Source organism: Zonotrichia leucophrys, chromosome 7, assembly GCF_028769735.1.
Source record: "Zonotrichia leucophrys gambelii isolate GWCS_2022_RI chromosome 7, RI_Zleu_2.0, whole genome shotgun sequence".
NCBI classification, from domain to species: domain Eukaryota; kingdom Metazoa; phylum Chordata; class Aves; order Passeriformes; family Passerellidae; genus Zonotrichia; species Zonotrichia leucophrys.
In genome coordinates, this window is record NC_088177.1 from 6,020,854 (window position 1) to 6,519,008 (window position 498,155).

The following is a 498,155-nucleotide window of genomic DNA, read 5'->3' on the forward strand; positions in this document are numbered from 1 at the left end:
CCCCAGGTGCCACATCAACCTTTGTTCCCATGCTTGGCCACCCTTTTGGTGAAGAGATTTTCCCTGACATCCAACCCAAACCTCTCCTGGTGCATCTTGAGGCTGTTTCCTCTTGTCACTTGCTACCCAGAGAGCCTGGTCCTCACCTGGCTCCAGCCAGGGAGTTGTGGAGAGTGATAAGGACTCCCCTGTGTGGGATCTCAGCACCTCAGGACTGAGGTGCCGAGTCACCGAGACCACCCTTGGGGGGCTCAGGAGTCCTGGAATGTTGCCAGAAGTGTCTGGTGGCTGGACTTTGATCCTACACAGGAGACGACACCTGTATGAGGATAGGAGGATTTCACTGGGGTGAATGGTGAAGGGATTAGTTAATTAGAGGGTGAGACACAGGGTTTAGGATTTCTGTACAGGGGGGTTTAGAGAAGTAAGATGGAGGAATTGGGGCGTGTCCTGTCCTTCTTCTTCTTCTTCTTCTCCTCCATCTTCTGTGGTGATGGTGGCACTTTGGGATTGGTCATTACTAAAAGTGCACCGGGCAATAAGGGTGAAAGGTATTGGGGAAAAATGATAAATATTGTACACGCAACTTTGGGTATAAAGATAGGTGACCGTCCGGAGGGGAGGAGAGTGTGCTCATGGCTGGCTGCTGAGCAGACCTCTGTCGGGCCGAAAGAAAATCTTTTAGATAAACAATTAATAAACACAGAGACCGAAAGAAGAACTGAAGCCTCTTCTCGTCCTTTGATACGCGGGCTGCCCCAAGGCCACCTCGGGCCTTCCCAGGCCCTCCAAACAGCCGAAAACCGGACACCCCTGAGCCTCCTGTGTCTATTTTTCATTTCTACAGGTTTATAAGTTAACACATTTCTCACTGTAAAACAACAGGACAGACAAGTTTCAGGTCATTCCCACATGGTGCAGCTGAGGCTCAGGAGGGAGCTGCTCCTACACCCAGCACTGCATTGTTGTGCTCTGGGCTGCAACATTCCCCATTTCACCTCAAATTTCACAGCATTTCGCTCCCATCAGCCTCTCTCCCCCAAAATCCACTTCCCAGGTTTACATGATTAGGTGAGACAGGCATTTTCCTGGTTTTTGATTTTCAGAGACTTTAGAAGAGATCCAAGAAAACCATTGCAGATGGCAGCTCTTCATTTCCAAATCATGCTCTGCTGGTACATCAAAAACACTGCACAAATTTGCAATAATGAAGAATTTGGGGGTTTGTTGGATTTTGGAGCTTTTTGGGTCAGTGAGGATTCCTGTTGCATGCAGAGGAATGACAAAGGAATGGGAGTTTGATCTTTTTGGCCTTTCTAGAGCCCACTGAGGGCAATGAACAGATCTGCTCTTTCCCCAACATCTGTCCTCAGTCCCACAGGCTCATCAGCAGACTTGTGCACATAATCTACTCCTGCAGAAAACACAGAATTACTGGAGAGCAGTTTATGTAAATATACTCTCTCCTCAGAAGAGAACAGTGTTTCTAATGACAAATTGAGTGAAATCTCACTTGGCATGAAGCAAATAAAGTAGTAAATATTTCAAGTTACCGCTCTGCAGCAATGGAGACTGCATTTAAAATTAATTGCTGTGGATCTGCTGTATCATAAAAAGAAACGGAGTGACAACACAACCGTGATGTGACACATCTGCATTACAGCTTTTCATCTCAATTCTGTCCTCAAGAGGCTCCATCAGCTGCCTGAATTTGGTATATGCAGTGATATTTCCAGCCCATCTCTACTGGAGAAGCAGCAGTGAGGAGCCAGCCTGAATGTCAGTGCTGTCAGTGCCAGAGCTCACAGATGGATGTGTCTGCTGCCCCTCTGCCCAGCCCAGCAGCCACAGCCCTGCAATACTGACCTGAGACAGGACTGGACTCAGCTATAAAAGCCCATTTTCTCTGCTCCAGGACTGTCAGAGATGAAGTGGTTTGCCCAGTTAAAAAGGTGGTGTGGGGCCATTGGAGAAAACAAGAGATTGCTGTGCATTGCTGAGGTATGACCTGGCTCTGCTGTGACTGTCCCTGGCAGTCCCTCAGCAGGTTTGTCACTGGCAGGGATGGCTCATACACACTCTCAAGGTCTCAGCAAATGTCCTTCTTATATCTCTCAAAACAAATATTTCACTGCTGCTTCAGCTGTGCTACAACACCCACAAGTTCTGTGTAGTATCATGGAAGAAAAAACCCTCTGTCACAGAGGAATCCCTTCTCCAAAGTCCTGCTTACAATTGCTTGCAGGACAAGGCCTCTGTTTCATCAGAGGAAAGATTTAAAACATCCACTATTAACAGGAGAAACACAGATGCTGACTGATACAAATGCTTTTCTCAAAGCACAGATGACATAAATTGAACCTCTGCTGCATCCCATCAGTGAAACAATCCTGGATTTCCATCCTCAGGTACACCCCAAGTACCTCACTTAGCCAAATTTGGATATATTTGGTGTACCCAATGCACACAAGCCAAGAAGCTCAACCCTTCCACGACAGCAGAGCAGCCACAGGCAATGTTTCCCAGGGAACATTTGTGTCTTTCACTGCTCTGACCTGTCAATTGCTGGGATGTTTGTCTCTAATCCAGTCACTGAGTAAATTGACTTGTAATGTAGAAAGCAAACGCAAATTGTGTAATTAAATCACTTAATTTGCCACATGAGGCCTTTCAGGATCAATGCACTCATATTCACAAAGCTCAGTGAGGGTGGAAAACTCTCAGGAAGCAGCAGATAACAACGTAAGAATGGTCTGATCATCTCTAAATGAGATGGAATGAAGTCAATAGGAATCATTTACTGACTTCAGATCAGATCCATCCCTCCTTTGCCACCTCAATTATGGGTTTGCCTGATGCTACAGCAGTGACAGAGATTGTGAATTCCTGCCAAACCTGAGCTCTAGAACAGTTACCAAAGGTTATTTGCAACGGACAGAGGAATTCCTTGTTCCAATCATCATTCCTTGGCTGCTGAGCAGTGCTGTGACCCCTGGGCAATGGCAGCATCCTGGAAACAGCATTTCTGGGATGCACTCCTCTGCTCGGACACTTCTGCAAGAAAAGCTACTTGGAGCCTGCTCACAGGGTAGGAGCCAGATTGCACCCAAAAATCATAAACTGATAAATGCCATCTTCCTTATCTGCAAAATGAGTGCTGGGTGCTCCACTTCACCCACTTGCTCTTGAAAGATTCTTTACTGTTATTATGTCTGAGGAGTTTTTCCAAGTGCCATGTTGGCAGGTGACAACCCCAAAATTCATAACATGCAGGTAAAATGTTATGAAGCAGAGGAGAATAGTAACAATTTTTTCTTATTGGAAGAAAATTTTTCATTCCATCAAAACACGTCTTCACAGGCAGGATAAATCCCATAAATTGCTTTAACCTGCATATCTGCCTACAGCCCATCATGATTGGAACAAAACATGTAATCAAAGCAAATGAGCATAATTACCAATGTCTACAAATATGGGGGTTTGGGCTTTTTTCTCATTTCATATGTGACCATTTTACCACTGGTTTACATTTAAAAATATGAATAAACTCTATTAGATTGTGGGATGAAATTGCACACATCAAAAATTCCCACAGAAAGCATCCCATTGCTGTGATTACTGTTATAACTATTCATTCAAGTCTACTCTTCTCTCCCCAAATGTAAATGCAACCAGATCACAAAGTAATCTTTATATCTGAGGAATAACCTGTTCCCAGGCAGAGTGGGGTTCCTTGCTCTCAGATTTCACAGCAAGACACTTCTTTCATTCCTCCCAGGCAGGAACAAGGAATGCTGTGTGCTGTTCCATTTATCCAGGGGCAGCTCATGCAAATGCCTTGGGTGTTTTACACTCTCTTTCTGATCCTGGTTACCCTGACGGGTCAAACAGATCTGTCTAAGGCACCCTCACACCTGCACAGCTTTCCCAAGCAGTGACACCTCCCTGGCACCCCCTCCGTGCAGGAAAAGCCAGCAGGAATTACCTGGGGCTTCCTGAATCTCCCAGTGTGACAGCAGCAGCAGGCACAGCCCATCTCCAGGTTGGGATCAGCTCCTGTGACATCTCAATAGCTCCTGGCACAGCTGGTGGCACGAGCCATGTCAGCAGCCAAGTGACAGCCACGGAGTCACCTGCCAGGCCATGGCTCCGGGAATCAAGGAGCACATCCATATGGATGGCACATAACAGCCTGGCCTCAGACAGCGCTTCACAGAGGTGACATCAATCAAGCTCCTGAGCAGGACAGGTGCGTGTCACAGCTGTGAGACGTGGAAGTTCATTCATTTAAATTACATCTTAAACCAGACAGAACCATAATCTGTCCTGAGGCACCTTAATACATCAGGTAGACAGATCCATCTTTCAGAAGGTCCTGAGTGAGGTAATTTTTTTCTGTATTATGACCTCCCAATTGAAAACAGGACTTAAAATTATATTTAAACTATGTTGCTCCTTCTCCTCACAAGTGCAAATTACATGATACATTTAGAAAAAATACGATCAGAGGGCTGGCTGGAGCACCTCTGCTATGAAGAAAGGCTGAAAGAATTGGGATTTTTCAGGCTGGAAAAGGCTCCAGGCAGACTTGGAAGCCTCTTCCAGTGCCTGAAGGCCTCCAAGGGAGCTGGAGAGGGATTTTGGACAGACGCATGGAGTGATAGCACAAGGGAGAAATGGCTTTGAAGGTAAATTTAGATTAGGTATCAGGAAGAAATTCTTCACCAACAGATGCTTTCCCTCACAATCTCACAACACATACATGTGCTGATGGGATGCCTGAGCTGGGAGCAGAGGAATTCCTTCCTGAGGGACCAAAATCTCTCTCCTGTCTTCAGCAGGGGACAGCACCAGCCCCAGCTCCTTCAGCAAAAAGTTCAGAAATCCCAAATAGGCAAGAATTGGAGTAATCCTTTCTCCATGTCAGGACTCATTTTGGACAATGGAAGGCAGGAATTGACTCCAGTGCTCCCACAGGAGGTTGGGAATTCCCCCCAGAAGGATCTCCAAGGCTCTTACAAAGAGCAATAACCTTGGCATCTGCCTAAGTGACCGATTCCTGCTGTGGCACTGTGCTGCATTCTCAGCTTCATGGACCCTGCAGGGCCACTGGTTCAATTTCACAGCTTAATTCAATCCCAAATTATCAAATGCATGCAATTAAATTACCTGGTGACATTTGAATCAGCAGGCTGCCCAAGCTGGACGAGGAGCAGACACGGATCCCGTTCAGACAGTGCACAGCAGCAGCCACTGCCTCCAGCAGCAGCCCCACGAGCCTTCCCTGCTGCTTTATTTTATTTTATTTTACCAAGTCAGACAGGTGCACTCATTTCCCGGGCATGTCTGAGCAATTCCCTGAAGGGCACCAGGGAACTGCAACAGCTCTGCAGCAGGTTTGGTCTCGTCCCCATGCACCAAGCCCTGCCCGCAGCTCTCAGCCCCAGCGGGAACCACGGCCAGTCCCCGTGGCCAGAATGTGCCCAGGTGGGGACACAGAGAGGGAGAGGGGCCCCAAACTGGACCACACCCCCAGATCCATCTCCTCAACATGAGCACACTTTGCAGTGTTGCACCTGGAGCTCCTCAGCTCCCCCAGCGTCTGACATGTCCCGCACTGGGCACAGAATCTCTGAGTCACACAACAGTTTGGGTCACAAGGGGACTGAAAGGTCTGCCCCCATCCTGGGTGGGGACACCTTCCACTACCCCAGGGTGTTCCAAACCCCATCCAGCCTGGCCTTGAACACTTCCAGGGGCAGCCACAAATTCTCTGGACAACCTGTGCCAAGCCCCCACCACCTTCACAGGGAAGAATTTCTCCCTGATATCTCATCTAAACCTGCCCTCTGTTTGAAGCCATTCCCCTCTGTCCTGTCACTCCATGCCTCTGCCCAAAGCCCCTCTCCAGCTCTCTTGGTACTCCCTTTAGGCACTGGCAGGTGCTCTGAGGTCTCCCCAGAGCCTTCTCTTCATCATAGTTTGGACTGTAATTTACCCTGATGCTGAGGGCAATGACCACATGTTCCAGCTGTCATTTTTGCTATTATTACACCAACTTGCCCAGTCCAATGCCTTGCTGAACAGCAGGCTTAATTGAGCTCATTCCTTCATTATTCAGAGAGTACCACTCTGCTGACAGGGTATCCCACAGACAAAATATGTTAAGATCTGCCAGGGCTGTTCCTAATGGCACCAGACCATCACTCCCCTTATAATTCTTCCTCTGTAGATGTTACTGAATGCTTCACTGCAGGGCACTGTTGAAAAAAGGTTTAGGATTCCAGAAACACCAGATCCTGCTTTATATTCCATAAACAGTAACAGCTGTAAGGTGGAAAGCAGGGCCAGCAGAACATCTTCAGGGCCAGGAACACATGAGACAAATCCCCCTCACAATTCCATCAGCCTTTCTTTGCAATGAGGAAAGAGAAAAGCACACTCCTGACCCTGCCTTGGTGCACAACACCATCTCAGCTGGATGCTGCAGGAGCAATGCTGGGTGGGTGGGATTCCGACCTAGGGGAGGAACCCTGCCTACAATTCCATCATTTTTTCAATAGAACCATAACATTCAAACCACTTCACAAAGCTGTGAAAAGCCACATGACAAGACGAGCAATGCCTTCTGCCCCAGTCATACCCATCTGCTGTGATGATCCAGGGACCTTTGGATGGGGAAGGTGCTGGGCTGGTAACAATTCTTCTCTTTCTCTTCTGATTATTGGAATGAGCAGCAGCACTGAGTTAAAAATAAGACCAAGCATTCTCCAGACCTGCAATTATTCTCTCGACTGGTACTTGTCTGTGCTCTTTCTCTCACTAATCACTGCAGCACAAAACAATGCCAGAGGATTTGAGATCCGAGGCCAATCTCAGCTCAGTAAATGACTAATAACACAAGTCGTTTACACACATTTAATTCAACATACCAGAAGCAATTTTCTCACTCTCTTTAGCATTTTATTTGCTTATAAATACAAGTCAATACCACAAGATGGCACTTTCTTACTTGCAACACACACTATTATAAACACTTACCCTCTTCAAATGTTCCCAGAATTTTACATGTAACTTCTCAGTGGTTCTGAAACATTTAAAAAAGCAAGACCTTCTACAAACTGCATTTGTGTTTGATGTATATTAAATGAGGTCAGGTAATTAAATTCAAAAAAAGGAATTTATAAATATTTCAGATAAGAAAATTTAAATACAAAAGCAGAGTTTGTTTTAATTAAACTGAATAACAATTTAAACTGGCCATAATGTATCTACATGGTTTAATTTAATTTAAAATCCTTTTTAAACAATCAAATCCTCTAGCCATTCATCAAAACACCTATCTACTCAGCTCTTTAGAAAATATTCTTGGTTAAGAAACCACCTATGCTTTTTCATAACGATCCTTATTCTGTCCTGTAGGTGGAAATGAAGCAAAATCATATTCCAGACTAGAAAACAGGATAAGAAGGAAGAAACTTTAAAAAACCTGATAGCTTCAGACACTTCAACTCATTCTTCCTTGCATTTCTCAAAATACATGATCTGGTTTTAAAGTCTTTGAACGAAATGTAAACACTAGAAAACTCATTGTTGAAGTATGTGAAGAATAAAGAACCCTGCACTAATATAGTGCATAATGATGCTGTGTCAAACTTGTCATTTACAGTAAATGTCACAATTTCCTTGGGATTGTCATGCCTTTTTTTTCAACTAATTCCTTTTGATGTCTGTAGATTCTCTCTTTCTTTTTTTGTTATTCCCATTGTTCAACAGGAAGGGATGTAGCTGCTGTTCTCTTCAGAAAAGTTTCACAAGATCCAAGTTTTTTACTCCATTTTTTTTCTTTAATAAAGAGGTGGCAAAATTTTCAGCTTGCAATACTTCTGTCCTGCCCAGGATATTATACATCAGGAGATTCCTCAAAAAACTGAGAAGTCGGAGAGTTCCAAAAAAGAAAGCATTTAAGGCAGTTGATGTCTACATTTGGATTTTTTGTTTATGTTACATATCAATGTCTCCATCATAGGCCAGGGTTAGAGGCTTCTGCTGGGGTGGAGGGCTTTGATGCTGCTTCGTTTTTTTGCTGCAAGAAAAGCATTTCAGAAGACAAAATTACAAACTGTAACAAGCTCAGAAACATCCTCAAGCCCCAAACTTCAATTTAAAAAATCAACTTTCCATAGTGGCGACTGAATGCTGTAACTGGGTGGCACCACAGGGCCCCTCTGGTGCTCTCCTGTGTGTGGCATGGACACAGCCTGGCAGAAAGGGGCAGCCAGCTGTGCTCCCCATCTGCAGAGGAAATAAAGCACATTCGTCTCCCATCTCTTCTCACAGCTGACAAAACAAGGAACACCTCGCAGAAAAATTGGAACATGAGCTGTCTGGGACTGGGATATTCTCATTTTTCTTTGGCATGGTATTGAAGCAACAATAATTATTATTGAGAAATGCATTTCCTTAGCAGCCTCCAAGTGATGGAGAACTGTGTAACGTTATTTAAAAAATCCTCTGTATCCTCTGCTGTGAAGCCACAGAGAAATGGAGCTACATGGCTTGGAAAATAAGGGAGCTGCAGCTCCTAAGCTGCTATTATTTAAGCTTTTGACCCAAGAGAGAGAATGAGAGAGAGAGTAAGAGAGAGGAAGGGAAGTGGAGGAAGAGAGGGTGGGCAGTGATGCTGTCAGGCCACAGCTGCGACTCTCTGTGCCTGTCCTGGCTGGACGGGGCTTGGGCCAGCTTGCACTGTGAATGTTTGTAAGCTCAGGCCCAATCTCTGGGAATTGCAGGACACCTGGCTGCTTCCCCTTCTCCCTTCCTGCCCCCCCAGAGGCATCAGTGGCATCCCAAGTATCCAAGCAGGGAGGACAAGGAGAGCTCTGTCAGGCTGGGCTCACCTCCCCTGTGCTGCAGGAGGACACACAGCCCTGACCCCCAGCAACACCCCAGAGCCCAAAGGTGCAGAGCTGCTCCCTGTCCTTAACAATGGCTGGCAAGAGCAGCTTTAGACACAGGACATGTTTTCACTGGATGTATTCACTGCAAAAACCTATTTAGGGATTTTCTGAGCTGTAGCGAGCAGCCAAGAAACCACAATTAACACCAAGAGACCCAATCTCCCATGAACTCCTAAGCCATCTCTGAATCCATTTATCTTCCTGGCATGCACAGCCCTGGCAGCAGCAAGCTCACAAGGTAATAATGCACTGTGGGAAAAATAATTTCTTTTGTTTATTTTAAACAACCATTTCATCAGACGCCTCCTACTTCTTTTATTGTGGGAGATAAAAATTCCATAGCACCCTTTTCTCCCCCATTCATGATTTCATAGATCTCTATTGTATTCCCACATCAAACATCATTTTTCAACTGAATGTCCCTATTCTATTTAGTCCTTCCTTGAGCAGAAGCCAGCTCCTTGTTCCAATCACTCTCCTTGCCTTTCTTCAGTTTTACTTCATGTCTTTTTTGAAGAATACAATAAAACCCCTTTCTAGTCCCAGCAGAAGCCTGAATAAATATAAGGGCCTATTGATAACCAAAAATAATTCTTTCCCTGCATGGCCACCAAACTTCTTCACAGTAACAGCTGCTAACATTTACAGTTTGGAGAGTTTTAATTACTCTGAGGCAGGGGCCAAATGAAGGCACTCAGGTAGTCCAGCCTCCATCCTTTCCTGAAGCCTTGAGCATTAAATGCCTGCAGTGCAGTGTTGTGTGGTATTTGGGATTGTTTAAATAAAAGCAAACTAGCTGTTATTTAAGGACAGAACACCTGCCATACTCACCACATCAGGTAGGATGTAAAAATTAGGAAAATTATGATGAAGAACCCTCCAGCTGATACTCCATATACCCATATCTTCAGTTTACCATCTGTTGGAAGACAAGGAAAAAGGACAGAGGAAGAAGAGGAGAGAATAAAAAACTTTTTTCTAAAATACACAAAGTTTTAAGAGATCAATTCAAGAAAAATTAGTAGCATCACTGATGGGGAACACAGCAGGAACTAGCTATAATTAATAAACCCCATATTTTTGATAGGAAGATTTCTGAAATAATCCTTAATTTTAAAGACAAAACCTTAATGGAAAGGGGCAGAGGCACAGGATAATTGGGATACATTCCCTCCAAATCCCAGTGGCTATTCTGGCAGAGGCAGTTCAATGCTGAGCTGACCCAGACAGACACAGGCAACACCTGATGTGTTTAGCTGAGGGCTGAGAAGGGATGGGATTGTTCTCTATAAATACTTGGGGGTCACTTGGGGTAAACACCAGCAAGCACAAGTGGAAAAGCTGCTTAGAACTGGGAAACACTTGGGCAACAAATAGGAATAAATTCAGCTTAGAATAAAAACAAGAATAGGCTTGGTAACAGTAAGAGGGATAAAGCTGGAAAGAGCTTTCTGGTTGGGGCCCAGAGCAGCAGACAAAAGTGGCTTTAAGACAAGGTAAGGCTGAGGATTGGGCTCTTTGGGCTGCAGTGAGCCAGGAGCCCTGCAGGAACCCCTCCATGCACACGTGGGCTTGGGTCTCTTCAAACATTCCCTTGTCTCAGAACACCTCACTGGGACAGCTCCTTAATTACAAGCTTTGCATTAATAATAACAGCAATTTTGGAAAGATCAATATTTCTGTTCCTCGCTCTGTTTCTGGCTGCACAGCTTTCCTTGCAGGGAGCAGCTTTGGTGCTTTGCCACAGCAGCAGTCTGAGCTGATTCACATCAGCAGAGCTGCAAATACACACTGCAGGCAGGAACAGGAACCTGTGCTGTGCCCCAGACACGGTTTGACAGAGGCCATTTCAAATCCAGTCAAGTGAGAGGGACAATCACTGAGCCTGGTTTTCATTTTATGTTTGAATGACAAATTTTTTCAAAGGGAAGCACATTTAATCAAATCCCATTCTTTCTCATTTTTCTTCCAGACTTTGGGGAAAGGCTGAGTACCTCTCACAGATTTGTTTTGCTCCTCAAAACACTTGCAGGCTATCTCCCACAAGAGAAGAGCTATGTTCATCAGGACTGGCCTGGTTTGAGTTCTTTTGCTGAAGCCTAGGTATGAAATTTGTTGCCCTCTCACCTGGAGATGGCCAAGAAATACTTAGCAATCCTGCAAAGGGACTGTCACAGCCCCATAAAGGCATCACAGCATGTCTGCTGTGAAGGCAGCTCTGCTCTCCATCCCCAGCAGAAAGGCACTGGACCATGTCACCTGACAATTTAAACAATGCTATTTAAATTGCCTCTCAAGTCAAAGAAAAGTTTCTGTACCTGAACTCTGGCCTCTCAGAGTGCAGTTAAGAGAGGAAAAACACAGCCTGATTTGAAATCAGTTCTGTGCACTCCTGTAGAGCGTTTACAGAAGAACAAAAACATCAGCCTCATTTAATCAAAATAAAATTAGTGTTCCAAACTGTAAATGGAAAGGGAAACCACAGATATGCTGGAGAAGGCACAGGTACTTTGATTGACCAACACAATGTCAAGGACTGGTGTGCTGCAGGGTGTTAAATGCCATCCATACAGGCAGCTCTCACCACAGACCTGCTTTCAACAGCAGAATGGGGAGGTAGCAGTGGTTTCCTGGCTCAGCCAGCAGTAACCACTGCAAATCCCCAGGCTAGTGAGCCTGAGAGCCTCTTTGAGAGCAGCAATTACACATTTTGTCAGAGGGGAGGGTTTTGAAGAACACTAGCCTTGAGCTGGGGTCTGAGGAGCACACACAGACTGAAGAGTTAACTGCAGGATGCCACAGGGTGGTGACACACTCAGCACACATGGGGCACCTTTATTCCCTTCCCATATATTGTTTCTATAACATTTCTGCTGTAAATTAGGCAACAGCCTGTTCTGTAAAAGTGCCTCAGTCTCTGTTTCTGTTGCAGACCCTGGGTGAGAGCTGGCTCACAGGTGCTGCACTGAGGTAAAGCCCTCCAGAAGCTTTTAGTGCAGCAGACTCAAATGCTGATTTAAAAAGGGAGTACTGCAGCACCTACCTACACCTCCCTCCCTTTTTCTAACCCCATAAAGGTACCAGGCAAAGAGATGATACTCAAGTAAGACAGCCCACAGAGAGGCAGGGGTGTTGACAAAAGGGCAATTAACCCCACACCTGTGACTCAAACTGCAGGTGAACTGTGTGGGTGAACTGGATAAAGGGCTTGATCGAAAAGCAGCCAACTTTAAAAGGCTTTGGACTGAGCTCTGTGAGCCCAGAGACTGTCAACGCAAAGGTTAACCACTGTCTGCAAATCAAATATGTAAATGTAACATTCAAAGTGTGATCACATATATCAGACAGAATTATGGCTCCCTGAACCCCCTAACAGAACCTTTCTCTACATGTTTTCTAAAGTCTTGTGTTCATTAGGAACTCATTGCAAACAAATGCAATGTCAGGTACCTGAAGAGGGGGAGGAACTGCACTGCCAGTGTTTTATAACACGAGGAGAACAGATGCATTTCAGTAAAACCTGATGTGCCTGACACATTTGCTTTCCATTTTTAAAGTCCTATTTGCATTTCAGAAAATTGTTTTGAATTAATTCATCTTCAAAACTACAATCAAAATGGGAACCAGATATTAGAGCAATGGACCAGTCTGGGCACATGCAGTCTGTGGTTCCAGCTGGGAAGGATTTTGTGCTATGGATGTCAAAGATCACCTGGGATGGGCTGCTTGGGCACAACAGTTTGTTTGCCTTCGTGGGACACTTCAAATGTTGTAACTTCAACCCTCAAGACTAAACTGTACACTTTCTACCCTATTCTTTTCATATGTTTTTGAAATATGGCAAGAAACAACCAATGTTTTCTTTAATGAAATCTTAAGTACTTTCTGCTTCACTTTCTGAAGCACTAGTGATCAATATCTTTCCTAGGCCAAACATATTACTTCCACAAACATCATCAGATAGCAGTTCTAAACATGCCCCCAAATCACACACGAGCATACTTCTGCACAATATTATTGCTTCATTCTGTCTTGCTATCTCCCAACATAAGAGATTGTGATTCCTCTCTACAGGCACAAAGGCATGAAAGACAGCACACGAGCTGGAAACTGGGAGGTCGCTCTGCAGCTCCCAGACACAATCTCTGATGCTATCATCTACAAAGCTTGTACCTCTCTTCTACAGAAACCTTCTAAAGACAATCTATTCCATTCATATTTAAGTTTTTCACCTGGATTAAAAGGTTGAATAGACCATCCTTTGAAAATGTCATGCATTTTGGAGTTGACAGGTTTATTTTTTCCGGCGATGGTCTTAACATCAGCTTTCTTATCTTCTAAACCTGGTACCTTCACGCAGTAATCCAGGAGCCCATTTGATCTCATTACTTCTGTGTATCCCCGCTCACAGCCACACACTCCTCCCTGGCAGATAAAAGGGAATTCAGCATTAAACCAAGCACTGCCCCCTCACAGAACAGTGCACACTGCAGGGAAAGCTTGAACCAACTGCAAGGTATAACCTGCATGTGCAAATTCACCACCACCAAACCAAACCAGCCAGGAAATGGTACCTGCAAGCCCATTTCAGTTCAAAAAAACACAAATATATTTGGGGAATTGGTTGAAAAAGAGTCAGTAATTACAGAGAAGTCCAACATATAAACATTTTCATCCCAACAGGCTTACAACAGGAATCTGTGGCAAACTCCTCTTGCAAGTACCAATTTTCCTCCTGACTCTGCTGGGCAACAGAACAGACAAACCAAAACCAATCCTCCTGCAGACCCAAACCCTCCTCACATGTTTCCACTCCAGTATTTCACAGGGCTATCTGAAATGAAGCTTTCTTATGACCAAATATCCATTACCCTGCATCAGACTAAACAAGCAGTTTCTTCAAGAGGCTTTTTTTCTGTGGTTTGCTAAATACATACTCAGTTTTCTGGATTTCTATTTTAAAATGGCTTTTTAATATTGTTTTCCTTTGAAAACTATATTAATTGTTAATGCTAATTGTTAGATATAAGACAATGCTAATTGTCTTATACCTATAATGCCTGTTCTGAGGGTCTGATACTCTTGATCCAAACAGGTGATTGATGCTCCTTTATCTCCTCTTTAACAAAAGTTTTAAACAGTCCCTCTTCTAAAGAACAGTACAACAGCACTCAATTAAAATTAAACTAAGAGGTTTAATTTTAAAATTAAAATCAAAACCCCTCTACTGAATAAACCCAAACTTGCAACACCACATCGTTTGTGCAGGTTCATGCTTTTCTTTCAGGATGAAATTCCCACAACATCCTCGAGGTGGTACCATGGACAAACTAAACAATTTTCCAAGTCCCGGAATGCAATCTAAGATGCAATCTGATTAAATCTTGCAGAGTTAATTTCCCAGCCCTGTTCTGCAGCGAGCAGTTACCTGTGTGCAGTAGGAGAAGGGTTTTCTGCACGGCGGGCTGCAGTGCCGGACCTCGGCAGGTTTTGTCCGAAGAGGACACCCTCCTGCAAAAGAAAACACTGAGTGCCTTCAAGGGCAGGTTTCAAAATGTTTTTGTCTTAGATCACCACAGTGTAAGAAGTGCTTGCCTGCTTATTTTATATAGTTAAATACTAGTCTATTAAGCACATTAACATAATATCTGTAGGCATCGCATTAATTAATTTGCCTTAACAAGGCAGGGAATTATTATCATACCCATCTTGTTAATGGAGAACAGAGATATACAGATTTAAGCAATTTGCCATTGGCCACATAGGAAGTTGGGGACAGAATCCAGAATTAGATGCAGATCTTCTGTGTCCTCATTAATGGCTTATCTACATAAAAAGACATAATCCACATAACGCCCTTGCCCATCCTCACTTGGGAAAGCCTGTGCTTCTATAGGAATAAAAACATGTTAATGAGTTCTTAAATACTTGGCAACCTTTGCACATAAGACTTTTGTTATTATCCTAACTAGTCATTATAAATAGAACTAGACATGAACATCTGCGTTTTCCTTTCCACTCTCTCCTCTCATTTACCCTGTGCATATTGAAAGAGATCCCATGGACATGCATCCCTACTGCCTTTGTCAATCTCACAGAGCTTCAAAGTTCTGACCATGAATTCCCCTGTTCATCTTTCACAAGCAGAATTTGTAGGTCACAGCAACAGCAGGAATCTCACAGTTTGAGTGATTTGAGACTCCTGTGTTTTGAAAAGAAGAGGAGGTATAGAAGATGGGGTCTCTACCACGTGTGTGATGTTCTCTTCTGCTCTTCACAGCCACAGGAAGGTTGAACTGAGGGCTGTGCAAGCCCTTCAGTATGTGTGCACTCATTTCTTCCCATGACCAGGCAGACAGCAAGGGCAATTAGCCCAAATACTCCTGTGCAATATGTGTGTGATGCTGAGCTGACAGCAAGGCTGGTGAGCTCCCACCCGCCTTCCCTACACATAAAAATCCAAACTGAAATTCTGTAAGTGCGAAGAAGGATGCCCAACTCCCTCTGAGCAACAGATTCAGAAGCAGAAAAGCCTCTGTGGAGACCTTCGACTCACAAGTGTGCAAGGCCATGAGGGGACATACCTGTGACATTGATTCCGTCCGAGCGCTGGCACCACACCGTGCGCACGTTGTCCCGCCAAGGGCTGCTCTGCCACAGGTAGTCGTAACACTTCCCTCCTGCAACACCAACACCAGTTACTCCTCACCTTGCAGCCAGCCCAGGACAAACTCCTGGTGGGCAGGGAGCAGAGCTGTGGCCAGCTACCTGAGCAGGGCCGTGTCTCCACCTCCTGTCCCGAGCAGCTCTCCCGGCTCTCTGCAGCCTGCACCATGAAGGCCCTGGATCGAGACTGGCGCCCGGCAGGCTCAAAGCTCCTGCCACTGATGCAGGTGAGCTCACAGGAGCTCCACTCTGACCACTCTGTCAGGTGGCAGTCGCCTGCACATTGAAACAAGAAATCACAGGTTTTCAAAAAGAATTAGCCCTGAAGGGGAAGGATAAGCACAAGGCTAACCTAAGCATACAGCAGCTTTAATATCCCTAGGATGTCTCTCCGTAGTAAACAATATTTGGATTTTCTGCTTCATGGCGTATCTCATTTTCTCAAAAAACAAAGGAAGACTTTCTTAGATGGTCTAGAAACAGCAGACTGAGCATTTATCTGATCTGCTGAAGCACAGATTTGTGCTACAAGGCCTGACAGTACTCAGAACTATAGGAGCATGTCCACCTCAGCCAGCTACCACAGGCAGAAAATTCACTGTGACCTTCCAAAGCCTTACCTGGGCAAGGCACAGAGCAGGGTAACTGCAGCACACTTTCTTTTGATGGTAGCTCACCACATAATGCATTTTCTACTGGTTTGGATGTAGCAGAAACTGATGCATCATGCACTACACACGTGAGGTTGCGGACTTGCAATCCATCTCCACACTGTCCACCCTAGGGGATGATGAAAGGGAACAGAGGCACACATCAGTGAAATTAGCAAATGACAGAAGAAACACAGTTGTTTCTATATGAAAAGTCTTCAAAGATACAAATTTGGTCTGCAACAATATCCCCAGTTAAGAGAAGACAGATGGAGATCTCCTCTGCACACCTCTCCACACAAGGAGGCAGGGGCAGGGCCACACAGGAAAGTGTGTAATTATCAAAGGTGTGGAAGATGATACATTCATAAAGGATTAATACTATCTTTGAGGTCTGTCCTTCATGCCTTTTATTCAAATTAATGAATTTACTGATTCTTAATTAGTGCCAAATTAGATGAGCACAGACATTTTGGGCTTCTCTTAAGAAGCCAAGAGCAGGGCTTGCCCATAAGGAACAGACATTTCTTCCACCCTCTTTTGATGATACAGCCCAAGAAGAGCACTCATATGATTTAAACACAGCAAAAGTCCTCACTGCACTGTGGGCTGTCTGTGTCACGTTCTAAAGGCAGTGACCAGATCTGGAGCAGAGATCACCAATTCATATCACACACTCTACCAAAACACCAACCCATCAGCACTAAACCCCATTTGAACTAGAAAAAGGAGGCTCCATCTGGGCTACTCCATGCTCATCATCCCGGTCCTGAAATACCCTGGCATACACCCAACTACTGAAGAGAACATCCTTTAGTGGAAAATCAATATTCCTGGGCTAAAGTTATGATCAAGGGCTGAGGATGCTCGGAGAGATGAAGCACTGAGGCTATTTCTAGAGAGTGGAATTGTTTCATTCCCATCAGATGAAGAGCTGTGGTGCTGTTGAGGTGCCTCATGTCTGCATGATGCCTTATGAACGCGCGCCTGAAGCCTCGTGGAAATGGCACTTGAGAAAAATTCGGTAAACAAAACTCAAGAAGAAGGAAGAAACATTGCCTTTATATAACCAAGGGAAATGCTCCTTTGGATTTCTTGGCAGTGGATTCTTTTAAAATAATGGACTTCATCTGCAGAACAGAATGGCTCCTACTGAGTGCATTCATCCAGCAGCAGGATTGCTAGCAGGAATCTCAAGAACGCCTCTCCTGCACACACCTGGCAGCTTTTGCATTCCCTCCCTCCTTCCTGCTGCAGATCCACAACAAAAAAACCCCATAACTAGCTGGATTTAGAGCAGCTGCTAATCTAAAACATCTTAAAGAAGTATTAGTGTAGATTTACTGTATGCAGCCAGATTCCAGGTTTCTAACAGTGTTTCACTTTAGTCAGTGTGTAACTTACTGTTCTAAATTACTGTTTCACTGCAGAAACTTCTGTTGTGGTCTGAGATTAATGGTGTGTGAAAAACTCATGCAGCTGTCCACTGGGTTAGAGTGCTTAGAAATGGCTGGTGGGAACAGAAGATGAAGGGAGGATATTCTTGGGGGAAATGGGCACTAATCAAACTGCAGTATCTCCAGTTTGACGTGACTGAAAGAATGAAGAAGAGTTTTCAAAAATATACTTCTTCTACAACAGTATATAATTATTTATATACACATCAATATATAAATAATAACAATAATACTGAGAAATAAATAGGTCAAAACAATATTTTTTTTCAGCACAACAATTTCCAATATAAAAGGCCACAGGCAACACTCTCCATTTTTCTATCACACTATATTGGAGCTTCATTCATATTTTCTAATGTCTAGAATTAAAAAAAAACCACAAAACCCAAACCTATGAATTCTCAAAATAATCCCAAAGAGAAAGATTTGCTTTTTAACAGTGGCTCCCACTTGCTTTTTTTCTTTCAAGACCAGAAATGGGTTTTTTACAATCAACCGAACACACTCAAAATGTCACCCTGTCACTTACAGTAGGAGATGCTTTTTGGTATATCTGAAAAGGTCTTAAGCAATGCAGGAGCACTGCATTGACTTCCTCATCATCTTCAAAATTATTCATGTCCCCAAAATTATACATTTGAAGATCTAATCAACAAGTGTGGAACCAGAGGAAGTTTGTGCCAGAAATGGCACACTGAGGATGCAGGGAATGGCTGCTAATCAGAGGAGAGCTGCCAAGGAAACCATCACGTATTCAATTCAGGGATCAATTCCCTGTTGTAAATGCTCTTCTCTGGAAGGTGTGATCCTCTGGGGTTTGCCTAGGACCAGGATTTGCCTGTTGTGTCCTTGCTGGAAATATGTGGGAATTTGACTTCCACAAGGGATTCCTGCCATTTGTCTGCAAAAACTCCTATGCTGCCCCTACTGAGAACACAGAACCCATGCTGGGTTTCCTAAAAACAGGATTTATGTGCCTTTCCACCAGCACCTGCATGGAGCCTCCACCTCTCACCCTGATGGGAAAATGAGGAGAAGGTTTACACCTCCTGTGTTGGACAGTCAGGAACCTCTGCAGTTCAGTAACACCCTAAGGTAAGGCAGCATCTCCATGAGCCTTCTCTCCATCACATCTGATGCTTCCCACATAGAACTTGTTCTCCTAACAAGACAGGAGGTAACAGTCCTAATGAGATGCTTCACCCAGATGTACCTTGAAGAAAAGTTTTCCCTTTTTGGCTTTTACTGGGGTTCATGTGTTCACAATTATTTTAGGTAAAGAGTTGATTGGGCAATGCTTTCACAGGTTGATGAGCGTTTAATCAGGTAAAAGTCTCTCTAATGAGGGAGTGTTGTGTGATCACATTTAAGGGAGTGCTTTTAAAACCATTAGAAAGGAAAGGTTCTTAGTCTTTTTAGGAATGTCAGCCAGCTCGTGTTTGATAATGCCTGGCTATTCCACTTATATTCCCTTAATGGAAAAAATAATGAACAGTGTCAGACACTGCTAATTTTTTCCCCTTTTTTGAGCTAATCTGAGTAAACCACTTCAACTCTAGGAGGAAAATTATAAATGTCCTGTAACCCTTTAAAATTGGATGTACTGACCAGTTCCTAAGTTCTGCATCCCTCTGAATGCAGGGGAAATGCCCCATGCTGCCACAGGTGTGCCTGGGATGTGCAATAACACACTGATTTCCATACTGTGACAATCAGCAACACAGAACGCTTAGCAGGCTCTATTCCTACCCACAAAGACACCTCTAATTATTCACATGAAGTCAATTTAGCATAAAATAGTCCTCCTACAACTAGGAATTGCAGTCTCAGTTATAATACAAGGAAAAAATATTTTAGCCTTATAATTAATTGTCCCGTTTCTATTATTACAGGAAGACACTTTCACACCATGCATTATGGCTTTACCATAGGATGCTTTACCTTATTTCACAAAGCATCCTTGAAAACAGGAATTCTGAAAGCTTTCTTTAGAGCACAGGCTTAAGCCTCTTTTTGGGTAAAGCACAGGAATAAATCACCCTGTATTTATGAACTACATTTAATTCCTAAGCACCTCATTAAAGAGAAGTGAACATGAATAGAATGGCTTCTCTCCAAAACAAAGCAAAGGGGAGAGAAACTGCTCTGTGGTAATTGAAGGAGAGAAGCAGGCTCTAACTCACTGAATGCAGGGATGGTATCTGGGTTACAGAACGCTGTGATTACTGGCTCTGAGCTGGAATTTAGCTGGGTTTGGGATGGGCACAATTTAATCTGCACAATGTGTTATTTATCTGGAGTAAGCCACGGCCTTAATTCAGCTTCCCTACTAATTTTTTTATCAGCTGTGCCAGCTCCTATGGTTGAAAGTCTCTTCCCTGATGCTTAACAGAATCTGCTTATGTTAGCTAGACAAAATACCAGCTGATGCTATCATTTTGTTCTATTTATGTTATACATATGTTTTATACGTTTTATACATGCTGAGTACAGCACATATAAGCACACATTCACATCAGTAGTTACAGTGACTTGTTCATTAGAGAAAATATAAATATACTTCTGTTTCTCTGATCTTGGACTGTCACAATCCAGATTTCATTTGTGAAAACCTGAAAAAATTCTGGGTATTTATTGTGCTACTCACATATTCACTTCACATCCCTCCACCACTGAGAAACCACGTGGGTATTCAAGGCACTGGCAGAGCAGAAATCACAAGGGATGTGTGCCTTTATGTGCATTATTGGCTTCAATCTCCTACACAAGATAATGTGGAGAAGCAGCCACAGATCTGGCCCAGGTCCTGTCCCCTGGGACCAGACAGGGCTCGTTTCCACCACACTTCTCCAGCCTCCATCTCACCAAAGCCAGATTTAAGCAGGCTGATAAACCTCACTGAGAAAGATTCACCTCTGCTTAAACTGGGTTACCAGTTTTAATATTGGAAATGTGATCTAACAGATAAGGAGAGAAGAAAAAGCATGGAGGGGAAGAAAAAGTCAATTCAAGCTTGATGGAAGTCATTGCCAGTGAAAAAATGATGACCCCAGTGCTGAGCAAAGGTGGCAGGAATAGGGACAGCACATGGGAACTGAATCCAGACATTTTTAGATCATTAAAAAGATAGCCAGGGTAAGGAGAAAGAGAAACCAGCCCTTCACACAATAACTCACACTATTGTACTGGAGACCTAGGGGGGAAGACCTGCTGTACAGTCCTTCAAAAAAAAAGGAAATAAAAAAAGATTTAAAAAGGCTAAGCTGTCTTGATATCTAGTGCATCTATTTTCTTGTTAGAGATATTTTATGTAATTAAATTATAGGTCACCATGACTATGCCCAGTCGAACACATTAACTCCATAAATCCCCGACAGTAATTCCATAAGCTTACAGTACTTCAACCCACATCACCTCTCACGAATGGCTGCTGATGGTTGGAAGTTGAGGGGCAGGGGTTCACCACTCCTGAACTTCCCCCTGTTCCCTGCAGACCTCCACCAGCCACAGCCACACCTTGAGCCCACGACCAGCAATTAATCCCACATAGTGAGGATGGATTTTGCTGTTGACCCCGGGCAGGGGGAAGCTGTGGAGAAATTCCTACCTGGAGCGTGCAGGGAGACCAGGGCCCCAGCAGCCAGCTGTAGCAGGGCTTCACTGGGCAGCTCCTGTGCTGGGTGAGCTGCTCCGGGCAGGGCCTGCCCTCGCCCGCCGCCCGCAGCACCACCGAGCGCCCACGCACCATCTGGCCTAGGACAGACAGCACACAGCCAGCACAGACACAGCCACGGAGGGAAAGGAGGAAAGAAAGACAGATTTTGTAATTTATCAGCATTCCTGGTTCATTTCCCAGCGCTAAAATCTGTTAAAAAAGCAATTAATTGGGAAGACTGTTTGGATAATAGGGATGCGATTGCTAAGTCTAAGAAATGCGGTCGCTGGTATTTTCAAGCACACTTTTTAAACATGGTTTTGTATGTTTTCCAAATATAGTATTTGTTTATGCAACACATTTAAATACTTGACTAGATCCTGATTATTAAATATGACAGGAAAATAATTCCTATGGCAGCAGCATTTCTACCATTACACATTCAATATGTTTTCAGAGATTTTTAACAAATGAAATTTTCTTTTTATGAGCAATTATGTGGACCTAATTTGAAAACTGCAAACACTGTAGTGGCTATTACCGTCCATAACCACTTCTACCATTTCCATTAAAAAACCTATTTATTATTGGTGAAAACTTCTTCAGCCACTGAATGGAAAAAGCAATTATGGTACTACTTTTGAACTAATAAAACTGAATATATTCATTAAACTTACAGCAATTCCATTTCTGCCTCCTTTGCTGTCCATTTATGTCCAGGAATGTTTTCACTCAAAATGTTTCAATTAGAATTCCATCTCCAATTAAAAAGAAAGTGGAAAAGAAAAAGCCCTTATGCAGTGGGATGCAGAAGATTGTGCTGGGGATAAAATTTCTGCCCTGTCTTTCAATATGTGTGGGTTTGAGTTAAAAAACTGAAAGGTCTGGGTAGTAAGGGCAGACAAATACAACAAGGCAGAGGCGAGTGGTAATTGCTAAGCCAGTGCAAAGGAAGAGATAAGGTGCTGTGGTGGAGCTCTCCCTTTTGGATCACAGCCCTTCAGCTGCTTTTGTGACCAGAGGGGCGTCTGGAGGGGGAGCAAACACCCTGCAAAACAGGGAGGCTGCAATACCCAGCCAGATCCTTCTCCCAGCTATTTATGCACATGATTTTTAATTAAGGACACTGCAGGTGTAAGGCACATCTCTGATATCTGTCATCGTGACTATCCACAGAGCAAAACATTTTAGCAAATAAAAATGAAAAGCGGACACACCTGGAAAAGGCACTGATAGATACCTTAGCAAGCTCTCTTACCTTTATTCCCTTGCTCTGACCCATTGAATTCTGTTTGTAAACACATTAAAACCAATTTCAAGACTTTTCCTTTTCCAGTTTTAATCCCCCAGACCTGGGGAGTTTGTAACAGAAGTGAGGATAAAAGCTGTTACCCACATGACTGTGCATTCAGCCATCACAGAATCAGATACATTAGGAGGTGGAAAAAATCCTACCAGCTGAGAGGAAAGGAAGGAGGAAAGGAAAAAGGAAAGGAGAAGGAGAAGGATGGGAGAGGAAAGGAGAGGAAAAACAGAAAAAGAAAAGGGAAAGGGAAAACTGTTGTTCCCTGGGCAATCAGAGCAAGGGAAGAGGAATCTCCCAGCCTGCTGTTGGATGAACACCCCAACAGCTCTCCCCAGCCCAACTGGCCAAAATTAGCTGTTCCCTCCTCTTCAGGAGAGATCAAAATTGCCAAATTAGTCTAAATGCTGAATGCTGAGTGTTGGTGAGCAATGGAAAAGGCTCTTTGTGGGAAGAAGCCTGTGGCTGCAGGGCTCTGGGGCACCCTGCCAGGCACCAGCTCCCTGCATGGAGCTGAGGAAAAGGAGGTCTCCTCAGGGTAAAAGATCCAATTTCATTAGGAGGGACCTGAAAGCCTGAAGCATTCATCAAGCTATTTTAATTAACTAAATAATTTCCTTTTGTACACTCTGTTTAACATGTTTCTAGCAATATGCAAATGGGAAGATCATTGAACAGAAAGAGGAATTAACAAATTTTCTTTCCATTTTGGTTTCCTACAGTTGGTTATCCAAACTGCTGAAACTCACTACAGTCCCAGAGGTCAGGCTTGACTCAGTCTATCACTTTCTTTTAACACTGTGAATGAATAACTGAAGAAAGAAATTTCATTGAAACCTTTCTTTGCACAATGATTGCAGTGAGTTTCTTAAGGCTCTATTTTTTTTTTTACTCCAAAAACATTATCTAGGTGCTCAATTACCACTCAAGTAGCAGAAAAAGCCCATCTTTGAATTTTTAAATGCCTTATCTTTTGCTGCCTATTCAGAACAGAATCTTACTGCATCTGAAATTAATTTGTTTCCAATACAAACTCTAGAAGAGTTGAAGCAATCCTACTTATTTCTTTAATTTTCCTTTGATTTTTTCTCTAATTTTCCAATGAATTTGCCACATCTCTGATTCCTCTGCTCTGCAATGTTATGTGATACAAAAGTGTGCTGAAATTGAAAATAAACATTTTTCTTCATATCCTCAAATTAGTTTTGAAAAGGAAAAAACAAAAGAGGCCAATATTGTTAATGCTGGTCACTTAAAATTCTGTTTTGTGTTGGCAGCAAGAATTGCATCTCAGGAACATGGGATTATATTTTCAAATCAGAAGATTTTTTTTACATCCCTAAAAAATTCTTGCCATTACTTGCACTTTATCTCCACAAAGTCATGTGCCACAGCTGAAACCAAGAAGATTCAATTTCCTGCTGCATTTCATCCCAGTCCCAATGACCAACATGTTGCAGCCAGTTCAGTGAGTTTGAGCAGAGCACATAAAACACAGCTCTATCAAGGAACCACAAGATCAGAACAAGGACCAAGTTACTGAAATAAGCCTTGGAGATCAGATTAGGTCCAGTCACAAGCAGGTGGGGCAGGTGATAAATAGGGCTTTTCATCCCCTTCCCACTGCCAGGCCTCCAGCAGCACTGGGGCATCCCCAGCAACATCTCCCACTGCCAGACTGGAGCTTGCTGAGTTTGAGTAGCAGGGGAGAAAGCATCACAAGGAGTTCTTCTTCAGAAGGCAACACCAAAAATATTTTCCCAAATTGGTGATGATCCAGGGAAGAATACAACAAGCAAATTTTTCATTGTGTGCATCCTTGTGCCCCTTCACTTCAATCCCACAGGTCTCTGGTGCTGGGATTCACATCTCTGCAGCCTGCTATGGTCCCTGGGGGTCTGAGGAGTGAGTGAGGAACAGCAACATGGTAAATCCTGTAATTTATCAGATAAAGTCAGCTTTGGAAGTGGCAAAGCACAGCTGTAGGTGGTTTTATAGTTTAGCAGTCCTGTTGGAGACCTTGAGAGAAGCCATGTGGGACTGGAAAATGGCTGTGTAGAAAGATTCAGCATCCTCATATACTCATTTCCCTTAACAAAGGAAATTTAATTTGCTGGGGATTATCCTTACCAAACATCTTTCCAGTAATTTTGGTTCAGGCCAGGGAAGCATCATCCATTAAAGCAGTTCCATACATCTTTTCATAGTTGTACAGCAACTGATATAAGGAACCTTATATATATAACCCAGTGTCAGCCTAAAGCCCTATCCAGCATCCTGAGCAGATGCTGCCCAAACTACAGCTGCAACAGGAAAACATCAGTTACACATCTCCACAGGCTCAGCATAGGCAGGAAAGAGAGATCTGCTTTATTCATCATCATTCATAAAAATCAATATATTAGCCTTTGGCTGCTGTGCACCACAGCTGTGTTAGATGCCAGCACCACATGCACAGCAGCACCACTCCGTGTTTAAATGCATTATTCCATTAAATAACACCTGAGTAAAGGTACCACCCATTAAAATATATCACATCAAACTGTTACTGGAAAAAAACAGAATAAAAATGTTAGCAACAGCCCTTAAGTAAAAAAACAGGTGAAAAATACACATCCAGCAACAGTAAATTTTGACCTGAATTATATTTAAATTATGTTTCTCTTTGAAGTCCTTTATGGTGCTTCTGCACGCTCTCCAAAAAAAGCCAAAAACACAAAATATTGTTGTGAGCTGACCCAGCAATGCTGCATTCCACTTGCTGTGAGTTATTTCTGCTCACCCAGCACCTCAGCCCTGCATTTTAGCTGTACCAAACACTGGGCAATTACTGGCAAAGGGAAGCAGTTATGAGTGTTTACTACAGCCACTTCCCACAGCTCATTTGTTGTCATCCTTTGTTTTTTCCTATCTAATTTAAGGCTCCATCCTACTCCCACAAATGCCCTTGAGAAACCCAGGGTGACTTCAAAGGTGTCACAGTCCATGACCCTTCTGGCTGGAAACCCTTGCTGTGCTCCTCTGAGTGCACAAGTAAGATCTTCTCTATTATTGTTATCATCCAGGAGTATTTACAGCCCAGTGGCACTCTGTGAAGCAGCTGGAGTGACACTGTCTGTGCTGCTGCAACCACAGCACCAGGAGTGCACAAGTAAAATCTTCTCTGCTATTGTCATCATCCAGGAGTATTTACAGCCCAGTGGCACACAGTGAAGCAGCTGGAGTGACACTGTCTGTGCTGTTGGAACCTCACAAGGGCCACTGCCACAGGACTGGTGCCAAGGTCACTCCACCAGGGATGTTTTGTCCAGAGTAGCTCCACGCTTCTGAATTGATACAGCAAAAGTCAGATCAGGACTGAGGCTGCAGGAAAATAAAATGTGCTCGCAATAACCTGGATACAGAGCACTTCCATTTCACTGATGCTCCTGCTTTGGCATGAGGTTCAGAAGACCCTTGGATCCCTGCAAAGTTGTTCAAGTGGTAGAGAAGGACTGAGCAAAACTTGGCTTCTTCATGACACGGTTTGTAAGACAGTTTTCCCGGCTGCTTAGCTGCTGTAGGCTCACAGAGGAGTATCTCCAGGTTTTAAATCCAAGCTAAACAACAGCAGTAGTACAGTGGCCTGTACAAGACAGCTCTCACCAGCAGCATGGCAGGGTTATGGTCTTTGAGGATCAGGGATGATCCATAAACTAGGCTGAGCTTGCGCTTGACTGTGTGGTTCAGGCAGCCTCAATGAGGTTTGGAACCCAAAGCCAGGACACCCACTGGAAAGTCTCTTTCAGCAAGGCACAAATGTTTCCAGCTTTCCTCTGATTTAGGACATGAAGTAACTCCTTGTACTCATTGGCAGCTCTTTAACCAGTCTTTGGAATTTGCACAAGCATTTCAGGATCAGGGGCTGAATACAAGACACATCTTCACTTGAGTACCTCCTTTTGCAAACTATGCAATGTAAGAGCTCAGGATGAAAAAGCCTTCAAGTACTATATAGGGTGAGCTGCTCCTTGAGCATGCTAAAAGCCAGAAAAACATTGCAACTTGCTTTTGTACCGTACTCTGTTTAACTTAGTAAGTGATAGAACACTCAAAAAATTAAATTAAGTTTATTCAGCAACACAAGCATTAACAATCCAAAATGGATTTTAAAGGAAAAAAAAATTTGGAATTAATAGTACTCTCAGTGTGTTGTTGTTAAAACACTGTCCATGAATTATTCATTTCTGTTAAGAAAGCACTACTTCACAAACGGGCTAAAAGCTCAGCAAAGAAAGAACAGCACTAATCCAAATATTAAGCTTTTTCTGTAACACGCTTTGATCTTTGGAATCCATCTGAAGGAATCATTTTATGGAAGTTAAGAGCTTTTTTCTTTTTGACCTTAAGTGAATTTGATTCAAATATACATTATGGCTTTTGAATCTTAAAGACCATTAGCTGTACATCTAATGCACATCAGAGGCCAGGGAAATAAAATCCCAAGCTTATTGAGAATAAAACCTTCAATGCATTTCCTCATGTCAATACTCAAAGGGTATTTTAAATCACATAAGTTGAAAAAGGTCCTAATCCTTTCACTTTTTGTATGCTGGTGAGCACTACTGGCTATAGAAAGTCTTGCTGAAGGTACTGGGGTCATGTAAGTGTTAAGGGAACTGTGGATGCAAGATGGATACAGAGACATACACTAAATGATGAAAAATAGTCTTTGTGTGTTTTCTTCAATAGATACAATTATGTTCCTAAAAATTACTTCACCAGAGAATTTGTATTTAGTTATTAATCTCTTCAGAATCTTTTAACACTCCCAAGCTCTTTGCTAGCTTTACATACTCCCCATCTCTGGGGTTAACAGTTGCTGTGACTGAATTCTGAGAGTTTGAATTAATTAATAAATAATGCTCCAGACATCTGACTACTTTTTCCCTAAGGTGCATTTTTCACCTTAGAGTACTTTGAAAATAGCCTGCTTTGCCCTGAACCCACCACCTCAGGACCCTGAGAGTTTTCCAAAACCACCTCTGAAGGATTCAGGTGTGGCTCGAGGCTCTCCCTGAGCTGTGCACCCCTGCTCAGGGTACCTGAGCCCACCTGGGCAGTGGGTGCTGAGCTGTGGGGGGCAGGAGGGAGGCAGGGACTCACCGCCGGCGCCACACGTGTGGGAGCACTGCGACCAGGCTGACCACGGTGAGAGCTGGCAGTCCACGGCACACGGCACCACGCACCGGCTGCTCGTGGGCACGGGCTGCTCCAGGTGCAGCTGTGACAGGAAACACAGGCATCAGCTTCCCCAGGCCCCAGCCACTGCCAGGCACCCAAGCAAGAGCCAGCAGCAGCTCTGCAGGGCACCACCATGGTGTTTATGTGGAGCTTTCCCAAGGGTGCATGGGGGATTGTGGTTTCAGTGCTGAAAAGTTTCACATCTAAGCATCCCTCAGTGTTTGGGTCTCATTCCTAGATTTCTAACAGCAGGGCACAATCCCCTCCCTGGTCCCCAGCTTTGGGATGGTGCAGGGTTGGTAGCCATGGCCCGTGTGTTGGACTCGAGGAGTGACACCACCCGCTAACACCTCTGTTTCCCAAAGCCCCCAGCACCATACAAAACCTTTTCCCCATTTATGGGGAATATCTTAGCGTGGATCAGGAGGTCCCCATCCATCTGGAACCCCAGGGTGTGTCCCAGGCTGCTCACCTTCTGGCACAGCTGCATGCTGACCGTGGCGCCGTCGCTGCGCCGGCAGCTCAGGAGGCGGCGGCGCTCGCCCTGACCGCAGGTGGCATTGGCACCCAGCTGGCACCCGCTCCAGCCTGCAGACACAATGCAAAGGGTGCACTGCTGCAGCTCAGCTTTACAACCAACACAGAGTCATACAACCACAGAATGGCTTGGAAGGGACCCTACAGATTGTGTAGCTTCAATCCCCTGCCGTGGCAGGGACACCTTTCCCTAGACCAGGTAGCTCAAAGCCCCATCCAGGCTGGCTCTGAAGCCCTGAACATGGGTGTTACCTTCACCCACAGCAGCACTTCCTCATGTCAGGGCATCCCACAGCCAAGAACAACCCCCCACACAAAAGAAAGTTGTTCTCAGAGCCAGGCAAGCCTCAGAGGAGACACGTTCTCTCCACAGTCCCATACCGCATCCCGTGATGACACCGCTACATCAGAGTGCACATGCTGAACACTGATAAAGGCTATCAGCTCAATCCACTTGGCACAGGTACAAGGCTCTATTGTCTGAAGTAAAATTCCACTTTGATAAAGCAGCTGGGGAAGTTTCTGAAGGGGAACTCTGGTTTAACCTGTTTTTGTCTCCAGGCAAAGCTATCCATTATTTAAAACTAAAGTCTAATAGTCATGAAATAAAAGCAGTATTTCTAGTGGAAGGAAATTAATATCTTATTACGTGTCTGAAATTATGTTGGTCGGAATACAACTAAACGGAAATAAGCTTTAAAACACCATTTAAAATAAACAAAAAGCATAACAGAAGCCACTAAAATTTCCATACACCACCAATAAATAAGAAGGATGAGAAGAAAACCTATTACTTTGTGTCTTCCACCCCTGATAAACATGAACACATAAATGTTCTGCATTTCTGAAATGTGATGATAAAAAAGGCATCATCCTGCTGCCTGTGTTTCTAGGGCTTTTATTACAAACAGGCTGAGTTTATATTCATATATTTTATCTTGCTTTGTTCTCCCTTCCTACCAGCTCCCAAACTCCTCTTAGATCTCTCCTCTGTATGCCTTTCTCATTTATTTCAGCTGGTCAAAACAAAAGGAATTTTTCAGTTTTGTTTTGTTCATTTGTTTGCAAGAGAACCAACTGCTTCTAAGGTCCTAAATAATGCATTTTGCTCTGAATATCCTATGCCCACCCATATAACTCATATTGCCTTCAAAGCAGATTTCTGTTGCTATTATTGGCTTTACCAGAACCACACATATGACACTCTTTTAATTGGAATTTTGTAATTAATTATGTTGATAACCCATTAAAAATCCCATTTAGCATGCTTTATTTCCAATGTACTCGCAACAACAACTTAAATACAGAAATTGTGCATTTGTCCACTAATGTGGAAAAATGCAGGCACGTAATTAACTTTATTGAAACCAACACTGTCAAGACTTTAGCTAACACCACAAGAAACAACTAAAAACACATACTAAGGGTATACTGAAAATTTGTACCTACCTGTTAGGTTGTACTGGTATTGGAAGCAATTTTGATTAAGAATGCATGGCTTCATTTGTGAAACTTCAGGGCAGGGCTTTGAACTGACAGGAGACCTCAGCACTTGTCGGGTTCGGGTTTGCATAATATTGGGGTCACACACCTGGACAGAGAAGGGATGGACAGTACAGAGAGCCCAGTAAGTCACACAGACATCACTGACCCCAGGAAACCACACAGACACCACAGACCAGGGCTGCTCACGCACATCCACGGCCACACGGAGGCAGGATGCAACCCCACTCCTGTCCTAACTATACTTAAAAGCACATGAAAAAAAAAGAAATGTGATTCAAAGTTAAGAATGCAGTATTACTAAAAGTCATTTTTTATCCACCCAGATTTGGCTATTTTAGCCCTGCTACACTATATTTTCCATGTTTTTTGATAAAGATCCTTGGGGACATTGGGACAAAGATTGCACCACTTTGCTGTGCCCTGTTTTGCACCTCCTTCCAAGACTTCCAGTAAAATGCCACAGTACTGAATAACAGAACAGGATTTTGTCACAATTAATGCATTTTTAAGTAGTATCTGATGTTACAGCAAAGCACTCATTTCAAGGAAGGACATTTGTAATTGCATATCAGTTATGATGCTGACAAGCCGAGGTGACTTTTCAGAGTATGTGATACCAAATACTGATGTCCAGCTGCCTATAAACCAGGATTTGCTTGTTTACATTTTCACAGGAATATGAACCAACTGAGGCAGGTTTTCATTTCTATTTGTGCATCACAGGCATGAAAACTGTTTGTTTTTAGCAGCCCTTGATCCTCACTCTCATAGCACTGCAGCACAGAGTGATTTTCCCACAATCCAGTAACAGGAATAGGTGAGTGGAGGTGGTCGCAGCAAACCTAATGGAAATAAATCCCTTATTAAAAGTATTCACCGCCATTTATTGAACAAGATGACCCATTTAATTCCTAACAGTTTCTCATTAGGATTGCTCAGGAATAGCAAAGAAAACAAAACAAAAAAATCCAGAACAATGCACGTAGAACCACATTTTCATAAATGCTTGGGGATTTAAAACACGATTCTTCTATGAAGTACTATAATTACAAACAATAACTAACAGTTTAAAACCATGGGCTTATTACCATGCAACAAACAGCCTGCAAACACTGAACACTGCATGGGTGGAAGTGTGGATAATTCCTGTATTGTGAATATTAAAGGGAAATGTAATGGCCTTGCAGCATAAATCTGGATCTCAGGCTGCTGTAAACTGGATTAGCTGCACAGATGACAGCAAAACTGAACAGAATTAATATCAGAACAAATGGGAAAAAAAGTCTGGTCTGGTCTTAAAATACATTGTCAGGGCCTATTTCCTTATGTTTACACTACATGAAGGAAAATCCATTACATTTTTATTGCTGACACACACCTTGTCAAATCATTTTAAATGGTAATCTTATTTGAATACCCTTGGTCAGCTAAAATACCCAATTGTTTCTAATTATCTGAAAATTAAACCTATGCTAAGTGTTTACCAATAGTTTACTGCCTTTTTCACAACTAATCTGATTGTTCATTCTCACAACTAACACTAATAACTTAAATGATTTGCCAATAAAGCAAAATGACTAAGGAAAAAAATCAAAGCATGTATCTCAGCAGCTACTCCTAATTAATGTTTCTCTGAATTATGTTACCAAGGGGAAAAAAAAAAAAATCAATGGATGCTGTGACAGAAGCTGTCTGTGCCAGCTCAGAAAGACCAGCTTTTGCTCCCTTTAAAATAAGAACCTGCAGACAGAAAATATGCCTCATTTGTAGATAAGTAAATTCTTTTAATAAAATAGTATTTTTCCCTGTCTAGCACAGCCCCTGTTGTGCTCCTTTATAGGACATTGCTGCAGCCCAGTGCTGTCACAGAGCCCCAGAGCTTTCCTGGCTGGCAGGACCATTCTCCCTCTCAGATTTCCTCCTGGTAGGCAGCAGACCAGTCTAAGAGGTCAAAATCTATCTGGTGTTTGCCAGGATCCAAACAAACAACTGGTTTACTGATGCTCTGAAGCCAGAATTCTCACTGTGCTGATGAGCCATGGGGCTCAGAAGCCAGAGCTGATGCAATAAGCCCCCCACTTTTACTAGTTTTGAATAATAAGGAATCTCTGTAGGAAAAGCATTCATTTAATCAAGCTGAGGACATGGGAAACATACAAAAATTCAAAGTTGGCAAACTGTAACTAATATCCTGTAATATTATTTGTTGAATTTCTCTTAACGTCAATTGAGAAGTCAATTTAGTTTTATAATTGATTTTCTGCCCTTGCTCTTTCAAGTTAACCATGTAAAAAACTGAGCCAAATATATATGGAACTGAGTAAGCAGCAGGAGGGAATGACTTGCAAAGAAAAAGATGAAAGCTGGAATTTTCAAAGGAGCAAGAGGGAGCTGAGTATCCAGCTGCCCTGAAATCTCAATGGGCTTGGGTGCACAGTTCCTGCAGGACCCCTCCAAAAACCCAGGCTGGAAAAAAAAAATCAAATATTTATGGCATAGCAAAGGTTGGGGAATGGATTGGCAGACTCGATGTCATTAGGAGATGTGAACAGTGAAGTAAAGAAGAGGGACTGTTGCCAGTGGAGAGATGCTGAGGGTACTAACAAGCAATGCCAAGGGGCATGTCTAGTCCTGAATGTGAATCTTAGAAAATACTGAGAGCAAAACCAATCACCATCAATGGTAAATCACAGGTTTAGAAGGCAGGACAGAAATGGCAGCCATCAATTTAGAGAAAAGGCAGCAAAAGAAAGAAATATTTCTTGAGTACCCAAAGTAAGAAATTGCTGTGGGATTAAGATTTAAGCAGGATAACAGGTTGATTCTGAATAGTCTCACAAATGAAGAAAATGACAAAACTAATTTCACTGCTCAAGTAATCTTCCACACAAAACAGTAAAGGTACATGGATCAAGGCTGGGTCTGCCCAAGGGATCCAAGTTTCTAATCACAAGCATGTATGAATCTACAGTTTCTGGGGTTTTAAATAAATAAAGCCCACTGTGATTCAGCAATGTTTTACTGAGTATCTTCATTTACAACTCCTCTCTTCCTGCTGAGTGGATGCTACACTTCCAAAGACATTATTTTACTTTCTACTGCTCTGTTAGTAACTAGTGCTTTCACTGATGACAGATGAAGCTTTTAAAATTATTTTTTACATTAAGTCAGCCATTACCTTCTGTAAGGCTACTGCAACTGGCTTGTGCCCAGCATCAGCCAACACTTCTACAGTGGAAGCATAAGGAAAGGCAGGTGCCAACAACAGACGTGTTCAGGACTGGGAGTTTGACTTGTATTCCTGAAATCATCTCTTTATGCCCATGATACTTTATGCCTGTGGTTATAAATCTCTTAACTGGTTTCCATAGTTGGGAAAATTTGGAATGTAACCATGGGATAGAAATGGGTGTAACAGCAAATGTTCCCTATTCTGGGAAACTGAAACCCACTTCTGACACCACCCAGACTAGGAATAAAGATCTATGGATCAAGAAAGGACAATGATCATGGGTGCCCACTGGCCATAAATAACAGGAGAGGAAACAAGTCCTAAGAAATGGAGGCAGCTGTGGTGCATGGAGGTGGAAGGTCAGAGGCCTGGAGACCTCTATGTACCTTCAAGATCAGGTGCAAATCAGTTTGGCTGATAATTTTTCCAGACTATGTTGCTTGTTCAGATTCTTTGTTGATGACTGTAAGTAATGGGATGTGTAATTCTGCCATATGCATCCTTTGGAACTGGTAAGAGGAACAGAATTAATTTTTTGATGAAAATTATAATGGGGTGCCACCTCAGGTGGCACATCAATAGCCTACAGCAGTAGGAGGTCATACACAGACAGTAGATTTCTTTATGGGTATAACTGCACTGTTCCAGCCTACTTTATAGTATTAAACCTCACCATTTCCATTATTCTTTTCCATATAGTATGAAAAAGTTGTGCTAGAGCCACAGATCCACAGGTGAGATTATATAAACCTCTAAGAAACAAAATATGCTGAAGCAATGAGAGGTCCATAAAATGTTAAGGCAGGAATAAATCAAGGTTTTTCTCAAAGGACCGTTTAGAAATTATAACAGCCATCTTGGTTCTATGGGGAAATTTCTGGCACTATTGACTACTGCATTTTAAAATATTTCTTCTAGCCAAAGCTATTTTTTCACCATGACCACTTGTCACTACTTAAAGCTAACATAAAAAGTGAGGGACAAAAACATACACAAAGGATGCACCCAGCCTTTGCTTCAGACAATCACAGAACTGACAAAGCACAGGAAGTTTGTTCTGGAAGAGAAGGGTATAAAATAAAATAAAGCTGCAAGGTTATGAAACTAAGTTCCAGTCTAAGAGCTGTTAACGTATCACACATTAATATACACTATTAGACCCTTTTTGGGATGGAATTTAAGAGCTGTTCATTGATCCAGGTTTTCATATGCATCATAATTGTACAGCACAGAGGCTGTAACCCATTACAGGGCCCTTTAAGCTGTTTAATTTATCAAGCAGCTTGTATAATGCATCCTGCACTATAAATAGCTGGCTGCATTATTCTTAACTGGCTATTCATAAGCAAACATACAACCTTAAAATAAGGTAAATGCAAAGGCAGCAACCGTATTTGACTATTTTTAACAGAGCAATGAACCATTACATTGTTCATGCCAGTGTGGATGTTTTGTAACAATTTAACAAGCCATTTACAATAACACGAGCAGTCTTTTGAAATGAAAATGCATTTGCATAAATTTTCTTTCTCAGATGCATCCAGGTACTGAAACCTTGCCTGCCTCCACACTTAAATCACTTAAAAAAGTGATTGTTAACAAAGATTAATAAAAATAAAAAAACAAATATAAAAAAATGCAGCAGTTACCCACTTTTTTGACAAAGACATACAAAAACATCCAAGTAACAAGTATGCAAAAGGAGCAGGGCATGTTCTTCCAAAAAAGCCTTGACCAGCATAATCCTCCTGCTTGATTTGAATTAATTATCTCTTGGGCTAGAAAGACATCTTTGTGCAAGCCTCACTCTTCAGTTCAGCCTTCACACTGCAGCTCCTCCGCCAAACTTACGTGCCAAACCCAGAGAAGTTGGGGAGTTTCCTCTGGAGATATCCAAAAGCTGTTTGAGGACACAGTTCTGAGGAACGTGCTCCGCGGAATCCTGCTTGAAAAGAAAGGACCAGATCACCTCCAGTGGTCCTTCCAACCTTGCCTGCTCTGTGTTCAAGCACCAGTTGTGACAGAGACTTTCATAATCCACACAGTGACTCCCAGAGTCTACAGGAGTCCACAATTTCCCTTCCAGTTGGCATTTCCAAAATGCAACAACTGCAGCTTGCATCAACAAGGAAAGTCACTGCAGAGCTGGGAGCTCTGTGTATCGCTTGGTGACACTTTTGATCCGGTCACTTGTGGGTGTCCCACTCCCCCCGTGGATTCCAGGGAATAATAACTCAATTGTCGCGAGTCCCGAGCGCGGCACATCGCCATCGATCCGTGAGGAAAACGTTCGCTGAAATGGAGACAGCTGCTCTCACTCACCACACACGCAACCTCCTATAATTAACTAATTTCAGACCTCTTGGAATTAGCTGCTAGAAATGCCAACAGCTGAGGCAAGCAAGGAGGCCACTCCAATCCACACCGGGGGCTGCGACAGCCATCCGCCAACAGAGAGCTAACGAAATAGATTTGAGGTAATTATTTCAGGGACTTGTAGCACCACTCGCATATTAACTCTTTTTAAGAATGCTTTGATGAATTCAATTGAAGTCAATTAATTACATCTCCAAGTCAGATGAATACAAAGTCGAGGCGCCACAGGAAGTGTGTGTTATTCCATCACTGAATATGTAACAGAGATGACAGGATTTCAGTTCCCAGATTGTTTAGCTGGGTCTTTGAGCAATCAAGTGATGATGTCTGACTGAACAGGCTATTGTCCCTGGAACAAATATGAAATCTCTTAAGCAAAATGCAAGTCAACCTAATTTCCTTGTGGGTTTTTGTCGGTTTTTCTTTTCCTTGTTATTTTTGGCTTTTTTGTTGTTGTTTTTAACTAGCAAGCTTCAAACTGTTATATTAAATGACTTTAAAGCTTGATATTTAAGTCATTTGGATGTTACTTAGTGACAAAGAACAAAACATTATAAGCCAAAAAAATAGTCTTCAACCACAGGGAAAACCATTTTGAATGGTTTTAATCTCTCAATAGAAAAAGTGAGAATAATAGGGAAGATTTAATTCAGTTACTATGCAATTCTTGGATCCAGTAGAGAGACAAAACCTCAAAGCAACCTTGGGGCATTGTATTTCTGACAGTTTCATTTCTGACCATTAGATGAAACATTAAAATTTACCTTTGTGTTGCAGTGTTAAATAGCACCATAATCAAGATGCAAAATACGTAATTCAGTTGAAAAACACACATAAAAGAATTGTGGGAGCATCTGAAATTATAAAAGACCACAAAAGTGTTTAAAAGCAAAAGGGAAATGCAGCCAAAGAAGGTAGAACAAATACAATGTTTTAGCAGAAAAAAGTATTGAAGAAAATACTTTCCATTGACAAAGCAGTCGCCACCTTTATGACTCATTGATTTCAACACGATTCAAGATCATTTACCATCCTGAAAGTGGAAAACTCACATGGGAAGAATATTGCTACAAGATAAAACCAAGTAATACCCTAGAAAGTATCCAGAGTACAATGACATATTGACAAAGGTACAACGGATAATCTAAAAGGCCTTTTTATATTCAGCTGATAAGAGTTAGTTATTCTGCTATCAGGATGAATTTATTATCAACACTGTAAAACATGAGCAGAACACCAAAGCGACTGGAAAAGAATTCTCACCTGACCAAAATCTTAGGTAAATATCTCAAATCAAAAAGCTCCTCAGGCAAAGATGAGGCTGAAATTGTGATCGTTCATTTTTTACAAACTAGAATTTGTCAAGTTTCATAAATCCTCTTTATCTCCAGCAAGCCAAACATGACCAGAGCGACAGGAAGACTTCCTGGAATGGTCTTTGGCAGCTGCCTCATGAGTGCTATGACTAAAAGAGTGCCAACTATTGTGGTATGAAATGTAAATGTGCTTGAAATAGAGCAGCCAGGATGCACAGTTTTGTTTTTTCATTACAATACAATGTGATCTTCCAAATGTTCATTATAATATGATGTGATCTTCCAAATTTTTTTAAATTTTTGAGTCCCTTGACTCACAACTGTCCTAACTGACCACCTTTCCTGGAGGCTCAGGAGATGGAAGGTTCATTAATCACCCTGGTGCTGGCAGTGCCACACTCCAGCCACCACGATTCCCTCAATCCCTGCCCCACACCCACCAAAGACACACCAGTGGCACAGCACAGCCATTCTGCACTAACAGCAAGCCCAGCACTCGCCTTGGAGATGTGGAGCATCTGGGAGGGACTGTGCTGTGTGGTTCCCTCTCAAAACCCACCACAGTCAGAGTAGCTGTAAAAGGGAGACAGCACTGCAGTAAACTCATCAAAGGGAGGGTTTTATTTGCCCATAAAACTTCAAGCTGTTTATTTTCTTGTATCTGGACAGAACTATGGGAACACATGCTCCATCAGCACACAGTCATCTCAGTTTCACAACAAAGCATTGCAGAACAGCTTGTGAAAACATATTGTTCAGTTAATTGCATTGGCATGCAGATGCCCTCACATTTATGAATTAACATCCACCATGGCAAAGGGATGTACAAGGAGACACAGGGACTGTGGCATGTGGCCCTGTGCCTGCCAAGAGATGTGCTGCCTGATGGAGTGCAGCCCACGAGCTCTGGGCTTCCCTTTCCTGCTTCTGTGGGCGACAGAGGCTTCGCTATTGCCAAAGAAAAGGAGCCTTCAGGCAAAAAGCCTGTGTGTCTTAAGGATATGAGGGTTCTTAAAGCTTCAAGCAGTCCTTTATAACCAACTGACTGCCACCAAGGCACCTGAGAGACACCCAAGAGCCTCAGGGATCTCTGCATCAGCTCACTGCGCGCGAAAATGAAGAAAATCCATGCCTGGAAAAGTCAATGGCAAAGAAACAGTCCAACCACAGTGGGACTCTGAAAGGTATCCAAGCATTTGTATGAGTTGCAAGAGTGTTATACTTCATCAAACCACGCTGCTCAGGAGGAGGTGAACGCAGGAAATGAAACACAAGATTTTATTTGACATGTTCTTACCGAGTATATTGATACGCTACACAAAATATTATGGAAGGAAATTACCTGTGTCAGCACTGGTATAAATACCTGTCCAATAACCACTCAACTTTTGGTAATGGCCCTGTTAACATGGGGGCAATGAATATGTGTTTGTCACTTAAATACATCAAGCAAGTCTATTAAAAAACCCCTCTGAGATTAAACCTGGCACCTATTTCAACACTGATCAAGGAGAAACAATAGATCTGAAGTCATGTGGTTTGAGGCCAGAGGCTTTTCATAACACAGAATTTGCAACTTCTTTCCATCTTGCATATTTAGGAAAACACAGAGCACTTTGCAGTGGCTTGAATTCCCTGCATAATTCACAAAGTTTTGAGTATTTCATGACATGACAAATTGTTCAGGCACCTTGCTGTCATACCCTTCTGCTGCTGCTGCCTCAAATCTTCCCCCAAGTGTTTGAGGAGGAGGAAACACTGGACAGAAACAATGTGTGTTGGGAGGAGAGAGCTGTCATTCCTTGAGGACTAGGACCTGTCCAGAGGAGTGTCATCCCCAGGTTTTACCAGCAGGTTGTTATGGCAGTCATGCACCACTGACAGAGGCCTCCCCTGCAAACACTTCCTAAGGCATTCAGCAGCTGGAATACTGTCCCTTCACCCACTCTGCTTGTGTGGGCCCTCTCCCATAGCAGAACAAGGGGAAGGATGTGTTGAATCAACTGTCACAGTAATAACTATGTGTTTCACTAACCAACTTTCTATAGCTCTGTCTCTGTAGAGACATAAATATCTCCAGATTCAACCATGCTGGCAGGATCCATTAAGCCTGACATCCCTCATAAAATAATTTACTTTCCTAGAAAATAACTAGGCCATGAAATAGTTGAAGGAGAAGCGAAGACTGCTGCGTGAGGAACACTGCCAGGGACAGGGGCAGGAGAGCCTACCTGTGGACATGGGCTCCACTGTCCCCAGTCAGACACTGCACACTCACTGGGACAGTACAAGGTACACTTCTGCACTGCCTCTGGGACCTCAGCCTGACTGCACAGAGCGTTGGGCACAGTCTCCACACCGTGGTCCTCAGCAGTGCTCACACACCTACACAGAAAGCACACATTTTAATTAGAGTATCACAGGCACGATGGGTATCAACAAGTTTTCTCAATTCCATACAGGACACAGACATGACAACAGATACAAGCAGCATGGCTGGTCAAAAAATAAAACTAATATGTGAATGCAAATGGAAATCAGCTACGTGCACAACATGCTTTTGTTACTTCATACAGAGGGATTTTAACTTTGATCGGCTGACAAAGGAGCAAACAGAAAGTGACAACCAGCAAGAACAAATCTTAGTGCTCCTGCTAGTAACATCTGAACATTTGGAAATAACTCAGCATTTCCCCATGCCTGGGGAATGAATATTCAGTAATAATGAATGCCACTCTGGTGCATGCAGTGCTATTACTTGGGGAAAATGTTAGCAAATCAAAATATGGAGGCTTTGCACCTCAGGGAGCTTTATGTATACATGGCATTTAGGTTGAAGAATACTAATTTAAATATCATGCCGTGTTCCTGAAAAACCAAGGCTGCATCTCTGAAATGCTTTGCCTGTATACCATGGCACATAAACACACAATTCTTTTCATTTGCAATACACTGGACTCAGCAACACACTCACTGTCAGATGGCCAGACATTGCAGCTTTATGCAAGAACACACCAGCTCTTTTTGATCTGGAATACCTGAGCTTTTGTCTTCACGCACCTGACTTCCCTCGTTTGTATTCCTTCTCCACAGTGGAGGGAATTTTCTTCGCTGCTGATTTTGCATGGAGACCATGGTCCTACTTCCCAGGAATACTGATTGCACTCACTGTAGCATGGGACTGCCTCGTGTACCTGACAGGAGAAAGAACCAAACTCTTCAGCTGAACTGTCCAGGTTAGCATGTCTGCAGAACAAACCCACAAAAAAGCACACTGAAAAGTATCCTGGCTTACACTCCCCATGCTAAGGCTGCTGTAATGGCTTTCAGTTCATTTATTCATTATTGACTTGCCAAGGGATTTTTAAGTATATAATGAACAGCAGTATGCATGCAGCATCTTCGGAAGCAGGATAAATAACAGCTATTTCCTGCAGCCAGAAGAGGAACTCCATTACAATTTCATTTGCTCTGCCTGCTCTCAGGATAATCTATCACATGTCATTCACCAAGATCGTATGTACCACATCCTTTTGTGTTTCAGCAGGTACAAACTTAAAATCAGCGCTCATTTACCTTTGCTTCTAATGCATTCTTATAAGCCATTTGCCATAAATGAATGAAATTTCATGCCTCCAACAAATTTCATTTTTATACACAAAAATAGTAAACGCTTTTTTGCCTGCAAGTGACTTATCTCTAACATATCTCCTAATCAAACACGACAGCGTGTTCACCTGAACTATGGTATCTACAAAGGGAGAAAAATACAGCCAAAAGCTTGATAAAAGATGCCAGATATTCTGGTTGTTAAAAGCAGCACACTGAGATATAGCACTTCAGCACATTTTTAGGTTTAAATAAATGAATGCATCAACAGTTCTATTACAGTGATGAATAAAAGTTATTTATTTTGGATCTGGTTTGTCTGCAGAAGCTGATTTGAAGATACAGTATTCCCTGTTGCTTTGCATGAAGCATAATGTGCTGCCCTGGAAAAATAAAACACACCTAAAATTCCTTCTTCCACATACCAAAACCTCCTCAGCCTTGCTGCTGTGAAGCCATTTCATTCTCACCTGTAGAATAAATCAATAGCCTTCCTCCCAATACCCCCCAAAAAGATTCAGACACATGTTTAATAATTTACAGCTTCATTTTAAAATAGCAGATTATGACTAGACATGTTATGGCCACAAGAAAAAAGAAACCCTCTTTATAACCTTTTGCAGGTGGGAAGACAAAAAAATTCAGATACCAGTCTGAAAACAAAACTGGTGTCCCATCAGAAAATCACCTTCATTTCAAATGGAAGGAAGACAACTTGAAAAGTCTTCAAAACAGAAAATGTCCAAAACTAATTTTAACTGTGGGTCTGTCTGTACATTGTGCATAGGTTTAGCAGAAAAGGAAGAATAATAGATGATGAAAAGTGGAAAACAAGTAAAGGTGCAAACACAGGAAAAAGGGAAATCAAAGTTTGAACTGGTGAGGGCAAGGACAATATGAACCAGTAAGAGAATCACATTTCACACAGAGGAGGGGAGAGGAAGGGAACAAAAGGGGCAAAGGTAGTCATACCATTAGCACATTATTATTAAGCACATATTGTTAAGCACAAATTACAAATCTGGATGTGGTTTTGAGCAATCTGAACTAGCAGAAGGTGTCCCTGCCCATGATGGGGGAGCTGCAAACGAGATGATCTTTAAGGTCCATTTGAACTGAAGCCACTCTCTGGTTCTGTGTGGGCTGTGCACAGAGGCACTGGCACTTGGCCCAACTCCAGAGCGTACAGGTGTCTGTGCATTGTACAAAGTGCACTCAGAGCTGAGCAAGCAGCACCACAAGCAGTGCTAATTAGCTGAGCAGCCAGGCTCGTTATCATTAACTGTGTACATGGGAGCACAGAAAAGCAGTACTCACCAAGCCTGGGAGCCCATGGATGCTGGGACACAGCTGAAGCCACCATCCTGCCCCACCACCTGTCACCTCCACTGACTCCTGCAGCCACATCCCTGCATGCGCCAGGGACAACAGCAATCCCTCTTCAGGCACTGCAAAGCCTTTGTGTTCCCCACAGACATCCATCCAGGAGATGGATGTAGAGTCAGGGAGTATTTATTAGTTTCCCTGCTCCACAGGGAGAAGGAAAAACTACAGCCTGCCTATGTTGCCTGATAAAACACCCTGTCATCCACAGGAGACGATTAGTGAGGGAAACAGGTGCTTGAGGCATGATCAGGTTTTTCCTCATCAAAGAGGGAATGAGCAAAGAGCCAAGCTTGGACAAAACTGGCTGCCAGGGGCCAGCCCAGTGAGAAGGGCAGTGTCAAGGATGGTAAAATGCAATAATTAAGTTCTATTAAGAGCTGGGTGGGCTGTTCTTGCTTTTAGACTTCTGGGGAGGAGGCTGAGGTTGGGAGCAGGCAGGGGTTGCTGCCTCCCTCCCTCCCAGCCTCCACAGGCACATCGGGGCAGCCAGGCCAGTCCAGCACAAATAGCAGCTTTGGGGATTAAAGATTCTTTTCCTTGCTCTAATAAATAACCCTTCCTCAGGGTTAGGGTATACCAGTGTGAACCTGCAGGCTCTCAGCACTCACCCTGCTGCCTGAAGCCAGGCTGAGACCAAGAGCTTGGGAACTCCATCTCATTGTCTCAGTGACCTCTGATTGCCCCCTTTAACATCTGTTAAACCTCAGACCTCTCCTAACCAGCAAAACCCACCTGTGGACAGCAGCAAAGGCATTTACCATAAATGTGTTTTAGTGGTCAAAACCTCCTGTGGCATGTACGTGCTGTAGTAACTGTGTAGGAAAACCAGACAGAGTTGGGCAGGCATGGGATGCCACATGAACTAAAATCAATCTGAGGAATCCTGTGAGCCAAAACAGAAATCCCATAGGCACTGACACAAATAGACATAATGTGAAGTGATACTTCAAATGTGCTCTTTAAAGAGCAAGGAGGATCACAATAGCAAAGCCATTAATAGAGCACTCCTAGCCTGCTGTCTGACTGTGTCAAACCTGTTCGATTACGTGTGAAGTGCCATCAGCTCTCTTCCTCTCCAACAGACAGACAGACAGACACATCCCACTTTGTGCTGGAGGAGGGAGGGGACCCAGCCCTGGCTGCTTGTCCCTGGGGTACCTCAGATCCCCAGTGATCTGCTGCTGACCTGTGCAGTATTTCCTCTTCAGTCAGGATCCCCAGCTTCCACTCACCATCAAAAACCTGAATTACAGCTGTCCCAAATAACCTGTTTTCCTAAGATATTGTGCTGACACCATAGCACACTGTTGTTGTGAACAAGCTCTCTCCTACGCCCTGTGCCAGTGCTGAGCAATGCCATCTCTGGCAGCACCTCTGGGACACTGGGGAGATGTAAATAATCACCTGCATCACTGGGAGGGACAGATTTCTTCAGAACAAGTTACAACAGGCACCCGTGGATGCCATTAAGCTCTTAAGTGGGAGTCTCAAGGAGATGCAAGATTTCCACGGGTGAAACTCAGTGGGAATGAGTTCAGGAAGCTGTGAATACAATTTGTAACTCCATCTTTGCATTTAAGAACCACAGTGATGTGGCATGTGGTTCTTTCCTCCACAGGAGAATGCTTTCCTCCTATTTTCTCTCCTGGCTTGCCATAATTTGTTTTCAATCACCTCCAATTCCTCCTTTTTCTTCTTTTTTTTTAATTTGGAAAAAACCTACAGCAAACCTTGAAGCCTTGCATCTCTGTTTTTGCTAGGAGCTGTGCTACTTGAGGTGGTCAAACAGACATGCTCTTGATTTTTCATTTTCAAAGAGTTTTGACTAAGCATTGCTGTTCTGTGGGTCCTCCAAAACAGAGGGCCCTAGGTTCACTTCTCACCTCCTGGGTCCATGGGAGCACTCCTGTCCTGACCCTGAACAGAGGCTGGGATGGGATGTGGTGTCCTCATTCCCCACCAACCCAGGGACCCAAAGCACCCAACACTGGAAGGGGTTGGGATGTGCTCCCATAGATCCTTGGCTGTTACAGAGTGCATCCAACCTTCAAACTACACATGGCCTCCTGGCCCCCACCAAGTTTGCCATCCACTAACTCTGCTGCAGATACAGAAGTCCCTTGTAAAGCTGGGACACTTCCCTTCCCAAGCACAAACACAACAGTTTCTTTGAAAATCATCTGCTTAATGTTCACCCTCCCCCAAGCTTATGCAAACCTGCTACGACAGTGCATTTACAAACCCCTTCACACTGAGGCCCTGTATGGAACTGCAGTGCTACAATTCATGTCCTGAAGGACAAAAATAAAATTAATTCCATGCAACAGGCACAGGAACCCATTGTTCTGCATGGAGGGAGAATGATGCTGGAAGCTGCAGACACTTGACCTGCGAGGAGCTGCAGAGATCAGCACCCAGGGCAACCAGCCTGGCTTCATCCCTCACTGCCTCAAGAAATAAACACAGTCTTCTGGCATTTTAGCAAATTAATTACTTTCCTCAGTTTTTATTCATATTTACCTGCTGGGTTTTGGGCTCAGTGAACCAAGAGCTGTAATGATGCCTGTCTGAAGCCAAGGGGAGATTTGCTGCTGCCTTTGACTGGATCGCTGTATCTCTCTTTGTAGCCTGAATTAACCCAGAACAGTGCTCTAACACCTGAGTCCCAAAATCGAGTTGATGGGAACAGATCTCAATAAATTAAAGGGAAGAAGGACAAAAGCTACCTTTTAAGAGACAGACTGCTAAAGCTTACCCTAATAAAACAACCCAGTTCCCATTCACTCCAATGCAAACCCTGAGCCCTTGCTAATACATTATTGATGTGGACAGTTACTTTAACAAGATACACAAGTGTAAATCTATTTATTTTCTCTTTTAATAGCTGATACTTGCATTTTAATGAAAAATCCAAATATCTAACCTCCCAAGAGCTTTGGTGTGATTTATATTGTTCTCTAACTTATTTACATGTAGGCTTGCAAAGGACTTATAGAAATAAATGCACTTGCTCAAATGATGTTATTCATTAAAAGAAATTCCGACCTATACTTCAGGTAGTCTGTCTGATGAGCACCTGCAGAATAAACTAGAATGAGGTTCAACACTTCTGAAAATCATAGTGACTTCATATTTCAGTGAACATCAAGATTTATTGTCCCTCAAGGTAAATATTGACTCTGGTTTTCCCTCAGTCGATATTTTAGCTTTCATGACAGTAAATCTTGGTGTTCACTCCAACTAAGTCAATATCTGCTTATTATATTAGAACAACCAAACTGATCACTGTAGCAGTTGCCTGAGACCCTGAGGACTACCTCTGTGCTATTCATTTCTAATACAAATGGGCTAAATTCATTGCTAACATAAGTTCATTTCACATGGCTGCCCTTACATGAAGGTTACATTAGACCTAATACATTGAAACAGTCAGAACCAAAGAAATAAAAACCCATTTTCAAACTGTGGAGACCACCATGAGTAACAGTAAAGGCAGAGAAGATATCATATGGCAAAGTGAGCTTGCTCTGGTTTGCAAAGACACTTGCTGGTAAGGGCTAAAACCACTGCTACTGACACTGGACAGCAATTTGCTCACTTGTAATACTTTTTGCATAACCACTTGTATGTTCTCTGCATATCCAGGCTGCAAGAGGAGGCCGCAGTGGGATCTTCTCCTCCCCTTAGAGCTTATGGCCACCAGCTGGTGACATATGGGCCACAGCCAGCATTTCTCTTGCAACCTGCCTGACACAAATGGATTTACACTATGGGGGGAAATACATGTGAAAAAATGTCCATTCACTGTGATAATCTAGACATTTGACTTCTGTGTTGACTCCATCTCGTTCATCCAAATCTTTCCTTTGGTTGAAAGATGTCTATATATTAACTGAATAACTTTTATAATGTTCCAATGCTGCTTTCACATTCTGTTTAATAGCAACCAGATAATTTCTAACAATTAATTTCTTTTATTTAGTTCTTTAAAACTGAATTAAAAATTGAGTACTTGCTTTGTTAATTACTTAACTGCGTGTTTGATTTGGCAGATCTAAGCATGCACTTAAAAGCTTTACTGAATTAACTGAATATCTGAAGGACCAGCACTTGCACATTAACAAACACTACATCACAGAAATTATCTCATTAAAATTTCAGCATTAAATAGTCCTCTTTAAAATAAAATTGATTTTATTTCATGCTAGTTTATATATTGATCACGATTGCCAGAAATATGCTAACCACTCACCAGTATTAAACCTGGTTGAACAGTTAATTTTCAAGCAAATTAGATTTTGCAAAGCAGCAGCTTCACTGAAGAATATTTGTCTTTAGGTATTTGGATGCTGCAGCAAATAGTCACCAAAACTAAAAAAAAAATTGCTCAAAATGACTTAGAGCACAGAAGTTTGAACAGATCTGTGGTAAGACTTCTAAATTATCAGAATTCCTGAATTTTGTATGCCTCTAGCAGATCCCTGCACAAATACTTGTGAAACAAATTCAGCACTTTTAGTTTTTATTTACACCCAAATCAAAGGAGTTTGTGTTTCTTACCTTCTTTGTGGTGTGGAGAAAAGAAAATCAATTAGAGCTTTGTGAGGTTCTGAAAAGCCTTCACTGGTGTTGAACCAAAAAAACCTGAAACTGCCTAAAACTTTGTATCCAGCAAAAGGATGAGATCTGTTTTATTCTAAATTCAGAGCCAGGGCAGCAATTCCAACAGCACAGACACAGAGTTGCTCCAGTTCCCAGGATCTGCCCTGTGGGCAGAATGGAAACCCCTGCACAAAGACCCCTCACCCTTCCTCCACTACTTCAAAAACTGCTGGAAAATTATTTTCTCTGAAAAGAGTGAAAACACTTATCAAGTCTCTGAAGTTTCCCCTGCTCTTGATTATCTATTTATATCCCAATCCTCAAAACTGCTCAACTTTAATCCTAATTTACACATGAGACAACTGAGGATGAAGAGTTGAGTGATTTACTAGAGGGTGGCCAGGAAGCCCTCGGGGAGTGGGGGACTCAGTCTGGAAATGCCCAGTTTCTTGCACTAACTGGATGATATCTCAGCTGAAAATCAGATCCTGGAAAGTTCAGATAAAGACATTTCAGGATGAAGCCATCAAAAAAAGCAGCACTGTAAAATTCTGGCTGCAAAATGAGGAAAAGAGGAGAAATTAGGAAAGCAGCAGGGTATTCTTCCTATAAAGACATCTGGATGCTGCATTTTCCCTCACCATGGCCTTTAGATGCTTTTACTTCACCTATTTTTTTTTGCTGGACTTTACAAAATGCTCCTACTAAATCCCTTACTTTCTTCTAATGGATAATTAAATATTCCAAGTCAGACACTGATTTATTTCAAATTCTTAAGTGCAATGAGTGGAAAATGCCTTGTTTAGAAAGTTAATTGAGGCAAGCTCTGTCGAACCCCAGCCATTACATCTCACTCTGATAGAACTACCATGTTGCTCAGCAAGGTTTATTAATTCATATTTACAAGTGGTAAGTGGTTTTATTTGCTGTGAGATTGGTGCAGGCACTAGAAACACCAAGTGGCAACAGGGTAAAGCATGAGTGCTCTTTCTCAGAGATTAAAATACCAAATTGGCATCATTCAACACGAGTAAATCAGGAAAAAACATGCAGCTCCTGGCCCCAAACCTGCCTGTCTGGTTTTACTCATGATTTTACTGTCAGTAAAACCTCTGAGGAGCAGGACATAGCACAAAGTATAACCTTACACATATTGAGTATTTATTTCTACCAGAAATACTCAGGCAAGACAATTTAGTCTCAGAGTTTTCCAAAAAAATTGAGGAGTTAAAGTAGGAAGGGAGGCTTATGAGAATACAGTCACAAAGGGCCAGTTCCTGTGCCTCTGCTTTTTATTTTACATTTTAATTATGCTTCATTCCTACCAAGAAAATACTAAATCCAGGTAAGATACTAACAAATGCCATCTTACAATGATGTCAGATACAGGGGTTTAAGACAAGGCAGAAACTCATTAGTGAGAGTTTCAGTGCATTTTTGCAGATTTCAGAACTTGTAGGTGCTGCTACCTCCCTGTCACAAAGCCAGACAAGCATAGAAAATTTAAGTAGATAGAAATAAATCAATATCCCTTGTTTCTGAACCAACACATTTCGCTGCAGCTGGAGTTTCAGGGGTAACAAACAGATGTGGCACCTCTCTGGATGAATCTGTAATGTTATAATAATGTTGGATCCAGTTTTAAAGAGAGGAAGAGGAAAAAATAGCTGATTGATGAAGAAAACATCGAAGCCCTTTTTTACTAGATGAGAACAACAAGATGAAGACAGATTGCAACACCAACCTGAGCCTTTGTAGATGTCCATGTTAGCAGGGCATGACAAGCAGAAAGGAAAGAAAATTATATATGCATTAGTTTGGCTGCTGCATGATAATATTGCAAAAAAAAAAGGAAAAAAAGGCAGGAAATCTGCTTAAAATAAAATTGCCACAATGTAATGTTGCATTCAATGCTTTGATTACCCCATCTTAAAAAAAAAATTACCTCAAGCAGAAATCAAGCATTTCTTTGTGAGTGAATGAAAAGCTCTACTATGCTGAAGAATAAAGCAGAGTTCATTCAGCTCCATCCAGCAATCCTCAGGAGCTCATCACTGTGTCTCACGATCAAAGTTTAGGATAATAAAAAAATTTTTGAAAATCTAAGAAAATCTATGACCCTGAAATCTGGTGAGACACCCCACAATTATGGACTATCAGTCGTAAGGGACCAGAAAGGCTTTCAGGTATTTAGATATTAACTGGGTGGCTCTGTCATTAGTGAAGCCTGCAGCAGCCATGTCCCTCTCCTCTGCTCTGACTGAAACACCCAAGAATTCCCCACAGAGGAGTGGCAGAGCCACCCCGGCCTGGGGACACGGGGCTCTGGAGCCTGTCATGGCCACCACAGCCTGGGGACACGGGGCTCTGGAGCCTGTCACGGCCACCCCAGCCTGGGGACACGGGGCTCTGGAGCCTGTCACCACCATCCCAGCCTGGGGACACGGGGCTCTGGAGCCTGTCACGGCACACAGCCACAGCTCTGGAGCTGTACCCCGGGGACCTCTGGAGCCTGTCACCGCCACCACAGCAGCTCCGTGCCCAGCCAGCCGGCGCTCCCAGAGCCAATCACTGCCCCAGCAGGTCAGAAACCTGCCCCAGCAGGATGTGAGCAAGTAATTACTCGATCCAGAAGCCAAGTCATCTGTCACACGAGATGAAATAAACGCCGTCACTAAACACAAACAGTCCCACAGAAGCACCTTCTTTGTAGGCATCTGGACAATAGGCAATTTAAAGGAAAGACCATCAGAGTTTCCTGCTAAGTTAAAAATGATGCCTTGGAGACACAGCTCAGCCCTTGCCTTTCTTTTAGGAGATTTTAAATAATTTCAAGGTCTAAGAGGTTCAATTCGATATTCTATCAGTTTATTTTCACATCTTTAAGCAAGAATGAATTAACGCAATAAGAGCAGTCACACCTGTCCTTACTGTAGCATGATCTTGAACTGACAATTTCTTCCACACGAGATTTAAAACCAGTTAACTGACAAGAACAATTTGATTGATAGCACTATAGACAAGACATAGAAGAGACAGGGGAGCGTCAGGCAGTTGAAAGTTACATTTTTTGAAACACTCTTCCATGAGGCTACACCAAAGGCTGGAAGCAGGAGCAAGCTGCTCCTGAGGCTTCCCGCAGTCACAGCAAGAAAAAGTCCAGTTTATGTTCCTGCAAAAGCAGGAATAGAAATGCAAACCAGCCCATAACCTGATTGTTTTGTCAGGATGAGGCTGTGGCTCTCCCCCAGCCCACTCAGCAGCAGGTCTCATTCCTCCTCAGCAGCAGCCAGGCAGAAACGGATGCTCGCAGGGAGAGCAGGACAGGCGCTGATGGATGAGTGATAGATCCCATTGCTTCAGAGCCCAGAGAGATCACCCACAGCCTGATTAGCAACTGGAGCTGGAAAAATTTCCCTAGAAGAGCAAGATAATGCAGAAGGCAGGGGATGTGACAGCCTGTTGCACGGCCTGTTTGTGGGAGCTGTCTCATTGCCAGACGTTAGTGCTGCGTTTAGGCGCGGCAATAACTCGAGTGATTTTCTCCCTGTAATTACAGGTGAGGCAAAGGCAGGTCCCCCAGCAGGGCTGTACTGAGCCCAGCCTCGGGACCAGCCACACAATTCCACAGATGTGAAGGCAGCTAAAGCCGCAGCACTGCACACTTAAAAATCCTGCAATTGTTACAATCTGACAGTTTTTATTGCTATTTCTTGCAGGTGGATCCAGACAGAAAAGATTTAGGTACAGAAGAGCTGAGTTTTCTTCCCCAAATGCATATGTTCAAGGAAAGTGATGTGCTGCAGAGAGAAACCATGTTTCTACCTGAAAGAACATCCATATTTAATAAACTAAAGGCTCCCTTGAGCCAGAAGTTAAATTCTACCCAACCTACTTCAAACATCAGAGAGCATACACACTGTCCCCAAGCCAAAAGATAAGAAGGAATTGCTTGCAAGCCACTACCTTGTGGGGTAGCTGACATCTTCTCTGTTTCCAGTCCTTCCTTTCTTCTCGGTTTCCATTCCTTTCTTTCAGGGCAATGAATTGTATTATTCAGGAATATGTATTTTCAGATTCCTGCATTTCTAACACTGACCTGTAGTTTGAGGTTAAATGCTTTACAGGGACCTGCACAAACCTACACAAATCAACGCAGACTTCTACAGAATTCCACTGGGATGTGTTGCAGCAAGCAAGAAACATCTGAACATTTATAGGTGCTTCACTAAAATTTAGGGAAAAAAAGTATTGATCATGGTGAATTTTTGCTGCAGTATGTATTTATTTAAATGGACATCAATACTGCCTATATATTGCTGATTAATGAGAAGCTATATAAAAAGTAAATAGATGGGTTTTTGAATAAACCTGACAAGGAAAACATCTCTAGGGGTGGGCAGTGAGGGTTGGACTAGATAATATTTAAGGTCCCTTCTAACCCAAACCATTCCAGGATTCTGTGAAGGAACAACAGAATAATTCTCATACACATGTGCACATAGTCTGCAAACACCAGCATCTAGCACATAGCTGTATTTTCTTGGTTTTAAGGAATTTGAGTGTCTGACTGCAGGAACCCTACCAGAACAGTGAACTCCTGATTTGTTCACATACCAGAGGGTCCTTTACCCTATAACAAGCACCACCAGTGCACCAAGTCCTGCTCTGTACCACCATTCAGGATGGGGATGTCAGGGCACGAGTGATTCAGCAGTTCTCACACCTCTGCCATTCCCTGGAGCACCACCTTCATGCATCCATGACTCTGGAAATAATGGAGTGAAAAAGGCTGTTTCCCAAAACAGCAAGTAAAAGGAGAAAATAGAAAGCAAATGCACATGGAGACTACACAATCCAGCTGTGCTTTGCAGTGTGTTGTACTTGTGAACCATTCTACCTGAAACCTTTTAGAGAATTAAATAATGCAACAAAGCAAATAGCGTGTGGTATAAATTAGAGGATCCAGTAATTTAAAGATCATGCAAATGGTCTAAAGGAATGTATTCACTCAGCCCACTGCAGATGAGAAAGTAAGGAAAATTAACAAGGCAGAGACAAGAAACTGATGTTGAATAGCAGATCTGAAAGGAACTGAAGAGTTAAAAAATAAGGGGAAACACCATTACCTATCACAGGAGGCACACAGAGAAAGCCCAACACTAAAAGTAAGTCAATTTACAATAGAGGGAATGGCAGAAAATGGAAGATCAACAGGGTGAAGGCAAAGAAAGGTGAGATAAACTTTTTATGATAGGCACTGACTCAGAAAGTTTGCCAACAAGGAGGGCAAACTTGAAGAGACACTTGAAATAATTCCTGTGTCAATGGGGTTATTTAGGAATGACAGGGACAAGATGCCCAGCATCTTCAGAAGATGCAAGAGAGCTGGAGGAAGAAATGAGGAAAACAGTGAATTGCACAGCAGTCATACAAACCATTATTCTTCAGAAAATATTTTTCTACAGACATCATCTATAAGCAGTAGAAAATAACAAGGAGATGAGTAGCAGGCAGCATGGGTTTGTCAAGAACAAACTGTGTGAAATCATTGTAATGTTCTTCAGTAACAGGATAAGAGATGCTGTGGATAGGGATGAAATGGCAGGTATTATGTCGACCTTACTAAGCCTTTCACAAACCTTCAGGCTAAGGAAATATGGTTTGGATTAATCTAATACTCTGCAGTACAATGCTGGAAAATCACATTCAGAATAGCAAAGTGTAAAACTGGCAAGAAACCACACACTTGGCTCTGCAGAGCTTTATGTTCTGTATCCAGTCATAGCCCTTCTTTTCATTAATGTAAGACTGATGGACTGAAAATGATTCTTACTGACTGTGGATGCTGCCAAGGTGACAGGGACAGCAAGGCTACTGGAGAACAGGAATTCAAGAATTCAAGATGCACTTTATGAATTAGTGACATGGAATGAAAAAATAAGTTGAAAGAGAAGCAGAGAACTACAGTGACCAGAGACTGACCAGACAACAGTGAGAACACAGGATGAGAAACAAACAGCCACTCAGGGGTACCACTGTCCTGGATCCAGGAATTGCAGAGAGCCATAAAGTGAATGTGATCCAACAGTATAGTAAAATGATGAGACAAATACAGAGTTTGTAAAACACTGAGGTACCACTTCAGCTGTGGCACAGGTTCAGCTCAGGAAGCACAGCCAGGCTTAGGTATCCAAGTTGATGAGAAATCTGAAGGATTTGAACCAACTGGGGAACAACTGATGGCAGTAACACTATAAAGACCAGAATCAAATTGCCAAGGTGAGTGGTGGCATTTCCTCTGTTGCTTTACAGGCAAACATTTAAAACACCAATATAATTAGTTACCATCTATATGATGGCAGGTCTGTCAACAAAGCATGGTACCACTGTCAGATAAAATAGCAATGCTTAGCCATAAAAAGAAATAACTCTGCTGTATCACACCAGATGCAGAGTAGCAAAAAGACACCTGAGAGAGCTTTAAAGAGATCTTCCAGCAGCTTGAAACCATCTATCTGCAGCATCACTGAGCTCTATGCTGGCTTATTCACTGCTGCCTTGAATAAATCACAGATTTCCAGACTCTGTTTTGGAAACCTGGGGCTGCCTTATACCTCATAGAGGAATAGGGGGGAAGAATTTCCATTATATTAAATATTAACAACATGGTTGTTGTAACACTGCCTACAGTCCTAGCTCCTCATTGTAAAAGCATTGATAATGACAGAGCAGTTAAAGGAAACCCAGGAAAATAATTCAAAGTCTGGAACACTTGCCTAAAAGTAGGAAAATTAAGGAACGTACTTTGGTTCAGATGAGAGGTGGGAAAAAGGAGATTCAATTATTTTTGAGAATATACAGAGATAATTTCTCTTAGAAGACCTCTTTTTTAAGCTAGCAGATAAAGATGCATGTTTCCAAGGCTGAGAGCTTCAGTTAAACAAATTCAACCTAAAATGATAAACAAAGAGGGAACTCTTTAAGTACGAAAGAAATTAACTACTGGATCAGTTTATCCAGGGTTATTCCTCCTCCAGCCAAGGAGTGTGCCTTTCCACAAACCTCCCCAGCTAGGCAGAGATTTGACTGCAGACAAGGAGCTTATCCTGTACAAGGGGTCAAAGCAGACCTTCATCATCATCATCACCATCATCACCATCATCACCATCACGTACCCCTGGTTTTAGGATCTTTGAATGAGGAACTCCACAGAAGGCTTCTAAATCATGTATCAGTTATCCAGTGAGCACCACATTTATTAAGCCACACTACATACTTTAAATACAAATTGCACATTGAAGTTGAGGGGATTCTTGCGTGGATTTCACATACATTTTGAGAGGCTCTCAAAAAACCACAGTTCTACATTATAGATCAGAGGCACACTGGAGTTCAGCCAGTTCATGTTCCAGCCCATAAATGTGGATTCCCCAAAGATGACAATATTTTATTTACTGCATCAGCTCTAGCTACTAAATTTTAAGCAAGACAGGAGCTGGAATTCAGAAGGAGAATACAGTTCTTAGCTAAGTCACAATGGCACCAGCACCATCAGGATTAAACAGGAAAACAAAAAAAAGTAATTATTTAAATAAAGAAAACACTCCCTTGCTTGCATTTATTCATCAATGAATTTTGCCATTTCTCAACTGTAACTCTGGGGTAGGTAAAATAGACAGAATATTTGGAAATGCAAATTGGAGTCTTCTGTCTCTGGATAGAGGCTTCCAGATCTTTGTTTCATTTCTGAGACAGCTGCTCCTGCTGGTTTTTATTACTAAGACCCCTTACTCTGCAGTGCACCTCTGACCTTCCTGCAGGTCACTGCATAGTACCTGGCACATGGACAAATATATGCATGTATGCATGGATATCACTAGGAATAAACAGGAGCTGATTGACAGGAAAGTGAAAAGAAAGAGAGAGAATAACTGGCAAAGAAGGGCAAATATTCACTGTGCAGAAGTGCATTTCAGGGGAAGTAAGAAAAAGAGGAGAAATATGGTAACAAGGAATACCGGCAGTGACACTGTGAAGGATGAAGGCAAAGAAAAGACAAAGGAAAACACTAAAGGAAGAGGCTCACTGTGTTTTACAAAGGCTTGACAAAATATAACACAAAGCAAAATATGTCTGAGGCAGGACAGAAGCATATGGAGAAGCAATGACAAAACATTTACAACAGGGAATCCATAGAACTCTGCTGGGCTAGACTTGTGGTTTGGCCAGTCCTGTAACAGCCTCTGATCATGTGAGACACATGCAATAGACAGAAAAGTTGGAAAAGCAGCAACACTTAAAAGGCTAATGCCTGTATATCTACTGACAGCTTGATAGTGACCTTAGTACCATCATTTGCTCTATTGGCAACACTTGTGTGGTTATTTTCAGCTTATTTCACAAAGCCAGCTTTGGAAATCTTTGCTTCCAGCAAGCAGTGCAGGTGTAAGAGCCAAGCTCCATTCAGCTTGTACCAAACCTCTCCCACAGAGCAGCTGCACACCAGTGCGTGTGTCCAGACACACAAATTTCAGAGAATCACAGAATCAGAGAATACAAGGTTGGATGGGACCTCAGGGCTCATCTGGTCCAACTTTTCATGGCAAAAGCACAGTCTAGACAAGGTAGCCCAGCAACCTGCCCAGCATCAGAGAAGTGTCCAACACTGGGGAAACCACCACCTCCCTGGGCAGATTATTCTCACTGTGAAAATGTTATCTTGTGTCCAGCTGGAAGGAGAAATCTTTTTCCTACCTGTTGCCTTTTCCACACAACTTCTTGCAAAAATGGAGTCTCCACCTTCTTTTTAGCCACCCTTCAAATAATGGGACATGGAACAAGCCACATTTCACTGCCTTTTCATTTAGACTTAGACACAAACACTCCACAGCAAAGAAAGTTACTGCTCACTCAAAAAGCCATTCAAACATACTTGAGCATGGCAGTAAATTCCTCTCAGTGTTTGCCATAGGGACATCAGACAGTTTCCAAATGGCATTTTTAATTGCCAAATGTTGGCAAGTCTAAGCTTGTGAAGGACCAGCATAAAGCACATTGCTTCAGATGGGCACAGAGAAATATAACCTGCTAGAGACCCCTGAAAAATCCACTGCATTTGGAATAAATAATAGTTTAGGGTGGGTTTTTGGTTGTTTTGGGTTTTTTTTCAGATTATGTAATAGAACAACTGAGCTGCCTTCTGTTACCTTCTAGTACATCAACAAAAACTATCAGAGAAGGAAAAGCACCAAGCAAATTCCTTCTTTTGCACCAAGGAAATGGAAAAAGAGGTAATCAACTTTTATTTGTGCTCATGCATGTTTAGACATGGAAATATTTTTCTTAATAAAAACAAAAGACATTGCAATTTTGAGACAAACAGAAACCTGAGGCAGCATTTTCCCCTTCTAAACACAGTGGAAGATGCTTCTCAAGGACAGTGCCTGACTTTCTAACTCAGGCAACTGCTGGACACCAACAAAAATCATATTTCTCACTGTGATGGTCAGCAAAACAGTATGTTCAAAATAAACAACCCAAACCACAAAATGTATGCCTCTCTGTTCCTGCCTGGCTTCCTCAAGCACTGGACAGAGGTCTCTGGGGCAGAATGTGCTCCTGTTAAACACAAGGGATGGGAGCAGGCAGCTGTGGAGCACTGCCAGCCAGAGGGCTCTTTGTAAATATCTCTGACATGAGATTCCCCACACAAAAGGAAAAAGGATTTATTTTCCTCACTTATCCAGACAAAGAAATCACGGCTGCACCTGAGCACTGCAGAGTGAAACCAAAGCAGCTAAAGGAAAAAGCCTAAAGGCACACTGGGCAGGAGCTGCATGGTTCACACAAGCAGAAGACATCAGGGATATCCCTACTGCTGGCACTTGGGATTTCCACCTATAATCAGGAACACATAAATTCCATCTGTCCAGTGGGGAATGCCATCAAACCCACCCAGCACTGTTGCAGCCCCCTAGAGCAGCAACCCAGAGGTGCTGGCAGGTGCAGAAGAGCATGGGGGACCACAGCATTCACCTGGAAGTCACCACAACACTCCTCCCTGCCTACTGGAAAACTCCCTTGGATGCTTTCCAAAGATTATAGTCCTGGCGCTTTTTGCATTCCTGGAATCAACAAAACACATCACCAGCAGGGAGGGCTGGGGCAGAGGAAAAGCTGATGACAGACACTATTGTAATGGCTATGCTTTAAGGACCTCCTGGGGATGAGGTGAGATGCCACAGTGGGTAAAACACACCTTTCCCTGGGGAACAATTATGGGAGGCTTAAAGAAAATTAGGTGAAGTACAGAAGGAAGCCCCTGATGGAGAATACAAGGGAAGCTCTAAAATAGAGAAGAGAGCAGGATACAGTGAGGCAAGATTATCTTTGCTCAGTACAGTAACATGTGCAGACTCCTTCAGAGCACATCTACTTACAAGAAATGACAATTTCATCAATTCTAATGGTAAAAACACATTCCCAACTTTTGTTGGGTATTACTCTCCTCAGACTGACTGCTTCCAGAAGCCTATCTTGTTTTGTCCCAAAGCAATGTGAGACTAAGCATTCAGACTTTTTTCTGCTATACTGTCTCTTTTGGATTGTTTTCTTTGTTTCCTTTGCACCACAAGCACACCAGAAGTGCAGACACAGCAGCAGCAGACAGGGGATGTGAGCACATCTCCAGTGAGGTCACATTCTCCATCAGGCTGGCACGGCAGCAGAGGCAAGTGCTGCTCTGACACAGCACAAATAACAGGACCATGAATGTGGTTATTCATCTTCTCCATAGCTCACTCCATCAGCAGAATTATACACAGCAGTAATCCATGCCCAGGCCTCTGGTAGGATCTAATGAACTTGAGAAATTCCTATAGGAAGAGTTAGTTTGGTCCTGTTTTAACAGCTCTTTCCCTCTGGAAAGGGCACTGTGGCATTGGTTGATCAGCTAGGAAGACTCTTCCTTATAGTCAGCCTCTGTCTCTACTCTTAATTCCAGCCCATCACCATTACACCCTCAGGCACCACGTTGTGTAACCAGTGTCTTTCTTTGATATTTATGTGTTTGGGAACTGCTAGGAACCCCCACAGACACTGCTCAGCCCCAGATGCCTTTTCACACCAATATTTGGCTCTTCCCCCTCTCCCAGCAATGGGATGACACAGCTGAGTTACCTGCAGCCCAAACTCCCATTCAGAAGCAGCCTGGGCAGCACAGGGGTGCTAGAAAACACAAACCCTAGAAATCTTTAGCTTAAGCACACATGGGTTGAATCCAGACTTTGATGTAAAAGGAGAACATACCATTCAAACACCACACTGCTTGCTCTCCCCTGGCTCCTTGGCCCACTTGCTGTGCTCTTCCCAGGCATTAAAAGGGCAGAAAAGCTCTCTATCAGTGTTTATTACGCAATTCAGTTTTATATCAGCATATTTAACTTGTTTACGCTGAACTCTGCTGCCTGAGCAAAGAACCATTGAGAGGAGTCTTAGGGGATTACGTTCAGTATTTTCTCTTAATTAGGCCGTGCTGGCTCCTAAGATGCTCTGTGCTGCTTTTATCTGCATCCTCCCACCAACTGGAACTGGGTATCTCAATATTGCATAAATGTTTTTACTCTTCTCTGAGATAAACCTAAGGAGGTCAGACTGGTCAGCTTCTCTCAGGTTCTTGCCAATTATTACCCATGACCTCACTGCCCTCATGTACATGTCCCTTATCTCCCTCCAACACTTCCTGCTTTTGAATGCTTCTGATTATGTGATAGAGCCTGAAAAATGGCCAGGGGCTCCCTCTGTGATTTGCTCTTTCAGAAAATGCTCTCATTTGCTCACTCTTGCCTTCAACTGTTCCTTTTCCAATAGAGCATTTGGGACAATAATCCGAAAGCATTTATTGCAATTGGGCCGGTTTTCCAGAATCATTTGGTCTGCCAACTATTGAGATTCATCACAGCACTGGATTTCAGAAACCTGGGGGCAAGGCAATGTCCAAGATTTCCTAGAAATCATGAGAAACCCAAGGACTAACCTCTATTGCCTGACCTAGCTCTCCTCAGGCTGCAGCACATTTCCCTGCAGAGACTGTGGCTATTTAACATGAGCATCAAGAACAGTGTGAGGCTATAAGTCACCTCAGAATCTTTAATCATACTTTCAGACCAAGCACTGAGAATCTAAGTGTCAATGGGACTTCACCCTGCAGGCACCTTTAAGCCCAAAACACCATCATCCTGCCTGGGCTCCCACATCAGGCAGGTCAGCTGGCTGATGGGTATTTTATTCATTTTAAATCTTTATTTAAAACATTCAGCCTGGTATATGTAGGGCATGGAAGTTCCTGCAGGAGAAGTAGGTCAGTGAGCTGGCCCTCAGTTCAGTGGGAGGTAATTTCTGAGAGCAGACATCATGATGCAAGGCAGGGAAATTACGGCTGTTTCAGGGCAGCACAAGCCACTGGCAGAGCCTGCCAGGATCAGCTGGGGGAGATCCCAGCCTCTGGCACAGTGCAGTGGAGCTGTCTGGTACTGATTCATAACAGCAGGCAAGGACTGGGAGAGCTCAGTTTCCAATTCAGCCCAGGGTCCCTGGGCATCAAGGGTTTTCCTGAATTATTTATTTGGTTCAACAGGTGATCTTTGGTCTTTAGATTATCTTATTCCACTCAGCCACCTCTCTAATGTATTTTTTTTTTCATCTTCTGCCCAACTTTCCCTAAGAAAATTAATTTTCTCTCTGCTTCCTTTGCTCAGCCATGTGCTGAATCCCGGATGACTGTCCTTTCTTAGAAGAATATATAATAGGTGTCCATTTTCCCAATGGCAACATCCAATAAATGCATGGCTTAGAATCACAAGTACTAGAGATAAAACATTCTTGAATAATGTCAATATAACTTTCCAGCTAGTTCAATAGCAGTATTAGTTCCAGTATGACAATGTCTTATTTTCAAACAGTTATTTATAAGGCTTTCATCAAGTTACCTGGGATTTTTCCCTTTTTTTTTTTTTTTTTACTGTGCATAGCTCCTTTCTCCTTAATATTCAGCATAAAAGACCTCTGAAATCAGAGCTGAAAAACCTCCTGCCTAATTTGATGTTTCAAGTGTCAGTACAATTTTCAGAAAGCACCAGGATTACCAAGGTCAAAAGAATCATTTCAACTTATACCTCAATGTTCATTCAGCATGAGCTTTGAGATACCCTTTGGGGACAAGATGTTCTAGCCCCGGTTTCAATAAATGTAGCTTTGAATTTGGGTGACCACTCAGGATTACTTGAGCTCCTGCTCTAACAGTTTAAGTGACCATCACCACGTCACTGGATTCTGTTCATTATTCTGTTCCTTGTTGTGGTTTACTCCCCCAGCAACACATCCCCAGGAGAACACAGCTCACAGCTGAAGGCTGGCGGGTCCATAAACCCTCTCCAGATACTCACACACAGCACATCACCAATACACTCTGAGCGTTCCAACTTCATAGGCTGAAGGGAGCAGTTCCAAAACAGGCACAAGGGCTAAAACCCATTTTTATCTCGATTTTCATCATAGGAACTGAAGGAGCCAGTAATTACCAACTCATGAGAGGCACAATTTGTTTTGTAAGTGTTAACTTCTCATCGTGAGTGGGCTCCTGCCTGTGCAGCCATCCAGGGACAGCCGCCGGACGCGCCGCTAATTGGTCGGGATGTGCTCCATCAGTGCTTCCTTTATAAATCCATCAGCATGTCAGCCAGGAGTTAGCCCTCAGAGAGGAAAAGCAATGGGAAAGGCGTTTATGAGCTTGACAGGATTTCAGAGCAAAAGTTAAGGGAAGAGATGATGGTTTGGGGGAGACACACCAGAGGACAACTGACTGCTGCAGGTCCTGGACAATTATATTGGGGTCAGCCACCAGTGGGGCACCTGTCTGAGGTGCAGCGCTGCACTAATGGAAGGCACTCACTTTCCAGACATCACTATGACATATTTGAACACAGCAGAAATTGGTCGAGCTGTATTTGGATGCTTCTGTGAGGATTTTTCTATTTCCTGCTGACTTTCTGTGAAAAATGAATTCAGACATATTAAACACTTAACATACTGGCGAAGTTTTTTAAGTTGCCAATAAATGAGGGCTGTGTTTGGGTGTGCAAATTTTTCTTCCAGGTGTATCTCCCTGCCAAAATATCAGAGGCTCAGTAATGCAAGAACACAAGAAAAAGCAGCAGGTCTTATTAAAATTAGGATATGTGGCCAATAAAGGCAGCTTCTTAAACAAATCAGAATTAAACAGCCCAAAAAATGGTTTTGGTCACAGCTACGGACAAAGACTTTAAAGTAGTAATCTACACTTGAGGACACATCTTTAACAAGCAATAAACTTACATAAAAAGGTTCATGCGTTTGTGCAAGAAACTGCATTACAGAGATCAAGCCACCTCTGCAAGAGAAGGAGCACACAATCAAATTTATTTCCAAAATCAGTTTCATGCTAAGCTACAATCTCATTTACCTAAAAATAATGGAAGAGGAAAGTAAAAAACACCCAAAAATATTATTTAAATGAACAGAACAGAACATTTAGCAGATGTTCAGGCTCTCCACCTACCCCTTATCCTTCTTGATGCCTGACACTTCTTTTTATTTTAAAACTGTGTTAATAAGATCATGAATCACAACAATAAAACAGGTGGCATTAAACCCCTCAATTTAGGCTGCTAGTTAAGGCATGTTATAGGCACTCACCTCCTTCCATTGACTATGTAAGGATGTCAGCCTCCCAGCTTAAAAGATTAATGGGAATACCTCTACAGTGTCTTTTTCCCTCCTAATTTTTCTTTAATCTCTAACTTATCCTACTCTAGAAACTAAACCATTCCCATTTCTCCTTTCCCTGTCACATTTAGTGTTCCAGTCCCTACTTTAGCCAGTCCTACACATTTCTGCTGTCAGTGATGAGTTCAGTGAGGTTATTGCTTCTATCAGAGCTGGAAGGTGCACAGAGAAACTCACATGAGAGGCAAAACACTCAGCTACCTCCCCTTTCTCCACCTCATCCTTACCTGACCAACACACAAAGCAAAGTCAGAAGCTGCTGAACTGCCCCACATGGGTAATTTCTCACTTGTATAAATAAAACTGCTGCCTGCCCTTTCCAACCCTTCCTTGTGTATTCCTACAGGAATAAGCAGCCAGCCCAATGCCAGTGGGTTCTTTGTTTAACTACATATGACATTCCTGGATTCATCCTGAAAAGTCGGAAATGCCACACCAAGTAACCAATGAGAGCCATCAATTGTCCATATTTAGCTTTATGGCAAATGAAGGAAAGAGGAACCAACAGCTGAAGAAACAAACATGGAGTGGAAGAAAGGACCATGTACTTGTGGAACTTCAACACATGGACGAGACCAGCCAAGCCATCAGTGAAAACAGCACCAAAATAAAGAACTATTAACACTTTTTCAGGAAGAATGGTGAGATCACAGCAGCCTTTGACAGGTAAGAAACAGGCAAAGAGAGGACATGGGGAAGAGGACATCATGGAAAGAACTCAATAAAACCAGAAAGGATATCACCTCAAGTGGCACATGGAGGAAGGTAAGGACAGGCTTTAAGGAACAAGAGAGAAGGGTTTTCCACGTATTGAAGCAGTGTGGGACATCACCCGAGGTGCACAGGAACAGGGGCACCAAATGAGTAGCTGAGGTGCCATGGGAGGCAGGAAAATCCCACAGTGAATCCAGAGACATGCCCTGGAGGGAGATAGAAGCAAGGACAAGCTCAGTGGGCTGGTGCAGAGCTTGTGGGGCTGTGTGGGAGCGCTGTGATTCCTGCAAGACACAGTTGTACATAAAATATTCCCTCAGACAAACTGGTAGCCCCAGAGCACTCCCAGGCTCCAAATGCTGAGATGCTGCTCTGAGCCTTGTGGGAGTCCTGCTCAGGCACTGGGGGATTCTTCTTTTCAAGGGAAGGTTTGAGTTCACACTCCTTTCACTCTTAACATGGTTTACAAAGCCACAGAGGAGAACCCAAAGCAACAGAATTACAAGCTGGGTGAGGCAACAATGAACTGCTGCATACAAGATAGCACCTCTGAGGCAGGAGAGGGGAAATGTATGCAAATATTTCTTGCTTCTTCCAAGGATCAGCCAGATTGGCAGAGTTGGAGCCTGTTCTTATTCTTATTGGGGTTTTTTTGCAATTCTATTAGAAAAATCACTCCTGACTTCCAGTGGTGTGAGATATTGCAGAATCAGATCTAAACCACGTTAATGTCACGAGAATAATGATTGCAAATCTTGGAGGCACTTTGTATGCTATACAGGTACATCTCAGATTACAGCCACCCTGAATCTGAATTTGTTTTCTGATTGTGAAGCTTTTACTTGTGCTTCCTGCTATATATTCCACTATGTTTTTACTGCAATATTTCAGTAACTCCTTTTAACAAATTGTCTTTTTTTTTTTTAATTTATGGAAGACTTCTTTTTTAATTAAAGTTCTTAAAACTTGCTGCCAAGGACATTGAAATTCAAGGATTTGATTTAAGCTACCAGAAAAAGGCATTCACGATCACATTGGGATCCTGGTTTCTTCTTTTCAACACCAAAGCACAGTTATATCTCTGTAATAGTTATGCTGAGTATTAAAGGGAGCGATTATTATGGGACATTTTAACTATCTGAACATTAAAAACCTAAGAGCACTAATCATAATTCTTTTGCCATATTAAAACATCATGAGTAAAGCAGGAGCTGCACTAAAGCAATAGTCATTAATCAGTATTTAAAATAAGCCTGTTGCCAAATTATCTCTTAGGCTTTATTTCCTTGAGCAGTATCATCCCACAGAGAGAAGCCTGGAGTATAAACTGTCATATTACTGTTCTTCACGAGACTGGGCCACCACTGGCAATTGCTCACCTGTATTAGGTGGCCCCCATGACACTGCCAGAGCACTACAGAAGTGCAAATGTCACATTAAATACCCACCTGCCCTCTGAGGCAGCCCATGGCTGATCAGTAATGGAGGCAAAATTGAATGAGTAATTCTGCCCTAACTCTGCAGGCTGAAAATCTGAATTTGGTGGCAGCAGCAGAGCTGGATCCAAGGGAGGGGACAGAGGGCTGACAGAGCCAGCAAGAGTTCTGGGAGGCAAGGCTGAGATGAGGGGAACAATTGTATTTTAGAGGCTGCTGAAGGAAGGGAGCATCCATTCCTCAGGCACCAGGGAATGCCAGTTCTGGCTCCTTGCAGGGACTCTCCCGCCTGACCTTCATGCAACAGCAGCTTTGTCCCCCATGCTCCCAGCTGGTCCCTGCTCCCACAGGCACAGGGAAAGCCCCAGAGACTGGGGAACAACCCCTCACCTATGTCTGCAGCTTACCCATCAGTCTCACCTTCCCATTTTCCTCCACCCTCCGTACTAATGAAAAACCTGGTGAGAAAATACTTAATAAAACACAATTAATCTAACCATTTAAATTAAAAAAGCTTTTCTGAGACTTAAAGAGGGCAGTGTTATAAGGCAGAGCATATGGTCATGACACAGGTCTGTGCCAGGCTGGGCCAAACTTCCTGAAGTTATGAGCTAAGTGCCAGTAGCAAAATTTCCCACCTGCTGGCGATGATGAACTCCTCCCCTCCCTGCTCCTCCTAGCTGGAAACATTCCCTGCAGAGGAACTTCCATCTGCAAAAGCAAAAGCCTTGCATCCCTGCCTGCTGGAGAACACTCCAGAGTGGCAGTACCACCAGCAGGCACAAAGTGCCAGCCAAAACTGCCCTCCCAGGCTGAGCAGACAGGCAAGAGCACGTGCCCTACTCACCACCCAGACGCAGAGCTCCTGCCAGAGCACCTCACTGGTGATTTGTGTTTGCGAGGTGTTAAAAGCCTCAGCTTCAAACAAGGAACAAAAAAAGCTGGTCTCTAATGCAAAGATGTTCCATCCCATTTTATATATACTGCACCAAGGAATAACTGTATTGAGAGCAGGAGTTAGCTGTCTCTTTGCTATGCCTTTCATAAGTTTGCTCCTTCCACTTATCCTCCTTTTTATTGGGCACAGGGGAGCTATCCCTCAGCTTGCCTGCTCTTCTTTCTCCCTCCCTTGTCCACAGCTAATTTTATCTCCCCCATGGCTTCAACTTTCATTTTCAACCAGCACTTAGGCTGTCATAGCTGAAGTGTTCCTCTCCAGTCAACACATTATTTTAGCTCATCTCTCTCTCACTTCAGTTGTCCCCACTTCGCTCCATCAACGACACCACTGAGGGGCACTCAGGGCTGAAGTTCTGTTATACCTTTCTTTATGCCACCCCCCTGGAATACTTAACTGGAATTAATATGAAATATCATTTCTTTCCCCAGCTCTCAGTACTTTCTTGAGATCCATTCCTGCTGCAAGCCTCACTTCCCTCCCAAAACCACTCAGACACATCTTGGTTGCACAACTCTTGGTAATACTGGTTGCTACTTACTGTACTTTTTCTTTCAAAAAACAACCTGGTAAAAATTGCATCAACATCCCATTGTGTCTGCTATTAACCTGAATGACCAAACAATCTCTGCACTACCACTCTTTTCACTGCTCTTTGATCCTTTCCCATTGTTTTATGGTTTTTTTACATTTGGTTTAATACTGAAAGGGTTTCCCACTTTTGGGAAAGAAAGTTGCCTTCTGTGTGCATACAGCAACTACATCAGTGAAGACATTACCATAAAAGTGATAAGAAATAATGCTAAGAGCTAGTTCCACTTTAATCCATTTATCCCACTGTGCCTTCCAGTAGTCAGAATGAAGATATGTCCATGGGACCTGGCAAAGAATCAAATTTACATACCACAATAAAACATGAAATAGTTACAACTGCAATTGCTTAAGGATAATTCAGCCTATTATCCCCTTCTGTGTTATGGTGAAGTGTCTGGGCTGTGGGTAAGAGCTGATGCACATTAATAAAAAGTGGATTTTATGTGACTAAGAGAAGAATGCTTCACTAATTTTGAAGAGTAAAAGGACTTTCAAATTAAGAAAAAAAAAGAAGGCAGTTGTCCAGGGAATTTGGATATTTGTACTGGGACCAAAACAATGCTACTTTTAATAAAGTTGCCGTCATTGCAGATCATAAACAGCCCCTTTTTAGCCCAAAGCACCAGACACACAATGATCCCAACCTGGCAGTCATTACTTAGGCTTCATGCTCATTAGTTTTTTATCTAAACCATTCTGAGTTGATCAGATTTTCTCATGTGCTGGGTAAGGGCCTGAGTGCATTTTATCAGGGTATATCCATTAGCTTTGCAAAACAGTTTAATGTTTCTCTAATAGTCAATATAAACAACGCTGCAATGCACAGGTTCTCTCTTCCAAAGGAGAGAATATTCCTCTGAAAATGGCTTTTACCAGCTGATTAAAGAAGAAATAAGTCCTACAAAGCACCTTTAAAGCGAGGAATAAAAGAAGTGTAACTCTTAGGTTGCACATTGATGATTTAGAAAGCACTTTCATAATCATGGCCTCTCCTATTTCAAACTTGTTATCCAATCTGGAGCACTCACTTCAGGAATGTCACAGCTATTTAGCAGTGAAGCCCTGCCTGGGTGCAGCTAGAATTTAATGTATGAGTGTCTTTATTGAAACCCATCACTCTACCAAGTGACTGGGCTGGCTAATGACAGTCTGAGGTAGAAGACCAGGTGAAATGAATATGCAGCCAGGATCAGCATTCCAGCTGCAGATAATTTGTTATTTAACTGTATTTGGGATAGACAGACAGGTGACACAGAACAGAGACACCTCCACTGCCAATGTCCATTTTGTTCTACTCTGACACCACATATTCCCAAATGAGTCCATCAAACCTGACCTTTCAACATTCTACAACCTCGGGATTAAGTGAGAAAAAAATGACAGTGGTATTTTCCAACAGGAAAAAAGTTCTTTTCCCTAGATTTGCACTATTGAGAACCGAAAGACCTTTTTGAAAACTGTTCATGAGGATCTGTCTTTATTATCTTTGAATTCAGAGCTACTATCCCCAAAAGTGAATGCTCCCAGCAAACAGGATAAACTAATGATTGAAAGTTCTTAAACTTTTCTACATTCTCTCTTATAAATTTATATATATTTATATTTGCTTGCTGTATTCAGTAATTGCATCCAGGCCACTAACACATGCAGTTAATTTTTCTACAGCACCTCTAAGAAAATTTTTCTCATCATTAATTTTCTCAATGACCTGCTGGCCAACATCATAAATTCCTATTTAATTTTCATGTGAACAAATATTCACAGATAACATTTAACTACAAGGTGAAAAACATTAATCACTCGTTAAACATCACTGCATCTCCCATGTGGCACTTGCAGTTGCATACTCAAACTTGTGTTTAAGGCTGAAGAGTGGCAAGATTGAGCACAGAGTTGGTGGATGCACGACCAAATGCCTGACTAAAGGGAGGAGAGAAACTTCAGCTTCAGCAAAGCTGTTGCAACAAAACCGAAGTGCTCTTTTGATTTCTGCACATCTCAACAGGATTTAACTCATCTCAGTATCTTATATGGGTATTTCCTTCCAACTGACCACTGGAAGTTCTCACTGAATTTATGCCATAATTGAGCGTTTAGGTCAATCAAAACAAGTACACAGAGTATGTTCAACTCAGCTCATTTCTTTTTTTTCTCCAGTATCTTCTCTGTGTATATCTGTGGACATACTAATACATACATATTGTAAGTCAAAATTCATACTAAAATACTTCTTTAGTTGTTCTACTGAACAATCTAAACTCTTCCTAGAACGTTACAATTCCCACAGCAGGAAGCAAATCCAAATGTTTGTGCTTCCTGCTAAGCAGCACAGTGCAGCTCTACAAGGCTTCAAATAAAGATGATATGTAGCTACCTCAAGTTTCTTTTTACAGACATATAAATCAGAAGGGACTTACCTGATGTTATGGAGATTCACCAGTGAGAAGCAAATGAGACTCAGTGAATTAAATTATTGAGGAAGTTTATCAAAACCAGGCTGAAATTGTCATGGGACCAGAAGGTAACACTGGGACGGTTTCACTGTGATAATACTGTTGAGCAACACACCACAGACCTCCAGAGAGAGATTTTCATATGAAAACAGTGTTATTGGAGCACTATTTTCTAAAAAAGACTTCTCATTTATTGCAGAACAAATGCTGCTAATAAAAATACTAGAATCAGATATTCCCAAAAGCAGTCACAGACAGTTTCATTCAGCCACTGAAACAAGGTGCTATTTCAGATTTTTTTTTTCCTCCTAGGGAAGAGGAATGAAAGAGCTGGTTATAAAAATAAATTTGAAGCACGTGATTATATGACAATTCCAAATTAAAGTATTCACCAGCATTCACAGAACCCTTAGAAAAGACAGGATGGCATTTTCAGCTCTTGGCTTCAAAAGGGCAACTTGTGCACAGTGAGGGACCCAGCTGGGAAGCCACTGCTCAAGAGGATGGAGGATCTGCCAGGGGAAGGAGACTGGAGGTTTTCAGTCAGAGAAGTTGGGACTTACAGGGATCCACACCTCAGTCAGAAACAAAAACTCACAGGCAGCGTGCCCAGAGCTCTCTTGCTGAGGAGATCAGAGCAAGTCCTGCAGGGATGAGGGAGAGGAGGTGAAGAAAGCACCAAAGGGAAGCCCATCCTCAGGGTTTGGAAATGGCAGAGGAGGAGAGCAGGGGAGGCAGCGAGGGGCAGCTGCCACAGCCTGGACAAGGGAGCTGCTCTGAAGGTATTAAAAGAAGTGATGACAAGTGACAAATGCTGCATGAAGAAATAATCTGCTCAGGAGCAGAGCTGCTACACTGGAGTGCAGACCAAAGGCAGCACGTAACTCCAAATTACATGAATACATGCTTCAATTCTCATTGATACCAATGACTATAATCAAACAGAAAGTATCAAGGTTGAGATGAACACAAAGCTCAAGGGAAAAAAAAGTCCAGAAATTAAGTAATTCCCATTCAAACTAGTGAATGAACTGGCATACAAAATTTCATGTGGGGTAGCAAGTTTAATAAATCTAACAAGACACAAACAATATCATACAATCAGAAATAATAAATGTCACATCTATATTTAATAAGGAAAAAAAGTTATACGAGCAACTAAGAGCCCTTTCTTCTATGCTTAGCAGCAGTAAAGGATTAGAACAATTATTAAGGAAAGAATAATCCATGGCAGTGAAGTCAAAAGAATTTTTGGGGGAATATCACATAGATTTAATACAGGCAAGGCACACTGATCTGACATCTTTCTCAGAGAAAAAATCCTCTCAATTTCCAGAGAAAGGAAATTAAATTGATCTTGGCAGTCTGATTTTTGGGAAAGCTTTAATGTTGTGTCACCTGGGAAGTTTTTAGTTAAATTGAAGAAGATGGGGGATTAGTACAGAAATTTTAAATTGGCCTGAAATGGCTAGAGGTAGGACAGCAACAGCAGCATGAAATGGGGAACGTCAGGCTGGAGGGAAGTTATTAGCATCACTGCTGAGGGAATGCTCTGACAGCCAGCCTTGGATAATATTTCACCAATTATACTGGCACACAAATAGCTATGGTCCTGCTAAAATTTTACTGAAGAGAGAAGCTAAATGACATTTTTATACAAGAGCAGTGGGACAGTGTGGAGCAAGATCCACATGGAGCTGGACAGAGTGTGGGAGAGAGGCTGCAGTTCAGGAGAACAGAGCAGGGATTGATTACATACCTGGAGACTAAAAACACCCCAAAAATCAGTCTTGGGATACTACAGGGGGGGATCACAAGATGAAACATTATGTGATGTGAAATAAACCAGGCAAAAATGCAATTGAGGAAGGTTTTAGCTCAGAATTTCCCTAGAAGGTGGGATGCAATTACCAGTGTTTTACAAAGCCCTGCTAAGACCCTCTCTGGAGTGCTGTGTACAAATCTGGACACTTAATCTCCCAAATTCAAACACAAAGAAATGCAGAAGAAAAACAACACAACAATTTTGAGAATGAAGCTCACATTTTGCAAGGAGTGGCTAAAAGGTTTCAATATGTCCAGAGACAGGAAGCTGCAAGGGATCCCTCTCTTATCATTAGAGAATAGAGATGCTTTTTTCCTATAAAGAAAACACCAGACAGCAGAGCTTTTAGCACTAATGGAAACTTCAGCAAAGATGAGACAGAAGAAAATACCCATCCACTCAGCCTGGGAATGATTTTCAACAGCAGAGGATGGGCCAGGCTTTCAGGAGTAATGCAGATCATCTGCCCAATGCCAAGGCAAAAATTAATAATGTTTCCAACTGGAAAATGCAGTTGCCTGCAGCTTCTGTGACTGTGGTAAGTCCTGTGTCCTGTGAAAACACCAGCAGTGTTTCATGTGTGACCCTGGAACAGGCAGTGTGACACCTCTCCTCTCCCTCAGCTGATCACACATTAATTTTCCTGCAAACCTTCAATTACAGAAGTGAACCAATAGACAATTATCCTAATGAAACCTCGAATTAAAGGCAAATTAAATTCAAGACCACTGAGAAAGTGATCTTTGATTGCAAGTAGGTAATGAATTGGGTTTTGTCTTTAGCAGCTCTTAATAGGTTTTCTGGGGTATCAAAGAAAAGATAAATTGGCTTAAGCAATGACTCATGTAAAGCTACTAAGATAAACACTCATTTTTTACAGTTTGTTACAAAATATAATTTAAAAAACCTACATTGAACCAACATATTTGCTCTTAGTAACTGCCTTTAGATGAAAAATGCTTATTTTATTTTCCAATCCAAGCTGTTTGCAACAGCTTCAATTTTGGAACCAAGCAAGGCTGTGTGGAATTATCACAAAAGTGGCCCATTTTGGTTTCCATGCAAGCCATTAGGACATCTAATAAATTGAATTTAATGGAAATAGGAAAAGGCCTATTATTTAAAGGGAAGCATTTACTTCCCAGCAAATTAGGAAGGATGTGTTAAGTTCCATGATTTAGTTACCCTTATACACATCAAATATAATAACAAAACCAGTAGCAGTTTCATATAGTAAAACTGAAAAGTGGGCATCTTCTCTAAATAAAATCTATTTATACACTGCAAGTAACACAATATAAGTAAAAACAACTGAAAAGAAACAAGTCTTTTTCCCCCAAAGCACAATGGAGGGAAAAGAGCTCTAACAGCAGGAATTTAAACTAAGGAAACAGAAAGCAGAGACCTCTGACAATACTTTTATTTTACTTTAAATATAATTACATTATCTCAGGTTTTTCTGGCCTCACCTGACTCTGCTGAAATCAATTTCTGAGAAGAGTACTCCTTTCCCTTGGATGCTTGCAATACTATCCTGAGAGCATCACATATTTTTGTGACTCTGAGACATGCTCCAAACATTTTTTTTTTCCCATTTGCAACACATTTAAAAAAAAACACATTTAAAAAAAAAAACAAATGTTCCTCATTTCACCATTTAAATGATACTCCAACAGTGTTCCAAATACTGTTGGACACATTTCAGGGAAGCATGTGGAGACTGATTGTTTCTTTCATTATTAACTCCATTGATAAACATTAGCTCATGCCAAAAAAATTATCTTTTGGTTGTTTAAATCAAATGTCATCTGTTGCCCATTCTGCAGATTGGATCACAATCCAGCAAAACCATGGAAATTCCTGGTACATGAAATGATTGACTATTCTATAGGGAGGCCACGTTTTAGGGCTTTACATCTAACTTGGATCCAAGGTCTCACCTGCACTGAATAGACCAGAAAAAGGAAAATATTGTTTAATTTAATACTGCTTTATAAAACAATGCTGAGCCAATTCCAGGTGTCTTAAAAGTTAATTGGAATTTGCCTTTATTTAATTAAATTATGAGAGTTAGGCTGGACACATTTGGTTGGAACAGCACAGTAGTTAGAAAAACACTGGGTGGAAAACAGGACATAAAGCTGGTGTTTGCATCTGCTGCCACACCAAATGCCAGGGATTCCTGGGAATGTTCCAGGAGTGAGGAGCTGCCACAAAGTGCCAGCACACCCAGCAGGCACGTGGAGCAGCTGGAGCACACGTCCCACCACCCACCAAGAGCTGATCACTGGTTTGGGCACACATGGGGAGCACTAATGGAGGTGGAAAATGGGCCATGCAGAGCCTGGATCCACACCCAAACCTCTCACAGCTGGTTTTCAAACACAGCCTTTTGGTACAGGATGCTGTGGGAAGAACTGCTCCCTGATGATGCTCTGAATGGAGAGGAAATAACTCCCTTAACATCATTAAAAGCAGTGTCTCATCCTCAGTTTTAAACCAATGCCTGTCAAGCACTGATTATTCCTGGGATTTAATAACAAATTAATTTTCATTCAGGTGTAGAGCAATCAGGTGCATAGAATCAACATCACTAGACTAAGAGAAATGCCTAGAATAAATGTTTTACTCCAAAACAAATAAATATTTTAGTGTTATCAGAAGGACTTCAGAAATCATCTGTGTTCCATTCCCTTGCCAAGTTCCCAGATACCCTGATATGCTACATTATTATGACAGGGTGAAAACACAGAAGTAAGGTTAAAAAGATATTTATTCTAACTCTAGCTGGGATTAATTTCTGAGGTTAGCATGCAGATATGACCCAAATACAACTTGTACTTTGAATTTGCTGTGTGATAAGTAACTAGGCTGAAATGTTGCTGTTTGCATACAACTCCTGTGAGGATTCTTATTATGCAAAAGCCAAGACGTGAGAACGCTGATGAAAATCTGCGAGTCATTTATCAAACACTGACCTGAAATGAATATTAAGAAAAACCTCTTTTATATGCAAATGTTTAATCCAACTGAGTTTAATCATGACTTTCCTTTCTCAGGCCCAATGAGTTGTGCATGTTCTGTGCACTGTAAGATACAATCTTACACATCTCACTCTCAAAAAAGCCTGTTGTTTTGTCAGTGGTTGCTCTGGGAACATGCAGAATAGAAAATTAATCTTTTCTCACTGTTTCACTCACCTGTGAGACTCTCCATAAAGCCTGTTTTGTCTGCCCACCTGCTGATCACTGGAGTAGTATCTCCTTTGAAAGGACCAAGTACTTCTATTTTCTCAACAAGACAAACTCAAAGCATAATTGATTACTCCAATGGATTTTCTAGTGAATATCTGTTGCTACTCCAGTTGCTAAAGTACTCACTGGTTTGAGTTCCAACAATCACAGATCTGTTTATTTATTGCCCAGCTTCACAACCAAGCTACAAACTTGGGAAAAGCAACATGAAAAGAAACATTGGTGCCCCCAGAATCTGAAATGCTGGCTGCAAAGAGGCAGAAAGAAAAACTTACGTTCCACATGGCCACTTGAGAGTACACAGAATTGAAATTAAAGAAAGAGACTGGCTTTATTTTAAGAAATGTTGAAAAGCTGCACATTGATAAAGAGCCATATGATGTATGTAGTAACCACTAAGCATTCCCAGTAAAATCAAAACCAGCTGAGGGAATGTCCAACTTCAGGACAATCCTCAGGGTTGTCCAACCACTGCAGCTGCAGGACCTGGAAGCATGGACTGAGGAGCAAAGATCTTCTAATTTTGAAGGAAAAACATGAGCTCCATGTATTAAATATAACACTACATAACAGCATCAACAAACAGACACTAATTCTTTTCACCACTTAAATATTTACACAATAAGACACTACAAAAGCAGCATACAACTAGATCTTCATTCCTTTTCAAAGTCTTGCTTAGAAGAGGCTGCTAAACCTTTTCCACCTTAATCTTTTTGCTCAGACAAGAATGAAATATCTTTATGCCTGGTAGTTAATTAGAAAGTTATGAACCTCATAATATCACTTAGACAAGGAAAAATTCTCACTTTCACTTAGTGAAGTAATAATTTAAAATTCAAAGTAATAATTTAAATCTAACTTATAAGAGCATAAAGGACATTTAAACTTAACAGATACTGGAATTTGAATGGAGACTGGCCAGCAAAGCTGACAGATATTATTTGGTTTGGCATTTCAAATGGCCAAAGTTCATTCTAACTTATATTTGTCCAGTTCTCAAAGTGCTAAAGAATAGCCTGGATAAAAATCTTCCTGACTACCCAAAAGATGTCTACAGCTTTTACCTAATGTGATATACAACATTTTCTACCTGATTTTATAGAAAGAACTTTAATGGTTTTTATTAATGATTCTACAATATTATTCCAAAGAAAATGGTTTAAAAAAAAAAAACAAATTGAGGAACAAATTCTTTGTTTTAGAAACAATGAAGCCCATTCAGCGACACCACTGCAATTACAAATCAAGTTATGTAGGAAAAACTTAAAAGTGAGGTTAAGAGCAGTTGAGAGTTTGGTTACAGCTCATAAGGAGGAGAGGGGGGATCCTGGAAGGATTCCACTGCTCTCAAACAGCAGTAACAGCTGGGACTCAGGGAAGGCTCTTCCCATCCATCCCCCACCCAGATCACAAATGAAACCAGAGCCAAGCTGAGCCAACCAACAGAGGGCAGCTGCCTCACAGCTAAAGGCAGCCCTTATTCCTGCCAAAACCCGTGCCACAGTGAAATCCAGGCTGACCTCAAAACTTCTAACTGAAAACTATAATGCCAGGACTGGACAAAGCTTTGCTAGAGAAACTAGTATGTCTTTTCAAATAATAAAGACATTTGAGAAAGAGGGAGACAAACCTACTGCAGTTTAAAGCAGATGAGTGCTCTCTCTCAAGCCAGCTGCCCTTGCAATTACTAAAAAATTGAATTTTTTATAGCATTTTTATTCTTCAATAGAAATTCATACATTAAAAAAGGTCTTTTTAAATTGTATGCTGTTCTAACTTTAATTATGGAAAAATTAATACAAAAAAACCCCGGAAAAATGAATAATTACAGCAGCAATCTACCAACAAAAAAAAAATCCCCCAACAACCAAATTACAACAAAACACTAAAACTTTTGTTTTGACAACAACATGTGGTTCAGCACTAGAACCAAATTAATCCTCCATTAAAATCTACATAACCATTTTAAGCCTGCTTTTAAAATTATTAATGTGTAGCTAACATCTGTTCATTGTGAAATCACATGAGTTGCATCCCTTTTAAAATTAATCTGTAGCTCTAAAAAACATGTAAACTACATTTGCCATCAAACTGTAATTGATGCTGGAGAAATTTTATTAAGTGCACTAATATTTAATTATCTTTGGCTCTGAGTTTGAGCTCCAAAGTCAATCTGGCACCACTATGGGCCACACCTATTAATGAATCCAAGGGCTCACAAAATGCTCCCTTCATAAAAGGATGCAAGTTTCCTGGTTGTTACAATATGGGAAACAGCTGACTCAAAAATAATATAAATTATAGACAGATTAAAAACCTTCATAACTTTTAATTAAGCAATAAATCACAACAAACTGCACAGGACTGCTGATTTATGCAATCCTCTAGTGAGAAGCAGTAAATAAAATTAGAATGGACAGAATATACATCTTATTGGAGAAGAAGAATCTATCCTTTGGCATTTCATTCATACATAAAAATCTGCTCACCTTTGGTTTTTCTAGTGATGGCTATAGCCTACAACACAGTTATTTATAACTCAAAAATGTGTCATGATTTATAGATAATGAGGAAGGATTAGCTGAATTTGTGCAAACTCATATTTACAACTCTCTTCCAGGTAGCCCTGCTAAAACAAGGAGTTCAGGAGGCAGGGAGAGCCCCAGACTGCTGTAAAGGGGACATGTCTCAAATTTTTCCTTTTCCTCCCCAAACCCACCTGAATGTGACTAAAGTGTATTTCGACTTTGGTTAAAGAGCCCTTGCAAACAGGAGCCCTGACACAGGAGCTGTGTTTGACAACCACTCAGAGAGCTGTAATTGGGTCTTGAAATCTGAAATCTCTGAGTGGTTTATATTCCAGCCAGCAATCTGGTAATGCTGATGATCTTGATGCTGTCACTTAAAGAAGATGCAAAATTCATGTATTCAGCTTGCGGTTCAAGTGCTCACATTTAGCTGACGGCAAACCTGGCACAATCCTTCCAGGCATGTGGGGGGACATCGAGAGGAGGACAGAAGGTCATCTGCACTTTTATTCTGCTGTCTTGGAGGAAGAAACCAATTAAACAACATAAAAAGAAAATGAAGTCCATTTCTGAATCTATCAATCAGCTGCAGAGCATAAAACAAAGCAAACCCAACAAACCATTTGGTTATAATTTCTGAGCAATGGCCACAAGAAACGTCTGCAGCAGAAAAAATATTAACACTTGTTAAGTATTAATCAATGAGAACTGCTCTAGACAGAGCAACAGAGACAGAACAATATTAAATACTTTAAAAGAGGCAAGGCCAAGGTTATTTTAATGACCATCATGCAAGAGGCTCCTGAGAGCTCCTGGCTGCTCAGGAGCTCTGACAGATGAATTCACACAGCATACATCTTCATGTCCCTTCTCCCTCTCTGAGCAGTAACTTCATTTCCAATTATTCTTTCTTATTCATAAAGGAGAGTCAGAAAAATAGAAATTTTCTGCTCTGAATGCTCGGGATATATTCACAGCATGCAGGTGAGTCAGACCATGTTTAACAAAGCCCTGTTCCTCCCAGGAATAAAGCCATCCACTGGAATGGGGTCAGCTTTAAACTGGGGACACACAGAATCTGCTAGATATTTATGAGAAAATTCAGTCCTTCTGAAGACATTGCTGCCCACTAACAAAAGGGAAGAAGTGAGCAAAATCTTCATTAACAACCAACAGCCTCCCACTGGTTTCTGATGGTAATAGATGCTAAATGAGGCCAACACCAGCACCTCATTTACCAGCTCAGCCCCACCTCCATTCCTGTTGGATGCTCTGCACCATGATTCAGATTTACACAGCAGCTCCCTACACTGGACAGATCCCGGCTGCCTCCTGCTCAACACATTCCTGTTCAACATCTTGTTGCATTCACACTTCAAAAAGTTTAGAGGTTTTATGAGGCAGGTTCTTAGAACTATAAATTGCTGTAATGAATTTCATGACTTGGCGTAGAATCTATTACAAAAGAAATTTCCACATTTGCGTCTTGTGTTGTAGCAAACTATTTTTTGCAATCAACGAGATCATATTTTGGAAATTAATTTTTGAAAGGAGTAATGAAAGAGAGCAAAGAAAAGGAAAACATGTCAAAATCTTCATTTAACTTGCCAAAAGTGTAATTTACTCTCTCTGAAGTAATTGACTCTCTCAGAAGACTAAATCATGTGTGATAAAATGAAAGATGACAAATAACTGTTTCTCACATATTTTACCATATGAAAAAGTGAAGATGTACCAACATTTTTTATTCTGAATGTTCTTGTGTTTGTTCTAATTAGAACAGATGCTAGAAAGTTCTAGAATTAGAACTTTCACTGTTATGCAGCATCTTCCCTTCCTTAACAATTGCAAACCTAAAACCGAGAACAAATCACAAAACTTTGTAGAAAAGAAATAAAAAAATCTTCCTAAAATGAGGAAGGAGAAAAAAAAAAAAACAAAGCAAGATTAAAACTGCTGCCATGGAATAACCAAGGCATCAATCCTTCTTGTTCTCCTGCTCCTAAGACAAAGACAAGCAAGAGTAAGTTCAGTCTCAGTGTTAGATGCTGTCACACTGATTTATGGCACACGCTGTTTGCAGGTCCTCCAACATGACATATTGTCCACAAGAGATTCAGCACAAATCACACTCCTTCCCTTCAAAAAAAAAAAAAGTATTGCCTAAACCAATTGAACTTCAGTTCCTTAGGAGAAATGCTAATACTTTCTTCACTGGGCCACCAGCTTTCTATGGCTGATTTCCAATTTAATTCGATCTCCTCTGCAAGAAATCAAAAGGACAGAGCACTTTAGGTATAATTCCTGTCTTTTCCTGTACTTTGCAAAAAGCTATCACATTGAACAATAAATATCCCTTTCAACAACAAACGTAGGAACTCTACTTGAATCAGAAATAATTATGTTCCATTCCTAGTTCCAGAAATGCAAACACATAAATTTCATTTAAACCAAACATTCAAGCTTTGGTATATATCTCATTAAAAATTGGTAGGGGCTGTAGTAGGCAGAAAAAATGTAGTTTAATTAATTAGCACAAGGATTCTAATTTTTTGGATTTGAAAGTAATGCCAGGAAGGAGATTGACATTGTAACATATTTAAATTCATAAAGTGCAAATGTTCTGTCACAATTACAGAAAGCAGCATTACACCACACATCAAGTTGCTGTTTTATTGAAGGGAAGTTTAAAGAAGCTATCTAGGAAAAAAAAAGCCAAGGGAAAAACACTTTTGAGGGAGTTGTTAAACAGCTCAATTTCTGAAGCTAAAGCTTTTTATGAGTGGCAATTGTGAAAATATGTTTATATGACTCTTTACTCAACAGAAAACCTGCAGGAGGAATGAAAATCAAGTGTGGATAGCTATTGAAGGTGAATATAAAATTAATACATGCTGAGAATTAGAGTAGACACTACAGGGTTATTCTCCTGGAGGAGAACATGGGACTGGTTTGATTTCCCAAGGAAGTGAAGCAACACCCACCCACATGGAAACTCACTTCAGGCAGGTGAGACACTGCTCAGGCTGCTCAGATTTGGCTCCTACTTCTGCTCATTTGACAAACTAAATTGCAGCTTAGTACCAAAACTTCCAGTCACAGCAAGAAAAGTGTAAAGAGAAACAGGAGGTTCTTGCTATTTTTTGACACTGAAAATTCTCCCACATTAGTGCAGCAGGCAAAAAAACTTGTCATTTTTATGATGCTGTAAAATTGCACTAGAATCAGAGGACAGATATGCTTTATGCTGTAATTCCTTCCTTTAAGGCAGAATGGGAGGAAATCAGATCTTCTGAAGGTAAAACAGAGATTAAGAATAGAACTCTTTTTTTCCCTAGAAGTTAAGTTGCACTTGAAGCAAAAGAGTGCTGATAGAGCCAGATAAAAATGCAAGTCAGATGATTTCCTGCATGGAACAGGAAGGGATCTGACACAGCTGATGGACTGATACAGGCTCAGGAATGAACTACTGGCACCTGAAATCCATGAGAGGAAGAGATTCTGAGTGCCTCAAAAAGTTCAGGGACTTTTCTGAAAATTAGAAATCTGTATTATAAAGGAAGTGATTTGAGCAGGAGCTATTTATAGTTAGTACATTAATAATGATATTCTTGAAGGCCAATTCCTAATGCTGGAAGGAGAAGGTTATATGTGGGACTCACCAGCCAGGGACTAGATGGGAGCTAATTCAGTGACAGCCATGACAGATGCTCAGTTCAAACTCAGCTGTTAATACAGGAGTCTAAAAGTTTTGAAAATGCTGAAAATAACTGTTTTCTCTGAAGTGCAAATGGACCTAAAGCAGCTACTTTGTATGAAAAAAATTCCAGAAATTCATACATCTTTACACCTGAGAGATCAGGTCTGTAAGCTTACCACCACCCTCCTTTTGCCTTTCCTTAAACTCCTCTATGCAATTTCAGGAGCAGTACTTGCAATTCTAATGTGTAAAGTGTCTGTATTTCTCATATTCTACAGTGAACACCAGAAAATGTCGTTAAGAATAAAATATTCATTTTAATGAAAGCAGTAAGTTTACATTCTAAATACACTACATTTTTCTCCTGCTATGCCTGCCATTACAAATACTCCCAATCCTTTAAAAACGTTTGCTTAAATATATACAGCATAAATAGAGGGAATAAACTACTTGCTATGATATTTGTCCTTTAGCAGTATTGGCTAAGGGAGAGAGGGGGAGGAAGGAGAAGGAGGGAAAACCTTGACAAGAATATGTATAAGGGCAATCAATAAAAAAATAATCCTCAGAATTCATGAGTCTTGAAAATAAGATGCATTTTCTCACAGTAATCCTAAAAACCTATAAAAGAATATTCAAGCAATAAACCCCCCTTAACTCATATTTAACCTTTCATCATGTAGAACTACATATTAAATAGCAACTGCATGCTGTGCAAGTGCATTCAGAGAAGAGCAGGGATGGAAAAATGTAAATGCTACACCTCTTTTAACATGCACAGCACAGCCAAGAACATCTGCCAGCTGACCCCCTAATCCAATCGGCTGTTCAGAAGCAATCACATCCTCAGATAAGAGCTGCACAGCCCCTACATGCAAAGCCCATTTTCTTTAAGAGATGAAGCAAAATGTAGTTAGCCAGCTCTTCAAGAATTTGCAAACAGAGGTAAAAGGCAAAAGTAATTCTGCATATTACATGGAGCTGTGTTAAAATACTGTCATCTCTTCCACCAAATATTGTAATTTATCCTTTAATTTCACAGGGCAGCAACACAGACAGAGTTTAAGGCAAAAGGGACCACATCAAATCGAGTGATTTTATCAGAATACCAGGAGCATTCAGCCCATGCAAATGTTTGGCACCTCTATCAGAAAATAGCTTGGAATAAAATCTTGAGGGGCTCAACCTCGTCCATCGCCTACAATGAGAACAATAAATACAAAAAAAGCTGAATTAATTCTCCTAACTCTGAGTTTACTTCTCACATCTCTTGCAAAAAGAGTGGGCTGCTTGAGAGGCTCTACAGGCAGATGAACACATCCAAAAGAACGGCTTCAAGATACTCCAGAAGAGTCAAACTCTCTATGGAGTAAGGAGCACAAACCCCACAGAATATCATGCAGCAGTGGGACATGCCATTATTTCTGTATAAAATCAAATTTCTCCTAAAATATTCCACCCTTAATACACAAGCAAGCTGCAGTACCATCTCTGGACAGACTCTTGAGGGACAGTCTTTTACAACAGTTTATGTGACTCAAATAACTACTTATATTCACAAAATAGATTTCTTTGATCATGCAAATTGTCCCTCTGTCCAAAGCAGTAACTTTACTAAATATCTGTATTGGCAGAGCTCCAGACATGGTGGGAAATGGTGAGAAAGAATTGCTACAATAGTATTTCAAGTAACACTACAGTTAGATTAATGTCCAATATCTAAAAAGCACTGAATAAAAGGATATACAGGGGTCTGCCAAAAAGCCTAGACAGCACCCTGCACAAAAAGAGGTGAAAAGATTATCTGGCTTAAGAAAAAGACACAAAATGACTGAGAGATTTAATTATAAGACAGTGGAAAAATGCAGAGTTCTCCAAAGTAATTGATTAAGCAATAACAAGACCCAACTTCAGAAGCAATAATCAAAAGCAAAATAATGAAAGATACTGAAGAAAATAAAATGCAAATCATAAGTGAAATCTACTACCACCTGAAGGAATTCATTATTTGTTCTAAATTATGTAAAATCTTACCAAATGCATAAAACACCACACAGTAGCCACTGGAAAGTAAAACTCAGCACAATGGTGCTATACTGCTTTACTGTGTATAGTTTTTATATATATATATATATATATATAAAGTCTAGATATAGTTTATATGGTTTTCCCCTATCTGATACCAAACAAAAGCCAGCACTTACTGCAGGTATTTAATCCAGATTATACAAAATAATTAGGATGTCACATTTTTATATATAATGAATCTGTAGAGCTTTGCTCTAGGATTTAAAAGCTGCCCAGAGCAGAGGGAACAGCAGCACACAATCTGCCTGACAGTGGATTAATGGTATGTGTCCAGCTTAGCTCAGCAGCAGTGCCATCAGCTCATTTACTTCACCATCTGGGTAGGCAACTTGTGCATCCTGCAATGTGCCCAGGGACCTCAGTGTGTTAAATCTGGGCTGGAAGTCCAAGCCCAGTGGATGCAGAGCAAAACTCCTTCTGAAGCTCACAAAGTACTGAGAAGCTTTCAGGAAGGCAATGAACAGAATCACAGGCAAAACGTGCATTTGTGTGCACATACACACACTTTTCTTATTAGCACAACCATTGCTTCTTACCCTAAAAGCTCTGAAATATATAGACTTGCACTCAATCCTTTAAATGTGAATTGCAAGAAGATAAACCATTTGTTTGCCAAATCAGTTTGAAAGAGTTTCTGTTTTATCCTAAAAAAACTCACAAGGAAAGAAACAAAAACTCCAAAAAGCAAGCAACCAAAAGAACACCTTGAAAAACAAGAGGTCACAAACCTAAACAAACAAATCTGAACACATTATTTGTACTACAGCCTGCAACAGAAAGCCTCTAATGAATTCAGTGGGTTTTAGATCATGACATGTGCTCCTGGTAAAGAGGCAAAAAGCACCAACCACGTTTATATTAATACCAGCCCTGGCACTTTGCAAGCACTGTGCACCAATAAACTGTGCAAAGACATAACTTCCAAGTTTGAACAATTTCTTTCCTTTAATATCCTCTGAAAGGCTTTTGAAACTGGCAACTCTAATGTGTGTGGGAATAAGCAACACATGATGGCAATAAGTTTGCTATTAATGGAAGGAGTCTGCTGTGTCTGTGGGTAACAAACCCCAGTATCTTTTCATTACAAAGGAGCTTATTGTTACCTTATCACTTACTGTGGGATTTCACTTTGCCTCTCTGGTGATCTGTCTGATCTATTAAGGAAAGCACTGAGCTATGGACAACGTACACTTTATAGCAGTTTTATATTTCTGTAGTCCCTGCTGCTTCTGTTAGCCTACTTCCAATGAATTTCAAATAGAAATAAGGAAAAAGAAGAAGGAAAAAAAATATCCAAGGAGTATTTACTAAGTTTCTCACAGGAAAATAAAATTAACTGTTAGGAAAATGAGGCAAGTTCATACTCAGGAGCTGGAAGTGGTGCTGCATTCCAGGACATGACTGCTGCAGCAATAGTTGTGCAGAAAAACAACTGAATCCACCATCTCTAGCACCTACCAAATAAATCTTTGTATGATACCACCGAAGGACTTCTACACATCACGTATTTTATACATACACATATTCAAATTCTTCTTAACATATATATGGACTTCCTTCAGCATGACTGTTTCTGTCCTATTAATTAATTTTCATGGCTGAATCTGAAATATAGGGCAGACAAAACTAAACAGTACTTCATCAGTGTTAATTAGTGTTAGAGAATTAATCAGCAAACGTAGGAAATCACTATGCACTTTGCAGAAATGCATACAGCATTAAGTAGCATTTAAATAGAAGCTGATCTTCCTTTAAGAGTAGTAATTTAAAGATTATTTTCCTCTGATGGGATACTTCAATATTGAATATACAGAGATTAATGTTCAAGGGAACCTGTGCTGTGTTGAAGGGAAATGTTGCTAAAAATAGCAATTTTTATTTAACAAACGTTTCTACAGCAACCAGAGTCTCAGAAAGAATGAAAAAGTTTTGAAAATATCCATGACATCTGAGTTCTCTGATGTCTACACACTATCCAGGTGGGATTATTACTCCAGGGCTTCCTGTGCTCTGGGAGATAACAATTTCTTCATATAAGAAATATGGTGCTTCAGGTCAAATTCTGCTGATATGTGAGCATTTCTCCCCCAGTCCTCCAGAAGATCAAGGATTGCCTACAAAAGGTGACCCAAGGTGTGGTGCCAGAGATAACTCCTATCTTTACCTTCTTCACCAGCACAGGAACTCTGGATCCCGACTCAGAACACAGCACACAGAGCTCTGTTGGCTGTCAGAACGTGGCTCACCTGGTTCTTGAGGTCCAGCTTGGGGCAGGGACGACCTCCATTGTAGGGCTTCTCCTTGAGCCACTTGGATCGGACTCTGACCCCCGGTCCACAGGAGGAGCTGCAAGGAGACCAACTGGACCAATCGCTTAATCTGCAATCAAACGGGCACGGGACCGTGCAAGGCTCTTCAATGTAACCTAAACCAAAGATTTAAGACAGGTTTTAATCACCACAACCAACAAACTCCCATCCTCTGATGCGACCTGTGCAACCAACACAAAACAAGAACTTCTTAAGGAGAAGGCATTTGGCAGATTGACACCACCATCCAATGTGAGGTTATGGTATTATTTGTGAAGAACAGCAGTGACTAAAATTAATTTCTACTTGATTTAGTCCAAAGAAGGCAGTGATAAAAAGGAATGACGTAAAGGACACACGCTGGCAATAGTACCTGTTGTGAAGCTGGTGGTCATCAATATGTGGTAATTAACTTCCTTATTAGACTGTGGCCATCCATGACAAATTCTGGAGAATTTAGTGTACAGCCTTGGTGTGTACTCCTTCTGCATTACACTGGCCATCTCCAGGGCTGGCACAGGCAGGAGACAGACACAGGCTCTCTCCCCAGCACAGAGAACCACAGGATGGGGGAGGCAACAGAGCTCTTCTCTTGGCAGCTCCCATCAGATGTGTGAGGGACCTGCCTGCCAGCTGGAACAGTATGGGATTTATTCTTGGGAGAGCAGATGAAACCTGCTTCCCACACCTCACAAGTTCTCTTTGTACCTCTTTCCAAATGCTTTGCTTTTTATGGGTTTCAAAAATGGCATTTTAAAGCTTTACTTGCACCTTAAGCTGGTTTGACATGAAAGCCCTCACACGACCATCATCTCTTAAAATCACAACACCAGACATCTGCATGACCAGCACCTCATGAATTAAAATCCAACAGGTTCCTCCAAAAAGGCACAACCCTACAGCTGTTTTAGGAGCTGGCATATGGGAAGAGAGACTTTGCAGAGCCCAGCAGTGGCTGTGGAGCTCTTGGTGTGCAGAACAGCAGCAGAGGGTGGCCAAGCTCTGGGGATCTCCAGGGAATTAGCGGCACCAGTCCTGGGTTGGCAGCGTGGAATTATTCCTGCACCTTCCTACTTACCATGCTGCATTCATTCTCCCCCGGTTCCTATTATCTGCTTGTCATGTCTGTAGGTATTATTTTAATTTAAACAAAAAAGAGATTTCATGTTAGATCATGAAAGCCAGTGGCTGCTCAGTTCAGCCTTTATTAGAGGCAGCTTCATCCCTCTGACAGCTCTGGCAATGATGGTTATAGAAATAACTGAACTCCATCCCTACCACTGTTCATTTTTATGCCCTTTATTTCTGTTTGGTTTTCATCATGTGAACACTCCCTCTTGATTCCTCACCTACAGAATACCAAATTAACTCATTTCATTACTCTTTTAGGAAGGGTTTCCCCCATCTACCCAGGTGACAGTCACTGCAGCACGGAGGGGAAAAAACACCCAAACAACAAAACTCAACCCAGAAGCAGATGCTGTCCAAAACCCCCAGACAACCATGAACACCAAGGCTGAGGCACAGAGATTATTCTGGTTCAGAGCTGGATTTACTGGCTGAACCATGCCCAAGCCTGCTGCTCACAGTGAACCGGAACTGTGTTACAGCCTGGGCATCAACGCACAGCAGCAATTCGCTGCCTCCCTCCTGCTCTTCACTCTGAAGTCAGTATCAAGAACGGTTTCAGGCTTATTTAGGCATCCATCCGCTGGAAAATATCTTCCTTCTAGAGGTACAAGAAATACTGATGTTGCTTTTGTAAACAGTGCCTTAAAAAACAGCAGCAGCAACAGCTCCTTCAGCTCAGTGCTGCTCTATTTCTCCTCTCCTGATTCCCTGTGATGGTGCTGCTCCTGTTTCTTTACAGCGGCCACCCTGCAGCCTGACAGCTGCAATCATTTCCCCCCCTAACTCACGCTGTAACTCTTCCCCAGTGCTGCAGACCTGTGCCCATACAGAGTGCTCTGGTTGTCTTTGCTGCCTCTGATCTCTCTCTGCTGTGGTGCCTCTTTATTTGCTGCTCCAAACCCACTGGAATTGGGTATCTTAATTATTTCTGACTGAATCCATTCCAGTGATATTGGAATGTTTGAGATATTTCAACTTTGTATGCTTTGTATGCTCACCTCAGTGAGATGACATCCATGAACACACATATACAAATATTTCTAAAACAGACTCACTTTTTTCCCCCAAATAAAAATCTCAAATAACCCACTGATATTCTGTTCCACCTGCTTAGGTTGCCACTCAAAGTAATTCATAATACATTATGATAAGTAAAAGAAATTTTCTCATGATAGATTTATGAGAGGCATTTCTTAGGCAGTTCTCTAAAGAGTTCTGTTCCACCACTGTATGAAATATCATCTTTCCTTGGGCTGTGTGACAGCCTGGGTAATTAACTCTCAACAGAAACAAAGAAAGTGCCTTGTTTCAAAGTAGGATTAGTCAGAGGGGTTATCAACTTATCAGAGAAGGTAAAACGGGCTAAGTCTTCAGGCAGCTCAAGATCTATGTCTATAATAAAAAGAAATATAAGACAAAAAAAAGAAACAGACTATAAAAAAATAAGATGAAGAAGAAGTTATAATAAACATCTTTCTTATATACAAGAAAGAAGATTTTACAATGAACATGGTAGAATACCAGCACGGGTTGCCTAGAGAACCTGTGGATGCCCCATCCCTGGAAGTGTTCACAGCCAGGCTGGATGGGGCTTGGAGCAACCTGGGGGAGCTCACTGGGTTCACATGATGACCTTTAAAAGGTCCCTTCCAACACAGACTGTTCTGTGAAGACTGAAGAACCTGATGTATTCCATCCCCAGGAAGTGCTGTGAGTTATCCCTCAGTGAACCACAGAATTTCCAAAGACATCCCATTGCTAAGAGGCTGCTCATTTCTTTTTCAGTTTCCTCACCTGTATTTCTTAATTACACCAATTATAATCAAATACTGGCCAGCTACAGAGCACTACACTTCCATATTGTCCAGAGGAAGCTGACTGTCCATTCTACAAAATCAAGATGGGAATGTAACTTTCCTTCAAGCTCTCCTCACAGACTGCCATTACTCTTCTATCAACCACTTAGGGTTAATCCTACACCAAGGTATTTATTTAAAGAGCAAAGATTTCATTCAACCAAAATTTTCCTCCAAAAACGTTCCTGTGATGTGCCCTCTCTGCTCAGACAGAGAATGCCTTTATGGCTTTTTATGATGAGTAGTAAATAACATTGTACTCAGCTCATCCATTGCCTGTGAAACCAGGATATTTTTTTTTTTCTGTAGGAGCCAAGCAATAACTTGCTGTTGTCAAGGGACTAAAAAGACCCACAATAATCCCAGCTTTGGCATGCCTAGAAAACTTGTAGCTTTGGCATGATGCACAATACTAAACAAACAAAAGCCCCAAGGCCAATGTGCTATTAAAACAATCCATTAATAAAGAACTCTACATTCAAGCCACTATCCAGAGAAATAACCTTACCATAACAAAATATGAATAAAGTAAATAACATTTCTGAGCTACTGTTGCTCAGCTTGGGAGACCAACTCAAGGCTGAGTTTACACAGCTGGTTTTGTCAGTGTCATCCTTAAATTTCCCACTCATCCATCACATCCCTCATTTTTCTCCCCTCTGTAAAACCCGGTACCAAACAATTGTTGTTTCCACAGAAAAAGATGTGGAACTACTTATCAGCCATGTTCAGCCTGCTTTCCATGTATTCTTAGATTATTTCTTGAAGCTTCCTTTTACCTCCTTTTTAAAATTATTATTACTATTATTATTCCTCAAAGTCTCAAACATTGTTAAAATAAAGCTCATTTGATTCAGACAGAGCAGATGAGAACTTCTGTCCTACTGGGGCCATCAGCAGGCTCCTGAGCACCACAGAGCTGGAGCTGCACACACAGATGTCACAGGAGGTAATGACAAGAACTCCAGGTTATTTAAGTGGGCACTTTGAAACATGCTACTGGGAATTGGCAGGGAAAATTGGTCTGGATGACCAAATAAGCCTTTTCTGCATTTAAGTGCTATTGTTTTTCTACTGAGACGCTGTCAACCTAGTGGGATGAGCAAATGCATTTACCTAGACTGCACAGCTCATTTTACTATGATTTATTCATTAAGAACAGTGTGCTTGTTGCTCAACAAGCCACAAATGGAGTCTCTAAAGGGTCTCTAACAAACAAAGGACCCACAGATCACACAGGATGTCCTGGGAAGACTCAGACACACAATGTGGCAGCCCTGACTCACCTCAATTCTCCTGTGCAGACTGAGACAAGGCAACAGCAGGTGGATAAAGTGAGGACCATGCTCTGGTGGCTGTCATGGAATCACAGAAGGTTTGGACTGGAAGGGACCTGAAAGCTCATCTTGTTCTACTCCCTACCATGGGCAGGGACACCTTCCACTATCCCAGGTTGCTCCAAGCTCTGTCCAACCTGGCCTTGGACACTTCCAGGGATGGGGCAGCCACAGCTCCCCTGGGCACCCCGTGCCAGTGTCAGAGAGGCACAAATACATGGTGCAGAAACTCCTATGGTCCCATTTTTGTTGTGCCACCCAGCAGAGCCAAGGCAAGAGGAGGCAGCTGGGTGATGGGCTGGGGGATGTCAGTGATGCCACAGGGGGCTGTGCTGGGAGAAGGAGGACATCAGTGGTTTTACAAGCAAAATCAGGGACACTTCCACCTGACTGCTGCACTTCCAGAAGATAAATTTGCTGTGGGTGCAAGGTCTGCACACAGCGTTAAACAACCATGCCAGCAGCATTCCAAGAGGCTGCCTTAAAAGTGATGTGAAAATAAACATTTCTCCAGCAGCTTTGGAAACAGATGCACCTCTAATTGAATTGGCTTTAAACTCATTTGTATCCTCTCTAACATATTTCATGGTTTCAATTAACAAACTTCTAGCAGTTCTACCCTTGTTAGTAAACCTTGAGGTGCTTCATAAAACTCAAGGTCATTACTTTGAGAGGGACAATTCTGTGCATCACCACAGCTGCCACTGGTAATAACACTGCTAATTTCCCTTGGAGTCTGTGGGACAGGAGAGATCACCCTTTAACAAACTAGGGAGCAGCAGAGTGGACAGTGACACAGGAGAAATGTTTCTAATTACACAGACCAAAGGTAGAGGGGGAAAAAAATTGATTCATTTTGCAATTAATATTCACATTCACTTGATTACTGACTGTGAAATAACACAAAATAACACCAGTAAATCCAAGCAGTGCTAAAAATGTAATAGCTAAAGACTTTATAAAGGAGACCTGGTGGACCACAGCGTTTGGTGGGCCAAATTCTGCTCAGCTGAAGATCTGGGATCTCCTGCAAGGCAAACCTTTTGCTTTACCTCAGGTTAAAACTCAGCATGGAGTACAGACTGCAGCTCAGAGACTTAACTCCACCAGCTGATCATAGTTCTATGGCTGAGGCTTCCCTAGTGTGCCAAGAACAAGGCAGCCACTGGCCATGGGCCACATGGCACAAACAAAGCTCCAGAAGCTTGTGAGCTGCAAGAGGAGCACCTCGTCCCAAATAATCCCTGCTCAAAACCTAAATCCTGCTTCAAGGCAGAAAATTATTAACTGAAGGGAACTAAACATAGTAAGTCTGGGAGACTTAAGTTCCTAAAAACTTGAGTTGCAGCTGAAAAGGATTTAATCTTGCCACAGAACAAATGTTTAATCTTCTTTTTTTACAGTACACAAGGATTTGAGAGATTTTACACATTATTAGTTTGCTGAGAAATTTAGGAGATAATGTAATTTACATTCCATAAATGCACAGCCAAAAAACCCAGCAAAAATAACTTCCACATCAAATATTTTGCAAGGCTCAAATAATGGACCCTTAGCTAATTTATTCTCACTTACTCCACAAAAGATGCACACGCTCACGTTATCTCCTAGCAGACTGATTAGAGATTCTAAATAGACCAGAGAGGACTTGTAAAGAAGGCTGGTAAGTTTAACTCAACATTATTGTTATTGAAATTCATCCAAAGGTTGGTTTTATTGCTCAATTTCACAGACTCTATAAATCCCGAGGAGGCAGTTGGGCTGGTGCTGACTTTGCATTATGATTTCTAATTTCTTTTGATTCTGCATTACAGTTTTCTTCCTTAAAGAACTTCCAAGCATACACTTGGCATTAGATACAAGCCCTGGTAGCTGATATATTTAATCTTTTAACTCAATAAGGAAATCTCCATTAATTAGCACTTTCCTTGTAACAGATTGCAGAACAAGCTGAGAACTCTTCCAGAGAAGGAGCCTCGTCTGCTGCCTTCTGAGTGCAAATAAATAGAGCAAATAAATAGGGCTGCGCACTGTACATTCATCTCACAGGGAACATGTGATGCAGGAGGGCAGAAATCCACTGCACAACTCTGTCCAGGCTCCAAAACCAACTGTGGGAATGATGCTCCCTTCTCCCAGAGCTGGCCTCCCATGGTGAAGGGCTGGCCTGGCTGCTTGGGAGCCCTGACATCTTAACAAAGTCCTTACTCAAATAAAAAACCATCCACTGGGATCAATAGCAGTTAGGGGAGTAGCTCAGCTGTGTTTTTCTGTATACTTTGCTCATCACTCTGCCACTGGGAAAATCATCTGTTTTCTTCAAATAAAACACAGTAGCTTTTCTTTTCTCCTTAGCAGTGTTGGAATCCTCTAGACATCAGGAAAAAGACTCAGCCCACTGTATTTTATTATGGATTGTTTACTATCTATTTTTTCCAGGCTACTCAATTAATAGTGCGAGCATGTTTTTAAAACAAATCCAAAACTGTGTTTATTTATTATTCTTATTATGATATTTACACAAGAAAACAAGACTTCTTTTAAAGCCTGAACACAAATTGTCCACAGACCATCAAATTCCCTTTTCTCCTACACCTGACTTCTCTCAGAGGCCTGATGGCACAGCAGCTCTGAAAATAGATGTGCACTGCAGAGTGCTCTGAAGATCAATACAGACTTGGGCAATTTGGACCTGGCAGGAAGAATCTTCCAGAGCCAAGGGTCCATCACTGGGAGAAAGCTGCCACCAAATGTCACTGCAAGTATCTACCCCCCTCAGTAAATCATAGATGTCCTGAGGGTCAATGGTTTCAGGCTCTGCTGGAGCACACTAAGAAACTCAATTTCAGACTTTGAGGCCCTCTGTGGAGAGCATCCTTCTGCCAGCTTCTAAAGCCATGACATTGGGCACTGTCACCACAATATGGCAGCTCATTCTGCTGCCAAGCTGTGACCCCAAGACAAAGACAAGCCTCATTTAGACACTTGCCTTGGACAACAGCATTATGGCTTTCATTTGACAGAACGGGACACGGAGATGATCTCCCTGCATCCTGATAATTGTCATGTATTCTGCATTACAATACTGCTTTTATTTCAGACAAACTAAACCAGCAGATGACACTGCAGAAGACAGGAACATTAATTAGATCAGTGTGCAATTAATATTATCAAGAGGGCTCACAGCAGCAGGAAAAACTATTTTTTTTTCTTTAAATGTACATTCCTAGTTCCTTAATTTACAAACTCAAGGGCCTCTGCTCACGAGCAGGTCACACAGGCACTGGAAAGGCAGGGGAAGGTTGTGAGCCAGCTGTGACCTCCACAGCCCCCTCCCCAGTGTCACAGGGGGTGAATGACACAGTGACCCCCCAAATCAATACATTAAAATCAATACTCTGCCTCAATCCCTTCTCCCATCCACACTAAATGAGAAGCCCAGCTGCACACTTTAATTATAAAGGTGCTGTTTTAAGGATGCCACTAACCATTATTACCAGCACCAGGAAGATCTATGAGTGCTTACCCAAAATCCAGGTACCTGCTGCCAGGCCCCATCTGCTTGCATAAGGAGTTTCACTCCACTTATTAGAGGTCACCTTGCTGCAGAAGCATCTGACCTCCTTGAATAAAGCTGTACTATAAAAAACATCTGACAAAAACACAATTTTGCAGAAGGGAACAGTCCTGGTTCTCCACAGCTCAGGCACAGGGAGAGCAGTGACTCATTTATATGATGGAAAACCTTGAGAGGGAAACAGGACGTTTTTGTGACACTAGCAGGCCCCAGCACAGAGTATTGATGTACTGAATTTCTGATAGACTTTTGTTTCCATTTTGCAGTGTGACTTTGAGCTCCCTGGTTGTGTAGTTCAATCTCCTGTGCTGGAGGACTTCAGTGAATGCAGCAGCAGAAGGCAATGCAATCCTGTTAAACAACACTATTGTTAGTGGTCACTCCCCCATGTTAACCAAATACAAATGAGAGCCAAGATGTCACAGTGGGAATATCTGTCTGCACTGAGGGATATTTGAAGATTTGCAAACCAGCCTCTCAGTAATTTAATTTGCACCATCCTCATTTGCAAACCTTGGAGGACAGAGAGCTATTAAAGTGTATTTCAGGCCCAGGAACAGACTAAGGTAGGATAAATTCTCTACTACTCATCAGTATCACAAGGATAATCCTCAGAACAGACTGAGCTGAAGTTTAGGTTTAATTTTAATTAAGTTGCTTCTGAAAATTTTCAGAATGTGTCAGGCATTAACCCCTTTAATGCCCACTGAACTCCACCACAGTACCTACTATGTCCAGCCGCCACAGGGCTCCCCAACAGGGGTAAAGGTAAGGAATTGTCACTCTCCACTCAAAAATTATTTGTCATCCTTTTATTTGCTTAAAATTCCTGCTCATCAGAGCTGTATAAAAGGCAAAAGGGTTAAAAAATGCTGCAAAAAACCCCACACAAGACATGAGAGGAATTCTATGAACTCCCACATCACTTCCCCGTGCAGCCACACACCTCAGAAGGATCATGAAGCTCTCCATGAGCAGCAGAAGGACAGAGGTCTTAGGACTAGAATATGTAACTCATGAACAGGACTAGGCTAAATATTTCTTCATACTTCCAATATAGCATATTAAATGGAATGACATGTAGGGAGAGAAAAATGTTAATTCTAAGTCTTTGTATGGTAACATTTTATTAGAGCCTTGCCTCATAACAGGCTGTATTTGTGACAAATGTGTTATTAAGGCTGAAGAGACGGGCCACATTTCAAGGAAATTCTTTTTCCACAGCCTGCTGCAGAAATCAGGGCAGGAGATCACCCAGTGCATTAACCTGCTATCACAGCTCTCCTAAAGCTCCCACAGACTATTTCTACACTGAGTTACAATTTCTACACTAAAAACATTCCCAAGTCCCATGGAAGAGCTTTAATCAATCCGTAAAAAACCACAAAACAAAAAATCTCCTAACTGAGCCCAATAATAGAAACAAAAGTGATGGACATGAGCAAGGGTGGGCAGAGGTGGTCCAGCAAGAGGCAGCTGATGGTGAATGTCAAACACGAGAAAGTCTGTTTGAGGACAGTAAAAAGCCATTCCTTCACAAAGTCTGGCACTGCCACCTCTTCCAAGGGGTCATTTTATGGAATGCAGCAAAAAGCATAAAAGAAATTTGGGCAAGAAGATAAGCAAAAAAGATGTGTGTTTAGAGCCAAGGAGTAACAACAGACATCACTCTGACTAAATGCAGCACTTACAGAAGATGCTGCTCCAAAAGCCAAGTCTCTAAATATTTTTTCTTAAGATGCATGCTTCCTTTCTCTAAGAAGATAAAGACCTAGAAGAATGTGCATTTCTGTGTACTAATGCCTCAGGGGAAGTCTCACCTTGCCTTAAATAAGCTTCTTTGATAGCCAGTTTGACCCATTCAGAAATAACTTTTTTGATGGCTGTTTATCTTTGATTCTGTTGCCAGAAAAACACAGAGAACTCAATGTCTGAACAGTTGTCCTGTGATCCAATTTCATTTGATAAGTCTTTTAACATCCATAAAGGAAGAACCGTGGCCAAATTTTCTCATGGTGAACAGATTTTGAAAAAGAAAAAAAGAAAAAAAAGCAGCAAAGGAAAAAGATAAGGAAAAATCATCATTCTCTGAGCACTGTTTTGGGAGCAATATGTAAAAATCCTGTAGTCAAACAAGAAGTGGAGGCCAGGTCTTTCCCAGGCTCTGTGTCTGTGTTACAGCTCCCCTGGCAGGCACAGCTGTAATTAAAAGTGTCACCACACACCCAAGGAGACATGTAGGAATGTCAGAGAGAGTCCAGAGCAGAACCCAGCCACGATTTCAGAGCTAAATTTAGAAGCTATTTAGCTGTGAGAGAGCAGAAAACAAAGGTGGCAGTGGCTTCAGAGAGTCCTGAAGTGGGGACTCGAGGGCAGGACAGTCCTGTGATCCAGCCTTAATTCCCATGTCAGGGGATGGGATAGACAGAAAATAAGGTCAATTTGTAGCTGAAGCTTCTTCCTCAACCAGTCTTTGAAAAGTTTTCTAGTAGCAATACAGTGATTAATAAAATCCAGTCATGTAACAAAAAGGACACAGAGAGAGAGACTATGCTGGTTTTGGCTGGAGTAGTGTTAATTTTCGTCACAGTTTCTGGTATGGGGCTGTGTTTTGGATTTGAGCTGTAATGTTGATAAAACAGGGATGTCTTTGTTATCTTTGGGAAGTGATTACAGAGAGCCTAGCTGGGTTCTGAAATCAACAGGTTGTACTAAAAACTGAAATTTCAATGTAAAATGTCACTCAGACTAAGAGCGAAATTAAATTTTGGAATATTTTCAAAAACACAGAGAAATGCCTGTTCAGAAAAGCTCCTATTTCTGAAGGTTTTCAAAATCAGGGATTTTTACATTTTCACTCCTTAAAATAAAATTTACTGGATGTGCAAAAATGTGTACCACAGTAATTACTAAAACTCATACACTTCCATAAATAAACAAGCACCTATTCAGTGTTGCATTTTCAACCTTTTCATTTAAATTTTTCCCCCCAAACCTTGTAGAAGCAGCAAGTTTGCTTTCAGATCAGGACAGATCTGACTCATATTCCTTTAACCTATTAGGCTCTGCTTATGGCTTTTGAGCTACGCAAATAAAAAACTGCAGAACGCTTATTAAAATCTAGGGATTTAAAACTACCTGAAAACAGCTCATTTTCTCTTAAAATGGTGGGAGTCAATCGCAGCCTTTTTATTTTAGGATGGGTTTGTCCACCAGAAGCTGGAGCTCACAGAAGGAGACACTACACTGTTTAAGAGTAAGGAGGTGTCTGAGAATCCCTGCTGTGCCCTTCATAAATTCAGAGATAATTAAAGCTTTTTAAGGTGAGTGCAGGTCACAGCTAAGCACTCTGTGATTTAAAACCAGGATCTATTTGTCTGTGGTGCCTTTTTCTTCCAGGTTCCTGTTGTTGTGAGCACAGCAGAATTTGAATAGGATAAGCACTGTTCATAAACTCCTGCTTTCCATAAATTGCTCGTCGGATCAAAAGCAGAACCTCCATGCAAGTGCACAGAAATCTCCAGCTTTGATTTTGGAACAGATGAGGCACCCTGTGTTCCTCCAAGATTAAAAAAACCCTGTTGGCATCGCACACAAGAGAGAAGGAAAGGGACGACGGGAAATTGTTCAAAACAAAGGAGATGGAAATTCAAAAATAGTATGAGCAGCTCAGATGACAGATTGAGAAGCGGATGAACTGCAATTAAAAGGACAATTTCATGGCCAAGGAGGATGCTCCAGAGACACAGTTAGAAAATGAAGACCCCCTGGACTAGCAGCAAGCTCAACTCAATATAAGACGTCTTCTGATGGGAAGGAAAATGGAGGCAAACTACCAATTATAATTTTGTAATGTAATTTAGAGGTAGTTACCTCTATCCATGATTTCATAGGTGCATTTCCAAATTAAAGGAAGAAAAACAAGGGCGAACCAAACCTGGGAGAAAATCACTAGCTCAACTGGAAAATGCAGATCACTCATTTCTCAAGCTTATTGAATGGGTGATCAAGGAAAAATAAAGCAGTTTATCACAAAAGCCAGCCGTGGGGAAAAAAAAAAACAAACCCTGTACTTTTTTTTCCTGCAGAAAAGATTTGATATAGAAAGAAATAAAATTCAGAAAAGCCCGTGATTAGTATTTTAAGCTTGTAATATCTAATGACCACGAGCTAACACACAATTAAATGGCAGTGAGGATGGGTAAATCAGTCAGTGGTGATCAGTGTGCCCACTACAGCTGACCCCAAGTGTTGACACCAGGCTTGCTCAGCTCTGGTGGGTCAGGGCAGAGGTCCCTCCCTCCAGCCTGGGCTTCAGGTCCTGGGACAGAACAAACTGTAGACCTCAGGCAGGTAGATAGAGCATTTCCAAAAAGGAACAGCTGGAATGCTTCTGTCTTCACTCTTTCTGGACCTTGGGATATTCTGCTTGCAGTAACTACACCAATGGGGAGAAAATGCCCATTTCCAGTTGGGAACGTATGCTTAAAGGATTAATATATTTGCAGATAGGCTTAGGACAGTTGGAGTCTAAACTTGTAAGAAACACAGATGAACAAACTGAATTGGGTTTTTGTTTAGGCTCCCCCCTCGCTCTCCAAGCTGCAAATGCAGAATCACTCCAAAAAGTCAGCGTCAGAGCAGGGCCCCAGAACCAAAACCCTTCTGAGCAGTTTATTTCCACACCAGACTCAAGTGAACTGTACATTCACTTGACAACTTTGATACTCTCACATAATAGGTCACATTGACCAAGTGAAATAAACCTTACTCAAGTTTAAGTTCACAAGGTTTCAGTCAGGGAAAATGAAAATCACAGCAGCAAGGAGGCACAAGCCCAGAGTTTGCTCTCCACAAAAGCTACAAGCTATTCTGTTCTACACCATTTTTATTGTCCTACACCATGTACTCAGGACATTACCAAACCTGGGACAAATTTGCTTCTACTCTTGAGGGCCAATTTACATCCCTACATTTCTCTTTCTACATTCTGCAGTTCTTCAAAAGGACCCATCAAAAGTCTTAAAACTTCTCACTTCTGTTCTGGTTCAAGGGAAAGGAAGGAAAAGCACTGTCCTGCAGAAGGAAAAGAGCAGGAAACAAAGAGAAGTCAGAAGACCTGAAAGGAGTAAAAGAGGAAGCTGCTTATCCCCACCTCATAAAGCAAAAACAATGCCCAGACACCACTGTGATTGGCATTCCATATATAAGACAATGGATTAATTAGCCATAATCATGGCCAGCCAGCAAATGTTAAAAGGTCACATGATACTAATGGTGAGCAAGACAAACTGAGCTGCTTTAAAAAAACACTGTCATGAATAATTTCTGAGGGCTTAGCAATTCTTCATGCTTCTGTAAATTGCTCTTCTCCATTATGGTTGAAAAGCATTCTGCTAATTATTAATTGGATAATGATTTGTTTCTATCACTAATTCAATAAGGTGTTCAGAAGTGCATTTTGAAAGTTCCCAGCTCTAGAGACCAATATCAGACTTGTCTTTGTGTAACCTTGGAAGGCAGGTCTCAGGCGACAGAAGTGGAGCCTGTGGAGCTTCTGCCCATTTTCAGTCAGTCTATGCCCAAAGTCACTGACCACCCCTCTGCCTCTGACGTGGGCCCTGTGCCAGGGCAGTGCCACAACAATTTTTGCTCACATAAAAACCCAAAGACAACAAAGTGAAAAATATTCCCCTGGAGCTACCACTCCCTACTACCTCCCTAAGAGAAGCCAGACCATTAAAAATGCCACATAAATATCACTGAGAGAAAACAGGCTTCAAGGTTATTTAGAAAAGCCCCACGCATAGACAACCTCCTCTTTTTAACAGTGATAAAAGCCCCTAGTGTTTCAAAAGAGCAAGTCATGCCACAGGCAAACCCACCTTCAAAACCCAGCAGCTCCCTTTTTGCAGGAGAAAAGGTAATGTGGGGGAAAGGTATACTACTCCTCCTTCATGGGCCACAGAGGCACAATCAGTTGGTACAAAAGTACATTGTTGAAACACAAACCATGGAAAGCTGCTTTATGAACCTGTGCAGCCAGCTGGAACAGCCATCAACAGCTGCAAGAGGAATTCACTCCAGGACTGAATCACTGCATTAAGGTGGAGGGTTTTTTTCCCTTTTATTACACGTGGCTCAGGCTGCTGATCCCCATCATGAAGACCCTCCAGAGAGCTGATTTCTCTGCTCCCTTATACCCTCAGGAGCACTCGTGGTGCCCAATGTATGACTTAATCTCCTCCCGAGACATCCTTTCTCCCCCTCCCATCATACAGCTCATCAGCAGAATTCCAAACTGCTACATCCTGCTCCAAGCTGACCCAAGGCTTTTGGCTGGAAGTCAGAGAGCAGCAGTGGTTTGGGGGCAGCCCAGCTGGAGATTTTGCTCCTAAAATAAAGGCGTATGTCTGTGATAAGTGATAGGACAAGGAAAAATGGCTTCAAATGCACAGGTATCAGGGTTAGATTTGATACCAGGAAGAAATTCTTAACTGTGGAGAAGCTCTAACATAGGTTTCTAGAGAAAGCTGTGGCTGAAGCATCCCTGGAAGTGTTCAAGGGCAGGTTGGACCGGGCTTGGAGCAACCTGGGAGAGTGGAAAGGAGCTGAAATGAGATGATATTTAAAGCCACTTCCAACTTAAACCATTCAATGAACTGCATATCATGGAAAATGGGAAAAAACACCCAAATGGAATGACACATCCTGCTCTCCCTGATTTTAATTCTGTTCTCTTTCTGATATAGGCTACTTGATTATACAAGAAATGTAACTGTCCCAGGGACATGAAATATACTCTGTGAATTTATGAAAATAGACTCTGTGAATTTGAGCTTAACATGGGCACATAACGGTGGGAGGAGACCACTGGCTGCTGAAGCCATGTGTGCCTGGCATGAGGGACAGCAGGTGACATCACAGGCATTTTGTAATTAAATATAATTGTCTCTAGAAAATTGTAAATTCCTTCATTGAAAACAACCATGCAAACCTCCAAACTTAGTGAAAGGAAATAAAAATTTCCAAACAAGTAAAAGCAAAAGTAGGAGACATCTTCAAACAAAATGCTGACTGAAATAAATACACCTCCTCCAAAGCTTTTACTTTTATGGGATTTTTAGGGTATTTAGAGTCTCTGGTATTCTGGCACTGTTGCCAACTTCAGCCTTTGTGTGCTTCATTTCCATGGCAGAAATACCAGCAGATCCTTACACTGAGGAAAACTTCATTATTAAAGAGCAATAAGAAGATATTCGAAGAACTGTGTTCCACACCCAGGACAAACTTGTGAGAGCTATTCCAGCAAGCACACACCTCAGATAAGCTCCCCAGTGAGCCACAGAGTGCTATTCACAGGTGTTGTGTGCTGTTCTACGCTCCTTACCCGAAGTGCTACAGAGAGATGGCTCCACCAGTCTGCCGCTCCTGTCGTAGCAGGCGATGGCTCGCAGCCGCACGCCCTGGCCACACTCCCTGGCCGCTCCCTGGGCCGGCATTCCCAGCTGCAGCTCGGCTGGAGCCCCTCTGATAATGCAGTCAGACCAATTCCCATGGGGCTGGGGGGTGAACGCCTCGCAGGGGCACGGCTCCGTCTCAACTTGAGGATAAAGTTCCGTGTTCTGGCATTTGTCGCGCTTTCTGCTTCGCCCTGTTCCGACCACAGGAATCGGCGCGTTAGCTCAACATCTGCTGCTCTTGATAACAACACGTCATATTATTTATACTTGCATGAATTCAACACATTAGAACCAAGACAATCTGAATGTTAATATTCAGGGATGTTTCTGAAGCATCTATTAGCTGCTGTCAGTGCTCTGGCGTGCAAGGACAACGTACTTATCTCCAGGGGCAACCAGAGAACTTGGAAATACTCTTCTGATGGGTAGATGAAGGAGTAAAATATAAAGTCTCACTCTAGAAATGGTCTGCCCAGAAACTGCTTTGTAATTTCATATAATATAATTTTCCCCTAATTATCTGATGGAAATAAATTGATTGTTTTGTCTCTATTTGTTCGCAATCAATGGTTGCCAGGACAACTTCCGGAGGACCCTAAATTAGCTACAACTTCTTTGAGATTTCTTTACAAATTAGTTAAAGATGAGCTGTGCACACAAACCATGCTTTGAAGAAAACAGAAAAAGATAATCCTCAGTAAATTATTAGTGCTGGAAAGCATTTCAATGGTTGTGTTTGCTTTCATGTTTTCCTTTGCTCTGTTCCTTCAACAGGTTTTAAAAGAAAGCTCTTTCAGAAGTTTTAGGAAGCAGCAGCAGCATCCAAATAAACCCGCAGTACAGCTCTCTGCAATTGCACTCTCCATGCCCTTGTCCTGCAGGACTTCAAGGCATGAGAAGGGGTCGGTCCCCAGTACAAGAAGAAATAATGCAAAACAGACAGTTCAAGCTCTCTGCATCCCTACAACTGCTCAAGGGAACAAATGTCTGTACACAGCCTCCAAAGATAAAAATCAATGCTTTTCTTGGCACAGGTGAGCCAGTGTGCCGTGGAACAATCTTGATGCTGGCTGAGCTCAGGAATGTCTTTGCATTTGGCATCTGCACACAAGGGAGAACTCATCTTCAGCAACAAAATGTATCTGTATGCCATCCTCAAAATATTCCTTGGGAATCTTGGATGCACTAAAAACACTTTTGCAGAAGGTTTTTAAAGCTTTGATGCCAGAATAAATGTTTTCTCTTCATTGCACACAAATAAGATACTAAAACCAAAAGGTAAGTTATGTAACTCAACAATCCCCTTTCCAGCCTGGAACCAAGAGCCATTTCAGCACAGACAAGCTGGGTCTCATCAATGCCTGTTTCCATACAAATATGTACCTGCCAAGGAAAGGCCCCTGACTGTAGACCCTTAATGTCACCATCCTTCAAGCCCCAGCTCTTTCAAAATGGTATTTTCAGAGTTCTGGGGAATGTAGAATTTGCCAGCACAAAATGATGCCAAAAAAAAAATCAATCAGCATCTTTATAGCTTGGTAGATAAATCTATGTTTACATTTTAAGAATATATTTATGAGGAAATGCAGGTACAACTCCCCATATTTCAAGGGAAGTCTTTTAAGAGACTTTAACTAGATTGAGAGCTCTCTAATGGCATTTCCAGCCTTCTCTGCTTGAGAAGCCATGAGGAGCAACAAACTCTATGTTCAGTTGTGTGCTCTGCATTGTGTTAGTAAACATGGGAATTTGGGATTTGCCCATGTTTTGCCACCATGACACGAAGCACAACACACTGAGGTAAGGATGTCAATAATCTCATACTTATGTGACTGGTTTTTTTAACAACTTGCCCTGCCATCTGTTTTGTTGGAATCTTCCCCCTAAATGAAGCTGCTATGAAAGCCCTATTTTAAGGGGAAAAGTGACATTAATCCCATACTCTTCCCATAGAAATATTTTTAGAATTAGTGGTAGTGTATTTTTATCATCTTTACAGACTGCTTTAAAGATCACTGCTAAAAATACCATCTCCAAAATTTTTTTAAGACATAAACCCATCAATTAAATAGAATTTCCTTTTTTATTACATTTCTGAATACTAAGAAACATTATATATTAAATATTATCAGGTAGTACATACCGTAAATAAAATTATAGGAAACATTAAAAACACAGAAAGTGCTTTGTATCCACAATGCAGAGAATTAACTGACTGTATTAATTAACTGAAGACTCACCTAAAAATGGTGTTTCCATTATAATGACTTTGAATTTTGATATGTTCTGTAATAAGTCCTTCACTTAAGTAATGACTAGTTTCATATGTAGAGTCAATGATGAATTACAAAGTAAAATGAATTATACTATTAAAAATTGAGTGGAGAGCAAGCAAATATTCAGCAAACAATTAGAAGATTTCCATTAAATGACATTATCAATGAACTCTTATAATGAAGCCAAAGCATTCACTTGAGAATAGACACACGCAGTTGATGAACAAGAGGTACAATTCATGCACACTTGCAGAGAGGTGAAATGCAAATGGATGAAGGTCTCTTAACATCACAAAATACTTTTGAAAATAGCATTTTCCTTAATCTTTGAGTTCCTGCAGATGAGATGTTTTTCAAGACTTTTTTCTACCTCTATTTTTCAAGGAGCATTTATGCAAATACAAGTTGGCACCTGTCTTACTGAGTTCCCCTTTTGAGAGGGGGCCAAACCAAAGCCAGTGTCTGATTTGGGTGTCCCTTGCTGCTCTCTGGAGAATTGTCACATCCCCACCTGGGACATTCACTGCATGTTCACCACTTGCTTTTCAGGACACCTTCACTGGCCACAGGCTGAGACCACGAGCTCCATCCTGGCAGGAAAAATGGAACCAGCAAGGTCGGATGGGGAGACTGGTGGTGCTTGGTCACAAATGCAGTGCAGGTGAGGAGACAAACCAACAGAACCTGGGCATTAGAAATCATTTTTGGCCCACTTACTTGAACAGATCTCCATCTGATGTAGAACAGAGTAAGAAAGGGGATAGGTAAGGCTGTACTGTTTTGTAACTTGCACAATGCTCATAAAGAAAAATCAGATTTAGAACTACCTGTAAGTAATTATTAATTATTTTTTACATATTTTTTGTAAGACCAGGCACCTATTATTTTGCTAGGGATCAAGCATTTCTCCTACTATAAACCTACAGGCACTGGTATATAGAACACTTTAGAATATGCTCTTTGCCAGAAACTACAGAGCACTGTATAATACTGGAGAGTTTTAGTGAAAAAGAAATCTTTATCCTTTAATGAGCCACACTGACAAATGGCAGCTTGAAACCAGTATAAATGTGTACTGTAATTGTTAGTTAGTAAAACATACAGAACATTCCAGCAGTAACAAATGGAGTAAGAAGACAGCCATGCAGCCAAGGACAAGTGAGTCTAGGAGGAAGGAGCAGTGGTGGCCACCACGTTTTGCTGCCCTTCAGGTCCCAGCTTTTATCTCAGCAGATATTCTTACAGCAATTTTAGCACTCTACTCCACAGTCAAAATCTTTGAAGTTACACCCCTATTAAAGGAGCAACTCAAGCCAGGTACATATTAGCTCTCAAACACAAACACAGAAACATGAAAAGATGTGACTGTTGAGAAGAACAATAACAGCAAATTTCTTGTAAACCATGTAAGCACAGTATAATTCTTTTTTACTTAACTATGCACGTGGGGGAAGACAACTCCCAGCAAAACATGCAGTTCCAAACAATTCATATTAAGGAGCTTTAAAGCTTTTCAGTTTGGTCAGCATTCAAATAACATAATAACAAACCTCAACAGCAAGTATGGAAGACTGATCCATCAAATGGTTTGAACTGGTGAGTTTAATGAACACATGTAAAAGATCAAACAAAGCTGCTCTAATGGTACTGGGTTTTCTTTATTCATGGTATTAATTTGCCCTGTTGAACTGGGGCATACCGCTGAGCACAAAACTCCCAGTTTTAAACTTCCTCCAGAAAATCACACTGATTTGTACTCCTGTATATGTATTTTCTGCATGCTTCCCAGATTAATAGGTCAGATAAACTTGCACAAAGCCTGGTCACTGTTTGATTTGGTTTACATCTAAAACCTTTATACCTTTTCTGCACTGCTCTTGTACTGCAATGTGTATAAGGCTGGCAATGATCAGTGCCACATGAAAAAGCAATGAAGGATGTTCTGGATTTTCCCACCACTCCAACACTGCAGAGGCATTATTCCCAATCAGAGAAATATTGAAAAATATTATACCTGTGAGCGAGCGCCTCCTGCTCCTGGCTGTGTCACAGTCAGAGGAGCAGGCTGTGAATTTAGACCAGGGGGTGAAAGTACAGTCATCCTTGCAGGGAATGTGGCACTCCTGGACCAGGGCTGGCATCGCTCCTGCCCACCGCACGCAGTCCCCGACGGCGGCAGCGTCACCCTGCTCCGACAGGCACGTCACAGCTGCAAGCAAGGGCAAAAAAAGACAGAAAGCCTTATGTTCTCACATATATATACTGCATTACACTCTGGGCAGTCAGTCCTGGTGTTCTGTGTGAGATTCTCTCCCCTGGATTAACAGGATAAAGCTGATTTGGTTTTAGGGCATTGTTCGTGTGTCACTCAGCGAGTGAAGCTTCACTAAACCATAAAGACACGTTCTTGTTTGACCAGTGTGTTATCTAAATGATGATATAAACTCAATATTCTCAAGGAGAAGTCATTTTAAAGGTTGTGGGATTTAACCAATGATAGATTGTACAATCAAGCAAGAAAATAGGTAACACTGTGGCCATGAGCCAGAAAACATATTTGGTTGAGGCCAGGATTCACAAGCTGTGATGTGCTTGCTACTCATGGAATTGAAACTGCGGTAAAAAAAAAAAGCACCTAAAAAATATAAAAGAAAGCTTCTTTCTCCAAAACCATCATTTTTTCCATATTTTAGATGAAAGGAGTGACTGAGTAGATGCTACAGCTAAATGCTTCCTTTAGCAAGGTGTAAGTACCAGATCTGGCCCCTCCACATCGAGCTCCCTAAATATTGTGATACCTCTTATACTCTCCCACTTTGTCTGCTGTCCCTTTTTAGAAGTAATAATTAATTTTTCACGGTGGATATTGGTACTGTATAGCCATGATAGAGAACAAAAGTATTTAATGTATGAATCTGAGTCACAGGAAACCTAGGATAAAACTTGCTAAATTCAGTGAATTAATAGTAAGTAATTATAATAAATAAAAATAGCCTGCACATCATGGAGTCTTTCATTTCATTAATAATAATTAATTCTCATAAAACCTCCAAGATTATAGGCTATTTATATCCTCCAGTGTAGGTTAAACAAAGCAAAGGCAGGTCATGACTTGATTAAGGTAATAAACTCAGGGACAGAGTAATGAACTGAATTTGGCCATGAGATTTCAGTCATGTTGGGCTCTCTGATTCTAGGCAAGTCCACACATTGTATCATAAAACTACTAAGGATGAAGTTATTTCATACAGATTTTATTATTTAACTTTAACAACCTGTGATATTATTTTATGACAATTGCTAAATAATTCAGGTTTTTGAGGCTGCATATATTTTCCTTGTTGCCAGCATTTAATGTGAGTAAGAGTGCATGAAAAGAAAGGTAAAAACAACTCTGTTTTCTTCCAGTTAAAGGATTTACTGGGGTGTAACTCTGCAATGAATACACATGATTTTTTGGGTTTTAACTATAGCACTGTATGGGAGAAAGGAATGGGTTAGCAATCACCTGGAAATAAAAAAAACATCTTATTAAAATGTAATTAGATTCTATGGAAAAAATCAGCATTTTGAAGAGCATGCAAAAGGCAAGCAATTGTTAAACGTCTCTTTAGACTCAAGTGACAGCAAATCAGCATATTAATGACCACCTCTAAATTGCTGATCCTTGCCTTTCACTTCCAATGCTGTGACTCTTCCCAGCTCCCAGCTCCAGCTGTGAGCCTGGAGCCCTCCCCTCCTCATTACGGGACAGAGGTCACAGCTCCGCGCAGGGACACGGCGTAATTGCCCCCTTCAGGAAGGTTAAACAGGTGAGAGACTCTGGTGCCCAAGGTCAGTGTAGCCTCATTACCTTCAGCAAGGACACCCCAGGCTTGGCCACACAGCTGTGACCACGTGAGGTGTGGCCAAGGGGACGCAGAGCATCTCCTCAGCATCGCGACGGCGGCTGGCAGGGATATGAACATCGTCCTCCACTGCCAGCTCCACACAGCAGGAATTGTGATTCCAGAGCAAACCACCCCACAGCCATGCTCAGTGGGAGCTGCCAGAAAAGCACAGCTCATTCCTGACACTATTAATGATGTCAGGACAAGTAATAGAAGTTCTAGGTATCGATGTTAAACCAGACACCCCACTGCTGTGATCAGTTATTGTCTAACCACCCCAACTTCTGCACAAACGGCCACAATTTTAAGCATTCAAATAATTCACTAAGTTCACTGAGCCTATTTGGATGCTAAAATAGATCTATATATATAAGGAAATATGAAATCAGGGCAAATATTTGACAGAGATTATGGAGCTTAAAGAAATTATTAACAATGGAAACATGAGAGAGGAAAGTTAAAGTAACAAATAATACAGTGAATTAGATATGTATATGTATAAGCATGGAGACAAGAAGGGGCTGAAAAGAATGTCTAATGTATACTCTGATAAGAGAAATAACCCCTAAAGGAGGGGAGGAGGAGGATCTCCTGTGATTCTTGCTACATGCTTAAAACCTGGCTTAAGGTGAGCTGCATGAATTGTTAAAATAAACAAAATTATAAAGCAAAAGCCCATTAGGGCATTTTAACAGATGGGGAAGGGGCAGGCAGAAAGCAGCAGAGAAAATGGAACCAACTCCAGTGGCTCCATCAGAAACCAATCCCCTCATTTTTGCTTCTTGCAAACTTCCCAGTTTACTTAGCTTTAACTTCTAAGAGAAAAATATTTTCATATACAGGCAATTCTGGAAAGAGAATGAGAGAAATTTGTTTTCAGTGAACCTTCAGGAAAATAAAATTATTTATCCTCAGTGGTTTCAAACTACTGATTGGTTTGGCTCATATGTGGTTTGTGCTGCATAAAAAATATTTCCCCTTAATCCTCAGTTCTGTCACAATGGTTTTAAATAAACTCATACCGCAAAGCTATTTCTGTTATGTCAACATTTCTTTTGTTTTTTCAAGTGGGATACCCCCAGAGAGCAAATGCAGTCCATTTGCAGCCCTATGCACTGAAAAAAAAATCACAGTAACAAATCCCTCCTAGGCATAATGTGTGATTTCTGCCATCTCTAAAGCATTTAAAATGGACACAAACATATGACAAAAACTGCTAATAATCGGACGCTACCAGATAAAGGCCTTCAAATTAAAATATTCATTCCCACCAAGAGAGGAAATGCAGGACTTCCTCTTGAACTCCTACTATTCTTTTTTATTACCACCATCAACCCCACCAAACTGGAATTAAACACTTGGGGCCAAACTATGGCATGGCATTTTAATGCAATTCCACTGACCTAAAAAGAACGGCTGTCACAAAAAAAAAAATAAAAACCAAAACACTTTTTCTTGTAATGATAACCATGAGTTCATGAATTAAAATGAAAGGCAGCCAGGTTTAAGAGGCTGAAAGAAAATAACTTTTATTCAGGGAAGGGCTGGAATTGTTTAGCAGACTGTGTGGATGCGCCTATGAATGTGCCAACACAACAAAGCAATAAATATGAGCAATGAAAGCAGCTGCATACTTTGCTTCAAGGCTTAAGTCAAGTGTTAAATGTAGAGCTTGGGGAGCAAATTTCCCTTTCTGCTGCTACAGAGCCCTGCCAGGAGACTGAGCAAGGACTGCTAAGGGGATATGCAGTGTGACAGTCTCTGTCTTCTGGCTTTGCATTCCCACCCACAAGAGTGTGTCTGCGTGCCAGCATCTCGGCATATGGCACACACAAGCATATGGGAGCTACATTCTGTAACTACATTTCTCCTAAATTGAAAGTAAATAACAGACACTTCTCCTATAAACTTTTAGATGGTGAAATCAAATGTTTGCACACTGTCAGATTGCAGAGGCACTGAAGGCATCCTTGGATGATGTTACAGCATCACCAAAGCAGGGTGTCAGCATCAAACTGAGGGGACTCAGGTGCTCTCAGGTGTTCATGCCTGGCATAAGAGCATTGAAGATGATCCTAAAAAAAGGAATTGTATTGAGAATGAAAGAGTACAGGCACAGCACTGCCTCCAATAAGGAAACATAACATAAATTTAATTCCTCTTAAGTAAAAATCCAATTACAGACAGCCTCTGTAATCATGTTCATTTACCTAAGTTACAATCAATTCTCCTTTAAAAATGCATTCCAACAGATTCCAAAGAGTAAAAAGCTAAAGACTGAGAGTATCAACTATGAACCAGTAAAATTATATTGTACCATGGCCCTTTCAATTTGAGAAAAGTAAATTAGTGTTTTCAAAACTCTGGAATTAAATGTCATTAGAACATCTGAAAACCATGACTGATAATTCCAAAAAAGTACACTAAGGCCAAACATTAAAACTAAAGCTATGCAGTAGGGCAAATGAAATGACTGGAATTAGTACAGGAACAATAGGATGAGCTATAAGGCTAGACAAGAGCTTTAATGCAGGGAGGTGTAGGCAAAATAAGGTCATAATCTTCCCTGTCTTCAAACTCTAAGAATTGTTGAAAAATCAAAGCCAGCATGTAAAGTCAAAGCAATTATTTTAATATAGCTCTTTACCCTCTTGTTCAGAAAAACCCTCATTTCTGTTGCATAATTATTCTTAGTGTCCCTCAATGTAATGAGATAACAGATCATTGCTTACACACATCACTACTGGTAAGTGAAAAAGAAGTTAAGGGATAATGTATTAGAAAACTAAGGAATAAAATACCATAAGGGCCTAGGCATGCTTACTATAAGTATAGTCCCATAACTCGTGATGACCTCATTTATTTTCTATACTGATGCTCCTTCATACTTACAACAAGTTTCTTCAGAATCCCAGGTGGAACATTTACACTATTGGTATGTTAATGCAACCCCTAATTATAGCAGGCCAGAATCAGACAGAATAGAAGACATAAGATAAGGCTCAGCTGAGACACAGGCTGAAGTTTAAAGTCCTGATTCTATAAGAAAATAAACATACACTTAACTCCATCCCTGTGGCAGCCCCTTTGGATGGCAGCACTCCCTGCCATGAAGTGTGTCCAAAGTCTGGACTTGCAGAACACTCCATAAGATAACCACTAAAAGCAAGTCTGAGGAAAAGAACAAATGATGCCAGCAAGGACATCACAGACACAAATCTCGTACAAATAACTGAGGAAGAGCTGGGACAACTAGTTATTCAGCAGGAAAACTGTCTCTGAGGTCACCAGCTTCCCATTCTGTAATTATTAATGATATTGACAGAAGTGCTAAAGGGCTGACAAATTCCACCATGCAAACAAAGCACTGAATAAACACAGATCCCAACCAACAGGCTCTATAAACAAACAAGGGGAGCCCGAGATGAGCTTGGGATGCAATAAAGATGGTAAATACCAACTGAAAGATAAAGGAAAGCAACTGAAATGATTTGCATGAAAAGGGGTCAGGGAAGAAATGGGCAGAAAAGTCGGGTGCAGAGCATCAGCATGGAGAAGAGATTGTAATGGGAAAGGGGAGAAGCTTGGGATAGAATTAAGAAAGGAGGGACAAACACAGTGAAAAACTGTAAACATCATGCAAAACTGTGAACATCCTTCTCAAGCTAAAGGTCCATGTTGTGGCTGCTCTTTAGGCTGGTTTCTCTCTGCAGCCTTTCCACAGTAACACGTGCATGGGGTGAATGGAGGCACAGAAGCCCCAGAAGGAGTTCCAGCTGCAGCTGAGGGCCAGCATGGTGGGAGGGCACCTCCAGCACCATTTAATGCCTTCAATTGGATTCACCTCTGTTCCATCTAAAATAACTCCGCAGAGTGCAATTTTAATTTGACACTCATGGAGTGGGTGATCGATTATTTGGTTCGGAATACAGGATCTGAACTGCTGTAAGGGCTGAGCTGCACATGTCAATTTTGCCAAGCTGTGTGACTTGAGGTTTTATTTTTCCTCATCTGTGAACCACAACTGCCCACTGTTTGAGGAGGAGATGGAGAGAAGTGCATTGCTGTAAAGCCCATTCCTCCTCCCACCCATACACTGAATGCAGAACACAGGATTGATAAATTAATGCTGAGCACTATTTTTATACAAGTGTTTTCATATTCTAAGTGGTTCAGACTCTGCCTGGCCAGGAAGGCAAAATAATATGAGTTTTTAATGTTTCAAATTTACTTTGTCCAGAGAATAGCTGCAATCTGAGTGCTTCTACATTATGCAATCAGTCTAAAGAATCTTTCACAATTTTTCCCTTTCCCCCCAAACATTATTGTAGGTTTTGAATTGCTTTTATTTTCATTTTCTATTAAAAAGAAAATCAATGGAAGTGCATTAGATGATAAATGATAGAAATTATGCTCCTTTCAGAGAACATAAAATACAAAAACATGTTAATTTTTTTCCTCTTTCTGTGGCCCACAATTACCAAAATTACTCGAGTTCAATTTCTTTGTAGCGCCTATCATCAAGTTATATTTAAGATGAATTATTTATTGCACAACTTGAAAATAAGACTAAGCCATCCTGCTATAAATACATGCATTGAGATGACAGTAAATACAGAGAATCAAATATGCCAAATAACACGAGAGAGAGAGAAAATGGAAAACAAACACAACATTACAGTATTTCTAGTAACTCAAGTTGGAAAATTACTCAGCTGATTAAGGAAGCACTGACTTCCTCTGCAGTGAAGCACAGATACTAAATCCAGAACAACACTAATACACCCAACATATTCACAACTGCTCCAACATTAGATTTAAAACATGATGGTCCAAGGTAACACCTCAAGACTTGAGTCCACCTTTCCTCCTCAACTCCCCATTCCCCAGCTCCGGCTCTTCCCATTTTGGTATTCCAAACTCACACTGCTCTTGCCCCCTTGCTCAGGACCAGCAGCTAAAGCTACTGGGACATACACAGGCCCTTCAACACCTTTTCAACTCATCCTAATCTACATTCACTTCATACAAAGTGCTCTCAAAGTTTTCTGAAATACCACTGGATCTTATAAATATGGTCCTGCATAAAACTTTCCACTCTAACTATCACTTTTCTACCATAAAATAATAGATAAGAATACTAAATGCATTGAGGTCTGAAGTCTGGCTACTCATCTCCAGTCTAAAACTGATAATGCACCTGAAATTACTTTGACTGAAACTAATAAAAACGCATACTCAAATAATTCATGTTATCTAAATTAAGTATCATTCAGCTATCATACAATATTGTCCACCTCATGAGAGAAAAATAAAGATACTGGACTTGAGATTCAAGGGTCAGCACAGTGAAAGTACAGTAAAGACACTGTATTTACATTAAAGGTAACAGAGGCAGCGAGAATATGAAAGAGAATGTGAAAAATTTCCCTCCTACAGCCTTGAAAAATGAAATGCTTGAGAGTTTTCAAGAGATTTACCCAGTGGGAAAACTAAATACGCAGATTGGAATCCCAGGAAGAGCAGAGTCACACTCTGATGTGTGGGAGTTCCATGCATATGTACATAATATGTAAATTATCCATCCAGAATGGCTTTTCCTACTTTTTCCCCAACATTCCTACTGCACAGCAGGGGAAAAGTGTTTTTGGAAACCCTATGTCAGGGAATCCATTTTTCATCAGGAAAAAAAAATAAACAAAAAAACAAAAGAAAGAAGACTAACAAAACCAAAAAAGACACCCAAATCCCCCAGGAGAGACAAATAGTCCAAGAAAGCTGTATTTCTAAACTGGGTATACAAAAGACCTTAATTTCCATAAGCATTAGGAGTGGTATTTCCCCCAGCTCTTGCTAAATGAACTTCATGTGTGAATGAAGCAGATCCAACAGCTTTGCCTCTTAAAAATAATAAAAATAACAAAAATAATTACACCCATCTTCCTTCAAGTTTGCTGTTCAGACCATTCTCACTGCCAGTACATTCCCTTTTACTTCTCTTTTGAAGCTAACAGATCTAAAGGGACTATCTGTTTTTTCCTTCTCATCTCTTAAAAACAAGGCAGAAGATCAGAGAAGATGCAAAGGGAGATATCTTACAGGACTTTGAGGTTTTCATGCAATGATCTTCTCTTCTTTCTTATGGGCAGAAAAAATAGAAACATTTCTTATTTGGCTGCTGCTACTCATCTTAAATTTTCACTAACTTGTTATAATTGGGGGGGGGCTATAAAGCAGATTGCATTATTGCTGAAACAATGGGAAAACTCACAATTATTTCAACAGGAAAACAACAGATCCTATTATATTTTCTTTTTAATGGTTCTTCTATGAATAAAACATTTGTTTGCAAGCATTTGTTTCTAAAGAAATTACACAATCCAAACACTGATTACAATAGGATTAGTCATGTATAGCAAACACAACATTTGGACACAAAGTTCTCTATCATGATTCCTTTACCATTGGTACAGATAATAGAATTGATGGCTTACTTAACTGAAAAAAGCAATCAAATGCAAAAAAAAAAAAAATTAATACAATAGAACATAAATTGCATCAGACCTAGAAATAGTTTCCACCCTGCTGAAAGATTATTAGGATTAGTAATCTTCATTCCAGGCATCCCCAGCCTGGGACACTGCACTATGCTGCATTTTCTTTTATTACAGTCTTTCCAGTACAAATCATTTTAATCTTGGCTATAATAAATCACCAGTTAGACTCTCAGCTTATACCCTCTTTTCACCTGTGAAGTTTTGTTCATCTTTGTTGAGCTCAGAGCAGTTTCCCCCATAAAATTGCTCTCTGTGTGAATCTTTCCTGATGCAGAAGGTTTCTGCCAACTGTCATTACAAGATCAGAGGTTCAAATTGAGGAGCACTTAAAGCAGGGGAAGGTCATCTTTGGAAATTAAATTGGAATAAAATTTTGTAGAAGTGGAGGTGGCTATTCACACTGCGCCACTGCAACAACAGCAGACCCACATTTACCTCACATGCTCATTTGAGAGTGGCTGGGCCACAAGGATTTATCATCAGCTTCCACCTCCAGTGAGAGCACAAATTCCCCTCCCAGCCCTGTCCACACACACAGCAGCAGCAGCAGCAGGGGCTGTGCTCCCCTCTGGAGAGGCAGGACCAGCCAGGGAGGGCATCCCTGAGGAGCTCACCCAGACCTGAGGCTGCCTCAGTGACACGAATCCCAGAGGAACATCTGACCCTTCCTTCCTGAAGAGGGAACAAATTCTATCTCCAGTCATGCCCAGCACTACCATGACCCTTAAAAACAAGGGAACATAACCAGAGTGACTTCCAAAATTTCCCAAAGAGGTAATTATTTCTTCCATTTTAGTATAAGTTATTTAGGAAACAAAATTCAATACAAAACCAGCTGAATACTTTGAAAATTCATCACGATTCACATCACATTTCCTTTTCAGAAGCAAGAACTGATATTTGGAATTTTAACTGTGTATTTCAAAGAAACAGTAAATAGCAGCTTTTTAATTCATCAGAAGCCCAGAGGAAAGGGAACTTTCCATACAAATGTGCTGTACTTGGGAGAACAACTCTTGCTGTTGCTATAATGAAAGCATAAATACAGCATAGCAGGAATTCATAGTAATTTGTTTCTATGAGCAAGTTTGACATGGCACAGGCAAATAAATTCAGATTGTACAGCTACACAGAAGTGAGACATTCTCTGAGCTACTGCACTGGCATTTTGCCTTTCCTCCATCATTCATTGCATCAGACCTTTGTCTCAATTTCTCTCTAAACCTTTGTCTTGTCCTGTCAGAAGGCCCACGCTCCAGGGTTATATCTTATCAGTTAATTAACTTTTAGAATGGAAACGCAGCAAAAATGACTATATAAACTTTTGCTCATATATATCAAAGCCAGTGTCAACCAGTGTGGTTCCTGTGTACCTAATCCAGGAGACTTATAATAAAATCTCATCTTCCATTTACAGCCTGAGGCAATAGTAGGTCTCGCAGAGAGAAATGTGAAGTGATGAGGTTTAGTAGAGCAATAACGTTGCTCAACAGTTTAAATATTGGTCTAGCTACTGAACTTTATGCCAGGAGGTTCTGGCATTACATTATTAAATGCCAATATTTCATCCATGGTCCTCACCTACTCAGAATAATGCATAATTCATTTCAGAAAAAAAAATCTTGCCATTTAAGACATTTTTTTCTTCCCCCACCACCTCCCCATAAAAACCCCTTGACTGTAACACTACTTTTCAACTGATCAAGGCAGCACTAATGGGGAAGTATGGAGATTGTATGTGTGTATATAATATACAGGCTCTTCACTGCAAATTAATGAACAATTTAGCAACAACATACTAGAAGCAATGAAAACCACTGCCTTCTTTCAGGCCTATAAGGTTGGTGCCAACAAGGAATAAGAGAGAAATAGATTAAGCTGGAAAGTTTGGATCAACAAATAAAGAAGAGGAAGATCCTTGGAGGCAGATTTGATTTCTATTTTACTGACTCTTCAGCTCACATCAGCAGATCTCACTGCTGTGTACTAAAAAAAAGGGGGTAAGAATGAATTGAATGAGAGCCAGTTTTTGAAAATAATTTTGCCTACAGTTCAAAATTTCAGTGAAAAAACCCAGCAGTGGAAAGGATGAAACATAGAAAAATAATAAAGAATCTGAATGGGAACAGGAGCCTGACAGGCTGGGAGCATCCAGCAGTCCCTTTGCTCAACTCCAAGCACACCTCTTCCATCCAAAGAGGATCACACCCTCAAGCTCCTGATTCCTGTCCTTCCAGAAAAGTTGAGTGATCTGCCATCAAGATATATAGGTACACATCTTATAATTTACTGCCATTCTTGATTTTTTTAAATTTATTTTTTAAGGGCATTTTGAAATAAGCTTATTAAGATGCTTTCTAAAGAAAGTTTCATCAAGACCAGTTTTTGAAAGTCAAGAAAACTTCTTATTTTGTTTCAATAAAATGCAAGAGAACACACTGCAAGATTACCATATCAGTACTTTTGATTTACTCACCTTTTCAACATGAAGACAGGCAATTCCCATATATAACTTTATTCCAAAGCTGTGACCTTGACTTGTACCAAAAGTTCAGTTCTATGGATATTAGTTTTGAGGCAAGATGAAGGAAGAAAGGAGTTCTCCCAGATAAGATAATAAACTGTCAGCTACAGCTTATATAATACAACTGTTTCAAATAGATGATCTGATTTAATATATGTTGACTGTCAATTCAAAATTATGACTCAGTCATTACGTAGCATGGTGACTACAGAGCCTGAATTACTTTTTTGTCTCATAAAGCATTTGGTGTGTGAACCAAAGACATCCTCACAGCCTTCCATGTAAGGTTCCAAAGAAAAAGAATAATCCTAAATTAAATTAAATACCATATATTGAATGTTTATGGTTAACACATACAAAATTGAACTTTGTCTAAAGGTAAAGAAAAGGCATCAAAAGTACTGTTGGTAGAGTTACTGATTACATCAAGATGAAAAAAGTTTCTCTCTAGTTCTTGAAAATCATAAAGGAATGCATAAAATGGCTATTTTAACTATTAACTCACTGTCCTAGGTACTCATAGAACTGTAAAAATACAGTGAAATTTTAAAAAATCCCACCCCAACCCCATTAACTCCTGGGAGTGAAGAGAACTGTGCACTTGTATAAACTACATACACAGGATGTAATCTCTTTCACTGCTCAACTCAGTAAATGCAATTTTTTCTAATAAAAGGAAAAGAATGAGCTACCAACACTGATGTGTCTATCAATAAATGAGAAGTCTTGATGAAACTCCTGTTTTCCAATACAGTAAAAACACAAAAAACCCTGAGTTTCATATGGTGCTTTGAACAGATTCTTGTATCCTGTCTCGTCCCATATAACAACAGCTTGTTTCACATTGTTACCTAAAATTATTCTAAAAAACTTAAGTGCTCACTGGAAGTAAGGACATTGGTTACATCCAGGTTAAAAGATGTAAGATTGGTTCTCACATAGCAAAAGCATGAGCAAAGATTGTGAAGAAGTGAGGAAATGTTTAACTCTCTAATGCTTATCTACCTTTCTATTGTATATGTTTAAAATGCAGTTTAATACACTTTCTATTACAGCTAGTGTGAGTCTTCAGCAACAACCTCAAACACATTATATAGAATCACCTCCCAAAATCAAATCATTCTTTATCAACCAAAAATCTCCTGCACCTACAAAAACACTGAATAAACAGCAAACAGTCACTTGCTACCAGTGTTAAGCAACTCTTCTCAGAGCAACTTACATGAGGAAATAAAAAAGTGGGACCTGATTTTTATGCCCCACAGGCTGCCCAATGTACCCACATTGTGAAATACAGAGGCAGTAAATCCCTCTCCCAAACTGTGATGGCTCCTCCATCATCTTCACATCACTGTTCATCTCAGATAACTAAGGTGTCACAATATGAACATATTTAATTAAAAACAGACTAAAATTTTTTACACAGTTATCACACTAACATGTTTTTTGGGTGAAACCCCGTTGCAGCCAATATTTAACAGGTGAATTCACATGACTGGAATAGTAACATAAGGGGCTACAGCACTTCTGTAACAGCATGTAAATGATGGTGCAAAGTATTTTATCTAGAAATTTTACACCTTTTACACCTTTGAAACAGTTTCTAGAGAATGACTGGTAAAATTTGGTGTGTCAGGGTGGAGACAGAGTAAATTTCACTCAGCATAGAGTGTAAACCATGAGCAGAAGCCAGCTGGTTTGGGCAGGCAGACAAACACATTCATATAAACATATTTGCATTAAAACTTAGTAAGGCATGCTGGAAAGCTGGGCTGGCAGGGAAAACTGAAGAAAGGTGCAGCTCAGAAAAAAAAGAGAAAAACCAAAGTGAAAGCTCTCCTATGATGGAATGGGCACAACCACAATGGGGATAATCTGGAGTATGAGAGATCAGCTGAGCTCAGCCAAAAGTTATTCACCGCCTTTGGAACTACAACAACAACAGCAAAGCTGAAAATCAGGTCAGGTTCCTGTGGATTAGCAGAAGGCTGCAGCACAAACATGCAAAATCAGAATTAGCAATGGGCATTAAAGGTAACAAAGGATCCTCCTGCAAATGTTCTGGAAAAAGCCAGACACCCTCCACTGTGCCACCCATCCCTGGAAACCTGGCCCAGGCTCTCACCATCCTCCCCAGGCCAGGAGAGCTGCACTCCTGGGAGTGGATTTCCTTACAGGGAAAGGGCTATCAAGGATAAATCAGCTATTCCAAAAGTGTCTGCTCTAATGAATCCTGGCTCCAGCAAACTCAGAGGAACCGATCCCCATGTGTCAGAGGCGAACATCAGCTTATTTTTGATTTGCACAAAAACAGGGGGACAGCTATGCCAAAAAAATGAAAAACTGAAATACATCAACTTTCTCTCTGTACTAGGTTGATGGACACAGTGAAACAAAAAGAACAATGGCCTTATTTTAGAATAGTTTGTTTCCCTAAAGACAAAAATCCTAAAAATGCTCAGCACTGTGAATCCCAAATGACATCCTTAGTAATTAAATTATATTGCACCAAAAAGCACATGCCTTCAGGAGTTTGATTCAGATGTGCACACTCTAACCAGGAGTAACTGGGTATGCAAAGATTGGGTGGAGCTGACATAAAAACACATAGAATGCTTAGCACTAAAGGAAACCTCTGAAATGGAATACAGCCTTTTGCTTTATGATAATCTCTGACTATTCACCATTGTTTTATTACTGAATTTTGTTATTGTATCTGAATACAATTTGATTTTATGAGATCTTAAATATTACCTTTATAAACATTTCATGGGATGTTGACTCTCTATCTGCAAATTGCTTATTTGGTTATTGTATCTGTTCATTGATGCCACTGCAATAGCTTATTTTTGCATTAGCTTCTTTGTTGAGTCTAGTTTATCTTCTGAGCAAACCCTGAGATGAAATTTTTAATAAGAAATCCTAAAAAAAAAAAAGATATAACTGTAACTGGTAAAGATATTTTCCCTTATGGTGTTCTGTTTGCAGCATAATTCAATCAGGGTGTTTATGCCAGTTAACTGAGATTTCAAGAAAGTGCTTTGTTTATCATTTAATCAATATGATTTGAGCAACCCAGAAAGATTTTTTAATAGTAAGCTACATTTTGTTCACTCTCCTCCTGCAACTTTACCCAAGTTTCAGGCTTCTGCTCAATACTCTCTACACATCATTTCTTTTGCTTCTGCCATTCTGACTGTGCAAACTCAACAGCAGTAAAAACCTGTGGCTGAATTCCATCTACAGAACACATTAACTCGTTTGCAAGTAATGGAAGATGACAATGACTGCACTGGGAGAAAATACAACAGGATCATTGGGCTCCCCTCATCAACCTATTTGACAGCTGTACTCGTGTACCCATCACTTATTCCACTGCAAGCCTGAACATTTACATTCCACAAAGCATATAATCAAATTTTATTCAAATACAGCCCAAGAACTAAGTGTATTTAACTTCTGGAAACACATTAGGTGATTATTTCATTCATAGTAAAAATGTAATACTTGCAAAACCACAGAACCAACTGCAAATTGCTAATATGTTTCATTATTATTAAGTCTGCCCCTTGGAAACACCAGCAATTAGGGTCAAATGAAACTCCATAGAGCTTCTACATTTCTTTCATGGTTGCCTCTAGTATTTACAGTTACCTGTGAAATTCATCTAACAAGGAAAGGCATCTTTGAAAGGCTTCAGATAAGACAATTTCAGCAGACATATTTTGCCCTGTTTCTCATCAAAGTATTTAAAATTGCAAAGTTTATGCTTTTATATCAGATTTGCAGAGTATTAACATTTAAATAAGCTTTAAAAAAGGGCCAGATATATAATCTAAACCCAAAAATTAATAAAAACCAGCCATCTTCCTATAAATGCTACAATTAATCATTGTGATGAACAGAGAGGAAGCAATCCATCTAACCATGCCATAGAGCTGATGTAGCTCTTCTTTTCACACATCACACAAGTTAATTATAATGAGCAGATGTGCTTAGATTACAGAAAAATTTGTGCTCCATAAAACCAGGCACTGAAGGTATGTATTTATCTATGAAGCACAAATTTGTCCCTGTGTGTTTGGAGGTTTGCTCACATGCAACTACATCAGCAATATGGCTTGCAGAAAACCCATCCAATCCCACAGGATTGAGTTCAGCACTGCTTTTTGTGTGCTCCATGAAGTGAACATTGTAAAAAGGTTCTGAAAAAGCACCTACTAGTGAAAGCAACTCATCACCAACAGGGCAGTTCTGATCTATCCTGATGCCTTGTGAAGGCTGACCCAGAACAGAGACTAGGCAGAGCTAAAGAATAAAGTAGGGATTTATTTAGAAGGCCTCAATGGTTGCACCTTGGGCAGCACAAGAGCCCAGCCAGGGCTACACCCAAGATGAGCCAAAATGGTCACAAAAGGGACGATCAGTCACGGGGTCTCTCACTTTTACAAGCTGGGCTCCATTAGCCTAATTGGAGTTATTTTTCCAATTCCAGCTTTATCTTATGAAGTCCCATCCTTCTTGTTTTTCTCTTTACAGCCCACATTGTTTGTGCTCTTGGGTATGAAATTTGAATCATTTGTCCTTAGTCCCCAGCTAGAGAAGGAATTATTTTGTCTCCCTACTCTGTGAAGAGAGCTCACCATCCCCTAACACGAAGCTCAGAAATAAACACTAAAGCAGCATAGAATCTGAAAAATATAAAAGCTAAAACCTGAGGCATCAGTCCCACAAATTCTCCACTGTGCCCTGACCAGTCTGTGACCACATCCTCTGTTCTGGGGTTAAAATGCAACAGAAGAGATAATCGCCCAAATGCCCTCAAGAGTTCACATCTGCAGTAGCTGCTCACTTCTGCAGGCCTATTTATGCTTGATTTTCTCAAATGCTGTTAAGTGCCTATTATGAAGCTGCCCTCCAGGAGCACAAGGAATAAATAAGTGGCTGCAAAGGCCCGTGGTCAGTGAGGGCAGTGGCTGGGGAAGGCCACTGGAGCTGGAGCGCTGCCCGGCACGTCCTGCATCCCCCGAGGATGCACTGATCTCCTTCACCCTGAATTAAACACAGGCTGAAGTAGATGGCCTTGGACAAGCCTATCACATTTTAATAGCTTGGTAAGATCCCCTCATACTGCATACCTCGAGTTCAGGCACTTCCTCTGCATACACAAAGACTGGGATAAAAATTTCGATACAGAAAGTTGGTATCTAAAAGACAGTAGGAAAGATATAACTTCAATCACCTTGGGGCACATCAAAGAAAACAAATATATGATTGCAGGGCTGAAACTTCAGTGAACTGTCAAAAAGAAACAATAGTACTGACCTGAATTGATCACAAAAGCGGTAAAAAGTAACATTTGCTACAAGGCTTCACATCCAAGATCCAAATTTAACACTACAAAATACTCTGCTTCAGGAGAACTCTATCAAATACCAGAATATATTATTCAAAACTTTCCTTATTTCACAAAGCCAATATCAGCAATCCTTTAATAAATGATGCAAGCACCTGGTAAAACCAGCAGCTGCCAACAAAAAAATTGACTTTAGAAAAATCTTTGTTAGAAGGTGACATATTTTTCATTACTATCTATTGCCATCAAGGTATAGAGATGGCTTTTTCTTCTGTAGTAATTTTATTCCAGGGGAATTCCAATTTTTTGGATGAAGTTTCACTTGATTTATTAAAAATAAAGAAAACAGAATCTTCTCCTGAGTCTCTTCAGAACCAAATGAATGACAATAAGGGAAGTGGAGAAGGGTTCTTTCCAAGAGGAAAAATATTTGGAAGTATTACTACTGCAATCATCAGACTCAGTTTAGAAAGTGCTCAACACACCACTAAGAATTTTTAATATTTCTGAACATATTTAGAAACTGCCAGCAGAAAGGAGCACCACTGGACACCCACAGCAAATGTAATATCGACCAGTTCACAGACACCTGCTGTATTCTCACAAGTGCAAGCACTTCATAAGCATCCCTGTCACTTCCAGTTACTGTTCTGTCACTTTAGTGCACCTGTTTGAAAGACAGATGCTGGGAATTTTGAAAGACAGTTTGATTCAAGGTTATTCATTTATTCTGAAATTGAAAACTCATGTCTAAAACCTCTACTGCAGACATAAAGCAATTGGAGTAACATTAATATACAAATTCAGAGTCAACAAACATGACATCAGGATTCCTTTTACACCTTTGTGTCATGACACTTCAAAAAAATCTTGTGCTTGAAGATTTATGGTAAGCCGTATTGATGAGCTCTGCCATTTAGGATTCTAATATTCCCAGTGAGTATTAGTTCTTAATTATTGAAAGAAACTTTACTCAATAATTTCCATTAAGAAGTGCTTTCTAAGTAATGCAGAAAAAGGGAAAATGCAAATTGAGACTTTTATCACGTTTCTCTGAAGGAAATTCCCCAGACAGGTCAAACCTCAGGAGTCTGACAATGAACAATATATGCTATAAATCAAACTCTGCATTCCTTTCAACATCCCTATTTTCCTTTCACCAACAGTTGGGTTTGTTTGTTGATTTGTTTTTCTGTTTGCTAGTTGAGTTTTTGTTCAGGGGTTTTGGGGGGGGGAGCTTGTTTACTTGTTTGGGTTTGTTGTTTTGTTTTTTTTTTTCCCCAGGAGGTAAGAGGGGGAAGTCAAAACAATTGACAGAGTCCTTGAACGTTTCATTGATTTAAACACGATCAACATTTCAACCCAGTATTGTCTATATCTCAAATTAAACCCCTTTGGTTCTACCAAACTGTAAGAATAAACAACTGGTCTTCATTCCTCCAATTAATGGCTCTGGAATGTCTCAGAAAATGATAATCCACTTGACTGAGACCATTATGAACAAGAAAGAGGTTATTTGGCTAAAAACTGTGAAAGTAACATCTCTAGTTTTATACTATTAGTTGTTTTCCTGACAACTAATAGTATAAAAGCTTTTTTATTAAACTTGCTTATTTTTGGTAATGCTTCAACCTTTTCTATTTAAAGTGTCTATTTGAAAAAAAGTTCTCCTTAAGGCCATTTTCAAGAGAACCTGGATCTTATCCTGCTCAGTTCAGATGAATTTTTAACAATTTCCCTATGAACCACAGCAACTTTGGCATGAATTGTCTTTGGAGTTGTAAACAGCACAACTGTGACATACAGGAAATTAAAATTTTATAAAAGCAAAAGTAGATCTAAATCAGTACTGAATGAGCCTGCCTCCACATGGAGAGGTGAACAAGAAGGATGTGAAAGTGTTATATAAAATAGCAAACAAAAAGGGAGACCAACCAGGACACAAATGCCTCAAGAACAAAGGATGATTCAATTAAATTGAAAATCATCAAGAAATTAGAATAGTTTGCTCACTGCAGGGTTACCCCATTGAACTGAGGTATGCCAGACACACATAGTGGCCAAAAACCAGCAACTAAAATGAGCTCATTTAAAATATTAAGGATTAGAAACCTTCATGTTTCAGGCTCTAAGTGAAGAAAACAGAGTTTTAGGATGAAATGGCTCCTGTATTTCTGATAAAGAGCACACAGAAGACTGTGTGAACAGGTCTGCTTACAACCCACCCATGGCCACAGAAGAGATTGCTGTTCTAGTCTGTAACATCCTCTGCACAAGCCATGACATGTCACCACCCAGGCCTACTGCTCACAGAATACTAATTTCCCAGGATTTGCGTGCCAAGTCTGAATCAACCGCTCATAACTAGGATTTTAAATCACTGGAAGCTAGTGGTAAAAACAAGGCATAATTGAGAGGGCCTGTCTCCAGTTTGAGGGAGAGATTGCTCTTCATTATGTCTCTCATTATGCCTTTCATCCTCCTGAGTAAGTCTCGGCACAGTTTGGATCTCCTTGGACCTCTTTCATCTACTCTACTCTGTTTAATGACAATCCATCATTTAAAAAAGGACCCCAAAAACGACTTTTGCCAACGATAGTTGCTTAGATCATACAGACTCCACACTAGATAAAAGAAATCTTGGGAGGACCAAAGAGAGCTGAACTTAATCAGAGGGATGAAAGACAAAATGAAAATCTATCTACCCTTACATTTAAAAAAGGAGTTTCCTTCAGATAAGACGATCTCAACTCTCTCCCTCTGTGCCTGTTAAATATGGTGTGAGCACTGTCAGATCCTGTGGGACTTTTATGACTGAGATGCTCCAGCAATTCCTGTAAATTGTACACATTTGTATGGTGCTGTCTGAGGTGACCGGGCCACTTCCTATTGATCTAAAACCCTTTTTCCCCCCTTCTTCCCTCCTTCCTCCTAATCAAGGCAGAAATACACAGCCCGACAAGCTTTGATGTCCCTCTGCTTTACTTCTCATTATTTTGATCTTTTAACAATCCCTCTATTGGTACATGCCCTTAGTGTACATTTTCAGGGTTCGTGCCTTCTGGCTTCAAAAGACTGTTGTACTTGATTAAGGCTTTTTATTCCTTTCCCCCAGAAAACAAATGCTCTGTGTGGCACTAAGAGGCTGATATTTGTTTTGTTTTCCAGATATATAGTTAAGCTAGAGAGCCGGCTCATTCCCTTCTGCAGAGTGGAATATACTGTCCTGGTTTTGAAGGAAATCAAATACATGTAATTTATCTGATGCAGTCTTCATCATCTTTATTTTACGGAAAGTCTACAGATCATTGAGTTGCCTTTGGATAAAATGCTGCACTGTAGATTGCTGTCAGGACAAATTCTCTAAGAGTCTCCTCAATTTTTATGTTACTGGCATAAGGCTACAGTGACAGAAATGACTCAGAGTCTCTCCTGCTATTAGTTCACGTCTATAAAGTAATGTCTTGCCAATTCTCCCCCTGCCTATGAAATACTCTTAGAGCAGCTGCACCTGAGGTGGAAGCTGGGCAGACCCAGGCTGAAATATAGTTTTAAGTGTCCTCTGATGCCTGCTGACATCTCCCATTAAAAACAGGAGGGCAGTCCACCATCACTCTTCTGTGAATAACCTGTCACTGGCAAACCAGTATCAATCTTTCTTCCCCTTGTCCTATCAACTCACACCCAAAGAAAGAAAAATTGATCTAGGGGAACATATTACCTGGAAGATCAGTGGGATGTAATACAATATGAGGACAAATTTCCATGTCCCACTGCAGTGCCCAGCTGCAGATTCCAGCCATGCACATTAGCATAGACACCTCTGCCACAGCACCAGGTTTTTCTTTTTTTAAGAAAAATTGGCCCAGGATGATTTCTATGAAAACAGGTGATTTTATTTCTCATAAATTAAACTATAGGAATATCAAAGGCAGCCAAAATGCTCAGAGAGACTGGTCCACTATATCTCACATAGCCTCATCTGTACCCTCCCCTCCTGCTCCCAGCCAATTCTAATGCTACAAAACTGAAATTAATCCCATGGAAAATCTCTCTGGGAGAGGATACCTTCCTCATTCCACTGGTGCAGGGAAGGCTAAGAATGCATACATATATACATGCATGATATTAGTATGGCATTTTTGTCTCCTCCTCAATTTTCCCTCGTTTACCCCTTTGTGAAACATTGACACACATTTCTGCATGAAGCAAATCTATTATCAAATCTACAGTTAAAAACAGACCAAAGCTTATATATAAACTGAAATCTGACACAAGCAATCTGGACTCATGTAATCCCACATCCATACTGCAGTGATCATTCTCTCCATCTTCTGTGTGCAGATATACACAGTTCACTGAGAATGAAGATTAGTTTTAAATGCAAAACCAAGGGTAAGGTTTCATTAAGCTCAAGAGATTTTAATTTGTTCAGTGCTATTCACGAGAGGTAGACTTCTAAATACTTAATTTCTGTTAATGAAATTTGGACATTTTGGAAGAAAAAAAAAAAGGTTTCTAATCTATTCTGATTCTATTGGCAAACCAGGAATTGGAATTACTCAAGAGAAAGTTCTGGTGTTTTTACCTGACCTCAACTGTTTGTCATTACTTATAGCGGCAGAAGGTGTTATGGAATAAAAATAAAAGGGAGGATTGCCTATAAAATAGATTCTGTTTTATGCAACAGAAGAATAAATTTCAGGAACTTGGAGATGCAAAGGAAACGTAAGCAAAACATAATTTTATGATGGGTGTTTTTTCACCACAGGATAATGCCAAATATAAGTCTGAATTCCAGACTTTCCTCTACAGTACTGCTGCCCACCTTTCTACAGTGCAAGTGCTACATTTTACATTTTTTTCTTTAACGAAAATTTCACTTTTCTGATTTCAGAGCATGCTCAAATTTATCCAACATATATTTCTGGTCTGCCCTTCAAAGTACTCAGGATTTGCAGTTACCCAGATGTGCTACAGATGTGCTCTCTAGTTCATCTTCCACACTGTTAGTGACAGCACCGATGGCAGTCCAGGGTGTGTGTGCCCCGTGGGAAGCTGTCAGGATCTGATCAGAAGCCATCTGAAACAGCCTTCCTGACTGACAGCAAATAGCTGACAACACAGCTTGGATTGGGATTTTTCAACAAGTTGCACAACTACCTCACCCTGCATTTCTCCAGGTCATACTTTGGTACTGCACATGGGAGGGTTTCATGTGGGACTGGACTCAACGTCTTCCTGAAGTTAAGGAATATTATCTGTGCAGCTCTTCACTTACCTTACTGCCTGACCTCCAGCCCACTGCCTTGTCAAGGAAAGAACTCAGATTATCAAAAGCAAGAATAGTGAATCAATTATAGTTTGGCTGTTTCTTACCCTCCTAGTACTCTCCTTGTGTTTTTAAGCTAAAAATTGCATTATCAGCAAGAAGAGGAAAACAACACAACACACCTTTGTGAATTTGCAATATGATGTAGAGGAATTATATCTGTAAAGTGCTGGTGAAGCCCTGGGCAGGCATGGGTGATAAACAGACCAAGGCTCTTCATTCTGGAAAGGCAATCTCCTTCCTGAGCCTCAGTGCCATCCTAAGTCAACTCTGCTTCACGTTCTTTTCAAATGTATCTCAAACAAGATTCAGCTCCTGACTGGTAATTTAATTTTTTCAATTATTTTCTACCAATGCCACCAGCTGCCAGGCAGGCACCTCCTAGACCAGGACTCTGGCTGGACCACTCAAGTTTGGCTCTGTTTGTGTCCTGTAACCCCTGTTACACCCTAGACCAGAACCACCAGGAAAAACACTGACCAACAAATGAACACCCAGCATTCCTCAGATTAAGGCTCAAGCTGCCATTGTCCTCCCTGCCCTACCTGCTCCCTAATACTGGAGGGAGCTGCTGGTGACAGGTAAGCTGCTGTCAGCTGGACAGAGTGACACAGGACTGCACCAAGAGCCCTGTTCAAAAAACATCACCAGCAAACTGAAGCAGTTGAGTCTCTGCCACGTTTATTGTCATAATTGCATTCCTTGTAAACTTCAGGTTATCACATTGCTTTCAGCCTGTAAATTGTCACAAGATTCTAATGTGTACCTCCTGAAATTGGTAATTCTGTGCAAAAGCATTCTGCAACTCAAATCACATTGATGTGTTCATTTAGCTAATCAGCAGTTATATTAACTATCTACAATACAGAAAATAAGAACTGTTGGGTGACTTACCTTATGAGCAAAAAAAAAAAAAAAAAAATAGTAACACTGATGTTTTTTTGATGGCACATCTCATTATAAAGAGGTTACCATAAAATAATTGCAGGAGAAAGAACAAGAGTATATATGGCCATTATACTGAGTTACTGGTGGATAATACATCAGATAATATAGCTAAAGGATGCCTGTTTGAAATATTTCTCTAGATACAATCTTAACAGGCTATATCTAAACTCATCCTTTCATCTTGCTTAATATGATGCATTAACTTGGTCACTATTAGATTTGTGATCACAGTACTGCCTAAGTTTTATATAAGACTTCACTGTATTTAGACATACTCAGGAAACTCAGATAGCAGATTGTTACCATTTTTTTCTTATGACTATTTTCTCTTGGTCTGAATCAGCCTAAAACCAGCCTGGTCTGCAATGTCCCTAAAGCTATCAGAAAGCTCCAGAGCAAGAGCCAGAAACCTGCAATGAAGGAGACAGGAATCTTAAATTGCCCTAGTCTGGCGCTGCCTGCATCCCACGTTTTCACTGTCAATTCATACATCAACTTTTCAACTGTAACAGATTATATTTAACACTAACCATCTTCGCAAAATCCATGTGGTGTGAATTTACAACCCAGCTAAAGCAGGAAAGGAAATATATCCTGTGTGGTCTGACAATAGAGCAAGCAAAAGAAATACACCCCAGAGATGCTCAATGGGGCTGTCCAGGACTGATCCACCCCGTGACCTCCGGTGAGACAGGGAGAGTTCTGTTCTCCAAAGGTAAGGAATAGCTTCTTATTACTGAATTGGTGAGTGTGTATTGTTGTTTTCCTGTACATAAATCAATAAACTATCTCTAAAAATATTTCGTGCTCTGTGTCACAGCATTTCTGTATTCTTGAGATGGGGAGCTACAGCTCTGAGAAGGACTTACTGTCTCATTAACAGGGGGAAATATGGTCAAACACTCCAAATGAATCAAAGCAAAGTGGCAGGAGCAGGAGAAATAAGACATGGCATTTTCCATTGCTGCAGCTTCTCCCTGCTTTTGGAAAGCAACTTGTTTTTTTCATAATCATGTTGTCAGTGTATTTCCAGGACTAGTTTTTAAAGCAGAGTCTCATTAGACCTGTCTGGTCTTTAATACATGTCTGTTTACATCACCAATGGCGTTTGAAGCAACCTTCAAAGACACTTGCTTAAAACAGGCTTTCCATCCACTAATTAAACCTGAACAATCCCTTGTAATCAGCAACACATTTTTCCCCAAAAAACTGTGTGTCCCAGGTAGCTCTTCATGTCAGCACTGAAAGGAGAGGTCATTCCTGAAGGATCCTCCATCACAAATATCCAAAACAAGGTAAAGTCACCAAACAGCACCTGAAGAAGCAGCAATTCTCATGAAACCATGGAATGGTCTGAATTGGAAACCATCCAGCTCATCTCGCTCCACCTCTGCCACGGACAAGGACACGTTCCACTATTCCAGGGTTGATCTCTGAACACTTCAGAGATGGAGGCATCCAATTCTCTGGGCATCCTGTGCCAGGGCCCAACCACTCTCAAAGGTAAGACTTTCTTCCAGCTCTACTTTTTGTCAGTTTAAAACCACTCTCCCTTGCCCTATCACTCCACACCCTCTCCAGCTTTCTTGAAGCCCCTTTAGGGCACTGTAAGGGACTCCAACACCTCCCTGGAGCTTTCTCTTCTCCAGGCTGACCAACCCCAGCCTGCCTTCTAGCAGAGGTTCTTGAGTCTTCTGAGCATCTCTGTGATTTCCCCTGGATCTGCTCCAGCAGGTCCACATCCTTCTCATGTAAGGACCCCAGAGCTGGAAGTAGAGCTCCAAGTGGGGTCTCAGAGTGGGGCAGAGGGGCAAAATCCCCTCCCTTATCTGCTGCCCACACTGCTTTGGATGCAGCCCAGGACAAGACTGGGTGTCTGGGTTTCAGGCACACATTGCCATCTCTGAGCTTCTCATCAACCAACACTCCCAAGTCCTTCCTCCCAGGGCTGCTCTCACTCCATGCTTCACCCAGCCTGTATTTCTGCTTGGGATTGTCCTCACCCCTGTGTGGGACCTTTCCTCACAATCTTGACATCTCCTAGTAAATTAGTCCCTGGTGGAGGCAAATGACAGCTGTACAGCAACACAAAAGCTTGCAGAGATCCTCATTTACTGATAGTAATGTTGTCTTATGTAACTGTCAAGCAACATCCTCACCCTGTTTTATTTGAGTGCCCTGTCTTGGGGGCTTTTGCCAATCATGCCTCAACTAAGTTTAAATAACAACTATATTTATTAGTTTTAAAGGCTACCTTTCTCTTTCCTGTGGCACTGCTTGCTGAATAAGTTAGTCCATTGAAGCTGACATAAAAAATGAAAGGCTATTGTAATTAGTGTAATATCTTTCCAAGATAAAACCATAAAAAACTGCAGCTTCAGACAGCTGTCATCTCCTTGGCTATTCTGCTTATTATTCACAGACAAACTCTGATATCTCCTGCATATTATGCAGTACGTTTACATGCAATTTCAGTGAAAATGTTCATGGAACAGGATCTCAAAGTATCTATCTCAGAATCTAGCCAAGAGAAAGAACAGAGCTTGAAAGTCATTTCAAACCTCATTTTCCATCAGTACAGTAATTGTCCTAAATAGGTACACATAAACACATACTTTTTTTTTTTTTAGAAGTAATTTATATGAATTCAACGTTCTTATATAATTGGCTAGATATGACAATCACTGAAAACTAAAATCCTCTTTTTTATATGACAGTCAGGGTATGGAGAGAAAAAAAATTTAAAAATGGATGCTCCAAGGAACAGTGAGACTGATTATCTTCAGAAGTAAAAGGGTAATTGCTGTCACACAGCAAAAAAGGAACCAGCCAAATTCATATGAATACTCTTTGGAGAAGAAGCACCTACTGGCTAGAGATGCTGTACTTTATGTAATGCAATTACTGTGTGGAGTGGTGGTGAAACCTCGAATGCAAGCTCATTCACAGGATGCCTGAATATTGCAGGAAGGCAGCAATTATCTCTTACACCTGGGATTCTTCCAGTGACGGCCCAGATACCCCTGAAAACACCCACAGACTCACAGTATCATACAAGAAAATTTCGGACAGAAGGGGCCTCTGAGGATCCAGTGCCTGCTCCAAGCAGGGTCAATCTCCAAGTTAGAAAGGGCTGCTCAAGACCTTTTTTTGCTAAGTGTTCATTATCTCCAAGCTATCTACAGTCTCTCTGAGCAACCTGGGAGTTTCTCTCACTCCAGTCTGTGACTTGTCTTCTGTTAATCCACTGTGCATCTCTGGTAAGTGTAGCTCCATCTCACCTGTGAACTCCACACTAGACTCTCCTTCAGGCTGAATAAACCCAAATCCCCAGCCTCACCTCACATGGTAATTCAAAAATATGTCCAAAACCCCCTTCCAGTGAAGAATGACAGGATCAGAAGTCCTCCAGGGTTGAGGTTTACAAGCTGAAGAGCCCTTGCAAGGCATGCAAGCAAATATCTCCCCTGCCTAAAGGACTGCTCCCTGACAACACAGAGCACCTCTGCACACTCCTGAGGAGCTCAAGTACCAGCAAGGAGAGGTATTAACAAAACCTTTATGAAATTTTCCCTTACTAAACACTTCTACAGATAAGATACAGAACTGCTGAAAACCCAGCAGCTTCTTTTCCAGACACAGTATGGTCAGAGTTAGCAGCTGGGTTTCAGCTGCCTTTTCTGTGGAGATCACTCCTCCTGTTCATACAAAATATCTTTAAAAATCTTCTTCCATTGGTTTCATCTGAGATCTCCTTTTCCTGAGACCTCACTCATCTATAATAATACCCAGAAGAGTGGTTCTATCACTATATGTAATTATGAAAACCGAAGCTGTTACAAAAGCCACAGTTAATTACAAAAAAGTGAACGTGGCACTGAAACTATTTTTGCTTAAATTCACCCAGGCAGATTTTTTCACAATTACCCAAGAACAGCACATAGCCTAGGTAATTACTGGAGGGCTCTCCATACAGTAAAAGTAAGTGTGATACTCTTCTATTATACTTCTAATTCTGTCAGAGTAAGATTAACACAAAGTTCAGGCACCTACTAGAACATCAAGATTACCATCCCTCCACACAGACTGAACAATACAATTTACAGATTTGAAAACCTTGTAGAAAGGCTTGTGGTCAAAACCTAGTTAAAGATATTTACTCCTTTGAGTTTTAGTTTAAAACACATTTCTTCTTCCAGATACATCCCACATACTGTCAGGGCTTTTCTTTCTTTTCCTTTGTTTCCAAATTATATAAGAAATTCATTTCATCTTTAAAGAATAGCTTCTACATTTGTGAAGGAGTAAATTATTATGTCAAGTTTCCTCAGTTAGCATACCTGTATGGCAATTTTTTTTCAATAAAAATAATCTTTTGTTAAAGGTTTCATTGTATTTTCCAGGAGACTGATAACAACCACATCTCCAGCCATCTGCAGGCACCACTACAGACTGATGCATACTCTGAACATTCTTCTCAACACTTCTGTTCAGACAATGGGACCACTAATTTCTAAGTGCTTAATTATGCTAAGGGCAGGAGCCCAAAACCTTTACCCATGCTGAATTTCTTCAACAGTCTTAATGAAAACCAGGCCGTAGGCAAATCATTAGTAAAATTCAAAATCATGAGGAAATTATTCTTTCCATTTTTAGCACAAAGAATGGATTACTTCATAAAGGCCTATAGATAATTCATTTAAAGCTCACACACTTCAGCTTTAGGCAGAAAAGCAGGTTAAGATATTTGAACATCAAGCACAGATCTCCTCCTATACTCCAAGCTATTGTGTTAGTGGTACTTTAATGCCCAGAACAGCAGAACAACTCTATAAAGGAAGCAGTTCCCAACACTTTATTTTGTAAATGTCCTAGGTTGACTATATGATGCTTTTATCCCCAGTTGTCTCATTCTGTTTATGCTGAATAATAAGTTTTGCACCTTTAAGACGTGTTCCAGAGAGTGAAGGGGGCAGAGAAGAAGCTGCAGTTTGTTTTCAGACACTGCACTCACTCCTCCACATTCCTGCTCCTGCACTGTGCTGTCTGTGGATGGACAGACAGCAGGACAGAGCTCTCCTTTGCTGTTAGTTAGTTTAGCTAGCTGAGGCAAAGAAGTTCCCTAGACTGTGTTTTTTTCCTTTTTCCCTTTTCCTTGGACCTGTTTAAAGCTGCTCTGGACTGAACACACAGCAGAGCACCGGCAGCTCTACCTGAAGCCACCGGGCCGGGCCTGGCCTGCGACATTTCCGGTGCCTGAGGGACTGATCAGAGACTGAGTGAGCTTAGGGGACTTCCTCAGTTTGTCATCTCTTTCGGAGCAGCAAAGGGTTATATTGATTAATATTGATTAGGTTTTATTGTTTAATAAACAGCTTTTTTCCATTTTTCTCCAAAGAAGCATTTTCTCCTAGACCAGTCGCAGGGAGGGGCCAATTGAATCTGCTTTCCTAGAGGAGCACCTTTAAAAATTCTCTCCCAGATTTGCCCTGAACCAGAAGAGTCAAGTAGTTCAGTTAGTTTCCAAATTACCTACTGCAAAAGAGCAAAGACTTAAAAGCCAAGTGCAGCACCTTTAGCTCTGGGGGCAGGATGGAGACTCTTACCCCTGGACTGCAGGCCGAGCCCGCACGCCTCGCTCTGCCCCGGCGGGCCCTGGCGCACCGAGGCTGGCACCAGCACACAGGGGCTCCAGCGGTGGCTCTTCCACCTGCAGCAGAACAGCCAACAATGAAGTGCTTCAAACTGGAAAACAGGGAACAAATCTCAGCACAAACTCCAGTTACCAATCATTTGGAGTCACAAAGCTGTAATTACTCCTGACACAATCACCGGGAACTGGATTTCAGATGCCAGGTTCACCTTCTAGGAAGTCACATCCTTGTCCAACAAGGTTCCCCTTTCTCATCTTGCAGGGCATGTTTCAAAATTAGGTAACACACACAGGAAATAGCTCCAGTGGGCTTTGTCACCAGGCTCTCCTCCTGCTCCCATACAGCTGATGTTGTTCCCAGTCTGCTTTCCATGCTCACAGCCATGGCATCAGGCAGAGGAGAGCATTTTGTCCCCTGCCTGGCACTGCCTTCAGCTCCACACTCTGCTCCAGGACCATCTTCCATGGGATGTGCAGGCTGGAGATTCATATGCAAAGATATAATGGCTTTTCTATTTACCAATACTGCACAACAGATGGACCACAGAATCTTAATGAAGAGCAGTGAGTAACTGCTCTATAGTATTATTTGTCTAATTAGAACTTTTTAAGTGTGTACTATTCACTGGAGTGAGAGTACCAGGGGAAAAGACAAGAGTTTCTGCAATAACCACGCAATTATGATTCAGGCACTCTAGGGTTTGTGGTCCCAAAATAGCTTACATTGATTTTTAGATACAATGAGGGGGGAGTTCCCAGTAACAGCTTCCTTACACAGATCAGACCCTGAGGTTACTATTTCTAGGAGCTGTGTCTGTAGGTGCTTGTTCTGATGATGCCAGATCTACTGAAATCTCCAGCTTGAGCTCTACTTTTACACATTTTGCAAGGTACACTATCTGTTTTAAACTCTGCATTTTCCAAAATTGTGTTATTTTATGGTGAAAATTGTACAGGACAAGTCATTTCTGGAGAAGGAGACACCCACTAGAGACAAATTCCAAACTAACAGTTTTTACCTATACACTGGACAGATGGGAACATCTTCACATTCTCTTTCCTCATACAAGGTGTCTGGACATGGCTGTCCCCCATTGGCAGAATCCTGAAGGATAATCCTGTACCGGGACTGCCTAACTGCAGTGGCATTGCCTGTAAAGCAAAAACAACAAAAAAAAACAAGTTGTCTTTCAGACACAGTTAATGATTTAGCTGCCTTGGTTAGAAACATGCTCTGTGTTTCATTTATATTTTGAAACTATGAGCATTCTAACATTTGTCCCTTTAAAATTATCAGTAGTTCAGCAGGACAGCAGCTGGAAGGATGATAAATCAACTGCCTAAGAAATGCATCAAAAAGCATCTGTTTAACAGAACACCAAATCAAGTAAGACCATAAATAAATAAGAAAATAAACACCTTAACTGGAAAAAGAATAAAAGCCAAAGAAACAAACTGTCATAAAGGAAGGTTTTCTTTCTGAGAACACATTCTGGGGGTCTCAGGCTGCTACCAGTAACCCATCTTTATGGCTCTAGAAATCAGAGATGATAACTTCCTGATAGGAAAACCATTGCAACCAACAGAGGCTAACTCCCTACTTAACCTGAGTTGATGCAAGACCAATCCATCTAGAAACACAGTTCACAAAATCCATGCACAGAATGCAGCAGGAAAGACAAGAACAAGATTTATCTATTTGTCTCTCCAGCTAAAGCAAACGCAATCCTTGGCTGTGTAAGTTATAAGAGCAAACTGAGAGCTGGTTTAACCAGTGCATATGGCATTCTCTGGGTACTGTACTCACACTTCAAAAACAGGTGCTAGAGAAGTAAAAAGGGATCTCATGAGAACTCCTTAATGGATGTTACAGACCATGTAAAAAGCTTTAAATAATGGACTTCAACAAATATGTCTGAAAGAGGAAAGCATAGTGGGCCAATAAGACCACTATGAGTATTACTTTTCCAGCTCAGAATAAGAGCAAAGTTGCAGCAGCAAAATTACAATGTAGTAGAATAGAAGGAAAACTTAGAAGTCACATCATGAACACAAAGAACAAGCACAGATCCAAGAAAAAAGTTGACTTTAAAAATACCAAGTCATACAAGCTTCCACTGGCACACGTGCCACTCCTGTGAGATCCCTGCAAGGGACACTGCACTGGCAGGAGGCTGCTCAGCACAGCTGCTGCCCTGGTGCAGGAAAAGCACATCCAGAGAGATCCTCTCCTGCTGCTTTCACAGCCGTACCTGAGGCAGCTCTACAGCTTCCACAGTCTCCTTTCACAGCCTGATCTGCTGCCTGTAAAGCCTCAAAAAGAGCCTCTTCTTAAAATCTAGCCCACACCATCACTCCTGGAAATGAAACTTTTTTATCTTCTGTCCACTACATGAAGAAAAGAGTTTATCCCTGTCACCTAATGCATAACATTTACAAAATTGCAAGGGCCTGCATCCATTCTAAGTGTTCCCCTCTCTAAACTAAGCAAACCCAGGTTTGTAGGTCCAATTCAATTCCTCTCATTGCTCACTTTCACACTGTGCCCAAGGACCTGCAGCCTCCCCAGGGCACAGTGCAGTGACCCCTCAGGGGTCTCACGTACAACATGCCCGGAATTTGACAAGCCTGGTGTGAGTTTCAGCATTTCTAACTGCTGACTTCCATTCATTTTGTAGTCCATTGCATCTCCAGAGGTGCCTGAGGCCACAAAGACTATTTAGGGAGCAGAGCATGTGACACACAGAGTCAGACCAGGAAAGCTGGGACTCTTCAGCTTGGAGAGAAGGCTCACAGGATCTCATCAGTATGTATCAATACACTACAACAGGCAGTAAAGGAGACACAGACTATTTTCACTGTGATATCCACTGTGAGATTTTTCAAGCAGCTGAGTACCCATTTAAGAGTGATTCAATTTAAGCCACTGTTCCTCAGCTTCCTGATAAAAGTTTAACGTGTCAAAAATCTACCACTTCCCTTAATTAGAACAGCTATTTTGTCAAAAAAAGAAGAGACTATATTTATTGGGCACAATTTGTGCTCAATAAATCCTTACTGGCCAGTTTATTACAACCTGATTCTTGAAATGTTTATATCTTGAGTAATAACTTGCTCTTGTGGCTTTCTACATAACAAAGCTAGGGTGAGTAATCTACAATTTTCTTGACCTTTCTTTTTGGAGGAGCAGAGGTGAGAGGGAGACTTTTGGTTTGGTCTGCCTTGTTATTACTGAGTTTTAGTTTTTTAAGACTTAATTTCTCACCCATGAGAGAGTCAGGTGATGCTCTGGCATTACTTTACTACTTCCTTCTTATTCACACAACCCCAACGACATGGGAACAGCTACTCATTGGAAACATTCCTTTTCTCCTGGCTGCAGACAGGAAACAATGGCAACAACTGCACATTCCCCATGTTGTACTTCCCCCGTTTCTCAGAATGTACATTTCATTCAGTTCCCTTTTATTTTTAATCCATTTATGCAATTTTCACTGTCTAATATCCTCCAGCTTAGTTTGCATTCTTGATTCTAATCTTTGTGAAACAAAATGAGAATCCAAAAGGAAACAAGATCCTGAACAGCTCTGATAGTAAGACAAAAAAGAGCTTCTCTAGATGTGTGTGGTGCTCCTCTTGATGGTTTGAACCTGGAACTTGCAAATCACATACAGACCTACACATGCCTTGCTCCCAGTGCTACTGGCTTGCTGTTAGCACAGTTTCAGAATAAGAATTACAGTCCAGGAGGGCTTCAGCCCCTTGGAGAAGCTCTCTTGGAGCTTCCAGGTCTTCTGTACTCCTGTCTGCATAGAACAAGTTCCAAGAGGTGTAGATACCAATTTCTGCAGTTTGTTGAAGTCTATTTTTTTTTCTAATGTCTTGTTGATATTGCCATCCTTCCTTTCCAAGAATCATGAACTCTATCACTTTGTGATGATTTTCATTCAAATTATCTACCACCATTTGAATCTTACCCATTTCCTTCCTATTAATCAGTACCAAATCTAAATGAGCTTCCCACAGTCATTTTCTCCACCTCAAGAAACTAAATTATCCTCAACATTTATTGCACCTTACTAAAACCCCATTTTCAAAATTGAATTTCCACACTGCCTTTTCTATAGCATTCCTTATAAATGTTAATGAGCATAATTTCTATATTTCAGTTAAAACTGCCTGATTTTTCCAGAGTACTAGCACTATGGAGGTCTGTCCTTTTAAAGCCAAACTGATTTCCAGCATGGCTATGACTGTTTGCCCTCCTGAAAAAAAGTCAAGCCTCAAGATCTTAGGACCATCTTAACTTCTCTGTCCTTGACTTTGCAACTCAGATAATGCTGTTTGAGAATTTCAGGGATGTCTTAACTCTGCTTCCACTTTCCTCTCTTGTGCCACCAGTCTCCATTCTCCTCCTTTACAGAGCCACACAACTCCTACCAGCCCACTCTTACTCCTGCCTGGATCTTGCATCCTTCCTTCCTCTGTCACCCCCAGGACTCACAGAGCTGCACCACCATTCTCAGGTGAGGGACAAAATCCATTTTCACTCCTGGAACATGTGCTGTACCAGGTCCAGCTTCCAAAGAAAACATCCAGCTTCTGATCCTGAGCAGATGGAAAGCCAGAGTCCGGTCATCACAAGATTCCGCTCACACAAAAAAAATGGACAAAATTTCTGTGATTTTCTGGGATTTTAGTCAACAAAACCAGTGTCATCTCCAATACCTTTGTAGACATAAGAGCTCTTAAGTCTTTCACTTTGACCAGTTCTGGTTTTGTGTTTATGAGGATTGGAAGTGGCAGATCATGGACTCTCTGACACAAGGCAGAGGTTGTTGGAATTTCTTATTGTGGCACGCCATGCATTTTATTCACTTTTAATCCATCTCATTTCAAATCTGACTTAAGGCATGGGGAAAAATAGGGCAGTTACTATCTAACATTTCATGTAAACTTGTTTAGAGAATTAAGTAACTGAAATTTCTAACCTTCCTCCTGGACAGCCAATGCCCAGAAGAGAAGAGGTACTTACAGGTACCATCTATTTTCAGAAGGAAGATGAAAAATGTTATTTATTGTTAGTTGTTTGCTTTTTTTAATCTCCCTGTTTTAAATCCATGCTGACAGACCAGGGAGTACCTCATCCATGCTGAAAGCAGTTACCTCTCCAGGCCACCTTCACCCCAGGGAAAGCAAGTGACAGAGGAAAATCCACCTGCTGCTCATTCAAACCACTTCATATCCTGAAACCACCCTATTGCTTTGATTCTTTTTTCAATCCATCCTCAAAGCCCAGGTAAAACAGACAGATTGCAGTAGACAGTTGCCACCTGTAAGTATCTGAAATGGCAGAGAATCAATAACTTGCAACAAGCTCCCTGCTCCTGCCTCCCCACCAGGTGCTGGGACTCAGTGGCACTTCCTTTGTGAATTATGTTGTCCACCCATCTGTTACTGCCCTGAGTTCAGTGCTGTCTGCACTCCTGAGGCAGCAGATAATCTTCTGCCAGAGGACAGACGGTTGTCTGATGACATTTAAATGTAGGGAAAATGTCAGCTTTTTTATTGTGAGATGGTAAACTTGGATGTATTTCCTCAGATAAACTACAAACAGCTCAACTGGTAAAGTTCTGTGTAAAGGTGATTTAGTGATTCCATGTTTGTCTAAGTTCTGATCTTATGCTGGTACACAATTAATTTTAAATCTGCCAGGCAATACCTGTTCCTGCTTGATCTGATTAGTAATTCACCATCTGTATATTGCTTTCATTAAATACAACTTTTCTATAAAAAAACCACAACACCCCTAACAACTCATGTATGTATAGTGGCTTTCAAATTTCATTATAATGCTGAGGTTTTAATTGCACAATGCAAATTAAAAAAAAAATCTTGCAATGCAGCCATATCAATAACAGATTTAGCAAAAAACAAACTCCCTCATCTAAGAAGTTTTAATTTAGAATTATATTAAAATGATAACACTGCCAAGGAGGTTAAATAATTAATTTCTTCTCATTTTAATTGTAGACTATTATTTAATAAACAAAGTAATTTACCAGGTAATTTATTCTACTACTTCATAGGCAGCTCATTTAAAGTCTAAAAATAAATTGCTAATTAAAACAGGATTCACTGTTTTAGAAAGCAACTCATTTTCCTGTAAAATATAACAAGGACTATGCTAAAGCATCCGCTGATAATCTTTGAAGGGCAAGGAAACTACCAACAATAATGAAGCATTCTGATAACTGAGCAGACTTTCATCTGAACAATTAATGAAACAAATTCGTCAGAAAACCCAACTTTAGATGATTATAAAGAAACTTTGTTGAACACTCATTGTGCCTCAAAGTTAACCAACAAGATCAAAGATGTTTGGCCCTTGAGAAACAACAAAGCACAGGGGGTACTTGCACACCCCTGTATATACATGCAGATTGGTTGAGAAAATTACATTTGATATGTAATTGCAATATGCAATGTGCAATTCCATGTGCAGCCACACAGCACAGGGGGCTTGGAGCTGTGACTCTGAAGGCAGAAACTCAGAAGGAATTTTTTCCAGGCAAAGAGAATTCACATCTCCAAAGCTGCTCACAAGGATCCCACCGTGAACGCCAACTCAAAAGTCAAGGTCCAAGGTCCTCAGGTCCAAAATTCACAGAGATGAATGCCCTAAAAGTTACTAGACTGGTGTGAACTTCATCTGCCACATGTTTCTAGGCCAATGCTCTAATTTTCCCCCCAAGTTTTGACTTCTTTAGGGCTTACCAGGCTGACAGGCTGTGGGGCAGGGTGTCCACTCACTGAACAGGGTCACAACACAGTCCTTCCTGCAGGGCAGGAGACACGGCCGCACCGCCTCGGGCCGGATGGACTCCGGACACCTGCAGATAAAACACAATAAAAACTTAAAAATACGGAGAAAGATTCATTCCTGAGACTTTCACAGGGCTGTGAGCACACTGCCGTATCAAAGACACCACTCCTGGCCAGAGCAAGCCTTATTTTTCTTTTCACTCATGCAACTCAGCTGAGTTTATTATGTTTCAAGAATTTAAAAAAAAATAATTGTTTTTAAAAATGGGGAGCTTGGCTAGATGACTACAGGCTAAATGTAGCTCTGTCTGTGACATCAAAACCACAAAGCTCATGGCAGTAAAAAAAGATATATTTATTACCAAAGAAAGTGAGTAGTTATGTTTTTAAAGTAGTCCTGTTTTAGCACAACATGCAACAGCCTTCAAACCACCTGTCTGTAAGGGCTGATGACATATTCCTCAACTTTCAACCTCCAAGGAACACAAAAATAGTTTCAAGTGCAATACAGTAAAAAGAGCTCTGTGATTTTCTTCATTCATTTTAACTCCTACATGGAAAACATGTCATACACATTCTAATAAAAGTTGCAGACACAGTAAATATATGAAGACTTGAAGAGCAGAAAAGGGACAATTTTATGGGATCTGTCAGATCTTGCAGATCAAGTGGGTGAACAGGAAGGGAATTACTTTTTCTTACTTCTTATAAATGTCTATTAAAAAGTTCACTCAACAATACTTGGTAATGCATACAACCCAAAATGATCCCATTTGAAGGGGGAATGTGCAATTAATCCATACAAGAAAAAAAAATGTTACAACCATGATTCAGCTACTTAAGTGTTTACTTACTCCCTTCAGTTCCATTTCCTCTTACACCACCTCAAGAGTGGAGGAGGCAAACTATTATTTTAGGCATTACATAACTCTATAAACAATATGTTTAATTAGGTAAAGTTCAAGCTTATCAATGCATTTGAGACATACAGGAATACCAGATTTCTTTCCTTTTATTTAATTAACCCCATTAACCTCAAGAATGTTAATTAACTTCACTGAAATCAGCACAGTCTGCTTACACAAACAGCATTGTTTTGAGAGTTACAACAGGAAAGGAAAGGAAACTCAGTTCTAAGTCTCTAGACTCATTAATGGTGCAAAAATAATTAGCAACGTCTTGATTTTTCGATATTAAGTAAAACATCTGTGCTACTTATTTTCCTCATTTAGTAAAGCAAAGCAAAATTTGGGGTATTTCTACTGCAGAATACGTAATTTTGCTGTGTTGCTATCACATTATGGAAGATATATAAACCAAGTGAACAATATACATCACACATATGGTACTGCCTTATTGGAGTGTAAATATAATGCAAAATCTATTTACTTTTTCTATTTGATTAGAGCACTGCTAATAAGGAGTTGCTGAACATTATATTCAAATGTATTTCATATTTTCTTCACACCTGTCCTTCAGGGAAAATATTTGCAGAAAACTGTAAATTAGAGTAGCAGATGAGCTACAGCAAAAAATCTCCACCACTGAAAGTATGCTTTTTTTCCTGTATTTATATGGAAAGTTATAATGGGCGGGATATTTGGTTTGTTTACATCACTGTTACAACAGTGATGGAGTAGTACCTGGAGAGTTAGTCCTGAAATGAAATTATTTCAACCCTGCAGAGTCCACACACTGGCTGAAAATGCCTTTATACATCATGTATATTATAAACAAACACTAGCAAGCTCTCTTTAAATACCTTTTGGGAGTGACCTGGCCAGAGCTGCTCTTCCTGCAGAAGACTCTCCTGGTCTGGATGCCCACCCCACAGGCGGGCTCCCCGCTCCAGCTGGAGGTGGCGTTGAGGGCAGTGCCCAGCACGTCCTCGGAGCAGGAGCTCCAGGGGGACACGTCCCAGAAGAAATGCACACACGGGTGCTCGTTGCAGGCACGCTGCTCCCGCAGGGCTCGCTCAGAGGGACAGCCCTTTCCACCTGCAAAGGGTCAAGAGAACGCCACATCCTCATTTCATGTTCTTAAAAAGTCAGGTTTGCACAATACCTTCTCTTCCCCCCCCACCGGAAAAAAGTAAATAAATAAATAAAGCTTAAATAAAGCTGTTGACCTTTATGGCTGCAATAACAACCTTCTAAAATATTGTTTCCTCATTAAACTAGCCTTGCATAAAATTGTATTCCAATGCATAATGGAAACAAAAACAGGCAAAGTGTATTTCTGAGTTACTTTATCAATAACTCCTACACACAGCCAAGTTAATTCCGTTTAAATGCCAGTATCACTCAGCAAACATGCAATCAGGTTTAAAGACGAATTAAGCATTATTTTTATGTTCATTCTCCTTGCTAATCTCCCAAGAAGGAACATCTCTCTCTCTCATATTTGGACTCTATTCACGTGTTGCCTTAAGGATTTGAGCAGCAGAGGAAGCTGAACTGTAATGACAGAAGGATGCATCAAATTAAACCCACATCTGCAAATCAAGGAAGGAGAAAACTTTAAAGACACATTTTGAGCATGAAGCCTTCGCTTCTTTGAAGGACCATCCTTCAAACTCATGTCCAAAGGTTTTGCCAAACTGCTGCACTTTGTCAGCAATTGGTAACAAAGCCCTAAAGTTGAGGAGTTTGAGAGCCTCCCCAGAAGCTCTAACACTTCAGCCAGCAAGCTGAATTTATCCATAAAAGCAGATGCTCCTAGCTCAAAAGCTATGGAGTAATGCAGTGAAATTTAACAGTAAGCATTGTCACTTTAGGAAGAAAGAGGAAAAAATTACCAAAATCAAAATCATTCTCCTCCAGTAGGGAGGGCCCAGCCAACTTGGGACACAGCCAAAGTGCTGGAGGTTTTGAAAGAGCTGAAGTGCTGGGGACAGATACCACAAGGTTCAGAGCAGATTTACACCCTACCAAAATCAACAGGAGATGAAGGGATGCCAAAGGGATGCCTGTTGCCTTGCAGGACTGACCTTCCTGAAAAAAGGCAAAAGGGCCACAATGAACAGCAGTGAGAAAAGAAAAAGAGACAAACTGCCTCACCTACTGGATAATCATGTCACATTACCATTCATCTTTTCATGAAAATGGACTGTTCCACACAGACCTCAGTCTCAGAAATGTTTAGAATGATGATGAAGTAGAAAATGTCCCAGGTAGCTTATTTCCTGAAGAATCTGACTTGGCAGAAAAAACACAAACCAGTTTTTTTTCTTGTGTGTTTGAAACACATCTTAAAAATAAAAAATTGTAACAAGCAAATGGCAAAATGCCTGATCCATTTGTAAGAAAAAAAAAAAGCAAAACTAAAGAACATTTCCAGCTCAAATTTTGAACTTCCCAGAGAAAAATTAGGGTGGCTTTTTTTTTAATATTATGTTAGTTACAATATGCTAACAAAGCTCTCTTAAACAAGGCTAATTTAACTTAGCATATCAAAAAATGTCTTATCCAAACTTGCCTGCAACACTGCAAGCAGGAGATGCCGTTTTTGTAAAGAGCACAAGAGTCTGGCCACTTTCTGCATTTCATTGATAACTTTTGTGCAAAGAAAGCAGGACAACATGCCCTTGCCTGGCCATTCCAGTGGCCATTTAAAGATTATTTATGATGTTCAGCAGCTCCTATAATTCATTTTACACCTGCTGGGAGTGTCTGCTCCATTATATCCTCTTGTACCAAGTTTCAGACTTGCTGTGTCAAGAATTATCCTTTAAAACCTGATTGAAATCCAGTCCCACAGGTTTCATCAACAGCTTCCTGGATATCATATTCTGGGAGCAGGTAAAGAGCTTGGAGAAAATGACCCAAAATTTCCATAAGTCCTTCAACAGTAGAGCCACAGCTGACACTTCCTCCAATGACAGAGGACAAACAAAATGGCCCTTGCAAAGGTACCAGAGCTCTGTAGAAGTCAGGTGTGAGCTGGGTATGAAAAAGGTAGAGAAAGCAGGTAATTCAAAATTGCCTTAACATTGCAGTGATAATGGTATTAACTCCACTTCCACTCTACCAAATCTCAGTCACTATCTGAACACAGATGTGCACTCTGCACAGGAAATCATAACACCATTGCTAAAGATGCACAGAAAAATCAGGGAGTTTGATTTTAATAGTTAATTATTCCTTCCTCAGAAACTTCAAGTATTCAATTCAGAGAAACTTCAAGTATTCTGAATACACCATTTTTAGGCTAGTGCCTTTCAGGCTAAGATGATTGTGCTTCTGTACTTCCAGAATTCACTTCTTCACCACTTCACTCTCGTTTTACCATGTTTTACCTGTTATTTGGATTCATTATATCCATGGAAAATATAAGACCAACTGTATTTTCATTTAAATTATTCTCTATCTCATAGACTTTTTTAGTAGTAGTTATTATCATTCAATCAACAATTATTTTCATCCTGAAGGGTCACAATTTTCTTCACAAGTGCTTATGAGGATGTTTATGTGAATACAGACCTTTCCCATGAGTAGGGGTTTGCAAGATCAAGTCCTTACATTAGTCCAGAAACAGTGGGTGGCTTTAATTATAATTTACAAAATAGCATTTAACAGAACTTGTCCTGGACTAGATTTGCATCTAAAAGTGTTTTGCTGCTGCATTAACTGCACCGAGTTTTGGCACTAGCAAGTATTTTATGTCAACAAGGCTTTAGTCTGTTGGACCTCTTCACGTTCTACGAATTTTTATTCACTTGATCCAAGACCTTCCAAATCCCATGTGATAAACCAGCACATAAATTAATTACCATATGTGTAACTGAATTAGAAGACTACACTTCTAATACAAAAAGGTTTGTTTAAATAGCTGTATCACTGATGTTAATATGCAAAAAACCTGATACATTATACGTCCATGAAGATCAAGAAGAAATGACAGGTATTTATCAAGAGCTATTTACTTACTACAACAAGCAGGTCAACACTTTCCAGGTGTTATATTAAAAAAAAAAATAATAAATAAGCAAGATCCTTTTCCATTTTCTCATTTTTCACAGCTCACTGCTTTTAAATCATTACTGATACGTTCCCATATAAAGACACTTGCATGACAACTCTGTCATGCAGCAATTTTACTGGTAGAGAATGAAGCTCTCCAGAACCAAATTCACACCCAGACAGGCCCTCAACAGACAGCACTTCAGAGGCTGAAGTAAATAGTTTTCAGCTGTGACAGAATTTCTCCAATTGACACATGAACTCCAGCCCATCAAGACCTCTTAGTCTCTCTGCAGAGACAAGCATTCAGCATTATCCCCGATTCCTGAGGAACTGGGATTAGCTCTTGGCTCAGGAAAGGAAGTGAAAGCATTAAAGGAACAGTGATTATCCAGAGAAGTTCAGCACTCACCCTCGGCTGGAAGGGCCACGATGGACCTGCTCCTGCTCTGAGTGCCCTCGGCGTTTCTGCTGGAGCAGGAGTGGGAGCAGGGGGACCACGGGGACCACTCGCTGAGCACACAGTCCCTGGCACAAGGGACTTCACAAGCCACCACCTCGGGATGGGGAAGCTCTGAGCAGAGGTGATGTGGAACTTCTTCACCTGGAGCAAATGAAACAAGACAGACATGGAGGGAGGCACAGCCTGGTTCAATACCCACAGCCTGCTCCAAACAGACTGACTTGATGTCACATGTCCACCTGCCCGTGGAGGAATATGCTACAGAACAGCATGGGGTGAGGCTTCAGGCTGCAAAGCGTAATACTTGAACAATTATCTTAAAAATTTATTCAGGAAAGCAAAGAAAAAAATGTGTTTCAAGCTCAGTGTGTGACATCTTGGCTGCAGTCCACTCTCTGAAGGAGGTAAGAAAAAGGAATGAGATATTACAGCTTTCTATTGATGAAATTATCTCAACAGAACTAATGATAATTGCCCCACATTTTCTAGCAACCCCTACCTCCAGAACTTATTTTCCACAGTACAAATTGTGCAGGTCACCAAAAGTCAGATTACTTTTTCCTGTAGGCCAGAGTAGTTTTGATCCTTCCCCTTCAGCCTGACCAAAATGAGCCACTCTTATTTCTGACTCTTGCCTCTCACCCAAAATTAAGAGATCTAAAATTATGAATATATTGGGTCACCACCATCCATTCTGCTGCAGATGAACCAAGAGACCTGGACCAAAGCAGATGTTCTGATGAGAAGAATCTTTCCAAAAGCCCTTTCAACAAGGACAGTCAGGAAAACCTGCCAACCAAAAGAATCATTGCCAGAATGAGCACCAAAAGGAGGCACATGAGGGATGTAATGTGGAATACAACACAGGGAACTATTGTTTTTTATAAAAATTCATAAAATATAACTCTTTTAGTACTGAATTACACCCAATGTCTTAAAAATGTGTTTTAAGTGACAAACAGTCACGACTGACTTTGCTACATTGTTCAATTACTTAGCACTTCCGGATCCTCAAGAAACTTCAGCTACATCTGAAGTTTCTAGAAGCTCAACTGTTTATAAACTAAAGGGTCCCATCACATGTTACCTCCTCTTTTGCCCTTATATTAGTTACAAACCCCTCCTTCAAGGTTTCTTTAATTATGAACCTAGGGAAAAAAAACATAATGACTATCCAGCCTTAATTATACATTTTAAAAAAAAAATTATATTGGCAGAAAGTGCCTCTCTCACCTCACGCTCCAGGAACCGGCTCTGTAACAAGGCAGCCCAGGAAGCAATTATAACTGGGAGGGGAGAAAACTGAGCTGCTTTTACAAGAGCCCACATCTACAAGTGAGTAAATAAGAGAGGCAGGCTGTGAGCACATAAAGCTGTCAAGAGCACAGTGCTATTATCTGCAGTTGCATCCCTAAATGAAGACAGGCTCATCACCCTCGAGGCACAGATAAAACTTTTCAAGCGTATTATGAGAAGGAACAGCAGATCCAGCAGGCAATCAGACTGCAAGATATGGTTAAAAATACTTTGGTTTTATGCTCCCTTTCCTTTCTGCTCACCTGGAAGGCTCAGTGTGCCACCCCCCTACACAGAGCCCCCATCCATCGGTGCTGCAATTGGCATCCCAAGGAAAACCGAGCTGAATCCACTTTGAGCAGCCTCTGTATCAGCACTGCTGCTTTGGATGCTCACCTAATGCTGAAAACTACCTTCAGAAAAAAACCAATGTGAAAACAGCAAATAAACCTGTTAGGCTTATTCCAGCTGTCTTCCCAAGTCACCTAAGCATCAAAATCCCTGCTAAGGTTTGACAGCTTGTCTGTAGGGCAGCAAGGCAGCCAGGGCAGGCTGGTTCAGGAGTCAGTGGTGCAGCAGCATCCAGAGATTACATGCTTTGGTGAAACAGGGTGAAACACCTGTCCTCCTCTCCCATCACTGACAGGACAGCCAGGGACAGGCTTCAGAACCAGATGGGATGAGGTGGGACATTGGCCCTGAAAGCATGAGCGCCATCCCTCCATCCACAGCTCAGGGTATCTGCTACATCAGGACTTTATGGCCAGAAAGTGCCATGATCTTAACCAAATTCTGAATTTAGCCATTTTATTTTCCACCAATCAGACTGTGCTACAGATCTAAGCATCACTTGTTAAAAGCCAAGAAAGCCTTTCCACTGATTTAATCAGACTTTAAAAAACTCAAACCACTTCTCTCAGAAGATGATTTAAAACACTCGGGGCCCCTTTGAGGTGGCTTTTTCCACCCATAAGCTAACATGTCACATATTGTGGGGTGACCACCCTGTGGGGAAGGGGGACAAATACACTTTCAACTTCTTCCACAATTTCTTTTCAGACTGGATTTACAGCAGGTGACAGCAACACTGCAAACAGAGGCTGCAATTCACAGTTCCTGGGCAAAGAAAGGAAGCTTTGTGCTTTGTTAGGAGGAGTTTACCACCGGGTGCATGAAGGCACAATTCAACACTCACTTTGATTTACTTTATAGCTCCATTTGCTGTGTTCAGGTTTAATCACTGCCTTCTATTACTGCAGAAGGGGAATTTCTTCTGTACCAGCTGCCTGGCAGAGAATTCTCAGAAAACTACTGTATACTACAAAGGGAGGCAATAATCTTTAATTTTCCATGAAAAAATACTAGAACAGGACATAGCTGAAGTGTGCTTTATGCATTGTCGCAGATTTAAAGGAATATTAAATTCTCAGGAGCTATCAAACTGTCCACTCAGTACCTTGCAAGTGTAATTCTTATCTCACATATGGCTGAATAATCTTTCTAGACCTTTCCATGATCTTTACATGCACAAGTGTGTTCTATGAGGCCACATGGGAGATCTACCCAAATGGGCTGAGGGAGCTGGCAGAAGAGCCCACCACACCACTCTCCATCCCTGACCAGAAGTCCTGGCTATCCAGGGAAGTCCCAGAGGTGACTGGGGGCTGGAAACGTGACACTCAGCTGCAATAAGAGCTGGAAAAAGGATCCAGGGAACTTCAGGCCTGCAGCTTGACCTCAGTACCAGGGAAGGTGATGGAGTAGATCATCTTGACTGCTATCACACAGCATCTATGGCACAACCAGGGAATCATGCCCAGCCATGCATTAGGAAAAGCAGATCCTGCTTAACCAACCTGTTCTCCTTCTATGACAAGGTGACCCACTTAGTGGATGAGGGAACAGCTATGGATCTGTCTATCTTTAGTCTTTCTGGACTTTATCAAAGCCTTTGACAGCACTTTCCACAGCATTTTCCTGGAGAAATTGGCTGCTCATGGCTTGGACTGGTGCAGTTTGCTGGGTAAAAGCCTGTCTGACACCCAGTCCCAGGGAGTGGTGGTGCCTGAAGTTACATCCAGCTGGGGCTGTCCCCAGTGGTGCTCTCCAGGGCCCAGCCCTGTTTAACATCCTTACTGATGATTGGGACAAGGGGATTGAGGGAACTCCCAGCAAGTTCAGGGACAACATCAAGGTGGGCAGGAGTGTGGATCTGCTGGAGGGCAGGAAGGCTCTGCAGGGGGGTCTGGACAGGCTGGATCCAAGGCTGAGGCAGCTGTGTGAGGTTTGGCAAGGCCAAGAGCTGGGTCCTGCACTTGGATCACAAAACCCAGGCTGGAGGGTGCCCAGTGGAAAAGCAGCTGTGGGTGCTGGCCAGCACCAGCTGAGAGCAAGAGCTCAACCAGACAGCATCACCTGAGAGCACAACCCACACGATCCAGCTTCTGATCTGCCTGAGGAATAAGAACTGAAACAGCAGCATCCTCAGAGCCAGCTGATCCCCCTCATATGCTCTTTTTTTCATGCCTTAAACACTGATTGTTCTCAGCCTCACTGAATGCTTGCTTTCTTAAAAGAAGCTGTAGTTAAGAAAAATGTTACAGTTTTCTATTCAAAATGCTTTATTGCAAACATCCTGACCAACTCTAATGGCATTTTTTTAAATTGATTGCCTTGTACTTGAATAGTTTAGTGATTATAAAGCTGAATACTCAAGATATACCAAACAGATAGCATTTTACAGGAAACATTTAATCCATTTTCTTTTATGTCGAGGCATAATAATTACAAAAGAGAAGACAAGCATAGCATTTTTGTAAATATATTTGCTAACAAAGCTGCTCACAAATGCTAACAAAGACCTAAAGTACTGGTCTCTCACTTGAATTCTTTAACAAGAGAAGCACCATCCTGAGCAGAATTTTTCATTCACCTAAAAGCAAAATAAATTCTTCCCAACAAGAGAAACAAAATAAGGAATGACCTAAAACCCTCCTTGAACTGAAGAGCTTGGCTTTTTTCCAGAAACTTAATTTTTTTTTTTTCATTGTCTTTTGCATTCCAGAAGGAGAAGCCACTCCCACAGTCCTGAGTAATACACTCCACGGTGAGGCACTGAACCAACAGGAATGTTTTGTTTGGAATCATTCCAATAATAAACTGCACCTGTCTGTTTTACACCATGCCTTGCAGCTCTGGTGCACTGTCTCATTCTTCCCACTGACCTGTTATGTCCACCTCCCATGACACAGATTTTAATTACTCCTGCAAAAGATATCCCTCCTGGCTCAGGAAAAAGGGAATGTCCACTGGACAGGAGACAACTAAGGCAGCAAAAATAAAAATCCCATCAGGCAGCAGGAACCAAAAGATCAACTCAATAACAAACCAAGTGTTCTCCTTTTGACATTCAATAATATGATACCATGCTCATTTTTTAGAAAGAAAAATTGCAAAGTCACTTTGAAGTTTTCATGTCTGAACATGTTTGGAGCCTCAAGTGACCTCCATGATGGGAAAAGGCCCAAGACAAAGGAACTGCATTTCAGACCGTTCTGCACTGCTACCTAGAAGTTCAGAAAATTTATTTTTTGCACAAGTGACTGCTGCAAAAATGCTGCATATTTAATGACAATTACCAGTTCGCCATCAATATTTCTCCTTGTAGCATTTCAAATTATTCAGTGGAAATAATGAAGCTGTCATCTAAAATACTATATGTATCGTAAAATTTTACGTCCTACTTAAATCTCAGAAAAGAATGACAATAAACTTTGATTAAATACTTGCCTGTAACAGAGTGAGATGTCAACAGACAGCAGTAAATTCAGAGGGATTCCTATTGACTGCATGCCAGTTTGCTGAGAGCAACTGCATGCAGAGAAACTGTGTGCTGGCAGGATCCTGGCCTGGGCATCTCATCAATTAAGGAAAATGTTACATTTAAACGCAATAACAATCAAATTGCAATAGGAGAAATTTCTTACAACCCTCCTGAACATCTTCATCTCATCACAACATCACAGATTTATTTTTTTTCCCACATTGCACAGCCAGCTTTAGAGAAGAAAGCATCCAGGACTTGCCATGCTCAGTCATCTCCACAGATGAATGTCACACTCCACTGCAATCCTGGCTCCCGGCTGACTTTGCTTAATGCCAGTCAACAGGTAAGAGCAGCAGAAAAGAGAGGTGTCAGTTTGTCAGGGAAAGCAGTGGTGTATGGAATAAATTTAATTGCACTGGTCCATCACTATTACCAGAGCCCCACAGAGGGGAAGAGGATGCAAAAGAGATGAAGAGGAAGGGAGGTCGAGAGCGTGAAAGAAGGTGAAGCTGTGAAACAGAACAAGCACTCATAACAGCCAAGAGGAAACAAACACAAATAAACATGGACATTCTTTAGGGGGGGAAGAAAACAAAAGAAATGAGACAATCCTTAAGGTTTGAGTCAAAAGACTTGGTCAAATGCCATTACAAAAACATTTTCAATCACATAATGCACAATGAAGAAAAAGGGAATAACAATGCAGGAGTATAAGGAAAAAGTAAAAGCAAAATGTACAAAAAAGGAGCAGAGGCAAGGATAATGAATATGGAAAGCAATGTATGTCTGGAAAAATGTTACAAAATCTCAAGTCCCTGCATAATTAGCCACAATCCTGTCCCTTACCTATGTCCAAGTGATCATTACAGAGGTTATGAGAAAAAGATGATGACGAGTACAGAAAAAAAAAAAAGCAGTATCTGTTTTCCTTCCCTATACATCCTCTACTGCAATTTGGACTGTTTATGCACAATTCTTTTCTCTCTTTATGCAAATGCACCTAAGAAAACTCATTTGTGAGTCCAAGGAAGCTCAGCACACGTCAGTGAGCAGCTGCCAGGCCTGCAGAGAAGGTCCCAGAACACCTCAGGGCAGAGCATCTCCAAACTCAAGGTTAGAACAACCAACACACCTGCAGGAGGTTACCCACAGAGACATCAGCTCTGCTGTGTCTCCTACCCCACACAAGAAAGACAACTTGTTCCTTAACAAAGGAATTTGCTGCACTTTCACCTGCTGAGCTTGGGCATAGAAGCAGAATTAGTTGTACCTCGTGGTTGTTTGCACAATCCCTCCTGAATGGAAGAGAAATTGCTCAAGTGGCAGCTGAAAGTAAACAAGGGTGGACTGTATCCCCAGAGAAAAGCAGGGAAATTCAGGCTGCTGCTCATAATAATTAACATAGCGCAGCAATCTGAAAACTTAAAGTATAAGAACATAACATAATCCCTATTAGTGTTCTGCAGGTTGGGTTTTTTTCCACTATTTCTTTTCAATTCTTTCCTTATTTTCTCTCCATTATCCCTCTTCCTTGTAAATGAGAGAATCTACACAGGTGGGTTGATCAAGACTGATTGCAATTAAGATTTATTGTTGAAATTGCTGCTGTGGTGTAATTGAAACAGGTGTCCCTCTATTTCTTTCTCTGTACTGCTTTGTTCCAAATGCTAAACAACACAAAATATTGTAGAAACTAATCACTCAAATAATTTCAATGTATTTAAATATTATAAAATGTACATATATTTTCAAAACTTTGCGGAAAAAAAAACATAAGTGGACTTGTTCACTCCAATAGTGTACAGAATCCATTTCATCTTACATCTTTGTACTGGGGAGAATAATTTTAGTGGAAGAATTCAGGCATTTTAGCTAAAAAAAAAAAAAAAAAAAACAAAAAGGAAGGTGGCATTCTATACCCAAGGCATCACACCTGTGAATTTCCAAACTTTTTGACAACTTGAGGTGCCATCTTCAATGTCAAAACTTGAAAAAAAAATTGTAAGGGGCTTATTACAAAGGGAAAATTAATTGTGCTCTCACACAGCCACTGACCCCAAAAAAGAAAAATTTGTGTTCAGACATGGAAAAATGCAAATCTTTTGTACCTTCTGGTTTGATTATTATGATTGTTCTTCAGATTATGCTGCTCTTAATAATGACATGCCTTGCTCATTTCCTTGTAAGCATGAGAAACCTATCACTGATTGTTATCCAAGTGATATTCCCAAAGTAAATTGGCAATTTGTAATATATTGGCAATAACAGACCCTTTTTCTCTTGTAGCCCCAGAAACCACCCCAAAAGTGAGTTGGCATTAACACAGGACACTGAAAATTCATCAACAATAGTGCAGCAGATGAGGTTGATCTAAGCTGGCAAAAGTCTTGTTTTCAGATACAGTGAATGCTAATGATAATAAATAATTGGAAATACCATCTGGACTCTTTAAAAAACCTCTTTCTCCAAGTCTGCAATTGAATCTCTACAAAAAAGAGGATCAATGCAAAAGAAAATGAAAACAGTAAATTAAAATTAGATTTATGCCAACTACTTTAAACTAAGAGCTCATTTAGAAGCAGTTAACACAAAAATGTGTTCTAGTTCAGCTGCAGAGTCTGGCCTAAGCTCATAAAGCAACTCTGAGAGCTCCCACTATCCATCAGGAAACGTTCAGAATCCGCAGGACCAAATACCAGGCTATTTTTTATTTTTATTATTACTACTATCTTTTTCAATTTTGTCTCTAATTGATCCACAAATCTCAGAACTGAGCTTTTTAAAATTGCAATAAAGAAAATACACCCAGTACCACAGATGATCATTAGTGAAGGGTCTAGATGAATGTCTGAGATCTGTTCTTGACCAAAACAACACAAACAGCAAGCCATGACCTCTGGTTCTGGAAGAGAACTTCCCACTGTACACCCAGGTTTAGCCAAGTAGCAGCTGTGCATATAAAGTGCATTAGACATTTTTCAGCTGGGTTAAGTTACTTCTGGCTAATGTACCCTGACCTCTGCTTGAACCATTTTTACACAATAAAGCTGTGAATTTTAGGCAGAGTGTTTAATTTCCACTGTGTTTTGCATACTTCATTTAGTACTTAAAATGGGGATAAATCAAATATAGGAAACACAATATTAACAATATTTTCTGTGTGCTTCCACTTTGCCTATGAGGTGGAACTTTAATTACACCATTAATAAAAATGCCTGCATTTTCAGACAGTAGTGCATCATTCCTCTAGTGCCATTTAAACTGCATTTGGTCTCTAAACTGCTCCACCCTCTGGAACTGGTTCACTGATTATATTGGAACAGCAGCCTCATCCTGCTTGCATCTCAGCTACCATGGCATCAACAGAAGAATTTAAGGACAGGAACCACTTATTATCACCTAAAATTGATTATTTAGAAAAGTTTCCTGATATTTTCTCTCTCCAGAAAGTTTCTACAGATTTAAAGATGACAGCTTCTTTCAGAAAGAAAACAAAACAACAAAAACAACAACAACAACAAAAATCCATCAATGTTTTTCCCAATTATTCAGCATCCAAACTGTTTAAAACACATTAAAAAAACAGGGGGGTGTATGCACCAATAGCTGCTCAATTTTCCCAAACTGAGTGACAGAGCTAACACCTGAAGACTGTATGAAAAAATGTCAAAAAAAGGTCATTGCCAATGCTTTCGTAGTGCCCTCGTGGTGCAGCCAGAGCTCACAGAAGGAGAAGAGAGGGAGATGACACAGGACAACAAAAAGGAATGTAAGGGAATAAAACCCAGGAGAAGGGTTTGCCTTTGTTGTCAAAATTTCCCCAACCTGGGGCTGTCTCCGAGAGGCTGAAGGACCATGTGCTGAGGTGGGAGCTCAGACAATTGATGTTTGCTGGGTTCAGTGCCAGCAGCTGCCCTCCCACACTGACCTGGTCCTTATTGGCTCCAAAGTACAAAAGGGAAAAAAAAAAAAAAAAAAGAAACCCAAAGGGTCCAGATTGATACCAACCAATCCTCCCCAAACAGATTTTCCAGGTCCTGTTGGAGAGCTGCTATTTTAACTTTGCTACCAGATTAAAGGAAAATACAGAATCAGTAAATGGAATCAGATGAGCACACCTCACCCCATTTTTAATCACCCTGAAGTGTCAAAGCTGTCAGGAGACATTTGGACACGCTTTTCACATATAAGAATAGAAACACAAAAAGCGAAGAATATCCGGCTAAAATCTGGTTTTCTACCACTAAATTTCTTTGTGTGAAAAAAGCAATAACCTCCCTGCAACTTAGAAAATATTTTTGTTCTGATTATTCAGCTATTAAAATAGGAAAGTGTCGTTTCACGACAATTGCTTTCGGCAGGAGATATTTTACACTTACATTTGCAAGGAATAGGAATATAAGGAAGAACAATATTAAAACCTTCAGCGTTAATCTGTATTTTCAAAGGTAAGCACATTTTGACAAACTTTCCAATAGACACTGTTCAAAATTCATAACATATATGAGCATGATTACATTATTCTAATTTATTTTCTCTCCCCTCATGCACAGCAATAAAATTTTACCTTTGAACTTCTATTTATTACAACTTTCACTCTATGAAGGGCATGCAGGCACAGAAATATAATAAAGCTCTGCTAATTCCATACATTATTGAAATCCTAACGGTGCAAATGGTATCTTACTGTCTTCATGCATACTTAAAATTTCAATCCAAAACCTATTCCCTTAAAAGGGATGGTTATGCAACAGTATGTGTTTTTCATACATTTGTAAATTGCTGTAGCAGAATTATATCTTACATATTCAGAAAAAATTATGTAATATTAGTGTTTGTTTAGGTGTTGTAAGCAAAAACTTGATAGATGCTAAATAATTGAGAGCTCCATCCATCAGACTCCTAAGCACTATAAAAATGCAGAGAGGGGAAATGCTACAGAAGAGCCTTTGCACACCTATGAGCTACTGTAAATTTTGTCTAATTCCAGCAGTGAAAAATCCCACTGACTTCCCCAAACTGTGAAGTGTACAGCTACACAGGATCACCTTGAACTTAACAAAGCACAAAAGGAATTTAGACCAGGAGGATGAGGGATCACCCATAAAGCAATGATACCTGGCCAAGGAAAACATCAGGACTAACACACAAGAGAAATTTGAGGCATCTCTTAACCTGGTGGATAGAGCAGCAACTGATCAGCAATCCAGGTGAGGGAGGAGCTCCTGCAGTCAAGTGGATGACAAAGTATAAGAGTTGAGTCAAACTGCAAGTGCAATATTGGCAGAGCTCCTCTCTCCTGCAAAGGTCGCTGCGCGCATTAGCTCCAGCTCCATTGATCAGCAGCTGAGATAGCAGCACTGCACACTCCTCTGAGCCATCAGCAAGAGAGACAAGGGGGTGACTTTCTGCACACCATGTCCTCATCACATTCCTGGTAATTGTTCAGTCACTGATAAGGCACAAATAGGGAAAAAGCAGCAGAACAGAGTCCTCTGAAAACATTAACAGAAACAACAACCTTTATGCTTGGCACTGAGGCATCAAAAATGATAGCTATTATTGTGGCTGCAATTATGTGGCTGGGACTCCGAAGAATTACATTTTGCTTCCCTGGAAACACAGCCACGTGTTTAACACCTAAACCCACAGGAACAGCTCTCCCCACCATGGCCAGCTTGCAGAATGCCTGCAGGACCTGAAGACATGCTGCCAGAAATGGTGCAAAGAGCTCCCAAGCTCATGGGGTCCTCCTGGAGACAGGCAGTGCCAGCTCTCAGTTTCAGATCAAACTTAAGCTACTGAGTCATTCTGTGCCACAGCAAACCCAAAAAAGACAAACCTCACCTCTGCATGAATTCCCAGCACCAAAGAACAATGCAAGGAGCAGCTCACCTCTGCAAACTACTATGATGTGTCTCTCCTATATGAAGGTGGACTTTCAAAATCAGCTGTCCCAGCTACCGACCCAGAATTCAACAAAACCCCCAGAAACATGGGCTCAACCATGTCTGCTTTAGAGAGGAATACTCTCTTTTAAAAAGTAAGGAGAAAGGTTTTTCTCTGAAACCAGACAAGCAGAACAAAATTTTTACTTGGTCTCAAGCAGTTAGTTGGAACCTGTTCCATTACAGACTTTAAGTCACCTCATTGGCAACACAACCTCCCAACATATTGAAAACCAGCAGGAAATGTTGAATTAATACATATATGCTAACAAGCATTCCTACAGCCATGAATGTTTAATCCAGTTTTTCACTAGCTGACACAATCCCCCATGGCTGCTCTGTGGTTTGGAAGCTTTGAGACAAGGGAAGAACTAGAAGGCAAGGGCTGCAGAGCAGGGAACCACAGAAAAATCAGAGGGAAAAGTCTCTGGAGAAAGCCCGGAGCAGAACACTCACAGCAAAAGAGGAAAGGCAGAAATGTGAACTGGAGTGAGATGGAGGAGGGAGAGAAGGGCAGGAAAGTGAGGACCCAGGAAGTCAGCCTCTCTCTTCAGTAGCTGTGGGGCCACATCTGGATGACGTGTAGAATACTTCCCAGCAATATACAGGATTTTAACACTTGTGTGCTGTGTATACAAAAAGATGCAGAATGAGTTTTCAGACAGTGCAATACTGGCTGACTGCACAGGGTAACTTATTACACACAGGAAAAAAGGAAGTTCTACACACCTTTGGGGTCTTACCAATACATCTTAATGTTCTGGACCATGACAAATGATTGGATAACAACTCTTACTCCCCTTGTCATCATCCATCTTCTTAGGAAGCTTATTTCTTCAAATCCTGATGATGAACCTCTGTAGTCACTTATCTGAGCAGTGAAAATTTATTGCCTTTACTAGAAAATGAAATTCTCTTCCAGGAGAACTGCACTGGACACAAAAGGGCAAATTTCCACCCTAGAGTATATGGATGCATTTTCTTTCTCCTTAGTGGAAACTATATACATTTATCCAATGTCAGGATTTAGACCAAAGGGTATCTCCTGTGTTAATAAGAATGGCTAATTTCCAATTAAATGAGCTTACAGATCATCGAGATGCCCTAATGAGAAAAAAAAAAAAAAGATAAGGCCACATACTAATCCTGCTTTCACTGCACATATTTAATAGGGCTGCCAAGGCAAAGTCTCCAAAATACTTACTAATTACACTGGACTGCCTCCAGCTGCTGTCACTGCCAGGGAATGGGCAAACTTTGCAACAAACCAACCCACCAAGAGTTCAGAGATGATATTATTATTTTGGGAAAGCCTTGAAGAGGTCAAGCAACAAGAAAATAAAGTAGTTCAGGGCTGATTTGGACAGAAAGTAGTCTGTGGACTTCATAATCAGCTGCAGGAAGATATTTTGGCACAGCTGGGAGCAGCTCCCAAACTGGCAAGGTGCAAAAGTGCAGGGTAGATACTCCACAGAATCAGGCTGGAATTAAACAAACACCGTCCCCAGCAGATACAGAACCTGTAGTGCAGACTGGACTGTAAAAAGAAGAAAAGTCACAGACAGAAGTCTATAAACTCTGCTGAAATAATCAAAAAATGTCATCTTATTTGTGTGGTCAGTGGCAAAATACAGTACCCCAAGGGCGGCTGTTCCCAACACAGGGAGAGCCCAAACACCAAAGGATGAGTGGAAGACATGAAGGCACATCACTAAGAAAATCAAGTTCCTACTTCTGTCAGTCAGTAATGAGAACTAACAAATCTGTGCAGGTGGAATGAGACCCGCATGAGAAACACTACCAGGAGCAGTCTCTGCAGGTGAGCCATGAACAGCTCGAGTCAGGAACCTCCACTCCAGCTTTCCAGTGCAAGAAGGGTTGGAAGAAGTGCAGGTGCCCAGAGTGATACCATAAATATTGATCACAGTGCTCATTCCACTTCATTAGCCATGGAGCACACAATGGCTCCCCAGGGAGAGGAAAAGGCAGGACCAATTCTACTCACACTGCCATACTAAAATGCAAACCTTGTGGAATATTATTTCAATTACTGCTGCTTATTCATGCCAATTTTAGCCCATTAAAAAAAAAAAAATGGACAGTTTCTGGACAGTCAAAACTCTGAGCTGCCAGAAAGGTACATCCACACTACGTGAATCAGCCCTGTGTAATGATACCCAAGAGAGCCCTGCAACCAGCAAAAAGCAGTTTTTCAGCCCAGTACCTCACCCTGGGCCCCTCAAAAACACAGGCCATTAACCAGAGGAACTTTTGCTGCTGCAGCTGTGGTGTTTCTGAGCCACAAACTGGTCTGTCTGGCAATGAGGGCGCCCTGTAAACTCAGTACCTTGTTCAGACTGACTTGCTGTGCTGGGCTGACTCTGGCTGGGCACCAGGTGCCCACCAAGGCCATTCTGCCACTGCCCTTCTCAGCTGGGCATGGAGAGATTATCATGGATTATCAGGGAAGGTTCACGAGGTGAGTTAAGGGCAGGGAGGGATCATTCACCAGTAGCAGGCAAAACAGACTCCACTCAGGGAGATCAATTTAATTACCAGGATAATGAGAAATAAACCCAAATCTTAAAACACTTTTCCTCCCCTCCAGGCTTCTCTTTAATCCTGATTTTCTCTTCCTCCCCTGTAGCTCACTTGCTACCAAAACCTTGACACTCAAAGCCAATACACCTACATAGTACAATACATAAATCCTAAACCATTTAACCTTCAAAAATATATGTCTGGGAACCCTGCCAGAGAATATTTGAAAGGGATTACAGTAAATGTATTAGTTGTCACTTAAAATTAAAATATGGATTTCAATTGAAACTCTATATAAGGGGGACTTTTCCCCCCAAAATCCGTTAGTTAGCAACCATGCTGAACGAAGGGAAAACTGTACAGTCAGCTCAGACTACACAGGGCAAGCTGATATATTTTAAAAGCTACATTTTTATCTACTGAAATAAAACATTTTACTTTTTTATTTTTCTACTTTAATCAGAATATAACCTCATTAAATGACAGTGTGTGAAAAGAACATATAAACTAGAAAGAAAATATAAAAACTTTCTGAATAATTTAATGTTTATTGCTTTTAGACTTTGATATTCTGGTCTTTACTACTTAAATGCAGTTTAAATGTATTACTTGCCACGGCCCTTACGTTAAACCCAGTAAGTCTGCAATTTGTGATAAAACTCCTTATCTCGCTCTTTCTGAACCTCCACAGAGATCCAAGGTTAATTTGCAGATAATATTACTTCATGAAATAATTATCTTAGTCTATAGTACTTAAAACAGCTGAATTCCAGAAAGATAGTTTAGCAAATTAAGCTGTTAGGGCAGCAGATGAGGCTGCTCCCAGGGGCACACATAGCCCCACCTGGCAGCCCCTTCAGTGGGGGCACAGCCTGGGCACCCCAGCTGGAGCAGCCACTCCCGAAGGAATTCAGGGCAAGGATGCTCCATGAAAATCAGGGATCCAGCCCCAGCCAACCTCCCCCTCCAAGCCCCCACATGCCAATGGCAAGGCAGCCTCTGCCTTCCTCTTCACAACGCCAGCACTTGCTGAAAAATTACTCTCTCCAGCCATTCTTTCTCATCCTGCTAATTTTTCCAAGCATCCTCCTATTAAACTACACAAATATATCCATTTAGTAAACATCCCATTAACCAGGTCAGCATACAGTGTTCACAACTTATTATGGAGCAGCACCAAATCAGTCACAGAAGCAATTATGCAATTTTAGAGAAGACAAGTCACTTTAATCTTCATATGGGGCTGGGGATGTACATGCCAATGTTCATTCACAGGACTCATTCATTTCCAGGTATTGTATTCCATTTGTTTCACCCTCACTTACACTGCACTCGTGTCTTTTGATTTGTAAGTTTTGTGGGCTGTCAGAAAATATGAGCTCAGTGCTCCACCCTTCATGTCAGGGATTTTTTAATTGAATTTAAGGGTATTTATACATTTCTTGGGCTAGATATTTAGAATCAAGACACAAACTGTTACTTTATAAAGCCTTACCTATCAGTAACAATAAACAAGCATTAAAAAAAAAAAGAAAAAAATACCCAACAACAAACATTAAAGAAGTGAAGATCTTTCCAGAACTGTTTAAAATAGGTGGTTGCAGAAAAGAGAAATCAGAGCTAAGAATCTGGGAAGCTACAGTTACAACACAAGGGGAAAAAATGCCTGTTAAAATCCCAGCTTTATTCAAAGACATGCATTTATTGAAGTGTCTTGGGAAAACGGGATGCCATATAATATTAACAAACAAGAACATGCTCTGTCAACCACATGCAGCACCACAGACATTTTGAAGGCCTAAATAAATAATGTATTAGAAAACCTAGCCTAGGCTGAATTAATTCAGACTCCAATGATATAAATGAACAGCAGTAGTGGAATTATTTCCTTGGGACTTCAGTCATATATAGCATTAAAAGTTAAAGCCTTAAGATACTTATTGATAGGCAAGGAAGTGAAATCCTTAGATCTATGCATGCCCAGAGAGCACTCTGCCCAACTTGGAGTTACTCTCTTGGTAACTTTCCAAGAGAGTTACCAAAGCACTCAGCTTTATTTGCAAACACCATGAAACAGAACAAAACACCCTCTTGGCTCTAGTCCCCTTTGACACAGCAGTAAGTGTACAACAAACAGTGCAGACTTGGTATTAAACTTGGGAAATCCACTGAAATCAGGCCAGCAGAGTGATGGGAATTCTGCATGCGGCAACAAAAAATGCAATTTGAACTTACAGGATTTTGGTTTTTACAATATACTATGGGCAGCCAAGGTCCACCTCCTCCCTGCTTCAAGCAGCTCTGAAGCCTTTTCTACAGAACTGCCCAACACTGATTAAGTTCATGAGGACTCATCAGTTCTGCTGCATTTTCACTACAAAAACAATGTGGTTGTTTATGTCCTGACCACATTTGCCAGTAATGAATGGAAACAACCCCCAGGGCAGGGACAGACCTAGGTACAGCCCCAGAGGAGATGGGGAAGGGGCCAGATGAACCTCACACCAGCTGGAAGTGACTTTGCTCCTCCAGCAGAGCACCCTGGGCTCATCCAGACCCAGAAAATTCCCTTCTCACTTGCCAGATAAGGATTCTCCCTCCTTCCAGAAAAGTCACTTTACAACCATCTCACTCCAGATGCAGTGCCTGAATCCCCATGGACAGCAATGGCCACAAGACCAACCCAAGAACTTTGTGGGAATACGAAAGGAAAAAGCAGCATTGTCTGTGTGCTACTGCCCCAGTCCATAGGGGAGCGTTGGCTCTTTTTTATCAGTTTTTTCTCTTTCTGGTCTTGATAATTACAAGGTCAATGTGAGGGTTCATTGGTAACAACTCCATCAGGTAACTCATGGCAAAACATAAAGCTCAGCTGTCAAAAAGGAGCTGGGGAAATTCGTGCTTACAGTCCATGCCTCCAAAGGAATTTTTTAATAAAGCATCTATTTTAAGAACCATGACAAAAGGTGACTCTAAAATTACACAGTAGGGAAAGACCAGGCTTCAAATTGTAAAATGCATCCAAACAATACAGGATGATTCTGTTTCTAAGGAAACTCCACCTCATATATATATATATATATATATATATATATACACACACATATATATATGTATGTGTGTGTTCTCTCCACAAACTTGGCTCTGACATTTGCAAGCTGCCTAAAGATACAAACTGAACAAGCTGTTTATTTAGAAGAGGACCATGAAATATCTTATCCTGTTACTTGTTAACTCTCCCAGACAAAGGCAGTACCTAATTTGAGGCAATTACAGCCGCACTTCATGCAGACAGAAAGAAAAACACCACACAATGGAATTTTAAATTGTTCTCAATCTCCTCACAGAGCTAATCTTTCTCAACTCACTAATTCACATTCACTCCAGCACTTCACAACAGCTCCCATTTATTAAATACGAGATTCAATCCACAGATAAACAATTCAATAACGTAATCTACACTTAAAATAATAGCTTGGCTTCAAAGTTTTGGGGGTAATAAGGAGTTTTCCCTCTTTATAGCTGTTCTTAGCATCATTTCTTGTCACAACTTCAGAGCTGAGGTTGTGTGATCAAGGTGCTCTGAAGTTGCATTTCCACACAAGGCAGGAACTGTGTGAGGATTGAATCCTGTCCCACAGAACTCACTGAATTCAATGGGAAATCTGCCAACAGGGGAATGCTGAAGAACATTTAGGAGCCACATCTTACAGCTGTTTTCCCTGCTCTCCAACTTCTCTACTACTTCATATGTGTTTTTTTCTTTTCATTACTACCACCTGACTAATCTCAAACTGCTGCCTAATGAAGAGTGCTGGCATTACAATACTTAATTAGAATTAAGAGGAAGATTTACTTTAAAAACCTGACCAACCAATATGCCCCAGAGCCAATCTCAGTAGTGCAGAACTACCCCAAAATTTCCACGTTCCAAATTCTTAATTAAAAGTTTGTCAAAACTTCTTATTTTATGTCAGGAGCCTTCCCCTCCAGCATCCATTAACCTCAAAACAAGTGACTAAATTGTTTTTAAATCAGCTCTACTTCATAAACAGTTTGATAAAAAAAAACTCAAAGAAAGTACAAGACTTATCTTTCATTTCCACTCAACAGCCTTCAGAACTAGTGTACAAAGGTGGCTCTCACAATCGCTCCTGTCCAGCGCCGAAGGAGTTTCAGCTACAGAAAAAGCTTTCTGTAGGGCCACCCAGCAGGGAAGGATTAAATTACACAAAAAATCCCTGCTTTTTTCCCTCCACTGAAAGGCTGTGGTCAGAGATCAATGTGAGGAGCTGTCTATTGAAGTTACTGGAATTGTTCCCTTGTTTAAGCCTCGGGAGAAGGTTGGTGCTGACACCCAGAGCAAGGCACAGAGCCAGAGCAGGGTGCAGCTCCTGCCTTAGGAACAGGGGGCACTGAGACCCCCTGGCTGCTCCAACCCTTCCTCCTCCACATCCCTCCTCTCCCTCACCCCAAGCCCTCCTGCAGACTGAGCTGCAGGGCAGCCCCCAGCCCCACACTTCTTACAGATACTCACTACCAGCCTCCTGTCTGCAGAATCAGGTTCAGTTTATTTCTACTTCATACAGAACTTAACTGGCTTATTTTGAAACATTTTTTTCTTCCATGAGTCATGTCATGGGATTTGCACTCCATACCACTAAACCTCATACACAGAATGCAATAAAATACAGCCAGTCATTTCTTCACCCTAATGACCTCCTGTTTAATTTAAGCCTTTTATATTGTCCTGACTATTTCTCTTAGGAAAAAAAGTATTGGCTAAAATAATTTTGAAATGTGAATTGGGCAATTTTCTCTCTATTAGAATCTGAAAAATATCACATGTGCCAAATACTATTTTCTGGTTTGATTCAGCCTGGCAACCTAAGAAAATCAGAATTTGCCATTGCACAGTTTCTCCATTAGCTGCACTCAGAAAATTTTGAAACATTTTATTAAAGTAACCCAAATGCCATCCTCCACTGGGGATGAGAAGAATAAAAAGATGACATGAAGTATCCCCATTATTCATATTCCCCAAGAAGCTGTGAATTCTAAAGTCTCAAATTATGGTCAAGGAGTATGGTCTGCCATCTATCCTATCTACAGCTCAGAAACCCTTCAGCAAAAAAGCCAGGAAATCCTTAATGCCCTTTGGAACCCACTTAATCCAAGAAAACAGAACGTTTATGGATGAGATGAACCCTCACTGTCACATCTTCCACCTGCTACTCCTGGTGCCTTCAGCCACATTTGGGTCACAGATGCAGAATTTTGTCATTAGTAACACTTTTCAAACAGATCCTTCCAATCTCCTTCCTCTTTCACCCACTTAGTTAATTTTAGAATTGTCATAAATCTACATTCTTAACACCCTTCTAGAACAATCCCATTTTACTCACATGTTTTTCTGAATCAGAGTTCCCGAAGAAATGCAATAACCCTCCAAAAAGAACATGAACTACCTGTATGTGAAGTTTTGCTCAGTTTAAAGAAAACAGCCAAGCAGGTATTTTATGCTTCATTTCACTGAGAAAACAGGAATTCCTGTTGGCACTTACAGGTATTTTTCTAGTTGAAAAAAACTTGGGTTTTTCTTCTACAATAGGGACAAACTCAAAGAAAACTATTATACAATTCCTTTTCCAGACTTAAAAAATTAAATACTTCAGCGATTACAAAATACAACACAAGAACTTTATTTCAGTCTCATAATCAAAAGGTTAGAAAGCATCAAACTCCATAAATGTTCCCAAGACATTAAAAGCAGCTTATTTAAAAAAAGTTTTAATCTACATATATATGCACTAGCTTGGTATATAAATGCTAATCCTTCCATGAAGTTTCTTCAAAGCACTTGCACCAAAGTAACAGACCTACAGGTCACACACACACCCCTGCTCTTTAGGTAACCTTTATCACAAGGCTCAGATCAACATAGGTCAAACTTATTCCTTAACATTTAAAAAAGAAAGGGCAGTACAGATCTTGCCATATTAACTGATGTTTATATTTTTCTTAATGTTATAGCTCCCATTTCTGAAAGGGCTACCTCGACCCTTTGTTCCTAACCTACAAGTGTTTGAAGCTCAGGTTAATTCTTAAAAAACATCAGCACCTGTTGCTCCCTCTCACAGTGCAAAGGGGGAGCTGGGTATTTGAAAATCCAGCTCCTCTCTGCTAAAACAGCCATAGGGAAGAAGCAGCCTTTGCCCTCACCATTTCAGCAATGCTCTGAAGTCTTGTAAAACATCTCTTGGAGACAGAGGGTACCAAAAAGGAGCACTAGATACTGAAAAGAATCGTGGTTTTGCATAGCAATTCATTTGGGGGCATTCTGTACTGACCACAAGCTTACACTTATTCAGCAACAAGAAAAAATAAGTTCACAGGTGGCTGTAATACCTTATAGTGACAGCACAGGAAGGATGAAAGCTGGTGTCATGGTTTGAGCCTGGCACAGAGCCAGTGCCCCCATGAAAATGCCCCACCCTGGTGTCTGCTGTGAGATGTGACCAGGAATAAGCAAAACAGGCTCCAACTTAAACATAAATAACACTTTATTACCTAAAACTACAGGAAAAAATAGGAAAGACTATAAGGAAAAGAGAAAAAAAATTGAAAAACCTTACAAAAACCACTTTTCCTCCTCCCCACTCCCTGACTTTCCCAATCCAATACATTCTCTCAAAAATACCAACTGCCCAGTCCGGCACGACACTTTAGTATACTCAAACATCAGTTCATGAAGAGGGAAAGGAGTCCTTCTTGTTCCATAGGCTTCTCGTGGAGACACACTGAGACCCTCGTGTGCTTCCCTGTCACTCCGGCACCGCCCGGAAAGTCCATTTGCCGCTTGTGACACGTTCCTTCCATGCTCAGTGCTCTCACCACCGAGACATGGATCAGAGCTGCTTTTAGGGTGGTCTTTCAAGGATGCCTTGTCTCACTCCAAAAAGGCACAGTCTCTGCTTTTGGGACAACTGTCCCCCCCATATATTTCCAACCCCCTGGGGCCGGGGGGTCCTCACAAATGAACCCTCCTGGTTTTGAGGCACTGCCTCCCCCTAAATGCAGTCTGTGTCACAGGAACAACTGAGTCCATGGCTACAAGAAAACGTCCAGCCCAAAGGCCACTCCAAATCATCTCTCCCCATCCAATCATCTCCACAAACTCCGGGCCAAGGTCCTTATCTCATATCATCTCTCATCTCCCTTCTTATTCAGCTTCGAGGAGGATTAGCATTTTTGTAAGGCCCCAATCATGCAAGAAAGGGTTAAAAGTTTTCAGTCTCTGTCTGTCGGACGGCTCCCACGCACGCTGCCCACACGCTGCCGCTGCGGCCGGGCAGTCCTCCTCCCCCTTCTCGCTGGCTGCTCTCCTGCTCTCCTGGGGGGGGGGAAGAGGGGGGGGGGGGGGGGGCTGGCTGCCCGATGTCTCTTGGGGCTCCCCCACCCTTCCATCCTCGAAGCCCCCTCAACACCATCTCTGTCCAGGCCCCCAGGCCTCACCGCATGGCTGGCCCCTCCCCCGCCCAGCAGCAGCGGGCCGGGCGAGGGAGAGAGGTCTGAACTCCTCGGCCGCGATGTCCAAAAAGAGGAAGTGCCAGGGCAGTGCCCTGCTTTTAACCCCTGTGTATTCTCGGAGGTGTGTCCAAACCCCACTGGCTACACCAGGTGTCAGTATGAAACTCAAAACCTTCATTGGTTTGACCACAGCTTCCCAGAATTCCCACTCCTTCCGGGTCAACCCATGACAGCTGGCTTTATTCCTGATAAACCCCACTACATCTCCATCAGCCAAATATGAGGAGCTAAAATTACCACTGGATATAAGTGTAGCTGCCTCGTGGGTGACTGACACAAGACACACCACCAGCATTTGAAAAAGCACAGCCACAGCTGGGCTGGAAATCATGCAACATATCTGCAACCAAAGATAAAGAAAATAGAGCAGGCTTGAGTTTAACCTCACAATTCCAGCCCACAACCTTCCACCTGTCCAGCACTAGATATCTCAGCCTGTATTTTAGAGAAATATTCCTGACTGCAGGACAAGTTATTTACACACACACACAGCTACTACAAGAATCATTTACAGACTTTTCCATTTCTCTTTTCCTTGGCTGGCAGGTCACATATTTGCTATAATCTTGAATGAAGTAAAACTGTTAAAGTGTGACTAAGCAGAGAAAGCTCTAACTTTCCAGCAGCTTACCTTAAAATCAACCTGAGGCTCATCTTCTGCTTCTTTTGCAGACATCAATTTCAGCAGGGGATTCAAAGACAGTAAATTCTCCTGAACATGGCAGTGTCTGTCCTCACAGTGCTTGTGCACCAGTCCTAGAGCAGGGCACAATCTGCATTTTGAGTTTTTAAATGTTTCCAGCAGCAGACATCAAATATTTGGCATGGTACCAGCTGCTGGAAGGTAAGGCTTGATGGAGGCAACTAAATCCACTCCACCTGGCTCGTTAACAACCAGCCTGCTCAAAAAGAACATCAACCTTTATGACTACAAGAAACAGGTCCCAAACCCACTGAACAACTCACACATCATGCTTCAGGATTCCTCAAACACTCATAATACTCAGCCCTGCTACTACACTGCAATATCCTTCTTCCTGCATGGCTGCTAAATGAGAAATATGGATCTTACCTAACTGCTAGAAACCTTTGCATGTTGCCTTTTAGAATCTGTATTTCTAAAAGTCAGGAAAACACACTGGTTTGGGATCAGCTGCTCCAGTGACAGGGTACAGTGAGATACACTCAGGAACTAAGAGGAAAGAACTTATTTCAAACTTATATTCAGTACATTGAACAGGGTATATCTTTTCTCTGAGAAGCATGAACAGAATCTGCAAATTAACTTTATATCAATCCATTGCAGAATGAAAAATCATGAACTCTACCCAGGGAAGAACTTGGCTTTGCTGAGACTGGACTCTAAGAGGTCTTTTCCTACCTAAGTGATTCTATGACTCCTGTTAAAACAGGACTGGTCAGGTGGGTGCTTCCCTCGTGCCCTGGAGGAGGAAGAAAAGCAGCTGCCCTGTGCCCCTGCAGCTCCTTCCTCCTGCAGGACTCAGGCTCACTGGTGGGGATGCTCTGCACAGAGCAGGGATCACAGACACTCCTGGGGACCACAGGACACACTGGCACTGGCCTGGAAGCACAGACAGGCAGCTGAGCACAGCACTGCTGATATTCTACCCCCAAAGAGTCTTCAGCTTCTCCGAGTGCAGAGCTTCACTGTCAAGCCCTGGCAGAATGTAATATTGGATCTTAAACTAACACTGCTTTGATTACCTTACTTCCCTTTACTCCTCGCTTCAATTCCAACAGGATTTCGGTGTCTGCTCTGGCAATTGAGTTGTGTGAATAACGGATTTCTGTTTGGGCACTGAACCAAAGGAAAAAAAAGAGAGAAAAGAAGGGAAAGGGAAAAGGAAGCTAAAACTAATGTTTAAAGTGGAATTGAAGAGAGATTGGGGGAGGATTTAGGAAAAAAAAACCAATGTAAGGCAAAATGTTGTTTTAATCTGAAAGGAATATTTTGCTTTTGCTAACAACCTCTTTTAAAAATATTTTGAGTTCTTAATTTTAAGACTAGTTCATTTGCCAAAAAAACCCCCAAAACATTAATCATTTAATCTAAAAAATGCTGAAAGAAAACATTTTGTCTCTGAAATACTATTCCCCAGTTTTACAAATAAAACTGCCAGATGGAACAGAAACTCAGAAACAGATGTATTTCAACCCAAACGTACTTTTCCAATGAACCTATTAACACTGAAAAACAAAAATCCTCTTATCTTCTTGGCAAGCACCAGGTTCTAGATTGCAACTGCCTAGCACCAAAGAGATGGCACAGGAAAACAAACCAGAACTGCTGTGCTGAAGTTCCTCTCAGCAGCACTGCCAGAACCCCTCTGGCTGCAGTGTTTTACTCCTGAGCCGCCCCTGTGGCAGATGGTCCATAGCAGGGAGGTTCACCCCCTCAGCTGTGAGTCCTGAGAGCTGCCAGGACTTACTTATTTATCAGCTGAGCCTGGGGAGGATGCACACACACCCCAGAGGCCTCAGAGCTCCAGGCGAGGCAGGAGGTGCTGAGGATGGAGGTTTTGTGACAGGCCCCAGGGCCAGCCCTTCAGGTGCTGCAGGGGAGAGTCAGCAGCATCCTGGGCCCCTCCGGGCTCTGCTCCTCTGCCTCAGCACCTGCATCTCCCTGGCACGGCCTGAACTCTGCATAAGGAACAGAGAGGTTATTCAGCACTGCTATAAATACTGTCCTTAACATGAAGACACCGTTTATAACAAGTCTGGATTGTTTACCCAAGCAAACCCATGGCATGCCTGCCCACGGCAGAGGGGACTGGAATGAGATGATTCCTAAAGTCCCTTCCAACTCACACCATTCTCCATGAATTTTAACTTCCACAAACAAAAGTAACCCTGATACCCAAGCTGACAGTACAGGGAGAGAAAGACTCAGCAGCTTTTGAGCTGTGCTTAGATTAGTTAACCAGGAGTAGAGTAGAAGAGCCTGAATACAGCAAAATCACATGACCTTTGCATTAATCCCTGTTGTTGAGCTAGTAATTTTCTGATTAAAACAATTAAGCCTTTGGGTATGACTTATTTCATATATTTGATTACTTAGATACCACGCTGTTCGCTGTCTCAGAGAAATCCTCTCTGCTACTAATAGTTCTTCTGGTAGGAATCTGAACAAGCAAAAGCAAATTAATAAATGATGACATGGGAATTCCACTGAAATAGATTGATGACTTGTGGGTATGATTCTGAATAATAACATTTTACGACCTACTCAAGAACACTGCTAATAGGCAAGAATTTGCTTATGGCACCGTCAGAAACATTTATAAAATGCTTGGAAAATGAATTGTTACTTTTATGAGTCAGACTTGTTATTTCATGAGTTTATTGTTATAGCTGCTTTTACGTATGTGTTCTCGGGTTGTACTCCTTACCATAATGACTGCTCTGCACAAGCTGCACAACAGGCATTTCTGAAAACAAGGTCTGGTTCCACATTTGTTTTGCTTCAATCTCATTTTCTGTTATCAATGCAGCCTAAAACAGATATGGGAAAATGCCAATAAAATGAGTGCCCGAATTCCTCCATCAGACTGAACCCAACATGTTTATCTATTTTGTAGCACCTAAATCAAACAACTGTGAAATTACCTCTGAAGGACAAGTACTCCTGTCTGAAGTTCTGCCTGCTGACCCAGAGCCAAGCCCTGCTGTCTGAACGTCCCCTGACCCACCACACTCAAAGTGCTTGTACCACTTACAAAGACAAAAGAAGCAAAAGATGATTTTGGTCATTCTCTTAAAAAAATGAAACACAATAAGCATTGGCTACTGCCCAGATGCATTTGAAAATGAAAAAGTTTTGACCACGTTCATGTTTTGTGAAGTGGAAAGTTTTCAGGGAGTCCCTTTCATCTGGTCAATGCACAATAATGTTTGTCAGTGTTAATCAAGGCTGCCCAAAATCAAATGTCAGACAATTGCAGCTATCTGCCCAAGAACACATTACAAAAAGGCAATTGGCAATTATTCAATTCCTTGTTGAACAACCAAAAACAACCGCTCTGAGAAAAATCAGAAATAATTCCTGAGGTGTCTGCAAATATAAAAAAAGAGCTTTCAAATAAATTCTTTTATCTGAAGTATAGATCAATGTAGCCAATGACACATACAGAGTCCAATTTTTAGTACTATCATCAATTAATTTTCCTATACTGTTCTTCTGGCTTCACAGACTTTCCCAAATATATCTATTGACCTTCACAAGCTAAATAAAAGATACCATCCTAAAAAATTTATTTATAAGAAACATACAAAAGAACTCTTTTTCTATTCTATGCATTACTTGACATTGTGTTTCTACACAGTATTTAATTTAATTTGACTTATTACACTACTGTCTTTTGTTGATATAGAAGAGAAGCACTCAAGGGATATGGACCAGACACTAAGAGTATCTTGCACATATTCAGTAACTTATTAACAGAGATTAGAGACACTCCTAGGTGGGAGCAGACACCTAATAATGACAAAGTAATGAGATTAGTATTGTCTTCTCATTACTCCTCATCTGTGCTAAAGCACTGCAAATCACAAATTACAGACTCCAGCTACTACATAAAACCCTGCTGCCCATAGTATGTGCTCTGTGGAACCACTTCACCATTACAAATTAACCTATTTAAGAAGCAAAAAGCCATTTCTGTACCTCTGGGCTGAGCACAAGTGTTATATCATTGAACTTCACACAAGCCCTTACACAGAGAGGGAAGCCTTCAGAGAAACCCCACAAATCAGAGCTTGACCCAGCTGTGACTTGTTCCCAAGTAGCCAAGCTCCAGCTCAGGCCAGCAGCAGTTTGTTACCCAGCCCAGTGTAACAATCTCACCAGAAATGATGGCTCTTTACCATGGAAGGACAGGAGACTACAAGGGATTCAAAGGTGAGGCTTCAGCTGGTGAGAGAGATTCTCTAGCCCCTGCACCCCACTCACCTCTCTCATGGCATGGGCTGGAACCGGGGACAGCACACGGGAGAAGGAAAATGTGGTGGCCAAAAGCTCCTTTTTGGCAAGTGAAAAAACAGACTCCACATGGAAAAGGCCTCCTGTGTCTGAGCCCAGTGTTACACAAAAAAGCACAGGTGACAAAGGACACAGGTTCAGCCACTGAGGATGGAGAAGGGAGGGAAGGACACGAAGCCTGGTGGAAAACCCTTCTGCAGCACAGCTGACACCAACAGCACAGAAACTGCTCATGAAGAGAAGGGAGCAGACTGCAGCAACACGAGGAGAGCACCACACCACAAAGTTTGGCATTTACATGAAAATGAAGGCATCTTGCTGGCAGGGATACAGAGACAACCCAAAGTACCCTAATCAACACACTCCAGGCCCAAATGAACTGTTAAGTTGATGATATACTGGATTTGGCATTTAACAGGTTCCAAAAAAATTTTTTTTCATCCCTTCAGGCATTCAGTAGGAATGCTGAGCAATAATGCCAAGCATGGATGACAGAATGACTGGATAAATCACTGGATTTTTGAGCTGAATTCTACAAAAGACACTTAAGTAAATGAAAATAGCAGCACACAACACAGCTTTCAGCAGGGCCATTGCTTGCACAGAATACTGAGCATGTGTACAATGCTAAGCATGGACAAAGGCCTCATGCTATTTCACCTGTAAATGACACATCTCAGTTTAACATAATTCCCTTCTGACCTCCTACTGCCAACTAACCAGCTACTCCAGGTAAAATACATTAAGCAAAGCTGACACTTACTCCAACTTCTATCCAAAAGCAAAGCAGACTACTTTTTGCAAAGGAAATCTAGGTAAAAGAACATTACAGAAGGAAATAAATAAGGTTATGAACAAAGCAACTACGTTAGTGAATTGAGAGAAGAAACAATGTGACTCTTTTTCCAGCTTCAATTGTAAGGACTCTTCCAGACCTCTCATACTCAAGCAAGACTTCAGAAAGCCTACAAAGTAATATTAAGCAGTGATTCCAACCTGCCTGGTAACCTCCCTTCACATTTCCTGGTGAAACCTTCTCAGTTTTAAGTGGACCCTGATCACATCTAGTAACAATGTTTGTCTTAGGCTAGCCGAGTAGGAAGACTGTCCCACCAAATATTTTTTTTTTGTAACCAGAACATGCACAGAATAACTGAAATGAAAAGCGTGTTGTGAGACTTCCAACACCTTGTTGAACAATTGAGTGAAAGAGAGACACTTCAAAGGCCTGGCTTCTGAAGGATCATAGCCACAGAGAACAGTTTGATCAGAGATCAGTGAGCACCTGCCAAGGAACACACTTTCTGTCCCAGCACAAGCTGGGGCACAGAGATGGATGCTGGCACAGCCTCAGCAGTGTGAAGTGCATGGTGCTCCTCAGCAATGCCAGCCTCCACCTGCACTCATCCTGCTGGCCTGGACCTCCAGGAATCATCACACACCAGCAGAGACCACTCGGGCAAAATTCAGAGTGAGCTCTTTGCTCTCCTTGACATTCTAACTGTGTCATTTTGTAACAGTTGAAGATTTCTTTTATTCCCCCCATTGTCACAAACTGACAAGAAAACCACACAGATTTAAATATATTTCAAGGGAATCTGTGCTTTTCAGACAAAGCAGCCATTATTTCTCTCTACCAGGTTCTAGTGCCTCGTAAACAACCCACTATATTAACCACTTACCAATTAACCACTTGTTATCACCCTGAAATTGTAAAAGAGTAATTCTCCATTTCAGATACAATATCAGGCTCTAAAGTTGCACAGTTTTGCCACTTTTGAAATGATAGCACAGTCTTGCTGTGACTAAGGACTGCAAAATTGTGCTCCATGTAATTGAATCTAAAGATCTGACAACAGTGACCTTATCAAGAAATGAAACTTTTGGCTGAGGTTCAAACCACACACAAGAAATAACATCTTGCTGGCTGTTTGTAAACGTCACATAAAAATGTACTTATTCATTATTAGCAACTTGTACACTGAACACTCTGCAGGTCTCAAACTGCTGCCAAGGGAAGGATTACTCAGTACAATCATTTCATTTACATCTCAGACCTGTATTAATTCTGGCAGCACAACCGAGCATCCCTGCTCGTGACTGTAACAGTGTTATCCCAATGAGAGAATTATTCAGACCACAGGCTAAAACCAGAGTTCTGGGAGCTGGATTGATATTCTAAATGACCATGGAGCTGCTGACCTCAGTGAGAGCCCTGATTTAGTACAAATATCCCACTTTTGTGGTAATAAGGCCAGAAATGACAATACAGAACCTGCACTGGTGAGCCATTCCCTTTAGGATAAAATGGAACAGAAGGCTCCAGGCAAAATCCTTGGTTCTACCAGCCCCAGGCTTTGAGGAGCAGAACAGCCAACTCAAAAATCTGAAAGTTTCATAAAAAATTCAGTAAGGAGCCATTGTACATAAGCGCCAATCGCTCTGGAACAAAACGTCATTTTAGGAGGCACAAAAATCCACGGGGTATTTAAGAGCAGAGCCCAGCTCACCTTTCCTGCTCCTGCAGACAGCCTTGAGGACACGGTGCCCAGGCCCACAGTGCCCGTGGTCGGTCACACAGGCTCCCTCCGACACCTCCCACTCGTGGCACCGCGCGTCCTCACACGGGATGGACTCCGCCAAATGAGGACAGCCCGCCAGGGCGCCCACTGGATCCACCACCACCTGCCTCTGCCTCATCCTAAAGCCTGGAAAAAGCACAGCTGCATTAACTGGACAACAGAAATAAATATTTATGCAATAATCTAGTAGTTGGAGGACTATATGAGGCATCTGGAGCTGGGGGATTTAAAGACAAACAAGGGAATAATATTTATAAACTGGGTTGACTGGGACAGCACTGTAGGTGTCCAGGCATGCAAAATCTAACAGTGTGCAAAGGATTCCAAAAACTCACATTTTTCACATTTTTTTCCCCTTCCATCAGCATTAGATAGAAGTACACATGTCAGGATATAGAAATCTACCAGCAATGCATATATTAATGTTATAACAGCATTAACATAAAAAGAGAGGAACAGTTAAGGAACTGAAGATATAAATGACATCTCCATTCTGCCTGGGAATCCACTAACGAAAGGATTTGTTTTGAGACACAGCAGAACAGTTTACTAAGAAATTAGTATTCTGTTTCATGAAGGCATAAGGTTTTCTGATACATAATACATATCAGACTTCTTTGAAATGACATCCTATTAAACTGGAAGATTCAAATGTAAAGTGGAAGAAAAAGGTTACAGAAATAATCATAGAATTGATTACATAATCTACCTCCTTCTGAATAAAACCAAAAGTCATGTTGCTATATACAATGCAGAACTAATACACAAGTATCTTTCAGCAAGTTGTTATGTAAATGACACAGAATTCTAAGAAAAAGGCAGAAAAAAAACCATGTGGGTTTTTCCTCTAACAGTCTTGGAGCAGGGGCAAATATACCGCATTAGAAGAGGCCTCATGGAAATGCTTTGGTCATGAAACAGAAAATAAAATTAAAAATAAAACATTGCAGAGAATATAACAGATCAAACTTCCACAGTTCTCAAATCAGCAAAAAGAAATTATTCAAAACAATTTAAACATTAAATGCTTTTGCAATTATTATTATTTTTTATTATTTCGCTTTTTGTTTGAAAGTTTTTGACCAGTTGAAATCATTTCACATACTTAAGCAGTTTTCAGAAGAGCTTAATTTCTAAACAATAATATCCATTCCCTGACATGCACTCCAAGAACCATCTTTCCAACTTAGAGCCTTAGGAAAGGCTCTGTGAGGAGTCTCAATGTGTCACAGTAACAAACATGGACAGCTTTCAATTAAAATCCAGGGGAGGTTGAATTACATTTGCACATCCTTCTTCCAGGAATTTAAACCAAACCCACAACAATGAGAACAACCTCTTGGGTCCACCTGAGTCCCGATTTCAGGGCTGTGGATGCACCTCCATCCTGATACACTGCCCTGGAACCCAGGCATGCAGTAGGATTTCCAAGGGGATCAGAGAGGGGCAGCCTGGCAGCTGCTGGCCCAAGAGATCATCCTACACAAGTTCAGTGCAGGACAAAAGCACCTGAATCAGCTTGAAAAAAAATCTTACTTTTTCTTCTCACATGAATTATGGCAAAAACCTTTTAAAGGTCAGATTCCACTACGCACACCCAAGAGCTTCATCCTGTGTTAGATTAATTATTTTTTAAAAAGCACATCAGCCCCCAATGTCCAGTGTGACAGCCCTGCTTTTGCACTCCCGCTCACCTCTGCCTCCGTGGCGGTGCTGGCAGCTCTCGGGCAGGCAGGGACCCCACGGCGCCCACGGGGACACCGCGCACTCGGCCCGGCACGGCAGCTGGCACAGCTGGGAGCTGGCAGGGGCAGCACCCTGGCAAAGCTTCCCATCCACGGGTCTGGCAACTGAGGGAAAGGAAAAAAGAGGAAAAAAGAAAATCAAGGTTGTAACTCTGTCCTGCTGGTCTTAGTTTTCCAGAATGCACCAAAATCCAGTGATTTTTCATGGTCTTATCTCCCAGGGCAAAAAGTTAATCCTGTGTTTAGAAAGGCACTTAAGAGTTTTATCTAAACCACACTTATTCAGCAAGCCATTGAGACTATTCTTAGTAGTAATCAGGTGCTTTAAAAGTAGATTGAGTCCTGATTTTCAGTAGTGCTGGAGTAACAAATTGGGATCTAATCCCCACATTTATGGCCAAGGAGATCTCTTCATACAGAGCTGAAGAGAAAGACACCTAAGAAGGGAATCCAAAAAGCTCCCACTGCAATTGGGAGCCAGGCAGAGGCAGGTGAGTAAAACCCAAGCACAGGGGACTCTCCCCATTGCCATGCCCTTCAGGGCCCTGACATCTCTGGATTATGGATGCAGTGTCCAGACCTTGGGATTTTTTCATCTATTTCCACTAAAACTGAGCAGAGCTCTCAGATCATTCTACACAGACACAAGCACAAAGCACCTTTCCTGCCTGAGAGGAGAGACATTTACCTGAGCTTGCACCCATGGATCCTCTTTATCCCAGAAAGGAGCCAATCCCAAACCCTGCCAAGCTCCAGTTTAGTTGATACTGACAATGGATTTGGAAAGTTGACTCTCTTTGTATTTTCATTTATCATAAGAGATTTCTAGATTCAATTAACTTCTCTCACCTTTTTATTTGGGGCAGGGGGAGGAAGGAAAAGAAAGGGAAAGAAAGACTCTTAAATCTGTCCTCTGAGTCATTATATGATATTGCATTTCAATTACATTATGGGCTGAATTTGGCTGTCTCTTTAGATAAATCAATATCAAAGCAGTCTTTCAAAAGGCAAAGGCTTGTTTGAGTTTACTTTGCCATGGCATTACCGAGACTTCATTAATTTTTATAGCTACTGAGTTTGTTTTATCCTCATTTTTATTTTTCATGTCTGTTTTTCTTTGCTTCCATGCATGGAATTGATTTTAAAAGAATTTGTAAAAACATGCCCAACATATGAGTAATCTTTCCTTTTTCTGATATTACACCATTTTCTTCAAAATTAATCATTTGAAGAAAAACTTTTTTTTTTTTTAGACACAAGAATTTAACGTTCACAACTTTGAATTCTGATTTGCACATCCTGAAGCTGAGTTGAGACCTATCAGTCTGAAGTGATGTTCAGACCAATATCAGTGCTTATGATTCCAACTCATCAGAATAATAGGATTAAACAATAGTGTGATTTAATTCTAAGCTGAAAGATAATATATTGGTAAAAAAGACCATTTTCTGAATGTTTTCTCAGACCCTGTAAGGCCTTTGACATGTTCATTTAAAGATTAGAACAAGGTGGCATAAATCCAATTCACCTGAATGCTCACATAAAGAGACCTTTTCTAGAAACCTTGCAAGTGAAGTGACAGACAGAATGAGATAAATATTAGAGTTTTAAGGATAAGAGTATTTATTTTACCAAGAAGTCTCATGCATGGCTTAACCTGCCTCTCAGCATCAAGCTTTACAAAACTGTATCAGTTTTCTGGAAGTTCACTCAGAGAAATGAAAGGAAATAAAACTGAGTACAAACGGTCAACTCAAGGAATAAAGTCCAGTCCTGCTTTGCTCTAACTCAAGGTGTTTTTGCCAGGAAGGGCTCTTCCCTCCCCAATGATTTTTAGGTTGTTTCTATACTGAATTTAACTATTTAAATGTGGAAGCCTAGATACAGCTGGATGGTTCTCCTTCTTTGAAAACCAACCAGTGCACCCAAGATGATTTAAAATTGATTTTGGATTAAAAAAATCAAGAAAAATTGATTACAAAAAGTCAAAGGGGCTACCACTCATCCCACATTCATGGATGACTTCTTCCCATTCTGATGGAAATTCCTGCCTCCTTCCCCCTGCCAACCACCCTCCTGCTCCTCTTCCTTTCTTGGGCTGATGCCCTGTTTAATTCTAGCCCTGGGAGCTCTTTTCCCAGGAAACGTTTCCTATTTGGCACTGGAATAAGGCTGCTTGTTTGCTCACTTCCTTACATAGTTCTTTGCATTCTATAAAAGGTAAATCAGAAAATACCATTCTGATCAAATATCCAAATACATTCCAAGTCAGTGCCAGCTTCTGCTCCTCACTCTACACTGACTGCAGTCCTCCAGTCAGTCTTCAGGAATAAGACCAGAACAAAAAACCCAAGCTGTAATGATAAATGCATATACAATGCCATCCTTTTCCAACACCTGGCAGGTATAGAGAGACAGTTTCCACCCAGAGTGACAGCATGAACCAGCAGGGTCCTCTTTAAAACAGAATTTCATTCCTTCTTCAGCCATTTGATTAAAAACTCTGATTTCCATCTGGTTTATTTCAAAGCTTAATGTGATTTTCTACTGTCATTCTTTTATACTCTAACAAATTTATCTTTTTTTTAATTATAAAGGAATGATAAGGGGAAATGTTTCTGTGAACCCTTTAAATGCCAAAATTCTCACTGCAGCCTCCAAATGGCACAGGCAGCCTGGCTGGGCATGTCCTGCTCAGGGAACAAACCTGACATTATGTCTAGGATAAATGAACAGAGCCGCCAGGTATGTCTTTAGGAATGGGCCAGCCTTCTGATTTCGTTCAATAATTGACTCTGTAGTGGCATTTTCCTGCATTCATACAGAAAAAGTGCTTTTTGTGTAATTATTTTCCTTGGAACAACCTTAGTCACATTTTTGGAGGAAGGTGAAAGGCAGAAGCCAGGAAAGCAGAGTGGGAGGGGGAGGAAACATCTCTGATTCAAGTAGCAGCTTATTTATGACACTTGTTCATACCTTTTAAAATCCTGTGTTCTTCCCAATCTATAGAATAAACTTGAAAAAGCAATCAAGTACTAATCTGGCAGCCTCTGAAACATTGCACATTTCTATAGCTGTTATATTGAATCTATCCTTTATAAATGCAACTGCAGCTGTTCCCAGCACCAGTGTCTTGCCTCAAGTTTGAATTTTACTATTTGCTGTTATTTTCAGGTTATTGCTACCAGCAGGAGATAATAAATTGGGTTCTAAAGTGTCTTGTTTCCCTATATATTTTTACTGAGGTAATGATTTGGAGGAAGAGGAAATCAGCTCTGATATGATTATTTCCATAATGCAATTTTAAGCCAATAAATAAATTATCTTTGAATAGAGTCATGTGGACAGATCCTTGCAGGCACACATACTCACACTATGTTAAAAGCAATGCTGACCAAACAAGAGGCAGAAATGCATAGGATGGCATTTTATTTGCAGGGGGTCCTGTCAAATATGGTTTTTCAACTCCTCAGGAGGTAAATAACACTTTTTTCCTGGACTTTAACTACATTTTCCTTTTACAGTGAAAACCCAAGTATTTTTTAACTAAAACCAAAATGAGATTTTTCTAAATATCACTAATATATCTGGAATACACACAAAGATTATCAGGTTTGCCTCTTACATATTTCAGGTAATACTCAATTCTCAAGGCAATAAATCCAAATGTTTACCATATGGCAAAACTAATCCAAATTGAAGATTGCCAGGATACAAGGCAGCTATGAGAAAGGGATGGCATATCCTTGTGAAAGCTCTTACTGCCTTTGCTGGGACTTATAAACCAAAGACACTTGGATCAATACAAAGGGAAATGACTTGAGAAAACCACAAAGGAGCAAGTTATATTATAAAAACACCTTCATGTGTAAAACACAATAGGGGTAAACCCAGCACAACATTTGCAAGCAATTTCTCTAACCTGAAAGACATTTTTATAGCAAAAACAAAACACTGCACAAGGGAGAAGTGGTGAATGCCATCTGACCAGCCTGGAAATGGCACCAACCCCAGTCCCTTGCACCCCTCCATTAAGGGCCTAATGCACCCCATGTCTGATGGAAAGGGTTCCTTTATGCTTTCAGGAAAAATCAATTAGTTTTGAAGCCACTAAGTACAAAGTTGGAGGCCTATTTTCAATTAAAATCCATTTAATAGACAAGGAACAACGTATGAATAGAAGGCTAATCACAGCATGAAAGAGGGTTAATAGTGGATTGCCAAGAGCAACAATGGCTTAATGCATTTCAGAACAATAAAAATCCTCACAATTTTATTAAAGTGACACAGACAAAAAGTATCCCTGTGTCCTCCCTCTGCTGCTCAACAGGACTATGATCTCAGCTGGGATACTGCATTGTTTTGCTACAGCAGAACTTGTGGAGATTAACAACACTCTACATATCTGGCAAACATTCAGAGTGAGCACGGGGCTCCCCACCAGCAGCCACATGACTGAGCAGATCAGAGGTGACAATTCATTAAGAGTGTCCAGGAAAAACAGCAGAGGCAACAGGGATGCTGGGATGGCAGCAAAGCCAATGATGGAGAGCAAAAAAAAGATTCTGCAGGATATTTGAGCCTTTTGGCTGTTAGCCAGAAAATGCTGAAAATCGCTGGAACAGACCACCAGACAGGGTGAGAGAAAAAACAAGGAAAACAAGGAAGGAAACCTACGAAACAGGAAGAAAATCCATGAAAACTTCATGAAAGCCTTGTAAGAGTGTGAGCTCTGCCCACTGCTGTGTTCAGCATTCATTCCATGTCACAGAAAAATGAGGGCCTTTGCCAGGGTCGAGCCATTTGTCGGTGAGGGGAGACTCAGACACTCAATATGAGTGATAAGCAAATTCTGTTTATTGAAGAGAGCATCAGACACTTATACAGCGAGTAATAAGCTTATGAATATTCTGTAAGCTAAGCAATCTATTGGTTAAACTATACTATCAACTCTTCCTCATTCCTTAGGGGTTACAACTCTCTTTTCTCATGTCTCTTTCACTGTTTGTTATCCTACCACAGCTAGGCCCAAGAACACTGCTATCTGTGCAGGTGCAGGACTTGGAATTAGCCATGGTTTTGTACTTTTCCATTTTCTAGCAGCTAAACTCCCAACAATTCCACAGGAAGGAGGAACCTCTTCTGTGAGTGGCACAACAAAAGCCCCTCTGTGGATGTGCCTGGGACACCAGGATGTGGCACAGGCGGCCCAAAGCTAAGCTGGTGACTCGGATGCTGGGAGCAGCCAGGCTGGCCTTGGCACACAAACTGCATTTATCTCCACTGTCCCCTGCTCCAGACACCTCTGGCTTCCTCCTCTCTCCCCAGTGTCCCAGTTTGTGGCGCAGCCTCGTGCACACAAATCCTTTTAATTTTTCATCTCTCTCCCTGTTATTGTCTGAACACAATGCAGCTCCCCAGCCTCAGAACAGCAGCAGGACAAAATTACACAGAACAAACCATCACTGTCTGGGAGGGAATTAATCCAGTTCCAGTGGCAGGAAATAATTATAAAAACACAGATGCAATTAAAATGTTAGCTTGCAAAGATAAAAGCCTGGACTAAAACCTAGAATCTCACGTGAACTCACTGGGCAACACATTATTTGCTGCATACCACAGCCAGCTAAACAAATTCAGGCATTTATAAAGTGATAACTATTCAGGGTCATAGCAAATAGCTTATTGACAAAAAAAAGGCATATTTTTTATAAGGCACCTCTTAAAAGGCTCATTTTTTTTCACTGCCCAAGTCTTTTTAAACATTATTCACTTCATTTTAGTTTAATTAGTTTTAAGATATGAAAGAATTAAAAGTATTAGACTTCTGAAAGACATTAGGGAAAATGGTTTTTTTTCTTTCTTAATGGATTCAAACTCAAATTTTTGAAATGCACATTTAAATACCACTGTCAAGCACTACAACAATCTGAATAAAATCATTTCCTCTCCTGCTTCTACAGGGTTTCCCCTGAAGAAGCCAGCTGTTACATATTTATTTTTCCATTATGTGAGTTGTATCTCATAAATCTGCTCAGCATTTGGTGAGCTTACAGATCAATAACTTGGCATCACAGCAATATAAATCTGATACAGACTTCCCTGAATATATTTCACACTTCAGAGGTGTATTTCTCATCTTTTCAAGCCAATACAGCCATCCCAGTGATAAATAACTAGTTTGGGATGAGAGGGATCCTTAGGGGGGAGAGGTTTCACCTGAGAATCTGCCTTCTAGCTGATTCAGGTCAGCCAAGCTCCAGGCTGGATGCTCCTGTTGCTGCACCAGGAGCAGCTCAACAAAGCTTTTTTCACACCACTGCTGACCATTATTTCTCTCCCTCCTACAGTCCTAGTCAAGTTTTCTCATTACTAATATATTCTAACCTACTCCTTTTCAATTTCATAAACCAGACAAGGAAAACAGGATTTAAACATCAAAGTCCTAAAATTCTAATTTCCGTAGAGTAAATTAATCTTCTCATTCCTGCAGTTTCACCAGCATAAATTTACAAAAAAAAAAAAAAAAGAAGTAGTGTGCACACTCCACACAGAGTTCACTCCAACAGGGCATAACCTGCATTAACTCCTAAACTCCACAGGCAGCTTATCTTCATCAACACAGTCCTTTGTATGCAGGATGCACATCCAACATGCAGGATGGCAAAAGCCATAAATGACAACAACCTGCACAACCAACTTCCACTTCCTGAAGAGTTGGACCTGGTGCTCCACAAGAAAAGGGATGGTGGAATGTTCAAACTGGGCTTTCCACTGGCACTGTCCTCTTCCCAAAACCAGAGTTTACTGAACAGATGCCACATGCACCAGTTTGAAACACTAATCCCCCAGGAGACACACATTGGAAGGTCATGATTCAGAACAGAACAAAGAGCTTGCAGGGAAAAAATTGTGGCATCCTCATTAGGAAACAGAGCAAAGGAGGCAAAACAGCACATTTTGGAGCTAAATAAGACAATAGGGCAGAAAGAAAGGGAGGAAAATAAATAGAGAATAACATATCTATGAAAGGACTCCTCAAATCAATCTCTGTGCAAGTCTAAAAAGGCACCAATATCTGAAAAACAAACACAAGGCCAAAATATTTCCCATATGGGAATCAAGAAGAGTCTGAAAAAACCACTCATCAGATAAGAAAGGAATAGGCAATTTTGTCTATCAGCAGCAGGGAGAAAGTTCAATATTTTGAGGAAAACAAGAATGCATAAAGGCCATAAAATAATCATTTTGAGACTCGTAGAAGTAGGACTTAGATGAAAGTACAGGGGACCAGTTTCAGCTTCAGACCATTTTGTGATTCTGCCAGTAAAGGGGCTTGTAAGACAAAACTACATAAGGGAATACACAGAGGGATGGATCAGAGAGTAACCATTAGACCTGAACAGGTACTTGAGGATTTTCCAAGTCCTCAGCTGTAAACAGACTAAAGGAGGTTTTGCTGCTACAGCTGGCGACACACAAGTTTATAAAAAACCAATCTGATGTAAAATGAACCAGGTGGAATTGTATCCTAAAAATAAAGCAAAAATTAGGATAGGCTGGGGAACTGCAGGGGAGTAAGGCAAGGTACTATGTCTGCTAACAGGTGAGGGTTGAATGTCTCTCAAAGGAAAGAGGAATATAAAAATAATAGAGACTTCTGCACAAAATAGTTTTGAAGGGTAACACTAAAAGCTGTCCAAAAACAATGAAGGCACAACTGTGTCACATACCTGCTATTGAAATTAAAGCTCAAATAAAAACAAATACATGGAGACAAATATGATAAACTCATTAAGCAAAAAAACGTAAACAAAACTTTAGAGCCTTGTACAGGCATGAGAATTTTATGTGGATTTTCAGATGTAATAACAAAGATTAAGAAGACAGGAACCTGCAATGATTTCTGCTGAGCAGGTAGTAAGAGATACACTTTATTAGCCAAATTTACTATGCAGAGTAAACAATAAAGAGGATTCAAGGAAGCAAAGCCTTATTTCAAAGGTCTTTTCAGTCCTATAATTAAAACTTAAGCAGACAGGCTCCCAAAACACTCTAAGAAAATTCTGAAAGCAAAGATGTGAATTGGATCTCATTCAAACAAGTAAAAAAGGAAAAATGTCAAGATATATAAGGTACAAATTTTATGGAAGAATGACAGAGCAGACAGAACCCTAGTTAGAAACCTACAGAAAATACGGAAAGAGCAGCAATCCCAGCCACTAGAGACAGCAGGTAAGTAGTTCAGAGAAGAGAGGAAATACTTCTGGAGTATTTTATAGAGACTGCCATCTCCCAGACTACTGAGAAAGAGATATAGTTTCCAGATAAAGCCAAAAAGCAAAATTAATTAGAAAACAGAAAGATACTCCCTGGTCTTCAGAAAAGAAGGTAAAAAGAAAATTAAATCTAGGAACTACATATGTTTATTAACTGTTTGAACATAAATACAGACCAGTCCCAGATTCTAAGAGAAATTTTCATTCCCATATCACTGGAATAATTTATTGAGAGGAGAACTGTACTGCCAAACAAGGAGAGGTTTCATAAACAGATTGTTGCATAATATTCTTCAATACCAGATGTCTTTTTTTGTTAGTACACTGAGGATTGCTAGTTAGTGATATTCACCCAGATCAATTAAAATTTATTATGGAACAACACATTTCAGATAAAATTTCATAAAACCCCAAAAATCTTTTCTCTTTTTGTAAGCCCACTTACAGAGGAGAAGAAAGCACGTGTGTCCTACGGTAGCAGTGTCTGGCTTTGAAAATAAATGTGCATCTCTACTTTGCTTAAGAGAGTTTTCATATGAGTGAACAGACTTAATTTTAAAAAGAAGTACAAAGAAGGGTGGTCACCACCATTCCTACACTGTGTTCCAAAAATGGGATTCCAGGCACGGGGATGAAGGAGTATCACAGTTGAAGGGCAGAAAGGGCTGTACCACAAGCAGCTCACTTCCATATTCTGTGCTACTTTTTGTGCAAAATGTGTCTCCTCTTTAAAAGCAACATCATTTCAAACACACAGATTTGCTACTTCCATCTCTGGAATTACTAGATTACAACATCTTTGTGAAAATTAAGCATTATAAATTCAAACCTTAAAATTCAGTTAGATACTTAAAGACAGCAGAATCTGTAGAAATGTAATCATGTTAAAGTTCAGCCTAAATTAACAAAAGCCTCCCAGGTGAGGAGGGATTGGACTCCTTGGACAGAACAGTCAGCATTAAAACCAGCACAGTCTCTTCACTTAGGGTTACCTACATTCACAGACCTCTGAACTGCACAGCACTTTACACATATACCAATGTAAATTCAGCTGTAACAGCCTCAGAATGCAGGAATATTACCAAGCACTTCAAAGACTGCAATATCTTTTCCTTCCAAATACTCATATTAATAGCATGAACATCCTCCTCAAGGCTTAGGAAACATATAACTTCACTTGGAACAAGACAGGGATTTCTTAGTTAGGTCACCTCTTGGGGGAGAAAAATATGAAATCTTATCAATGCATTTCTTAAAGTAATACCTGAGTGAGAGTTTTCCATTTTCAGTGTCTTCAAGTTGGAACCTTATAATCAAAATACAGAAAGATTTCAGTCGACTTAACCTTCTGAACAGCTGATATATAGGGGCTCAAGGAAACAGGTGCTTCCTTTCCAAACACACATTTTAATAAAAGAAGAAATAGATGGGAAGACTAGGCAAATAAAAAAATGGGAGAGACATCCTTGGGGGATAAAAGAGCTTTGAGCAGTATGTATAAACACATCACAGATGGTACCTGTCTCCAACTAGGATTCAACATATTGTATCCCAGAATGCTGCTGGAGAGACCACGGGACAAAATCTTCTTTCACATATGTCATTGGGCCCAGCTCCAAATTCTCTTTGGAAGTAACCAGAAGAATAACAACTGTGATGGATGGTAATGCTCCATTAGACTTGCTTGTTTGACTCCTGAATGATCTCTTTAAGGACACTCAAGAGGTGAAGAAAGAAAAATTACTGTGCTTTTGATGGTAGCAATTAGACACTATATTTGCTTATACATAGAGAATTAATTTCTTCATCTTCTCATCACTGGAAAATTGGTACAGTAAAAGATGAGATAGTGATAAATAAAACCATTCTGCCAGTTCTGACTGCCAAACGAAAAAAGCAAAAAAATATGTAATTATTTATTCAAAGAACAAAAATTAGTCAGCTAGTAAATGAGACACACTGAATATTATGATGAGGATGGGATGAGGAGGGATAACAGGGAAGGCTTTCCCTGTTCCATTTGCATGTCACTGTGCTGACAGTAGATGGGATTTTCACTTTCCAAGCATTACTGTACATCTGCACTACTGCTTTGAAATTACTGTAATAGTTTATAACTAGTACAATTGCTCTGCACAGCTGGGTTTTTCCAGCTGACTATATGAATTTTTCTTTTAAAGATTAGAAGTGTAAATACAAGGAAGAGATATCCCAGGGTTTGTGGGTTTTTTTTAGTTGAGGAGAGGGCTTGCAACTTTTAAGCTGAACTGAACTTTGAGCAAGGGAAAAATCTGCAGGTAGGTCACACACTGGGTATGCAGCACCACTCTGGTCATGAGATCTGTAAATGCTCAAGGAATTCAGAGGCACTCCTCTAGTCTTGCTGAGAAATTCACAATTCTGACAAAGTATAAAGTGTGAATGAAGTCAGTTCAAGCTCTCTGCTCACCAACCTGCCTCACAGTGGCTGCAAGGAACACAGGAGAGCTCAGAAGGATAAAGAAAGTCAATAAATGCCACACACCTTTTATCAACAGCACTTTGCTAACTCTGAAAGTCCACACTTGTGTGGAACAAGAGAGAGGAGTTGTGCTGGGAGAGCACAGCAGTGCCAGATGTCTGGGAGAGGTGAATCAGCCACTGTGCATGGACTGAATAAAAACAGGTCTGGTTTTCCATGACCTCAGAGTATGTGAGGGATGCTGGGACACACACTGGGCATCCAGGAAACTCTTGCTTCTCCTCTCTAAGTAAAAAAATCTAAGATACAATACTGTGTTGTTATTATCTTACATCTCAGCTCAAAAACGCCTTCTGCAAGAGCACCACATTGAGTAAATAAAACAGCCTATGATGAATTATTCATTGTGGATCTGTAACTACTTATTATTCTTCTAAAGGAAATATAACTCACTTCCAGTGTCCAAAACCCGTCTGTCTGCTCAAAAGTTGTGACAATATTATTTTTGCTTTCCCCTTCAAATCACAAGAAAGATTGTGTATCAACCTGAAGCAGAGGCTAAAGCCATATCCGGAATGGTGTGTGACAACCTGTTTTATATTCTAAACTAAGACTACACTACAGATAAGTGCACTCAGCTACCAAGGGGCTGGGTTTCCTGATATATGACAGAGGAAGAAAAGTCAACTCCAAGCATAATTTAGTTCCTTCATCCTTTGTAACTCTCCCAATGAAGCGAACAACACAACTGGCAGCAATTCATCCCCGGAGGCTGCGGCTCCTGGCAGCTCCTCAGGGCTCCCTCTGGTGCCCACAGCACCTCCCTGTGTGAGCGTGGACACCAGGAGGGCACCAGCAAGCTAAAGGCCACCAATGACTCCATGTTTTTAACTTTTTTCTTGCTGTTTCTCCCACTGAGATGCACTCAGGCCAGCGTTTCAGAGCGCCCCTGCACACGCACCCTCCTTGGGCCGGTGTGTCCCCAGCTCCACGACGATCTGGGCGCAGTACACCACCCGTGTCTGGATCCCACCTCCACAGAGCCCTGCCTGCTTCTGCTGCTGAGGCTCCTGCTGGTCAAGGAGCAGAGACACTTGGCAAGCTTTCCATTCAGAAGTCCTCCAGGCAAACCTTTGGGAACAGAAAGAGAACAGGTAAAATTAGTTTTGAAAGACTACAGGTAAGTAGAGGTACTTTATTAGATGACAAAATACAATTGGTTTAATCTTTATAGCAGCACTTTCCTATCCAAAACAGGGAATGTTTGGAAACATTTTGAGTGTTAAATTTACATAGGTTAAGTAAGTGCTATTTGTCTGGAGCACTTGTGTAAAACTTTTGACAGAGCACCAATCTCCAAAGCGTTCTGAAGCACTAAATCATCCTGACAGCACCTCTGAGCACAGAGTAAAAAATGAGTGAAGATTAAGAGGTTTGATTAAGTGTGAACAGTAGTTTTCAAACATGTGTCTCAAAGCACTAAACCACCCCTCTCTGCCAAGAGCTGAACACCTCGCTCTGAAACGCCTCTAACAGCTGAAATCCTACATTTGTCAATGGAGCTCCAAGCGCTTGCAGCTTTTCCACAGGGGGCACCTTTCCATGTGCCCAAGGTCCAGCCAGTTCCTTCAAGGGATTGGCTAAAGCATCTCAGTTAATTCCATTTTCCACAAGTTGTGAAACACAACAAGCTCGAGACAAAAAATATTTTCATTCTATGTTCCACTCACACCTAAAGAGCATTAAAGGTTCTCAAGGAATTACGACATTTTGGGACATAGGTAGGTGAATGCTGTACAGACAACAGTTGTTGGTGTGTATCAGCTTAAATGCCAGGAAGAACTTATTAAAACCACAGGGAAAACAGTGCTGTCTATCCATGGAAAGCAGAATTTATTTCCCCATCATGACTGAAAATGCAGAGCATACTTCTAACACAACTGTTCCCACAGGCAGAGTTCGCTTTGATTCACAGGTCACAGTCTGAGAGGAGTAAATAAGAGACCAAAGTCTTCCTAAGCTTCCCAAACACAAATCTCAGGCAATACTGTTTTTATAACCAATCTGTTCACACTTGTGCTGCTTTATGCCTCCACTCCTCTAAATTTCCTAGTTTATTTTTACCACAGAATCTTTGGGCTTTGTGTAATATAAACTATGTAAAATAATTTCCCTCCTTTATTCTCAAGACAAATACTCTCCTTTTACAGCAGATCCACAGTTGTTAAAACTACATATGCTCCTTAACTGCTGACTGATCACTGTAAACTCAAACACAGTGGGGTGTCTCTGCACAAAAAGCCTTCCACATCATAATTCTGTTTATTCTCCACAGTATCTGCTCCTCACAGCTATGGCAAGCAAACCTGCATCTCAAAACTATATGAAAAACAAACACACTAGTTAGAGTACACGTGTTCTCTTAACTTACTTTGTGAATGAATTTTTTTTGTGAATGATTTTTTTTTGGCCCCAAATTTTGTAATGTATTCACAAAAAACATTTGCGAATACTGCCAATCACTTGCATTTACAGGTACTGTTCAGATGAGCTGTCACGCTCTCTTAAATAACTCACAGCATCTTGTGCAAATCTGGATACATTCACAGGGTTCATTACCCCAAAGAAAATAATAAAGAGCACGCTTTTCACATGACAAGTATCAAATACCTAACTCCCACAACATATAAAGCACAGTCATGAATTCCTCTTCTCGCTAGTTCCTTTTGGGAATTCCTAATCCCATTTCTTGGGCCTGCAGTGTTAAATGCAACCATAAAGGCAATGAAGAGTGCTCTTCAGCAAACACCAGGTGAAGGGGATTTCTCCTCCACATCCCTTCAGAACTCTGCTTTTCAGGTCTACTTTTGAAATTAAAATCTTAAATTTAGAACACACGCGTCTTTCCACAGCCATGGACATAATTGTTTTAAAAAAGTATTTCTTAAAACAAAAATGGACTAAGGTAAAACTCATTATCAATATCTGATTTAGGAAGTCAGCTGTGAACTCTAGATCCTAAAGACTCATTTCCAGAGGTGTGAGCATCTGCTTCTCCTATTCAGTGTGAGCTGCGGGAATTAACACCTATGAAAATTAGGCCATCGGTGATTAAAATTATGCAAAATAACTAAATCTGAGCTCAGAGAGATAATTAAACTTCATCAGCTCTTGAATTAAAAAGAAAAAAAAAAATCTTTTATATATTCTCCCAGAGTAACTTGTGTGGGCATGTGCAAGGACAGCCCTCCAGAGTGCCACTGGCACCAGCTCCAAGCCTCAGCCCTGTCTGCTCCCACCTGCACAAGTCCAGTGCTCCAAAAACAAATCCTGACCTCCAGGCATAAAAAGTGACACATTTCCATAGCCATTAACAAGCCCACCAGGAGGTCAAAGGGCTGAAGGGCACTGCCCAAGTGTAACTCCAGAGCCTTTGAGCACAGTTCACTGCACTTCCTCTCCAGTCTTTACTACTTCACACCAATACCTTATCTTTAATTTGGGCATAATAAACCTCATTTACAAAGTAATACCATCACACCTGTATCTCAGAAATAAGCCTTTTTTAAAGAATCAAGTCTTAAAACATTCCCATTTTCCATCATTTAACTTCTGAAAAGCTTTGAATTTCCAACAAAGCAAAGAGTTTCTGCTATATCCCTGTCTCGTAACGTAGCAACCACAACCAAAATAAATGATATGAAGACATAATCATAATTCTGGAAAATCTATCTATTCCCAGTGAACATGAAAGCAACAGATCAAGGATAAAAAAGATATAATATATTGTTTTAAAACTCATGACTCGGTGACAGTTTTGAAACAAACAAGGGCTCAATATCTTTCCGATTTACAGCAACCCTCAGTCTCTTTAGTCTATAGGACTTATGCTCTTAGTGTTTACCCAAGTTTTATACCTGTATATACCCATTCACTTTAATTGAACTATCCCAAATTTATATCACAATAAAAGAAAGTAGAATCACCTCCTATGTGTTTAAGCTTTTTAAGCACTTAATCCTTTCAGAACAAATAACCAAAGGTAAAACAAAGCACAAAGCTCTGGAGTCTTATATGCAGTTAAAGTGTTTTATTTTCTTGCATTTAGACTATTGATTATAGATGTTATTGTGAACTTCAGCCATAAAATTAAAAGCCCTTCCCATTTAACAGCAAATTTACACCTGTGCCACCTACCTGTGATGGGACCTTTAACTTGTAGCTTTGCCATGGGCATAGAGGTTATATTTAACTGAGCAGTTCTGAGGCTTAAAGTATTTTTGTCATCTCTGGAGCCTTTTAGGAGACTGGAATACAACCTCACCCACCTCTCTCTGAGGAGTACAACTCTGCAACCTCTTAAGCTGCTGCTTTTTCATGTCAGTGGATGAAGCCCACACTATGTACCTTCATGTAGTCAGGGGTGCTCTCTGCCCCTGCATTAAAAACAGCCTCTAGAAAATCATAAAAATCACAGACTGGTTTGGGCTGGAAGGGACCTTGAAGATCATCTCATTCCAACCCCCTGCCAAGGGCACAAACATCTTTCATTATCCCAGGTGGCTCCAAGCCCCATCCAACCTGGCCCTGGACACTTCCAGGGTTGGAGCAGCCACAACTTTGCTGAGCACCCTGTGCCAGCAACTTACCACCATCACAATGAAGAATTACTTCCTAATAGTCTTCTAAATATAATATTAATTTTTTGTTAAACCCTTTCCTTCTGCTCAGCAACTTGTTCTGGTCTATGTCCTAGCCCATTTTCTTTGCTATGGCTGAAGCATGCTGTAGAAAATTCTTGCCCTATAACTAAAGGAACGACTACTTGTTTCCAAATCAAGCTAAAAAAGAGATGTTTTGTAGGAACTTGGAAAGTAAACAGCAGTCTTACCTTAAAGGATTTAAAACCTAATCTGATTAGGCAAACAGAAAAAAAGAAGGAGTGGTTTGTGTTGAGACCAGACAAATGAAGGAGAGCCTCTTTTATTTCTGCTACTGAAGCTCCTTAAATTCATCATCTTCATTTAAGGGGTAGAAAGAAAAGATCATTGTTTGGCAAGCCTCAGCAAACTACAGATGAAATGGCATATATTAATTGGGGGAAAAGCATAATCTTTCTAGGTTTACCCTAACAAGAGAATGTGGTCAAATAAGGAGAACAGAAACATCTAAAGTTTTTTGTATTATTTCACAAGGATTAACACTACATCTCTCTATGCCTGGCAAGCTGCTGATTTCCAATCTGAGCTATTTCCAGTAGCTCAGTCACCAATTCCCAAGGACCAACACCAAATCACCAGGCTGCAAACTGAAATATGGACCAATAGCAACCTTTACCAACTGCTGAAACCTAAATAACATACATTTTTCTTACTTCTGTTCATTAATACAAAATCCTGGTCCCCACAGCCTTACATCCAGTAGACACAGCACATACTGCAATATTATGGATTTTCATTCTCGCTTGTTTCTTTATACAGAGTGAATCAATCAAAGTCTAGTAACCAGGCACTGCTGTAAAATTCTCCTGCACAGTGTGAGAAGGTCATAGCCTACCACCTGCATTTTGAGATATTACATCCCTAGAAATAACTATTAACTAAATACCAGAGTTGTACTTTTTAATATTTTCAGCTAAATGGCTTTATTAACCTGCAAGTTTAATGTTATTTTTCTGAGCTAGCACATTAGAGTTCATCCTCACTCATGCAGGTGCTGCCCTGGAGGTGCTGCCTCAAGGTAGAGAGGCATAATGGGATGGGGAAGGTTTCAGAGCTCACAGGCTCATGAAAACCTGGGCATAGCAGCAATGCACTAAAAGAACAGATTTTCCTTCTATACAGAGAGAGAGGCACCTACAAAAATTATCAGTGGTTTGCAGGTTCTCACCTTTTGTGCTCTCCTGGCTCTACACAACCGTTTGCCCTTCAATACAGTGCAATGTCAAAAAGGGGAAGTGAGAAACCAGGGACAGACCCACGTCTGTTCACTCCCTGATTAACTTCCAGCCAGTCTCCCCCCATCAGGAATCACCTGCACCCACGCTCCTGTACAAAATCAGCAAGACAATGTGTTAATCTATTGTCTTTGAAATTGATGTGCACTTGGGCAGGAGCAAAAATCACTCTGTAAGAGCCTTTCCTTAGAATGTAATCAAGCGACAGAATATTTTTTTTATACTTCCTCTCTTCTGCTAGCAGGGTGCATAAAAATGATCAGCATTTGATTTTGAATGAGCCCAGTGATACAGAGACACTTTTACAGGTGATGCCTTTCTAAGAAATGTATCTTGCAAAGGCTTTATAGAAGGTTTTGGCAGTATCTGGCAAAAGCCCCAGAAACTCATGACTTGAGCACTGAACAGCTCTCCTATTAAACACACTCATTCACAGACAGGGAGATTTTTCTGCACGCATATAAAATTCTATCAATCCCAAAGCATTTTACAGTCAATCTCAGAGCATGTCTCATGAAAAATCAAGCAACATTTCATTTTCTTAGCAAAGCACACTATCGAGCTCCTCTGCTAGCCTGGCCAAGCATAATGGACTTGCAGACCAGAAAGGTGAGATCCTCTCCTTCACACCACAAACCAAGCAAGCTCTCAGGGACTGCAAAGTTTCCCATTTCAAGAAGCACACAGAGGGAAGCTGAGTCCAATCTATTACCTCTGAGCAGTTCCCATCTTCCTCAAGCAAGACTGGGATTTTTTTATGGGGAGATGAAGACGAATCATTAAATCTTATGTAAAAATTAAAATTTCAAAGCCAATAAAAGCTCAGCCATGGAGACCTGCCCAGTCTCTGCACAGCTGATGAAATTCTCTGAAACAGCAATCAGGACAAAAGCCATTTAGAGAACAAGAGCGACTGCTCTCAGTTTTTAAAATATGATAAATGTGAACTACATATGAAATGTAATGGGTCCAATTCAAATTTATTTCTACACATAACTGTAATTATTGTAATGGGAATAATGAAAATAGCAATAATTAAAAGAGCATTAGACCAATAATCACAGCTAACAATGACCAAATCGATGATCTCTCCAACATGGAGAAAGCACCACTTGCTCTCCATGCACAAGCCGAGCAGGGAGGAAATGCAGGGGCTTCTTTACTTCCAAAACCTGGGGGAGAAGCATCTCTGGCTATACCTGCCCAGTCTCTGCACAGCTGATGAAATTCTCTGAAACAGCAATCAAGACAAAAGCCACTTCAGAGAGCAAGAGCGACTGCTCTCAGTTTTTAAAATATGATAAATGTAAACTACATATGAAATGTAACGGGTCCAATTCATGTGTAGAAATAAATTTAACTGTAATTATTGTAATGGGAATAATGAAAATAGCAATAATTGAAAGAGAGTATTAGTAACAATAAATAATACCAATAATCCCAGCTAACAGTGGTGACCGAATCGATGACCTCTCCAACATGGAGAAAGCACCACTTGCACCTCTCTCCATGCACAAACCGAGCAGGGAGGAAATGCAGGGGCTTCTTTACCTCCAAAACCCAGGGTAGAAGCATCTCTGGCCATACCTGGGGCAGGGCTGCAGCGGTGCCTTCCCTCCTGCAGAGCAGGCCTCCCTCTCCTCCAGCTCGGGGCAGGGCGCCCCGGCGCCCACGGGCACGCTCCGCACGCGGCGGCGCCGGCTGCGCAGCCCCGCGGCCACGCTGCCCCAGCCACAGCTGCGCCAGCAGCGGCTCCACGGCGACCACTCAGACGTGGCGCAGTCCTTGGGGACGACACAGGACCTGGAGGTCACGGGGCTCGCGGGGTCTGGCAGGCAGAGGCTGTGGTAAGAACACAGGACAACAGCTGAGGTCGTCTCGCTTCATGAGCTTCTTTTCCAAGCCATACTCCCCAAAAAGAAATCCGTGGTCATTCGGTCAGAAGACCTACATCAACACCAGGGCAATGGGAATAAGAGAAGTTTGAATGCAGGGCACATAACACATTTTCAATGAGCTCTGGGTGCAAACTTGTATGCTGAGTACTTTGTAAATATTGTATCTCATTTATCTCGAGTTAAAACAGATGCACAAAGCTTTATATTTGCCCCGTGTAGCCAGAATTTCACAGTTCGTCCTGGATGGAAAACAAAATCCAAGCCCAAGAGAAATACTGCCAGAGGTAACCATTCCAACATCCCACACACAGGACTAGATGTTCTCCATCCATCCATTCGAGCAACTCTGCTCTTTCAAGACCTAATGAATCCCATAAGAAAGGTCTCAGTTCCACGAGGCTGTTACCAAACATGTGCTGTCAAACAACATCAGAGGGTTTTCTAACCTGTTAGATAACCAGAGACTCAGGAATGCTGCAAGCGGGGCTGGATTTTGGGAGTCAATTACTCCTGCTGACATCAGGACACGATCTCATTCATTCTGTAAAATATCAATGGTGCCCCAGGCCAAACACAATGGGAAACCAAATTCCAAGGGCTACCAACTGATGAGATTTGGTACCAAGATACAAAGTCCCAGAATACCATTTTGAAGAGTCTCAAAGCTACAACACTGTAGCTTTTTTTTGACTTCTGTATAGTGTTATATGGACAGTGCAAACTGGCCTCAGAAATTAGGACCACACCTGGTGAACTCAGTGTGAAGTCTAATTTTTCTTCTCCAGCCTCCAGCTGCTTGTGGTCAAAGCTTTTGCCAGCTGTAAGGAGCAAACACAGGTACACTTAAAAGGTGTGAAATCCAGGGCTGCTGCCAGGGAAGCAGCCATTACCTCTCCTGCTATTCCTTACAGCACAGTTTGGCAAAACTACCTCCCTTCTAAAGCAAACAGACTGGAGCAATCATGTCAGGATTGCTGGGCAGCCTCATGGGGAGAGCAGAGAAGGTAAAGGGCACTCACTCCCTTCTCCAGTCTAGAAATTGGTCCCCTTTTCACACTGGTCAACAGGAATATTCCCATTGAAACACATCAAGCTTGACTAGACCCTCAATCACCAGCAAAATAGAGCATTTAGTGGCTTCTATTTGAACTCCAAAGTAAACAAAAAAAAAACTGTAACAACTTTTTGTCTTGATTTCTTCACCCAGAATAAAACTCAGTAATCTCACAGGTGCTGTGAGAATGAATTTACTGAGGCTTATTTAAACAACTTCAACAAGTACAAACAGCCTGTGACGTAACCCCTTCAAAATGAAACTATTCTTGCTTACAATTGAAAAACATGCCTCGTTTCTCTACTACAAGTCAAACTGAATTGATTACAAAGCTATCTCTGGTACAAAATGTCAGTTCTATCAAAACAAGGTTCTGGAAAGTAATAATTATTATATAGGTACTTACTAACACAGGGGTTTTGAGTGATTTTTGGAACATTAAGTTAGGTGCAGTCACATCAATGGTCACTTTATTTCCTTTTTAATATTTCTTCAAAAGGGGAGCCACCCAGGCTAAAACATTAACAAGGAAGAATAATTCCTGATCTTCAGTAGATAAAACAGTAACACATAAAAGACACTGTCCTAACTGATGGTTCCAGAAAACTGAAGTTTATCTAAGAACACAGAATGGTGTGGGGAGGGAAGGTAACTGATCTTGCTTCTCAAAGCAATCAAAACTCCCCATTCAGATATAGTGTGAAGAGCAAAATCCACTTTTGGGGTTGCATCAAAATCTGCCAAAGAGACTTTAGTCCTGCCTGATCTTTACTGAAACACCAACTAAAATGTAGCCTTTAAAAATCTGGATTGGAGTCTTGGTTCAAATGATCTTTGCCAGTCCCAGTTCTTAACCTGCCCTAATGGATTCTCCAGACCTGTGCCAATCCTCTGGCTGGGAAAGCCATCCCTGCCCAGAAATCGATCACCTTTGCCAGAGGCTGAATAGCTGGTCCTTTCCCTGAAAATCTCCCCCACTGCTCCTGCTATAAAAGGCAAGATGCTAACTTTGTTGACCTCAAGGTGAATGAGACATGGAGCTGGCAATTTCCACCCTGTTCAAGTAGGCTTTTGAGGGAGAATTACAAGCAACCACTGAACAGAAAGAAAATTAATTAACTTGTACCTACTCACTCAGAGCCTCCAAGTCAAATTAATTGTGACACTGAGCAACACAAAGACAAATGTAAAAACACTCTTTTGCATGAAATTCAGACACAGCTTTTCATGTCGCAGATGTATTTAGGAAGATCTAATACAGATAAAGCCCAGACCTGCGAGACACTCGCTGATCTGAGGCTGCAAACCAGACATTTGTGCTGCTGTGGCTGTGTCCAAACCAGCAGGGACAGGAACGAGGTCTTGGGGACAGGAGATACTCTCTCAGCCCTGGTGATAGACTAAAATCAGTTTAAAACTGATTTTTGACATATTCAAGTCTCAGGTTAGATCTTCTACTTGGGGGTCGATCTGGTAACGGTGATACAGCAGAGTACTGTAGTTTACACACTACACAAGTGCTGCTTTTTTGTGTGCTACATGCTTGGAGTGGCACTGTAAAACCCCAGGAATTGTTTCCCAGCCCACGCTGCGGTGTCTGCGGCGTAGGATGGATCCATTAGTGAGCAGCCAGCAGCAGCACAGAGCACAGCTCGCTCAAGTGGCACAGTGCCCTCTGAGCCTCTTGTGTGCTGAAGGGCAATAAACCACTTATTAAAGAAACACAAAACACAAGGAAGGAAACCTACTCACGTCTGTTTCACACTCCCAGAGTCCTGGAGCAGAGCAGCAGAGGAGGAGGGAAAGCAGCCCAGGGCACCACCCTGACTGTGCAGCTCCACATCCCCATGGCTGTGTCACTTGAGGCTGCTGCCCCCAGAGCAGCACCACTGATCTCCTCCATCTCCAGCCACACACACCCATGAGACACAGGAGCTGTGCAGCCCTGAGCTGAACCACACCACCTTCCTGCTCTGGACAAAAAGCAACTCACCTAAAATAGCACATTTTCCAACAGCTCAGTGCGTGTGCTACATGCCCTGCAGTCACACAGCCATCACATCCACCACATGGGAATGAGTGGGAACAGGTCCATCAGCTGGAAAAAGCAGCAACACAACCCTGAAGCTGTGCACCAGTAAATCAGGTTGGGCATAGCACAGGAGTCACCCCTGCTTCCCTTCCCAGATGTACCAAGGCACTCAGAAGCACAGGTGAATGCATTTCCTTACTTACAGGATGAGACAGGCACTTATTGTTAAACCTTTCACACTGAAAGCATCCTCTGCAAAGAAACTGGGCACACTAAGAAGCTGTCACCATGGCCAGGCTGCTGGCACAGGGGCAGCACCAGGAGCACAGGGTGCCACGTCCACAGCCAGGCTGTCCCCAGCAGCTCAGGAAGGCTCCTGGGGAGTCCCATGCCTGACCAGGGAACTCATGTTCAAACCCACCTGCTGCAGAGCAAGATAATCTTGAAGTGAGCTAAGTTAACAACCCATTTATATTTTTCCTCCTTCTTCTTCTTCAGCACTGTCTCCTATTCTGTAATTAAAGACCCAGCCCTACAGGCTGCTGGAATTCACACTGCCTGCTCTTTGCACTTGGTCAATAATATTAACATCTCATAATGGACAGTCTTGCCATGCTTCTAACAGCATTAAAACACTTATTTCCCTTAGAAATTGGCAATCAGTATTAACAGGCACACTTCTGAGAATTCCTAATGTATTTTAGGGTCTTCAAGTGCTGCCAGGACTGTTCTGGATACCATATATTCAATCAGTGCAGCAGAGGTTTCTTTGGCAGAAGAAACATCAGCCCCTTCTGCACCAGGCTGGTGAAGATGGGGAATATTTGCTTGCCACAAAACTGACCTAAGGGAAAGGGAACTGGGAGACCTATAATCCAAACAAACATCAGTAAAGATGTCAAAGTTTTGGTGTTTCCAGAATTTCATGCACCAGATCCTCTGTTTTAATTAAAAATAAAATGCTGGCTTCCATTTGCACTGCCTTGGCAGACTCTGAGATCTTGGGGCTACAGAGGCAGCTGCCTCCCAGCACAGTCTGGGAACAAGAGAAAAACCACAGTTATTATTGGACAGCACTTCTAAAATCACTGAACCCCAGAACCATTAGGGCTGGAACAGATCTCTAAGATCCCTGAGTCCAACTATGAAGCCAGCACTGCCAGGTCCACCACTAAACCATATCCCCAAGTGCCACATCCACACACCTTTGAACCATCCCCTGAGCAGCCTATTCCAATGCCTGGCCAATAAATTGCTACTCATGGAAATTAAAAAAGCCCTCACTTTGTTTCTTGTGCTTTTAAATAAAAGCAAAATAAATGAGAGACAAAACTTTTGAAAAGAATATTCTTCTTCTCCAACAGCTCAGGGATTTGTTTTCAAGCCTGAGCACTGAGGCTTGATTCCTACATCTGCCAGGAGGAATGTGAACATAGAATTTCTCTCCCAGATCAGAATCACAACCATCAAATAGCATTTTACAGCACAGCATTTTTACCTCCGGACTGCAGAATTTTGTATTCACCCAGAGAACAGAAGAATGTCAACACTGAAACTGCAAATATTTTTTTCCTAAAAACATACAACAGCAAAGTGGTTAAGCACAGTCCACCAGGAAATGGATAATGGAAATTTAAATTACAGAGGCAAACAAAAGAGTTGAATGCTGCTCCACCTCCGCTTTGACAGATGGGTCGTCCCTTGACTGAGTTTGACCTGAATTTTCACTTACAAAGTAAAGTAAACAGAAACCCAAATCCAACTCTATTATATCACTGTTGTCATTTTACACATAGAGTGAACAGTTTAAGAAATATGTACATAAAAGACTCCTAATCCAAATAATAATAATAAAAAAATGCTTTTTAAGTGTTTGCTCCTGACTTTAACTTCTCAGCATGCTTAGTTGAGCACATCAGGTTAGAAAATCAGGTTAAATTTATTTAGAATTTCAATGTCTAACTATGCACATTTATTTTACCAAACTGCAATTTAGTATCTAACCTAAACAACCTTTTATTCAAAAAAAAAAAAGGAAGGAACTCAAGTGGCTTTGTCTCATTATTCTGTAGATTTTTACAACTGTGACAAGACAGGAAAGCAAAAATAGTAGCATTTTTCACATTTGTTTCTTGCATCTTTTTCAGAGATTTTTTATTTTTTTAATGCATCTAAGTGGTTGTGTTTGAATCTGTTATTGAATGTAAGGCTTAAGGCAACACCATAACGTTTTTCTGAACTAAAACGAAACTTGAATTCTATCTGAAATAGTATGAAAAAAATTCCAACTTTTTAAATAAAGAAAAGTCTTTAAAAGGTTCAAACCAGATCCATAACATCATTCTATTTTGATGTTACCCCTTTTATTTTCATGAATATAACGTTTCTACACCAAAACCGTTTCTGAGCAAAAGCAAACCCTCTCAAAGCCTACTGATGTTTGGCTGTTCAATTGTTGTCACTTCAGGTGTTTTCAAAAAGGTCTGTCCCTCCCTTTCCTCTTCCTTTGTCCCTTTTCCTTCTCTTTTGAGAAATGCAGGACCTCCAGACTGAAAAGATATTAAATCAAAAACATCCCCAGCTCTGTTTCCCTGGCACGGCATGTCCAGCCTTCCACATGCTCCTGCTCCTCTCCCAGTAATTCCTATTTACAGCCCTGCAGTCAGACACCAGTAAATTAAACAACCTTGGTAATAAATTGGGCATCTTTGCCATTTCATTAGGAATTAGGAAGCAGGATGAGGATGTGGCCCCTCTGCTCTGGTGGTGGTTAGCTGTTCTCTCCTGTCACCTGCAAGAACTGGGCACTGGTGGAAGGCAAAGCCCAGCAGCTCAGAGCCTGCTCTTAAAGCACATCTTGGGATATTCCTGTGCTTTCCCCCAGTTTTCCACAAGTTCAATTTACAGTGGTGCTTGCTTAGCAACGTTAGTAAAAAAGGGAAACATCAGCCAGGAAAATGCAGGAGCACAAATAAGGCACTTCTCCCCTGGTTTACAGCAGGCACTTGGCTGCCCGCCAGTCCCCACCACGGGGTTATGCAAATGCATTTACTCTTCTTTATCAGTAGCCAAAATACCACCGGTGCTGTACAGCAACATCTGTAAGATCGGGCTGCTCTTCAGAAGAACGGCAGCAAATCTGCTGCACAACAAAACGAGGAGGACACCACCAGGGGATGCTTAAAGGGAGTCACTGTCAGGAGGATTTGATATCTGTGACACTCCAGCCCTGGAACCAAACAGGGAGTGGATTTGGGGCTGGATTTTTAGCTTTGAATTTTAGGTCCAAAAGGAGAAAGGAGAAGTGTGTGAGTGTCTGGATGCTGTAACATGACATGACCTTTTCTCCCCTACTCAATCAATGGGCTTTGCTCTTGCATTTAGAGTAAGAGTAAAGGATGGGTCAGGCCCAGCTCTGCAGTAAATCTGAGACACAAGCTCAGCAGAAAAAGACTGCCAGGAGGTGGCTAATGGAGCTGTACACTCCCAAAAAGGGGGCTAGATCAGCAAAAAACTCAGAAAGGAACAAGGAAAAAGACAGCTTGATCAGGGATAGCCACTAAAACTAAAACTCTGCACTGTCATCCAGAAACTCAGTGTATAACACAGAAAACATTTATAGAAAGTTTCCATTTCCATTATTAGAGCAAATACAGCAGTGAGTGTGTGAGGGCAGAGCAAGTGAAATTTTAACAAAATCAGGATTGCCCTCCCAGAGCCTCTGATAAGAAATGAGTTGCAAGAGGCAGGAGAAAGCTAACAAGTGTTAACAGACATAAAGCTGCTGCTGGTCACACTGTGGAATAAATCACAAGTGACTCCATTAAAGTCAAGCAGCTACACGAGCATAAAATCTGTATATTTAGAATCGGCATATAATAAGAGACGAGTAATAAAGTCAAGATGTTAGAAACTGCTGGAAAATTTCACAAAGCCTGACTTTTTTCCAAGTGATAAAAAAAAATACTTCATACTTGGCTATGGGTGTAATAGGAGTGGGTAAGAAAAACAGTTAGAATTCATATTTTCACCTCAGTGTGTGTGCAAAAACACTGCAGAAATTAACAGGGGTAGAGAACTGGATGTAAAATAACCCCTTCTCTCTGCCATTTGAGTTTGTGCAGGTGCCAGGAGCTATGAATTATTGAGAAACAGATTGATTTCTGCAAAATTCAAGAGAAGGATTTTTCAAGAACTTCTAATTTCCTTGAAAAACAGAACACAATAAGATCTCCAGAAATTCTGACTTTCTCATAAGTCAATCAATTTATCAGTCATCTGTAGCTACTGGCACCTACCCAAATCCAACCTGAAGTCAAACAGCAGAGCTCAGCTTAAATTTATATGTGAGAAATAGAAAGGATAAATCTTTCCATTTTTTGCTGAACATTACTGTAACCTTCACATTCAAATTACAGCAAAGCAACCTATATATATAAGGACAAAGAGTAATCATTAGATAAAACATTAGATAAGGACAGAAATAAAAAACCTGTATCCAAGATGGACGTGCCAGTCACCTATGCTGTACCAGCACCCAAGAGTTACATCCAGACAGGAAGGCTCCTCAATAAAAATAACAATCCCAGGTTTACTGACTGATTTCTTTCCAAAATATACCTTCTAGCACATTCACAATATCTGAGATTTATTTTACCCTGTATTGATTCATAAGAATGAAGGAGTTTAAGCTGATGCAGTCTTAGCCTCTTATACCAAATATATGCAGTACATGACTGAGAATGGATCCTCCCTCTCCCACAGCCAGGGCCCAGCAACAGCACAAAGTGATATATAATTCCATTTCCTCAAAACAACAACAACAAAAAAGAGACCCAGAAGAGAATTATTAAAAATTATAAAATGAATTTAAACAGTCACAAACCATAGAAGAATGCAAAATCTTCAACATACGCTAGAAAGGAATTAAATCAAGAAAAGGTTCATAAAGAAAACACATTAAAAACTGCGTTTAAAACTCGAGAATGGGATTCATTCACCGTGGCGCTGCCAGGCAGAGCCAGGGCTCCATCACACAAAGGCAGCGGGGATGCCAGGAGCGGGAATCAGCCTTACCTGAGCTCCACGTGCTTCCCATCGCTCCGCACACAGCGCACCTGCCTGGTTTGGTACCCGATCTCCACCTCCCCGGCCGGCTGCTGCAGATGAGAGCCACCGAGTCCGGCCGCGCTTCGCTCTCCAGAGTCCGAGCCCAAATCCAGCATCGTCCTGCCCGCCAGCTCCGCGTCTCTAGGATGGGGCAGCCGGCATTGGCCCCAGGGGCCCAGGCGGAGGCTGTAGGTGTGCTGCTCCTCCCCGAGCGGACAGGCGGGAGCCCCGCAGGCTCTGGACTCCGTCAGGTTGGGGCACGGCGCCCCGCCGTAGAGCGGGGGAGCGATGACGGCCCGGGAGCGGTGCTGCAGGCTCCCGGCGCAGCCCGGGCCGCACGGGGACCAGCCCGAGAACTGCGACACGACGCAGTCCCGCGGGCAGGGCACCAGGCAGGCCTGCTCGGCCGGCGGCTGAGGGCTGAAGTGCTCGCAGATCTCGCTGGACACCACGGTCCTGTTGAGCTTCTGCAGGCAGCGAACGCTGCGGCGCTGCAGCCCGTGCTGAGCGGTGACACAGGCCTCGGCCCCCGCCTCAGCGCCCGCGGCCGGGACCAGCCCGCACCTGTCCCATCCCGAAACCTCCCACTCGAACAGCTCCAGGTGCCAGTCGCACACTTTAAAGCACCTCCGCTGGCTCTCGGGTTTGTCCTGCTGGTCGCAGTTGGCGTGGAACGTGGTCCAGCCCTCGGCGTGGGTGCACCAGACGGCCCGGCTGCGAACGCCCCCCGAGCCGCAGTCCCCGATGCAGCGGCCCCAGTGACCTGCAAGAGAGGGGCTGGTGAGAAATAGCACACAACGCTGCCCTGCAAAATCTTCAACCTCCTGACAACGGCAGAACATCAGACAACCACCAAGCCATCAACTCAGAACGGTTTGGGTCGGAAGGGACCATAAAGCTCCTCTCATTCAACCCCCTGCCATGGAACACCTTCCACTGTCCCAGGTTGCTCCAAGCCCCTCCAACCTGGCCTTGGGAACTTCCAGGAATGGAGCATCCACAGCTTCCCTGGGCAACCTGTGCCAGGACCTCCCCACCCTCTGATTAAAGAATTTCTTCCTAACTTCTCACCAAAATCTTGCCTCTTTTAATGGCATATGTTCTCCCCTCCTGCCTCTTTTAATGGCATATGTTCCATGTTCCAATATGTTCCTCCTTCTCCTATCACTATCTGCCCACGTTAAAAAATATAAATCATATATAAAATATAAGCCATATCCCATCATGTATTAAAAAGCAAATAACTACCAGCTGGTCCCTAAAATTGGTTAAATGCTTCCTAAAGGCTGCGAGTTGCTTCTCCCAGTGTACTCACATGGAGAATGTTTGGGGAAAAAAGAAAATGCCTCATAGTGCTTCAAATTAAAGGCGAGCCTTTAATTTCTGCAGCAGTAAAATTCATCCCAAATGAATATTTAATTTCATTTGTACAAATTAATATAAAAATGATCATAAAAGAACAATCATCTAATAGGAAAAGAAAGTCAAGTTAGATAAGAGGAAAACAGTCTTAATAGAGCAATTAGTCAACAGAATAAACTGCACTGGGAAGCAGCAGAGTCATCATCCAAAAGGATAAAACAGTGAGGATAAATACATGAAAATAATCACCCTCAAGGTACACTGAGTAAATCGTTTCCACTTGCAGCACGTGGCACTATGAGATGTGGCAAAGCCATCATTCAGGAGGAGAAATTAAATCAAAATAAAACCCAGCAATGTCGTTTTCAGTTCTGGAGCACACCAACAGACACACGTAATTGTATGAAATTTACTTGAGGATTTACAAGTGAAAGCAATCAGACAAGGCAAAATAGAACGATTTGTGTGTGAAAATATTATTCAATAAAAATCCACCAAATCAAAAAAATACTGAGGGCTATAAAGTACAAAATTACCAGCAAACTGAAGAGCAAAGGTAGAGAAAAGCACTCAGGCCGAATCTTGACTATTAAAGGGATTTTGATGATCCTCTCAAGGGGGTGTTATCTCGTTCCTAAGTTTAAAAACTTTCCAATACCTCATAAAAGAGCCATTTTGTTCACTACAAACATTGCATATGTAATTCTTGCCTGAAAATACACTGCAATTGCCCTATAGTTTCTATTTTCTCAAGGCAGAAAATGAACTTGGAACAAATAAGTCGATTTATATTAAGCAACGCTACTGCAGTCAGTTTTTTTTTTTAATTGATTTTAAAACTACCGGAATCAGTTAGATGTCCAAACACACACAAAAACCAAAACCAGTCCCATAACAGCTGCTATTATAATCCCAGGTATTTTCTTCAGGCAATGATGGTTTTGTTGGCAATCCCATTGTTCTTTCTCTGTGAATAGAGGAGTTGATCCTCCAGAGACAGGGGCTTGACACTGTGTAATGAAAAATGAAAATAAATAAATAAAAACTCCCGATGTTTTTATTTTAAGGAAAGGAGAGAAGCAGATAGGAACTGGATATAACTAAACTTCTTTTCCAATAGATCCCATGGTTCCTGTTCCTCCTGCCCCATCTTCCAAGCCAGGGCTGCAGCTCTGCCCTCAGTCAGGCACCTTTTGCAGTGGTGAACAGGCTGGGGCAAGAGGGGATGGCAGAGTCCTCGAGGTTTGGACAGCTGCAGCTTTTGCTGAATCCCTCAGGCTATGTGCAGAAATCTGTGTCCTTTTAATGCCTCTGTTTCTCACCAAAAGATATCAGCCCAAGGTAAGGACTCAGTCATGACAGCTACTGTGAATGGGAAAAGGCAGCATCAAACTTAGTGTGCTCTACAAGCTGTCCTACACTAATGACAGGCTTTCAGCAGAATCCAGTGTGCTTAAAAACTAAGTAATAAAAAAAAAATTAATCTTTAAATATGCTTTTGAAGTTCTGTTACAGGGAAGAGGTCCACTGACAACTTAAACATTCGTCCTTGATACCTCACCTTGATCTAACAGAATAATCTTTTCTATTGCCACCAAGATTTGAAACCAGACATTAGATTATGCAAATACTGTCATCTAAAGATAATAGTCAAAATTCAGATCTCAAGTCCTGGGTGGCTTTCTATAACAGAGAAAAGTGACAATGATTAAGCATCACAACATAATTGTATCATGAACTTATTTATTTCTGTGCAGCACTTCAGCAAAGACAGTTTAGTTTTTAGAGATGTCGGAGTTTCAGTACAGAAGAAGTTCCATTTTCACCAGTTTTATTCAAAGCAAAAATTAAAAAAAAAAAAATCTCTTTAGCATTAAACAGAATGAAATTTTACACATCAATAGGACCTTGAAACACATTACACCAATCAAGGGCTTACTATTTCTTAAGACAGTGAATTGCATTAAAATAGCATTAACCCCCTCCCCCCATGCAGGAATGCCAAGCAGTTGTAGCAGAGATCACTCATCAAACTCAGCACTGCTCTTTCCCCACTGCACAGAACTCTCCTGGGTGCTGCTCATGAACTGCTCTACTCATGAACGGCAGAATGATCACTCAAACATTAACAGGATACAGAGACACTCAGCTGAAGCCAGAAAGCAAGAACTGGCCATTATTTAAAGTCAGATGTGAATTTAGAATGAAAAATTACTAAAAACCGAAAAAAAAAACCACCAAGCAAGAACTTGTAAGTAATTACACTGTCGTTAGACACATTATAATTTGCAATTATTCCCTGGCAAACATGCTAAAAACAGAGCCTGCTCTTGGCATACCAGAAAAAGAAGCATGAAAAATAAGGTTAAAAAATCAGATGCAAAACCCATTACTATAGATTTTTTTTTCACTTTCTGACAATCTCCTCAGGTTGTGGCAGTAAACTTATCCACAATGTTTCACTGCTTGGTTAAATATCCTGTTCAGTAGCTCAAATGAGGAGAAAGCTGCAAATACTTCTCATCAATAGTCCGCTTTGTAATTAGAATTTAATTATTTTTAGAGGGCTCATATTAAATTTACACTTTTCTTAAAATCTGAGTCAATTAAAAGAAACATCTCAGCACAATGTGAATTATAATATTAACTGTGTTATAAACCCACTGGAATTTAGGCATCAGAAGCCTGAACTGCAGAAGCATGCTTTACAACTCCCCATCTAGAAAGGAAGGCCACTGGTAATTAAAGAAGAAAACTAAATAAGAGGAAATTAATTTCACAGTGATCTGTCTACAGAAAGTACAAAAATATGAAGATAAAGGCTTGACAGTCTGTCTCCTATGTATTGTACCCTAATCAGATGCTGGATGGATGCTTGATCTCATCACAGCAGGACGCAGACTGTGGATGTACATGGAAACAGGCAGGCTCCAAGCTGGGTGTAAGGAAAATCCTCACTGCTGTGAGGATAACCCTGGGCACAGGCTGCCCCAAAGGACAACAGAACCTCATCCTTGGAGGTTTCCAAGATCTGACTGAGCAAACCCTGAGGAACCTCAGGGTGTGCATTCAATGCTGAACCTGTTCTGTGGTAAGGTCCAACCAGATGAGCTCCTGTGGTCCTTTTCCACTTGGGTTTCTCTGTGTAGGAGCATCTGACTCAAAGCAAGGCTTTCTCCAGCAGCATGCCAAAAAAAAAAAGGTTTTCACTAATAAGTACCACTGAGATCTGCAAAGTACCAATAAACACACAGCAGCATGAATAAATCCATTATCAACCAAGCCAAAGAGAAGTTCAACCAAATCACTATTTCCAAAAATGAAACAAAACTTGCTGGGCTCACAAAAAAATCGTAACAGACAGATGAGGTGCCTTTGTTTGGGAACAACTGTGAACAAAGACATCCCACTGTTTCTTCCACAGCATCTGTAACACTACAAGCAATGACATGAAAGGGATTAATAAGTCAAGACAATCTGTTAAAGCAAAATTACACATTGTTCTGTTTCTCATCTTTGATCAGCCAGAAAGAGCTGTACTATCACCCCACTCAGCTTCTCTAACCCCTTTCAAAACATGCAATAGCACAGCAACTGGAGTTTATTTGATGCACTGTGCACTGATTTGTTTTCCCTGCCTTCAAGACCTACCTACAAGTGCACCATAATTGTGTCTGAAAGGATGCAGTGACATCTGCTCTCTGACACACAGGTCACACACACAGAAGGCAAGCAGGCTATACAGATAATAATTACACTTCACAGACAAAACACCACTGAACACCAAACTTACAAGAGGAATCCCACTAAGAGTTGCTTAGTAAGTATGTTATTGCTTTATAAGAACTGCTAGAATAATTATGCTCTGTTTATTGTGACATTTTAGCTTAATTGAAACCATTTCACCAACAGAGAATTCATTCAATAATAAGCATCTCCCACAATGACTCTTTCCCTGTTGCTATGCTCTGATTTGCAAACTTAGCAGAAGATGAGCAATCAGTAAAACAGAATATTGTGTTAGTAATTTGTATCAGATAAGAGATACGCTCCACTGAAGGAACACTGAAAAAATTAATAGACAACCATTGGAATAGTCCTATTTTCTACCCATTTTTACCCTCTTTTTCAGTTTAAGTATCAAATTTAGGAGCAATCATTCAAGACCTTAACAACTTGTTTTTGAACAGAATCTCCTAATTCTTATCCATCATAACAAAGATGTACAACTTCATTTATTGAGGACTAACTCCACCAGACGGGACATAACTCCCCAAAATCCCTGCAGCATCCACTTTAATTGAATACTTCTGTTTGAAATGTCCCAGAAGCCCTCTGAATGTCATCCTTCCACCAGAGCATGGCTTTGGGAAGTGCAGAGCTCCAACTCAGCCTGTGAATTCTGAGAACAGGTAACAACTGACTCAGAGAACACATGAGCCTTATTCCTAATGGCATTACAGCTAATTAATCTCCACTATTAGTAAGACAGAAAAAATAAATTCCATTGAATATGTTTCACCAGAACAACTGGCTGTTTTATGAGAAGGTTTTATGAGATTTATGTAATTTTAATGTAATTTTATGAGAATTATGCATGTTTTATGAGATTTGGAGGTATATTTATTTCTCATATGCCAAAGCTGTTGAAGATGACACAAATTATAACATAGTTCCTCACCAATATTTTTTTTCTTGGCAAGATACAAAGGCATTGGGGTTCTTGGCATATTATGCCAAGAAAAATAATTCTAAAGATTTAGATAAGGAACCTACAGCCACATATTTTCTTGCAGACTAAAGAGGCTAAAATCTTTGGCGTCGAGGACACCAGATCTGGGATGTTTCAGTATTTTATAACACAAAGGAAGGTTAGTATGGCTGTAGTTGGCTGAACTGCCCATTCCCTTGCTTTCTGAAAGAGCCCTCCTGTCTCCTTGCCCTGCATCTGCTGCCACATCTCAGCCAAAACAGATTATTTTCCTTGCCTGTTCTTAACTGTGTCAATTATTTTCGTATTTATTATTAACAGCAATTCATTAAATCCCTTTGTACTATAATCTGAATGAAAGATTCTATACAAAAGACTATTGTTCTATTTGCTGAGTGTCATACAGGGCATAAAAAATTCCTCTGATTCTTGGGATTAATTTTAAATATATGCAGCACTTTTTTAAACTTTCATGACCTACACAAACGAGCAATTCAGCAGCTTAGTTATTCATCTTATTTCTGATCTGAATAAATGTGAAATTTAGTGACTTACAGCCATGCAGCAGTTTGTTCCCATTTTACACTTCAGGTTTTTTCTTTATTATCCATATGCTGTAACACTCTAGACACACTCCAGCAAGAAAGACATTCTGCAGCAGAATGTAATGAACACTGCTGTTTATGAAAATACAGAGATTTACTAACCCCTTGGCACTGGAAGGCAGGATTTCCCAATATTAAGAACTAATGTAAATGGTATTAGCTGAGCTACTCAATCATGTGCCCATACCCCAGAGACAGCCCAGGGAAAAATATTCTTTCCTTTCAACTCTCAATTAAAAACAGAAAAATAAAAAATACCCCCACATATTCCAAAACATTTCTGTCATATTCATCCAACACATTTTGAGGGTCTGTAATAACAGATTTCTGGCCTTGACAGCAGTGGAAAATAGGACATGAGACCTAGTAATAAGTAATGTATATAAGCTTATGCATTGAAAAACAAAAAGAATAAATAGATCTTATCAACAGATTACAACTCTAAATTGTTTACTGCATATGAGATTAAAACCACCTCAGTGCTGGATTATAAATAGCTATAATCAAACTCTGGCCTTTTTGGAATTCCAAACATCTATGGAAACCAATTCTTTTTTAAACATAATAGCCTAGGTAAGGTGTTTGCAAATGTAACCTTAAGAGCAAAAGAAATGTTTCTTCAGTCACCCCAGCTTGACTCTGGGGTCTGTAATCCCCAACAGGAACTGTTATTTCTCAGTGGGAAATAAAACCAGACCCAGAATCAACACAAGACAGGTTACACAGCCCTTCCTGTAACACAAATCACCGGTTTACCAGTGGGGCTGTGGGGAAATCCTGGGCACTGCTGGACACCCCTGTCAGCAGCCCCTTCTCCTGAGCCCCCAGTTACACTTCAGTCCTTTCCCCAGTCCACAGGAAATCTCAGATCCCTTCAAGCACAATGAAACAAGAACTTGAGGAGGTCCACTCTGATATTTGCAGGCAAGAAGAAGGAAGAGAGATTTGTGAATGGGGTTATTTCTCACTTGGCTCCAGGGTGATTCAGAAGTCTCTCCAGTTGGATGCAGCTCCTTACACCACTGCTTTCACACCAGCAAGCTTCACACAGAGTTTTTTCTGCTTTTCCCACACACTGCCTTTCCCCTGCTACCCTTCACAGAGACAGTCACTCTGAGATATTTTTCAAGCATGCAAAGCCTGCTTGAAGCATTTCACCCCATGCCCATGTTCTGCTAAGAGCCCAGCTGGGATGCACTCAGCTCTGGAGAGTCCACCTCATCTGCATCTTCACAAGGAACCTCAACAGAATGGTTTGGGTTGGAAGGGGCCATAAACACCATCTCAGCTCAATTTCCTGCCATGGGCAAGGACACTTTTCACTGGACCAGGTAACACCGAGCCCTGTCCAACCTGGTCTTGGGCACTTCCAGGGAAATGGGGCAGCCACAGCTGCTCTGGGCCTTGTGCCAGGGCCTCACCTCCTCACGGGGGAGAACCTATGAACAGGAGAGATTGCCACTCATGGATTCCTGAGGGAAGCACAGCAGGAAAATTTCTGCCAAAGGTTCACTGCTCTGAGACAAGGCCTGAGTGGGACAGCTGGGGGAGGCAGCTGCTCAACATCTGCTTATTCGAGCTTCAAGACACACAGAATCCTTATTTTAGTTCTGTAAGAATTCATTACCCAGCAAACACCAAAGATAGAGCCCAACCCCTCTTCCAAATTGTAGCAACTGCAGTTTCTAATTTTCTTACTCTTTCATGAAGCTTAAATTATGTTTGTTAATTAAAATAACAGCAAAATTAAAAAATTGTTTCAGAGAAAAAAGTTGTGAAATAATATAGCAATCTGCACACCTGCAGAACCTTTCTGAAGTATCCAAATTTACTTCACAAACACATTATCACAGAAATGCATGCATCCCCCTCCAGACATCATTTTAAGGAAGAACTATAATTTTTCTGCTTAGCTTCATCCTATTTCCAACTTACATATTTTATAACCCACCACAGCCCAGAAGCCCACAGACATTTTCAGCTACTGCAGCAATCAATATGTGATGGTAAAGGGATGGAAACCCAGAGATGCACATGGAGGTGCTACCAGGTCTGGCTGGGGTGAAACAGAGAAGCTGCTTCCCCTGTCCCTCAGCCTCCTGCAGATGTGTCCTCCTGGGGAAGTTCTCCAGGTGGGACCTCTGGTGAGCCCACTTGGAGCAGCCCCTGTCCCCTTGCTCCGGGGCAGGAGTGGGGCTGCCCACAGCACTCGGAACAGAAAAGGTGAAACACAGACATCATGTACTGCTACAGAAACACCTTCCCAACCATATGGGCTACTCATTATTCCTAATAAACATTATAGAAGAGCTATACAATGGGCAGGAGCTCCATGGAGCCCAACTGCTGCTAATTAGTATTTCTGCAAAGATGGAGAACACCTATAATAACGATTGCCTGGCAACAGCATAATTAATTCATATGAAAAGTTCTATTTTTAAATGTGTGCATTATCAATTCTATCAAAACTGGACAGAGGTTATTGTAGAACTCTACAAACTGCTTTTACTGGGCATTTTCACTTTCCTTACAGTCCATATTTAGTTATCCCCTTTCAATTATTAATAATTAAATTTCCATTTACTCTAGACACTCCATATTCTCGAGGGAAAGCGTTTTGGAAAAGCACAGCTCTCTGTGTTGTGTGAAAATAGCTGTGCAGGAATAAACCAAATGAGAAGCTATGCCAAAATGTGGAATATAAGTGTTCTCCAGCAGTAAATCAATTTCACTGTCCCACACACACTGGGAGCACTGGCTGCTGACAGGAGGGTGGCTGAGCAAAAACTCAAAGAGCTCTCAAAGAGCTGCAGTTTCCAGTGCAGAGCAGGGTGAAAGGTTTTGAGATGCCACTGGTTTTCCCTTCAGGGAAGAAGGACAAGCATATAGCACATACTAAAACAAAACAAACAAACAAATCAAAAAAAAAAAAACCACAACAATAAAAAACCCCAACAACTAAATCTAGTTCACAAAAATTCCTTAATTAAAGTAATAGGAAAACCAAAACAAAGACAATAATGTCCTAATCGAAATAAACTCCCATCACATCATAAATTCTGCTTCTTGACAGCAGAACAGAATACTAAAATACTTCAGTTTGCACTCAGGGAGCATGATTAAATTACCTCATTCAGGCTTGCAGGTGTTAAGATAAGAATAAGTCTTGGGAATCTTGTGCCAAGAATTACAAAATATAACTAAGCACATCATATCTGGATGAGTACGTGAAGAAAGAAAAATCTCCATCCCATCTGGAGGCAGATTTTGCCAGGCATCATTCCAAACGACTGCACATGCAGGTAGGGGAGAGCAAAATATGGTCAGGTTAAGATCTGAACATCAGGCCAGACTGAGATCCAGGGATCATATGAAGGGGTTGTATTAACCCATGAAATTTTCTACTAGTTTTAATTTTAATTTAGTTTTTTCTTCTTCCAGCTGAGATTGATTCCATGGAGCAAAAGCCAGTTATGCTTCAGGATAAACAGGGAAGAGAGTATCATAGTTTGGGCCATAAATTGTGTCAGGAGCCCAAGAGCTGCAAGTTCTGCAAGGTGTTAACCCACAGTCCAGGCTGGGAAAAAGCACTTTAGGGGAAGGGGCAGAGTTTGGGATGATTTTTTTTCAGTTTCTGCACTTCTGAAATAAAGAAAGCTGAAAGTAGAGAATCAATTCCAGTAAGTCAAAGATGGAAGTGTTGGAAGTGTTCAAACATCAAACTGCACCCTGAAGTTACTTAGGGGTCAGCCTCACCCGACTGGCAGATCTTCACTACCTCTTTGGCAGGTGTTTTGCTCACAGTAGCCTGAATTTATAGTGGTTTTGCATTTCTGAATAGCCTTCATCTATCACTGAAATCCTAACAGATGGACACCTTTACTCACATTTTCACAGCTTCAGCACAAGGGATAAAACCACCTCCTCTGAGATGTTTAAACAGCTGATAATACCTAATCCTGAGGCTGCTTTTGCTAGCACAGCCCCATATTTCTTTCAAAAACCACTACCAGATGTGGCAGGCAGCACTCAGGTTTTCTGTTTGCTGAGCAGAGATGAACAATCTTGAACTCGAAATCTGGTCACTGTTGCTATAAAAGATCTCACACCCTGATTATCTGAAATAAAAGAATGGTGACATGGGAAAATATCAGATATGGATGCACATATGGTATACATGTATTTCACATCCAAACAAAGGCATCTGCCACCACAATGCCAGCCCACACTTTGCAACTGAAGATTTTTTAGAAACAGACATTCTTACACATAAGTAATCATTTAACAAGGCCTCAGAAATGCAACCCTTAATAGATTTAATTAACAGGTTAATGATGTGCATAGCATGCATGCTCTCAAAAGCAAAGATTTTCACATTAAGCTTGTTTCTGTTTCACAGAAGCAGCGTTCTGTAGAATATCTGTGCTAATGTAATTGCACATCTGGCACTTCTGCTGCTTTCAACTGCAGAGATATTTACAAACAGTGCTAGTAATTTGCACAAGAGCACCTATCTGTTCTACTGTTTTACACTACAAATAAAGATATTTGCATGAAAACCCAACTGCAAGGAGTCCTCTTTTGTACTCCTGAGTGGTTCTATTGAATATATAAAACGATAATTTAGCCTGCACAATAAATCTAACACTGATGTCATGACTGCCTGAGATACCTGCATAAACTAAGCCAGCCTCGGGTTCACCTTGATATAAAGGGGTCAAGTAAAAATTTTTAGATAATTCTAAATTAAACATCAGCCCTGGTAATCATCTCTGGCCCCCTGTGGCACTACATGGCAAAACTAATGTTTTAAAATATAATTTCTTGGTGATGTTCATTCATCATCCTCACTGTAACTGGGAAATGATCAAAAACCAGGCCAAAATAATGGAAATCCCACATTATCTCTACCAGTATTGTCAAGATAATGCTGTGGTTATTAATTTAAATACGCCTCAAAGAACTAGCACAACTTCAAACACGATTCAAGAAGATAAAAGGCCATTCCTGCCTCCAGCTGCTTTCAGTTCAATTTAGGTCACATTTAGGTTCATCAGATAGCACCTGAAATCCCTCAACTTACTAAATATTGACAGGAGATGTTGCTACCCCAGTGTTTAATCAAAGGAGTGGATGAGCCCAAAGTCCTGACTGAAAGGAGATGCTATCAAAGGAACCTTCCAACACCTGCTCAAGCTCAGGAATGGCAAAAAAGATAAGCCAAGACAAATATCCCTTTCCCCTTCATAGGTTAAGACACATCTGATTAAGAAAAATCAGAAATTATTTCCTAAAAGGAAAAGGATATATGTGTGATTGTGCATAATGTACATAACTGATGTCAAAGATTTAAGTGCACACAGATAGACATGTAAGTATGAGCTGTGAGATATTTATATCCAAATTATCCCATTTTGCCCACCTTTTGGAATCAATCAGTGTTTTCCGTCTCAGTCTGCATCCAACACACCACAGCATATATAAAATGTCATGATTGCCATACCAATGGGCTCTGAAATACTGGATCCAGCTCCCAACCCTTCCATAGTGCCTTGGAGGTCATGATGGAGGCTGTGGATACTGCTGAAAATCAGATTATGGCAGGCAATGGACAAAACACTGAAATCTGGTAACCTAATTATTCCAAATCCCCTGAGAGGAATGCAGACAGGCAGAATGAGGAGTGATTTTGGGGAACAGGGCAATAAAAACACTTAGCTAATAATCCTGAACCACAGATTTCGAGTGGCTTTTAGTTTTGCTGCTTTTATATGAGTAAGCTGTTTCCATATGAACCAGCTCATTAGCATGCCCCAGCTGGTTCATTAACCAGTACATGAAGATTCAGCATCACCACAAGAAAACAATAAACTGCTACAGAAATTTCTAAAGAAATAGCAAGGGCTATCTGGGTTCTTCCAGAAGGAAATCCAGCTCTTGGTATTCTCCCCTGGTTTAAAGAATTGCAAAGTTCAGAGCAGAGTCTGTGTAACCATCAACAAGCCTCAGGAAACCTGACTAACACCCACAGCAGATGGGGAACACTCAGCTGTAGACAAATCAGAGTGGTACTTCTCTGAAAAAAAAAAAAAAATTGGCTTTCCCACTAAGGATACTGACATAACTGCTCTTAATTGAATTTTAATTCCACCAGGAATTCTTTAACTCAATGAAGCCACTTGAAAACAGTATTTTATTATAAATGTCTATTCCTTTCTTATGACTCCCATAACAATATTTCAGAATATTCTGATGTAAATAAAGGCAATTTGATTTGGGATCCTTTGAACAGTAAGCCATATATTTTACATATACAAAGAGAAATGATTGGTCAAATGCAAAAATCAATGAAGAAAAGGGAGCTAAGAAAATGCAATCCATATTCATTACATGTTTTAAACATTTACAGTCTGCCCTATCTGAAGTTCAGAAATTCAAGATATTCATCATCTTTGAAAATTGATCTTAAATGATTTGTATTCCTTCTGCAATGATGCAGAAAGATTTTTAGTCTATATCTAATCTTGATACTGCTGCACATATAGAAAGGGTGTTCCAAAAAGCATAAACAGAAAGCAAAGGCAGGCTGTATATGGCTAACAATCTGCATAAACTTCAGGTCTTTTTAAAACAAACAAAAATTCCAATTTCTTCAAACAATATTTACTGTTCACAGGATGTGTTTTTTAAAAATCCTCTCTTACAGCAGGTATGCTAAATTTAAACTGTTTCTACTTTAATGCCTGAAGAACAGAGAAGAGGAGAACACCTCCTGACCTCAGAGCTTGGTCACTGTAAGGCTGCATTGTCACAGGTTCTTTTACTCAAAGACCTGCCAGTTTTGTTGTCCCATCACTCTTCCCAAACCGCTTCGCTGTACCATATTCCAATTCTCCCAAGTATTCTAACTTACACCAATAAACACTCTTGACAGGCAAACTAAGCAACCAAATACTTTTCCACAGTCATTTTTACTCATGCAAAACCAGAATATTAATGATTACTCAGTCACCATTTCCATTCATCTAAATTTGCCTGGTTACAACAGTTGCTGCCCAAAGAATTTTCCCCTGATAAAGATGGATGTGTGGTCACACACCATATCCACAGACAGCCTTTTTTATTTCCACAAGCCATCAGTTTGCACCAGACTATGACACCAGAAGCTTCCCACCATGTGTCCAGAAAGCCTCACACCAAACTTGGTAAAAAAGAGAGATTAAAACAGTGTATGCACTCCTACATTGCCCTGGACCTTCCTGGCCCTTCAGGACAGCATCCCACAGGATCCTAGAGGAGGAACCATCAACATGAGCATCACATTTCTGCTGGGAGAAGACTCCAGGCTGACAACCCACCACCTCCCCAGGGTGACACCCCCAGCCTTGGGATGCACGGGAGCAAGGGGACAGTAACACAGGAAAGGTGTACAGGGTGGGAGATGTGCAACAATAACTGCATTACTCTTCTCCTCCGTAAGGATTAGATCTGGACTAACACTGATGGCCCTCTCACAGCTTCAGCCACACTACCATTAACTGTCTTTATTCATCTCTTCCTCCTTGACCAAGAGGAGAAAAAATTTGCCTTGCAACACTTGGACTCATATTAAGAGATGGACTCTCCTTCTCAGCCCATACAGATCTGAATGGTTTTATTCCTGGAACTGCAATCCCAAATCCCACCAGGACTGCAGTGAACCAGGTTCTGCCAGACCAGCCCAGGCAGAGCACTGTGCCACAACACTGGTAAACACACAAGTGCCTGAATCTGTATTGCAACACATTCAAATCCTGAGTTCTGGGAATAAATCAGCCTCAGCAAGTAGAAATAAAGATATTTTGCATCAGCTCTCACTGTCTTTCCATTTATAAGAAACTGCAATGCCTTGGAAAAACAAGTCACTATGGCTCCCTGACTACAGAGTCTTGGGTATTGCCACAGACCTTAATCTTTTCAAATAATTCATTCCATTTCACATGTAATAGCCAAAGAACACTATGCATAACAAAGAGACTTATGATAGAAACTGATTTAATTTTTTTTTAAATACCCACTAATCAGAACATATTATAAATTCTTCCTTAGATTAAGGATGTACTAAAGCCCTTCTCAAGTTTCATATGTTAATAAACCCATCCATAACAACAAGTCTGTAGGGCTTTCTATATTCATAATTTATGGGAAAAACAGATTTTCCCTACCGAAACTTTGGTGAGGCTTGAAAACACCTTTTTATGGTCACCCTAAAAAACCCTTCAAAATCACTCAATTATAATGAAATTGCTTATACAAGCTACATTAAATTATTAACTCAGCATCAAGAATATAAATAAAGGGCATGCAGCAGTAACAACACCATGTGCCATCAGGCCAGTAGGGACTACAGCATTCAACAGCTGGACCATTAGAACAAGACACCAGTGCCAATCACACTGATAAAAAGTAAGGGGGGTTTACTGATCACCATGCCCCAGGGAGGAGGAAGAACAGCTGCTATTTCCTGCAGAATCCATCATATTTCCTCTCTTCGGGGAATTCAAGCCCCAGACAAATAAATTGGTTGGGCAGGCACAAGAATTCAGTTTTTTCCAGTCTATTTTAGCGAATGTGTTTGCCAGCTCAAGGAGAAAAACACTTTTACAGCAAGAATAAATATCTCCCCCTGCAACATCCACGTTCTTCACTCAGGGGGGTTGCAGTGTCAGGACCAGCAGACACTTGACAGAAGCATCCATGGCATCATCTTCCAAAGGGAAACAGGGACAAACTGGTCTCTATTTTGACAATTTGAGGTGAGCAGAGTCTGCATTCCTACTCTGTTTTTCATTTCATTCCTACCTTTTTTTTCATTTAACTCTCTCCTACATTTTGGATGCTGAACTAATTGTTAAGTTTCATTGATGAACTTCAGCTTGTCAAGAAACATTTCTCAGTAACTTCCTTGAATTTCCAAATGGGTATCAGGCTGTTGTATAATTTCTTTCAAGAAGTCACAGGAAAGAATTCCGTATCGACTCGAACTCGCTTCCCACTGATGCCTAATCCATATTGCAATAATAATGTAAATTATCTCTGAGGAGTGGTTAACCATTGTGGTCAGATCACATTGCAGGCAGACAAGCTCAACCAATATGTAAACTGTGAGGGAGAGTGGTAAATGTGCTGATTATGTAAATGGAATTGTTTGAAGTCAAAGATGTGGGCCTGTATTTCACTGATAAAATGTGTAAAATAGGAAAAAACCACTGCGTAAGCAATTAAATTTAACTTTCTAATCAATAAAAGGCAAACTGGGACCTAAATCCACTTTATGGGATTTAAGAATCAAAGTCTTCCTGCAACTCAAAGACAGCTGAGATGCCCATTTGACTAGAGGGGAACTTACTGTAAGACAAAAATGTCACATTCTATCTTGATACCACTCACAAGAGAGCCATGTGTCATTAGATTAAGATAATTTGTTCTAATGATGCTCCTGATCTTTAATTCTGGCTGGCATTCTTTGTAAATAAAGCTGTGCTCTCAACACTTTTGATGGCAGCATCTCACAGGAGTTTGGCAGATGAGCTCACCTGCCCTTGGTAATGCTTTGGATTCATTTTTTGTAGGTCCAGTATTTCTCCAAGGACTCCAGAGATATTGAAGCATATTGTGCCTTTAAACTTGCACCTCAATTCAAATATTTCCATGTTGAAATGGAAACAACTTGGGTTGGAATCAACATGCCCAAAGCTGCAAAGCATCCATTCTCCCACCTTTTCTGTGAGGAGAATGTGGTGGCCCAGCACAGTCAGAGCACAGCTTTGATTTCACTGCTGGCTGCCAAACACAGAGACCACCTCATTTTTTCCTTCTCTCCAAATTCATCCATTTCATACAATCATAGTCTGGGTTGAAAGGATTTTAAAGACCACCATTTCAACCCCTGCCCTGGGGGTTTAAAAGGTGCCCACTAGATCACATTGCTCCAACCTGGCCTAAAACACTTCCAAGGGGCATCCACAATTTCTCTGGCAACCTATCCCAGTGCCTCACCACCCTCACAGGAAAGAAATATCATTTACCTATACTGCGACTGAAACACACCACAATCTGCCACCAAACACAAACTCCTCTGCTTCACAGAACCCCAAAAATTCAGCAGTTTCTACAGAAAGACACTGCTTATGCCAAGCTACTTCTTTACCATTACCTGTGAATTGCTGTTCTATATTTTACCTGCAGCTTTATCCATTTCTCAGCTTTGTAAAGCACTGTGCCGGGTCACAGTCTTATTGAAACAACAACACCCTTCCTGGTGACATTTCCACATATGAAAAACAACAGGGAACTACATGCAGCACATGCATATAAACACACCCAGAGGCATCTACTGATGCAGGAATAACTGAAATAGAAATTTAGAACACACAGCTGGGGCTGCAGTGGTCAGGCTTCACTCTGAAAACACCAAACTACCACCATCTGCAAGGCCTCTGATAGTTCACTAATTAATGATCAAGATTGCATTTGCTCCAGCATAATTTTGTGCTTTTATATGGATATCTTATTTGATTATAATTATCACAGACTGGAGAAGTTTATTAGGGCCAATCATTTCTTAATGCAATTAAAACCCCAGGGGAACAATACAAAGTAATTTTTATTGGTGATGAGAGCTTATAACCAAAAGGCAGCCTGCTTATTGATCACAATTACTCCAAATTATAAAATTAAAGCAAATTGCATGAATTTTCCAATTTTTTTTTTTTTTTTGTAAATACCTGAGTTAAAACAATCAGTTTGCGTTAAAAGTGGCAGAATGAGCTGATCTTTGAGCTCCTTCTGGCTCCTCTGTATTCACCTCTTTGGGGAAGGGATTGTGCAGCCTTTTTCTCCTCCTGGGTGAAATCACCCAGTCCCAAAATAGCTCTCTGGGCTATTGCCTCTGCTTCCCAACCCTGTTAACACAACACCTCTAATTCTTTCCCTTCCACAACACTGTGACACTTCCCATTAAAATGAGTCCAAAAACCATTTCTCCACAGCACAAATAATTATTTATTCTTTCACCCAAAGGTATTAACATGGAGATTGGAAGGTAAAAACAATAAGAAGTCCCTATGAATGGATTCTATGTACATACACCTTATTCTGTTCTTTTATACATTTTTAGAATACCTCCACCTCGGTGCTGGTAAAACAAATTATTCTCTTCCCCATTCTGTCACTCTCTCTCTATTGTCATCCTGAAGGTGCTCCTTTTCTTTCTCTGCCCAGACAGGAACCTTTCAGGGTTTAGTCTGCTCCCTACTCCAAGCCCTGCTTTAGAAAAGCAATACACAGCACACTGATGGGTGCCACAATGTGATTTATTTCCATTGCACAGTTCCCCACAGTTTCCCCTGAGAACCCAAGTAATCACAGTGAGAACATCTCATCACTGCCACTGGTTTAGCCCCATTTGCTCCCCCTTAAGAGAGCCTTTTGATTTACCATCTAGCATTTAACCAAGATAATACAGCATGCTCCAAATTCCACTATAGTATTCTAAAAAATGTTCAGTTTTGAGAAATAATGTTTAGCTAGTAAATCTACACTGGATGTCTGTTTGCACAGCTGTTTCCAAACAATACAAACATCCCACTATTCCTTACACCACACTATTTAAGCATTTTGTATTTCTGATGAATGAGACCCAGTACCTGATATGCCACACAAAAACTGGAAATAAACTACCCTAAAAAAATTGGAATAAAAGGCAGATCAGGAAAATCAGGAAAATGCCAGCCAGCACCACCATTCTGCTGGGATATTTACAGCAGGACAGGCCTGCCAGCAGCAGGGACAAGCAGGGGCACCCAGAGCCAGGACACCTTCACTGCCATCAGCCTCCTCACCCAAGGAGAGCACAGTGGGGAAAGGCTGACTTTATATAAACCAGCTTCCTCTGATTGTTCTTAGGAATTACATAAGAGAAACATCAGAGGAGCCAACTGTGACTGGCACTGAACAATTTGGTAAGTGTGCTTAATAGCACAGACTACAGGCATTGCTTCCTGCTTCAATATTCCACTGCAAAAGCTTTTCTCCTGAGGCTTAGAGAAATCCTTCCCCCTCTAATCCTGTTTTCCAGTGACAACTTAAGAACTGAAATGGCAATAATTTCCCATCTCCAGTGCTAATTCACTAACTGCCAAACCTTTTTTTGCCTCTGCTGTTCTACTCATCCAGCAGGGCTCCGTATCCTCACGAGTTTGAACTGCTCAGCTCAGCGAGGGGAAGCATGGATGGGTAGAGAAGGATGGGGAATCACTTATTAAATTATACACTACATATTTTAATTTCTACTCTCTGGAAAGAATACCAAAATCATCTTGGATCAAGGCCACTTAACTCAAGGCAGTGATGCTTAAACTCTCCAGCCCCACTGGACACACACCTTGTGTTCCAAAACAGTAGTTTACAGTCATTTGCAATATATAGAATACCTATTAATTTCAAATACTTATTTAAAAAAAGCTTCCTCTAATAAATCAGCACTGCCTGTGTTTGTCAATTTATTTGCAGCAGCTCATACACCCACCAAGACCTGCACTGGCAGCAGCATCTGGATTAACCACTGTTGTGCTGTTAATCACACTTGTCAATAATAAACTGCAACAATTAGAATGCTGCTTGATCTTTAAACATTTCAGAACTAATACATCAGTGAGATATATATATTTATTTATATAGGAAGAGTTCTAAGAATAGGATACACATTCACTTCAGACCTCAAGTCAGATAATTCTGCACAACAGACACTTTAAGGGCAGGTTAAGTACTTTAGTACTTTTCTTCTTTCTTTCTTTATATTTAAATATGACTGGAGCCAGTTCTGAACCAGAATACTATTTCATCCCAAAATGGAACACTGTACAGTCTGAGTCAATGCCTGTGAAAGTCACTGGAATGCTTAGATATATTTGTTCTGTATTTTTATGATAAAAAAAGAAAAATTCTATGCCTCAGTGTGACTCAGTGTCAATTAGACACCAACACCTCAGGCATTTTCCTTCTGGTTTGATACTCAACTCCACAAATTTAAGTTCAAAGGGAAGAGTTTTTCCAAGCCCACTTTTGGGCAGATCATGTGTTCCCTGTGAAATGGAAATCACCTTGTAGTAGTGGGTAGTGTAGAAACAAAAGTGACCCAGTGTTTTCAAAGAGCAAAATATTATATTTAAATGTCCTCTTTTGATATTTGGGAATTTGCAGCCACCTACAGCCCTGCAATTTCACTTTTGTTCGAGATTTTCTGTAAACTGGCATAAATGAGAGTGCAGATGGAGGAGGAATCACACACAACTAATTTTTATTGACTAGGTGTCAGGACTTGGAGACAAGCCTGTGATAGATACCTGTGGTATTTTTGTAAGAACAAAACACTGCTGCTGGGAGGATGTGGTGGGTATGAACATGCCGTGACTGGTCACAAAGGCCCTCAAGGGTTAATTGAGAGCAATCAGCTTTTCAGCACCCAGGTCATGGCCACATGTGGAACTTCTGCCCAGAGAAGCTCCTCTGTCAACACACAGACACAGCTGAGGGTAAAGATTGTCTTTACATAAAGCTCTGAATTCTCCCACTCTTTCTGTAGGAATATACACATTTAAGCCACCTTTCAAAGGGTATTTCGTAGGTATTACCTGGGAAATCCTTACTTTCAGGAGGCATATCCCATTAATTGCCTGGAATGTTTTTGAGCCCTGAGAAGCAAATACCAAAATGGTCTGTTGAGCCACAAAATGCTGAAAACTGGGCAGGTTCATGGGGATGGATGGGGGAAGACTTAATTCACTATAAGATAGAAAACCAGGTTAAAAAAGAAAAGGAAAAGCATGCACATGGCTTCCATTGTGAACAGCTTTCTGAGCAGAAACCAAACAGAACTCCTTGAATCTCAGTTTCAATTGTGATTTTCACTTCTGCAATCTTGCCATTACCCATCCACACCAAACATTAAGCTCCTAATTAAAAAGCACAGATTTAATCCACAGTTCTGCCCTAGCAGTGCTATTCTCAGTCTCTCTCTGCCCCTCAGAAAAAGTCCACTAATATTCCACTGTTTCTGTCTTAACTGCCCCAATCTTGCAAGAAATATTCTACCAGCAGAGATCAACTGGATGCACCAGCATAGCAAAATCCCTGATTCTCCATCTTAAATTGATTCTTTTCCCCTTCATACGTATAATCTCTTAAGCCCTTCATTCAATATTTTCGCACAGCCTATAATGTGTTCCTGAGACACACACAGCAGCTCCAAACTCATTCCCTGCTCTTCCCCATGCAGTGCAGCTCAGTACAGAGGAACAAACACCTCCATTTTCACCGGGAAGGAGATCCCACCTGGGCCATGGCTACAGGGGGCTGCCTGAAACAGTGAAACTGCCTCAACAGAAAACTTCAACCATCCACATTTTTGTGTTTCCACACCCATCTGGAGAAAGCACATATTTGCATCTAGTCTGAGACAGAAAAACCCAGAAAATATTTATGGCAAAGTAATACTTGTATTGCTCAACCAAATTTATAGATATAATAAATAGAGATCATGCAACATTCAGCCGTATTTTGACTGCTGTTTAATCTTTTCTGCTCAGTGCATAGCAGGAAATAACTGCACCCCCAAAAAGGTTGGCACACTTTTCTGAAGTTCATTTTCCTCCAATTTCCCTCAATTCCAAACTCTCCTGCAATGGCAGGTGTCACAAGAGGAAAAAAACTTTTAATTGGTCCTCTCAGCCTAGCAGGAATTGTCAGAGTGGAAAAAATTGTCAATTTTTTCCACCAGCATTTTTATGAACAATACTTCCATCATTTAAGGAGGTCTGGAATGTTGTGAGGATCATTATCACATGACTAAGAACATTAGGCAAAGCTTTTTATCTTGGCTGCTATTAAGTGCCTTTTTATTGCTGTATCAATCAACTAAATGATTTCCAAAGTCTGGTGTAAAATAGCATGTTGGTGGAGCAGGCAAAGCTGCCATTGGGTGAAACTGTAATGTGTTTACATCTTTGGACTTGATGGCTTATGCTGCTGGTGAGGCATTTCCTAAATCTTTCATTATTGTAATGACTGGAAGACAAAACTGAAAAGAGTAAGAGGTTGTCTGGTGTGCAGGTGAGTCCTTGAAAACTTTGAAAACCAAAAATAGAGGCCATAAAAATTACTAAAATAACTTTTTATGTTTGAACTCTAGGTATGGGGAAGCAAAAGGAGGAGCCAAGAACAACTTTGGAAATAAATGGATCAAAACTGTGATGATGCAGATGGGGGGGAACCAAAAAGAAGATGGCAGGATGAGTTCCCATGAGGTTTTCATAAATTAGGCGAAAAGAAAAAAAAAAAACCCTTGGATTTTGAATTGAGAACTTCAGACTTCAAATTCAACAAACATAATTATGGTTTTCCATGCTAATAACAAGGCCCAGCACTGTTCCCTTCAAGCAGTTCAGAGCTCCTGTCACAACTGCAAGACAAAGCACAATCAGTTGCTTTTATCAGAAATGGTTGCTTTCTTCCCCAAAAACTGAATGTTCAGCAAAAAGTAACAAAATGCTATTTATTAATAAACTCCATGAAACATTACAGTACAGGGGGAAAATAAGACCCCAGTAAGTCAGGTGCACTTTAACTAAATGCATCATGCAAAACTCTTGAATTTATAAATGCACAAGTGTCTTGGCTCTGGCTGAGATGCAGCACTTTGAAAGTTTCAAAGCAGCAGCTTGAAACAGATGGGTCACTGGCTATAAAAGTTTGCTACAGATGGAGAATTACTACAAATATTTTGCCACTTTACACTTGGATCAAAACTTTGCATAAAACACAAATAATCTTCTCTCGCAACATTGCTGTTCTTAAAAAGAGACATTAATGCAATTATTTTGCAGTGTCAGAGAACTTTAATTCTCCAAAGAAACACCCTGCATATACTAAAAGCACACACCTCTGCTCAAAGCTCCCCTTTCTATGGAGGGAAGAACATCCAGGAATGGGAGATCCATCACATATTTGCCACCACACTCGTGTGAGCTCAACCCTTCCATACAGAAAGAGATTGCAGAAACTCAAACCAGCAGCTACAGCTCAAGGGACAATAATCTCCTGCTGCTGCTGCAGGGCTGGTGCCACAGCCTGTGCTCCTCCCTGCATGGCAGCAGAGCTGCAGGTGTGTGCCAAGGCTTCACCACCAATCCCACAGCTGGAACAAGGCGGATATTGTGGGATAACCCCACTCACAATGGGGAAAGCCTTAGCATACTGCCACTCTGGAGCTGGATTTCTCCAAATGCTGCTCTCTCTCCCCTGATCTACAGCTCTGAGGAGGATGATTGGGAGCCCTGAAGCATGCAAAGCCCAGCTGCTCCTCACAATGCAGGAAAAGACCTCCTTAGAGAATTTTACAAGCCACCATTTTTTATCACTTTCCCTCATATATATCAGAGACTACATGTTGCCTTTCAGCAATTGCCTTTTATTAAGCCTACCACCAGTTTTATCAGTAAATTTTACTGCATATAAAAGTTTTCTGTACTTCACAGTACAGCTATTTCGTATCTGATTTTATCTTTGACTAGATGGGCTGTTCAGAAAATTTCAGACAGGACACCTGCTTTACAAATGAATTAACAAACAGCAATAGCTGTGGAAGATCATGGGCAAAAAAAAAATAATGAGACTCAGAGGTTCAGTCATTTCACTGCTCCTAAAGGCAACTCATTCTCACCAGGCAGTGGTTCCACAGACTGTTCTGAAGTATGAAGGACGAAATGCCTGCCTTTATTTCCTGGGCTTAAATGTCATGGGAACAGAGAATGACAGAATACACTTTCATTATTAAATTTTTGCAAAATTACTGAGCTACCTGTTATATCAAAACTGCCCCCTGCTGTAGCCATCCCCATCACATCCTTACATTCATGATAAAACTATTTTACAAGAGCTTGTAACACTGTAATATTTGTATTAAAACACCTGAAGTACACAGAAGCACACACTACTCTCCTGAAAGGTCAAAAACCAAAATTTTCAAAGCCAAATTTTACTGTCTGTAAGCTACAAATTATTCCATAACCTGAAAGAGTACAGCACTTACATCTGAGTAAATTCAGAATAAATTCAGAAGCGTGCTGCTATCAGAGGTGTGCTGTTCTGTATCCCTCATTCCTCCAAGTAAAGAAAAATCAGAACTCCAAGAGGCTGAGAGTAACATTAACTCCCAAAACCCATGGAAAAACAGCAAGCACAAGGAAACCCCAAAACACCCAGCAGGGCACGAGGTAAGATGTGCTCTGACACTAAAAAAGCCCCACAAAATATGCACGAAAAAACACCTTTTCCCTGTAATATATGAATGTCTAACACTAATGGCAGTACATCAGTAAACATCATTTAAATTGTCAAGTCTTAATAACCTTCATCCTCTAAAAGTGTTCTTCAAAGCCATGTTTGCACAAATTAACCAGGGCAAGGGCACAATGATGCATTGGTGAACTTGCAGAGGGATGAGTAAACACAGTAAGAGAGTCTAAATAAGAAAACGCTTTCCATAATACTGTTTGAATTACAGGGTAATTAGGTGCTTTTTTAATGCATCTTTGTCAAACTTTTGACTCAGGCTAATATACAACTGAGGCCTTGTTAAAAGCAATTCATTCACGACAGACTTCAGCTTTGAAGGAGGAAGAGTCTAAAGTTTCAGCTTAATAATTCATCTGCAATTTTTAAATACTGCATCTGTAATATCAATATTTCAGCACTTTAATCATTGGGAAACTAAACACATGCTTAATTTCAAGTTACAGAAGGAATGAATGATGTGAGGCAGACTGTGGCTGGCACCTCAGATCTACCCTTGGAAAACATTTCACTTGTAGACAGGGAGATCCAGATCTGCTGGGGTGAAATGCTCACAGACTGGATTTGCCTTCTGCTCACAAGCTGCACAAAACAACCTGTGAGACATCTAAAAACATATCTGTGAGACTGGGCTGTTACAAAACTAGGGGTTTCATGAAATATTCTCTAAGTCACTGCACTTTAGGCATAAATTTAGCTTGGTTTATGCAATAAAGGTAGCACACATATTCTGAAGTACAAAACTGCACAGCTTTGGGCTCCCAGGTACTGAAATACTTTCGGTCATGAAAAGCACTTTTGGTAAATGCCAGTGAAGGCTTCCCCAGGATAAGAGTTTTAGCACACACTGGGCATCTCCCTCTTCCCAACCAGGGGGGCTTTGAGTATAAAACTGCTAACAGATGGCAATGCTTTACTTTATAAAGTTGATTCCAGTGATTAAAAATGTGAATTTTTCCACTTCATTTCTGCTGATGCAAATCCATTAGAAACCTTGATATACAAGAGAAGCCCACTTCTTGTGACAATTTAAGTGTGACTGCTCAAAATTTGTCACAGACATAACAAGTGTTATTGGGCTTCATCCAATCTCAATCAGACTTGCTTGAATAAATTCACTTCAACCCACACTGCAGCTCTTCTTCAAACAAAAACATACAAGATTCAGGAAAATATAAAGGTCACATGTTACCATTGTATCTTATTCTCTATTAACTGCTCTGAGGGAATAACATCAGTTAACCAGCACCCACTTGTGAGCAAAGTGTCAAATTGGGGTTTTTTAATATATGTGCTTTAAATAGGACCTTCACATTTATGTGTCTATTCTATGACACACAATGCACAAAAAAGAAATTTTCTTCATTACAATAGTACTACACATCAGTCACAAATTATTAACCAGTATTTTCTGACAATTCAGTCCCTTTCAATTATTTATTATTTGGCACATGCTTTACATTTTTTCTTAGACTGTACCTCTCCTGTCTTGTCAATAGGAATTCATATTTGCTATTCAATTTACATAATGTGTAGGCTCTCCTGAATCATCAAAATAAGCTGAAGTAGTAGGGAAGTGACTTACATGAATATCAACAACTCCTATTTTTCACTCCTAGTGACATCCATAGAGAAGGCAAAGTATTGAAAAATAATACCAAAAAGAACAGGGGAAGAAAGGCCAGAGGGCAGGCAGCATGATAGGAAAAACATCTGGAATCAGGTAAAAGAGGGTAAGAAAATGGTAATTAATAGAGGAGAGGGGTTTCCTTGGAGCACACACACAGGCATGTGCTCCCCAGTACTGTATCCAGCCAGGGGGCTCCTAAACATGATTTAATTTGGAGCACAGGGCACCTCTGCTGATCAGCAAAGGACTCCCAGCCCAGCTCCAAGCAGCTGCAGAGAACAGACACTGCAGCCACAGGGCCAGAAAATAAAACTTGATAGTTCAAAAAGCAGCCAAAGCACAGGGCAGCAGCTGAAGCAGGTGACTCAGCCCAAAAAGGTGTCCCATGGTCACTAAAACCTGGCTAAAATTACACAAGTGATCACCACAGGGAAAGCCAACAAAGAAAAAAGTATTTCATCAACCACTCCTCTGAATGACATGCTGAACCTCATCACTCCTACCCCAATTTTATTACAAGAAATATATTTAGGTAGAGAAAGACAAGCTCAATCTCTCTGGTAGGGAAAAGAAAAGGGTATTTTATGCTTCTCCAAATTTATCAGGAAATAATTCCTTATGCAACAATGAAAGGCACAGTGATGCTGAAGTGTAAAGCAGCACCAGACCCAGCACATCTTCACTGGCAAGCAGAGTGTGTTCCACTTTTCTGCACAACTCATTACTGACAAAATCCCAAGAAAATCTTTATAATGTTCTGTTTCTCATTTCATGAATTTTTACAGCTAATGTGCTTTCAGTCAAGAATAATGTAGTGATTAGAACAGAGCAGGGTAAGAATATCTGGCAATGTAATACCTATAGTATTTAATGAATTTCTCTCCGCCTAGAAGAAATTTATTGATCACTAATTTTTTTTCTAGCTTTAGATCAATTTTTACATCATTTAGCATAAAGTTTCTAGAATTAATTCATGAGAAGGTACAGATAACAAGCTTTGAAGGTAACAAGATATTGATTAGTGCGACTTTCTATGCTAATTTTAGGATTTGATCACAGCTAATTTAATTTGACTGGTGCTTTTTTACTTTTAGATATCTACTAAATAACTTGAGGATGAAGATTCCCTTCAAGGTATCTCAAAAATAACTTGAGGATGAAGATTCCATTTCACAATAACTTCAGAAGACTCCATCAGAAAATAAAATCAGGAAAACTTCCAGGGTTTTGTACTCACTTGTGCACGCACACTCAGGTATGAATTCACACACCAGCTTGTTTAGTGGCAAAAAATATTACCTGGAATAATGTGCCAGGACACAGGGCCAAGGAGGTCTCAGCATGGAGCCACCTCTGATTAGGAGTCTCCATTGAAATGATAATTTTATAAATATCAGGAGTAAGAGATGTATTTTGCTTGGGCAGTGTTTAGCACTATCTCATGTCAAATCACTTTGTGTGTCAAGCACTGAGTGCCAAATTAATGCAATTTTCACACTGAAATAGTCTAAGGTATGATTTTACTCGCTGCAGCTTTCCCATTCCTTGGCACTACTCTGTGTTTCCTGGGACACCACAGCACTGGACAAGCCTCTCAGACAGGGATTTGTTAAAAGCACAACTCCTGATCTGGGGTAACTGTTTGGCAGCCAAATTAAATAAAATCTAGAAACCATCTGTTTTAGAAACTTTAATGATTAATTTTAGGAAGATGTTCTAAAAATGAGATTATTTTTGGCATAGCATTTATTTGTAAGACATATTGCTAGCAATCCAGCATTTTTCATACCAGGCTTATAACTACATTTTCCAGTTATCCATCTGGGCCCTTTTCAATTCAGTGGTTTAATTAAAACTCAATGGTATTATCAATCTGTTGCATTTTTCATTTTGATGGTTATTACATTTACAGTACAGCAGGAGTACAAATTAGAGTAAGAAGATAAATCTCATCTTAAAATTTCATTTCTCTATCTTCAGTAACTTTCATTGTCATAATATTTTCTAGCTCATTCACGTTCATAAAACAGTTTTAATGATCTATTTTTTTTATTACAATAAGGGAAAACAGGAAAAAATGTTTTCCAATAGCTTGACACATCTCACAGGGTATCTCTCATCATTCATTCCATCAGTCTGGTCAACAGATGGGCATTACACAGCAAGGTTGGGAAAAGGTCCATGACAGGGCTGATATTAAGTTTTCTTTTCACCTCTTAAACATGTAATTTGGCAGCAAGCAGCCAAGTACATATTTAAGAGACAGAACCAGAGATAGAGATGTAGGGAAAATGTAACAGATTCCCCAAAGAAGAGAATGGGAAAACAAAAATTGCAACGTTGCAAGTTGCCAGTAGATTCAATTAATGTTTAAGAAGAGCATAGCTGTGCTACCAAGCTACCTACACAGCCCTGGAGGACTTCAGCTTTAGGATGCAATATCCAGGGCCTTAAGGAGTCTATTTATCATCTTTGCTTTGGCTTTGTGCAGCATTCCCAGTGCATCCTCTGTTTCCTGGGGAGACAATTCCCCTTTTCATTTCCAGCCTTGCAGCAGAGCTCCTACCATGCCAGTGCTGCTTGCCTGGCTCTGAAAATAGCAGGGCATTTGGAGCAACACAGCTAAAGACTTATTAAAACAAATTTTAGAACTGGCTTTGGTACTTATGATTGCTGCTGAGGTTATACAAAAGAGGGAAAAACCATCTCGGGGTCCCACATTGATTCAGGTTTTCAGGATGAAATATTTCAAATACAGCCAATGGTATGCAATATGAGAACCACTAAGAGGAAAAGAAAAAAAAGGAATATTAACCCTGCATCATTAGCTGATAGGCAGCACTCTTAAAACCTTACAAAAATGAGAGGCATAATTCAGTTAAAAAGAAAGAACTGTAAGGAAAAGGATGATTTATTAGCCCAAAGGATACAGTTAGCAAAACCTCTCTTTCAGCCTTGCCATAGCAGGGTAGCAATGAATTAAATTTTGGGTCTTGCTGCTCTAAGATGGTTGGATGTGAGAAGTACCAATTGTTCCAAGAGTCATTTAGGCAGATTCATGGCAGAGTTCAGCAGGGCAGTGAAGGTGATTATCCCTCACAATGGTGCAGGCTCAGGGCTCCCTAAAACTCCAGGCTGCCAGAAGTGCAAGGGAACACCAAAAAGTATTTGGTGTCTCCCCAATGTATTCTCCCCATTTTCACAGAGGATGACAGACAGACAGCCAGTGTGGGCAGTGCTGGGGACAGGGGCAGCCACTGGGGCACTCTGGGCTGGTCCCTGCTCCTGCTCTCTTGGACTCATTGGACAGAAAGGAAAACCAAGGTTTGCTGAAGGTCAGTAAGAAACACACCTTTACTCTCACATAGATCATCTCCTGGCCTTACACCAACAAAGGAACTACAAAGAAGCATTTATGTGATTAATGTTTCCCAGCAATCAAGCTGTCTGCTGGGACACCATTTGTCACAAGTTGTGCCTGGGTTTGTGGTTCATCATTTTGTTTCCGCAGACCTCACACAAAGTCAGGGGAAATTCTTGCTGACTCAAATGTTGGACCAGAGCCAGCGTATCCACAAAAAGATGTGGTTGTACAGCTTGAGGGAGGAAATATTGTTTAACTTCTTGGTCAAATGAGATTCCAGCTTGATTACTGAAGGAGAAAAAAAGAACAACACGGTGAATTCTGACAGGCATCATGAAATCATGAGGTCCAAAAACCAGCCTGTATCATAACAAGGAATGTCATCTAAGGCTCAAAGTCTGCCTTTTACGGTCAGCAGAGGCTGGGTTCCTTTGGCTGAGTCATTATAACAGCACTATTTTAGAAAATAAAAAAAGTTTAAATAACACCACTTTTCAAGAAACACACGCAAATAGCAATTGTGCAGCTGATCAGTTTTGACACACCTGGCTATCAACATGTTCAGCCTTCAATGAAAAGCCTGTAGTTAGCTGAGAGGAGCTACCAAGACTATGTCTTCAAGCTGACACTCCCAACAAGGATTTTAGAAGCACCTTGGCAGTACTGACTGTACCCATCACCCCCAGCCAACACCCACAGGACACATCCTACTCCAAACACACACACAAGTGTCACTCACTTCAGCCAACTCATGCACATTTAACTGTGAAAAATGCTAGAAAATCAAAATAGAAATTCATCTTAAATGAACACATAACTGCTCCAGGGTCATACAGTGGGAGCACTGACTAGTTATGTTTCTGTATGAGGTACTCAGAGGCACAAAAAGGGCCTGGCACTCAACTTGTATTAACTTTTGATATGAGTCAGACACCCAATTATCCTTTGTGCTGTTGAAAAATCCACCCTCGTCTCTAATTCTTGTATTTGCATAGGAGTTGACATCTATTAAAACATCATTAGGTATGCAGTCAAAACAACATAACACTTCAAAAAATTACTGGTAGTCATGGTTAATTGCCTGTAAAATATTTCTTTAAAAACTCGGTAATTGGATTAAATATTTCAGATATCTCTTCCACAGATTTTGGGTTTGGATATTTACCAGGAGAGCCTCAGCTACTGGTATTTGCACCAGAAAGAATAGAAGGAAACCACAACACAGCAGTAGCCTATGCTTTATGAGTAGTTCTGACTTAATTGCAAAATCATAAGTAAAAGAACTGAAGTGCCTACCAATTCAATATCTATTTACACTGTTGTTAAAAGGGTGATGTCTATACATGTGAAACAATTTTGTTCTAAATCAAATAGAGCAAAATCTTTACAAGAGATGTAAATTATCATTCCAAACTACTTTACGAAAAAGCTGGAAATAAGCACAAGCTTGTTAAAAAGGATCACAGAAATACAAACATGCAAAACATAAAACTGTAAAAAATAAAAAATTAATATCAATTAGCCTTTATAACTTAGCACAAAAGCAAAGAAAAAGATGGGCAAGTTGGTTAGAATCAAGGCTAAGAAACAGATGAGGTTTCAAGAATATCAGGAGCCAAAGGAATGCTGCCAACAATATGATTAAGTGCCTCCTGGGTGCTGTAGAGTCACCATTAGACAAGCTCACCCCATCCCTCAGACATTGAGTGATCCATTCCCTGCCCTGGATCGAACACCTCGGTTCCACTGTGCCCTGAAGGACACCCCAGTGGCCAGAACACACACAGATATCAGATATTCCTGAGCACTGCCCTGATTGCAGCCTCTGCTCCACACATTTCTTCTTGGAAACTCCAGAAAACCCTGCACCAAAAGCTTTTTTAAAATATATTTTATTCCTACCATTGTTTCTGATGTTTCAAAGAGCCTTGGCAGTGCACAAAGTGCAGCACAGGCAATACATTGTGAGAGTTTCAGCACCACACTTCCTTCCCATCAGCAACAACTCTGAGCACAGAACTCTGCTGCACTGTGAATGTGGAGAATAAACGGGGAAGAAAAGGCAAATTGGCAACAGATCAATAGCCTGCCAAGAAACGTTCTGTTTCTTTAATAAGCCAGAAATATAAACTGATATCCAGAATAATATTTTGGTTTAAAACAGAGTGGGAGACTGGAGATTACATCAGCTGAACTAAACAAAATACCAAAAATTTATCTGAGTGCTCCATCAGTCTGAAATTACTACAGACAAACTGCCTATTTACCCAGAGGAAGCCAGCTATGGACATGAGTAAGTATTCTTTGTTAAAATGAAAATGGTATTTGGTCTCTTACAGCGAGGTATAATACAGCAAAAAACTGCAAGTGTTCTCTCATCTATTCTTGAATCCCCTTATAAAAGGAAAGGCCACTTAGCAAATAACAGAAATGGATGCAGCTGCAAAGCCAATGGAGATAAGTGGGGAGATGAGCAGCCACAGCTGTATCACATTGCTTAGTACATTAAGTTAAGGTAATCCCAAGGCTGGGATTTCAATATTGTCTGCAGAAAAAGCAGTTCCAAGAACCACTCCAAGATGTAGTTTATCAAAGTTTTGTATGGCACTGTGAGCAACCAAAACTGCCGGAAAAGGTGCCTGTCCAGCACTGAAGAGCATGACCATAAACCAGCAGCCAAAGAATTACATAGACCTCTGAAACAAAAAGAAATCTGCTTGAAAAGTGTTGCTGGAAAGTATTTTAAAAGGCATGATTTTCCTTCTTATAGCAGAGGAGAGCGAGCTGTGGGAGGCAGATAGCACAAGGCACAACATCCACATCATCTGTGGGAGAAGACCCCACCCACAAGCAGGAGCTGGGATGGTGATTAGAAACTTTTGGGGATTATAACTTGAAGGGTGTTTATAAAGTGATATTAAACCTCTTGTACTGCAGCTCAGCTGGTGCATTACTGATATTGGCCCTGAACATACAGTTCACTGCTTGCTGGTTAATTACGTCCCATTAACAAATCAATGAAGTGCTTTGATCCTGATTTGATTCATGTTGGATTATTTGAGCAGCTTCTTGCTGCAGCAGGAAGGTGTCACAGCCTTCCCTGCCTGTCTTTCTGACAAATTGAGAAACAATATGCTCCACAAAATTTGTACTCAAAAACATTTTATTGCTAATTCAGCCCCTAGAAGGAAATTACTGATCAGTTTGAGGACGGACCAGGGAGAAAAGTATTTTAGAGGGAGCAAAACATCTTTGCATAAGCAAAAATAATGCCATGTTGACTTCAGGTAAGCCTGACCACTCTTCAGATACATACAAGCCCACTGTGCTTTTGGGCAGCTGATGCGTTTTAATATCAAATTTATTATTTCTTCCATTAAAGAATTTATCTAAGAATAAGCAGAGGCCTGTCTAAACTATTAAAAGCACAGATATTCTCTTCTGTCTCAGTTTGTTCATTGAATTGTTTTCCCTCCAGAGAGACAGGCACTCTCAGCAGCACTAAGAACACCTGGCAGGTCACAGTGCAGAAGGACGCCTGCACAACAGCAGCAGCTAGCAACTCCCAATTTGTTATGTTGGATTTTATTGTTCGTTTTCTCCTGTAAATTCTGTTTTCCTGCAATTCTGCTAAGCCAAAGTGAACTATATACCATTTACCAGAGTTTAACTCTCTGCTGACTGGTCCCCATAAACAGCATTTGTTGTCACAGCTACGAATTCAGAGAAATGGGAAAAACAATCCAAGGGAAAGTATTGTAAAAGAAAAGTGACAATTACAATTCCTTTTATTGATGACCCTGAGCACAGTAACCTGCTGGCAAACATCCTTCTTCCCCCTCCATCAGAGCCCTCAGCACAGTGTGTCCTACACAGCCACTAACCTTCATTTCACCTGTTTTTTTTCCTCTTTCCCTGATGGATGCACAGGGACAGGACAGGTGCACACAAAAGCAGGCAGGAAACAGGGCTTGGCAGTGCAGGGGCAAGAGAGAGAAAAGAGATGGCAGCTCTAGGCCACTCTCACTCTTTCACTGTCTTTAAAAGTATCAAGAAGCTAAGTGATTGCATTAAAATTAGGAAGGGTGCCCACCTGCCCTGATTAGTTAATTCCCTTCCAAGGAGCCACCAAAGCCTTCTGGGAGAGATCCCTTTCTGGAAACAAGATCCACAGGAGTTTATATGCTAGAGAAGGTGGAGCCCAACCTGGACGAAGAGAAATTCCTGGCTGAAGTATTTCTTGGAAGGTAAATGTGTTTATTCATTCTATGGCCTTTCTACCTTCTGTTAAATTTATGAGCATTTATGTTCTATTTTCAGCATTCAACTCAAAAAACCTCAGTCACGGCACAGAAGAAAAAAAATCCCATAAAGTCAGAAAGCATAAAGAGAGATTTAACTGCCTCTTCTTAATTTTGTTTTTCAGCTCTGAGATAAATCCTTGACGCAGACTGAGTGTCTCACCCGCTCTGCAGCAGGGGTGCACACCTGGGACACCCCCTGAAAGTGCTGCACAGCTCCTGGGCTCTCACCACAGCCCAGCCCAAACACATCCCAGGACCAAGGCCCAGAGATGCCAGGCATGGTGCCAATTCCCTGGCCACCCCAGCAGGGTCTCCACAGACAGCAAAAACAGGATTTCTCCAGAGATCCACACTGCCTGTGCTGCTGCAACCACATAAATTCCCACCTGAGTTCTCTACCCAAGCACATCAGCTCTGTCTGATCTGTCTTCAGTAGCTGCAAAATGCTGAGCTCTAATATATGACAGCAAGGGAGTCTAAATCTTTCCACTTTTGAGCTGTCACACACACACAAAAAAAGCTTTGGATGAGGCCAGACCAGTCTGCCAAACATAATCTGCCACAAAATCTTCTCAAATTAGCAGGAAAAAAAAAAAAGAAAACAACCTACTTTATTTAGCTTTGGTTGTTCTCCACCTCTCCCAAAACTGAGCTATAAACTTCGCCAGAACAGAGCCCATTAACACAATTTCTAACAACCACTAACATCACAGGTACCAGGCAGCTGTCACCACCATGCCTGTTAAAGCTTTATATTTTCACAGAAAAAAAGCTGGAACACTACCTGGGGTTTGGTTTTGCATCAGAAGGATACAAGACTGAAACATAATTATTATACTTAGAAAAATTATACAGGAGCTACCCAGAAGATATTTTATCTACAATCCCACCTGGTTTCCAACTGAAAGGAAATCATCTCGCTTTAAGAAAGAGACTCCAGGAAGGGTCACAATAACCTGAACAGTAGAAAATGAAGCTCTGAAAATTAAGCTTTAGAAGTTTGTCATCTTCCTCCACAAGACCAAACTTCATCCTTCCTCACGCCCATAATTTCAGTCTAAACAGATGTGATAGTTGCAACGACTCCTTTGCCTACACCTGAAGCTATGCTCATTTTAAGAGCATACATTTCTCTGAGGATTTTATATATCTATATGCAGAATAAACTACCTAGGAATATAGCTATCACTTGGGTTGGAGGAGAAACCAGAAAACAATGTCAATATTTCATTTTAATACCACAAAGCAAAAATGCAGGGAGCTTTTCAGAAACTCAATTCCTGCTCTTTGAAAGGAAAAAACTTGGAAAAGGAGTTTCAATTTTCAAAACTTCATTCTTATCCTCCTCATCACTTGCATATGGAATCATTTCATTTGGTGGTGATATATGGGAAATTCTGCTGCTCTCATTTCTGAACAGAAGCACTGAAATACTGATTAGCTGTAAGATTTTAAACTGAAAGCATTTTTTAAACAAGACAGATTATATACAAGAGTAACACAAAAGACTGGATTTTTTTGGATTTTCCTATTTGTTTTTTCTACAAGAACCTCTCAGATCTCTTGGTGCTGTGCACAGCCCAGTTCAGCTCCTTTCTCACTGACTGAGGATGAAGATGGGCCAAGAGCACCTCAGGTGCATGGTGCTAATGCAGTGAGGCTTTCAGTGCTGTGCAGCAAATAGGAAGCAAGGTTTGAATGTTCCTGACTCTCCTCATGTCACCCAGCAATAGAGATAATGGCATGAAATGCACAGTCCTGGAGGTTGGCAGAACAGATGGAGCCTTAACCTTTATGGGAGACTCTGGTTACACAGCTTCTGTGTCTTAAATAATTTATAGGATCTGATCATATGGGAGCTTCAGCTGTGGAAACAGACGATGCTGAAACAAGATCTGATCCAATCTGTTCATTTGCCACTGTTCAAAACCTGGAAAAGGTGAACAGGTCACCCTGGAGCCCATGGCACTTGCAGGCAGGGGATTTCCAGCCCATACACTTGTTTATTCCTGTTTATTGCTTTCAACACAACCCAGCATCAGTTCGTGCTACACCACATTTGCTCTAGCTAATCAACTTTGATCCAATTCTGCTCTAAAACCAAGCAACTTCTCCTCAAATTACAGTTCAGGTGAAGATGCAAGTTAAGCAATCACTGCACATTATCAGACAAATATTTAAGCAAAAAATGGCAGCTTGCTCTTAAGGTAGAATATTTACAAATGGGTACAGTGGTTCCATGAGATTGAAATGGTGAACAAGTGTAGATTGAGAAAACTTTAGCCTGAGAGGAGCATTTGTGCTGACCCCCAGGGTAGGCAGTGCTGGCACAGGGACACTCAGGGGCTGTGGACCTGACACAGAGCAAAGAAACCACATAAATGTGCACATTTGCACTTCCACAGAGCAACAGAGCAGGGAGAAGTAAGGGAGCAGCACAAGCATGTTACCCAGGTCAGAAATCCACACAACAGCCCTTTTTTAGCATGCCTTATCAAACAGCTGGGCCAGTCTGAAAGCTCCCCAAAACCATTCAGGAGAAGCGTATTAAAGCAAACCAGCCCCAGTTCAGATGACCTTAAAATTCCAGGCTAAATTCTGCTTTCTAAAAGCTGATTCATGAACAGACCAAATATTGCTGTTCTGGGATGCACAACAAAGAGTGGGGCAGATGGTCTGGGGTGGCAGCAGCTTCACTCATCTGATTTTAATCCATCACCACAACCCTGTCAGAGCCTGAGTCACGTGTGTTTCACTTAACTCACTTGCTGGGTTCACACAAGGCATCCAGAAAAAGCTCACTGAACAAGATGTACAGCTCATATTTACTACTCAACCCTGCCAGCATTCCTGCTTTTTTAAACAAGATTGGAGAAATAAATTCGCTCTTGGCTGCGAGAACCTCGCCAGCTTTTCCATCCTAACTGTGTTTTAATCGGATCAGCCCTTAAACTTTTCAAAAAACAGTATTTAATGAAAACAAACAGATGTACAACTGCCGAACGTCACCGGGAGACTGTTAACATGTGTCATCACCAAGTTTTAATAGCAGAACTAAAAAAACAACAAAGATTGAGAGTTATGACAGGGAAATATGGTTGCTATAGAAGTCCAGCTTCCACAAGACAACACTCCAGCAGGGAGGAGCTCCCACGCACAGCCCGAGCAGGCGCCTGTGCCAGAGCTGGCGCGCACACCTCAGCCCCAGCTCCCTCTGCCCCTCCTGCCCTCCCAGCTGCTGCACAATTCAACAGAGAATCCTTCCAAATATAGGGGGAAATGCAGCTTCCTCACATCAGGCTTCCAATGGGCTCCTCCAGCAGCGTGATGTGACCTGACCCGTGCAGAGTGGGGATGTGGGTGCAAAGCTCTGCCCAGGACAGGACACATCTCCCTGCAGCAGCAGCTCTGCGCTGCAGCCTCCTGCAGAAATACACCCACCTGAACAGGCTCCAAGCCACCAGCCAAGGAAGCTTCTCCAGAGGATAACTCCACTTGCAGCACACTCCAAAATAGCCCCATACACATTGTGATCCCTATTTCTAAGAATAAAGCTGAATAAAATGGTTTCTCCCTCTGCTTCTCACAGGAAAGTAAAGCAAAGAGCCTGTCTAAACTTCCTTCCCTTTTCTTAATGAAACTTTTATTGATTTTTCATCCTTGTGAATCATTGCCTTGGAGCAACTTCTTTTAGCCGCAGGTTCTCACATTTAATTTGTATGTAAGCTTAAGGGAAGGTTTATCAACAGAGTCTCCAGAAAGATACTAGAAGGGTTTTATGGAAAAGCTATGAAATTTTACATATGGCATTTACCAGCCTAGTTCAACAAGAACAAAGAAAAAATCCAGAACAATGCATGACATTGATAATCAGCAGATTCCTGTGACATCTATGGCACCTCCATGCAGCTGTCAGTGCCCAATGCATATAGAAGCCAGGCTGAATAAATTTGTTCTGATAAAGAGTAAAAATAAAAATACACCAGACATTCGTTCAGATGTATGGATCTTCCACATGTTAACAGCTACCTAAAGATAAGGAGAACAGAACACCTGTCTGTGTGTCCAGAGCATAACAAAACAGTTTCTGGCACTAAAATGTGTATTTGAGTTGGGCATAAGGAAACTGCTAGGATTTAGTGAATAAATAAATGAAAAATCCATCAGCAATACATTAACAGACAAGACAGCTTTGCCAATACCAAAGACATAAAAAGGAACAAATCTCTGATAATTTATTCTTAAGCTAAAATTTTCCAGCTGCTTCAAGTGCTGTTTACGTGGGAAAAAACAACTAAAATGCTACAGACCTTTCAGCTCTCATTCATGCAAAATACATTTATTTTACTGGTCTAGGGAGGGAACAAATTTATGGGCCAACAAGCAGCATCCAGGGTACAGTAATTCAAGTAACTATTACTCAGGTTTGTCTCTAGGAAAAGGAGATATCCTTTTGCTTAAAAGTTAATCTTTTGCATTGTGAGTAATATTGTCTAAGTGGCAAAGAAAAGTATTGGCTAGAATTGGTTCCACAAGACCTGAAAAAAAGGGTCTTTCATAAAGTATCTAGGCTTCTGGGGAAACAAAAAAAAAAAAAAAAGGAAAAAAGTTAATAAGTTGGATCATCTGTCACTTTATCAGTCCAACATCTGTTATCTTTGAGAGGTGAAGCAAAAGGAAAACTTGATGGAAATCTTTTCCCCATTCTCTCATGTCTTTGCACTGAAGTATCAACTCACTAGCACTGCCCTAATGATGATAACCCAATTGTCCTTAACTACTTCCCAAATTAGCTGATTAAGGAAGGAATTCAATAGCGTTTCCCAGGTAGGATCCATTAATACCCACAGGCAGGGATCAGTAACAGAGCCTGCAGAGCGCTGCCCACACTGCTGGGAGCAAAGCAGAGGAGGGGGAGACAGAGAGGGAAACACAGAGTCAGGAATGACCCTGAGCCACAAACAGCCAGCCTGAGTCCAGACTGGACTGTGCCAAGGGGAGAGAAGCCCTTGAACTGCACAGCAGCAAGCACAGGATGAAGCCAGATGAGATTACTTATGCAGGATGCTTATCCCACTGAAAGAGAAGTGGCAACACCAGCACCAGGAGAAAAAAAAGGGGATTTCATAAACAGATTTAAAAAAAAAAAAAGTTTGTTGATCATGACAATTAGGTCTTCTACTCAAAAAAAGTTTAAGAACTGTAAAAAGTTACTGGGATCAGGAAAGGTGTTGCTATCTTATTGCAAAGCTCTCATACCTTCTTGGTGATTTCTCATGGGCAGCTCCTCACAGCACAGCCAACAAACTAACTCCAACTCTCTTCTCAACCAGCTAACCCTTTTGTAGCACTCATCTTATTGGACACAGCTGTGGCCTGTTAAGGGCAGGCCTGTTCCTAATCTTTGGTGATTAGCACAGCTGCAACTTCTCAGGTGTGAGACCACCTTCTGCACTATATTTTCTTACATTCTATCCCTCCACAGAAAGGTTAAGGAAATTTTTAAACTCTCACTTAAACAGGCCATACCAAAACACTGAGAGTAAAAGAAAGAACATTTATAAAATCCTACATGAAGCAAACATGAAAAGGTTGCCCAGCTGCAAGATAACTGAGTAATGTAACCTTTCAAAGCAGCAATGAAAAATGATTAGACCATCCCTTGGATTGAAAATGATTGATCATGCTGCTGGTATTGGAATTGAAGCTGACTATAATGCCTTTTATGTAATTGCTTTATTGAATGTAGCATAGCTTTATTTGGCAATGTAGTCAGAACACTGTGAGTTTTACCAGTTCCTTAGCTCCTGATACACCACAGACACACAGTTACAACACATTTATCCCAATGACATTGGATTAAATGGCACACACTGAGGTTGCCTCCTGACCTTTCAGCTAAGGTCTACGGGGAATCTTCTGCCTGCAGAATCATCTAGTTGATTTGAGTACCAGCAGCTTTCCATCCTCTGCATCTGTTTGCTGGTTTATTCCATAAACTATATCAAAAAAACCTTAAATCTGATTTGGGGCCCTGTGTGCTGTAATAATTAAATCATTCTGAAGACTTTGAAAGCTGGCTCATCCATTAAAAAAAAAAAAAATCAATCAAGGACAAGTAAATCACAGTGAGGAAGAAGAGTAAGTAAAACTTTCCTTTTTATATCGGAACACATTGAAATATCTATGGGAAAAGCAGTGGGGGTGAGGAGTTGTTTGATTTTAACCTTTGTTTTTATCTAAAAAAAACAGCTTCAAAATTTAAATGTAACTGCATAGAATTACCTTTTCTCACCTGCTTTTCAGTTTCCATGATTTACTATCCCCTGGTATCACTCCCTGCTCTTTGAAGAGAGTCCTGGCAAAGGTCAGCAGTCAATTAACCATCAATAAACACCCAACATGAGAGTGACAATTTCGGGCTGCCTGAGCTCCCATTACTAAACCAAGCAACATGTTAGAAATCTCATAACAAAAGGCAAAAAGTACTTTGGAGTGTTCTGAACATAAATATAATGCTACCTTTAAAGCACTAAGTATGAAAAATATCAAAGGAGGTATGTAATACCAAGTTTTATCATCTATTGCACACGTATATTGATTTAACCGAGACACGCTCACTTATCTACAAAGCAAAAAATTGGGTTTTAAGTACTGTACTTTGCAAGACCCTTAGGGCACAATAACATTACTGTCATCATTTACTCTGACTTCCCTGTCTCTCATTTGATCCATCCCCAGCCTTCTCAAAACATTGCAGCTCTGTTTCTATTTCTGCCACCATGCCAGTGCCCCTGGCTGGGTGGCAACACTGTAATTATACACGGATGACATAAAACACAGGCAAAAATTAAAATAAATACAAACACACACAGGCACTGACATCTAGGCAACGTATTTAACACTCAGACACATGGATAATTTTCCCAGTGCTGTGCAGGCAAGGATGTACTCAGGGTGTGGGGAAGGTCGTTTTGCACATTTTCTCGTGTTTAAAATTGTTTGGGGACAATCCTAAAAGTGAGATCATCTTGGCATTTTGCAGAGGAATGCAGAAGATAGAGAATTGGTATTTCCTTAAGAGAAAAGTGGGATCAATAACAGTTAACAGTTTGGATAAACCCTCATTATCAGATTTTTACAACTTCAACATGAATCCAAGTGAGCCTCCTGTTAAATGCAGACACAACCTCCAATATGCAGAATCACAAATTTCACTAAGAACATTTCAAGTCAAGATATAGCTACACAGAAGTTATGAAATATTTAATGCCAATTGAAAAACAGATGTACTGAGTTAGTTTAACTGAAAATACTAAAGTTAAGTTATTCTAGTGATACACCATATGCATTTAATACCCAGAGCTGCAAACAATTCACTGAAATTCATTTTCACTTCTGCTTGGATACAGAATTATTTTATTAATGCAAGCAAGAATATTAAGGGAATGACAATAAAAACATGAGTGCTACCTTATGAGTACTATAGTTAATAACAGAACTTCTAGAAAGTTTCTGGTGTTTAATCCATAAAGCTTCCTTTTAATCCTTGTCTGTAAAAACTCTATTTCTGTACCCCATCCAGATAGCTGCTTCAAAACTCTGCAGCTAATACACACCAAAATCTATTGAATGCATAGAAAATTTAAAGTATAGAAATAATTTTTTCTCTATCTAGCATTTCCACGTCAACAGATAGAAGAAAAGTGTTTATTTTGCTTAGAAGCAGATGAGTGATATAAATGTAACTAATGGGTCAAAAGATGTTAAAGATGTCACAAGTACTGAAGTTTTCCCTTCAGCAGTTTCAAACCTGTGAAAGTTATGATTATAAATGTCACCATGTAGAGAAGTAAAACATGCCTCACATGTAGGTGGATATTATTACACTATTGAAATTTGAAGGTCTCTGTATCTCAGGGGTGACAGAATAAACCCAAAAAGACACGAAACAGTGAAAAATTTCAGGTGGTAACACAAACACCAGATATCCCCTGGATTTAACCCCATGGGTGGCATGCCCAGTCATGTTTCATATTTCTGTTGACTTATTCAACGGGTCAAAAAAGTCCTGATAGAGACTAAAAGAAATATCTACCTTGCCCATTTAATTTTTAAGCATATTGAAAATATAATGCTTTAAATGTCAGAATTTTTCAGAGGCATACAGCGTGAACTATTCTTGCAAATGAAGCGTAGGAACACCTTTAAAGCTGCTGTTGACTAAGCCAGGGAACACGAACCCTTCATTACCACTTAATTCTGTACAGAGTATGAACACAGCCCTGGGGCTGTGCTGGTCTTCAGCCCCTCCCCAAAGCTGTAAATCTGACAGCACTGCTTCACAGAGCTGTGCAGGGCTTCTAAACACACCCTGGGAAAATAATCCAACAACCAACAGCAAAAGTGTTGCTGAAGGTGACAGGGAGGGAGCCTGGTGCTGTCCCTGCATCAGCTGGGTACCAGGGCACACACGCTCCGCAGCCTGGGCTGGCTCCTCTTTGAACATACGCCCTTTCAAGTGAAATTAATCACTCTCTTTATCACTGCTGCAGCATCTGGAGCCATAATCATTACCCAACTGCTGGGAAAGAAATGAAACCACTAATCGCACGGGGAGCAGGGCTCAGCGTTCAGAGCAGGAAAGTTTTTATTAAGTTCTCATTTGAAAAGTGATTTTTCATGGCTGGTCTTGCAGGACATGCCACACAAAAGCTGGATCTGCTTCAGCAACTGTCTACAACTCACCCCCAGCACACAGAACCAATGTGTTTAGAACCACTATAATGAGGGTTTAACATGCTTTTCCAAACTTAGCTCTATAATCCTAAATCACTATTACACGCAAGCACTACACGGAGACACATCCAACCGTGAGCTTTAAAAGGGCTCTGGAAGAAGGAACTGCAGAATTCTGCAGAGGTAGAGACCAGACAGTGCCTCTGGAATCACACCCTGCTCTTGGACTGCTCCCAGTCCAGGCAAACTGAAGCTCTGACATTCAAAACTCCTGCATTAAGTGGTTATTTCGTCATATCTATCCACTGGCTGAGGGTGATTGAATTAAACAATGTCAAGACTATGGAAATAACCTGGATTATCATGAAATATCCCTTCCAATTTCTCTATTTCATGTTCCTGGCTTTTTCCATCCACATTTTTTGAAACTAAGAAAGAATGCAAAGTAATGTTTTTTCTTTTTAGAAAGAAAAGAAAAATGAATAAAATTATAATGGCAGGATTGTTCTCAAAAACAGCAGCAGCAGAAAAAAAAATATCTAGGGAATAAGGGTATCAGAGGGCAGACTTCCAAACCTCATGAAGAGTCCCTAGAAAGAGTCAGCAGCATAACTTGCATACTGAGAACAACGTGTATTTTAGGGATTTCTAATACAAAATTGTGTTATTTTCACCCACAATTGTGCTCTACACAAGAGCTGAATGAGGATGTGATTACCCTTATATACTGAAGCCATTCAACTAAGTGGCAAAGTAAAACCCTTAAGATATACTTATTTAAAAAAAAAACCTGCAGGGTTCTGAACAAGGGCAGCAGAGTAATTAAATCTAGTACTCCACTAAAACAGGCTGAAAATGTGATCATCCATTTTTAATGCCCAACCTATACATAACAACAGAAATCTTTCCAACAGCTGCATTCAATTAAAAAAGAATTAACCCCAAGGAAAAACTACAGAAATATCCCAATCTGTTTTTCTTGCCACTCACTGTGCTTCTTTTGTGACTGAAATATGTACAACAATACAATCCAACAAAGTTGAATGAAAAGTAACACAATTCCAATAATAAGCTATCTTTTTTATTTTTTTAAATGAACTATTTAAAAGAAACCACTTTTGCAGATTTTCCCCTGTGACCCCCAGCTCTGTTCCCATAGTAACTATTGAGGAAAGAAAAGGATGAGAAGCCTAACACACTTTTCCCAATACCAACAAAAAAACAGAAGAAAGCACCTTCTCAAAAACCATTATTCTCAAGAAGAGAAGAGGGACATTAAAAGATTAGTGTGAATCTCCTGTGTAATCTAGTTTAAACCACCACCTACTGAACATCTGATGCTGGTTGACAAAGATGTTTGCTAAAAGCAGGCAGCCTTACTGTAAAAGGCCTGCTGAAATAGTTTTGCACGCCCAACAATAACAAAATGACTGGGCACATGCTGCAAAAACTCCCCCCTGAAGGCAGCCAGCCCACAGCCAGGCTCAGCGCTCCGACTCCAGGCACATCAAGTGTTAATTTCTGCATTTATTTCTGCATTCTTTCAGTTGCTCCTCTGCTTGCCTTTTTAGTTGGATTGTTCTCTGTGCTGCCCATCCTGCTTGCTGGAGTGCTTTTCTAGGAAAATATAATAACCCAAGGATTCCTTCTTTAGGCAGCGCCACCAAGAACCTCCCTCTGCTGTCCACAGCTCCTCACAGGAAACCAGAGCTAATAAACAAGCCAAGTTTTACAGACAAGGAAAGTTTAAAAAAGTTTAAGTATTCCTGTATCTCTAACCAGCATCCAAACTCCTCCAGGAGCTATTCCAACATCTCTGATGCTGGCAGGTTCCCTGTCCTTCATCCACGTCCCACACATGAGGTTTCCAGCCTGGTGGGACAAGGACAGGACCCAGGTGGGAGTGCCATGGGCTGCCCTGGCATTTATCCAACCCAAAAGCAGACCTCAAGCACCTGGAGGAAAGACCAGGCTGGAAAATGATGTTCCAGCATAAGGAAGCTTCTCCAGCCTTCATGGAACTCCTCTGGTGCACATTTGTCCTGTTCTCTGCCAAACTCCCCAGTATTTCCTGGCTGAGGACACAAGGCCTGCACCAACTTTGAAATGTCTCACCCACCTAACCATGAATTGACCAACCCCTGCAAAGGGTCATAAATAAAGGCAACAGGTGCATCTCCACAATCCCAAGACAAGATGGATTCAGCTGTTGAGAAAATAAGACCAGATGATGATACCAATATCAGAAGTGGAATTAGGATGGATGGAGCAGCAGAACGAAATGTAATAAAATTTTGAGAGTCGTGGAACAGAAGGGTGGAAATGTGGATAGGAAATTGTAAGGAGCAAAGAAGAAAGAAAACCAAATATTTATCAATCTGAAACAGCTGCATTTCTGTCTGAGGAAATGTGAGATTAGCTTTGAGGCCACCCTTAAAGGCTCTAAATATCAGTGACTAATATCAACCAGCATTTTAAATTTTGCTCCTAACAAAATTTTGCAAAACAACTTCCTTTGAATCTTCAAATGTTATTGTTTTTTAATGTTTGGTAGAAATAGAAGCATAATTTATACTGTCTCATAAAATATTATTTGTAAGTAATTATTTTAGACAAATTTAGAACTAAAGTACTACTTTTTTATTTAAATCACTTTTTTAACAGCTACATAATGAAACTGCACCAACACATTAAAAACTACTACACTGCTTCAAATGAAACTGTTCTTTACAAAAACTGTTCATTGTTTTCAAAAATTACTCTCAGATATTTTAAGCCAGACATCTATAATTCCAATTAAATACAGTAAAACATCAGTAGGTGAAATCTTAATTGAGATCTGATATAATTCTGAGGAGCAGTGCTAATAAAAGATTTCATTTGACCAACCAGTTCTAAGAAATAAGTTTACTCACAGAGGTCCAGAAGCTTGGTATCCTCAATTCATAAATACATTAGCAGCAATGATCAAAAGAATTACTTAAATTAAAGAGTAGTCTGGCTCAGGAACAAGCATAAACTGACCATGAATAAAGGTAAAAACAAGATTTCTCATTTCAGAACAACTTTTCATTATCAGGTTTATGGCAGTGCCCGGGTTATTTTGAGAACCGAACATAATAGGTTTTTTTAAAACTACTTACTGCTTCTGCTGTCAATACTACATGACTACAATCTGTAACCCAGGAGCACCACTTGTGTTCACTCTTAGCATAGTGAAGAACCTTTGAATCATACAAAGTTTGATTAAATCAAGGCTAAATTTCCACTTCAAAGTTTCAGCATTTAAACCTCCATCCACCAGGGTAGTGTAAGAACAAGCCACAATTAGAACGTTTACCACACAATGGGAAGTTTGGAAGCATCAGTCAGATACACCACAAACCTTCCAGACACCACACAAAGATCACTAAAAAGCCAATTGTGCTTCATTCATGAGCTGTTGTCCCACCTAACAAAGAAACCACTTCATTTAGGACAGATAATCACTCCTCATTTGATCGAGCTTTTGGAATACCTCACTTGTTGCAGAGCTATTTTTGAGTCTCCTTTCAGCAGGTTTGAGCTCTACTGTCCTTTCAAGACCTGGACTCCTTTTAACATTTGGTGTACGTGGGTAAAAGCTCGTCTTTTAAGACATAAGGTCAAAGGCACTTCCAAACCAGCACTTGACCTTCATGAAATTACAATCTTGAGAAAGGGCATTTTATGGCAGTATTATCAGAGAACAGAGAACAAAAGGCCTTTTTCATCATAGCCAGGGCCAAACTCACCCACACTCACGGGTGGGTTCAAAGGTTCCTCCACATTAGAAGTTGTTCTCTGAAAAGTTCATTTTGTCCCTTTTCCATTATGGATTGTTTCTGAAGAACGACTAAAGATCAAAACCCATCTGCTAACCCTATTTTAAGGACGACTTTCAAATACAGGGAGTAACTCCAAAATTAAAGTTTTCATATGTTCACCTCAGGCAGGAGTACTTACAGCTCACACACCTGGCTCCCAAAAGCCCAGGAACTCCAGACATTTAATGGTTTCTTCCTCAGGTAAAAATCTCTCTGCTGTGATCAGAATCATTACAAACCCATTTCCCAGTCTGATACCTCACTTTCAGTGCTCTTCCACTCAGATCAGGGAGCATGTCCCTGCTGGGCTAAATAGCCATCGTGATTCCTGTTTTCTAGAGCAGGAAAACTCACTGGGACACAACATCTGGGTTTCTAACAATCCCCTTCTTCCCTTCCATAGCACACAGAGGATTATTTCCATGATAGATAGCATTTCTACCATTATTAAAGAACCATTTTTCTAAAAATCAGGCCATTTCCATCTAGAAAAAACATTTTTTACAGTATTTCCCTCATTAAAAAATAAACCCATGTCATTACTTTAGCTCTGAGAGCCTTTTATGGGCTATGTCCCTTATATCTTGCATTCTGTTTGTATTTTGGGGAAACAGCATATGCCTGGGCTGTAGTTTATGGAGGAGCTGAAGACACCAGCAGAGAAGGGGAGCCTAACCTGTCCATGAGCTGCAAAAAGAGTTTCTGGAAAGAGACACTCCATCACCTTGTAATCCTAATTATCAGCCCCTTCCTGTAAAGTACTCAAAATATTAGCTTGTTTCTTACACTTAATTCTGATTTTGGAGCTAAATTTTAGAGATTTTAGACAGTCACCAAAAAAATAAAGAAAAAACACCTAGAATTATGATGTGGACTCATGTATGTGTTACTATTCTATAAACAGTTTTAAAAGCCTGAATGGCCATCACTAAAACATAGGCATACTGGCATTGCAGAAGTTCCAGGAACTCTTAGGACTACTCCAAGTGTTGGAGAAAATTAACATGGTGAAATATTCAAATTGCTAATTGGCAACTGCATTAAATACTATCAATTTACAAGAATTTAGGTCCAATTAAATTTTGCAAGTGCAACAAAATTATTCAGCTATTTGATGTTGCTGAGTAATTTAGCTGATATGATTATTGTTTTCATGTTTAGCGGCCACTAAATGAGCATCTGACAGGAAATGTCTGAAAACCAAGACACAGGGTACACATATTAATTTGTAACTTCTAGAAGCCAAAAGCTCAAAATAAATGGTTTTAAGACAGGTCACAAATAAGCAACATGCAAGTGATAGCCCTCTGAACAGCTGAGGGAAGAATATGTATAAAATTGACTCACACTGCCAAATTTTCATGTTTTAGAATTTCAGAGCCTGGGTTTTTTTTTAGATGCAGTGATTTCAATACTGTTGTTTTACCCTAGACCAAGACCACCAAGCCCAGAATGAAAATGTACAAGTCTTCATTAGACAGTGTCAAGGATTCACCTGAAAAAAGGTCTGTATTATGAACTGCAGCAATTATTTTTTTTTTTTCTTTTTCCCCAGCCCCATCCATATTAAGGATGCCTCCCTGGATTTGTGTGCGCTAGGAAAATTTATTTCAGTACATAAAAATTCATTTTCATAAAGTCAGAGCTTTCAGTAGCATAATCTTATTTAATTATAAAGCATGACATTTCAATAAGAAGTTGAATTTCTCCCCAGCAGGTAAGTAACTTGCCATGCTTACAAGAGACAATTCAAGATTTAAAAACAGAACAGATCATCCCCTTTCCCATTACGGACTGTTCATTTCTCATCAGACTGTTTTATTAAGAAAAAGGACAGCAGCTGCAGCTTTTCCTTCTATTGGAATGGATCTGCTCAGCTTTTATTTTAAATTTTACTTAATTTTAGGTTCACTGTGCTGTGCTTTTATTAACTTTTTATTATTTTGTATTGGGCACAAAAGTCCTCAAACTACAGGATGATTTTTTATACAATTATTATACAAACCACAGGTCTCAATAGGTCAAGATCTCCATGATCCACATCCCAGAGATATTTTATTATTAATATCTTACCACAAGGGGTTATGTTAACCCTTCTGCCTCTCCAGATCCATCCATTTAAGTCACCACCCTCTCTTCCCAAAACACTTCCTTTTAATCTTCTGGAAGACACACCTTTGTCACTAATCATAGTGAAAAACCTTTTCAGGTAAGGTATGAAAATGCTCACAAAATCAAGCCCCATATGCCACCCTGACAGCAGACTGCCATTTTCTGCCCATTTTGTTAGTTCTCAGGAAAACTGCAAAAACACAAGATTCAGGATTTAGAAATGCTGATGCTTCACTACTACTGAAAGGAAGGTGCTTCACAAATTATACATAGTTTCTCAGCAAAACAAAATGTTTTGGGTGAACATGCTATTCATTTCAACCTGGAACTAAACATTTGGGGCTTAGATGTAACTTTTATCTAACTTTCAACAAAATACTTCAGTGGGGAAAAAAAGGGAGGGGGGGTAATGTTTACAAATATTGGAGAAAAATCTTTTTTCTCCAGTTGGGACAATACATTTAGCTGGAACTCACAAGGTATTTTCATTTGGAAAACATATCAGTCAAAGCTGTTTTCTACCTCATGCCACTCCATAAGCAGAGAAAGTACATCAAAATACTCTTAGGATTTAAAGTTTTTAAAGTGACTCTCGAGAGATCAGATATTTTTAATGCACTGTGGGAGTCACAAGAACTGATAATTTTCTTGTGCATCTGGAAGAGGAGCCTTAACAACAATCCTATTGTGGGGCTTTCAGAGCATGGTGCCCACACAATCCTGGGCACCAAATTTTCTTAGCTCTAATTACATCTGCCCCAGATGCCTTTGAAGCATTGAAAGCTCCTTATTTTCAGCTGGAATCATCGAGTCAAATTAAAGTTTTATGATTTACAATGCACAGCCCTAATGACTGAAGGGAAGACAGACAGCATCGAAGGCTCTAATTTGTCTTTAAGAAAACAACTCTACCTTTCAAAGCTTGTTCAAAAATCCTGTAAATAACAGTGAATTGGAGAAAAGAGAGTCATTGTTTATTTCCTCCTCATTTCACATGCTAGACAGTGTAAAGAAAAAGTCTTTATAATACAGTATCATGCTGTACTTCACCAGCCTTTCCCCACATTCCCACACCAGCAGCCAGGCAAGTTTGTGTTGATCCTATTAGAAAAAAACAGGAGTTCTCCCAGAAAAATTACTTCATTATTTCACTAATTCAGTCTATTACCTTCTACAGAAATGTAATTAAAAAATAAATAACCAAAATACCAAAGAACCTCTCCAAAACAAAACAAAACACAAAAAAAAAGAGGGAAATTATTTTTCCATCACATTTAATTGCTGTGTTGCTCAGTCACAAAAGGCCAAACCTCAAAGGGATCCTGAGCAACGAAACCCCTGGTTCAGTTGGGTATTTTTGATTAAGCACTTTAAGTAAACATTTCCCAAATTAACCAATCTTTCCATTTCATTGAACATTCTCTGCTGCGGTGTGTTGGGCTGCAAAACAAACATCTGATGCACCAAGCTTGGTCCCGTGCAGCTGAACCACCCCACCTCCCACCCACCCACTCCAGCACCAAAGCGTCTTCACAGCTTTCCAACCTTGTACACACTCAAGCACTGCACCTATCCAACCTGAGGGACAGAAATAATTCATACACCAATGGAATTACAAATAGATCGACCAACAGCATGGGCTTCTGACTCAGTTCATCCTGAGAGATGCTGGTGTGCCTCTTGCATACAAAAATTAAAAGAGAATTATTAAATATTTCAAAGAAAGCAATATTAGGATAATAATCTAGTAAAAATACTCTAAGATGAAAGCATTAAGGAGTCTAGAATTATGCTCTGGGTGGATAATTGCAACAGACATGTAGATTACTAATGTCAAACACAAATTAACTTTCTATTTTTCAGAATTAAAAAAAATTAGAACAGAAGACATTATCAGACTTTTAAAACTTATTATTGAAGCAAAACAGAAAGGACAATCATGTCATCATTTAATACAGCAAATATCTAGTAGAGAAGCTAACATATCTTTTTCCTACCTGTTTTCCAGACAAACTGGTGACCTCTCCTGGCTTGCAGATCAGCTGTTTGCAACATTAAGAAAACAAACAAAAGGAAGGGCTTCCCCAGGCTCTGCCATGCCCAATGAGGAGAAACCCAGTTCTGTTGTAGAAGCATAATTCAGATAATTCAGTCTCTTGTATTCTTTGGTCCTAGAATTAGCAACAAAAGAAAAAACAGAAAGAAAAGGCTTGTTAAAATATTTAGCCCACCAAGGCAACAGGCTCACGATAAGGGTAACCTGGTGGCCACTGTGGATTTGATGAGGGTACGTCTGTTGCTGTGCTTCCCTTGGAGAGGGAGAAAAGAAAAGGAAGAAGGGAAGAGAGAAGGGAAGGGCCAGCTCCCAGAGGACCTACAGTCCCACCCTACAAAGCCACTGTAAATGCTTCTAGCAGGCTCTTAGCAAGAATTCTGCCAGTGCCAATAAATGGCAATGAACCCAGGGGCAGCGTGTGGTGTGTGCCTTCTTTTCTCTATTAGCTTTAGCAGGAATGGTATCTTGATACAGGCAGACTAAACCAAAGTGAGAATGGATTCCATGAACAAAATTCAGCTCCAAATCCATGCCCTACATTTAAGATCCAGGCCTGGAAGTGTTTTAGCTCCTAACCCTGTGTAAACATGGGATACACAAGAGCAACTACAGAAATGCAGCAGGAAAAGAAGGGGGGGTTGCTTATTAGCACATGATGGACCAGCTTGAGAGGGAAAACCAGACACTACACAGGCATTTCTGTGGAATTTGGGACACTCATTCAAGTCCCTTTGCATCATTGAGCTCCAGGTCAGCAACCAATTACTCCAGAGAGGTCTCTCTGACTAAGGGATTTTAATTAAGCTTCCCAACACTTCAGACAAATACCAGAGGCACATTGTGAACGAGACTGGAGTGGATCCAGCCCTGCTGCTGCAGCAGTTTTACACCACACAATTCATTAAGATAATCACTGAGTGCTGCTGGAAGCAAGGAGGAATGCTCCTCGGGGTCTCCCATACAAAGCAGGAGACCAACTCCTAAATGCCAGCTTCAGCAAACACCCACATCGTTTATATACCACTGAAAAGCTCCAAACAGCAGAGATTAAGAAACTCACACAATAAAATAAAATCTTAAAAATTCCTATTCAGTCCAGTAATTCCAATCTTTGTGTCTCTCATTCCACAAGATGACCAACTAGACACTTAGGCAGACTTTGAGTTTGAAGTTATTTTGGATCCATCCACATTCAGGTGGGAACAATTTAGAAATCGCAAAAAACATTCATGGTACATCCACATCAAACAAGTTTCTGATGTAAATTTACATATTAATTTTTCTGATGCAACAGCTTTTGTATTTATACCGTGTATTTATACCATACTTAAATTCTCCACACAGTTCTTGTTATTAGTGATTAATCCTACTTTTATAGGTAAAAATGTCACATCTCTACTTGCATAAGGATGGAGATAATACCTGTCTTCAAGATTTGTCTTCATGGGCATAATCTTGGTGATTTTCATTAAAATTATCAGTTATTAGAGGTTCAGTCCAGAAAATTCTATTACATTGCTAACCTTATGAAAAGCAACATTGTCATAGCACATAATACACAGCATCGTTCTTGATAAGAAACTGAAGATAAATCTGGAAATTGTACACACTGAATATACAGTAGAGCTTTTAATTCCAGGCTGTATTCAAATTACTTTGAAACAGTTTCTATCATGATAAATTCATGCAATTACATTTAATCAGATATTGACTAACTACAGTGGGAGATACAATGTAATATCTGTTATCTGGTTTAGCTCATTCCTGCATTTCAGATGAACAGCATCTCGTGTACAAGCTAAAAACCCACCAACCTGACCAAATAACGTGGGCAAGGGACCACATTTATGCTTTGCTTATGCCTTTTGGGTTAATTTTATTCAGAATTCACATTTAATTCAGAATGCAGTCCACCAAGTCCCAGCACCCAGGCAATGTAACACAGACCACAAGTGGCCTCATAGGAAGCACACAAGCCCAGAAATCTTGAGCATCATTCAGAAACCCAATGCAGCAGTGAAGTCCTGGGGCGTGGGGAAGAAGGGGCCCTCAGAAACCCTGCAATTCAGCATTTTCTGCCCATCAGGATGGCTGCTCACCTCACACAGAAGAGCTGAGGAGGAGCAACTCGGCCAGTGCCTTCAGCATCGCCGTCACCGTCTATGGCGGTGGGACAACAGAGTCACCAGCTTTCTGCCAAGGGAAGGACAAGCAGTTAGTGGCACTGGCTCCAACACCACCTCTGTAGGTCTCACATACTAAAACACAAAACCAGGGAAGGAATTATTCAGATTTCAGCACTGGAGGGGAGCCACACGCCCAGCCCTGCGCAGACAGCGCTCACTGCACTTGCCGGGCAGCCCTCCAGGGCCAGAAAATGCCCTAAAACCACCAAAACCTAAACAGGCAGGGGTGTGAAATGGGCAAATCCGAGGACACCTCGGATAACAGCTGATAAAGATGCTGAGGTTTTTAATGAAGCACGAGTAGGGCTCAGGAGCTGCTTTCTGAATGCACTGCCCTCACCTCAGCACTCAAAGGGTGAGCAAACAGCAGCACGTCCCTGGGAGCAGCAGCCTCCTGCCCAAAACAAGGGGTTTCATTCTTTGGGCAGGACTACAAAGATAACTGGCTGCTGCTCCCCACTGAGCAAGAACAGAGATTACATTAAGTCAGAAAAAACAGAAATAAATTAGACACCATGCCATGGGCTCTAATCTCCTCCACCCCAGCAGAGCTCAATAGATTCCACTGATTTGCACCCCAGCAATGCACAATGAAAATTTGTCTGTGTGTCGAGGTTTGTGTAACACAGTTTGGAACGGTAGCTGTTCTGTCCTGATATGATAAAAAATTATTGCACAGGCAACATATGCTATCTACAGAAACATGAATAAATTACATTATGAAGGCCACCAACACTTCACATCAAATTTAGTTACATGATATCTCAGCTCCCAAATGTGTCAGCATGGCTAGCTGTAAACTGGCAAACACAGATGAAAAAGGAGAAAAAAAAATGAAATTTATATTTAAAAAATTGATTTCATTGAGACTAGTCATTAAATTCATGGAATTGCTTAAATATCATAAAATCATAAAATGGTTTGGGTTGGAAGGGACTTTAAAGCTCATCTCATTCCAAACCCCTGCCATGGGCAGGGACACCTTCCACTGTCCCAGGTTGCTCCAAGTTCCAACCAACCTGGCCTTGGACCCTTCCAGGGATGGAGCATCCACAAAACTTCTCTGGACACCCTGTGCCAGGGCCTCACCACCTTCACATTAACATATTATTTCCTAAATATGTTCAAGATATGTGCTTTAGAGTGAAAAAATATCTCCCTCTTCCAAAATTATCTGGATTTAGTCAATATCCCTTATAATCCAGGCCTGGCCAGTTCATAGTTTGCACTAATGGATTCTCTTGAAATTAAATTAAATAATGAGGTGCTGTTTTGATATTTGGAGGATTAGCCACAAGCATCCTTGTCACTTTGTTTGGTTGGTCTGGAATCTTGTTTAGAAAAACAAGGATATCATCATTAGCTGTAATGGCTGGGAATATCCAGGCAGCCTTGAAAAAGATACGTGCAAGTTTTATAATGATCATAACAATGCATTTACATTTTCTAATCCACTGCTAATTCTCTTAATGACAGAATTAAATCAAACTAGTTTTGAAAAGCAAACTTATTTTAAAAACCTGCATATCTGCTGAAACAGGGCATTCCAGTGACAAAATGTTGGAAATAAGTAAACATGTACGCAGCTGACAAGTATCTTATTGCTGAAGTGATCAAAATTTAATTTAATTTTCAACCTCAATGGAATATCCAGCAGCCAAATTCCAGTCTAATCCCTGCTTAGCTAGAGAGGGGAAAAAGCCTCTGGGAAACTTTTCCCATTTTCCAGCCACTGCTGAGCAGTCAAAGGCAGGTTTGGCAGGCACTGTGCTAGCCCAAGACACATCAGAGTCCTCAAAATCATCCAACATTAAAAAAATAAAAGACTGATGGTCCAAATTTGACTGTACACTCTCACATAATGCACTGTAAAGAAGGGACCAGTTGCTCTTTCTCCAGGTCTCCAAGGGACAGGGGTTTCTCCAGTCCTTCTGCTCCATTTCTGTGGTTTAGGGAAGCTCAGCCTGGCTCTGCTCCAACATGGATTTACAACGTATTTAATACTGAATTTAGAAAAAGATCAATTTAAACTGATCCAAACCTGAGACATGATTTCAGCTTGTCATACATCAGCTCAATTCCCCCTGACTTCACTGGGAGTTGTGACCTTTCCCATCATGGGTAAATCTGACCTACTTTTGGTATGAGATGGGAATGCTGACAAGGACACCTGGGTAGCTCTCTCCATTTCAAACACATGATGCAATTAGAATAATCCCAAATACTTTGAATAGCAACAACAAAAAAGAAGAGCCATTACAGATGATATGTGTGGCTATAAATCATTTGGCAGGTGTCTAGCACAAAGATAAGCATCATTAATCATGAATAAATTTCCTTAATACAAATGTAAGTAGTAACTGTGCAACTGTTTGCCTATTACACACAAACCCACTGCATGTGATATCCCAAGATAATCTGGATGTTTATATCATAGTCTTTATCCTCAGATAAAGTCTGCCTTGCCTGCTCAGAAAGCTGTTATCCAAAAAGCTCATTCTATTCTGTTCTAAAGCAGCAGAATGCCTGGCTTGTAGCAGCAAAGGCTGATCACCACAGACAAGAACTGCTGACCATCCCTGGGGGAGAGATTTTCAAAAAACCACAAATGCTAGTGTTACAGGCATGGAGTGTAACAAAATAGAAATGTTTGGACAATCACATATGCCAAACTAGAAACAGGCATTCAAATGTAAGTACCTATGTGCCCAGTCTTTTATTTAATGATGAATGTAGTTACTGTAAACTTTCCTTATACTTCCATACCTAAAACACACCCTACACATTAGGAGGGAAACAGTCTTCTGGTTAAAGCAGAGGCACCCAAAGTTCACTCCACTTCCACTTCCAGATGTGCCAGAAGCTTCCAGTGTAAGAAGTCACCCAAGGTCACGCTCCGACACTAAAACTCGATTCTGCAAGTGCTCCCCGTGATTTCAGCAGAGTAACTTTGCACATATGAGAATGACAGCTTGATTTTCTATACCTCTGCTGCCTCACCTCCAAACACTAACAGAATATTTGCCCTTCTTCCAGGAGCATTTGAGAAAATCCTGTTAAAAACATACAGAGCAAATGAGCGAGATTTATACATCAGGTGGACAAATGCTGACAGCACCTTTATCACTTTTGTCCTAAGTGGTCACTTATTTAAAGTTTTTAAAGTGACTCTCAAGAGATCAGATATTTTTAATATTATCCAAACACTAACTTACACAGTTCTCTGGTAATTTGCTACAATAACTCTAAGGATAAATAATGCCTGAAAAAGTATTTGGTGTTCACACATCTTCATAGAGAAGATCATTCCAAACAATGAGCAGACAGTCTTAACCAGCCTGCTTTGCGTGGGAGGAATCCTGCACAACCTCCAAACCAGCAAAGCTCAACAGAAATTTCATGGTCCATCTTCAGATATAAACTTCAACAACCTTCCTCAACAATCCATTGCTAGAAAGCTCAGTAAGTCATCACTATCATCACCAGTTATTTTTGAAAACTTGGGTATTTTAGAGATGTCTGTAGTCAAAACAGTAAGAATCTATTCATTATTTTCCTTTATTCTTCTATTCAATTGCATCCAATTCTTGTTCCAAAGCTATAGAAGACTCAGGAATTTAAAAGCAAACATATGAAATTACTGTACTGCCAATTAATTGCTTCTGAACTTACATCAACCTGTTTGGGGTAAAAAACACGAATCCTAAGTTTTCCTCCTTCAGTCTCTGCACAACCTAAAAATGTAACAAAAGCAGGTTTGAATTTAGAAGCTTAATTATAAACTTAGCTAAGTGGATTATAATGAAAGATGTTCCAGCAAGGGAGCTCAGACTGATGCATTATGACTACATTAAGGAAAACACCAGAGAATAGACTTTCCATCAGTAGAACAACTTTAATTACAACAGTACTGGAGCAGAACTGCTCTGTTAAACAATGCTGCTCTTACTTCTCCTTCACTCTGAGTACTTCCAATGGACTCCACGGGAACACACTTGACTTTCAAGAATATAAAGTGAATGGGGTTTGCAAACTCTTCCCAGGAACCTGGTTCAGCTAAACACAGCTGAAGCAAAACTTGCTTATTTGCACACAAACGTGGGTGATTCACACTCCCTCAGAAGGGCAGGAGACTTCCAAGGCAAGGACTCAGGAATTTGTGCAAGGCACCATCCTGTCCATGGCACAGCCACCCACAGCCCCCAGGCCCACTGAGAGCAGAAATGATGCTCAACAACTCAAGAGCTCCCCAACATCTCCCTCTACAAACTGCATTCAGTGTGACCCGAGTGAAATCCAGTCCCTGGAATTCTCAATGGGATTTGAGAGCCACAGACCTTTTGGTGTTGTATCAGCACTCAAAGTAGGGTAATTTACCTTCACAAATGTTCTTCAGGCCATTATCATACCCCAGGCAGCAGGAACAAGTGCAGAGCAATTAAGATCAAAATGCTCAAGACTGTCAATAGGCTTCTCTCCTGAACTCAGGAATTGATTTTATATTTTTCTGAGCAGCAGAACAGAGAAAGTGTCCAACAACTTTTAAGTAACCTTTTCAGGCTGCTCGTGCACTTTTATATATTTAATTAAATACAAAAAAAAGGCTGCAGAAACTCAAATCAAACATCTCATCAACACACCAACAGTCACCTTAGAAACTTACAAAGGCCCATTTTTGGGGGGATAAATAATTTTGGGGAGTTATTTTATCTAGGTTATGTTTACAACCCATACACAATATAGCTGAATGCCTCATGCCAGCCTTCTCAGCCAGCACAGCAGAACACAGCCTGGAAGCTCAGTGATTTCTTCACATTATAGCACATCCTTTCTGTAACAACAAAACTTTATAGCTTTGAGGGACAAAAAAAGTTTCTTTTTGTTTATTTTTCAATGGATAGAGAAAAGTTTGAGTCTATTATCAATACACTGCTCTGCTGAAGCTTTTATCATTGGCAATGGATGAACTGAAGGTCCTTTGAAACTCAGCTGTATCTAAGAATTGCTGTCACAGTTGCACAGATCTTGGATTACTGTTAAATTGCAATTAAACAAAGGCAAAGGGAGCTGGCACTACTTCCAACACCATTTCAGTAAATGCTATTGCAAGTTTTTGTTCAAAGAGGATTACTCTCACTTCACTGGCAAAGCATTGCATATAATGCACATTCAGCAGTATAATACCATTTGAAAACTAGTATTTGAAATTATTTTCCTTTAAAAGGCAAACCTGGAAATCAGAGTGAGTAGAGAGCCATGTCCCTACTTTAGCAGCAGGACCATTCACATGGAAAACAACAGAAAGGTTCAAAGTCACCAATTACAAGGCAGCAGAGTTTCAAGAAAAGAATAAACAACCTCATAACCTCTGCTGCTAGAACAATGGCAGATTTCCTGAGCATTTCCATTAAAGTGCTTTCAGTTCAGAAATTAAATTGCTTTACTGCAGTGATTTTCTTCTGCATTCTGATATTACTTTATATTATTTGACATTAGTACAGCATCATAGGCTGTAGGTCAGAGGGGTTTTTTTCCTCTCCTCACTGGAATATGGCCACCACGTAGAGTTTATCAAATTTAAACACAAGGTCAGAATAATACAATCAAGTACCACCAGGCATATGAGCTCACAAAGACTTGGGCTCTGCTTAGCAGGGAAGGACCATCTGCCTCCCTGCCACAGGACTGGTGTCACTGAAGCTCATCTCCAGTTTGAATTGTTACATTCTGCACTTCCACACATCAACCAGAGCAAAGCATGCACACACCCAAACCCCTCACCAAAGAAACCACTGCAAATAGGCAGAAAATCTGACTGTTTTACCTGTTAATCAGTTCTGGGGAGACTATGTGGGGTTCAGTGTTCAACTTCTAACCACTGGTGACTTTGGCTAAAATAGCCAGCCAAACATGCAGAGGCCACCCTCAGTACTTCTTCTGCAATTTTCCTTCTGCTCTAACACACACACTAAGAATAATTTATTTCCCACAAGATCTGTACCTCTATTTGTAGGTAGTCATTAGCATTTTGCCATTTGCACTACCTAGCTGTAGCCCATACCCAAATGAGCTAATAAGAAGAGACACACACACACACATCCACAAAATAGATCCCATTTCAAAAAACTCATTTCCAAAGTGCTGAAATAAACATTTATTCCAATGCGTCCTCTGCCATCAGCTGTTTATTTCAGTGCACCAAGGAACAAACTTGTAGGAAAGGAGAAAATAAAGAGCAAAATAAAGAGCACAATGCATGGCAAACTGAACACACAGGCTCTACAGAGTTCATCAAGCTCTGACAGTGGATCTCTTCATTTCCTATCAAACACCATCCATGAAATCTTGTGATGAAGTCTCCTATAACCAAGGCTTCATCATTGCTAGAAATAAAACCCTGTATAAGTCAGGTCCCATGTCAGAACATGTATTTTAAATAATTATACCTTGATTTGTCAAAATTAATAAAAAACATTTTGTGATTCCTTAATATTGATTCGTTGATTTTCCTTCTATTTACTTTGCAACATTGATGTTAGTGGGCCAGGCAGACACTGTAACAAAAGGGTTCAGAAAACTGTATTGTTAAAATTAAAAAATAAAGATTAAAAATTAAATAAAAAATAAAGATTAAAAATAAAGATTAAAAATAAAGATAAAAAATAAAGACTTAGTGAAGGCTAAAAACACATATAATAAAAAACACCAAATATTGGTATAAAGAACCTGTAACATTTGCTTCCTGCACACACACACATTTGCCAACGTGCACACACTGCACTCTGAATTCAGCTTTTACTGATTGCCACACAGACACCAACTCACCAAGAGCAGCACAGTGCAGTGGTATAAGGCTTGTACTGAGAAGCAGCATCTGCTTTTCAGCTGGAATTCATTGTCAGAAATGCAACCCAGGATTAACTATGCACGGCAGCAACAAAAAGCTCCACATTGTCAGAGGCAGTTAGAAAGGATGGCACTCAGCTGGAGCTGAGCAAAACCATAGATCTGGTCAGGAATTCTGTGATTCTGTTGCCTTTCCCATTCCCATTTCTTTTCTCCTGTTGCTGGCTATGGTCCCTCACTGTATTTTACCACATAGGAAAGTCTTATCTCTTTAGGGTGAAAAATATATTTGCCCTGAACATGATATAATACACACAGGGAGCCTTGACACTGTAGCAGTATTGATACAAAAAATAACCATAATGATATGAACTGCTAAAAGACCTCCTTGTGACACTGTTTAAGCAAGGTCAATTGCCTGTGCAGGTTGTTCTTACCAGAGTTCACGTTACATCACTGGTGCCATCATCCTGACCTTCCCTGCTGCCATCCCCATCACAGTTCAATTAACAGAGGAGTCCTGCAGTGGCTTGATGAGCATCTGCTGCCTCTACCCGGCAGTAATTCAATAAGGGAACGCCATAGGAAGAGATAATGAGAAGTCAGACCAGTTGTTCTGTCTCCCTCCAGGAGAGCAGATGAGTTTGGTTTATGGGAAAGAGCGTGACCTATGAAAATTATCAGTTAATTTTATATTTCAGAGCTTCAACATGCAACTTAAAGTGTTGTCTGGTTTCCCTGGTGGTGCTGCCCACAAGGATTCAGAGCTACTTTTCCTGGCGAGTCCCTGATTAACAACCCTTCCCACACCAAAAGGATTAATCTTTTTGAATTTTCTCTCTGGCAGTTCCACCAAAAAAATGTTCCATTCATACATTCAGCAGTGGTTGGTCTGAACTAAAAAATTAAGCACCTGAGCAGAGAAAACAGGCCAAAACTACTACTGAGGCAATTCAGGCAGAGTGAAATACACACAAACATCAAACCTGGATGAAACACTTCCACAAAACCAAAATCTCCTACTGCAGACAGTGTCAGCCTGGGTCTTCTCTCCCTGCCCCACAGGACACACTGCTCACTGGTGCCCAAATTTTATTTCTCCCTCCATTTCCTTCTGCACCTTTCCAGCAGAGACTTCCCTTAACTTCCACCTATCCTCTGAGTCTCTCCTGTTGCTTTAGGAACATCTATTCCATCAGCAAAAACTCAGAGCCACCCAGAGTCCTTCCATCTCCTATTCCACCACTGGATGTCACAGGGACTGTGTCTGAGGGATATGGCTCTGTGTGGATTTATTTTTGCCTAGTGATTGCAGTGTCCTTATGAGTTTTGCAGCTTTATTTCAACACTCTTATTCCCTGAAATAGGACATTAATTTGATTTCAAACACAATTTTCTATTTTATGCCTCCTTAATATCATTAAGGCACAGATCTACTGAAGACGATAGGCATGAGAGAAGAAAAAAGGAAGATACATTTCCTCCCTGAGTTCTGCAAGGTGATCAGTGAACCACAGTGAATTTACACAGCTGCCCATTCCCACAGCTCCACATTCACAGCTTCATTTGAGCCCCGTCCTTTCCCATCACACAATTATCTGCACTGCCCCAAAGACTGACCACTCTTCCCTGTGGGTACAGTCACCAGGGCAGGTCATTCCTCACTCCCAGGACAGGACAGGTTGGCACATCCCTGCTTCAGCCAAACCTTCTGCTCAAAGCAGGACCAGACCGCTGTGAATCTCACAAGGCACTTGACACTGTCCCCAAATTCTGTTTTGTTTCTGTTCCCAGCAGAGCTCAGTCTGCCAAGCTCATGCAAACTGACATGAGATCTGAGGCTGTGGTTGCCCTCATCCAAGTCCCACAATCAGGACTTTCCCCCATCTCAATACATTCTCTTTTCTCCATTCAGTTCTGCCACCTGTTTCATCACCTGCTGCACATCTCCTCCTGAGCACCTTGTCCTTAATCCTCAAATCCTTTCTATCCTTTGCCCTTAATTCTCCCCCATACTAAACTAGTTGATTTCTTCCAAATGGCAACACATATAATTTTATTACATCTACCACCTTTTCTCAGCTTGTTTTCTTATCCCTTTTCTCACCCTACAGCATTTTGTTCCTTCTCCTAACTAGCGCTTTATTCACTTGCATTTCCCTTCTATTTTCTAATTCCCTGGGAGTCATTTTCATCACTCTCACATATTCTTCTCTATTGTTTTTTGCCTTTTTTCCCTCCCTTGGAGACGTTTGGAGAGGAAACTCTAGACACAATACATTATATCCAAAAGAGGATACTATAACAATTTTACAGTTACAAATAATCAGCATTTAAGAAATCCTGGAATTAAGGTTGCCTTGCAGGAATGTATTAAGATAGTCAGGTTTCGTGATTATATCTATTTTTACCATATTACTAAAGTCTATATTAAAATACAATTTAAATCTATCTTTGACTTCTTTTGCTTTTATCTATTCATCACACTTGCTTTCAACCCTCTCTTAAAGCCTTACTCATCCTTCTCTTTGAAACAGGCAGAAAGTACCTATAAATCCAATAACTGCAATTACAGAAAATGTTATTTACTTCACTCTTAGCAGCGATGTGCACCATTAAAAAAAAAAGGCTTTTTTACTTAAATATATGGGGTTAAATAACTCAAAATTTGATAACCACAGTATGGACTAGATTCCATCTGGCTAAAGGAAGAATAGACATGGCCTATGCAATAAATGCTGCTAGAGAAATTAGTAATGTTCACTGGCTACTTTTGATTTAAAGCTGCATCTCAGCCTTAACAGCAAAGTAAAACAGATATATTTTATACAAATACCATATATATAACATATATAACTATATATATTCAGTCCTACAGGGCACACCTGTAAGCAAGCCATATAAAACACTGTTTCAGGAGAAGGATGGAAAACAACTCCAGTGCCAAGACAGGCCTACCAGGGGTATTTTAGGAACCCAGCAGTAGGAGGAACCTGCTGAAATTCCTCAGTTCCAATTATCCATACTTTACTTGCACTTTGTCCACTGAAGTTTGGGATGGTTACAGCAGACAGATGTTCAAAAACACATCTGTCACACTAGCCAAGGTAAACCCATCAGGCTTTTGCAGGTTTCCCTGCTCATTTTTTACACTTTTCCCCTTTAGCTGCATTAATAAGTCAATTAATGCATAAAGCCTTCTGTAAAAGCACACCCAGATGGATGTTTACCAGACTCCAGCCTTCCCTTCTATGTGTTTCAGAATTTAAATAAAATTTGAGCCAACCTTCTGGAAAAATCAGTGCTGGCAGAAGCTCTCTTTGTGGGTTCACACTAAGAGAAATTAACAGCTTCTGCAGTGAAAAAGCTGTACTTATACCTGAATAAAATGGTCTTGCTAACTGAAAGTATTTAGGACTTCTTTTACAAATGCTCTCAGTATTAAAAGCTGCATCTACTCCCAAAGGCTTGAATTCCACATTATTTGAACTATTTTACATTCCTGCAGCATTTTCTTCCTTCAGAAAGATGGGAGTCTGAACTAAATACAGGACTTGATAGCAGCAGTAATCCAATATATCTGATTACATAAACAAATCTAAAATTAAATTAGAATTTAAATGGCAGAAATAAATATATTGCAAGCCCTGAGCATTTCTTTAAAAATTGGCCTACCAGGCAATATTTGGCAGAGTTGGTACAAGAGCTGGGTCATAATTCTATGGATACTTTTTTCTTTATGTGGTAAAACTAGCAGGGAACTGGGTTACAACTAGAGTTAAACTCCACTTACTATGTAATTTTTACTCAGTACCTGAGTCCTTTTTTAAAGGACTGCAATTGCTTTGAGTTATACAAAAAGATTGATCTGTAGAAAGTGGAAAATGTCTCCTGTCCTACTTTCAAGAGTGGGATTTTGTCATGCCAGCAAATGTTTCATAGGATCATTTCAACTCCAAGAGAAAGGGGGAAAAGAAAAACAAGAATTTTTGTCCTGTGGGAAGCATTTCCTCTGAATTGCAGGAAAACACATATTTGCAAATATAAATAAATACACTTAAAATCATGGGCTCTGCTTTTCCTCTATTTGTGACTTTTCCTGCTAAACAAATTTAGCAGATTTGGATTTGGTGCTAATGAATGCCCAAAGCAACTTGGCTTCCTCTTGCCAAGGACCTCCATAAACTGCAGTTCAGCAAAACAAGACAATCTTCTTATCCTGTGTAAGAGCTCAATTAAATCATCATTTTAACATAATCCTATTTGGTGGCTCTCACATTTTCCGTCCTGATGCTAGCGATGTTAATGGCTTTAAAAAACAAGGAAAGTAAATATACAGAGATAGAAGGGAAGGACAGAAGAGAGGAAAATGCAGCTTCTGTTTCACTGAAAATCATTTGATGGTAGAAAAAAACCACAAAATAACAGCAAACCAGAGCCATGGAACCCCAAACTCCAAAGACTGGAAATAGCCTGCACAGAACATAAAATCCAACAGTTTTCCTGGACCCCCAACCCCATCTTTCAAACACAACACAATTGTCAGTTGAGAAAAACTGCTCCAACCAAAAACTTCCAAGCAATTTTCCAAAGTTTTACTGCTTCAATCTGCAATACTTACTTAGAGGTCAACACCTTGCTAAGGAAATCAATTATTATTACAACAAACATTCAAAAAAACCACACAAGAGGGCTCCAGAACACCCCTGGAATGCACACAGCTCTTTATGCAGAAGCGACTAATCTCCCAGAGTACTATGTAAATTGGTTAAGCTTAAGAGTTGCATTTAAAATTATCCTCAATATCCATTACAAAAGAGAGGTACCTACCCACTGATAAATTAGCAATTGTAATAAGGGACTGTAAGGCTAAGGGTAAATTGATTGTTGTTCCTAATTTTCCCTTTATTTTAATCCAAAACTCTCCAAACTGCAAGAAATAAAAGTACAGGAGAGAGGGTGAGCAAAAAGCTTTTGACTGCATATAAAACATCTAAAAATAGTGCTTCAGTATATTTCCATGTGCTGGAAACAGCAGTGAATATCATCTATATAAATCTATTCCTAGCAGAGGTTTTCAGCAGCATCCAAGACTCGAGAATCAATTGTAAATTTGTATTTTAGATTAATCAATAAGAAAAAGCACAAGACAGGCTTTAAACAATATGCAGCATTTAGCAGGCAGATAGAGCTATGCACCACCTCATACAAAATAGATAGAGACATTATTACAAGCCATATATTTTTAATCTTAAGGAATTTATTTGGGAGGAGCTTAAAAAAAATGCTTTTAGGGAACCACTTGAGGAGGTTTGTCAGTGCTGTAAGCCCCTGCCAAGGATGAGGGTGCAGGATGCACATGCGGGATCTGGCTGGTGCCAGTGGCTCCGTGAGCAAGGCTGCAACCCACAGACACACACACACACAAAAGGGAGGGTTTCCCACAGATCCCTGTGATGTGCCAACACCTCCAGCAGCTGAAGAGCTGCACTGGAATATCAATGTGTGCCCTACCTCCAGATGAACGAGCTGTCAGCACCAGGGAGAAGAAAAGGCAGGTTCAGAACGACACAGAACGTAGAGAAGCTGCAGATCCCTTTGCAAAGCCCACCCTGGGAGAAGGTCACCTCAGCAAAGCCATGAGGACTCTCCAGGCTCAGATCAATGCTGCCAGGCTCACTGAAGCAGCTGTCACTCTCAACACTCAATAGTCCCCAAATCCCACAGGAACAAGTGACAGATGTCACATCTCCCCAGAGTGAAATGATGATAGCATATACCCAGGAACTGATGGCCAGCTCAGAGGTGCTTCTCTTCTTTGCTGGCAAGATTGATGTCTGGTGTATCTACAGAGGAGCAGCACTTAATCCATGAGGGAACATTACAGAGACACTGATAGCCTATCCTACCCCAACAAGAAAAAAGGACTTTTTCTCCTCTTTTTCTGGATTAGGCCAATTGCTATTTGAATGATGACCCTGGGAAATGATTCCATCTCTTAACAAGACTTGTGCCAGCATCAGAATGAGACTTTGCAAAGCCATCTCATTCTGAGGCCAGTTTGTCAGATTGCTGAAGTGGTACAGAGAGGCACCAAGACCCCCAGAGCATTGCTCCAGGCAAGGGAAGCTCTCTGCATCAGGACTCTGACGCTCTGTAAGGAGCATCACTTGAGATGAAACCTCTCAAGGCCTCTCAGGGATGGAAGTGCCTGTAAATAGTCATGTACCAGCTCCAGTGAATCTCCTAAACATTAACCTGCGTGGTTTTGTTATCTCTTGGCAGCCTAACACGATCTTGCCGTGCCCTGCACACTCCACCAGCAAACACCGAACCTTAACACAATCCGTGAGCTGAGACAGAACAAATGTTTCCATTTTTGTGGAATTTCAGTGCACACTTATGCACCCAAACTGAGATACAGACACTGGAACACAGGGAAAACACTGCTCATTTCCTCCCTTCACACATTTGCTATATTAAATATCATTGTTTATTAATGGAAAACAACTTGCAGAGAGAAATATGTCAAAAGTCGACTTTCCCTTTTGTCTCACATAGCATTTCTCATCAGAGAAAAGACAGAGTTGCTCTCAGAGCTAAAAATAAACATAATATTCTAAGAAAACAGGTTAATTAGGAATGAAGTTACAGCAGTATAACTCTTTCTGCTTTTGTACATATACACTGCTCGAAGTACCCTCATGCAAGTCTGTACCTTAACAGCTCCTCAAACACACCCACCAGAATCTGCTCAACATCCATGCCTGTTTCCATTCTAATAAAGTTTCTCTAAATTCAAAACCCATTCAAAGGTTGTTTGCTACTGTTTAATTAACTTTTGAACAAATAGAGGGCTTGTTTTCCCCCAAAATTTGTGATTTTATTTTCTGTAATAAACACTGACACAGTTTAAGGAGATCACTGTGCACATCCAGTCTCACTTCCTGCATTAAACAGACCAAAGACCCATCCTGAAAATACATGTATCCATGCCAAAACTTCTACTGAAGCTATGATGTGTACTTTAAACATGGATCTCACTTTGCTTTGAAAGTGTTAAGAGTAGGGAAATAAGAAATTGTGTATTTATGTAAATTCTTCTTGCAGTTAAGCATCGTTTATAGCTATAAATTTGAATTTTAAAGTACCAAATTAACAAACAAACAGGTTTGTAAGCAGTGAACCCTGTCTCTTCTGTACATTTCCATTCCAATACAGCAGTATGAGTTCTGACGGATGGGAAAAAATAACTGGGGGGAAAAAAAGAAAAATCATTCTAACCTTTTTAGGACTACCCTCAAATGTGACCAGTGATTTCAGGTGCTCCTTACAAGACACAGCAAATGGGCTGGGATTGCAGAAAGCAGGTGATGAGAAGCTCCAGAAGCCAGACTCTTTTACAGGCATCTTAGAGAAATGAAAAAGAAATGTATCCAAAATTATTCACATTACATACACTACTGCAAGCTCTCTCCTGATTGCCTTAGGGGGGTTAGAACAGCAGCCTGTGAAAAATAAGCGTCCATCAGGCTCCTTGTGATTTCCAGACACGCTCAAAAAAAAGGTTATGCTTATATATAATCCTGACATGCCAAGTGTTATTTGGGGATTTAAAAAGACATTGTAACCATCCTAATAAAAGCCATTATGTATTGCTATAGGATATGAAAAATAATAGGATGGATTAAAAATGTTTTTTAAAAGCCCAGCCTGTGCAAACACCTAAGCTTTTGTAAAGAAGTGACTCCCTTCTGAAAGGAACCAGTTCAAAAGTCTGCACTAGAGGAGAGGTGGAAGAGGAAGGAGAAAAAACCTACAAAAATTATGTCTAGACAGATCTGGTGCATGCACTTCTTAATTAGTGTAATATATATGAATTTTTCATGACAAAAAATCAACTTCTTTTAAGAAAGAAAATCAGTATGAATTAAAAGCTCTCTCTAAATCTTTCTTTAAAAGACTACAAGGAGCACTAGATAAATCCTGTATCAAAGGAATTTATGCCATTTGATATGAAGTATTACAATACTGGACCTGAGTCTGCCATCACTGAACTCAAATGAAATTTTTTAGCGACCTAATCCACTTAAAACAAATTCCTTGGTTAAAACTTGTCTCACTTTATTTCCAGAAGGAAAACTGCCTTTCTGGATAAAGCCCTGGAGCATGTAATGTATGCAGATGTGCAGTCATATACATAAAATACACTCATTAATGTACTTACTGAATGTGTTTATTAATAACCCCATTTCCCACAGCCTCTCAGAAACATCACAGCAAGAAAACACACATGTATTGCAGCAAAGTGCAAAGATGGAAGGAAAAAATGCATCAGAAATCAAGTTCACACATTTGTTTAGCATGACTTCTCAGTGTCCCAGTGCCTCAAACATAAAAGTGGCCTCTTGAATCTCAAACTGGGTTTCTGATATAAAACAAAGTATTAAGAAAATTATCAAAATGAAATCTGAACAGTAGCTACCCATCCTCCTTGCTAAAAGTTATGGTCTCATTTTAGAAGCAATTAACTCAAGTACCATCCCATCAGAGAGAAAAATGTAAATCTTTATTTCCTTTATGGCTTTACCTAATTAAGGAGGTGTCTCATGGATGTACTGAAGCCTGGATGTGTATGGATGCTCCTTGGATGCTTCCCTCCAGTTTCCAACACAACCTCAGCTGGTTCATCAGCGCAAACTCCTCCTCACACCCCCACTCCCCCCTCAGGTGGCAGCAATGGATGGGATGCCCAGCACACCCAGGATGCTGCAGCCTTCCCACCCGTGGGAGCAGTGAGTTTGTGCCTGCCCCAGGCAGACACCAGCCCCCTCTCCACAATTACAGAAATGAAATTCCCTTGGACACACCTACCACCATGAAATTTGGTTCAGACCATGCAGCAGAACACAGGCACGCACAGTCCAGGCTAAAAATAAAATTTAATAGTACATTACACACAAGCTCATAATCAATTAGCATATATAATTTGGCAACACATTCTATATTATTTGATACAAAATTGATTGTCTGCAACTGGCACGGTACAAGACCTACAATTAAAATTAATCACTCCTACTACAACAGGAAAAATATTTCCTCCATATTCCCCCTACAGTGCACCACTACTTTGTTTCTTTTCCTTAAGGATTCAATCTGTAAATTCTGCTATTATATCAGAATCTCCTTTATCTCAAAAGAAGAAGTTTTGTCTCTTTCATGGTGGCAACATAAAATCTGCAGACACCACCTTTAATGCATCCTAAGAGATGCTCAGAAATCTAACAGAAAATTAGAAGAACCTGAACACATCTTAACGTTTTAGAAGAGCACAGTGTGGGGAGAGGGAGGAATTTTTTTTTTAATACAAACTTGATGTATTACATTAAAATACCCAGTACAAAACTGCAAGACAGGACTGTGACAATGAACCCTGAATGAGCAGCCAGACCAAGATCCAGAGCCCCACAGAGCCGTAGGGGCACAGATGGTTTGCAGTAACATCCACTCCTGGATCTGCTGGAGCAGGTGAAGCTCAGAGAAAACCCAAACCTGGGACTGCTGGGGTGCTGAGGGAGGCAGCAGCAGCCCTGCCCCTGCACACCTGCTTTATGGGGTGGATGGAGGAGCTCCCCAGGCTGTCACCCGGGTGCCCTGGAGCCTCCTTGCTGCAGGGACCCTGCTGCCACCCCAGGGCAGCAGCTCCATGAGCGAGCCAAACCCAGGCTTTGTCTCTGCCAGCCCCAGCTGGGGCTCCCGGGGTGCCTGAGCACAACCTGCTCTGCAGCAGCTCTCCCACACCAAACTGCTTCCCCTTGCTCCTCACAGCAGTTAAGCAGCACACAGAAAATTGAATCATAAGGGCAGACAAATAATACATCACACACTGCAGCACCAGGAAATCCTCCTGTCTTTTGAAAGAAACTTACTGCTGAAGCCTTAATTTGAGGGAATTGAAAGCCTCATAACAATTTATGTTGGATTAAGGTTCCTGCCCAGTTAAATGCCAGTAGTGACAGTCCTAGATGAGTTCCCATCTTATGACCAACCACCAGCCACATGCTTACAGGCACACTGTATTTATCTGCCTTCCCTCACTGCAGATTATGTTCCTCAGGGGATGCAAAATCTCACAACCCAACTGCACCAGCTGAGAACTATGCTCAACCTTCCAAGCACCTCCAGTAGCTGATGAGCCCCTTCAGTCCTCCCAAAGTTTATCACCTTAATGTGATAAACTGATGTGATTGATGGGATTCAATACAAGTTGAAGAAACATCAGTTTCTTCAACTTGTGGGTGACATGCATAAGAAAAATTAGCATCTCTCTGAAGTCATTCTTGATATGGCCAGCTAAGCCACTGGCCATCTTCCCATCAGCCAGTCCAAACAATTGCTGGAAGACCACTGGCTCACATCAGCTGGAGCAGGCATCCTTCAGTCTCATCCATTCTCCCAAGTTCATAGAAAAGTTTTTCCAACTTTTGAGAGCCCATAACCCTGGTGTGAGATGCCATTCTCTGTGAAAGAGAGTCCCCCTGCTCCCTGAGCAATGAGCCATCCCTTGCAGCAGGATCTGCCCATCACCACTCCATCAGCAGCATCAGGCAGGGAACAAAATGTCAGGCTGACACTAGTCAAGGTTTCGTGCTTAATGGTCACACTTGAAACGTGTCACAAAGGAAAAATATCAAAGTGTACCTGAAATTTTAGTCCTCCTTTAGCTGCAGATTCCTTTCACAGCATCTTCAAGCTACCAGCAGTGAAGATGAATTCAGCAGCACTTCTGCCCTGCAGAGTTCCATTACCAAACCCATCCCTTCCCACCGCTGTCCTGCCATGCACCACGTCTGAGCTGGACACAAGGACTGGGTATTGCTGGGGCTGGGCACCTGATGCTTCTTTCCTGAGGATGGAGCTGCTCAGAACAGTTCTGGCTTTTATCTCCACTGCCTCTCTCCAATCAAAGCAAGGCTCCTCATCCTCACTGAGCCCGCTGCCCAGACAGCTGTGCCCATCCCCTGTTCTCAGAGACGCATTACACAAATTCAAATGTTACACAAGAACAGCCTCTTCTAATGCACTCTCAAAAATGTAGGTATCTTTCCCTTCTAGCCTTCTTCATTTCCATTTTACTTTTAATTTGCATACTTCTTCAGCCTGATTTTAGCTCATTTACCTCACTACACACGATTTATAAAGTTTAACAGTAATCATGTATCATTGTCGACATACATATGTTTGACTAGACTCACAGCACAGAGCTTGTTTTAGCTACTCAAAAACTATTTGCTATATAACAACACAGATGATTCACTTGATATCAGTATTTCTGACAATGTATGTCTGTTCTGAGAGCAAGGAACCATAAGACGAATTTGAAGAAAGATCTGGCCACTTTCAGTGATAATTCACTGCTTTCTCCTTCTTGCAGAAGCACTGATGTATTTTGTGTCCCATCTCTGATGCCTTTTAGGGGTTCTGTCTGAGAAAGCCCTGACGGGCAGAACCTGTCCTCAAGATTTATCACCATGTCTTCCTTTCTGTAACTAAGCAATACAGACCATCTAAACAGGCACACCCAAACTATGACACAAGTTTGCCAACAACAATCAGCTAGTCCTTCAGGAGGCTCAGGCTGCTCCTGGGATAAAATTCCTCTCCTCAAAATCAGCCTCACTGGAGAACGCATTTATTTGTCTGAGTTGTGTTAAATCCTGAAGCCTTAACATTTCTCATTGCAAATTATCAGAGCTCTGGAGAACCCATCAAACATCAAGAAGTATCACCTGTGCTCCTGCAATTCACATGTGTTATCACCTATCACACCATAGCATGGAGCAGCTGTCTCCTGTGACCTTGAAGTTTTCTCTTCCTCCTGAGAGAGACAGAGCATCACTTTAATGACGTGGTGGCAACTTCTGGTACCCCAAATCATATTGATTTTTTCATGTCTGTCTTCATACATCTGTAATCCCCAATGACTCCACCATCAGTATCAGACAGCACAGGCATTCATCTTTCAGTTTGCTGTCGAGTGAAGCGCCAGCAGCTGACAGCCCCTGCTCCATGGGCATCTATCTGCAGTGTAACACTGCTAAATGGGATCTCATTCTGAACCTGTCTCACTTGGCATTTTTATATTTCAACACCTTTTTCGTTATTTTATTGGCTTAAAAATAATGGTGACTACCAACGACATGTCCGAACTCACGCTTCTCTGCAAAGTCCTTAAGCTCATCTCTAAAACCACATTGCACTGCTGGATGTTCCTGTGTTGGCTCCACCTGGGGATCAGAAGCATTTTTGCCCCTACAATGCCCTGGTTAGCTGCACTATAACCCAAGCTGTCTGGGGGAAATGAGAGCAGTTCTACAGAGTGCACAAAACTTTCCCAACCTTTTCATTTGCTTAAAGGTACCAGCACCTTCAGTATCATTACCAGAGCTCTTGGCAGTACTGGACCTGTTCTTCTCACATCTGCAAAACCTCTGCAGTCACTGAGCTTCTGAGGCAGCACAGGATGTTTAAGGCTCTTCCTCCTGTTGTTCTGGGACCTTTAATGACAATCCTGGCACATAGCTATACATATGGAGATAACAAGAACATGATACCTCTGTGCTCTCCTACTTTTGGCTGCCTCTTTTTAAAGTAAAAGGTCTGCCACCCACCATTCCTTTCCTTGTCACGGCTCATATTTACTTTCTCCAAACATCCCTCTCTAAAAAAAAAACAAAAACAAAACAACACAAAAAAAAACCCCACACACAACCAACAACAACAAAAAACACACAACCAAACCTGTATGTCATACAGACTGAAGAACCAGCTGCTTGCACAGCCAAGGACAGGAGCAGTTTGCATACCAGAGCTCGGGAAGCACTTTTCAAGGAGAATCCATCTGCAGTAGCTAACTCACTTAGAGCTCTAAAGCAGCTTTTTCCTTCACAGGAATGTAGGGAAGTGTTTGTTACATGGAGTCTGAAATCCAGCCTGATGGGCTTACTGCCAGTTTTTGTACAACATGTGCATAACACACCACTGGTGGCCATGGAGCAGTTTCCGGTGTCAATCATCCCTGATTTATGAGAGAAGATGTGACTCTAACACCCAGTTCCTCAGCCCAAGCACACACAGCACTCTGCTCCAGGATGGAGAGCAGGAGGGCCAGGAGGAAAGACAAACCTTTCTCATCTCTTACTCAGCCCACAGCCCAAGACTTTCTCCTCAGCAAAATCAATTCTTTTTACACAGGTTTGACAGCAGCAGCCTGAAGGCAAGGAATCCCCAATCCACCACACTCAGATCCGTGTTTCAGTGCCCAGCCAACACAGACCCACCCATCACCTGGACTTCCCAGAGCTGCCACTAGTGCTGGGACTCTGCTCCACAATTTCAAGGAGCTCACGTAAAAATTGATTCAGCAGAAGCACAGATATCTGTGTTTGTGCTGTCTATAAAAGATAAGCTGAATGATTTCTGATGACCATCTGTTAAGAATGGCTATTTAACATTCCCATTTCGACTGTAATTTCCATCCATTATTTACCAGACCCTGAGCTGTATTTGCCAATGGTTAGAAACATTATTTAAATTATAATACCGTGTCAACAACCACTACATTGCAATGTGGCATTTTGTAACATGTAGATTTGATAGAAGACAAATTCAAGTTTAAAAACTGTTTTGTACTGAGGTACAGCATTAAACATCTCACTCAGGGAGTAGAGACTCACAAGTAGGTGGCTGAACATCCATTTTGAAAGGGATAAGAAACTGAACAGCATCCAACCAGCACAGGGCAAAATCAAATTCCAAAAAAGGCACATCCTTCCCTTTTTCTCATTTGTTGGCTCTCATCTAATATATCTCAAAATCCCATTTGTAAAGGTTTAAATTCTGCTTCATTGCTGTTTTGTCTCAGTATATGTATTAGAGCTTGCTTGGTATCTTCTATTCTCTTTCTTCCTAATTTCTTTGTAAAAATATTAGCAAATGTTCCAGAGAGAAGAATAACTGTCAGAACTGGAGTGTAATCTGGCATATTCCCACCTATTAGGATTAAACTATGTTTGACCCCCATGCGGTGGTTAAGATTAATGAGTCAATTATTTCTAGCCAAGGTACAAGGCCCCCAGTTGTTTCACTATTTCAGTATTAATCATCACACTCCTTCTGCAGTGTTTGATACCCATAAAATAATTGTGAGCCATTTTTCAGTAAGACTTCATGAGTATTAGGCTTACTCCAAAAAAAAAAATACAAAAAATCCCTGAGATGAAAAGGAAATGGGATAAGTTAGAGCCATTGGCCTTAAAGCTTTTCATTTGACAAAGTTGTGCTCCCACAAGACACTGTGCAGTACAGCAGCATCAATTGCTGCTGTTCCCCCAGGGATCTGGGCTTACAGCTCCAAACACCAGCACACTGAGGCACAGACAGTCCCCACAGACCCCCACAGGGAAGGGAAACCCACACACACACAGAGACTTCTACACAAGGAGCTCTTCCAAGGTTTGCAAGTCTCTCTTCCAGCAGACTCTCCCCGGCACAGCTCAGTAATTGTTACTGCTGAACACAGACATGGCTATTTTGGTGCAGCTCACAGAAGGGCACAGTGAGGGAGCAGGTGATGCTCTGCTCCACCACTCCTGAGCAAAGCCTAACAACTGGCTCAGGAGCTGTGCATGTGCTGTGACACCCACCCCAGGGAATGCAGAACTCCTGCCAGAGCCTGGCTGCAGGAATTCAGCCCTTTGCTTAAGGTCAAACCACAGGGTTTTTAAGCATTTCAAAGCAGGGACAGTGGCAAGTTCCTCTGAGTAATGTGTGTCTAGGAAACTTCATGTGAAATCTCTACCTATGTAATAGATGAAGTCAATCTTCCTCAGGAGTTAAGAGACAGGACTTCTGGTCTACAAAGGCATCAGAAAGAATGTGCAGATGCACACCTTTGGAATCTCCACATCCTAAAAACCCAGAGTGTAATCTTACTTCAAGAGCTGGTCCAAATTTATATTGAAAAAATCTTTAAAGTTCTCAATATATAAGCTTATGTAAGATGGACTTAAAATCAGCAGCTTTTATAATATGCACTTCAGTTCACCAGAGTAATCAGCAGACATTTTTAACAAAGTTCATTATAAACCCTTTTAACCATGAACTAAACTTGAAATGCCATATCTTATATGGCAATGATTCGCCTCAGTTATTCTCTTAATCCAAATAAAGAAAATGGATCTGCCATGAAGCCCTCCAAACCAGGTAATCAGAGCAAATGCTTTAAACTGAGGCAGAGCTGCAGAAGCTAGACTTTAGGCTTTGGTCTGATTTGAGGAAGTTAATTTTGCTGCTTTGCTCAATTTTAGCTGAAAATGTAAAACACAGAAGCGTGGCTTGCTCTGGTTCTGGTCCCCAGCCCTGGAGCTGGTTGTCTGGGGTGCACTGATGGACAGGAGCAGGACTGGCACACCTTGGGAGCCTCCGGAAGAATGGGGTGCTCCACCTCCCCAGCCATGCCTGCTCCCACCTTCTGCTCAGCTCACCACCAGCAGCACTGCTGGAGCTGCTGCACACCTGCACAGACTCACAGCACAGGAAAAGCTCCCAGGACAAGTCAGACACACTGGTACAGCATCCCCTCTGCTGCACAGGGGCTCCCCAGGCCCTATTTTATTTTTATGGCAAGGGAAAAGCAGCTCTGTGCCCTAGGAACCTCTGCCACGTTCACTGGAGCACAGGGGTGATAAAAATGACAGAGCTGTTCTTGGGGAAAAGATTCAGAGAAGCCACACACAGCTCAGGACTTCTGGGCACTGCTGTGGGGGAGAGGGAGTACAGCTCAAATTCGACAAACCACACCACCACTCACAGCCCCCTGCCCTGATTTGGGGAGGAGAGGCCTCAGTGCCCATAAATCAGCAATCAGAGCAAATGTCACCCGTCCCAGCTACAGAACTGCTGCGTTCTGGAAAGGTTTTGCTGTCATCTCCAACAACAGCAGGATCAATCTATCAGATGCAAACTTCCTGCAAGAGTGGTAACCACAAGGTGACACTCTCTAAATGAACCTGCACAAAGCACTTTGCAGTAATCATACTCTGAAAGTAAATAAAAATACTTTTAAAAGTTAACAACTTGTTGCTTTTACATAAGCAGTCTTCAAAAACACTCTGATTATTAAAAGCCAATCAGACAGCTATTACAAGAAGAAAATATGTGCAGTTTAGTTATCAAATTTCCTTAGGGGAAGAGATTTTAATACAAATTTATCTCTCACTTTTAGCATTAAATTCAAGATTCAATCAAACAAAATGCAAGCTCCCTATTACTTCCATAGAGCCTTTAGTTAAAAAAAAAAAAAATTAACAGAATATAAAACTAGCTAAGCTGGAAACATAGACATCTTGCCAGTGCTCTAGCAAGGGGTGGTTTCCTTCATTAAGCCCAGTAATAACATTTGTGAGGTCTCCATGCCCCCCAATAAGTATGTGGCAAGCTAATGAGACTCTGCTGAGGGTTCAGCAGAGCCTCTTGTGTGTGAGACCTGGCTGATGCCACAGGGCACCTTAGGCCTGACTGCAGAAATATCCACCAGGAACACAGAAGGGAAGATGGATAAAAACTTCCCACAGCTACCTTTAGCTATCAGGAACAAGGTAGAAGATACTACATTAGAGTTAATAATCAATTCTGCAGAATTTATAGTTAATCAGTCAGCAAGTGATTGCATTTGGTGCAACTGGGAAACCAAAGCCTGTCTGTAAAATATTTTGTCAACAACAAGAAAGAGTCTTCAGGAAAATTTCTTAAATCTTATCCCCTTGTTTAGACTAACCAAAAAAATGCATTTCTATGTTCTTTGGGATCAATAGCAGAGGAGGAAGGGGAAACAACCAGCACAACATGAAAGACAGCGAGCAGAGGTGGGGTGGCATGGATTGTGCAGGGACAGCAGCACAGCCTCACAGTCCTGAGCCCTTAACAGTCACCCCAAGATCAACCAACAACAGCAATTAAAATTCCTGTATCAATGAAAACTTAGATTTATTTGCATCTATTCGTACCTGTTATCTGCAAAATCTACTGCAAGTGTTTAACTTACTGCCCTGTTTATAACATGGCTTAATTAGGCCCCAAGGGTGACTTTTAATCTAATTTACACCAAATAGATCCTAAATCATGAGCACTCACTCAGATATACTCCAGAGTAAACAAGGTAAGAAGTTACACAAAATGCCTAACACAAACGTTTTTGTTTCCTGGGTTTGTAATAGCCAAAATCTTCCGTAAATTCCTCTCGAGCAAAGTTTTAAATCGTTTTTTCTCTACAGACACAGTTCACCACTTTGCAGTGCAGTCTACAACCTGCTGGTTTAACCTACAAAAACTGCAGGCACAGGGCACTGCTGCTCTACAATCACAGAACTACTGACAAGAGGGGAAAATTAATCCACGCAGAGTGCCACAATGCTGCTGACAGACTGCTAATGGTTTGGCTGGCTCAGGTTAAAGTCTGTGTGGCTGTTTCTGTGCCTGAGCACAGGTGAAGCAGAGTTATCCCCCAGGTCACCTCTGACACAGCCACTGCTCAGGTGCACAGGGCAGAGCTTCCTCCTGGTCAGGGCTCATTACAGAAATCACTCCTTGCCTGATCTGAGCTCACTTTAGGAATGATTCCCAGCTGCAAGTGGGATCAGAGCCCTGCCTTCTTGCTGTTTGCATTTTGCTTGGGGCAGATAAACGCTGCTGCAGGGGACACACAGGGACCCAAAGCCTCCCTCCATCCTGCTCTGCTTCCCCACCAAAGGCACGGCCAGCTCCAGTCCTGCTGCCAGCGCTGCCCATCGCCTGCAAAGGCAGGAGAAGGTGTCTGACATGCTCTCTCCCCGTGCCCCAGAGAAATGCATTATCTGCCAATAAACCTGGTTATCCATTGAACAGACAAGCCAGAGTCCTGCGAGCCTCCTCAAAATCAGGTTGGGAACGTCCTGGCAATTGTATTACACAGCGCTGCCCAATTCATCTTTTTATTCAAAACCACTCTTTACAGAAGACAAATGAAAAGCTGAAACAACAGAATCCCTCACTGCTCCCAGCATTCTTCATTGCTAGCAAAACTGTTCCGGTAACAGTGGAAGACAAATGAGATTATTTCAAGGCTGCAGGCATAAATTATGAATATAAATGCTATGGAATAAGTTCCTTCCCACTGCCCCTTCTCACATGCGGTCAGGGAAGCAAAATGTGTGCAGGGAGATGAACAGGATAAAGCCAAACAGCATTTTAAGTCTTGCCCTCAGCAACTAACACTTGATGCATATAAATATGTGTGTGTATTTCTGTATTATTTTATTTATTTTTAAGATTGTGCCCGGGCAAAACCCCTGCTTTCAAATTTTTTCTCATTTCTCAACACCTGGGCAATTAAAATTAAAGCAGAGGTTCACTTTACAACACCATAGCCCTGGAGTCCCTCATTTTTTAAAAAGTTTGCTCTGTAAAGCCTGAAACACACAGTGCTCTGAGGCCTTTTCCCATTATCATTTTTCAAAGCTTGGCTCTGGGTTTGGTTTGGAGGGGTTTATTTGTCTTTAATTTCTATGCTAAAGTGCTGAGAGGTACAATAAGAATAGGTGCACACTGTTAATATTGCGACTTCTCTGTGGATTTATTTGAAAAACAGTAGAAAGTCTGAAATGAGTAAAGACTGTAGTTTTCCTCTTCATTAAACTTCTCCTCATCCATGCATAAACACCTAATTCTCCACTGAGCTTCCCAGAGTATTAAAGTCATTTGAGAAAAAAAACACAGACAGCATCTTACTTACACTTTGTTGTACAAAAACACAGTTACAGCTCTGCAGCAGGACAGCAGCAGCAACAGGCACTGCCACCACCCTGCTTGGGAAGGAAGGTTATCCAGCTGAAAATCAGGCTGGAAGTGTTCCAGAAGAGACGACAAGACAACCAATGACTTCTTCCAAGAAATCCAACCCCAGACTCATAGCAGGGTTTGGGTTGGAAAGGACTTTAAGTTCATGTTGTTACAACCTCCTGTCATGGACAGGGATGCCTTTCTCTAGAACAGGTTGCTCCAAACCTCATCCATCCAGGTTGCTCCAAACCTCATCCAATCTGGTTTTGAACATTTCCATGGGTGAGTCAGTCACAGCTTCTCTGGGCAGTGTCTTCCAGTGATCCTGGTCCTGTCACTCCAGGCCCCTGTCCAAGTTCCTCTCCAGCTCTCTTGGAGCCTCTTTAGTCACTGGAAGATGCTTTAAGGTCTCCCTGGAGCCTTTTCTTCTCCAGGCTGAACAGTCCCAGCTCTTCCAGCCTGTCCAGCAGAGGTGCCCAAGGACTCAGAGCATCTTCTTGACTTGCTCCCTGTCCTTGGACTCACTCCATAACCCTCGCACTCCCTCCAGGAAAAAGCAGCAGGGCAAGGAAGCCAATGAACCTTGGTGGAACAGCAACCCAGCCCTTCTGTAGGGCAGCTTCTGAGCACACAGGGGAAGCTGGAGGAGACACAGAACACTGCAGGGAGTACAAGGACACTGATCCAAGGCACCAGGACAGAAATGTGCACACAGCGCTGAGGCTCTGCAGATCTCACTCATTAACCCATCCTAGGGGATGTCCTCCTGCATCCCAGGGGATGTCCTCCAAAAATAAATTGCTTTGTGACTGCCAGGGCTTAAGGATAAGCTTCAGTTTATTTTTTTTAAACTTCCACCAACCTGCTGTCAAGCTTTCCTCTCTTACAGCTAAACAGCAAAATCACAGCAATTATAAAGTTGTTTTAAAGTTGTAGCTCACTTTGGAATGCACATGCTACTTTGATTCTGACAACCATGGTAATCACAACTTTCTGCACTTAAAATGTATCCCTGGATTTAACATTGTATCTAGAAAAATAAAGCAATATCTTAGAATTAGGTTTAATCCATCAACCCTTTAGTTCAAGGCTGGCTGAACAAAATAATGAACATGTGGTTATGGAAAAAACAATGCACTGAATGATTATGGATTGAAACCTGAAAAAAAGCAGTACTTTCAATAAAATATTACTTCTTAAAATCTATCAGCTGCATTGATTATACAATCTCACAATATTTTTTCCTACTTAAATATTAAAAATCACATTAAAAAGTTGAGGCATTAGTTATGGATGTTGATTGCTTTGTTCTAAAGTCAGCAACAGTTGCTCTGCTAAGCTTCTTCAGCCTCAGGAAACACTCACCCATTTGACTTTCACCATACCATTTGCACAGAAAATAACAACTGCCAGAGAAACAATTCTACAAAAATAAATTCCAAGAAATATTACATTTGAGAATTCTGTCTTTTATGTGACAGCTGGAGCGCAGCAATGTTTTGAATGGGAGCAGCAGCCCGTGCCTGTATCCAGATATTCTGCTCATGGATCCCAGCCTTTACTCAGGTAAAAGATTCCTGGGATTATGTTAAGCATGGACTACCATTAAGGTAAACCAATAAAAGCCAATTAATGCCACAACATACCACATGTGGTTTATACACAACATTTCTTTGGTGGCTACTCACAAAGGTGAGCTGTTAGTTCTAGCAATTAGCAGTTTCCATGCTTTGTTAAGGTAATGGCACTAACCCAGAGAGAGAAAGGTAATTCACGAAGGAAGATCCCACCATGGCCATTAGCAACCCAGCCAACAAACTGCTGCTCTCCTACAAAACCCACCACAGCAGTGCACAATCCAGGGACACCTTTTCAGGTGAAATTTAAGTATAAGCCAACAAAGTTAAGATAATGAAACCATCTCCACCATACCACACCACCTCCAGCTTCCAGTAAACACATTAAATACTCAAGCTTCGCTGTTATAGTTTATAAATTTATCCCAGTATCTCACTAAAACCACACATCTGTATCTCTGAGTGAGCATTTAATAACTTCAGTGCAGGTTCTGTCACCAAAGTTTTGCTGTTGTTTTAGACCAAAAGTTAAAAGCAGTGAAAACCCAACAGTCTCCAACTGTATTTAAATCATGAGAAATCAACTTAGAATCACAAAATGCTTTGGGTTCAAAGGGACCTTAGAAAACCTTGTTCAAAATCCCCTGCCATCAGCTGGGATACCTTCAATGATCCCAAGTTGCTCCAAGCCCCATCCAGCCTGGCCTTGAACACTTCCATGACATCCACAGCTTCTCTAAGAACCCTGTGCCAGAGCTTCACCACCCTCACAGGAAAGAATTTCTTCCCAGTTTCCCATCTAACCCTGCCCTCTGTCAGTGTAAAGCCATTTCCCCTTGTCCTACCCCTGCATGCCCTTGTCCAAGTCCCTCTCCAGCTCTCTTGGAGCCCCTTCAGGCACTGGGAAGAGCTCCAAAGTCTTTTGGAGCCTGAGGATCAGTCATTAACCTTCCTCCCATCAGTTCAGCACCGGCTCAGCACAGCTGCCACAGGAGATGTTAACAGTCGTGGTATCTTTGCTAAAGGTTAATCACATCAGTTCCTTTTCTCTAAAGCAGAGATAAAGATCTATTGGACTGTTCATTGCTCCTCTCTCAAAACAGAGGGGAGATTGCTGAGAAAAATCTTCAGTTAATCACCTGGAGGAATAAAAAAGCAGGGAATTTTACATTATTAATGAAAATCCAGGCAATTAGATAAGTAATAGCTTCCTTCCATTGCATAATACAGTTAAAGTTGCTTATAAGGCTTCCTGATGGACCACATTTCAGGCCAAATTAAAGCAGCTTTCCCAGTTATAAGTCTTGCCTTATGCACTCAGTAGCTGCAGGTTTCATCCATGACTGTCATTAAAACTGAACTGGAGTGGTTTATTTCATCCTGCAACTTTTTAACATTCTGGCGGATTATGAAGGTTATCCTTCTCACATATATTTTACATCAAAAACATGAGAGAGATGCACCTCACCACAGCTCCCTATTCAAAATACTCAACTGAATCCCCAAATACTAATCCAAGTCCTAGATCTGAACGAAGCCAAGAAGAGTTGATCTGAATGCAGGCATCCCTCATCCCAAGTAAATCTAAATCTCCACCCCCATCCTACCACTACAGTCTCTGTGGTGAATTACCAGAAATTCCACTGGGAACATGAAAAAATTATTGAAGAACTTCAATCAAGACCAGAATATTTCATTAAGGAGTCTCAGTTGCAATTAGAGTTTTCAGATAAAAAAGTATTTTGCATAGGGATGTTGGGGAAAGATTTAGACATTCAAAAGATGGAATCTGTCCCTGTGGGTGCACATATGTAATTCAGAAACGGGGAGGAAGGATTCATCAGTTGCTAAGTCAGAGAAGAACTGGAATTCACTTTGCAATACAAACAATCTTCACAAAGTGAAAGATCTCTTAACATAGTATTATGAAAATAAACATAAATTTTGAGTAGGCTTTCCCACTCAGTGGACTTCAGTTTCCCACACAAGGAACGAGCACAAGTTACAATTTGCTGTGTTAAACAATTCTTCTTCTCTGTGGCACACAACAGTCTTCACTGAACATTTCTGGGTCTGTGCTATGAACCCCAGACAGCCTTGTTCACTACATGTGACAAAACTTAGATAATTTAAAATATAAAAACAATTATCACACACACACACTGATAATATTGTGAGTATGTGAAAAATACTAGTTTTAAAAAAAAGACTAAAAAGAGTGTGCAAATCTTGTACATGAAGTGGCCTCACAGTCACCGGTCTTTAACAAAAAACATTTTATGTAGCTCTCATTAATACTCTTTGCTCAGAAATGGCCAACAAACAGAGTAATGAAACTACTAAATGTCAGGATGTGACGTACTGGCAGAATTTATAGCATGCTAGCACACTTGCACAGCATTATGTTCATTTTTACTAAGTCTTGCTACTTTTTACAATAATTCACACTTGTTAAAAGATGTAGCTTTGTGACATCCCAATGAAATCTGGAATTCTTTTGAAGTTCCATTAATTCAACAACAACATTTATTACAATAGTAATTAACAACAGCACCACTTTTGGAAAAAATCATGGCTAATGTATTCAAGGAGCATAAGAAAGGAAGAACTGCCTGTATCACTGAGCTGAGTCCCAGAGCCAGAGAGATTTGGGGGAAGTTTAACCAGCAGGTAAACCATAAAGCATCTCTGCATGTCTCCTCAAACACCACCAGCAGCTCAAGCAGCCAGTAACAAACCAAGCCCAGAGTAAAGCACAGCATCAGGGCAGCAGAGTGAGGCAGAAACACACAGCAGATCATGGGGTCACCATCCATTGGGTCAAACACCCAAATGATCCTGGAACATGCATGAAGAATGCATGAACATGTGCTACAAAGAAAGCCAAAAATCTCATCTTTCTTTGCTCAAGATGAACATGCTTTCTACTCCTAAAGCCTCATAATACAATTAACCTGAGCCCAGAGACATCAGCACAGCTGTGACCTAAATCTAACATACCATAGAGAACATAACCAAATGCCACAAAAATCCATATACTCAGAGTGAAACTCCTTTGGGTACAGCAGCAGAGAGATTTCAGATACAAAATTTCTCAGACTGAGATGCCATTCATTCCAGGACATCTCTCATTATAGTTTAAAGGCTCAGTTTCCAGGCTAAAATAATTTTTGACAAATGTGTGCCAGGTCAGCTGTTGTCACATCATTCATCTTGAGATGTGGAGCTGATCTTCCCTTCACCTTATCAGTAATTTATGGAGGGGTAGGAGACAGGATGGAAGAGGCAGGATAAGCAAATAGGGCAGAATCATCACATCACCTCTCATGACACCTGGATTGACACACACACAGAGTTCCCAACACACACATTCCTCAAGGCATCTTAGGAACAACTGCAAGGGTTCATAATAAAGTTTTTGTCCCTGTCCAGACAGGGGGGTTGGACCCAGGAGGTCTTTAAGGTTCCTTCCAACCCAAAACCTTCTATGATTACTGGCACAAAGAACTTAATCTTGCAAATACAACCCCAATCTCCAGGCCTTTGGACAAACAGATAATGTGGCACAGCCTCACACCACGTGTACATTTTGATTTTCCTTATGGACCCACAATTTCACAGGGGTAGTCCCTTTCCATGTCCAAAGCTCTGCCTTGGCATCTTTTATAGTGCAGTCACCTGCTCTGAACTGGATCTGTGGAGTGTTCAAAACAGACCTGGGTGTTTTGGCTGATACAATTCTTTTAATTTTACACTTTCTCCTCAACAGACAAGGACTGCTTTACCCATCATGAAAGAACACCCTCACTTCTTCTGGTAACTGTCTGCTTCAAAGTTGTCTGTAAAACTGACAAAGATTCCATCAACCTGAACCATTTCCATTTGCATGGGTTTAATACCAATTTTCATACAGACTTATCCCACAGAAGGAGCATTCCTGCTTTCCTCTGCCTTAGAGACTTTCCAATCTTCCAGGACTCCTTCAGAAAACAGAAGTCAGAAGCAGGTCCTCAGTGCACTTATATATAAAATATGGCCTGGTGTAGCCACACGATGATTATCAAGGGCCCTTTTCCTGGATCAGCAGTGGTGGGAAACACACCAAAAGTATTTTTATTTAAGTCCCTTCCTGCCTTCCAATTCATTTAGCAACAGGTCACTTGACTGCCCAAAAACAGTCTTTAAGTGCAAATGCAGGGTTTTATCATTTCTCCACCACTCCACTGCAGTACAGCTGGCAAATTAAATATTTAATACAAAAGTCCTCAATATTTAATTAGGGACAAATAGCACTCTTTTGCACTTTCCTTGAATTTGAAAACAACCTTTCCCATTCTACCTCCACATGAACATTTAATATGACAAAGGCGTATTTAAAGTTATTAGAAGTCCGTTGATAACAATATTACAATGAATTAACATCTTGTCAGACTGCTGCATGTTACAGTCTTACTACTTTATCCAAAAATGGATTAAAATAATACTTTTGCGGGTCTCAATCAAGCAACAAGGAAAATACACTTGGTTATTCAGGAAAATATAGAGGAACTTTGAAACAAAATGTTAAATGTCATTTAGTCTCTCATAGCATGTTTATAGTGAAAGGTATCATTGAAAATGCTTCAAATATTTATTAAATAACTAAATCTGTCATAGCACATTCATAGTGAAAGGTATCATTTTAAAGACTTTAAATACTTATTAAATAACTAAAACATCATATAAACTTTTTAATATGTCATGGCTAGTATTATTTGGAGATTCTTTCTTATTTTGATGACATGCCCAGTGCTGTAACAGCAGGAGGCAATTCCACATTAAGAATGATATCTTCCACCACAAAAAGCTTTAACAATACAGATTGGATCTGTTAGTGCCAGAATTCTTTGCCATTGGGCTAAAAACTGTTGATTATGTAACTAACACAAGCAGCCAGCAATCCAAGGTATTTCCACCCAGAATCAGAGGATGAAGGACTGCTTCATTTCAGGGCTGCTCCATCGCCTTGAAAAGAATTTCCAGGGATGAATACCTAAACCTTCACTATCTTCTATAAAATCAATTTCAAAAGCGCTTCTGGAGGCAGCTTTTTTAATTCTAAAATGATAATCCTACACACTGGAAAACACAAGTAATTAGTAAATTATCTAGTACTAGTTGCAAATCAGTTATCTATCTTTCCCACACACGTTTTAATTTACATAGCTCTAAATGAAAAAAGATGATACAGGCACTTTGTAACTCTAAGAAACCCTGGGGGTTTTAGTATAAGGGCAAAAAACTCCCAAACCACTGAGTTTTGGCTGTTTCTCTGTGTTGGACATGTCCACTTGTGGTACTTGACCCACCAGGCTGCCAGGATGGTCTGCAAGTGGAATGACAGCCAGGACACACCTGCAACCTGAACTACCAGGAACTGGAACAACTCTGAAGACATCTTTTCAGCTCAAGAATCAATTATCTTCTCTGAATTCAACCTTCACAACATCAAAGACAACATTAATTTTAACATGAAATACATGTCAAATAACATTAGTGCATCCATTATCATCACCATCATTGAGCAGTGTATTATCCTCACTCAATGTCAGGCTGTTTGGGGGGAAGGATCCCTGTCAGAGGTTACCAGGATGGAGCTGGGGCAGAAAAATGAGGGAATTCATTAAGAAACACTTGGAAGGTAGCACTGCTTGCCAGCAGCTCTTTGAGGTGGCTTCTCCTCAGAACAGACCCTTGGGAAGCCAAAAACAAGCAGGTTTGGCAGTAGCACTTTAGGCAGAAGAACCAGGGCAGGAGTTTCTCTCCTAAGGCCCAGGAGAGGGATGTGCCCTTCAGAGCATCTCCTGCACGTGTCCAGCACTGCCTCCAGCACAGTGCTCACCCAGGACATCTCTGCTGGAAGTGAGCCCACCTCCCCTCAGCTCAACTGCTCCTCTTGCCTCTGCTATCCATATTTTTCTTTTCATCCCACTACTTACTATATTTTTCAAGATTGTTCTTGCTTGGAATAAGTGTCTGTAAAAACAAATAGTTTAAATATGAGGTGATGGGACATGGGACAAGATTTCCCAGATCCAAGAAGACATCTATCAGACCTTTGAGTTGTTGATTTTCAGGGGTTTCTTTCGGTTTGGGATTTGTTAGGGGGAACTGGAGGGTCTGCTTGCTTGTTTGTCCTTTTGTTTTAATCTGGTTTTGATTACATGTATGAAAGCAGAAAACATACTCACGCTTTAATGCCTTTGAACAGAAATTGCCTTATAAGCCAACATATTGTTCATACTATAAATTATTAACCTCTTCTTCCCCTTTCTACTGTAAACATGGTGAAATTACAGAAAGAAAAGCTTTGATTTTATTAAGTGTTAACATTTACAGAGGGATTTCTGCCACATGCCTTACTGGAGTTGAAGACCAATCTTCCACACTGCTGAGTAGCTCCCGTTTTCTTCCATATAATCAAAAACCATTATTTAATCTCCAAAGTCCTATCACACAACCATTTACTTCTTCTATTAAGGAAGGTGAGGCCAAACAAATATTCCCAGCACTTGGTGGAGAGGTTTGCAATAATCCTGAGCTCCCCACAGGATCTATTCTAGGAGCAGCTCACTAAAACACTGCTCTCCCACATTGACAAATCTCTCACAGAAGATGCTCCAATTCTCAACTTCAAAATCACGTGGGGCTTTTAAATTCTGTTTACTACTTCCAAAGATTTCTCTGAACAATTTTATAACCTGCTTCAAGATCTGCAATGGCATTTAGCCCATTCTGGACTTTTAGAGCAATTTTCCACTTGTTTTTAAACAGTCTAACACTACCTATACCTACAACAGAGCATGTGATGCTTATTGCCATGTAATTGTATCTACAATTGCTTCTGCAGAATTGAAGTTTCTTTCCTGTAAATACCTTATACATTATTTAATAGTATATATTGATACCAAAGCGCCTATATATAGTATCCTTATAAATATATTATTAACTCCCTGCTTTACAAGGGTTGGCTTCAGTTCATTCTCATCTCTACAGCTGCTGCCACTCAAGTACTGTCGTGGTCAAAGTCTAAAGTAGCAAGAAGGAACCAGGAAAGAGAAGGTGAGGTGGAAGCATGAGCAGACAAATTCCTGAGTCAGGCAACCAACTCCTTTATGGGTCCCATTAAGCCTCTGTGGAAGAGTAAGTACTTAGACATGAAATTTTTTGCATCCAAAACAACAGTAAAGCAGGGCAAATGATGACAAATTAAACTAAACACAGTAACAATTCCTATCTACTAAACAGATTATGCAAATTCCATTGTATTTCACGTTATCGCACCTCATTTGTTTTAGTTTCTTCAAATATTCATGTTTTAACGGAATAATTACTTGGAAACTCTGGCATAAATACACGCATATAGTTAAAGAAGCTAAAGATGCACAGAAAGAACCTTTCTGGACTAATGTGCAGCTTTGCCACAGTCTCTGCTCGTGCTCTTGCAGGAGGAGGAGGCTGCGTGTGCCGTGTCAGCCTGGCGCAGGGAGCACAGCCCCTCCAGGGAGCCCTGATTCATCAATCCAGCTGCCTGTGACACCAGCAGCAATCCCAGCACACAACAGCAGCCATCACTCCCCAGCAAACACCCAATATTGAGACATAAAAGAGCTAAATAAGTTAGAGATGCTCTGTTGAACACCGAGGGCAGCCTGCCTTGCAGGATCCTGTTCGCTGCCCACAGCATCCCTCGCTGCTCTGGAATTGTTCCAACTATATTCCACAGATCAGACAGAATAGTTCACTTTTTTTTTCCTAACCAGAAAACCAGAAGTATTTCCTCATTGTTATTTCAAGAGAACAGAATTTTAGAGTCATCCTGAAAAACAAAAAAAATACCACGTACTGTCAGAAAATGTATTTCTTAGACTTCCCTACTTGCCCTCACTCAGATGATGGCTGTATTTTTGGAAATGGAACTACTACTGAAAAAATACCCACCTTGTAAGGCTAGTCAAATGAAACACCTTTGTAATGTAAAAAACATTTCTCTCATAGCAACAATAACTTCAGACCAACCTAACTGGGGCAATTTCAAAGTAGGAGAACACCACAGCGGAAGACCCACAGACTGCAAGAGGGGAAATAGCAGGATGAAAGTCTTTTCCTACTTTCTTTTGATTTGCTATAGGTTATCCTTGTAGTTTCATCTGCCTCAGGAAAACAGGTTTCATTTGTTATTACTTATAAAGCATATTAAATTTTGAAACAATTACAGAAGTTTGAACTTCATTGCATTTTAAAAGGTGGATGTTTTTCAAGAGATTTTTCTATTTTTACTAATAAACTGAAATGTTTAGCATCTTCACACCAGCAGTGCTTTCCCATTTTCTGAGATTATGGAAAGGTTACACAACATACACATGAGATAATTTTGAAATCCAGAGAGGCACAAGTATCACACACAGCTCTTCCCTCCACAGGAATACCAAGATTTGAGAGTAAGTCTTTATCCAGTATGAAGTACAGAAATCAAAACTGCACATCAGAGAATGTGGTCCCTCCCAATTACTTTAAATATTATCATGCAGAGTTCTGTTCCATCATGATGCACTTGCTATCCACTATTCAGGACTGCAAAGGATTTGAGGGTTTCCAATATTTGGGTGGTGGTGTAGACAAGGTAAGGAATGGGATGAAGGCTTCCCACACCTTCAAAAGAAAATAAAAATCCCATCTAGTCTTACCTTCAATTATTCTGCAATAGTGTTAAAGGCCTTTGCAAACATATCTTTTCGTTTTTTAAAGCTCCATTAGCACAAATGTCACCATCTGAGGCACAAACCAGGGTAAATGGTTTTCCATCTCCACGTACTTCCAGGTACTAGGGAGGCCACATAACACTGAACACTCCAACTCCAGGGCCTTAAAGAACTCAAGTTAACACAGAGAGAAGAAAAAGCCAAAGACTGAAGCACAGCAAGTATTTCTACATTAAATCATAAAATTATTTGCCTGTGCCCACCCTGTGAATCAGCAACAAAGCAGTCCTGGCTCCAGAACCCAGAAGCTCCCAGCCATGTGCACAACCCCACATTAATGCTGGGCCACATTAACTCAGTTTTAAATCAGAAACGACTGCCTTGGAGCGCTGCAAAACTAAATCAATCACTGATTGACTAGTGAGAAGGTCCTGATTTATAGTGTGCCTGAACTGACCTGAAGTGACAGCTCTGACTAAAAGAGAGGATCAGTGAAGCCAGAGATTAAGCTCTGTTTCAACAGAAACAGCCTACCAGGATACCTTCCACAAACGAGCAGATGTTTGGAAAACTCAGGCTGTGATTCTGTGAAGTGCTTAAGAAAATGATGATATGAAAATCTGGAATATCAAAGTAATTATACTAAAAGCTGGAAGCAGGCTCTACTCTTCCTTTTTAATTTTTGTTTAAATTCTTCCAAGGCATGTTGACAGTCTATTTCCAGACTGTGCTTCCATACAGGGGGAAATTTATTTAAAGCTAAGGACAGGACTTCTAGCTTTTGCATTCCCATTTAGGTCAACAAGAATCCTCATACTGACTTCAGTGGGTTTCAACATTTTCCCATTTTGCATTTCATCTTTTGGATGTGTCCATGAAAAGAAGTGATGAGTGGAAAAAATGGCACAGAGAATGAGGAGAGAGCAGAAAAGCTGTCAGTTCACTGAAAGGTCTCCACTTGTGGTTATATTTCATACACATTTGTCTTACAGAAACTAAACTTTATTACCATAATTTTCCATTAGAATAAGGAAATCCATGTGTTATGGCTTCTTAGAGGTTTTATGGACTGGGTCAGTCACTCTACATCAGGTACTTGTCACTGTGACATGGTCTCAATCAAGGACCAGTAATTAGCAATGAGTATTTTAAGTATTTGTGTTTGGAATCACAGTTTCTGCACAGCAAGGTACAAGATTCAGTAGAGGAGACCCCTTATACAGAGACAGTCAAATCACCAAAGAGACATAGCAGAAGGGTTGGGTTTCATCCTTCTTTGAGGCAAGGAATAATTAAATAATCACTTAAATATAGAAAATTATACACATTGGATCTGCAAAGGATCACAGAATTGCCAAGGTTGGAAAAGCCCTTTAAGATCATTCAGTCCAACATCAGCCCAACACTGCCACTGTGCCCCTAAACCACCAAACCTCATCATCCACCTCCATGGATGGTCACTCCACCTCCCCCCTGAGCAGCCTCTTCCAATGCCTGACCACCCTAACAGTGATAAAGCTTTGTTCTTATACCTAATTTGAATCTCCCCCATCTCAGCTTAAGACCATTTCCTCAAGCCCTCTCCCCTGCATAAATAAAAAGAAAAAGCACAATCTATTTTAGTTCACTGGTCACGCTAACCCCTGAGTAAGAAAAATAAACTTGATTATAGTTAAAAGGTTAAATTTGTCTGCATCTTTCATCAGACTGGCTATAAACACCAGCATACTCATGAATATTCCCCAGTTAACACTATAGGAAGCATCAAGAATGCAAGAGGAACACTTGACCCCCATCACATCAAGAGAGGCTCCAACACATCACACTGACAAACCTTCCCATTTTAACCTTTGCGAATGAACGAGGAAGTGAAGCTTTTCTCTCATTTCTCCACCCAGGATTTTACTATTTCAGATCTTGTACATAAATGACTGTTTGCATTTTGCCATTTGAACTAAGCATGATCTCTAATTCATGTATTTCTCTTTCAGCAAGGCAAATCTATTGAGTGAGGACAGCCAAGACCTGGCAGTGGGTGCCCTTGCTCAAACCCAAGTTTTCCAAGAGTGTGCAAAGGCTAAACACATTCCCCTGCTGGTGCTGCCAAGGTTAGGGGATTCCACCCAACTGAAGGATCAAGATGAATAAAAAACTATTGGTAACCAGAAATGCTCTCAATTATAAAAAACAAAATACTGAAAAGCACATTTGACTCTTGAGCATCTCCAGGGACTTTATTTACAGCATCTTGTCAAAATGAAACATCAACAGTGGTGCCCTGAAAAGCAAATTTTTTTTTTTCCCAATCTCTTTAGACATGTCATGTATTTCTCTCACACTATTTTCCTATTGGAAACCCCACTTCACTAAGTGAATCAAAGCCATCATCAGCCCTTGTTTAAGTATCTTCACTGCTTGCTCTCACAGATCTATCAGGTGTAATGTTAATGATTATGGGGAGATCGAGTTTATCTTTTGGTCTTCAAGCAGGTAGTTCATCATTCAAACTTTGTACTATTGGACTACAGCTAAATGTTATTTAAAGTCCATAGCTCTCCAATTTACTCCCTTTTCTCTTTCTTCTTTCCCTCTGCATCATTTTCTCTTAGAAAAATAGAAACTCTTACAGATCAGGCTTCTCTACTTAAAAGTGAACACAATGTTATACTCTGGGCACTGCGCAAAGACATAGCAAATATTTAAAAAAATAGGAAACACATTTAAAATTATTTCTCATTTATATTTTTGGGCCTGGATCATTTCACTTCTCCTGCAGAGTGGTTGTAGTAAGATAGAAACCACTGATAGTGCCATTTTCCCCCACTGCAGTCCAGCAGTGTATCTCAAGTCAAGGTTTCCCAACAGCTTTTTGTGAGAATTAAGAAATTTTGGGATGTGAGCTATGTCTGCTGGCTAGGACTCATCTTCCACAGGGATAAACAATGGAAGATATTAGACTCCATATATCTTAAGCTGCCCCACACCAGCTATGTTTTCTCAGTCACAACTTTCTAGAACTTTTTAAACATGTGTTCCCCCATGCCAAGCCCTGTGGAAAAATGCAACATAGCCCATTGCTGTATGTCAGATCAGAATCTGTGCTTTTCCTAGTACTGAAGGAAATACTGAAGGAGTCCACATATTATTCATTATAATACAGACTTTCTGCTCTTCTCTTCACTTCTCTTTTCCAAGCTGCCCTTATCCCAGACCCTCAGCTGCAGCAATTCCCAAAGCTTCCCAAACCCCTGCAGCCCCCACAGGCTCCATGCAGGAGTTCAAACTCAGCTCCCAGCCTTTCAAGCAGCAGACACCAATCTGCTCTGTTGTTCAGCAATCTGTGTTTCCCTCAAGGCTGAATGCAGGAAGAAAAGCCACATCCATAATCCTTGCCTGCAGAAGCAGATGCCTCAGCACCTCAAAGCACGGAGGATTACATCAAGTGCACGACTCTCCGCCAAAGAGAGAATGTACAGACAACTCAAAATATTCTGCTACAGGTTTTAGAAAGATCAAGAGCAACTGTGAAGATGGGAAGGAACCAAAAATCCCTAATATCTTCTTTTCCATTCTGGTAACTGGCTTTTTTTTCTTCTTTTTTTTTTTTGTGAACCTACTTTCTTAGTATTGCTCTACAACTGATGAATGAGAATCTATCAAAATCTTTCATAAAACCATGAAAAGCATAAAAAACATTACATAAAAATGCAGAAAACCTCATACAAATAAAACCAATTATAACCTCCTCCATTACAGTATAGTCATTTAAAACTCAACTACATCAGCCTTCATTTCATGCAAGAAAATTCTATTTAGAGAAGTCTGAATACTTCCTTCTATGCTGATGGCCCATGGACTACTATGAGATATGCACAGAACCATTTAGGTTGAAAAAGTCCTTTAATTAAATTCAAAATCAAAAATTTACAAAGTAACCAGAAATCAGTATTTGTCATCTCAGTAGAATAAACATTTTATAAACATTTATAAGATAATGAATGGAGATTCTGTAGTTTCTAGTTCGTCAGAAAGTTTCATGTCTTTGAAGAACATAAGTCAGGTTTCACTCATTACTCTAAATCATCAGTTAGAAAGGAAACTGAAGTCTATTTTTTAATGTTCCTTCTCTTGATCTCAGAGGGGCTTATGAACGTGGCTTTACTAGAAGAATTTTGGGTTTAATATCACATCAGATAAAACTTTTCTCTCTTTATCTCTGTAAAATTTTGAGGAATAAAGACAAAAAGAGCATGGGCAAATCAAAAATAATGCTGTCACAGCAAAAATAAAACTTCTTCATGAACTGCAAAGCCCTATTGCGACTCTTGGTGCTTAAACCCAGAAGGATTTTTTCATTTATTAACACCCTGTCCTTGTTCAACAGCATACTAATGAAGTTAATCTAAAGGCTAAATTTCAATTATGAATCACAGACCTGCATCTCTGCTCCCTGATTGCTCAGATAATCTGAATTAAGCCTTCTCCTCTCCAAAGCACAATGGCTGACTGCAGATAAAAGTTCCCAAACATCAAAAATATTCAGTCCAGAAGGTAAAAATCTGACAAACACCTGTTTTCACATCCATTCGATAACTCTCAGGCAAAGTAATGATTTCTAGTAACTTGACAGACTGCTCGCTCACTTAAAATATGCTGCACAGGTTTGAACAATAAAAGGAACTGCAAATGCTTAAATCTCTCAGGCTTAGAGCCAAGACAAAGTCTTCAGCCAGAGTAAAAAAGGGTTTCCATTTGCTAAAATAATTTAGGAGAAAATGTTTTCCTCTCGAGTACCTACAATGTATTTGTCCTGGAAGAAAACCTGAGAGAGCCACCATGGAAAACCAAGATCAGGGAGAGGCTGTGCAGCTCTGGGCTATTAATATGCACGACTACAGACCGAAATGTGGAGCTTCATGACGTGCCAACGCAGCTCAAATAAGGAGCTGAAGCTGCAGAACTGGAAAAAACAAAATATGAGTAATAACGACGACCTGGATCATTTCCTTCCAATTGCTTCTGCAAACAGAAGAGTGATGAAGCTCACAAGAACACCAAAGCATGCTGCTCCCCCATCTCAAAGACTGATAGGGAGGAAACACTGCATCTGCTTTTTAACAAGACAATAAAGGAAGCTGAAGAGCCAGCCTTGAGTTTTGAGCTGAGAGGAGGGAGCACTGAAGGACTGTTCACTTGTGCTGGGAGTCAAAGGAGCAAGATGGAAGCAGAGCAGGGAAAGCCCTGGGTCTCAACCTAGGGCAAACCTGGGTCACAGAAACCAGAGCCTTCCAAACCATCTCTTGCAAGAGTTTTCACCATAAAGTGAAAAGTATGTGATTTCCAGACATTACAGAAACTCTACAGTCAACTACTCCACTTCTCAGGGGGAGGGAAACCTAGAAAGAGTAAATACAGCATAACCAATCTCTGACCATCTCTAGGAGTAAAAACTGCAGAGATTTTCTTCCAAATCTAGGATAACACCATGATAAACTCCTGCTTGACACACATTTATCAGCTCCTTCCCATACTCCAAGAAGTCAAGCTCCCAAACACGGAGAAGATTATTCCAGACTTGCTGCCATTCCACAGCATTAAAACACAGGTCAGCTACAGTCATCTAATTTTTCACTGAACAGTGAAGACTTCTTTTCCTCTTTCAAGTTAGATGATGTCAAACATTCACTCCCATATCCTCACAGCAGCCACTGCACTACTGAAGGTTTCTACTGTCCTAAACACAAATATCAATCTCTTCAATCTTCATATTCTTCAGGATATAAGCACAAATAGTTAATATTCCACCTCCATTCTTAGTCTACTGATACCCCTCTCCACTGCCTTTATCCTTCCAATACATATCACCCAGTGGGAAGTTGCCAGTGTCCAGACCCTGAGACCATGAAAAAAAGTTCTTATCATTAAAAAAAAATAAGATTCTTTTTTCACAGATTGTCATGATAGTCACAATGTTATCTGTTTTGGCAATATTGACTCCTAAAACACTGATACATACCTGGAAAATCACTTGGCAATTACATCCTTCCCAAGCCTAAAATCTTGCCATTTTCAAACACCAAATGGGCACTTTGGCTTAGTGTTTGGCTGGATCCTGCACAAGTTTTCCTCCTTGCCTTAGTCCTTAAATGAGCTGTTTCTCAGCAACACACTCAGAGTTGTCAGCCTGAGCAGCAGGCAGGGATGTATATGCTTAGCAATATGCTTGGTGGACATTGTCATTCATGGTTCTCACCGAAATACATCTTAATTGAGCAGCAGCATTACACCACAAATGAGCCAGAAAAAAAGGCCAACAATAACGACAGACCACTAGAAATAATCTGTTGCCTTCTGGGTAAACTGCTCAATGCTAAAACTTATTATCTGTAAAAGCACCTTTTGAATCACTTTTGTTTTGCCCTGTGGAATACCTTAATGTTTCCAGTAGTAATAAAATTTCTGGCTTGCAATACTGCCCTGGTCTATCAGACCGCAAGAGAAGGGAAAGGAAACAATGAAAACAGGGAAACACAGAAGCGCTGTTATTATTAAACCTTTAAGTTACAGAGTTAATTCCAGCTAAACACTTTTATCTGCTGCACTGCTTATATGAAGTGGGTGGTTTTTTCCAGAAGGAAATCTAATTTTAGAAGCCCGGCATCAAACAAGTCCGTGGCCATCCATATCTGCACTGACTCCAGTTCTGCTGCAAGTAATCTGTTAAGCAGCACATCCCCAGCTGGGGACTGTAATTAGGGTGCAAACTGCCATACAATCCCCTTGCCAGATTGATGAAGGAGACCTCTTACAAGGTGATCCAGAAGGCAGTGGTGAGATCATTAATCATTCATCCGTCGAGGAGAATACAAAAAGCTCTGCCACCAAGAGCATTACACTGCAAAAGTATCTTGACAGAACTAAGTCCTGAAAAAAAACTAGTGAACTTTTAATTAAAAGGTCAGGCATTAGTTACTGTATTATTTTTTGAGGTTTTAGATAAGTTCACTTCCAAAATTCTTTATTCATATGTCAGATGGAATTTGACACTCCTCTTTGCTACTCCTTTTACAAGCTTGATAATGATCAGCTCAGAGGGTTTTTAGCTCTGCAAGCAGCATCCCCAGATAGTAAACAAATATAACAGTAATCTACAGTGCAAGCTTAAATACCCTGCCAGGCTGCCAATATTTCAACCTGCAACCATTTGTTTTCAGGGATTTGAATCCACACAAAATGCAAGTATTTTCAACAATGCATAACTGCAAACATTGTTAGCACAAAAATCCAGTCTACAGGGAGAACACCAGATCTTGAACACCTGCCTGATGTCTGCGCTGTCCATCCTAAGCATGTAACTCTTGGCTCTGCCAAATATCACCTGAACTTTTTTTAATACACCTACTATCATTAAATACTTCAAGTATTTAAAGTTGAGTTTAAGCTTGTTTCCCTTCTTCACTGTTATTTGATCCAATGCAAAAATCAACACCTCTAAAAGTATATTCAAAGTACTAATATACTAAAAGTATATTTAAGGTACTCTAAAAGTATATTCAAAGAGCTGGAACTATTGGATACAACTTTTTAACCATCTTTTGTAAGCAACCTTATGTTTTACTTGCCACATTCCATGCCAGATCCTGAGCATCAGAAGTTTCTTATCTTCACACACATTTCACCTGAGCCCAGCCTCAGGAAAAAGGGAGGAGGTGAACTCCTTTCCCTCCCCTCCCTTGAACTACCTGGGATTTAACAGAATTGCCTAGGAGACTTCTGCTGTTTCAGAAGCAATCAAAATCTATCCTACACAACCATCTACCAGACTAACACAAAATACATTTTCCTGTAGAATGTGCAATAGGAAGGAAACTTAATCCAAACACATCATTGCATAGTCCAACAGGATTTGCTTACAAAATCTAAAATCTATCCCAGTGAAGGCAAGCTCCTAGAAGTTAAACAAAAAATAGTCAGCAAGCAAATACTTTTTCTTATTTTAACTGAAAAAGCCAAATCTGAATCTTTTTCAACAGATCATCAAGAAGCATATATGAAATCAAGAAGAAAAAGAAATCTGCCACCCGTGGCTATGAAGTTAAACAAATGTAAATACTTTAAAAGCATTCTTGTTTGAAAATTAAGATAATTTTCCCTCAACTCTCTTCATTCCCTAGAGAAAACAGGGTTTTTCCTAAAGGATGTAGCAAGGGATGCAAAGAAAATGAATAAGAAAAACCCAAAAACATTTTTAGCATCAAGTGCTTTTACAACAAGGACTCCTTTGCAAATCTAACCGTAGATAAAACAAAGCTTTTTATTTGTTTCTTCAGCACTGAGAAGTTCTGATTTCCAAACCCTTCCTTGCATGAAAAAGCAAGTAATCTTCTGAATATATGAGTGAGAGAAGGAAAGCAGAAACAGCCTCATTATCATTATACAGAATCTTACAGGCAGTTGTGGAAACCCAGACTCCTTAAAAATTATCACCATGTTAAAAATGCATAATCCATTTCAACAACAAGTTCTATCATATATCACTGATTCCTTCAATATTTACATTTTTCCCACATAGCCTGAACTATTGATAAGAGGTCAGCAACAGTAGGAGTATGCATAAGATAATTCATTTTTTCTGAGGCACCCCATATTTCTTAATTAGTCAGTAACACTAAAACACCACCTAAGAGAATGGAGCACAACTTGCAAAGACTGGGTCAAACCTGAAGATTACAAAGGTGGGAAATCAAGTGTGGCATCATTTGCTGAAAGGCTGTGATAACAATCTCAACAAAGAGTTTAAACCTTTAAAAAATAAAGAAATAAGTTCACTGCACTGGATGGGCCAAGGCAATCCTGTGTGCACTGCAACATCTAATCCTGCTGGTAATATTTCTTTCACTTTGATGCTGCTCAATGGAATAAAAAGTATTAAACACAACACACAACTGAAGCAACACTGCAATACTTCAGAAGTTACACCCAAGTAAATCACAGGTTCATCTTATTTTGGAGTAACAAACAAAAAGCCTCCCTCCCTCCCCTCTTTGAGTCTTGCTGCATCATCCTTTACTGACATTAATATTGCTCTCCTCCTTAGGCAAGCCCTGAAAGACTCTGATCCTTTATATCCTTTAAAGGGAGCAATTAATGCTGCTATTCAGAGTTTCTGACCTTTAACTCTCAGTCCCAGTAGTGTTATTCGGATTTTTCTTTTCAACTTTAGCAGAAAATAGTAACTATTTGTATCTTCCTAAAGACAGACAGGCATTAATCCTAACCTCATATTGGAGCTCATTTTGGAAAAGTAATTTCCAAAATTTTCACTTCCAAATGTGCTCCTCTGCAAGATCAGATGCTTCCCAAACTCTGCCCTTCCAAACTACTGCAGTTCAGGTTCTGCCTTCCGGAGTATTTTGGCAAAACACTTTGAAAATGCTTCCACAGAAGTTCTGCATCCCATGCTGCATCCTCCCTCATCATCCTCTGCAGAAGGATGCCTATTGCTATGATTATTTTCAGTGAAGCCACAGTGCCAAGTTCCATTTTCTTTATTCCTGCTAACATCACTCCCCACTCAACATTCCTGCCTCACATTTTTTCCCCACAGCTTCTTACTCAGCTGCCCTGTTGCTTCTTTCAGAAATACTCATAAAGAGCATCCCAGAATCAAAATAATGTATCTACTACTCACTGTCTTCATCTAATCTGTATTTTAAGCAGTCAAACACAGAGGCTGATTTGATGCCCTGAAAAGTCAAGAACATCTCACGTTCAAAACTGCCCTATAAAGCATCTTGCATTTTGTTTTCAAAGAGTAATTAACATATGGTGTTTTTTTACAGGGTGGCAAACACCTCAAACACATATTCCAAATTGTGTCCATCCCAATCCCTCTCTCAAATTAAATAAAAAAAAAAAATCTGATAACTCTAGTCCATCAATACCTTTCTGCTTCAAACCTTCCCTGATAAGAAAGTCGTTACAGCTCATCTGGAAGACTGACAAGCTGATATTTCTCTAGACCCAGAGAAAGGGTATTCCACAGTCAAGACTCTTCCAAATAGCCAGGGAAAAAAAAGTTATACCTATTTAAACAGAGAGCAAGACAGGCTCAGCTAGAGCTGCAGAGGGAAGGGGCAATCAGCTTGACAGTAAATGTAATTAGTGTTATAATTCCTGCCAAAATTAGACATGATAGAAGCAGATATAACAAACGAATTTGACATGATATATTACCATTGATGTTCCTAAATATATAGAGGCTTTTTGAAGGATGGGAATAGGGTTTTACAGATTTTAAGGGAAAAAACAAACCCTGACAAGCCTCCATCATGTCTGTCTCCATCCTGTTGCTCATTAAACCTCTCCTTTCTGGCTCCAATTTCCTCCACAGTCAAAGTGGCACAAAACATCCTTTTTTTGCTGCAGATAACTAAAATCGAAGTTGCATCACATCTCCTTTTCATGTCTTTTCTTCCCTCCCTGCCAATCAGAGGCTTCAAGCCCCTTCCTTTCCGAACACATTTACAGCCCAAATCCATTCCTGAACACCAGCTCACTTGCCTGCCTCTCTTGTTCCCACTGGCACTGCCCAAATCTCCTTCCCATCACATCACAGCTCCACTCCAAGCTGCCATCTTCTCTTGGTTGCCACTCACACGTCCCTTTTCCCTGGCCCCAGTAGAAATTTCAATCGAATCCCTTCCAACCCAAACCATTCCAGAAACATGGAATGGTTTGGGTTGGAAGGGATATTAAGATGATCCCACTCCAACCCCCTGACATGGGCAGGGAGCCCTTCCACTTGATCAGGTTGCTCAGAGCCCCATCCAGCCTGGGCATAAAACCTAATTTACACCAGACACTGAAGAAGAACCATTCCCAGCTCTGCCCCAAAGAAGCAACAGGAAGACAGAAACCCTCAGTGCTCAGAGATCTGGACATGATTTGGCTTCTCTGTTAATGAAAAAAAATTTAGAAAAAGGGTAAAAAGAAGTGCAACACACCCCACACCTCCCTTCTCAAAAGAAAAAAACTGAATTAGAACTGAATGCTTATTTTGCTTTTGCCTCTGCTAGAAATCAACACTAAAGCTTTCATTTAGCCAGCCAAGTTTTATTACAGAAAAATTATGGCTTTGTTTCAGGGAAAATTAACCTTTTGCTTATTTTGTTTCAATTTCCATTTTGCATCAAAGTTTTACTTAAAAATACATCGCAAAGTCTAGACAAATTTTCCAAGTTCCCATATCATCTGACTTCTGAGACAGTGACCTGTCATGAGCCATGGGACCAACCTTGTGTCCTCCCACGCTGGAAGCTCTGGGCTGCTTCATTTCCTGCACACCTGAATTTGCCACCAAAGTACTTGAGATGGAAAAAAATCCAGGCCAGGCAGGGGTATTTATGACTTTTTTTTATGATGGAAAGTTTAAAAATTACTTTACTCCAAGAAATAAGTCTTTAGCTGGACTTGTCTTTCCGGTTGCAGCAAACACTGAGCATATTGCTGTTCATCTCCTGACAAATTACTCTCTGGGAGAATACAAATCGTGTGTGCTGAGCTTCAGAAAGGCTCAGGGAGAGAGCTCTGCTCCAAGCCCCTGGAGACAAAAAGCCAGGCACAGAACAGACCCCATCCCTGCGGAGAGTCTCCCTCACCCATAAATGCCAGTTTTAATCCCATTCATTAACAGTGGGATTGTGCTCACCCCGATTGTGCCACATCCTCAGGCTGCTCCTCCATCCATTACAGCTGATGTAGTCTCTGCTTTATTAACAGTCATTTAATTCAATATATATTCCTACACAGGACAGGTGATCTTTTTGACTATTTCAAAACATTTCACAAGGCAGAACACATATAATTTTTTAATAGGAAAACAAAACACACACAGATTAAAAAAAAAAAAAAAAAAGGCAGCACAAGAAGAAATCCTATTGCATGTCTCTCTTAGGATGGTTTTGTAAAATAAAGTTTGTCATGACTGTCAAGCCTCCCACCACCACCTAAGTTTTCTTTCCTGAATAAATACCACACACTAAAATTTGATGCTCCATAAACTGCACCATTGCTGGAGAAAATGGCAATCACAGAGACTGCTGCTTCCTCCTTTACCAAAGGTGTATATCCTATTTACTACAGATACCTGAAATCAATTACAGAACCATAAATATTTGCAGCCTACAGCTCTCAGAAGTGTTTCAAAAGGCATATGTTAATGCCCAGGAGTCATTTCCCCCACACTGCAGTGCCCTCAGGCTCTCTGCTCTGTTCTCTGCTATCTGCTGACATCAATTTTTCAATGAAAACCCAGCAATTCAGTTAAAATAGATACTTAAGAAAAGATAAAAACATCTATCCAAAGACTCAGTATCACTGTCCTGTCATACATGGACAAAAAAACTACATTTATACATATATATATATACACACACACTTATATATCCCACAATGTGCTGTGGCAACTGATCCTCTCCACAAATCCCTGTTGAACACACAGCAGACAGAATTCCCCACTGCTGTCACCATGTGCTGAAACAATGCCAACGTGAATTACAGGTTGTTGTGGGAGATGGATCAGAAACAGCCACAATTATATCTAACAAGAGAAAAGATTGTTCCATTTATCTTTCTTTTGGAAGGCTATGCCAGTCTGACAGAGCCAAATGGCACATTGTGTCTTTCTGTCCATTCCTGGCAGCCTCAAGACACATAAGGAATCCCCCTTGCTCCTAACAAGGCTGGGCTCAAAAGTTTGCCACATTAAGTTATCCTACATTCAACCTTTCAAAAATATCCACTGTTCCCTAAGAGAATATCCCTTTCCTGCACAAACATTTTCTGTTTAAGCAACTGAGTCAGGAAAGTGACTATTTCTCCATTTTCTCGTAGTTTTTAACTACCTTTAAATGTTCATTTCACCCGTAAAACCCTTTTCCCTCTCTCCTGCTTCATTCTAGCTTTTCAGGTTACAATGAGATACCTCACTGCTCTGTAAATGGGTTTGCACATTCTGCCTCTATCAACAGAGTCTGCACAACCAAGGGAGCCACCACAGGGCTCAGACAGCAGCTCATCTTGTGTGGGATTCCCTCCCCACCTGCCTGGGACATGCATGGACACCACACATCACACACATTCTGGTCCTGCATCACCAACACAGCTTTTTGCTCACTTTTTGAGCCTCTTTCCTTAACCATTCCATGCGCTTTCTCAAAAGAGCTGCCTGTTCTATCAGTACAGGTGGTGTAGGAAAAAAACCAATCCCCTTTTAAAGTAGTTACCTTATTTTCAGACACAAATATGAGAATTAGTTAGATGGGACTGAAAAGAAAAACTAAGATGCTTTTCCATAAAAAAAAATTGCAGAAGATTTTGTTTCAAAAGCTTAACAAATAAAAACCACAATGGAAAAGAAGCACAATCAAAAGCATTCCCAACAAAAATGATGCAGCATGTCCTTAATACTCAAGTGTTTTAACTAAGTACAGCAGAAGTACAAAAGAATGTCTGAAGATGACTCAATAAGGAAGCATTCAAAGCAGAAAGAGCATTACCAGCATGTTCTTGATAAGCTTGCCAGTCCAAAGCACGGTGTTTTTCTGCTCTCTTGTTCCAAACCAGACTGCAGACAGTGGGCACTTGTGCTTAGACACAGGAGTGAGGTAGGACAGGTCAGCAGTGACTCAGAGGCTGGGTCTCTGCAGCCTCACAGAGCAAGCAGAGAAACCTGCCTTCCCTGCAGAGCTCCTGCCTCTAAATGACCCACACGGCTCTCATCCTCTGGCACAAACTCCTGGGTTTTCCTTTTTTCTTCAAATAAACAGTGTACTTCTTTTGCCTGTGGTGCTTTATCTGTTTCTCCTCCCACAGCACCCACTTCACCACCCCAGAGGCAGCTTTGGATGAGATGGGATGCCCAGCTTCCAGAACAAGCCCAGCATCCCTCAGCTCCATCCTGGTGTCCCCTGGCAATCACATCCCCATTTCACACCCCACCTTCACACTTACTTTCCATTACATGATACTGGGGCAAATAACAGAAAAGCTGGAATGCAATCTCAGTTAAAAAAAAACAACAAAAAAAATCAATATTCTCAAAGTTCAGGTAAAGAACTGAAGCAATGATGTGTGGGCAAAAACTCAACAGTGTGGGAGGACTTAGAACACACAGAGAAACACACCATAACTGCACAGAGCTTGGCCATGAAGTCTGATGCCATTGTATCATAAAACTCACTTATAACAAGGCATGACAGCCCATCCACAGCTTCTCAGCTTCTCTGGTTTAGAGGAAAAACACACAAGCTCTCACCCCTCGGCAGCCCCAGCAGGACTCCCCATCCTCAGCCGCACCAGAGTCTGTGAACTGCTGCCAGAACCAGACAAATGTTCATTTTCTATTACCTTAACAAACCACAGAGCAGCTCTGTCTTGTGAAAACAATGCTTTTGTCTCACCATACTGGAACAAGCCCCCCGAAATTCAATAAAGTTCCTGAGAACTGACAAGCCAGACACAGTTTTTGAACGCTCTTTGAGGCAGTCCATCGGGTCAGTTTCCCTCACCTACAAAACGCCTGGAGAAGTTCCCCAAACCTGCTCTGTGTCAGGTGGCTCAAGCAGACAGGTCTCTGCTTTCCCCCATCCACTGCCCTGAGCACAACCCTTTAAAGCCCAGCATAAACCTCTGATGGGGAATAAAAAACTTACCTCCCTGAACAACAGCCTGGGGGCATTTCCATCACCTCTTTAATCTGAAACAGCATCCCTGTTGCTCAGCTTTCATAACCCACTTCAGTTAAGGCACAGGGATGCCAGCAGCAGTGCAGGGCAGGGAAGCAAAGCAGACATAGGTACTTGTGGTGTCAGTGAAGCACTGTCAACTCAGGGTAATTTATTTTTTGGTATTTTCTTATCCCACTCTTTGCTTACAGCCTACAAAGCCAGACAAGCTTAGTTGCCTTGGACACCTAGATGAAACCATTCACATCACAGCACATCTTCCACCACAACCCCCCTGCTCACCTACCAACAGGCAGGCAAAAGCTTCCCAAGTACAATCACCACCTGGGTTTTCCACTGCCCAGAACCACACTTCCATGGCTACCTTTGTGCTATTATTCAGCACTGAGCTTGGCACAGGCTACCTGCAGTATCTGGGACATTTCTCCTGCCCAGCTCAGGCTCCTGATGTGCTCTCCTCTGCTCCCAGCCACTGGGGTAGTTGCTGACGTGCCCAAACACTAAAGGAGAAAGCGCCTAAACACGACATGAGTTCAGCTCATCTGAGGGCATGTAAGCCACCAAATACTGGTTAGGTAAAATCAAAAAAATTCTATTAAGGAGCAAGGAGACCCTGGAATCCCCATTTCTCTCAGAAAGCCCAGAAGTTGTGTGCCACTGAAGGCAGAGCCCGGGTGCCTCTGCCAGCGCAGCACGTCAGCAAACACGCGGCGCGATCTTATCGGCGAGGCTTTCTAGTGAGCAGGCATCCCTAGAAAGCAGTCACTACAAACACCGTTTTCCTGAATATCATTACTGATCCAGAAGTAATGAAATAGCAGATAATATGGCCCCAGGGTACAAATCAACCACCTACCCTAATGCATACAGATGGAGCTTAACAGCTCTTTTGGTCTTCCATTACCAGAGTGAAATGGGATCTTTGAAACACCATCGAGGCAAAGCAGAAGAGGAAGTTTACTAATGAATGATGTTTACTTCTGATTCTTCAGAAAATGCTTTTCAATGCTGTGATCTAAAAAGAAGAATCCTCTGTTTTCATGTAGGAAGACGACTAGACGCAGCTTCCCCTCAGAGAACCAAGACAAAAAAGCAGAGTGTACAATCTCCTGTTCTTCCCTTGTGCTGCAGAAAAGACTGCTGAGAACAGTGTCTCGATAATTTTTGTAATAATTAACAATGGAAACTTTATGCAGTCCCACCAAAGCAAGCAGCAAAACCGTCACAACTCACAGCAGGGTCACGCTCTCCTTGCTGATGTTCGCAGCAGTAAAAGCAGCAACTTGCACAATGCTCTAAAACCAGCTCGGCACTATGCAAGGTACAGGCAGGCACAGCATCCCCCTGCTTGCATCCTCAGGGAAATTCAGCACTTAACACCTCGAGCCTGCCCCCGCAAAGACACAAAGTTGTGCATTCTGAGCTGCTCTCAGCCCCCTGGACCAGCCGAGAACAGCGGAGCCCGCACACCTCAGACATCCCGACCCAGCCCTATCTGCCTTCCTGGAGAAGCATCCCCGGACTCCAGCACCTCACTTTAACGCCATCTCTCTCACCTCTGGCATGCCATTACCTAAACTCCACTGGAATCTTTTCAGAGCTCACTACTTCTTTCAGTTTCCTTAAAGTTTGACGATTTCACCGAGCAAGTTGAGCAGCCATGCGAGGCACCTGAGTGACACAAGGCACAAACAGCAGCTCTCTGCCATCACATCCTCTCACAGGTATTTTCAGTGGTACCCAGTTCTAACAGGTAGATTATGCCACTCACCTGCACACACAACAGACATTCCCTGTACAACTTGTTCCAAAAATTACATCCTCAGGCAATCAATTCTTCAAGTTGACTTTCTGTTTTCATTAGAGGAATTCACCAATATATTTCAATTACACAAAAAAACTGGAGGCAGTGGTCAGCAAGTACTTTTTTATGACCCTCATCTATTCTTTTAAAAGCCTTCTACAGAAACGCTCAGGCAGGCACAGGAGTGGGAGGGAGAGGAGGAGGAGGAAAGGAACAGCATTACAGACTCCTCATCATATCTTCACATAAATAAAGTCCCAACTCTATACGGTTTGACCTTGAATAAATAATAATACGCAAAATAAATACAAGGACGAGCACAAATTAAGAACGAACATTCAAAGTAATGAATGGCTAATGAAGGAGCGCATAAGCGTGCCTTGTTTAAACACACTGATTGAAGAATCGACGGAGGGAAAAAGACAACCCAAACACATTGCGATGCTGCGACCGGGGGTGTGTGGGCAGGTGAAAAAGTCGGGGTTTGGAAGCCAACCTGCGCCACAGAGAGCCCGGAGCCAGCCGCGACCGCGCTGCCCGCGGCAGCCGCGCTACTTTCCGCGATGCTCGGCGCAGCGGAGTTGCGGCGGAGCCCGCACCGAGCCCGCCGATGCCCGGGGCCGGCGCTGCCCGTGCCCATCCCAACTTCCCCGGTCTCACGGGGTGCCGGCTCCGCGCCCTGCCCGCTGCTCCCGCGGCGGCACAGCCGGGGCGCTCGGAGCAGCCGGACCGGCGCGGGGGATGCCACCGGCACAGAGACGGCAATCCCGGCCGGAGCGCTCCCAAACCCGCGGCAACTTCTCCCGCGCGGCGCGACCCGGCGAGTCCGTCCGTCCGTCCATCCACGCACCCGCATCCCCGCCCGCGGAGCCGAGCCCCCGGACCCACCCTCTCCCCCGGCAGCGGGGCGGCCGCACCTCCTGGCATCCCGGAGCGCGGCATGGAGCCCGGCGCGGCGCGCTGCGGCGGGAGGTCTGCGGAGCCGGCGCCGCGGGCGAGCGGGGCGGGACGGGCGCGCAGTCCCCGCTCGGCCCCGCGGCGCGGAGGGGCCGCGGGCGGAGCGAAGATGGAGGAGGCGCGGCCCGGCCCCCGCCCGGCCCCGCGCGGGAGCGGCGCGCGCGGCGCCCTCTGCCGGGCGGCGCCGGGACAGGGCCCAGCGTGAGGGCTGAGGGGAGCCGGGAAGTTGCTCCGGCTCGGAGCGCAGGGAGCGGCGGTTCCACGGGTGTTGTTAAACACGCCCCAGGCTACAAAACTAGTCAAAGCTCAGTTTTAGTTGTATGTTTACCCCGCACCGAATTCCCAACAGCGCGTTGTCACCAACCTCCTCACGCTGCTCGTCGTGCAGCACTGAGTGCCCCATCCAGGCTTTCCTTAAACGCCTTCGGGGATGGTGACACCACCGCCTCTCTGGGCAGCCTGTTCCAATGTCTAACCACCCTTCCTGTGAAGAAATTCCTCCAAATATCCAACCTAAAGGTCCTCTGGCACAGCTTAAAACCATGTTCTCTCGTTTTACCACTTGTTACCACCCAACCCACACTCGTTGCACCAGGTGGGAGTTGTAGAGACTGAGAAGGTCCCCCCGAGCCTCCTTTTTTCCAGGCTGAGCTCCCTCAGCTGCTCCCCATCAAACCTGTGCTGCAGAGCCTTTCCCAGCTCCGTCCCCTTCCTTGGACATGCACCAGCCCCTCAATGTCCATCCTGAAATGAAGGGCCAAAAACTGAACAAAAAATCACCATCTTTGCCCAAGGAACACTGGTCCCATTTAGTTTCAAATTCATCTAAGTCATATTTTTGAGGGAAGTAATTAGTGCAAGAGATCACCAAACTGGCGGAAGTCCTCGATTAAGGAGAGAACATTTATTGATTGCAGGGAGGATACTGAATCCATCACTTTTTAAATACATGAAGTGAATGATCTCAGTTTACTTTATCTGCACTATTTAAAAATTCAAATAGGCATTATTCTGCAGAACCTCTTTTTTTTTTTTTTTTTGACAGCCATTAAGTTTAGGAGTTATTCAGGAAAAATTAATGCCCATATCTAAGTCAGACAGTAAGAGGTGACTGTGTATGCACAAGGAAATTACTACAGTATCTATTCCTGCTTTTCACACAGTTCTTATTTCTGTTCAAGAACAGAACATCCCTTGTGTGTTAAAGAGCCCAAGGGATAGCCTACTCAGTCAAGTTTCTCTTGGACCCTTTCCATTTAACAAGAACAACATATATAGTATTTTAATGGACATGGTTGCATCATCTATGATCCTCAGTTTATTTTCTATTTACAGAAATATCAAATCTTCATGCAAGGATTGTTCACATCATTTACAAACTCAAAATGAAACCAGAACTTCATTGTAGTAGATGCTGTTTAAAAAAAACAGTGTTTCTACTTTCAGAGAGTTCTACCATACAAAGATGGGAGACAGAGGAGTAGAAATTAAGGCAGAGAGATGGAAGATATAACATATAAGATATGAAATCCTGATCAGAGATTGAAACACAAACTTCCTGGTTCCAGGTTCAGCCTGTCCTATTGCTCTCATGAATTATAAAATCCTGGACATTTGCTGGGGAAGGAGAGTTCACCAGAGATTGAACACAGCTGGTCAGGAGTGTTCCAAACGAAATCCTGTGAGAAAATTTGTATTTGTCAAAGTGGAAACACTTGGTCAAAGATAATTGTTTTTAAGAAGATTTTTTTCTTGGCTCTTTCCCAGGTCAGAGAGCCCTACCATCAAGAGAGAGTGGCAGAGGGCACCCACCAGGGCTGCAGCAGCCCCAGCTTCACTGCTCCCTTTTTTCCATTGAAAAAAATTTAAAGGTCTCATTTTTGCCTGATACAGAATGGGAGGCACCTCTTGAAATGTCAGGAGTTTTTTGCAAGTGACACTTCCTTTTTCCTGACTGGCTCTGGACTACAGTCAGTTACACTCTGCCTCCTCACAGCCCTTGCTAAAAATAGCCCCATTTTGCCTCTCCTGCTTAATCTGGGGTTGAAGCCTATGTGGAACTGCAGTGCTGCAATTCTTATCTTAATTTGCCAATGCAGAGCTTGCATTAATGCAGCTAATCCAGCATCTGGATATGGGAGCCTGAGCTCCTCCCTGCAGCCCCAAGAGCAGCACTAATGAAAAGAAGAGGCAGCACAAGAGGGCAAGAGAGTCCTCACAGCTCTCCAGCCAGCTGAGTGCCAGCTCCCTTCATCACACACATTTGGCCTTTGATTCTCTTCCTCAGGACTTTCTCTTACCTCAAAATGTTCATGGATGACTGCATATACCTAAAAGGTGTGTAGGAAATGAATACAGAGTGAATATGCAGGAAATACATGAAGTAAAACCTGGTTTTTGTTCAATTTTAATAGAAAGGCTGAATGATGAGACCAAGAAGCAGCAACAGGAAAATAAAAGCACAAAAATAGAGAGGAAGGAGCTTGGAACTTGGAGTAACCTGTTAGGTTGGGTTTTAGCCCAGATCACTCATTGTTTCTTCGTGTTTCTGCTACCTGTGATCCTCTTGTTACGTGGGTTTCTCCTGCTTGGTGGGGCTCAAAGAAAGAAAAGAGGAACCCCAGTGCTGGGAGGCCTGGGAGGTTTAAGCCAGCTCCTGCTTATGGATGACTGGCCCAGGCTAAGAAGGGAATAACAAAGCCGCTTGAATGACAGCTTGGATCAAGTTCATAATGACCTGGTTTGTACAGGCCAGGTGTTATGTAGATTGGAGCTTGTTATTGTGAAAAATTTTGGCAAGGCTTGCGATGCAACAGCCAGTTCCAGCAGAGCTGGGCAGAAAGCCACAGACTACAGGCAGGTCCATCTTCAGCAAGATGGGCAAAGCAGCCACCTCCTCCTGTCCTCGGCACCATGGGGACCTGAACCAACCTGCCTGCACAGCATCTGGAATACAGCTTAGGCAGGAACAGAGAGCAGTTTCAAAACATGGCATTCCAGGCTTAAAAACAAAGAGGTAATCTTGCATAAAAACACGGCGCCAAGTTTTTGTCTGTTTCTCAGGGAGCAGAGATTCAGAGCAAAACGGTACAAGCCACCCACTGCAGCATTAATGGGCAGTGAGCAAACTGTTACAGTGTCCCTATCAACATATTCTGCATTTGTTAGGAAGTCTTTCTTAATACTTTCATAATTCACTTTTTATGTTATCTAAAAGTAGTTACTAGAGTAATGTGGATGAAGAGCTGTTGAAATTAGGGTGCACCTATGATTTGTTCTCTCAGTCTTTATCATTAATATGCACACTGATTTGTTACTGAAGCTAGTTGGACTTCAATTTTATTCTTTCTGCAGTGGTCATGTTTTTCAAAAGAGGAAGATTAAAAAAAAACTTAGGGAAAGTGTCTTGGGTGCAATTTTTGCAACAATAATTAATGTGGAACTCAGGAAATAGGGACTCTTTTCATCAATACTCAGCATTTATTCATGTGCCCAAGTTAATAGAAGGAACTGTACAAATCAGAGCAAAGCCAGCTGGATGAATAGATCAGGTTTCTATTTTTCTGATAGTGAAGACTTTGTAAATGTGGTCACAGTGATGTTTTTACACTGTACCACAAAAGCCAGTACAACTCAGGAGAAGAAATCTGAACTATGTGAGCTTTACCAGGATGTTCATAGCTTAACCAAATAAATGACAGCTTTTTCCATATGGAATGTTGTATGAGTTTTCATACTGCACTATGGAAAAGCAGCAGAAAGACAAGCAGACAATGAAAGGCTGACACAATGGATTTGCAGCCCAAAGGCACAGCTTTAGGTAAGTGTTACAGGCCAGGGACAAAGTAGGAGTGGTTAGTTGAGCATTAATGTTCCATAGAAAGGAGGGTTATGAGTTTTGTACATCTCTCACTGTTCCAGAACTTACACTGAGGTTTAGAAATTCTTTTTTATAGTCTACTACAAGCTGGGATCATGAGAAACTGAAAAAAGAAATTATCCTCTCATCCTTAGGGGCAGTGCCTCAGAAATCGATGCTAATGAACAGACTGCAGCACAGGGAAGCTTGCATTTCCCCTGCTGCACCAATTTTGTGCATTCACAAGGGACACTGCAAGTGCCATCATGTGTAATTAGAATCAGGGAAGGGGAAAAAAAGGATATCATTCATTCACACTTCTCATGGTGTCATTTCTTTGTGGCAGATTTAACAGAGATTAAACAGGCATTCAGTTTAATACTAGTCCTATTAAGGACCAAGCATAATTTATTTTTAATTATGGAGCACCAGCATAATTGATGGCAGCCCTGTTGTGATCATATCCTTAGATGATGACTTCTTTAGGAACAGAAGAAATGCATTCAGGCAGGATATCTACCAACACTCTAGTTAGAGCACACCTCTGTGAATAGATCCAGCCAGTGTTAATGCTGGATCCCAACCCACCACCCATTAGTGAGTACAATACCCAAATCCCAGTGTGCATCCCTGCCTGAACCTGAAATAACTTCTGAGCCAGGCTTTGAAATCAATCCTCCCTGTGGCACAGACCTGCAGGGGCTGATCAGCACAACAGCCCCCTCTTCCCCACAACCCAGCTGTCCCTTCCTATTCTTCTCCACCCAACTGCCCCACAAATGGTGGCAAGTGTTTCTCAAGGGACACAAAGCTCCTTTTTACATGACCTTACTGCACACCACAGTTCAAGGCACAGGTAGTAGAGGGTGTAAATTGGAATGATTTGTCCTGTTCAAATATCAAGATCCTGTTGAGTGTTATTTTTGAGAATGCAGGATCAGACCTTTTGGTGCCAGTGATGGGTTGAAGATGGAGGAACACTTACCAAATAAATAATCACTACAAATTAAAGCACAGAGCAGAGCTCCTACAAAAGACCAATTATCTTGCTGGCTAGAGCCCCCAGAGCTTAAAGCTGTGATACCTTGTTAATGTCTGAGGAAACACGACAGTTGCATTTGTGAGTAAGAGAAAGTCCTTTTTAAATACTGTGGTGTGCAGGTTAAAGAAAAACATGAGTAGGGTGCAGCATGAAGCAATGCATCTGCCACCTATTCACCAGCCATGGCAGGGCAAGAAAAGCTGTGATGGAGGCTCTTCACAAGCTATTAACCTTTCCTGATTGGAGTCTTGCTTTACAGAAAGAGCAGCAAGCACCTACTCAAAGAAGGGTCTCCCTGCAAATAGTAACTGGCAATAATTTAGCAGCTGGGAACCTGTCAAGTGTTAAGGGTTTTTTGTCCCAATGCACTGCTTATTTAGTAGAAAAAGTGATAACAAGAGATAAAGAAGGCTCATGCTAGTGGCTAGTAATTAGATTTGAAATCTATTGATGACTATGGAGCAGAACACTAAAATTAAAGATATTTTCTAATCATTATGGTTTTGCTTTGGGTTTTTTTTTTCCCTCTCTATTAGTGCTTCTGTTCCTCTGCTTTAATTAAGTGTTGAGTACAAGGTAGGGGATTTGCTCTACACAATCAATAATGGCATTCTGATGCTGATTTTAAATTGACTTGCTATTTTTAACATGCTGCTTAGTTGTTGCCCATCATCCTTAGTCACGCCTTGGGCTCTGCAGATACATGCCAGCACAGAGGTTCCCAGGAAGGACTTTGTCCCAAGGAGGTTGGATCCTGTTGCATTCTTCTGGGGATCCACTGAAGAGAGGAATGGTCCCTCCAAACCTGCCAGTGGTGGTAAGCACTTCTTGCCTGTCTGCAGAAATCTGGTTTGGCTCAGCCACTCTCACAATGAACAGCTTTCACTTCCTATCATACTTCACTGGATTTGGCTGCTTTTATCTCATGAATGTTTTACAAAGCCAGTACACATAAGTACTTCTAACACTACAAAAAAATCTGCCTTGATAATGCTACAGATTCATGGTATTGGAATGGCCTGGGGTGAAAAGCAGCTTACAGATCATCTCGTTCCAAGCCCCTGCCATGGACAGCAACACCTTCCACTAAACCAGGTTGCTCAGAGCTCCATCCAGCCTGGCCTTAAACATTTACCTTGATGCAATTTATTATTTCAATTGACTGCTGTTAAATTCCCTGTCAAGCGTGAAAAAACCCCATGAAATAGGAAAATGCTCACTCTATAAATGGCAGCAATTTTTAAGACAAAAAAAAAAAATTACAGAACAGAAATGGGATGAAAGAACAAACAGAAATTCAGCCAACAGATTAATATTCAGCCACATTTTTCAGAAGGTTTCTCTGATTTCTGTTCTACTAGAAAGCAGTCATCACTTTATGCCTAAAGAACCAAAGATGAGAGGGATGTTCAACTCAGCTAAAAGCCTTCCCTTCTCACCAGGTCCCTTTCCTTCTCCAGGGGCTACCTGTTTAATGACTAAACATCACAGCACTCTCCAGAATTTGTATGCACCTTGTGTACCTTTGAAAAGCACTTGGAATACCTGAGCATAAGTCCTCTCTGTCTATACATGCAAACACCATAAATGCATTGTACACAATTTTCTGTCACCTTATCAAGCTTTTCATAACTTTCTAGAATTGCACTTTTTTGCAATTTTAATAGAAAATAACATACTAAATTTAACCCGTTTCCAACAGTAAAGATTCAATTCAATAGTAAAGATTCAATTCAAACATCATTCATATCTGTGTAAGTGGGATATATGTAGAAAAGAGCTCAACTAAAGTTCAAGAACAGCCACAAAACATTAGAAACTATTTTTGCTACATTTTTTAAGAAAGGTTTGAAAAATCATCCCCAATGTTTTTCTTCCTCTGTATTTAAGGGTGACAGTGAATTTGTCTGACACTTCCAGGGAAGCCAGGGGTTTAGGTTCATTTCTCCTGTGCACATCATTCCCACCCAGGCTGTCCTGCCAGAGAAACACTGCAGCCTCCTAACAGCATTTAGGACTTAGTTCTGTGTATTTGTTCCTCTTTTTCTCCATGACAAGTCATCTCCTACAATGCCATCCTATGCAGCACAACCAGGAGGAGCAACAGGATGGGGAATAATGGACCCAAACTCTTCTAAAGGCAAAATCACGAGGTGTTGAATGCCTTAATATTACTGACTGATTAAAGCAACAGTTACCAACTTTATTAATGTTTTCCTATCTCTGAAATCCTCACCTAGTTTTTCGTTCTCTGCTTTGCAGTTATTTCTTTTCCACTCTAGATGCCTATAGAAGTTGAAACAGTTCACTTGACCCATGGTCTTACTAACTGCTGGGTTTCATTTTTGAATGACATTTCTCTATTTATTTTTTTTTAACAAAAACTATTTTAAAAGACACTTCATAGTCCTGGAACCTACATACATATGCAAAAAAATCACTTCTTTCACTATATGCTTGGTTTTCAGCACCATATCAGACTAATTTACTGCACATTGTGGGGGTCTTTTCAGATGCCAAGAAACAATACAACTATTTTAGGCAAAACCTCATTGCTTCCTAAGGATATAACTAACTGCTGGTGGAACTCTCTGAACTTTATATTAGTCTGTGTTGAAGCACTGCAGGATTAGTTATAATTAACTGTCATCATGTCATTTTTCTCCCAATGACTCAGATTAAAAAAAAGGAGGGGGGGTCCCCTAGCAGCAACCATGATTAAAATGTCTCTCTTTGTTTCCCATCCCAAACTTCATTTTTAACTCAAAGGGGTCACAAGCTCTTCTCCACATCCATCTCAGTTTTCACATAGATACCTGGGCCTTGTCTACAATACAAAAATAAGCATTTTAACAGCAGCTACAGAGTCAGTTGTTCAGAAGTTATAAGCAGCTTAAGACAAATATTTGATATTAAGTAAGTGCTTCCTTTCTAAACCATTTACAGCCCCTGGTGTAATAGTTTGGTGAGTACCTCATGCTGATTTATTCATTTATATTGCTCAAAGGAGCCTGTTAGAGCCTGTAGGCACACATTCAAAAATCATTTAAAAGGACATGAATTCATCAGTGAGCCAATGACAACTAATGGTAGTTCACCAGTTGCAATCTGTGCTAACTAAAAATAATATTAAACTACCTTCAATTTGGGGTTTTCCTAATCTAGCATAGGTCTCTGAGCTCTGCAACAGAACACACATTTCCCACCTCTAAGACAGGTGATAGCTTTCACCTAATGTATCACCCATGATATGATAATTTTCAGAATATACATGTTACAGCAGTTACTATAAAGGTATACTTAAATTAAATTATGATGAGCAATCACTAATTGTGGATGTTGGTTGTCACTTTTTTGTGGGTCATCACAAATCCCCAATATTTACAGCTCCTGTGTGAACAGATTTTCTTTATTTGGGGTGGAAAGGGATGGCATTGCAAATATGAATGCTGTATCAAAATAAGTCATATTTTATAGCAGAGTCATCTATTTTCAGTTTAAAATCATGCTCTAATGTTCACAATTCAATTATTCTGGGGAATTAGGAGAGGAATGATCACATAGGAGGGCAGGGCACTCATGCACTCCCTGAATAACATCTTCACTGCCACCAGCAAAGACAGAATATGAGACAGAATATCCTTGGTCGGATCCAGTAAGACATCTCTTGTGCTAAGGACCAGAAAAATACTAGTACAAAAAATACAATACTACTCCAAGTGAAAAAGATTTATATTCTCTCAAAGTTCCAGACTAAGGGAGATTTCCCCCCCTACTTGTGTTTCATGTGACTCTGAGGTGTTGCTGGTAACTGAAGTGCTCTGTGTAAGGTGTGAGGATTTCACTGCCTTGTAGGAGGAAGCTCCTACCAGAGCCAAGGTTTCATTTTGCAGTGTGGGCAGGTAAGCCACACCATACACGAGCAACTTCATTTCTTTGGGATCAGCTCTGGGACATGGCTTAATTCCCTCTCCTGTTTATGCAGCACAAGCTTTCCTCACCAGTCTGAAGGGCAAAACATTCCCTTTCTGCAGTCTCTCTGCAACCTGCTAAAACTCACTCCTACGAAAACCTACACAGTAAAAAGATGATTTAAACAACATTTAATGAAAGATGCAATATCAAAATATTTGAAGTGGATGTAAAGAGGTGGGGAAATAATACATTTGCTCAGCTTTTGTGCTGTATTTGTGCATTTACCTTTACTGAGTAGATGAGGTAACACCCCTCACTGACTGGTGATCTCCTGCTCTGAAGTTAAATGACATTTGTAACACACACACTAAGGTAGCCTCTGAACAAAAACCCACTAAAGTACACCTGCATCCCTTGGGCAAAACACCTGAAGGGGTGAACCAGTGCTACTGGTGCCAGTGTGCTTTATGCAAGATTGATCAATTCATGTAAATCCTCATGTGCTTCCAGGATATGAAAAGTCATAGCACAGCTCTAATGCCACATCCCTGGCTGAATTGATAAGGGGGAATGGAAGTAAACTGACAGAGGGCAGGATTAGATCAGAGATTAGGAAGAAACTCTTCCCTGTGAAGGTGGTGAGGCCCTGGCATAGGCTGCCCAGAGAAGCCGTGGATGCCCCATCCTGGAAGGGCTCAAGGCCAGGTTGGTCAGGGCTTGGAGCAACCTGGGACAGTGGAAGGTGTCCCTGATCATGGCAGGGGGTAGGAATGAGAAAGTCTTTAAAGTGCCTTCCATCCCAAACCATTCTGTTATTCTACAGTTATCAGCAGTGGATCTGACTCCATCATGTTAAAGGAGGAACATCTAGACCCTGCCTTTCATGAACAAATCAAAGCTTTAAAACTTTCATCTATTAATAAAGCAAGAACAGGGTCAATGCTATCATTCATTCAAACATGAATGACAGAAACTTAACTATATATTTAAATCTCAGTAGCAACTGATGAGGAATTTCATACCTGGAATAAAATAATTGCTTATAAAAGTCCCCAGAGGAAATCAGACAAGGTGGGTTGTTCCCAGCTGCTCCAGAGAAGTAATGGTTTTCTTTACCATGTCAGACATTTTTTGTAAAGACTTCCTTCCTCCATGACTCCCTGAAACTTATTCCTAGTCATCAGAAATCCTTCAAAACCAACTTCTCTTTTCTGAGGTGTTGATTCAGTTAAAAAATATTTGTTCCTTGATAAATACTTTTCCCATCTAACACCTCAGGCTGCCAGCAGCTGCAGGAAGCCCCAAATTGGTTTTATACCTTCAAACACTCCCAACTGCCAGACAAAATTTAGAGCAGCCTCCACCATTCTGTGTCTCCTATGCTCCACTCTGAAGCCCTGTAGCCAGCAATGGGGTCTGATTGGCTTCACCTTGGCAAGGGAGTAAGACAGTGAAAACAAACAACTGCAGTTTGAAAGGGGTGATCCACAACAAGCCACCAACTTCTCTTCACTTCCCACCATTTTCAGCTATAATACAACAGTGCTGAAGGAATTAAAATCATTTTTCTTTTTGGTTTTGTATCTAGAACTATATGAGCCCAAATGAAAATAAATCAGGGGAAACTCAGTGCTCCCCCAACTCCTACAAAGGGCACCTTGGCTTAAATGAATTGAAGTTTTAGAGAAAATCTGAGACTCCTGTAGATTTCATTCCTTCAGTTTCAAGAGCAAACACAGAGAGGAGAAAGGAAATGGGAAGAGAAAGTCACAAGCTATTCAGTTTACCTGAATCCAAACACTAACATTTTCATGTGGAGATGACCAAAACAGAATTTTTTTCTGAGCCATTAAATGTTACTCTAAATTCATTCATGCTCCTCTTAGCAGGCAGATCAAGTCCATATAATTGCCAGCAAGTGCCCATAATTTGATCGATGTCTTCTCATCCATGTAGAAATCTGAAAAGGATCCTTGTAAATGATTAAATATTTGATTCCTGGCAGCAAAATGAATGAAAGAAAAAGCCCTACATGGCTTTCTAAATGGCAGACACACTGGGCTAGGGCCTGAGGTGGCTGGATTCCAGTGCCTCTACTAAGGAAAGCAGAACAAAGGTAGTTTTAAAATTTCATTTGTGCTCACAACCATAGTGGAAGTGAGAAGGCATTTTGACCCTCAGCACAGTAAATTATTTCCAGATCTGACAAGCTCCAGAGAACATTTTCCAGCCTGGGATCACTGCAGCACAGGCTGTGTGCAGCCAGGACCTGTGCACAGCCAGTGATGAACGCCCTGGGTACTGAGGGGGGCAAAAAGGGACCTTAGTAAGGGGCAAGGACTCATCTCTACGTTTAGAAAAAAGGATTTCAGTATTATATTCATAGTGAAATCTAAATTCTTAACCACAGCAATGATCAAAGAGGGGCCATTTGTTCATTTTGAGGGGTTAGTTGCACCCATGAATTTGAAAGAGGACGGTGGTTATTTAACCAGTCTTTTTAAAAGAAAATCGAGAAAAGGCAGAAAAAATGAAGACTAATGAGACAACTTCAGAAGACCACTTTTTCTATAAATGATTTATTAGAAAAGAAATAACCTGGAAACCAGGATTCACAATCTCCCAACCAATCATCCATTTCATGTAAAGTTGCTGTCTTAACCTGCCAAAAGAAATCAAGTGTAAAAAAGTAATGAAAGAAATGGCACATTCTTTTTGGACTTAAAGATAGTGTTTAGCTTTAAAAGTATAATCTAAAAATAAACCCTGCTGCTCACTAGTCTCATTGCATACTCAGATTCATTCTTTTTCATTTAATAGGAAATCAATCTAATATCCATCTGGCATCCAGCAAATATTTTAGTGGAAATACACAATTTTAATAATTGTTAGAAGTGGGTTTTTGCAATAAGGAACTAAAAAAACATCTGACAATTAACTACCGTGCACAACCCATGTCTTCTTAGATTTGCCTTATTTCCACATCGTCAGCACTGCATATGTCAAACTTCCTCAGTGTGAGGCAAAACAATTGTTAAAATCAAACTATGAAATAACACATACTTACAGGAACAGGCAATGTCAACTGCTGAGCAAAAAAGATGACACAATTAATGGTCTAATTATAGCATATTTATAAACCTTGCACTAAATCTCATTTTCTTATGCGAGTGATACCTTTGAAGTTAATGTGACTCAATTATCTTCTCTCTGAGAAGTGGCTGCATAAGGTTTCCAGCTGCAGCATACCTGGAAGGTGAAGAGTCACCATCCTCTCAAGGGGTAAATGTCAGACATTTATTGCTCTGAATATCAATAATTCTGAGAACTCTTCCTTGGGCTGTATTCCACAGCATCCCAGGGCTTCCCTGTGACTACAGATTCAACACAGCTTTAATATTCACCAACCTTCCCTTCCTCTATGGAAATGTTTTGATGCCTACACTTTTCCCAGAGTTTAAACTTGAACTGCCAAGCATTTAAGGGCCTAATCACAAGGAAGATTGCACAGCTGAGTTACATCATACCAAAATTTAAATAATAGAAAAGATGTGCTGTAAGTAATTTGTAGGTTGAAGGGGAAAAAAAGCCCTCCACTTTTTGACAGTGATGTTATTACTGTGCCAAAGGTAGTAGCTCAGACCTGAGCACTGATCCTCAGAGAGCTAACTCTCCTGTTGGCATTCACTTCATAAATAATCCTGCAGAACAACCAGGCACATCTTGTCTCATAATAACAAAGATGATCCTTCATTTAGATTTCTCCAGGCAGGAAAGAAAGGAGAGAGGAAACCTCATTTATATCAGATAGCTTCTCTGCTGCTCCTAAGTCAGGCATGCATTGCTCATTTAAACGTGTAGGAGTGCAAACAGGAGGAAGGGCTAAAAACAAAGGGTGCACCTGGCTGCCTGGGAATGCCTCCACATAAACCTAAATCTGTGCTGGGCTGTCTGCATCCTGTCATCCAGGTAAAAGGAATAAAAAAAAATCACCTTTTGCTCTTCAGACTGTTCTGGAAATTGTTGTGGGTCATATGAAAGAGCCTGTCTTCTCAGCTCCCTGACAGAGTGCAAATTCAGCTGCTGTCTTCTGCAGGGGAGATAATGCCACAGCAGGACATTCTTGAAACACTTCTTCTCTTTGCTCCTATATATGTCATGATCTCACAGATTCTTCTTCTGCAAAGCAGTAGCTCACAAAGACAGGCTACTCAACCCAAAAAAACCAGAAAGGAACTCTTCCTCAAAATCCAGTGATCAATAACAGTGATCTAATCATTACTCAAGGGCCATCATGCCAAAAGTAGATTCACACTTAGTAAAAGGTTAACTAGAAAATATAGAGCTTACTGTGGCCCAAAAACTCCCTACCCAGTTTGTCACATTTCACACTGTACCTCGCCAGTCCACAAATCAAGAGAAGGCCAAGGAATGGAAAATCCCTCTGACCTCATTGCAGGCTTCAGCAGGGGCAAGAGCTCGACAGCCACATCCCAATAAAACAAAAACTGGCCAGAAATGGACTTTCCCAGTTTGGCTATTGTCTTAGGATCACACCCAAGAGAAAACATATTTCTGTTCATTTTCTTCCAGTTTCTAGTTTTGCACTTTCCTTGCAGGTAAAGTCATGTTGGGGGTGATAACATTTTTCTCTGAAGTACCTCTCTTGTAAAGTGAGCTTTACAAGTGAGTGCAGATATTAAATATTTGTCTACAGGAAAGAAAGGCTTTCACAAGTAAACCTAACTTACAGTATAATCTTCATCCAATAAAGCTGTATTAGATCAAACAGTACTTGATGTTCTGGCAGCAAACTGATTTGGGTATCACAGCTAGCAATAAACTCAAGAAATTTTTGCATAGGATTAAATAATGTACAAATAATGTCTGTACCTACTTAAAAGATTGAGTTTAAATGCTGTTTAAACTAAAAACAAATTGCTGAGACATGTTTAAGTGCTCCAGCCAGATGAATCACAGTATGCCCAGAACTCCCACTAAATCTATTTTATCCAAAGAGCTGCATGGATAAAACTGGCAGAAAAATATGCTGCTAAAACTGATCACATCAGTTGTTTCCCAACACTGATCACTCCTCCTTGCTGCATCCTAAAGACATATCTTGGATCACTAAATTCCTTTCAAATACTTGCCTGCAAGTACCTGTGCCACTTAAGAACTGAATGCATGTTAGCTTTAAATGAATTTTAAAGATAATTCAAGAGGTGATTTTGTCACATTCTGTAAAGTCCCTGTGGACTTCATCTGGAATGCTAAAGGCTTGAATCCCTGGATCTAGGGTGGGTTTGTTGTCAAACCTTCAGCCAGCTGGCAGAGTGGGCAGGAGCTGGTGGGCATCAGCCTCACCTGGGTGGTCACCTGGGTGCCCAGGACCAAGAGCTTCACCTGGTGAGTGCCCCAGCCACCTCCAGCAAAATGCCCCTGGCAGGGGCTGCAATGCATGCCAGGAAGGGAAAACACAAATCCCTCCAATTCACAACATTTATTTTGCAAAGCAGAATTATTTATTCTACCTTGCAGCTAAATTAAGGGAAGAGTGACTGGGATAGGAATATATAATGATGAAAATAAGGGCTTTTGCTTATGGCCCAGATTCTGTTGTGGTATTGGGTTAATGAAGAGAATCTGAGTGCCTGCACCGTGGCACCGTGTAACCCCAAATGCAATTAATGGTACTGGGTTTTACACCTTCAAGGGTAGGCATAAAATAATAAAGAGTGTGGGGCTTGCCCACTGATTGCAGCAGAAAACTTTCAAGGTGCAAGGGGGGGATCATTAGTACTTGCAGTGCACATGCACAAAGGAAGAGAATTAACCTTGCCCACACAGCCTTACCTTTGTCATCATTGGAACTTTGAACAGCTCATTTGTCATTCATCTAAGTGTTCTTTCATCACAATTTTCTAGCAGAGAATTTTATAATTATTTCCAATTACTGTCTATAATATATGCAACTTTCTGCTCTGCAGTTACATTTTACCACTGAACTTTAAAGCAAACATGTTAATTTAAAATCTACTCTGCCAACTGTATGACACATCTACTCCGAGATAGCTGTCGAAATAAAATCAAGCATAAATATTTACCTCATTATTAACAATAGAAAGATTGTAGTTAGGTAGGCATAATAAGAATTATCTTGAATCCTGTCAATGTCTGTCTGCTTCAAAAGAATTCAGTCTTACAACTATTTTCAAGCTGCATGGAAAAGTGTATGGAGCTGAACTTTATACAGATCAGCTCCCCTTTCTGCATCACACTGCAACAGCTCCTCCAGCTTTGTAGCAACCAGTGAAAGTCATTAAAGAAGCACTTTCTTGCCAAACGTGTTTATTTGCCATCGGGCAGCCAAAAACGTTAGGGCTGCAATGGACCTGTTTACTCAAGCTGTGCTGTGTGTTGTAATTATGATCATCAGCCCAAAGGACTGCTAAATTAGCAGAGCCGATTCAATCGATAAGATCAGGGGTACAAAGAGACTCAGGAAGGAAAGGATCTGCAAAGAAAACTATTTAGTATGACACAGCCACCCTGTGCCTCCCGGCTCTGCTGACTCAGCAGTTGCAATGGACGTGTCTGATTGAGTGTCTGGGGCACACCTACAACACAGCAGTGGGCAGCAGCAAATGGCAGAGATCTTGTTCAACACCAACAGCACTGCTGGTGAGGTCCAAAGTATCTCCCACTCTGTTTTTCATGGCCTTGAATAGCCAAGGCATTCATGGAGGAGTTCAGAAAGGGGAGAGAGGGCATCATTTGTACAGCAAAAGGGCAGAAAAGGCTCCCAAGCCATGTTTAAACCTGGTAACTAAAACCTTGCATATTTTGGTCTTAGAGAATGTGTTTGAATATACTCCTTTCTGTAATAAAAGGGAAAACAAAGGAAACCCCAAACTAGGATTAGACTGAAAATTTCTTGTCCAAAAGAAAGCAAGGGAGAGAGCATCTGCTTTGCTCTTTATTTCTGTGGTGCTGGTGTGCTTCTCCTAATAGCCACCCTGTAATGGTAAGTAGAGAGGGGAGCATGTTTCCAAGAAAAGGGCACCAGGGTTTCTCACCTCAATACACACTCATTAACTCTGATTCCAGCTCTCCAGGAAATAAAAGACCAGGCTGTAGTTAAAGAGATTTCTCTGCCAAAGGTCAATGAAAAGTTAGTTCCAATGAAATAGTGCAAAACCCCTGTATCAGTCTGCAATTCTCTCAGCTTTGCATGACAGACTGAAATGTCTGGGATTGCAGGGACATGGTCTAGATACTTTTCACAGCACAGCACTAAAATTAAGTCAATATCTGCCATTAAAAATACTAAAAATATAACACGTGATGGAACTGTTCAGTTTCACCCATGTAGTAATCAGTGACTCGTGCACTTCTTATAGTGTCATATTCAGTGCCTTCATGCTATTTTGCTTTTTATTCTATACTTGATTAAAAAACACTTGTAAACACAGGACACAAGAAAAATGCTCTGGTGTAACACCAACTGAAATCAGTCTGAGGCTCCTAAATTTTTGCAACTTATTCATTTTTTATGAAATGTTGTATTTTTAAATCTATTGGGAAATCATGCACAATTAACTACAGTGATTGAAATCACCATTTACAGAATGATATCAATAAATTAGTCCCTCTTAAAAGTCCACTAAAATCATAAAATCTTTCAGGTGCCATTTCAGCTCCCATTAGGAAAGGGCTGGAGGCTCACATGTAGATAATGCTGACCTTCAGTTGTAAGTGGGTTTATCTGGATTAGCATCGATATTTGCTGGAACTTTAAAAAAAACAAAGGGCTAATCAATACAAGGTCAAAATAAAAGTGTCACAGATGGCTCTGGACGTTCCAAAAAGGTGACATCTGTCACCAAGAGTTACTGCAGGAGCTGGCACGATGCTGCAGCTGCTGTTGCTGAGGCCATTTCTGTGGGGAGCTTCCACAGGCAGCATCCACAAGCCGTTTCTCAGGCATATTTCATGCCCAGTAGTGGCTTACATGCACCAACAGGTCTGATGGATCAACAGAGTGAAAAATATACCAGAAAAAAAAACCCAAACCCAAGAGCTCAGCCTTCTCAGCACACAAGGATCAGACCAGGCTGTGGACACCAAGAATCTTGCACACCAAAGATCTTGCTTTCTTGTTCCCAAAGAAAGCCTTGAGGTGCAACAGCATTCAGACTTGAAATCCAAACTCACCCTGGAACACTCTCGAGAGGACATCCAAGACATTCAGAAAACATTACATTTTATATTACAAATACCGCAAAGCCACATCTGTTTATTACTGAACCATTATGCAGATAAGGATTCAGGATGAACTTGGCTGCCTTGGGGAAGGTCAACCTCAGACTTCGTTCTTTGCCTTCTGCAGGAGGGGTTGTAGGCCAATAAAAACCCATCAGGTATTTGTTTAAGGAACAAAGGAAACTGGCACCTTAGTCTACACTCTGCTCCACCTTCTCACTCTGGGTATTTAGTAGCTAATGGAAGCTTTACTAACCTACTTTGCACACTAAATTTATTTGGAGATAAGTTTCTATGAGTTTCTGCTCTCAGAAAATGTTTCATAAAGCTTCTGCTATTCATTTTTGTCATGGGGCAAGTAGGGAAGAATATGCTAATCACAGACCCTGGAACTACAGCTTCTATAATTGGCAGCTCAGTATTCTCTTGTAGCCTTAATTTATGCATACTATTAAAAGGTTAAAGTTGGTCACAGGTCTCCTGTGACTGTCATCTGTGAAATAATGCTGTTGGAAATGCAGTTTGGGTTCTACCTCATTCCCGCCTGCAAATAAAACCACGCATATTCTGCACATCTTTCCCCTGAACACTGACACCTCCAGCGACATAAAATCCAGCAAGCGATGTGACAGCTGCCAAGGTCAATAAGAGTTATACTGAACTGCTGAGTAAGTGCTGGCCACACAAATCAAAGCTGTATAAGGGCAGCTGAACATACACAATCTGCAACTTATTCCAACTGCTTTTGGACTGAGACATTTTAATCATTTTTCTCTTCCACAAAATGTTGTATAATGAAATGTGATAAAGTCAAGGGTATTTCGTGAAATCTTTGCTTTGTGTCCTTTGTGTCAAATTACTGATAGCAAAGGGTGTTGAAAAATACATTTCACATTTTTGAGAAGCGTAACACTTAAGGCCAATTGTAGGAGGGCAGTAATATGAATTGTAAAGTAAAAATGAAGTAGCAGGAAATTTTAAAGACACATTGGGCAATGCTATCTAGTTGTGACCTAGATTTGACTGTTTAGATGAATTCCTAAATAAAGAAGTCTGCATTGGACATTTTCAGGGATACTTTAAGCCTTCTGCCTTTGCTATACATATCAAAAAGATTTCAGTATCCCTTTGCAGCTGCACGTTGATATTTAATTATCAAAACACTTTCATTTCCCAAGATGTTGCCAATTGATTGGTAGAGATAATAGGGTATTTCTGGCAGATCCAAGGGATGGATTGGATTTTATATCTGAACTCTTCACTCGAAGTCATAGACACAGACACTGTTGCAACACTTGTAATTTTGTTGCAGTAATGAAATATTGAGATTTTAGAACAATTGCATGGAAAAAACATTCTGAACTTTGTGCCTTCAGTAAGGCCTTGTGTGCCAAACTGTCCCCGTTAGCGCGCATTTACAGCTGAGAGAAAAGCCCTGGAAATAGAAACTGTTAATGGAAGAGCTGCTGCGGCTCTAACTGGATTGCTGTGACCAGTAACACTCCAGTAATTACAGTGAAGGAAGTGTTAAAAGGGAACGAGGACAGAAACCTCTCCATCATCTGTCACACTCCTGCTTACTCCTGGATTTTTCACTGCAAAGGAGAGCTACTGGCAGAAAGGCTTTGCAAGGGCTTCTGTCTTCCTTTATTCTATTTTTAAGGTTGCTAATTGATCCTCTGAGGGAAGGTTTATTCCTTTTAACGCAATCCCTCCATTAATGAGGAGTCTGTACAAGAGAGCCTGGGGGGTGGGGGTGTGGGAGCCATGCAACCTTTCATGCTGGTCTTCTCCGCGATGACTCACAAGGAAGAGAATTTTGAGAACCTTCCTCACACGTCAAGAAATTGTCCCCATCCCCTGCTAATAGTGTGGGGGTTGTTACTGGGTTTGTTTTGCCTGAAAGGAGCTGGGCTGACCTGGATTTTCTAGGCGTGGGTATGATGACAAGTCAAGGAATAAAGGGACGGAGAAATGAAGAGACCAGATTGTGTTGGAATAGTCATTATCTTGACTGACACATTCATCCATGCTACAGAAACACAGGTAGTGGCTGCTCTGCTCTGCAGTGGGACATCTCGCTTCAGATAAGCAAAATAAATTCCAGGAGAAGCTTCCTTTTTGAGATATTGCCTCTACACTAGCATAAAAATAACTTTTCAACTGCTAACTTTCTCTTGTAATACAGAATAGCACAAGAAAAAGAAGTGATGAGGCTGCTGGCAGTCAACACCAGTCCCATCACTGCAGAGGGACTGACAGCCTGTCCTGGGCTGACTAATGGGTTAATTTTATCAAAGCACTACCCGACTAAAGCATGGTTTTATCAAGCATTTCACCATTTAAATATCAAGGCAGTTTGCCAAGCAAAATGGCCCATGGTTAATAGAGAAGTGTTTCAGTTTGTTCATTCCCTGAGCAAAGCACAGTTTAATTTAGGTCTTAGGCACTATCAAGGAACATTGCCATTCTTCTTACTCAAGGGTGCTGTAGTTACACCTACAAATACCACTATCTTGTGAAATGGAAAGAAGCTTTTTCCCCCTTTCATCCATGACTCTTTCTTACTTATCTGTTCTTTCTGCTATCAGCCAGAAAGCAACGCCTGCTAACTTTTAGGTACCTCCAGAGTACTTTGCAGCCAGGTCTAACAGAGCCCATGGAAAGATTTCTACTTCATTTCCTTTTGATATCAGAGCTTCCATCTGAGCTGAGGAAGGGCTTCAGTTTTTAAGCTGTGTTCTGATAAGAATTTCATGTAGGATTTTCTATCATGGCTTATTAGGATATCTGAATAGCTTCCTGTGACTCAATGCATGCACAGTGTCAGGAAGAAGACACAGTACAGCAAGTTGTCTCTAGGATCCCAGGAGCTGCCCTCAGTATTTAACAGGGAAAAAAACTGGTTACAAGTACTAATCTTAAGTAGTCTTAAGCCTACTCAGAGAATTATACCAAAGAGCCTTTGGTTTTATTTTGATCAATTTGATACATTTGAGGAAAACCCTAATAAATTCTTTTTAAAAGGATCACTCAAAATTAAGAAAAATTCTCAAATCTCTATAAATCCTACTAATTCCCATTTTTAACATAAGCTAAAGCATCAATAAATATCTATTTTTGCACTAATTATACATAAATTTCTGATAAATACAATCATTAAATTATTCTTTTCACTTAATTCACTTTTTGCTCAGCATAAGGCTCATTTTCAAATGTTGTTTTTATGAAATGCATTAAGCTAATTTTAGAGTCCAAAGTGAAACATTAAGGGCTTTTGGATTTTCTGCTGTTTTCTTCAAATATTGTGCAAAGTGCAAAACCAAAATAAGACTCGTGTATAAGCAAATCCAGAAAGAAATTGAAATAACTACTAAAATACTGCAGTATGTGCCTAAATGCAGAAGTTTCCAATTCAGAGCCCCAGGAGTAAGCAGAACAACCAGAGAGAGCTGGATTGACTGGGAATTGTACGTATGTATTGTTCTTCCTCCTCCAATTGCAGAAGGGGGTTTGTGTCACTCTGTCTCTCTATAATTACACAGAGGACTCTTTCTGTCAAAATGGGGCCCAGGAAAGAAAAAGTCCCAGGGCACTAGAACAATTAGGACACTAGAACAATTAGTGGGGTTAAGTCCACATCTCTCAATGATCAAGTGGCTCCACGCCAAATTCTTTCCCAACCCCAATCCACCCTGTAGGCAGCCAGAAGCTGCTCCAAACGAGCACAGCTGTCCCATGGCTCCACCTTGCTCAATCAATACCTGGTTAGAAATCAGGATCACATCCACATCAGTTCTGAGACGCCACAGCCACCCTGGGATGCCGAGTCACACCTCTGGGGTGGAGTGGAGCCGGCTCAGCAGTGCCTCTCCAGCCGGTGCCTTTCTCACCTCCCTAAAGGGGGCTCAAGTGATCAGCTCTCACAGAGTTAACCCCTTTCACCTTCTGCAATTATACTGGCAACTCCCTCAACAGAAGCAAGGGCTCCTTGGCAGGATCAAGTGCCCTGCATTTCTAGATGTGCTACAAGCATTCTGGCGCCTAGGAGTGCAGGAGATATTGAATCACACCTCTCCAATCTGTTATCAAGAGATTCATCCAGTGCAGAGCTGGGTGTGCTGGTTGAAACGCTCAGCAGGCTAAGCTGGTGCAATTCTACTGAAGGCAATGGAATTGCACAATCCATAGATATAAAGACATTACCATATTAATATTTTTCTAGACACCCCCAATGAGCATCATCTGTCTTTATTTTTCTTTCATAGGCTTCAGTATGGCTTTGTCTGAAAAGAGATTTTATCCCTTGATTTCCTCTGTCAGACAAATGTGAGCTCCAGGGGTACCTTAGTGTTTAACTGCTGCAGAAGTACATTTAAGAAGCAAATTCTAGACACACACAGTAGTAATCATGTGCCTTTGCACTGGATCTTTTTAAACTTTCTCCGTGATTTTTTACAATTGTTTTAACAAAAATTCAGTGATTTGCCTAGTGTAGATCCAAAAGAGCTTGTTCTTGACCCTTTTGATGCAGTTCTCTGGGATTTTGTGGATAAACGACCTTGCAGAGTACATACACTGTTGTACGTGCAGCACGAGCCAGACAAGAGTTATTGGCCAGGGGGCTGGGGGCTGCCTGAGGCTATGTGAGCATTTCAGGGTTTAGGTTTTGCCTGGTATATTCAGGCACACATAAGAAAATAGAGCTTTTATTTTAAAAATCAATAAAATGACTGATCTTAAGTCAGAAAACAGTTTTGTTTTACTTTCGCCATCATTGGTTTTTTATTGCATCTCACATTTGGTTTTTTCCTTGTCTTTTTGCTGCCAGCAAATCAGTCTTGACTTGTGTTTAGACCTACAGTACCTTATTTTTCTGAGGCAGTTCCTCCCCCCCTGTTGCTGGTTTTGAACCCTTCTCACCCTGCATTTCCTACCACTTTCTCCACCAGGCTGTTACAGTTAACTCCAATACATAAGGAATGGTACAGTGAACAATTACAGCATTTAGAGACAAACTGTTGGGTTTTATTCACTCTGAGCTATATGGACTAATAAAATAGGAAACCAGATGAAACAATGAAAGAGAATTTAGTTTATGTGCTTCTAATCAATTATGCCAGGTCCGGACATACCAAGACTGTACCAAAATTAATCTAAGTTTCTACTCTTCCTCTCTGCTGTCAACCATTCATTCACATTTCTATGTCAATCTGCCACCAAATTGTGATGCCACCCCTCTGTGATGCCACACTGCAGACCAGTAAAATTATCCAGGCTAAAAACTACCCCACCCTGGTAATTTCCTTGCTCTAATTTGTGCTGCCACTTGAACAATTGCAGGAACAGCCACAGCACAGGTGGGAATTCACCAACCGAGACAAAGGGAGGCAGCTGGGTGCTCCTTAAGCTGGTGTAGCTGTTACACATCTCATGTTGCAAATCTAGTGTAAATAATTGCATTCTTGCTCATCTGGCCTCTTTCACTGTGACTCATTAGTAAATCTTTCTAAATAGCTTAGTAGGACAGGCAGCAGCTTTTCTAACTTTCTTCATGTTCCTCCTGAATATTATTTCATAAATGACCTTGTCACTTCCAAAAAGAAAGAAAAAAAGAAACAAAAATGATTCCTGACCTCTGATATCTTGTAAAAACGGTGAGTACGACTATTTGTTACACCCCTGTGTTGTTAATACCAATAAATGTTAAAGATACAAAGATCAGTTCCTGTATAAATCTTGGTTCAAGGATGACGGGCAGGCAGCTAGAAAACATTTCTTCATGTCTTTTTCCCCTAATGTAAAACTCTCACTAGAAAAATGATAAGGATAAATGGCACCTATCCAAGTGATTCCATTACAGGAGCTGGTTTGTCTTCGACAGATGATTCACTATTTATAGTGTCTTTAGTGCTGCCTCACAGTGTACTCTCACAGTCAATCTCAAAGACGTTGTTTAGGCAGGGTAATGTACCTGCCTTCTCTGAAAGACAGAAACTTCTGCAGACAAAGAAAAGAACATCTTTGGGGGTGAGTTTCTCTGCCTACAGCTATTCAAAACCTACACAAAGCTCGAGTGTAACAGAGGAAGAAAACCAGGGTATAAAGCCAGGACAACCCTTCTGACTTTGGGGAGCTCCACGATGCTCCAAGGTGTAAGAGCAGCCCCGAGCAAGGTTGTCATTTCCTTCTGGAAACATTTAAACCCTCTCAGCCGGAGCTAAAAACCCAACAAACCCAGCTCCAACTTCTCCCAGCGTGCAGGGCTCCAGCTGAACCTCCAGCTCTGACAGACATCAACCAGCAAGATGAGAAAATGCAACTTGTGTTTCATGACAGGCACTTACACCACTGGCACTTCCAGACTGCAGCATTTAGGAGCCGTGTTCAAGCTCCTGGCCTGAGGGAAAGCTGTACAAACCTCCACAAAGACTGAAAAATACCCATATTTAAGACACCAGTTAGCATAGAGGATGCAGCCAGGGTGATTTTAAGCCCAGCAGCATCGGGAAGCAGGTGTGTAATTGCAGCTCAGGTGAGTTTACAGCATTGCAGGGTAAGCACTCCTGGCATTATCATAGCCTGGCTATGCACCAAGAGCTGAAAAGCAGCTGTAGAATCTATTTCACTGATATATGGGTGTACAACCGGTATTTTAGTTGCCCAATGCCAAACTGCCCTTTTCACAGTAAAACCCAAAAATTACTGTTTCTTCTTCCCCATTTCAAAGCAAAATACCTGTTTAATATTGCAAATACTCACTCTCAAGAAATGTCTCTGGCCCCTACAAGAAGGTGTTTGGTGCCTTTTATTCCCTAAACATTGTTATTAGACTACATAAAGTGTAAACATGGAAACAATGACATACTTTTAAAGCAGTTTGGATAATAAAAAAATGAAGTGTTCCTTTCTGAAAAATATCACAATGGGAGTTTTCAACATCAAAGCATTTGTCAAGAATATACACAGAACTATCACAGAACACTGCAGCCATTTTTTTTCTTGTTTAACATTTCCAATTCACTGTCATCAGCCACTACAAATAGAGGTTACCATGCTTTGCTTTCCTTTGTTGTTTTGGCTTTTTTTAAAGCCTTCACACAATGATACACCTCTTTAAAATACTGAGATAAACCATCATAAAGAAATATCTAAATTACCTTTGTGGCCTCGTTCTCCAGAAAATACAAAAGCATTTTTAAAATTTATTATTCAGAAGACTTCAGACCATGAGTAAACCCATTTTATGCTTAACTGTGTAATGCAAATACATTTAAAATCTATGTAGCTGATGTCTGCTGCTTAAACAGTATTGCACTTTTTGGACTGGTTTTTTTTTTTTTTTCCAGCACATTGAAAGAAACTTTGAGAAAAAACATAAACTGAAATCTACATCACAGGTGAGAAAAAACATGAGTTAGATTGACACCTGCAAATCCTGAAAACACTGGGTTTTAGCAGTTATTATCAAAGGGCAGCTGGAATTCCCGAGGGGATGCTGACATATTTTCCAGCAATAAGTGCAAAATCTTCTCTTGTTGATTCTTGCCCTGCACAACCTCAGTTAATAGATCTGGTGGGCTCATACATGTGCTTCTCATCCTGCCTTCCCTTTCACAGATATCTCTGCAATAAACCATTTTCTGGGAGTGATTCATTGCAAATACAGCTTTCACCTCATTTCTTTCTGCTCCTTCCTCAAGGTAAACAGGAGCCTTGACCGTGTTTTCCCTTGAGCTCCTTCCAAATAACATCAGAGCCCCAAGGATGGGCTGGCTGTGCATGTGGCAGCTGAAGGAATGGGCCAACACCCAACTGAGGCGGGCAGTGCCAGACACTGGGACTGCACTGCCCCCCTACAGCAGTTCATGAAACCTTCCTGTCCTATCCAGGGGCCCCAAAATGCAGCTTTCCCTTGACTCCCCATTTCCTTCTCTTTTCCCTTTTAATCTTATATCTGCCTCCAAGTCCATAAAACATGTCAGCAAACTTTTACCAAAAAACAGAGCAGAAGGCTTCCACATTTTCCTCTCATTCTAGATGAAGAACAGGATTTGACTTTTCCATGATGACCCCCTCACAGAGCATCAGGACCCCTGTGCATTCCTCACAGAGCATCAGGACCAGCCCATTTCTGTGCAAGTCCCATCAAGGAACGGGTGTTAGTTTGCCCCTGACCAAACCAAATGTTTCCCACCAAGCAGCAGCATTCAGTCCTGGTGAAAAGACAGTGAAAAATCGAAAATCAAATCTGCTTGTAGCAAGGCAAGGCTCCAAGGATTTTTAACTAAGCCCAGTTGCTCTGAGCTTTATGGCATTGTATCCTTCACAGCTTTCCCTAAGTGCCACCTCTTCCTCTGTGCTCTGGGCTGTGTGTTGGTCAATGATGTGTGAAAATGCATATCAGTGCCATTCACTACTATGATTAGTCAGGGTTTCCATTGGTGTCATTGACAGAAGAATTTGGATAATATCTGCTTGGTCCACAAAGTAATAAAACACAAAACCGAATGAACCAGATGTATTGGCAATCAATCATTCATCCATCATTTGTTTGACATGAAGATATTTCACTGACTAAAATGTTTTAATGTAAAGAAAAAAGTCTACATTTCAGAACAAGAGTTTTATAATTGGCAATGAATCCTCAAGTGAATTTTTTAGATCAGTTAATGTCTAGATGAGTTAAGGGTGAAAGGTAAACCTGACATCAAATGCATAGTAAGGAGTGCCAGAGGATTCATTATTGTTGCTAAAGGGATCCTGGGAAACTACATTACTTCTTTTTCTATTTGGAAAAACAAAAGCTTTGTAAGACCATTTGTCATCACTGGAGTCTGAGGAGAGGAAAATAGTGCAAACTTTATGCAGCTGACACTCAGACCATTAGAATAGGTTATTCAGAGAGAAAACTTCAAGATTTTGCTCCATATTTCAGCCAATTTACAATTTTGAACATTGCTGGCCATATTCCACCCCAGCTCCCTATGCAAGACCTGGCTTTCTTATACCCTTGATAAAAAGCTACTATTAAAGCAAGAGTATTTTCATCTTAGAATGTTTCCTTTTTCCAAAACACACAACTGATATTTTGGCTTTAGCTACTTGGCACCCTCCCTTAATCTTAGCAGAAGGTGCCAAGCAAGGCAAACTACACAAAGCAGGAAATCACAAGTCTCATAAACCAAATCTTGTACCAAGCAAATTCCCCTGACCTCTGTGCCCACCAGCAGCTAACAGGAGCTGTATCCATTTGCACTCAGACATCTTTCCTGCTTTCACTTCCAGAGGAAAGTCACTCACAGCATTATTTCCCACAGTATTATTGCAATAACAGGAGGCAGCATACACCAATTCAGGCTGTCCTTCACATCACAACTGAAATTTCAGAGGGTTTTATTTGCTCCCCAGACTTTGAGACTTTGCATTTCACTGCTTCAAGTCTTCCATGTGACTTCCACTGCTAGAGTTCTCCTGCTAAGCATTGCCTTCATAGTAGCAGTGTCACATTGGAAAAGCTGATCCAGGAGACTACAATTAGTATGTAAGTCCTACCAATGCAACTAAAACTAATTAGGTAATAAAGGATGAGTGACAGAATCAATATATTCATAGACTGGGGAAAAATTCTGAGGCAAAGCAAAAAGAAGATGTTAAGTGAAAGGAACAGCAATTTTAAGACTGATAGGAAATACAGAATACACAAAAATACTTTACAACAACTGAATAACCTCACTGTCAGAGCATTAAGTGGAATATGACACATCTGTCTATGAAACATAAGATATGTAATAGTTATAAAGATTAGAAGTCATTTTCAGTATCAAGATGCAAGCCACACCTTTCTGGTGCATATTTAATTATATCTTCGACCTAAGAGATTGTGCTCATATGAATAAGATACTTAGTATGGTACCAATATCAGAAATTAATAAAAATGTGACATTAAGAAAATGAAATATAACCCCATTATAATATAGAGCAACATCAATACCTGATTCAAAAGCATATGAGAGATGATCTATAGCCTACAGAACTGAATAGTCACTGCTAGAACTTCATATTGAGGAACTTATTATAACATTTCCACATCCTCATGGAAATCTTAATAAGGCAGTTACAGTACAACAGGAGGATTTGGGAAACAGAAAGAAGCTGGTCAGCTTATAAAATCAAAACTCTACTCTAGAGTAGAGTGGAAAGGGGAAAGGTCACTTATAGATTGATTTTTGGGAGAACAGACAGTGGAATACACTGAGGTGCACATTTGCCATCAAGCTCCGTACTGATGGCACTCATTTTCTTTTCCCCCTTAAAAAAACACCTCTGGCTCAAAGATGGATCAAATGAGCAAAAACTGGAACTGACCTCCAGAGGGAGGAGCACTGCATAGGTCTGGGATAAATATTAAATAAGTCAGGGCAGCTGGGGCTGTTGTTTGCCTTGCTGTTCTGGACTGATGGGTTTTCCTGGGCATCAATCCTCCCTGAGCTGTGGAGAGTGGCAAGTGGTTTGTGGGTGCTTGACTTGATGAGTACTCCCAGTGTTTTCTGAAACCACAGGTCCAGCTCTCCTGCAACACAAACGAGGATCTGGGAACAGAAGGAGGTGCTGGACAGAGAGAAGCTCAGTTCCTGCTTTCTAAAATGGCAAGAGGCAGCACTATTTTGTTTTCAGCAAGTAGCCAGCAAAGATACTTCTCAATGACTGTGGATCAGCTCCCTGAGCAGTGCCTCCAGGAGATCCTCCTCCCTCTCCTGTTCTCAGACCCAAGAGTGCCCTTTACAAGCATTTGATTGTGCCTTTGCAGCTCCCACTATTTGCCAATCCTTGCTTTTTCTGCTCATCACCACCACTTCACCACTCCTTGCACAGCACTTTCCCTCTCCTTCTGCAGGCTGAAGCTCCTTCAGGAGAAATGTTTCTAATTAGGCACTTAGGGAAGGTAAAAGCCATCCTTTGCTAACCCCTCTGAGGCCAGTGCCACAAGGTGCTTCCAGCCTGCTCAGGCCCAGCCAGCCCACAGCTTCCAGGGGAACGAGTCCAACCCCAAGCTGTGCTTGCTCCACTGCTCTCTTTGCTGCCAGACTGCTTCCACCCAAGAACAGAGATGTTTAAGGCATTTTCCTCCCGCTCTGCTTCTTGTTATTAAGCTGTGCAGCAATCCCTGCTTCACTGACCAACATAAACCATCATTTATGAGGCAGCTTCAGAGCCCTCTGAAAGGGATGAAACAACTGTGCCTGACATTTCCCTATGGACACCACCAGCAGCATGACCAGTGTTCCATTGGCTGTTCCCTTATCAGCATAATAAACACAAACTTAGTTGTACCTTATGTCCAAAAGACCTCCCCTCTGCAGCATTCCCCTGTACTTCCCCTGAGTGAAAGCCAGAACAGTGCATGCCATCTTGACTCAGTTACATGAAGTTATGGCAAAATTAAGTATGCCTGTTACAAAAACAATGTTAAGAATTAGAATTAATACATTCAATTATTGTTCCCTTAATTTAAAGTGAGAGGCTTCATGACTTCCAAGACCTGGCAGGTTTTCAAAGGAGACCTGTGAGCCTTGATATGCAAACGGCTCCTGAGCTGAGACTTTTTGCCAAAAGGCAAACTCAGAAGAGCAATAAATGGAACAAATCTGACTGTCTTTGGAGATTAGCCAAGTATTCATAAATGGCACATCTTGCAAAGACAGGCAAGTGAAGCATCAATAAACCAGTAAACCAATAAACACTGAAATCTCTCTGTTGTATTCATTATATATTCACAGCTCTTTCTAAACTTAGATAAGAACCAATAATAATCCATTCGATACCCTGAATCTGAGACCTGGCAAAAAACTCCACCAAACATACAAACAAATTTGTTTCTGTTCTTGTTGTATAAAGTTTTCCCTCTAACATGATTTGAAAATCAAATCATTCCTGCTGTTTCTTTCTTTTTGAAGGGTTTGAATTTTTCTCAAATGATACGGCTCCCAGTTTCAAATCTCATCTGTATCCCTGAGGTGTGCTTGGAAAAACTGCACAAAGAAAAACATTGTTAAAACAACTGGAGAAACACCCAGTTAGCGCTGGCTAAGAATCTAAATGTCAACCCAAATGGAAAAGCTCAGTGGAAATAAACCCCACAAGTTTAAGGTACAAATCAAATGTGTGACAGAGGCAGGGCAGGCGTCCTTGTCAGGACACTGAGCCTGCAGCAGCGCCTTGCAGGGACAAGGAGACGGCCCAGGCAGCTCTCAGCACAGCTGAAATGCAATGTGAGCACAAGGATCTAGATAAACATGTCAGGCCAATTTAGTCACACAGTCTGTGGCATAAAATAAGTCTTTAATGTGTGTGATTATGTCTGTCCCTAGTGACTGGATTAGAGACTGATGTCTCGCCCCAGAAGCCTGAGACTCTGGGTCTATTTCCCATCACAGCATCAGACACATCCCATTTACAACTCCAGCTGCTCTCAAGAGACTCCAAAACTCCACTTGTGACTCTCTGCTTTCAGTCACAGAGAAAAGCTTGGCTTGCAGTCACCCTCCTTTGTCACACGAGCCACTGGCTTGGCAGCCTGAAGCAGTGGATTCAGTCCTGCTCACACAAAACACACACTGCAAGGGAGATTTAGCCCAGGAAGGAGCTGTGACAAGGTGGCAAGTGCCACCAAGAGCTGCAGCCGTGTCCCATCCCTGGTGAGGAGAAGGTGGATCTGTCCCTGCTCAGCCCAGCTCTGCCTGAGCCCCACTGTGCTGTTCACGTTCCTTGTTACCAGTGAAGGACTAGAAAGTTTGGAGTTTCGGGTTTTTTTCATTAATATCCAATTTCAGTTTGAGCAGACAAATATATAGACATTCATTAATATTTGAGATTAAAATCTTTATCCAGACTATTTTCATTACTTTTAAATATTTCACAGCCAGTACATGATGAAAAATCTGACTTTTCTTCACTACTCCCACACCAAAAGCAATGCCCAGTTTAAGCTCCATCGTTACACATTTTAGAAATGTAGAATTGAGAACATACATTGAGATTTTTCATTTTCCCTTGCACAACACCCAATAAAATCTTAAGCCCTGCAACAAAAAATTACTGCTATTGCTCCCACCACAGCAACCTCACAAATCACCCTTTAATTCTGGTGAAATGGGACAAGATCAGCTCAGAGCTGAAGTCTCCCAACAGTATTTCATCTAATAATGGCTATCAGAAACCTGATGCATTTCAACTCTGGAAAAACCTCACTTCAGCTATCAAAACTCCTACCAAGAAATATATTTTTGTTTCCTTTTAGCAGCAGTTTCAGATGGATTGATCAGCTATACTCCAAAAATTTTTACTTTACTAGCTCTAATGACTTCTTTGGATAAGTTATCAGAACTTTTTCCAGTTCTTACCCAGAGCTCCTCTGTGCAGACACTCTGTGGCACGAGGCTGGTGCTCAATAACAGTTTGCAGAATATTTCATTCGAGTTAGTGGCTGGATTGCACTTTATATGCTTGAGCAGCACTTTGCAATGCATGTTCTGTCATTTTGGTTTACTCAGAATATTACTTTTTATTTCTACAGTGGTGTCTCTGAGCCTTGCAAGTGACAGAAGTTAACATATTTTACACCTTGCCTCTGCTTTGAGGATTTTATAGCCCATGTGAAAGCTGTGCTGGCTCTGTCAGTGGCAGAAGTCCCATGGGCAACTCAGTGCCAGGCAACTCTGCCCATGTGAACCCCGTGCTCTGCTCTCACCTTTGAATTCTCCTGGAAAGAGCCTGGACAAACTTGACTTCTGCATGAACTTTCTCTTTATTTAAATCTGACAGCTGCATTATTTCTTTCCTTTAGAAACCAATATTCTTGTGGACATTGTTCACGTTAATACAAAATACTTCAAAGCATTAGCAAAATAAAATGTTTAAATGGTATGCAGCCATTATTGTCCCCAACCCTGTGAACACCTGATGTCACTCCAATCCATTGCATAAGAGCTCCAATTCTCTTGGGTGGAAAATGTGTAAAAAATATAAATGCATAGATTTCATGTGAAGAATGAAGCTAAATATAGTACAATCATGCAAAAAAACCTTACTGCTGGGGGCATAATATCATGCTCAAAGATTGGAGTTCAACATCACCTACTGCTTCTAGATCTACACTGCTGCTGCATGTTTTAAATTTTAATTCAGAAGACATGGGGAAAGATTCAATTTTCTTTCCTGGTATAGTCATATTGATATAAAAGCTTTGCTTCTGCATTATGATCACTATTAAGAGTCCACCAATTGTATTGCAGATTTACAACACCACAGACTATTTGAGAAACTCTCCAGGTTTAAGGTGAGAAGTGAAAGTTATTTTTCAGTACAAGTTCTCCTGAAAGCACACAGGGGAAAAAAAAATCCCAGCCTATTAATGCAGCAGCTCCAGCAATTCAGTCTGTAGCACTTGGCAATCTGAATTCAACATGAAGCACCTATTCAAGCAGGCTCCACTGTGCTCCCATCCACTGCCCAAAGATGCCTAAACACAATTATGTGACAAATCAGAGGGTGCCAGAATGACAATGCATAGGAAGGCTTAAAAGTTTCCTTTTAAAAAAAAAAAATCTTCCCTCAATTTCAGTGTATTTTGAGGAAGACAAAGACAACTGCTCACACGGTAAGGAAAAACAGAGCAGTGTCTTAAGGTAAGACTGTTCATTTCATGCTTTATTAGCACAAGCCTATTATATGTATTTTTGCCCTTCATTTTGATTAAAAGAACTGCAATATAATGGAGCCATCCTGAAGGCCTCATAGCTAAAGGCTGTACCTTCTACTATAAACTCTATTTTTAGTGGGATACAATCTTGGCAAGGGAAATAACAAACAGTTTAGACTGAAAACTGTCAGGCTTATCTTGAACAGAAAACAGGTTGAGGTCTGTGATTTGAAGATGATCTGGCAGTGTTGAGTTACAGGTCACTGACACTGCATTAATTTGAAATGTTCTAAACTCCTCCCACCAAACTCATATCTGAACACTGCAATACTTCACTTTATCATATCAAGGTATGCACAGCTTGCACACAGACTGAAAGATTCACCTTTTGCATCTTGGTGTATTTGTAGTTCTCATTTGTGTGCACATGTCCCCCTCAACAGACACGTCCCAAGGGGCAGTCACAGGGGAGAGCTCAGGGCAGCTCCCTGTCTGCCAGCCCAAGGAGAGCCCTCCCCAAAGCCAAAGGAAAGAGGTCACCCAGCCCAGAAAATGAGAAACTGCTGTCCTTTGGGCATCAGCAGTCCTGGGCTGGGCTATAGAGCACCCAGCTGAATCCAAGAGATCCTTCCAAGCAGCTCTGCTGCATCTCAGCTGTGCCCCCTCTCACTCCCTTCAGTTGGTCATCCTGCCCTGGGGATAATCCTTGACAAATGTTTTCCTCTCCACAACTTGAGGGACTCAAATATATAAACTAGACTTCCCAGTTAATGAAGCCCCCATTTGAATTAAAATTATAGAGACAGTGAGTCTTTTTTGGGAAATACAGGCTCTTGCACCAACCTAACAAGAAGGTGGTGCTCAAACACACATATGACTGAGCTAGAGGGTGGCCAGTGTGTCACAGCAGCCCCTGCAGCTGGGCAGAAGGCAGCTGGTGTCCCCTACTCTGAGCCCAGAACCAGAGCTCTTGCCATCACCACCTTGTCTGATGCTCCAGACCAGACTGTATCCCACTCTCCCCAGACACCCACACACCATTTAAGGAGTCCATAATATCTCCTCATCACTGCAGCAATCTACCTCAGAGCTCCATCTGTATGAAAGCACTATGATTTCCATCCCAACTCTTTGGGAGTGATGAGAAATTAAAACAAGAAACATTTATTTAACAGCAAATGCCTTAACTCCAGTCATATTGCTCTTCAGAAAAAAACAACCATATGGATGGTACAAATGTTCCCAAAAAGTTATGAGCCTCATCCACTGACTTTCTCTGAATAAAAATAAGGGTCTGCATCAGAAGGGCAGACTTTAATGCTCAGCAAAGCAAAACTTGTTTTGCATGAACCCAATATTTGGTTTTTATGAAGTCCACATTGAGCTAAGAGAGGCAATTAGGATGGATTGGATCAGTGTTGCCTCAGGAAAGTGTGGCAAGATTCTGAATTGGAAACAAGCACTTTATTAGATGAGCAGCTTCTTCCCTCTGCCTCATCATAGGCTGTTATATAGATAAAGTTGCATTTTCTGAAGTGTATAATGCAAAACAAAATTAAATAGATTTTCCTCTCTTCTGTAGGGCTGTGCTTCATAAGGGCAAAGACAACCCTGGACTTCCTAGACAGCAGAGGAGAAGTGAGATTGTATCTCTAGCCCACAATCTCTTTTGCTGATTTTGGAGCTATAGGAGATGTGAAGAGAGGTCTAAAGGAGCTTGTTTCATTTTCCAAAACAACTTATGGGCAAGATGATATTAAAGCTCTTTTAAGGCTTCAACCTTCACATATCAAAGAAGTATGGAATTTTTTTTCTTTTTGTCATTGACTTCAACAGTGGAGGATCATGCCTTAAATGCAGTTTTTTGTGGGAATGAGATGATTTGAGGAGCAATTTGCCCTCTCTTTGCCACTAATTTCACCATATTAAACTCTTCCTTTTAACTACCCTTTACTTAACATTTATATCTATATCCCAGATTTATTCAGCATTCATGTTTAACTTTACATTAAAAAGTCACCTCCCTTATGACACTGTGTGTGTATGACCATAAAATGTCAACCCTTTGAAAATTCTTGTTGTGAGCATAGGGAAAAATGGGGGAAATTACTTCAATCAATATAAGGAACTGGTGAGGCTCCTGTGTGATAACCAGTCAGGGATCCCTTAATGCAGCTCTGCATGCTCACAAATCACTGTCTGCACACCCACAGGATGTGAGGGCTGCCAGTGCAGGCAGAGCAGAGCCTGAGCTGGTGGAATCCTCTGCGAAGCCTCACTGCTTGGCTTTCCAGCCTGCTGAGGGCACTGAGCAAGGCAGGGCAGCCCCAGGCAGGATGGGGACACAGCCAAGACACAGAAAGTTACAGCACTGCAGCAGGTCCATCAATATCCCATTGCTCACACACCAGCCATTTGCCATTTACAGGGGTTTGTTATCTCCCCATCAATGGATCAATGGAATTACAAGCTTATTATGCACAGTCAGGCTTGGATTATAGCACATATTAAGACAACATATGAGGTTTTTTAATACTGAAACAATGTTTTGCTTGTTTAATTTTTAAACACCTTCTACTACCAGAGCATAAATCCTATTATCAGCTTTTGAAGTTATTACCTCAAGGTCATCTTCAACAGTATTTACCATTATGCCACCAATTTCAAGAAACTGTCTTTAGAAGGGATTTCTATATTTACCAGTTGCGAGTTTGGACTCTAAATCAGCCAAGTTACCTGATTTTGATGCAAACTGGGGGGAAAATGTATGAATTAATTTCAGTAGGGATGAAAATGACTCACCAGTATCTCTATTCAGAGAAGCACTGCAATCTATTGTGGTGGTATTGGCAGCAGAACAAGACACATTACACTTGCAATGCATCAGAGGAAGGAAAGGAAGTAGGCTTGTCCATGAGGGATGGAAAAGCCAAGTTAAGTTGTCAGAGTACTCCTCCATCCCACAAGAGGCTCAGGGTGACAGCAACACTTCTGTTTATTGTTCAATCAGCTTTTTACAGTGCCCAGCCCTGTAGAACAGCAGAAGGACAAAGAAGGTGGTCAGTAAAAATGAAAGTGGCCATAGCAGATTTGATGCAGAGCTTCATGAGGGAATGCAGAGGGAATGCTTCAGATGTTCAGCATCTTCCCTGGTGGCTTCAGACTGGTATGTTCTGATGCCTGCTAATCAATATTCAACAAACCATAGGGGGCCTTGCTCTGAGAGGCTAATGAGTGCTTATGACCCCGGTCTGGTGTTTACCAGATTGTAAATACTGGTACTCAAAAACTCAAGTGAGGACAGCAGGGCAAAAGAGTAATTTGGTTTAAAGCAGTCACAAGCTGCATTTCGCTCAGTAAAGTTATGATAGCTATTTGTCATGCAGCTCTGCCTTATATAAGCAGAACAAAAATTAAAGGATTGTGATATTTTTAATATTACATTTATGAAGATGATTACCCAGCTGCTGTTTAATTTCCATCTGTGTTCTGCTGCATTTATACCATTAGTGCCACACTGTGGTTAGACAGACAGACTCATATTTTGGAGAAAAGAGTGTGGCTGACAATTAGCATATAACTCTGTGGAGTAGCAACAAATGAGCTTTTCTGTACACTGTTACCTATAAATTATAATGACTGCTTGCTTTTTGATAGCTTTTCAAAATCAAGCAAGAGACACAAGGACTCATGCAAGCTCCAGCAGTTCTCTGCTGCATTCAAAGAAGTTGCCTCCATAATTAATTTGCAAAGCTTCAGTTTAAATAGACTAATAAAATCCCTCCCAGCAGGGAGTACATAATTTTTATACTAAAAAGAAAATTGCAATACATCTAATATCTATTTGCTTTTTTTTTCCCCTTAAACCTTATTTTTATATAATTCTACATTCATGCTCATAGATGTGTTCTTCATCTGTTACCCTATCCCAATAATACACTCCTGCTTTCCACATGGTAAATTAAATACTGTTTTATGAAAACAGTTATAAAACAGGGGTTTGCAGGATGCTCTCCATGTGCTTTGCACAGGACAAGGACACGGGGACAAGGAACCTCGTGGCCATCTTTAACCGCTGCCTGGCATCCTGGGCCCTGAGCAGGGCAGCAATTCCACTTTGTCAGAGTCACCTGGGGTTCCCAGTGCCTTTAGCTACCCAAAGGGACCTCACCAGTGGAGCAGAGCTCACAGAACCAGTACTTGCATCCTCCTGGACATCTCCCTGTGACTGTGGGAGGCCTCTCACCCAGGTCACCCCCTTTCCTCATCAGGGAAGCACAGCTCCATTCCCACTGCTCTTGTTCTTGCTCACCTGCCTCTCAGGTGGACTCTGATAGCTCCTACTATTTCTTCAGGCCAACACTAAAAGTTTTACACCCCTTATCATCCTGGATATCGATTTGGAGAGGCTGCAGCTGATTCAGGCTGTTTTGAGCCAGGCAGGAGGTCCTTCCCTCTTGATGCACCTTTTTACCATTGCCTCAGTCCCTGTGAAAATCTCACTACAGCTGCCTTTGATTTCACTCAGCTTCTGCTACAGGGCAATGTGATACAGGCAGCCACAAAGCAAAGAACATTTTGGGGGTTCTGAGGGTTCTTTTGTTTTTTTAATGCCACACAATATTAATTATTTTTGTCAGGAGGCTAGACATAGCTCTTCCTTAAAGAGAAAAAAATCAGCACCTCTGCTCTGATTCTTTTCCTTTACAAATAAGTACACCACACTGATTTTTATAGAATGTCAGCTGTTTTCAAATTATCACTTAACCTCTACCTTTTCAGCCTAAAAACAAGCAACTCCTTTTCTCCCACATATGACACCTTTGATTGGGAATTTTTCTCTTCATAGCTGGTCCTTCACACTTAGAAGAGACATAAATGGTAAAAAAAAAGTTAGATTTTTTTTTTTACAAACCCTTTATTTTCTGAAAAGCAGAGAAGAGTTGAGATTTTGTTTGATCTTTATTCCTTTTCTGTATTTTATTTCTTGATTTTTTTTCTTTCACAAAAGGAAAATCACTTGCTTCTCTTTCTGGGCATTAGCTTTCAGAGATGCTGACCTTTCAGATTTGGTATTGATTACAGCATTCATTTGGGGTATCCCTTAGATGTGAATATCAGGCCTGTTACCTGCATGCATAGGTTCTAAAAGTACATTGTTCCAAGCACAGACATTGTGCTGTCTCAGCCAACTATCCATAAATCTCTTAAAGCACTAAAACTCAAGGACTTGAGCTCATCAAGAAACAGTTATCTTTACACATACATCAAGCCAGCTTTCCACATGTGACAAATGTGCAATTATTTACACATCTAATAGAGACCTGCATTCTGTCTCAGCTCATTGTGGCAAATTCCTTACAGTAAATTCAGAGTAACTGCACTGCTTTCAAAGGCTTGGGCAAAGCCTGTGTGGCCAAACATCACAAATGAGAGCTGGAATTGCTGGCTTGGTCCCCTCCTGCTTGGTTGCTCTGCATTCCTCCTCTTACAGACAATCAGAGCAATATAGATGAAAGAGTATTTATTTATTGGGCCACTAGTCAAAAAAGGTGCAGAGTCATACAATGAGAGAAAAAAAGAGAAACCATATGGATTACCATGAACCTCACTTGCATTTTTACCTTTGAAAGTCTCCTCTTCATTAATTAAAGACTGTATTACCCTAAACTGAAAATCAACTACTCTCATGAGGTTCAAATGCACAGTATCTTCTTCCTTCCTAAGAAATACAGATTTGACTGAGATAACTTCCTTCTTCTCAAAGCCAGAGAAAGAAAATGTAGTAGCAAATCTGTCCTAGAAGTAATAACTTACCCATTATATTGGAATAGTATTTAAGTGACAACAAGGCAATCAACAAAAAAGCAACATTATTTGTTCAGTCAATCTCTTTTAAAGTCATAAAACAATTCAAAGCCCAGGCCATTACAATGCTGATAAAAGAAGAGAGGCAGAAACCTGGGGAAAAAGAAGCATGGCAATATAAAATATTCAGAGTACTTACATATAATATAGTTTCAGAGACAGTGGACACAAAATAGGGAAACAATTGCAGTGTTTGAAAACTAAAGCTGGGTAAATCAATGATTGCTAGTCATCAGACATGCCTCACACACATCATTTATTCAATCAGAATCCTTACTTCATCCTCCTTGACAGAAACAATAAAAAACTCCTCTGTGTAGTTAAGGCTCAATCTGTATATCTGAGGAAGACAGGAATCAGATAAATTCATTTCAAGGCAGAAATTTTTCTCCTCATTTTCCTCATAGGTAGTAGTTTTCCAGCTCTCCAGTGTCCTACCATGTGCTTGTGAATCACAGTTATTGCAGAAGCACTCACATGGAAATGGTGTGGTAATAGCAGCCAGGTTCAGTGGCACCTTCAGCCAAATGAAACAAAAAAGCATTTGGTATTGGTGACCCTGGAGGTCATCACCTAACTGTGAGGGAAAAATGGGAGTTATTGGTACCAGAGATATCCAAAAACATTACTAAAATACAAGGAAAAGCTGTTTGCCAATGTATTTTTTCATATATTTTTGTCATGCTTATCAGCATGGCGTGCAAAAACCCTTGTCATGGGAGATAATCCCATTCTGCTAAACCCCTTGTAAACAAATAATAAAAAGATGGATTCAGCCCCAAAGTCAAAGAGGACCTAGCATGGAGGAAGCCAGAAAAGCAATAGAACAAGACAGGCTCCATCAGGAAGGAATTATGAGGAGCAATGTGAGGGGTGGCAACAAAAACATTTCCAAGATGTGTCTTCAGACTTGGGAAGGCACTTTGAGAGAAACCTTACAAATGTAAGTGCAACAAAGGCAGGCTGGTGCTGTGGGATGTGGGATGATCTGTCCCTTCTCAGAGATGATCCATCGTGACCAAGGGGATAGGAAAGGAGTTGGCATTTGGCACAGCTACAGTTGTCAAGGTCAGAGAAAATTATCTGCTGTAGCCAAGGCATGAGTAATTAAAGCCTAGACAAGATTATTAGGGACCTCTCTGTCCCACAGTCACTGGTGACAGTGCCCTTTCTCTCTTCTCTGCCCAGCCCTCCCATCTTCCTCTCTTGTGCCATCCCTTCCACCTCCTGCCCTGTCTTCCTTTGTTCTAAATTAAACCCAAGCTAAAAACAACAGATGAGGCTGCTTCTGTCACAACTGACATCACACAGTTAGGATCATATTAGCTACTGCATTAAATAGACACTGAAAACCAGGGAAAGGGATAAATTATACCCTTGTCTGTTTGCTCAGCTGCTCTGCCCTGTCAGTTGTGGTGTTTGTTTGTTGAACTGTCCTCACTAAGAACAATATCCTGAGAGCTCTGGTGCAGACAGTGCCAAGGCAAAGGATTGCCAGCCCCTTGCTAAGGGTGTGCTCCCCCTTTCCTCCAAAAGGGTCCCAGCCACCACCTCCTAGGACCCTCTTCTGATCTTGGTGTTTCAGGAGGAAATTCTGTACTCATGGAATTGGTGTATTGATCTGGCCAGCATGGAATGAAGATGGTTAAAAACCAGAACCATATGTAAGATTTTGTGCAATTTGGAAATACATTAAGAAATCAGGCAATACATCCAGAAATCTATACCAAAGCTCTAAAAAAAGGAAAATGATACTTCAGTTTTACTATCATTAACCAGGAAAGCATCTTTTAACATTTTTTTCCATCCTAAAGATAATTTGGGGAACAATAAGGCTTTGAACTGGTATTTCAAAGGAAGATCAGGTCCTTTTGCAACTTCCTATTCCAAGTGATTGATGTGTTCATGGCAAGTATTCTTGTTCACAGATCAAAAGTGACAAGCACCAACCCATACTCTCACATAAAATCACCTGTAAAGCATTCCAACTAAATATCTACCAAGTCCTGAAGACATTCCTTGATATCCTGCCCCCCTTTCCCACTTGTACTGGCTGACTTCTTGAGTTCTGACAAGCTCACTAAGACAGATGTGAGAAAAGGTGGCAGAAAATAGAAGAGAAAGAGGCAAAAATGAAGCCATTAATTTTCAGAAATATTGTTAGAGATTCTGGGGGATTTAGAACATTTCTTTTTTTCAATAGTCAATGCAGAGGCAACTGCTGCCATGCAAGAGCCACATAAGCAAGAATTCATTTCAAAAAAGAACATTGACCATTCTGCTTAACTCATGGAGTTTATTCTTTCTCTGGATCTAGCTGCAAAGTACACTTATTCAAGGAAACTTGCCAGGATACACTAAGTTTAGGGATTATACTAAGGATTAAGCTCATAAGCATTACACAGCACTCTTTACAATAGTCCTTGGATATTCAAAATTTTCACAGATCACTTGCAAAAGGTAACCTGAGGTGAAGGATTCTCATACTAGGAGCATTGCAAATACAAACCCAGAAACTCATCCAAACTCACTTTTTCTCCCAAAATACAGGCATGTCCTGGGGTATAAAACATCTGAAAGCATTTGGCCTCAGCTATTGGAAGAAGGCACAAATAATGGGACTTTGGGGGATGAGTGACAGCCACTGACCCCGCACTCTGAGAGCTTCTGTTGTTGCAACATAGTTCCTCCCTTTCTAAAGGCACAGCCTCCATAAATCATCACCCTTCTAGACTTCAAAGCCACTGAAATATCCCTATCAATACATCACTCAAATCAGACATCAGCTTTAACATGCTACATGATCAGTAATAGTCAGGGTTAGCAGTCAGAGAGCAAACAAGTGTTGATAGGTCCAGTCAATTATTATTGTCTGACAAAACATTATCTCCAGGAGATCTCTTCCTTGTGTTTCTGAAGATAATATAGAGTTGTGCTTCAAACCATGACCCTCAGATGCCATAAATTTCAAGGGTCTGCACCAGGACACTCACTCACTTCAGACACTTAAAACTACAAAGCTTCAAGGATGCAGAACTAACATTAAAGTCATCCAAAATAACATCTGCCTCTGTACCACCCACATGTGGAGGCAAACAGCTTGAGCTGTTGTCTCCAGCTGGGCTAAGTGACCTTAGCTTGAATCTTCCTGAATTGAGACTAATGACCCAGAACATCCACTGCAACTATTAAAGCAAATAAACAAACACCCTGACAGCATCTGAATCTTCTCCTTCTCTCTGCCTGATATCTCTACAGATCATCTTGATACCAGTCACGAAAAACAGTTGCCAGATCTGTGGGAGCTCTTCAAACAGAGCAATGGGCCAGAGGGCCACCTGGGCTCCAGGAGATCCACTCCAAACTGGAAAGAGTCACATACATGGGCCCAGTCCAGCCAAAGTGGGTAAATTTTGCCCTTGGATGAAGAAAATGCATTACATTTCAGATGGTTTAAGCAAGAAAATGGGTAACAAACTAGTAACTCCTACCCTGGTGGGGTAGGCTCTGAAATGTTGCAGTTGAGGTTCTCAACTAAGAGAAGAAACTAAGTTCTCTTATAGAAAAGTGTTCTTTGGATCCATTAGAAGCACTCTCAGTTCCATTTGATTTCCAGTTGCATTTCAAAATCCTCCTGATTAAACAAACTTAGAGAATGGGGAGATACTCCTTTTTCCAACCAAGTCTTAGCCTTGCAGAGCCAGACCAGAAAAAAAGAAGCCTGCTTTCACTTGATTACCAGTCCTCCTCCTCCCTCACAGCCTTTTCTTTTCAGTGGTGGCTATAGTGACAAAATAGTCCCAAAATGTCTGCTTTCATTTAGAAAGAAGTTTCCAGCCCCTTTGATCACAAAGCAAACCTTTGAAATGTGAAATGAGTTTAAAGCAATGCATCAATGTGTGCTCAAGTCTTTAGGCACCTGTAATAACAGTAGTTGGACGTGTGAACTGTCCTATTCGAGTCAGCAGAGTGCAAATCCTAAAGTCAAGTTAAACAGAGGACACATGGTCCAGTGATTAGATCACTATTTTGGCATTTGTGATGCTCAGGTTTAGTTTTCTGCTGAGCCACACAGAGAATGGGAATTTGGACAAGTTGTTTGGCAGAAGGTTTAAACCACACACTCCTCCCAACAGGGACCTGGGGTTGGTTGGTGCCAGAAAGGCAGAGCTCTGCCTCCTGCTCTCCCTTGCCATCTACAGTTGGATTTGCATGGAATCCCAGCTTTTGGCCACAAGACTGGAAATCCATTCAAAATATTTGCAAAGTACCAGACTGTACTCTTTGCACAGACCAAGGTCTCAGAGTTCATTAATTCCATGAATCATGAGAGGATGCAACACTGCATTTCTAATGAAAATATACAAATGAAAAGCAGGACAGCAGCAGAGCTGAGCAGTGAAAGGAAAATACATTCATCCTGTAACTACAGCCCTGTGACTGGGCTCTGTCCTGTATGACATCTTAAAAAAGGAATTTCATGGTGTTAAACATTTCATTTTCTGACAGCAGATGAAATAATAAGATAATGGAGTAACTACTGCCAAAAACTAGTGGGGAAATGCCTGGCTCTGCTAAAAACTCCAGAGGATGATAGAGAAGGATGTTTGTGTATGTATATAAAATTAATACAGTTGTATGTATCATTTACCAATGAAGTGTGGGTGTATCCAGGTCAGCAACCCTACAGAAACAAACCCAGCAGAATTTACTATTTTCTCTCACCACAGTTATGACAGATTCGGAGCACCAATGATATTTTGACAGATTGCTCACTGAAATAGCTTGGGCTGCAATTTATACTTTTTATTTTATCAAAACCCTTGCCATGTTAAAGCCCAGCAAACCCACAGCTTTATGACTGTGGACTTCAAGAAGACTGTGAGGAGGAACAATCTGCACCTAGATATGCTATTGAGAAATTGGCCCTAACAATATTTATTCTGGCCAAACAGAGTCATATCTATCTATGTGGAGCATCCATAATACAAAAATATATAAAATGGAACCTGTAAAAACCACCAAAGGGATCATATCTAGAGCAGAATAAAAATGGCGTACAAGAATAAAATATTCCCTCCCATTCTTCAGCCCACTGATGCAAGAAAGAAGGGAATTTTTCCCTTCAAGCCAGCCTTTCTTAGACAGTGAGGCCATCCTATTTTCTGCCAAGCTTCAGGTAGCTTTACAAGGATAAGGTCATTTCTTTTAAGATGTACCATTAGCTTCCTTACTGCTGGAGAAAATTAAAAAGGAAAATTGCCTGTCACACCCAGAGAGCTAAGCTGATGATGAAGGCTGAAGTCTGCTCAGATTTTCATTCCTGGGCTTAGACTTTAAGGTTACCTTATTTATTTATTTTCATGCACTTTGAGTGCTGTTTAAAATACAAAACCTGCCAAGTATTTGCTTTCTTGCAAAGATGATAAATTGGGCTAGTTTTCCAATGTGCTGCATATACACAACCCCAACTTTTAGGTGATCTGGAAGGGTCTCAGGTAATTTTATCTTTTTGATGGCATGTAATCTTCAGTGCTGAAATGAGACACATTTTGTCTCTGTTTTTCCCTCACCATCTAACTCGTGGCTGGGCTGATGATGCCAGGATTGATGTGCCTAGGAAGAGATACCTGCTATTTTTATTGCTTATATGTTATCTTTTAGTTTTACTATTATTTTTCTGCACACTGTTTGGAGAGCAGTAGACCTATCCCACTGCATCTCTTTCCAAGTGTCAGATTACTCATCCAAGCAATGACCTTACTTTTCTGGAAGCCTAAAGATGTGTTTGTTAAAGCAGACAATTGGACACAGTGAGACAGCCTGCCAGGCATGGTAACTTTGTCCATATAAAAGGTGATGGCTACAGATTCTGATGGATTCTGAATATCCTTTTTCTGGGACAGCTGATACCTGCCTCCTTCAGCATTTCTTCTATCTTGCTGATATGTCTCAGGGAAACTTTTTAAACCTTCAAGATACACAGAAAAGGGATATATTAAAGTAATCATGATAGATTATATTGAAATATCACATAGTATCAAAATTAGGCATCCTATTCCTCCCCAATTCTTACCTTGATAGGTGAGAGCCAGCACATAAAAACAGTCTTTCTTCTTCAAGAGATTATACAAAGCCCTTTGTCTGCAGCAGGATTTTCTCTCTAGGCACTGGTTGGCCTTTTCTTCCCTCTCTGTGGGATGGAAGAACATCCAGCACATCACCACGTTTAAAACAGTGATGGTAACGCCTCAGAGAGCCAGCAGTTACCACATCGTGTGGTTCAATTCGGCAAACACACTACAAAATAATTACATGGAGGAAAAAAAGATCATTTCCTTGACCTTAGACACCTATTACTGCTTCCTTCCCTACGGCATTTCCTTGGATCTCCGTGGCCTCGCCCAGCCCTCTGCTCCCATCAGCTTTGCAATCCATCCCCAGGGCACTGTCCCTCCACCCTGGAGCACACCCAGGCCTGATCCCACTCCCCAGACCTGCTGCTCCTTGGCATCACTGAAAGGAGCCACATTTTAACATTGCAACAGCCACAGCCGTCCACCAGCTCTTGTCCCAAAATTTCAGCAACTGTCTGAGCAAAGGCAGTCAGTGAATGATAATTTCAGGATTACCAAAGCAAGGACAGAAGAAGCTTGTATTATGCTCCCCTGTGACCAAGAAAAGTGTCATTACCTTATACATACAAGGGTTCTTGGGGGCCAAATCAACTTCCAGGAAAGCACTTCCAGAAATAAACCCCATCCTGTGGCCAGTCTGACACGTACAGAGACACTCTGCAAGATTTTAATAAAGTGACAGCTCAACGCAAAAGCTCAACCTCCAAAAAGAAAAGTAGAAATTCAGGTATATGCAGCAAACTGTGCACTTGAAACCAAGAAGATGCCAGAAAGTGAATGCTTTACATATTTAGGCTGTTTCCTCTCCTCCTCCTACCAGTCAATGCATCTTTTTTACAAACAGTTATGGGCCAAAAAATGCATTTTTCTGTAGATCATTGCATGTACACAGGTTTAATTTACAGACCAAAACAATCAACAATATGGAAGCAGTATTTACCAACAAATGCAGGTTTTATTCATATATGCAGAATACTGCCATGCATAAAACATGATGTGAAACATAGCTTTATGTATTTTTACTGGGCAAACTTAAACTTTGATTTACATCCATTTCACTAAAACTTTATTGCTTCCTCGTCAGATAGGACAGAATCCTTTCTGTATCTTAGATGGTAAATATAGTTAATGTGCTGAGGCTGCAATGGATCAGCAGTGAAGCTGTTTAATAGTGACATAAATTATTTCAGTGACTTTTCCTGCAAGTGAGAGATGACTCCATGTGCTATAAACTAATACCAAAGGAATGATGCTCTTTCATGCTAGCAAAGTGCCTTGGCTATATTGTTTTTGTATCCTGTTGGGGATGCTACAAATGCAGCATGTATTACAACTATATGCACCTAAGCCATTTTTCTTTGCTGTTTTTAATGCTCTCCTGCACCGAAAATTGAGCTTCAGTGTCTGAAGGAAGGCAAAGCCAATTACTTTCTTGGAAACCTCTCTTCAAAGTCTGCAAATCCCAACAGATTTTTAAAAACCTTTCCATTAGCCTAAAAATATATTCTAAAATAATGATGCCTGTAGAAACTCAGAAGCATGAATGGAGCTGGATGGCTTTGGAGAGCCACATGCACATCCTGCCCTTCCCCACACGGCAGGGGCTGCTCAGCAATGCTCCATCTCCATTAGCCTGTCCCTGTCTCCAGAGACAGTGCTATCCCTCCCAGAGCATTCTGTTCAACCTGCAGTTCAAGTGCACTTCTGCTACGAAAACAGTTTCTATTTGTCCTCTAATTGGTCACTTATAAAGGACCTTTGATGTGCATTGTGGTTCCTCAACAGAAATCACGAGCACGAGTAGAGGGGAGCAGAGCAGGTGTTCCTTACAGTGCCATGGAAAATGTGCCATTGAACAGCTGATGCAGAAGGGAGCAGTTTTCACCTATTCAGTGCAGCTCTGTTGTCTGTTCACTTTTGTTCTTGCCTCCACGGGAATTCTCCTTCTTCTTTTGTACATTTTCTTACAAACTTAATTGTAGCTTCGCTCTTTCTGTGCCTCCCACCAAGGCAGCTTTGGCAGTCCCACAGAACGTCCCCTTGCTGTTAGGTTTTATCCCTGTACCAAAGGGATCTCATGCAGAACATCAGGACCTCCTTTCCTACTTTTCCTCCCTTCCCCAAACACTGTTCCAACTGTGTTTCTCCCTCCCCTCTGTCTCTTTGCATGAACTTGAACTGAATTCCTTCTTTTACACCGTTTTTTATTTCTCTGCAAACCAGCATTAACCTCTTTTTCCCCCTATACCTGCAAAAGCCTCCCAATGCCTCAAATTATATCTATAACTGCTTCTTCAGTTTCTTTCTCCATCACCCACTTCTTCACCCAGCTCCATCAATCTCAGCCCCACAGATCCAAGGCAGAAACTCCACAGCCAAGCTGTTCTGCCCTAGAGCCCCCTTCCCTCCCCATCCCTGTAAGCCACACTCTCTCATAGACTCTTGGAGCCTCACATTTTCTCTTCTATTTCTTGTTAAACTTATTAATTCTCACCTCTGCATCTACCATGTCTGAGTGAAGCCACTGTGTGACCACCTCCTGTCTGTTTTACACCCAGAGCTCTCAGTAGTTTTCCACTCTTTCTGAGAGGAAAAACAACAAATTTTTGACAAACTTTTTGATCATAAAAAGATTTTTTAAAGTATCTCTTAAGTGCAAGAAAAGAAGCCTTCTTAAATGTGTTTACTTGTTTTCAGCTCTGTAAAAGAGGATCAAGCTGAGCATTTTCACAGTGACAGGGAAGTGGCAGGCAGAGCCCCTCTCCTGCCCTGGAATTTCTGCCTCTGCCCCCCTTCCCTCAGGACCATCACCCCTGACAGCACAATCCCACTCTCCCAGCATTATTCAGCACTTCCACAGAAAACTCAGCCCTTCCCAAGTCCTCATTCACTTTCCTCAGTACAGCAAGACAATGCAAGAAATATTTCAGCTCTGTTTTCTAAATTTGGCCACAAAATACTGATGATCTGAATCACTCCTCCACCAACCCCTGTGGAATATTTCTTCTGAGGGAGGAAGGGCACTGGGGGAGTCCCTTATGGCTGCCTTCTCCTCGGATACAGAACCCATAAAAGCACCAGTGTAACAGTTATTTCCCCATTGTTCATCCTGCTTTCCAATTACACAACATTCAAATGGGCAGGCACTGAACAAAATGCACAAGGCTGGCAGTATAACAACTGAAATATAATCATAAAGAACCCGAATTACATAAAATTTAGACCTGGTGATAAATGTATTGCACTTTGGAGTATTTCTTCCTAAGTTTTCCCAGGGAAGTCTTCAGTTATGTCTTAAAGTCTAAACTGGCTCTCTCAGGAGGGGATTCTGTAAGTTATCAGTCTTTTCTGTAGTGGCTAAAGACTACTTTAAGACACAACAGAGAGTACTTAACCCGAGATATCTCGATCACTTTAAACATTATTTTATTGGAACCTATGATGAAAACTCAAGTCATCTGCATGGAAACATCCAGGATGGTCTCAGGACAGCTCTCCATATTGTGGCTGAAGCAGGAACAGCTCTTAAGGGAATGTTCAAAATGCACCACAATATAAACCTCATCAGGAAGTTCTTGTTTTCCCTGCAGTTCTGAGGGATCTCTGGCACGCTGATTTCCATTACTGATTGCATGTTTTAAGTTTTCCAGTTTCTTCAATGCAATATTAAGACGTTCTTCATCATGTGCTTCAAGACTTCTCTAGATTTTAAATCAACCCATGGAGCAAATCCTGCTTTTCCAAACTGAAAACTGCATCTGTGTTTCTTGTCCCACTGCCTCAGTCACCTCCAGAAGAGCCTGCAGTGGCCCCAGTTTGACCTGCACCTTCTTGCCAGAGTTTGGAGTACAGTAACCCTAAGGCTGTGCTTGCAATTTTTGACAGTTAGTTCCTGTCCTCCTTTCTATAACCCATGGATTGTCCCATTCCTTCAGGAAACCCAGCACATGCCCCAGAAAACACTCCAATACAGAGTACTTTCATTACAAAGATTATTGCTGTGGTTTCCTTTTCTCTTGAATCACTCAAAGGTTTCCAGAGAAATCAGTGGGATTGCATCTGACTGAAATTCCTATAGCTGAGGCTGAAATTGTCCATGTGTTTCCAGCATTTGTAGGAAGAGAACACTCAGTTAGGAGGCTGATGTGCTTTGTACCCCCAGGCTGAAACAACAGCTCAAGAAAATTTTCCTTCCTCCACCCTCTCCTCTCTTATTACACACAGGTTTCCAGTGCTATTACTTCCCATATAAAAGGAATGTTAAGGTGGATGAGGCAGTTAGAAACTTCACTTTAAACACTAACAATATTTTTGTGATTATTTCATAACATATTTTCTGATGTTTATTTCTCCTGGAATGGTCTGGAAATGCAGTTATTTCACAGTGACTGATTATTGTCATTATTACATATGATAACCTCAGAGAATAGACTGACATATTTCAAAATCCACAGAAAATGACAATAAACATCTCTGAGATTCCAGGTTGGCTTTTGCCTTAATAGGAAGGACTTTTTCATCCTGGAAGCCTTTGCTTATCTGTGCGAGTAGGAGCAGAGCTGGATGTCCAGGAGAATGAAACCATTTGTCCATGATTACAGTACCCCAGTGACCTAGAACAACTGGTAAAAGCAGAAGAATTCATTCAGATGTTCCTTTCACATTTCTGGAAAGATAAAACTAAGTTTGGGAAGAAAAATAAATCCAAGGTATTTCTTAGCAATGAAATATTGTCCAAAAAAATGCCAATGCATGTAAGGGAGGCTGAAGTTGACAGTTGAAATTATTGACAAATTCCAAATGATTACTTGTGTTCAGACTCACAAAAATTTTGGTTTTCAACTCTTGCACCTGATTATTCTTTTTTTCTCTTTTTGCTTGAGCACACATTCAGAGAATCCACATTTGTAAAAGCAGAGGAGAAGCACAGGAACAGACGCATGAGCTTTTCTTTCATGTACAAACAAGCTGTAAGTACAGGTAAAACTGAGAGATCAGCCAGTCAGGGGTCTGGAGTTCATCTTGTCTCTTGTTTCCCCTGCGACTTTTTCATTCTTGATTATCAAGAAAATCAATAAGGTTATGTCCAGTGATGTCTGGTGCTTGTCTATCAACTCTCTGTGCATGACAAGTGATCGATTTCCATGATACCACAGAAAAAAACAGACTGCCATCATCCTCAAGCCCAGGCTGTGTACTTGAACTTCACTGAGGTAATCAGTCTGCAATCTAATGCTTCCTGTGTCTTTCAGACTTTAAAACCACTTTCAGTGATGTCATGAGTGTACCCCAGAATGGAAGAACACCATCTTTCCCATTCTTCCAGCTCCCACTTGGTTTATCAGTTTTGAAGCCTTTTCACTCATTTTTGACTGAGCTCCATTTGAAGCGAGAATTCATTGCCTCCTCCAGTGCCCTGACTTATGGTGCCCCCAGACCATGACCAGCAGCAGAGAGGGACCTGCCAGCTCTTCAATCTTGCCCTGTTTCACTCAAGAGCTGCACCTTTCTTATCTGTTTGCAGTGGTTGCAGGAAAGAATTGAAAAAAAGACAGCTATCTTTTGTTACAACTAGGAATGCAACCATATTTTTTCAGTATCCACATTAGTTACCATTAGTATTGGAGAAGTGAGTTAACCTGTTTTCATTATCCTCCCAGTATCAAGTGTTTTGTAAGAAAAAGCTACAGTTCAACATATCTCCTGAAAATACTTACATTAGTCTTTATATTTCAGCAGTTTGGTAAGAAACTTGCTTCTCAAACAAAAGGAAATTCAAACATGTCATGAGCTCTCCATGAATGAGTCTGGTACCATATCACAGGACAGAATACTCATTCAAACAACAAAAACCATCTGAAACTATTTCACAAATTAATCTAAACTAATGAGGAGAAAAAGAGAGTGAAATACTGTTATCTTGGACAAAAACAGGCTGAGGTTTTTTGCTACTGTGTTTTCAGTTGAATCAATTTTCCCTTTTATTCACATTTGCACCACACTTTCAAAGAAAGAACTTTACCTAGAGCCAGCTCAGAGTAGTCTTACTGCAGTTGTATCATCAATCCATTCAGAGACCATCTGTCCCAGAAACTTCATCAGCAAATCTCTCTGTTCAGCGTGTTCAGCTTCAAAGTGGCATCACTGATTTTTTTAATAATCACATTTTTCCTTGTAATTTCTCTACCCTTAGATTTGATTATTCATTTTTGTGTTGCTTTAAAGAATCCAGAAGATCACACACACACACATGAAATAGGATCTCATTCCTTTCTGCATTGCAGTCCTGTCAGTCTTTCATATCTGTGCAAAGTAAGTGCAGCATAAACAAAGTGCCAGGTCTGATTTGACATCAGCTGTGCAATGCATAAATAAGGTGCAAAGCAGGGAATGACTGACCACAGAAACTTTATAGCAGCTTGCTGGCTAGGTACAGAAGTATGGAAATTCTGGGTGCCAATAACTTCATGTAAATAGGTTCTGTAGGAATACAAGGCTGTATTTTCTACAGGTACACAGTATTTCTAGTATATATGTCACTGCTTCCTTAATACATTATCTCTCTGAACATATGAAATTGATGGGTTTTGCACTATCTGTACCTAGAAGATGTATTGGAGGGAAGATGTTACAATGTCTGATATAAAAAATAAAAGTATTGGAAAAAAAATCATTTTCTTAAAATCCAATCACAACTGATTTCTAGCAGAAATAGTAAAGGAATATTTCAACATGTTTACTCTTGAAAATATTCTTACTGGAGAGACTGACTGTGTTAACCTTAAGTTAACATCCAGGCACACCTTAGGGCAATCCCTGTGCCAGTGGTGACAGCTACACTCTCAAATTCTGTCTGTATCTGCATTCCATCCACTCACATACTCTGTCACTAAGGAAGTATTTTCTTTTATTGCTCTTATTTTTACTTTACTATACTTTTTTTGTTTTTAAATAAAAGATAAATATCTTAAGGAAGAAATGTGTTGCAGCAGGACCAGCACAGCAGCAAGGAGATGAAGGCCCAGGTTTTAAGTCTGAGCCTGACTTGATGTACAGTCTGGTTACTTACCTCCTGTTTATCAACTTAACAGTACCTAAATCTGTAGAATTCTCTCTGATTTTAACAATTGTCCAGCATTCCTGTAAAATACAAGATAGAGTCAGTTGGATTCTTCCTGTTCCTTAACTAAAGAAACTTGCCTTGACTAAAATCATCTCACTTGCAGGAATCTGTGATACCCACTGAATCACTAGAAAAGTTAAAACAGATACAAACTGATGGTTAAAATTAAAAGAATAAAATAATTAAAACTCAAAGACTTTGTGTTCCCCTCCCTAGCACTGAAGAGCTCTGACAATCTCACTGGATGGCCGTGGGTGGCAGCCACTGCCTGAATGGGCACTGCCTCCTCCCTTAGCCTGGTGTTTCAGTATTTCAGTATTTAAGTACAGCTGGGGTTGAGTGCTGAGGGTCAGATAATGCACTCAAAGGATTTTGGAGAGAAGCAGGAGAAAGGCCCTCAGCAGTTTTAGCTGTGTAACCCAGGACTATAACACGTGTCTGACTCCCTGGAGAGACACCAGTGGGATTTTACCTCCTCTGAAACAATAACAGAAATTACAGCTCAGGGATTGCACTCCTTCTCATACAGGGAAGGTAACAGGGTGAGAAAGTAGTGCCAATGAAAGTATCGGTATTAAAGGGTACATAAAACTTTCCTGAGTGTAACTTTCATTAGAATATGAGGGCTGAAAAAAGTTAACAGAGCTTTGAGAAATAAAATGTTAAGAGAGTCGGAATTTTTTGGGTCCAGAAAGGAAACCATGACTGAACACTTTTTTGCTCTTAAATAACCAATTTTTTAATAGTTTTAAATATTTAACAGTCTTTTCAGTAAGAAACACTGTAGGACCTACAAAGGATACATATTTTGTTAGCTTCAGCTGTGTGATGGACTTGCTCTGAAATTAGCATACTAAATGCTACCTGGACTTGTATCTTAATAGAGTTCACTGAGAAAATGTGTGAATAAGAAGTTTCCATCCATCATCTCGCTGACATAGATGCTAAAGTCACTTTTAATCTCTGCATAATAAATGGGATTAAGTTTTCCCTACCTATGGCTTTATCATGCCAGTTTACAAGAGCCCAAAGGACTCCTGACTGACAATCTGCCTTTTTCCTCTGCTTTGGCTGGAGTAGGAGGTTTATTCCCTTGTGCAGGCACCTCTCACTCCCCCATGGGTCACACAAACACTCACACTTCAGAGGTTCTCTCTGCTGGGGTTTGTGGGCAACCAGCACCAGCAAAGCTTTTGTTTTCTGGGAAATAGTAAAAGGGTAAATGATACTGAAAAAGACAAGCAGGTTAAACACACAGTTAGAGAGAAGTGAAAAGCACAGGTAAAAGGAGGGAAGAGAGTGGGTTTAGAGAGAGCTGAACAAAGGTTCCTTCTCCCTGAACCTTGCTGAACTCCTATTTCAACTGTAGGCTTTCTTTAATATCTGCATTTCCTCACAGTTCCTCATCTGTATAAAATGGGAAATATCTCCTTACTTTGCTTTACACACTGTGACCATGAGAGGCAATCACGTGTAATAACTACCAAAACATATTGTGAGCAGCAAGTGCTAAAATCTTTCTTTGAAGGTTTGGTTTGGAGCCTCTCAGCACTGATTTTTTTTGTCTTCTGTCCTTCCACCTCAGGTTATTCCCCCACTAATTGTGTAAAATTAAAATGCCATTAGGTGAACATCACAGATTTGCACCAGAACTAAAGGGAGAGAAGAGCACCCACGTATGAGGCCATTAAAAAACTGCTTGGGACAGGTGTAGATCAAGGCCAAACTAAGGAAATGCAATATCACAATTATACCCACCCCCTCCACTGTATCAGCCTTCACTCCTGCTCCCAAAGCTGCAGCTCAGTCCTTGCTGGCCAGCAGGCACCTTGTGTGCTTCCACCAGGCATCAGTGCTCAAAGGCACAGGGTAAAAACACACATGCTGATATTCTGTACCCAGCCCCAAAGAAAGATGGCTACAACTGGTGATTCCTAAGAGAACACAGGGAGGCCAGAGCCAGTACAGCTGCTTCATTTTGGTGAAACTAAGATTCTGACATCAACCACCACAAGAGATGCCAGCGCATGAACTACCAAAAATATTACATTAAAACTGCAAGGAAGGCATTTCCACCCCAACTCTCCAAAACAGTGCTGACATTCAAAGGGGCATAAAAGCAAACCCTATCTCACTCCTCAGAGAAATATCAATAAAGGGTCCAAAGAATATTTGTATTTATTCTTCTGTGTATGTGGGGTGGGGTTTTGGGTTTTTTTTTGTCTTTTTCTTAAAAGATCAAATTGAGTCTGAATCACATATACTCAGATTTCCAGAATCCCCCAAATAATTAGCAAAAGAAATCCCTCCCAACAGGCTATGTGCTTTTGCCCATGTAAAACAGTCCATATAATGTCCCAAGTAAACCTAAGTTAAAAGTTTGAAGTATGTTTACACTTAACTACAAGAACAGCATTTTATTAATAGACTGTGGGGGGAAAAAAACAGCAACCAAAGTTAAAACTGTGAATCTAAATTTATCTTAGGTCACTGAAGACAGACAAAAGATTTGAACATATTTCCATGTTTCTTCTTCACTGGGAAAAGTAATTTAAACCATGTGCATAACAGCATTGACATTTCAGTACTTTAAATCTGTTCTCCACAAGTCCAGTCTTGCTGTTTGACGTCTGTAATAAGAAAATATTCAATACCAACATATAATTTACTTTTTCTTTCTTTTTTCACCTGTGATTTAGTGCTCAAATTCCCAAACAAACATAAAATGTGAAAGCAAGGAGAAAGAGATGCATGTGATACATACTGTCCTCATCTGTGCAACCACCTACAACACCATCAAGACAGAGCTGGTATTTTGAAGATGAATAAAGTCTCACTTTATTCACTTTATTGAACAGACATCAGCCTCAAAGCTCAGACCCTGAAAGATTCTCCTAAACCACAGAAGTGCTGGACACTGCTCTCCTGCTGTACATATGGTCAGAAGAAAGAGATTTTTGTAAAGGTTCTTCATTCCTACCTCTCTTCTTTTTTTTTTTTTTAATAGGAAAGCTGATGATTCTTACTTAGCTCAGTAAAACATTCTGAGATCAATAGATGAAAAGGTTGATCCATGCATTTAGAAATATTCCTGAGTACTTTGCAGCAGATAGCAGTGTGCCTGAAAGCATGCCAAATGCCCCCTTTCTTAATCCACAATTTAGAATGAGCCAAGTGAATGCTGCAGGATCATGATTAAACTTTTAAATGTCACATCTACTAAACAGCAATATCAGTCAGATATTGAGACAGTGTTATATGAACTTAGCTCACATCAGTGAATGAATTATACAACTCTTTGCCCATAATTTGTTTCAATAGGATATGTACACCTCACAGCTACAGTCAATCACTGTGTTCCTCACTTAATGAGTGTGAAAAATAAACAGTCTTTATTCAGCTCCACTTGAGGAAAAAAGAAGACATATTTTACACACTGAACAGCACAAGGTATTATCTCTACACTCATCAGCTCCTTGGAATGTCAGGTGTATACAAATCAATAACAATGATGGCAGGCTGAGGCTCAGCCTGTTTGCACATTCCTGAAGGACCCAGCTGGTGAAGATCTGCAGCCCATGGGAAGGACACACGTTGCAGGAGTTCATGGAGGACTTCTCCCATGGGAGAGACCCCACACTGGAGCAGGGATGAGTGTGAGGAATCCCCCTGAGGAAGGAGTGGCAGAGATAAGGTGTGATGAACTGGCCACAGCCCCATTCCTCATCCCCCTGCATGGCTGGCGGGGGAAGAAGGTGGAGAAAATCATGAGTGAAGGGAGACATGAAAGAGGGAGGAGTGATGAGAAAGTGTTTATAAGGTTTGGTTTTATAACCCAAAAAACCAAATTTCTTATCTCCTAATCCAGCTGTGATTTGATTGGTGATAAATTAAACTAATTTCCCCAAGCCTGTTTTCCTGTGCCAGTAACTGAATGATCTCTCCCCATGAACCTTTCATGAAGTTCCTTCCTCCTGCCCAGCTGAGGAGCAGTGACAGAGTGGCTTTGGGGGGCACCTGGTGCCCAGCCAGTGTCAGCTCAGCCACTGCACCACGGGAGCTGCGTCCTACAGACTCTACACAAGGTCAAGAAATTACAAACTGATAATTATGAGACTGAAACAAGTGATCCAGGACTATTTTGTTATATCCTAACTCTACATTAAGGTGTTTAGGGATTTATTTTTTTTTTACTTTGTTACAAATTTGTTTATCTAAGTTAGTGCCTTTCTTAATATATAGTACACGTGTCCAGATTTGGACAGACCAAAGTACAGGATGTAGTTCATTACCTCCATCTGCAGTACCACAGCATCCTCAAATATCAAAAATCAATCAAAAGAGAGGTTGGCTGGTGTGATGTGCTCAGTCACAGACCAGAGCCTTTGTCTGATCTCTGGAAACAACCACAGAAATCTGTCTTAGAGCAAGGGAAAACGACACTGTTTGTTTCTACAATTACACATGGCACAGTAAATTCTCTCTTCCACTGCAGAGAAGGATATGATTCTACAACTACGCTCACTGACACTCAAGAGTAGTTGAGGCCAAAAAATCAGAAAGAATTCAGATCCAACTTGCCCTAAATGGATTTAGCTGTGTTGCAGCCCAGCTCTGCCTTTCTCTAGCCCCACTGCTCATCCTCAGGCAGAGCTGGCCAGCAAAAAGCCTTTTACCAGGACAAGCCATCTTTGCTCACACCACTCCAGCCTCCCTCCACATTGCCTACTTTTCTGCCTTGCCAATGACAAATGAAGGAACATCCCACAGATAAATCACACATAACAAAGGCTGGTTCTCCTTACTGAAAGTCTGTACTCTAAACACCTGCTGACACTTTAAAGAAATGAAATTCCCTTTCAAACAGGAAAAGAAAAAAAAAAAAAAAGGTACCTCAATGCTTTAAGCAACTTTTCCAAAGACCTAAATGTTGAATCAGAAAGTGATGAAACACACCAGGAAAGTCCTAGCCAGTTGAAACAGTACATGCCCCCTTCTGAACAGCCTTCAAGGAGCAAAAATAAAATGTGTTAGTTTTGTCTGAAAACACAGCAAGTTGTTTTCCTTCTTTTAAGTCCATTTGATGACAGTAACAAAACTCCACAGGAGGCTTCTGAGATCTTCCTTGGGCAAAATCCAGAAGTCAGTGTATTCAGAGCCACTGCACAACAGAATAGAAACAGGAAAGATCTCTCTTGACATCTTCAAGAAGTCAAATTCAGATTTTGATTTGAGGCAGGTGTATTTACATGCCAGGAAAAATTTCTATTTCTACATAAGATTAGCAGCAAAGAAAGCCTTAGAAATTCAGACAAAAAACCTGCCTGACCTTGAGGTGTAGAGGTCATTCAAACCCAGCTGGACTGCAAAGCTTTCATCTTATGATAGGGAGGGCTACAAATGAAGACTGTGCCAAAATCTGCTCTCAGCCACTATAAGGCTTGACAATTCCTTTAAATTTCAGTGTAAAAACAACATTTGGAGCAGTGACCTTCAGCCTTCCTCGCCAGGCACACACCACACCCCCTACATGAAGGTGCCTCTGAGGAGCAGCATTAGCACTGCAGGGAGCAGAGATCCCAGAGCTCCCTCGAGTTTCACCATCCTCCCTTCCCTCCTGCTGCTCTCTAATTGTGCTTTTAGAGGAAGGACACCAGCAGCCAGGATGTCTCTCATTAAAGGCATAAATGCTTCCAACTGCTGCTAGCTCTGTGTGTCCCTCCTTTTTTAAAGCATCCCGTGAAGGGTTAAAATGCACAGACCTAACTAATAACTGGAGCTGTATCACTGAATTTCTGGGCTTGTTCCTAAGCAGTAATTTTTTGTCTGACTGACAAGGTCCTTCTCTCTCTGAGTAGCAGGGTCACAGAAGCCATCAGTCAATTACCCTTTCCCAGTCCAATGACTGCCTTTTCACCTCTCTGACTAGAAGGACTTAGCAGTGTTATTCACACTTCCCTGAGTGCAAAGCTCTTCATGATCTTTCTGGATAAGACATATTCTTCAGGAAAAAGTGGGAATCCTCGTGATGTGCTGCTTGCTTTTCCACACACTTGCACTGCTCCACCACAGCACAAGTGGAATTACAAATTCTCCAAATGCCTGCTTATTCTTATTTCTTCCTCAGCTGCTTTTATTTCCCTCTTCTGCAGTGGTGTCAGAGACTTCAATAAAGGGAAGTAGGGGAAAAAAAACATATTGCAAAATATGCACTGCTGGATCCACTTGCCTTACTGGAACTACATTAGGGATGAATTTAGGCATAGACTCTCTTCATTAGTTCTACAGTAAGTTGAGATGCTAAGCAACACTTGTCTAAAGATACTCAAGATACAAGCCACAGTTCATCAAAGATTATGTTGCATCTGTAAAGAGTGGACCTAGAAATGAAATAGTTGCATGAAGCCAGAGCCCTTAACCAGAAGGAGATAAGGGTAAGAGTTTGAGTAACTTGAGTTATAATTCATGGGTAATTAATTATAGTCTTTATTCTAATACTGTTCACTTTAGTAACTGGGCACTTACAGCACTTAGGAAAATAAGTTTACTGCAACTTTTCCAAACCTACATCTTTTAAGCTTAATCACCAGGTCAGCTAACAAAATCCTCACTCACAGAAAGGCTTCGTGTATAGTGGAAGACAATGGAGAGAAGGGAGATAATTATAATTGCACATTATAGTTAATGGTGGCAAGTTTTGGATTTAGCAGATCCAAATTGCTTGCAAAGCTTGACATTTCTTCTAGGTGTCATGAAAGGAAGATGTTTGTGACTTGTTCATTTGAGAAGGTAACTCTTGTTTTGCATAATCATCTTCCTCTTTGTTGCTTCCACATTGTTCCGGCATCACTGACCCGAGAAGTAGCCAATATTTTAAACTGCTCTGTGCATATGGTTTCAATGATGTGGAATGGCTATTTCATTTACATAAAGGTCAAAAGCAGAGGTGAGCAAAATGCTGCAAACACAGAGCTGGCTGGGCTCTCTGTTTCTATTTTCTTTGAAAGGCAAGGCTCACTCCAGGTAGAAGCAGTATTGAGCACTTTAATTGCCCTATGTGGAATCAACAATTTCTTCAGCAATAATAGACTCAGATTAAACACAATTGCAAATCTATTCTATCATTATAAGAATTACACAAGCACTGCTTTTGGTTCTGAGTGGTCAGTTGATGTCTCAGGCTTACAAACCAGCAGTTACACTCAAACTCTGAATTCAGGTTGTCTGTAAGAGGGCTGGGAAGCCGTGTGACTAACATGACTAACTCAGGCTGAAGGCAGCAGAGGCAGTAGAGAAAGTGAGCAGATTGTACAAGTTTGCACTGCAGATTTTTAACATCCTTGAGGCTCTCTGAAACCAACCCCATGAGCTGTGTGACTGTCAGGAGCTGCCAAGAGAAGGGTTTTGTTACTTCTTGAGCATACAGCACCTTTCTCATCGAGGCATTAACTACAGACTGGTAACATTTACTGCCTTGAAGGCAATGAGTCTTCACTGCAAGCAATTTCCTAAGCATGTGTCACTGACCTCATTCTCAAAGCTTTTATTTTTACAGGTCATCATAACCCAGTTCCTTTTCTTCTCTTCATAAAGGAACGTGTGTATATAAAGATGCCACTTAGGTCACTCCCAAATTGTGTTAGACACTCTGTCAACAGCCTGTGGCACTGCCTCATGACACAGAGACACAGAGGGAGGGGGGGGCAGCACCTGCCCAAGCCTGCAAGTGCCAGGTGTGCAAAGTGAGAAGCTCTCCAGCACTGGCACAGAAGGGCCTGTGCCGAGGTGGGGAAGGGTCATGCAGCCCATGGCCAGACCAATGAATGCCCAATTTGTCACATTACTATTAAATATTGCATTTCCATCCTTTAGTATCAGTTTTCTTCCCAGCACCTTCACAAGAGCAGAATGAAGAGGATGGAGAGTTCCTTGCTGTAGCTAAGTAGGACAGTGAGATTATCCTTAAATGAAGCCACAAAGCTGCTTCTAATTTCTGCCCGATGTTAGCCAACCTGCAGATAATCACATCAGCAAGGTGTGACTCCCTCCACATCAGTAGGAAACTCATCCTTAAGCAGGAGAAGTAGATTAGCAGGGAACTTTGCTATTCCTCTTCTTGTAAGCCTTGAGAGTTTATGCACAAAGCAGGTGACCTATTCCTCATCACAGACATGCAAATGCCAGACATCAAAGAACCCTTCTAACTGAATTCTCAGCATAATTAATTTTCACCAGAAACTGGTTTAACCTTTTAATCCATCCGAGCTAATAGATAGTAAATGGCCTTCATTATTGCAACATCAGAACAGCTCCCAGTTTTTTCAGATGAAGGCCTGTCACCACATCTTGTGAGGTGAGGAAGTACTAACCACCCTCCTGCACCAGGGTAAAGCACCAGGCAAATGCCAACTAAATAAACTTTTCAATTTTATATATGAAACCATGCCTGATAAGGCCACCATTTCTCCTCTCACAACAGTTTCTTCCACAGAAATAAGTTTTGGAAGTTTAAACTGCCATCTCACATTGCATACTTTCCCACCACCCACACAGGAAGGATTCTCACTCTGGCTCCAGGGAGCTGAGAAAAGCCAGAAAGGGCCATTTGCCCCTCAGAGAGAGATCTCCCAGTTCATCCAGTGCCAAGTGTCAATAGCAGTCTGGCAGCATCCTCACAGCTCAAAGTGGGCTTGAACCAAAGGTCTAAAAAAACTGAATTCCCTATGGCACAATGAGTCAGCGTGCAGAATTCTAAACAGAATTCAAATTCGAGTTTGCAAGTTTGATAGCTGATATAATGAAGCAAACCAGCGCCTCTGACCTGAATTTCTTGAGAGCCACAGTCCAACCCTCCCTGCTGAGCTGGGCAGCTCAGGTGCAGCACAGATGTTGCAGGGAGTCATCGATTCCCTTTGTCAGAAGCAGGCAAAAAGCACTCAGCAGCAATCTGTTCTCTACATTTTTACTTTCAGCAACAGAAAAATTCACTGGAGTAATTCAAAGTTAGAAGAAGTTGTAAAGGGTCAAATGAAAACATATCACTCCTCTAATTTCTTCAGTGAATCACAATGCATAAGGGGATTTCTGTTGTCTTCCAAGTCTGACAGCAAAGATTGGATTTATGCAAATTATAAGGTTAAAATAATTAGAGATAGGTCAAAGGTATAAATCAAACAACCAGAGCTGACATGTCTAAAATTCTGCATGCTAAACAATCAAGGTGTTTAAAGCCAAAACATTTATTGGTGCTTATTTACATAGAAAAAATATTAGGAAAGGATTTGCTAAACTATCTGGTTGTTGAGCATGTACAAACATTTACTGTCTGTATATTTTACAGGTCTCAGAAGGGAAGACAAAGTCTTGCTCTCATCTGTATTTCTGCAGCAGAATTAACATTTATGAAGCAGCAGGAGAATATTTCAATCCCCTTCCCTACCTCCAGTTTAACCACAATGGGTAGAAAACCACCCAAGAAATGGATTATGACAGATCTGTGAAACAGGTGGCTCAGCCATAGCCCAGCAATGCAGGCAAAAAAATGGAGGAAAGGATGAGGAGAAAGTCCCAATTTAAACAAATGAATAAGCAATTACAACTCTATTTTTTCAACAATTACTAGTGGTGTTGCCTTCCAGTGGAAAGGTTACTGTTGCCTGAAAGGAATAAGGAAAAAATGCAAACAAACAACAAAAAAAACTCCCACAAAATTTTGTCTTGAAAACTAAAATATTTTTGTCTGAAATGCCCCAAGCCAGCTCTTCAGCACACCTGGATCAGTCCTGCATGCACCCAGGGATTTCTGTACATATTTGTCAGGTTTGGACTTGGATATTTCATGAAAGAAAAAAGCTACTTTGTGGGTAGCTGTAGTGAAAAATCATTTGCTGTGGAGTGAATTTACTTATGTACCTTATTTACCTATGATATCTTATTTATGTCTGGGTCTCTTGTTTTTTCCATTATTGTTTTAGCAATGTCCTAGGAATAGATGGAGTTAGAGTGGAAATAAGAAGAGACACACAGTCCAGCTCTGCATTTGTGATCTGAAATTATGCATATCATGGCCAAAATGAGATAATTAATATCCCTTTTGGTTAGCTTATCAGCAGAGTAGTGTAAAGCAGAGGTTCACATAACATTAAATATTCCATGGAAGAAAACAGACCCCTGCATGTTTCATGGTGAAATAAATTACCAAATACAACTGTACATTGACTTTTGATAGGTAACATAGTAAATAAATAAATAGATAAATGTATCTTTTAGAAGAGAGGTTTTTGTTCCTGCACTTAACAAGTGAAGAGAGGAAGGAAAATAGAACCTGAGTTTATTTTAATGGTTTTTTCCCCCTGTTATGCTTGAAGCATCACTGACTGATAATGGCCTACATTGCCTAGCAAAGAAATAGTGCCTTTTGCTAAACACTGAATGAGGTGGCACTCATGAGGTTTGCTCTCTTCCTTCTCACAGTATGGCAGAGCAGTTTTGTTCATATCTGATCCATTTTGTTTCCTCAGTTCCATTTCTTTTTTTCCCCATTCATCTCTGTCCTCTCTTTCTACTTAAAAACTCATTTATTGTGCTCTATAGTTCATTAAAATGTTCCTTGCTCCAAAACCACTTTAAAATACATTCTATGTATTTACTACTCCTTTAAGTCATTTTAAATCACTTTTTGTCTTTCAGCTTTGAAGTGACCTCAGATGACTTTCCCTATGACTGAAGTCCATTTAACACAATATGCACACGTAGCAATTTAGGGAAATTACAGAAAAATTCTGGCAATGACTCCATATCAGTGAGGGAGTGCTGGAGCAGTGTGAAAGCAATCTGTGGGTATTACAGATATCCTTTTCTTTTATTTCCCTGACATTGGAAGAATTTGTTTGGAATTGAGCTAGGCAAATGGTTTGCAATTATTTACTTTCTTAATGTAATCTCTTTTTCTTTGAATTATTTGTGAACAGTTTGCAATCATCTCATTAATTATTTGAAATAATTTGATAAATAATTTCATGGTCCACCCACGTGCACAAGACAAGCTTTGTAAACACAAGCTAACAATATTCTGCTTGGAATAAAAAATGCTAAGCACATTTCTGTCTTTTGGGGGCATTATTTTATAATTATATTCATTATTCTAAGGCAGTAAAGACCCATTTAGAGGAAAAAAAAGAAAAATGTACAAATTATTTCAGTTCAGAAACTCTAAATTTATATTTAGTATAAAAACTAAGTATTTAATTTGGATATGAAAAGTTTATGTAATTAAATTTAATTGCTGCCTGAAAAAATTACATGTGCAGTTGACGAGATAGAGGCACATGTGTTTATAAGAACCACTTTTCCTTTTTTCAGCTAAAGAAAGGCAGTTGAGGAGAAATATCTTATAAGATACTTCAGGGATGCCATTCTTAAAATATTAACAGTACTTTATTTACTACAGCACCGTCCTTAGCAGCACTGTAATAAAAGCTCTGTCTGTGTTTCCATCCTTTATCCTGACTTCAAAAATTTTATGTACAGCACTCCTAACACTGCGGCGTGGTTTAAAATTTAGCTTGGAAATGAAACGCGAGAGAGAGGAAAGTTGCTCATTTTGTTTGTTTGTTTGTTTTGCTCTTGAGGTACTAAAGGACAGCTGTTCAGAAGGAATTTACACCTGTGTAGGGACAGTGTGCACCTCCCTGCCGGAGACCATTTTTGTGTTCTTCAATCAACAGCTGCTCACTGATCTTGAAAGCCTGAACTTTAGGCATATGATTCCAAAGGCAGAAGCCAGATCAATCCCTCCAAAATAGTTTTATGGGGTTTTCTTTCTTTTTTTATTTTAAGGGAGCAGTTTGAGTTATTGGAGATTTTCAGAGCTAGACAGGCCAAAATCCTGAGCAATCCCTGACCTGATGTTGTTGGTTCTGTGTGGGGGAGGACTCTGAACAAGATGGCTCTCAAAGGTCCCTTCCAAACTGTGTTTTTCTATGTTGCAAGTTCACAAACTCCATGGGAAGAGGTGGCATTTGGAAAGGCTGAAATTTTCCTTTCTATCTTAAGGTAGTGCTTTTTTTATTTTGATCTTTTTTAATGCAGTTAGCCAGTATCTCTTTAATGAGAGAACTTAGCTGCCATTTTTCTCCTGCAAAAGGGCAATTTTAGTGGCAAGGTTTATAGTACTCCTATAATAAACTCCTATTAAAGCCTTTTTTTTGTTAGTTTGCTTGCTTTTGGTTGGTTTTTTTTTAACCTAAATAGGCTGTAAAATACAACTTTGCACAAGAATAAAAGCTTTGAGTAGTTTGATTGAAAGAATTAATAACTGTTATTTCCTAAATGGAGACATTTGATTTGGAATGCTTGTAAAATACTTTGCTTTTCTACAGCACCTAAAATCCACGATTCTGAAAGTCTTTGCTGACATTTCTTTCTCTCTTCAAATACTTCTGTAAGAAAGGTGAGAAGTGAGGTTAAGAGAGACTCAAAATACACTAGTGAGAGACTCCATGACATTTCCAGCCTCCTATTCTTCTGCTGCAGCCACTCGAATTATTCCCACACTCCAGTTCAGCACCTGCACTGGTATGATAAACCTTGGGAGCTCCTGTAGTCAATCAAGTTAATGACATGCACTTTAACTAAGCCACCAAGGCTATGAAGGAGCAGTTAGTCTACAGATGCAACAATTCAGGCAGGTTTATAAGGTCTCTAAATGTATATTTACAAGATAAACAGTAATAGACTCATCACACAGCACACAGAGAAAGCAACCAGCCATTCCAGAGACTTAGTGCAACTCCAGCTGACAGCACCAGTTGCAGATGGGCCATTTTTGCCATTATGGGCCATTTTTGCCATTAAGCCAACCTTGATGCCAGGTCTGTGCCAGTAAATCTGATCACTCTGACTGCTGTTCTGCATTAGCATTGCTCCTGAGCCAACTGCTTCCCAGGCAGATCAGATCACATCAGATCAAATCAGATCCCATCACATCACTCTCCACATCAATCTGCACTATCACTGCTTGCCCAGCTCTGCTCAGGGCACAGATAAAACCCCGGGCAAACATGTTAATATATAAGATAAGGTGAAACAGCAGCAGAGGAATTCCCAGTGTCACTGTTCCAAAAGCCAGTCCTCCTGCAAAGCAGGACTGTTTGTTTTATCTCCTGGCAGTGTCTTAGTGAGATGTGAGCTTGAGTTCCTCAGCTTCACTTGGAGCTGCCACTACAGGCTGCATCCTCTGCCAGGCTAATCCTAAGGACTTTGTGCCTGTAGATGTATTCTGGAGGGAATTAACTAAATCTAGAGCCAACATGATAGATGAGAACGTTTTTCCACTTTGGTTACACTAAAGTCTTTAATTGGAAGAGCTACCAAAATATACTTCAGCCTCAAAGAGTTTTCATACCACAACACAAATTTTAAAACACCCAAACCAACCTGGAATTACAAATGGGGAATTTCATCTCCAGCTTCTCTGTTTTCTTTCTTCCCTGACTTATTACTGTGCATTTATCCTCCTAAGAGCCTCAGATATTTCACACATTGAGGATCCTGTACATCCAAACTCCATTTGCAGCTCTCACAAGGGTTCACTTTTTATACATTTATTCCTTCTTTCTTCTGTACTTGAAAGCTACCTCAACACTCCAAAGAGCTCACTGGAGTACTCAGAGCTAGACAGTCTCTCTCTGTAGAGATTTTCTAGGTGACACATAGTCATGTCAGCATGTATTGCTGTTAGTACCAGCACTAAATTATTCAAGGCCCACATAAAAATCTCTTTGGACACCAAGACACGCCGATGTCTTATGTTAAAAAATAGTCTGGAGGGCAAAAATTATATTTTTCATCTGCATAAATGATCCTCTGAAGCAGAATGCTTATGCTGCACCTGAAATCCCCAAGGTAAAAAATTAAAGGTAAATGTGCTTTCTGGGATACCAACCTGTCTTCTCAGGTCAAAAATGGCAAGTATAGAAATAAAACCAAAAATAAGGATCCTCCCCTTGCTAACAGGCAGCAGAAGAGTGACTATTGAGTCACAACAGCCTTAAAGCAAAAAGAAACTATGAAAACATGCAGAGGACTTTCTCTTCTTTTCTTTAGAATATCAACGAGCTCACCATTCTGCCGGACAAACTACACCCAGCCTAATGATTCAAAGACTAATTAGAACATTTACTTTACAGCCCATTTGCTGCAGCAACAATGAAGCATTATGTAGATACACTTCTTCCTGCAGGGGCCAGGAAGGACATACTGTTGACAGAATTTTAAATGAAAGGGAAAATGAAATTTCCATTAAACCCTCTCATAAGCAGATCAGCTTGCATTCATTCCTGTAAAGGCTCAGTAGTCCAGCCCTGATCAGCAAAATACTGAGCCCCTAAAGATTAAGAGTAAGCGATCTCAGCATTTTCAGCTTTCACAGTGCTCACATCTCTAAGTTAAGCACATAGTTAAACGATTTCAGAACAGAGCCTTGTACCCCATCTGTGACTCCAGCAGTTTGAATGGTATCCATTAGCCTGTGTATTCAGAGAAGAAAGGAAAAAGAAGCTAATTGCGCTGCAATTTATGTTCCTTCTTTTCTCTTGCATTGTAGACAGAATTTCTTATCATTTCTCATTACCTGTAAAAAGGGGATAACTTGAAAGTTTAAGCTGTCCAACATAAACCTGTCAGTTCCTGTAATAGCTAAATTTTGTAAATGCTACTGTTACACACAGGCTCACTCTGAAATTCAGAAATGCTGGAATAAGTACATAAGTACTGCTTTTCAAACTAAATAATTTGCCTTCATAGTCCTTTCTTTTTTGACCACTCTATCACTAAAAGATTTACTGCACTAGAGGAGAGGTCTGGCAAAAAAAACCAGACCCTGCTTCTCTATCTGTCATTGCCTAATGACTGCTTTCATTTATCTTTGGATGAGCTACACTCATTAAACTTCTTAGATCTTCTCTTCTTCTGCATTGCCATTAGTGTGTGGAATAAGGACAGGGTACTGGCAGTAATTTTTTTCCACATTTGGTTGGTCTAATGGCCCCATCAAGACTTGTGTTGCTGCAGCTGAGGAGGTACCATGGAAAGGGATGAGGAGCTGGAGGGTAGAAGTCAGCATCTCCTTAAATCAGAGCTGCTGCTGCTGCAAAGACAGTAAAGGATATCTTAGTGCTATGCTGTAGAAAACAGGCAGGCTGCAAACAAGAATCATTTTTATGGGCCAGACCCTGCTGGTTTTACTCATGTTGGAAGTCCTGGCATCATTAAATGTAACTGTAAGTGTGAATTAAGAAAGCAGTGTTTGAATTTTTATTTATGTGGTCTCCTGTGCAATAACCCTGGATGGAAATGCATTTGTTAAGTTTTAAATGCACTCCAGGTTTTATTATTACAAGAGTGGCACTGCCTTCACACAGCTTTTCTGCAAAATAAATATACTGTCTGCCATAAACACACTGTCTTTTCATCTAAACTCCTCATTACTACATCTTCAGATTTTTTTAATCTGCAATGCAAATAGACAGGTTGGTGGTCATTACACACTATGTTTCTATATCTTCTTGAGCTTAATTTAAAACAGATACAATTCTGTCTTATGAATACATTGGGGTTTGATGTTCTAAATAGACTTTTAGTGTAGATGCTTATTCTGACTCCATTATTTTCCCTTTCACCCTAAATAAAGTTTTCCCAGATCACTGTTGCTACTGCAGAGAAATAGATTTTCTATTTTGCCTTGAAAGAAATGTGAAAAAGGAAAATGCTGATGGCACAAGAAGCAATTTGAATCCCATGATAGAAAACATAGCCTTAGCAGACAATGCACAGTAATAAATAATAGTATAGGAACACTGGGTTTTTTTGTTATCAGAAGAGAAATGCAAGGCACACATTTTTAAACAAATAAATGTTTCCTTTTGCCCTTTTTTTGGTACTAAGAGAAAGGTGGTAGAAAGCAAGACAGTAGACCTGAAAAATAACATGCCCTGTCTATCATTCAGCCAGTACAGAATTGGTTTTGTTTTTAATAATGTGCATTGGTTCCACTGTTGTACAGACCAGGAACAAAGGACGGACGACAGATAGAGGTCAGGCACGATTACAACCAGTCATTTCCTCAAGGTGCCTTGGTACCCTTCGCTGTTATTTCCATTGTCATTATCCTGTGTGTGGAATAGCAAAGGGAAAGCTGTACATCTCACTTCTGTGAATGTGTTGGGCTGTTTGTTTTAGGCTTTGCCACAAGTAAATCAGATTTAGTAGGAGTGATTCACCAGGTGGATATTCTTCCTTAACTATAATAGCACAATACAAGACTGTGGAGTTTCAGGGATGACAAAGCATACATTAAGTGCCATCCAAGAGGATAGTTCGTGTCCTGTGTGACTACCAGAGCTTATTACATTGCTCTTGATGTAACAGGGTGAATTTAAAACTTTGTGAAGTGCTGCCTTGTGACTGGCAAACTACTTCTGACATGAAGCTGAAAGCTGCTGCTGTTTGATGGCTCTTCGGTGACCTTTCAGAGGAGAAAGGATGGCCTCAGTCCAAGTTATAGCACACAGACATCCATATCACTACCAGGAGCAGCTTCCACTCTGAGGGAGAATGAGTTCAATCACTCTTGTGGGCAGGGATTCCCCAATCAAACCCCATTTTCAGAATTGCTAATCACAGCTCATTCTTTTCCTTGGTATTACAGCTTGGAGCATGAGCTCCACAGCTAACGCTGATTAGATGCACAGATGATGATGATGATGATGATGCACAGATCACTAGGCAATACCATTTTTCTCATCTAACTTCTTATGCAAATGATCATAGAGAAAAATCAGCTATTATTGCTTATGAGTATTATTGTCACCAAAGTCCAATAGAAAGTGAACACAAACAAATATTCATCTCAAAGAGACTCACGATGTGCCATAATCAGGTCTTTGAAAAGGTCCACATTACCTCATTCAGAGTTGATTTGTAAGTCACACCATTTCAATGTCACAAACAGCCCAGTTAAATGTCAATAGAGAGGAATATTAAAAGAAGTTTATGCTTGTGTAACAGAGAGCAGATAACTTCTTTGGCTGTCAGGGACTGCCATATGTGAAATTACCTTTGTGGGCCAGAATGCAGCCACTAAATCTTTGCCCATATAACTCACAGAAAAGAAGGAACATCCTCCCATCTCTGGCCAGTCAATTAACAGAAATGTTTGTCTTGGGCTGTAAGAAAATTTCCTGCTTCTTTTTAATTCCTCTGTGAGTTTTGCAGACATTGTCCTTTTCCCAGACCCAGCTGGCATGCTCTGTGCTCTTCCATTGTCACCTGCCCCAGGTGGGGGCTACATTTCCACAGTACATTAGGTAGGGACTGCAAAGCATCTCTGCTCTGTATAATAGAAGTTATTATTCCCATTATTATTTTTAATGCACAGTTAACTGTAGAACATGGGAATATGCTGACAGCTCATGTCTAATCACCCCTGTTGCAGCAAAATATGCTCAGTTTACAAGGAATATACACACCAGCTCTTTTGTTTCTAATTATCACCAACTGTTTGCTGCATCAGAAAGAGAAAGAAATAAGCCACCTAAACCAAAAATATTATAACCAGTGGAAATCAGGTGTCTTACAGCTGACTTGATTTATCTGAACATGAACAGGAAGGAATGTACAGGAGTGACACACCAGGAGAAGAGCTTACGCTGTGTCTTTTTAATGGAGTCAATAGCCAGTGTATATAGACTGGAAAATATGCAAAGGCACACAATGCAGGAAACTGTGAACAGTCTGCTTGGAAAGCACAGGCCAGCAGTGACCACTAGGTCATCTTATTAAAGATGAAAAATGGCTTAGCTTTGAAACAAAAGCCAGTTACCTTCTATTTAATATCTTGATGTGGTTGCAGGAGCATAGAGACAAAATACAAAAGCCAAAGCACAACTATAAATACACAAGAAAACAGCAACATGAGAATAGTTCCTAAATACATTAGCAATAAATAGAAAGAGACAGTCTGGGGAAAGAAATCAAGTAACAGAAATGTTTTGGGCTGGTTTTATTCAAACCTAGACCCATTTGTGATTTACCTTTGAAGTCAGAGGGGCAGGCAAGTGTCTAACAACAGAAAAAGGCAACCTATAAAATAGCAAGCTCCCTAAAAGTCAGCCTGACTTGTTTCTAGGACAGGTTAATAGGCTTCTGAGCCGAGGATTAGTTTTAGATTAACCTCAGAAAAGCTTTTTACACAATCTCTTGTGATATTGTCAAAAATGAGCTAAGCTGGCACAATCTCGATGAAGCTTTTGTACAAGTACTAAAAAATGTCTGTAAAATTGTTGGTTAACTGCCAAAAGGAAATGATGTGTTGAGCAAAGCTCCTGCAAGAGCCTAAGCTGAGCTCAGTGCTATTCAGCATTTTTATGAATGACTTCAATGATGGAATAAAACATACAGTAATTAAATTCACAGATAATATCAGGCTGGCAGGATGCATAGGGACTCTTGGAGACAGGATTAAAATTCAAAACTTATCTAAACAAACTGAAGATACAAATAAGATACAATTCAGGGAAAACAAGTGCAATATACTTACATAGAAATCATCAGTTGTGCACATACAACATGTGAAATACCTAATAACACAATTAATTCAGAAAAAAAATTATGTGGACGCTAAACAATTACCAGCAGAACATGAGTTAGTATTTTTGCTAATAAAATTACCTTTCTACAAGGGTGTGTGATGAAGATGTCACACATAGGACATTTGAAGGAGCCCTCAGCAGGCCACAGCCTGAGGCTGGAGCACTGTAGGGAGTTTAATTCACCAAACTTCCAGGAAGAAACAAGTCAGCTGGACAGCTGAGAGCAGCAGGAACAATCAAAGGTTTGAAAACACCTTCTGAGAGGAGAGGTTGAGAGAATTGCATTTGTTTAACTCAGCCAAGACTCAAGGAGACACAACAACAGGCATCAAATAACAGAGAAGTTTTTCAGGAGGTTACCCTTACTGCCCACTCTGTTAATATGTTTAAATTGCAGACAGGAGTATTAAAGGACAAATTAGACAAACTTAGTCAGGAATGACTTCAGAGGGCTGAGGGATCTCTCAGAATCTTCCAATCCTGTCTGCTGCCCTTGTCTTATCAATGTTATTTTTCAAACCTCCTGTAAAAGCATGCTTGCTTTGCCCATGAAAATTTAAGAAAAATAACAAAAATACTACTCTGATTATTTGTTTTATATTTTATATTAAAGGGTAAATTTCACAGAGTTATTTTAGGTGAACTTCAGAAAATAAGTCACCCTTAAGTTACCAAAAATCAGCAGTCATTTTTAGGCTAAATAATGGTACACAGGACTAAAAAGGGAAATTATTGCAATTGCTGCAGCTATGCAATTGGAGCAAATAGATATTTGAGGAAGTAAATGACAGAATCTGGATATTCTAATCATTTTACCATCATCTATCTGCCTATTTAAAAAGTTTACACAAAATATCAAAGGTACATTATGGAGGAAACTTAGACTAGAGCTTGTCCAGATAAAGTATTCACTCAACAGATGGTGGTGATAATGAAGCTTTGCAGGGTGAAAGGTAATTAACCTGCTCAAGTGCTCATGACAGGGTCCTTGATACAACATCTAAGGGCCTGAAGGCAGAAATGCAGAAATGAGCAGTAGTTTGAATTCTCAGGTGTGGGATGGCAGAAAGTTGGGAAGCATCAGGGGCTGTTTGCTCACCTGTACAGAAAGTGCTGCACTCACCAGAATACTTGGGGCTCAGTCAGTCACTCAGATCCTGGACAAGGTACAATTTCTAATCAGGAACCATTCCTGGAGAGGCCAGCTGTGGCTCTTTGGTGACCAGCTGTACCTTGGGGTACCAAGGCCCTGGAGCCCAGAGTGGCCACACATCACTAAGGAACAGCCAACTCTGAATATCTCAGGTCATCTTTCCCTCAGCAAAGTGTCAAGAAAGAAAACATTTGGATGGTTCAGTCAGCAGAGTGTTCAGTTTGCTCTGCTCATTATTTTGAGTCTGCTGCCTTTTAACTACACTTTGGTAAAGTTAATTGAAGCATCCTTTTCACTTCATTTTAAACAGACAAAAGAGAGTTCACCTCACTATCATTCATCTATTACGTTTTCCCATATTAATTTCCCCTTAGCACTGTCTTCAAATATCCTGACATTTACTTCTCTGGCAATTGTTTTGATATTTTTTCATCATTTCAGTTGCTCTCTTTAGGACCTTTTCTATTATTTTATGTGCTCTTTGAGATAGAATGCTGAGACTGAACACTTTAATACAGGCAAAGGTGTACAATAAATTCTTGTAACGATACTTGTTTTGTCTTAATACAATCTAACATCTCAATTTCTTTCTAGACTGCACTGAACTGCAGCCTTCTCAATGCTGTTCCCTGCAATGACCAAGTATTTTTCTCGGAGTTGTTACAGCTAATTTAGAATCTATCAGGCAGTATGATTAGTTCCAATTGTCCCTTCAGCATCAGTTACCATCAGCTGTCTACCCTGAAGCTCACCTGTCATTTATTGCTGAGTGCTCGATCACCGTTTGATCCCTCTGCATTCCTTGTATCTCTTAGAGTTAACAAGGCCCATGTAATTTCACCTTGTCAGCAACAAAAAAAAAAAAAAGTACTATTTATTGCCTTTCCAGACAGTTTTCACAAGTTCCAGTATGGATCTTTACATTGCTCAACTATTAATCTTTTTCTCAAGTCCCTATTTCTCACCTTCTTAGAGCTCCCTAATCCGCAAGAGAACTTCCTTCTTATACTGAGATAATTTTTTTGAGTGACTTTATCCACATAAACTGTATTTACTATTGTAGCTACAAGATTTCCTGCCCTCAAGTAATGAAAGAATTCTAATAGACTGCAAAGATAATGTTTTCTTTAACAGGAACTATTTTGATTCATTGTTTGATAACAGCTTTATCGAAATGATTCATAAAACCCCATACCAGCATGATCTCTACATTTCTTGCAGGAACTAGTCAGAAGGCTAAGACTCACTCTCTCAAACCATTTGTACTCCCTACATCTTCCACTCTTCCCTTTATCTGTTTGCTTTATCTTTATGTTTGCCTTTCACTTAGATTTTCAACTATTTGAGGATAGCTTTTATTCTTTTTTATGTTTGGACAGTGCAGAGCACAGTGAGACTGGAGCACATACATACAAGAAGTACCTTGCAAAGACAATAGTGACATATTGCATGGAAAATGTTTCAAATAAAGTGATTTACTGCTTATCACATGCAAACAGACATTTCTATATCTTCTGCTCAGGTACTTCTCTGCTCAGTCCTGATACTAATAAAAATAATTCTTTGCTTTCCCAGAGGTTTTCTTACATCAACACTGCACCGATCCAAAATAATGCCACTCTAAGATTAATTCTACTGGATGTACAAGAAATGAATCTGGAGACCTCTGTCTATGCAGTCACCATCCTTAGACTTCAGATAGTATCAGTTCAGACAATGATTTTTCTTATCTCCACTTTGGAGTAAGTTTTCTCCTTTTCCAGAGAAACAGTTCAGTATAAAAAGTTAGGAAATTCCATCACCATGGTACAAGCCTCTCTACTGTCAATACAGTAAACTGCTTGTTCGCAAAAGTAAATTATGCTTTCGTTATTTTTACCAAATAAAATGTCACTTACACAGTATTTAGTGGCAAATAACCAGATAGGGCAGATGGTGACAATCCCCTGTGTGACTGTGCTGTAGCAGGAGGAAGAGCAAAGACGAAGGCGGCAGAGCAGATGTCCAGGATGCACGTGGAAGATGACAGACAAATGAGTCACACCCGAGGATCCCATTTCCACTTCCACAAATGGATTTGTCAAAGGCAGGAGTGTGAGGCTGAACACCAGCAAACTGAGACACCTCATAGGAAGAGAGGATGGAGGTCAGCTTGTTGACAGAGAATTCCCAAAGAAGCTGCATCTTCCCCAGGTTCTGGGAATGGTATGACTGAAGGAAAACCTCAAAGCAAGCTACAGGTGTCATGGCTCCTGCAGAGAGCTTTCACTGGAGCAAGAACTACACTTTAAAGGAACTATACATTCATTGCTCTTGGAGAAAGCAGAGCTGCAAGGTCTGAGTTTATGACAGATTTAGCTGGGTAACACCAGGAGAGGAAGTGAGAAAACTATATGTAGCTTCCTCAAGAGACATGGTAGGAAGAAGCTACCTCAGAGAATGGCAGACTGGAGATAGAGTTGATCACCTGGTGGCCATCATAAGCCAGCACGGTCATTTTGGCAGTCCTGCCTTGCTGGGCAAGTGCAGATCTGACCCCTCTAAGCCCTCTTACCCCATTTGCCCACCACCCACACAGCCTCTTGTTTATGTCACTGTCAAACTCACCAACACTGCAGCAGGAAACCTAAACATCCCCTCTGCCTTAACAAGAGGCCCCAGCTCGCTCTGGTGGAGCCACACAGATCAGGCCTGGGAAGGGCTAAACACTGAGCAGACCAAGCCAGCAGCTGTCCAAGCTTTCCTTTCCTTAAACAGTCTATGGATTAATTAGCAATGTCCAGAAATATTCCCATCTCTGTATAAAGTCTACACTGGAACTAGGAACAGCAAATATACAAATACTTTTAAATTCTTTTTTTGCTAGTATAGACAGAGCTTTAGATTCTCTTCTATGGTGCTACAAAAAAAAGAAAACATATCCACAATCAGAGCTGGCAGCCAGCTTCCCTCCTGGGGCACTGGAGGCTGGTAGTGCAGCTGACTGTTATCATGTCAGGAGCAGACAAGGAACTCTGCTCAGCAGTGACAGTGATGAAATCTATTGTTCAGTCTACAGCCAAGATGAATCACTCTCCTTTTCATTTCTTAGTGTCTGCAGACCTTTTAAGTTTTATACGTTAGGTTATTGTGGAAGGAAAAAAGAAAACACCACTGAAGAAGAAATTAAGCAAGACCTAATGAGATGAGTCTGTCTCAGAATAGTGGGAGTTTGCACATTCAGCACAGTCTTAAACTCTAAAGCACCCCCTTACCAACAGCCTTGTTCAAAACATGGCAATAAATAGGTACAGATAAAGGGAGACATTGGGATTGTTGGTGACCAGTTCCACCAAAGAAAGATCCCTAAAAGATCTGAGCACAATGGTTTTTTGTAAAAATATCAGTATTAAATGAATTTAAGAAAAGCAAACCAAACAAGCAAAGATAAAAATAAACACCATTACATCCACTGATATATGACTGATTGACAGATTGTTTAGGATCATACCATAAACACTAGAATCTGGGTGTGAAAATGACCTTGAGAGGTTGTGTAACCACACCAAACCCTGTCTGATACCAATGTTAACACTTAGAATTCACAGGTATAGAAAAGCTTAACCACCATTTATGGAAACACATGTTTTCACACAATATTTCATATACTTTTCAGAATATCTTGTATTCCAGTATGTGATTAAACATCATACTATTCTGCTACACATAAAACTAATAAGAAGTTGGCAATAATGTTTTCACAAGCTAAATGTTTAACATGTTTCCACTAAGAAAAGCTTACAACTCATAATTAATGTGAAACCAAAAAGCTCTCTGAAATAATTTCAACACAACCTTCATTTTAAAGCAGGATAAGTGTATGCCAGCTCTCTTCTTACCTGTATTGTTTGTTTCACAAAAGAGTAAGTTGAAAGACACCTAGAAATGCTCACAAGATGCCAGAGCCAAAACTGATGTGGCATTTTCTTTCTAAACTTCTGTTCTCAGAAATAGCAGCTTTGAACTTCACCTTCTGGGGAGAATTGCTCTTACTCATTCTCAACATAGAGAGAAAGGACTTTTTTTTTGAGAAATTTTAAGGAAAGCCATAACCATATGTTTGAGTTAGCACATGTAAAAAGCTTAGCACGCAGGTGACAATGTGCTTCCAATGTCCATCAGATCAAGAATGGAAGCTCACACACCTGCCCTCACTCTCTCTTGTGTGTCTGTACCCATGGCAGGAAGGGAGCTACAAATGCAGCTCAATCCCTCCTTAAGAGAAGATCCTGGGTTTTCAAGCCAATGATATAACCTTGAAATCATGTACACACTGTGTATTATAAATAAATTTGAGCTGGAGCTCAGGCTGCAGCCTGCACTTGATACACAGCATGCACATTCTTTGTCTCAGCTGGACAGAGGAAGATCAAACAGGATCTTACATTAAAGAGACACCCACTGCTCACCTTAGTGCTCATTGATTTCAATAGAAGTAATATTCACCTGTTATGCAGAGCTTCACTGGTAAATTTAAAAACATTTTACAAAGGAAGTCAATAATATTATCACCATATTACAGCTGTGAAATTTGAAGTAAAGGGAGGTAAAGTGCTTTGTCAAGAGTCTCCAAAAAAAGCAATGGACTGAAGGAAAGTCACATGAGGTCCAGCACAAGGACTGTGTTAAGAGCAGGACAGGACACCACAAATGGATTTTATGGAAAAGAGGTGCTAGCAGAACACAAGCAAAAGCAAAGAGAAGAGAAAGGTTAATGTAGAGACCAGGATCATACAAAAGAAGAATCTTGACAGGGAGATCTGGAACAGTGCAGTAGATAGGAGCAGATGCTAAAGGAATTATCAGAGCAAGGACAAAGCAGAGACAAGTAGAGTTTGAGAAAGAAAAATATAGAATGGAGCTCTTTGGAATGGACCATAAAGGGTCCTGAAAGGCCAGAAAAGAAAAGGCTGTAGCAGTCCAGACAAAACCAATGATACATGTTGGCAAGAGAGGGTTGAAGCTGTGCTCAGGTGGTTTCTGACCCAAGCAACTTCAGGTTGAGGGGTTTTTAACTTCAAGCTGCAATTCACACTGCATCTTTGCTGAGTCTGAAACAAAGGACTGTATCTGCTTTTCATGTTTCTCCTCTGCTCTGCTTGGATTTTTTCCAGGGCAGTTTTCTCTTTTCTGCTGATTTATTCTCTCTCCCATCACATTTTTCCCTCTATTCTCCCAGATTTTGTGAGAGTACCTTACCCCTAGATAGTGCAGGGCTTTTTATTTAAATTGATTTAAGCTTTAATTTTGCTGTAAGAAATTTCTCTTCTCTTCTGCATTGCCATGACCACCATGCTGCCCTTTACCTCAATCAACATGATAATGGCATTTGTACTGCTATGCTATCCAGCCTTCATGTCAGAATATTTTGTGGAGAAAAACAGAGAGACAGAGAATTCATCCATTTCAGATGTAAAAATATCAGGAAATTTTTTGTCACTCACTGAACATGCCTGTGCATTTCATATACCAATCTAGACCAGTTTGGAAAGGAGCACAGTGTGAGAGTAATGTCCTTGCACAGAAGGAGGTTTATTCATATTTGGACATTTCTTCACTGCTGAAAAGCAATATGTAGGTGTAAGATCCTGTAATTGCAGCTGCAGTGGTGGAATGCAGTAATTTACCTATTTAAGCTTGTGTGTTTGCATGTATGTGGTATATCCCCTCCATCAGTACAAAACCACAGGATTTATACACCTTAACACTTGTACAAACACAAGTCCAAAACTCTGAACCATCTATGATTCAGAATTATCAAAGTCCTGTTCCTCTTGCTTAAAGCTACAAATAGGGGTGATTTCATCACAATTGCCTAGAGAGGATATGAAATACAACTTCACCATTGTGTCCTTCTCTCTCCTGTCCACACACACATAACCCAAAGTCTCTTTATTGATGGCACTAAGGACATTTCATGGCACAGTTCATGAGTTGACTTTTACAGGCTCTACTGAGTGTGAGTTTCTCAGTATGTGACACTGAGTGTCTTCTTAACTCTTACAAACTCAAGGTTCTTTTGGGAAAAGTTTTTTTAAGCCACAGATCTCTTGGGTTTCTCCCATGCACACTTTAGGAATAAGAAGCCAAAACTAGTAGGATGCTAAATTTGTTTTCATAGTATTTAATATTTCTGACCTATCCCAGTTTTGAAGCTCAGCCTGACTAGAATTTAGGAATAAGAGTTAAGTACTGCTAGTGTATAAAAAATATTGTGTATTTTTGAGAATATTCTACTTTTTCTGGCATTCAAGCATTATTGATATTTTTGTGATTAATATCTTCTGAGACCTTCTCAATTTCCCTTAAACTGTCTTGGATCTTGCTCAAGTATAAGCAATTCATCTCATTACTTCCTTTTTGGTGTCAGGGAGTACTTCTTTCTAATGAGCATCCACATATGCTACATTTATTAATTTGTTTTGGTCACAAATGAATTAATGCAATGGTAAATGGATACTGATAGCCTTCTGCAACACAATCTCACAAGCAACCTTTCTTGAGGAGAAAAAAAACATTAAAGGAAAATCTTTTATGGATTTCCACAAAACTGGAGCTCCAAAAGTTTCATCTTTTGAATGAAAGAATCACTGAGAACATAAATATGTCTGTCACCAGGCACAAGGATGGTTGAGCAATATATTTTTGCACATAATTCCTTAAGTGCTTGAAGAACCATGGCTCCCCTCTTAAAACAAGCTGTATCTGTTTTCCACAATTCTGGACTGGCATTCCTGCTAAGCTCCAGGCTTGCTCAGTGCATGTCAGGCTAACTGCTTCACTGGTGAAATCTCAAAACCTTTCTACACCACATTTTTTAAATTATATCAATGTGCTGAATAATTAAACAAGAATACAAAATAGTAAATTCCTACATCTAAGTATTTTGATTTCTAAAGAATCACAACAGCAAAATCAGATATTTTTCAATTTGACTATTGAAATGGCTCATTGAAATTTTGTGTTTGTCTTGAAAGTCCTTGAGCTGCTTTCAAATGAAGCATTGTGGATCAAATAAAAAGAATAAGACTTAGATAAATGTTTTCACAATGCCTGAATCTTCTGAGCTCCCCAGATATAAAAGGAGATTAAACAAAACACAGCACAATTTGAACTTAAATAATTATATCAAATCTTTGACTCATCATGTGAGGAAATACCAATACTTCAGGCAAATACATGTGACAAAATCAAAAACCTTCTTAAAACTCAAATGAAGAAAATAATATCAAGGCATTGCCAAAAAAAAAGTTGTCACTTGCAATTTTTTATATCAAGTCCTCAAAATGGGCACCCAGACAATACCTATACCTGAGGGTAATGAGCAGGAACGAACAGCACAAGTTCCAAAATACTGTTTTGCCTTTACAGCTGTTCATGTATTCCATTCTCACCAGCACCACACATTTCTGACATACACATAAATAACCATTAAAGAAGCTTAATGAATGGTGCAGCGTGGACTGCTTTCTTTTGTGCGTGTTTCTCAACCAACTCACCAAAGGCACATCAGAAATTAGGCTTTACTCATATAATGATTTATTTAAAGAGCAAGGCAGGAAAGATTGCCAGCTACATCTGCTCATTAACAGGCTGAAACACCCTCTGTTGGTTATCAATGCCTTTTCTCTCAAGAAATCCCAGGAGGTAATTCCTAGTGTGTTTGTTTTCTACTTCATGTGTGTGTCTCTCCCCATTGTAAAACCACTGTGCAATATGCATGGAGATTTGCTGTACATTAATACCAGTATTTCCAGACTGAAGGAATTAGTGAATCTCAAAATAATGCAGACAAGAATGCATCTCTTCAGTTGTACCATTCTAAAAACAGGAAGAGTCATAGCTTGCAAAAAAAGGTTTGGCTCCTTAGGGCTGTGAGGATCAGAAAAGAGCATTTTTTAATATCAAAACCAATATTTTTAATTAAGGAGTTTATATGCAGGTCTGAAAACACATCTGTGCAGAGGACTAGCAGTAAGGATATGTCTCACTGAGTCTGCAGTGCATAACAAAGCATGGGGAGAACAACACACATTGAAATGCTGTGCAAACCCAAAACATCCAAAAATCACTCCCTGATTGAATCAGTTCAACTGATACATTTCAAACAACTCACATTCTAAACTAACCCACACTTCTTAAAAATTAATTTTTTTCAGTTAACCTCTTTCTTTAGGTTTCCTCTTTAGATATTAAGAACGTGTATTTACAGTCAAATAATTACATATGTGACATTTTAAAAGAAACAGAAAAGGTCTTTGGAATAACGCTTATGTTTTTTACTAAGGAAATTGAAACAAACTTATTGTGAAATTTCTTCTATATATAAATCACAGAAAAGTAAAAGGAAGACATTCATTCAGCTGTATTATTAATACTTACCTCTAAGCCTAAAAGAACTCACATTATGTCTATCAAAATCCTGAAAATTATTCTTTTTCAAGTCTTCAAATATCGTGTGACAGATTTAAATCCATTAAGGGAAGATTTCACTTCAGATCCATAGCATTATATTCAAGTCATCCAGGGATATTTGAAAATTTAAGTCTGTAGTACCTTCACAACTGATTACTTTAATGGCATTTAAGATAATACACACCAACTGTTTGGAATTACCTGTCTACATCAGTGTCACATCAAACTGGTCTTTCTGCCTACATCCAGATTTTGTGGCTCTATATGGGAATCACTGTGTTATTCCTGTCATTCACACTTTTAGTGCTGTGCTGCTATTCACCGCTTAAGCTAATGAATAAATAATAGCTATTTTCCCTATTTTTGTCAAATTTAACTTCAGTTCAGTTGGTCTTTTGCTGTCTTTTCACCTCCACGGGGAGAAGGGATTTACAGGTAGGCATGTTTTCTGAATTTAAACTTAGCAGCAAGTGTCTCACTTCCTTAAGCCAATCCCAGCACTGCATGCAAGCAGAAGCAGAGGCTGCTTGACTTCCCTCTCCATCCCAGCCCAAGCCTGCTTGATGGCTGCAAAGGAAATATCCCAGTGCAAAGGATCTGAGAGACACTCAGGAGCCAGAATCTGAGCCACAAATGCTGACTGTGTGGCAGATCCTCACATTTTATTTATTCACCCAGCTGTAAATTCCTTCTCCTGCGTACAGGTGCTAGATGCTCACCTGAGGAGGCTGAGAAGGAGCACAGCCTTGTCTTCCTCCCAGCTTTCCAAATCCCAACAGAGGTGCAGATCCTCTCCAGTCCAGCAAGAGGAAGCTGATGGAGCTCCCTATGGGTTTGCTTCCATGCCCTCTTGGACACAGCACCAGGAACAGAATGGAAATCTGGGAGACAGGAGGGAGAGGAGTCATACAGGGGCAGCACTAAGGGTGAGACACCCCAGCAGCTCCAGGCTTTGTGGTGTGCCATATTCCCATATTGTACATGTAGGAGCTCCCTGTCCAGATATGGCTTTTTCCAAAGGTTTCTAACCTAGAGCTGTCTGTATCTTCCAGGTAAATTCAGCAATCAAACATCTGGTAAATCTTGACCCCTTCTACAGAAAATAAGACCTAGAAAAGATCTTCAAACTGGATAGACCCAATGAGAATTAGCAAAACCAACACTAGAGAGGGAGCAGATGACAAGGAGAGATCCTTGCCCTGCAGTCTGTCAGAGAGCACCTCCTGTTCTGTTCATCAAAGGGCCTGCTAGTGCTGCAAATTATATAGCTTTGCTTTTATCCAAGATTAATAATGCAATTTTGTGTTACATCCAGATTCTGTGATTAGAGTGAATATTTTCAGATGCTACTTGGACTTTGCTTCCACAAGTTCAGCTCCAAACATCACCCTGACTTCTATGGCTGCAAACAGGAACTACTGTGGCTACAAGGGATCACAGAGAGCCCCACCTTGAGACTGTAGCTCTTGGTGCTGCTTAGCCATGTCCAGCCTTTCAGTGTTAAAATGCATTGCAAGGGTGTTTATGACACGACAGTTTGTCAACCAGGAGTTTCCAGACCTCCTCCTGCCTTTCCATCTGGCTTTTGGGTTGGCTTGCAGAATATCAGGAGTGCAGTCCCTTTGCCAAGTCCCTGCAGCTGTGAGCATAGGAAGTTACTCTGCTGTTACAGTGTCACTGGTGGTGACACTGAACTATTTTGATACTCAAATTTTTTCATTCATCTTGTTTACTGAACATCTTATGACTAAGTGTTATTATTTAAACTCCACAGAACACCTGCAACCACAAAAAGACTTGCAGCATAAGAAACAATCACAAACTTCACTTACATACTCCATCTAGTTAACAAGGCTTTGTATGGAATCTAATGACAGACAACAGGAAAAAATCTTTTACCTGTGCTTGGAACAGAAAATAATTTAAACTACTGGGAAATTTAGCTTTTTAGATGTCATGGAAAATGTATGAGGTGTTATAGTATAGATGGCTACTGATAAATTATAGAAGAACTTAGGAAACCATAACAACAAAAGTTGAGGGATTTTGCATGCAAATTGATAACTGGGATAGAAGTTCTAAGTTGGATCCCAAATAGGAAAGGATATTTTCCAGTATAAATAGAAGTATATCCCTCTTCTGCACACCCTAGGCCTCACAAGGCTTGTAACATTTATGACCAAAGTCTTGTGAGAAAACCATGTTAGAACTACACTTCATCCATATTAACCCACAGCCTTTATGTTCATCTTCAAATCTCACTGCTCTGCTCCTCAGCCTAATCCAGATCTAAATTTGCACAAAAGATATTAAGGGATAGGTTGTTCTATGCCTGTTGAATATTGTATCCTTGAATACATTATGGGTTTTTATTTTAGTCTTCCAATTATGTACACCATGAAAGCATGCACATTTGGTAGCTACTTTTTAAAGCTGAATTCTCTACAAAGTCTTACTCGATACAGTAAGGATCACACAAAAACACACACAAGGGGTGTCATAAAGCATTTTCATAAGAAGTCATCCTTTGACACCTTCCTGAATGATAATGAAGCCAACTTCCTTTGCTGTTTTCAATGGAGTCATCACATGATTAGTTTTCTCCTAAAGCAATTCACAGGTGGATGATTTGATCAGCTGCTGTTTTCATGCAGCACAAAAATATTTCCCTGCTCTCTCAGCTCTGTGGTACAGCATGAGCTGCAGGAGTGGCACCTGTGCCACCTCTGACTTGCACCAGCATCCTCCAGGCCAGAGGAATTCTGAAACCCACACATGGAGGTGACACCACTGGCTGATTGCAAAGCCTGAGACTAAAAAACCTGTCTTGTTTTGTTTTTTTTTTTTCCTCTGGTGGTGGTCAGACAAGAAATGCTTCAAACACCAAAATCCAAATAAGAGTTTTCCCTACAAGGGAAATATTACTACAAGGTAATATCTTTTTCTTAAAATAGACGTTTGCTCCTCCTAAGTGTTTTTTTTATCTGCCTCTGCCTATTTTGTGAAATTCTCTCTTACATCTATAAATTATAGCTACACAGACATAGGATAACAACTCAAAGGCAATAGAGCATCAGGAAATAAACATGCTTTTAGATGCTTTCATGGGGTATTTGCTTTGACATTTCCATGTAATTTAGGGTTAATATATCTGCCATTACAGCCAAACGTGTAATGCCAAACACTGAGGAGTGGTGAGTTTTTCTTTCACTCTTTTCCTTTCAGCTTTAGCATTACCCTGATTTTCTGTGGCAGCCTTGGAGCGGCAGCGCTCCTGTCCTCACTCGTGTGCAGGGGGGGACGCAGCCGGCTGCCCGCAGATCCTGCAGCAACACCGCCCTGCCCGTGTCAGGAAAACCCACAAACACCAGAGATTTGTGTCCAAAGAGGAGAGAGAGGAGTCCTGCAGCTTTATTCGAATAAAGGGAGAGAGTCCATTGGCGCACAAGCCCTCGGGCTTTTCTCTCTCGGACTTTCGGAGGGCTCAGCTTCCCTTTTATCCCAGACTCCGGCCGCCTGCTGTCCCCTTCCTTTCCCTTTGTTGCAGGGCCTTCCTGACCCGCTTTGCCCATATTCCCCCCTTGAACCCACTGCTGTGCCCCACAGCTCTCAAGTTGGGGCTTGTGCAGCCCCATGTCTGTTTCAGGAGCCGAGCTGTCCGGGCCCTGTAAGGAACCTGCGGCCCAGAGACAGCAGGGACACTAAGACTCACTTCAAAGACATAACACCCATACCTTCACCATCAAAGTGTTTGTAAACAATTAGCTTTCCTCTCACCCGCAATTCCCTGCTCCTCTAAGGAAAATGGAAGGGGTAAAGATTTGCATTTTCCCTGGATGGATACCTGGGAGCCCTCGCTGGCTGTGAGGGCACCTGTTAATGTCCCCGTGCTGGCCGCGCCTTTGTCGGCAAAACCACGGGCGGACTTCAAGGTTTGGAACAAGTATTTCCATGGAAGCGTTTTCCGTGGAGCCGTTCCTCTCTGGAGACCGGGCTGGTTTTCAGAGCACGCCGTTTTTGGGGTTTGGATACACCAGGCTGCCCTCCGGCGGCGGCTCACTCCCTGCTCGGCCGGAGCCGCTGCCCGGCCTCGCTTCCCGGCAATTCCCGAGCGAAGCGGCCAGGCCGGGCTGCCCGCGGGCACCGGCAGCTCGGGGAGCCCCAAAGCCTCGGGGGAGCTGTCTGTGGGCGCCCTGAGCTCCACAGATGGCGGGGTCTCTCTGGCTTGTCAGAGTGAGCCCCAGAAAAGTTTGAAAGTCTCTTTTCCCAGCCCGGCGCTTGAAGTAAGAGTCAGGGCTCTTCATTTCTCGGTCTCAAGGTTGTTCATTGTATCTTATCTATAAAGTTCTTTCTTCTGCCCTGCCGAGGTCCGCTCAGCAGGACAGTCAGAGGCACTCTGCCTGCCCTCAGGGCGGTGTTACGTCTTATACTAAAAACTACATATACAATGTTTACAATTACTTTCCAATACCTATCACCTATGTTAGACAGTGAACTTCTACTCTAGACCAATCTGTCAGTGCCAACATCACAGCAGAAGATGGAGGAGAAAGGCTGGACACGCCCAAATCCCTCCATCTTTCCCTCGTAAGCCCCAATTCCAGAAACCCCAAAATCTACTCTTTCACCCCATGATAATTTCACTGTTGTTCTACCTAAACTGTTCTGGCTTGCTGATCTTCATATAAGGCTGGTGATTTGCTCCACAGGCCATAATCAAACCCACAGGTGTTGTGGGCTCCATGCCAGGGCTTCTGAGCCCCCTGGCAGGGGTCTTGGCCATCCTGGACAGCCAGAGGGATGTTCTGGGCTCCCACACACAGACACAGGATAACAGTTCCAAGTGCTCTGGAGAGACAGGAGAACACGTTCTTTGTCATCTCTTATCAGCAATTTTGAAATAAAAATCTAAACAGCAGCGAGCTGCCCCAAACACATGTGGTTCCTGCCAGCAGTTGGTGCTCCATGTCCCTGTGAGCTGTGTCCATGGGGACAGCATCTTCCTGGTGCTCCATGTCCCTATGAATGAGCCACCTGTGGGCATGGTGTGTTCAGCTGATGCTCTCAACCTGCCTGTGATTCTTCAGGGACCAATTCTAGGCTGATGGGTCAGTGGTAGGAAGGAAGCAATAATTGCGTTTGGTTTCTGTACACTCTGAAAAAACTGCTTCCTTTAGTTATTACAGCAAGATGAATGGAAAATGCTTCTCGTTTATTTTCAGAGGAGATGGTTAGTATCACCCTCAAGTCAATTGCTATTATCAGTGTTCAAAGAGGAAAAGGAAGCACTGCTTTCAGAGTGCAGCGGTCTTACCTGCTCCCATTTGATTTTGAATGCCTCTCAAAAACAGGAGACATTTAATAATTTGTCACTGTGTGTTCTATAAGCTAAATCAGCTCCAGTGCAGAAAGGCTGCACCTGGGGCCAGTGGGATCCAGCAGGTTTGTTCCTGTTCAGTCTGCTTGGATCACAGGCATGGGAGTGGAGGCCCCTGGAGCCTAAGATTGCTCCCTTGCAGCAATGATGTGAATTTCTGTGTGAATTCAAGCACTGGCAGTGGTGGGGAAAGCAGCAGTGTCACAGCTCTGGCTGCTGACAGGATACAGAGGTAGCCAAAGCCAACACTGAAAGTCATTGATCTGTCAATAGGGATGAGGCCAACTTCTCTTACTTTCTGTGTTTGGTAAGGCTCTTGTTTTCCTTCAAACTCAGAATTTTAGAGTTATTTTCCAACACAATTACATGGAAGAACGCCTCTAACTTTAAGAGGACAGTGGCCAGAGGAGATGCAAAGTGTTACATGACTATTTAGCAAACTCTGCAAAAGGCTGCTGTTTTACAGAAGAAGACTTAATGCCACATGGACTCTACAGATCTTGGGGCAGAGCTGTTTTATAAGAATATACTGGTGGTGGTTTCAACTCCCTATGATCTCAAAACATCACTGATAGCTCCACTTGGCTGTCTTATATTTTGTCACTGAAAACTATCAAATGCCGGGCCAGGTCTTCCTAAGATCAGCATTACAAAGTCAGTTTGCAATGGACACTAATGGTATGAGGAAGCACTTTATTCAATTATACCATGTCTAAGTATGAGAGAAAGGGTGTCCTGCAGTTATTTTAAAGGGTGCTCTACTGCTAGGGTTAAAAGGCATCTCACAAAAACAATGTGAATGGGAATATGGCACTCACATCAAGGAGGTTCATGCACAGGTCACCTTTAGACAGCACCACAGACCTGGGTGCACATGGTACAAGCACTGCCATAAGCAACTGACAGAAATTTGACACACACCATCAGATGTTTAACAATTAGCTTATTAGATCAGATTTAATCTAGCAAGGAATCTGGTTAAGGGTTAAATCTCTGCAGTTAAAACCTTCTCTTGCTGAAGATTTTTTTTTAATAAAGAGCTTGTAGCTGAATGGTAAATAAGATTTAGACCTGTTAGAAGATTAAGTGTTCTGCTCTGTTCCTGAGCTTAATCTTAAGGCAATTAATAGTTCTCAAGGTCTGAACAGTAGGGATATGCATGAATTTTCTTAATTCCACCAGCTGAAAGTGAATTGAATGACTTCTACCTTACATTGTCATACAAACACTGGCATGGCTTGCAGTGATGTAAATCAGCAGCAGTACAAGATTATCCACCAGTGATCCATAGAAAGGGTAATACATCATAATATATTACAACAGATTAAAAATAAAAGAAAATCCTCTTAAAAATCATAGTAAGAATAGGGACTGCTTGGATGTTTTTTCCCTTTAACTTACCCTCCTATTTAACTTTCCTGCTCAAATGGATGCAGTTAATGAAGCAGCTTATAAAAAATGAAATAGTTGTCAAACAGCGTATTTAATCCCCATCTGCATTATATTGTGCTTTTTGTGAGTGGGGTGTGTGGTGTGACAGGGGCATATTTCCATCCTGGAGCATGGGAGATCATGGGCACAGCTTGGTTTTCCCAGGTCAGGATCCTGACATATTTTTCCTGACTTTCCATTCCCACTGTTTCCAAATGAGCACTGCAATCCCATATTTTCCTTTTTAAACTGTATATACTCATTTTGTCAGAGTACAAGCCGGCAGCATTTCTGGATGATCAGCTGTGATCATGTGTGGACCAAGAGGGAATTGTGGGTTGATGTTGTGGCAAGCAGTCATGAGCTGGATGACCCTGTGCAGTGCCTTTTTTTGGGAGTCAGCTTGAACAGTATCAGGTGTTAATTTGGTGCTCCTGGTGCCTGACAATGACACACTTCATGGACCAGCAGTGGGTCACAGAGCAGAGCTGAGCGTGGCTGAGGAGGTTCTGGATCACATGGTGGTCACAGCTGCTTTTGTCTCCCAAACAGTGACCCATAAAGCAACAGCAAATACAGAAAGTGATCATTATAAAACAGCCTAATTAGGTTTGCCATCTACTCGCTTACAGTGTTATGAATCACTTTATCAACAGGGATTATATCTTTATTTGCAGTTCCCACTTTGTGCAGTAATTAGATCTAAAAGCCCTGTGCAGTCTGTTCACCTCAGGAAAGGTGAGTTACATTGTTAGCTTTGCAGAACTGAAATCCTTGAGTTCTGCCTCACAGAGAGCACATCCCCTCTGGTGAGACACTGTCCTCAACCTACACCCTTTCAAGACCCACAGGCAGCAAATTACATGCAGCCAAATTAATGATTCTTCTTAGCAATTTTTCAGCTTTCTTTTTTTTCTCTCTTAATAATAAACCATTATTTAATTCTTAATAATTTTAAACAATCAAGGTAATACCATTAGTGTTAGTCAAGACAGAAATTCCTCCTGACTTGGGTGCTAGTTACTCTTCACTGAAAGGCCTGCCAGCAGCCCCCCACCAAAATAAAGATGTATTGATATCATTCCTCCCTCCCACCTTGTTTTTTGAGGGATTGTTTTGGTGCAATTTCATTATGTCTGCTATGCCCTCGATTTGGGGGAAAAACCTTTTGTACTCCCTCCCCATTTTAGGGTGGTCCTCTGGGTCCCCCCCTTGTGTGAGTGGGGCAGGGACCCCCACACACACCCTGACCCCCAAAAAAAGACCACCCTGACCCTCCAGACCCAAAATCCCCCCAAAGACCACCCATAACCTACCCCAAAATTAGTCATTCTGCTATTGTCTCTGTGTGACTAAACAAGGGGACTTGTTTTTTAGTTAAATTATATTAAAATGTAAAACACAGTTTCTTGTTAACTGTGAGGACATTTTCATTGCTCTTCAGAATGCTTCTGCCTTCAGGGGCACAGATTCACCTGATTAATTGTTCACAAATAAAGAAAATAAAAGTATCCATCAGATTTTCTTCTCAGTAGCATGTTAGTGAATACCTCTCATTTGTATCTTACAGTTGTGCCCCATATTCTCAGAGGTTTCTGATTAAATCCTCATTAATTTTTGCATCATAGAGAAGGAGCTTTAAAATTTCAAGTGGGTGTCAAGTTACATTAGGACTCGTATACTCATTCTGCGTGAATGATTATTCATGCACAAACAGTGTAAGAAGTGCAAGAGGGTCCTTTTTGTAAAAAGGAGGATGCTGCAGCCCTCATGTAGAACTTCATGGTCTGAGTATTTTAATGTGTATTTTATAAAAAATAAAATAGTTATAATAGTGTGTGTTTGGTGTGTGTTTTGGTGTACATTCTACATCCCATGGTGCAAGTTACTTAAGAAAAATACATCAGTATCATGCCAAGGCAGGTTTCTCTCTTCATCAAATGATTGCTCTGCATCTCAGTCAGCCTGTCAGAAATTGTTTGTCTGCTTTAAGAACTCTAAACACATTTTTCCTGTTTTCTCCTGGGCAAAGTTCTGTGCTATGTCTGGAAGAAAATTTTGTTATAAAAGATGCTTTCACTAGTCCAGGAACACAGACAACTTGTATGCACTTAGATATCTATGATTTTTTAATAATGCTATTAATAAACTTCATTGACTTTGTGTTCTATTTTGCTCTTTGAGCTCAGGTTTTTGTTTTCTTCTGTCTTGTGCAAATTGTACTGGTATTCCATAGGAAGTTAGAAACAGAACTTTTTGTAACTTGCTGAAAAGGGGAGGAGGCACCAGCCTTCCTTTCCAAATGCCCACCAACAATGCTGTCATCTCAAGTTCTGGGCCATGTGAGCCATAACCAAAGAATCAAGAGGACAGATGCATAATGATATGAAATCTTTACTCACCTGCATAAAAATTGAACCATTTAAACAGTTTCACTGCCACAGAATAGTGTAGCTGGAAGCACTTTTTCATCTCAATTTCCTGATGAAGCACAAGAGCAAGCTTGCAAAGAACAGTGACAGTAAAAATACAGCACACACACACCCTGACAAATAAAACTATTCTTATATTAACTATTGTATTCAAATAAAACTATCTCCTTAAAAGCAGTGTAAAACCAGAGTGACTGCCAATTCCCTTTAGAACCTGACAGTGCTGCTCACCTATGGCAGAAATGTACCTGTCTCTACAGTACTTGAATTTTATGCTAGAGTTTGTTTCTCTGGGACAGCTTGGTAAATTGATTGTGTCATGAAATTCTTAATACTTGTAACATAACAATCTCTCTGCAACACAAAAACACATAATCAAATGACATTAAGATTTAGATACAATGTGGCTGGTCAGTATTATTGCCATTATTTTCACGTTTTCTTTAAACTGACCCATACACATGCTTCCTTTCTTTTATTGAGTATACTAAAACCAAAAAAAAAGGTTGTGTATGAATTTTTCAAATCAATATTTACCTTTTTTTTTGTAAGCTATAAAAAATGTAACCTATTTCTGTTTTAAAGTTATTACCGGGCAAGCTGATGTTCTGCTGGATGCTCTCAAAGCTTTTCAATGCAGTAAATATTGTTGATATAATTTCACCAGCATATGGATCAGAATAATATAGATAGTTCATAGCCAATTGTTTGAGATACATTTGTGTGGAGCATCTAAGAGGAGTGGGAAATAAAACAAAAGCTTGTAAAACTTGCTGCCAGCATCTAGATCAGTGAAGAAAGGGGTGATTGAAACATCCCAGTTTTATAGCAGAGAAAGGATTGTTATCTTATACAAGGTCAAATATGTGGAAGAAAAAAATAATCCCTTATTTGAATAAAGTATAAATATTAATTAGCTTTAACATAGGAGCTAGGCAATAAAATAATTTCTAAAAATATGTGATTATGTATTGAATATTCACCCAAGATCAGAATAATAAGGTGACCAAGAGACAGTCTAGTATATAAACTGGGACAAACAAAGAATTACAAGCAGCCTCCTTGCAGTGTAATCGATCAAAGACAGTTGCACTTAGAGTTGTGTGTGTGAATGTGTGCTGACAGGGTCCTTTACTAGCACAAACACAGAAAATGAAATGGCCATTTCCCAGTAAACTGCCATCTCTGCTGCTGATGGCTGCCTTCTGCAGGGTCAGCTGGCTCATTCAGTCTCTCACTGTCAGCCTCCAAGCTCTGGGTCCTGGGGAAGGCAGCATTTCCTTGGTCATCACCAACACTGAGCGTGCACATGTCACGCTGCTGTCACCTCCAGGGAGCTCCTTGTGTCCTTGAGTACACTGCTCACATGGGGCACCCTCTGATTGCCTGAGGCTGACAAAGACAAGAGGAAGAACCAAAAGCAAAGCTTTTCTTTTTTGAAGAAGTGAAGACAAGTATAACTTACTTCCACCCTGATTAAACTAGTCAATATATTTTTAAAGTAAGGCAATCTCCCAAACTGCATGGACTGTCCCTATGTGGGCCCAGGAAGCACAAAAGCTCTCCTCATACAGAAGTGGAAAGTATGAGAAGAAATAACTATGTTATTCACAAATGCATTAATTGCAATGAGGAGAGCAGAGAGGGAATGAAAACTACAGCTCAGTGGGCAGGGTGTAAGGGAGCAGAAACAATCCCCTGAGAGGTCACATAATCAGCGGGGCAGGTGGTTGTATTGTTGTCCTATAGCCATGGAGAATATCCATCAGAATTGACATGCAACACATGAATATCAGTGCATATCAAATAAGGCCATGAAACATTTACTTTCCCCTGATTTCCAGCAGCCTTTCTAGTTCAGCCACACCAGCTTATCTATTTTTACTCACAGAAGGGAATCTCATTTCTGTCCTAGCATTGTAGGTGCCTCAGAATTCTCACATAATGCAGACAAAGCTATTCTACCTCCAAAATGCTTCTCTGACCTAAACAGTGTTCTAAAAAAACCCATCCAAGGTTCTGATATATACAGTGAAGAGTGACATTGTCCACACTGCTGGCAGCGCAGCAGGAGACTTTCACTTTGGAAGGAAAGCTGAAATGTAGGCATTCCAAAGTTAAACAGCAGTTTCAGGCTGTCCTGGTAGGGGATGGAGGTAACACCTTGTTTTTCTCACACTACTGCTGAAATGTGGTGGCCATACTGGCCATGCAAATATAGAAAAGACCAGCCATGGAGAAATGGTTTCCTGACCTTTCTAATACCAAGTGTGAATTTGGAAGGCCTTCACATTTTTTACTCCTTCACATTCTTTAAACTGCTGCACTGTTGGTGAAGTGGAAAAGGAAGGAAAAGGATTTTCAATGTAGCCCCACTACACCTCTCACATACAGATTATAGCTGGTAAGAACAGACAGACCATTTTTTCCAAGCTTTATAAAACATGTCCTTAGGCAGTAGTTTCAAAACCACTTACTCTGAATTTTAAGTCTCATGAAAGTGTTTCATTTTCTCCATGAATATTTGATCCTCACCCAGACAAAGCAAGAAAATTGAAAGTTTTGCAGTCTTTATTTCTTTCCCACTCACTTAACAAGGAATTTGGTAAAGATGATGTTATGAGAACCTGAATCAACCAATTAGCAAAACTATTTATCCCGTTCTTCTGCTGAAGAAGGAACATGGGAGACTTGAGAATATTTAAAGAGCAGTAGAGTATGCAAACCATCAGGGTGTTTCATAGACTGCAGCCACTTTTCACACAGAGAACAAGGATTAAAAAATCTCATTTAATTATTTCATCTCCCACTGTTGCTGTCACCTACTATAAACAACTGAGCAAAGAAAGATGAACTTGGAAAAGTAAACTAAAGCTTAATTAAGAAGGTATTTTCTTTTCTTTCCTACTCAGGCCCATGCATGTATCATGTCCCTAGGATACAGCAGATGTGTCATTTCCTTACTCTGCTAATTAGAGACACCATATTCCCTGAACAGAGTGTTGGAGGTATATTTTCAACCATTTATTTTAAAACAGAGTGACAGTCATGTCTCTGACTTGTAAGTATTTGTGTAAACGCAGCCTATTTACTCACCATCACTTAAATCAAATTGACATTTCACACCTTTTCAAAACCAGAACTGTTCCAAAAGAGGTCAACACTGAAAGCCTTGGATATGACACCAGGAAAGTTGTTGTAGGTGGAGCTGAGACAGGAACATTTTTTAGGCTATTACTGAAAGCCTGTGCCCTAATTATTATGCCTGAATCCAACTGAAACAGTGGAGTGACTGCTTAGCAGGCAGAAAATTAACGAGAATATCTGTAAATGATCAAAGGACTTACCAAAATCTACCCAACATATCTGTGGCATGTTATGAGCCTGTACAGACCAGGAAGTACCTAACTTGAGTATTTAAAGATGCCTATCACCAACCGAATAAATAGTGCTGCCAGTAAGTGGAATTTTCTACATGTTTATGCATGGATAAATAACCAATTTAAAGTTGCATTATAGAAGATAATAACCAGGAGGAGAATGCATAATACAGTGTAGGAGCTGGCATACAAAGGGGATGCACAGCTTCCCTCCTTCGGGAAGCTCAGTGTGTGCCATTTAATCAGCTCAGTGTCTCATGTTTATCTGCCATCCTGCTCTCCCAGGGATACTGCCATGGCAAATGCACTCTGAGGAAAAGTGTGGTGGCTTTCTAAGGACTTGGAGTAGGCAATGGGTGCCCTGGGTGAGCAGCTCATGTGGAATACCACGAGTGGGTTGACTCAAGTCCCCCCAGCTCCATAGGCAGAAATGTGCCTGAGGTTCTGATTAAATCCACATTATTTTCAGCATTATAGAAAAGGGACTTTTACATTTTGGGTGGCTGTTTAGTTTCTTTCCTCTGATGACCCTGTGGCCTCTGGCACCATCCTATGCCTACACTTCCAAGGGTTCTGGTCCCATCACCTGCCTGTTCTTTTCTACTTTGTGTTTTATTGTAGGGTCATGGATAATTGACTCTCACTAAGGACAACTTGTCATTACTTCCTATTAATTAGAGAAGCACACATAACCATAACCATTAGTGCTACATGTGCAGGGTCTCTCCTCAGCATCAACAGGATAACAGGGGTGCACCTGCTTAGGTGTCTGAACAGCATTGTAATGCTTTTGGCAGCTTAAAGATAAGCCAACCTCCTCATCTTTAATAGGAAGGACAAACTCAAAGCCTCTCAAAAATCTCTAGTAACCTTGCTGGATACATTAAATGGAAAATGTCTGTAAATGTGTTGAATATTAGAGCTGAGCATCACCCTTCACATAACAAAGCTATTCAGGGAGGGCATTTCCATCTCAGGAAAGTGCCTAATATCTTGCAACATATAATTTGCATAACCAAGAGATGGCAGCACTCCATCAAGGGTTTGCCTGAAGCAGTTCTTTGGAAATGATAATGCATCTGTAAGCACCATACCTGTGTTTGTGAACAGCACCAGGAGACTAAAAACACTGGAATAACCGTGGAGCGAGACCTGTGATTATTATTCTATTACTTTACAAAGGTCAAGTAAAGATGAAATTCATTTACCAGTAACTTGAATTATTCTTTACCCACCTTTTGCTACGAATAAGACATAGCAAGTATTTGTTTTCATTTGGCTGTCTCAGAAATGTATATTCTCAAAGCATATTTCATAAGGTAAAAAAATGACCTTTCACAAAAACTTTAAAAGCACATATATATCAAATATACTTCATTTAAAGCACTTTCTCAGAAGCAGAATAAGTTTCTTCATAATAATCTTATGGATCAAGGCATGTGTAAAAATTTAACGTTTATATATATATAAAAAATATATAAATATCTAAATATATATATTTGTATTTATATTTATATGTTTATACACAGGGGATTTTCTCCTGCAGATTGATGCTGGACACAAATTGGAGGAGTTTGGGATCTCCCAAAGACCTCCACTATCCCATATCACCAGGCTCACATGCACTGAAGGGTTTGGTAACAGTGATAATTAACCTCTTTCACCACATCCAGTCCAATTTCTTTTAGATTCTGGGAACAGGGTATGGACTCCAGGAACAGCCTTTGTGCTACAAGGAAAATGAGCAGCACAGCTCTATGGACACTATGAGGTGATGAGGAAACTGGGTAAAAGGCTGATAGCAATGAGCTGGACTGAAAAGGAAATTGTTGAAAACTGAGCTGTTGCTGTTGGATAAGTTTTGAGAGCAGCATTATTTAAATTAATGAGATTCACAGCTGACTAATGTTAACACTGCTTTCCACCTCTGTTGCTTATTGCTGAAAACAATTTTCCAAGGAAAAGGCCAGGTTCAAACAACACCGATTATATTTCAGAAAAACACACCACAAATAAGTTTCATAGTATCACTAATGGTCTTGCAGTTTTTTGCATGTAAATGTTATTCTTCCTTTAAAATATCTGATTAGAATTTCTCTTTTTACAACTTTTTTTACCTTGGTCTAGTTCCATTGGTGGTACATTTAATTTAATCCAATACACAAGGAGAATATATTTGTTTTCTTAAACATAAATTTTTGTGGCTTTTGTCCTTTTTTGTGGTTTGTTTTTTTCCAGTGTGACTTTGTTCTTCTGTTGTATCTCCACCTCTACAGAAAACATTCACCACTACTGGATTCGTTCCTGATATTTCTAGTTGTACAAAATATTCTCTTTCTTAGAAAATCAGCAAATGGGTTCAGTTTTATTTAATAGCCTGATAGGAGTGGGAGTATCATAGCAGCAAGGGTATCACTCAAAAAACAATTCAGTATTTCCTCAGACGATACCAACTGTAGGCCATAACTAGAAACTGGAATATATTTCTATTCTGCATTAGTGTGTACATCCTAAATTACAACAGTCAGACTAGATGAGACTGAAGCTATTATGAGAACAAATCTACCTGTTCATCTCTTCTTGTTTTTGTCTACAGCAGAAGGCTGCAGCATCAGCTTTCTCCTCTTTCTCACACAAATTAATCCTGCTGCCTGCAATGAGCTCCAGTGTCACTGGGAGGAGATCCAGGTCACTGTACATAACACCTGGATCAAACCACTCCTTGAAACTGAGCAAGTTCTCCCAAAAACAGATTGGAAGCTAAGTATTTCTATTTATGGGCCTGGAGTCCTCATTCATTATTAGTTCAATGCATTTTCAGAGGGTGGAAAAACAAACCTTATAGACATATATCCCAGGAATTTATAACAGCATGTTTCTTGGATTATGATTAGCTCAATAGAAATCCTGTCTTACGGATTTGCATGGTCTATAAAAGACCATGCAAAATTAAATCTATTTCCTGGCGGTAAAAATAGTTTTCTTTTTTTTTAACCTCTCTCCTATCTATTCTTCTAAAGCTCCTCTTCCCCCCACTCTATGATGTGGTTGTGTCAGAATCAACGATCTACTTACAGATAAAAGGACAATTGAGTACATTTATGCAGTTTTCAGTTGTATGTAGTATTCCTTTTAAGTTGTTGGTTGTTTTTTTATGTGGACAGAAAACTTTAGATAACTGCTTTGAAGATAATTCCCATATCAAGCGGAAAGCACAAAAGATTGCTAAAGTTCAAAACTTTTAAAGTTCTGACTTAGGGAAAATAGAAGAGCTCACTTTTTCCAACACAGGGACCTCCAGGTTGTTCAGAAACACTGATATTTAGCTCATTTCCTTTCTCGAGTTTCAGACTTCTCAGCCTCTACCTTTGCTTGGGATTCCTTGACCTGGTTCACACCCCAGCCTGCTGGTCAGCCAAACAGAAATTGTGGTTTTATTTATTTTCCTCATTTCTGTGACAAAGGCTTCATTTCAAGTTACCCACTCCCGATACACCCATTCATAACATGCTCCTATGTGTTCTAAATGCACTTTTGCCTACTTTTCTAGGGAACGGATCTCCCAAGTTTTTATAATGAAAGTGAAATTTAACCCTTTTGCAAATGAATGGGTGGCACCTTATAAGTTGTGTTCCTACAGTTTTATTCAAAAGAGCAAAATCTCTCAATTTAAAAAGTGCCTAAGGGCGATGGCAGGACCACCACAGCAAAATTTGGACACAAACTCTGTAAACTTCGATGTAAATTTCGGGTTGAACACTGCAAGGTGCTTGTGTCATGAGATCATTATTTGTGGTGATTTAGATTACTGAAATGCATATCACGCTTTGGTATCTCTGAAGTCACTTCTGGTTTACCACAATTGAAAGACCACCATTAGTTTCGGGGCATTATTTGATGAAATTTAAGACCAGTTTGAACTCAAATCAGTAGGAATATACACACGTGTTTACTACTGAGCACATCTGTCAGCTGAAGAACTCAGTGAAAGTTCTTAGGAAGGACCTAAGAAAGATGATGTGATCGTGTTTCATGTAGAAAAACGTTTGCATGATCCTTATCTGTTCTAAAGTAACAGTTTGCTGAGAGGTTTAAGTACAAATTCCAAAATGTGAAGCAATTCGCCATGAAGCAGAGATAGAGAATGAGTAAAACTGTATATATTAAATGAATGCAAGCTGCTAAATAACATAATACTGGAATTTTAAGATCAATGGGTTGGTAACAGAATTCGGGGGGCGGAACTCGGCTGTGGTAACCTTACCCATATCAAAACTAAGCTGCTGGGAATTTGGGCAAGCTGAAAAGTCACTTTTGTCAAATTATTTGAACAAAAAGCTTTCGCCCTGCTTTTACAGCAGTAGAAATTCCAGTGCTGTGCCAGGGTGGAGAGCCACGGTTCATGCAGCTCCCAAAGTAAGGCAGATTACAAAGGCGTCCGACTGTAGAGCCTTGAGAAGTTTCTCCGATCACCTGCAAAGCGATCCTCGGTTCCGTGAAGATAACCCCGTTTAGAATTCAGTGTCTCTGGATTAACCCCCCCGATCTCAGCTCCTTTCTCTTACTTCGAATACAATCGCCTAGGAAATGGAAATTTGCACTCCTATCTCGCAGTGAAATTTGCACTCCTATCTAGCAGTGAAATTTGCGCTCCTATCTCCCAGTGAAACACTGCATTTGTTAAGCGACGGTGCAGTTTCCTTGCCTGGCAGATGCCTCTGCGGGACAAGTGCTGCCAGTGCAAAATGCGATTATGAGAACGATGCACGCTTCTTACTTTCTTTTCTTTCTTTTTCTTTCTTTCTTTCTTTCTTTCTTTCTTTCTTTCTTTCTTTCTTTCTTTCTTTCTTTCTTTCTTTCTTTCTTTCTTTCTTTCTTTCTTTCTCTCTTTCTTCTCTTTCTTCTCTTTTCTTCTCTTTCTTTCTTTCTCTTCTTCTTCTTTCTTTCTTTCTTTCTTCTTTCTCTCTTCTTTCTTTCTTTCTTTTTTCTTTCTTTCTTTCTTCTTCTTTCTTTCTTTCTTTCTTTCTTTCTTTCTTCTCTTTTCTTTCTTTTTCTTTCTTTTTCTTTCTTTTCTTTCTTTCTCTCTTCTCTCTCTCTCTTTCTCTCTTTCTCTCTTTTCTCTCTCTTTCTCCATTTCTTCTCTTTCTTTCTCTCTCTCTTTCTCTCTCTTTCTCCATTTCTCTCTTTCTTTCTCTCTCTTTCTCTCTCTCTTTCTCTCTCTCTTCTCTCTTCTCTCTTTCTTCTCTCTCTTTCTCCTTCTCTCTTTCTTCTCTCTCTTTCTCTCTCTCTTTCTCTCTCTTCTTTCTCTCTTTCTCTCTCTTTCTCTCTTTCTCTTTCTCTCTTTCTCTCTTTCTTTCCCTCTTTCCCTCTCTCTCTCTCTTTCCCTCTCTCTCTCTCTTTCTCTCTCTCTCCGCTGCTGATGGCGATAAACCCGCGTGTGCTGCTCCCCACCGAGCCCCAGGGCTCCTCCGAGCCTGATGGAACATTTCATTTCACAGATAAACCCAACAGCCCGCTCTGCCCTGACTAATGACTCACATCTTCCTAAACGCTCCGTTGAAGTTTGTTTACAGCGCTGGTGCTTGCTACATCAGGGCAAGGAGGGCTCTGCGTTTCCTTTTTTTACTGTTTTTTTTTAAAGCAAACACAACTGACAAAACTGTCAACTCTTTTTATTGTTTTCAAGTTGTATAAACAGAATTAGGCTGCAGGGAGTCTATTAATAAAGTCCCGCACAACAAAACCATTCACAATCTTCGAGGCAGGTTTTAATCTCCCAGGAAAAAATCAATTTTATTTAGAATAAACTAGTAAAGAATGGAGATTACTCCAGGGAATTAGTCTTTAAAGTATGATGGAGAAATATAGATTTTCTTCTCCATAGGAATATGATGTTGCAATGCATATAAAATGTGCCATAACAATTACATAAAGGCTTCTTTTAAATTTCCAGGCTCATTAGCCCTATAGCTTTCTAGAAACAAGTACTTCTCAGGAAGGGGGGGAAAAAAAGGAAGAGGAAAAAAAAAGGCATATAATTATAGAGACAAAAGAGGCAAATATCTGGCAGAAAAAACTTAGAGTCCTGAATAAGTTCCACTGCATTAATGAACCACTCCACCAAGTCCCAGGAGGTCAAAACATATTATGTGTGTGACTCCAGTGCACGAGAAGTAACCTTGTGCCCTTGCTTTCCATTTCTATGGCATCTCCAAACTGTCACAAAGGGATCAATGCAGAGGGTGAAGCTATATTCACACAATTTCAGTGGCCACCTGGAATACAGCTGCCAAGACTGCGACACTTTGTCTTGGAGGCTGAATCTGGACCCAAATAACCCAAAGATCACAAATTCTGCTCTTGGTTATACCTGTGCTGCTCTGCAGCTGAGCGTGTCTTCATCAGCTACGGCAGAGACAATGAAGCTGCTTTTACTGAACATAGAATCTGAGGCATTTCCACTCCAGTATAAACACTGCTGGGTTTTTAACACTTATAGCTTGGAGAAGTCAGAATGACTTCAAGTCCTGACACTCTACATTCACTTGTTAACAGGGTCAGGATTTCACTTTTACCTTTGGTTTTTATTTCTCTTAGCCACAAAAGTGAGGCCTGAACTCTGTGCTTATTATTCCCACAGCAAAAATTTAAAGACTCTTTTGTGTCACTGAGAAACAAACAGCATAAAGCTTGTACCACAGGCAAAACCACTTCTCAGATCTTTACACTCTTTAACTGTTTATGCCCCAAGATCTTAATCAAGTATCTGTTAAAGCCTTGTCCTAAAAATTAATTAGGGAAAACTCTAATTTGTATTTTGCAGAAACTACAGACCCACAAGTGCAGTGACAGCTGTGTGGTAAGAAGGAAGGTTTTAGTGGCTGATGGAGTTCATGTACACTTTCAAAGACATTTAACTTGCTATTTGTCTGACAAAGAAGCAATCTAAAATCCCAAGCCTGAATAGTCCATGACTCAGAAATTGCTTTTTAGCAGTCACAGCCACTTTAGGCAGAAGGCGATCTTGTACCTGAGCAAGGAGAAAAGCTCTGATCCGGAGCTCAGCTGAATTTTGTAACTTCCTTGTCTTTATTAAATTCTGTTATATTCATGAATATTTAACAGTTAAAATATTGTTATTACTGCACAAACATTCTTCCAGCCTACAAATTGTTATATTCTGCCTCTGTTTATACTTTAATTTGATTTTGCTCCAAAGCAAGTATTGTCTTTTTTGCAGAGAATTCAGTTTTCTAGTGGAAATAACCTGCCCTCCATCCATGGAAAATATTTGTTGGCCTTATTGATGGCAGAACATTTTGCATTAAGGTTACATTAATTAATAACTCAGCTAATTTTGGTGTAAATGGCCTGCACTAGAATAAAACCAAGCTGATGCAGAGATGGCTTGTGTAGTCTGAGACCCAGCTGAGCCGAGTGTGGCAAACTTGCATGGAAGGGTTTGATCTGCTGTAAGTGTCACTGAGGGGGGAGAAAAGCTGGCAGAGCTTCCATGCCAAGGTGCTGCAAGGTTGTGCCTGCGGGGCTGGGGGCACAGCCGGCAGCACGGCAGCACCAAGCGCTGCTCCCGCACACCCTCAGTGCCAGCGAAGGCGCAGCTCTGCGGCAGCGCCGCTCTCAGCACCGCCAGGGGCTCCGCTTACACCGTCCCTGCAGCGCTTCAGCACCGGTGCCTTCCGTCCTCCTCCTCCATCCCAGCTCCCCTATTCTTTGTTGTAGGAAATAACAACCCAGACAACGGCAATGTCTCTTTTCCTTATTGGTAAACACTCTCTGGGCACATCTGCAGTGATGATGATAAGGCAGAGGTCTGCTCTCAAATGGGAAAAACAGAATGTCAGTTTACATAATGGGCAGAAAACAAGAAAAAGAACCTACATGCTCGAGCAGCAAGCCTCTTTCTATCTTGCTTCATTGTCTTAACAGGATTCTTATTGTGTTTATATTTAGAGACATGGGAAACTGTGCTAGCCATGCTCCCCATTGTTACTTAACCTCAAACAACCTATATAACACGCTGTCCATTAAGGAACCTGAATGTAGGCTCCAATCAAGGTGGCTAAACAAGATATAGGAAAATAAAGCTCAGTGCTTCCTCCTTGTTTGGGAAAAAACAAACAGGAAGGCTCCCTCTTACATTCACCTCAGCAGAAAAGAGGGAGGGAGAGTTTGTTTTTACAGGCTCACAGAAGATTTGACCTCTCTGTTGTGCACCTGTTTGGTTTTTCATCATTCGCTGCCAATAAATGGATAGAAACACTTCAGCAACTTATTTCCCAACTAGGAAACTTTTTATTTTCTTTACTTCTTAGGAATAGTGTTCATTAGAAATCCATGTTTAAAATCTGCCGTGGAAACCTGACATAACTAAGACAGCAAAGACTGTGACTGGTTAAGCTTTTGATAACCTGTTAGTGCTTGGGGAGGCTGGCCTGAATGCTGAATAACAAATGAAACATTACAAAAACTCGAATCCACATAACCAATATTAAATTGAATGCAATGTTCCTAATGACATCAGAAACTTGATTGCTCAGAGTTAATGATAGTTAATGATCCCACTCACAGACACCAGCGTTGAAGAGGACTAGAAGTGGCAACTGAAAATCTGAATGCAAAACCATTTCACATACAGAAAATATTTACAATGACTCCTGGTTAAAATTTTTAATTATTTAAACAGCACATTTCAATCTTACTTTTTCTTCAGAAGCCACAATATGTGGGCCTTCAAATCAGCCAAGGATGACAATACTACAAAACCATCCAAAGATGACAATCATAAATCCTTTAAAGCTTTACATTAACAATTTTATATAGAGAGCTTTCACCTCTTTCTGTGATGTTCTGTCTTGTCTTAACCATAACATCTGAGATTCTTCCATAAATATTGGGGTTTCTTACAGAAATGTTCAAACTTTGGACATTTAATTTAACATAAAATCTTAGCAGTCCCTGGCATATATCAGAGTTGCCACCAGAAAGAGTTCAATTCTTCTTTTCTTCCAGTTATTTGGTCCTGGTGCTCTATCAGGTGTGCCTGACTAGATAAGAGCCTGAAGACAAGGTTGCTCAGCTCTATCCCTTAGTAAATATATTTCCTTGGTGATCACACTTCTTATTATTATCTTGTCACCTAGTCATCAAATATGAGATGGATGTAAAGAGAGTATAAAGGCTCTGGTTCTTTCTTACTTTCACCTTCTAATACCTCTGGAATGCTGTGCAAAGATTAAAAGGAAAAGCAGGAAAGGAAAGCAGGAGGCTTGCAGGGGCATCAGTCTCCAGGAGGAGCTCAGGGAACAAGAGATCCTTCATGGCACCCTCCTACAACACATGCAAAGAGAAAACCCTTTCCTGTCCCAGTTTTGTTTCTCCACTGCTCAGGTTTCACACATGTACCACAGCCAGTACATCCTGGATTTAGAGCTAGAGATGGAAACAAGCTGATCTCTGGGTGTGAGGTCAAAGGCCAGCCTCATTGGGAATGGCTGCAGCAGGATTTCCATTAGATTTCAGAATGAGAAAGCCCTTTACCTTGCTTTCATTTAATTGTCCTCACTGCCTTCTCCTCCCCCCTTAGTCTCCCTTTCTTTCAGGTGGTGGCACTGCTGCACCATTTGTGGTGCTCAGCGCAGCTTCCTCTGCCAGACTTCTGAGTGTATCTTAACAAGTAATTAGAGCAATTTTCACGAGCTCAGGCTGTCGGCTCTCCAGCTCCTGCATGATCCAAATGGCTCTCAGGGGATGTTACATTATGGTTGGTTTGTTATTGTTTGTTCCAGGCCACTGCCACTAGACAAAAGCGTTATAAAACTGGTGAGTGGTATTAATCACAATTTCTTAGATGTCTATGTCTGCAGTGTCCCTATTCTCACTTTCCCATTTTTTTGCTTAGCTTTCATTTTGTTCTGAAAGAACAATTAGGATGTGATGTACAGAGTCCTGTGCCACATAGAAGCTCAGCAATAGGCTCAAATATTTATAAGGTTAGATAAAAAAATAAGAGAGGAAAACAAGCATTGCATTTCAACAACTCCACCTCTTTGTTAGGAATGACTGGATCAGTACCTGAGAGCTTCCTTGCAAACAGGCAGAATCCCACCAGCTTTGAGTATTTCAAGCTCCTAAATTCAACTGAAGCTTAACGACTTACCCATTGTGTGTCTCCATATCTGACTTGACTTCAGCATACAATGCAGAATGTTCCCTGCTGTGCAGCCCCAAAACAAGCCCCTTTGAAAATAGTATTTATTTCAGTTCAGTTAATCCTTACCGTTTCAAAACTCTAATGGCTTTGAAATTCACAGAGAAGTAACCCTATTCCTGTGGTAAGAGATTCAGTCATGTAAGAGGAGGAAAATAAACAGAGTAACTAATAACTAATTTATTCAGTTTCTGATCTTATTGATTCCAGGTCTGGGGGGCTTTTAAACCCCTTAATTGAAGCAATAATAAGTAATAATAGGTAATAATAACTTTGGCCTGTCTCCCTCCTGGGTCTTTTCAGCAAAATGAGGTGGCTATTGAGCGTTATAAGAAAGAAACCTTCCAATTGAAAACCCACCAGCACAACTGAGGCTCTCTAAATGGAAGAGAAAGAAAAGACAACCACTTTGATGGGGTGGATAAAGGCAACTAGACAGCTGTTAAATATGTTTTGCAAAGAGGAATATGATCTTGGTAGATCATTGACTGAGGCAGCAATATTAACAACAAGCCTGCATTTACATGGTACTTTACACCTTCAAAGTGCTGTGCAAACAATAACTAATTGATCTAGCCAAAAAAGAACTGCTTCCAGTGTAATATCAAATATGTAGTCACAAGAGAACACGTTATTAACTCAAGGAAGCAATTTATTTCAAAATCTATTACCATAAATTATACCAGTCTCTTTTTCCTCCTTTTTTAAGTTATTCCCTCTGCCGTCTGATTAATGCCTGGATTAATTTGCTCAGGATTTCTGGAAATTTAGTAAGTGCAAACTTAATGAGAGACTGATAGAAATGTCACAGGTAATTGATGCTTTAATGGGCATGAAATCTGGAAAAGCACCCAGTCAGAATAGATTCACAAAGGCCTTTTTTAAAGCATGAGGGTAAAGGCTCATCACCACTGGATTCACTTCTTTAGACAAGTTTAGTAAAGTGTGTACTGTGAGCACTCTCTGCTTCCTAAACTTAGAGGCACAAAAGGTGTATCAGATCAATATAGCATTTTCCCATTAACTCCAGATACTGGATTATTTCCTACCTCTTTTTTATCAACACTTAAAAATTATGACATTTTCAACTGAATGGTGGAATAAAATAATTTTTTTTATAATAAGTAGGTTGTATCATGCCACACCAGGATAAAAGTATTATAGAAGTTGCAGCCATTCTATTTCTTTATTTTTCCCTGCTTGTACTGATACAAAAGTTGCTGCTCCCATTCTTGGCTTGCCTGTTCCTTTAAACAAGGCCTGATCTGATCTCTGAATCAAGTAAATCCTATTAGTCCGTTTCAGCCATGAATACAAAGGAAACATTCTATAATCTGTCCACAAGAATCTAATCCACGTCTGTTTCTCAATGCAATACACACACAATAACGCATATATTGTGTGTTATCAGGAGCCAGAAATGTCTTCATCGGTGCATGCTGCTAGGTGCAAACACCGTGTTTATCACTGCAGTGTTTGAAAGCCTTTTCTTTACAGGAGAAATAAGCTGGAAAAACACCAGCAAGTCTCAGTGTGCCCCAACAGGCTGTGACACTCTTGCCTCAGAGCTTCTGCCATACATTTGAAGTCAGTTCCCACTCCTTTCCCTTTCTGTCCTACCATGGAGTTCTGGCTGCTGCACTTGCACTACCCAGCCCCACACCAGCTCCTGCGGTAGCCAGTAAGTAAAAACCATTGTAATGCTGTCTGGCTTGTAAATGAGAAGAACAATAAGGAAAGTCTGAGCCTAACAGCCAGCAGTCCATGGTGATTACAAAGAAAAGGGATCCCATTTTTTACTCGCTTTTTGTTATTGTTATTAAGGTCAGTGTCATCCATCAAGATGCGGAGTTATTTCTGACACAGTTTCAAAGGTCAATTGGTCATGTGCAACGACAAAATAGATTCATGGAATAATGTACCCAAAAACTGGGGAATGTGCCTTTCCACTTCCTATTGTCATATGCCCCTACTCATATTTCAGTGCCAAAAATCAACAAAGAGAGACATTTGAAAATACCAGTTGAGCAAACAACAAGAAGAAACTGCAAGTAACTCACTGATGTATAGTTTGAAAGCCATGGAATTTCTCCTTCTAAGCTACCATTCTCTTCATTCCAAATATCCCGTCAGTTTTTAGCCAGGAGAAATATTTCATTGGCCTCCCCATTCTACAAAGCAACAGATTTCTTTAAAAGGCTCCAATTAAAGTTTAATAGGAAAACTCTGAGTATAACATCTTATGCTACAATTCACTTGGCTGGCACACTACCATCTTTGTCCTTCCTTCCAGGAGGAATCTTTTCCTGAGCTTTAGTTCATGGGAAGTATTAAGAAAAGTCTGCTGAGGTTTCATGACCATACCTGCCACATTTCCACAGGAAGACCTGATGGAAATGGTAATAAATGGGTGAAGGCTGAATCCAACAACCAGCAGGACACTGAATAAGAAAATCCACCTTTACCCTCTAGTGTTCACTACCTGCACAAATACAAAGCTGTAATACCTTCTGCCACCCTCATCCATCTCTCCTTGATAGGAGAGCAGGAGCATCAGTGCTTCCCATGTTCTAGAGCCAAGCAGAGGAGGATCCTCTACACAAAGAGACAAGAGGCCCTTGACTCCTGTACTCCACTCCTTTATGACAAAGAAACTCACTGGTTTTTGTTTCTCAGTGAATAACTTTTGAAACAAGGATTCCTTTTCCTAGTGAGTTACAAAGCTGATATAAACAGTCTGATTCTCTTTTGAACTGATCTATCTATGACATACATTATATGGGCTCTCAGCATCCAGGCTCACACTACACTTCTGAAAAGTGACATAGCAGTGTTATCTTTGTGCATTTGTAGAGAGAATTGAGCATGTAGCCAGGCATGGGTTGGTACCTTCAGCAATTCCAGTGCAGTTTAGCTTGTTGCATTTTGTAACAGCTTATTTGCTGGCCACCAATATAAAGTGAGTGGTCCTGGCACTCATAATCACTGTTGATCAGTTAATTGCAGTGTAGTGCCACCATTGGGGAATGGAAATTATATGGTAAATAATTATCAAGTAAACAGCTGCTTCTGTTTCATTCAATTTCGCAGCTTGGCAAAATTTGTCATGGTAGTTCATAAATTAAAGGGATCCCACAAGTGGGAAAAAGTATTTAGTATGAAAAACTTCTTTGAGTTTCTTCTCACTTCAGATATCTGCAATATAAAAACCAGAAAGGACATTTTGGAGGATGCATTATACCATTCAATTTGGAGTACAACAACCAAAACAGAAGTAAGTTTATGTGGAAGGATATACTTGGAAGTCAGTCTGTGAGGCACAAGACACTAGTCATTCCTCCATTATTGCTAAAGTTCATTCTTCATAGCCATCATGTGTCTTTACCCAGCCCTGGTTTTCTAAATAAAAATAAATACAAAACTAATATTTTGAATTTATTAGTCAAACACTTTCAGTATCAGCCTGTTTAGTTCCATTTCAGACATACTGGCAGGCATCAGGTATTGACAAAACAGCTCCCCAAAGTAAAAAAAAAAAATCATTATTTAACTGTAGGATTAAAGCAGTCATTTAAAAATGAGAATGTGAAGAGCTGGGGACATTTCTGGTGTTTCTTTATCAAAGGCTCACTCTGTCAGCCACTGGGATGGGCAGACCTTGCTCTTTCAAACACTGCACACTCCAGCCTGTCTCCCCAAAAAACTCAGTGACCTCTCTACTGAGGGAGAGCCTCATTGAACCACCCAGTCACAAGGGGGTTATTCCTCTGTATTCTCAGGGTTTGCCCTTCCTAGATAAAACCACTACTGTAAACTCAGGAGGAGATTAGGACAAAGTTCTCAAAACCAATGGCTCAACCCATTGTCCCTCGACAGCTCTCAAGTGTGGGATCGAGATAAGGCACCTCTCAGAAATAATTTCTTTTTTCCTGCTTCTTCCTCTCCACTGCCTTTTAGACAAACACACTGGGTTAATGCATCTAATGACCAAATAACACAGAAGTTAAAACACAATAGTCAAAATTACTGTAAAATGGTTTCAAATTCTGTCATCGATTGTCAGAGCTTTGGTAGTGAACACATATTAAAGGTACAAAATTTCAAAACAGGCTTATTATTCTCTTAACTCCTGTAACATTGAAGTTCCTTCTATGAAAGATATTTAAAATATTAGTTAGATATTATTTTGCCTCTGCAAAGACAGAAATAACCTGGTACTAAGACACGTTGAGAAACTGAGTTGCACAATTCCTTTATCTCTGTGTATTTTCCACTGGTAGACAAAGATCTTCAGTGAAAGGATTCTCTTTTCTAAAATGCTGGGATTTGCGGGCACTAATGGGTCTGAATGGCCCTGTTCTGCCTCACCTGGCACCCCCTCCCTTGCCCTGGGGTCTGGCCGCAGGGCTCCATTTCATTCCAGGCTTTCAGTCCTTGCCCGAGCTGTTCTGTAGGCATGTTTGCCTCCAGGCTTGACTCGGGATGGACCTTGGCAGCCTGCAGGAGTGTGTTACAATCAGCTCCAAACCCTGCCTGGGGCCTCATCCCCCGGCTGGATTTTGGATCCAACTTTGGCTTTGTCTCCAGTCCCACCCCTGGCCCAGTCTCCCCTTGCCCCTGACTGGGCTCCCTGGAAGGATCCTGGACCTGGTTCATCCCTTGCCTTGTCTGGGGCTGTTGGACCCTGCCATCAGCTCCTGTCCCAACCTGAAGGACTGTGCCAGGATCAGTGAGGGCACTGCTACCACAGCGATCACCCTCAGCACCAGGATCACCTTCCACACAATGGTAGCAGGCCCTTGATGACATAAAACAAAAATCTATAAAACTGCTCTAATAGCAGCACTAATAAAAATAATTTAGTTAAAAACTGAACCAGAAGTGTGAAACTTCCTCAGTTTTCCCCTTTAACCAACTGAAGGTGAAATGAGTTGTTCTGAAGTCCTGCTCAGTCCTCCCCACAAAGTGCCTTCTGTCACAACTGATTGAGATGGATGAGGTCCCATAAATATCATTTCATATGATGTGCTGTAATTGCCATAATCCATAAGTTAAACTAATTTATTTTCAAAGAAAGGACACTCATCAGTTACAGCCTTGAAGTTTCCATCCACTAATTGTTTAAATTCTTCCAGGTGAAAACAAAGAGTTGGAAATCTTCAAACCTTCCAAATGTAGGAACTTCTCTGGTGACACAAGCTGAGAATGGCAGGCAGTCATATCCAAAGGTTACTTATCTCAGAAAAACAACACTCATTTTAACTCAGGTTAAAACATGACCACCTAAGGAGCTGACTCTATTGATGTGTAGAGAAAAGAATTCACATTATTAAGGGCAGAAATACATTTTCATGATTGGAAAAGGAGCTAATCTTACCTGCTGAAAGTATACAAACCATTACATGTCAGCACAAGGCTTACAGAAAATGGAATACAGAAAACAAGATGGACTTGTTTTTTCTTTTGCTCAAAAAAGTGTATTTGTGCTGCACAGAGCACGCTGAAGTATGAACATTTGCATTGCTGTACACAATTTGAGGAGACATATGAGAGTCAGGGGTCAAATATCCAGAAAGCAATGTTGCATAGAACATAATTTTATCATTTATTGGAAGAATGAATACTTCTGAACTAACTCAATATGTCAATATGTATAATCAAAGCACATTGACCTACGGACATGCTGAGGTTTGTCAGCAAAGGCTCCCACCTGCCAGTGAAAAATCTAAACTCCATTTGTGTCAGTAATCTACATCTGCTCCTCACTTCAGATGCAGCGGGAAGAGACTCTTCCCATATAAAGTCCCATCGTGCCCCAGTACCCACCACTGTAAAGTCAGTCACCCCACTGATTTTAATGGGGTTATTTGTTCATTACATGAGCACCCCAGAGCAAAATTTGCTGTTGTATGACCTCAGTGTTCACTGGGCATCGACAGAGCAACACTGACTGTTTGCCAAACATGAAATTGAGTTTTAACATTGTTTTAAAGACCTATGAGGTTCTGCATAATTTAATAAGTTGTCTATTAAATTGAATTGCTGACTCTAAGGTACAGATATCATTCAATTCTGATCTATTGATTACACAAAATATGCAGGCTAAAAGTGTGTGCAACACTTGCTATAAATTTCTAAACCAGACTCAAAATGCACTGCTGGCCAAGGTATGAAAGCCAAACAGACATCCTCGTTTCAGCCTAAAGATCTTTGCTCTTGATAACTTTAGCCTCCAGGCAAAAGACAATTTCCTACCACAGAAACACTTATTTTATTTTATTTTATTTTATTTTATTTTATTTTATTTTATTTTATTTTATTTATTAGAAAGTACTTCTGAATGCATTTGGGATGCTTGTACTCCTGAATGTTGAATTATGAGGACTTATATCACACTAACAAATTGTTTTCTTTGCAAGATGTAGCATAGCTTTCACAGGCTGATACCAATTTAAATTTTAAAAAAGCTCTTAGCTTTCAATTTAAAAGAGAAAAAATACTGAAAATATTCTGAAATATAATTAAATAATGTCTTTAGCATTTTGCTGTCATTTTTTAATCACATATATAAATGGTCAAAATGTCCATACATTCACTTTCATAAATACAATCATTTTACAAAGACTGCCATTGTATTGTGACTCAGAAATCGTGGATAGTATTAAAGCACTCCAGACAAGTAAAGGATTCCCTGGAATTACAGGAAAGATTAGCAGAATAAACACTTCCAGGCTGTCTTGCTAGGTTTGTTTAAATAAGAGAGAAGATGGAGACACTAAAAACAACCGGAGAAGTCACGAGTGTGTCTGACAGAAAGCCCTTAACTGGACACTCCCTTCCCCAGTGTCCTTCACATTAGCCCGAGCACCAGCAGACTGTTGTTTGGTCGAGCTTTTGGACTACAGCTCTCAATTTACCAGCCCTTATCAGCAAGAGGCCCAGGAATCCCAAGCCTGTTTGTTTCAAGTCTATTCTCTCCAAAAGGCTCCCCAGAGCAGCTGCCATTTGCAGTTCTAGACAAAGGAACACATTATCACTTGCCTTGTTTTCAGCTCTCCGGAATCTTCCTTAGATTCACTCTGAATCCCTAAGGAATCCTGACCTCTTCACTGTAAATTTGGACTGTAAAACACCTGATTTGTGTCTATTTTGCCTACTTGTCTGGTATGATTCTTGGAGCATTTAAATTATGTTCGTGAGCATGATTGTAACAATAAAAAGCATAAAAATAATAAAAGAGGTATTTTAATTGCTAATGATAAAGTGTTATTCCAACAGACTGAATGAAATGTTGCCATCCTATGCTTGTGTTTTACTCCTAAAGAAGACCAGAGCTTGGATAATGTGGATAGATGCATACACAGTTTGTAATTACGAAAAGAGCTGTCAATAACACCCCACCACTGTCACTTTTATTGCCTAACTCCCCCTTCCATAACACCACCTCATTTGTAGCCATGGTAAGATGCCAAATTGCTTTATTTCCAAAGTGTATGACTACATTTAAAAAAAGCCTTTGTGTGCAATATATCCCACAGTGCTCACTCTCATTAGTATTGCCTCAGCATGCATGGATTCACGACCAGCATCTTTATTTCATATGGAGGCATCCTTTAAAGAAATTGGATGCTAGAGGGTCTATACATCAATGTTATGATGCTGTATTTTTCATGAAATCTGTAAATAAGGTCAACACGACAGGGATATTCCAGATGACAGAATCTCTAATAGTTTTTGAGGAGCAGCCTGTTTCCCTTTAAAAAGTCAATTTGCTTCCAACCCATGCCTATTAAAAAGTGCACTTTGTCTAGCAGGGGCAAAGCACAATTCCAGCAGTTTTCATGGCTCTGGGTAAATATTGCTGGGGTGATGCATGCAAGGCTAGCTGCCCATGGCTGAGGAGGGGCAGTAATGGGGACTCTGGATCATTGCAAGTGGCTTTGTTTGACTCTGTGTTTTAGGGTCCCAGACATGATGAATTCATAGCTGAGATAATATGGCAAGAGAGAATAAACAGCAGCACCGGCCTTGTGAGAGCTGTACTTTAGAGAGCCAAGAATGCCATTTCTATTGCTACACATGAAAATTTAAACAGCTTAAGCTTCTTCCAAGACTTTGGACCCAATCCTGATTCCCTGGGTATCACCGATTTCAGCAAATGGAGGGTCAGACTATTTCACAATAGAAGGATTTGTAGTTTCTCCTCCCAGGCCCTGTTGGCAGCTAATCAGAGCCCACTGCAGAACCTTGAGCTCAGGTCAGAGGTACCAATAGGATCCAGGCCTCCAGTGACTGAAAGTCACCACAACTGGGCAAGTGAGAAGTAAATTTGGGGGTGAAACTAATTCCTGGTGAAATGGACAGAAATCACCATTGTAAGGAGAGGGGTAACAAAGGGGAGAAACAAAAAACTAATTGGAAGAAAATACAGAGGTGGGAAAGAGAAAATCAGATATAAAGATAATCAAATGAGGCAGGCAAAGCCAGAGCATAAAGCAGTCCAGATATTCAAGCCAATTATCATTCTTTGTCTTAGCAAGAACACAGAAAACTAAAAGAGGAAAACTAAATTAATATGAACAAAAGTGAATAGAATTAAAGTGACCAGAAAAAGACAAAATAAATGAGATTATTTATAACAATAGGGATGTATTTGTGCATCACACACCTGCCTTCTGTCCCATTCTTATGAAGTTCCCTCCCTTCTGCCACGGATTGACTTAGATCCTGTAACTGTCCCCAGAGCATAGGGAACAACAGGTTACCAAAAATGGGTTAGCAATAATAACAGGAAAGGTTTATGTTTCTGCTGATGAATTCTCATTGTACTGACCAGTTAGTCCATAGCAACTTAAGAACTGGTCTCTAAATGATCAGACAGTGGACATCGACTCTTTAAATTGTCCTAACCTGCTTTTATTTACAGTCCTTTTCGACAACTCTCAGTTTTCCTTTTTTTTCATCCTAGTCCAAAGCATCTTCCTCCTTAAAATGGAAAGTGAATTTGAGTCCCTTCCTTTCATTCAAGATTTTATCTCCTGGCTCAGGCTCGGCCTGTGAGCCCATCCCAAACTGCTCATGTTCCTTTTGTCCCGAGGCGCAGCCACATGTTCCCGGCACCATTCAGGTGGGGAACCCACCTGCTGGGTCTTGGAGCCAGTGTGACGGGACATTTCCCTTCCACACCAAAGACACATAATCACTTTGTCACTTTCATGGCACCTATTTTACTGCAAAGGACTTTCCCTTTTAGAGAATCCCCCTAATTCCTTAATTGCTGTCTACTAAAGACCACTTGTTTTGCAGCACTGATTAGCTTTGGAGTGTATACAACCGTTTGTTTGTCAGAGGAAGATTTTTATATGAAACAGGCAGAATTTGTTTTACAGGACAAATCCCTCTGCTGTATCTTTGGCAGCAGCATCCCATATTGTCAGTGCAGTCAGCTGAGCCTATGGCCCCCAACATCCCCCAAGGAATGTGGGAGCTTAAGCTCAGTGCACTATAGTGGAGAAAGGCATGGGGAGAATAGTTAGCCCACAAAGAATCTATTAGTGGCATTAGCAGAAATTAGCCACATTAGGGCACCATTCATGCCCTCTCTTCAGTGGATTGCAGGATTCCTACTGTGAATGTATTGGCTCATCCCTTGTTCCTAAGGAAGTGTCTCAGGTTTCCATCCATACCTACCATACATTCATTAAGTCTTATATTCTTAGCTGGCCTGCTATGTAATTTCACAAAAAAGTCAGCAACTCTAGGCAGGGGCTGAAGACATCATTCCACTTTCATTCTTGTGTGGTTATTGCTTCTGGTTCATCAAAATCAAGAAATCTTTCTACCTAACCTTTCCCCACCTAATCTTTCCTTTGTGTGGGATATAATGCTGCTTTAATCCTAGAAGGCCATAGAAGTGCACATTCCATGACAGACTTGAACCCTGGACATTTCAATGCATTTTAGCACTGTAATATCTCATTCACCACACTGTAGTTTGTGCTTATTAGAGGAATACTGGAATTTGGCCTACACAGGACACCACTTCCTAGACAATCAAACAAGTGCCAGGCTGTTATTTGTCAATCCTTCCACTTTTCATCATCTTCTGGCAGAGATTTAACCACAAGAACAATGATTAAGAGTAGTCTGTAACTTGCTAATGCTCTCATCCATCCATATCACTAGCAAAGGAATGTTGGCAAATACAAGTTTACTCTTGCAAAAGTTGTTGCTGAAGTTAATATTCCCACAGAGCACAGAAATAATGAAGCAGCATCTGGCAAAGTTGTGGTGCTGAACGGAGTCAAGAGTCCTGAATTCTGCCATCAGTTCCTCTGACATATTTTTGGTAATTTTCTCAAAAAAAAAAATCAAATAAAATCTTTTTCTTGACTCACCCTGTGTGTTGAAAAATCCTTCATCACCTTTTAAAATTCATGGGCATCTGCAGCCAAGAAGTACTAAACACTTCTACTATAAGCTGACTGGAACAAGCATGTCTTGGTGTCAAACTCCCAAGCTTTATTTTAAACAAAGCTGTGGAGAAAAAGCTGTTACACAATTATTAAAGTCAAACGGATTTTTTTCAAAAAGCTTCATGTCTGATTGAGATGACCGCTATTCAGTATTTTATCTGTAATTCAGTAAAATAAAGAAGTCTTTAGTTTGCAGGCCTTTTATGTACTAACAAAAAAATATCTTAAAGTCTTATCCTGATACTGGTTGAGTCTTTGTTGGCATTTGGCATTAGATTTCCTAATGTATCTCTTGGAGCCCTTCCAAAGAAGAAAAGAAGGGGAGACAGAAGAGGGGGCAGAGAGAGAAGAAATAGAGAAAGAAAATTTGATTTATGTTATTTTTTTGTTTTAATCACTTTTCTCTAAAATAACAGACAATGAACTAGAGGGTTTCAGTGGTAAATGCTGAAATATTATAACCAGTTCAAATGGCTGTGGATTCTTCCCATCTGTCATGGACTGCAACTGAGCAGTATAACAGCAAAGTGATATTAGTTTCAAACCAAAAATAAATCATCAAGCCAAGTCTGTATGTCTAATCCTACCTACACTGCCCTACCAGTGACCTTTCCATGGCCAGGACAAATCATATCTGTAGGAATGCATAAATTCATTTTTCATGCTAGCTTGTTTGGGGTCTTTTTGTGGGGAAAAAGAAAACCTCAGATCCCTCACACTGAACCCACCACATTCATGTTTCTCACTTTGGCAGTGCTAAGCTTCTCTCCACCCCAGTCCTGCTTTCGTACTGAAGATCTCTGAAATTGTCTGTCAGGACAGTATAAGGGCTAAGGAATTAGCAGCTGATGCCTGTCCCTGAAGCATTCCTGAAAACAGGGAAAAATAATGGAATTTCACTCCAGACATGAGTAACTACCCAGGAGATAGTCTTTAACAGATACAAGAGTAAATGCAAAGAGAATTTCTGTACATCTTTAGCATCCTCTTCCAAGGTCTAAGCAGGTGCACTTACAGGAACTGTAAAATCCACTGAATTCTGTTACATGGGGCAAGATCAAAGCTGCTTCTTTTCCACACAATTGATTCAGGGCAAGCTAGATTAATTTTTGGAATTAGGTGCATCCTGCTATGATCTTTGTTTTGTATAATCTCCATTCATTCATGAAAATGGCCTGATTAGTTCGTGCTACTTGTTTGAGAAAGACAGCACCAAACAAACCCAGCAAGTGGAACCTAGTGGTAGAAGAACACAACAACATCATTCTTATTTTAAGAAGATCTCATCAATAGTCCAGAAAAGGGAAGTGAAAAGATGTTCCACACAATGGGCTACTACATGAAAACAAAATATTTATGCTGTATTGCCTTGCTTTAAGATGTGTATTTTACAGTGGGAAAAAAGTAAAATTTCTCACAGATGACAACTAAAATCACAGATACACAGATTATCTGAAATAAAACAGGCCTGAAGTACCTTTTGTGCCTCAAAATACAAGTGCCCGAAAGAACAGGCCTTTAAAAAAGTCTTTATGTGACAAGGTCCAAGGCCAAAGAAGATGTTTGTGTTTGAATCTGGGAAAGGACTCAGGCTGCCCAGATCCACATCTTAAACAAATGATTTGTCTTTGTTTGCTTCTGAAAATGCTAATTTGCACATACAAGTTCCAAGTGTGCACCTATGACCAAATCATGTTTGTGGGAGCAAATTTAGAGATTGCTTTCCCGAAGCTAACTCATGAATCCAAACTTATAAGAAAGTCTCCGCACAAAAGGTAAGTTTCTGAAGATAAAGAATCACAATTTCTAATCAGTTTCATTGATGTTCAGTGTTTCTTGTCACCATGGTAACCTGCACACACAATAAATGGCGTTTTGTTTAATCAGTCATGAGAAAGAAGTCCGGGCATGGTGAATCAGAGTGAATCAGAAACAGTTTCCTTTACTACCCTAATCAAAATAACTTCACTGTAACCATAGGACAATTCCAATCAGCAAGACAGGATCAGGCTGTGAAATTCAGATCTCAGTCCTGTGTTCAGACACTTCTCCCAGAAGCTCAGATGAAAGTTTTACTTCTATTTCAAAGACTGGAGTTTCTGCAGGACAGGATTAGTTCAAGGTTCAGATTTTATCTCGCCTTTACCTTAGGTAGCTTGCACCAGGCTAAGTCCAGCCAAGGGAATAGATGTTCAGAGCCAAAAAAATAAAAATCATTTTAGGCTCACATAGTAAATGAAAATAGTACATGAGAAAATAATTCTTAAATAGGGAAAATGTCCTAGATTTAATAACAGTGGAAATAAAATTTCCTTATGCCAAGTCAATGCTTTAAGGCATCTATGACTGGAGTCTGCTTTGCACCAGAGGGAAAAAAGAAATATAATTAATATACAGTTATACATTTTAGATAGAAAAATAAAAAAGCATGTAAACTACAGGCATTGAGGTTTCTGACATTTTCAGAAAACACTTATACTACTGGCATTCATGTGGCTGGTCCTAAACCAGTTGTGGAGTGGAAAAGGATTACCTTTGATGTATGAAGATCAAAATCCCCACTTTTTTCAGGTAATAAGATCTCTCTCAGATGGATTTCAGTAATCTGAACATGTTTTCCATGGCATGGTAATAAAAATAACACAGTGCAATAAAACTACATCTAGGACTAAGTCAGTAGCTCTTGAATTCTTAGAGGAATGTCAAACAAACTCACAGCTGGTGTTAACAGTTTCTAATGTAACAGTGATATGCAAAGAAAAATTATAAAAGCAATGTGAGCAGTAAGACTTGAAATAATTTTGTAGCTCTGGTGGCATCATAACAAGCTTGATCAAGTGGTCTATGATACAACCACAACTGCAACAGATTTTTCCAGAATTTCAGTTTTTAAGGGAGCTTTAGTAATGTGGGTGGAGAAAGAACATAATGTAAAATTCTTCTTCTTATCTGTTTTAAGTTCCTGCTCAGACTATACCACAATCTTTATTCTTTTCCCCTGCTAATTGTACCTTCCCTCCTAGAGGCAATAAAACCTCAACATAATTACAGCCATTGCTTTCATCACACTTTCATAGGTAGCTAATTTTTTTTTTTCAAAGCAAACCAATTTTTTTAATTGAGTAATTGATCCTTAAATTTTCAAGTATTGCTAATTTCAGTATATTAGAGAACATTTCAGTGCAAATACTTTAGAGATGAAAAGAGAGGTTCAGTGTGAGAGAGTGGGAGAAGTAGGAACTGTGATTCTGAGAGAGGGATTCTATTGAGTAGAATCTTTCCAAGTGGTTTCTGAACTTCTGGAGCTCTTCTGTTCAAGGCAGGACAAGTGGAAGTGAGGGCTATCAAATGCCATGCCAAAGCCAAGGCGAAACATGAGAGCAGAAAAAATTACTGTGGCTATCAAATTCACATTCCTTGTGGATGGCACCTTGGTAATAACAGCACACTGAACTGCTTTGTTTTAACATATTTGTAATGGGTTGTTTCCAGTGAAATGCTACATATTATGAAAGACTGTTCAGCCAGAAAAAATGCCAAACGTTCTATTTTCTGTCTTTTGTTTAAATCCTGCTGTGGCTCCCATTGGTATCAGTCGTGTACAGGCAGGGAAACACCTGTACATTTACTCATTTCATCTCTTCAGTTCAGTACAGAACCAAGTTTCCACTGCAGCCTTTGCTTTTTACCTAATTTTCCATCTGAGCTGGCAGAAGATCAAGAAGGTCAAATGATTTACTCGGGATCACAAATGAGTCAGAACCTTGAGGCCAGATTAAACCAGGACAGTCTCTGGCTCCAGTGCACAGGACTTGCCTACTCAGTAAACCACACCAGCTCCAGCTGTTTTCTCTCCATGAACAGAATATGAGGAAGTTTGTAGAGAATCTGTCTAAAGCAGAAAATCATCCAGCAGCAGGCTGTCTGTAGTGAAATGCTGGATTTAAGGTGAGGATAAATCAATACCCAGAACTATGTGCAACCTGGTACTTGTACTTTCCATTTCTTATCCCCTTCAAATACCCGTCTTATCCATGAAATAGGGAAAGATTTTTTTAAAATTTTTGTTATCACATGTAATCTCTGAAGCCAGAAATAAACAAAAAGAAAATATTTCACCACAGAACATTTCCTGCAGCTGCTGAGTTCATGCTTTTATTCATTTGGTAGATGGAGAAGCTGCATCACTATTAGGTAAAATCAGAGCAGAGGAAAAGCCTAATCTAGATGAATTACAAGCAAGAGTCAGTGTTTCAAATATTCACCACAGATACAAATTAATCTTCATGGCAGAATTAGAGAGCTCTTACAGGTTACTGAGGATACCTGGAGGGGAATTTAAGAGTACATATAATTTCTACTGGTGTAAGGTAAGAGCATTAGGAATTATCACTGCAGCTTGAAGCTCTCAATTTTTTTAACATCTTGTCTGAGTTAATAAATTTGAGCTTTAATTAGGTAAGGGCTGAAACTTATCTTGCATGGGAGACCACTATAATACCAAACTTAAAGGGAAGGCAGGGAATCTGATGCTATTCTACCATCAATGCAAGTTCTGCAGCAGCCTAGAAAACCAAGATACGCTTTATGTAATTAATTAGTTAGAGATTTAATTTAAATTAAACACTATTCCCAGTAGGAATGCTGCTGAATACCTTTGAAGGAAGCTATGTATGTCACAAACAGATGAGGGACTCCTGATTTGTTCATCAATGATGTCAGCTAAGGAACCATTCAAATGCTACACTGGTCCCAGCTCTATCACTATTTACTGTTCTGGCACACAATAGACCTGTTTACTTACAGTCTCACCAAGTCCCATCCACTAAAAATTGACATTTTGGCCCGTCCATCTCTTACCACCCTGACTCTGTCAGACCCTCCCCTTTGATCCCAACAAGCATTTACCAAATTCTCTGTAAAAGGCCATCCAAAGGCAAAGGCCTAGGAACCCTTCAGCATCTGTGTATAAGTTGAACAGTAACTGTTCCTGAATTCCTCAGACCTATCACCACTGTGATGTTCCTGTCTGCAGCAAAACCCCACATGCAGAGAGCAAAGTGGTGGGAGACCATCCTCAAAGAAGATGCCTCTGGATACCTTGTATCCACATCCTAAGTATTGCTCTCTGCATAGCGCTTGGTTTCCATCAGTCACAGAACTGCTTCCTGCACACTGGTAGTGCAGAGACCAAACTGCAGCACTGAGGCACAGACACAGAGACACCAGAGCTTAAAAGGATGCCCTAAAAATAGATACACCCCACGTGATCCAGCTCTAGGATGCTCACACCCCAGAGGCTGCTCTTTCTCACCTACTCACTAGATCATAACAATGCAGAGCATGAGTGTGAAGGTGCTGACCCTCAGGAAATGCCAACAATTCAACTTATAGCAATGCATGCCCCCTGAAACACAGACTGTCATGAATTTATTAAACATGTCCTACCTTGACACCCACCAGAATGATGAATAAAATTTGAGACCATTTATTTTACTCATATGGTGCTTACAAGTTTGCTGGCAAGATGTACAAATTATTTTATCCACCTTTAGGATAAAGGCTGTTTTTGACAGCTTCTTGCTTAGAACCTTCAGAACTGGATCATAATGGTGACACTCACTCATCCATCCTAGAGCAGGAATATTCTGCATTGCTGACACAGGCCTACAGAAGGAATTCCCTCGAGAAGGAGAATGTGCTTTCTTCTCCATGTTGCACTTGTCTGACCTTATTTTCTCTAAAACAAAGAAGATCACTGTGCATACCAATGTGTGCCTGCACCTCCCTTTGTGTTTCTTGTGCGTGTGTGTGTATATATGTATAAATTTGCATATTAAAAGCTTGACAGATTAATGCACCGTGTGCACGCTTGCTCCCAAGGAGCACGCCAAGCATCTGGCTCAGTGTACAGTGGGAAGGCCTCCAGGGATGAGCACAATACCTGAGTCTGCCTGGAACAAACCACCACCACTTCCACTCACAGAGGATGTTAACAGGGCCATAGCCCCCAGCTGCTACCAGCACACTTTCTTTCAAAAGTTACGAGATAAAGTTCAACTTGATAATTCCTTGTAAGTTCACACAAGCAAAATTGATTCACAGTAAAATTGCTAGGACTTAAAAAGCTGTGAATATAAAAATATAAAGCTCAGTTTTGAGGCTGACAATGGCCTGGTCAAATATGCACAAAGCTCTCAATCATATATTATGAATGTCAAGTAAAAGAAAATGTTAATATTCTGATTCCTCTCACGGTTGTCTGTGACCGAGTTATTTCCATTAGTACCACTCACACCCTTAGTGTGACATTTGCTTTGACAATCTGAATTTGTCTGAGGTGAAGCTCACATCATATTAGCATCTATCCAACAAACTGATTTTTAAAAATACAAGAGAGACCAGTACACTGATTAGAATACACTTTCTGCTGGCAATGAATATCTCAGATATGAAGAAGCTATTATACCCATTTAACTCAAGCAAACTTGTTGGCCTGTTCATCAAACACAGACAGCTCCTCAGATGTGATCAGAAACCCAAAAGGACGGGAAAATAAGTTGAAATTATTTTTGTTATCTTGCTGCAGCTTAAATGCAATTTCAATGCCCTTAAGGGCCATTTTATATTGTTAGAGCTCTGCAAAGATTCCTTAATTGTAAATAAAAGCAACACCTAAATGTTCCAAGTGCTTTTTATTATTAAATTAGTAGCATCACTTCTGGGGACGTAATTAATCAAGCAACACAAACCAAATTAATATATACTTTCTTTTGCTGTGGAATAAACACTTTTCAGATTTAAAAAAAAGTTATTCTGAATTCATGCTGAATCAGAAAAGGAAGAGCAAGCCAGCTTTGACTGCACTCCATCTGCCACAGTGTTTGGATTTTACTGCACGTAACACCTTCGTGTTTTGGTTCAGGCCACAGCTGATGTAACTGTGGGCCACCATGTGACCTCCAGGAGGAAACACTGGCCAGTGTGACTTGGGTGTATCCTCAAGACACAAAAACAAGAAGTCAAATAAAAAGAGCTTCGTAAGTATGGCATCTTCAAATTCTCATGACTTGGGCAAATCTCATGATGTTTTGGAGGCTTACTGATGGGCAAGGGAGGAGAGGCTTATACTTTTGTTTGGCAGTGCTGTTGATATTTTAGAAATTATGGCATCAGAAAGACACTTTGAGAAAATCTAGCACTCACAGCTGAGAAAAAGTGCCTTGCCTTCCAGAGCCCTCAGAACTGCCCAAAGAGAACAAATCTCCAGATGACCCCCTGTGGGGTCCCTTTCTCTAAAATGACTGGCATTTATACTCTAGGAAAGATGCATCTGGGAAGCTTGCACTGACCCACCACAGCCATCCTTACAGAAACTGTGGGGTTTCTTTTTAGAGTCAGGAAACAGCATTTCCTATTTCCTAAAAAAACTCTCTCTAGGAAGTGTTAGATTTCAGGATCATGTGTACACAAGGATGTCCCTCCACTCTCCCTTCCTCTGCCAGATAGAAGGGATAATACACAGACACAGATGGACATTTTTACTTGCAGATACAGAGCATGATATTAGACCCAAAATTATTACTATTTCACCCAACATTTTACACACAGAATACCATTAACTTTCATTAATAATGACTTTTTATATCAGGCTCACAAAATTCAATAACAGATTTGTGTGAAAGAAGTTTTCAGTTGTCCTCCAAGTGAAATAAGGCATTTTTGAGTGGCTGAGTTGCGCATCAAGAAACAAGAATTGTAAATAAGGAAGTACTTTGACTAGTGCAGAAGATTGATACAGCACCTGACAGCTTTCATTACGTAAATCTAATTTATTTCAGTAAACAAGTGACTGGAATCATGCATCATTTCTAAACGAGCTGACCCTCAGGTTTACATGGTTGGCTGATATGGGTTTGAAAACAGGAAACTCCAGCTGTAACATGAGTGACCCAGACAGCAAAAAGCTAGACACCAAACTAAATTGGAAGGCAGGAAGTCAAAGTTCATGCTCATACCACAAACAATACAAAAATAATGAAGTTCCTCTGAGATACATTTGGCAAAGCCAAATGTCATTGTGAAGTATAAAATATAAAAGAACATATAATATAAATGTTTATAGAAAAACAGAGCAAAGAATTGTTGACAATTTTCCAACAATGTTCCAAAGAGCTAATCTATCTGCATACATTTTCATAAACACTATATGTCCACTGTAAACTGAACACTGACAGGATGCCTAACTCCCTCAGGTTCTCTTAACTAGGCATTCAAAAGCCCTGGGTTTTGATATCTTTATTCTTTGGTTTCCTAAACCTTGATTTAGTTCCCTCTCAGCTCCCAGAATACTGCTGAAGTCCCTGCTCTTTTCTTCTGCTCCTGTGATACTCTATTGTAAAGCAAGTTTTACTTCTCTAGGGACCAGCCTCTCAGCACTTCTGAGCTCTAGAGTGTTCCACAGGTTCACACAGAGCCTTGACAGCCCACATCCAGAAACATATCACATCCTGTTTGCATCAGAGCTCCCCAACGATTTCCCCAGCAGCCACACTTGCTGTGCTGCTGTTGCCTCCTGAGACCACAGGAGGTTTGTGCACATCTCTGCACAAACACTACACAGACCAGGGTATGTGCCTACAGCAGAGCCAAGTGCTCATCTTGGGGACAGAGCAAGCCAGTGCAGAGGAGAGTCTAACACCTAACAGGGCTGCAGCTCTGCAAGTCAGGGATAACTCTGCTGAAGCAAATGTAGAGGTTTACATCTGAGCAACTGGTGGTTGCTGGAGCCCTAATCTAGATCTACACAGGTCCCTGAAAGCAGGAGTTTTATTCCATGCCAGGGCTGCAGCAGTTACATTCAAATCTTCCTAATTCCACTCTACAGGAGACAATGGAAGTTTAAAATTTAATTTCATGTTCATTTAATTTATCTGGAACTATAATTCATCCCTAGGCCCCTGACTAGGTAATCTGTCTAATCACCTGCTATGTGTTCCAGCTTCAGGACTCCTCTGTATCCTTGTGTTCTGTAACCAACCTCCCTTTGCTGCCATCTATCCCACAGCCTTGAGCTCAAAAACTCCAAAGGTGAATTCTGCCTCTCTGAGAATAACCCTCATCCCCATTATTTCTATAGAGAAGGAAGGAATGATACAACTGCACCCTGTGTATGCCACAGGAGACACTTCTGCAGAGCTCAGGGGCTGGAGCCTGCAGACACAGAAGGTAAACTCTGCATTGTCAAACATCTGCAAGAGCTCACAGCTGATCTAACACTTCACCACACAAACAACATTGGTATTTTCCACAAACCTTGCTCAGATGACTTTTTCTCTGAAGTTCCTTTTTAATATGTTTTGTTTTCTTTCCAACTTCTTGTGTTTATTCCCTTCAGTTCTTTATTACAATGAATCTCAAAAAATATTATCCCCTGTTAAAAGAGTAGCAATCAAGTCACTTCTGGGCTTAGCCATCCCCTAGCCAAGGGGCTTCAGCACATGCATGTCCTGTGGAACCAACTGCTGTTTGAGCATATGGACAAATTCTTTTAAATTGTAACACGTGCCAAAAGGAAAACTGAAACAGAAAAGACTGAAATAAAATACAGAATTTTAAAAAGCTTCCTTTTTATTGAATACGTCTTTTCATAATAAGCTGGGCAATTTCTTTATTAAAAAAAAGGTTCGAACATTTGAAACTCTAGTAAAATACTGTTAATTCACCTTGCAAGAGTGCAAACCACATGAATTCAGAAGCTTTCCAAAAGCCTTATTTCTGTTAATAGCTACTGCTTACACAGAGGTTATTAGCATATGCCACCATTATTAGTGACTATTTTATTCACAAGAGATATTAAATTTCTTCAAGGAAAGGCAGAAACTACAACAGTAACAAGTGAAGTTTCCTTTGTCATCAGTATTTTGTAAATGCAATATAAAATACCAGTGCAAAGTGCAAAGTGCAGACTCACAGGCTTGGAAAATAATGTAGCATTTTCCATTCTGAAATTTTCTACACTTTGAAGATAATGCAGCATTTTCCATTCTGAAAGTTTGTATACTAATTTTGAGATTATGGACCCATTCTTCAAATGAAACTTACTGCCACTATTTATTGTTAAATTTGCTATGACAACACTGACCTGGGTTTGGTGATGCAATAGCACGAGAAACACAAGGCAGGAGTGTGGGATAAACTGGTACCTGTATGTACACTGATCTGTAGTGAAAATACAGATGTGTTAATCTCTGAAAACCAAACACAACATTTTAAATTGGATATTCAAGGGCTGACAATCATTTTAAAGCTACAAGGGCTCAGGCTGAGCTTGAAATGTGAAACAAATTGAAGACCATATTAAGGCAAATGATTATGTTGGAAAATATCTCAGTAACTATTCCATGAAACTCAGTTTATTCCAATTAAATTCTAGCTTGGTGTTTCTCAATAAATGCAATTAATAGAGTTACTGCAGTTTCTGTAAAATTTCTCTGATATATTTACAGTGCTTTAAACCTTTCTTGCACACAATTCTCCATAAGATAAAGAAGTCTACAATCTTGGGGGAAAAAACATGAAAAGCATTATGAAAATGGATAAATGGATTTAATGACAGGTTTTGTTTTACTTATGCCCGGTGTTTTTACATTTTGCAACTGAAGTTGTGACAGAGCCTCAATTTGTTTCCTCACTCAAGTAATTGAAGTTGCAATACTGTTTCCTGAATTTGCAATTTCAATTTGCTCATTCTTCTCCTGAGACTCATCTTTCCTCTTCACAGCAAAGGTTAACAGAATCAGTCAAATATGTCTTATCTGTGTCCCAGATTGGACCAGTGAGAATTAATAGAGAATGTTCTGTGCCTCACCTGGTTTGGCATAAAGAGATTAGAAGTGTTTAGGAAGGGAAAATAATTATTATCCTCTGTGTTTAATTGTGATGATAAGTTGCTAACAATCACTTCATAGAGGGAAAAAAAGCTTTTTCCTAGATAGAACATTTACAGCATTTTCTAAGCAAGATTTTCTAATACTAAAGATCCATATGCATGAAGTGCACAGAATGTGTAACTCAGAGGTGAATGTTGTACCAACATTACACTGCAGAGAGTCTTAGTGCAATACTGACAGGTACACAGAGAGCAGATTCCAGATCTGTAATTAAAGGTATCTTAGGTCATTGCACAGAGTATCCTATTTGAATGTAAATGTTTGATTTCCTCTCCCAAAGAAGCAGAGTGGCTTAGCTGTAATATTATTGCATATTTGAGGGCAGCCCTTTGCACATACACAAACACACTGAGATGCCACATGGACTCTGATTTATCATCTATCCCCAAGCAGGCACATACAGTGTGCTTTGTTATTTATCCCTACACACGCACGTGTGTTTGTACACATTTACTGTAGACCACTGGTGGCTGTCAGCTTCTGTGCTATCTCAAAAACACAGTGAATATTATTTTGCTCTCTCTAATGTGCAAACTGTCAAAACAAATCCCATTTCACAGCAAATTCAGTGTGTGCAGCAGACAACTCTCTCAGGCCACTAGCAGGGGCTTATCACTGCAGGCCTTGGGCCACTCAGTGGTAAGAAAACTTCACCATCACCTGAGTTTTCTTTCTTAACTTATTTCTACCTGTGTCCTTCCAGATAAGGAAATTTGGTATAATTTGGGTATAAATTCAAAACTAATCTCTATTAACTACAGAAACAGCAAAAGCCTTGCTTCTTCTGTGGTATCTAAAATGGATTGCCTGGGCATGTGCACAGCACAAAGCACATTTCTCAGCTGCTTCGAATCCCAGCAAAGACCACTCAAAAAAACAGAAAATTAGCAGAAATGTGAAGTAGTAGGAATTTAACAACAATGCTTAAACAGCAGCAATATGTTATTGTGCTTTGATCTGAACCTGAAATATTTTCAGTAGACAGAGTTTGGAGCTGATCTTTTTCAAGGACAGGAAGGAGAGATTTTCTAAGTTATTAAATCAGAGGAATTTATAGATTCAGGCACATAGAACAAGATCAGATGTGTCCAACAACTCTTCTTCACATGTGCTGTACCCATCAAAGGATGAGGAGGCCCAACCTGCCAAACAAATGTTTTATATTGAGCTGGAGGGTTCCAAATGTCTCACAACAGTGTCAGATAAACAAAAGGAGACACGAGAAGGTGACAGGGAAGCTCTCACTCAAGTGTTGCTTCTGTTTCAAAGATGAGTGACAGACAAAGAACTTTCCCCCACTTAACAACAAAAAGAAATCTCAGACTACTCGAGCCAGACAGCCAGAAATATCAAGGTTGTGCAAAATCTTTTCTAAGATAAAGTAGAAAAATATATTCCTGGTTAAAAGAGAAACCCAATCAAAATAGCATAAATTATGCTTCCAATTGTAACTTTTAAAAAGAAAATCAATACCATGGTAATAACATTTCGATAATGTCATTAAATATTAAACTTTACTGACCACAGAGATTGCCCACTTATCAGTTTAATTTCTTTTCTGCTAGAAAATAATTGTATCAGATAGGAATTGATTGGCCAGTAATAATTCATGTAATGAATGTAATAAACATACATTTAGCTCCGTGCAAAATTGCTATAAAACAAATCTCCCCAGAAGAAGCATGAGATGGCAGAATTCAAAAAACAAGGGACAGCCAGCAGAATATCCATTTTTTTCCTGTGATGGATATTGATTTATGGTGCAGTGGAAGAGCTGAAACCACTGCCTGCTCTACCCCAGTAAAGCTGCAGAGCAGCACCAGCCAGGGCCTGTATCAGCACCCCATGAGGGAGTGGGGCAGGCTGGGGCAGCTGGGGACAGCCCAGGGCACCACAAAGGTGACAGAGGCAGGAGCAGGGGCTGGCAGGGGCGTGAGCAGACCTGGCTCCTTGGTGCCCATGGCTGGGCAGGGCTGTGGCATCTCACTGGTGCAAGGACTGATGGCACTGGGGGCTCAAATGTGCCATGGGTGGGGTGGCAGAGGTGCCATGGGGCATGTCAGTCAGTAAATCCCATCCATTGAAACAAAAATACAGAAATGTTCACCTCCAACAACCAATTCCCAAGGCAAAGAGGCACCCAGCATAAGAGAAGATCTGTTTTGATAGAGCCACAGCCTGGCTCTGGGAAAGCTGCTACACACATTTCCATGTTTGGTTTTCTAACTTTTTAAATAAATTTATTAAGGGAGAAGTCAGCTGATCCCACAGTCCCATTAGAACCTGTGCATGAATGGGAAGGCTCAAATGGAATATATAAAAAGATTTTTTTTATATATCACTGAAGGAATGAACTTGTTTCTTTTGATGGGTATAACAATTTTCCTAATTTAAAAAATATTCCTAGCACTTTCCTACTATTTTAAGCCTACTAACTTGAATAAAGTTACTGCTAATTTAAACCCATGTAAGACAGAAATCAGACACCAGTGCCAATGTCCTCGCTCTGTACATCAGCAAATTTCCCTCCCTACTAAAAGTGAGATTTCACAGTCAATTTAAGCTGATCTAAGACTGCACTGCTCCTGAACAGGGCAATCCAACTTCCTTTTATCTCCAGCTGCGTGTTCCCACCACTTCCCTTGTGTGGGCTCTAGAGATCATACAGCCAAAGGATAAATAAGATCAGCTCACTGATCCTACTGAAAACTAACACTGAAAATACTTCGTTTTCAGCCAGTTTCCAAAGAGTAGAAAACACCCCTTTGTGTGACAATCTACAGTTAACTCTTCCATAAATTGTTTGTGAAACCTCACCATTAGACATAAACCCAAAAAAAAGGGAATTTATCAATAATTGAGTAACAAGTAAGATACTACAAAAACTTGGCAGTCTGTTCCAAGCAATTACAATATTTCTAAAAACCAATTTTTTTCAGTTTAGAAATCCCCAGTCTTCACAGATGCTAATGTACAAGAAACAACAGTTAAAATGAAACAAATTTCAGCTAAACACTAATTTTGCAAGATGTCTTTCAAGTCTACAAATACATAGTTTACATGAGAAACATGATCCAAGGAAAAAACTCATCATGAAAATGTTGTCACTCTCCTCTTAACTTTTCTTTAACATTTTTCTTACCCAATTAATTGAAAACATTATGTATTTTTAACCTGGAATTAGAGATTTTAATTTCTATATTTTTTCAGGTATCTTTTGCTAAGTCTACTTATAAAGCAGTTAGGAAGATCTTTTTTCCCTTGTTCCCATTTTTTTTCTTGTTAGATTTTATCTGAGCATTATTGTGATTATAAGCATCCTGTTCCCTTTTGAGGTTTATTTTGTGCTGTTTCTGTTTTTTATCTATCTTTTAACGTATGTTGCAAGATGAGAAAAGACTATCTTTTATGGCAGCTAAAGATACAGCAATAGAATAATGTGGGAAGAATAGGTTGCTCTTAATAAGTTACTTATACCATTGTCAAGTGGTTTAATGTGTACATTAGACAGGCAATATGGATAAATAACATCATCCTAGATAAAACTCTATTCATTAATAATATCAAAATAAGTGTCCAAGTTTTGAATTTTAAAAACCATCAAGCTCAGAAGTGTAATCACAGTTTTCAGCCCTGTTCTGATGCTTGCATTTTATTAACACACATTTTTTAAACTTAAACATAGTCCTTGTAAGGATGGTAACCCATCTGCTGAGGTCTCTATGCAGGTGGAATTCCCAGAAAGGACTTATGAAAGTTTCCAAGTGTCCCCACGCTGTCAAAAGTAAATTAAGGTAATCTATGAAGTCTGCTAAAACAAGATTTTTATTGCAGTCATAATTTTCATGCTGTAAGCACACAAATGAAGACAGGTAAATGTCTTTATTACAGGCCTTTGAAAAACAATCAAAGAGTAACATTTGGTAGATACAGACCTAAACTTGATTTGAATTGAGGACTTAAAAGCCTTAGACAATCTGTCCTATTACTGTGCTCTGTAACATTTGGCTTCTTAATGTGTTTTTCTTTTATAATGTTATTATGAGCTGGATTATTACCAATTGCTTGTGTGTGCAGCTTTGCCCCTGTGCACTGATTTGTATTTTTAATACAATAGGCCCCATTCATACACTAAAAAATCAGCCAGCATGTAAAGATTATAGCAGTTCTGTGCAGAGTGCTTCACAAACTCTATTTAAGCATTAGGTTTTTCATGGTACCCTCTCAAATCAACAGCTGGGTCAAAAAAGATTACTTTCTTGAGAATGGGCAACAATCATCTACACACAAACAGGTCAAATTAGTAAAAATGGGAAGAGACTTCTTTGAGGTTGATCATGGCCAGACAGGGATTCTTGGAGATTATTCAGTGACTCAGTAAACTCACTAAACGTGACAAGATGCTAAACCACAAATGGTTTCTATTCTGACCTTTCTTACTCTTTATCTTTTTGTCTGTTTTTTTATCATGTAACCTCTTAGGGAAGGAAATATTGCCTTCTTTTATGTTGGGAAATTGCCCAGAACGTTGCAGACACTACCCAAACAAGGAGTAACTATAATAATAACAAAAAGAGGAGGAGGAGAAGGAGGAGGCTTACTTGACCCCATACCAGCATTCCCCTAAAGACTCCCATTAGACTTGATGGAATGGTAACCCGGCTTATTGCTTCAGAAAAACTGTCTGTAGTAAATTGCACCAATATAATTAATGCTATCAAAATTTACAGCAGAAAGGGAGCATTGCTGTGCTGTGCAATCAAGAGATAGCTGAACTTGCTTTTGAAATAGTCATGTATGATGGTGAGTGTAGCTGCTTAAGAATATACAAATCCATACCTGTTGTGCTGTCAGAGACAGAGTTAAAGTCAGTTCTGCTCCTGACTTCATAACCTTCAGTATGGCCCTGGCAGATAACTCTCTGTGCCCCCATCTCACCATCTGTAAAACAGAGATAATGGTTTTCTGAGTCAGAGCATTTGGATATCTACGAATAAAATGCTGCATTTTAATACTGTTCAATACTATTAACACACTCTTTCTCCACTGGATAAGATCTCAAAGACAAACCTTTTCCTTTGATCTTTCTGCAGCATGCCCTCTGCTAGTCCTCAAAAACACATTTTAAGTAGTATATGAAAAAAGGCCAGTGTAATGAAATTTACTCTGCAAAGACCTCATTTTCCCTAGATTTGATGATGGAGATTCTCTACTGTGACAACATTTTTTAACCTTTATAATTTCACAAAGTGTTTGTACTGTTAGTCCCTCGTATTTCATGACATGTAGTCCCATTTATCTCCCATTTATGAAATACAGCACAAGCATGACATTTCAATTTTATAAACTTGCAGTGCTACTCAAGGAAGGCTGCCTTCCTGTGTCATTAATACCAATATCATTATTCAGACCCATGGTCTCTAAGTCTTTCTTTTACGTTAATTTATTGCAGCAGGAAACCAATTTCTTTGCTTCCTTCTACTATTTTATATAACAGTGTAAAAATTTGAAAAGCATATCAAAACTTCAGCTATCCTTAAAATTCTTCTAATATTTCTATGGTGTCACATATGTGATTTTGCCACCAGCCTTGTGACTACTGGTGGGACACCCCACTAGGATTTGTTTCATTTCTGTTGATCCTTATGGGTATTTGGTATACCAGACAGTAAAATAATCATTTGAATAGTTGTCAGAATCTGTCTCCTTAATTAAGAGTGATCTTGCTCTGCATTGCATAGAAAATCTGGACTATAAAAGAACACTGGAAAAAGTTTCTACTGGAAAAAGAAGCTGTAGGTAGGTATAAATATAAATATAAATTTAGATATCAAGAGAGAACATGCGCTAAATAAGCAATTCCTATTGAAAAAATTGCCCTAAAATAGCAAGCAGATTCAAAGGTATCTTTAACCAGGGCTGTATTTGCAGCTCTCTTATTACTCCTTCCTCCTGCTACTGTTCAACCTCCTGCTATCCACAGGACTTTTCTTGGTGCAAAGGACTTTTCTTCATAGCTCCATACTTTGGTGTGGTTTTAGTTTAAGTTCTAGGAGAAAGAGATCTGGCTCCATTTGACTGTTTCTCCCACGACCCAGCTTTCAGTTTCATTTCATTTCATTTCATTTCATTCTAGACACTATTAGCAACACAATATTTACAATTCTCATAAGCTGACTGAAAGCTCCTTTGTTATATTTGATAGCTTTCTCACTGAAAAATACTTCATATACTGTATGAACAATATTAACTATTCTAAAAGCCCAAATGCAGAAAATTTGAGAATTACTTTCTCACATTAGATCCAAATGACTCCAAATTTCTCCAGTTGGTGCTGGTTCAGACTATAATATGCATGGATTTGAACTTTTGAAATAATTTTTTGTTGCAGATTGTGATCTTACAAGACAAGACTAGTAGCATTAATAATAAATGCAATTCTGATGGTTTTAGTTAAGGAAATATAGCTGAATCCAAAATTACTTACTTTGTATTGGGCATGTTCGGTGGCAATTTTGTCTTAGTAAAGTTATCAGAAGGGGCTTGAAACATTGATTTTAAAAATAGAAGAAATCAGTGGGATTTTATGTCCCGAGACTTTTAAAATAGAAGGCTTGATTAAGTGGGAGTTAATGACTGTTGGTTAATGACTGAAAAAATATCTTACAAAAAATACTAGAAATCATATTTTGAAATGCAGATTAAGAGCTGTAAGCAGGTTTAAAACCTAAATTATTCTGTGGCACTGCAAAACCTGTGTTAAAGGTTATCTATACACTCAACACAATGCAAATACAAATAATGCATTTCTACTGAGACAAAGCTATTCCAAAGTTACAAGTATAAAAGCACATTTCCTTAAAGCACAGTTAGTACATAGAAGACTGTGCCTCTTTATGTTGCTTTAATATTTAAGGCAGTTGAGACAACCAAATTAAATATAATTGCATCAAAAATATATTTAAAATAATTATAAATTTGTAAATCCAAGCATTCAAAATTATAGAAAATGGAATAAATCTAGAAAATAAAGATTGCTTGTCATGCTGGATTTGTTTCTAATCCCATCTATTGTACTACAATTCCTACCCATAAAAAAATTTAAATCCATAATTTATGGAAACATCTATAACCTTAAGGTCATCACACAGAAATGCCATTATGTGGAACCTTGTAAAAATGTTGCCAGCAGTGCCTCTGCTGTACTCCATAGCTGGCATTTCAGTCAGCCTTCTGCAGCTCAGAGTCACAGTAACAAGATTTTGAAGTTTAAATCTCTTTAAAGGAGAAAAGCTGCTTTTTCATCCCTTTCTCCAAGCGTACAATATAATTGGCAAAGTATCAGGAATAATAAGACAACTGGTTGACACAAACCCCAGGAGGAACAGAGCAGCTTTTGTTCCAAGCTCTCATCAAAATCTTGGAAATCTTGCAATAGGAAATGCTGCTGGAATGTAGGTTCTTATTCAGAGCTCTGACATGTTAGGCCTGCAAGATCTGAAATCTCTTACCTGCTTCCATGATTACTGGACACCTTTCCTTGTGCTGCCTGCAGCTCAACCAGCTCTATACTTAAGTATTTAAAATTTTCTTGATACAAAAGATACACTTCATTCTGTATTAATGCATCATTATTTGAGAGGAAAAAAAAAGTTTTGCATTGGTTGTACACTTTACTGTGCAAGTAGTCTCACCAAATCTGTTTTTAAGTGTGCATGGACATGTAATTCAAGCTCTCTGCAACTGATTTACTTCCTTCTAATCAATGTACTCACTTAGAGGAGGGCACCATGCCATGAAAACTACTTTAACTGCTGTTGTTCTCACTGCCTCCATTTATGTCTGATATTAGGATTTCTGGGGAAGTATCTCACAGATGATGAGAAAACAGAGTTGAATGTGTTCCCATAAGGAAGAAGTTTGGTTTTTACTAGATGCCTTTTCTGCCTTGGAAAAACACAGGCAAAACAAAACCAAAGCAGATTTCTGAAGAGAAAATATAACAAAGATTTCTCTGACAGAAGACTGATATATTTGTTTCTACTATTGTTCAAGAGGGGAAAAAACAGTCTTTAATATAAATTACACCGAGAAATAGTCAGCTCAAGGAATAAGTCCAAACCAGTTTCCACTTACAGCTGAAACCAAACACAGAAAAGCCTTGAGGTAAGAAGCAGAAAAAGTGCCAGTGTGCAGGAGGTTTCAGATCAATTGATGCCACCAACTGCCCTTTGGTTATGTCAGTGAACCGAAGATGCTCACCATGAACCACAGAAACCAGGATGCCATCTGTGGCAGGTTGATGGCACTTTTTCCTCTCATGTGACAGCACGTTAGGGCTTTATTTTTAGGTGGGTCTGCAATTAAGGGAAGGGAAGTAGAACCTGATCACTGCAGGTCTCTTTCCCTTTCAAATTTCTACTCTCAAAAATACCACAGACCTCCTTTTAGCAACATAACAAAATTTTGCTAAAGATCAGAAATATTAATTAATATGTTTAAAAAATCCAATGTATTGTCTATGTTCTTGTAAAATGTTGCCAATTTTTTTTCCATTTTAACTTTGCTCTCTCATTTTCCGTTTGAGTTACAATCTCTTAAGTCAGAAACTTAAGAACTGAGCCATCCCTCCTGAGTGGCCATGTACTGTATCCTTGGTTGCAGAATGTACAGAAAATTGTTCCAATGAAGTAATGAAAAGATGCTTATAACTTATAATTTATCATGTTTTTACAGACCTCTAAGAGATACAAACATGGGAACATCACAGACAAAAGAAAGTTTCAGTGGGTCTCTGCTCTATACAAAAATTAATTTGACAACAGAGATGTATTTGGTAATTACTGGATATTCAGAATGTGCGTAGCTCCTTCTGCTTTCAGAATGAAGTTCAGGAGGGGGTTTTTGAGGGTGGAGAGCTGAGAGAGAGGAACAAAGGGAGGAACAGGGGGTTTTATTGTGGGGCTGCAGTTGAGTAGTTAGTGGCAGTGGCCATTGCTTTACAAGGAAATCATGCCAACTACAGCAAAAGGAAAAGGAAAATTACTCAAAAACTCGATTTCACTTCTTCGTTTTCATTCTCTTCACCCACTCTTGTATCTGCAACACTAATTCACCGATTTCAGCTTTCTAGTTATTTTAGAAGCACTACAATGATGCCAACTGGTGTAACCAAGAGCTTTCAGTTAAACACAGAGAGAGGAACATTGTACAACTAAAAGTCAGTTAAACAGTTCTCCAAATTAATTGGTGCTGTGTAGCCCAAGGCTATAAAAAGTCTTGACTGGGCCAGCAAAGTTTCAAGCCTGCATCCTGCCTATCTTCCTGCCCCAGGGAGCCTTTGTATAGGGCTCATTGTTACACAAAGCAGCTCCTTCAGCAAAGGAATCACTGCAGGAATTTAAGCCTTATTTGAGAGGGTTATCAGAAGTCGTCGTTTTGATGTTGCTTAATTTTCAAGGTTTAAGAGAAGAGATGCTAATCCAGGGTCCAGTTCATTGAACTGTATTCTGAATTCATTGCTTTTCATGTCAGCTCTGCTCCGTTTGTTTGTCCTTATTGTTTTGTAATTCGTTTATATTTTTGAGGAAATACCCATGTTTCTTTTTCATGAGAAACCTCAGAATGTTTCCCTAATCAGCTGATAGGCAACTCCTTTTGCAGACAACCATGGATATGCACTATTGCACTATTAACTCTGATGTAATTCAGTTTGGATGTCTACTACAAAACAGGGGATTTCTGTCTAAGCCACAAATTTATGTGCCTCCTGGCTTGATAACTTATTCCAGGCTAACATTTCTTCAAACCTCAAATACAGACATTTCTATTTGGATTGCAGAGATAAAACCATAATAGAAGTGAAATGTGAGGTTTGTCCTAGTCAATAAAAACTTCTCTACCTTGATCAGAAAAAGAATTGCTCTTCATCAGTTCTTTGGAAATTTACAATAGATATTCATAGACTAATGGCTGAGAAGTCCAATTTTCAGTGTCTGCAGGTATAATCAATGTTTAGAAGGATATTTCACTAAACCTTCAAACCAGCGCAAACCACTGGAAGTCCATCATCATCTGCATGTTCAGTCCTCCCCATTCCTCTCATCAGGACATTCAGTTAGGTTAAATTATTTGTTCTTCATGTCCAAGCTCTCCTTTAGAGCCATTTAAATGAGGGACCATTTCATGCTGTGTGATCTCAACTTCCCTTGATGACAGCTCTATCCTACTGGAACTATGAAACTGTCAACATCAAGAGCAAAATGTAGGTGTGCAGAGACAAAAATGGCTCAGCATCCATTGCACAAACTCTTTCAATAGAGGTCAGCAACCTCACCATCTATGGAGAAAACTGCAAAGCTCAATATTTCCATCAAACAGCCCAAAATATGGCTAAAACTTTCTTGCTGGCTGGAAGTGAAAGAAAAATACTTTGTAGACCTTGCAGTTTCAGAAAATGAGTAGAATAGTGCCATGACAGACATAGAATAAGACAACAGATCATCCTGATTTAGCAGAGGTGAAAGGCGTGTGTGGTCAGTCTTTGGGGACTAATGCCTTGTAGTAAACTGGGGGGCTATAAGGTGATGTTGTGACTGTGACAGACAGGCCACACCTGTAGTGTCCCCTCTTCTTAGGCACAGTATTGCCACAGTCAATGTAAGGTAATTTGAAGTCACCTTTACCACCCAAACCAAATTTGGGTGGTTTTTTGGTTGCTTTTGGGTTTTCTTACTCCTAAAAAACCCCAACAGTGTAACTAATTAAAGAAACATTACTTATCATGCATGTTTCCTAACTCAGCCAAAGTGCTATGAGATCATCTAGCATTCAAGGTTTTCTTGGAGTCCAGTACACAATGTGTTTTCTTCTTTTCAAAAGGCATTAAGCTGCTGCAGTGGCAGAGAAATGGTTTGCCTGGAGTCATCCAGCACATGAAAAGTAGAGCCATTATCAAAACCCTGGAGCCTCAACTGACAAGTTCCATGTAGCAAGGACTGGAGTGTAGCTTCTCCAGGGTAAATTAAAATGTTGTGGTTTATGTCAATAGAAATATGGGAATTTCAACACTGCATTAGGCCCTAGCACATATTACCTTCATTTGTCAGCGGCCAGCAGGAGAAAATGCAACCAACCCCCCCACACCCAGCTGATAAATGGTTTGCTTTTTGCCCTCATGCCAGCCATTATATTTTCCATGGATCTCTCAAAAATACACTTTCATATTAGTGGTAAGAAGATCTAATGGTTTGCCCCACTAATGTCAGCCTTGATCCTAGCAATAAAAATCCCACCATTTCCCTTGTATGGGCTCCAATTCCACAATGAATCAACTTAGGAAGCTAAAATGCACAAGATTAACCCTACCAAGGAAAAAAAAAAGTGAATAGCCTTTTTTTGCCTGAAACTGTTGGAAGCAGGTATTACAGATTGGAACAGCTCTGGATATATACAATATTCCCCAATATTCCAACCAGCATGTCCTTTCTGGAATCCCTGTCCACTTTCAGGTTCGGCAATGTGAAAATCACAGCAGTGCTCCCAGCACGCCGGGGCAGTGACCTCCCTCTGCCACTGGCTCTCAGGCACCCCAGCTGAGTGACTTCCTCAGCCAAAGAGCAATAGGTCACATCTATATTAAGTTCATTGACTATCCCCTTATTTTAGTCGTGTAAAATTAGAAGACAATAAGCTCCTCCTCTGTTTTCTCTAGGCCATTCATTATTTTATAATTTGCCCCCCCGTTATTCATGTTTGTTCAGAACCAACAGTGTCAGCTTTTTTTGCCAAGGCCCCTGCTCTGAAGAGGGTCATTACTCATTCCTGGGTACCTCCCCTGACAGGCACAACCAAAGAAATATTTCAGTGATTTCAAAATGCACGGCATTTACTCACAGCATTGTCATTCATTTTCATAAATGCAAATCTGCCCTGCAGGAATTTGATTCTGTATTACTTTCCTGATCATGGGTTAATTTAATTACACATAAAGTCAATACAAAATGTAACTATTCTTAGGATATAATATTTTACACCCATTCTTTACTGACATAAATTAGAGTATCAAGTAAACTGGAAAAGAAAATTCAACCCAGAAAAATACAAGCATATTAATTAAAACACACTGTCTGTCCCTTACTAAATTATACATTTCTAAATCTTTTAGAGGCATGCCTTTTCAAACAACTCAGGGGATTTGCAGATGCCTACCCAGCTTTTCATTTCTAGGTCACTTGTTAAATCTACCCCAGGTCAGCTCTGACTGAAAATTATTACTGTCTGGCAGCTGGTTTGTAGTCTACATAAAATGAATTAGTGGTTTCATTCCACTTCCTAATGGACAAGTGGCCCCATCTTACACTTCGACCTGAGTGACACTCCATTGACTACTGCAAGGAAAGAACTAAATAAACTCTTTTTATTCTGTAGGTAGGTCCTCCTGGTTAGCACTGAAACTGGTGGGACTCTCGGGGCTATTATAGCACTGATCCACAAAAAATAAAGCCTTCCATTTATGGAAATCCTGCAATCAGAGCAGATAAAATGCTATTTTGTGAGTTGTTGTGGTGATTATTTTGGTCCTTTGTCATTTGGTTCAGAGGGGAATACACTGCAAGTTGTTCCCTGTTATAGTTAAAAGGAGACTTGTCTCCTCCACACCATTGTACAGTGCAAAGGGCAGAGAATGTGTGTACATGCTCTTCCATATCAAGCAAGAAATCACAGGAATAACTTACAAAGGTTTCCTGCTTAATAGTAGTAGAAAGAAAATTGCTATTTGTTAGATATAAAAATAGATTTTAAATGTTTGAATAATAACATGGCTGACAAACAGATAAAGAGATTTGCTATTTAACAGCAAGAGATGGAAATGCTAACATTATCCATATTTGACTTCTACTGATTGTGCTCTCCTGGCACTTGGAATAGTACAGGTTTACTTTTCTTGAAAACTGCCAATCTTACAATTTCACACTCATTGCATTCCTTTCTTTTTAGAGTAGACACAAGCACAAAGGCACCAACAGGTATTATTAAAGAACTTTATGTCTGCCTATTTGTATTTAAAGTGTTTCTCACAGAAATAAAGTGTAAATAAGTCCATTATTTTCTCTAGTTTCTCTTGTCTGTTTCTCTTGGATGATAAATAAGTCTGTGCGACGCTGGTACTATCCCTGTCTGTACTGAGCTAGGACAAATTTCCCCTAAGGCCCCCATTTTTGTCTCCATTTTCATTTGTCATTCTGCTCAGGCTGCAGCAATTCAAACAGACCTGACTGAGAGATCTTCACCTCCTCTCATGCACCAGGATAAGGTTGCTTTTCTATGGTTTTGTGACAACTGAAAATAAAAAAGAGGGACTATCAACTTCATCTGTCACCATCTTTTCATGTTCTTGTCCCTCAGTGACCCCACTGTCTCTGTTCCTATTTATTTGCTTCTTCTGAACTTATTCTTCATCTTTCCTCTTTGCTGTCCTCACTCTCTTCACTGTTTAACCTGAAGCAGCCCTCATTCCACAATAAAAGGCTGCTGCCATCAAGGTGATTTCTCCACCTTGGGAACAACAGCAGGACCCAGGCTGTGCCTGGCTCCACTCTCCTTTTCCATCTGACCACATCTCTGCTGTGAAAAGCTGATGCAGAAATCAGTCTGGCTGCTGGGGAGATTACACCTCTGGCACCAGCACTTGCAAGTAAATGATTGAGCTGATATTCCTCCTTCTCTTACTTCATGGATGATATTTTGTGTTGGAGAAGCTGTTCTGGGATGAGTGTGCATGTATATACAATGTATTTTCAATATTATTTTCACGTTTTCCTTTTATCTCTTACCATGAAGTTTACTGTCTTTTAGTTTCTTTTAGTTGCTCACAAGTTATCTCTCTGAGATGGAATTTACCTGGACAGGAAGTGGTTTCTGTGTCATGAATATTACAAAGAATCACAGGCAGATTTGCCAGTGTTTTGTTACCCAGAACTAAGAGCCTTTTCAGGGACTTTACATTAAAGACTGGGCATGAGGCCAGTTAAACACTCACTGCCATTTCTTGTCCATCTGTCCCTGACTGGGGTGTAAGAAGCTGCACAAGTTTTGCTTTGCATTCAACTGGATATTATCTAGAAATAGAGACAAGCTGTTATTCTATATTACATTACCTCTATTTCATTGTGTACATCCAATTTATAAAAACAGACACAAATAAGCATTCAAATTCTACAGAGTATTTAAAATTTAAAGACATATTCTGGTAGTATCCAAGCTACAATAATTAACAAAACCAACTTTACAATGGATTTGTAATTGTGGTTGTACTTCCTAAAATCTAACATAATGCACACAAAGTATTTGCTGTTTAGAGTGCAGCCTTTGCCTTAGTGGGTACTAATTTAAAAATCAAAGTCTAAGAACACAATTAAACCTTGCTTGTACCATGTCAGGCACTGGCCTCCTCCTGACCCCGAGATTCTGGCTTTGCGTGTTTACATTTTGCTTTTACTTGCCTTTTCTTGCCTTTGATTTCTACCTCTCCTAGAGGAAACCACCTTCCACTGCCAATAAGACAGATGATGGAAAGGCTCTTGTGTCTCTTTGTTTGTAAGATTTGAATTGTTTGAGTTTGACTTTTATTCAAAGACTAACATTTGCCTTTCTGGAATCTTCTCTAGCACAGCAGCTCTCACACAATCAGTCAGAAACTACTGAATCAACGATTCTGCTTGATTTCTTGTGATAAGCAGCAGTACAGAACATGACGGATTTTACCCTAAGATACATATTTTCAAGGTACAAATACACTTGACACGAGCAGTTGTTATTGTATTGGTCAACAGAGATTTGTTCACCAACTCTGGCATAATAAAATCTGACATTTGTGGGTGAAAATTCCTTCTCCCTTAGAACAAGATCAGGATTTTATGAACTTTTCAATACTACTTTTTCTTCAAGGGCCAGAAGGGTACTTCCTCAGAAGCTCTTTGCATCACATGTAAAACTGATCCTGCTACCATAATAGCTCCTGAGACCCAGAAGAAAGAGATACAAAGTTTTGAATTTAACAAAAATGCATAGTATAAAAGTTACACAAACGTTTCTATTCTGTGATCATCAAGTATGTGATATTTTAAATTTCACAGACATTGTAGTTATCAAAGGAACAGAATTTCAGATCAGAACTTAGGACAATTGGACTGATCTAGGACCAACAATCCCAACAAATCTGTCAAAGCAGGCAATTGGTTAAAATCCTCTCTTTTATGGGGAAACTTCCTAAAGCTCATTCCTCTGACAGTTAACAACTTGTTCATACTTTTACAGTGTGTATTCACCACGGTAGTGCATCCAGTCATTTGTGTGCCAATACTGGTCCCAGTATTTCTTTTCTTTCCCAGATGTCTAGCATCTTGCTTCATTGTCCCTTTCAACATCCCTTTTGTGAGCTGATGAAAAGAAGCTCTTTCAGCCCGTTCTTGCAGGAGCAGCTCTCCATTCTACACTTCACCCCACTCACCCTTCTCTGCACCTATTCCATTTGAACTCATTTTTCTTGTTAAGAATTGTAAAAAGTATTTCAGAAGATACCTTTTCAGTGCTCTGTTTGGCAGCAACAGCACTTTCTCCCCTCAGTACTTCTTTCTCCCTTCAGTGTACCCTACTTGATGCATTCAACGAGCAATGCAGCTTTCCTTGCAGATGTGCAGGAGAAATTCAGACTCATCCTGCAACTGGCTCTTCTCTTTGTGTGCTCCCACTTCTGTCAGGTTTGAGGCTATCCCAATTTCAGCAGTGGCACCTCATTTTCCACTAGTAGTGAATTTCAGGAGTTAACTACTTTTTTTTCCAAAGCTAACACAAAATAGAGCAACGATTGTTCTACCCAAGAACCTTGAGGAGTTCTCCTGGTTGCCTTCCAGCAGCCTATTGGTTCCCTTCAGTGTCATCACTGTTATTTTCCTTTACAAATGTCTTCCTTCATCTTAGATACATTGTATTACTTCTCAGAGCCTAGCTCAATGAATTGTCAGCACTTAAAGAGCATCCTATGAAATTATTTACTACAGTCCAGACAAGTGAAATCTACTGTATTTCATCTGCCTAAAGAAGTAATTATCAATAAAAGCTATTAAATAGTCCTACTACAGCATATAAACTCAACTGTCTTTTTGTTCTAGTTTCAATTTATTTCCACATTTTTAAATATTCTTCCCACCAGAGATTGTTCTAAAGCTTGGCACTCCAGTCAGACAACTAAAGCAGTAGCAACCCATGTTATTCTTTTCAGATGTAGGCTGTGCATTTGCAGTCAGTAGTCACATAACTTTGTCCTGGTTTTGACAGATTAGTAAAAACTAACCATTTCAAGGCTTAACACAGTCCTTTCAGAATTTGATGGAGCTGACAGGGTTATTTTTGAGAAGATCTGATCTTCTTTGCTTACATACCCAGCAGAGTGGTTTCCATTTCCATATACTCATTCATTCTCATTCATATTGGGAATCTTTGCCTTTGTCCACCTATTCAACACCTCCAATGTTTTCAAAAGAAAACATATAGAGAAATCTATAATTAGTTTCTCCCCTCAGCTGTAGGGGAGCTGACACCACTCCTACCACCCTCAGATCCTTTGCAGGTCTATATCAAAGCAGCAAAGGAGGATTGACAGGCTACATCATGATAGGTATTCTACTTTTCATTAAAATACATTTAGAAATCTTTCTATGACTGACTTGTAACACACATGTTGAAAACAGATCAAGTCTTTCTTAATTCCTAGTTGCATGTTGACAGGTTCCAGAAATTGAACAGTCTCTTTCCAGATGCAGTAAAATGTGAGATATTTTGCATTGAATATGATGCTTAAGTGGTTTCTGAGTGGTTTTCAGTTTTAAACCACACAGCAATCAAACCTTCCCAAAAGATATTATTTTGGTGGAATAAGTGTTATCAAGCAACTTTGCTTTAACATCTCCTTTGCTTAGAAAAGAAGAGGGAATAAAAAACAGAGCTTTGAAACCACAGAGAAACCGTTGAAAACTTTAAACCACAGTGCCTAAGAACAGAGTGAGCCTATGATTACCTAACTCAAATGTGGTTTAAACTGGGCACTCTACCAAGTTTTTCACAGAAAACCAGGGGAAAATGGAGTACAAGTATCCATGGTTACAGTGACCCCTGCTTGGCACTTGAAGAGATCTTTCTAGAAAGAGCCAGGTAGAAACATTTGTCAGGGTCCTCAGAAGAAGCAGGGCTTCTTCCTGTTTTCATATGTTAAAAAAAAAAAAAAAAGATCGAATATAATTTGGTACAGACAGTCCTGAACACAAACTGTAACCTAGGAGTATTTTTAGAATTCCCCTCCTGTATGTTTTTCACAATATTCACTCACTATTGAAAAATAACCTCAGAAATATAGAACCATCACTTAAAATAATGGCAAACTCCTAGAATAGCGAATTCATCTATAAATTGAGTATTTAGGGCTAAAATTTTTCTTCCCATGTCCAGTTGTATTGCGCTCATAAATGAAGGAACAGGATTGTAGACTACAGTTTCAAATGGAAAAGGTTTGAAGTGTAAATTAAGCTGAATTGGAACCATCACTTTAAAGCACTGGAGTTCCTACACTCCTCAGTTCTTGTGTTCAGGTTTGCTTTGGGGCTGATGAAAAACCTAAACACAGAGACATTTTGTTTGTATGGTGCTTTCCCTTTCTCTGCTGACATTCACCTAGGAGAAAGTGTTCTCTGTTTATATGCAGGTTTGGGGATGTTTTTTTCTGTGTAGCCTGATGCATAGCTGGGCATATTGAAGCGTGAACAACTGTGCACACATGACCAAATATATTCATCCCACCTCAGCTTCTAGATGCTTCTGTGATGGGTGTAATAGTCAGGTGGGACAGTGGAAAAAGAACTGATCTGAGTCCAGAGGGAGACCTCTCCTTGGCAGTGAGCAATAGAGCTATTTCACCTTAAGGTCCATGTACAAGCCAAATGCACCTCTCCTTGTGCAAAAAAAAAAGCCAGGAAGAGATTTTTTTTACGCCCTTTATTTTCTAGGGTGCTCATCTTCTATTCTTCATGGTCCTCAAGGATTCTGCCTCAACTCTTTCTGTAGAGGTGAGGACTCCACAGTTCCTCTTTTTGTTGCTGAATTCCCAATTCCCCATGGATCTGACCTGGATCAGGCACTAGCATGCTGTCACTTTTCTGTAGAATCATCCAGAGCACACACCATGATGCTTGTACAGTCCTTGTTCTAGCCATTATGGAAATCATGTGGATGACGCCTGCTTCAGCATAAAGTTTATCTAAAATTGCCTGTTCCACTTCCTAAAAATTAATCTAAACCAGCAAGATGAAAGTTTAGCAAGTTCAGTTTTAAGAGATAAGCTCTTTGTGTCATGTGACTCTTTATGTGGTAAGAGATACCCTGAAAATTGGATTTACCTCCCCATTAAACCAGAAAAAGAGGTTCAGCATGCCAGTAATTTCTTCAAGCAGATCTCTTCCTTTCAAAAGGTTTGTCACCTAATGATTGAGGAGAAATCCTACCATGTGATTTTAGTGATTATTTACAAAGTTTAGGCCTCAAATCCTACCTATTAAATTTTCAGACCAGGGAGAACAAATACCTCTATTAATGATAAATCAGCTCAAAATAAGGAGTGCGTAATATCATGCTAATTTCACTGGCAATTAATGAACAGAGAAAGGAATGTACCTGCCATAAATATTCCTACAGCTCTCCATCTACATCTTTGTATTTGACTATAAATAAATGGATAGAACAGGCTGTATATGGGTATTTACTCATGGTATTTCGACAAGCACTGTATATAGAGGGCTTGGCAGCAGGACCAAAAATTTGTCATATCTAATGGAGACTTTTTGATTGTTTTAGAAATGTTTGGTCATGTTGCAACAGACATCCCAGTTACTAAACTAATGCTGATATTACCTGAGGAGGAAGGACTGACTCAAAAACGTAAGCTCAGTCTCACTCCTGCACTTATCTCAGCTGGTTTCTAGTACTAAGAAAAAAAAAGAATTTTGGAATTCTGAAGTAAATTTTCAGGGAAACAGTGGGTGGAGAGATTCAAAAGTAAGAAACCATGGGAATGCTCATTACTAAATTTGGGCAACCTTCCTACTTGCTGAACCAAGAGAAATCCTGTTTTCTAAAACAAGCATCTGAGCTGACATTCAGCATCCACTTGTACAGACTTTGCTTCAAGGCTGATGCAATAAAACTAAAGCATTTGTGAGCTTCAGATGCCAAACTGAGCTAAACAGGAAGAGTGGTTGCTCCTGCTCTGCTTTCAGTGCCACTTTGTAGACAAGTGGGCAAATGAGGTAAGTAAATTATTTCAACAAGCTCAGAAGCTCACAATGTGTGGAAAATAAATGCCTATTATGGCATCCAAAGAAAAGAAGTAGAAGAAATGTGTGAAAATGATAAAGAAAACATGGCACATGCTAGCATACTTTACTACATCCCAAGCACACAATTCCACAGACACCATTTCAACAAAAGATTGATCAAAAACTGTCAGGGCGGAAACTCAACATCAAAATGCCATTTCCATTGTGTAGAGCAAATGGATTTAATGTAATTAAACATAAAGGGATTTGTTTTGATCCAGATAACTCTGGGCACTGCCAGTGGCAGAGGCATGAGGACATGGTCTGATGGAGGCATTTTCAATCATAGAATAATTCAGGTTGGAAGGAACCTGTGGATTCCAAGCCAGAGCAGGATGCTCAGAGCCCTATTCAGTTTATTAGTTTCCAAGTAGCTGAGTCCTGTTTTCACAGGCAGGAGCAGCAGTGGCCAGTCCCAGATACAACTGTGTTTCTGAAGCTATCTACAAGAAATCATGAGATTTGGCAAACATTCATGAATGCATAAATAGCTGGGCATGTTCTCTAATTTTTCTATATACTCTTAAGATATAGTATGCTCTTAGCACGGATCCCCAGAAACAAATCCTCTCCTTAGTAATCCAAACTGAACTGGAGAAAGTTTCTAATGGAACTTTACAGCATAAAAGAATATTATAAGAAACACATCTCATAGCTAAACAGAAATGTATCTAAATGTTCTGGAAACCAAAATCCTGTCTGGTTATAGGAAAGAAACTACTTATATATAATTAGGGAGATTTTACTTTGTTTTTATAATTTTGATCTGACCACAGTTCTGGAAAAATAGCCACTCCAACATGTCTCCAGAAGTGTTCTGCTGTAGAATCATCAAAGGTAAACCCTTCAGCTCCAGTGATATGCAAATGATGACATGTTTTTTAAAAGGATTAACAAAGTTGTTCAAAGCATCTTTTTAGTCTACTCTGCTTCCAAACAAACAATAAACTGTCCACATGCAGTGAGATTTGCTAACCCATAAACACAGCCAAATGGAGGAAGATCAGAACCTTAATGAGTTTGGGTCCCTTTGAATTCTAGCTGATCAGTGTCACCAATAATTTCAACAGGCTCTAAATTAAGCACTTTCTGTCTTCAAAGTGCCTTGCAAACATCAACCAATTAATCCCTACAAGTCTCCTCTGAGGTAGGTAAGTAGGTATTGTTATCCCCATTTTACAGTTGGCTGAACACAGTCAGAGGGTTAAGTGATTTGCTGCAGGCCACAGATGGAGGTGGGATTAAAACACAAGAGTCACTATGATTCTTTTTAGAGGATAGCACTTCTTTCTTTTTTCTGCTGACTTTTCTGTGCTGACTTTAGACATATTGGCCTTGTGGCAATACTTAAAGGAAACAATATAAATTGTCCTTGTTAAAAGCAAGGAAACAGAGAGAAATCTGGGGATTGTGTTGATAACCCTTTTGTTTCCTTATACTGATGTTAAGGGTTTTCCTATAATTTTGTTCTGATATTCAAGTATCATTGCTATCATACAGAGACTTATTTCTGTGGCAATGTAACATGCTACTCATTGAAAGATGTGTCCTGCTCCTTCACAGGTTTTATTTAATCTTTGTGCTTTCAAATTAGTAAGTGTAGGTGGCACCCTGCCCATAAATGGGGCACATTCCTTCCCGGATCAGGGTAACAGTTGGTAGGCTTTTTCCACTGCAGCACAGGCAGGAAGAAATGGAGAAAGGGAGCTTTGAGAACCAAGAGCAAAGAAAGCCATTAACTGAAACCCAACCCCAGCAAACCGCTTGTAACCATTCTAACAGGCGTAAGATTGATACCTTTCCCACTTCAACAGAAAGATCAGATGGAAAAGGGAGAGTATATCCTTTTCCTCTCTATGTATACAACTTCAGGCCACTTGGAGACCCATTTGTCATTAAGTCAATCCAGTGTATTGTAATAAACTTCTGAGTTTTATCAGGAAACCGCTTTTCATCTAGCGGCAAATCCACAGCATCGGTTCCCTGGAATACTTTTTAGAATAGAAAAATCCACTACTCAAAGTTGATGTCTTGCAACCCTTGAGCACATTTTCTGTTAATATTTCAGATGACACTCTACTGTCAGAAGCCTTCCAGTACAGGAATTGACATGCACAGAGAAAATCAGTGAATATTTGAAAATTATTCACTTCCTGTGCTATAGTACAGTAATTTCAGCCATATTGCTGGTTATGTGTTTTTATTACACAATCTTCTACATGTCCTGAAAGTATAGCTCCATTAATGCTACAAAAATAACAAACAGTTTATTAATACACCACTGTAATACATGGTGGTATTCACATATTCCATAATCTAAGGATGTTACCTCCTTTCTATTAGGTGTTGCCCACAGGAAATGGCCCATCAAAGTTATATTAGCCAAAAGTTTATGAAATAAACAGGGCCAGGAGACTTCTTCTCCTTTTTAATGCCTTTATTATAAGTGATGAGCTCAGGATTGGGCGGCTCGGCAGGGCTGCAGTCCCCGTCGTGTCTCCCAGGGCGCCTCAGAGGAGGAGGATAAGCGCAGCTCTGTCCACCAGGGGCAGAACTCGGGGGTCTTCGTGGGAGCCTTTAGGGCGTGGTGTCCCCGTCAGATGTTGTTTTTCCCAGCGCGGTCCCCCTCAATCTCAGCGCTGGGGACGACTCCCATGGTCAGGGCGAGAGGGACTCCGCATCTCTGCAGGCTCAGCACTCGGCTCCTCGCGTCCGGACATCACTCCAGTCTCTCAACTCTTATTTGGCTCGTTGTTTTTGGGGTTTTCTTCGTGCGTTTGGAGTCGGGGTCCCACAAAGCATTTGGTCCTTGGAGGCACTTTGCACAACCCTCCCCGCTAGGTCTCTTTTCCTCACTGTTCGGGAAGGTCTCCACCCGTTACTGTCTCGGGGAAGGGCCATTACCTCGCCCGAGCCAGAGCCTTTACTAATACAAAAACAACCATTAACACCAACGACCCGTAATTACCATACACAGGCAGCAGCCCAGCAGTAGTGGTAACAGAAAAAAAATCAACTGAATTTTTGTTCATAACAGTTTACTTTGCTAAAGGCATTTGTGAATCCTTCAGATTAAGTAAATTATTTAACATATGGTTGTGGTTAAATGAAACGTAATTTATTTTTCTACTCCTGTGGATGCTGAATCAAAAGATTATTTTTACCATTAGAAAGGTTTGTTAGTAACTACTTTGCTCTTACATGACCATCACTTATGTCTCTTTTTAGAAGAAAATAGTTAATGATTAACAACCTGAGGAATTGTAGTCTTAGTCTAACAGTGTAAGAACATGTGGGATTTTGACTCTTGGAAAGGTGTGTTTCCAGCAGTAAAATCATGTATTATGTGGGTTAGGAAGGGTCTGATTTCCACAGTAATTCTGTGACCAGGAAAACATATAATGCAAAACATAAGCTTGGAAATTGCTATTTGCTAGCTCTGTCTCAAGAAGATTTGTAGCTGACGCAGAATTACATGCTCTGCAGAAACAGCTCCCCTCTTTTATCACTTAGGAAATCATTAACTTGCCCTGGATGGTCCTCTGTGCAACAAAGGAAGTTTTCACATGGATTTTCTGATAGGGGAAACAAAAGAGATCATAGATAACAAAGCAGCAGTGTGAATGACAGTTTTAGAGGACCTTCATCCAAACAAGCCTCAGTAACATCTCATCAGGTCGGTATCATCCCCAAATTTCCTTTCACTCAGCACTACCATGCTTCAGGGCTAATCCAGTGAACCATTCCTCAGTTCCAAATTTCTTAGGCTATCTGTGAACACAAATAACTGAGTGATTGTCCCATATCCCGCTAATTAACATAATCCATTTCCACATCATATATTTTGCTGTTACAGGTCTATCTGTACAGTAAAATGGAGCTGTGGGAACATTTGTCTGCTTGTCCCTCCCCACATGTCAATGCACTCCATGCTATCCACCCCCATGAAGGGCAACTCTCAAATTTGTCAAACAGCTCTAGACCTCACATACTTATACATTATATTATATTATAATATCATTATATATCTTTTGCTCATGCGCAGCCATTGCCACAACTCACCTGCACTAGGAGCATATTTTAATGTCCTGCACCGCACACTTAGAGAAGGAGCAATGTTTAATCATCTATGCCTCTCCAAGATGAGAATACTTCTCCAAAAAAACCACATCTGTCACCCATATGAATTTCTGGAAAGGTAGAAACCAATTTTTCCCTAAAGCTCACCTCCCCTGTGTGCAGTTCTGTGTCCTGATTAGGTTTTTAGAACCTGTTCAATATGCGTATTTCTGAAAACGTGTTTTACAGGTTTGCAAGTTTAGCAGGCTGGAGAGCCTTTCCAGCACCATATCCCTGCTGAAAACTGCATGGCAATTGATGGTGCTGAGCTGGGCATCCCCCTTTAGTGAAAGAGTGAAAGATTATTATTTAGACATGATACTACTCATTTGTATACAAAAATCCCTCATCTGCTCATTTATCTGCCTGGACATCTAATGTTGCGCACATTCTGTGATGATTTGGGGAATGTGTTTTCCTATTTGCATGTCTAAAATGTAGTGAATGTATCACAGATTTTATGGAAAATAAGGAATTAATAGCAATAATTACAATTTTGTCACATTTGTTCTTAAAGAAGATTTATGGTATCATAAGCTTAGGTCCATATCTAATTATGGAGACTCAGGAGAACATTTATTTTTATAGAATTCTGTGGTATAGTGTGGTATCACTCAGATTTTTTTGGATATAAACATAAAGTAGATACTGAATTTTCTGAAGACTGCTAATTCCATTATAATCAATTACAGTTTGCTTTTAATGCAACTTGTATGTGATATTCCAGACCTGCTACCAAAATACGAATTACTATCAAATTACAGTGCAGTGAAAGTTATATAACAATCACGTTATAGGTCATACCTTACATACCATGTTTTTAAAGATAAACATTATTTGGTTATTAATCATAACCAAATTCATACTCACTGTAGGGTGTGAGAAAGAGTTCTAGAGCTGTTAGAGGAAGAGTAAGGTAGTAATTCTTGTCAAATACTTGAAGATAAAATTTGCATTTGAAACTGCTGTTTTAACTAACTCGCATGTAAACTGATCATAGAGGCATTTCAGAACAAAACTTTGGTCAAACGTTCACTTTTATCATCCCTTGAGGCTACCAGAGTAATTTGAGAACATTTTATTACATAAAGAATATTCTCCCCCTTCTTTTTTCCACTACAAAAATCAAATGTAAAGAGTAAATCTATATAACTGAATGAAATATTCCCAGTACAGTTACTCACTATAACTTTTTGTTGTGAGTTGTTGAGGGGGCACACACACATGACACACTATGCTAATTAAAATCTTTTCTGCAAATTAATTTGCCTGCACGAATATTACCAGTACAATATTACAGACTCCAGAGATAACTGTAGGGGAAATCAGTTATTCTGTTTTGTTTGTCTCTATATTTGGGTAGATTTTCTCTTGCAAACTTATCCTATAATTGCTACGTATATTCTACATATATAATTTCAGGGTTTGGGGGTTTATTTGTAGTGGGGTTTTGGTTTTTTGTGTTTTGGTGGTTTTGTGTATGTATGGGGGGTGGTTTGGTTTGGTGTAGTTTGGCGGGGGTGTATGGGGGGCTTTGATGTTGGTTTTTTGTTCGTTTGGGGTGTTTGTTTGTTTGTTTGGGGGAGGTTTTAATATTATCCGGCTATATGAAAAGGATCATCATCGGACTTCTCACCCAAACCCACAGGTGCCAGAGGATCTCAGAGGGCAACCTGCAATCCACTCACGTTGCAGCCCTTGAAAAGTTTGTAGAACCTCTCATCCCTCAATAGGGACCAGCCCTTGCTTTCCGCCTCTCCTCAGCAGGCGGGAAGAGACAACTTTGAGGACAGTTGCCAGAATTTTGAATGGCATACGGGACCCCTGCTCTTCCTCCTCCACACGACTCCTGGACCAGTGACTTCATTCGGAGCCCGCCTGGGGTACCCATGGCAACCCAGGGCTCCACAACACACTTCAAAGAATGTTCTTGAGGGGAAATTCAAAAGCCCGCTTGTATGAACACATCAATCAGAAGGGGGCAAATGCCCCCGTGAGGAGCGTGGCCCCCGCGGGCGCGCCGGGCAAGTGCAATTCCCATGCCCGGGGCGGCAGACAAAGAGCGGCCCGAGGCGCCCGCCCGGAGCCCGAGAGCGCGGCGGCATCGCCGGGGAGGAGCCAGACCCGGCTGCCCCGGGGGCGGGGGACAGCCTGGGACCGTATAAAAAGGCGTCCCGCCAGAAGAGCCGGGGCGTGTTTGGAGCAGCGGCGAGCGGTGTCACTGTGGGAGGCGCAGCTGCGACAGCGGCAACAGCCCGAGAGCGCGGAGCCGTCCGATGGCTCTGAGCATGGACAGCAGCCTCGACAGCCTGGATGTAAGTGCCGGGAGCGCGGCCGGCTGCCCATGTGGGCGCTGTTTGCAAACAAAGGTGCCCAAGGCGGAGGCTGCGGGCGGCGGGGTCGGGGCAGCGGAGGGGTCTGCGGGCGCGAACGGGCAGGGCTCCCCTCTGAGCCCCGGCCGCTGCTGCCGCTGCCTGCAGCGCTTCGGACCCTGGCACAGCTGCAGCCGCTGCAAATTCCAGCTGCAGGACTCCGCTCCTTCTCTGGTGCTCTGCTGCTCGGCCGTCAGTTCGAGTGACATGTGGCACCTTTGTGGACTGAAAAACGCCGGCAGAGCAATTAGCGCTGTGGGAATGATGAGAAGGGAAGAGGCGAGGAAGTTTGGAGCGGTCAGACTGCAGGGCATGATATCCCTTTGCCCCGGTGCGCGCCCAGACCTGGGGCTGCCGGCGGGACTGGGAGCGGCGGCCGCGCCCGGCAGTCCCGCCCGCCCCCCGAGCGAAACGGAGCTGCAACCCGCTCTTTCGGGGGCAGCTCCTCTGCCTTGGTTTGGGGAGCAGTTATTGGCAAAAAGGAGATCACTGCTAAGTTCCAACTTTAGGGCCGCAGTTAATGCCCGCGTGGTGCCGGTGCCTCCGCGTGTGAAGCGCTGCGGGTCTCTCGGGCGCGCCCTGCGCGGCGCTCGGGGGTCCGTGGGACACAGGGCATGACAGCAAAAAATCAGAAAACCTGAGGAATTGCACATAGGCAGATGGCACTCTCCCGCCAGCTTTGCTTTTAGCGCCGTGGCCAAAACCGTTGGTGGTTTCCTGACGCGCTTTCGTGCCCCCACCAAATTTCGCTTCCTTTTTCCACCGCTGTGCTCACTTGTCCGTCTGGCTGCAGTCCCGCGCCGGCCGCGCTCACCCCCGGCCCCGCAACCGCAGAGGGTGGGGAACAAAGGGAGGGAACGTGGACCATCGTGGTGACCCTTCCCGGGCTTTGAGTTCCCCTGGTTAAGGTCACCTCTTTCTTTCTTTCTTTCTTTCTTTATGGGCTTTGGGGGTTTTTTCCTTGTCTGAGTGTGTGGAGCTGTCAATTGCTTCTCAGCAGGGAATTCTTGCTATTATTTATCCTTTATTACATCAACCGAGGGTACCTTCTCTATTTCTCCTTGACCCCATCCTCTTAATGAGAAGGGACTTTGGAGCAGCAGCATTACTAAGTAATTTTTTATAGCCCTCTATTGTAGAAGTTAAATGTGGTGTAGGTCATGCTCTGTGTGGACAGACCTCTCGCATCTGGCACTTTCTGGTCTCTCCCATTTGTAGTGTCCATCTGATAAGAGCACTGAAGTGTCCGTAACCAACGTTATTTCTGGGAGTAGCCATTATCTTTCTTTGCTCCTGCATGCCCTGCCCTTAGCAAGATCTACTCCCCAGAGAAAGACAAAGGAAGTTTTTTAAGTTATTCTTATTTGCTGTGTATTCTATATATGTGTATGTAAACATTGTATTTTCCCACCTGGTTTTCAAAACGTTGCCCATTTGTGACAGTGGAGACTGTTCAAGCAACCCTTCACATATTGTCATATAGAATAAGTTTTTGCAGAGAACCTAACATCTAATTTACTTTTCTTCCTTTTTTTTTTAGCTGTCCTCTGGGTTATTAATTGAACTTTCTGAAAATGGCACAGATGAGATCGGTTCAGGTGACTATGGAGACTACGAAGAGCCATGCTATCAACATGAGAATGCCGATTTCAACCGGATCTTCTTGCCAACAATCTACTCCATCATCTTCCTAACTGGAATAATTGGCAATGGATTGGTTATTATTGTTATGGGCTACCAGAAGAAGCAAAGAAGCATGACTGATAAATACAGGCTGCACCTCTCTGTGGCTGACCTCCTTTTTGTCATCACCTTGCCATTCTGGTCTGTGGATGCAGCCATAAGCTGGTACTTCGGGAATTTTCTGTGCAAGGCAGTTCATGTCATTTACACAGTCAACCTCTATAGCAGTGTCTTGATTTTGGCCTTCATCAGTTTAGATCGTTACCTGGCCATAGTCCACGCCACCAACAGCCAGCGCCCACGAAAGCTCTTGGCTGAGAAGGTGGTGTATGTGGGCGTGTGGCTGCCAGCTGTGCTTCTGACAGTGCCCGATTTAATCTTCGCCGGTAGCAGTGAAGTGGAAGGAAAGTATGTCTGTGACCGCATGTACCCTCATGAAAACTGGCTGATCTCGTTCAGATTCCAGCATATCCTGGTAGGACTTGTCTTGCCTGGTCTAATAATCCTGACTTGCTACTGTGTTATCATATCCAAGCTGTCACACTCCAAAGGCCACCAGAAGCGCAAAGCCTTGAAGACCACGGTTATCCTCATCCTCGCCTTCTTTGCCTGCTGGCTGCCATATTATATTGGCATCAGCATCGACACCTTCATCTTGCTGGGGGTCATCAGACACCGCTGCAGCTTGGAGACCATAGTGCACAAATGGATCTCCATTACAGAAGCCCTGGCATTCTTCCACTGCTGCCTGAATCCAATTCTGTACGCCTTCTTGGGTGCCAAGTTCAAAACATCAGCTCAAAATGCCTTGACATCAGTTAGCAGAGGATCAAGCCTCAAGATTCTTTCAAAAGGCAAACGTGCAGGACATTCTTCTGTTTCTACAGAGTCGGAGTCTTCGAGTTTCCATTCCAGCTAACGCTGCTCCTTGCCATCATTTTATAAAGAGACTTTAAAGCTGTGCAAGATTTCAGACAAATAAGACTGACCATAATGTACAGATTTATTTACAGCTGGAATTTTATATTGTTTCTTTTAGTCTCTGTGAAGTTTAATTGACTTATTTATATAAAAAACCTTTCGTATTGATGACAAACTATCTAGGCAGGTCCTGTGGACAAGTGGTTGGTTCACAAAAGTTATAGTGACTGTATGTATAGATATGTGAACTAAACACTTTGGATTGTAGCAAAGTCGTTGTTAAAAGTTTAGAAAATATTTCTCTGTTGTTTATATGTAAATGTTTTTGGTGTTGGTGTTATTCTTAAAAGTTTGCTTGGATATTTTTCCTTACTACAAGATGTTTGGTTTACAATAGCTTAACTCTGCTGTAGAAATGGCACTTATAACCAAAGCCTCCTCTGTTACATGCTAAGGTATTTCCCTCCATTCTCAGTAATTGATGGTTTGCAAAGTTTCTATTCTAGGTAAAATAAAAGTACATGAAAAAAAGTTATTTTGAGTGGTATTTTCATTTCTGGTTCAAGTTTTCTCAGTGCTTTTATTTACAATTCTAAATACACAATAATGCCTTAGAAAATTGCAGGTCTTGTGAAAAGCAGGAAAATTTGTTTCAGTACATACTGATTATTCAGTTGACACCTCTGAGTTCCATGTCATATGTTTTTTTCACTGGAATACATTTGCTCCAGTTAACACTATGTTTAGAATTACTTAAACTGTCACTTAGAGAACTTTTTGAGGAAAAATATCTACAAATGAAAACCAATGTGTTTAAATAATTGCTAAAGTTTACAGCCTCAGGAGTCAAACTCAGATTACTGCAAGTGCCTAACCTTTATGCCCTGTGTACAAAGTCAATCATACATTTCTTCTGCCTTTGTTGTGGTTCTCAATTTAGTTTCACAAGTTAATACTAACCAAATGCAGCTGAATCAAAGCCATTTCTGACTAGAAATAAAGTTATTCTAATAAAGTGTATCTGTTCTAAGGGAGGTAAGTGGTTCTCCTCTATGGAGTTTTCCCTATCCTGTCTACATCCAGATTTTCCTAAAGTAATGTAAAAATCTTCACATTGCTTCTAAAAACACAGAATGTGTGCCAATTCTTGAGAATAGTTTTAGTAGGAATCAGCCAGACTATAGGATTACCAATAATTAGTGCTGAAATCTTAATTGTCTGGTTAGTCATGTCTTCACGTTAGTAGAGTGCATTCAGAAGTAATGGATACCCAAGAGAGCAGATCCATTGAGAGTATTTGTACTTAGATTAACAAAACAAACAAAGTGTTACTTACATATAAAAAACATAAAAAACAACATAGAAGTCAAAAAAAGCAAAAAAATTTAATATCTACTACTCAGAACTGAAACAGGCAACATAGATATTGCAGGGGTATTACCAAATTTTTCACAGGCACAGCACCCTAGTGATTTTGTGGAGCCAGTACCACTATGCTAAACTATACATTAAATCCCATATTTCATATTAGGTTTTTACATAAATACATGACCCTTCTGTTTTCAACTTCCCTTCTCTCCAGTGAGGAGGCTGCAACCTTGGCTGCATCCTGCACTCCTTCCCTCGCAATGACAGTAGTAATCATCTGATTCTGTGTGGAGCTGATTCAGTGCTGAACAAGCACAAAACCTGGCAGAAAATAGGTAATTTTCCAGCAATTTAGTGAATTGAATGCATTCTATGAGGAATCCAACAAGTACTGCAAAAGTGCAAGATTTTGTAACCTGAAGCCAGGCAAAGGGAGAGAAAAGAGATAAAATGAAAAGGACACAGATTTCCTCTCCCACTTTTAGCAACTAAACTTCTAGATCAGTTAACTCTAATGTGTGTTTTCACTCAATATAAAATAACAGCAGTAAAGGTGCAGTCTCAAGAAACAAAAGGTCTCACTTTGATCAAGTTGTTCCTCCTAAACAGGGCTGAGAAATGAGGAAAACATGGCAGAACTCCTTAAATGGTTTATTTTTGTTGTTCGTTTGTGTGTTTTCTTAGTTTAGTGAGGGTTTCCCTGTGAAGAATTTGCTGTTCTAAATGATTCTGATTTTCACCCCAGCCCAATCAATCACTGTGATTTAATTGCACTTATAAAATACTTACAGGCTATCAACACGCTGCTGCTTATTTGTTGAGGAAATGTTTAGTGCCCCCAGCATTAACTTAGATTATTCCCATTATGCTTCAGTCAACCAACTGCTACTTCAAGCAGAGTTAACAGGAAAGAGGGTGAAAGAGAGAATAAACTCAGCAGTCATGTTACTGCCAAAGACCACTAAAAGGACACTAAACAAACAACAGAAAGAATTTGTGGAGAAAATTAATTAGCAAAATTTAGAAAAACTTAAACCCATGCCCCAGAGGGATGATTTTTATAAAACTGCCATTGTTCTCAGTAGAATTAATGAACCTATGGACACAAGACTGTCTTGAAAAGGAGTGGCAAGCTCTTTGGGGTTTTGCTTCAGCAAGAAAAATGAGTCAAAAGCCACATGTATTTATTTCTAAATAACTTCATATATCTATAAATATTAATATAATATATATTTGTACTGTTTACAGGGCAAATATTTGCAAATTGGATGAGGTTGTCATGAAACCTAGCAAGAAATTATTAATCCAGTTCTGTCTTTTTACCTATGAGTAAGTCAGAGAAAATAAGGAAAATTTCTCTTAAATCCACTGAGCTATTCCAAATATACCATGTCATTAAAAAATATTAATTTGTTCCATTTCAAAACAAAATCACCTTTAGGCTCATTTTTTTTTGAGGCTGTGACTTTTTAGATCTTTGTGAAGCAAAAGTGGTCCTGGTAAATGCATTTCTCAAAGTGTAAATTCAGCAACAAAGGCGAATGAACCTAATTTTGTGATTTATACATTGGACAAGTCCACACAGACCAAGAATTTGCCAAAGTTTTCGAAGGGGCTTTCCAAGTCTTTTTTCAAATTACTCCTCTCTAGCATACAGAATAATCATGACATTCTTCAAGACATACACAATGCATACTCTCAGCACTTACTTGAAGTCATAAAATAATAGCTGTGTCCAAGTAATTTTAAATGTGCAACTTAAGACGCAGAACAGAGAACAAATGTGAGTTTGGTTACAAATTGTTGAGTATTGGTTACAAACCAGTTTAAAATGTTATGTGTTAGTTTAAAAGATTTATAATGTATTTACAAAAACTTTTTCCACTGAATTCACTAAGTATTTTGTTATGATTTTTGCAATATGCCAACAGCAATGTTGGACTAAAACATGGATATTCACCTAATACTCTAATGCGCACATTTTGAGTGCCTGATATTAGTTAGAAATCCTTTGGATCATGCAAGGCTAAACCAAGAATGGAGCAAGTACACAAACTTACTTTAGCTTCCTCTGAAATGTTGTTTTGATATAAAGTCAAAACACTTAAAGCAGTGGAGTAAAATGCCACTGTAACCCATTATTTGTGTGGTAATCCATTATTTGTAGTGTGCTTTTACTCTGTCTGATCAGGTGGCACTAAGCTCACATTAGAGGAGCAAGTGAAAAGCTGAGGGGTGTAATGAGGCTGCCCCAGCAAATGTACACTGAGGGCAGTGAGCAGGGGGTGTCACTTGCTGCTTTCTAGGCCAGTTTTATGACACAATCATTATAAAGGGGCTTGAACTTCTATGCATATACATAAATCAAAACAAAATCACCATGAAAATAAAAAGGAAGTGGCAGTAATAACATGGAGCCATTCATGCAAGTGAATGGTTTATCTTGCCATGGTTGTGCTCTAGCTGGACAATGTACAAAGTGACCACCTCTAGATGTTTGGTTGAAAAGCCCATTTTTTACATTGTTTGGGAAAGGAAACAGCATGACGAGGAAGTACTTCCTTGATCCAGGCATGCCTCCAAAATCCCCTAACAATGGAGTATTCTCATATTCTCATAGTGCTGAAACTTAGGAAACACTTAAGCAGATAGAGCCCCAGAGGTTTTTGCTCAAAGGATGCCACTCCCTCACTTTATGTTTTGAAAGAGCTATACAGACTCCTTTTCACAGCCATAAATCACGTGTCAATTGAAATTACATGAGCACTGGGATTATTGCCTATAAAGAAGGCACAGATTTCTTAAAATCCTTTCTCTTTAGGTAACAATTTTTCTGTCATTCTTCTAATTTTCTCTGAAGATCTTTCATCTTCCACAGGGTGAAGTTTGAAGAGAATGTTTTAATAACAATTCTCTTACTATCTTCCCACCATTCTAGTTTTATCAGAACATACAATAAAACAATGCTATTCTTATTGTTTTTGAAAACAGGCTTTACTAGAAGCTGATTATAAAGGTACTTTGTGTTTGCTTATTTAAAAATACGTAACATAAATATATCTACAGGTATATAATGATATAGATTACCAAGCACCATTTTCAGTTGCTGATACAAGTGATCCAGGCTCCAGCACAGCTACCACTGACTTCAGAGGAGTCGGAGTTCATTATCCATGTAGCAGGTATTGATTAAAACTACTATTTTCTTGGAAGGACAGATGGCTTCAGTGACAAACTCCAACTGAATTCAGACACAGCAGGGTGTCTAAAGAAATATGCTTCCTAAAGTGTACAATCTTATAGCTCAAATCAACTACAAATGAAGATTACAAGTTGCTGATTTTACTTGCAGAGATGTACTTGAAGCTAAATCTTTCAGTAAGGAGCAGGTGGAACTGTTCTGCTGAACAAAATAGAAATAAATTTTCAGCAAAATGGTTCTCTCTTACTGAAGGCTTGTAAGTTTTGCATACCCACCTATCAACGATCTCGCAGTAATTTGTCTTCGGTGGCACAGTGATTAAAAAAATTAGATCAACATTTAAAATAGCCTTGTCCTTTGGAATTCACACCAGGAACAGATTCTCACTACACTAACATGTCAGAATAATTAGTAATTATGAGGGATTTTTGAAGGGTAACACTACAAAGAGTTCTTTGGCTTCTGTTCTTGTTTGGTATTGACTAGGACGTTTTTGGTGTTGATGCTGCCTTTTATTCCTTCTACCCTCTTTTCACAAGTAAAAAGAAACTTTTCAAATAAAAAAGTTACAGCTTTCACAACTGTTTCTATGTCTTCTCATGTGTATTTGCATTCCAACATCTGCTTTTCTTTAGCTGAAGGATAAATTACTTCTATATTGTATGAAAAATTTAAACTCAAAGGTTGGTTTTACTCTCAAGTTTCTTAAAGTGCAATCCCAGCACACATTTGTTTAATTCCTTGGTTCTTTCCTATCCAGCACTTGGAAATGGGGCAGATCTTCCAGAGAGGGGGCTGAGGGGGCCCCTTACCTGCCTGTCAGTGTCACCACTGATACCAGCACAGCTTCAAGAACATGAGCTGCCCAGGAATTCAGCACTCTGCAAGCTACAATGAGACTAGACAGCAATACTTATCATTGGTGATAGTCCTAATTTGTGACATTCTTCAACAAAATAACACAAAATAAACTTGAGAAGTTCAAGTAGAATATCTTTCCTTGGATTTCCTTTCACAACTCATCCTTCTTACGGCTGCTCCATTTCAATGCTGTCCCCTCTTAGGCAAATGCTTTTGGATTTTTTTCCCTTGGGGAAAATATTTAGTATTTAAAATGTGTTTAAAAACACTGATTCTGCCAAGTCTGAACATGAGTTCACCAAAGAGAGAAATGTTGGTATGCTTGTTAGTAGAAGATGACACTGGGGCCTCAGTGTCCACAGATGAATTCCATCTCTAAAATCTGTGGGAAGCAAGAGAACAGTTCTGGTGTTTTTACAGACATGTTTTATTGTGATAGCAATAGATATGTCTTGTCAAGATTAGACTCATTGCGAATCTGAAATCTGTTATTCCTGCTCTTTGTGGGAGGAATTACATCTCATAAAAGTGTTAAGGTCACTGTTGGAACTCAGTACAGGAATGCACTGATAAGAGTCTAACAAGAATATGAGGAGAAAAGGGATTATTGTACAAGGGCAAGGTTCACGTTAGTTTTAATATGACAGCAAAGGAAATGTAGAGTTCCTTTCCTCCTCTGCCCCTCAGTGCTCACCACCTTCCTTTCCAAGGCCCTTCAGGTCATGCCCCCACCCTGCTTTTCTTGCTTTCTCTCCAATTCCATTGAGGTGATCCCCTGACAGAGCTCTCCCACATGGAACTGGGCACTAACACAAGGTAACTGAGCTCATCTGCTCATCAACAGGATAAAAAGGAGTCTCACACCTCACAGTCCCCTTCCTCCTGTCCTTTACTCTTACCTATGCAGAGCCCTCAGTCTCTGCTCATGTGACTCCCTGGCAAATCAGTTCGGCTCTTGAAGATTGGAGTTTCACAGGAATTTGAAGCTGACTTCCTCTGTTGGGAAAGTCTTCAGTCTCCCTCCCTGCCTCTTCTAATCCTTTCATTTGATATCTTCAATACTCTGATTCTAAATTCTGTGGCCCTGTCACCTGCTATGCATTATCTATTGAATAAGTAACTTTTTTTTTTTTAACAGACTTAATTAATTAGACAGTATTTTTTAAAATGTATTTTATACAATTTTAATGAAGCTAGCTCAGGAACAGGGCTGACTACACTCAAGATTAAAAGAAAAAGTAATCAGATACAAGGCTAAGCAAAGAGGGAAACTTTTTTCACTTTTTCTTTCAGCAGCAATAAGCTCTTAGTTTGACTCCTGTTTTGTAAAGCCTACCAGCCACAGAAAATGAACAGAAGGAAGTGAATGGATCTCAGGCAGCACAGTGAACTAAATTATCTCGCTAAGAAGCCAAAACTCGGAGCAACTGCAAGACTGAGAGCAGATTCATGCACCTAGGAGCTGTCAGGGCTGCAAAGTGGGACCCCAGCTTTTGGGACCAGCAAGCTGTTAGACCAGTTTAGCTATCTTGTCAAAACTTCCTTAAGCAAACAGCCAAACTGTTAGACAAACACACGAGTTCTCAGGTAGGGGCCAAGAGGTTGAAAAAATATGAAGCGAACAGATGCCCCTCATTAAGAGAATTGAGCCCTATTTGCTCCTGTGGTAAAATATCATTACCTGTTGACTTCATAATCACAGTCCTGCAGAGAATATTTCCCTGAAACAAAGCTCAAGAAAGAGGTCTTGAATAACAGTGTTTTGAACTGAAGAGATCTGTAATATATCTCAATGATCAATCATGTTCTTGACTACATTGCTCATCAGATTTAATGCAGCTATTGGTTAAGACACAGTGCAATTCTACTTTCATATATGGAGTCCACAGGACTTTTTGAATGAGGTGGATGTTAGAGTGATTTTTAAAAGCAGAATGCTTGAAAAGCAGAGAGCAGGTCTTTTCCCATTTAACAATCACCAAAAACCCCAAAAAACACCAAATCTAAAAACCCCACAACAAAGCACTTTGTTTGAGTAGTACGCTGTGATTCTCTCCTTTACCCATCAACTAAGGAAAGCAGCTGCCTCTTGGTATGACAACTTAGGAAAAAACATTAGATCCCTGCTTTACAGGCAAACTTAATTTCACTAAGTTTGAAATGTAGTCAGCCCAGCCATGTTGAAGCCAGATTAAGTATGCTCAGATTGTACAGTTTGAATGTATGGAGTTATATGGCTCTCCTAATATTCTGCAATAAAGGGAAGAGCATGGCATCTGCATGAATATTCCGTGTAGTGTAGTCACCAGTCCAAGAGTTGAATCATACTTCAGCCCAGAGAATAAACAGCCAACAGAGCCATGAATCCTTGAATCTACTCACTCCTGCTTTCTTCCTACAAGCAAATGTGGAGGAAGTAGTAAGAAACTTTGTCCCCTCATTAAGCACTTTATGGTGATCTGTAATAAAAAGTGTGACAGATGATGGATACAAGATCCTTTGTGATATTTAAGATGACTCTGCTACCCAGGTGTTTGAAAGAGATCTCATTAATCCATTCTCATTAAATAATGAGAACAATGATTTTTTCTATCTCTTCAGAATCCATTTTGAAGTCCTCTGTTTTTAGTAGCATACACTTTACATATACCCTTTCAGCTGCCATCCAAATTAGGGCCCATTGTGCCCTCTACAAGCCATGTCCTGAGAGGAAATTGAAGGTGCATCTTCCTGAACTGGAACATGGGATTGAACTGCTGAGGTGACAATGACTGAGCCCACTTGTGCGTTGGGTGATATTAGCCGAGGTAATATCAGTGCAGCCAGGGAAGCAGCTGTGATTACCTGTCCCTTTATCCATCCCGGCTGTCCTGACCATTGGGCTATAGAATTAGTCTCTCTCCAACCTGGTGAATATTTATTTATGCAAAGTTCAGCATTTTCAAAAGGACTCCCAAGACAAAAGCACCCCATCAAATACAACAGCATTGTGATTAAGCACCTCCCGAGAGACAGTGGCTCTCAGACTGCAAGGAAACCCAAGCTTCTGCCCCGAAGTCCCTTGACAAGGGACATTGTTTCTGAAAAAGGGATCCTCCTCCTGCTCTTCAATGTTTTGTGTAGGATTAAAATAGCACCTATAGGAGTAAGCACTGTCCTTGCAAAAAGCTGAGAAGTGCTTTGTTTATGATTTCTGCCCGGGGTTAGGCAGATTTTCTTGTCAACGGGCACTATCCTGTTCTGTGCATTAGCAGCAAGAGATGTCTGGCTATCACATCTACCAGGAACCCATAAAGGCTTCTTAAGGTTTATGGTTGCATTTAAGTGTCCATATCATTTGTAGAAATGTGTTGTCGTCTAGCTGTCAGCAAGAGGAGTCTAGAACACTACAAACTCTGCACCACCTAACAAAGGAGCTGTAGAGGATACTCACGCACCAGACAGAAACAGCTCCATCGTGTTTTCCTCCTCAGTCTTTTCCCAAACGCCACCAGCTCATCCTAATGAGCTCCTCGGCACTGAGGTACACTTAATCCTGAATCAGCGAAACCTGATAATAATGCTCAGCTGCTAGAAATGGAATTATTTTCTGATGACTGGACTTAATCCAACCAAAGGTCAGTACAAATAAAAAATTGCTGTCAGCTCAGGACTTAATGATATATTCTTACCTCTGTAGACCTATAATTTCTCTAGATACCTAAGAGGTCATGTCAATCCTAATATCTCCCAGTTTTATGAATGCAACCATAAGCCCCTTTTAAATCAGATTACAAATGATTATTATAATTCTAAATCAAGGGAAAGGCTCACCATTTTCTCTAATTGGAAAGACTAATTTAATTATAATTATTTTCTTTCCAGATGCTTTGTATTTGTTCCATTACATTACAATAGATAGTCTGCATTTATGGAAAAGAAACAGTTAATTGTTTATGACTTGGAAAGGATGAAAAATTAGTTCACATCTGCGGCTGTAGCCACACTTCAGCCACACTCTCATTGTTTCTGAAGTGCAGGTATCTTCATATACACTACATGGTAGCTTCATTGCTAATTTAAAGTAGCTGAAAAGATGGTGTAAACAGAAAACTTATGCTATTCTGACTTTTTTAAAAGATCTGCTTCAATCTAAAATAGGCAATTGATAAAACCATCAGACATAAAAGCTAATAATTCAAGATTTACAAGTCAGTGGGCACAAAGTGGAAAATGGTAATGTATTCAATATCCCAGCCTGATTTTGCACTGAATTAACATAAATTGACATAGCCTCCAAAGCAAACCTTGTCAACAACCTCACTTTGCCTTATTAACATCATTGTGGTATCTATATTATTTTTGGTTTTCAAATTTCCAAATATTAAATAGGCCAAATCCATATTCTGTGTAGCTTTGCTGAATTTAATGTTTAATTATTTATTAGATATCAAATGTATAACATCTGTGTAAGAAGGCTGACATATGTTAGGACCTTTGACTTTGATATATAAAAAACTGTCTGCTGAGTTAGGAATCTCTCTATAAATTAATTAGATAAACATGAATACAGCTTTTGTATTCTTCTAAGCCTTTGCTTCCCTAGAGATGAGGATGATGCTTATACAAAGCACACAAGAGTGAATGTATGAGTGGATCCCTTTTGTCTTTGTATTAACAAGGTTCTGCTTTATGCTTTCTTAACTTTTTGGTGGATGGCTTTCACATTTTAGGGTTTCACAGTCTAAAGGTTAATACTTTTCTCTTCTCTGAAGCTGTTTCTGAAATTCTGCCAATATTACAGAAAATTACACCAGTACAACTTCCTAGATTTTTTTCACTAGTGTAAATTTTGTAGGCAAGGCTTCAAGTAAGAACATACTTCTGGAAATACGTTTGCCTTCTTAATACACCCATGCAAGCACACAGATACACACCCACAAACCCAACTGATTATACTTTGGGTCATAATCTCTTAATCTGATAGGAAACTTCAATTTTATTTATCTCTGTGGCTGTACATTTGAGCTGGCACCCATCTAAAACTTGCTTCTCCAGCTGTTTTGTTATTCTGCTATATAATAAGAAATAATTTTGCCAACATTCCTTAGGAAGCAGAGACTACTGCCTATACAAAGGTATTTCCCTTTTCTCAGCTAGATAAAAAGTGTAGTATTTTTTATAAAATAAGGCAAGGGTCACAGTAGATCTGAGAAAGTGCAGAGCCTTCTCTCCATAACAGTGTTTTTCCTCTGGAGATCCCTCACTAGAGAACCAGGGGGGTTTGTGATTCCTGTTACAACTTTGCAATAGAACAGGAGTAGTTTATAGGCAACTATGCAAGGTTGTGCCCATTCTCACATAATCTTCTTCCAAATAAAGCTGCCTATAGCAGTTATATCCAAGGAAACTGTGCCAAGAGCATCAAACAGCGTTCTTTGCCTGAGTAGGGTCCATAGTGACATGCATGCAAAAGAACTCTTGCTTTTTCAAAAAGCAATCCCGAATAAAAACTCTTCTCATTCAAGATAGAGGCCTTAAGGAACATCCTGCATGTTAACAAACATCTTCAGATAATGCCGAGTTTGATGCTCATTTCCTAGCTATTCACAGACTCTCTTAAATGGAGCTCTTTCACTTCTGTGGCTTAGCCTAAGGAAATCCTGCAAGAACAATGTGTGACTGAAACACACACAGGTTTCCCAAATGGTAGCAAGACCCATTGATGCTGCTTCAGATAGCACCAAGACAGCAAGTTATAATACAAGCTAAACAAGAAAGAGTCTTGTTTGTATAGGATTGATTTGGGTTCAAGCTTTTTTCCTTTCAATTTGCAGTATATTATGTAAAGTGTCCTTCAGTGAAGAAGTTATTTAGCTGCCAAACTACATTATTTTTCCTCAAGCATTTCAGTAGACAGAATTTCAAAACCACCAATTGCTTACTCCCCAAATCAGCATTTCCACTTACTCTTCTTAGTAAAGTAGCCTGGAATACACGTGCAGATGCTGAAGATGTGGTGATAGAAAGAGAAGCCTTAAATACTCAATCTCTAAAATCAAATACCATGGTAATGTAACAGTTTTATTAATTAAGACTGATTTATGCTGTAGAAGATGCCTGGTTTGGTGCTTCTGGAAATTGTACAACCTCTAAACATTTACAGAAAATCTGCAACACTGAAGATGTTACAACTTTCCTGGGACTACCTCTATAAACAAAGGAAAAATCTTAGGACCCATGGATTATCCAGCTTTCCTGCTGAAGTCATCAACAGGGTAGAACTCATTCCAGCACATGGACATCTTTTCATTGAACAATAGATTCAGACCATTAATTCATACTCTAAATAAATCTAAAATCTAAATTTGCCTCCTTCTTCATCTTTATTTCTGTGGCATTATCCAGTCTCTTCTCCAGTCACAGTCTCATTAGGGCTGGTGCTGGTACCTTCTCTAGGCAGAGCATCCCTACTGGTAATTTATGCTGTTGTGTTTCCTGGTTTATTATTGTTCTTATTGTAGAGTTTCCTCAACAAAGAGGGCATACAACCTTTTTTTTATTCACAGCACGCATTACAGAGCACACAGCACTACCTGATTATCTGTCTTCCCCAGAACACCATATTGATCAGCCAAGCAACTCCTAAAAGTCTAGATTACTTTTTCCATTTTATTTGTGAATACACATTATTTCTCTGTTGAGATGCTTGAATCACATGGTTCTAGGAAAGTTGTCTAAGTAATTCTGACTAACTTTTGCTTCAAATACTTGGGGCTTTTCAGCAGAGTGATTACAGTGGGCCCTGTGTGGTTAACTGATGTGCTGAGCAAGAGTGATATATTGCAAAGTGAAGTATTGGGCAGGAAAGCTAAAACAATGAGTTACTCAGAAAATAGCTGGAATACACCATGTTTGTTCTTTGCCTTTTTATACATTAAAATTCTTTGGAGCTTATTTATTCAAACATTAAAAGGTATCCAACTTTAAATTCAGCTTCAAAATCTCACATCTCTAGTCATAAGCCAGTTCTACTTGCAAAAAGCAATGCTCATTTACCCATCAGGCACTTCTAAGCACATCTTTGGATGTTGTTGCTGTTGTATAGTTGAGCTATTTGTCTTAAGTAAAAAAGTGGCATCTGTATGCAATTTCCACTTGGCACCAGTATCTCCTTTTGATGACAGTCTGTACTGTTTCCCTTTCTTCTTCCAGTCACTCCAGCTGCAGGACCCAGATGTCAAACTCAGGAATGTATTTTTTTCCCAGCAGTGCTATCTGATTCTGTTGTTGGCACCTCTGCTCGTGGCTGCTCTGAAGCTGCCTGTGTGCAACTCCTTAAGTTTAAAATGCAGACAGTGCTTTTTTATTTATATGCTAAACCCTTTTCAGTTGCCTTAATTATGGGAACTGAATATTATATATTCATCAGATACACAAACACACAGATTCCATTATTTATAATATTGGTTTCATGACAACTGTTATGCTTCTGTAACTAGAAACTGGGAAGCAAGAAGAAAGCTTCAAAAAGTGCTAATGAGACATCAAAAGTAGTTGCTTACTTTCAATAACTGATCCACACAAAGAAAGGTAAATATAAAGCTATCAAAGGGTGATTGATGAGAATAAAAAGTAAGGTAGAAAGGAAAAGGTGAAAACAGAAATGCATTAAAAAGGAATGAACAGCAAAGAGATGAGGGGAGAATAAAATATGTTAGAACTGTCTAAAAATATTCTGCTACATGTCTCCAAAAAGTGAAGTCCTTTAGAAGAGAACCAAGGCAAAAGCTAATTCCAATTAATACCATTCTGTAATTCTATCTTTTTTCTTTCTCCTAGTTTCATGTTTTCCTCTTGGGGACGTTTTGCTGCAGTATTTGATTCTCCATCACAAAGACAAGGTATTTGTCTCCCAGGGGCTTTGCTGGAGCTCACTGCCATCCAGTGACTGGCCAGGAACTGAATGTGTCAGGCAGCTCACATCCTCCTGCAGCACCTGACAGCACCTCTGTGCTCACTCTGATGCACTCTACCTGACAAAGGAATTTTCCTCTCTACAGAGCCCTCAAAGAACTGCATTTCTCACCCCCTGCATGAATTGTCTTGTGGAATGTAATAAACATAGATTTGAGACAGCTTCCATCTTACACAAATAGTAACAATTCCTCTACATTGATGCACATGGTCACAAGAACAGCTTATGAAGAAAAAAGAATGGTATTTTAACAAGCTCCTAGTCAAGAAATGAAGCATTGTTAGGTTAAAAGAGCTAACTTGAAGAGAAGGGATGTGAAGGGCTGAATTATTAGGATAAAGGAGTAGTAAGTGGTGAGTAACCCCCGACAGGTAGATAGACAGACTGAAAAGTTCAGAGGTAAGAAAATATTAATAAATTTTATAAATATATATAACTACATAAATATTAATGCAGAAATCAATTATCTTGGCAGCCCATCTGATTTCTGTCTCAATATATCTGTTGGACATTGAACTCTGAAGTGATAAACTGCATGTAATTCACATTTTACAAATTAAAGAACCATGACCAGAAGTTTAAGGATTCAAATACCAAGAGAGAATTAGCCTGAAATCCAGGAATATAAAATGTTTACTGGATATCATCCATTTAATCAATTAATAAATTAAATTTAATTTGCCATTCTGTCTGGCAAGGTGCCAACACCATGACTCCTTTTCATGACTTATGTATGTTTATGTGCACCACAGGTATGGAAAGGGCTCTGTATTAGGAACAGAAACATACACAGGAGTCTACAGCTGTAGACAGACCAATCAACTACTGAATTACACAGAAGATAAATAGATAAGAGAGTGTAAAACCAGACTGACATAAAAATGAGGGAGCATCTGGTTCAAGCAGCTATTGCTTATTATCACATAGCTAATCTGGAGAACTAAAAGATGCTAAAAGTTCATAGGGACAAAAAAAGTGGTGTCATAAAATTAGTGGAAGAAAATCCAGCCTGGACATTAAATGCAAAGAGGCCATATCTGGCTTTAGAGGTTCCTCTCAAAACTACTGGAGGCTGGCAGAGCATTTTGGGGAAACAGCACTGTATACTTTCTGTCTTCTCATATATCCTTTCCTGTGCTCTGATGCTGGGCAGTGCCAAGACAAGACAAACCTTTAGTCTGACCAAGAGAAGCTGTTCTTACATGCAGTTTTTGAGATTTGAGAAGTCCTACTGAAATCAGTTGGATGTCTAAATTCTCATACAATGCAGGTCTGAATACCCAGCTTTGAGTAGGAACAATTAAGTAAATAAAAGAGAGATACTTCCTTCCCTTTTTTTTAACAGCTTCAAAAAAGTTAGGAGTGGAGGACTGGGCTTGTGAGTTCTGTGAGAGAGGATGAAACAGTTTCATGAGAAAGCACAGAAAGCAGGAAGACAATTCTGCTACATTTGGCACTAGACAGAAAGCTAATGAGGCTGAGGCTGATGGCAGAACCACATTCCTGGAATGAGACTGTGGCATGATTGTTGCCCTCCTACATGGGATAATAGGAGTCAGGGCTTTTAGCTGGATTCACTGGGACTGTCCAGATTCAGTAACCATGTCCCACTTTCAGCACCAATAACTCCAGCACTCTTACAGAAATGTCCACCTATGCACCCTCAGTAACCAGCCATTTCTGAAAATGCATTCTCAATTATTTAGGAGCATGCAAAAGCCTCAATTGCAGCTGATTTAACTCAGGAGTTATCACAGCTGAGACTAAAACATAGCTGCAGACTGCAGCAGCAATGTCCATAACACCACAGGGATCATGACAGGGAGACTTCAACAAGGGGAACCCCATACAAAAAAAAATGGTGTGAGAAGGTAAATTCTGATATTTTGGTCCTGAAGGTGAAAACAACAATATTAAGAGTATTGCCAAGCACAGAATACACTGATAGAATACAATTTACCCCAAGAGAAAAAGGACTTCAGTCAGACAACAAGTACATTATCCTTACTTCAAAAATATTTGAATTCAGCATGACAATTTGTAATTACTCTTATAGTTCTTCCTACAAATAAACTTAGAGAGATGAGGTGCCCCTTGGAGTTTGTGATCAAAGTGTCAGAAACAGCCAGCTATGCTTGTAAGTGCAAAAACTGAAAATGTTGTCATAGAGATGTAAAAGGAAAGCATGCATTTAAGAGACAAAACTGTGACACCTAATCACAGGTAAGATTAGTGAAAGAAGACAAAGACAATGTATTTAGAAGTTCTAAGGAAATTGTCACATTCTTCTGTTCACCATAATTTTTTAATACAGAAAGATTTTATACAAGAGGGAGGTAGGGTTTCACATGCCTTCTCTAAGAGCTGGAATGAATTCAGGAAGAGATCAGCTTTGTTCAACCCTAATTTATTGTAATAATTAGATTGTTTGCATTGTGTTTTATCTTTCAAATGACCATCAGGCAGAGCTGAAGATTTGAGAAACTTTCAGGACAGACCTTGTGTCTAAACACCAGAGCCAGGAGATGTGTACACAACTGATGACCTAGACTGTGACGATAACAGAATATTCCCTTGCTAACACTTTGTGGGTTTTTCCAGTATATAATGAAAAATTTGACTCCTAGAGACTTTGTGTTCATCATGTTCACTTGAGGTGCTGTCATGGTTTGAGCCTGGCACAGAGCCAGTGCCCCCATGAAAATGCCTCACCCTGGTGTCTGCTGTGAGATGTGACCAGGAATAAGCAAAACAGGCTCTAACTTAAACATAAAGACCATTTTATTACTTAAACTACAGGGAAATAGGGAAAGACTATAAGAAAAAGGGAAAAAAAATTGAAAACCTTACAAAAACTACTTTTCCTCCTCCCCACTCCCTGACTTTCCCAATCCAATACATTCTCTCAAAAATACCAACTGCCCAGCCCGGCATGACACTTTAGTATACTCAAACTGCAGTTCATGAAGAGGAAAAGGAGTCCTTCTTGTTCCATAGGCTTCTGGAAAAACCTCGGATGCTTCCTTGTCACTTCGGCACCGCCCGGAAAGTCCATTTGCCGCTTGTGACATGTTCCTTCCATGCTCAGTGCTCTCACCACCGAGACATGGCCAGAGCTGCTTTTAGGGTGGTCTTTCAAGGATGCCTTGTCTCACTCCAAAAAGGCACAGTCTCTGCTTTTGGGACAACTGTCCCCCCCATATGTTTCCAACCCCCTGGGGCCGGGGGGTCCTCACAAATGAACCCTCCTGGTTTTGAGGCACTGCCTCCCCCTAAATGCAGTCTGTGTCACAGGAACAACTGAGTCCATGGCTACAAGAAAAGTCCAGCCAAAAGGCCACTCCAAATCATCTCTCCCCATCCAATCATCTCCACAATCTCCGGGCCAAAGTCCTTATCTCTCATCTCCCTTCTTATTCAGCTTCGAGGAGGATTAGCATTTTTGTAAGGCCCCAATCATGCAAGAAAGGGTTAAAAGTTTTCAGTCTCTGTCTGTCGGTCCCGGAACGGCTCCCACGCATGCTGCCCACACGCTGCCGCTGCGGCCGGGCAGTCTTCCTCCCCCTTCTCGCTGGCTGCTCTCCTGGGGGGGGGAAGGGGGGGGGAGAGGGGGGGCTGGCTGCCCGAGGGCTGACTCTCTGGGACCTTCCACCCTTCCATCCTCGAAGCCCCCCCGAAGCCCCCTCTGTCCAGGCCCCAGGCCTCACCGCATGGCTGTCCCCTCCCCCGCCCAGCAGCAGCGGGCCGGGCGAGGGAGAGAGGTCTGAACTCCTCGCCCGACGATGTCCAAAGAGGAAGTGCCAGGGCAGTGCCCTGCTTTTAACCCCTGTGTATTCTCGGAGGTGTGTCCAAACCCCACTGGCTACACCAGGTGTCAGTATGAAACCCAAAACCTTCATTGGTTTGACCACAGCTTCCCAGAATTCCCACTCCTTCCGGGTCAAACCATGACAGGTGCACAGCTCAAAGTCATATTTACATTCTTGGAATTAAAATTTTCAAGGGAAGGAATGATTCCTCAAGTTAAGTAGTTTCTGTGACATGAAAGAATAACCTCAGTCTCTTGAAGGATAGATCCTACATTTGGAATTGATTTCAGGCAGATAAGGTCTGTTAGAAATAAAATCAAGATGGGTTGCTTCATGTACATCATGGCTTGCACTTCAGAGGAGACTGTGACATATTGACTGTGAGATTTAAAGGGTTAATAAGTGCAAAAGAGACTGCAGTATGTTTAAAGATTTTTTTCTTGCCATCTATCAAGAGATAAGGATAGAAAATAAAGTTTATATGAGCATTGGCCACTGCAAGAGGCCCTCAAGGTAACAGAAAGATTGGACTGCACAATCCTGTACAAACAGTGACACTGGGCTGCAACAAAGTGATGACATTTCCTATGGAATGGATTACAATGTGCAAATAAATTAAGACTAAGAGAGAAAAGTGACTTAACCCTCTGAGACATGGTATTATTACGGTCATAATCATCCTGAGCTTGAAGTGGATAATAAAAACATTCAATGAAATCAAAGTCTGAGATGGCTCCCTAGCCTCCTTTCTTCTTTAGATAATAGAAAACAAGTACTGTAAAACACCTTTTCTCTGATATATAAGACAATCTGTGGCTTCTAGATTAAGTAAGCAGCTATTTTATATGGAAGGTCCACTATGAAGGCAACAGCTGTGGACTACAAACATTCAAGTAAATATAGGGGGAAAAGTGTGCTATATTTTAAGAATCTTATATGACACAGTAGAAGAAGCCACAAGATTTCAGGATCAGACTATAAATGTATTCTTTCAAAATTCTATAAAGGTTGTGGTGGGGTTTTTTTATTTTTTAGAATAGGAACTGTCACATGATCGTCCCAGTAAGAGGAGTTTGGCATGGGAAACTCTTTGAGGGTACAGCAAAATAGAGAAGTATTTCAGCACAAAGTTTTAAAAAAATGGAAACAACCCAAAGTGCCTAAAAGGGAAACATCACTATCATGTAGACAGAGTAGGGACCAAAAAAAACCCCACTATTGCAAATTTTTTCTTTGCATTTTTATTATCTCTTGGAAAACATTACCCAAGCACTTTTTCTGCTGACAGTCAACCATGATATAATTAGACATAGTCAAGTCAATTTGATATGAGAAAATACAATGAGATTTTCTTCCCCTTTCAGCAACTTCTTCCAGCAATTGAATACCCACACTGAGGAAGGAATACTGCAGATTGCTAATATGCACAGACTTCAGGTCTGAGTGTCTACTTCAGCCACTAATTTGGAACTCTAAAGAGATTTCCAATTCTCTTAACTCTAAAACTGGATTTATAATGTCATATAATTCATAACACAATATTTGACCTTTTCTTGCAGTAGATAGTAAAAGCAACAATTTTAAACTAAAGCAGAGCCAAAAAGCTAGCACTGTTTCATACAACTTTCAAATTCACCAGCATTCTGCAGAATAGGACTATTCTATTTCTATTATAAAATTATTATATGAGTAATCTTCAGCTGATCAGTATCCAGAAAATGAAGGAATATTTTTTTATCAGCAGTATTCAGAATTGATGTTTGCTCTAAACATCTTTGTGACAATGTCCTTTTGCCAGTGTTAGAGAAACAGCATCTTTAGGAGCCATGATGTAGGGATGAGTTGCATATGGCAAAATATACAAGTGATAGAGAATGAAGAAAAGTAAGCACTTAGCTGAGTGAAATTTAAGGCTACCTGATGCAATTTATAGTTACAGCTAAATTAGCTGTTCAAATGTCATGAGCTAACATTATGGAACCAACAAACTGACTTATGTTCACTGAGACTTTGTCGATATTCTGTTCTCTAGCTGAGACTAACTCAGGTTTTCTAGACTTTTTTGCCAATGAAAACAACGTCTGCAGGGCAGATGTCTGGTGGAAACAGAGACAAAAGCAGTGTGATAGAAGTAATCACACCAGATGTCCAGAGCAAGCAATTATCCAAAATAAAAATAATTGATTGGAGATTCAGATCTTAATGCACCAGTTACCTTTAATCACTTAGACCCTACAAACACTGTCAAAGGTGAGACAAGTATGAATTTAGTAGTTTTCCTCTCCTAAAAAGTATCTTGCAGCAATCAATTGAAAGGTTGCTGTTATTCAGTGGTAGTTGATGAAAAAAACATTTCTGCAGAGAAACTTTCAGATTTTTCCTCAAATTGTCAGACTTTTTTACATAAGTAATTTTATGCTTAATCCCCAATATTATATAAAACAGTGTAGGTACTTTAAACCATTTTTAAACTGACCTTGTTAAGGAACTGGTAGTTCATGCATCACCTGATCCAGAAGAATCCAGTTTGTTCAGAAGAAATTGTGTTATAAACATGCACACAAATATCTTAGCTTTCTATCCTTGAACCCCTACTGTAAATGAAGTGCACACAATGTGCAATGTTATGAGTTAATTAAACAATTCTTTTATTTTCACAAAGACTTCTCACAGAAATAGTTAATGAATTAACACTAAACATTTCTTACTGTCCTCGCCTTCTGCTGATATTAGAAGTACTTTCAAATTCTCTACTTTCATATTTACGTATGAAAAACCCTTTTGCAGGTACAGGTATCATTACAACACACCAATTTCTGGATTTGCATATGCAAGTATGAAGAGAGCAAACACCAGCATCTACACACAAGTGCCACTCTGAAAATTAGCTTAGATATTTAGATTTTTGTTATAACATACATTGGCAAATCAGATCAAGGCCTGTCATTCTATCAACTTCATAATTAAAATATTTAATATTAGTAATGTGAGTTATAATTTCTTAGAAGCAAATTTTCAGTGGAATTTTTGCAGTAACTAGTGACCAATGCTAATCATAACTCTTTTTTCTGCTTCACAGTAGAACTGTATTTCATTTTGGTAAGACACTTCACAGGCAAAAAAAAAAAAAAAGGCTTTGCAGGCATTTACATTTATCATTACTAAAAATGAAATTTATACACTAGCAAAGATATTTAATGATCAACACTTGCTAAGAATCATATTGATACAGAAAGTACTTCAGCAGTACTCAAACCATGTCTTCTTTTGAAATTTTATAGTTATCTTCCTTTGAAAGTATTTCAGACACATTTGTTCTGGAAGAAGGAGTATTGATAATACCAAACAACAAACTTTCTACCAAGTTCACATAACTGAGTCTTTAGATCATGTACCTTCCATATGATGTGAGTCACTGAATTTTTGGATGATGCAAATGCAATCAGAGCATGTTTAATTTCATTTTGGTTTGTTAGAACTACAAAAGAAGAGGAACAAACAGCAATTTGCAAGGAGATGGAAAAAACAAGGCAATATAAATAGAGAAAATAGTTACACTTAATGAGATTTGTTTTCATTGGAACTGCTGCTGGGTTTCACTTTCAAACTACAGAGTTATCTACTTTCATTTGATTAGAAACAATGCTATGCAATCTGAGCTGCTTTGATTCTCTCACCAAATAAAAGAACAAGTGCCTTCACACTTAAAGAGAGAAAACATTCAATTTAAGGAAGTTAAAGAACAAAGAAAGAACTTAGTTACTTTAAATACAAACATAAAGACAATTACATCACAGATAGTAAATCACATTCTGGCAAGGATGCTGGTGGAGAAATTCTGTTCTAACACAACCCACAAGAAATTACTAAAATTCACAGGATTACTTTGGAAGAATGCAGTTGTGGGGTTTTTAATAATAAAACACCCTATTTCAATATACTTTTTTTCCTTTTTAGTAGCTGTTTCTGAACTTTCCCTTTATTGTGGTTTTCCATCATCATCCTTCAGTCTTCCAGTGACTAATGACTTTTCCATCTCTCCCTGTGCTGGCAGCAGTCCTTGCCACCTCTTTCCCTTCAAACTCTTTAATGTAATTAACTAATTTAAATTACCAAAGCAATTATTCCCAAATGGAATACAGGCTGACATTTGCTGCTTCTACACTATCTCTCTTTCTGTCCTGCATCAAAAGCTTATTCTTTTCTCCAGCTGAAAACTCATATATATAAGATTTTGCTTTTCCTAGAAGCCTTGCCCTGCTTGTCCTTTTGAGTTCTCAGATCAGCACAGGTACAGCACTACTGTTATGGATGTGCTTGCACCACCCATAATGCTAAATATTATTACATCCTTAAATGTACATTCCTTCACCATCTAATTATTACCTGTGTGTTAGGCAAACTTTCACCTCCCATTTAAAAGCCACACATATTGCACATTCTAAAAGAGTAAAAAGATTGCCAGAGTACACCATTATCTTAGCAGAAAATAAATTTTAAGAACTTACTAATGACTACAGAACAGGGTCCAGAATACCAAGTATCAGTTACAATTGAAGATTTCCATGTGAAGGCTACAAATTGTGAATTAGAACTGTATCAAGTTCTGACAGGCTCAGCCTTGGAGGATAAATGCTCAGCTCCAGGCTCTGGAAGTAGAGGCTTTGGGAGCAGCTTCTAGCAATCACTGTGGTCACAGATTTGGACCGTATCTAATGGAATCTGATGACAATTCCATACAAGCTGGGTCTAAGGATCTGTATCTCAAGCATTCCACTTCTCACTGGGACTGCATGGTATGTGGCACTGTTACTGACTCTGCACTTCCAGTGTATCTGAGTTCCCTCCCAAAAATCAGGGGAATCACTTTGTGAAGGAGAATGGAGGATAGCTAGGGGAAAAAAAAAGCTGTTTTCACAAATATGTTTCTAGTAGCAATGATCTGCAACTATGACAGTATGTGCATATAAATGTTTAAGCTGCCTAGGGATAGTTAATATTTTTAGTAGACAAAATAAAATATTCAGTTGTTGCTTTAGTTCAGGCTTAAATAAGACCTTATACCCTAGAAAGTCCAGCTGTTATTTCACTTAAGTCATTTGTCTACTACATGACATTACTTCTTCATATGAGCCTTGACTTATTTTATGTTCTCTCATTTGTTGTTCCCAACTGTTGTAGATTAAAGAGATCCCATGTTAAGTGTGTGGTTACTTTTTATGCACTAAAAGATAAGTTGTTACTTCATCTTTTACTGGCCTTTGAATACATTATTTTTTACTTGAATGCTTCAAGCTCTTTGCTAACAAAGTAAGTCTACTGTCAGTGGTAACAAGTTAATTCAAGTATATGCATTAACAGGATTCCCAGGCCCTAATAACCATTACTTCCTGTATTCATAATAAAAACAGTGTGAGAAGGCTGTGTTCTCACACATCAAACAAAACTTCAGGACAGCCCAGTTAAATGATTTGCCAACATACTATTTGATACAGCACTAGCATTTTCTGAGTCTTTCTCAATTGTGCACAGAGCTGTTTAGGACACACCAGGATAAATGCTTATCAGCATTGCTAAACTCTTTGATTTAAATTATTTGTTCCATGTTTTGAGATAACTTTGGCAATCTCAAAATAAGAGGTTGAACGATGCAAAGTATTTTTTTAAACAGTTTGCCAAACCTTGATGTGTTTCTTTACAACATATGGTATAGTCATTGTTTAAAGGCAGGTTCTCAGCAGTGCACATCTTTCACTACAGGGATCGAAACTGGGGACCCATCTGCTCAGATCTATTAAATCCTCAATACAGTTTCAAACATTTGCTGAACTGATGACACTTTCAAATACGGCAGGATTTTTATAACGTAGGTGAATAACAGGAACATGGTTTCACTTTAACAAAAACATCTTAAATTGTTGTCAGAGAAAAGAAGAAAGGGAATAAACAGCTGCAGTACTGAATCACGTTAAACACAATGCAGGGCTGTGTGATACAAGCTCCAAGTTATAAAGCTTTCTTTTTTCCTTTAAACTAAGGAATGTGCAAATGGTAATCACACTGGCTCAACAGAAAAGCACTTTATAGTGCAACCAAAAACGTGGAGGTGATCTCTTTTATTAGGGCAACTAAAAATATAAAGAAGTAGTCTTTGAGAAATTTTATTTTAATTTGTTTTATCAGAGCTTGTGAGCAGTAAAAAGGAAAATCAAAGGGCTGCCCTGTGTGGTTCCTCTCAGTGAAATAATCAGCTTTGAAGTTATTCTTTGGATAACACAAGACACTGGGTTAAGTCAGGGGCACCTCCTCAGGATTTACTCCCATTTGACACAGTACTGCCAAACATATGTAAATTTTATACCAAACTAAATATGAAAACATGTATTATACTAAAAACCTCTATAAGTATTATGATTGTTCCCTAAAACACTACACAGCTGAGAAAAAGACAGAGGCAAACACAGGAGAGTAAAATCAAGGATAATCTAAGGGGAAAAATGTAAACTATAAGAAAAACATAACCTCTGATCCTTTAATATTCTTCATCAATATCACAGTTCACCAAGTCATCAGTTATGACAACTTAGACAACAAAGGATCTGTACCTATAGACAGAATAAATGAAATCAGATTTGTTGTCAATCTGACAGCCATCATATTTTGACAGTTATTTATGTTCATTTAAAGAAGCATATCCCTATTAATGATAATTAAAATGGCCCCTGTAACTGAAAATATGTTTATTTCTTACCTTATATGTTTCTTCTGTTAATTCACTGATTTTATTTTCTAATACAAGTGGGGGAAAAATACAAATAGAACAGACAAGAGACAGAAACAGAAAAACAAAACAAAACAAGATATAAAGTAAAATGAGAAAAAAATACAGATCTCCTCATGGCAGCAGTATCTTGAATTGCAAACATACATACAAGTTCAGGCTTTTCTACAGAGTTTTTAAACTGAATATATTCTACTTCATCCCACAGCTTTCCATAGCACCTTGAAACAAAAACCTGCATATACTGGAACAGCATGCTGATGAAAGCTAAGGCCTTGCCTGAACTCTCTCATCCAAGTAAGATAAAGTACATATTTAAAGTAGAACAATTACTTTTAAAAAATTCCAAAAATCTAAACTCTCTCAATATGGACATTTTTATTCCCAAATAAAAACATCCAAGAGTGACAGTAACAAGAAAAACCCCAGAACTGTTTTAACACAGTTCATAATTTGTCTCCTGTACACAATCATGGAATCACAGAATGGATTGGCTTGGAAGGGACCTTAAAGCTTGTCTCATTTTAACCACCCTGCCGTGGGCTGGAACACCTTCCACCAGACCAGATCACCCAGGGCCCATCCAGCCTGGCCTTGAACACTTCCAGGGATGGGATGGCCACAGCTTCTCTGGGCAACCTGTGCCAGGGCCTCCCCATCAACACAGGGAAGAATTTCTTCAGAATACCTAATCTAGAATCTGCCCTCCTCCAGTTTAAAGCCATTCCCCTTGACCTGTCCCTCCAGGCCCTTGTAAGAAGTTCCTCTTCAGTTCACTTGTAGCCCCTTTAGGCAGTGGAAAGGGGTCTAAGGTCTTCCCAGAACTTTGTTTTCTCCATCCCTTCCCTCTGCTGTGTTCCCCACACCACACAGGTTGGTGCCATCAGCAAAATTGCTCAGGGTGCACTCAGCCCCACTATCCATGCTGAACAGCACCAGTCCTGATGCCAACCCCAACAAACAGCACTCATCCTGGTCTCCACTTGGACATTCAGCCACTGCCTGCCACCCTTTGAGAGCAACCAGCCAGCCAATTCCTTATCCACCAAGTGCTCCAGCCACCAAATGCATCTCTCTCCAGTTTAGAGACAAGGATGTTGTGTGGGACAGTGTCCAACTGAGCTTGGCACAAGTTCAGCAGATGACACCAGTTGCTCTACCTTTAACCATCAAGGCTGGAACTCTGCTGTAGAAGGTGAGAAAATTTGACAGTCATAACTTGCCTTTAACAAAAGAAAGATCACAGCTCCTTCTACACTGTTCAGATAGCTCAATGAACATCACACATTTTTGTTCATTGCTCATTTGAGAGCACAAAACATTTGCAAAGGTGTGAGTTTTTGATGCTAGTACAGTCATCACAGTTTCCTCATGGTTCTTGCACACAATCTCATTATTAGCAAACTGTAGCTTCTGCTTGATGTATATTTATCATCAGGTAACTATTTTATCATCAAAATATACTTACTGGATGATTATATTAAATTAACTGCAAAACTCTGTTTCTTGATAGCAAATACAGTAGGAAAAATATATTGAAGTTACTATTTATGCTTTTTATAGTAGTTTGCCACTGGCATATGATGTAGCAGTTCAAATATGCTGTGGCTTTCCAGCAAAGCAATCTCAAACAAAACAGTACAAAATTCCTCAAAATAATCTAGGCAAATGTTAAATGACATGTAGGAATAATACCATGCCAAAATGAAGACAAGCATAAGAGGAAGTCAATAAGCAAAAAAATCTAAGGGTCAAATCATATTTGTGGAATCTATGGAAACCTCATCAAAGTGAACAAGATTTGTATCAAAGGCAGTTTTTGTGATGTCCAAGTGAAACTGAGTAAATGTGCTTGGAAATCTATGTCTCAACAAGACTAAATAGCTCCATGTGGGGCTGTAAAAGAACAACAATTGACAGCAATTGAGGCTTCAAATCAGGTACTGCAGCTGCCATTTCTGAGCTGCAGGTGCAGAATAGGATGACCAGAGGATGCTTCTGAAAGGCAGAGAAATTCAGAATGGAACACAGGCTCTCAGTTCTGAATGCTATCTCTGGATAGCGAAGAAAAAAACTACTGATGCATGAAAAATACAGCAGTAAGTATTGCAACTAATCTAATGCAGTAACTTTTCATGCATTTTGATAGTGGATGGGAATATGAAGATGGTCACATCACTGAAGAATTCCTTTCTACAATAACAATCATACCACAGTAGTAAAAAATGTAGGATACTTTCAGTCATCAGCCACAGACCCGTCATCTTTCGTAACATTCTGCTTGTTGAGTGAAGATTTTAATGAAAACAGTATTTCAGAACTTCCTTCCTTTGGGAGTATATGTCCTCACCTTAACCTTATTTTAACATTGTTTTTGTGTGGGCGTTTATTGTATTGCAGAGTATGGCAAATCTGATAAGAGAAAAGCAACGACTGAGCCCAGTCTTATTGTATCAGAATGGCTGAAATAATTACATATCCTGGAGAACCTGGGAACTTCTGATCCTGCTTTCAGACACAGAATGGATACACAGTTTTTGATTACAGAAAATACTCTTGCAGTCCCACACAAAGCTAAACTTCAGTCGCATTCTCTGATGAACAATCAACATGGCTCATTTCCTGGGCTTTGGGAGAAAAACTGTTTCTTGCACAACCCAGTGAACTGAGAATAATAGGAATGATATGCTTGATGACAGCAGCAACACAGAATCTGAAACATATCTCAGAAGACTGCCCTTTTGAATTAAAGTATGAATGTCATAGGGAGCACACAGGATGTTTGATCCCAAAAGGTTTCTTTCTTTCAGTACCCTATAAGATACAGCTGTAGCTGTCAACCACCCATTGCTTGGGCAGTTAATTCTCCCCATTCTAACTTGCTTCTCAAAAGATCCCAACATTTATTAAAAGACTACAAAACCCAGTAATTTATGTTCTAGTTTCCAAAGGAAACAAATTTTTTCATCTAAATTTTATTTTATTACAGCTTCTCATGCCTTGTGATGCAAAGAAAAAAAGTGTAACAGACAGGTTTTGTTACTTCATAGAATATAATTTTTTAGATATAATGGAAATATTATTTCCACTTCTTCGTGTATCTTTTTCAAAAGAGAGTTTCTTCTGCTGTCACCATAAAATGAATTATTTAATTGAGAAATTATCCATGCTGATTCTACCTGTGCCTGTCAGTACCACACCTGAAATTCAAAAGTTGTTGGCTGTTGAAGGATGGTGGCCTTCACACAACAGGACAGCATGACAACCAATCCATATTCTCAGAGAGTGTATTCAACCCCTAATACCTCACCAGCCTCAGATAAAATAACTCCTGTCCAATTACTTTGAATTTATTAAGCAGATTCATATTGCTATCTGGATTCCCACGTATACCTAGAGGAAAATCAGAGAAGATTGGACAACTGAGTGTGACAAGTTCCTGACAGCATGTACCATAGAAATGGTTCACTCTGAAAAAATAATACAAACTTGTTTGTAGGGAATTACAACCATTCCACAGTTCTTACTGTGACCAACCATATTGACATATATTTTCTTTAACATTTACATTTTTAAAAGTAATCCTACCACAAAGAAATCACAGTTTAAGAGATACCCTTAGAGGCAACCCTCTTCAAAATTATTCCTAATATACTTTCCTGTGCTTCTGGTAACTGTCAAAAATTGGCTTCATATCAAATGGAATATTGGTCTGATCTAATACAGCATTTCCTGTTTGAATATTTAACTAATTCCATTTTTTTCTCCAGGGCTTGAGTTTTCACTGGGAAAGCATCTTGCAAGAGGCTCCAGTGAAGGTTGTTTTGGTGCTCATTTCCTGAGTCTGATCTTGACTTCTGAGAGAATTACCCATTTAGTTTAGAGAGCTGCTAACTCTTAAAGTGGTCAAGATGTCTGTCCCCACGACTATTTACTTCACAACCCTCACAGTAAAATTTAGTTGGAATCATCCTGAAAGCTTGTTCCATAAAAGCAAGGACTCCAAATTTCCCAGCTGTTATAAACTGAAATTTCTGAAGTTTCTGCATATAAAAATGAACACTCAGTATGTATACATGAAAGGAAAAAGAGACTTGGACAACAAACAATGCATTTAGCTCTTTAGAAAACAGCAAGGCTCTTTAGGACTCAGCTCATTAATTTTCCCAGAGAGATATGCAATTGAAATTCAGTGAGAGCTAAACACTTGACTCCCTTAGGATCTTTAAAATCCCAGATGAAGTGATATTTAACTAATTCCCACACAAACAGAAATCAGCCATTTGGCAGAATGATGCAATGGGATTGCTGGTCACCAGAACAAATTCGTCCCCAGCACAGCATTAATGACGTCATTAGAAGCTCCCATGTCCCCTCCCTGGGCACAGAGGAGCCCAGAGCCATTATCTGGCGTGGGGTTCGAGGGAAGGGGTGCACTGGAGCAGCCTCTCACTACCTGCAGCAAGGTTGTGAATGTGCATTCAGCTTCCCATAGCACCTTTTGTTTCTCAGAAGCTTGGATAGTCTACATACTAGATAGAATATATTCTTTGGGTGTGCCCATCCTCACATATCATATACATATTAGATATATTCTTTGGGTGTGCTCATCCTCACATATCATATAAAATCAACGGAATTAGACACCCTCCCTCTGACTTATACTAAATCAAATTAGACTTGTATGGAAAGATTTACTCTTGAATAGCGAGAGTTTTTCTCTCCTTTCTCTGTCTCATTCTTGGTGTCCTGGCTTTAGTGCCAGCAATTTCTAAAGTGGTGAGCTCACTCTCCCCCTCCTCCTTCCTCTCCTCCTTCCCCCTCGCCCTGCCCGTCGCGGGGTTTCAATGGGCTCCTGCAGTCACTCGGGCGGACAGCATTCCGTTGCCAGGCAACTCCCTGAAAAGAAGCACATGCTGCTGCGGCGCAGACAGAGCGTGCCCGTCTGCTCCAGTGATGCTGTGGCCTAATTTCTACCTCTCTTGTGCTGGATACAAAAGGGAACATCTCCAGAGTTGAGGGTTAGGGAGTACTGAATTCTCGGCAGGTTTTTTTTTGTTGTTGTTTGTTTTTCCCCGCTCTCCTGCTCGGGTGCATCCCCTTCCATCCGAGGGCCCCCAGAAGTCATGCATGTCTAATCTGCATGCATGCGTTTGGGACTGCTCCCTGGGCTCGCAGAATACTGACAACTTTCTGTTAGCTTTTGGCTGAGCTAATAGTACTTATGGAGATCTCTTAAGCTTCCCTGTAGCTCTCCCACAAGCACAGTTTTGCATTTAAATTCTCAAGGCCATTCATCTTTTCCTACCTGACTCTTTATTGCCTGATTGTTTGGGTTTTTTTAAAGGTCTCTCTAGGGAATGCAAGTATAGCCTTTCTTATTTCCCCTCCTTTCACTATGTTTTCCTGGGAACAAAGAACAGCAAACTAAGAAATTCCTTTGGTTTTTCCAAAGCCTGAAGAAAGATCACTGCTTTATCCATGGATTTAGTTTTGGAACTGCCTAATCTTCTCAAAAGGCAGACTCATACGTATTCAGATTTTGTGGTTTGAACTCAGCCCTTCAATCACAATCCTCCACTGTCTGTTGCAGACAGTATTATTATTAGGTAAAAGCCAGCAGTCAGATAAGAGGCAAGTTTCTTACATCTACTGCTATAGTCTTCCTTAAATTTCCTGTTAGCACGTTTTCCATAGGAAGGTTCCCTATGCTAGTTGCCTGTTGTCAGCTGTGGTACCAACTCAGCAGCTCACTCAACCTGCAAGCAAAGCTGAACCTCAGAGAGGAGCTGCACTGTATTCAGCCTGACAGAGTCTAATATTGCTCTGGTGCTCTGGGTATTCCACCAATCCTCCTCTCACTTCTGGATCAAGGCTGAAGTCCCAGTCCTAATTTACAAATCCCTAATTTGGTTCGTGCACATCTACTTTAAGGGCAGCCAAGAATCCTCATCCACTGATCCCAGGAGTCAGCACTGTACTACAGATTTCTTCCAGCATAGCTACGTCAACACATCTGTGACAAAGCACAACCTCCAGCTGCCATTGCTGCACCAGTAAATGCCCAGTTCACCCTCCTTTCTGCCACCAGGGCAGCACCTTTGTCAGCTTTGTTTGTGCCTCCAGAAGTGTCCTGGAATTAAACAGGCAGAATCCTGTGGCATGGGAAAACATGTAAATCGCAGATGCCCTGTAATAGATAAAGGCAGGGTCACTGTCACTGAGCACATTATAAGAAAGGCCCTGTAAGACACAGGGATCCAATAGCTCTGTTTAAGAAAGGTTCCAGCCCAAATGTTTCCATTTTTTCAGTGGCACAGTACTCAGGTGATAGCAGACACTTCTCATTCCAGTGTACTTAACATGTGAAGTGCTGTGGATAAGCAGAGTCTTATCTCTTATCTTTTGCTTATCTCCTACGCAAAAAATCAGAACTGTTCAACTGTGTGGCAGCAAGAGTAAACTCAAATGCACTGGCAAAGTCTCATCCTTTTGGAGTAGAAGAGTCCTTTCTTCAGTCCCTGAGAGTGCCACACACTACAAAACCACCACATTATTTACAAAATGTTTTGAGACCATCTGGGAAGAAAGGTGCTATATACAGGCACAACAATGGTTAGGACTTGCATGAGTCACACATAGACAGCTTTCAGTATTACACAACTCCTCAAACATCCCTTTTCCCCAAACTCTCTATAAGATGAAACAGGTGGGACTTTGCTCCCTCAAAAACACAACAGCAGTAAAGAAACAACAAAGTGTCTTAATATTACATTAGAAATTCACACTCCCATTTGAAGTCAGTCTGAAGGGGAAAACAAGGCCTCAGAACTGCTTCTGGCTATGGCAAAGCTAATAAAAAAATAATAATAAAAATAATTAGATGATCCTTTGCCAAAGAGGTAATGAACTAAAGTTAAAACACAAGCCAGTTTGCCATACAGACACTAACTTCTTACTTATTGTCCAGAGGCAGTCCATGTGTTTTTCTATGTATTTTTGGATCCTGCATCAATTCAAGATGATACTACAGTTTGGCCCATGGCCAGGAACTGGCAAGTGAAATAATGTTCCAGTATATGCACTGTGAACACACAGCTGGCTTCAAAGGGAAATGGACTAATCCTACTTCATTTCCCTTCTTCAGTATGTGTTTAAAGAGCTTTGGTGCACTGAAGGAAATCGACCAGAATTCATTAGTTCCCTTCTGATTCAGCTCATTGCTGCTGGAAAGGGAAACAAGTCGGAATTGCAGGATCCTACTCAATTTCCTTTTGGAGCAGACTTTAAGCCAATTCTGTTTCAGTTGTACACACGCAGATCATCACTAATGATGCATAAGTTCAAATGCAATACCTCTCCAAGCTGCCTAAACAGATGAAGACTATGAAGGGAAGAAGAAAAATTAAATAATCTATTGGACTTCATATCATGGGCAACTTTTGGTTGAGAATATTCCTGAGAAAGAAACTCAGAAAATTGGGAGAACTTCTACAAAGAGACAGAGGAGTAAGGAGAGACAGAAAAACCCAGATGAGACTAGGAAAAGATTACAATGAAGGAAAAAAAGGTTTTTTAAAATATATCATATTCATTTTCTGCTATCCAATGAAAAATTGCAGCAAACTAAACCACTGATTTTAATAGCTAAAGCAAATGCTAAGGATGATTTTGAACCTGTTTGGAGGTGGGTTTGGAAATGGAGACATGAAGATAAATCATTTGCTCTGGACAGAAAGTTTTTCTTCCCACTCATCATCAGATCTTTCAATGTGTCTCTTCAGAGTTCATGTTATATTTTATGAATCTTCTTAAGGTTCTACAAAGCAATAGGATTTGAATTATTCCCAGTTCAGTTTAAGGCCCCTGCTTTTGAGACTATAAGGCAGAACCAACACTCTCCCAAAGCAAACTTACAATTAACCACCTAAGCAGAAAGTGGCTTGTGACAAGCAAAGCAGAATAGAAGAAAGCTACAGGGTTCGTGATGGGACCATGGCTTCACTTGAGTCAAATAAGCACAACACGGAAAAATCACCTTTTGTAACTGCAGTGAAGACAAAGAAGTATTATTGCTGTAATGAACTGTCTCTTAAGCTTGAACTGCAATACTTTAAATACTAAGCAGCCTTATGAATTTGGCTTCCCCACTAATTACAAATCCATTAGCTTGAAGCAGTATACTGCAAAGAAAATGGGCCCTGGATTTGAAATCAGCCAAAAAGCCTTTAAATTATCAACACTGTCTCTCAGATGGGTGACTCCAAACTCCTCAGGTTTTAGCAGCTTTTATTGTCTGAAATTCTAGGGCTGTTTGGGAAGCTCTATGTGACAAATTAAAAATTTGATTCCTTACCAGTTAGCTGCAGAAATCCAACACAGACACAATTTATATCCTGCACTAATAGCTTCTCAGCACAGGAAAATGAAGGACAATTAGAGAGCAAGTAATGGCTCAGTGATTCTGTAGAACACTGTACCACCTACAGCGCCAGTTAAAATGAGATTATTTTCCTTTGTAATTCTATGTCAACCTCAGTTTACAGCTTTAACTTTTATCATTAGACCACAATTTAAGATGTTATTCAACCTACTCTAGAAAAAGCTATATGACATTTATAATTTACAGGGACTGACAGCTTCATATAGACCCACTGGGATAGACACAGCAATAACAGACAATCCATTCTCTTTGCATGTACAATTTCTTTTCTCACTCCAAAGACAAAGGTTGAATGTCTCATCCCTCTTTATGAATAGATATTGTATAGGAAGAAACCTGTCACCACTTGTGGATATCATCACAAACAAAAAAATACTTGAAACAAAGACATTTTATAGCTCAAACACTCAAAGTCAAAACCAGTTTATTAGGCATTATCCTCATTTTTATTGGTTAATGTGCTTTAAAGTACATGACAGTAGATCACACAAAGGCAATTCTAGCTCAATTAGGTCAATCAATATATTTTTTCATTCTTTCTTCTTTGCCACATTTATGTCTCTGTTATTATTAATCTTATTTGCTAAACTGATTGCACAAAAGATTTCCTTTTGTACTGTCTTTGCAAAACCAGCATTCTCCTTCTTCCTACCTGCCCAGTTTTGCTGTTTCTCATAAAGAACCATTTCCTTTTGTTCATGCAGTGCATACATATGACTTAAAGTTCATTTAGTATCACCTCAGAATTCAAATTTCCCTTCAAACTGAATAAGTTGTTCTGGAAAAAATTGTATTGTAAATGTAACTAAACCCTTAACAGAGATGAGACTTTTGTTTTCACTGTCAGAAATATTTCAGCTTTCAAAACAACAAAACCTTCCCTTGATTCCTAATGTAAAGAGCGATGGGTTCCTTTTATGAAAATAAAATTGCAGGGCAGAATGAGAAATGTGGTTCAATAACCTACCCAACCGGAGAGAAAGAGAAAGAGTTGCTATTTAAAAATTGGAGTTTTAGGAGTTAGAGTATGGCAAGGAGAATTGGGCTCTTGGAGACATAACAGGAAAAGAAAACTTCCTTTGATTTACATCAGAGATGCCTCTTAGACTTCATAGGGGAGGCAGTGGAATACTGAGGGAGAGAAACTAAATCCAGTGGCAAGAGGCAGAACACCTGCCCTACTGCCATTCCCCAAGTGAGCACATTTGTGTGCAAGCAGGAGTTAATACACTGAGACTGACATGGGCTGTCAGCGGAGGAAAGAAGGGAAAGGAAAGCAACCAGGGAGCCAGGAAACATCAACTCTTCCCCCTGTGCACTGCACCCAGGGCAAATGCTTGTGCAGAGCACCCTGGCCACTGCATATTGCTTAAGCAACTCATCCTTCTATTTATCCACAATTAGGAAGGAAGGAGATTGTGGATATCCAGAGATTGTGGATACCACATGGCCTTACAGTGACCTTGGTAATAGGTTCCCTGGAAATACATGGTGGTTACTTCAACTTACACACATGCATATATCCCCTGCATTTATCAACCATACATCCTAGTGCCAATACCTTTTTTTACACATCAAAAACTGAGAAGAGCTGGATGATTCCATGATAAGAGATTTGATATCTATCTACAAATTTATTCTCACTAATAAGCTTAGCCTATGACTTGCCAGTATTATCCCATCCTTTGATTCTTCAAATATAAAATATCATAAACCACTAGCAACATTCCCTCTAAGCAATGGTCTCCTAAGCATGAGGTTCAGAATTTTGACATTTCTAAAAAATCCACATATTTCTCAATTAATTGCCAAATGTGTGCTTTAGTATTTGTGCCCAAATCAAGCAAAATGAATCTTTTAACAGAAAGTCCATTAACTAAACTTTAAGTGAAAAAAAAGAATGTATTAAAATTTTCATCTTCTATTCAACCTTGGATTAAGCAGGTGTCTATTTACCAGGGATTTAGGAAGACTCCAAATAGAATGCAGCCTATTGTTATGCATTAAAAAAGTGAACTTTCTGTATGAGAACATCCTCCCTTGCTTCACTGTACTGTTCAGAATATGTGATGTGCATCTACTGAGAAATGTAGAAACCCTAAAATGTAGAAACCCTAACCCACCAGAGCTATTAGAAAATGTGTTTGACACTAACCGGTCCAGCTGGCTTCTCTGCTTTCTCAATAGCCTTTGTAGCTTCCCTGAGTTGTTTTCTGAGGCCTTCCTTTGGCTTGTCATGTTTACAGCACTAGAAGAGGGAGAAACAAAGCAATTTTAAAGCTTGCTGAGAAGTACTTCATGTGCTATGAACACTGACCTTCCCACTCCCAATTCTATTTGTTCTTCTTCCTCTACAAAGTGGGTTAAACCTTTCAATTTAAAATCTGAGCACTCTTCAACAGTCAGGTCTCTGAGAACAGCATTCAAAACTAAGTCCTGAGATGTCCTGACTTTCTGGAAAGCTTAGAGCCCCATTCTAAGAAAGCAACAAAGAGTAATTTCTTAGCAGCTTGAAATGTACTTATGAGTTAGAGCACACCCCAACTCTGAGCACCTTCACACTGGGTACAGGAAGTGTTAATTACAGCAGCACCAGTCTCCAACCCCAGAAAAGCCAAGGGCACATCTCAGGATGATTCACAGCACAGACAAACATGCCTTTGCAAACTGGCTGTGCCCTAGGCTACTGCCCACGGGCTGCTCCTCAGCTCCTCATCACGCTGACCACAGAGGAAGCAAACCCCCATCGGAGGAAATCACTAACCCTTATCTCTGCTGCATTTCACCTGAGCATTTCTCACTGTGTTTAAGTAAGGCCACCAGGTAAACAAACACCAGAGCTTGATGACCTGGATGACTTTGTCTGGAACAGACAGTGGTGCCTTACAGGGGTAGTTCTGGCTGAGACTTTGGCTTCACACTTAATTAGGTGTAAATTTAGGTGACCACAGAAGCTGACCTGTCAGACAGCTCTGAGAAGAGCCAGTCCCTCCAGGTCGGTGGCAGAAAAGACTTGTCCCTGGCTCACTGTTAGGTGTGCACAAGGGGGAATTTGTAGATCCTCAGATTCTTCATCCACATGATCTTCTGGGCTTTTTCTGGTATCTTGACCCTTCAAGTGATAAAAGCTTGTACCCAGTTCTTGAATCTAGTGTTCAATTTTGCTAACTCTTCCTCCTCAAGGAAGGCAGCTGAAGTTGTAGCTTTGTGCTAGTGACTCTGCCAGCAACAGCCAAAAAAAAATGCATGCCAGTCTTTGCTAACTGAATCACTACAACAAAGGTAAAGCCACTGCAAACCTGGATAACTGACACAGCAAATTGAAAGGTGGGCATTCTAAGTGTATTTCACAAGCTGTAACTAAGTATCTTTCATATCTTATATCTTAATTTCCAGTTAAATGGGTTCAAATCTACAGGTCATGAAACCCGGAATGTAACTACAAAAATTTGAAAATCTAACAGGCAGACCTCGACAATCACATAGCCAAATCACACACAACAGCCAAGGAAAATGAACAAGAATACCCTCTACAACCCAGTAGAGAGAGTAATCTGTGAAGACCTGAGAAACAGAATCTTCAGAATAAAACCACCACTGCTGTCAGGTAATGTATTTAGTCATTCTGAATGAAGGACAGTTAAAACAAAAACCTGTTATGTAGATTTGCATTTTCATTCGTTAAAAGGAGATGGGAGATGCCAAGTTAATCACTATTTTTCTGTTTCTCTGGTACCAGCTGTTAACCATAATGTCAGGTCTTTAAAAACCAGCAAAATGGAGAGTGGGAAGGCCCACAGTAGCACTACAGAGCTACACTAGCAGTTCTGTATGCCCTCTCCACAATCTGGAACACCATGAAGTTTGTAAATATCTGCAAGTTTTGCTCATCGGACAAGAGGAGAGAGGAGGCACAGCAGTGAAGGGTGGCTGCAGTCTGAGCAGAGTGCAGGTCACACTGCTGTCCCCAGCCTGGCACTAGGCTGCAAACCTGTATGTAGGCTCCATATCTTTTAATCACACTGGCTGTTCAGAGTTGAAAATTGGGATCATATACTTCTTACTGTCTCTAGAAGAAAATAAAACATTTCCAGAACTCAGGATTGCATCACATAAAACTCAGGATTGCATCACATAAAACCCATATCAGGTTTGCAAAGTGAGGTGAAAACGAAGGCCAAGATCTTATAGAGATGTGATGAACTTGGCACTCTGTGATCCCACTGCCTGAAAATTAGAGGAACTTGAATTTCTAGGTACTTAGACCATTGTGAAAACCTCATTTCAATTCTGTAGTAACTAATCAACTTCAATCCCAAAAGCTACATTTATCAATCTGTTCTGACCAAATTTAAGATTTATCCTATTTCTTACTAATGTGTGGGAGCCATCCATAAAGGACCACCAGTACAGACATCTGAATGATAAAACCTTGTTTTGATTTTTTCTCCAAAATGAAAATGACCATCCTTCCTTTGTCAAAAATTCATGAGAATTCTATAAGCTGAGAACAATATAAGAAAATTGAAAAATCTCCCCAAATAAAATGTCTGCAATTAAAAGAAATGTAGAAGATTATGACCTTTATAATTATTCAGAATTATTCAGTGTATGAATGATATATAATAGATAATCAGAATTTGCTGAAATCTTTGTCAAAATAAAACTTGATTTTTCTTATGATGGTGAATGCAAAAGCTGAAGCCTTACCTAATTCAAATCACAGCACTCTAATCTATGAAATGATCTCAGCTTACAGAAGGAGAGGTCTGTCATGTTTGCCTGGTAGGTCTGAGAGAGAAAACTCGCAGCTGAAAAAATGGAACTTTAATGACAATGTGCAGAATGATCCACATTACCTTCTGGCTAAGTACAACTTTTAGAAAGCTTTAGCAGTTTATCATCACTATAGGCTAATGATGACTTTTCTCAGACACAAAGAATTATGGTTTTTATCAATGGCTCATGCCAAAACCAAGTCTTAAAAGAAATCAGCCCAAAGCAGGTGCACTGAGCTGTCAGACCTTGAAATTTGTTTTGAAACCAACCACCTGTTAGTGTAATTGTGTAGCTGTTCTTCCTGGCTTATGGGATTTCAGTTCAGCTGTTGTTCTCATGCTAACACTTATTTCCTCTAGGAATCAGTCTGTCCATTTCCACCAACCTACAAACTTCTGTGTCACTGCCGTCACAGCCTGAGCCAATGGATAAATGCAGAACGTCTGACGGAGCACCCTTGACCAATAACACACTTTGTTTACAAAATACTTCACAATTGCTCTAAGAAAATGGCTCAAAAATAGCATTTAACATCCTCTGTGACACATTTAATAATTCAGATGACTCGTCTCTGCTTCTTGTTTGTTTCAGACAGCAACAAAGAACATTTCTGATGGGCAATCTCAAAGATCAGACTTGGTGCTGGTGCCTGACTCACATCTACTGATAACAGAGCACTGTTCCTGCTGCTGAGCCTGAGCCAGGATTCCCATCACAACTTTCTGTTTCTAAAGGTTCATAACTTCACCAGAAGTTGACTCTGGGTTAGAGGTTAGCAAGGATGTGGAACACTTAGCTGACAAAATCTAGAAGAAAAAAAAATCCGCCTGCATGTGAGATAAAAGTGTGAAAATTATCAGAAGGACAATGGCTTCAGATGGTTTCTGTCAATGAGAAATGTCATGTAGGAAAGAACAATGTCCTTGCACTTAAGGGCCAAGCCAGAACTGCAGTCCCTTTATGCTCCACTTTGCTGTTTCCAGCACCCTTTGGACATCAGCCACCCCAGAAAAAGAACTGGACACTTGGGTGAGAACAATAGCTGAGCTGTTCATGAAAAATCTCCTGTGCCAGCCAGTCCCACTCATCTGGCAGCTCCACACTGCCCTCCAGGGAGGGCCAGCACCAAACTTACCGTGCTTCCCTCAGTTTCCCCCTGGCAGGACAGAATTCCTTGGCAGCAAACACACAAAGCAAGCAAGAGAAACACAGCAGACATAAACACGAAAATGTGTGTATTTCATGACATAAAAAAGAGTAAAAAGTAAATTATAAAGATTAAATAATCCATAAATTGTTCATGCTTGGATAACTGCTATCCAAATGCCTTTTTCAAGCGCCATATTAATGGAAATAATGAACAATTCATTGTTAATTAACAATCTTATTTAATGACAATAGCTCATCAATATATGCAGCAGTCTATGTTCAATGAACACAGATATTTCATCATGGAAGACATGACTCCTGGGTTTATGCATGATATGAAATGTGAGCTTTTTGCAGCTATTTCAAATCATTTTGGGACACAAAAACTGTGGACAAGATATCTCCTGTTTAAATGCATTATCCATCCCTGGCTGCAGAGCATGTTGTCTTGTGTTTATCTGAAGGAACACTTCCAAAATTCTTTGAGAAACTCAATTGTTATCATTGTCTGAACTTAAAAAGACTACACCTTTGTATAGAGTTCTGTCAAAAGAAATCCTGCTGCTTATCATAAGCACGTACTTCCCCAAAGTTCCTGTTTTTTTAGAAGTTTTATTAATTGCAAATGTTGTTTACTAGAGGAAAACCGTGACTGAAGCTCTAAAACAAAGAGAATAGTTGCAACTTTAATCCTTTCAATAAGCCTTTGTTTCCCATTGACTAAAAACTTCCTAAAGGAAGTAGAGCTGCGAAAATCCAGGAAGGAATTAGATTTGCCAAATTCTGTTCCTACTTGGATCTAGATGCAAAGGCTTTGTTATCCATTGTACAAATGTTTCAGCAGAAAGAGAATGATCAATTACAAAAATACACTTTTGCCAAGGTTAAAATTATTAATAGAAGAGCTTTCCCTATCACAGAAGGGACACTGTGAACTTATATAACCTACAAAAGAAATAATATATTAATATTTTAGCTGCTCCTGCATTTTTTTTTTCTTCAGTGGCATATTTTTTGTCTTTTTGTTATCTAAGGCAAATTTGGATACTGGCCTGACAATCATACAAGAACCTAGATAAATAAACAAATATGGAAAGGAAAAAATCAAAGACAACCTCTTAATTAAATTAAGCATGCTTTGCAGCATCCAAAATAGGAGAAATCTTCAAAATCCATTTCCATGACAACAAGTAATTGCACACAAAAAAGTGTGCTATTGTGGCAATAAAGCTGAATTCCCTGAAGACCTTTCAGAGACACTACCAATTTGTTTTGTATTTTTTCCCCATATGATCTTTTTATCTCTGTACCACTTCATGCTCTCTAGGTTTTAACTTGCCAAACAAGTAGACACTAGGTAAATA

General features: G+C 40.6%; 2 protein-coding genes and 1 long non-coding RNA gene across 8 annotated transcripts; 2 read left to right on the forward strand and 1 right to left on the reverse strand.

Annotated features, from left to right (window-relative positions):
* Positions 1-6,925: 6,925 nt before the first annotated feature.
* THSD7B (thrombospondin type 1 domain containing 7B) lies at positions 6,926-306,876 on the reverse strand. Of its 4 annotated transcripts, none has more exons than XM_064717910.1 (29): positions 306,846-306,876; positions 252,847-252,940; positions 250,689-250,862; positions 200,596-201,391; positions 192,123-192,377; positions 185,541-185,710; positions 173,789-173,944; positions 172,023-172,220; positions 143,262-143,453; positions 139,651-139,885; positions 137,841-137,956; positions 132,083-132,215; positions 131,017-131,120; positions 102,818-103,012; positions 98,455-98,718; positions 83,101-83,279; positions 39,942-40,075; positions 39,113-39,266; positions 29,901-30,042; positions 28,387-28,502; positions 27,837-27,954; positions 21,341-21,486; positions 16,247-16,406; positions 15,729-15,902; positions 15,545-15,640; positions 14,389-14,471; positions 13,193-13,385; positions 9,792-9,879; positions 6,926-8,086 (listed from the first exon to the last, which is right to left on the reverse strand). In XM_064717910.1, exons 3-29 carry the CDS (start codon positions 250,825-250,827, stop codon positions 8,005-8,007), a joined length of 4,818 nt encoding a protein of 1,605 aa, XP_064573980.1. In that variant the 5' UTR covers positions 250,828-250,862; positions 252,847-252,940; positions 306,846-306,876; the 3' UTR covers positions 6,926-8,004. The 4 variants fall into 4 exon arrangements, with proteins under 4 accessions (XP_064573980.1, XP_064573978.1, XP_064573979.1 ...); XM_064717908.1 differs by lacking the exon at positions 306,846-306,876 and adding an exon at positions 306,442-306,554; XM_064717909.1 differs by lacking the exon at positions 306,846-306,876 and adding an exon at positions 306,413-306,537.
* Positions 306,877-455,633: 148,757 nt separating this feature from the next.
* CXCR4 (C-X-C motif chemokine receptor 4) lies at positions 455,634-458,968 on the forward strand. Its single transcript, XM_064718242.1, has 2 exons — positions 455,634-455,781; positions 457,379-458,968. Exons 1-2 carry the CDS (start codon positions 455,743-455,745, stop codon positions 458,438-458,440), a joined length of 1,101 nt encoding a protein of 366 aa, XP_064574312.1. The 5' UTR covers positions 455,634-455,742; the 3' UTR covers positions 458,441-458,968.
* A 34,758-nt stretch (positions 458,969-493,726) lies between these two features.
* LOC135450511 (uncharacterized) lies at positions 493,727-497,354 on the forward strand. 3 transcript variants are annotated; one of them, XR_010441081.1, is made up of 4 exons: positions 493,727-493,858; positions 494,047-494,190; positions 494,282-494,470; positions 496,002-497,354. It is a non-coding gene; the product is annotated as an uncharacterized LOC135450511 (long non-coding RNA). The 3 variants fall into 3 exon arrangements; XR_010441082.1 differs by having other exon boundaries at positions 496,234-497,354; XR_010441083.1 differs by having other exon boundaries at positions 494,051-494,190.
* The last annotated feature ends 801 nt before the right edge of the window (positions 497,355-498,155 follow it).

What these genes read in the sequence shown, in the direction of transcription:
- THSD7B (XM_064717910.1), bottom strand. Translation starts at nt 250,827, where the DNA reads ATGCTTCTACAACAGAACTGGGTTTCTCCTCATTGGGCATGGCAGAGC. An exon ending in CCAGTTTGTCTGGAAAACAG is followed by an intron (nt 201,392 to 250,688) that starts GTAGGAAAAAGA and finishes CCTCTCTTGCAG; the next exon opens with GTCACTGGGGCCGCTGCATC. An exon ending in GGTCTCCCTGCACGCTCCAG is followed by an intron (nt 16,407 to 21,340) that starts GTAGGAATTTCT and finishes ATCATCCCCTAG; the next exon opens with GGTGGACAGTGTGGAGATGG.
- CXCR4 (XM_064718242.1), top strand. Translation starts at nt 455,743, where the DNA reads ATGGCTCTGAGCATGGACAGCAGCCTCGACAGCCTGGAT. An exon ending in GCAGCCTCGACAGCCTGGAT is followed by an intron (nt 455,782 to 457,378) that starts GTAAGTGCCGGG and finishes TTTTTTTTTTAG; the next exon opens with CTGTCCTCTGGGTTATTAAT.